Source organism: Leuresthes tenuis, unplaced genomic scaffold, assembly GCF_036924035.1.
Source record: "Leuresthes tenuis unplaced genomic scaffold, fLeuTen1.0.hap1 SCAF_3, whole genome shotgun sequence".
Classification (NCBI taxonomy): Eukaryota; Metazoa; Chordata; class Actinopteri; order Atheriniformes; family Atherinopsidae; genus Leuresthes; species Leuresthes tenuis.
Genome location: NW_027325357.1, coordinates 27,623,627 through 28,164,101, shown reverse-complemented (window position 1 = coordinate 28,164,101; position 540,475 = coordinate 27,623,627). Strand labels below are relative to the sequence as shown.

Below are 540,475 nucleotides of genomic sequence, written 5' to 3'. Positions count from 1 at the left end.
TTGAGAAAGGAAGAGATATTCTCATCTGGTGCATGGAGTCTGTGGACTTTGTCTTTTTAAAGCTTATTTTCAAAGAAAAAAAGGGAAAAAAAGTGAACATGGGTGATCTTAACAGATTTGGCTCAAAACTGTGGAAAAAAAAGTATGTTCTTGGCGTAGGAGCACTTTAAAGCTGCAAAAGCTTAAGACCTGCTGTGCTGGTTATATCTGCGGGCTAATTGGAAAGGCTTGAGAACAGAAGCACACTAAAAACATTTTTTCAGCATTTCTGCAATTATTTTGCTATATGGATGCCTGTAGTTTAGGCTTTCATTCTTAACTGCTCATTTATGTCTTTTCACAGCCAAAATAGCCACCCCTCCCAAACTTTACCCCCACACTCTCTCTCTCTCACACACACACACACACAAGACTGTCTGCATTATGTCAGAGTAAAGGTGATAAGAGACATAACACACGTACTAGGAGAGTCTGGGTGCCGTCTCCAGTACTGAAATACGGAGAAAAAAAGCTAAGAGTACACACACATGCATATACAAGGCCACCTACACACCCACCAGGAAGCCACAGAATTACCACAATGAAAAACAACAACATGGCTGTTAATGTGGGAGTTTTTGCTGAGTACCTACTTAAGTCACCGTGGAGGTATTTCCAGAGCCTGAAATGACTTGCTTCTGGAGGATCAGAGTTTGACTTTAGGAAGGTGTTTCCTGTGTAAATGTCAATATATGCAATCATTTTCAAACTGAAAACTTCCAGAGATAATTTCAGGTATATCTAAGTAACCTGATAGATTTTGCAACTTTCTATCTCTGGAGTAGGAGTCGCCGCCCGGATGGCCCAGTATATGTCAGTCCGACGCCCCAAAACTCCGACCGCCCATCTCTCCGACTACCCATTAATCTGATTTTTCTAGGCCCATTGGCCCTATTGCTCATTGCTCCGACCAAAGTAATCCCTATATTCCGACCAGAGCTAAATCCTAGATGCCAAGACTTTGTGTTGATTAAACTAATTAAACTTTCACAGACTGTATCACATATGTGCACGTGTTAAAACATGAAAAGAAGCAGGACCCTCGCGCTTTTGACTAGATTGTGGCGCCGTCAAAATACAGGAGATTAAGTTAGATATCTCAGTCTATATCCTGCTTCTGGGCCGGACAAGTTGGTCTAATACACTGTTGTTATTACTGGGAGTCGGAACACCGGGCATACTTAAATCTGAGAAATGTAAGGTCGGACTAATGGAAGCAAAAATTAAGAAATGTATTGTCGGAGAAATAGGAAGTTGAATAAATGGAAAGTCGGACAGACGCCATGCGACCAGTTTATTGTGAATAACTCATCAAAAAAATCATCTCCCAACTTTGCTGTCCACAAGCAAACAGAATATTTTCCATCTATTTGCTAACTGTGTTAGCTCATCAACAAGTATTTGACACAGAGTTAGCAATTAGCATGTTTATGGCAGAACATTTAGCTAAAGTGGTTTTGATGGGAGACCAAACCTGAGCTAAGGGACAGTTTATATTGGATAGAATCCTAATGAGACTAGATATTTAGCAAGGTGAGGTCATAGCACATACATGGCTCATTTTTCACACCATTTCAATTAGCTCTTTTGAGCCCTGTTTTGAACAAGTACATCAGTTCAAGCTAATCAACTTTAGAAAACCACCGAGTTCAACTTTAGAAGTCCACAGAGCAGCAGAATCCAAGTCCAAAACAAAAAAGGGCTAAAAGCAAAATGTGAAATCTAATTTGGATTTGGAGAATTACATATTTCTCTTTTTCAGCAAGACCAGAGTTAAGCTGATTTTGGTATCATCCTTCTCTTTGTGCAACTGAAGGACACAGTTTGAAGTTTCCTCCTTTCTACTGCACAGTAACCACCATGAGAGAGTCGCTTAATGTCCCGATCATGCTTGGATGTGTTGTTGCTTTGTTTTCTGGGTCTTAGGTGGGGCTGGGCAGGTATCCTGGGAGCCCAGTATGGAGTCTGGATTGCTCCAGCTGTCACACCTGTTTCTCATCTGGACACCTTTTCAGGAGCTGCAGGAGCAACCAGCCTTCACTGGATTGTCTCACTGTCATAGTGGTAATTAGGCTGGCTCCAGTGGGTTTGTCATGGGGAGTTTTTCCCCAAGTATTTACCTTTCCTTTGTCTCCCAGTGCTCTGGTTATCTCGTGCCAGTATGAATGTCCATGGTTGGTTTTCCTGTCCTCAACCTGTTCCACTTACCTGCCTGCTCACCCCGCTGCCGACTCCTGGCACCACAGCCAGCACCCTCACCTCCACCTTGGATTCCCTCTGGAAATAAGTAAGGACAAAGCAACCACTTTTGGACTTTACACCATCCTGGAAATCCCTCTAACCTTCTCCCTCCTCCCAGAGTTCCACGTCTTCCTGGATTCAGCTCTCGACCTTCCACAAACTCCTTTTACAAATGAATACTAATTACTCTGATTCCTCTCAAGTTCTGTGTCTGCACTTGAGTCTGTATTTGTTTGCTGGATAGACTTCTAGCTGTGACATTTAAATTCTGTTTTAAGGTTAAAAATATTGTATGTCTAACCTTTTGAAGTTTGGAATGGTGGCCTCACATTTGAAGTTAACATTGCCCAATCTTCTTTATTTGAGGAAAAAGTCTTCTTTCCTTCCCCCACATTTTATAAGCCAACAGTTTAACTTTTGTGTGGAAATGGAAGTTTCCATTTATTCCTGCCAAAGGTGTATTTGGGAACTAATACAACAATGACAAGACATTAAAGTCTTCAGGAGAGCAACCGAGCATAAACGTAATAAACCGCTAAGACACAGGAAGCATTCTGAACACGGGCACAGTCATTAGTTGCATCAGGATCACTGCACATTCTAAAGAGAGGTCTGCGGTGAGTTATTTAATTCACAGAGATTTAAATATGTTTTCAAAGGGGTTGAATTAAGATAATGGAAACTGTATTATTTGATGTTGAGGCGGACTTCCATTGGCAACATTAACTGATTCCATATTTCAACAAACAGTAATACAAGTTTTGGAGTGTGGCTAGGGGACTTTTTTTATCAATTCCTCAAGCAGAACTGTTCCAGGTCTTTCAGGAATGCTGGCACAGGGAAGAAGTTCCTCACTTTCTGTTCCAAAACACATCGGAGACTTTTGATTATATCATTTGGGGGTCAAGTAAAATATTTCACATCACTATAGTTTCTATAGTGTTTCTAACTATTTTAGCAGCATGAATTTGTCATCGTCCTGTGCAATGGCACCAGCAGACAGCTGAAGAAGAAATAAAATCTTTAGAAATAACCCTACCACACAGTAGTGAGGAGTAAATTCCATTATACAGCTGCTTCCACCCTCACAGAACCTCCACCATGTTTTACAGCTGGGGTCAGGCAATTGGAATAAATTTACCCTGTACAAGAAAGCTTGAACAATTCTTCAGAGAAGTTCCACTGGTCCTTTGACCATTTATTGTAGTATATGAACCATTCTATTAATTTATCAACATCGATAGGGGGAAAGAAAAGGTTTAGCCATAGTAGCCCTTACACGGTATCCAGGTGGTTGAGCTCTCAAAAACTGATGGTGGGTTGCCAAGATGTTGGTTTAGCGCTGCAGTCGCTTTAATAGGTGTACTGCTGTGATTTCTCTACACAGTGTATTTAACACACTTTTACCTTGTGTCCTGGGTTTAATTTCTGTTATTGCAGCATGAGAGTTCTTTTCAAACACTGTAACAGCTGAGCAAGTTTTGTTAACTCGCCTTTCACTGTCCAACACTTGTGTGATGTCCACCATGCCGTGTAATGCAGCTTTCACTGGCAGTCAGAAAAAACAAACACCATGAACACTACAAAAAACTAACAATACAACAAACCAGAATAAACTTACAGTAGAATATTACAATATGAAAAAAATAACATTCAATTTCTCCATTTTTTTTACCCCGTCTCACCATCCTAATCTGACACCTGAGCCCGTATTTAAAACACTTGACTGGTTGGTTGACTTCTCAGGAACCTTAAGATGGAAAAAGGTGTGAGAAAGGCTGTTGTTACTTTTTAGGTTAGAAGAGTTATGACTGTAAACTATGATTTGCAGCTGCTGCAAACAAAGCAGTGTCCAACAGATTAAAAACAACTGTTAGGTTGGACGACCGGCTGTGCAGTACACTCACAAAAAAACCTCTTCAAATGTTTTTCTTTCTTTTTCATACTGTGGAAAAAGCCTTACGTTTCATCTCTCCCTGACTTGCAATCTTCCTGAGTAGGAGGTAGAGGGAAAGGAATATTGTTACAGGAAGAAATGCTGATCAGAGATTTCCCCACCTCATATCCACAGGGAATAACTTGCTAATTTATGGTCTCTCACATGAGTGCATAATCATCGTAACGTATCATAACGTCACAAGGCAATAGATGAACTGGTAGATGTCCCTCTCTTGGATTCAGAGGTGTGATCCAGAATGAACTGCAGGCTGAGGAATGTGACCATGCAGTGAAACTCTATAGCTGTCACAAAAGCTTTTTTCAAGTTTATCTATCATCTGCCTCGTCAACTCAACACTACTTCCAAATGGACCTGAGCAAATACAGCCGTTCGCCCCATGTAACCTACATGGTTGTCCCTCAGAGGAGCCTGGAGAAAAACTCCCACCGCAAACAAGCAGAGCAGCACGAGGTCAGCAGAGAAGAAACAGGCCTCTGAGATGTTCTCACCCAGTGAAGGCCCCTCATTGAGAAAAAGATAAGTACCAATGAGTTATATTCACGTTGGAGCATAGCCCAGAGTCCTCCACTGTGAATATCTCCTTTCAACATTAACCTCACGGTGACTGAGTAACTCTATTAATAAAACAGCCGCAGTTACTGCCAGATTCCTTTATACATGGGATACTTGAAAGTTTGGTTGCCAGCTGTCAGTGTGTTTTTCTGCAGGTTGCTTGAATAAAATCCCAGTATGGAGGAACACATTGTAATGTCAGACTTCTTTGTCAGTCTCTTAATCACTGTTAAAAAAAAAAATCGCTGCAACCAAAGGAAAGAAAGAATGTAATACTTGATCATCCGGTGTTTGTTATGAAGTGCAGAGAAAATCTAAAAATCTACACCCACCCGAGAACACTTCTGGCAAAGCAGAAAAATTAGATCTCCGTTTCAATGGCAATAAGCTGTAAATGAAAGGCTGTGTAAGTTTTAGTCTAATCCGATTCAGGCCAGTGTTACACTGAATCATCTTTTATCTGCGGTTCCTTTATTCAGCAGGAACAGTAGATACAGAAGTTTACTGATATGAAAGATAATTAGACTCAGTAACACAACAGTAATTTACATAAGCAAATTAGAGCATAAGCATTAAGCATATTTGAGCTACGAATAGTATATATACTATACACTACATATAGTGCAAACACTGCTGCACTGACCACTGTACTGCTGTTCATCAGGATGGCCTTGGTGGTGATCTTTGGATTTAAACAACCTGTGGAAAAGAGGAGAGAGAGTTCTATACTGCCTCATGTTTCAATATCCATCCATTTTCTATACCTGCTTACTCCAATTCAGGGCTGTGGGATGTATCAACACTGGAACCATTAAGACTTACAATTGAAAAACAAATCCCTTCAGTTGGAGCGAGTACATCAGTGTTTCAGAGCTGCCCTTCAGTGGAACTCATCATTTGACCTTTACATTATCAACCAACTGTATTTGAACACAAACGTTCAAAGTTCAACTCAGTATTTGTGGTATGAGAACCCTACAATTTAATTCCACAGAAAATCCTGGATCATAAACATACATTTGGCATTCAAAACAAACCAAAGTGCTTAAAAATCTGTCAAAATTTTTGTTATTTTGATTTTAATGGTTGATAAACCTTCTGATGAGACAGACATAGGGCGTCGTTGTACCCAACGTGAAGTCATGTGAAAAAAAACAAATGCAGTCTGATTAGAATAATTGACGTCTCATTCTACAGGTTGAACTACTCTATCCAGTGCTGCATTCGCAGACCACAGGGAACTCAGACTTTCCAAACTCCAACTGGAACGTGTCCAATGGCACAAAAGTCCAACCCCGACTCCGCATGTACATTTTAGCTCTTTTTTTCCTCCCATTAGGTGAACTATAAAAGGGTTTAATAATCAATAAACAACATTTTCCCCACTTTGTATAGTGAAATTAACTAATTAATGTCCACCATCCTACTTACAGTGGAAATTGAATGCAGTGTGCAATCTTGCCAGGTGGAGAATGAGAATTAGGAAGCGTTCACTCCACACAGCTCCAACACAGAGCACCATGTTCATAGGTTTTTACATATAAGACACATCCCTCCTCCATAAATTTCCCACAATCGGTCAGAAGGTTTCCAGCTCTTGACAATAAGCTTTAGGATCCAGTAAAGTGAATCATCACGCCTCTCATCAAACTGAGGCTACTTATGTTTCTCCCATAAAATTTTCTCCATTTACAAAATGGAAATCACATTTATTTCCTCAGGACTGAAGATCCACCGATCAAGTGGAAAAAAATGGCATAAAAACGTATGAAAGTCTTACACCAGAACAACAGCTTAGTCTCTTTTACTTAGAACTTTATTAGGATCTTTTAAAAGGCTGAAGAAAAACAAACAAAAAAAAAGGTTAAAAAGATTGTTTCACAGTGTCTCATAGAAAAACTTTAAAAAGTTAAAATCAAGCAAAATACTATCAAATTTTCAAATAATACTGGTAAAAAATGTTCAGCTCAGTTGCTTTTGTTCCACAAGTTGCGACATCATAGCAACTTTGTTTGTACAGCATCTGCATCCAAAACATATGGGATCACTCCCTCTGCATGTTGGTGTATGTGTGTCTGCTTGATGGAGGAAGAAGCGTATTACACATTGAGGAGTGGCTATTGCATCACTCCGCCTGAACGGGCTGGATGAGTTTTTCTGAGAAGATCCCAGAGTGGCTTTCTACATCGTGGTGCTGGTTCCAGCTCTCCTCCCTGATCCCCCTCACCAGGCCTTCCAGCTGCCAGAAACAAACAGCAAACATGTGTAAGACACTAAGAAAAAAAACAAAAAAAACAAATCTGCCTGCTTTGTATTAAAAAAAAAAAAAAAAAAAAGTTTACCGTGAGAATCGTCAAATGGCATCAGTGTTCACAAAGCTGCAGGAGGCAACTTTTCTTTCTTAACAGATAAACTAGATAACTTCTAAACAAAGACTAGGAATGAGGTTGACCCTGTCTGTCTCTATTCCTTTAATGATTGGCTGTCCTGTTTGACTCAGTGAGAGGCCATAAACATCAGTAACACATGGCAGCATGAAAAGTAGGTAGACCGGACTCGATTTCAGAACTTAGATGCATGTGTTTTTAATCTAATTTCTCTTCTGAACTTATTCAGTTTTAATTCAACCCCAGAAGTCTCCCAAAGCAAGGTTGGTCTGACTCTGAAGGATACAAAGGTGCATAAATGAAACAATGCATGCAATGACCTTGTTTCTATAATTATCGTTTTCAAAGGGTTTTGCAAAGGGTTTAGCCTCTCATTTGCTTTTTTATTTTATACGTGTCGTTTCTTCAGAGGCCGAGAAAATAAAGGTGTTAGTGAAAACCTTTCCAAAAACCTTCAGGCTTTAGAGTGCTTTGTAAACAAAGCCTTAGCTCTAAATGGGTTGAAGGACTTGTGCAATCACAGGTGTCTAATAAGTGCCACTTAAAATGCATATTTGATCAGGGTAGGTCTAAACAGACAGGCACATTTCCTTGTGACAAAATACATTCATCTATTGCAGCTGATAGATGGGATGCTGCATATATTAGCTGTAGCCGCTAACCTGGAAGTAACAGGGCTGACACACTCAGTGGGTCTACATGATGAGATTAACTCGATTATAGCTATAGTTGGGTTATGCTCCTTATCTGAGCAAGGGTAATAATCCTTGGATATATGGCGGTGAATGAATCGAATCACTGGCACAAAGCATGTCATACCCCAGTACGATAGGTGCTGTACCCATTTCAACTATCGCTAATAGAGCCACTTCCTGTTGACGTCTTCACCACCAACAACAGCAAAACTGAGGCACTTGAGACAGATGGCGAACGAAGAGCAAGATGAAGCTACGTCCCTCTACATTTGTGATGAACGTGTTCATGGCACAACGGCGCATTCTCCATCGCGTTGTTTGTTTCTTTCCGACGTCGGCGACAATAACAGTAATATCGTCTCTTTTAGCTTCCGGGTCATGACCTCGGGAAAAAATCTCGAGCATGCGCAGAATGCAAAGTCCAATTCACCACGTGCTTCACCGTCTACAAGCACATTTAGTGCGACTATCGACAGAGTTATCTCGGGGTCTTAATCCGACTGCAAGTAACCCGATCCGGTCCAAATTTATGTCAGACTAAGGTGTATACATGAACTTAATAACTCAGTCTTTATGTAATTTAACCATTAATATGATTTTTATAGTGCCATGTAACCCCACTGACAACCATTCACACTCCTATTTACAACTATGCACTAAGTGGAACAAAACTGTCTTTGGAGTGTTGAAAATCTCAAAATTGAGCCCTTTTCACACCACTCAAAAAAAAAAAAAAAAAAACCCTCTGGCTGTTGAGTGCAATTGGAAAGTGTTTCATTGGCTTTGAGACCCGCATCAAGTGATGCTGCAGTAGACTCTGGTTTTACTATGCTCCAGCTCGGTGACACAGGTGTACGCACTCATTTTCACCAAGGCTGCTGATGTAGGGGAAGCAAAAAAAAATGAGCACAGTTCACTTTTTCGACACAGAGACACATGGATGCATAACGTCTCGCATGGATGCTATAAAACCGACAATCAGCACGAACACCTGCCTTAGATCAGATACATTTTATCAGGTCAGAATATGAAACACCTTAGGACTGAAAGAGGGCGTACTTTTTTCTTCTTCACGTGACTGTATATGTGTATTATTTAAAGACCAATTGAAGAATGAATATTGCAACCTAGTTTAGTTGAAGAGATACAAGTGACTGTTAACCTTAAAAAGCTATAAACGGTGCCATTATTATTCTTACGTTTGTCCATTTGGAAAAAAAAAAAAAATGAATGAATAACTTCTTTAAATCTACACAGTGCAACAGCACCACAATCAGAAAGTACCTTCGGTTTGATTCAACACTTCTCTAAAACAGTGCATCGTTTTCTTCTGGTTTTAGCCAGATATACATACTTGTACTCCACCTTCACACATACTCCTATTACCAATTCAGACAAATAACTGTTGTATTCCAAATCCATCAGAACTGCAAAGTAATTTAGTGGCCAACTACAAACTTCAGAACAACTTGCTATTGTAAAATACTTTGTGGAATAACATCACAACGGGCAACATCACTACATCACTATTTCAGATGTTTCTTCTTACTCTGATTGTTAGCCTAATGATGTTTAGTGAATGCCAGATGTTTCAATTTAGACATTTATTATTATTTTTTAATCTTTTGGAAAAAAAATTTAAGTGAAAAGCACTCAGAGGGAAAAAAAATCAAATTCATGAGTAAAAGGTAAAAGAAAAGAAGCATGTGATGAAAAGCAAATCAGCTACCGGCTACACATCAAGGGCTGAAACAACATATCCGGGTCCAGAGTTTATAGGAAGTGTGTAATCTCTGGAGGGCCATGGGAAGTGAAATGTTTACACACACACACACACACACACACACACACACACACACACCTCTACTGTGTCAGCGAGCACCAGGATGACGTCTCCCTGTTCAAACTGCAGCGCTCCTTCTTCAGACGCTTCATGGCTCTCTATCGCCACCCCCTGGTGTATGACAACACATGGTGACACAGCTGTGATGATTATGTAACATTTTACTGATTTGATGATATTTCCTCCAACCCCATAAAGAGGTTTACACATCTTTGCACATATGTAGAGGTGAATATTTGAGCTTGCAAGTTAATGTTAATAAAAAATGTTTTTCCAGAAAAGTTTGTAAGTTTCTAAAAAAAATTTTAAAAATGCAACAAAACCTGAAATATGTCATTTAAGAGACGTGTCCAGAGAAATTACCATCATATACCTTGTATAGAAAGCCAGGTGGACTGTAGGAGCTGGAGTCATCTGTGGACTCTGAGGTCTCCAGGCTGACAGACGCTTCCTTCATCTCCTCCTGCTCCTTTGCAGGTAAGAGGGGGCGATTGTCCGTGGAGTGGAAGGAGACGCGGGGAGCCGGAACTGGTGGAGGTTTGGTGTCCGCCTCCTCTGATGGTGGATCACCTCCAGAGCCCTGATCAAGACTCTGTGTGGCATCACTCTCTGTGGAATCGGAGGGACTGCTCACTTCCTGACTCACAGCATCTGACTTTGGTACTCCCACCCCGGAGTCATCGGACTGGTTTGTAGCGAGTTCTGCCTCCATCACCACCTCCGCCTCTGCCTCCACCTCCTCTGGACTCTGAGAGCTCCCGTCACTGTTCTCATTGTTGCATATCGACTTCCTCTTGGGGGTGTTGGTGCCGCTGGAGCTGAGATCAGAGTCTGATGAGCTGACATGTTTGGATGAGACAACACCGTCCTCTGGTGTGCTGCTTTCTTCACAGATGCTTTGAGGCCGTTGATCTTGTGAAGAGGGAGCAGCGTCTTTGCCATTTTGGGTGGAGGAATGGATGGAGATGTGATCGTCTGGGAAAGCTGTATTGCAGGGGATGGGGTTAGAGATAACCAAGGACTTTCTCTTCTTTGACTTGCTTGATGAGCTGCTGGAAAGATATGTACAATAATTACTATTGGTTTAGAAACTATTAACAAAATAGCATATTGGTTGGACATTGAGCATTAAGTAAAGGTCACAGCAAACATCGATCCATTCCATGTGTTTCTACGTGTACAACAAAGTGCAATCAGTAAGTCATTCCATGTCCTTTTCCCTGCAATATATTCCAATTCTGCAGCAGAGCAGTTGTTGTTGCAGAAGCTCCACTGTGTTCTTACTTCTGCGACACTCAGGTTCATGCTCAGACTTGATTTTAGTGGGAAGAAAGAAAAAAAAAAAAACTGGCATGGTGGCAGATGACAGCCATGTGAAAAAGAAAGTAGACTCTTTAAATCCTACAATTAAAAAAAATGTAAAAGTCATGTGGTCCTTAACAGGTCTTGAACTATGCTAACACAACCTCAGATGAGTATCTACTGAACAAAAACTAAGACAAAATGCAGAAGCAGTGTGTGAAAAACTAAGTACACCCCATGATTCAGAACCACCTTTAGCAGCAGTGACTTGAAGTCGTCATTTTCTACATAATGTTATCAGACTCTCACATTGTTGTGGAGGAATGCTGGTCCACTCTTTACCACATTGCATCTGTTCATTGAGCATTCCTTTATGCTCAACTCTATGAATGTCCCACCACAGCATTTCAGTCAGGTTGAGGTCTGGACTTTGACTGGACCATTGCAACACCTTGATTCTTTCTTTTTCAGACATTCTGTTGTAGATTTGCTGCTGTGTTTGGGATCATTGTCCTGTTGATGACCCAGTTTCAGCCAAACTTTATCTGTCAGACAGATGGCCTCACATCTGACTCTAGAATACTTTGGTATCCAGAGGAGTTCATGGTGGACTCAATGACTGCAAGGTGCCCAGGTCCTGTAGCTGCAGAACAAGCCCACATCATCAGCCCTCCACCACCATGCTTGACAGTTGGTGTGAGGTGTTTGTGCTGATATGCTGTGTTTGGTTTCCTCCAAACGTGCTGCTGTACATTATGACCAAACATCTCCACTCTGGTCTGGTCTGTCCAAAGGACATTATTCCAGAAGTCTTGTGGTTTGTTCAGATGTAACTTTACAAACCTAAGCTGTGCTGTCATGTTCTTTTTAGAGAGAAGAGGCTTTCTCCTGCAACCCTTCCAAACAAGCCATAGTTGTTCAGTCTTTTTCTAACTGTACTGTCATGAACTTTAATATTTAACATGCTGACTGAGGCCTGTAGAGTCTGACATGTAGCTCTTGGCTTTTTGAACTTGCTGGGACGTCCACTCCTGGGAAGATTGACAGCTGTCTTGAATGTTTTCCAACTTGTGAATAATCTTTCTCTCTATAGAACGATGGACTCCAAATAGTTTATAAATGGCCTTATAACCCTTCCCCTTGATGGACAGCAACAGTTCCTTCTCTAAGATCGTTGCTGATGTCTTTCCTCCTTGGCATTGTGTTAACACACACCTGAATGCTGCAGACCTGCAAAGTGACAAAACTTCTGCTTTTATAGAGGTGCTCACACCTGCTGATGATCAGTTAATTAAGTGCATTTGCTCAGCAGCACCTGGCAGCTGCTTACACTTTAAATTCCTGTGGAAGCAGCAAGGGTGTACTTAAATTATTGTCTTGTTATTATTGTCTTGTTATGTGTTGGTGTTCATTTGAGGTTGCATTTACCTCATTTTAAGACCTCATTTTCCCCCTAATCATGTTCCAACATGTGAAACCTTATATTTGACAGAGGTAGTTTATTTTTTTATTTGCTTGTTTTGTTCTTTCAAATGCAGTTTAAGTGGAAGAGTGGGTAGAGTACTGTGATGCATTTTTCTGCCAATAACTGCCTCACTGACAGTGCGGAGTGAGTCAGCATGTTGTCCTGTGGAAAGATGAAACCATTTTCCCAGAACCATGGCCTCCTTTCTCTCACGGTTTCTCACCAAATTTTTCTGAACAGGTTTCACCACTCATATTGAAGGGAAATGACCTCAAACGTAGGCTTTCTTCATTAAAACTGAATAACAGCTTTTTGGTGTCAGCACCGAGTTGCCACATGACTCTTTTTAGGCCATTATCCTGTTGGACGAGTAGAAACCAGAATTATCTGACAAGCATTATGTTTAGCCTTCATAATCCCCTGATGTCATTTTGTTGTGCAGTGTCAGGACAACCTGAAACAGCTCCATAACCAGGGCTGGATTTACTCATTTTGAGGCCCTCCACCTTCCTTATTTTTCAACCATTATTCATCAAAAAAAATATGTGCTGCTCATTCTTTTTTGTAGACAGCCAACTCAAACTAAATACAGCATGAAGAATAAGTACTCATGAACACTTACATTTTAAATAGCAGGGTTTTTTTTTGGGGGGGGGTGGTGGTCTGCGTCATTGGAGTGTTGTTTTACATAGCAATGTACTCCATTATTAGAGATGACCGATACATCAGTCGTCAGATATATCGGGCTGATATTTGTGTTTTTTTTACTTGTATCAGCTGATATGTGCGTTCGCTGATCAGTTAGCGCATTAGCGAGGGCTCACAGTTCTTTTTATTCATCTATTTTTTTTTTTTGTTGTATTTCTGTTAACAAATCTTCTCAGGTCATTTGCTCTACAAAGGCCTCATGCTGCTACGTAAAGTGCAAAAACATTAAACAGATTATTTATTTCTATTGTTATGTATTTAAATGTTCTACATTGTTTGCTACTGTTAATAAATAATTATTTTTTGTTTAAATTGAGACTCGTGTAACATTTGTTTTCATGTGAATGGAGGGAAAAAAAAACAATATCGGCCCAAAAAAAAAAAAAGAAACAAAAAACCCGATACATAAAAGATCTTTGTCCGTCTGATAAACATCTGTGGATACATGGAGTTTCTAGATTTAAACATTCTCTCAGAAACATTTGTTCGAACTCCAGTTGGCTTCTTCTTCTCTTTTTTTTTTAAACTCTGTTTAAGAAGTTGCGTTTTCTCGCACAAAAGAAAAATGTACATTTCAACGCTGTTCAAGAAGAACGAGTATCGTTTCAATGACAAAGCCACATCTGTTTGTGTAATTTACTTGCAAGCAAAGGCATTTCCTGTAGCCACAAATTAAATGGATTCAAAATAATGCCTCACCTAGTCAGACCCTTGACGATGAAAGCTTTGCCAGAATGCTGCGTTTCTAGTTTCTTCATCACGTTGTAGAGTTGGCGATTCAGCTGGAACACAGAAGAGCAACATGAGCTACACAAGCTAACGAACCATCACGTATGTTACAGATCATATAAGCAGCGTGAGAGAGGGGGATCAGAGGGGTCTGAGTGAGACCTTACCACACTCATTTCTTTATAGAAAACGTCTCTCAGGTTTGAGATGTTTTGGAACACAGTCACATAGCAACCGATCCGACTGCAGACACAGAGAAAGCAGAGATTCTTGCTCATCATCCACAGGACACTCCTCAGAAGGTTTAAAAATAAAAACTTGACACATCAATCAGACACTGCTGAGTCGCTGCCGCTGACAGTGAGCCGTACCTCTGGTGGAGAACAGGCAGCTCTTCTCTCAGCTCATTATTCATCTCTTCGAACACATTCTGGGCTTTGTTGAACTCCTCTTCGGCCTGTTAAAAAGGGAATTGAAACAACTTTAAAAGAAAAAAAAAAAAAAAAAAACAACACCAGAAACGACACTTCTCAGCACAGCCCATCTGCCGTGTGTGTGTGTGTGTGTGTGTGTGTGAACTTAAATCGTGACCTTGGTTATTTTAGCATCGTCTTTTTTCTTGGCAGTCTGCAGAGCTTCCAGGTGGTGACGCGCTGAATCGTAGTCCACCAGTTTGCGGCCACGCTTTGCAACTCGTTCCTGAAAAATTGATTGTTTGGGGGTTTTTTATATGTCATTCACCAGGAAGAGGAAAATTATCTCAGTGGGGTGAGGGGATTTGAGAGTCCCAATGAGTCATTTTAGCATTTGGGTGGAGTTTTGCGGGAAGTCGTTTAAATAAAGAAGCAACAAAGTACCTTGACCTCCGGGAAGTGGCTTGTGTAGTTCTCCATGGTGCGAACAATCTGGTCACTTAGTTTCTCCTCATAGTCGTTCCAGAGCAAGTCTTCACTCTAAGATACACAGTTTGAGTTGCATAAGTAAGCAATCAACGCAGCTTAAATCCATAGCCAGATTATCCATATTGGATACCAACTACAGCATCTTTTTTCTAATATTTGCCCCAAAAAAACAAAACAAAAGACAAACATTTAAAACTGTATGCATCCATCTCCATGATCACTCAAATTTCCCTCCTCTAAAGAAATCTGAAAAACCAAGATCAGCACTTGCAGAACACAGATGAGGCACATGCGTACAAAAGCTTATCCTCGTCTTACTTCCGTGATTACAGCAAGGTCCTCCACTCCGTTCCAGTCCGATTCATAGACGTCTCGTAGCGTCTGGGACAGCCGCTTGGACGTCTCGTGCACAGCTGTGGACAGGAAGCGGACATTAAGGGACACAAAAGGGAAATCTTAAAATGCAATCATGATTCCTTAAGCATCAGCTTATCGTGTAGTTTCAGCAGCACATGGAGCCCTGTTGTGGTATTGTTATTAACGAGTTTGCGCTTTTGCTACACCCACACCACAAAGGTCAGAACAACACAAGCTTCCTGACTGGTACCAACAACTCAAGAGCAGGAGCTGACGATACAGAAAGAAATGTTTTCTTGCTCATGAATCACACACGCAGTGCTGCGGCGGCCGTTTTCAGCCGCAGGATTTTACTTGTGCTTGCGCAACCTGGGAGCACAGACAGAATTGCAAAAGACAACAGAGGATCCAATAATAGAGGAAACTCACTTCCTTCATTTTCACCAGATTTCCTGAGCAAAGAGTTGCATTCTGTTAGCACTTTGCTTTGAGCCTGAATATGCTGTACATGCTTTAAAACTCACTCACCCTTCACCGCTGTATAGTAGGCTTTGACATCTTTAAACAACCTGTTTCCATCCATCTGTGGGTGGAAAAAAAAAAAAAACATAACACAAAGAAGTTACACTTAGTGACACCCAGCAACAGTATCTCAATGAGTGATCTGAACCACTTGCTTAATCATTTCCTTGAAAACCTAAAATGAAGTCTGTGTGTGACTGCTTTTGTTTGCAGTCTAACTTCTTCTGCGTCAAATCACGGACACTTTACTGTCTGGTCACAATAAGTTCAAAGTAAATAAAAACACAACATTTGATGTGGTGTCTGAAGTAGTAAAGTGAAAGCAGTGACTCTCGTCAGCATGTAGACTTCCTTCCTGTCACTCCTCAGCACTTTCCCTCCCGTGCATACAGCAGCTGTTGGGTGTAACATTCAATGAGCTCAACTTAAAAATCTAAGTCAAATTATTTGCCAAAAAGAAGAGGCTGAAGCTACAAGTGACAACCGCAAAATAAAGATAATGTAAGAAAAAAAGAGCCATAAAGTTAGTTTACTGAGTCAGTAGTTGGGTTTTCTACTCAATGGCCACATAAATAAAAAAATTTAAAAAAGAAAAAAAGTTTTGATTTAAAATTAGCAGGTTTCATAGTGTCACCAGAGGGTGGTGGTATAGGATACGTTGCTACAAGTTTTTAATTCAATAGAGGAAGTAGCTGACCTGACAATAAACGCCTCATGTTGTCTTTTCCCAAACTCTTTCCCTTAAACTCGTTGGAAAACGTCATCAGATTAAGGAAAAACTGTAGAAAAAAATTCTCAAAAGCTTTGGTGAAGACGGTCAGGCAATAATAATCCAACCACACTTACACTAAGCTGTGATGTGGGTCTGAAACAAGATGTCCAATCAAAATTTGACAAAATATGACTTTGTTGTTAAGGTTGGTAATCCAAGAAGGAAACAGCTGGTGTCACATCATCTTTATCTTTGCCATATAAAGACGCAATATGCAAAGTGTTTAACATTAGCAAATATGCTAACATTAAACCCCAGCAAGTAAGCTAGTAGGGTGCATTTTAGCTCTTTTTGCCTTTTTCTTTTCTTTGCAAAGACAAGAAGTCTTTGAATCCTAAACTGACCAAAACTGAGACAAATTATTAGCATAAGCATGTGAAAAGCCATTCACTTTCTCACACTTTCTAAATCTTTTCCAATCTAAGGTAATGTTGCTGCAGAGAGCTGTGCTGAAGACATAACAATAGGATTTTACGCAGAGCAGATAAGAAAGAAAAAAAAAAAGAGTAAGTCTTGTCAAGCCGTCTTGGGTTCAAGGCCATGACGATTGTCTCAACTCGTGGGTTGAGACACAGCACAGCAAAACACTGCGTTCTTAGTCTCAACAAATCTCGAATCATCTGGAGATTTTAGGTGAAGGGGGTGTAAAATAAGCGCTCCAGCGATAAATGTAGATTAAAGCTTACGTATGTGTTGCTGTACCTGCTGTTTGTTGAGGTTTTGGAAACAGAGCTCAAACTGTTCATCCTTGGTCTCCATGGTTTTTCCCAGTTTCTGGAGGACCTGAGAGGAGAAAAAAAGAAAAAAAAGAGCTGAAGTAAATAAGGGCTACTCCACAAATTTCACAGGAAGCCCATTTACATGTGTTGTGCTGACTGGGTGAAAATCAAAGCTTCAGGGTATGAAACCAGAAAGAAGTGAGCCTCTAATACTTTTCCAGGTCTTCTATCTCCCAAAGAATATCTTAAAGCCCCATTCGATAAAATGTAATGTTTATATGTCATTCACATATTTTTCCTGTTTCTTTTGTCAGAGGACTTATTAATTTAAAATCAGCCCATTAAGACTAAATGTGAGGTGGTGGTTACTTAAAGCATTCCTGATTAAAATCCTGATTTGATAACCGCAGCGAGTTCTTTAGTGTAGCTTGACTCAACTGTGCATGTTACCATACAGCTCTGTATTTTACACCAAATTGTTATAAATGTAGAGGCAAACAGCACGTATCTAATGTTATCAATCTTCGTTTGTGTAGCTCATGATCAGATGAGCAACTTAAATGTGGCGCGAGTGAGTTTACACTGGCATGTTCCAACAGTAGCCTCGAACAGACACGCTGAACACAGGCTCGAGAGTTAGCGGTGGTATTTTTAGTCAACCATGATCATTTCTCTTAAAAGCTGAGAATGAGGCTGGATAGTATTCAGTGCAGTGCAATCTGCAACTTTGCCTCTAGATGTCACTAAAGCCAACATTTTGCTCCTTTAAGAAATCAAAGAGTTGTGCGAAAAGTGAAAACAACTGAAAAAAATTAAAAATAAACCCGTCAACCCAGTCACTCCTTGCTGTGGGAACATGGCATCTTATTGGTCATCGTTCAGGCAGATGCCAGTACAGATCTGCAATAAGCTAATGCAGGAATACACTGAGACAGCTGATTCATTATTAGAGCACTTTAAACTTGTGCTCATATAGTAAGACATACTCAAACAAAGTAGGCAAATGTGGCTAACTATTACAATTTCCTTCACGGTCCACTGCAGGCAACTATTTCAAAGCTTGAATGAAACACTCAGCAATACATCCAAATATCATGTTGATGCTTTAATTCTTCTTTTGTTCTTTTGAGTAAGCTGCTGTGCAAAATGTTATACTTTCTCTGTTATTCTGTGAAGCAGTGAAATCAAACAAGTCGACCACAAACTGAGTGAGAAAGTCACAGCAAGCAAGAGGAAGTGCACAGTCAGGAAGTGGCAGCTTTTGTATGTCCGCACACAGCTTCACATCTCTGAACAACACACTACTGGCTCCACAGACCAGCTCAAGATACTGCAGAAAAGTGACAGTTTAATGTCAAAACACGTTTGTACAGTGAACATTGGACAGAGACGGCTTCGCCTTTGCCTTTTTTATTGCGATCAACATCTTAGTCACTTTAAGCATTTATCATGAGGTCCTGTTAGTGGGTTTGCATGACTTTAACCCTTTTCAACTAAACCTAAATTACAGTACTAGGGTACACACTGGGAAGGTAGAAGTAGCGATAGTTTATATCATTCACAGGTAAAGCAAACGTTTTTGCACGTGTTCTTATCTGCAAGGGTGGAATTAAAAGTCAAGTTTCATATGAAACCTGCTTGAAAGCCATGGAAATAGCAAATAGAGGCAGATCGAGGCAGATAGAAGCAGATAGAAGCGCCCCACCACCCCCCGTTAGAAGCTATGCGTCACACTATGCTTCCAGAGAAACGGAGTTGGGCAATAAGTTTAGAACTTTAAATCTGAAGTTGGCAAATAACCTCATGGGTCGCCAGCCTCATGACAACGCTTAGCGCCAAGTTAAGACGTCAAGCAGCGCCAGTACAAACTCTACTTTTCAAACTAACCTTTTCCTGAGCTCGACTGAAAGACTTCTGGACCCTCTTCGCGAGGAATCCTGCTCCGGCTTGGAGGTTCGGGCCCATCTTATTGTCTGCCATCATCAGCGGTCTCTTTGCTTCTCTGCTGTAGCTCTCAGCACACAGTCCTCCTCCCGTTTGCTTCCTCAGTGCGACTCTGCGGCGACCTCAATTCAATGCGGTGGAGGTGGAGCAACAAGTGTCAAGACGCTCTTAAACAGGCGGTGATCGGGACCCACTCAGCTGGAAAGAAGCGTGTCAAACTGGCATCGTCAGCGGGTGTCTGCTCGTCCTGTTCAAACTTGTCGCTGTCTCTGCGTGTCTTAATATGCCCCGTAGCATCGTCTGAGCTATTGAGAAACTTCCTACCTGTTGTGCTGCAAAGTCATCAAACCACACTCACCTGAAAATTATGTGCGCAAATTACGTTTGTGTCATGATGCGGATCTGATTCAGCGACGTGACGTAAGCAGGGAGCGGCAAAGACTGGCGGCAGCGAATGATGCTGTTTCCACTTCAAGAATCTCAGAGCTCATATTGTGAGGTCACAAGTCAGAAGCGAGTAGAGCTTAAATTTGTCTCAAAATAACTGCAAATGCACAGAAGATGATCTACAAATATGCCTTGAGTTGCACACGTGTCTTGCTATACACAAATACAAATTTCCTATTTGTAACTTGTGTGTTGTTTTTTACAAATAAATGTGTATTTGTAAATATATACTTTTCCATTTGTAAAACAAAAAGCCATTTGAGAAACTGAAAATTCTGTTTGTGAATCTTGACTCACACATTCGTATTTTTTCCGCAAATCCACACAGATCCACACAAAAATAGCTCGTGGTACTCAAAACACTCTCCAGTAGATGGCACTGTTGTTCACTGATCGCTCGCCTTAAAGCTGCAGTTAGTAAATTGGAGAAGCGAGCAGACTAAAGCTAGATGTATACTCTTCCAGAACGTCAACGACGTCGACGTGACGTCCTCATTGAGCATTGAACTTCTGCAATTCACCGTGCCGCTGGGAGGTGTGGCTGTGTGTTTGTGTGGTTTCAGGGGTTATAGCCGAATCCTTGCTTTTTCTTCCGGTCACAGTTAACAACAGTAAACAATGGCAACCGAGGTGGAGCAGCTGTATTTGCAGCTGGAGATTATCAATATTGAAGAACAAACGCTTATATCACAAATGTTGAAGCGCAGGCGACAGAGAAGACGTTTACGGAGGTGGTCTGTACGACCACTTAACCGGTCGAGGCTGAACGGGTGAATTTACAACACTGGTTCACCCACTGAGGGACCTGAATGAACAAATGCACTTTCTATACTTTTGAATTTCAACGGATCGATTTTAACAGACTAGCTTCAACGCTGTATACAGCCATTAAGACCGGAAAACAACTGCCGGAAATTACTTCTGAGGACCAATCACAGCCCTTGTGGTCCGCTCAACTCGACACGTAATTAGGATTTTTTTGGAGGTGGACAACTTGACAGAAGCATAAATTAGACTATGGCTTGAAAATTCGTGGCTGCCATGACAACAGTCAAAGATACAGCTGATGTGACTTGAAGAGGCAAAGTGGCGTGCACGATATGGATGACAGATGACGCTACACATATGAGGATAAACACCAAATAGACTGCCTGGTCACTTTATAAAGGCATTCTCTACTTGTATCTGTCAGCCAGATACAAGTGTTGCCTGCTAATGCTATCCCTCTATAAGACTAAATATAAACAGCCTTTAGCCTTACGTAGCTAATATTAGCTTTTACTACCATGCAGGAAGCTACCTGGTGTCCACAAAACACTAATAGAATGCAGACCAACTAACAGTAATATTCACTGTAAGTTATCTTTTCACAGAATATCTAACCAAATCTATTTATAATTCACTCTGAAAGTAGCCTCAGAACTTGAGAAGGTGGTTTCACTCGATGGAGAAGACATAGCGACACATTTGAGTGATGGATGTGTTGGGTAGTGTGTGCTGCCCGCACCATCAGGCCACCATAGTTTCTCCAAAGCATGAAGTGTTGCGTTCAAGTACTATCGGACATTACAGAATCTAGTGAATATTGTTCAAACGCACGCGGAAATTACAGAATCTGACAACTTCCACACTGCTCCTTTAAATGACTCCAGTTTCGCAACACTTTCGTTCTTCTTTGGCTAATTTTCTGTTTTATAATATGCCAACTGTTCACAGTGAGTGACAGCTTTGCCTGCAGGTGGCCCATGCAGTTGCCTAGTTATTGTATTACGTGCAGAATGTGATTTATTAGGGAAACAATGCCCTCTCTGAAATCCCTCTTATGAATGGCAACACTTTTTTATTCAAAATGCTTCAATTTTACATGATGAAATGTTATTCCATCATTGTTAAACTATTTGCCCACTCAGTCTTCTAGCGAGTGGTGCTCTTCCCTGTCTGTATTTATGAAATCTTCAGCAATGTTTTTTTAAAAACATGATGCAACTTTCACAGTCCTCTGTTGCCACTTGCATACTATTTCGACACACATTGCTGACATCCGACAGTATGTGAGCAAACAAAAAAAAAATCAGTTGAATACTAAATCTAAATCATATGCAAATGATCTAGTTACATTTTAGACTGATGATATTTATTTTATTTCACAGTGGGATAGAGTTAGTTTAAGGTGAAGGTTAGGTAGTAGCTATGGTTAAGGTGGGGGTAAGTTTGAAGGAAATGCACATCAGTGTAATACCCTCCAAATTGATGGGCAGTGTGGACAAATTGTTCTAAACAATTGCAGTGAATTTTTGTCTGGTCCACAAAACATATGATGAATTTTAGTATTACTGTTATTATTTGTAGTAATAGTAGTAGGAGGAGTAGTAGTGGTGGTGGTGGTTGTAGTATTGTCATTTTACTGTGCTGATTTTATCTGGGTTATATGGTTTGAATATGAGATGGCAGTTTTTTTTCCCAAACACCCAGGAACTTTTAGCCACCTGAAGCTTGAGTAGTTGCCTTACAGTCGTTGTGATTCAGAGCTTAACTGCTCAACTTGGTGTTAAATTCCTTATACTAATAATACTGTCTTTTGTGGATCCTCCTTCTCAAGGAATCTGCTTTGTTGTTGTTGTTGTACTATTTGAAGCTCCATGGCTGAATTAATGACCACAGAATTGTAATAGATTGATTAGAATTAGTATTAGTAGTGGTAAATCTTTTTGTCTGCAAACTTGGTTTATGCTTGAAAGAATAAACCATAGAAAGCGGGAAGAGCGCATAAGAAGGAGGAATTGATAGTTAAAAGGTGTTTGAGCACAGAGGTTACTTGGAAACATGCAATGCAGTTGTACTTGTTATAGTATATTTTCATCGATAGATGGCGTAATATAACAGACGATCTACGCCACTGTTCAAGCACCAGTATTCGATTAGAAATAACGGTATTAATAACGTCCAGAACTAACCTAATATCACTCAACGACATATCAGTCTGTTGATAATCAAAAATTTGTAAACTAAGGCAACTTTGTAGGGCTAATTTTCACTTCATTTTCAATAATTAGGACGTGTTGTCTGTCAGAGGCGCCTGAAGGGCACCCAACTTATGTCATAACTGCCTTATCTACTTTGGTTTACGAACTCGGTCGTTTAGATTTTAAACTACCCTGACTTTAACGACAATAGTACAAGTGAGTAATCATTATTGGGCTTTTACGGCACTTCCGGCTTTATGACGTATCTTTTAGGTAGGTACGTTTTGTTTGGCAGATTTGCCGTCCGGGCGGGGTTTTCCCTCGTTCCATGTAGTTCTCAATGACGTGTACGGTGAAGGCGGTTATTCACATCGAGCGCACCCATAGTAGCAAGACAAGAAAAGCAGACGTTTGGCGCGTATGATAGATAACTAGCTGCTGCCAGTGAAGGGACACGATCAGAGGGCAGACCCACGGACCGGCTGCGGCTTTTAATTCGTCTTGGAGAAAGAACCAATAATTCCGAGGGTTTTCTTATTGATAGAGAAAGTTGGTGTGGGTAAAGTAGTTCTTAACCCTATCCTCGACAGAGCTTGCCTCGCGCAGGCAGACGGAAATAACCTGAAAATGCCTCCCATCGAAAATAACGCCGGGAAAAATGACCTGAAATGTCAGATACAGCAGCTTATTGACTCCAATCAAGTGATTGTTTTCAGCAAAAGCTACTGTCCATATTGTGTTAAGGTAAGGGAGTTTGCTTTTGTCGAAAGAGGCAGACTTTAGCTTGCGTGGGTCGGAAACTTCCATTTTTCTCTCGCGAAGTAGATGGGCTCGGCCTAATTGCTGGCTTGTCCTTGCTGTATCGAGTCAACCTCAATCCTTTAAACCTAAATCTAAATATACTATATTTATGTCGAATTAGACTAAATAAGTAACCATCCATTGTGGCGAACCTTGGTTGACATTAGCTCGACGTGAGATAAAATTGAAACTTGTCTGAATGTGGTGACACTTAGTGTGAAAAGTTAGCTTACATAATTTCTTGCTCGTGGCTAACTTGACTCGTAATTAGTCAGACTTCAAAGTTTAATTTGCACTGTCACCCTGACATACTTCCTCCTTACAAAGCAGGACTTGAATGTAAATTCACGCTTTTTACATTATGTGTAGATACATACCATAATGCATGCATACCTCTTTAAATTGACTTAAAAACGGGATTAGCGGACGGTTTTAACTTAGTAACTGAAACCTGACGAAACGTAATGTCCCTCCAGTACTTTAAATGATGGAAACGGAGCATTGTAATTAAATCAGAAACATGTTGGTTTGTTTTTGTGTGTTTGGATATAATAATGTGACGTGTCTTTCGTAGGTAAAAGACTTGTTCAAAGAGCTGCAAGTCGACTGTAATGTGGTGGAGTTGGACCTCATAGGTAAGACTGAGAAGCTTTCTTGCCCTTGTATTGTAGATTAAATGCCAACACAGTGTATGTTACGTGTTGTTACATTTGTGGTGTTTATTAGCAGGTTGGTGAAGCCAGTCAAACCAACAATCAAATTACTAATTGTTAGAGCAAGTTGAGGCATTCAAGACTGGCGCTGGATGACATGCAGAGATGTTGTCACTTGTTTGTTAGATTTGTGATGCTTTTAAGCCCATATGACCGCTTGCTGGTGGTGGCGGGGGTTAGAAGTGCTTGTAAATTTATTTGTAAAGGAGTCATACTTCCTATGTGCTCATCCAGAAGTGAGAACAGGGTGGTTTCGCAGGTAAAGGACCCTAAAACGACAGTTCTGTTGCTGTATAGTGTCTTCAACAGAGAAGCAACCTCCACTCTGCATTATCTACATTTTGCTTTGTCGTTCCAGGCTTTCTTTTTTTCTCTTTCTTGCCAGCATTTCATGCTAATCTGTGTGAAAAAGTTTGTGTAATGTGTAGTAAATCTGTTATTTATGTTTTATTTAATAGTGAACCCCTATTCTTTGCAATAACATATAAAAGCTGCCCTCTCTGATTCACTGGTAAAGCTGTTATGTCGGTCCTCTACACTAAAAGTGCTGAGTCAGTCACCGACTGCCTCGAGCAGTGTATCCGTAACCTCTGTTGCGGTGTCGGATGTTACAGTTGATTGCAGCATGAATGGATGTTGCTGACATATCAGTGAAAGATTGGCAGACTTAATTATGTCAAGTATTTGTTTGTCTGTTAGATTTCAGAGGAAACTGCCAAACACTGGATAAGGAAATGAAATGGTGGTATGCGCTACCATATATATCTATATAGATATATATAGATGGTACTGGGCTGCAGTACTTTAAGTTGTGGTGTGGGTTGCTGCTGCAGTTTGCGTGAAGGTTTGAGAGGATTACATGTAATGTTTAAATTGTATCGTGAGGGTGAGGTTTAATCTTATCTGTATTGGCAGGTGCTACAACTCTGTGGTTTCTTTAACATTGAAAGCGAACAGTCACTGGAGCAGACCTAACCAGCTGAATTTGGTTTGTAGTTCTTCAGTGAAATGGAGGCAAAGCCCTTGACTCAGCCCATCTTGGAGAGCAGGTTACAGCAGTAGGTTGGTAATATGAGCAGATCTGGTTCGGTTGCAGCATGTTGCACTTTGTTTTTGTTGAAAAGAAGTGAGGTGTTTGAGCCAATTAGAAAGCGCAGCGTGACCACAAAGCGGGCTGTCATTAGGAAGCTGCAGCAGGGCCTATGACAAAGGTCTGTCTGACGTACAAATATTTATCAGGCTCAATGTGACTATTTGAGCCCCCGTCTGTTGTCTCTAATCTGAGTGATAGAGAACAGTGAACTCTGAAAGATATGTTTCATGGCCTTGTGTGCTTCCCATTGTACTGCTTTGCATTTTGTTGGCATGTTATCAAAACAAACTCATTGAAGTGATGCTCAAACTCTGTTGCACTCATGAAATATTAACATTTGTGTCCAGAGAATGGGACGACCTACCAGGAGATGCTGCTTGAGATGACCGGGCAGAAAACAGTTCCCAATGTCTTCATCAACAAGACGCATCTCGGAGGCTGTGACAAAACATTGCAGGTGAGGATCAAATGTTCACAAGTACATGCCAGTTTTCCCGGTGATTGATCTATTCCATTCCAGTACCCCTTGTAAGGAACTCAGATTTGATCTCTTTATGCTCAAAAGCTCCTTTTTGTCTGTGTTTTTCTGGGATGTGGACACATACATTGGTGGATATGGAGAGCAGGCTTTAAGTTAGTTTAAAACGTGCTCAAACAACAGCAGGTAATGCTGCCCTGAACTGTAAGCCTTTTTTTTTTCTGTGACAAAATACTGTCCCAAACCAAACAAGGTGGTACCTTCGTCCAGCTGCTCAGGAAAATGTTGATAAATGCAGTGGAAGAAGCTGGAACCAGAGTGATGTAAAAGATTAAATGGTTGATTCTTTCAGACTGATTGTTTGCCTCCACTGGACTGTGTGTGATGTCACATTGTTACTGCATGATCAGCATACCTTAGTTTTGTACTGATGGGACGGTGTTAATGTTCATGTCAGGCTCATAACGACGGCAGCCTGCAGCAGCTGCTCAGCGGGGAAAATGAGGCCTACGACTACGACCTGATCGTCATCGGAGGGGGCTCCGGAGGCCTGGCGTGTTCAAAGGTGACTGCCGGTCTGTTCAGAGAGTCCTGTGCAGCAGTTCTTTTTTTCTGTTTTGCAATTTTTGTGACGAATTGTCAGAAACTATGTGAAACTGGAGCTGCAGGTGCAATTCTGTTATCTGTTGCTCCATTTAGTTTTACACCATAAACGTAAGCATTGGGAAATAACTGCAATAAAAACTGGAGAGTTGGTAGGAAACAACAAATGTGGGTGAGGTGGCACTAACGCTGCTTCTGCTGACAACAGGAAGCAGCCCAAATGGGGAAGAAGGTCATGGTGTTGGACTATGTTGTGCCCACGCCCAAAGGAACCTCCTGGGGTAAAATACTTCCTTTCCTGACGCATAGAAGGATGCATTTTGTTTTTTTTGCATCTCATTTGAATACAGGAACTATTTCATTGTCCCGTGCGTTCCCACAGGTCTCGGTGGAACCTGTGTGAATGTGGGCTGCATTCCAAAGAAGCTGATGCACCAGACGGCCCTGCTGGGCACCGCTGTGCAGGACGCTCGCAAGTTCGGCTGGGAGTTGGATGAGTCAGGTGAGGGCAGGACTCCTGTATGGAGGACGGAAACCCAAAATGATTCAATGGATCAATTAAACTGAAAGTTAAATGGTACTTGATTAGTGAATAAGGGTGTCATTGAGTTAATGAATACAGCTTTTCACATTCTATAAATAGATTTATTTTGTAGAATTTCTTATTTATTAAATTTTTTTTTTGGAGGGGGGGGTCAGTTCTCCATCATGAGTAACTTAACGTTTGGTCTCAGTGAAGCACAACTGGGAGACGATGAAGACGGCTGTGAACAACTACATCGGCTCCCTGAACTGGGGCTACAGGGTGTCGCTGAGGGACAAGAACGTCAACTATGTCAACGCGTACGCTGAATTCATCGACCCACACAAGATCAAGGTAATTTGGTATTTGTAACTCTAGGAGCCTTGATTAAACGTGTTTTACTGGGTCTCTGGTTTGGCTCCTGTTTTAGAAGTTACATTTCAAGTGTAACCTGTTGTGGTAACCAGTTCCTCTTTGCTGAACATCTCTAGCATTGTTGGCTTTTCTACTCGTATCTCTAAGTGCACACAAAGGTGGACATCTTTGATTTAAAAAGGGGAATGGCGTGGAACCGTCGGCGCCAACATCTTCTGTTTGTTTTCTGACAGGCGACAAACAAGCGGGGGAAGGAGACGTTTTACACCGCAGCCAAGTTCATCCTGGCTACAGGCGAGAGGCCGCGTTACCTGGGCATCCCTGGAGATAAGGAGCACTGCATCACCAGGTGAGCACACAATATCCAGCGTACAAACACCAAAGCTGATGCCAGTGGGTGGGGCCTGCAGCCAGTGTGGGTTTGGCCACGGGAGAATTCATGTCAACAAAATCTGTTAATGATCTGGCAGATGGCCCGGCCTCAGGGTATTCTTTAAGCTCTGCTGTCTGAATGCTTTGTCAGATTATCCTCTGTCTTTAAGTGATTATCCTGCTGTTGCTCACTTACTCTTAAAGCAGTGTAAAATATTAGTGAATCGTGCACGTTTAGATTCCAGTAAATTTGTGAGTCGCTGCAACATTAACATTAGGGTCCTTCAGAGGAACCCAAAATCCAACCGTTTCTAGTTTTAACTACGACACAAATTGGTACTAACGAAGCAGGGCTGATTTGCATATCTGAAGGAAAGGCCCTCTGGAGTCCTTCAACCAGCCCACCATGTGTCATTAAATCATCTGTGTGATTGGAGTCTTTCAACAGGCCTTAGATGGCCTCTCATCATGCAAGTGAGAACCTGTCGTACGGACCCAGCTGCTGGCCAGCGACAGCATGTGTCCCTCCTGTTATTCAGCCAAGAGCTTTGTTTCCTCCCGAAGGCCTTTTATGTTTTGGGTTGTTTGTTTTTTTTTTGGTGCTCCGTGTGCTCAGATGCTCCTGTGTTTGTTCACCAGTGATGACCTCTTCTCGCTGCCTTTCTGCCCGGGGAAAACGCTGGTCATCGGGGCATCCTACGTGGCTCTGGAGTGCGGCGGCTTCCTGGCCAGCCTCGGGCTCGACGTCACCGTCATGGTGCGGTCTATCCTGCTGAGGGGATTTGACCAGGAAATGGCCAACCGCGCTGGAGAATACATGGAGGAGCACGGTGTCAAGTTCCTCCGCAAATATGTGCCCGTAAAGGTGTGTGAGCCGGTGCCGACTGATCTGTCGAAGGGTGACCGCATGCCCAGCGGTTTCCTTTTAAGAGCTGGGTTCAGATTTTCAACTGTAACCTGATTTTGGCACATGTTAAGCATTTCCTCCTCGTTGATGTGTCAGATCGAGGAGCTGGAAGCAGGCACTCCCGGCAGGCTGAAAGTAACGGCAAAGTCCACAGAAACCGATGAGCTCCTCGAGGGCGAGTACAACACCGTACGTATCGGTTCATCCTTCCCTCAACTATCCTGTCTGTTACACATGTCACCGGGTTTGTTTTTTACTGTTTGCATGGAGTCGAATATTAAATGTGTGGCTTATTAAATATCTTTTTAAGAAATGCAAATTAAGATAGAAATTCTGAAGCAAAAGGCAAGAACAAAGTCACGTAACAGTCAGCACACTGGCTCAATGAAAAGTTAAATGAATGTAAGAGGAAGGAACTGGTGTGATGGAGTAGTTTTCTCCTAATTTGTCTCCACTCTTGTGCAAATAAAGCAGGACTTAGGACTTCCTTGTAAGCGAACAAACCTTTTCTCTCTTCCTCAGGTGTTGGTAGCAGTGGGTCGAGACGCGTGCACGGATAAGATCGGCCTGGACAAGGCCGGGGTCAAAGTAAACCCCAAGTAAGTTGACTTAATTTCATCTGTGGTGGTCGTGTCTGTCCATTGGTCCTGTTTAATGCGGCTGCTGTGCCTTTAAGACTCGTGGCACAGTCACGGTGATTCAGCAGTTCTCGGCGTCTCATGGCTCTGCAGGGGCAGGGCGGGTGTGCTGGGGCATTTGTTGTGGCAAGATAAGGGTCGACTTGTATCGTTTCAACGTGCGGTTAATCGCAGGAAAAGGATTTATCTACATTTTGGGGCGAGCTCTAATTTGATTTAATAAATTACTTTGAGCATAAGATCCCCTGTTTTTTGTTTTTTTTGTTTTTTTTTCTTAATTTCTGCTGCCACAGCGTCAATTTGAAAAGTAGAAGGAAGTTAACCGTCTGACTGACTGAAAATACAGTCTTTTCTTAAAAGGTTTTGTCTTTTCTGTTTTGTGAATGACTGAACAGTTAAGCCTGCGCGGGCGGCAGGGATTAAGAAAGCAGGGGGCCAGATTAAGAGTGGCGTTAGTCATATGCTCCAGTCTTATGACCACATTAACATTCATTCAGCCTTCGGCTGCTGCAAACCGCCACACATTAACACATCTCTTCATAAATGCAGCTGTAATTGCAGTTTCTCCTGCGCTGCATGACCTTAGACCCAGTTTGTTTATCTCCACTTTAGTTTCATAGATGCACAGTTGGGCTGTTCTCATACACAGTCCAAATGGTTTAGAATAAACAGGAAAAAAACAGTTCAGTTCAGTGCAATGCAACGACAGTTCAGTCGTTGCATTGCATTCAAGCCCCCTGAAGCCCCCAGAGGCTCCGACTGTCGGAGCCAGCATCGACCTGAAAGCCTTTTTGTTTTCCTGACCTTATTGATTTCTAACTTTTCACAGGTGGAAGAAGGGCTGAGTAACAATATTTTGTTAAAATATTTGTCATTATTAGGGTTCCTTTTTTGGCCCCAGCTGCAACATTAAATGCAGCTTTCTGTTTTTTCTTTAGTCAAAGTATGAGGACAAAGTCCCAAAGCTGCAGGCAGTGATGATGAATTACAGGGGAAGTGTAAGACTATCATTATCAAGCACCCAGCCCTAACTAGAACCTTTTTAGTTTTTGATAATGGAGCCAGAACTGAGCTAAGTATGTTTTATTCTTCCTCACTGACCTACTGTTCATACTACCAGGAATGGAAAAATCCCCGTGAACGATGAGGAGCAGACCAACGTGCCCCACATCTACGCCATCGGAGACATTCTGGAGGGAAAGTGGGAGCTTACACCTGTGGCCATCCAAGCCGGGAAGTTACTGGCACGCCGCCTCTACCGGGGAGCGACTCTCAAGGTAGAAGGTCATCTGCAGACGACCCGGATCTAATCTGGTGCCGAAGTCTGCCTCCACTGTGACAACTTGCTATTTAAGGTCGTGTTTCTTGGACTGAGATGTGACAGGGCTTTATTTCACCGAGAAATGTGAAGTAATTGCTGCATGTTGTGTTCATGCAGTGCGACTACGTCAACGTCCCCACCACTGTTTTCACCCCGCTGGAGTACGGCTCCTGTGGGCTGTCGGAGGAAAAGGCCACCGAGGTGTACGGACAGGAGAACATCGAGGTAACACACCGGACTGATTGAGTGGTCTGGTTCACCTCACTGTGAACCTTGTTTTTATCCCTTTAATCAAATGTTTGAGTAGATTAGTTGTGTAAAAAATTGCTGTGCCAGTCAGGCGTGTTTCCTTTGAGGAATTCAGTTGAGCTTTGCTGGAACTTGTTTGCATATTTGTGTTTATCGGTGTGCCAGCGAACAAGCACACGGTGTAATATTCCACATTCATAAAAGCTGTGGGTATCGAAAGGCTTTGGAAGCATGCTTAGTTGGACAATTAAAAAACCTGGAGGGTGTTTGTTGCCTTTTTTTTGCTCGCATAACTAGAGTTTGTCTCTGATCAGGTGTACCACAGTCTGTTCTGGCCCCTGGAGTTCACCGTGCCAGGCAGAGACAACAACAAATGCTACGCAAAGATCATCTGCAATAAACTGGACAGTGTAAGATTGTTACGCCTTCCACACAACTCTAGCTCCTTGTTGCTGTGCATTGGTTGATGTTCTAACCATCACATTTCAGGACCGAGTCATCGGGTTCCACTACCTGGGTCCAAATGCAGGAGAGGTGACGCAGGGCTTCGGTGTAGCTATGAAATGCGGGGTCACTAAGGAACAGCTGGACGGCACCATCGGCATCCACCCGACCTGTGCTGAGGTAAGGGGAAAACACTGAATTTTAGCTTTATTTGCCATTTTTCTCCTTCATCTCTCAGCAGTCTGCATTCAGATTCAGTTCACTGTGTAGAAGTATAAGATCTGAGGTGATATTCGCTAAGAGTTTGGCCGTAGCTCAGGCCAAGTTGATGGTCAGACCACACAAATGTCTGAATTCATCAGATCTTAAACGACTTTAAGGAGCAGAATGTTTTTTTGTGGAACTCTTGATGTTTTATCAAATGAATCCCAACATTTCCTGCAAGTGGCACACTGTTCCAGTAAGAACGGGGAGTTGTCTAAGTGCCGTGGAACTTGATGCCTCTGAGCTGACAAACATGTAGTCAAATGCTCTGTGCTGCATTCAGGCGCCTGTCAGATGTGCAGTTAAAAACTAAAGCATTAAACAGCCCAGCTAGCGTTGCGACTCGACTATATGAGCCACGTTGGAGTCTTGTCTCTGCCGCTGTACTTCCTGTGCATGTTGGACTGTTTCGGGTGTTGTTACCTGTAGCACTGAAGATCTTAAGCTGAATTAATGTTTTCCATTTGAGTTTTTTTCAGGATGTGTTGATGCATGCTGTGTTAGCTTGATAATGAGCTGCATTCGTTATGCTAATAGACGATACAGTGTTAATTACAGCGCTTTAAGCTAGCCTGGTTTGTCCTGTTTGATGTTTTTACATTACTTGCATATTCATTTTAAATGAACAAGTGATGTCCCGCATATCTTCATGTGAAATGAGCACAAAGCACAGTAAATGCAACATTCTGCCGGTTCAGTTTGAGATGAATGCAGAAGGCTTTTAGAAATGCTGAATTCTACACTAACTGTGTGTGTGTGTGTGTGTGTGTGTGTGTCCTCCACCTTTTTAGACCTTTACCACTTTGGAGGTGACCAAGCGCTCCGGTGGAGACATCACCCAGTCCGGCTGCTGAGGTTAAACCCTGCTCGTTTAGCGGGCTGCTCTCACAGTAAACTCCAGAAGCACCACCTTTCTTCTTAGCTCCCAGTCAACCTTTCAGCTGAGCCTCATTTCAAGCTGCTGAGTTTACAGGGCACTTGTTTCTCAGGATAGATGGACACGGTGCCCAGTGAAGGCACTCGTTTAGGCTCCCCTGGAGCGAAGAGGTGACTGAAATGGGATGAGTGAGTTTAATGTGAGGGCAGCCTGCTGAACAGCGGGGTTACTCTGCTGATGTTCCTGCTGGGCTCCACCAGCGTGTCTTTCTCAGAGGAGCACGAGCACACATCACCTGCATGTGTGTTTGGGCTGTTTTTGACGTCCTGGCTCGTAACCTGAAATACTTAGGTGGGCTGGGATCGATGTCCCTCTGCAGAGGCAGCTGACGGTGGTCCGTATTTCGTCCAAACCCCCCCCCCCCCCAACTTCATGCAGTTATCATTCACCCCATACAAAGGGTGCAGGCAGAAATTCACACATTTAAAGCGTACAACTCAGGTTTGAACGGCTGCACGGCTCTGGATCATTCCATGCGTTCATCTTCCAGGTCTTCAAGATGAATTTGATGTGTATACTTGTTGCTGTCGTGATATATCTTTGTTATACAGACACCAGAGTTCTCTGCGTGGAGGAGAACTTGGTCTCTGCAGAGCCTGCAAACTTTCAAATCTTCGAGTGGTGCTTTACAACAACTTTGAAACTGAACGAAAAATTCAGCCTGACTTGATTGACTGCGTTTTTACGCAATTAATTTAACGCTTGTTTGTTGCAGCTTGCTGTCTGCCTCTCCATTATGTACATAAAGGTATATTAAGTCTTCTAGGAGACAGTTTTCGGATTACTTTCATTGAGTGACATTGGTCATCTGTATAAATGACTTGTTTGTTGGTCGTGAACCACTGTAGACTTCAACATTTAATAATAAAGGATGGATTCACTTTCACTTGTGTCAGATTTTCACTGAAGCTGCACATTTGACTCTTAAAAAAAATGATAATCTCTTGTTTTCATTTTGTGATAGTCTTTACGGTGTAATTTCTTGCTGCATTTAAGTACAGCTTATGTGTAGACGAAGAAGCGTTCCATGTCACAGGTGACTGTAGGGTCGACTCACCTCATTTAGCCGGTCAGAAACCCCTCTGCCTTTGACGTTACAGCTGAACAGAGTAACAATGCAACATCAAGTGTCACCACAAAGGTCTTTCTCTTTAATTGAAAGCTTTTCCAAATTTTATTTAATTTTTTTGAATAGTATTAATGTCCAGATTATTGTAGGAAGCTACTTTGACAGCCTTATAATATTTTGTTCCTATAGTAGACTGGGAGCTTTGTACATTGGGGATTTTAGAAATGACTAGAAAAATCAGCATTGTTAGAAATAATAACTGTTCACCCTGCTTTTAGAAATAATTATAGCGTTAATAAAGCCCCAAATGATGCATAATCAAACTACCATATTTTTCGGGCTATAAAGCGCACCGGGTTATAAGGTGCATTATATGAAACAAAACTGATAAGTCAAAATCTGCTTCGAAGGCATGTCTCTTAATAGGAGCCATTTTTGGGGCAGCGGGTATAGAAAATAAATGAACGCACACACCTTAATGTTGAAGCACAGATCGTGTTACTCCACAAGGCTCGTGACTACGGTGGCTGTAATGCTCAATCAATCAAGCAGTGCAGCTTCGTAGCTTACCAAGGCCGTGCTAAAACTTTTTGGACAGATTTTTGATCGCCTAGTACCACATAAAATCGATTCTAGGTCAGAAAGCACAACCAGAATTAATTTTAAGGCGCACCGTTGATTTTTGAGAAAATAAAGGATTTTAAGTGCGCCTTATGGTCCGATACTTAAAAGCTGCAGAAAAAAGCTGTACCACGTGACAAAATGTTCTGCGGCACAGGAAAATGCCCATGGTTTCATATATGGTGTGATCTTTATAGTCTCGCAGGTACAGCAGATTCTGTTCGAATGGATCACACAACATATGGTGCAATGATACACGGCCACACATGCCATGTGTTACTGCACCATGGACTTCACATACATGTGGTATTGCTGATGGATTCACTTCTGAGTTTTCTGTGGCTTTGCAGCCTCTCTGTGCGCTTCCTGTATGGAACAGAAATATTGAATAAATAAATTGAAGTGCCTTGAGATGACATTTGTTGTGATTTGGAATTATATAGAAAAACTGAATTGAATTGAAAACTGAAATTATTGAATACGTATGATAATCTCCCATTAGCTGACATAGTAGCTAATTGTTTTATACATACATGTATTATGATACATATGACATGTTTCTGTACCATACTAATATTTTGTAATGAAAGTGTACCAAAAGTAATAGTATTTATTAGTGTAATTCCCCTGTTAGTTTAGAAACAATTGCATGAATCTTCTGCAAATAACCATTGAATTATTATGCATAACAATGACTTGGGGAAATCTGTTGGGGCAGCAAACTGAGCTTTCCGATGTCCAAGTAAAAGAATAAGATCCCAAATCAAGATGAGTTGAAGAGGAGACCTCAAGGATGCAGAGCAGGAACAAAAGGGTGAAAGAGGCTTAAACCATTTTTTTCCTTGTAAACCATGGAAGTGAGAGATCACTGGCAGATAAAATGGACAAGTTTGGAGCCCTGATGAGGACACAACAGGAACATCAGGAAGGCCATTTTTTTTTCACTGAAACATGGCTTCAGGACCAACTCCTCTCTACTCAGCTTTAAGTCTATATGGGCATACAGACAGATGCTGAACTGTTGGCTGTGACTTCCTGTACATGCTGTCTAACACCAGTGTAATCTGCCAATGCTGCACGTGCACTCATCAGCTAAATTGTTGCCAAACTGTAAAAACACCCCAACCCACTATTGGTGACCTCTGAAGATTTCTACCACACCTTCCTCTCTGCTTCATTGCAACTGTCTACATGTTTGTCAGCTGATTTATATTTTGTTTGTTATTCTATTTATAACAATAGCGTATTTTTTATTATGAGTTAATACTTCAGCAACATTATTTCCTTTTGGGGATTAATGAAGTTTTAATAAATTAAATTGAAATTAACTATAAATGCTATATAGGTATATCTATATATTAAAATAGATATAAACATTATATTATACATTATATTAATATTAACAAGTTGCAAGTAAGTTAAACTTCCTTGCTAATTCTATTTACCAAGCTAACCAACTAGATTGGCTATAGCTTGTGCGCTAGGTTGTTTTATAGACAAAAAATAGCCATCTTCAGAAGTATATATACTTTTATACGTTATATAGCATGTTGGTATACTGATACAAGGCTGATACCTGCATGCTAACACAATATCAAACATTTCCTAACTAGCTGGCTTGCTAACTGCACTGAAATGTAAGCCTGGATTTAAACTTTTCAACAAGGGACCTTATGTCTATATTTAAAAAACAGTTAAACTGATAAATATATCACAGGAAGAAATTAATTCATATGGTGGCTATGTTGAGAATGAATCAAATAATAATCACTCTCCTAAATGAGAGATTCAACAAAAATTTTACATGAGTTCTTTTTTTTAACATCTGGCACACTTTGGAGCTCTTTGGTTCCACTGGACTCTGAGCCGCTCACGATGTGGCACAAAATGAATAATCAAGAGATCATGTGGGAGGATATTCTGAGCACTGCTCGTGCGCAGGTAAAGGTGGAATCACACCATTGAAGTAGCCAGCCTATTCATATCAGCTACATCAGAGGCCTGGGAGAAATAATAGCCTCATTTCCTCTGTGTTTCTGTGGGACTATTCAGCCTCCACAAGTGGCGCTCCCGATCAATAGTGTCTGGGCTGGTGAGAAGCCTTTGTTGGGTTCAGCTGTTCGCGTCTGAAAGCACTGTCACCTGCACAGGCTGTCATGACAACTTGCACTTTGATGAGTTTAATTCGGCTCATACCCATTTGATTGAGAGATAGTATCAGCAATTTGAGCTAAATGATTCACTGGTGTTTGTTGTGCTAATAAACACAAAGACAGAGGCTTGTTCGAGTGTTTCTGAAGCTGTGCTGATGGGCTCCAAGCAGAAATACAGCCGACCTGAGATCCAACTACTGGTGAAATGCCTTATCAACTTGTTTCATGCATAGTTTATTAACATGTTTTAACTTACAAAGCAATGAGTGGACTATTGAGCTGCCAGTATCTCAGTTTGCCAAAGTGCTGACTTGGGAAAGAGGTCATCCACATTTTTTTTTAAAAATTTTTCCCAGAACTTTCTAGTGATGGCACGTTACTTAGATGTATAGGCTGCGTCTTAAACGCTTCTCTTAATAAAGCAAAAACAACGTCACAGAGGAATAATAATTTTCCTCTGAGCTTAAAACAACTGAAGGTGTGTGACTGTACTTTTCCACGGTGCCAGTTTTCGAGCCCCGGCACCGTTCAGAGTGTAGAGAAATGAGCAAACAAGTAGTTATTTGATGTTCGGTGTCTCTTGGCGATTATCATGTCCTCTCAATGTGGTTGTTTTTAGTTTTTTTTATCGATTTGGAGTTGTTTTGTGTCTCCTCTTAATTTGTGTGTATGAACGTTTAGTTGGTTTCTATCTCTGAGGGTTTGTGCCTCTTGTTTTTTTTACAAGCCACTTTCATGTTAACTGTGTCTCATTGGAGTTGTTTTATGTGCCATTTCTATAGTTTAGCATCTCTTTGTTAGTTGTTTCGTTTCTCTGTGGAAGTTTTTGTCTGTTTTTTTGTCTCTTTTTGTATTTCTATGTCTTGTGGACATTTAGTCTGGATTTGTTTTTAGTCTGTGTGGGGTTGTGTCCCTCAGGTGTTGTTTTGTGTCTCTTTTGGGTTTTTTTCTGTCCTTTGTGTCTGTTTTTAATTGATATGTGTCTGTGGGTATTTTGTGTCTCTGTAGCTGTTTTGTGTCTCTTTGCTGTTGCTTTTTATCTCCTTGTTTAGATTTTTTTGCAATGGTTTTGCTTCACTGTGTAGTTGCTTTTTAGCATCTCTTTGAGGTGTTCTTTTGTTGTCTTGTTTTATATTCCTGACGATATTAAACACCAAATGTATTACAAAATAAACAAATATATTTGATATAACATGACCTCATTGACTCGTTGCCCATTTTACTACTTTGAAAAAAAAAAAAGAAATTCTTTCAATATTATCTGGTAACATCCAACTTGAAAGTGCTGCAAAAACAATCATTTTTACCCAACCAACATCCACTGAAGAAGTAACATTTGAAAAGGCAAACGAGACAAGAACAAACCACAGCCGGGTTGAATAAAATTACTTTGCCTCCGTGTATTATGACTGTATACCCATCTGTATATCATCTGAAGAAAACTAAGACACTTCTAATGGAATTTTAAAAAGGCATCTTTACAGCATTTTTACACCTAAATAACAAATAATGTACGTAAGAGAGCTGTGAGGATTCCAGGAATTGGATATTTTCCCAAAACTGTCAATAATCTGTGTCTCCTTTGTGCTGTAGACAGCAGCTTCATGAGTGAGGATTAAGTGTCCTGGAAAGAAGGAAAGTTGCCAGAAGGAAACTCAAACCTTTACTAACAGTGGTGTGTAATCAGAGAAGTCAAAAGCCCAGTTTCACTATGACTTGCTGATTTCAACATACTCCTATTTATCACCGGGCAGCAGTCACTGGTAAAACCGATGCTTACATAATCAAATCTTACACTACAGAGGTACTACACAGCCACTAGAAATCCCTTCTATTGTACTTTCTGTAAATGATTAACCTACATGGCATAAAATGAGTACAGATCATTGTGTGTCATGTTTCCAATCGCCTTGAGTATAATGATATGCTATTTGATATGGTTATTGATTAATTCAATTTTAGCCGCTTTTACTAGAAATTGAGACATGCAATCAGGAAACGTTTCACTCGTTTCCTGAAACAAATGAGGAAATTCTTGTTTAAAATTGCAGATTTTCTCCACTTTTTGTAAGACTGTAAAGCAACTGCAGTAAAAAAAAAATTGATATTGAAAAGAAATCAACACAATTTCACATTATGAATAATTTCTTTAAAAAAATAAATAAAATACATATATATATATTTTTTTTTAATTGATATACCCAATGAAAAAATAAGGTTCCCATATGAGTTTGAGACTTTTAGTATATCAGAAGAGGATCGCCTCGCTTTCATTCATGTTTCTGAGGGAAACTTCTACAGTAAATGACCTCCAGCTCGTGCCGATCGGCAGGTTTTCTCTCTGTTAGTTGTGCTCTCTACTGCTGCTGACAGTCACTGGCCTTCAGAGGGCAGCCCCATCCCACAAATCTCTGCATGTTGGTGCAGCGTCCAAGCAGTGTAAAGTCTCTTTGTATTTTACTATCACGTGATGACTTTTTATTCTAATTTGTCCTTTAACATGCTGTATGAGGACCCTGTCGAAGAAAGGGATGCGTTCTGCTGAGAAGTGGTAACACTCAAACTTTGTTTCATCGGAATGGGTTGAAATGATGAAAATAGTTTATTCATTCACACAAATTGCTTGCCAACAGGCACTGTTATTTATTCTAGATTGTCTCTCTCCTTTGCATTGATAAGCATCGCTCCAGTCGGCTCTTTTTGTACATTCCCCATAAATCCCCCTGAGCCCCCTCTTCCTCCTCCTAATCTTCGTCTGCACAAAATGTGTTTGTAATGAATCTTCACGGCAGGTTTAGTTGTACAGGCGAAGACTGTGCAGAGCATCGAATGTCTGTTCAGCTGAGGTTTTAGCCTGTGACTTGGAGACAGAGATGAAGAATACCCCCATCTCTTCACATTGTGTTATCATCACTCCACATGCTTAGCCCCAAGCACAAAGGAGACACAGATTATTGACAGTTTTGGGAACATGTCCAAGTCCTGGAATCCTCACAGCTCTCTTACGTACATTGTTTTTATATATGTAATTACATTAAAAGACAATATGTTGTCTCTTTACATGTCGGGGTGATCACGACTTCTTGAAGCTTGCAAAACTGCGTCAGGCTGTGATTGTGATCACACGACTGATCATGACTGTGATCATGCATGTCTATGAGTTTCGTCTGTGGTCATTTTGCTGGTCTTTGTTGTTTTGTGCTTTATTTTTCTTGTCCCTTCTATTTTTTGCAGTTCTGATTGATTGTGATTGATAGTGATAGTTCTCACAGACCAGATTCAAACTGGCAGCCATTCCTTTCCAAGTCTGCTTCTGTAACCTTTGACCACAAATCGACTCTGCTTGACAACTCTTGTCTGATTGGTCAGCCACTAGATAAATGTGCACTGACTCGTGGCAAAAACTAACCCGCTGACCTTTAGCCATCATTCCACTCTCTGACTGTAAACAGTGAGGGGCTTCACACCACCTTGCCAGCAGGCTCAAGGTTTGATCAGTCGCGTGTCTCCAAACCCATCCTGACTTCTCCCAGGGATCTGAATTGTGACACCTGGGACGATGGACGTGAGGAATGCAGGGGAGGTCAGAGGTCAAAAGTAGCTCTGCAGGAAGTCCCTCCTACTCTAATTAGCTAAAGCTGGCTTCTTGTTGTGGCGTAAATGAAGTGATAAGACACCACGTGCTTCATTGTTTCAGGGCCTGAAGGTTCATAATGAGAGTTGGCATATTCCACCTCACATTAATCAGCTTGCTGTGGTCATGTGCTCTTTCCTTTGGATGCTTTTCTCCCCATGATGCCTTCATGTGATAAAATGTGTCACATGCATTTTTTTCTCTTATCAGGCTCTCTTATTTCCCCATGCTTGGCACACAGTGCATGAGCTAAAATGAATGATAAGGTCATGTTTGTTTGAAATTTCTTCCAATGGTTTTCCATAAAGTGATCTTCTTTCTTGATGCTGGCATGTCTGAGAGAACAGAATATCCTGCATCCTGGCAGTGCAGGTTATAAAACAGTGCCATGCTGGTTGCTTGGCAAGACCATTCACAAGAAGAGCATAATTATTAAAGGGTATCAAATTTGACTCTACATTTCTGCAGACAAGTGCAACAACTTTCAGAGCTTGAACCTCCAATGTTCTTCTGACTTCTTTTTGCCTCCAAAGTACATAGAGAAAAGCAACCAACCACCCTATTTAGTAAAAGTTGGGATGCTGGTTCACATATAACCAGCATAAATATAAACAGAATGCAATTAGTTGAGGCATTGTGAGACAGGGAGACATTTTACTATTTTTCGAAAAATATTTGCTCATCTTCAATTTGATGGCAGCAACATGTCTCACAGAGGCTGGGACAGGACCATGTTTACCACTGTGAACAGTCTGTGAATGTCTGGGAACTGAGGAGACAGACCTCTGGGAGAGGAATGTTGTCTCATTCTTGTCTGATGTATGATTCGAGCTGCTCAACAGCACCAGATGTTTTCAGTTGGTGAAAGGTCTGGACTGCAGGCAGGTCAGTCCAGCACCTACAAAGTCCTGCTGTCGTAATAGATGCAGTATGTGGTTTAATACCGTCTTGCAGAAATATGGAAGGCCTTCTCTGAGAGAAAGATGTAATCTGGATGGGAGCATATGTTGCTGTAAAATACTGAACGTGCTCTTTTAGCACCATTTACTTTTCCAACCGTTTGTCGCCCTCTCCCAACTATTTTGAGACCCACTGCTGCCATCAAATTAAAACTTTGGGAATATGTCTTTATTTAAATATAATTAAATAGTGGGAATGTCTCACTTTTAACATTTGAATTGCTTTTTGTTCTCTACTGTGAAAATAAAGAAGGTTATTGTGATCTGCAAATCAAATTGTTGTTGTCAAAATGTAATTTTTTTTCAAGATATATGAATTTATCACCCATTCAAATAACTATTTTCATTCTATAATTGTAATCTTAAATCTCATTTGCTGTATAGATAACGAATCAGGATGTTTGTCAAGCAGGATTTGATGTACATGCCACCTTAATGAAAGTTCAGATCTTTTCAATGTTCTTCTTGTATTTATCAGGGTATATATTCTCTGACAAACCAGAGGAATGACAGAACCATCAAACAATTTGCCACATTTTAGATTAACATGTGAATTGCAAGTCTCCAAAATGTATAAAGACAAACAGAATCACTGCTGATATCTGTTAATTTTATCCTTCAAAATAAAATCATAAAATTGCAATCTCACACCACCAATAACTGTACTCCGTATTTGTATGTTAATTAGAGCTTTTGGAATAGCTGTTTGTTATTTCATTTTATTTTATTTGAATTGGTGTTGTCGTTCTCAGCATCCAGTATAGTGCATTCATTCAGACTAAATTAATTTGTCAGCGCAGTTACCTGCAGGGATGTCAAACTCAGGCCCTCGAGGGCCACTGTCCAGATTAGCATAGCAGAAAAAGTTGGAGCGATACTTTAGCTATTTTAAGGGCATGATAAATCCTTTGTCGTCAGCAAAAACTTTTATATGTTCAATTTTAAGAAACACATGAGTTTTTAGGGGATTAGTTTAGGGGATTAGCATTATGGCTGTGATATTTCACTTAACAGCACTAAAAGTGTGTACACAGATGGGTAAAATATCCACTATTTAAATGTTATTTTTTATACATTGTTTTCTTAAAATGTATTTCTTTCTTCTCGTTATGAAATGTATGATTTGTCAAAAATGTTGGGGAGTAGAAAAAACAGTGGCACGAACATTTATGCAGTTTTAATTTGAAAGGAATAAGGGGCACTTCCTCTCCACTGGAACGTGTCATCTGCAGCTTGACCGCAGTTTGTGGACTCACAGCGAACCTTTGGGGTTTTGGGGAGAAAATGGTTAACTAAGCGTTTGGTAAGACATCGTTTGGTCATACAAATCCCCTTCACAGTAACAGAGCGGCCGGTTACCTCTGCTCGGAGCACATTAGCAGTAATGGCGCTGCCTCAGCAGCACGCAGGGACGCCGCGGTAACCGACACACGGCGGACCGGCGGGGTCTGCTGCCGCGGCTCGCACCATGCTGCCCTTTTCTTTCTTCGCCGTTGCGTTCTTCTACCCGGACATGCGAAGATGTGCAGAAAAATAAGGGGCGTCAAAGGTCAACGAGCCGGTTAGATGCTCTTATTTGTGATGAAATAGACACTCTAGGTAACAATTTGTCGCATGAACCCTGGAGGAATTCGATTCGGCTTCTCGGTCGTTTCCAGAGGCTCAGGATGAGGACACCCAAAGTGATGGTTTTTGCCTTGTGTCTGGGATGTTTCATTGTGGTCATCTACCACTTTAACAGCAGTCTGAGGCCAGGTGAGCATCAATACAGTTACATCAGAGGTACATCTATTAAAATACACTTTTTTTTTATGTTGTTGTGAATTTAAAAGCAGCCTTTACATCACGTTATTGGAACACAAACCTCTTTATTCGTTCACTACCGCAGACATGAAGCCAGATTCTTTTCAGGTATGGCACACATCCAATCTAAGTCCGTCAGCTTATCTTCAGCCCTCTGCAAGTAATTATGAATGTTTAAGTGGGAGTCCTGTAGGACAATAAAAAAAAACGTGTAAGAAACGGAGAATTCGGAGGCTTTTAGGACTCGTTTCTTTAGCAGTTTATGCAGGGGTCATATTTACTGACTTGATCACATTTGCACACGTTGACTTATTGGTTTGCACAACAGTGCAGCAGACCAACTAGTCCCTTTCTGTTCACATGTCTAACTATTGGAAACTTTTCATTTAACACTGTTAAAATGTTGTGACAGCTCGGTCTGCAGGACAGATATCAGGAAATGAACTAAATAATAAGGTGGCCGAGTCATTCTCAGCTCAATTAAAGGATTTATCAGGTGTGTGTTATGGATCCCTGGTATTCTGGCAGTAAAGCATGTTGCCTCACTGTGCTGTCAACCCATGCTGCAATGTCCGTATGATTTGCGCATCTAGGAACAGTTTAATTGCCAAACTGAGGGAGTGTTTCCCCTGATCTGTGGAGGAAGGCTGGGAGTAGTTGCAGCTGGCTCACGCTGAGAACTGCCTCCACCTCTTCCAGGTTTCACTCTGCCACATACAATAGCCTCATTCAGACATGCCTGTCAGGGGCCTAAAAAGCATGTATGTATGTATGTGTGTGTGTATATATATATATATATATATATATGTGTGTATATATATATATATATATATCTGCGAGAGGGGACTTTATTAAAAAAAAGAGCTGTATTTTTTTCTTTTAGGAATCTGAAAGGAACAATTTCATACACAGACCTGAGCAATTTAACACTATCTGTGCACTGTTGCACAGCTCGGGGAAATTTTTTGGGGCGATTAGAAGTTCACGGGGTTTAAATAAAGCTTAAATCCATGAGCTGGGTGTACATGTTTTATCACTCTTGTCGTGCTCCGTGCATTCCAGAGTTCTTTTGTTCTGATGCTCTGTTTCTGTCTAAAGTCGACCTTTCGCACATCGCTGCTCTTGATGGAGAAGCTCCAATGTTTAAACCATACAAGCTGACTTTTGCTGCTGACGCTTGAGACCCCAATTTCATGTTCTAATATTAAACTCTGTGTTTACCTGCTGGTGTAATGACTTCCGGGGTGTGTTTGGCCACTTACTGGAGATAATAAAAGACAGATTTTGGCATGTCTTCGCAAGGAAAGCGCAGGTGTGTTTAATGACCCAAACGACATAATGGGGCTCTGAGGAGAGCCATTGTTAGCATTAGTAGTCACACCTGTGCAGGGGAAAGTCAGACTGGTTATTTTATGGAAACGTCTGAGGCCTAGTCAACATGTACACTGATGATTCTTAAAATCCGAGGTTTTCCCTGCTTTATTTAAAAAATAAATGAATAAATCGTGTACCCTCATTGTTTAAAGAAAAACCTTGTCACAGCTAAGTGTATATCCGCAGTGTCCAAATATTCCATAGCTGTCTTACTGGTTTTCTGATCCCTTGTTCTGACTATTGAGTTCACTCTCGTCCCACCCAACATATCTTTGTTGTTTTAAGTTGTTCTTATTTTTTCTTCTTCTCCCTGATATGACGTTTCATCAGTGTTTTGGATCCAGCAGATGATGGTGGTGTTGTCAGCAAATTTCACAGGAAGTCACTCACAAACTGTATTATAAAAGATGGCCACAGCCATCATCCCCTAACCCATTGCTCTTGGTTCTTGGATAATGACCAGTCTGACTAAAATGTAGTGCCAGATGGTTTGATCTGGAAAGTCCTCCTTCATCTGTTGGAAACATTCCAAGCTAAGGGGGACTCATAATGATTTATCCAAGTATTTTCCGTGCAGATGTTTCAGAAGCATGTTATCCGACTAAAAAATAACTGGGAGTGTCTTCTTATGTTTTTCTGAGTTTTATCCCCCCCCAAAAGTTTATTTACCTTGCATTGATGATAAGAAAAATGTAGATGAAAAATACTAGAGTACAAATGTTGAAATGGTCATTGGCATCAAATTACCATATGGCCTAAGTCAAATTATCAGCCAAAAGTGGCCTTCCAACGACCATCAGGCAGCACCTGCTGGTCCTGCTCCACCCAAGCAGCGGCTGACCACTGTAGATTTGGGATATGCCACTCCTGGAGTGGAAAACCTTATTGATTCTACAGTGGTCAGCTGCTACTCTGGGAGAGCATGCCACATGAATTTAAACGTCGCATACACTCTCGGGTAATTAGACTGTCACGTCAGCAGGGTTTAATTCTTAATATGCATTCTAAATGTGTATGAAACTATCGGTCTTAATAACTTGAATCCTCAGCTATCGATTAAAGTCTGACGAGGTGCCTATGTCACATGAAAAAAACAGTTCATTTACAATTGGACCTATTCATACTCTTGTCACCCAGCAACAGAAAGCATAGTGTCATTAATGTAACCCCACTGCCAGTAAGCTATGGTCATTGGCATGTGATGTATGTATAAAACAATAAGCATGTCATCCGAGGACAGCGACTCACTGCTGTGGAATCGATACATGCTGCTACAGTACATTGCATGCCAGGGCAACTGCATACCATCAAAGAGACGAGGTCAGCTTCTGGACGATTGCAGGGTTGATGTGCCACAAGTTACCTTTGGAGCTTGGCATGTCCCAGAATCCAGCTGCTTCGCAAGATAGAGATCTGACTTGGAACAACTGACGGATGTCACGAGAGCCGATACTTCGGTACCAAGTCGATGCCACAGTTCTAAAAACGTGACGTACTCGTTTTTCTACAGTACCATAGGTACCGGGGATGAAATTCCTCCAGACGTGACGTGACGTGGGCACCGTATGCACCTACAAGTGTTCTAGTTTGCCGTTAAATGCCAAAGGAACACGGCAGCGACAGCTCCGCTTCGACTCGTCGTCATAAATAAAAAGAGTCGTGTCTGGAAGTACTTTGCGTTTTAGGCGGATGATCAGGGATTAATAATAGACTCCAAAAACCAATATGCAAACGGTGCGAACGAGCTTTTCAGACAAAAGGAGGAAACGCTTCCAATTTAGCAAAGTACCTCAAAGACAGACATCCAGATTTATTCACAGAATTCAAGGTGAGTGAGTTTCAAGTCATGTTAACATTCACTTTGCAGGCAAATTCACACCCATTGTTCTTTGTTGAATTGCTCAGGAAGTGTTCGTTGCAGAGAGATAACATGCATATCACATGAAAGAGCGGGAGTGCGCCTGTCCAAAGATGGGAATCGTTTGTCTATGCGATGAAGTGTTAGAATTAAAAATCCAATCTGAATACAGCTCTGCGCGTCCATCTCCACACTCATTACTCTTGTAATGAATGAGATTCAGTCGGGGAGAGGAGGGTCAGGTGCCTGGTACGGGAGCCTCGGGGTTCCATCTCTGCGCCTTGCAGGTAATGTGGTTCTGTTGGGCTCCTTAAGTCATGACTGACTAAGTCGATCTTTTATATACACAGAGAATTACACGTTATACTCTAATCCTAGGTGGTTTACAGCAGAATTTCTTCCTTAACGACAGAGTACATCTCAGATTGTCATTTTTGCTATCAGTTAATCTACTTATTAATTTCTAACTAAACTGTTTTGTCATGAATTTAACTGACCAACAATACAAAAGAGTCATATTAAAAAGAAAGTGATTAATTCCCTGACATTTTCTCATTACTAAAGCAATTAGTTTATATTAGACTACAAAAGCAACTTTTGCACACAGGTTGCTCCTTGTGCTTGTTTTCTTGTCGTTTGAATGTACTTGGAAGGCAGCGCATGTTTCAGACATAAACCTGCTCTTTGGCTTTTAATTAAAATGAATTGGTTTCAGACATAAAGCCACTCTGTCTTTTCTGCTTCATCTGGGGTAAAGGTTATAATGTGTGTTCAAAGACTATATAAAGCTTGCCCGAGAGCAGCCACATAACAAAGGAATGCATTGCAAAGTATAAAGTTAGTTTAAAATTGCAGTGTGTTTTGAATCGCAGACTTTTGTACCCTGGACTTCGATCTAAATTCGGGGGTAATTACACAGACGCAGGTTGGTTTCACTGTTCATGTCCTGTGTATATATGTAAAATATATTTGTTTTTTTCTAAAACCAGTCATGGACTTTTCATAATGTGCACTTTATTTTAAGGGCCTCTGTGGTTCTGCTGTTAGCTCTACACAAACACAGGTTCTAAAGAGGCTGTGTGGTGCAGCATATTCAGGAATGTGGTGTCACGTTTTACAGCATTGTCAGGATCTCCTCCTTTCATGGTCTGGGAAGTAAAACCAAGGAGCACCGATTTATAAGTCCCAGTAACTTTACAGATACAGATGTGGACTGACAGCTCTCATGTAGTATGTTCGAGCTATTAAGTCTCGAGCACAACCTGGGACTTTTCTTTTGGCCTGGGGGCAGCTGACTTTATCACTTACCCTCGGCTCATTCCTTCCTTGTTGGGGCTTGACGTGCACCTATGACAGTCCAAAGAATGAACTGTTCAGCATTTTTAGTTTCATTGGAGCACACACAGAGAGTTGTGGAAAAAATCCTGTTCCTGGGCTTCTTTGGACAGAATTCACACATGGCATCAGTTTTAATCCCTCAAAGCTGTTGAGAACTTTTGGATGTGGCATTATCATATTTAAAAAAAACAGAACAAAAGATCCAGGAAGGAACAGCATGTGACCTGATCTCCACATGATGTTCTATTGAAGTCACTTTTGGCTTCCAGCTGCTGTCAGATCGTCTGCCATCCTGGGCTATCTGATGACAGGTCAGCGTGGGCCTGCTGCTTCTCCTCCTGACAGCTGCATATTCATGACATAACACTAAAGGAGCTTACTATAGAGCCAGTATTTTGGCTGTTTTCTCAGAATTTTATTCAGACCATCTGCTTCAAGAGCTGATTCTCTCAAGTGACTTGCAGGTTTGCCCTCTCACGATTGAAATTGCTCAGTAAGTTCTGCACTTTTTAGACATTGGTGTGTTAGAAACACACTGGTGTGTCTTTTCACAAAGCCAACTAATGCAACGCCCCACAAATCAAGCTCCTGGATTCTTTATGCCTTTAAACAGGATCAGAAAGACACTCACATCTGCATGCATTCACTTTAACATTCAATAAACTGACTACACCACCCACATACTGCTGCCTATGCACTAACACGCTTTACACACACATTTGTGGCCTAAAAGGATCAGGCTTTCAGCTTTTACAGTGTCTCTCAGTACAGCAGCTCTTTGGCAGGAGAAATTGAGAAGAAGGGGCCCCAGTTTTCCCAGTGGAACCTAAACACAGAGCTCCGTTTATGACCTGGACAGGACAAACACACATGGGCTTTTCTATATTTTGCATTTCCTAACCTCATGGTTCTGTGAGTACCACAAGGAATGCTGCAGCACTTTCAGTCCAGACGGGGTTAAACCAACTGGACTGCTCTTTTGCATAGTCATCAGACGGGATCATTGATGAATCTCATGAGTCTCATTTCGGTGGAGGAGTTTAGGCTGCTTGCTTTCGAAGACGTTTCTTTGGGGAATTTTACTCTATAGTGGCAAAAATATTGCTTAATTTTACAGTAGTTTCCTCACAGTGCACAGTAGCCCGCTCTCTTATAGGCATAGTCAGATCACATTCAACTATTTAATCCCTTAATTTCCTGATAATTTCATATAGCTCTCTGTTAAAATAAGTCATGACAAAATGTGGATTGCAAATTCCCTTGCTTGCTGAGTGATGCTGGATGAGCAGGGGAGTGATGTCACACAATGTGCTCTTTCAGTGTGACATCTCAGCTTGTTGCTAAAACACTCAGTCTGTCGTTCCCAAATTACTTCAGACGTTACCTCTGCGGACTGGTGTTTCAATTAATAGGGGGAAAATGTCGGCTTTGGGAGTGACCATTTTGGAAATGTGTTTCTGAGTCAGTGGCAGTGTGCATAAGGAAGTGGTCACGTCTTTAGAAAATGGGTCGGATAAATACATCTACTGTCGCAGACTGCTCCCCTCACATTTGACAAAACCTCCCATCAGTAGCTGATTCATCTCTGACTGTTCCTGCCAGTCAGTCAGCTTCTCGGCACTGATTGTCTACACTAGATTTGTCTGTGACACAACACCCTTCAATGGTATAAATATGTGTGGACATCGAACTGAAGGCCAGGTTATGGTATCTCAGAACAAGAGCCTTAGATCTTGCTTTGCTAGTTTTAAAGTAAAAACTCTCCAGGATTGGAAAATGGCAAAACACTGCTGTAAAATCAGTTCTGATCAGTCTATTATGTATGATATGTAGATTTGTACCACAGCACAGTAAGTACAGTTTATATTTTCAGTGACAAACATCTTTTAATAGTAAAATTGTCCAACTAAAAATCAAGAAAAGCTAACAACATAATGAGTTTGCCTGTTAACTGTTAGCAACCTTGTTAACTTGGTAGGATTTATTTTCGTTCCTGAGTAACTTTTTGTCTAACCAAATAGTGTAGCGTAAAAATTCGGAGGTTAGGGAACAAACAGAAAAACGAGAGGATGGAGTTAATGTAACTGAATTGTTTGAACCTGACTGCAAAGCATGCTAGCACATAGCTTGTCATGGGGTATTAGCGTTTGTAAAATAGTTGTGATTCCAAACTTCCAGAGCCAAATTTAGAATTTTTTATTTTTTTCTCCGTTGTTGGAAGTACCGCATTCCACAATACCATATTACGCAGTTTGTTGCTGCTTACTTCCTTTTAGGGGTGATATGAACACTTTAGCACGGCTTGTAGTGTTTTTGCAAAGGCGTAAATTGTGCAACGAGACGGTATAATTGATACAAACACGTTGGGCTTTTGAACATCTGACAGTATGACATTACTCCTGTAATGGCTGCTGCCATTCCGACATCTCGCCATTCCGACATTGGCCTCCAATTGAAAGCCTTGTCGGAATGGTGGGACGTTTGAATGTCGGAGTAGCGGGATGTCGGAATGGTGGGACGTTTGCATGTCGGAATGGTGGGATGTCGGAATAGCGGAATGTCGGTATTTCGGAATGGGTGTTGCCACCCGGCTGCTGCGTATCCTTCAGACTAATTTATTCCTACTGTCTCATCATGACTTCATCTTATTCTGTGTTCATTTCACATTGGCTTGCACCAGTGGGTTTATAGCTCTTATGCAGCTTGGCAACTATGACTGACCACAGCACACCCAAGTCAAGAATTAGGTTGACATACAGGAGCATGGTGCTGTTTTGGTCCACTTTAGGCACCTTTTGTATGTTGCTGAAGCATGCACTCTGCATTTAATCCTGAGTGTGTATAAAAACCATGGCAGATGTCAAATTGCTGTTTATGGAACTCTGGAGTTCACTGATTGCCTGTAATATAGAGCAGAGTCACCATTCAAGTAACTGTAAGACAACTGTGCTGTGAATTTGATTACATGTTCAATGATCTCCCACAGAGAAAGTTAGAAGCAACAGCAAATCTTTCTTTCTGGGAGGAGATGATTGCTATGCCATTGTTTATCTGCTACGCTCACACAGGAACATGTATGTTTAAACTTTTTCTGAATTTAGCTCTGAGCTGTCGATTTTAATGCAGAATCAAATAATGGAGTGGACATGATGCCAGTTTTGCTTTTTGCTTTTTTCCAAGAGCTTATTTTGATTTATGAACCCAGGCGTAGAGTATTGTTGGATAAATTGAAGTGAAAAGCTCATACCAGGAATACGAATCAAATTTATTCTAAGTGGCAGTACACTCGGAGGATGGAGTTTAGCAATTTCCTGAATAAATGTCTTGTTTTCACTGGGTTATTGCTTATTATTTCATCATTTTAGAAAAGTTTTGCTTAGATGAAGAGACATGGTGAGATGAACCTCCTGAGGGACCAAGTAGCAAAAACTTGTGCGCTGAACTTCTACTGACCTGCCTTTCATTATTTCCAAATTGGATAATGTTTTTGTTTTTTTTACAGTTTCTGACATTTCACTTTCTGACTACCGTAATCGGGTGATAATGAGAGTAAGTGTTGGTTGAAGCTTACATTTCTCACATAGCCTATAGAATAACAAACTTTTTTTTTTTTTTAACTACAAATGAACTCAATGTATTCTAAAACAGTCAAGGGTGTTACAACTAGATTCTTACATGAGCACCTAACATGGCTGACATTATAGAGCCAGTTGTTCACCTCCTTTTTATCAGCAACAAAAGCAACTGCAACATTAGTCCCTCGGCTAACTTTGAACTAGCTGAGCACATCAAAATGTTTACGTATTTGTTTTTTAAAAAACTTTTTAATGTCTGACTCTAATGTTTGGTAAAGCTCCTCTTTCAGACACTTGAATGTATTTTATTGATTGTCTGTGGAAGTAAACCTCCCCGAGCCATCACTCAGCCATGAACTATCGCACTTTTCAATAGTTTTTTTTTACTTGTTTAAAGTGAACTGTTTTTATAAGGAACTGCACGCCCCCCAAAAGTGATCTCAGCAAAAAAAAAGAAAGAAATGCACACGTTTATTACAACAGTGGCACAAAAGAGCAGGCGAAAAAAATGTGGCACAGATCAAATGAAGGCTTCTGTCTAAACATATGCTTCCTGTGAGTGTGCGTGTGCATGTGTGTGAGTGTGTTGTTTGACATCACGTACCTGCAGCTGGACAGCAAGCAACGTGATGACTAAAAGGATGAAGAATCATTTTAAAAGTCAAACAAACTAAGCTCCAGTTGAGAGCTTTTTTTAAGGACACCGGACGCTTTCAAAGACTCCTGCTGTTCCTAATTGTGAGCCTGAGACCAGCCAGCAGTCTGTTTATGTCTGGCTGCTTGCTCGTCTCTGGACAGACTAACAGCTTTGTATGTAAGAGGGAATACTTTTCTCATTTTCACTTACAGTACTAATCTCAGTTAACCATCTCCATATTGTAGCTCCTTGTTTAAAGTTCCCGTGTGTAACATTTAGATTTAGGAAATGCACTTGGATATTCCCACCAGTTCTTTGGGAAATGAGAAATTCTTATTATAATCGCAGCCGGCTGCCCTCCTTACCCCCCTTAAACACTGCTCTAAATCTGGCATTCCAAGTTTGTATGCTAAATTTAAATTTTTTTTATCCAGTTATGTAGCCCACGTTGTTTGCTGGACACCATCTAGACAACCAGCGATTGAATGAGGACATGCGGCTAAACATGTCATCACTGGTCAGATTTGGCAGGGGTCCAGAGAAAACTACGGAGTCCGACATTGTTTTGGCAAAATTACACACCGATGCAACATTAATTTTAGTGACCTCCGATTGGCGTAACCGGGTGTCATTACCGCCGACGTGAATAACTATTTTACCGTATTTACGTTTATCCTTAGCCAGCAGTTTTAAATAGGATTCTATGTCGCCCGCTCTGGCCCCTGGAATGCATTTGACTATGGTCGCTGGTGTCTCTAATGCCACGTTTCTGACTATAGAGCTGCCAATTACCAGGGTTTTGTCCTCAGCGGGTGTGTCGCTGAGTGGGGAAAATCTATTAGAAACGTGGACAGGTTGATGGTGAACCACGGGCTTGACTTTAGGACTATGACTCCTCTTCCTGACAGTCACCCAGCCACTCTTAAGTCCCGGCTGCTCGGGATCTGCTCGGGGACGACTAATAGAGCTAACTAGGTTAGTTGGCTCCGCACTGACTAAAGGGGCCTGGCTCGCTATCGGGTGGTTTTCAACAGTGCAGAGCCGAGCTTTCAATTCAGATAACCTCGCATCCAAAACTACAAAAAGACTACATTTGTTACATGTACCATTATCACGAAAGGAGGCAGAGGAGTAACTAAACATCTGACACACGGAGCAGGTGAAAGCAGGAGATGGAGGAAGATAACTGGGAGCCATGCTAAGCTAGAGAACCAGACACACTGCTAAAAAGTGAAAAATAAAAACTAAAGATCTGTAAGATTGAGCGTTAGAATATAACAAGTATGGGATAGAGTTAACTATGCAAGATGTGTAAATTATAGGGAGAAATAAGGTGATTATTAGTAGTTCAAGAGGAGCGAGAAATGTCACAGTGCACACACAAGGCAACAGGAAGTGATGCAATACGTCTTACTGCAAAGCAAAGAATTCACCATTGTGCATTTGCTCAGTGCAATCTGAAGTCATTTAAAAACTGTTGGTAGATATCACGTGTGCAGAGAAGTCTTGACATTTTGTTGGAAACTCTACTTGAGTTAACCGCACTTTAATCGGTAGAGGTTGGACTGCACCAGCGAGTCCGCTCTTAGATGGGTTCACTCCGTTCCAAATTAAATTCTGGTTTCAGGTGAAGCTGCGCCCACGACTCTGAGCCTCTGAAGCTGTGTAATTGGATTCCAGGCTGAAAGCTCATACATGCTTAACAGTATCTCAGACTTGTTACCTGACAATGCTTCTCAGCACCCTCGGAACTTAACAAGGTCCTCTGGCCTGTCTGTCTGGTTCCTTTCAGCTCACAGAGACTGAAAAAAGCAACTTTTTACACAAAGAAAATTGTATGTTTTTCACTGCCAAACCTTTTTTTATTTTACTACACAAGCACTGAAGCAGATGGAACTGTAAAAATCAAACCAATCTTCTTTCTTTTTTTTCCCCCTCTCCCAGATGACATTTTTATTGTCGGTTTCATCTTCTGTTTGGCATTGAATTTACTGCTTTCTAGCTTTTCTGCGCTGTTTCGGCAGCTATTTTTGACCTGCTAGATGAGGGTGGGACATCGAGCTTGCGTTGCGACTAATGGGTCACAACAACAACAAAAAAAAAAATTCCCAACATTTTTGCAAATAAATTTGTATGAGAAATAATTTTTTTTAGTGCATTCAAAGACCTGTAAATCTGACCCTGTAACACCTGGAGTGATTATTTCAGTCTAAGGGGCAAAAATAGGGTTTGCTTTCAAAAGAGATCTACATCAAGTGTCTATTCCATATGGTTCAAGGACAGCAATTGATTTACTTTGGTTTTTCAAAGAATTGGAAGGCTTAAAAGGTCCAGTTTTTGTGTATTTATACTAAGATGTTTGTGATTATTTGTATGCCACTTTTTGAAGTTGAATATTCTAAAAACTGTTGTTTCTTAATATTCATTATTGCAGTATTTCAGTTCGGCTTCTGTGTACATTGCACCAAATCTCGGTTGCTTCGGTTACAGATGTGTTCTGTTTCCTTAGCCCCAGAGCCGTTGGGAGAGCGGAGGAGTGGGCAGAAGTCGAGGAGGGGTCCCTTACAGACGCTGTACGATGGCGACCAGGTCAGTCCAGTTCACCCGTTCCTGCTGCTCAGCCTGGACTCAGTTCACCACATTTTTCATCAAAATCCTTCAGTGAAAGTTTTGGGTAGGGAAGTGGTCGGGAAGGGGCTGACAGAGTTTTACGGGTCAGCAGCATTCAGAACTGCAGCCTTTACAACGCGCTGCCTCCTCCTGAGCAGGGTGTAAAACTCTCCGTGCACACATCCTCATTTTGAGCTGCCTTTGCTTGAAACCGAGCTCCCTCCAGAAGTTCTTGTTGCACTGGGAAAGCTCCCGCAGTGGAAACACATGGCTTGTGAAACTCCTGCTGCTTCCTTAAAAACTACCAAGCTTACACCATATGTTCCACAAAAATTTTATAATTAAAGATTTCCAGTCAGATGAATGTTTACAGGCAAAATGTCCACGACAAGAAACTAAATGAATGATGGTTTGATACGTATTTAGATATTGTTGACCATGTTGGAGCGTGACCAGAGGGGCTCTCCCTAAGGCACCCACAACTGATTTTTATAAACTATTCCTAAAATCATTTAAAAATGAGCTTTTAACGCCAAACATATAGAGCAAACTGAGCAGTGGAGTTTGATTTATGAGCTCTGATCCCATTTCCCATGGAACTCTGTATGTTCACCCTCCTTTATCTTTTTGCTGACATTAATTTCTTTGTGTAACTGCTGGAAAGATAAATGGAACAGATCCTGGAATGTTTGAACCTCAGCATGAACCAGCAGGGAAGATGGAGCAATGAAATGCACTGATTGGAGTCATCAGCATCTGAGATAAAGGCGATAAAGTGCATCTGTTTTGCACCAGCCCTCATAAGCTGCTCTGAATACATCCAATAGACTCTAGCAGTCTATTGAATAGACAAACCCCCCTCCTGACAGCTGTAATGTTTGTCATGTCAAGCACAATTGCCTTAATGTTGTTTTTATCTCCTCGTATAAAAAAGTTATTTGCTGAGTGACACAAGATTTATTACATTATAATCCTGCCGTCAGCCTGCAGACAAATAATAGCTTTGAACATAACAATTGCCTTTGATAGAGGCAAGAGAAGAGTTATGATTATTGAGGCTTCTTTGGTTCACATGCATGTTACATAACAGTATGATTAAAATCAGCCAGGAAATTTAATAAATTGATTCTTTTTTTCAGCCCACCCTCCAGCAACTTAAACAGCACTGAACACAGCAATAAATGTATGTTTGATGCTTAGTTACAGAGTTCAGACTACAGTCATGACAAGAAGAAGGTACTCTCGTTTGAATTCTAACGTTTTATGTAACAGGACATCATTTTTTTAAAATGATCTAGTCCTTATGAGGGCAGGTAGCTGGCAGGTGCAGCTAATCAAACGCGCTTGATTTAATGATCATTATAAAAGTTTTGTTAGTTTTCTGGTCTGCAGCTTTCAGGTATGTTTTAACACAATGCCAAAGAGGAAAGACATCAGTAATGATCTTAGAGAAGCAACTGTTGCTGCCCATCAATCTGGGAAGGGTTACAAGGCTTATTCAAAACTATTTGGAGTCCATCATTCAACAGAGAGAAAGATTATTCACAAGAGGAAAACATTTAAGACAGTTGTTAGCTACATCTCAGACTCTACAGGCCTCAGTTAATGTGTTAAATGATAAAGTTCATGACAATACAGTTAGTTAAAGACTAAACAACTACGGCTTGTTTGGAAGGGTTGCAGGAGAAAGCCTCTTCTCTCTAAAAAGAACATGGCAGCACAGCTTAGGTTTGTAAAGTTACATCTGAACAAACCACAAGACTTCAGGAACAGATGAGACCAAAGTGGAGATGTTTGGTCATAATGCACAGCAGCACGTTTGGAGGAAACCAAACACAGCATATCAGCACAAACACCTCATACCAGCTGTCAAGCACGGTGGTGGAGGGCTGATGATGTGGGCTTGTTCTGCAGCCACAGGAGCTGGACACCTTACAGTCATTGAGTCCAACATGATCTCCTCTGTTTACCAAAGTATTCTAGAGTCAGATGTGAGGCCATCAGTCTGACAGATAACGTTTGGCTGAAACTGACTCATCAACAGGACAATGATCCCAAACACAGCAGCAAATCTACAACAGAATGTCTGAAAAAGAAAAGAATCAAGGTGTTGCAATGGTCCAGTCAAAGTCCAGACCTCAACCTGACTGAAATGCTGTGGTGGGACCTTAAGAGAGCTGTGCATAAAGGAATGCTGCAAACCTCAATGAGCTGAAGCAACGTTGTAAAGGAGAGTGGACCAACATTCCTCCACAACGAGTGCACTAAAATAATTAAGAGGACAGTTTTAAGTTTTCCAGAACACCTTCAGGCTGTTTCTAACAAAGCCTCCGGGCTGAATGAGTTAACTGCAGTTTATGTCCCAAACTGTGCTTTGGAACAGGCTCACTGATTCTGAGTATAAAGATAAGTCAACAAGCATTTTGAAGAATTCATCCAAGAGCTGTGCTTGGAGACACAGTCCTGGAAAAGCACCTCTGTAACAGCTGTTTTTAGTTAAGTCTCCGTGTGAGGAGAAGGAACGTGGAGCTGTCATAAAACAAACGAGCTCAAGCAGGCATCACTTACTTTTAAGTGCTGCTGATATTTTCTTTATTCTATTCCACTTAAAGCCTTCTGCGGGCTGTCAGAATGGAAACAGAATGACCTAAATGTGTATTTCTGCAAAAACAGAATGCACAGTTTTATTTCCTGTTTATTTGATTGCTTTTAATGATCAGATGGGAGAGTTAGTGACTGAAGTGGAACACAATGCCCTGCGGAGGTAAATTAAGCTCCTAAAATCAATAGTTAATGATGCATTTCATGTGACTGGGTTTTTGTTTGACTGAGGAAGAGCACATGGACAGTGATGTCGATCGGTACCCTGAGATGTGTATATTTCTTTGGTTATCTATTTTTTAGCAGAACTGATGCTAAATTCAATGTAAACACTTGAATTTAATGACTACTATGAGGGGAAAGCACCTGTTGTCAATAAAAGGCATTAAAGTTAATTATGCCTGAAAAATGCTGCCTACTTGGGCTAAAATATTGCAGCAGGAGACATCGGCAGCATTTACGTCTGATGAATGTTAAGTCCAGCATTTACAACCCCTGGCAAAAATAATTGAATCCCCACACTTGTAGGATGCTCAGCTTTTTAATTTTGGAAAGAAAAAAACAAAACAGATTTATTTACTTGTGATTTTTTTCAGATAAAGTAGTGGGAAAATGATGGAATCGCCTTGTAATTATTTGCAGTTCTAAAACAAATATCTGCACGAGTCTTAATATGAAAAATGAGTGCAGTTAAAATAGGGTGCTTTCAGAGCTCCATGAGCTGACTGATAGGAAACATGGCCCCATCAAGAAAGCTGTCAGTGGAGATGATGAAAGGGATTTTTTTTAATTCCTTCGATTTGGAGTGTGGCGAAAAAAATGTCGGTTGATCCCGGTCAGCCGTGTCTGAAGGTTGTGAAAGGAAAAATGAATATGTCAAAGCGTTTGGACGGAAAACTCGAAACAACATGTCTGAATATGAAAAAATTTACATAAAAGTAAAACAGATGTGACAGCAACAGGAGCCGGCGTTTGTGAGGAAATGGGATTTCCATCCAGAAAAATCCCAACGTAAACCATCTGTAACGCCGAAAGAGAAGAAAACCGAATCCCGTCATGTTAAGCGCTTTGTGACATGAAGAAAAAGTGCCATACAAATGATGATTTATTATCATAGTCCTCATTGATTTAGTTGCTAAACTGCACAGCACAGACATCATGTTGCCTCTGATTTATGTAGAAGCCAAAACTTTAGTGATGACACGTGATACATAATAAAAAGCTTTTCCAGGTGCATTCCAGTTGGCATTAATATGATCAAAATTCTGTACAAAATCATGCTCATTGGTCACATTAGGAGATTAAAACATAAGATTCAAAGACTCTGTGGACAAACTTGTACCGAAGCATTGGCTCTACAGGGTTTGACCACTCTGGTGTGTCCTTGATGTTTCTGTGTCGGCCAGGAAACACAGAGAGCCACACATAGGGTCGGACACAGAGTCAAACTGTGAGTCCCAAGGCTCTGACCGCCGCAGGAGTGAGCCAAGCTGAGTAAATGAAAGGAGTAAATAAGACATTTGTGCCAGAAGAGATCAAGATGAACTGGATGACCTCTTATTTTATTAATGCAGTTTGCGGGGCTGGACCTTTTTATGAGGACCACCAGAGGAGAAGAATCTGATTTTTGCCTGATAAAAAAATTTTGGTCTAAATTTGGATAACCTCAATATTACACCCAGTTATTTAATGGGGGGTTTTGTTCAGCTTAAGTTTAAGACGTCTTCTCCAGATGTTTTATCAGATCAACTCTTTTTTTTTCAGCAGAACTGAAATAAACCAAAACTGAGCAAAAAATCAGAAGTGATCATAGTGATCATAATGAATTATCATGTTTAAAGTCCCACCTTAAGAGTTATTACTTGTCTGAAAACCTGCGTGTTCATAAAGATTGATTTTGGTAGAAAAAAAGACACATCTCATAGCCTTGAATTGCTTGGAGATTATGCATCACCTTTTTCCTCATACAGTGAATGGGGAAGATGGTCATTAGCGCCCCCTACATCTGAGCTTGCCAGCAGATGACACTGCCAGCTATGTTTACTCTGACATTGCTATGCTGTGACCAAATCTTTGAAACGTAGAGCGACTCTCAGTTGTACAAAGTCACATGCAAGTTTAACACCATTAGAAACGCATCGCTCACAAGCTGGCGAGTGCTGCTAGCAGCTAGCTTGGCTGGCTGGCCTAGCTGCAGATGCTAGTGGCTGCCCAGGAACTACGGCGTTCAGCCGCACCTAGCAGGGCTTGGGCTGCTAACGCCTGCTCACTTGCTCAGTCAGGTGACAAACAGGGCATTTCTAATACTGTTGAAACTGATAGAACGTGAATACATTACCATTCTGATACTTGCAGCTTGAGGTTATCGTTTCATCCGCCCCTCACAATACATGCCCATTAGCTCTAAAGCTGCTGCAGATAGTCAGGATTGGTTCAAATGTTCTACGTGGAACATACAGGCTGTTTGGTAACTACCTACTACTGTAGGTAGTTTCATGCTGATTCAAAGCAGAAATTCCATGCTGTAGCACAGATAGCCGATTTTGTTTTTGATATGTCTTTTCGCACATAACAAACATGATCTGGACATAATAGTAAGGTTGAAAATGGATTTTTATTTGTGGAGGGGGATTGAGTTTTCTTTTCCTTTTCTTCTCTGCAGGTTGAGTCAGCGGTGCAAGCCATCCATCAGGGTCGGCGGGAGCTGTTAGAAGAAGCCTGTCACTCATACACCCACAAACGCAGAGTCCTGATCCCAGAGGACCTGAAGCATGTCATTGTGGATGACCAGCACGGCATGCTGTACTGCTACGTGCCCAAAGTGGCCTGCACCAATTGGAAGAGAGTGCTCATGGTTCTAACGGGCGTCGCCGGGGCCCATAGAGACCCACTAGCGATCCCTGCCAACGAGGCCCACATCCCAGGAAACTTCCGCACCTTGTCGGAGTACTCCACCTCCGAGATTAACCAACGCCTACGCTCATACCTGAAGTTCATCTTTGTACGTGAGCCTTTCGAGCGTCTGGTGTCTGCATACCGCAACAAATTCACCCGGAGCTACAACGTAGCTTTCCACAAACGATACGGCACAAAGATAGTGCGACGGCACAGACCGGACCCTCAGCCAGAAGCTCTGGAGAATGGAAACGACGTCTCCTTCGATGAGTTTGTGTATTACCTCGTGGACCCGGCAACCCAGCGAGAAGAGCCCTTCAACGAACACTGGGAGCGGGTGCACTCGCTGTGCCACCCCTGCCTCATCCACTATGACGTGGTGGGGAAATACGAGACGCTGGAGCAGGACTCCCGCTACGTGCTGCAGCTGGCCGGGGTGGAGGACCAGGTCAGCTTCCCCACCTCGTCCAAAAGCACCAGGACTACAGGAGACATGGCGGCCCAGTTCTTCCAAAACATCAGCCCTTTTTATCAGAAGAAGTTGTACAATCTCTATCGCATGGACTTCCTGCTTTTCAACTACTCCGTGCCAGCCTACCTCAAGTTCAGATGAGGCTGGGACGTCACTCACCCGTGGACTCGAGTTGAACTTACAGACGCATGTATGAGTGGCGTTTCTGGGATGTTACTCTTTCAGCGGGCTTTATTACGGACTCAAAGAAAAGAAAAATAACTGTTTTCAAATGGAAAGCGTCAGGATGAAGAACTTTTGTCTCCCAAAGTTTGAGAGTACCTTCCATCGCAAGATCCAGGTTTTTGCCTGAAGAAGGCAACTCAGATTTTATTGTTGAGAATAATGAAATGGATGTCGGTCATTGCAACTGTCGTTGGTTTTCTGCTGTTTCACAAGTGAATTTGCACGACTAATATTATCTCTACACGGTGCAGTAGCATAATATGTAAAATATTCAAAAAAGATTTAGACAGTGAATGTCTCCAAGCGTGTGCCTTTGATTGTGGGTCTTCTTTTATCCCCAGGCACCAGTGAAAGCTTATTGTGGCTCGTTTCCCATTTTGTACTGTAGGAGGAGATTTTTTTGTGTAACTATGATGTTGTTTTTATTTATTGTCTTACTTCCGACCTTGCAAAGTCAAACCAAAATAGATTTATCATTTCTCTGACAGTTTTCAAATAAATGCATTAAATCGAGAACGTGTTTGTGAGTTCTTGACGACATTTGGGCCCGAATGCAATGCAGCAGTTAATACTTGCATATTTTTTTTTATTTAATTGGCCACTCATGGATGCAAAGTTATCATCTACAAGTTTTTACAAAACAAAACATCACTCAAAAGTCCAGTCATGCCTCAGATTTACAACTGCTTTCAGATGCTATTTACCGCTTCGGTAAAGACGAGCACCTTTCCAAAAAAATTGCATATTAAAGTACTGAAAAGGCTCCACGTGGATAGATGCATACTTTCACAAAGAAATTGTTAAAATCATCAGCTGGTACACATACTTGTATATATAGACATTGACGTAAATACAACAGGCTTTTAGTGCACATGAAAAAAAATATTCAGTAGAAATTTGACCAACTGAAGGCCTATCGCCATTTAAAGGCACACATCTACATAAAACAAACATCCACCCAAATTGTGCAGTGTGTAGTTTATACTGATATACATTTATACTCTTACATATATATATTATTTCCTTTATGCAATCATTTACAATCTAACATTTAAGAGCTGACAATAGGTGTACAGATGTATCAGTTAATAATTAAGTGATTCTTCCACACTGAATGAACACTGAGGACATCGAGGCCAGTGGAACTTCAGGGATCAGAGTACAAATATTGACCACAGTGGGCTGGAACATACAGGAACCAAAGTCTGCGCTGCCTTCACTTTTTTTCTGTTTTCTGACCACTTTTACTAACTTTGTCTATTTATTTTTATTTTTCCTAACTTGTGTTGGATTTGTGCCTGAATTCTCAACATGTACACATAAATCGCAAAAACAAAAGACAGCTGTAAGCAAGCACGCAGTACAAGTTATATTCTGAGGAGAAATTATTACCACAAGAAGAATAACTTGAACTTCACCTAGTAAAATCACTTCTGTGTTCCATAAACGTCTATGCAACTATGTACATAAAAGCACATTAATAACTTCTCACATAGTTTGACTTGTGTACTTTGGCTCTGTTATCCTGGGCCGTGTGCTCTCAAACTGTTGCACATCTGGTCTCTCTCGCTGTCAAGGTGACACAGTGTTAGTTTGTTGTAAAAGTATTCACCATGTTTAGAATTCTTCTGATTTTGTGGTTTTACAACTTTGAATTTGAAACTATTTTTCTATCTATATTGACCTAAGTATTACCCCCTTGATTGGCCGTACATCAGTCAATAAGTCTTACCACGGATTCTAAATCAGACGGAGGGCTGGGCTTTGACCCAGCCATTCCGAGACATTTACACGTCTCCCCTAAAAAAAACATTTAGGGTCACTGTGATTCTGAAAGGTTAAATCTATTCACATCTGGTTTTCCTCAAGAATGTGCTCGTCTTCGGCATCCTTTCCATTATTTCTTTGATTTTGTCAAATTTTTCAGTCCCTGTCGATTTAAAAAAAAAAGAAGAGAAAAAATGGCCCTACAGCATAATGCTGCCACCACCATGCTTCGCAGTGAGGATGTGTTCTCAGGGTGATCAGGAAAATATAGATCCAGATACAATACTGAAGAGCAGGCCACAAATTCAGGAAGATTGCAAGATGATCTGAAACACCATACTGAACTTTAAAAATGGACAAGTTCAGTTCCCATTTTCAAGGCTCTGTAGTTTTGTAATTTAAGTCTCCACTTGTATTGATAGTAGAATTATTGGAATGAATAAAGTAATGATGATTGATGCGCCTTGAGATGACATTTGTTAACTCACTAATGCGCTGAACACCCCAGCCATTTTGAAAGCATGCTCTTTTTTTTCTGACAAAACATGACCTAAAATGTAACTGGAGTCCCTAATTTAGATGGAGCAAACCAAATCAAATCAATTTATTAGATCTAATCATATATTTCTCGAATTTGAATGTTGAATCAAATGTTTTGAAACAATGAGATGGCAACCGGCTGTGCGAGGGCGCCTTGTTATATTGAAACTACAAGGATCTACTAAAGTCCAAGGTTCACAGCACGTCTCCAGAGGAGTATCATGATACGGAGAACAGAGATTTTAAGGAATTTGGAAAATTTGGAGAAAAAAAAAGAAGAATTTTATCAAGCTTAAGACTTAAAGAACAACTGCTACAAAGTTAGAACTCCACCAGTCCACATTCAGTTAGGATGTCTACAAATGTAGGCAACTTAAAATGACGGGAATCATTGGTAATCTAAGATCACTCCAAGAGCAACGTGTCATAATCCAAAAGATCACAAAGGAACCCAGTGTAACTTCTAAACAACCGAAGCCCTCCCTCACACTGACCAAAATCAATATTCATGAGTCTTGTTCAGCTCCTCTGCATCCTCACTGGCCTCCAAGTCTTTGGGTGGCACATGGGCTTCATTGTTCTAACTGGCTTCATCGGCTGCACCTGTGAGGTGTGGATAAAGCGTGTGCTGGTGCTCACCTGGCTCTTTTATATTGGTTTTGCCTAAACTTGAACTCTTACGAAGTCTTTTATATTAAACAATGGGCTTTCTAACCCTATGTGTACAGGCAAACAGCCGGAGTTCAAAGTTGTCTTGAGCTATAGTTCTCCAGGCTTCCTCCAGGCTATCCGAGCTGAGGAGCTAGCTCGGGCTGATCCGAGCTGAGGAGTTTGGATGTTCTCTCCAGGTACTCCAGATTCATCCCATCATCCAAAAAGATGCACGTTAGGTTAATTGGTGATTCAAAATGAACCCTATGAGGGAGTGTGAGCCTGGATGGTTGGTTTGTCTCTGTGTTGGCTCTGTGATGGACTTGTGACCTATCCAGGGTAAACCCCGCTTCGCGTCAATTAGTAGCTGGGATAGGCTCCAGCCCTACCATGACCCTGAATTGGATTAAGTGGGTATAGAAAATGGATGGATGGACAAGTGGAAGACAAAAGAAGAAGTGAAACAAAACAACAACAACAAAAAACTATCAACAGCAGATAAACAGAAAGTGATGTCCTTACAAAATAAATGCTGTTCACTGAAGCCTCATCAGAAATGGTCTTCGTGCAAGGGTGGAAATGACAGTAGAAGTGGACTGAAAATCAGCTGCAAAATCAGCTGGAGGGATGAATCCTCCCCAGCCAACATCCAAAGAAGAGCTTTGGAATGTCCTCCAAGAAGCCTGGAGAACTATTCCTGAAGACTACTTAAAGAAATGTAAAGAAAACTTGTCTAAGTTGTATGATGCGTCTCAAAGAGCCACGTTGTCACAATCCATATTAGAACACTGAAAGACACTGGAGCACATGGACACTGCTTTCCGAGAATAACGTAGCAGCTGCCTGTTTTCAGTAGGCCTAAGATTTCATGAACAAAACAGATGGCTGTTGTACAAGTTTGTTAAGAATGAGACTAAAATACAGCTTTTTGGTTTAAAAGACATTTGGCATAATGGGAAAATACTGCATAAGAGCCTAAGGTATAAGTGAAACATGGTGGCGATAGTATCATGATTTGGTTTGGTTTGATTTGGTTGAAAGCAAGACCAATGTCTCCACCGGTCTGATCACTTTGCTTATAGGAAGCCTTTTAGTTGCATAATGTGTTTCATTGACATAAAGTCTTCACCATACCTTTGAAGCTTACATATATTTTAATTTTGGATCATATTCCTATCTATTTTAGGTCTTCAGGGAGAATTTGATGACATTTAATTTAATGTCATATGTGCAGATGAACCCCTTTTTATAAATATTGCATTAAGGGTTTTACATAATAAGCATGTAGTTTGAAAAAAAAACAAAAACATTTTTACTAATCCTAAATGGCACCATCACCTGGTCAGTAGTTCTACTTGAATACCACACCAGAGTTAGCCACTCGTTTTCTTTTATCCTCAGCTTTTTTCTTCACTCCAACGAGCTAAACATTGTTTTTCAGGTAACTTGCATATTGGTAGTTGTGCACTGCGATATGCAGTACTACATATGTGTCAAATTCCAGTCCCTGTAGAACTGACCATCAGGATGAGTCTGAAACTCAGAGCCAAGAAGCCTGTCCCCAGAAGATCACCCAGAGCTGTGAGGTAGGGGATGGAGTAGTTGTCCGGATCCAGGCCCCTTCGCCACAGCCAGCGCACCATCAAGCTGGCCATGTAAAGCAGAATCACCACCTGGGTAATGACAATCTACATTTACCCAATTATATATAATTACGATGTTTTTATCATTAAAAAAAAAATCTGCAATTACTCCTCTGCAGGTGAAAACAATGATTATAGGCATGTAGCTTTAACTTCAACCGTCGTGAAATGTTCTAAAAAATAATATGGCGTCCATCTTAAAAACTAAGGTTCATTATTTGATGGACCTATTCCAGTTTGCTTACAGACCGGGACGGTCTATTGACAGTCTATGGACAGTCTATGCAATCAACACCATCCCTCACCTGACTCTCAGGCATCTCTTATTCATTGATTTAAGTTCTGCCTTTTGTACTTTACAGCCTCATCTGTTGCTAAGGTAATTTAAGGATCTAAATATGAATAATTTTATATTAAATGGACTTATAATTTTTTTAGCAAACAGTACACAAAATGTTAGGATAGGCAACACGCTCTCAGGTATGTGTTAGTTTACATGTGCTTTTCACTTTGTATACCAATGACTGCATAAGCAGGCAAATAGGTCCTGTCATTTTTCAGGTATGGGATGGGATGTCTGTGTGGTCTGGTAATCTCTCTGTTCAGACAAATCTCAGCTTGCTTGACTGGTGAAGATTGTGGGGAGGACTGAAACCCTTTCTGTATAGTCTATATATGAACAGACTGTTCTCAAGCAGGCAGACCTATCTCAGGTCCTTCACTCTGGGTATGAACCTTTAGCATCTGTCAAATGATTCAGGGTACCCTAGTGTAAATTGAACCGGTTTAAAAACTCATTTGTGCCAACCCTTAATCAAAATCTTGAATGAACTATCTTAATTCTCTTTATCTTTATTCATTTTTATGTATTTTTCTCAGCTGTAGTCTATTTTTATATTTATTTTATATGGATTGTGCAATATGAGTGTATGACTTTCCATTGGAATTTTCCCCTGCTGTGCAGGGTGGATTGTTATTAATACTTTTGTTTCTTCTATGGCAGCTGAATGCGCAGCACTTGGAGTCCAAGACTAATTTCCCTACTGTTACAATGAAGTATATCATATCATACAACTGTTTCCAATAATAATCACTCAGACTAGTAGAAGAAAAAGACTCCTACAAAAGTCATTGGTAATTGATATTGACTCAGGGATCTTACACACCAAACAGATGTGACGAACCAGCAATGACAAGAGGCACCAAGCTGGGTCTCCTTGTCACAAAATAGCACTGCCAACATGACTTCCAACTGCTGGCTGGGACGTACAATCTGTATGATGCAGAAAGACATAACCCACCAGTGCACAAGGGGGAAGTAGTGTGTATATTATATTATACAATAAGGGAAACCAGAAGACTGTGTAGCTAAAAAAAAAACATCAAAGTAGCAGCATGTGCTTTGTGTGTCTCTTGAGTCATGACCATCAGCTGGTGTTCAGTTTCTTCACTTTACACTGACACGTTGTCGTGACAGTGTCTCTTGGTTTGGAGAATGATGAAGACAATTAAGAAGAGACTGTGTGAGACATGTTAAGTTGGCCTTATTCTACCCTTATTCTGCAGTCACCTAACTTCTCGTGCGCTCAGTCAACAGACTGAGCAGCCATTCAGGGTGGGCTCCAACACAAATAGATGCAATGCAAATTTATTGATTTGACAGAGTATGATGTGGCAATGAGGTGTACGTACCAAAAATACAAGAGAAACAGGCATTCTTGACACTCCAGATGTCTTTAAACAAGTCCAACAGCCTGGTCTATGAGGCATGTTCGGCGTATTTTCAGTGTGTGTTCCACATTGCCATTTTCAAATATAGTCCCTATCGTTTTTTAGCCAGTTTGTCTTATAGAATCAGTCTTGCATCTGTTGGTGATAGAGCTCAATCTAATTTGCTGTTCAGAGAATCCAGTGAGTGCACAAGAAGGGAGGCAGGAGAGAAATAAGAAAGCTAATGGCTAACCTAACATATCACAAACAATCTCCTCTAATTTGTCATTTTCATTTCTCCAAAACAAGCAACACTTCCACTGCAAAGCATCCATGTAGAGTGAAGAAACTGAAGCCCAGCTGATAATCATGACTCAATAGAGCCTAGTTCTGTTTGTCATTACCAACAAACATTTTTTCTTTAGATCTATGCCTTCTTGTATACATGCTACTGTCTCCTTCTGCTTAGGTGAGCTATGTCTTCTTGTACAGGCACAGATTGTCCGTCCTGTCCAGCTGGAAGTTGCCTTTACAGTCTGTTCATGCGCTATTCTTTTTTGCCCAGAAGCTGGCGATGCAAGGAGACCCAGCAGGAGGCCTCTCATCATTTCTGGTTCTGCACGTCGGTTTGGCTTAGAAGACCTCCCAGAGTGCACAGGTTTTTTTCTTTGAGAACGATAAAGTGTTTATCACCTGAAGCAGAGCTGCAGAAAGGTAGCAGATAATGAAGCTGGGCGTCATGGCAGCGTGGCCTCCCTGCAGGAGCTGGATTGTGTACAGGAAGAGGAGGTGACCTGGGACAACAAGGGTGAGCAGCACTCTGGCTGACTTGGAGTTAACATCTGTGTAAACATAGAAAGATAAAGCAACAATCATTACTTATCTTTTTTTCCAAAACAACTATTTGGGGTTAAATATATGACCCCTACATGGTTTGTGGAATACGTGATCTGGGCAAACTGAAGCCACTCTTGAAATATTGCTCTTTAAGTAAGCTGCCGAACTCTAGTTTCTATCTCTGAGATCAGCTAATAAATTGATTTGTGTGAATGTGGATGCAGTACAAGGCTGAGCTTTAAGACATGCTCTTAAAAGTCACACAGTTAAGGAAGAAAGTTGCCAAACAGTTTTCAGTGTCTAACCCGAGGAGCAGAAGGCATCACAGGGTCCAGGACAGTGTGCACTCATTTTGAAAGGAAGAGCTCCAGGGACACTCCAATAATGGAGGTAGGTAGACATCCTGCTGGCCTGGATGGCCACGAGATTCCCCCCTACACCTGCAGGGACAGGAAAATGTAGCATTCACTGGGAGCAACAAGAGGATACAAAACAGAGATGGACTTCATGTTTGGCTGACAGCAGTGTTGGCGGCTCTTTGTGACAGAAAGTAAGGTTTTCATTTCAAATGTCTTTATGTCTAAGACAAGCATTTGTTGCTCTACATTCTAATACTTTTAGCTTTGCTTTAGTAATCACCAGAGCAGTTTTAATCGTCAAGTCGCATTGATTGTTCAGCCAATGTCCTCTTTTCATCTTGGAGTGATATGAGAGACAGAGCAGAATAAGCACATTTAAACACAGAGAAGTTTTCTCTGTACAAATAATCATTCAGCAGTTCCTACTTCTTTCTTTTTTCTCAGAATGTCTGGAAAGGCAATCTCATTGTTATGCCATATTTGTCATAAAGCTGCTCACCCCTCATTCTGATTTCATTAGGAGCAGAACAAAAACTCTTGGCTTGCAGAACTTTGAAGCACATGGGCCGTTTGAACAAAACAGGCGGAGCGTTTCTGGTCAACAAGGCATGAGAGGAGAGAACTCAATAGGAATACAAATGTACTTCTTGGACTGCGATGGCAATACATGCAGGAGTCTTTGGTTGGCATTCGGATCAGGCTTGTGGCTTATGTAAAGACCGCTGTTATTCGTCTCTACTTAGTATGCCGCTTTGCGGTCAGCAGATCTCAGTCAGTGAAGATCTGGCCGTGTACGCCCCTCCGAAGCTCTTTCAATGGAGAGGAGAATCCTCAACATTGGCGGCACTTTCGTGCCTCATCAATAATGACCAGATCAGATTTGAAGTCGAGCTCAGCCTCAGCATGTGGTGTTACAGACTCATGGTCAGGACGTGTACAAAGAGCACAACTTATTAAATAATAGAATTAACTGCCTGGCTCCTGCATGCTTAAACAATTCCACATGTAATAATTTGGCATTAGGCTTTTTTTTATTGATTGAGCAAATAAGCAGAGTATGAAGTTTCAAAGCCTTATTTTTTATAGATTAAGAATGTTGAAACTCCACAACCACAAATCCCAGCTCTGCTCACTCCCTCAGGAAAACATTGTCAGGGTTTCATTGCTCCAACAGCATTTAGGGTATCTGGAAGAAATGTCACACATAGTTTCAGTACAATTAAAGTAGCAAAATCCACATGATGTCTATTATAGGGAAAAGTAATGAGTGTTATCATCCTTTCTTCCACTCTTAAGGCTCACAAATGGATGGTTGGCAGAATTAAGTTTCAATAAATTTTTGGTGCTTTCAAAACAGGTGGACCAAAGAAAACAAACACAAATAGCTGTTGAGATGCAAGTATAGAAGTATGGTTTCATTCCTACATGAACAATACCTGATAAATTTGACACCTGAAGAGTCCATTTGAAGTTTTAAATTGTTACGACTTGTACATGTATAGTTCTATGCAAGGCTGCGAGGCCATTTGCAGACACAGTATGTGATCACTGGCAGTGGCCCCTCATCCCCTCATCGCTTAGTTCCTCTTTATGTAAACAAGCAGTAACTCACATCTTTACATAAACACATGGTACTGTGCAAAAGTACCTCATTTCATTAGATTCATTAGCTTCCAAGCAGCCAGACTTTCATGTAATCTTTTTAAGTGGTCTTGAGCTATAGTTCTTTAGTCTTTCTGAAGGTCTTTAAAAGTTTTTCTTTGGACATTGGTTGCATTTTATTATTATTATTTTTATTAAACCTTTAGTTCATCAGGCAAGCAATTTAAGAATGCGGCATTTTCAGTCCAGTCCTCGTTCCTGAGCATTTTTAAAGAGGAATGTGATTTTTTTCGTTTGCTAAATCTCTTAACACTGACCTATGAATCATTCAAGCATATAACATATAACTCATTGGATGAACCAGTGTTGTGTCTACAGATAATGGACAACTTAGTGAAGAAACTATTTGAATTATAAATTGCCACTTTAAGCATTTAGCAGCAGCTATTTGCAGACACATTGTTTATTTCCATTTTCCTTAGTTGCATCAATGAAAATGACCAAAAATACCACAGTTTGACAGACAGTAAATACTATTTTTGGACCAAAGTGGTGATTCCCAAAGAGCTCTTAGCTGAAAACATATCTCAGTGTACAGTGTGCCCTCAAAAAATTTTAGAATTTTTTTGTGTCAGACCTAAAGAACTATCTACAGCAGATTGAACAGTATCTAAAGGTGATGTCCTTATGCATAAAAGACAACAAAAAGGAAAAACTGACACAGGACCTGAGAGATGCATCTGGACCTTCAGCTGATCCATCTACTGTTGGCCCAAGCCTCATCAGAAATGGTCTCCATGGAAGGGTGGCTGTCAAGAAGCTATTCTTAAGGAAGGGAAACGGGGAGAAAAGGCTGAGCTATGCCAAATGACACAAGAAGTGGACTGAAAATCAGTGGCAACAGGTCTTATGGAGGGATGAGCACGGATCTCAACATTATTGAAGCAGTGTGGGATCATCTGACAGAGAACAGAACAAAAGGCAGCCAACATCCAAAGAAGAGCTTTGGGATGTCCTTCAAGAAGCTTGGAGAACTATTTCTGAAGAGTCCTTAAATAAATGACAGAAATCTTGTCTGAGAGAGTTCAGGCTGTGTTGAATGATAAAGAATCACTTTCAAGCTTGTTAAGTATCCTACAAACTCTGTTTTTGTCTTATATTCTGTATTTTCCTTCGCACCATAGAGGGAAGGTCAGCTCTGCAGGCAGATCCATTCAGTACCCGTACCCTCTTCCTCCTCAGTCATGCCTTTGTACTGTGTGTAGAATGTGGTTTTATGCTGTGTTGTTGGAAAACACACGGAGGTCTCTGAAGAAGATGTGATCTTGCAAGCAGCACCTGTTTCTCTACATGTTGTCGTATTTTCCTGCATTAATGCTGCCATCACAGAGGTGTAAATGAGGAACAACCCCAAACCACCACAGAGCCTGGCTTATGAATTATAGATGATTACAGCCTGGATGCTCCTTTTGGTCTTTAGTAATTTCTTCCAAAAAAAGATCTGGAACCCTCATTGGTCTGAGCACAGAACAGGTTCCCACAGTGTGATGGTCCATCCCAGATGCCCCTGAGCCCATAAGGTTAACATAAGGCTTCTTTTTTGCACAGTGGTATTTGTGATTGTACCTTTGCATTGTAGTGCTTGAAAAAGGTTTCCCACAGTAATCCCTTTTCCATGTGGCTATACCAGACGTTGATGAATGACGGCTCTCGATGCAGTGCTGTTTGAGGGATCGCAGATCACAGGTGTTGAGATTATTCTCTTCCCCTTTCCGCACTAAAAAACCTCCAGATTGCTTGGATCAATGAATGATTTCCTCAAATATGCAAATCCCGTCCAATTATTTATTTAGGAAGATTGTAAGGATAGGACTCAGCCTTTGTTGGACACTGGTTATGTAACCAACAGTGATCACAATCACTTGCTGACGTCACCCGTTTGAAGTAACGCCATCTGGACGATGGGTCCATGTCTGGCTAAATCCTTCTGTCACGATGCGTGGTGCGAGAAGGGAGGACTTCAAAGTAAAACTTGATTTATTTACAAAAAAAAAACATAAGGCAAGAACCAAGGACGCGGCTGAGCCGGATTATCAAAATACTAAACTAAACAACAAGACCTGACATGAACTATGAAACAAAACTTGACTATGGCTATGAATAGATAACATGGGGCAAAAACCTCACCTGACGAGACTGTGAAAAATGTGGCATGAATGCTAAGGTGAGGATTTCGCAAGGACTGTGAGTAAACCTGGAAACTAAATGCTGTGGGGAGGTGATTGGTGATGAGGTGCAGCTGTGGAACAGAAACAGGTGACTTGAGTGAAACTAAGTGACAGGGGAAAAAACATGACAAGAAAATAAACCAAGAACCTGAAAACATAACGACACAAAACTCAAAACGTGACACTATCTTTAGACCTCCCAACTTTTTCGTTTGAACATGCAACTGGCCTTTTTCAAATGTGTTTTGTTAAGTAACACTAAGCAATGTATCCAATAAAACACAGAAAGATGAACTGCCCGTGTGCAAATGAAGTTAATACAATTTTTTGTTCTTTACACTGTATCTTACACTGGCTTATCACTTATCTGTGAATACACCAGTTAGGACTATGTCACTGGAGCGATTAAAGAGCAGTTGTTGACAAATGAATGAATACAAAAATGATGGTCTACCATTGTGTGTTATAACCCATTAATCACTGTCTTTGTAGAGTGATATTCACTGCAAATGGATCATTTTTGTGTGCACCGCATCTTCAACTCACCATTAATGACTGGAGTGAACACTGCCATACCGTCAAAGTTTGGGTTGCTTACAGTTTTATCCAGAATCAGACCACCAAAGCTGAGCAGAAGAGAAATGACAGTTCGTCTGAGTCTCAGAGGGGCACTTTTCTAGATCAAAAGTTATTATCAGATGAGTTTAGGAAGAGGAGGACGACCTTTCTCCGGTTGGCTCACCTGCTGATGGACATGGCCAAAATGACTGGCTGCCAGCCTGACTTCAGGATCTCTCTGATTGGTGGAGAGTGGCTGGCAATGATGACCCACACTGGGATAAGAAGCAGGAAGAAGACACACACCCCAGAGGGCAGGTACCACATGTCTGCAGAGCAACATAACAGAGATTATATCTGACACTTAGTGGACAGGAAATAAACATGTCTAGCTGTTCTAAGAATTATGAAAACAAGAAGAGTTTTACTGCCTCTGCTCAGGAAACCTTTGCAAGAGGGGTTTTGCTGCCCTCTTCTGGCTGAAACACCCCTCTATCAATACAACACTGCTTTCATCCAGCTGTGTGAATTCTGATCCATTTCTTGCTTAGTCCATACTTTTAACAGTTTAGCATTTCAGACTCTCATCTGACCTGAAAATTAGTGTCCTTGCAAATGCATATGTACATAATATGTAGTTCTATTGTATGCTGATGTAGTGAATGACCTCTGACCTCTGTAACAGAAGAAGAAGCTGCTGACACCAGCGAGCAAAGACAGGGTAATTAGGTCTCCGAGACTTGCAGCGATGGGCGTAGCCACATTATCAGGGTTGATGCCCACCTTCCTGGCGCCAACGATCACTGCCACCATCACAAGACCTGACACGGCACATGAGAAAAAGTTTACATGTATCAACCTCACATAATCAGCAATATTCTGTGTGTCTGTCACATTCTCAGCAATTCACTCCTCTGCAGCGGTTCGTGCCTTGGTCTGACCTAGAGAGAGCGCTGCGATGAAAGCAGTGGTGACGCTGCTGGCACACAGGATGGCAGCCTGGATAATATCTATTCTTCCTCTGGACAGACTACCAAGAACCATGGCTGCTATCGCTGCCAGGAATCCCACAACTGTGGCCTGCACCTGAAGACAAAAAACAAAGCAGAAGGAGCCAAAATGTTTGCTAAACTGTTCTCAAGTGGCATCTCGGGAGCCAAAAATGCGTGCTAAAGTGTCCTCTACAGTGGTGAGGACACGCTATATGTGCCCTTTTTTTTCTTTCCATCCCTGCCTGTGCACGCCACTGAGTGACACAGTTATTTTAGTAAAGCGTTGTCTTGTTATTTACTTTAAAGTAACTCAGAAGTGTGAAAACAGTTAGTCTCAATGTCACGTGACACAAAGACATGGTTGAAAGCAACGTATGTTGTTGCACGTTGTCTTTATCTTCCTTATCAGGACTATGTGGCTTCTGGAATGAAATACATGAAAGTATCTACCTCCTGTAGCTTGGTAACTTTACAGGACACCATCACAGGCTGTGTTTAAGAGTATGAATAAATCACCTACATGCTTGTTTGTACAAATACATTTTCAAAATCAATGTGCCTAATTGAATTTTACCTCCATCCCTTGAAAGTCAGTCAGTATCTATCTTAAAATTCAAGCTTTAAACAAGACTGTCATCCCGTCTCACTCACAGGGAGTTGACAGAATAATCTCAATCTAAAACTTTACTTTTAGCTGCAAATCTGCCAGTTTAGGTACACTTGTTATCATGAATTAACCAGCTGTTCACAAAAGTAAACACACGCACATGTGCAAGGAAATATATAGAAAAAATAAAATTTTATTACTTTTGCATTAGCTATGATTAAAATTTTCACCCACTATATTTTGTGGTTTCATTTAGGGTTAATGTATCAGTCTTAGATTCAGTTTTGTGATTCATTTTTGTAAATTATTCTGTTTCCAACTGAGGCTGGAAGAGAATAATATCCATGACTAACAGGCAATAAAAGAAAGTGTCAAACTCTTGGATTTTAATATTCAGAACAGTTGCATAAGTGGAGTATTTTGAAATGAAAGGTGATGCTATCATGCTAGCAGCATGTCTTGAGTTATATCAAATTGTCCTGAAGCCAGCAGAGAGTGAATCAAGTGATGGTGGGTGTTATTAATAGGATGAAGTGTGTGTGGTGGTGCAGTGTCACCTGAATGAGAGCCAGATTACAGAGCACCATCCTCCACTGCTGCTCGGCCTCATCCATCTGCCCCGTGTTGGCCTGCGGGTGGAAACAGGTTTACGTAATCTTATTTTCTCATCACATGGTCTCAAGTGTCAGTGTGGAAATTTCTCAAGGAAGCTGGCGCCAAGAGTGAGGACAGTGCTTAACATTGTACTTAAGAACATTGATATCAATTCAGAATTGAACATTTTCAATCGTTTTTTTTTCATATTCGTGTGGTTTGCTGATGTCTGTGTGCTTGTTTGCGCTCACTGCTGTTGACAGTCTGGATGCCAATGTCATCTCCAGATTTCCCTTCAGTCCTACCAGAGCTGGCACCAAGATAAACACCTCTGAGATCTCTTTGAACACCTCCCAGTGCTGAAAAACACACAAGTGGTCCTCTGATTCCACTGTCTAAATGTATCCCAGGGAAACCACATTGCAAATCAATTTTGTCTTAACCTGATTTTTTGCCCAATTTAGTGTTTTTTCCCCTTGAATATTATATACCTTAGAAACCTGCTAAATGAGGTCAATATATTGAATTTTCAGTTAATGATCCCCTCACGCAGACTACTATAAAATACTTGGACAAAATATTTTATATTGAACTTTAGTAGTTTTGGCTATGAGATTTCTTAGCCTGTGCAGTTTTCTTATTGGACTTCTTACACATTTGACAGAAGCAACACTTATACTTTGCTGTAACAATACAACTTTAGCATCCTTTATATTACAACGTGACAATTGTGGGATTGTTTGCTAATGCTGCAGAGACAATAAGAATTGTGCACCTAAAAGTGGGTTGTAATAATTACTTAAGTGTTTTACTTATAGTAGACAGCTGCCAGAGTACACTTACTAACCAGGAAATTAGAAGCAATGCTAAGCTAATAGCTACTAAAGACGAGGCCACAGAAGACCACGTTCTCAACTGAAACAACTTCAAACTCAAAAATGTTGTATTAGCTCGAGCGAACACTTTGAAGAGTAATTTTTAAACATTATCACATTTGCATCAGACAACTGTTTACTTTGTCTTTTGAATCCAAGATGGTTGCCCAACGTATCTTGCTGCTGATCATCTGTCTGTCAGACTTGTTTGACAGCTTCCTGCTGGGCATTATCTTTGCAAAGTTACAGAAGATGATATGTATATGTGCTTTGCTAGGCTTTTCACACATTTTCACTATTATGTAGCTGGCATTTTGGTAATAGACTGACAGCAGAGAAAATAGGGACAAAGTAAACAACTGTCTGATTAAAAATAGATGCAGTTTAAAATTCTGGTGGGTTAAAATATAAACAGGCTCTGTACTGCCTGACACGATCTGTAAGTTTGTTTTACATATCTATATTTTCTTTGCTTTTAGAGTTTCTTTTTTTTTTTTTACAGTATTCATGGACTTTCTGAAGAGGAGAACGAGTGTCACATTCATTCGACCACTCAGATTTACTCAATTTAAGGAAACATAAAAGAGTGGCGATCATGAAAAGTCCAAACATGACCAAGATTCACCCTCTGTAGTAATGCTTTCGAAATTTAGAATCATGTGTACTGAATGAGTCTCACACACTAGCACACTCTAGAGCTCTAGTTTTCCATACTTGCACTATATCCATGACCATACCGGCCGCCACCATGCCCAGGCCAGACACCAGGTATGGCAGGAGGACCTGTGCCGCGATAATCCATGACTTTTCTGGTAGGAAGCTGTGGGCCGAGCGGGTCAGTTTGCAAGTGAAGCCTCTCAGCTTCTTGCCCTGGAAACGCAGTTCCAGAGCCAGATGTGTCACCACCATGGCTGTAGGCTCTTAACCCATCCCTATCTGGAGAGGCTTCTGAGTCACAAAGGGAGTAGAATAAGTACGGCTGGTTTGACAGCTATTTGATGATCCACTGAGCTGAAGGTGTCACATATTTTTCTTAATGCTTCCAGGTGGTCTTAACCTAAGTCGAGGCTCTTTGAATCACAGGTGACAGTTTTCTTCTGTGAAAAGAAAAAAGCCTGCTGAGCGTGTTTCGCCCCTCGGTTGTACTCCAGTTCTAACAGGGCAGCAGCAAAAAGTCCTTTTGTAAATGGAGGTCTGTGAAGAGGCACGGAACCTTTAATCATCTTGACTGAAGCACACACACAAAGACACACACACACAGGTCCACTTGACAGCAGGTTTGTGATGCCTCCTCTGACACTCTCTGCTATTGACAGGCCTTCACACACACATGCACTCACACAGGCTACACGCACACACACACACACACACATACACTTTCTCTCCTCATGGCTCACTCTTGAGCAGCCGGGCGGCCGAAGCAGAGCGCTGGAAGCCCGGTCTGTCGCGGGGCCTGAAGAGGGTCCAGGTTCTGTGGGACAAGGACATCCAGAAGGCCAGCAGCTTCTTCTCAGCCCTCCTGTGCTGCCACTCATTCTGCTTCTTGTCTTTCCACATCTCTGTCTCTTTTTCCTCACTGCTGTACTGATGCCCCGTGTGAGCTTGACCGCTTGACTGGAGCCCTTTCTTCATTTTGATCAGGGGAGAGCCGGGCTGTCCGTTCAGGCTGAGATGTGTGGCGGCAGAGGCTTCACTGGAGAGGCAGGGTGATTGTTGTGTGTCTTCCAGGGTTTCCCTTGAATTCCAGACAAATGGATGACTCGTGGCGGCACACTGTGGTGTTGGGGGAACAAGCAAGATGGTGCGTGTGTGAGGGGGGGTGATGCGAGAGACGCCACTGTATAAGCAGGGGGACGAGAGTGTTCCTCTTCCTTTCTTTGCAGACCACTTTAGAGGGTACTGCAGCTGTGCTCTCCCCCTCTTTGATAGCTCCTCCTTTCCCTCCACCTCAGTGTCCTCACATTAAGTGGGTGACGCACTAAGTGGAAGCAGGTGCTGTACCTGTCACCAACACGTGGTGCTGCTGCTGCCTGGAAAGGACAGATTTTCCTCCCTGACTGGAGGGAACATACAAGCTGCCACTAATTGTCTTTTTCAGTCTCACTTCAATACATCGCTCTTTTTCTTCTGTCATTTACAATTCCGTGTTACACAGATAAAACTGTCTGGACAGACATATGAAATGAAACCTCTTTGGGATGAAATTCCAATGTGACAAAGAGATAGAAATGAAACATGTTCTGGCACTTTGCACTAGATTTGAGTGCTCCGTCGTCCACACTACATCAAGTATAAAGTATAAAGTAACTTGTGGAAGGAACATAAATGTGTGCAGAATGCTTAAAAAGAGTATGTCCTGACATTCCTCACAGACGCTCAAACAGAAGGACGGTGACTCAGCTGAAAAGTGTCCTTGAGGCATGGCTCTGCATGGGTTCTCGACTCTCTGCAGCTCCCCCTCCTGACAGCTGCTAAAGACTGAGCGGTAGATGGTGGTGTATGGTGTTCATATACATTAATTAACAGATCAGGTCACTCACTGGGCATGGAGTTGGCTTAATTTCTCTTCTTGAAGATTATCTTTTTTGTCATATCTTCGAAAACTGACTATATAAAAAAGCAGCAAGAAATATTAAGTGAGGGTTTTTAATCTCAGGTCACAATCAGGGACTTTTTGTCTAATGCTGGTAATGGCTAGTTTTCTTACACAGAAGTAAATGGAGCACAGAGGCTGCCAACACTACAGTTTCAGTGATGACTCATAGCAGCTCTACCTCTCTCAGCGGTAAATTAGATATCATAAAAACTGGAAATTGCCTCTTGTCCAGATGTGAACCTCACTTTTCATCGGGATCTCTAACGCGCTCAGTGACATTTAGGAGTGTGAACAGGAAGTATCAACTAGGGTAGTAAAACATATGCATATCCAAGCCGAACTTAGAATTTATAGTATTTAGTAAAATAACAAATAAAAAATCTGTTTTATAGTTCATATCTTTGAGGAGATTGCTAATAATGTCAGAATGATACTAAAGACATAAACAAGCTGGTTGATAGTGTAAATAAAACAAAAGATAACTTGCTACTCGTTTAGCTAAACAGATCACATGCTTGCTAACCAGCGAGCTAAGTAGCTGTATTATTTAACTGCTGCTGCTTGAGTGAGAACCTTGATTAAAAATGATGCGCAACTTTTATATGAAAATCCACTGACTGTTTCGAGATCATACAAGTACAAGACCCTTAATCATGTTATTTAAATCTAAAATTTTAACATAATCAAGTCATGATCCATACAGCCATTTTTTAACATGGCAGCAGTTATTTTTCGAATTGGGGACTTATTGCTGAATACGATCACTGCATTAGTTGTTGCACAAAGGAATTGTGACATCAACTCGGCACCATAACTGTTTATACTGGTGAATGAGGTGCAATAGATTCACTGCAGTCTCCGTCCCAAATAGTAGGTGTTGCTACTGAGAAAAAAAAAAATAGCACTTTATCAAGTCATGGAAGAAGTCATTTAAACATTTAATCAGTAAGGGACTTACACTCATTCTCAGTTGTTTCCATGATTGTAGATTAATTCATGTATAGACTCAGCAGTGTTTTATCACTGTGGTTTGTGTATTTATTGCCATGGAGAAAGGTCACTTCTCTAATCTACAGGGTCACTGTGACCTCCAGAGCCACACTACTATCCCAAAACTCAGTTTCCTCACCTCAGATATCCACAGACTCATGTACAGTCTACATACAGGGTATGAGGAAACTAAAATCCATCACCTTTTTAATATCATATGCTGTGACATTTAATACCCTTGCGAGAGCCTTGTCAGTCAGATAACGGAGGGAAAGCAAATTCTTCTCTGTTTTTAATCAATACTGGAGCCATAAATGGCAGAATCTACAGGTCAAACAGTATGACTTGATAAACTTTGCAAGTACTTTATATAACAGTAGTACTGACAGTGTTTTCTGCCCGAAAACTTTTGGAGTTTACAAAAAATTCAAACATGCTTTTTCTGTTGTGTGAACTAAATTGAGTAGTCTTTTTTTAAATTTTTTAACGTTTTTTTTGAAGAGCTGCGAATACCCAGTACAAATCAGTTGCACCGGCATCACCGAGCTGCCTCATTCAGCATTCCCACTTGTGTCACTGACCTGCAACCAGTCCAGCAGCATGCCGGCTGTCACCATTCCCTGCCCGGCCAGCAGGTATGAAGGCAGCACCTGGAGGCAGATCATCCTGGGTGACTCTTTGGTGTAAAGGTGGAGCTTCTCCTCCCTCATCTCGTCAGAACAGGACAGGACTGATGTTTGACTTTCCGTGCTCTCACACTCAAAACTACTGCCAGCCAGAGGAGCCCAACATTGTTTGTCTTTCAGCGGCCTGTGCTCCTGCACACTCATGTTGGATATATCCGTCACAAATGTTGCTATCTCTCTGGCTATATTCAGCTGATAATGGATGACATCTCAGAATTTGTTTGTGCATCTTTTGGGTAACTCCAGCAACAGATTCTGCTCCTGTAGTTCACTACACATAACCAGTATCATACATATACACCATGACTTCCAACTGGAAGTGCAGCAGACTCTTTCACCTCCTTCTCCCCAGTTCTTTTTCTTTCCTCCTCTGTTGTAATCCAAAAATCTACAGTAAATTAAAAAAGAAAATAACTTTTTCAGTCCTAATGTTTTATGTATCAGGACACAATAAAGGATCATGTGGTCCTTACCAGGTCTTAAAATGATGTAAATACAACCCCAGATTGACAACAACATATGGCTTATTAGACTGTCATTATCTACTGAACAAAACTAAGCCAAAATGCAGAAGACGTGTATGAAAAATCTGTTTATTCAGAAAATGGACTGTACTTCTATGGTGCTCTTCGAGTTTAGCTGGTCATTCATAGCGCTTTTACACCACATGCAACATTCACCCATTCACTCACACATCATGTTTTAGTCTATACAGTTTGACAGGCTACACAGTGTTTTGTTTCCTCTATCATACACATTCATACACCGATGGACACAGGTAACGTGATGTTTAGTGTTTTGCCCAAGGACGCTTCACCAAGTGGCCAGGGGAGGAATTGTTTTCTGTGTGATGTATTAGTCTCTCACATGGTTGTGGAGGAATGTTGGCCCACTCCTTTTTACAATGTGGCTTTAGTTGATTGAAGTTTATAGCACTTGTTTATACACAGCTCTCTTAAGGTCCCACCACAGACTTTGACTGGACCTTTGCATCTTTCCTTTATCAGTCTTTCTGTGGAACTGTTTCATGACCCAGTTTGGGCCGAGTTTTGACTGATGGCCTCACATCTGACTCTAGAATACTTTGGTACACAGAGGAGTTCATGGTGGACTCAATGACTGTAAGGTGTCCAGGTCCTGTGGCTGCAGAACAAGCCCACATCATCAGCCCTCCACCACCGTGCTTGACAGTTGGTGTGAGGTGTTTGTGCTGATATGCTGTGTTTGGTTTTCTCCAAACGTGCTGCTGTGCTTTTTTAGGGCTGGGCACATTATTTATTTTCGCGTTAACTAATTAATTAATTATCGTCGACAATTATTTGTCTCCCATTGACGCAGTTTTTATTATTTATCATTTTTATTGTAAACGTCTGTTGCTCACTGGCTTTTATTTTGAAAAAGTTCATTGTGAACGAGCCTAGTATGTTGCTTACTGCTGCGGTGCTACCAGGAAACAGTCAGAAAAGAAAAGAATGGCGGATGAAGCGGGCTAAACAAACATGGAGAAGGTTACAGAACTCTTACACGGCCATTTTCATTTCAAAGTTCTTCCAGACGGCGCAGTCGACAGAGCCAAAGTTATTTGTAAGCACTGCAACGTTGAATTGTCTTGTCACTGGAGTACTTCGATCACATGACTGTACAGTTCCAATAAAAGTGCCTTGTATGCTACTTTTAAATTCATTATTGTATTTTGCGTATAATAATGCGATTAATCGTGTTCAATCACAGGAAATCATGCGATTAACGCGATTCAAGAATTTAACATCTGCCCAGCCCTAGTCTTTTTCTAATTGTACTGTCATGAACTTTAACATTTAACATGCTAACTGAGGCCTGTAGTGTTTTTCCCCCATGTCTAGTAGAGTGGTTGTATACTAAATGGACCCAGCACCTTCACATGTATAAGTGTCCTTGGGTGAAACACTGAACCAACGCACTGCCCAAAATATGCTTTAAAGGAAAAAAATGCTGCATTCTGTATATAGAGTGCAAATATGTAACAAGAAACACTATGATGGTGTTTTTGTGAATGACACACATTGTAAAACACTTTGTAAAAGATAATGTTTTATGGTGCTACCTGAGTGTGGACCATCCACCAACTGAGCATTGCCCAGTCTGACCTTGGGGTGAACTTGATGGAACGTCCACCCCTGAGAAGACTGACAGCTGTGTTAAATGTTTTCCACTTGTGAATAATCTTTCTCTCTGTAGAATGATGGATTCCAAATAGTTTGGAAATGTTCTTATAACCCTTCCCAGATTGATGGGCAGCAACAGTTGCTTCTCTAAGATCGTTGCTGATGTCTTTCCTCCTTGGCATTGTGTTAACACACAGCTGAATGCTGCAGAGCAGCAAACTGACAAATTTTCTGCTTTTATAATGATCTCTTAATTTAGTGTGATTGATTAGCTGCACCTGGCTGCTATTTATCATCTTATTTCCTATGGAAGCATAAGGATGGACTTTCAAAAATGACTCCTTCATTTTAACTTAGTTATCATGGTAATAAATAATATGCTGTAATTAGCCAATGTACAGACCAGATTACTTTTTTAATGTCCTGACAAGAGAAACCTCAGAACTGAAACAGCTGTACATTCTTTTTTACTTGATTGTTTGTCAAAACAAAATGCAATGATTCACTAATCTATTAAAGATCACATTCGATTGAAAATGTACAAAGACAGCAAATGCAAACTGAGAAATTTCAATAGTTTTGGAAAACATACACCCATTTTGGATTTAATGGCAGCAGTACATTTCAGATGCTTGGAAATGGTGTGTTTTGCCTTTCAGAAAAGAAAAAAAAGCACCTTTTGGAATCATAGTCACAGCTGATCGTGTTTAATACCAAAATACAAACTGACAGCGGGCTTCCCTTTTTCTTTAAACCTGTTAGTTGCTGTTTCATGTCCTCTTCAGAGGCACTGCCCAACTCCTATAAATATACACTCTGCACCTCCCAACCCCAGAGGGGTTTCGTGTTATATGTCAAGGGCTGCGCTTAATGGGTGGGAGCCATAGATTGCAGTTTGCAGGAGCCGAACTCCTGATCATGTTATCGGTGCAGCCACTGGTGGCTTTGTTGTTTGTTGTACTTGTGATGTTTGTTGCATCTTCCTTTTAGTTCCTCTGCTATCTGGCTTGTAAGCTTCAGTCATATTCTCCTCAGGTTGTTGCATCTTGTTTCATGTGGGGTATTACTGGCATGTGCTGGCAGAGGTGGAACTCCTCTTGTCCGTCATGTGGTTGCAGCTGGGTTCAAAGCAACTTCCAGATAGTGAACAAGGTCATAAACAGGAAACCAGCTCAACAACAGGACACTGCTGTTAAGGTTTGATTCTTCTTCAGTATGTTCAGCATGCAGCCAGATTTGAATTGTTTGATATTAAAAGCATTTGACTGATGGCCTTGCTTAATAATAACTATTTTGTCATGAAAATTTATTCTACCAAGATATTTGCATGTACAGTAAGGGGGAAAAAAAGGAGAAATGATTGGGTTATGAATCAGTTGTTTTGTTTTTCAAGGTGTCTTTCAAATGCCAAAAATGGCTGGGGCTGCTGGTGAGAAGAATTGGACTCAGCCTGAGTTCATGAGCGGTTCCAGTAGGATAACCACAACCATCCGTCTGCGAGACATTTACGATCCCAAGCCTCAACCTTCTAAAGCTCCCGTTCGGATCCGTCCCCCAGCTCCAAGACCTCCCTCTGCAAAGGTGCAAGATTTAAAGCGGAGCATTTCCAGTGATCCCCAAACCAAAGCAATCATGAGGGGGCGAGCTCAGTCTCTTCCTTCATCTTCAGAGAGGAAGAGAGAACTGAGGAGAGTGCAGGTACGCTTTGTGGATGCCTTAGGTCTAGATTTAGAGGAAGTAAAGGTCTTCAGAGTTCAAGAGCACCCATTAATACCCCAGCATGTCAAGTTCAGACTGCTGATGAACTCTGAACTGGCGTTTGGGAAATCACCAGAGCTGAGCCTGCCTTATTTCAAACCCTGTTTCCCTGAAAATATGGGCGCTCAGCCAGACTTCCTCAAACGTCTTCACTCTCAGAGCGTGTGTCTGGACCATGTGGTGTGTTCAGAGCAAGGAATAACAGGCACCATAAAAGTACTTAACTTAGCTTATGAGAAAGAGGTCAGAGTTCACTACTCTTTCACCAGCTGGAAAACACACACGTACACAATAGCATCCTGGGTATCAAGTGAGCACAATGGAGAGCGCAGTGCACCCGACATAGATATCTTCAGGTTTCGTCTGCCTGTCCCACCTTTCATTCTGCAGCCGGGAGCCATCTTGGAATTTGCCATCTGCTACCATGTAAAAAGATCTGATTACTGGGACAACAACAATAGCAACAATTACAAACTTTCATGCCACAGCTACAAAGTGACTGTGCCAAGGGAGTGTGAGGATAGCATGCTGCATTTTACCTGAGTGACCACATGGGGGAGCTCTAATCACTGACCTGCACAAAGATTCAGAGAAACATTAAAAATACTCCACAGCAACTCTTGCTGTACAACACAAAGTGATGGAATGTAACTAAATTAATTCATGAATCTATTGCCTCTTCATTTACTAATAACTCCACCAAGGCAGAACTATTGTTTCAGGTTTTTTTTCTTCTTCGTCAATCTTTACACCATAAATATTTGAGGTTTTGTTTTTGCATCAAGACATTTGTAGATCGTGTTTAAACAGCACAATGTTCATTTTTACATTCGACTTCTTCAAAGTTGAATAATGTACCAGAAACAGCTTAAATGGTCAAACTCTTAAAGTCCCGCTCTGATAAGTATTGATTTTTCAGTCTTGTTAAAATGCCAATAAGTTTTTTTTTCGTTTTTCATGTGTAATAAGACATAACATTAGCAAAAAAAAAGATCAATGCTACAGCTGGGAATTTCTGCTTTATGTAGATAAGCATATTCACAGATCCCCATTCACTGAATGAGGAAAAAGTCTAGAGCCTTTTAAGGCCTCCAGGGGTATTTTCATGGGAGAGCTTTCCAGATATACTGAGTTAGCCACATAAATGAGTTTGGAGGGGATTATAAAGTAATCAAGGCTGAGATATATCCCGACAGTTTGACAGTTCACCTCGTAGCCAATCAACAGAACTTGGTGTCCAAAATCACAGGAGTGACCCATTGAAATACTCCTGCTGTGCTTAAAGTCATGTCATGATTTCTGTTCTTTCGAAAAAGAATTTGCCTACTTTGCACTTTAACAAGTCTGGTGACCCAGTTTTGGTGATTGGCAGTCTTGACTCAGAATTTGCACAAGGCAAGAAATCTATATTCTGTGTTGATTTACAGCAGACCGAGCTGAGGTAATGATCTGCAGGCAACTCCAGCAGTTTTGCGTTCTTTCTGCCATGAAAAAACAGGGCCTGACCCCATTCTTCTGGGACTCGTTATGTTTTGGGACGAGGATTACGGGAGAGAAATGTTAGCTCAAACCTTAGACCCAAGACAGAACTGACCTTTGGCCACAATGTTTCCACTGATATAAGATCCCAGATTCCACAGCGGTTTCTGGCAGGCTGTGCGTGGCTCACTGGAGGACAGTCTTTCATCTGCATTGGTCTCTGCAGTTCTATGACATGTTTCAGGTCTTTTTGTGAATTTAATTTACTGAAATACATTTTACTGAAATGAGTTTGTCTTTTTTGTTTTCATAAAATAGATTTAAAAGAATAAAGCAAACTTACCATACTGTGAGCTTGTTGCTGTTCTGGACGATGAATACCGATCGATATTTTAGTTATAGTTAATGCGGTACATACTCAGACATCTTACAGTAAAGTTTCATATAAAGTGAATGAATATTTCAAAAACAAGACTAACACTGGACACTAACTGAACATGTTGGCTCATATTTTTAATTACCATCTCTACAGAAACAAAATAGGCATTCATTCAGAAATTCTTACGCATTAATGCAAATATAGATTCAATTTGATTTAGATTATTACTTGGTTCAATAACACAAACCCTATTGTCCTCAAACAAAGTTCCTTTTAACAGCTACTCATCATTTCAGCATCATGCCTTTGTTTTTAACAACCCTCCCAGTCTACAGACCACCCCAGTATTCCACTGCTTTTATCAGTGAATTCTCTGAATTGCTATCAGTCATTCAAACCACCTACAACAGGATTTTAATAACTGGTGATTTTAATATACATGTTGACAACATCTCGGACCCAGTAGCCAGAGAATTTTTAAACCTTAAACTGCTTGGATTTTAAACAGCCAACCCACAGCAGAGGACACACCCTGGACTGGTCATAACCTATGGCCTGTCCGTGGGTGTGTCCTCTGTTGTGGACCTGGCTGTGTTTGACCACTACTGTGTGTTTTTTAACATCACCGGTTTTAATCAGCAGGAGGCCCCCAGTGAGAACGACGAGGAAACGCTACCTAACTCCTGAAGTGGCTGCAGATTTTATCCAGATTTTACAGAGCACTCCTGCAGAGATTTTACCAGCACCTTGTGATTTTATTGTTGACAACTTTAACAACAATCTTAAGTCAACGCTGGACTCAGTGGCTCCTCTTTCAACCAAAACAAACCTACACCCCCGTAGAGAAATGAGAAAAATTAAGAAACTGAAAAGAAACTGCAGGAGTGCTGAAAGGAGATGGAGAAAACCAAAACTAACTATTCAAATTTTACACCAACAACTCAAAACATACAATAATGTAACCAAACAGGCAAGAATTTCCCAATTCAAAAAACTAACCTCTGACAATAAAAACAATATCAAATTCGTCTTCTCCACCATTGATCTTTCAACAAACAGTAATTTGAGCAGATCCCCCAAATAACATCAGATGCTCTCTGTGAGGACTTTGCAGACCACTTCAGAAGTAAAATCGATGACATCAGATCCAGTCTTTTATCTCAACAGTTTTTAGCTGTCACCATACCTGGATCATTGCTTTTAAATGAGGAAACACTGGAGAGTTTTGCCCTGGTTGATGCGAGGACACTTGGTCGAGTTTTCTCCCAGATATACCCTACAACTTGCCTTTTAGAACCAATTCCCACACCGTTTTTAAAACATTCTATGGATTCTTTGATGAGCAGCTTCTGAACACTGTGAATTGCTCTCTCCAGACCGGTGTATTCCACACCTCCTTTAAAACAGCAGTGGTGAAGCCCCTTCTGAAGAAGAGCAATTTAGATCCAAACATTCTTAATAATTACAGGCCTGTATCCAACTCACCATTTTTAAGTAAAATATTAGAAAAACTGTTTTTTAACCACGTAAATTATTTTTTAAACATGAACAACATTTTTAAAGAAGTATCAGTCTGGTTTTAGGTGGAACCACTGTACTGAAACAGCCATTTTAAAGATACCAGGTGCAACCTTTCACCTAGATGTTTTAGTTATATGTTTTAAATGCGTTTTAGTTGTTTTAACTACATGTTTTCGTTAGACGTTTTAGCTACATGTTTTAGTTATATGTTTTAAGTACGTTTTAGTTATATATATATATATATATATATATATGTGTGCTTTAACTAAATGTTTTAATTTCACGAGCTGAAAAGCATTTTATCAATTTAGTTATTTTAAAGATACCAGGTGCAACTTAGATAACCATAAACTCACAGTCCTGGTACTACTGGTTCTTACCGCCGCCTTCGATACAGTAGACCATCACATTTTATTAAACAGACTGAGAACAGGATCTCTGGTACTGTTCTTAACTGGTTTGTTACCTCACAGATCGATACTTCTTTCTAAGTATGAATACATGTTCCTCAGGAATCCATGAGATCAAGTGTGGGGTTTCCCAGGGGTCAATTTTAGGTCCAATTCTTTTTAATCTTTACATCCTTCCCCTCGGGGATGTCAACACGGCATTAGCTTTCATAGTTATGCTGACGATAAGCAACTGTACATTGCTGTGTCTCCTGACGACACAGGACCACTTCATGCCCTTTTTAACTGCATTTTAGATATCAAGTCATGGGTGGCAGCGAATCATGGATCCTACAGCTCAATCAGGACAAAACTGAAGTTTTACTCATTGGTCCTGAAGCTCAGAGAGAGAAACTTTTAACAAAATGACAAGATCTTAAACCATCAAAAACTATAAAAAATCTGGGCGTGATTTTTGACTCTGAGCTTAGTTTTATTCCACATATCAAAAACATAACAAAGATAGGTTTTTACCATCTTAAGAATATAGCCAGAGTCCATCCATTTCTCTCTCAGGCCAGTCGTTTTTAGATGTCTTAACGGTCTTGGGCCTTCTTATCGGACTTACTTTTACTACATCAACCCTCACGGACCCTGAGGTCTTCCGGCACTGGCCTTTCAACCATACCACCTGTTCGATTGAAAACTCACAGGGAGGCGGCATTTAGTTATTATGGCCCCCGATTGTGGAACAGCCTTCCGTAGAACCTCAGGACCGCAGAGACTGTTGATGTTTTTAAAAAGAGGCTCAAGACTAACGTTATGTTTTAACTACATGTTTTAGTTAGACGTCTTAACTACATGTTTTATTTAAGTGTTTTAACTACATGTTTTAGTTAGACGTCTTAACTACATGTTTTATTTAAATGTTTTAACTACATGTTTTAGTTAGACGTCTTAACTACATGTTTTAGTTATGTTTTAACTACATGTTTTAGTTAGACGTCTTAACTACATGTTTTATTTAGACGTTTGAACTACATGTTTTAGTTAGACGTCTTAACTACATGTTTTAGTTAGACGTCTTAACTACATGTTTTAGTTAGACGTTTGAACTACATATTTTAGTTAGAAGTTTTAACTACATATTTTAGTTAGACGTCTTAACTACATGTTTTATTTAGACGTCTTAACTACATGTTTTAGTTAGAAGTTTTAACTACATGTTTTAGTTAGACGTTTTAAATACATGTTTTAGTTAGACGTTTAAACTACGTTTTAGTTAGACGTTTAAACTACGTTTTAGTTAGAAGTCTTAACTACATGTTTTAGTTAGACGTCTTAACTACATGTTTTAGTTAGACGTCTTAACTACATGTTTTAGTTAGAAGTTTTAACTACATGTTTTAGTTAGACGTTTTAACTACATGTTTTAGTTAGACGTCTTAACTACATGTTTTAGTTAGACGTCTTAACTACATGTTTTAGTTAGAAGTTTTAACTACATGTTTTAGTTAGACGTTTTAACTACATATTTTAGTTAAACGTCTTAACTACATGTTTTAGTTAGAAGTTTTAACTACATGTTTTAGTTAGACGTCTTAACTACATGTTTTATTTAGACGTCTTAACTACATGTTTTAGTTAGAAGTTTTAACTACATATTTTAATTAGACGTTTTAACTACATGTTTTAGTTAGACGTTTAAACTACGTTTTAGTTAGACGTTTAAACTACGTTTTAATTATATGTTTAAACTGCATGTTTTAGTTATACGTCTTAACTACATGTTTTAGTTAGAAGTTTTAACTACATGTTTTATTTAAATGTTTTAACTACATGTTTTAGTTAGACGTCTTAACTACATGTTTTAGTTATGTTTTAACTACATGTTTTAGTTAGACGTCTTAACTACATGTTTTAGTTAGACGTCTTAACTACATGTTTTAGTTAGACGTCTTAACTACATGTTTTAGTTAGACGTTTGAACTACATATTTTAGTTAGAAGTTTTAACTACATATTTTAGTTAGACGTCTTAACTACATGTTTTATTTAGACGTCTTAACTACATGTTTTAGTTAGACGTCTTAACTACATGTTTTAGTTAGAAGTTTTAACTACATGTTTTAGTTAGACGTTTTAACTACATGTTTTAGTTAGACGTTTAAACTACGTTTTAGTTAGACGTTTAAACTACGTTTTAGTTAGAAGTCTTAACTACATGTTTTAGTTAGACGTCTTAACTACATGTTTTAGTTAGACGTCTTAACTACATGTTTTAGTTAGACGTCTTAACTACATGTTTTAGTTAGAAGTTTTAACTACATGTTTTAGTTAGACGTTTTAACTACATGTTTTAGTTAGACGTCTTAACTACATGTTTTAGTTAGACGTCTTAACTACATGTTTTAGTTAGAAGTTTTAACTACATATTTTAATTAGACGTTTTAACTACATGTTTTAGTTAGACGTTTAAACTACGTTTTAGTTAGACGTTTAAACTACGTTTTAATTATATGTTTAAACTGCATGTTTTAGTTATACGTCTTAACTACATGTTTTAGTTAGAAGTTTTAACTACATGTTTTAGTTAGACGTTTTAACTACATGTTTTAGTTAGACGTCTTAACTACATGTTTTAGTTAGACGTCTTAACTACATGTTTTAGTTAGAAGTTTTAACTACATGTTTTAGTTAGACGTCTTAACTACATATTTTAGTTAAACGTCTTAACTACATGTTTTAGTTAGAAGTTTTAACTACATGTTTTAGTTAGACGTCTTAACTACATGTTTTATTTAGACGTCTTAACTACATGTTTTAGTTAGAAGTTTTAACTACATATTTTAATTAGACGTTTTAACTACATGTTTTAGTTAGACGTTTAAACTACGTTTTAGTTAGACGTTTAAACTACGTTTTAATTATATGTTTAAACTGCATGTTTTAGTTATACGTCTTAACTACATGTTTTAGTTATGTTTTAACTACATGTTTTAGTTAGACGTCTTAACTACATGTTTTAGTTATGTTTTAACTACATGTTTTAGTTAGACGTCTTAACTACATGTTTTAGTTAGACGTCTTAACTACATGTTTTAGTTAGACGTCTTAACTACATGTTTTAGTTAGACGTTTGAACTACATATTTTAGTTAGAAGTTTTAACTACATATTTTAGTTAGACGTCTTAACTACATGTTTTATTTAGACGTCTTAACTACATGTTTTAGTTAGACGTCTTAACTACATGTTTTAGTTAGAAGTTTTAACTACATGTTTTAGTTAGACGTTTTAACTACATGTTTTAGTTAGACGTTTAAACTACGTTTTAGTTAGACGTTTAAACTACGTTTTAGTTAGAAGTCTTAACTACATGTTTTAGTTAGACGTCTTAACTACATGTTTTAGTTAGACGTCTTAACTACATGTTTTAGTTAGACGTCTTAACTACATGTTTTAGTTAGAAGTTTTAACTACATGTTTTAGTTAGACGTTTTAACTACATGTTTTAGTTAGACGTCTTAACTACATGTTTTAGTTAGACGTCTTAACTACATGTTTTAGTTAGAAGTTTTAACTACATGTTTTAGTTAGACGTTTTAACTACATATTTTAGTTAAACGTCTTAACTACATGTTTTAGTTAGAAGTTTTAACTACATGTTTTAGTTAGACGTCTTAACTACATGTTTTATTTAGACGTCTTAACTACATGTTTTAGTTAGAAGTTTTAACTACATATTTTTCGTTAGACGTTTTAACTATGTTTTAGTTATGTTTTACCTACATGTTTTAGTTATGTTTTAACTACATGTTTGTAGTTAGACATTTTAACTATGTTTTAGTTATGTTATCTACATGTCTTAGTTATGTTTCACCTACATGTTTTAGTTATATGTTTTAAATGCGTTTTAGTTGTTTTAACTACATGTTTTCGTTAGACGTTTTAGCTACATGTTTTAGTTATATGTTTTAAGTACGTTTTAGTTATATATATATATATATATATATATATCTGTGTGTGTGTGCTTTAACTAAATGGTTTAATTTCACGAGCTGAAAAGCATTTTATCAATTTAGTTTATTTAATACCTTTTTATCTTACTTTACTGTTTTAGTCTTTTAGTTTTTAGCGCCAGTGTTTCCTCATGGGGGCCTACCACACTGGGAGCTGCTTTTGGTCCACTGAGGGGGTGCTGTCCTGTGGACTGCTCTGGCCCGGGTGGCTGGAGGGCTCTGCACCTTGGTGTGGGGCCTCTTGTCTGCCTGGGTCGGGGCTGTCTCTGTAGCGGCACTCCCTGTAGTCGTGGGTTGGGAGCCCTCTCAGTGTAGTCGGCTTTTTCCTTGCCTTAGGTCTCGGTGCCCGGCCAAGTCTCTGTCTAATAGGTGCAGTAGGTCTGAGTTTGTCTGTTTGTGTTTGTGTGTGCATGCATGCGTGTGGGTGTGTGTCTGTGTGTCTCTGTGTCTCACTGGGTATTTATGGGAGTGGAAAGGTTTATTTGTTTAGTCACTGTTGTTTTTAACCCTCTGTGAGGCCCTTTGTGTTGCTTTTTAAGTATGAAAGGTGCCATATAAATAAAATTTGATTTGATTTTTGATTTGATTCTTACTGCAGATTTTCAGAGACAGCAAAAACACAATTCCTGGCTCCGTGAGAACCGATACATTTGATGGACACCAGATGGTAGTGTTGCTCTGATTTGAGGATCCTGTGCATTGAAGATGCAACGTCTTTAGGGGAGGAGGACTTTTCTTGTGGCTTTTCAAAAATCTTTGTTGATTAAAAAGGTACCATCAGCAAAAGTCTTACTATAACGAACCCCTCTTTTCTTCATATTTTGCTTCCAAGCAGCCAGACCCTTTTGTAATCTTTTAAAGTGGTCTTCACCAATAGTTCTTCAGGCTTTCTGAAGAACTCCTGCTTTTTCCTTAATTTTCAGCCCAGTTCTTGTACCTGATCAGGCATGGAAAAGGCTCCTCACTCAAGGGATGAACCAGTGTTGTGTCTACACATAACAGACAACTTAGCAAAGAGAAAATGTATCATTTCTGTCTTTAGCCACTTGGTTAACTGGCAACTTTTTTTGCAAAGAAACATTCTTTTTTATCCTTTCTTGTATGAAAAATACCAAAGAAAACAACGTTTGACAAACATAAAATAGCATGTTTGCACCAACAAGGTGATTCCCTAAAGAGACATTAGCCGAAAACTTGGATTATCTAAGCATGGTGGGCTGTCATTCTTAAGGAAGGGAAACAGGGAGAAGAAGGCTGAGATATGCCAAATGACACAAGAACTGGACTGAAAATCAGTGACAAAAAGGAATGAATCCTCCCAGGAGACCTCAACCTTACTGAAGCAGTTTGTGATCATCTTGATAGAGATTGGAAAGAAAGGCAGCCAACACCCAAAGAAGAGCTTTGGGATGTCCTACAAAAAGCCTGGAGAACTATTCCTGAAGACTCCTTAAAGAAATGACGAAATGGGTTCAGGCTGTGTTGGAGGATAGAGGTGCTCAGACCAAATACTGACTTTGAAGCTTGTTAGAATTGTAGAAACTTTTAAATGTATTCCCATTTGTGTTTGGTCACATTTCAACAAATGCCTGCACCTAGTTTCTATTTTCCTGGCTACATATATTGAAATGAGGGGTGGCGGAAGACTTGCTGGTTATTAGTGATGCATAAACGTTACTGTAAGTGACAGTAACACACAGGTCACCCCCTGCTCTCTGTGGGCTGCCCGTTTTTCTTCATTTGTACGGATGATCTTCACAAACAGTTTTGGCATCCTGCTAGGAGGCAGCATGATGTTCAGTGGTGACGTTTGCTCTGGGGACACAGGTTCCACTGATTATACGTTATATCACTGGAACACCATTGTGGCCTTTGTGTTCAAGGATAAAACAACAACGTCACTTGTAATATTGTAATATTTATCCATTGTTGGTGTCTGTATTGGGATGGATTTCCTTGCATTAGTACTTTTTTTTTATATCTTTAATTAGAGGCAACTGTTTTCTGACGTGCGATCAATAGCGGCCGCCACTGGGTGAACCGACTGAGTTGCAGTGACGTAAATTACTGGAGAAAAGGCTCTGTCATCAAAAATAAGATCTATGACACCATATACAGTATAATCCAAAGCCTATTTTGGGGACAGGAAACAGTCCCGCTTACACTTGGCTTGAAACTGTAAAACATATGTTGATGGTGTGTTGGCCGTGGCCCTCAGCCATTTGAGGGACACCCGGAAGTTAGGATATCCTTTTCCCTCCCACGCACCTCCACAGGTTCTGGATCGGGCTGTGCCACCATCAGCCACCGGCACAGATCCTGGCCACTAGCTGCTGGTTTGGTTACTCCAGACAGTGTGTCGTCCTGCAGGTTAAACTGGAGCTGCCATCTGTTCCAGCACCCGCAGGCCTGATGGAGACGTTACCAAACCAGGGCTGGTTACACTTTCTTTTCTTTTTTTTTAACATTTTAATATCAGGTAAGAGGCTTTTCACCGAGTCTGTGCACCCACATCGCCTCTCGCTTTAAGGCGTTTGATGAACCCCTTCTGGGACGGATGAGATGTCACGTCACAGAAACACAACAGCGTGCTCCCGTTATCCTCGTTGCGCTGCAGGTGCGGCGCAGCCAAACCAACTGCCATTAGATTGCTCCGAACTGGAAAAACGCAGTCAGGCGAACTTGTTTTCAGGTGGGAATTTACCCCAACTAAGCCGCTTAGTGTCCAGCAGTAACGCAGCGCCATAAGAGACGAGTCACCGCCTGCACCCTGCAAACTGACTGGTGCTCGTCTGATGTAACAACCTTTACTGTCATTTGCTTACTTAACCACAACAATGACTGAGATGAATCTGAAGGGATTATAACCCGCTGTAGTCAGCGTCATTATCCTAATCCTGATTTTTATGAGAGGACAAAAAAATAAACCCACATTCCTGTTAAGCCGTTATATTAAAATATGAAATTTGAAACGCAACAACTTGCGCCAAACAAGACAAACGAGGTCTGTTAGGAATCAAAAAGCTGTATTGTGCAGACAATAAATAGTGCTTACAAAGGGATTTCTGTTCAAGAACATTTACACTGTCGATATGAAATTCATCAGCTGAATCAGTGAGACTCAGACACAGCTCGGGGATGTGACTACTGACAGTGGAGCAGGACTGGTCGACTCGGTCACATGCACGTCTGCCCCCCATAGCGGCATCGAAAAGAAAGTCTTTCAAAAGAGTCTGTTTACAAAAAGAAGTCTCTGCTTGTGTGCGGCGCATCCAGGACCTCTGTCCTTCCTGCTCCTCTGACAAGATGTAGTGAAGGTTAAGCAGATGCTCCTCTGAGCAGAAGTGGAGCTTGCTGCATGCAGCTTCTTCTACCGGCAGATCCATTCCTAGAGACATAGCCTCCAAGGTTTGCTGGACCCAAATATCAGGACACCCCACTGACTGTGGGCCAGGGCGCTGGAAGACTCCGTGCAAGGTCTTCACTGACAGAACCAGATTTAGGCAACTCTTCACAGAAGAAACCTTGCTAAGGCCGGTGGAACCTGCAAGGAGGAGAAGAGGGGAAAAGTGTGAGCGTAGCCTAAAAGCTTCGCATCGAATGGGTTCAACAGTCGGGACTTCTATTATTAGCTCAGTGGACAGTACTCCTTAAAAAAAAAACGGGGCCTTGTGTAAGCACTACTATTGCTCATTCAGTTTTTTTCCTCGACATAAGCGAAACGTAAGCTAAATATTGCAAGGACATTCATTATCGGGGAGAGATGCTGCAAAATGGCACAACTTTTTCATCTCACGGGGCCTGCGTGCGGCTAAATTTAGGCTCCGCTCTGCAGGGTGTGCACTCATCAATGTGAAAATGTTGTGGAAAGTACTTTGTTCTTTGCACAATGTCACATCGACCCTCCGAAACATCGTCATCCAACAGCAAAGGGAACAATAAGAGACAAGTCAAAACTGACCTCGTCAGATGCTTGCTGGAAGAGTGAACTTCCATCTCGTTGCTCTTGAACTCGTTCAGCTCCTTCCTGATCGCTGCCTGCAGAGCATAAAACAACACGAGGTGTCAGCCCAGGTGAGCCTCATACAGCGGTCACTCGGACGAGGAAGGAGAAGCATCTGCTGTTCAGGTGTGGATTATGGAAGCGTAGCTGGATGAGGGAGAATGAACCAAACCTAAAGCAATTTAACAGCTCTTTTGTCACACTGGCTGAGAAGTAGATGATGACTAGAATCATTTCTTCAGTTTGTCTCTGTGGACTCAATCATAGTTAGTTTATTTGGCCAAAGATGGACACTTTCCCGATGAGACTAGTGACACAAAAATGAAGATTTTCTTTTTAATTTAAATCTTGAGGGGTGAAAAGCATTTTTAAGGGAATGCAACAGTTTTTTCAAGATTTTCTAGTCACATTCAGTGTTTGAACAGCTGAAAAGCAGGTGTCCCGTGTGTGTCTTCAGAAACCAGAAAAGGGGGCGTGGTCGGGTACCTTGTCAGCTGCCGACAGCCTGGTCCAGGGCTTGTCAGCGCGCCTGTCGTAGTCCTGAGCTTTGGCCACTTCCACGTAGTCGCTGAAACGAATGAGGATCTTCCTGTCCCGCAGCTCATCCACCGTCGGCCGCTGGTTGAGCTGGAAAAGTAACGGCAGCTGTCAGCGGAAGCTCTCAGATTATTGATGCACTTACAGAGACCGGCGATAGAAGGCAGAAAATAAAAAGACGACAGCGGGTGGAGTCGTTAAGCCTCTGTTTTGACTAGTGGACAGTGTGCGGGTTTGTGTGTTGCTGCCAACGTGGGATTAAACTGATTCTTTTCTCTTTTCCCCCCACTAGGAAATTGCTTGCATCAAAGCGCCGCCTACCTTTCTGTTGAGCCGCTGCTTGATTTCCCTCCTCTCCTCCTGTTCAGTCTGGTCATTTCTCTCTGTTGACACAAGGAAAGATGAGTCATTTAACCAAAAAAAGCAAAATGATCTGAGACATGCTATTAGATTATAGCTGTTTATCTTGGTTATCAGTGAAGCGTGTTATTTACGGAACGCCTCGTCATCAGTACCACTACGAAAGCAATGATGCGTTCAGAGAAACGGAGGGATCAGAGGACTGATCAGATCTGGGGGTTTCTTTCTTTAAAACCTTAATATTTATTAAAAAATATTTGCTGACCTACTTTGGCAGATTAAACCCAACCCGGCACCTCTCCTATTAAGTAGAATTTGTTGTTTTGGTGCTACATGAGCACATGGTGAGTGTTGTGGTTCAGGCTGTGTGTCCTTTCAGGCAAATGAGTCGATTTTAGCTTGAACATGTGTTGCTATGGAGGAGGAGAACAGCTGATGGGTGCTCACAGGTGGCCCGTCTTCCCTGAATGTTCTGAGGTAAGCCTGGACTGCAGATCATCAAATATGAGGCTGCCAGAGCCATTCTCCAGCAATCTGAGCCCTTATTACTGTGACTCTACTGTACCAAACAGCACAGAGACATCATCATTTATCCATGAGCTCCATAAAAAAGAAGCAGAACTGTAGGAAAACACTTCAGATTTTTTTTTCTGTTAAAAGAATAGCAGTTCCAAATACAAACTCATGTATTCCTCCTGCCATTAAACTGAAAATATTATTCAAACTCAACTAATTCAAAGTTAACACATAATGAAGAGAAAATGACCCCAAATAGGCCGAAAAACAATTGTTTTTACAAGAAATGGCATAAAATTTGCGTCCTATTTTTAAACTTTCACAGAGCTCATACTGAAACGGTTCAAATAAAGTCCGGACAGGCTTATTGTATATAAAAAATTAGATAAATGTATCCGTTTATGCAGACTTAAGAGCAGGTAAGTCTTCAATTTATGACAACAATGGCGTCATTTTCACTATGCGGGTTCTAAAAATGTTCTCAAAGTGACAGTTTGTTGTCAGAGCTCCAGGCACTTTGGCTTTATCGCCGTTTCAACTACTTACGCTTCAGTATGTTCCGGCTCTCCAGCTCCTCCACCGCCGGCCGCTGGCTCAGTCTCCTGCGGAAGAACACCAGAATTACGTTCTGAACCATGTTCGCTGCCCCGCAGCCTCCGCGGACCCCCCAAAAGTCTTTCGGTCTTTTTTTCCCTCGCTACAAGCACTTAACGTGCGCGAGCCGCTGCCCCGAGCACCAAGATCCGCACATCCAAAAGGCAAACACCGCGTCCCACCTCGACTCCAGAGAGCGGCTTCTTTTAAAACATTTTAGGCTCCACATCGGGAAAAAAAAGTAGGGCTGCGCGTCGGAACGCACGCGGCAGAAGCCAGTTCGGTGAGAGGAGGAGATGAGAACGCGGCTAAATGTCGGTGAAGCTGGGAGCTCAGCAGCGTCTGTGTGGAGGATACGGAGCTCTCAGTGGACTGACTGATGTAGCACCGCCACATTCTCAAATACTAATGGCAAGGGGTGGGTCTGAGGAGGAGATTCGCCATGCACGCGCGCGCACACACGCACTCACTCACACAACACGTGCAGACCTGCTGCAACAGGGGAGCAGATCGACTGTTATTGCTATATTGTTACAACTTTTTCGGAGAAATAGCGGGTAAAGAGAAAAACACGTGTCCCTCCAACTCAAGCCCAGCAGCGCAAACTTTCATATCCAACGTGTTTCTGGTATTTAACCCAACAAATCATGGAGCAACACAACGCGTGGCCACCCAAACATCATCATAGTCTATTTCATTACTCTTCTATCTGCGAGACCGATTTTTTCCCCGATTCCATGAGTAGCCTAAAAAATTTAAGAAAAAAAAACAGTGAAATGAGAAGAGAATTTATGTCCGTAGACTGAAAAACATGTTTCTTTGTCAAGTCAAGCAAAAAACATTTCTGCAGTTTAGAACCTAAGTTTTGTTTGCTTCTTAAAGGAGGAGTTAGTAGGTAACTGAGCGGTTTAACTTGTTACATGTAGCATGCAGTTATGTGAGCACATTCTCAGCCCTTCATCACCTCTGTTAAGCGCCTGCAGCTTTAGGATCGCTTGGTGAAACCAAATTTAGTCGTGGTCACTCCTCAGCATTCCACATCGGCTGAATTTCAGGATTCCTCACATGGCTTTCCAACATAACTCCCCCACCACCAGTGAAAAAGTGCCCAACAGTTGTCAATGCCAGGCCGGACCCCAAAGGTGAAAAACTTTTACCAACACAGAAAATGACATCGATCTGATTCTGTTGATATCTTTTCAAAAAGAAAAAAAACAAACAAACTCGGACCTGACTCAATGTTCAGATTGATCACTGAACAGTAACTACATACACATTTTTGGTGGATAAAAGTTTGATAATTAGTTAGATAATTAGTTTTTAGTTTAAAAAAGCTTAAATCTAGTGTTCTCACAGAAAAAATGGAATGTCTCATCTCAGATTTGGCTCATTTCTTCTGCAATATAACCCATATGATGCCTTTTCGTCTGTTTTTCTCAGTGCTCTGAAAAACTGAGCAGCATTCACGCCGCAGCCATTGCTCTTTGCATCTCTTGTGGCAGACTTGAGATACTGTTCGGCTGCCTGAGGGGATAAAAGAAAAGTAGATCTACTGAGCAGTTTGCCTCCGGCCCAGACACGTGCATTTGGAGTGCCCAGACCAAAGCCGGCACTCACAAACTCTCTTTCAGCAAAACGAGGTTAGATGAAGAGAACCGGTCACGACTCGCGTGGCAAAAAGGAACAACTTTCCTAATCCAGCCGAGGAGAAACGGATCACGATGTATTCACACCAACTGCTGCGGACACACACACACACACACACACACACACACACACACACACACACACACACACACACACACACACACACACACACCATGTCAGTAGCTGCAGGTCCAGACTACAAAACGGGTCGTTCCATTAATTAGGAACACGGCGTCTTCTTCACAGAAGGATCACCCTCTCCTCTCACATTTCTGAAGTGGACTGAAGTTTTTTTTATTTTTGAAATCTGGCAAAAATGATCCCTGTGGTACCTCCTGTCCTCTCGAGCTACTCTCCTCATGTCAAACTGGGATAAATATGACACGACTTCCACTTCCAGACAGACAGGCTTTAATAATCACAAATAGCAGGTGTTTTGTATTGTTAACAGTTTTGCTGTTTGTGACTATATTTAAAGGCAGTTTTATATTTTTATATTTTTATATTTTCACTGGCACACGACCACCACGAATACTGACAAGTCTGAAGCCAGCAGCCTCATACATGCAACATGGGGGGGGAGGAAAAGTAAAAGATGCCTCGCATACTGCTGCATTTTTCTATGAATATCCAAATGCACCTTTATCTGCGAGCCGGTGCCCTACTGCGTTGCAACATTCCTTTCTTAATGAAGCTCCCAGTTCCCGCCTATGTGCGCATCTGAAAAAAGGATCACGATGTTGCTAATTTGAACCGTAACTGGAGTTGAAACAGGCGGGTCTACACTGGATTCACTGGAAGAGGCGGGTCAGACTGGGTACTGTCACGTGTCCCGGGTGAGCCGATCACAAGTGGGCGGCTGAAGTACGAGTGTTCACACCTGCTGTTTACATTTCCCCACGTGTGTCTTGAAGTGACCTGCTCTGTTTGCAGAGAAACAGCAACATCACGCCGTCAGCCCTCAGCTGAGCAGCCAACGGGACATCAGCAGGTCGACTGACGGTTGCATAAAACCATTAATGCAGTCAGTGGCATGAACTGGATCATTATGCAGGCACATTTCAGATTTGCCCGAGTTCTTCTAATGGAGGTTTTTTTTTTTGTTCCACAAATATTTCATTAAGCTCGGTTATGTAACGGATGCGAGATGAGAGACGCAAAAGGAGCATAAAATGAATTGAATTGTGATGTTGCAGAGCGACAGACACACAAAGGGAAGCTTTTAAACTCTGCAGTTTCCATTTTAAAGCTGTCTGTTAGGAAAAGGCTGAAACACAACAGTTATGTAAAAGTAAAAATCTGCCTGCCACCTGTAATGTGCAGCACATCAACAGGTTCTGTATGCCTCTTGATGTGCATTTTCCCTTTGCTTCAGGCCTGGTTTGTGTTCGCTAAATCAGCCAATCCCAAAGAATCCCAAAGAAAAGTGGCTTCTTTGAATAAAGAGGTATAAATAGAAATAAATGTAATTGCGTCAAAAAGCAACAGCGTGGCTGCATTTCTGCGATCACTGCTGCTTTTACATTGGAGCTAACATACTGAAAGTGCTTCATTTAAAAGCAGGTACACCCGCTGTAAGAGCCCAAATTTCTCCCAATGCCAACAGTGGCGCGTTCACAGTCCGTGAGAGCCTCCATGTGAGGCTTTTTTGGATGGGAAACGTGTTTCTGCAAAGAAAAAAAGGGGAGCTGTGCCCACTACTGTAGCCCCAAGCGAAGCCTACTCAGAAAATCAGCCATGCTGAAGCTGAGAAATGCCCACAGGATGTAAGGCAGGACTGAATGCAGATTGAACACTTTAACACTGCACTCAAAAACAAGATGTCAGCAGGTGTTTGTAGGTTTCTTTGGAAACTTTTTTTGAAACTGTTGCTTGCATGTAGTCACATCAGGGGAGTAAGAGGTCTTTTAGTGTGGCCCAGGACACGTATGCGTTCACAATGTCACAATAACTGGGTCATAAGTGTCTCAGATCAGCCCTGAATGTGCGAATAACTGGTCATTATGATTGTCATGATGTATTTACTTGTATTTAAGTTCCAACAGTCGAGCTTCAGCGATGATGAAGACAAAATAATGGAAACCTCCTCTAAGCTGCAACATTTGGTCCACAGCCGTCCCAAGAGCTGACAGGGTGGATGGGATCTAAAATAATCCTGTCCTGCGATGGCTTCAGCTGTGGCCGGGACTACTCAGGGTTTAAAAACAAGACCACAGACACACCAATACTGGAAGCTGAGGCCAGTCAGTGTGTTAAATGGAGCAGAGCTGTGGTGTGATCTGTGGTCTTCAGCAGAAAACATTTCAGGTCAATAACACTTGCCTCAGTTCAAAGAGGCAATCACATCAGCGGCTGCCAGAAAAGCCCAATGAGATGTATGTGGCACTTGGAACTACAGCTGCTCTGCATGAAAAGCGGAATGAAAATGCAAGTAGCATAAAAGCAAAAGTGAGTCAGCTTACAAGAGTTTTGCCAAACAACCCCAAACGGGCCCTTTAGTCACAGCCTCCTGCAGAGAACCGGCTCCTCACCCACTCCGTGTGGTCAGAGGTAGAAGTTCCTCGCTTGTTGGAGAACTCACCAGCACGTCAAAGCAATGAGCTGCCTGCGAGAGCAGGGGCTGATGGGAATGTCAGCCCATGAAAAAGTGGAAGACAATAGGATGAGTCAGACGCCACGGGCCAAGCGGAGGCCGGTTAGAACCCACTGAGGTGTGTCCTAATTCCTCGCTCCTTCTTCCCCTCAGTGACAGAGCGTGAGGAGGCAGCGCTACAGTTGGATGTGGAGTCTGAGTGAATCCAAGGGGGGGGGGGGCGTCGCGCTGCCTGGAACAATTCAAGGGACCATCTTTATAATAGCCAACCAGAAGCTCACCATTTATGTAACTCAGTTGTGATTCTGGGCTTTGTGGTGTTGACCCGAATGTCTCCCGTTGTTCCGAGCTCATGAATATGAAAGAGAAAGCTGGTTGGTCAGTTATTTATCTAGCCAGCTGTTTGTCTCCAAGGTTTTTGCCCTATGCATCAGGTACCCAGACCCAGTGAGAGATCAAGTCTGGGTCTTGAAACACCCACTGGGTTTGAGGCGCCTTAAAATAGCACGGACCAACTTCCAACACTACGGGGGACTGCTCCAACTGTGTGCAAATTCTGAAAAGCTTGACAGAACTGTCATCGTTCAATAAAGCCTCGACTTCTCAGCCTCTGAAGCAGAAAGCAACTGATGGGATTACACACATATATATGTTGCTAAGTAGCATGCTATTCCCTCTGCAGAAGTTACCTGCAGCATGTAAAGTAGGAGGAAATGACATGTTTGCAAATGAACCGTAAAGCCCGATGTTGCTGATGTGCATAGAAACTGCATTTTAACATGGAGCTGCTTTAATGTAGATGAAGTCTGACGGCCATTTAACAGCCTCCTTTATGGCTATGTGACGTTACATTCAGGCACAGACGTGCTTAGAGGGAACTGTTAACATGCTCTTCAGCAGTTACACCATGTTTACTGTTACCTTTAGTAATCATCACAAAGCATGTGGCTCAGGTGAGGCTCGCTGGGAAGCCCATTTGCATTCATAAACCACAGCAAAGATCATTTCAAATTTTGAAATGATCATAATTCTGGATGAAAAGTTAAAAGACTCACAGTTATTTAACTTTTCTTTAGGGGACCACGGATACGGTTATTAGTCTTTTAACAGTCAATTTAATAGCCGAGTAAATATTTCACTAAAAACAACAAACGTGTGCAGCACAATGACACCTGAGGAAAAGTCAGAGGGGCTCTGCAACGTATGGGGACAATGAATGTCCCAAGAAATTAAATGTCAATCCATCCTGTAGATATGGACAAAATCATCTTGATCTTGATACATGACATAGACATCCACCCTACGGCTGTCGATACATTACACTAAAAAGTCAAATGTCCACTGACTGGTCACTTTACAGAGGAAAAGACAAGCATTTACCGAAGTAGGATTTATCTTCTGGGGACCATCAAAAGCGTACGTTAGAACAGGACATTTGAGAAGTGGAAATGAATGCAAGTGGTGGCCCAAAAAAACAGCATGGGCGAAAAGTCAAAATTAAGGGTTTCCTCTGGTCTAAACACACTAACTGTAGGGAATTTACCAACTTCCTCCAACAGTAGACATCCATTAGCCAACATCACAGATGTATCTTCCGATCGAAAAATCTATTTTTGATTCTTTTCAAAGTAAGAAGAACACTTACAGTCAACCAGAAAACTAGAAACAATTTGGAATGCGTACACAACCCAGACTAGAACAAAAAAATAAACACTATACCGAAAGGGTTTAATAGTGCGTGTATTTATTGTTTGATGGATTACGTTCATGGCCTGTAAACCAAAGAATCAGCACAACTCGACTTACATGTCTGTGTCTGCCTACTTATCTGCTCTCCTAATACAAAAATCCTAGAATGTGGTCTCCACATTTGTTCTGGCATTAAAACATTAATTAAAACATTTTATGGAAATAAACATCCTATAGTTTGTATCCAGTGACCATTCCTAAAACTGTTTTAAAACAAGATGGCTGTTCCTTTAGCGCAGACTAAATGAGAGAAAGGCGTTTTTACGTGCGTCTCTGTGGCTGACATCATGATTGAGACATGCTTTTGTGTATTTTACTATGCAAAAATACATGAAAAAACATATTTTCATTTAAGTTTTCTGTGTAGTGCTGATATTGGACTGTACTATGAATCCACAACTGAGGTTCATACCCAAGTTACACTCTTACCGTACAGTTACCATCTATTCATAGGCAAATAAAAAAGAAAAGAGGCCCATATGTCATGGGTCAAGTCTGTGATCACGGGTGAGCTAACCCTGATTTGGCAGTGGGTTGGAAAGCGGAGAAAAACAAACAATGTTCTGTGTGGGCGCAGAGGCTTTAAGACTTCTGACATTTCAATAAGACGGTGTTAGCAGCTAGATCCCCAGAACAAAAAAAAACATTGATTACTACCTGCGAGATGAGGGTGGTGGATACTGGTGACAACATGTAATTTGAGGATTTTCGCTTCGTGCCATATATGTGCCGGCTGTGTCATCCGGTGCTTACGTGTCTCCAACTGTTTCACAATATCAGCCAACTCCAGCCATGAAACTGGAGTGATGCCCGACTGTGACGCCGCTTACTGTAAAGGCACCAGCAGCAACCCGAGTACCTGATCATTTTCAGAGGAATCTGTTTCTTATTTGTTAAGCCACTTAACACTAACCTATGGATCATGTACGCATAAAAAAAGGAACCTAACTCAAGGGATGAACAAGTTTTGAGTCTATAACTTAGCAAAGAACCAACTCCAAATGCTCTCTTTAGGTACTTTGTCAAAATACGTATTTGTTCATATTTCTTTAGTCGCACTTCTGAAGAATTTGTAGGTGCAACTACAAACAAGATAATATTTTTGCAACAACAAGAGTTTGACAAGCAGCTTTAAATGAAAAACTCAGTTTTGTTATCACGGGATGTTTCCTGTGTTATTATCCTGTAGATCCGTAAGACCCCCTCTTTAGGCTTTTGCTAACTTTTGGAATATATACAATAAAATCTGTCAGCTTGTATAAGCTTGTTAAAACAGCTGTTTTGTCTCTGAAGTTAGTACTTTGGACAAAAGTGCTGGGGGTAACAATAGCATTATCTGCAGTTATCAGCAGAACAATATGCTCTAGACAACAGAATCAGTATCTCACACAAGTCAAACAAAAACAGGAAACCAGCAGCTAGACTACAAGAAAAAAAAAAAAAAAAAAGAAAGAAGAATTTTCACACTTAGTCGCACACAAGTGGTGAAAGAATTCGAACATGAGCAGCTATCACTTTTCTTGCCTCTCAGCTGGCAGAGACTACAGAACTTTCTTGCTACAGCTACACTGTGTATCCTCAGAATTAACTCAGCTTTGTAACCAAAGTAGGCCAAGCCTTTGTTGTACGAGAAAAAAAGAATACGCTCCCTGCTCTTATGAAACCTGCACACTGACATTTCTGATTTCGGAGGCGATCCCTTCCCCTAAGCCGACTTATTACCTGTGGTAGAGAAAAAAAAACACAAGGAGGGAGGGAAACCCTCACCGAGCATGAATTAATATTTCATCCGGGGTGAAAAGGATTATGAAACTGAAAATATTGAAAAAACTGAAAACCACAGCTGTGCTTGCCTGGAAACTGCCACAGTGCTGAATCCAATGTAGAGCAGTTATATTTAAAAGGGTGGTGCTTCGACGTAATGAAATGCATTTTAAAATCCCTTCAAAAAATTTTCAGAGCATTGTCCGAGGACACTAAATGACGTTCCATTTAGAGGACTGCAAAAAAAACAAAAAAAAACAACAAACTCATAGCACTGGGATTCCTGAATGCTCACATTGCCGTCTTGCAGTCAGCTGCTGTGTGGCCAATGAGATTCAGAGTTATTTATTGAAGCCGAGGACAGCAGCTGTGGTTAGGTGCTCTATCCTGCTCCGCACAGTGAGTTTGGTGGTGTCAGCAGAAATCAGCCTGTGTGCCACAGATATCCAATTAGTGTTTCCTCTCAGGGCAAATACTGAGTAGCTTCCTGTCATATCGCTGCTATGTGTCCTCCTTCCACTGGATCCTTAAACTTTGGACTCTTGTTAAGTGTCAGAAAACATCACGTGAACTATTTGAGTGATAACTCATTGCCCCAGAAAGGCCTTTTATCAGTTCAATCAATTATAACTTGAAAGCATCCCCACTGGTTTTGTAGCTCACACCTGTTCTGCTGTTGTTTCGTTTAATGCTCGATTGTTGTGGCTTTGGGTGCAGCTGTCAGTTATGGCGCTGGCTTTGTTCTTTCAGCTTTTTTCAGACAGTTTGATAATTAAGGGAAGAATTGTGCTTTTGTGATAAATCTTTGTTGTTTTTTGTTTTTTTTTAATCTAGTGCAAATTTGGTGAATTTTGACTGCGGTTTGCTGACCAGACGCAAGCTGTCTTAGCAAAAAAAAGTTATCATTGTTTATTAATGAATGAATGTGTTCCACCATTATTTTTTTCCTCAAACCTTATTTGCGGGAAAACTAACCCATCCTCAAAGAGCCATTGTTTGTACAGTAATGAGACAGGACTTAACAGGTTAGTTTCTTGAATAAACCGTTAGTGTTCCTTTTGGACCAAGCTAAGCTAATGAGCTAAAGACATTAACAAGCTCGTCTACTCTGAGCTTTACTTTGAATAATCAGCTCTGATGTATCATCTACACCTGCACAAGAGAACGTAGAAAAAAAGGTTTACGATGTTCAAGAAGGTAAACCGGAGGACTGCGTCGATGAAAAACTAACACAAAACAGTGTTTGCTTAATGTCACAACATAGAAGCTCATCACAGAAATCTGCGTGAAGTGTGAGGATATGATTAGTGAGAACTGGGCAGGCGGGCGAAAATGGGTGAAATCCCGGATTCTTCAGCCATGTCGAACAGCTACTCAGAATGACGCCAATTCAATGAGCTGAATAAGCTGAAATAACCTGGCCATGCTTTACACTCCGAGAGGACAAGAGAGATGGTTTTTCAACTGCTCCAGATGTTCCTGGCAGCTGATTGTCAGCTTCGTGAAGAAAACCTTGAGTTAAGTCGAACTGCGATTAAAGCTCAATAAGGCCATTTAATTCAATAAGACCGTAGTCCTTTACTCAGTGTACAAGCACAAGAGGGGTATCGATTTATTGACCAAATATCTCCAACTACCTTATGGCGTGTTATTATTTGGCATATTTTTTTAATCAAGCTTTTACTGATTGACCCATTATGTCACACACCAGCTTTATAAATCTGTGCAATTTTTACAACTTTTTTTTTTGGTAATTTCCTTTTGTTGTCATCTTCTTTGTCCTTCTCCTTTTGTCATTCAAACCAACTGAAATGCGCTAGTCTAGCTGGTTATAGTCGCACGACCCTAAATCACAGGGTATCTCTGTTACCAAAGTGTGTCGGTAGAACTAAACCTCCACTGCACCGGTAATGTCTTCAATACCAAACACTGACTTATCTTAGCCTAATTTAAAAGTTGCCAGCCCTTGCAACAGCGCTACCATGTGACCCGTAGAAACTACCAAACGAAGAGAAAAGAAAAAGCATCACTTCTGAACCACACTTAGAGGTTTCTTCTCGGTTATTGGATGCATGACTGCCACCCTCTCGCCACTGCACAGAGGGTCAATCCGGCTGCAGAGAAACCTCAGCAGTCTTTGCAGAGTCACATTTATATAACAATGTTCTCAGCAGAGCGAACAAACTGAAAATGCCTGCAAAAAAAAGCCAATAAAAGCAATGCAGTAAACTGCGACAAGCTCCTCTGCAGAGGTGTAGGGACAGTTTAATCAGAAGGGGGACGGGGGAGAGAGAATGCTTTTTCTCCATCAGTGGGGACTGGGTCAACGGGAAGGGAAGCTCTACAGTGACGTAAACAGGCCATTGATTATGGGTGCCGATGCACCATTCTGCCAGTGGCAGCTAAATTTAGAAAGAGAGGGTTCCCTTCTGTTATCCTGGGCCTGCCTGCTGCTCTGCATTGTGCTGCAGAGCGATGCACTAAAGTGATGAAAATCGATTCAATATTCCATGCGTTTGTCAGTGTATAGCCGTGCATGTGCTGAACACAACAAGTTTGTTAAATAGCTCTATAAAAAGGAACAATTTCAAAAGGTATTTACAATAGTTCCCTATTAAAGTATTTAAAATCTTTATATGTTACCTGATGTTACTTTATTTCAAGAGAAACGTATACACTACTCACTCACTACCTCCCATAAATGCTTTGTCTGTTCTGAAAATGTAAGAAAAATTTTAAAAACAGTCTTAGTTTAGTTTTTTTTGTCTAGTCTTTCTTGAAACCATCAAATAAAATTATGCTGCATTAAGAAACTCATATGTTTTATAATATCATATGATTCCCCAAGTAAAATCCCTCAATTATTTGGATATAAAGTGAAAAGAGGGGTTAATCTTAAATCACACTGTCTCCACAAGATGAGGCCGTGTACTGCATTTCTAAAGAAAAGAAAAGAAAAAGGTCATATTTTGTGATTCTCCGTGGGAATGGGAGCAGAGGCTCCTGTCCAATGCTGAATGGGGTTAAAACACCTCATAAACACGAGCAGCTAGAAGGGTGGCAGTCCACCTCCTTGCTACAGCCAAGGTCCCTCGAGCAAGGCACCGCACCCCCATGCTCCCCGGGCGCTGTGAATGGCTGCCCACCGCTCCACTGTACATAACATCTGTGTGTAGACAAGCAAGGTCAGAACCCCCTGGTTGGCGGGTCTGTCTGTGTGGACTGTTCTTGTTCTCCCAGCGCTTGCGTAGGTTGTTCTCCTGGTGTTTCAGCTTTCTCCCACGTTCCAAATACATGCCTGATGGGTTAATTAGTGATTCTAAACTGAGAGTAGGAGTGAGTAATTTTGAAAGAAGCTATAATCACATTTCACACTCAGGGGACATATTTCTGTGCATGAGAGGACAAGAAAGCGCGCTCTCAAGAGAAAGAGGCATCAAGGTAAGTACCAACGAGAAAAAGTCAACACAACCCGATTTAAAACCCCATAGGTTTAAAAAAAAAAACTCTTTTGCCCTTTCTTTTTTTGCTTTGCTGTTAGCACCAAATTCTTATCGGCAATAATATAGAAAGAGAAAGAAATTAGATAATACCAGTATTGTGAAACTAAGAAATCTGACTTCTGATGGGCAGTCTTGAATCCCCAAGTGCGTTGTATTTCTCGAGCCCTGTTCTGCACATGCATGGACACAGTGCCTACAACTTCCAAGCATGATCGAAGGCCATACAAGCCATTTGTATTAGCTAGCCTAATCTTGAGTCAACACTCAAGTATTTGTTTGTGAAACACAGTACTGGTACCAACCAACAATCTGACGAAACTCAAGAATATATACACAGCTGTCTCGTAGTTCTGATGTCCTTATAGATGTTCAGTACCCAAGGTTCAGACACTTTGGAAGATTTGTTGGTGATGGAAACAGTGCAATGCATTGCAAATAAACTAAATTAAGTAATTGATGACGTAAATGCATCATTGCAGCCTTACAAAGCTGTAGGAGAGACCTGAGATGAGACTCACCTCGTAGAAGAGAAGAGACAAGTTGTGACAAAACGATAAATCCTCCCCCTAAAATTAGCAGCTTTGAAATAAGCTGTAATTTCATGGCGTAAAAGGGGCTGTGGTACTTTCTCTGTGGTATCTAAAGCATGACACAGACATTTCATTAGATATCAACCTTCATAAATTGCCTCGGCTTGGGAAAAAATAAATGGCACAACATGTCCTCTCTTAAACACATACCAGCATCAAATGAGAACATCTGACCTGCTCAGAGCAAAATGACAGCACAATGTCTCCCATTCATTTTCAAATGATGTTTTCATCTGCACGGGGTAACTCAGGCGGATGTTTGATTTAGAGTCAAGGTAAGAACATCCGATTGTTCTTTGCCTGTAATGAAGACTGTTCTGTTCCCATCGCCGCACAAACAGCTGTGCCTCCCAAGGCCCTTCACGGTACTTCAACGCTGATACAAGTGCTTCATACAGGACACAGAGTTCTAGCCACCTCCACAAACACAGCTCTGTTCCATTTAGCACGACCCATTCAATGCGACAGATTCCGTATGATTCATAGCACGTGTACACAACCAACAATACAGAGTGGATGTTTAGAGAGCAGCTTTTGTTGCTGCTGTGCGAGCTGCCCAGAGGGACTCGTCATGTTCTCTTGCAAACCATGTGGTCAGCAGGATAACAACACTGGCAGACAAGCACACGGTGCCATCACTCCAAACAATGGCATGCCTCAGCCGTCTGCAGCCCTGACTCAGGTCATGTCGAACAGCCAGACCTGTGGCCAGTAACTCAGAGCTAAGTGGGGTAGCACCTGCTTGCCACTGTGATACTCGTGCAAAACTCTGCTAAAACATAATTTCATACTTCTACTACTGTCAGAAAGCTTACATCCACTCCTCTGTATACTGTTTAACTGCATAACTTCACACAAGTGAAAGTTGTTGTGTTGTTCCAAGATAAATTTGGACTAAATTGGATGTTCTGTCATTTTCTACCAAAAGCGCTGCAATGAGTCCACAGATGTGCAAAAGAAATAACTGGGAAAGTCTAACATTGGGTGGCAAAGCTGTTTAATGTTATGGCAGCACTCCATGACACATTAACAGAACTACACATTTTGCTTTGCCAGACCTTAAAAGCATTTCTCCTTCAGTTGACTCTTGTGGGCCATTTTTGTCATTGAAAAATAGCTTTGTGTGTTGGGTTTAAGAGTTTGGTTACAAGATGACACTTTGGTCAACGAGATTACAAAAACTGCACTGTACAAAGTCAGCTAGCCACTTTCACAAGCAGCCATTCATCACTAAATCCCCACGATTCTCTCACGAGGTTTGAATCAGGGACTTCTCGACTTTCCTTTTTGGCTCTTCATCACTTTGGGTAAAGATTCCTATTTATCCATGAAAATGTTTTTACTCTGCCATCAAAGTCTTAAAAAAAAAATGTAAATGGTTATATTCCCACAGTACTACTGTGTATCAAATTCCAATTGAATTCCAATTCAATATTATTAAAAACTCGGGGCGATGTGAAAATATCTTTAAAAAAAAACTTAATTTACAGTGTCGTCATATTGACAAAGTAGCAGGAAATTTGGCTTGCCACAGTTGATTGTGTGCCGTTAACGCTTGACAACGTTTGACAGAATATTTCTTAACCTCCCATTGTTGATACGATAATGGTAGATACCAACAAGAATAAAGTAGCTGCTGCTACTGCTGGAGTTTTCTCTGGCTGTGAGTGAGCTGTTTCGCCCTCACACCGAGGGGAAGACGACTGGAACGAGATCCCCTGTCAGTGCTGTCAGAGAAGTTGTGCACACTCTAAACAATTCATCAGGCAACTGGACATCACTTCTGACAGCAAACACCCTTGGAATGTCAATACAGTGGTCGAGGCAGATGGCCACCCTCCCCTGAGACTGGTTCTGCTGGAGGTTCCTGTTTAAAAGGAGTTTTCCTCTCCACTGTCACCTTGTAGATGCTCAGGACAGAGGACTGAACCAAAGAGCAATCTGTTGGTTTCCTTTGCTAGGCAATTTGTTAATTAGTATTTTTTACTTATTTGATTTTATTCAATTATATTGGGCTTGAATTGTACTGTGTCCAAAAACTGAAAATTTAACTGGATAATAATAAGGTAAGTATGTACGACCCAGTGTAAGGTTAGCCGTCACTGTGGAACCTGTGTTGTCTTGGTCATACCCTGCTTTTTTCTACTGACTACTGACTGTAAATGTGTATGAACAGGATGTGTGGGGGGGGGTTAAGGCAAGGCAAGTTTATTTGTAGAGCACAATTCGTACACAAGGCAATTCAAAGTGCTTTTAGGGGAAAATATCCATGTTCGTGTACATTGTCTGGTCTACATGCCAGCCTATGTCTCCTGGGACCAACAGATGAAAAACTGAAAAAGAGTTTCACAGAGCTTGTTCGGTGCGAGAGTGATTTTCTTCCTTGATTTACTTTAAAATCATACGCTTTTATAATACATATAATATAATATACTAATACTAATATAATTCCGAGGTTATAAATAACAGCAGCCATGTGTCATGGTCGTGCATAATGGCTGTGCAGGACCTTGTTAATGAAGCTTTAAATAAGAACACACATTTAGGGTTAATTCTGGCACAAGATTAGCTCATACTCTGCCATAAGTAAACATACCTAGATCCATCTGTACATCTGCATTTCAGAATGTGCACTGTATGTCTCCTACTATTGTGAAACAATATCCAAATGCCTATAGTAAGAAAAACATTGAAATTCCCTTTTGTAATTGATCTCAAATGTGTCCTCTTTATGACCCGTCAAGCACACAACAGGCCACTGTCCTGTTTACACACTGCACATTACCCAGCATCCCGATGTTACATTACCTCCTTGTCACATAATTGATCACTTCCTGTTTTCATTATGCAAGAGTGATCAGGAACAAACTTTATATAAGCAGAGTTTGGGATGAAGCTGTGTCATAAGGCCCAACTGCTTCCATTGTCCATTCTGCTACGCTCAGTTATAAAGTTCATAATGTGTCTTTTGCTATTCTGCAATTACTTGCCGGAATGTGTGCTCACATGGAAGGAAGCGTGCTTGGAGCGGCTTTGGTTTATGATAACGTCACATATATATCAGACGCAGGCAAAGCAACTGCGCCTAACCAGACTGACACGCAGCTGTGAAATGCCTTGGGTGAGGGCGTAGGAAAAGGCACATGGGGAAGCCTGATGCCAGGCTCAAAGAAGCTGGTGGGCAATATTATTATTTAGCCCGTGTAAATGTCACCCTGCCATGCTCATCTCTCACAGCTAAGTAACAAAGCGGGGAGCAAAAGGCTCAGCTGAAAATGAATTACGCTTCATCAAACGTCCGTCTCCCTCTCAGTGTGGTCGGACAGGAACGGAAACCAACTCTCTTTCAGAGTTAAGTCTTCATCTCTCTAATTAGCTGCTTTGACCTGTGATGATGCAGCGGCTTTAATAAAACCCTAACCAGGACACACAGGGGGCCAATTCCCCTGGAGGGAACAGACTCCACCTTGACCTTTAAGTTCTAAAAACTACACGACGACTATCAGACTGTTCTGTGGCTATCTATAGAGGAACACAATTTCCAATATTAATCGAACAGCTTGGTCTTTCACATCCACACAGTAAGATTAGTTTTCCTAGAACTGATCACTATGTTCCTTTTAGACATGTCTACACAAGATATGGCCAACTACAGAGTAACAGGAGCCTGAAGATACTGGCACATCACACTTCCTTTGACTAATTATCTATAGAATTATAACAATCAGCGACTAAAAAAAAGTAGCAAAATATTGTGGCATAACCTCCAGTCAAACTGCCTCATGTTGTAAATCCCAAATATATGACTTGAGTAGTAGGATTTTACACTCTTCTTTCACTCTCCCATCAGTCATGGCAGCACAGTTATCGTGTGACCCTTTGGAATGGACGGACCCTCAGGCTGAGAACTGCTCAACTAAACAATGTGATTACATCTGAACAGACAGTAGTTAGGACAAAAGCCCTTTTCACGTTACGACTTTTCATGCATGACGTTAAGGGCTTCATCAACACGTTAAAGTGACAGCATTCACACACCGATCACTTTTCTGTGAATGTGCCTCACCCCACATTCAGACATGCCTGTGAAAGTGACATAACGAGCCTCGGTGCGTGCACGACATTTGCTATTTGCATGTGGCTGGACAGTGCATAAGGTGAGCTGTCATATAGAGTCGACGTTTCACACAACATGTTGCATCACATTAACAATTCATATCGGAGTGCCAAGCGTGCAGTGGCTGTGTAAAACATAGCAGTGGCTGCTTGTAAAAGTGGCTCACTCCTCTTTGCAGAGGGTAGCTGCTGTTTGTCAGAAAAGAAGCTACACCATCACGCAAAACTGTTCTAGTCCTCCCAGAGTTCTTTTATAAAAACAAGTCATTTTACCATAAAACTTCACATTAAGCTAAAAAAAAGAATTCAACCTTTTATTTCAACAAAATGGTGCTGGATTGGTCTGACAGAGAGCTGCAGCTCAGGCTTTTTCATTCATTTAGCTCAGAGAAAAAGAACTCTGTGAGGGTGAAACCAAAGAGGAGGAAAGTTTGAACAGTGCCAATATTTATCTATTTAATCGTGCAGGTTGGATGTTGGAAAGGTGCTTTTCCTTGAGCTGATAACAAACAACAATAGCTGATAACAAACAGTGATGCTGTTAGTGTGATGCAATCAAACCCCCATGAGCTTAACGCTGAATGTTCACTAAACTTGAACACAAAGAAAGGCATTAACACTGCAGAGATGTATACAACTGTACACTTGACATGCACATATCCAGTTTTACGGAGGCGTGACATGTTGTCATGAGAAAACTGTGACTGTAAGGACAATCACACCTCGCTTTATGTACGGTTAAATTTGCACAAACGACAAATCTTATGTGCTGCACAGATTTTTCCATCACTTTCACAGGGATGAATGAAGATCAAGGAACATTAACCTAAAAGTGACCAAATTATGCATTCAATACATCAAAAGTTGAACTGTCCTGCAGCAGTGACAATAGCCAAATTACAGATTCTAACAGTCTTCACTTGCACGGTGGGGCTAATGTTTCCCTTTTCAAACATCAAAGGAATCAAGTCTTTTCGACATTGGTCACTGTTAATTACCGTTACGGCTTCATTTAGACATACATGTGAAAGTGACAGAGGGAAACAGGCTGTGTAATGTTGAATCAAGTGAGATACAACATCCACGTCCTTAAAGATGATATGGTATCCAGTAAAAAGAGTCATTACTCAGGATGTCCCGATCCGATCACGTGATTTTTTAAATGATCGGAATCGGGTGGGAATGATCGGATTTAACCTTAAAAACAACAATTATGACCATCTTCATGTTTTAAATTCATCCTGACAAGAGATTGTCAAACGGAATGATAATGGCTTAATAGGTTCCACTGCATCAATGTTGTTGCACGGACAGAAACAACACTGTAACGTTAGGGCAGACGGGGAATGGGCTCTATGCCCGTCACACTCGTGGTCACACTTCCGTGTTTGGTTGAAGATGCAATCTTATTTCAGGTCGACGTTCAGAGTGCAGACAACAGCAGCTATTAATGCCGGAGCCTGAGAAGAAATTCACATGTTACTGTGCCAAAAGTCAACATGAATGATGTGCGTTGGATTGTCCGATCGGCCAGCACGACGATAAATAAACTAAACAATAAACTAAGCAAGAACAATAAACTAAAAACCACAAAAGCAAATTAAAAAAAATTAAAAAAAACCTGAAAACAGAACTATAATGACGTGATTAAAGACCGATTAAAAAAACTAAACAAAAACTGGCTTGCCATACATCTATGTCGAGAATGGACCAGCAAAGCACCGGATGTTTACAGACATCCTGAGATTTCAACGGAAGTTACGTCATGCTGCTGCGTGCATAGAGCCCGATCATGTCTGGGGTCTACGCACACAGTTTGGAGATATTTTAAAGTGCACAACGAAGGCAGTGCAACAGCCACTTACAATGCGTGCAAATTAGATATTTTGCGTGTTTCGAAGTGGAGTTAAGTGCTTTAGTTGTACTTCTACAATGTGGAATTATTGAGATTTTATTTTACACAAATCTTCTAAAAAAGACATTTATTCAAAATGAATTTGTTTACATGGTTATTTTGTGCTGCACCACTGATAAAATGTCATTACAGTTAAAAAGAGGCCTCCATCAACTGTTTATGGCATCATTAGTAGCCTTAATATGCACATCATACCAATTTATATAAATCAAATTTATATGCTACAATGTTTGAGCATTATTTATTGCCAATCTGGAAACCAGCTCAACAAGGTTCATGATGCTTTTCTGAAAAATGCGTTTCTAATTCTCATATCATGTAACAAACTAAACATTACAATATGCTGATAGTTTCAGTATTTGCTCACCAAGTAAACTCTATTAAAGACATGCTAGTTCATCTGAGCTGGGAGTCTTACTGAAGCATTTGAAATACTAATTAATGTAATGTGTCACATTCAGAGAACAAAAGCTTCTGTTTAAACCATCTGAAAGCAGGTCAACCTCCAATTAAAACACTCATGTTGCACTCATCAACACTCATGTTGCTAAGTACTGCTAAAACATGTCATCACAGCTATCCGTAATAACAAAGGTATGACAAACACACTCGGTGTGCTTATTGTCCGTAAAGTAAAAGCGAAAACAGCCACAAAAGCAGCTTCAACCCTGTGTGAGTACAAAAAGCCAATCAGTCAAGAGAGCTGCCGTTTTACTGTCCGGCACCAACACCTGCTTGGTAGGTGGAAACAGCAGCAATCGAACTTTAATTTGAAGCCAAAAGCCAATTTTTAACCAATAGATCTAGTGCTGGAAGTGTGAACCTTCTACCTCAGACTCTGAGCGCTCACATCACAGGTTATTCACCAAAAGAGCCAAACCAAAGCCAGCATAATAACAGCCTACTGCCTTTTACATAACGCAACAAATGCGATTATGTTCTGTGTTGCATTCCTCTTCTGAGTTTCAGAAAATCCTCTTCCACACTCAAAGAATTAGACCAAAGGATGGAGAAAAGCCCCATTCAAGAAAAGGTGCAAAACATCAATGGAAAGGGAAAAAAAGCCCTCACATTTTATGCCAAAGTACAGTGATATGAAAGGAGGCATTATTTTTACCTGCATAACATACAGTGTTAGAAAAAATAAATAGAAAAAGACGATCAGCCTCATAAAATGTAGGATTACCTGCAGGATGGATTAAGCTGTTTTAAGCCAACAGCGGATTAGCTTTAACCAAAAACCTAGAAAATGTACTGATGAGTTGTGCCCTGACTGAGTGGTCGAGTGTCACTTTGCACATCATTATTCATTCATAATCAGGCTACCATAGAGCTGTGATATGAATGGACACATCAGACATACCAGTACACAATGTCAGAGTTTTTCAAGAATCAAGAAAGGATCTAATGCCTGCGAGATGTACAAGATGTCAATCCATAGATAAATTCTTCAGTTTTCAGCTTATTGGTTTGGCTTTATGGCTGAAACTTACAGTGCATTACTCATTATGTTCTTAACTTCCATGACAACTCAATATTCCGTCTCACGGTCGCTGTCTGCTCTCCTCTGCCTTGTTTCCGCTAACAGCTGTTTTCCAGAGGAAAGCTCTGATAAACTGCACTGTACACTGCACGCTTGTTACATTACCAGCTGCCAGACAACTTTGGCGATTAGACACAGTGGTCCACTAAGCAGCTGTAAAGTCTGAGAGAAACGCTTAAACTGGGTCACCAGGAAAAAACGGCTCTAAATGTTTACTTTGCTATGTGTCTGGGGGTAAGACGAGAAGGATGTTCATGACTGAGGGTTTAGGTCAGGACAGTTTAGCATGAGCTACCCTAGTTCTGTGTCCATGCTGAGCCAACATTTCCTCATATGAAGAATACAAAAAGAGGAGGTAGCATCTCAAAACACACAACCGATTCAAGTAAATATCACCAGCAGTGCATTACAAATGTGATCTCCACGTGAACAGTGAGAGGTGTTAGGATTTGTTATGGGACAGTGGGTGGTGGGAGGAAAACACAAGCAGGCAAAATGTAGACCAAAGTGGTGCTGAGTGATCAAACAGACATACATGAGGTAGAGCGTGATGAGAGGGGTGGGGGTCTGATGGGGGGGAGCTGATGGTATGCTGATCTGGGTCCACACAGAGCGACTCACTTGGCCAGCTTCATCTCTATCTGCTGGCGGATTTCCTGTCGCTCCTGGTCGCTGCGGACTGGGAAGATGTTGCGGTCTTCCAGCTCCTGCTTGCTGGGCCTGTTCCGAAGCTTCACAGCCAGCAGCTCCTTCCTCATCCTGCGCGGGAGGGTCCCTGTGGTTGTTCAGCACAAAGTAAGATTAGTAAAGACGCGGTGATTGTCGGGCTGCCAGGCATAGTTTTCCAGATAAACCTGCTGTTGTGATGCTAATCACCACACAGCGTGCTTTTGTGCTTCCTGCTAAGACCTGAGGAAAAAAACGCCTTCGACAAATCTCTTCACTAAATATCTGGAAAACCTTTCAGAATGTTAAAATACGTTCAGAGTAATCATTTTCTATTCACCTGCCAACAACTTTTTCATCAGTTCTGCTCGGCGGTCAGCAAACCAGCAAACCAGGGAACCTGCTTTCGCTTTTAGGCCCACCCTTTTGACATTTTCCCTCCAGAGTCACACACATGTTAACAGCAGGCGGCTGTGCACCACTGACCCACATGAATTATCAAGAATTAGGCCACCAGAGCAGATGTTGGCAGGTCACTGAAACTTAATACCAGCAAGTCTGCCATTCACTAGTGCTATAACTCTCCAGGTCATTCTCTGACTGTAACAGGCATCAGCAGAGATTATGCTGCTTCGTTATCCTCTGACACCGTGCCCAGACTCTGTTAGCTTTGCATATTAAGAGGCAGAGAGCAGCAAAGTAAATATTCAAGTACGTGTCCGCCGTCAGGAGACCTACCAGAGATCACGGACTCGTTCCAGCTGTCCTGGTCGCTCAAGTATTCGTCCAGGCGCCAGTTCTCCTTGTTCTCATCAGACTCCTTCTTGCTCTCCGACTCCCCAGCCGGCTCCCTCTCTGTGCTGGACGTGCGAGACAGGCGTCCATCCAGTCTGCGTTTCGGAGAAGAGCGTGCTTCCTTTGTCTGGAAACTGAGATCACATGTCACCAGACGAGCCCGTCAAGAGACAACTTCAGCAAAGGCTTTGTTTGGTGGCTGAGATGCGTTTAAAAAGCAACAAAAATAAATAAATAAACTCAATAAAAACCAATGAAATACAATCTGCTGCTGTGTCAGATACTTAGTTTGCAATAGGATGCTCTCTTAATGTGCATGTAGTGGTTGTGTAATGGTACATAAAAGTCACATTTTGATATGTTTATTGGTTTTGGAGACACATACTCCAACATCCTAACATGCAGCGCAAAATAACCGAGACCGAACAAATGCAAGTTTGATGCATTTCTTTTTTAAATTTTCATGACTGAAAATAGAAATGTATTTCTAAGAATTGACAAAGAAAGCATCATCCAGAACATGAAACATGAACTCGGACGAATAAAAGAAGAATGGTCAGAGGTGGAACAGTTCAACAGGCGATCAACAGCTGGTCAATCTGCAACAGCTCTAATAGCTTAGCCAAAAGAACTTTAAAAAGGGTTAGGGTAGCTAACTGTAGTGCAGTGTTTAAAAAACTATTCAATACCTGTATCACAATGAGATTGTGCCCATAAGAGTTAATCAATACCAACCATCTGTGGATGAGCTGCAGACGAGGGAAATGTAAATATTTGACAATAAGCATCAGTTTGGTGTGAGCTCTCTGGACAGATGCTGTATGCCTTATAAAAAAGGTATGAACAAGCATCACAGGCAATTGAGTGTAATTCATTGTCCAAAATCACGTTTAAATGGTTGCTTGAGGCTGCAGGACAGATAAGGCACACTCTGCAGATGAAAGAGTTGAACTGGAGCTGTGTGGCTCACTCCAGTCGCAATGAAAGGAGCTTTAGTTTCATGGGTGAAAGGCGAGCCCATGTTCTGTATCTTTGAAGTTTTTAAACGTACCAAAGCATGCGACAGACATTTTATTAAGACCTAAAACCAATCAGCCATAACATTAAGACCTCATGCCTAATATTAATGAGGACCTGTCCAACACGTTATCCAGACCTGGAAGGATGGAAGTGAACCATGAAAAATCGATAGCACAATTCATGGCAAAGTTTAATAGTGAAAGTTGGGGCATTTCGACACACATAATGTGAGGACGTGTTGGGAATAAACAGTGTGTAGTCTTAAAAAGGTGGAATGAACTGTAAGTACTTCACACATAAATCTAAATGGGAAGTCATTGTTTACGAAATAAGCTGCCAGGATGCTGATGTTTTAATCCACATTCTTCATATTTGGGTGAACAGGAAGCTGGGACAATAGCGATTTACAACAAAGTCAAATTCTATTTGATCTGGTGACACCAACAAAATAGAAATGACACAACAAAAGGCATGTGTTCAAAGCGCTGCACATCCAGTCTGACCTGTCCTGTCTGTGTTTAGTAGCCAGGGCGCGGTGCAGTTCCTCAATAATGCAGCTGGGGGGCAGCTGCTGGTGCAGCGCTCCAAGGTGGGGGGACCCAGTGGGTGTGGAGATCCTGCCTCTCAACAGAGAGCCATGAGGATCCTTGGGGAGCGTGAAGTTCCTGGGTAAGGTGGCTGGGGACTTTTTAACTGGCACCGAAGGAACACCTGAAGAAGAAATCAGTCAACAATCAGATGCTCTTGTGATTAAGCGGTGGTGAGACACAGGTTCATCCAGGTGCACTCACCATCGAGGCTGCCCAGTCTGGTGAGCAGTTTAACTGGGAGGTTTGGAGGAGGGGGTGTGCTGGCTCGTCTCTGAGGCTTGGCCGCCGCCACCTCCTGTTTCCCCTCGATGGTCTCAACCTTCGCCACCGTCTGCTCTTCACAGGGCTCGCTTAGTGAGGTGCTTTCATCTTCTCCATCTTCGCTCTGATTGGGATCTCCCACCGTCTTTGAATCTTCAGACATATCTTGCACTGAAATGAAGCATCAGCAAGGGTGAGGAAAAGCTTTGCTTTCTTTCTGAAGTCTCTGTCTCCACCTTGTGGACGATTAGAGACATGCTGAAGATGGAACCATCCTATTCCGTGAATGATGCTTCCTGCCTTAAAAATCCAAAGTCACTGAATTCATTGTTTACATAAAAAATGGAATAGAGTAGCCTTTGATCTCCAGCGACTGATGTTTCTGGCAACTTGTGAATAGCAGAATGATCCTGATATAATAAGAGCTGGCAGGGTGAGGCCACAGTGGACTGTTATCAACATAAGAATGTTTCTCTACGTTTCATTCTCATTTTGCACCTCACATTTGCTCTCCACCAACTCCTGAGGTAAAAAGCAGCTCTTTAAATATGAAATGAGTCATCGTGTTAACCAGCTTGTTACTACCTGTATCTGTTAAGAATCAAGCAGGTAGAGTATAGGGGGCATCACTATCTTTTATTAAGAGTACTCTTGAGTTGAGCAGGACTCTTAATGTTCACGCTCAGATATTGTACAGCTCTCCTTCAAAACTCTGCCCACACACTGAAAAAATTCCTTTAATCACGCAGTTATGTTCAGTTTCACCTATAAACTGAGTTTATGTTCTCAGATTAACTGCTGCTTGTGCAGTTACCGATGTTACCAATGTTACTTCTGGGCAGCTGTAGCTCAGGAGGAAGCGCAGTTGCCCATCAATCAGAAGGTTGGTGGTTCGACTCTGGCTTCCCCGGGCTACATGTGGAAGTGTCCTTGGTCAGACACTGAACCCCACGTTGCCCCCCCAGTGTATCCATCGGTGTATGAATGGTTAGAAAGCATGTAGTTATGTATAGACTTAAGACTGTATGAGTATGGGTGAATGTGGCATCTAGTGTTAGAAGCACTTTGAGTGGTCAGCTAGACTAGAAAAGCGCTATACAAGTCAGCCCACTTGTTTTACTTTACAGCTCCCCCTCCAATTCATTACTGGTTCAGCAGCCATCATGAGATAACCTAAACAAATTAGTTATCTAATGGCTGTATTACAGATATAGATGTATATTACACGATAGGCTTTGGTTAATTTCTTGTTTCATAGTTTATAAGAAAATAATAGCAAGATGAACATAAATAACTTAAAGTTATGTGATCATTCCACATTGTGAGCATCTGTAAATGTAAATTTATTCTAATTTGAGTATTTTTGCTATAGTATACACTGGAATAATGACTGCAACACCACAGGATGTCTTTGACATCAGTGACTGTACGTACACATGGACATTAATCTGTTTAGTTTTAAAGGTTTTATGGCATTTTAAACCTTTGAAGAGGTTTCTGTCTGCCCCCGGGGCCATAAAACAACCGATTTCATAATGAAGAGGAGGACGCACCAAAAAGGACAAGCAGCAAAGAAACGCAGGTGAAAAGCTAAAATAGCAGCAGCGCTGGACAAACTTCATAATTTAACACTTTTCACTCAACCAAAAAGAAGATCTTTGCCCAGTTTGGATTCAGGATTTTCCACAGCAGAAAGTTAAAGGACCAACAACAGCACCAACACAACCAAGGGTCTGGTTCAACTGTCTTTATTGCTTAGGAATGCTCCTAACTGAATGAAATGACCCAGAGGTATCTAAGTAGAAACCTTGGCAAGTGCTGTTTGAATTCTCTACTTACAAAGGGAAGGAGATCAATGCTTCCTATCATCTCCTTTGGCAGAGGAAACACTTGACCATCTTTTATGAAAGAAAGCAGATGTTTCTCTTTCACAGTTCCTTGCATGCCACCACTTTAATTTTCAACGCAATACTTAATAATAGTTTCAACCAGTTGTACTGGCTGTGATTTTTTTTTTTGGGGGGGGGGTTTACTATTCAATCGTACCCCAGGAGCAGCCTCCAAATCAGATTGTTCCACATATTTATCACACTTCTCAAAAAGTGGCAGCAAAATACTATAAAATGTAGACATGTGTTTCCGGGCATCAACACAGAGCGGTTCTTTCAGTTTAGAAGCACTAACATGGAGAAAATAGCAACAGCATCATTAAATGGACTAAACATACTGCTGGACTTGAACTGAACTTCCTCTGTTAAGTGGCGTGAGGTGACTTTTATTGTAAACTAGCACTACATAAATTAAATTGAAATCAACTGAATTAAAAACAAAATGACATGTGATCTGCTGAATCCATTAACTCGTGGACGTTGCAATAAATTCACACTGAAAGAAAGAAAAAAAACAACACAGCAATGGTGTGCTTTGTGTGCTCTTTGACCAGTGTTGGACTCTACCTGTTGAGGCTTCTAAGTCACTTCCCAGGTCTTCGCTGGTGCTGGCCAGAGGTGCCACAAGCTCCTCATCTCTGTCCTCTACATCAGAGTGAGTCGGAGTGTCTGGATCCTCACCATTACCCCCACAAGCAAGATCCGACTCTGCGTGCAGCCCACAGACAGGACAGCAATGAGTGTGTGCAGCAGTTGGGCATCATGTGGCTGAACAAGTCAACTGCAATGAGCCTGGAGTCATTTGTGTGCATGCTTGGGAGGGTGTGCTAATCTCTGATTTTGCACCTGTTTCCGTCTCCCCGGGGTTCCGCCTGACGAGGTCATCTCTCTTCTGCCGTACAGCTGCCTTCTTCTCCGCTGCTAAACAACAGAAATATTGATGAAACCGGGCCAAAGACTGCATGGGAATTGAAAACTATTTGCAGATGCAGCTTCCATCTTCCTGTCCCCAAGGTGAATCCCAAACCATCCGCTGTTTACTGCCGCTGAAGGAAACACTAGACATTTGTCACACTCACTTGCCGAAGGCTTCAGCTTCTCGTTTTTCTTTTTCCTCCATTTCCAGGGCTTGAAGATGCGTCCCAGACTGGCCAGCTTGCTGTTGCGGCGGACGGGAGGCGTACGGACCCCTGAGACCAGGCAACCAGAATGCAGCGCCCTCTGCTGGTCCATCACATCTGCAACACAAAGCAGCTTCCTTAAAACAGGCTGCACACAACTCAAACATTCCTGACGTTACTGGCCTCACTGACATGCTCAAGGTTGAAGAATTTCTTTAATCACGTCTAACACAATTGGCTGAACAGTATGGACACCCCTCCATCATGTGAGAGTGGAAAATGTGGGTCACTGGCAGTAAATGCCTTATTGATTCCAGCCTAATTTCTGAGGAGAGCACAGAGAATCGCATTGTTCGTGCGTGACTCACATGGTTTCAGGGCAGCAAGACCTTCCTTGCCCTGAAACACACACACAATGGGATGCTTTTAAAGACGTCTTGAAAGACTGAGGGGAATAAATAAAATCAGCTTCAGCACAACTGCCTTTTCTGAGGTCAGTGCAGACATCTGCAGCCAGCACTCCCAACTGACTTTACTATTTTGGGCCACGAGTGCATCTTTGTGAAGAACATGGGAGTCTGCTGAACAATTTGACATCATACAGCAGTGACAGAAGTACATATGTCTTGCACGCAGCAGTTTTTAGAACATCCTGCTGTACCTTCAAATGGCTTATTTTCCTTTTTTGTTCCACATTTGTCATTAATTGATGCTGTATTGGAAGGCCTGCTGTTGGCGGGAGGCATTCTGTTAAAGTTTTTTTTTTTTTTTTTTAAGGAAATAACCATCACATTTTCCAGAGGTTTTATGCATGCAGAACACAATGAACATACATTTATGTAAATAAAACCTCAGGTAAATCCATCCTTTATTGCATCCATTCAAATTTAAAGTGTAAGCAGCTGCCAGGTGCTACTAATCGAATACACTTAATTAACTGATCATCAGCAGGTGTGAGCCCCTCTATAAAAACAGAAGTTTTGTCAGTTTGCTGCTCTGGAGCATTCAGGTATGTTTTAACACAATGCCAAGGAGGAAAGATATCAGTAATGATCTTAGAGAAGCAACTGTTGCTGCCCATCAATCTGGAAAGGGCTACAAGGCTTATTCCAAACTATTTGGAGTCCATCATTCTACAGAGAGAAAGATTATTCACAAGAGGAAAACATTTAAGACAGCTGTTAGTCTTCCCCAGAGAGCTACATCTCAGACTCTACAGGCCTCAGTCAGCATGTTCAATTTTAAAGTTCATGACAGCACAGTTAGAAAAAGACTGAACAACTATGGCTTCTTTGGAAGGATTGCAGGAGAAAGCCTCTTCTCTCTAAAAAGAACATGACAGCACAGCTTAGGTTTGTAAAGTTACATCTGAACAAACCACAAGACTTCTGGAACAATGTCCTTTGGACAGACCAGACCAAAGTGGAGATGTTTGGTCATAATGCACAGCAGCACGTTTGGAGAAAACCAAACACAGCATATCAGCACAAACACCTCACACCAACTGTCAAGCACGGTGGTGGAGGGCTGATGATGTGGGCTTGTTCTGCAGCTACAGGACCTGGGCACCTTGCAGTCATTGAGTCCAACATGAACTCCTCTGTTTACCAAAGTATTCTAGAGTCAGATGTGAGGCCATCAGTCTGACAGATAAAGTTTGGCTGAAACTGGGTCACCAACAGGACAATGATCCCAAACACAGCAGCAAATCTACAACAGAATGTGTGAAAAAGAAAAGAATCAAGGTGTTGCAATGGTCCAGTCAAAGTCCAGACCTCAACCTGACTGAAATGCTGTGGTGGGACTTTAAGAGAGCTGTGCATAAATTAATGATGTGAACCTCAATGAGCTGAAGCAACGCTGTAAAGAAGAGTGGACCAACATTCCTCCAAACTGATGTGAGACATCATACAGAAAATAATTAATTTAACTTATTGCTCCTAAAGGTTGTTCTCCAAAGGTTGTTCATCTCGGCTTAGTTTATAATTAATAACATGTGGTAATATGTCACATGTTATTGTCTAATTCAGGTTGTATTTACCTCATTTTAAGACCTAGTGAGAGCTACTTTATTGAATATTATAAGACAACTGATACAAGAAAATATGCAATTATAGTAATTTAGAAACAATCAACTTGGTCACATTTCTGCCTAAAAAGAAAAGCTCAAATGTTTTTCAGCGGTTAGACAAACTAGCCAGCTCATCTTTAATTTATTTATTTATTATTTTTTTCTTAAATCAAGCTAATTCAAAGGTAGCTGAAAACAAAGACATTACAGATTTGATACTGGAAATCCTTTCCCCGTTATTGGTGTTGGTTTAAACTGTTTGGTTCAACTGAAGCCTGTCTTATCAAAGGAGAAAATCTACTCAAAATGTACGACACACCCTACCTAAATCACCCATAACCAATTAATCATTTTTACAACAACACAAGTCATCTTCTCATCTGAGAAGCTGGTACTTGAAAATGTGTCATTCCTTCCATTCAGTCGTTAAACCAATTCGCTTCTTGCTGATTGACTATTAGTGTGCGAAGCTTTGATCTCTTGCCACAGTATGTCTACCCGCTCTTAGCAGGTACTCTGACATCCTGAAGCACACTTAAGTCTGCGGGATAAGTGGCAGAGGAGGCATCACAATGACAGACAAACAGGCAGGCAGGCAGAGAAGCACTGAGACTGACTGAGCCAAGAGAGGTTCCTTGAAGAAAGGACAGAAATAGTCACTCCTACACAGTCTGGCTTCGACAACAAGCTGACACCTCAGCGAGCTTGCAGCTGAGCCGTGGGCAGCGTGGGGACGGTTACGCGAGCGCCTCCAGTTTCTGTTGGCAGCCTGTAAATCCACAACATCTGCTCATCTGTCCCTTAAGAAATTAATCATATGCACTTAGACTGACGGTCCAAGTCAGACTGAAGGGAGGCAAAAATTAAATGTGCTGCGATTTATACTGAGGGATTCCACAGGTGAGGACGGATGAGCTGGGGAATTTGGCTGGGAGCTGAAAAACAAGGTTCAAATTTAAAGAAAAAGAGCCGCTATCGCAAATATTTTCTCCAAATTTTACTGAACAATGCGGCTAGCAGGAGCCATATTTAACCCAGACTTCCTTCACAGGCACGGGACAACTCGTCATCGACATTTTTAATCAGAGCTCCAAATGAATACATCCCAAACATAACAAACTTACTTAAAATCTTTTTAAAAAATCCTAAATTCTTAGAGAATCCTGTAATGCTTCAACATACGCAACTCAACAAACCCCTGAGGAGGAACCAGTGCAAATAAACGGGATCCTCTGACAACATAAAGCCCATCAGGAGAGCATGAGCACGCAGAGTGTCCACTTTCGCCCTCACCCACAGCTGCTTGATCACTAATCAATGTGAGAAGCAGGTCAGCTGTCCAAACTGTGAGTGGTTGCCTGGAGTGCAGTGAGAAATTCAGGTCAAGCCTGTAGTAACTGTAACAAGCACACACACACAGGGTCAGGCTGCAGTTACTATAGTTACCACGCAGGATGCTGCAGAGAGGGCCCTCAGAGACGGAGAATCACCACAGCATGAGGAACATGGAGTTGCTGGGTGGATGGGAAGGCTGTTGCCACACAGAGAGATGGAGGGACCACAGCCAATCACGTCCCAGCGTCTAATGATGCATAATGTAAGTCAGGGAGATGCTGATTTTTAAAAATTCTGCAAGCAATGTTGAAATATTCATTGGAACTGCGGGCCGAAGAGGTTGGGGTTTCGGCGTACTTTGGGAGTGCTCGTCTGCAAATGCAGGGGAATCATTTCAGAGCAAAACTGAAAAGTCAGAAGTCAGATGCTGTAGAATGTGCCGTTGCCTCAAGCTAATCTCTGCTGTTACAGCTAATGAGGCTGCTGACGACGGCAAACACAGAGCACCTGGAAATGTCACAACATCCTCATCACTTACATTACATTTTCCTTGTGGTGAGTTCAGTGCTCCTGATATATTAAACACACTCAATTTGCACCACCTACAATCACAAGTCCTATGTATTAAGTGTATCATATTATGATTATTTTTAAAAACTAATCACACCTGACAAGAATCAACATTATTTAAATACAGGTCGCTGTAAACTGGTGAGATTCTCTTACAGGACGGAGCTTGAGCTTAATGTGTGTTGAACTGTCACAAGTCAATGAACAAACAAAAGCCAGCCGGCAAGGACAGTGCTTTTGTGGAAATGTTCTCAACGGCAAAACTAGCGACACTTACTTATGGTCGGACAAACAGCTTCCCCGTGCTCCTCAGCCTCGCTGTATCACATCATATGGTCCAGAGGAGTGGACGAAATTAGACCGACAGAGCGGAGACCGGTGATTTCGCAGCCGTGGCGTCTCTGTTCTCTACTAACAAACAAACGGAAACCTTCAATGTTCACGTACCTCGGTCAGAAAGTGGTTTAAAGATGTTGTTTAAAGGCGACGGGAGCGCTCGGAGCTGGCGGGGGGGAAAGGAAAAAAAGAAAAGCGGAGCAAGTGGAAGCCACCGAGTTACATCTGCAACTAGAAGCTAGTGATGATGTAGCATGATGGGGACCCCGCCCCTCTGAACGGGAGGAGGTGGCGGATAAAGTGGCACACACTCAGCCTCAACTGCACAACGTAGTAGGCCCAGTGTAGTACAGTAAGGATACAGCAGCTGTTATGTTGTGTTTCCAGACCGAGAACATTTTCAGTGGTAGAACTGCAGTGCTTTTCGGAGATATTTATCAAATGTATGTCTATACATACATATATTTTGGCTTCATTTTATTCTCAGTTAAGTCTTTTATATTCGTCCAAGGAAACAGCATATATACGTATTAAAATGTCGGAAAAGACGCATTTGGCATAAATGTTATTCAAGTGTGAGCTAGCATAGATAAGAGAGTGCCACGAATAGCATTCATTCTTTATTGCAATTAATTTTTTACACCTGTACTTCTCCCACAGAACAAAAATGTCTGCTGTAAAGTGATTCCACTGTCACGAGACCTTTTTCTGAGCCTGTAGTTTGTTGTTTGAACATCACTGCTGTTTGATTACTCAGCCACCTTTCAGCCTAATATCAGGTCTGTTTGATTATTCAGCCACCTTTCAGCCTAATATCAGGTCTGTTTGATTACTCAGCCACCTTTCAGCCTAATACCAGGTCTGCCCACACTATTCTGCCTGCATTCAGTTCCAACTCTAATATATTTCACGTCTGTTTTAAAATAACTGACTTAACAATAACTTCGAGTTTGTGTGTGAATTGATTATGTGACTAAATCAAGTTTTTGTTTATTTGTTTGTAAGGTAGGCTGTAGCTAACTGCAACAGCCGCGTGTGAGGACACAGTTCAGCTAGAACAACTTGCACTATAGCGGGGTTTAGAGATGTAAAGTCCTAGTCGACTGGTCGACTTATTAGTCGATACTTCTGGGTCGACCAAAATTCTGATTGGTCAATTTATTTATTTTTTTTTTTGCCGTGTTAATTTCATACAGTCTGTGGTTGATTTAATCAGGAGGAAAGTACCAAGAAAGTACCAAGGGGTGTTTTCAGAGCACCCCTGCCTGTCTGCCTGTAACAGCCTGTCTTCAGAGAACACCCCCTTTGTTATCCCCTTTTTTGGATTAGCCCAACCTACTAGAGTGGCAGGATTTTACCAAAATAGATGGCGGGAAAAAAGTCAAATTCAAAATTGGCAAACAACAGTTTGCATGTCACTGCTCGACTACAAACATGGCGTATCATCTAAAAACGGTAATATTTCAATATTATAGGCTTTTGATATCATATTAAACATATTTCAATATTTTAGTCTAATAATCGTTTATTCGTGTTATAACTGCAGGTGCACCCGCCCGCAATAACAGCAGCATCCCTTTATTTTACAGTAATGCACAGCTTTATTTTGTTTGCACTTGTCTCGATCTGGGATGTTTAATTAAGATAATTTTCCCTGAATTGCCTTTTTTGTTTAATTGCCTTCTTGTGCTGATATCAGTATATTTTCAGTAATCATGGGCTATTATGTTGTGTCAGAGTCGAGTTTTCCATCACACTCGAGTTTGCCGTTGGTATTGCAGCTATTTGGTCATAACTAACAAGATGAAATGTCAGCTGCTCACCAGTGTCATTAGTGGATGTTCATTTTTTGGAGTCATGATCATTTTTCTGGAAATTGGAAGTCAAGACCAGTCACCCACTGAAGAAGTTGAGCTCATTGTGACACTAGAAAACTAGTTGGCTGAAACATAGAGCTAAAATAGCTAAAACTTATTCAAGCAAAGGCGTTAGCTAATTCAGGGCCGGAAATGTACACATTCCCACAATTAGATGCCACTGGCAATTAAATACGTAGATGTTGAGACTTCAGTTCACAAGGCGCAGAATGTTTGACAGGATGTACTGCTCAAAATTTTTTTCCTACAAGGTACAAAACTAAATAAATTAATCACATCCATGTTTAAATCTGTTTCTTTTCCTATAGGTCCATAAACTGTGTGGCCAATTGGAGACTAATTACTAACGATTGAGTTAACACCACTCAGTGTGTAAACACAGGCTTGGTAGCTTCCAATCGATCTTCTTTGGGGCCGCTCATACACAAACAGGGCTGAGTTACACCAGACATGATAAAAGTCAGTGGCTGGATTTCTCCCCCTGGGGACACAAGCTGTAAGCAAAGAACATAAACAACGATGTAGGTTACGCAGCAAACCCAAATCTCATTCAATATTTACGATGCTTCATTTAATATGGCCGCGGATGGAGGGGGAAGCCAGACGGTTGTTTACACAAACTGTGATCGGTTAAAACTGACAAATGACCTCTGGCTTACCAGCCTGGAGGAATGTGAAGGACTGCAGTAGTGTAGCGCTCACATATGGGAAGCAGATAGGAAGCATCAAAGGCAGCATTTCAGTGGCTTGTGCCAGAGATGTATTTGGTTTGCATCCACTTCAGCTCAATAGACCATTTTTGCTAACAAACGCCTCTCGTTATTCCAAGAAAAACTAAATAGTTCGATGTAATAATAATGTTTGGATGTTTGGAATGATAGTTGCATTACACTTCGTTGAGCCAGCTCTTGAGCTTGATAATGTGCATGCAAGCACACTGGGGCGGATAACTGTGTCACATGCCAGAAAACTGGGCTCTGCTGTGGAAAGGTGCAATTACTCTTAATTCAGAGACTGTGGGTGGGGAAATAGGGGGAAAAAAGGGCTGTGTTGGTTTCTCTTGCTTGACAGAAAAATATTTTTCAGGTCCAGTGCAGATGAGTGTGTTTTTTTCCAAACTATAGACTGATGTGAGGGGATCTATTCTCAAAGCAAACCATGACATTTTCCTATATTCAACCAGATATTCTCAGTGCCTAAACCAACGTGCGACGATGTCTCGGGTCTCTTGGAAACCAGTCCAGAGGTTCAGACCACTGCCTACTACATCCAAATGTGGAGTTTTTGCCACAGCAGTTCCTACCATGTAGGCAAATTGGCTGAAAAATAATACCCAAAAAGCACAAAATGCCGAATTACCTTAAAAATAGGGCTGAACGAAAATCACAAAGTCAGTCCCAGAAAGAACAACCTGTTCTCACTTGCAGCTTGTTTCGGTCTAACGCTTTTGAGGGGGGGGGTCAAGTATTATGGGACAAGTTGAGAATCAGGAAGTGTTGGAAAGAAGTCGGTGCTACGGATTAGATATTAGTTTTTTTTTTAAGTGTTGTAAGTGTTGTGCACTCACAGGGGAGATGACACAAGGTGGAGAAACATGCTCCGCCTCAGCAAAATAACTGCTCAAATGTACAGTTATGGAGAGTCAATTCATGGAACAAATTGCACCAAAGCACTTTACAATTGATTGCAAACCACAAAGTGGTCACAGTGGAGTGGTGGGAGGGCTTCTGTGCCTCAGAGATTAGCCACAAAGTAAATAAATCATGGGGCAGTCAATGAGATCCTGTCAAAGGAAATGTTAAATAATCTTATAATTAGTCCGAAATGACAAAATTGTTCATTTATCATCCATGTGGCTGTCGTGCAATACGGCGAAAGGGCAAGTAGGGCAACCCACAGCATCATTGGTCATAAATAGGTCATTTTAAAGCAGAGAAAACACAATGAGTTTCATTTCCCCACAATTCCAGGCTAACGAAACCGTCTCTCTAAAGCATGGTGGAGTAACTAAATGGATAAAGAAAACGGACGTTGTGCCCAAGACCGAACAGTCAGGATGATCACTGCAGATTCACAGAGAATAATCTGTAATGTCATGCAAGGCTCGGAGCTACTGCACAGGTGGTAAGCAGAGACCAACTGTGTTTTAGTCATGTCTTTGACATTTGACTCGACTAAAAGACTTTGCATCATGGCAGTGCTGCCTGATTTGAAACATAAATTGTACATTTCCAGAGTCCCGCTGCTACTCCGCTCCAGCCTCGTTCCCCTTTAAATCTGCTGAATCATTCATCAGGTAGGTTCAGCCTCGGAGCTGATGCAGTGTCACACCAACAGATGGAGGACTGTGGCAGTGGGGAAGACACTGCTCCACATCGTAGAGTGTGAGCTGCAAGCATACAAAGGTCTGGGATTCCTTTAAGGAGGAGGCTGTTATTCTCAGGTTGGGCTCAATGCTGCCTGATCAGGTGACATTTTGAATGATCATCGTCTTCATTTACCACTGCAGTGATTGAGGTTTGATAAAGCACAAAAACCCAGTTGTGTTCAGTGAGGGTATTCAAGAATCTGGGACCCATACACAGTGTCGCCTTGGTAGATCTTCTTATTCCAGTAAATCTGCTTTTTGAAGCATGTAGAAATAACACAACTATCAAATTTTTTGCCATAAGCAAATTAATTTTAGACACCCCCCCCCCCCCCCCCCCCCCCCCAAAAAAAAAAAAAAAACTAAATGAAAAACAACACCAAGACTTTACCACTGCGAGAACAGCATTGTTTTAGGCTAAATCTTAACATTTGTATGTCAACGTGTTACGTGATTTGATGTGGGCCACTTTATTGTTCGCAGTGTTCCCTGTCAGAAGTACGATATCATGATTTATAGTGAAAAATGATGGATGTGTCTTTTATTTGTGGTATTCTGTCAAAATCACTTTATTCGTGCTGGGTCAATATTTGAACGTTTAAATCTAAACACATCTGTTCCAGACTCGACCTCCACTGTCACTGATGTGAAAGGGACTGTCTGATTTCAGTTCCTCAGGTTTGCAGAGCTCTGGTAGGCATTGACCAGGTTAGGTCTGACAAGCCAGACAATCTGGATCCTTATCTTTTAGCGGCGGCATCTGATAAAGTAACTGAGCCCATTACTCACATTGTAATTTGAGACACGTGTCTTCTACAAAAAGCAAAAATTTGGAAAGCTGATCTCTAAACTCTCAATTTTGGCTACTTGGATTTCAGAAAACAGTTTTAATTAATAATAACATTATAAGTGATTTTTGCCTGGTGTTAGATCTGGCCACAGCACTACTGCTGCTGTTAGAAATGATGTCATTCCTCCTCTCTGTCACTGCTTTCAAATGCAACAGAAATGATCTTGTAGCTCAGTTTTTAAGTGGAGGGGCCACAAATCTGTGCTTCTGGAGACAGCTAAACATGTCCCCCAGCGTTCCGTTTTGGGAACTATTCTGTTTTTTAATATTTACATATGATTCGGGCAAGGAAATTCAAACAAAAATACACATTTATGCTGCTGACTCAATTATTTATATGCATGCTCCATCTCATAACATGCAAAAGCATCATTCACTACCTGCAACTCTACAGGGCTTAAACTTGGTTTTATTTACTCGTAAATCAAAGTCTATGGTTTAATTTACATTATCTAGAAGATCCGAGCATACTGATAGTGAATCCACTGATAGGCTGCCCTCATACAGCCTAAACCCTACATCTACTAAAGAGTTCAAGGTCATCAGAGTTTGACATCAGATTGTTTTTCCTGAAAGGTCACCGATTTTTAATGTGATGGTGAGAGTTTCGTGCGAACCATTCATGTACTGTATCTATATATCTCCATTTTTTCCCAGATGAATTAAGATTATTTTAAGAATGAAGTGATAGACACACTAAAAGGCAGAGGGGCCAGTCTAGATGAAAAGAAGAGGATCAGAATTCAGTGTGTGTAAGGTTTTCAGACAATATCGATCAAGATATGCACAACCCCCACCCTTCTGTTCCTACTGAAGAGGATAGGGATATCTATGCAAAATCCAAAAGCAATTCATCCTGTAGTTATTTCAGTCTGGCCTAAAGGGGCGGACGACTAACGGATTCATATTGCCGCTCAGAGAAGTGACGTTGGTTGATTGTACTTGGAGATTATCAGAAAACAATCATGATCGTGGTTCAAAAGCAAACTGCTCCCTACAAGGCTTCTCTTCCCACCTCCCACCATCTCTGACTGAAAAGGGTAACAACTGACCGGCTGGTAAAGATCAGATCAGCCTAAAGAGAGGCTGCATCAGGCCTTTAAAGGAGAGAGGAATGAGACGATACTTTCTGTCAGAGCCACTGATTATCCCAGCAGTAGCATGCCAATCTGAAACAGGTGCTCCAGCCTTTACAACAGGTGAGGAGCAAAACTGGTAAAAGGGCAATCTAAGTAAAAGACACGTGTCTGTGTCTTCACAGGGTTGACTCTGATTACAGCCTTTAATTTCTACTTTTTTAAGGCCTTAATTCTACAGTAGAGGGAGTTACACGTGTTCAGCTCCAGCCGACTGATTTTTGCAGCTGCTGCACCCACCCCTTCCTCCACCTCCCCTCCTCCTCTTCCTCCCTCCACACGACTGAGACATTCAAGCCTGTCGGAGTGCGCAGTCTCTCCCTTCCAACTCTGGGCTTAAACGTTTCTCTTAATTACATCTTCTACAGGGAGCGAGTGTTGCTTTGTGTGATAAAGCCCTCATTAGGCTGTTTCTGTTCCCCTTTGCAGTGGGATGCAGTGTAGATTCTGTGAAAACAAATGGTTGAAAATAACTCTGCTTGGGCGGTCTACAGAGACTATTCTTGACTTCTCAGAGTATCTGAGTGATCACATCGCAGCCCTGCTTCCTCTGGCCTGCCACTGCTACCCCCTCATTGTGAGACGATGTTAGAAGGATCAGCTGGGCGCCCTGACGTGTTCTCGTGCGCAACATATTGCTTTTACTCGGCTCTGAGAGGAATTAGGTCAGCACATGAAACATTCATAAAAGATACATTTTGTGTAAATGGCTGACAGCTTAAGTCAAGTAGCTTCCCCCAACGTGCATTCACTGGGTATATCTGTGCTGCTGCCACACATTCAGTAGACTGTATTTCCTTCTTGAAATAAGGCATATTACAGCATGATAGCATTAACCATCAGGAGAATACACTAATGCTTCAAAATATGTGTGCACTTCCAGTATGTTAAACCCCTAAAAGATGAAAAACAAATGGGTATACATGCAGGGCAGCATCTGTTCAAATGAACAAAAAACAGTTTTGCTCAAATACTGCACGAGTTACAGTCACACAGAGCACAATGAGGCATAAACGCAAATCTCTGTTTGGAGTGAAGTTGGCTGTCAATAGCACACAGAATAGTGAACACGAGCCGTTTGTGTCTTTGGGCATGGCTTCACGGCCACTCAGTTTTCACTGCTGACTGTGGGACTCGACCAAGCTAGAAAAGCATTTTAATATCATAATGTGAAGCATCCTTGTTGTTGTTGTCGTAGAGGTCTCAGATTGTTTTGTTGGGGGAGGGGAGACACTCAGTGTATGCGTGTGTGTGTGTGGTGGGGGAGGGGGTAGTACAGTTTCTCCATTTCTGCCTGTGCTGCAGTTTAATCACGCCTGTTCTTGGACACAAATAGTGTCTATATCAATTTTTTTCGTTTTTTTTTTGCTTTTATTCCATTAATCTTAATGACACCCCATTATATCAGACAGCTCATAGTTGTTAAATGCAGATGGCCAAATTACTCTGAAGCTAAAAAAAAAAGCATGAATTGAAAGAAAAAAACATGATGGCTAACTTTGAGGAAGCCTTAGCACCAGTCGGAGATTTCAGTTTTAAACTCAAAACCAGAATCATTCCTTTGATTACGTTTTTCTAAGCTTTTATCTGTAACACCTCTGAAAGCTTGGCTTAAGATTTATCAACAGCTTAATCAAGACTATGTAGATTGACCATTTTTGAACAACAGTGAGCAATCAGGTCATTCAAATGTTACTAAATCTACACTGGTGCAGAAAATATTTTTTAAAAACTGCTAACACCAGCTAACATCTGACTTTTGAGCGCAATGGGAAAGTGTTTAATTCAGTCCCACATCAAATGACTTTGCACTCACAGGTATTTATTGGCTCCAGCATTGATGGGAACACTTAATCTAATTTTCAATGAGGGTGCTGCACTCAGGGCTGCAAGAGTGTGCACTCTTTCTTTAAATACAAGTTAACTGACCGTCTCACATGGCAGCTCTGAAACTGACACTATTTGCTTATGGGCATAAAGAGATGAGATTGATGGTATTTGCCTCTCTTCAAGGCAGCTGGCACCTCACTCTCAGTCTGGCTGTGTGGGCTGATTCCAGCAGTCCAGCCAAATGAAATAAACTAACTTAATTATGAAAGAAAGTTATGCTTATCCTAAACTGTTGTCCAACAGTAGGATACCGTGTAATACCATCCCTTCATGCTGTTGTAGCTAGCAGGTATTTCCCCATTACCTTGTGGTAGTTACTGTGGTGTGGTATGTATGCTTTGGATAAAAGCATCTGCTAAATGCATAAAACATAAACATACTCAATGAAACCCTGATGATAAACATGCAACTACAGACAATGTCAGCTTGCTTTACCAATACTTATAAAACCCATTTAACCGCGTTACTGAAACGCTCAAATAGTCAGGGAACCACATACACACATTAAAAAATAAAGATAAGGACAACTATATGACAAAGAATAGTTTGTTATGTACAAACTTCAATAAGCTGATATAATAAAGAAGTAAGAGTGCATAATTAGACATGTTTTGATTGTGCTAGCCTTTCAAACAACAGCAGTTAAGCCTTAAAACTATTAATGTTGATACCAAATTCTGATTTAAAGTGAATGTTATTTGACCAGTAATTTCCTGCTGGCTGGTAAAAAAACAACAACAAAACATTAGCATTGTCAATGCATTTAAGTCTGGAATCTTGCTGGGCTGCTCCAAAATGTAGACATTGTGTCTGTTAACTATTTCTTGACTTCCTTGACTGTATGTTTCAGATAAGTATCATGTTAAAAGATCCAATGTTGCCAAAAGCTAAGTGTTTCTGCAGACTGACAAATGTTTCTCTCCAAATCTTAATGCTGTCCTCTTTTTTTCATGATGTCTTTTACCTTGATAAGATCGCCAAGCCCACTGGCTCATAAACACCCTGAAAGCTTAACCATGCTTGACTGTGATGATGTTTTACCACTTTTTTGTCAATTGTTTATGCCAGAAATATAGAATGATTATGAATAGAATCTGGCATGGGAATGATTAATTTTGGGCTTAACAGTATGTGGTACTTTTGTGTGAATATTGTGTGTAATACAAAAAGTGTTGTAATAAAAAGTCAGTCAGGGTCAAAGCAGCCCTGTATTTTTCAAATGCTTACTACGGCCCTGAATCTAATTAATGACAGTGTCCTGCATAATGGAGATCGTGTCCCCTGATCGCATTGGTCGAGGGTGACGTCATGCTTTGTCCTGCACCCTGTGATGCTCCCCGGGGCCCTTAGTCAGTGGGAGCCAGGGACGTCTCTGCAGAGTGCGTAACAGCGCAAGAGATGACTTGGCACAAAAAAGGGTTCTTTTGAAATAGCCTCTGTACAACAGAGTCTTAGCCAACTAATTTAAAAGAATCAATGCCACACAGGCTCAAGGGTAAAATTCACTCACCACACCACCTATTAGTGCCTCAGCAAAGTCACAGTACCATTTATAGTCCAAGATTACAGTCACACACATGATCATGCTGTTCATGATCAAAAAAATGATCAGTGCTTTCAGCTGCTGTACTCCTGAAACAGACACGAGAGTCAAACAACCCAGAGGACTCACAGCAGCTGTAAAACTACCCAAAGAGGCTGTGAGGTTTTCTCTACTTCTTCTAACTTTGCCCTCTCACCTGACTCATTGTAAACCTTGCATTTTGGTGCTGAGTAATTCTGAGGCGTCTGTCCATTCTCCCTCAGTGTGCTGCACGACCTTAGACAAATCATTTGTCCCTATTTTTTGTGAGAGATCTGGTGACTGCAGTGCTGGTCCGGGCGTGAAAGTGACTGCTCATCTCACCAATGCAACACTTCTGTCATTTGACAAGTACAGCCCTCTTGTGGCAGCTGTGGCACCCTGAGCAATTGTTTGCCCTATCAACTGATCTTGTTCCCCACTTTCTCCACTAATAGTTTTTACCAGTGTAACTACAGCTGTAACCATATATTTTAGGAAATTACACATTTTGTTGTTTTATTCAAATTTAACAATAAGTTTGCACTGTTAATGTACCCAGTCTTTTGACTCTATGTTTTAATGCGAAGAAAAATGCTGCACTACACTGTGTGGATAAATCCAAAAATAGAATGTATGTTGTATATGAAACATGTGAAATCATGTGAAACTAATAATTCTAACATAACAGATACATCTCAAATCAATTAAAGCTCTGAGGCTGTGCCTTAGAAGAACCAAGAACCATTAGCCATTACTCTTGAGTGTTTTTTACAAAGGTCAAAAAACCTGTTAGCATTTGCTAACAACAGCCTTTTGAGTGCAGTTAAAAAGTCTTTAACTGACATTCAGTCCTGCGTCAAATGACTGAAGCAATTGCAGGTATTAAATGGCTTTCCACTGTGGGTGCTGGGCTACAAAAGTGGCTATAGCTCACTTTTTCCTTAACAGAGACTTCTGTTTATTGACTATAACATCTCCCATGGAGGCTCTGAAACAGATAGATAGATAGATAGATAGATAGATAGATAGATAGATAGATAGATAGATAGATAGATAGATAGATAGATAGATAGATAGACAGATAGACAGACAGCTTTCCCAAATTACCGCAATAACCGACAGGGATTTTCTGTTTCTATCTGTAAAGAATTAGCTAGCTGTGCCCAGTATGTAGCTCAGAGTGCAGCGCCTGAGCAAAAACTAGCATGTACACGCAGGTGTTGTGTTGTGTTACCACCAATGGGAGCTGAAGCTGAAAAATACCCACAAGACAGCCTCTTGTCCACATGCTTCTGCAGTTTTGGTGCCCAAATGTTTTGAAAAACACTGTGAAGATTTTCATTGATTCTGATTCTGTTTTTTTTTTTTCAGCCTGTAGAGTCAGATTGTGCACCGTTACCTCTTGGTCTGACGTCAAAATATGATATATACACACCAGCAATATATTGCCAGTACTGAACTTGTTATAGCACTTTTGACATGTTTGCACATGCATGTACACTCACTCTCAAATTCTAGAGAGGAACGGGGGCATCAGAATGCTACATCACCCAACAAAAAAAACAGCCCCCAACATCCCAGGTTTTTAACAGGGCTCGATTGGACCTCTAGCTGTCGGAACAATGTTGAGATTAATGTGGTTATACTGAGCTGCTTTGCCTGCAAAAAGAGAACTATGAAGATATGACTTGCCACATTGTTCCACACTGAACCATTTGGTAGGTGAGTGAAGATAACATAAGACAGTGAGCGCCTTTGGATTGTTGATAAAAATTGGTTTTGACAATTTTTTTTTTAGTATCAGTGGAGAGAAAAGAACTTGGCCTCAAAAATCCATGCTTATCAGAAAAAGTCTTTGAGCATGGTGTGTTATTTACAATGTAATGTTATCGTGGCCTGCAGGCTTGTTCCCACAAAGAGGTAATAGTTAGTAGACTGTAAAGTCTATGGTTGCAGCCCCAGGTGTACTGATGATAAACACGCTGCCACTGGCATTGGAAAAGGATTTATACCTTTTTTATAAGTTTTTTCGTGTCATTTTAAGGTAAGATACATTGTATTTTTGCAGCAGAAAGGGCTCTGAGAGGGATGATACACTTTATGCCTGAGGATGCTAATGTTGGCATTGGCTCACAGACCTAAAGTCCATGATCTACAGTTACACGCTCCTCTGCATTTTTGGGGCATCTCAAGTTAAAATCTCAGACACTCCACTTCATGCCAAAGACACTGAGAGTGCGTGAAATGGGAGTGTTGGCAGCTTGAAAGAGTCTGAAAAGAGGACCAGAATACATCTTCTGTGAGCTCCTGGTCCAAGATTTCAGGACAAAACGAAAACTGTCTGACACTGCTCGCTGCAAAATTCTCTACAACTGACAGCTGAGCACAGTGCGAGCGACACTGCTTTATTGTTTTTTCTATTCCTAGCTATGCACACCTTTCATCTCATGCCGAACTGCACTTGCATTGTAGGGACTCATGTGGCTGAGGAGATATTTCACACATATTCCTCGCTGTGCTGAACATACACGTAGGAGGGAGCTGCCAGGTGCCAGGTTCGCTCTTCTCTCTGTTCAGTCACAGCTCTGATTATGGAATGAGACAAACTAGCTTATGTGGAGGCTACCTGATTAATAAAACATGAAGCACCCAAATAAAAAGAATCCTAATCTCCTCATCAGGCCCCCTCCCTTTCCTCCGACTGAGGCTAAACTGAGGCTCGTCGGGAGCGGAGAGGTGTGGGTGCTGGTGACAGGGTGCAGTGGTTGGAGGATGACGAAGAAGAAAGCCTTTGATGTTATAGCATCATGGCAGAATAGTCCAACAGCACCTGACTTCAATAGGAAGATGAGGGGTGTGAGAGAAAAGGCTCCTGCAGACAGGGAGCAACATTAACTGACATTATGTGCTTCAGTTACATTGTAGAAGCTGTGTGAAATCCCATGTCAATTAAACAAAAATTATCTTTAATAGGAGCTCCCAATACTTGCATGTGCATGCTAAGCTAATTGCTTAGATCTACAAGCTGAGGAGCAAAAAGCTATGAGTCATTACTACATGTTGTAAAAACATCCACTGGTTCGCTAATTTATCTACATCTCTTTATTTGTGTGTAAAATTGAAAGTGAGCGACAAGTGTTGCTAATTGCTGAAGGCACATAACTGCTGTACAGTCAAAAATGGACCAAAATGTCGAGGTTGACAACTCATAGGCTTAACGGGGCTCTAGATGCTCGATTGTCTTCCAGTAAATCATGCAGCGTCATACATCTTGCCAGTGAGGGCGCTGCACTCCCAGATCTTTGCGCTCAGCTAAAAGAGTACAGAATTTATTTTTTAGAATTTTAAAACCATTATTTTATTTTATCGTTATTTTCTTTGGCTTTGTCTTTTTAAGGCAGGAACTATTTCTTCTGTCATGTGTCCAATAGAAGAACCCGCATGGAGCTGCTCAAAGCTACCAGCTTTGGTGGTCAGGACATGTTGTATTTATCTTCTTGGATCGACTGGTGTATCTATTGATTTCAAGGACTTGAGCTTTTATTGCAAACTGCTAGAGATCCACTGTGGCTTATGTTTCATTGTAGACCCTTCAAGCAAGCATGTCAAAACTGCGGGCAAAAAACTACATCTCAACCTGTTGCAATAAACCCTGAAACCTTCATCATTTTCCTTTTTTACTGAATTGAGAACACTCTAAGGAGTCGATTGTAGATTTGGATGATCATCCTCTGTGGTTTCATCGCCATCTGTTTCACCTTTCACATGGGAAGTACCAACCTGGACTCATGACAGATAATGAACTAGCTTTGTTTGTCCACAGTGTAAAACGTTCCACTTTTGCAGAATTAATGTACATGGTTAGGTTTATGTTGCAAAATACATGGTTAAACTGTTACAAAACTCTCTGTGATTACAGTTTACTCATTCTTAATTTGTCACGGGTCACAGTTCCAATCAGGTGAGCTCAATCTGACAGAAAACAAGAGCTTGGGGACATGGTATCATATCACAAATTACAACCCTGGATCATGTTCATAATCCGTGTTATACAATTTCTGGGGATACTGAGCTGGAAGGACTCATATTTTCTATAATTAAAATAAAAACACTGATTATTGAAATATTTAAGTTAAAAGTGAAGCCCTGTTTGCACTAACCGTTCAAAGAGGGACTGATGAGCCTTTTTTGCACATCCATGTGTTGTGTGTACATACGGAACAGAATGGGATGGGTCTAAGTTGATACACTGTTGATACACCACTGAAGTGTCACCAAAGGTACCCACAGAGCCAGGTTGGCACGTGTTTCGGGGCGAGCTGGCGCAGAGGGTCACAGCTCTCTGACTAAAGATGCTGTGTTCAGCTGATTTCACATTGCCATGCTGTTACCCTGCCAGCTTGTTGTTTGCTGCCCACGCTCAGTAGATTTACATGAAATTAGAAGAAAAAAAAATCAAAGCACTGTGTTTGTCAAACTAAATACTGAACTTTTAAATTACATTTAAACATCTTAGCTAAAACAAAATCGCAATAAATCCAATTTTTTTAAGTCGGACTAACACACTTGTTGCTAACATTCCTACTAACTTTTCTGATCTTCACACCTAGTCTCAGTTAACTGCCATTACCTGATGTTCATTTGTGATTTCAAGCCACGGTATATATACCTCCTGGTTTTTATTGTCCTTTGCCAGATCCCCACCTAAACAACATATTTAGTCTCTGCTCTGCTTCCTGTTCTTTGTTTAAATTTATTTTGCTTCCTCCACCACATTCCTCTTGTTTTTTTTTTTTTTGTCTAAGGGCCCTTTTTAGTCTTTTATTTATTTTTGGAGTCCCTGCTTTGGCAGTACTTTTGTTAAATTATGTTTCATAAAGGTTCACCCCCTGATTTATGAGGCTGCATTTAGATCACTTCTTACAACAAACCATGACAAATATACAGTTTCAGCTTTAATAAATAACTGGCTGAGGACTTAAACCAACGAGGAAACATCCATGTTCCTACATTTTTCTAAGACAAAAGCAAGGAGACTGTAAAATAAGGGAAAAACGGCCAAATTATGTCTGCAGGCATCTCATGTGTCACAGTGGAGTCACTGGCGACTGCAGCAGGTTCCACCTTTGGGCTACAGCATTTTTGGCTGCACTTACTGTACAAGACTATCTCTAACTGAGCAAATAATGCAGTCTGTATGTGCCGCACAAGGTGGCTGCTTAACTGATCCCTATGAATCAACAGAATTCAGAAGAGAAGATATTTTAATCCATAATCGGCCGATTTACTCCAGCTGGTCAGGCTAAACGTAGTCTGCCAGGTGGAAATTTCTGCTTAATAAGTATTTATGTTAAAGGAGATCTTTTATGGAAAAATCACTGTAAAAAATTCTGTGCTTGAGAGCATTCATTTGGGTGTCTGACGTCCCAACCAATTAAAACAACAACAACAAAAAAACAACCCTGGCAACATGTGCTCTAAGGGTACTACAGATCTCAAAAAGGCAGACCTTATGGATTATGGTTGGAGTGGAGTCCAGTGGGTCACTCCACACCCTAAAATGATCTACTTCAATAGAGGTGCAAATAAATGGTTGCAAAAGGAGCTGCTGTGCTAGTCTCTGTGTCATTTCGACCAAAGCATGTCACAGATTTGTCCCAGGCCTCAGGAAACTGTCAGCTTGAGAAAAAAGTGCACAATAAAAGTGTGAAACTATCCTTTAACTCTGAATCTTTAGTTTTTTGCCTGCTTTGGCGTCAAAAGCAGCAATGTGAATTTTGCTTTGAGGGCCTTAAGGAAAGACTCTGCAGTACATGATTTTTCTGTTCTGGTTGCACCAACATGCTGTAGACGTTTCTAGTCGAAAGTATAAGATGTCATCTGAATATGGAGTCCTGTCTATTGTTCACTGTGACATTGCCCAGCAGGGTGCCTTGATAATCCCACCATCAGAGATCTATCACTCCTCCTTTTATGGACGTGGTTCTGTGCCAGGATCAAAGCTGCAGTAGGGGTGCCAGGGCTCAGAAAGGAGATGGAAGAAGAGTGGGGGAGGACTGGCTGCAGTGCCTGAGCCCTCCTTCCTGACATTGCACTAGAGACATCAGGCATTAGATTAAATCAGCCATGGGGCGCTTCAGGGTGGACAGTGGGATTGGACATTAAGTTTAAAACGGTGATAAAAAGCATATATCACGAGACAGCCTCTTGTAGTGTCGACTCAGAGTTTCACAGACACCAACGCTGTTACGTAACCATAACAACCAAGACAACATGACAGATGCTGGAAAACTGAGGTCATGAAAACAGAGAACCTGGAGACCCTTTCTGCCTGGCTGCTGTGGCCCTCTTTTCTTAAGGTAGCTGGCCATGGAAAGGGCCTGGTATTCAAACACACTGCAGCATCACATACAAACAAAAATAAAGTGTAGTCAAGTATGCTTGTTAAGATGAAGCCAAGAATCCTGAATTATGTATCACTGCAGCCCCTCCAGAAGCTGAGTCTATGTGGCTGAAAGCAAGTACACAGTACCTTTCAAAATCTACACAGGTGCTTGGTTGCTACTGAGCAACAGTGAACGCCTGCCCAGTGATTTCCAGTGGAAATGTGACTCCCACCTCACAAATAAACCCTTCTCACAGACTAGCTGGCATTTTACTTTGGGTTTCTGGTCGCTGCACGTCACTGAGAGCGTTGAAGAAAATACATTAAAAAAGGCAAAGTGGAGCAGACAGAAAAGCACCATGTCGGCTCCCAGTTGGAGAGACAAGCTCTGCCTTCTGCCATTTGGATCACCATGGAAACAGCCAAATACACCACCAGCTCTCCTCAGCTTCAGCTCAGCGGACTGCGTCCTGTACAGTGTGTCTTCGTTTGACGCAAAATTAGATCACCAATACAGTAAAACTACTCTCAGTTTGCTTTTCTTTGCAATGATGACATCATTACAGCAGTCGGGTCAGTGTTCATGGACAAATGCAGGAGCAAATGGTTCAAAACGTGCACGCCATCACTGAGATATGCACCGTATGACAGCAGCTGGAAACATCTAACAGAACCCGCCACAATTCCCATCTCACTAAATCACCATCACGTCATCGTGAATGACATCTTATCAAGGCAGTGTCACCTGGAAGGCCCCACAGCACGAGGGAATATATCCATATGACGCACGTTCACAACATAACCCACGTTTGTTGCGTGCAAATTCAGCGGAATCACCGAGAATCTGAAATGACACACGTATGTGACTCCTGTCCCCCCCCCCCCCCCCCCCCCCCAGATGTCCAACAAGCGTCCCCTTCTTCTTCTCTTTACCTGCTCCGCGAGCTTCCCCCAGGCGGACCTCGGTGATGCTGCTCGGGTCACTCTGAGATCTTCCACGCTGCAACACGCAGTCCTCATCCAGCCCGTTGGAAGGTGGTGATGATGATGATGCCATGGCGAGAAGAAGAGTGCGACGGCAGAGGCGTGATCAGCCAAGGTCACCGGCATCAAGTGGTGGAGCAGATCTGACGCGCTCGGACTGCTGCAGCTGCAGCTCCTGGACCCCGACAGGCAGCAGTGTTGGGGGGAAATCCATTACGCGCGCAGCATCGTGCCATCTTCATGTGTTGCTCGTAAAACCCCACTTCAGAGACGCTTGAACTTTAAAATCGACAGCTGCTTTTAAAGAAAAACGCATTATAGTCGTAAAAGTGTTTGACTGGTGGATCTTAACTGATCTCATTTATTTGTCATGCCTATTTCACGTATGGTGGCAGTGAATTGGGGCTTTTTGGGCTGTTTCGTTTTCTGGAGTAAAAAGAAAAAAAAGAACTAATTTCATCTGTTCGCTGAACTCTGGATTCACCAACAAAAGCTAATGTAGTTCTCCACACACACAAAACATTTAGGGTGAAGAAATCTGATTGTTTCTAAAGTCAGAATTGATCTTTCTAATGAGTACAGAAGATGTGCTCACATCTTTTCAGTGATGATGTTGCGCTTTTATGCCTCAACTGCGAGGCCGCTACTGAAATGCAAAATATCCTACAGTCCCCGAAGGCAGCGTTGGATTCCTGACGCTTGGTGGAAAATGGGAACTTCTTCCCAAAGGACTGAATCACCTCACATGAATTGAACAAATCACTCCAAACAGTGTTGATGCTGTATGTATCTCATCAGACCTACTGAGTCTAACTATGCTTTCATACCGGAAGGATGTAAAAATCTTAAATGAAGGAATTAAAAAAGAAGCCTGGGAGGGAAGAACATGTGAGTTCATTTTTATTTATAGAGCACCGGTTCAGAACAAAATTATCTCAGGGCACTGTAGAGCAAACCCCAACAATTCCAACAATTTCCCCTCAAGCGAGCACTTTGGCAGCAGTGGAGAGGAAAAAAACTCCCTTTTAGCACGAAGAAATCTCCAGCAGAACCAGGCTTCCTATAGGGCGAAGAGCAAGAAGTTTTGTTCAATTCACTTCAATAATACTTTATTAATCTCAAAAGGGAAATTACACTGCTGAAGTATAAACTGTTAATAAAGAAATGCTATTCCTATAGATAGATAACAAATACATTAGAATCCAGCTGACATGTAGCACAGAGAGGTGACTTAGAAATCTTTAGAGATTGCCATTGATGAATTTGGTCATCGATTTTGTAGCTTGACAACAATTCAGCTGAAGATGTCACACACAACACTGACCACGCCGAAACAGGTGAACTTTATCAGTAGACAACATGGACAGGAACTCATAGCTAACTGGGGTGCACCTTCTCAGTGACATGTCCATGATTATACCATCTGCTGTTAAGAAGCACTGCGATCCTCCTCCTTTACCGTTACCACTCTGTCTGCAGTCTCTGTCTCCCCACATAAAAAGCTGAGCAGAGAGGTGTTAGAGTTTGTTTCTGTCACCGGATCTCTGTGAAAAGATATTGCCTTCCTGATGTCCCTGTTGCACCCTCACCAGGGTTCCAAGCTCCTCCTTTTTAACTGCCAATGGTCTGACACTTCCATGATGACAAAGAGAATAAATAGTTTAAGATTCTTCCTCCTTTCTCTCCATTTTGTTCCTGCTCTGCATCCTTGATGTCGCTTCTTCAACTCAGCTGTATTTGGGATCCTATTCCAGGCATTACTTGGGGTTTGGAAACCTCAATTAACGGCTCCAAAATGCAAACAATTTGCCTTTTGCTATGGCAATGTATCATAGCAGAAAAGAAAAAGAAAGTACACACTCGTTCATTTAGAAGGTTTTACATGTCAGGACATTAAAAAAAATCATACAGAGGTCTTTGAATTAAGTAAATACAACCTAAGATGAGATGGACATGACTATTACGTGGTGTCATTATTTACACAATGCCAAGGAGGAAAGACATCAGAAGTGATTTTAGAGTGTCCTGCTTTCATTATGTGAAACAACACATATGGAGTATTAAGAAAAAAAGTCATATTGTGGATTTTTCAATTGACAGTTGAGCACAATCTTCATTCTCTAACCAGGTATACCTTGGAATGCTTTTCAGTCAACAGGTGTGATCTGTCAAAAGTTAGTCAGAGCTTCTTGCCTTCTTAAAGTCTTTGAGTCTCAGCAGGAAACATGAAGTATGCATCACTACCAGCTCATCTGAAGTTGTATTATATTGTTTTAAGACCTGACAAGAAGCAGAGTTTTTTTTTATGTCTTGTTACAAAAACGTGAAAGAAGGTGTATGTTTATGTATCTAAGTGTGCTCAATGACAGAGGTTCAGAAATATTGCTGAGCCTGATTAAGGATTGCCCATCCAGAATGAATTATTTTCTAAATGTGTTATGTTGTCTTTGTACACCTCTAATTTAAATACTGTTTAAACCATTAGGAATCGTTCAGTTTAGTTTTTACCTACATCTTATCCAGCACATTTTTGCCAACATATAAGTCCATATCTGACAATGTTATACTAGAAATTGAATGCGTCCAATTTAGACGATCAAGAGAAACTGAGAAAAAAATAGAAGGGAAAGAAAAATGAGACAGACCGCGTCTGCTTTGGTTTTTGTCTACAGATTGTAATATTTCTCTCCCACCAGTGGGGGGTGATACAGAGCTTTATGTGTAGGATAAGTACCTGCTTTAGTTTAAAAGGAAGTGCCTAACAAAAATGGCAGAGCGAGAATTGAACGGCAGCCGTGGCCCCAACCGGTCAGCTAATGACGCCGATAACCTGTTTGTTACAGAGTCACCTGAAAACAACAGCTCAGAGATCCCCGCACCGGACCTCAAAAGTGTCCTCGTCACCAGCGTGTTAAACCTGGAGAAGCTGGACGTTGACCTGTACAGGTAACCAATGCTTTCTGGTCACCTGCTGTTACTTCTGCGAAACAAGTTAGGAAGTTTATCTTAGTCAACCGTGTTGCTAAAGGTAATGCTAAATATTAGAAAAAAGATCTGCTGAACAAGTGACTGAAATGACGATTCAATTAGAAATAAAACAAACTGGAAGTTGAACAGGTTTTTTTTTTTGCAGGGCTGTAGCTTTAGACCTACCAAAATGTTCGAGTGTTTATTTCAGTAGTTTCTCTAACTTTCCTAAGGGGTACACACCACTGGGTTCCCAGCACGCAGCGTTTGTTTGGAGGACAGATAATCGGTCAGGCTCTGGTGGCTGCTGCTAAGTCTGTCAGCGACAGCCTCTATGCCCACTCCCTCCACTGCTACTTTGTTCGAGCAGGTAAGCGGCGCGCGCGTGTCTTTTCATAGCACGAGGCGCACAGGTGAAACTAATTACGGTAACTTCAATTAGGCAATGTTCTGATAGTTTACGGGTTTTATTACCATTCCTAATTAAAGTGCTCGTCATATGCTGGCGGAACTCCTTTGTGAATCACTTCTTGTTTCGTTAATTTGTTATAAAACTGTATGAATGTTAGTTTTATTACTGTTGCCTTGAATGTTTTGGTCCTCCATCATGGGCAAACCACTGTTTGGGGTGTTTTCCAGGGGACCCTAAGGTTCCAGTGCTGTACCAGGTGGACCGCACAAGAGATGGCCGCAGTTTCACGGTGCGCTCTGTGAAGGCCATCCAGCATGGACAGCCCATACTGATCTGCCAAGCTTCCTTCCAGGTGCTGCAGCCGAGCCCCCTGCAGCACCAGTTCACCATGCCGGTGGTCCCTCAGCCTGAGGACCTGCTCACTGTGGAGGAGCTCATCCACAATTACCTCAGGTTGTTTCCCTGTTCATCTCCCTGTTCATGTGTTTTCATCGAAGACATCAGTTATCTGTTAGTGACTCTTATACCACTGAAAACAGTGTTCCATTGAGTTAAACCAGCAACAGTTTTGTAAGCATGCTTTTTCATAATAGATGGTCCCCAGAATAACACGAGCCCTCATTTCACCTCCCCTCCCTCTGAGAAGGTGGTGCAGGTTGACCGTGTCTATTAGCTGCCCATGTTTACTAACTTATCAGTCATTTTACTACTTATAGACACGGCTGAAATAGTAATAATCTACGGTACATTTGTCTGAAAAGCACCAACTGTCACTGACAACGAGGGACTTAATGGTGCATTTGGGTGCATGTGTAAACTAGTAAATCTCCATTTAAATGGTTCAAACTTTTTAGATTTTTCTTTGTTGAAATGACTCTGTCCTTTCCTTCCTGTTCCTTTTATATTAAAGCGGTTATTGTATTGATAAATTGAACGGAGCCTCTCCCAGCAGCTGTTGGACAGGTCGCCAGTCTGTCACAGGGACCACATGGAGACAAATGAGACAAACAACCATGCACTCCGGGGCCATGCCCTGAATGCAGTGAAATAGGAGGCCAAAGGAAATGGAGACAGTTTAAAACTCATCTGTGCCCTAGTGCCACCTAGTGGGTTCATTCTGTATGTATTTTCATCTGATTGGACCCCAGTTCTGAAATGTGTCAATTATGTAAGCAGAGTAGAGCTGCCATTCAGCCCAAAAATTAAATGAGGGGGGGGGGGGATCCCTACTGATGGGGGTGCTGAACAATAAACATACCGAATAAACAGTTGTGCTCCGTGTATTTATTCTGTTCTCGTTGTTTTGTAGGAAACCAGACCTGACGGAGAATGCTAAAGAAGGCCTTAACAAACTGCTGGCTAATGAGGTGCCCATTGAGATAAAGCCTGTCAACCCCGCACACTTCTACAGACGGGTTCCGGCAGAACCCAAGAGGTTGTTCTGGGGGCGAGCACGAGGATATATTGGTACAATGCACTCGATCGTACTGTCAAAGGCTCATATAATAATAACTCTGTTAATTATGTAGCCTGATTTGTAAGCTAAACGGATGTAAGGATATTTGAATAACTTAGAACTGGATGATTACCACATATCATTACAACATGAGTCAAACATTACCTGTATAACGCAATATAAGCAGTGTTAACTGTGTGTGCCAACGTAGGTGAAGGTAACATGAAGCTGCATTGCTGCGTGGCTGCTTATGTGTCAGACTTTGCTCTCCTGGGCACAATCCTGTTGCCGTACTCCAAATACAAGGCCCGCTTCACTGCCTCCCTGGACCATGCCATGTGGTTCCACAGCACTTTCCGCAGTGATGAATGGATGTTGTACGAGTGTGAAAGTCCATGGGCAGGTCAGTATACAGCTCCTGTGTCGTGGCCACTTTCTGAACAGCAGCACTCACCTCCCGTAGATGCTTTAGTTGTGAGCTTCCTGTTTTTGTAGGAGACGCATGATTCAAGAAGCAAACACCACTCTTCTTGCCGTTTCATAGGAACGTGTCGCAGGAGTATAATAAGCAAGTATACATGCCTGAGAATTGATGCCCGATGCTATTTAAATGGTGTAGATCGAACTCAACATCTGTGACTTGCTTTCAGTCATTAGAAGCTTTTACAAACTTTGAGGATAGTTCTTATGAGAAGGGAATGACGAGTATAACTTTCAACCTTTTAAGTATCTGCAAACGAAAAGTGTCAATCAGTCCCTCTTCTCTCACTGGAGGTGGCACAGAGACCGAAGAATACAAAGTCACATGCGTGGTTATTGGTTGTTGGATACACTGCATATGAAAAGCAGATGGGGACATTTTCTGTGAAGTACTCACTGAATTTTCTTCCAGAACCTCTTTCCACATGAACGTGCACGTCACACAGGGAAAAAAATAGTTGCGCCATGTGGTTTAAGCAGAATAATAAGTGTTTGTGGTACATTTTAATTCAACACTTACATAGCACTTTTTTGCATTCCCACTTAAGCCTAATGTGTGTGTTTTCCCACATCCCATAGGGAGCAGTAGAGGACTGGTACAAGGCCGACTGTGGAGAAGAGATGGGGTGCTGGCTGCCTCATGTTCCCAGGAGGGCGTCCTGAGAGTGAAACCAGCCACAGATGCCAGCAAACTATAGGAACATTGATATAGGAACGTCTCTAAGAAGTTTTATTTAATAATATTAACAGAATAATAATTTATTTGTGAATTTTAAACATCTAGATGTTGGTAATGTCTATGACCTTTTTTTTTTGTAATGAGAGAGGAGGCTTTTTAACTCTCTTTTTCTTCTTTAATGTTTTCAGTGAAATATTGAAAAGATGCTGATGGTTGCAGGCTCGTCATGTTCAGGAAACATGTTGACAGCCTTCGGCCATGACATTATATTTGTATCTTAAATTCTGTCGCGTTAACGCCTTGTTCTGATGGAAAGTCTTGGCTGTAATGTTTGACCTCTAACGTGCCACGATAACAAGGCAGTGTGGTCTTGTTTTTTTTTTCCACACCTTTGCTTTAAAAGGATTAAACAGAAATGTAGTGAATTCACACATTGATATTATTTGTGAGTTAATGGTGGAAAACATGCCTCTTACTTTGTCTCATTATGAAATGACAAAAAAAACACTAAATGTAATATGAAATAGAAAGTTAGATGACTGTTTCTTGTGTGAAGATATACTTCATGAAGCAGGTAAATGGCATCAACTAGATAATCAAATTGTAAAGCCCGATCCATTACTGGAAAACTAATGCTGTCATTACTGATACAGTTTTTTTTTTTTGTTTTTTTTTTTTCTTAAACACTTTTTAAGGCGCTTTTATCCTGAAGAGTTCAACCGGAAGTCAGTCACCGGTGGTGTCACAGGCCCAGTTTACAGCTGCAAGTTGCTTTAACTTGTATAAAAACCCTCTGAATACCCTCAGTAGTAATGCCGCGGGTATATATCGGCAAGCTTAGCTACCATGTCCGCGAGAAAGACATTCAGAGGTTTTTTAGTGGCTATGGCAAATTATTAGAGATTGACCTGAAAAATGGGTAAGAACAGCTCATCTTCATAGGATGTGGCTAGCTAGCTAACTAGCAATATTGCTACATTAATGCTAGCACTGAGGCAGGGCCTTGATAAAAGTGTGAGCGTATGTTAACAAATGCCCTCAAACTGTACCTTATGTGGTTAGCATTTCTGTAAACCCATTTGGAAGTGTTCTCTGATGGTAGTAGTCCTTATTTAAGACCATGTGTAACGTTTCTTTAGACGAGGTTAGTGGCTTGTTGAAGACGGATAAATCAAAGCAAAGCAAAACACCAGCAGCTGCAAAGGACCATTCTTAGAAAGTCAAGATATATCATGAAATATTGACGTTTTTGGCAACGGTACGAGGGCAGACATACCCTTTTTTGTCCCACTCAAATGATGCTAGCAACGTATTTTATCCAGGCTTACGTTATGTGATGCGGATCATTAAAGTGGTTACCCTACAACTTTCTTTAGTTGTTTTATTTCAGCTTCCTGTTAACAGTCTTCATCACATATAAAGCTAATATTTTTCTTTATGAAAAAGCCCCCCCCCCCCCCCCCCCCCATTTTCTAGATAAGTTGGGAAGCTTTCCCAAGATGCAGAAAAAACTTGGATACAGGCACAAATAAAGTTGCTTTCGGTGTCCTCACTGCGTTGTGTTTGTAAAATGTTACCACATTTAGAATTTGATGCCAGCAAAGACAGAAAGAGGAAGAAATGTTTAGAGAACACTACAGCTTCTGGAAGATTCTACAATGGGCAGAGTCATTGGTGACAGGTGAGGGTGTCAGGATTGGGTATAAAAGCTTTTCTCTTTCCAAGCAACTCATCGATGAGTTCTAAAAAGATGCCTCCCAATGTAAAATCGCAATGAACTTTGGTCTTTTGACATCTACAGTGTGTAATATTCTAAAAGAATCAGTGAATTTGGGTTAAATGTTAGTGTGTGAAGGTCAAGAACAGAATCCACTGGTAGATGCACCTGATCTTTGAGTCCTCCGCTGCATAAGTAACCACGATGCCTCGATGATCACGACCTGCACGTGGGTTCAGGAGCACAGTTTGTAACCTGAAGCTTTGCGGTGAAAGGAGGAGGCCATACGTCAACTGTGGGCAGAAAGAATTCCAAATAGTGTGGACACAAGCTCATCTCAGATGGACGGAAAGACAGATGGACTGCGAAGTTCATGTTTCTGCTGCTTTTGGGAGACCATCAAAGACCAACAAGGTGCACAATTCAGTATCTATGGTGGTACGGTCCCATGAACAGGAAAGTCGGGTTACTGGGACCACAGAGTGTTTAGGAGCTGAAATCTTGTATTAAGTAAGAATGGACACAGAACTGCAATAGTTTGTGTCCTCAGTTCCCCAACAAGTGAAAGATTTAGTTAAAAGGTGATGCAACACAAGCAGACCCCCCCCCACCCCTTTTTTGTGCTTTGCTGGCATTCAATTCAAGATTTGTAAATATTTTCTAAATATATTGAAGTTGGTCGGTGAAGACGGTGAAAATCATTTTCTTGGCTTGTGACATTTCAGATAAAGATTTTTTTAAATGAGATTTTTTTATGGCTGCTTCCTGCTTTGACTCGGGCACGCTGACTCCTCGCAGGTACGGCTTCGTAGAGTTTGAGGACATGCGAGACGCTGATGATGCCGTGTATGAGCTGAATGGAAAGGAGCTCTGCGGGGAGCGAGTCGTCATTGAACACGCCCGCGGACCCCGGAGGGACGGACACAGCCACGGGGGACGCAGTAAGTTCAGAACATCTGAGTGCAAACACACGTTTTTATGCAGATGCAGAGTTCTGATCAGCCTTTGTGAACTAACACGTGACAATATTCATGTTCACTGACCCATGGTACAAAAACGGCATGCTACAGTAATACATCTTTTCCCATTAGCACTCCATTCTGCCTGACCGCAGATAAAAAAAACACAGCTTTCAAACAGTCAATGAGATGTTTATTAAAATCCCATGAATGACATTGATTAGAGCGAAGGTAAGACATGTGAAGCTGCAGTGTTTACATTGTCACCACCGGTCACTATTAACAAAGTGCTTAATGTTTCAATTTGAAAGAGTCCACTGGGCTGAGTCCGAGTCCAATGAGGGTAAAGATGACTGCCTGACCCGTTTGGCCTGGGCTTTCCCCCCCTTACAATGTGTGTGTGAGACCTTTGCCCTTTGACCATTGGTTGACATAACCGGAAGCCATGATGACAGCATCCTTTTCCAATAGACCAGGGTGATGGTGAGGAATCCTGTTGGTTTTACTGATGGCAGAGGACCAAACCAACACACGTTTCAGCCACTGATTTGGCTCCCAGTACTCTGTAGTAAAACAAAGAGTTTTTGGTAGGTGCCACCTTTGTTTTATAAAGTTACAAATGGAAAGCGTGCAAAACCAGGAATATGGCATTAATCAGTAAGACTAGAATGTAGGAAGTTTTATTTTTCCAAGTTCTGGCCTTTCAGTAGTTTGAAATGGGAGTACTTCAAAGAAACTACAGACACAGGTGATGGACAAGAACTGCTGTCTAATCCTCATGTGGTTTTTAATCCTGCTCCATCTGCAATTTATTGTTGACTGAGTTGTTGTGACTGTACATGCTGACTTGAGGTGCTGTGTAGCTGAAAATCAGCACGACTGAAACCAGAGGGTCTGGACTAAAAACCACTGTCATTTTTAATCCCCATTTTATTCTGTTTGACAGCTGCTAGCAATCTATTTAAATGTGAAAGGGGAGAAGTCCAGTCTGCAGTGATTTAATAGATTGTTTATGCCAGTTGGGAGTCCTTTCGTAAATTCTCTGGCTTCAAATGAAATAGTTATGTTCCTGTCTTCCTCAAAGGTAGCGGCTACAGCAGCTGGAATCGCTCAGGCAGGGATAAGTACGGACCACCCGTTCGCACTGAGCACCGCCTCATTGTGGAGAACCTGTCCAGCAGGTGCAGCTGGCAGGACCTGAAGGTAAGAGGTCCGCCATGATTGATCTGCACAAATAGAAAATGTTTAAATGAAAAGGAACCCGCCGTACCCACGTCTTCGGACACTGCTACACTGTTGTCGATAAGCTTTACTTATCGGCTGCAGTGTGTGAATATGCTCATGGTTCCTTAGCTCTGAAGGCTGCCGCAGCTTTGGTTACTCGGTGCTCTCAGAGTTTTTGGACAAAGTCGACAGCACCTTGTTAATCCCTGGATGTTCAGTCTTGAGGTGGTAGGCGTTGGGTCAAGGTGACAACAGCTAACATAGTTCTTCGTATCATTTGTTGCACCAAAGTATTCTAGTACTGTGCGGTAGATTTTGAATACTACGTATTGTGCTGGAATTGTCTAGAGATGTTCCGGAGGGTCTGCATGGATTACCGTAAATGCCCGCAGCATTCGCTCCAGATTTATTGCAGAGATTTTCCTGAACTACAGAAGATCGAGGATCCGATAGTGTGAATGTAGTATTTACTCTTCTGTAGAATTAACTGAGAGTTTGCGTTTCGTGCTGTTTCGATATCGTGGATGAGTTCAGTTTCATGCTGTACTGATATCAACGCGATGACATGTGAGAAATGAAACACAGCGATTTCCACAGCCTACTTTTGGCATCAGGTCCTGCGTCCGCATGCTCTGAACAAACCCCAAGCATCCTCTGTGCGTCTCATGCTGTGAAGTGCATGTGCGCGCAGCAGCTGCAGGTTGTTTTGGAAATCCCTGTGTAAAACTGCCTGTTGGCTGATTGAAAAGATCACGAACCAGACGTTGTTATGAGGGGCCAAATACTTTTATTAAGCCACTTTAGGATTATTGAAATTTGATTGAAATGCTTGGTTAAATGTTTTATGTTTTCAAAGAAGAAGCTTTCAGCTTTAGTTCATTGTCTTTGCTCTGTTGTGTTTGGCTGACAAATTTGTGTTTTTTGCAGGATTTTATGCGGCAGGCAGGTGAAGTAACCTACGCCGATGCCCATAAAGGGCGGGCCAACGAGGGCGTCATCGAATTTCGATCCCGTTCAGACATGAAACGAGCCATAGAAAAGCTGGACGGCACTGACATTAACGGAAGGAAGATCCGTCTGGTGGCGGACAAACCTCGACACAAGCGCTCGTATTCTGGCAGCAGATCCCGGTAAGCCTGGCCATGACAAGTTTCTTCTCTTTTCTCTGCGGTTGTTTGAAAACTTTTTATTTTCCTCTTTATTTTTTGTTCGAACCTTCAGGTCTCGTAGCAGACGGCGCTCTCGCAGCCGAAGAAGTAGAAGCTCTCACAGTCGTTCCAGGTCCCACTCACGGTAAGGGCAGTCACGTCTTGTAACACTCCGAGGGGTGTTTGATCCTGCCCGATCAGTTTTATTGATTTGATTTTTTTTAATTCTTTTTTTTTTTTTTGCAGTTCTCGGTCTCACAGCAAGCGTCGATCTTACTCCAAGTTGGGACGGAAGTCGCACTCCAGATCAAAGAGGAAGTCCCCAGAGAAGTCCCGCTCGCACAATCGCAAATCGCACAGTCCCTCCAAGAGCAAAAAGTCCCGCTCTGGCTCAGACACTCGCAAGTCACGCTCCGAAAGCCGATCCAAAGTCAAAGCGGAGCAGAAGTCTCACAGTCAGTCGAAGGAGAAATCTTCCGCCAGGAGGTCAAGAAGCCGCTCGCGGACCCGTTCAGAGAAAAGTAACAAGAAACGTACCTCAAAATCGCCTCCTGCACAGGACCGGCAGCTTTCCCGGTCCCCTGACGAGCACTCCGCCTCCCGCTCCAGGTCCCGCTCTCCATCCAGATCAGCTTCTCGAGACTGATCATTTCTGTTACAGTGTACTCAAAAAATGATGGTGCATCCCAGGCCTGTGTTTGGTGTGTTTGAGACAGAAAGGGTCGCATCTTCTTTGCAGAGATTAGAATTTTCTTGACAGTGTTTGTTTTTTGTTTTTTTTTGTTTAACTTCTTTGTAAAATTCCAAACAGTATTAGAGGAGGATTACTACTCTTGTAACTCTCTGAGTAACTGTATTTCTCTTGGTTGTTTTCAGAAGGTCTACATTTGTGATCTGAGTCCAAAAGTTGTTGACAGATTAAAAACTTGCTCCTGTTTTGATTACATATACAAAATGTCATAAGTTCAAACTGACACTAATGTTTCCAGCTAATAGATTCACATCTCAGTGTCCCGTAATGCTTTTTCTTACTTGTTTATCTTTACCGATCCCATGTCTTCCTCTAGTGGGAATGGCATTTGAAGCAATCTCCAGAATTATTTGTAATGTCATATTGAAATAAAATAACAGAAGTTTTAAGAAAAGTTTTCCTCTACCTTTATCCATGAGCATGAAGATTCTTTGAAAAAACTGACAAAAAGAAAGGTGACACATTACATACAGAGCTTTTTTGTATGTGTCGTCTTTACGTTGGAAATGAAAGTCCTCAATAAGTTTCACATTGTATTAAGAATGAGAACGTATCAGAGTCGGCGATCTAATTAACAAATCAGTCATAAGGTTTAACTATGGAAACATTATTACATTTATTTGATACTGTCGCTTCCTATAGCATCATTCAGCACATTAGTTTACAGTGTCAAATAGGGTAAAAAGTTCTAACAAAGGTCAGTGCAGTACCTTATTTTGGCTCGAGCACTGAAATTAGTCAACTTCGGCGCTTTTATTTTGATATGCTGCTGTGCTACTTGGTTGCCATGCGCTAGCGCCCCTAGTTACCACACTCCCATAATGCATCTCTTCAAGGAGAACTTTGAGGTAATTTTTTTTACATTAATTAGCATTAAACTTCAAGTTAACGTGCTAACGGAACTGAAATATATCGCTGAATAGTTAAAGTTGCTCGGTGTTAACGTAAATATGTGTAGAACAAATCACATTAAAGGCAAGCTACGACCTCTAGCTTGTGGTAAAAACAGCCTTTTAGCTTCACGGCTAACGTTAGCCTCTGTTTCAGAGCCATGTTTACTAACAGCATCCAAAGCATACAACAATGGAACTCAAATCCTCTAGTTTCAAGACTAATTACTATGTCATTTGAAAAGGAGAATTGGTTCATTATTTACGGGAGGGTGAGCTTCGTGTGGTGTAATAAAAATGCTAACTTATTGTCCAGCTATAAAAGCTAGCAGTAACGTAGTGACGACAGACCATAGAAACGGGGTCTAACTCGGAGTTTAAACCTTTTTTTCCCCAGGTATATGGATGCATATAAAAGGCAGCTGTGAAGCGTGTCCCTTGTAAATAATGGAGAAAGAACAGCACAACACTGTAATCTTCAATGCTTCAAAAAGAGAGCTGTTTACAACGAATAATGGGTACAAATCCATGCAGAAGAGACTAAGAGCTCAGTGGAAAATTCAGAGGTGAGATTTGTGTGTGTGTGTGTGTGTGTGTGTGTGTGTGTGTGTGTGTGTGTGTGTGTGTGTGTGTGTGTGTGTGTGTGTGTGTGTGTGTGTGTGTGTGTGTGTCCAGTGGCACAAACCTGTCTATGTCCAGTGGGCGAAGAAATATTTGGATGTTTTTACTGATGTGAAATGTTTGTGCAATTTGATAAAGAGATGTAAAAGAATAACTGGTCACCTAAGTCATAATTAGGCAGTTGTGAAAGAGAAAGTTCACCATTTTTTAATCTATAAGGCTTTAAGTATCAGCACATTATTAGAATTATTTGAAAATAATCTCAAATGAACAACGGCATGACATATTGCACAATGTCATTGTCTATGCAGAAACTGTCAACCTGTTGATTCTCTAGCTCGTTGAACTACTTTTAGCAGCAATACCTTCAAGTAATCACGTTATCAGTCTGTCACATAATTTTAGAGGAATTTTTGCGCACTCTTTTCATAGTGTTAGTTCAGTTCATTGAGGTTTGCAGCATTCCTTTATGCACAGCTCTGTTAAGGTACCACCACAGCATTTAGGTCAGGTTGAGGTCTGGACTTTGACTGGACCATTGCAACACCTTGATTTTTTTCTTTTTCAGACATTCTGCTGTAGATTTTTTGCTGTGTTTGGGATCATTGTCCTGTTGATGACCCAGTTTCAGCTGAGCTTTATCTGTCAGACAGATGGCCTCACATCTGACTCTAGAATACTTTAGTAAACAGAGGAGTTCATGGTGGACTCAATGACTGCAAGGTGCCCAGGTCCTGTGGCTGCAGAACAAGCCCACATCATCAGCCCTCCACCACCGTGCTTGGCAGTTGGTGTGAGGTGTTTGTGCTGATATGCTGTGTTTGGTTTTCTCCAAACGTGCTGCTGTGCATTATGACCAAACATCTCCACTTTGGTCTCGTCTGTCCAAAGGACATTGTTCCAGAAGTCTTGTGGTTTGTTCAGATGTAACTTTACAAACCTAAGCTGTGCTGCCGTGTTCTTTTTAGAGAGAAGAGGCTTTCTCCTGCAACCCTTCCAAAAAAGCCATAGTTGTTCAGTCTTTTTCTAACTGTGCTGTCATTAACCTTATCATGAACTACATCATTACATTACATTTAACATGCTAACTGAGGCCCGTAGAGTCTGAGATGTAGCTCTTGGGTTTTTTGCAGTTTCTTTGAGCATTGCACAGTCTGACCTCGGTTTGAACGTGCTGGGATGTCCACTCCTGGGAAGAACAAAAATTGTCTTGAATGTTTTCCACTTGTGAATAATCTTTCTCTCTGTAGAATGATAGACTCCAAATAGTTTGGAAATTGCCTTGTAACCCTTTCCAGATTGATGAGCAGCAACAATTGCTTCTCTAAGACCATTGCTGATGTCTTTCCTCCTTGGCACAAACCTGAATGTTCCAAACCATCAAACTGCCAAAACTTCTTCTTTTATAAAGGTGTTCACACTTGCTGATGTTCAGTTAATGGAGTTAATTTGATCAGCTGCTTCTGGCTCCTACTTACTCTCTTAATTCCTGTGGAAGCAGTAAGGGGTGGACTTAGGGTGGTTTTTCTCTCACTTATCTTGTTTTTTGTTGAATAGATAATTACACAGTGTCATAAGTCATGTGTCATGGTTCATTTGAGATGGTATTTACCTGATTTTAAGACTTAGTGAGGACCATAAGATTTTTCTTCTTTACTTGTATCTTGATACATAAAACCTCAGCCTTGAACAATGGTGTACTTTAATTTTCCATGACTGGGAATTTTGCTGAATAGACGTATAAACTAGTATATAGTAAACTAGTAAATAATAGTAGTGCTATTGTAAAGTATTGGTACCTCCAAAATGCACTCAATAAATGTAATTGGTTACATTTATTGTTATGTGAACCTCTTGCGGTGGTTTACTGTATCTTCACTATATCTGTCGTAATATAAGATTACCTCATTCACAAAGATACATTTTGTCACTCTTCAGTATAAAGGAAGAACTCTCTGTGGAGAAATTAAAAGGTGCCAAGCTGTGGATCACTGCAGGCCCGAGGGAGAAGTTCACAGCATCAGAGGTGATGTATCAACAAAAGAAAGCAGCGCATTGTGAGACGAGGCTTTGGATATTAGGGAGACGAGAGCTCGCGACCACTTTGGAATGAGCTTGTATCGTGCTGCCTTTAAGTTTCTGCTGATAGGCTGCTGTTTGTTTTCACACTGCTGTTCCCTTTTTATTGTAGCTAGAGGTGCTGAAGCACTACCTGGACGGCGGGGGAAATATGCTGGTCATGCTCGGTGAAGGAGGAGAAGTGAAATATGACACTAATATCAACTTTCTCCTGGAGGAGTTTGGAATCATGGTCAACAGTGGTGCGTACTGGCATGAGCTGAAATGACAGCCAACAGCGAGGATTCCCATTCAAGCTGTTTTTGATGATGTGGTGCGTGTCTTCTTCCTCTCATTGTCAACACAGATGCCGTTGTGAGGAACGTGTACTATAAATACTTCCATCCTAAGGAGGCGCTTGTGTCCAACGGCGTATTGAACCGGTCAGATACCGCACCACGCTGTTCCTCTCATGCGAACGCCGGGGCGTTCTCACCTAAAGATGGGACTTCTCTGACCTGAATTTGTCATTAAAGTTACAATTCTCTCCTTTTTGTTCAGAGAAATCAGCCGTGCTGCTGGCAAAGTGGTCACAGGAGTCATTGAAGATGAAAATGTTGGAAACAATGCACAGTAAATGATTTACTTTTACATACCTGTTTCCTGCACGCTGTCGCAATTTAACTGTGAGGTTGAAATGGAGCTTTTCTGTCTTTGCTTAATTAGGGCTATCACATTTGTGTACCCATACGGGGCCACCCTGAGCGTGATGAAGCCTGCTGTGGCTGTTCTTTCGACCGGTTCCGTCTGCTTCCCGCTCAACAGGCCCGTCCTGGCCTTCTATCAAGGAAAGGTCAGCGGGGTTTTCATACTCATAAAGCCCATAAGTGTACACCTGGAAAGTTATGCTGAAAGATCTTTTATTTCTCACAAAGGAGTCTGGCAAACTGGTTGTTTTGGGTTCCTGCCACATGTTCAGTGATCAGTACATAGACAAAGAGGAGAACAGTAAAATCACAGTGAGTCCTTTTTACATTTAAAGGCTGTTAAGTGATCCATCAGAAGGGTGGAGGAATGTAAATCAAGCCTCGTAAAGACTTTCAAAGCCTCTTTTTGTCTGCCTCATTTCATTCCAGGATGTTGTGCTTCAGTGGCTGATGACTGATAATATTCAGCTGAATCAGATCGATGCAGAAGATCCAGAGGTGTGTGCACGACTGAAGGAAGATTGTCAACGCCAGTTGTCTTGACTTAGCTCACGTGCACATTTTCCTGATCCCTTTTGCTCCCAAGATCACAGATTACACCATGTTGCCGGACACTGGGTGCTTGTCAGAACATCTCAGAGTTTGTTTACAAGAAGGTGATGAGAACCCGAGGGACTTCACCTCCCTCTTTGATATGTCCCTGTTCAATTTGTCCACCGACACTTTGCCTCAAGTCATAAGGTGAGAATGCAGAATAAAAAAGACGGGATTCTCTGTCAAATGTAAATGCATCGAACCACAAAGCCTTGATTTTTACTCATCATAAACCAATATTTTATTTATAAAAAAGGGTTGTGGTAGCCCCTCTTGTTTTAACAGGATTCCTGTTATTCCACAGCTCCTCAACAGTTGTGTGTCTTCTTTGTTGTGTTTTGCAGATGTTCCCTGTTCAGTCCAGAGGATGGTTTAGTCCACATTTTGATTTGTCTGACCACAGAACAGCTTTCCACCTCATTTTAAATTAACTTTGGCCCAGAGACGATAGCTATGTCTCTGCATGATGTTCACGTTGCTTCTTCTTTGCTCGATAGAGCTTTAACCTGCATGTGTTGATGGCACGGTGAACTGTGGCCACAGGCAGTGATTCCCTGAAGTGTTCTGCACCCACGCAGGGATTCTTGTGACGGGATCATGTCTGTTTTTAAATCAGTCCTGGAGGGCCAGCAGAACACAGACATCCACTATTGAATTTTTTGTTTGTGGCTCTTTGCTCACAGAGATTTGTCCAGATTCTCTGCATCTTTTAATGATATTTCTTATTGTAGATGTTGGAATATTGAAAGTCTTCACAATTTTTCACTGAGGAAGAGTCTGAATATGCTTCTAAATCTGTTGAGAGGTTTTAATCCGATTTATGAATCTCTGCCCACATTCAGACTCTGCCTCTCTTTGTAAGCATGTAACTGACCTGTTGCCAGTGACCAAAATCAGGTTCCTCCTGCTGTTTGGTGTTTTTGTACCACTCACTTCTTCTTTTGAGATCTTTCGCTGCCATAAAATTCCAGATGAGCTCATATTTTTTCATGAAACAGTCTCCCTATTTTTATTTTTATTTTGTGAATGAAATATTGGTTGATGAGATTAGCAAATCACTGCTTTCGGTTTTTCTTTACATTTTCCCCATAGCTAAAACCTTTTTCATCTCTCCGTCTCAGTGCCTATAAGCAGCTTAATGTGAAAAATGAGCCACTCCAGCTGATCACGCCGCAGTTTGAGACTCCTCTGCCGCAGCATCAACCCGCTGTAAGCGTCTGTGTTTTTTGCCACATTGATAGAACTTGTGGAGTCATTTGCAGTCGAAATATGAAGTGGTGCTTTGTGGTTTTGTCTTTCAGGTCTTTCCCCCTGCTTTGAACGATCTGCCTCCTCCCATGCTGGACCTGTTCGATCTAGATGAGACGTTCTCGTCTGAGAAAGTGCGCCTCGCCCAGCTCACCAATAAATGTATGAGCAACACTTCACTATATGCAGAAAATGCAAAAAAAACTGCCTAACAGTCATTTATAAATAGCTGATTAACCACATGGGGAGGGGAAACTTATCAATCTCTACAGTGCAGAGTTGTATACAAATACACTACAAAAAAACAAAAAAGGCCAAAGGCTGCGCCATCTTCTCTGGGCTCGGAGTCATCTGGGACGCACCATCACACAGTGGTATTGTGGTCAGACCAATAAGTAGTTGTTTGTTGGATAAGAATGGATGCTGTGTGCAACAGACTAAAAAAGCTAAAGTAATAATCAAGATTGTTATCAAAGAGTCCAAAAGCCAGGCTCTGCGGTGGTATCAGAGGTCTTAGCTAAGCTCAATTGCACTTCAGTTCACCGACATGTTAGCGTACCAGTAGTCACATCTTATTCTGATTGTGTTTTCTGGTCAATTTTAGAGGAAATCTATTAAAAAGTGTGCAAATTTAACGCGTTTCCTTTTCACAGGCACGGACGATGATCTTGAGTTCTATGTGCGCAAATGTGGTGAAATTCTGGGCTTGATGCCTAAACTGGATAAAGAGCAGAGGGATGCAAAGCACATCCTGGAACACATTTTCTTCCAGGTCGTAGAGTTCAAGAAACTCAACCAGGTACGAGTGCTATTCAAATCCGCTGTGACGATCAGCCTCAGCCAGTACTAACCCCCCCCTCTCTCTGTCCCTTACAGGAACACGATATTGACACAGAGGCACAATTCGCGCCATTGTGATTGGAACTAAAAACCTTTTTAATAGTGTCACGGAGGAAGTTGAAGTAAATAGTCATGAAGTTGTGGGGGTGTTTAAACAGACTGTAGCACAAACAGGGGTCTGTGGTATTCAGTAGCTGCAGGTTGTTTTTTTTTTTTGCATCTCATTGTTGGAACACTTAAAAGTTAAAATGTACTCCTTTATTAGAACATTCTCATCTTAAAAAGCTCTTATCTTCACATTCCTTCTAATGTTTAAATTTACAGTTATTCATCCTCGTTTGTAACTTTCAAATCATGTACAGCTGTAGACTCCAGATTTTGTCCTTTTACCTTCCAATACTGTTCGCGGTCAGCGAGCGTTCTTGCCCCTTTCCAAATCAGGGAGAAACTTCCTGTGAATGTTGTTGTTTCGGACTCAATATTTGCTCCTGAGTGCTGGACTCCATGTTGAACCTGGGGCTGTTGCTCTCCGGTTTGATCAGAGACACATCCCATGAGAGTTGGGAGGCAGTGAGGTCACTGTAGGACTGGTCAAAACAAGCAGAGCTTTTGGGCTTTTGAACGAGTATGTGAGGAGTGGAGAACTTTCCCTGCAGAGGTACGCTCAGGCTACAACCGTCAGGCTCTTGAGCATTGGAGCTGTAAAGGGAAAACCCCCGACAAGGAGAAATGGTGTCCGACGAGAGGCAGAGAGACGCCAGGACAGACGCCCGGCTGTCAGATCCATCGGCTACGGTGTCATTTGATGCCTTGGATGTGGACAATTGTTCCAGAGACAAAGCAGACAGCAAACTCTGCTCCCCAAAAAACTTTCTGTCAAACTCCGATGGAGATGAGCAGTCAAAGCTCTTCATATCTAGAGGACAAAAAGTTACATATCTTTAGGAATCTTCTCTTTTTATTTGTTGGAAATCAAACAGTCTGTTTACAGATAGAGGCCAGCCATCTTACCTTTTATGACAAGCGCTTTCTCCATCGTGTCCCTGTTCCATTGCATCCCTCACCTGCTTCACATGGGTTTTAAACTGCTTGTTAATTGACCCAGCTGGAAGCTGAGCAGGTCATCAGTCTGGATTAAGAAGGAGGTATACAGTTTTGCTAACCTACAACTGCGTTTTTAGCTGTGATTACCTTAAAAAAAAAGTATGATAAAGATTTGTAAAAGCTCTCTGTATTTATTTGTAGACGAGAGTTTGTTTGTAAAGATTTATTGCTTCAAAGAAATAAAAGAAAAAATGGCATATTTTTAGATTTTCTGGCCAAATTGTGGACAAATAAAAGAACTACAGCTAACATACACTCATTATTGATTACTTTTTAAAAATGCATCTCAGTGAGTCATTAAATTACATTTTTAAAAAAAATTTTATTTGAATGAATGGAATAGAAATGCCCCTCTAAAGTTCCAATAGTTTAGGGTTATATTCTCATATTCCCCATTTCAGCTTCCAGAATTCCCAAACATTAGCTTTACACTCACATAAAACTGAGAATATTTGGTATGCCTTAAAAAAAACTTTGGCTTTAAATCACTCAAGTGTATCCAGTTTATTTTAAGATATGGAATACGGCAAAACATTTTAAATGAAATTTCACCCATTCATTCATTTATTGCATTCTTTGTCTTACACAAAAGTTCAGTACTTGAAAATGTTTTATTTTGGAACATCCCATCGGAGGTTTTTCCTCTTTCCTGTACGACCCAATGCGCACATGTAGTGCGCCGCTACGTCACTGCTCTGGCTTCACTACGGAGAAGGGCGCGAGATAGAAATTGAGGAGCGCGGACAGACAGGGCGCTCCGCAGCAGCTGTTCACGGGCTGTAACGTCTCAGTTTAGGCTCTGTGTCTTCACCACTACCGACCACTTTAAACAAGCGCTAAACTGAAGATATAAACCCGAATATACGAGCACATGACGTGCATTGGCGGCAGCGAAAATCAACGTCTGAGCGCAAACAACAAAAACAGAGGGAAATGTCTTGGTGGACGCGCGGGTAAGATATTGATCTTTGTGTGGATAAGTTGTCCCTTTGTCAGAAATTGGAGTATTAGGAGGTGGTTAAAGGTAACCTGATAACTCGACGGTTTTTAAAGACATACCTTTGACTGAGGTTAATTGTTACACGTTAAGCCTTCCCCTACTTTTTGAGTACTGACTCATGACTGCCGCCCTTTTCCGTTCTCGGTGGATAGGGTTCAGGATTTCATTTTACACCTACCACACTGTATGTTTACCCACACCACACACAAAAAAAGTTACTGCTCTAATCTTAGCACTCTACCAAACTGTCAAATATAACTGGTGACGCGACTATTAGCAGTGAAATCACCGCTTAAACATCAAAATAAACCTGCTGATCAAGCTGTCCTCAACACCCTATAAGGGCGGGTCAGGAGCTAGCTCCTAGCATCTGAACTCTGTCTGCTGCACTCGTGCACATCATAGCTGTATGTTTCTCAGTGAGGATGGAGAAGAGGCCATGCATCAAGATACTGATTCCGATGTGGCAGAGCCGAGGGATGGTGGGAAAGTGAAGGTGAAATGGACGCAGGAAGAGGTGAATGTTGTCACTTGTCCCAGTGATTGTCATGGAAAATGGTGGCAAACATAAAACCTGCTTATTTCTGTTTCCAGGATGAGAAGCTTAAAACACTAGTTCAAAAGCTGGGATCAAATGATTGGAAACGTATCGCCACATGCATACCAGTGAGTCGGAGCCACTTTTCTCATCTTTCTATTTTGCCTCAGGGACTCATTGGCTGTTTTGTGTCGACTTGACTTTCTTTCATGTATTTTTCTTTAGAATCACACTGAACATCAGTGTCAGCACCGCTGGTTTAAAGTCTTGGATCCAGAACTGGTTAAAGGCCCGTGGACCAAAGAAGAGGACGAGAAAGTAGGTGGTGTTTCAGCCTGTAACTCGAGCACAGAATATTTGTTGGGAGCAGTGAAGACGAGATAAACGTATATGATTTTCCCGCAGGTTATAGAACTTGTGAAGATCTACGGTAACAAACAGTGGGCAATGGTAGCCAAGCATCTCAAGGGCAGACTGGGGAAGCAGTGTAGAGAGCGCTGGCACAACCACCTCAATCCCAGCGTGAAGAAGTCGTCTTGGACGGCAGAGGAGGACCTCATTATCTACAAGGCCCACTGCCTGCACGGGAACCGCTGGGCCGAGATTGCTAAGCTGCTCCCCGGAAGGTGAACGCCGCTATTCTATTTCACGCTCACCGTAGAGGATCATGTAAGAACAAACCTGGTTTGTGGGTGTGAAGACATTCCAAAAAGTTTGTTTTGTGTCTTGACAGGACGGATAATGCTGTGAAGAATCACTGGAATTCCACCATCAAACGCAAGCTGGAGATGGGTTTCTATGCCGGGGAGGTGTTCAGGCCAAACGAACTCGAGGAGCTGTTGGCTTGGGTTAATAAAGATGTGCAGGTGGGCCGGCTCCCCTTGATGTTCCCTGCAAAGATGAACAAACTATGAGATGTCTTTAAACTGTTTTTTTTTTTTTTTTTTTGGGGGGGTATGTAGATGACCAGCTGCTCTCAAGAAAGTTCAGACAAAGACACCGATCATAAAGCCAATCTTTCAGTAAGCAACAAATCACTTCCTTTTAAAAATAATGCCAATCTTTTGCTTATTTTGGATAGTTTGAGGGAAAACGCGTCAAACAGCTTCAGTAAGTGTTGTTGTTGTCCCATCAGGTGCAGGAAACACCAGCCTCTATCCCCAGTGAAGCAGGGCCGTCAAAAGCTGTCGCCTCACCAAAGGGGGACAGTTTGAGCCCCAATACCGAAGCAGATGCGGCAGGAGAAATGAGCGGCACCTGGGTGGTGGACAGCTCCGGTTTCCTCTCCCCTACAGGCCCGGCACTGAAGGAGGTGCTGGACATGGTGGATGGGGTAAATAAAACCAAACACACCTGTGGCAACACAGCATGAAACGTTTTATTACATACAGATTATAACCTCAGTCAACTTAAAGATAGCGACTTGGTGAAAGAAAGAAAGAGATGAAAACGTCTCTTCTGCTCCAAGGACCTCGACGGCTGGTGCAACCTGGCAGCGTTCGACCTGCCCGAGGACAGTCCCAGCCCAGAGCGCCACCAGTTTCGCCTGGAGGGCAGCGCCCTGCAGGAGCTGAGCAAAGGCAACAAGGGGGAACTCATCCCCATCTCTCCCGGAGGGATCACCCCACCCTCCATACTGACCCGCCACAGCCGGAGACGCATCGCCTGGTCTCCAGATGCCAATCACTCCATGACTCCCAAGAGCACGCCTGTCAAAATCTTACCTTTCTCTCCATCTCAAGTAAGTCCTCACAGTTGATACGGTGGTACTGGTGTCTAAAACGGTTTGATTATAAGTACACCTGTACAGGTCCTCATGTCTGTTGTTGTTTCAACCGTTTGTTATTGTTATCGGAGTGTTGAAATACCATCTTTGGCCTCTTTTGACCGCTGCCGGCGAACATTTGTTGCTTAGTTCCTCAACTTGTGGACCAAGCAGGACTCTCATGACCTGGAGAACCCGTCTCTCACGTCCACGCCGGTCTGCAGCCAGAAGGCCATCGTAACCACGCCGCTACAGCGAGAGAAGACGCCGCTCACGCAGAAAGAAAACTCGGTGTAAGTAATCGTCAGGGGTTGTGGTGACAGGTTTCTTGGGTCCAGTCTGCAAAATATGCAGATGTAGCGTTTCTGCAGTGTCAGCTAACATCGTAGCCATTCAGCCGGTCGTCAGTGGCAGAGCTGCAGTGCTCGGTCGATATTTGTCATTTAAACATTTTATCGGTTTGACTAACTGACTGATTGACTTGACAATTTCTCAATGACACCATCTTGTTGCACCACTTTTGCTTGGAAAACCAAAAATGGAACGGACATTTACTCATTTACGCTCTTGCATTTATTTCTAATAGATGGCTGTTATTCTTTGAAAGGAGTGGATGAATTTTTGATTCAGACACGACCGTTTTTGTTGAATTAACCGGTCTGATTCAGCTGATCATGTGTCACATTAACATCACATGAGTGCAAGCCGGTCTGACGTGCGTGACAAAGGTCCGACGTTGTCAGCCCGACGTTGCTAAAGCGTTTCGGCAAAGCGCCAAATTCATGGAAAGTAGTGCATGCGCTGAAGGAACTCTGCTCAGATGACTGTGTTGGTTTGGTTCTGAGTCTTGGCTTTTTGTGCCCCTTCAGTTTTGTGACACCGAACCACAAATCGGAGCTCTGCACGACCCCACGCACCCCGACGCCGTTCAAAAATGCCCTGGAGAAATACGGCCCCCTGCAGCCTCTGGTGAGCATCGCCCCGTGTTTTCAAGCTGTTCCATGGTTGTTGTTTCTCTTCTCTTTTTTTCTAATAACCACACTTCTTATCTTGTTTTCGTAGCCTCAGACGCCAAACCTCGAAGACGACATAAACGAGGTCATCTTGAGAGATTCGGGAATTGACTTGGTCGTCGTACGCTCGACCACACCTGAGCAACGGCGCAAAACAGCGGTAAAAGAAAAAAGGGGGGGGTTTGATTTGATGTTTTTTGTTGTTTTCTGAGTGAAATGTGCTTGATCAGGCTGAAATCACGTGCACAACTTGGCCGTTGCAGAATAATTCACTTCTTTCCCTTTTAAAACTGCCCGTGTGCAAACTCTTGACTTTATTCTGAATCTGATGACGGTGTTTTGATGAGTTGCAGAAAGGATTTTCTGTTCACATTCCTGTGCGGAGGGTATCCCGGTCAGTGGCTCGCACCTGTGTTACTGTCCTCTACGTCATTACAGTGTTTGCACCCGTCCACACTCACAGCTAGATTTGCATTCCTCTTTTTCACAGTTTATCGGTTATTTCCTGGAACCTCACTGTGTGTAAAAATAGTGATTCCTGGATGGCTTTCCCTGCATGTTTGGGCTCTTTTTCCATCTTTAGTTTCCTTCCTTTGTACAAAGAATGTTCATAGCTCTTCTCTATTCTTGGGCTTCCTGAATAGTTTGCTCCTCATGTTGAGCTCTCAGTTTTCTCTCCTGACGTCTTCTCTCTGTGGTGGGCTTGGATGATATTACTATATGTCCTGGAGAGTGTTTTGGCGGGAGATTATTATTATTAATCTTTATTTTTCCTCCTGTGAAAATGATCATACATGTCTCTCCCAACGTTGTATTCTTAAGGACATCAAAGTTTTTTTGCTTAAGTAGGTAAACCTCTTCTAGTCCGTACTGTTGATTTGTGCCACTTGCACCGTTTGTTCCCGTTAACGCTCACAGTTTTGTTTTTTCCGAAACTAAATACCATGCAGTGAAAGCCAGACACTGCCACTTCTTCTTCTTTTGTCTTCCACTTGTCCAGCTTCCTAATTTTCTTTTAAAGGTCGCATTGCTCACCGTGCTGAAATAATACCAAGTTTTCAGCTCATGGCTCTTTGGGAATCTGTTGGGAATGTGTTCTTAGATCCGTTTTGAAAGTGTGCTTTCACTCAGAAGTTGTTGTTTTTTTTCAATTCTTTACATCAGCATCGCCCTCCTATGAAGAAAGTGCGGAAATCGTTGGCCCTAGATGTCATGGACTGTCAGATGATGCCCACATCCAAGCGCAAATCCTTCAAGGCTGAAGCAAAACACGGCATCAAGGTAAAGTGTGTAAATGCAGTGATGTTCTGTTCTTCAGAGCTGACACGTCCCTGATCCTCTGCTTTTGGACTCCTTTCTTTGGCCACTAGGAAGAACCGGTGCTAGTTTCTCTCAACTCCTCGTCGTCATTCAGCAAGCGGCATGAAAACATTTTGGATCAGGGCTTCCTTTTGGGACCCAGCGACAGCGCCATATTTCCCAGTACAGTGCCTCCAGTTCCAGTAAGTTCCCCTTTTATCCTTTAAAAAGGATCTTTAAGGACAGAAAAAGAGCCATCGGTGCTCTGCTTTGATCTGAAGCTGTTCGGTTTTTTGTTGTTTCCTCAGATGTCAAAAGAATGGGAGATGGTTGTTTGTGGACAAACTAAAGACCAGCTCATAATGACGGAGAAAGCCCGACGCTACCTTCGCTCGCTCAAATCTCACCCCCCCAACCGGGCTCTGATTCTGTCCTGAGATCGTCCTCACGCCACCGCGGCGCCCACACAGAGCTTTGTGTTGCCGTGTCTGCCGTTTTCCTCACTGCGGTGGAGAAAAGGACGTGTCCTGTGTGTGTGCTCAGTCCAGTTTGACCGAGCCGCCAGCGGTCCAGACGCTGCACAGAGGAGCCGTGCTTTTAGATGCAGACTCTCACAGGCGCTCCTTCTCGTTGTTGTTGGTTCTACATGTTGGTAAAGTTAAATTGATTGGAGGGGTGAAGAAAATCAAGACTATACACTTTTGCTATCACTGAAAGGCATGGTTTTACATTGCATAACGTGTCTGGAATTTAACAGGATTTTTGTACCGTTTTGAACCGTACAAACACTCAGATAACACCTCCATATCTTGTTTTATTATGAAGCGAATTCAGTGACGCACTGAAGGAAGACTTGTTGTTGTAGGATCGGTTTGCTGTGTGTATGTTTGTATAATACTTTGCAAAACACGTTGATTAGATCCCCCCGTGGGGGGAACGCACACAGTTTAACAGCGAGACATCAGTAATTCTACAGTTGGCAAAGCTTATTAAGATCAAAAGAGAAAATTGTTTTATTCTGCAATAGCCAGGTAGCAGAGGGCTGTTAATGTTAATATCTGATAATGTTATTAGGCATGTCTGTAAATATTTCGTGCTGAATGTTGTTTTACACATACGACACTTTGTCAGGTGATGTAATAAAACACCAGTTTGATGTTCTGACTCACCGTGTCTAATGTGGAGTGTTTTAATAGGTGCTTGTGTTGAACTTTGTTTTTTCGATGGTTTTTCAAGTGTTAGTTTGGACAAATAAAGGCAAAAGGAAGAAAAAAAAACAGTGGAATATGTAAAACAAGCAGTCAGACTTCGTTTAGAGCAATCGTTCTCCAGGATTTTTTTTTTCCCCAATCCTTGATCATGACCATTTTATGGGGAATGTGTTTAAACTATGAAAAACCGTCCAACGAATCATTCAAATCAATTCAATTCAATTTTATTTATATAGCGCCAGATTACAACAATTGTCATCTCAAGGCACTTAAGTAATATAGTCCAATTCAAGCCAATTGGAATTCAATTCATTGTAATCATAATCCAATTAATTCATATAGAGCCAATTAAAAAAAAAATAATATCCAAGCTAAGGAAACCAACAGATTGCACCGAAACTTGTCTTCAGTCCAATCTCCCGTCCTGAGCGTGCCTGTGGCGACTGTGGAAAGGAACGACTCCCTTTTAACAGAAAGAAACCTCTGGCAGAACCAGACTCAGGAAGGGTGGCCATCCGCCTCGACCAGCTGGGGTTTGAGAAGACAGAAAAGAGGGAAAAGAGGGGGGAAAAACACCATAACACCATTCAAAGGATATCTGTTGGAACAGGGAAACATACGTTAATAACCACAATAATGTCACATGTACATAAAATCAATTGAGAAATTAAACAGGGGGAAAAAGAGAACAAAGTGAGGAAAGGTGTGACAGATGAGGTCCCCCAGCAGTCTAAGCCTATAGCAGCTTAACTATGGGATGTTTCAGGATTACCTGAGCCATCCCTAACTGTAAGCTTTATCGAAAAGAAAAGTTTTAAGCCTAATCTTAAAAGTGGAAAGGGTGTCTGCTTCCCGGACATTTACTGGCAGCTTATTCCACAAGAGAGGGGCCTGATAACTGAAGGCTCTACCTCCCATTCTACTTTTAGAAACTCTGGGAACAACAAGTAAACCTGCAGTTTGGGAGCGAAGTGCTCTGTTAGGAAAATATCTTACAATGAGATCTTTAAGATATGATGGAGCTCAGTCATTAAGAGCTTTATATGTGAGAAGAAGAATCTTAAATTCTATTCTGAATTTAACAGGGAGCCAATGAAGAGAAGCTAAAACTGGAGAAACATGATCTCTCCTGTTAGTTCTCATCAGAACTCTGGCTGCAGCATTTTGGATCAGCTGGAGGCTTTTCAGAGAATATGTGGGACAGCCCAATAATAAGGAATTACAGTAGTCCAATCTTGAAGTAACAAATGCATTCAAATGTGAAAAAAAAACAGCAGCTAACTCTAGGGATGAACCAGAGTTACGTCTGCACATAGCTGACAGCTTAGCAAAGAACCTCTTTTAAACTGTCTTTAGGCTAGGCGGTATCTTTTGGTACTATCAATAAAACCACAATCTGTTCCCGTCTTTACCTCCATTGCCAAAAAAATGCCAAAGAAAACAGTTTGGCAAACATAAAGTAGTATTATTGCACCAATAAGGTGATTCACAAAGTGCTGCTAACTGAAAACTTAGCACATCAGCTCAATAAGCCGTGTGCCCTTGGAAAAAAAAGCATTTACAAAAAAAGACCAAAATATCAAATTGATGTCCTGAACAAAATTTCAAGAAATCCAGTAAAGACCTGAGAGATGTATCTAGACCTTCAGCTGATCCATCCACTGGTCACTGAAGCCTCATCAGAAATGGACTCTAGGGGGCGGTGGCTGTCAGGAGGCCATTGTTAATGGAGTTGTTATGAAGAATGATTTATTAGTCCTGAAAAAGCAAATGATTTTACAGCAAAAAAAAAGAATAACAGTTGTTAGTCACTAATAAAAGTCAAAAATAAAAAAAATTGAAAAAGTGAATGTTATTGAATTATTGCTGTGGGCAGGAATGACCTCCTGTAACATTCTTTGAGCGACAGAATCCTCTGACTGAACACACTGTTGTTGAATGATTGTTATGTACAGGGTGTGCAGTATTATCCTGAGCAGTCCCCAGCACAGAGCCAGCCTTGTTGAGCAGTTTGTTCAGTTTCTTTGGGTCCCTGGCTCTGATGCTGCTGTGCAGGACTGAGAGGACTCCAAATCAGACTGCAGACTCCACCATAGGCTTAGAAAATATGAGCAAAAAGATGAGACAAGGACCTAAGCTTCCTGTGTAAGTACAATCTGCTGTGTTTATTTTTGTTGACAGCCTCGCTGTCACATTTCCAATCCAGTCTGCTGTCCACATGAACACCCAGAAGTCTGTAGTCCTCCACCACCTCTTCTCCCAGGATAAAAATAGTGTCCAGCTTATTTCCGGTCTTCCAAAAATCCACAATCGTCTCTTTGGTATTGTTTGTTTTCAAGATGAGATGATTGTGCCCACACCATGCAACCATCGCTGATACACCCAACAACTGCAGAGTCATTTGAGTATTCCTGGAGATGACAGAGTTGTACTGGAAAGATTATTTAAAATTCAAGCTTTGTTTATTTTATTTTTATTGAGCATTCTATTCAGTAAATCATAAAGACATCTTTGACTTATTAGGTAGGTTAGTGTACACATTTTTAATAAAACTGAACAATTTGACCATTAATGTGAATTTAATATCCAAAAGGAAAAAAATCAAGAAGATCAATTAGAAATTATTTTTAAAAACTGCTTTTGTATTAATGTAACATTCCAAAACATTTCCTTCAGACAGGTACTGAAAATTGGATAGATTTTAAATAAAATCCATTAGAACCAGCGTTTTGGACTCTGTACTCTGCATTCAAGACCTTTTTTTAAAAAAAGAAAAAAGTATTTGTTTATTTTAATATGTCGAAATTTGAACAGTGCATACCACGGGGTCAGTTAGAACCTCACGAGCTTCATTTGAAAGGTAAGCTGCGCAGCCGGAAGTTAACCGTCCTCTGACAGAATGCGCTCTGACACACCGGAAGTACTCGTTGGTTTTGGTGACGCTGCATAAGAAGGCAAGACATGGACCGGTCTAGTAAGTATACTCATTTAAAAATGTTGAATCTAACGTTGCATATTTGCCATTTTGGTTTGATTAATGCTGTGTGTGTTGTTATTGAATCACCATTTGTGGAATTAGATTAAAAAAATGGCGCCTGGTGTTTGCAGTGTGCTGCTTCTTCCTGACGTTAGCTTGTTCGCCTTTTTGGCTAAACACTCAATGAGCGAGCGAGCGAGGAAGCGTCACCTCAATGAATGAATACATTATTATCGGAGGTAGTTTATTAGAAATGTGTAACATTGCATTCTCTGTTCGGTGTGTCCAGGGACGCTCGGGTTGTTCTTCTTCCTGGCTCTGGTTGGAGCTCATGGGCTCACACCGTCGCACTACCTCTCTCTGTCTGATGTGGCCCGGCTGCAGAACCTACTGAGCCAACCGTTCAACGACCTGGAGTCCGCATACTACTCCGTTGTTGGGCTCACCAAGCTTGGAGCAGCTGTTCCCGACCACAAGGTAGAAAATTTGCATTGCGAGGTTGATATTATTCACTCATTTCTACACTCATTTTAAAATCCGCCCTCTCAGTGTATATATCAGCATAAACACGATGAGCAGTAATCCTTATTGATATTTGGCTTAAATCGTGTTTTAAAGGATGTATGCAGGTACCTGAAATCTCAGCTCGACCCCACTAGTGTTGACTCTGTCTTCTTTGTGGCTGAGACCAGTGAGGCCATTTCAGGATGTGAGGTATGGAAATACTCTTTCTGTTGTCGAGGACATAACGAGACCTCACCTGGACAGTATACACATATATATGTCAAACTACTCCTGTCGGAGTTTGTTCTCTCCTTAGATCCCTGTTTCCAATGAAACCCGCGACATCCTTCTGGCCGCAGTAAGCGAAGATTCGTCCATGGTTCAGATCCATCGCGCTGTGAGTGCGCTCAGCTCTGTGGGCCTTCCTCTTCCGTCCCAGGAAGTCATGGGAGCCCTGACGGCTCGCATCAACAAGGAGGACAATGTTATGGCGTAAGTGTTGCATGTTCTGATAGTGAGGACACATTCTGTGTGTGGAAGGTCCTGCAGTTGGTATGGTATGAACGGTGTGATTTGCAACACGCACGTCTGCTCTCTTTGGACAGCATCATCTTGGCTCTGCAGACCGCCTCCCGCCTTTCCCAGCAGGCTGAACTTGGAGGAGTTCTGGAGGAAATTGAGGTGAGCTGTGTAATCTCCACCAGGTGGTGCTGCACAGCCGCTTTTGGACTGGAATTTAATTTCCAGGAATATGGGGTTTGATCATTTCTTTTGCCTTTCTTCCATCAGGATCTGACTGCCCGTCTGGATGATCTCGGTGGCGTCTACCTGCAGTTTGAAGAAGGCCTTGAGGCGACCGCCATGTTTGTGACCGCTGCTTATGCCCTGTCAGATCACGTGGACATGGAGCCCCCTCTGAAAGAGGTCTGATATCTGTCTGTGAGGTGTTAAGTCGTCTGAAACGTGTATTTGTCTGAGAAAGTGATGGAGGTTTTATTCTCCCCTCAGGACCAGGTCATCCAGCTGGTGAACTCCATCTTCAGCAAGAAATCCTGGGACTCTCTGGCTGAGGCCTTCAGTGTGGCCAGCGCAGCTGCCGCTCTGTCCGGCAACCGCTTCCACGTGCCGGTCATCGTCAGCGCTCAGGGCCCAGCCACGGTGTCCCACAGCCAGCCCACCCTGCAGGTGCAGTAAAGTTGCTACATCTCATTCCAGCAGCCGCCTTCCATGTGTTTTTCAATCGCCTCACAGTGATGCTGTCTCTTCGTCTGATCCACAGCTCCTCGTCACCGACGTCATGTCACAACCTCTGGCCTCAGCCGACGTGCTGGTGGAGTCAGCGTACGCTGTGGGCTCTAAGAGCAGCATCCTCAGCAAAGCACCATTCACTCTGAACGAGTACGTATAACCGGAGAGATAAATGTTGGCCTCACGGTAATCTCTGGGTTGCCAACAGCTGGAGTAAATAAAGGCTCATGACCGCCCATTTCGACGTTGCTTAACCCACAGAAAGTTCCCCTTGTTTGTTGGAGGGTTGGAAAATGTTGATATTAACCATCATAAAACTGTTTCAGTCCTGGTTTGAAGTCCAAGCCCAAGTTGGAGCCGGTTTGGTCCTGAAAAGCTGCATAAGGCAGCACGCACACTCACCCTTTGCTGCTTGAGGTGTTAACCAGCGTTTGCAGCCATGTTTATTAACAGTGTCTGTGATAAAGTCAGCTGCTGTTTGTGTATATATATCCCTTTTTGCACTGCTGCTCACATTCACAGATAGAGGTTAGCCTTTCGTTTAAAACCGCTTTTCTCAACTAGAAAAGAGTGACATTGAAACATCAGCAGGGAAAACAAGACCACCACTGATCTGTGTAGATGAGCCCGTCTCCCTGCCCTTTCATTTCAGACACGTGACCAAAGATGTTTAGAGAGGTGTATAGACGTGGCTCTCTGGCTGTAGAAAATCTAATTAAATACAACTAGAACCAGCTTCACAGAAGCTGTAGCACCAGCTACGGTTCTGAGCAGTTTTATTGGCTGTCGGTTGCTGTTACCTCAACATAAGTTCCTTTCCCAAATGTTCGTGCTTTTTATTTCTAGATTTATTTGGGCTGTCGTTATTTCCTCAGAAGTTCTTTTCTTTTGATGTTTTCTTTTCCTGCTTTTCAGCGGCGTCTTTGAACTGAACTTCATGTCCAGCCAGCCAGCCAGTGGATATTACCAGTTCACTGTTGCAGTGACCGGAGACAGCCGGCTGGTTGCCAACCACGTGGAGGCAAGTTCTTAGCAGCACTGTTTAGTGCAGATTTAAAACTGTTGCCATTTCTGTTTGCATTCTTTTTTCAGTTGAACAATAAATACAACCCACGAGTTTAGGGAGGGGCAGCTCCTCATTTACAACTTGTTTGAATGTTATGAATGTCGCCATTTCAGTCTCTTCTGGGGACTGATCGGCTGGTTCTTACCCTTTTAAATGTACTTGTAAAGTCTGCAGTCCGGTTAAAAAGCAGGTTTTCTGACTAATGCCACTCAGAGAGCAGTTTGTCACACACACATCGTTTCTTTTCTTTTCATGTGTACGCCAGGGAAAGCTGGTTGCTCATCCATAAAGCCCCTCAACTTAATGGCTGTGCAAAAAAAAACTACAGTAGTGGAGTTACATTCATGCTCAACTGGCTTTAATCACATAATCCTCATCTTCTCTCCTGTGTCCCGCCTGCAGCTTAAAGTGAAGGTGTCCACTGAGGTGGCTGTTACCAACATGGACCTCTCTGTGGTGGATAAGGACCAGAGCATCGGCACAAAGACCACCAGGTCAGGAAAAGAGTCGGACGAGTAGAGCCAGCTCCTTGCTTACCATCAAGTAGCGTGAAATTAAAATGCGTGTTATTCTTCTCCAGGGTGGACTATCCCTCCAAAGCCAAAAGCTCCTTCACCGCAGACAGCCACCAGAACTTTGCCATGTCCTTCCAGCTGGTTGACGTCAACACTGGACTGGAGCTCACCCCTCACCAGGTATGTAATCAGCCAGCTGCTGTTAGTCTGTGAATCCCTGTTCATCGTCACTTCTGTGACCATCCTGCCATTATATTAGACTTGTGGTTGACCAAGACGATCACGAGCAGCCAGTTGCTGTGACAGTTAGGCGAGGAAAGGTGAGCTCTTGACCGTGTTTCTTAGTGAGAAGTGCTTGCTGTCTCCCGTCACAGACCTTCGTCCGGCTGCACAATCAGAAAACTGGGCAGGAGGTCGTGTTCGTGGCCGAACCCGACAGCAAGAATCTGTACAAGTTCGAGTTGGACATGGCAGAGCGAAAGTCCGAGTTTGACTCCATCTCCGGTACCTACTCGCTCCATCTCATCGTGGGGGACGCTACGCTGGAGAATCCCATCCTGTGGAATGTGGTGAGTGTCCTGGCAGGCTTTGTGTAGATGCTAAGGATTGCTTACTGTAGGACGAAGGGTTTCTGAAGTTGAGTTTTAATCTTTTTGACAGGCTGATGTTGTTCTGAAGTTCGTGGATGAGGAGGCCCCGGCCGCTCTTCAGTCCAAGACCCTTTATGTACCCAAGCCAGAGATCCAGGTGATACCGCTGTGCTCTGTGGTCATGATGCATACAGAGGCTGTCGGCCCGCTGGTTTAACTTCTCACTGTGTCTGTGCAGCACTTGTTCAGGGAACCAGAAAAGAAGCCTCCCACCGTGGTTTCCAACACCTTCACTGCACTCATCCTGTCCCCCTTCCTGCTTCTGCTCATTCTGGTAATAATTTTCACACTTTACTTTAGCCATGTTTAGAAGCAGGTAACGAGTGTGGAAATCATTCAGAAGCTTTATCCCAGAACACAGCTAAGATCTCAGCTTTCTCTATTGTTATTCAAAGCTCATTCGTTATTATTGTGTGCACAGCAATATATTATTTTTCCACCCATACAAAAGCTCTTTAGTAGGAACACGGTGAATGAAACTACAGTCCAGCGTGAACATAATGTCTGTTTTAATTTGAAATCACAAAAGCCACGGTGTATTTTTGTTCCCTGGCATTTTCGTGGCTGAATAATACTTATTGTTGCAGTGGGTCAGTGCATTGTTTGTGAGGTGGTAAACACTTTTTTTTCAAGCTCTTTTGTTTGCAGAAAAAAATCCCATTGTTTTATCTCCCCTCTCCTCTGTAGTGGTTTAAGCTCGGGGCCAACATCTCCAACTTCAGCTTCTCTCCAAGCACCATCCTGTTCCACGTGGGACACGCAGGTGAGTCTGGCACGGATGGGCTTGTTTTTAGAGAAAAATGTTCTTTTTGGGGTAAAAAGGCACTGACCTCAAAGGACGAACCAGTGTCGTGTCTACAAATAACAGACAAATTAGCAAAGAACCACTTTTGAACACTTCCCTAGCAGCCTGTCTCACAGATGCATCGTTTGTTCTCCTTTCTTTAACTGCATTTACGAAAATGTCAAAGATATCACAGTTGGACTGATTTGAAATGGTGTTTTTTCACCAACAAGGTGCTTCCCAATAAAGCTATTAGCTGAATGTCTCAGCATGATGTGCAGTGTGTCCAGAGAGATTTGAGCTACATGGACAAATGGAGAACAGAAGAACTGTTTGGCCTTAAATCTATCTAACATAAGAAAAAGATAATCCAGCAAAGACCTGACACAGGACCTGAGAGATGCATCTGGACCTTCAGCTGATCCATCTACTGTTGGCCCAAGCCTCATCAGAAATGGTCTCCATGGAAGGGTGGCTGTCAAGAAGCCGTTCTTAAGGAAGGGAAACAGGGAGAAAAGGCTGAGCTATGCCAAATGACACAAGAAGTGGACTGAAAATCAGTGGCAACAGGTCTTATGGAGGGATGAATCCTCCCCAGAGCCCAGACCTCAACATTATTGAAGCAGTGTGGGATCATCTGACAGAGAACGGAACAAAAGGCAGCCAACATCCAAAGAAGAGCTTTGGGATGTCCTTCAAGAAGCCTGGAGAACTATTCCTGAAGACTCCTTAAAGAAATGACAGAAAGCTTGTTGAACAGGGTTCAGGCTGTGATGGAGAATAAAGGAGCTCAGACCAGATACTAACTTTAAAGCTTGTTAGAAATGTGGAGGGGCTTGTTACATAGATGCACAGTAATATATGAAACAAAGCAAAAAAAAAAAAATTTATACATTTAAAAATGTTTGGATTTGGTCTCCACTCCTCAGATGCACAGAATTGTGATGTAAATGTACTCAAACTAATGGACAAAAACACTTAAAAGGATCGTGCTGGTTTTCGTCTTTTTGGTGTCTTCCCCATTAATGTGAATGTGGTGCCTGAACAGCCATTTTGTGATCTTTAATAAGGAATTTCAACGGACCCGAGACGAAGTAGGAATAGGAAACTGTCACCCTTTCAGAAGCGGCTAAATCTGCTCTTGAACTCTCTGATTTCAGGCAGCATATTCAAATTTTGATTTTAAAGATGTTTATTTCTCATAAGAAACTAAATGTATTGATCATTTGGGTTTTGCTTGTGTGGAAAGTGAACTCTCAAGCCTTCTCGGTTGTGTCGTTTCAGCCATGCTTGGCCTGATGTATGTCTACTGGACCCACCTGAACATGTTTCAGACTCTGAAGTACCTGGCCATCATCGGCGGAGTAACTTTCCTTGCTGGAAACCGCATGCTGGCCCAGAAAGCAGTGAAGAGGTACGTCTCCTGATGGTGCCTGGCACAAATGGTTGCTAGAGAGTCCTTTATCCCAGAGAGAGAGCCTTGGCCCCTTTCAGTGCTGCTTTAAGATCTGTAATTCTTATTACCCGAGGAAAAGTGGCTGTTCTATATCTGTAGCTCCTAAATTGGGCCTTCAGAGGATAATTTCAATACCAAGTTCTCTGTCAAGAGAAGAGCTCGTGTGCAGCAGGAGAGAAACGAGGCAGCAAGATCTGCAAGTGACGATCTGAGTGGGCAATTTCTTCACCATCAATATGTAGAGCTCTTCCAGGGCCTGAGTGAGCAATTTGTAGCCTGTTTTACTGACTCGAGATCACTCTGTAATTGGTCACTTTCACGTCTTTCTCTTACGACAGCCCATTTAACCCTTTTAAGCAAATAGAATATTTCAGTCAATGTATTTTGCCAGTGTCATTTTCCCTGTGCCGACATCTTCCTTCTGTCTCCTTGAAGCTGGTGCCTGTCTCTCTTTTTAACTCCTCTATCCACACCTCGCTGTCTCTTACTCCTCTTTCAGGATTGCTGCAGAGCAAAGTAGTAGGTTGGCAAAGTATAGGAGCCTTCGATAAAGCCCCCCCCCCCTTTTGTAACAAATGAGTCGGCTCTGCTTCCAGGCTGAAGTAAGGGCATCCCCTCACAGATTGCATCCACTCTGCATTTCCATACTGTGTGACAGCGTGCATGGCTGTGTGGTGCTCACTCGTACTAACTCAGTGTTCACATGTAGCTGCCGCCTCCCTCTCCTCCCCACCAACCCCCCACCCATTGGTTTGCCTCTTCACTCATCCCACCATGACCATTACAGCTGCTGCCACACGTTGGTGGTCCCTCCATTGTGGTCTGCCACTCCTGGTTCTGGTTGTATCATAACGTTTGACATGTTTTGTGTTCTAGAGCCAAGTTTTGCATTGTCCACACCATAGCCGTTTTATGGGAGGTGTTTGCTTCAAAATGCATGATTCCTTGTTAAATGAGAGGTTTCCATTTACCTCGCGGTTGCAGTAACTTTTTTTTTTTCTGTCTGTTTCAGAATGGAGAAAAAATAAAGGCACAAAAAAATCACAAGACGCTGATGAGGGTCATCTTTTGTTTCCATTGAAATCGGGCTATTATAAAACCAAATCTTTAAAAAATGGCGCGGATGGTGAAGAATCCAACCGACAGTTTTAACATGCAGTTTGTCTGTGTTGCCAAATGGAAGAAATTGGGACATGACAGCGTCTCTGAGAGACTGGACAAACACTGACAGATTCTCCCACAGAGGACTGTAAAACTCTACTGATTGTTGCACTTCATCTTCCTGAGATTCGTTTTCTTTTTGTCCAACACGCCAGTGGTTTCTAAGTGAGCTGAGATTTTGTTGTTGTTGTTGTTTCTAAATGAGATTTGGGTTTTGTCCACTTTTTTTTGTACATTCCTCATTGTTGTCGCTCTGCGCCCATTTCACCTCACAAAAGAAGCTCATGTTTTTCAGCCGACACCATCTGCTGTAGCTCTGACACTCGGATCATTACCAACTATGCCAGTGTGTTTGCCTGCGGCGCTCTATTTGATACAAATGATCTCCCGGAGAAAAAAAAAATTGATTAAAAAAACATGGGCAGTTTCAGAATGTGATACTTTTTTTTTTTTTTTTTTTGTAATGAAGAGGGGGAAGAATAAAGAAGTTGAGGTGAACACAAGTTTGTTTTGTCGTTCTTTAGTTGAGCGAAAAATACACCTTTTTCTTTGAAATATTCATCACATATCAAAACTTTCTTTTGAATAGAAGAATTACACAAAAGTTTGAGATCCAGGATTATCTGAGGCGATCCAATTTTGAGCCAAACTATGGCCATGGTCATGTTTTTTTTTTTTTTCTTTAACTTTCTATCCTCTCGATAAGCTCCTTTTCTGAACTGAAAACTGTTTGTGAAAGGACCTAAAAATGGACGACTACGCTACAATGGAAAAACTGACCAACCTTCCACTAAATTGTGATACAGGTCTGCACACTGAAACTAAAGAAGTTCCAACAAATACTTTACCAAAAGTGACTAAAAATATACTTCATCTCATGCAATCTTATCAAGTTGTTACACAGAAACCATGTTATGTTATACATCATATTTGGATAATACAAATAATGCAAAGTAACACTCAAAGTTCATATTTTTTTAAAAAAGGCATAAAACGAAGAGACTCCACAGAAGGTGTTCACTTTCACCCTCCAGTTCTCATTTTTATGCAGCTTAGTCACAGTTAAAACAAGACCAATATAATCGAGTATCGCTTTGAAAGTTGTGGGACCCAGTTATCTCCTTTATTTCATCAAAGATGGTTCAGTGTTCAGTATTATCTGAGATAAAGGATATAGTAAAAAAAAAAAAAACACTTAAACGTCTTTCTTTAGCATTTAGAGAATTTAAATAGCACTTATCATGGCTGCTAGTTAAATGCTTCCATGTCATTTTGCGCAGTTAGGAACCTTCCAAAGTGAAAAAGATTATTAAACCAGACCTAATGTTCATTTTAGTATATTATCTGCAATTCAGTTAGTAGTTTCCTCAATATCTGTTTTTTTAAACAGAATTGAAAAAGAACTCCATGCTACAAACATAGCTACTAAGCTAATAGAAAGTTCCATCCATCCATTTTCTATCCCTGCTTAATCCAATTTTAGGGTTGTGGGGGGGCTGGAGCCTATCTCAGCTGTCATTGTGTGAGAGGAGACTGACAACAGATTGTTTTCACAGGACACAGCCATGTATGCTCACACTCCTAGGGACATTTTAGAGTCACCAGTTAACCTAACATGCATGTTTTTGGATGGTGGGAGGAAGCTGGAGTACCTGGAAAGAACCAATGCATACATGGGGAGAATGTGCAAACTCCACACAGAAATGCCCCAACTGAGATTTGCACCTGGAACCCTGTTGCTGTGAGGTGACAATGCTAACCACCGAACCACAGTGCAGCTTCTAATAGAAAGTTGAGGGGTGGCAACACCCATTCCGAAATACCGCCATTCCGACATGCAAACGTCCCACCATTCCGACAAGGCTTTCAGTATAAGGAAATGTGCGTTACTCAACAGGCGAGTCCCTTCTTTCTGTTCATGCAATGTATATGTTTAACACATGTTTACAGATAAGCATAATTGAAAACAAAGTCTCGGCAACTGGAGGAGGAGAAGAAGACCGCGGTGGTTTTCAATCACACACTCCAATGCCACTTGTTTCAACTTCCGAAAATTTAATCCAGGAAAAAAAGGCTTACAAATATGGGCCGAAACGGCTCCATAACACGCACAAGAATCCAAAAGAAACGAAAGTTAACTAAAAGAAAGCAAATAAACAGCATGAAGTGGTCAAAATTGGTTTTACGCATGCCTATGTGCGTCTGGCACATGCGTCTTCGGGCTCTCCCACGTTGGTTTGTGGATGAAAGCTATATGTTCAGCTGTAATGTCACGTAAAAACAATCTCTACATGACATTTACTCCCAGGTGTGACCAGTTAGGTCCTTAAGATATCAACAGGCTGTATAAAGCCTTGCGCAACGGCTGTGTGTTTGTGCCAAATGCGCAAAGCCCATCTGCGCTTCCCATAATTGGAGCGAGTACTCATAAATCACGTGAATAACATGAATAAACGTTTTTACTGCATTTTGTTGTGTTTTATACGTTCTATGCTGTCATTTCTCTCCTCTCCTATTGGCAAGGCAAGGCAGAGTGCTCGCAACTGTGTCCTGTGCAGTAGCCGTGATATCTGTAATTGCAATTATTACTTTTGCATATGATGACAGCGTGCAAAAGACTCATGGGCTCTGTGGAGAGCTCCGCTCCAGTTGGCTGCTGACAGGTCACTGACACTGTATTTCTGCTTAATCAGTGTCAGTCTCGCCAGAGTTACATTAATATCTGTATTTTTATATTTGACATTTCAGGGGATTTTGATAATAGATTATTAAAGTTTGTTTGCGAGGCTGATCTGCCGGCGCCTTCATTAGTGTAAAATGTTTTGGGTAAAACATAGGCTATTAAAAGGAACTGTCGGAATGGCGGTATGTCAAAAAAAACAAAAAAAAAACCATACCGCCATTCCGACCATAGGAGGAAAAAAGTGTCGGAATGCCGGGACGTTTGATAAAATATTAAGTGTCGCCATTCCGACATTGGCCTCCAATTTTATTCCGAGCTCTGTTGGAATGGCAGCATGTAACCAAAGTTGAGGTAACATATTAGCTTAATCATGAGCACTTTAATATCTGGACTTTTCAGATGATTTATTAACCAGTGACAACTTTATGTAAGTGCAAACTCAGATGACTGCTGCCATACATTGTGGCTCACTAGCAAAGCTTACAGAGACACCTAAACGGATCTGAATCCCCACTGAGTTGTCATTAGCAACACCTTGCGCTAAAACAAAATGCAGTGACTTCTTGTGGAGAGTACTTTAGGACTCCTTAAGTAGCACAATTGTTAGTTACCAAAAGAGACACCGCAGAAACTTAGACTTATGAAGATATGAAAAGCACAGGTGTAATGATTAACCTTAAAGATGGCAAAGTTATTTTTAGCTCCCCTGTAGACTAAACCTTGACAATAAACCTGTTGGTACAATGGCAGGTTTTTTTTCCTAAGTGGAATGCTGCCATTATTTACACACTAGGCTTTTTTGAAGACATAGACCACATTTCCCCCTGCATCATATTTAGGAAAAATAACTCCACAGTAATGTCTCTCTTTCATCCAAGAACTGAACAAAGTGATAGTGTTTTGTGAAACAGCAGCCATGGTGGCCACAGATAACTATTATATGATACGGTTAAATACCAATGTGCAGTGTGGTGTAACAGTAACATAAGCAGGAAGTTATCAGAATCAGTAAAACGAATCTGCAGTGACCACTGCACAGCAGTATGAAGCTAAAAGTTAGCCAGATAACTATTAACATATTTACTAAGATTTAAGTTGGGCATGACTAAGTCAGGCTTGATAGTATTTGTATTTTTACGTGAAAACATGCTGTTTTCCTCTTTAAAAGATGTATATGCTCTCTAAAACTAAGTAAAAGCCAATTAATTGACTTAGACTGACAGCATGGGCAGACATTTGGACTAATATGAAAAGCACAGGAAGCATATTTCATTAACAACTTGACTTGACTTGAGCAATTGCAGAGCTGCGCTTTCCTCAGAGCAGGCCACCTTCTGTCTGACAGTACTTATATTTATGACATGGGGTCCAACCTTACCTGTTCTAACTGGCAGATAAGGTCAGAAACTAAGAATGGAATTGACAATTATTAACAAATATATATGACTTTTAAAATACTTCACATTACTTTGCCTCAGTTCAAACATAGCAGATACTCAGAATAAACAATGTGTTTGAAGAATATCAGTTTTTGATACGAGAATGCCTCCACAAGGTTTAGGTCATATTTTTACAAAATGTAGATCAACAAACGCATTCATCTAAGGTGAAGTACAACCAAGCAACTGATTTTGATGTTGTGAATTAAACAAAAAGCCCAAAATCAGAACGACGTGTGATTAGTATCAGCCTTTCAACAAAAAGGAAGCAGCTTGTGCCATAAACGACTTGATCAGATAGGCTGCCCTGGCATCATGACAGCAATCTCTGATGGTATGGTAGTATTCCATTCAATGGGAATAAAATCTAACAGGACGTGAGGCTTCATGACTGAAGACTAAAGACTGAAGGCTTCAGGAACCTGTACGTCTTCACATCCTTTTTTGTCTCTTTTTTTTAATCCCAAATGAAAATTATATTGTTGAAGTCATTTGAATTATTTTATCTTTTTATTTATTCATTGGTCATCATAATTGGTCTCTGTGTATGGGCATTGCTGTTAGCAGAAATGACTTCTTGTACCGTTTTATGTTGCAGCAGAGCTGTAGAAGCCTCTGACTGAACACACTCTATTCTTTAAACACTATGTTATGGAGAGTTTGGGCAGTATTGCCCACTATGTTCCTCAACAGCATCATTCTTCTTTAAAAAATCAACTCCAAGGGCTCCAGAGCAGTCCCCAGCACAACCTAAGCTCTTCTCTACCTTTTCAAGAAAATAAAAGAATGCTTTTATCCTTACAGGAACAGGCAGTAGGTTGTCTTCACAACTTTTAATAACAATGAATAACAGCAGTACTTTAATAATTTGGAACAAAAGACAAGATTATGATTTTCACTTATAACGAACATGTCTGAGGAAGTCAATGAAAACAAGCTACAATGAACATGAAGAGGAGGCGCTCTCGTCTTCACTTTGTCCTCAACTGATCAGTCTGTGAAGAGGAAAGACTCAGGTTAGTAAAAGACCAACCTAATCATGGAAAAGTCTGATTGTAATGTGTCAACCTCCAAGCGTGTGTTTGAATATCGTATTCCTTTACCTGGGCCTCATGACATTCCCGTGCACCCCTCTGTATCGCTGGTCACTCTGGATGGACGTAAGATCCTCTTTAAAGGTCCCTTCATAGATATCTGACTGACGTTTCATGTAGCTCTCACTTTCATCTCTGTGGGGAAAAAAAAGTCAATGATCACATTCTACTTTCTGTACCAGCCTTTTTTTGAATTTGCACAAATCTGAGCTTCAGCATTCCTCTTGCTCTACCTACCCCAGCCGTTTGCCCATGATTGTCTGAAGGAACTTCCTGGCAGAGATTTGGCCCAGGACTTTCCTGTAACTGTTGGTAAAGATGGCATCAGCGTGCCGTTCTGAGCTAAAATTAGGACAGTGGACAGTTGATATCAGCTTGGTTTATGCACAGCAGTGTTATTGAATAGACTTTTGGGGTGGAAAAAAGGAAACTGCAGATAGTTGTGAGATTTATGTGTGAATCTGTAATATGTCAGTCCAGACATGCTGCAGTGTGTTCATAATTGTACCACTTAAGATGAGCTTTTAGGTTAAAAATTTTCCAACAAACTAAATCTACTAAGATTGAGACAATATTGAGACAATGATGATTGAGACAATATGTATTAATGTGGAATATGTACATTTGATTAACGTGAGCTGACCCTTGAATCCATATTTTGCATCAGCCTCTCAGTCCATATTAACATACGCACCGCAGTTCTGCTCGCTCCCTTGGAGGACGTGTGTCTTCTTCCAGCTGCTCTGCTGGATACTTTATAGAAGACGTCATCAGGATGGATGTATCCCTCTGGCCAAACCTGTGATTTAGACACTTAATGTTGCAATGTTAAAATTGCAATTAAATATCTCCACACAAACCTGTGTTTCATTTGAGTAAGTGAACATATTCCATTTCCAACCAAACACAAACTGATTTGATTAGAATTCAGTATTTTTTGCAATTATGATGGATGTTGAAAACAAAATGCTCACACCCTTGTACATTTACATATTCTGCAGCTTGGACGCGGGACACTCTGATTAAAATGCTGTGTAAATGTAACACAGTAACTAATGCAGACACCTCAACCCTTCTTTGCATAACAAGTGCAGAGGTCACAGCTATGACATGCAAAGTAAGCAGTGAAAGGTTTAAAACAACATTTGCATTTACTTTGAGCATGAAGGTGACTTTTTTTTTTCTAGTCTGTCAAACTCAGGCTCAATTAGTGTTTTGCATTGTGCACTACCATGAAATGAATGTTAACGTAACCATACTCTACTACCTCTTTTCTTCAATAAAGATTTGCAAAATATCAATTAATTGTGTTTCTTTTCAGTGATCACGTGTAAAAAGAATGTGCTCAGAAAAAATAATAGACTACATTGTTCAGTGTTATCAATCTCCATCTGCAAAAATAGCTTAGTTAACCAATCAGTTTTCAAAACCCTCCTTCAAATCAGAAAAAAAAACAGACATGAAGAAGTGTAGTGAAGACTTACCTAACAGATGGGTAGAGTGGGGAGCCTGATAAAGACATGACCAGGCAACAGAACAGCAGCAGCGCAGCTTTCTCCATCATCACAGCTAGTCCTGGAGAAGAGTGGACTACCAGAATAAATGACAGGAGTAGAAATTACATTAGAAAAAAAGCTGAAACCACAGTTTCCCTCCGCCAGCGTCATCGCACAGCAGAACAAACAGAAGTTAAAGCAGGCAGAGGTGTGTGCTGTGACAGAGAATGGCAACATTTAAAAGCACAGATATTAAATGTATCACATGCACACATTAGGTTGTCAGAGTTACCTAGTTTTTTTAATGTGAATTTGAGTGTCCCTGCTGTGCCCCTACTCGGCGCCTTCCACTCTCATCATCCCTCACTGCCAGGAAAAACTGGACAAAAGAGACACTGGAACAGTACTGTTTGTATCTCTGTGTTCTTGGTCAGTTTATACTGAACCTGTAGCTCCTGGTCACTCCCACATCACACATCATCACTCACTCTCTCTCTCCTTGAGTTGAGCTGTCTGTATGTGGTCTGTCTCTGGCTTAATCAAATGTTCATTGTCATGACCATAATTGAATGGACAAATACCACAAGGAAATACCAGCATTACAATTCAGGATGACCACATGGTATGCTGTAATAAAAAAAAAAATGTTTGAAGTAATTCAAATGAAAAGAATAGACCTGGTAGATGGTTCACCATTTAAAATGCTAGTAATGTTAAAAGCTTTCAAAGCTTCTACAGCTATTAGTCAAGTATAAAGAAATAATCTGTAGACCTGATGATTGGGAATATTTTGTCCAATGCAAAAGTGTTTCTAAAAGAGAGGACACCATGAAAAAAAGCAGCTCGTGCCAAAGGCAAATGACACATCATATCACCAACTCAGGAACTAGAATACATTAGAATAGGCAGTTCTTTCACAAAAAAAAACCCCAAAACACATTTTATGTGATTTACAATTATTGGATACACAGCCCACTAAACAATTTGGACAAGTTTCTTTTTATACAAAACAATCTGATATTAATACACCTCAACTGTCTTGTGGTTTTGTCCATTAAAACATTAAATGAGAGGCGTAAATATAATATTTTGACTCAGATTCCCACCCAAATCGTTGTCGTGCGAAACGTTGTTTCTCGTCGGAACAGCAAAAACACATCAGGAATTTTATATTAAATAGAGTTAAAAACATCCAGGTTGATGCAACAGGGGAGGGAAATAGTGTTCATGTGGGTACCAGCTCATGTAGGAATAAAAGGAAATGAAAAAGCAGACAAAGCTGCGAAGGAGGCAGTAAAGAAAGAAGTGGTGGAAATGAAAGTAAAATTATCAAAAACAGAAGGGAAAAGTTTGGTATAGAAAAAAATAAACAATCAGTGGAATCAATATTGCAAGAATCGGGAAAAAGGAAGACATTTATATAAATTACAAAGTGTAGCAGGAGAACAGAACAGAACAGAACAAGTCATTATTAGCAGGATAAGAATAGGACATGTAAATTGAATAATACACTTAAGATAATGGGGAAACATCCAGCTGGGCAGTGTAGCTGTGGGCAGAGGGAGACAGTGGAACATGTGATGATAGCATGTCCCAGATATGAAAGGGAGAGGGAAAGAATGAAGATAGGGCTGCAGAGGGCAGGAATAACAGAATGTAATTTGAAAAATATAGTAGAATCTGCAAAGTCTAAAGAAGGGAGGAGAATAACAATAGGATTCCTGGTAAATGCTGGAATAATTAAAAGAATATAGAAAATAATAGAAAAATAAATCTCGTCCAGTAGATGGCGGCATATACAACACCAAGAATGCCAGCTGCCATTAAAAACCAAAGAAGAAGATGAAGCAGCAGCAGCAGAAGAAGAAGAAGACGTTGTTTGACGTCATGTTTCACACGCACCGTGAGGACGTACAGGGGACATTTTTGACTAACGCGCAGCGCAGAAACCGATATGATTCCTTCGGTAACTTCCACCTGCGCTGATCAGGGAACATTTTCATCATCTGTGTCTGTTACTCTTAGAATTAAGCCCAACAGTGAGATTATCACATTATTGCTAATTTAAGCTTTACGTGCGTGAATTCTTCCAGATAACTCCCAAAAAAACATCTGATTTTGTCCTTTGTACTTGTGTCTGAATTTGGGCTGATGTCAACAGCAAATGCACTTTGGGATCATTTTTTGAGTTCACAAAAACAGATTTTCTGCCACCGTCATCTATACTGTTGTTGTTGTTTGGCCCTTTCCACACAATTCGGATAATTAAGCGCTCCTGCAACGTTTGGTATTTGGAGCAGGAAGTCACCCTCTTGTTGTGTAGGAATCTTTGGCTACACATGACACCAGCGCTTTAATGACATTTACTCAATGTTGCTCGCGCTTGCACTGTAACTTATTCTCTAAGAAAGATAAATGACTAAGTTTAAGTAACCAACCAGTGGCGAAAGTAGTTAAGTAACGTACATAGGTGCCCATTTAGAAGGTCTCTTTACAGAAAGCGACAGAGTTGTTGCAGCTAGCTAAGCATGAGGTCTCTAAAACCCTTATTCGTTTCTCAACACTGGGCGCCTCTCAGCTGTCTCCAGCCCAGATTTTGTTCTAAACTTGCTGAGGCCGCCGTCACCTCAAGACAGAAGAGGACAACAGTGTCTGAGAGCTTCAAGAGTCAGGTAGCTTCTGGTCCAAGTTTTCAGGATTTTGTTAAAGGCCTTTCAGAGAGCAGACGCGCTGCAGGGGATGAAGGGCACTCAGACAAACATGCTTATCTTCCTGAGCACTTGGAGATGGGGAACTCGAGGAGAGGTTGGTGTACATAACTGAAGGCTGCCTCCAGAGTTGAATGTGGTGGCTTGGATCAGTGCCCAGCTCTTGTTTTGTTTGTTTCAGTGTATTTTGAAACCTACGGCTGTCAGATGAATGTAAATGACACAGAGATAGCCTGGTCCATACTTAAGAAGAAGGGATATCAGCGCACAGTTAACTTAAACGAGGTACCTGTATTTGTGTTTTTGGTGCTGTAAAATCACTAGAATCACCATAAGATGGATAATGAGGTGTTTTGTGCTTGCAGGCAGATGTTGTGCTACTGGTGACCTGCTCCATAAGGTAATGGAGCGAGGCTAAAAGTTGTTTTTGCAGATGCACCATTTACTCACCAAACCAACCGATAACGACAGTCTCTCAACAGAGAAAAGGCTGAGCAAACCATTTGGAATAGACTGCAGCAACTGACAGCCATGAAGAAGAAGCGGCTGAAGACCTGCTCACCAATGAAAATAGGGGTTTTAGGTAAGGCGTCGTAGACTTGTGTGCAACACGCAGAGGTTACCAGGAGATGTTCATGGGCGTGTCGTTCCAGGCTGCATGGCAGAGAGGCTGAAGACGGAGCTTCTGGAGCGGGAGAAGCTGGTTGACGTTCTCGCCGGTCCAGACGCTTACCGGGACCTGCCCCGCCTTTTAACCACCACTGACGGAGGCCAACAAGCCAGCAACGTGCTGCTGTCCTTGGAGGAGACCTACGCTGACATCATGCCCGTTCACCACGCTCCTCAGTGTCACAGTGCTTTCGTGTACGCTGTTCCTCACCCAAGCATGGTTTTTAGAGGAAGAAAGTCACCGTCTCCAGCGTCTTTGTGTTGCGTCTGATGACTTTGTGTGCTGGCAGGTCCATCATGCGAGGCTGTGACAACATGTGCAGTTACTGCATTGTTCCCTTCACCAGAGGCAGAGAGAGGAGTCGGCCGGTCAGCTCCATCCTGGAGGAGGTCCGTTTGCTCTCTGACCAGGTAAATCAGGCAGACCCTCACCTCCTTTAAGGAGCTGCCAAATGTCCACCTTGAAATGGATGGAAGATGAAAACGACTTCTCTCTATATGCATGAATTAACAGATGAAAGTGGGTCAGTATCATCTGTGCAGAGCAACACGTGGCAGAAACGAGCCGTCTGAATCCTCTGCTGTTTTCAGTTTGGTTTCACACATCAGCCTCTGTTTTCGGGGTCTGGCAGAGCACGACTGCATACGTGTTTTCACTTTTTGTTTCACACCGTCTGAGGAGAGCTGACGTTTTCAAGCCTGGAGCGGCGCATCTGCACGTTCACACGTTGCCGTTTTATCTTTTTCAATTTAGTTTTGCTTGGATGATAAATGAAAAAAACTAACACGATGGCAAAGTTGGACGTTCATAATCCAAACATAAAGTTTAACATTGATAAAGGTTTCTTCAGAGTTTTTTTTTTAACAAAGCCTTAAGTCACAGTGGTTTAACTGCTACATGTGTTATGGGTATTTAAGGAGCTGCTAAACACTTAAACAGGTTTGCTTTAAGGCGTAAACTAAATGTTGTGGATTTACTGTGATTAAACGTATAAATAAGCTGGGAAAGACGACAGCCCCGTCCTGTCTTGGACTTTTGTCGGTTTGACTGTAGGAGCAGCGGCGTCGGGCATTATTGGGTCCAAAGCGAACGGCTGAAATGGAAAAACCTGAACGTCACGGCACCGGTGAATCTTGTTTGGAAGTGCGCTCTGCAGGAAGACTGATGTCTTTCAGCTGTGTCTGGGATTGAAAACGTCCGATCCCTGTGAGAATCCCTGCGGTGATTTCACTGGCTCATCAGACCCGTCCAGTCACAGCAGTGGTTCATTCCTCACAGAAAACTTCCACTCTCTGTCCCTCTGTCAGCAGTGATCACGCTTGCTGCGCACATCAGATCACAGCAGCAGGTCCTGCTGTCACTTTATTGCATTTCTCTAATGTTCGGACCCAGGGACGGAGTTTTGGACAAGAAGAGAGTGTGGCTCAGAATATGGCTCCGATTCATCGATTGTGGTGCTTCTCAGATCTAGCTACAAGTTGGGGGAGTACTCCTTCAACACTGAACATTCCTGCTTGCTTTGTGTGTGTGTGTGTGTGTGTGTGTGTGTTTCAGGGTGTGAAGGAGGTGACGCTGCTGGGTCAGAATGTGAACAGCTTCAGGGACTCTTCAGAAGAACAGTTCTCTGGTTCGGACCTGACGAAGCTCAGCCGCGGCTTTAAGACCATCTACCAAGCAAAGCGAGGCGGTCTGCGCTTCTCCGACCTGCTGGACCAGGTGTCTCGCATAGATCCTGACATGAGGATCAGGTTCACCTCTCCTCATCCCAAGGATTTTCCCGATGAGGTGAGCTCGTAAGCGTGGCTGTAAATGCATTCTTAAATTCCCCCTCACTGCAAAAAGCATTGATTTCCGGTTATGGAGCTCATACGAATGCTCGTTTTTTTTTTTTTTTTGGTTACCTGATGATGTGTGAGAGGCGGTTTTCGGTTGTTTTATTGAGGCGTCCTGAGCTGATCGGCGTGTTGCCGTGTTACAGGTTTTGCACCTGATCGCAGAGCGGGCGAACATCTGTAAGCAGATCCACCTCCCAGCCCAGAGCGGAAGCAACCAGGTCCTAAAAGCAATGCGTCGTGGGTAAGAAACCGCTGTCTTTTATCCAGAATCCAGAATGTTTCACAGCAGTTTATTTTTGTAGTATCTCTTAAAACTCCATGTGTTGGAATAATGTGTCTTTCCCTGCTTGTTCAGTTACACCAGAGAGGCCTACCTTGAACTTGTGAAGAACATTAAGCAAATCATCCCAGGTACTAAACTAATATCAGGATCTACCTTCAGCTGTCTGTTCGTAACACAGTAATTTAGACATTTAAGCCCTCCAAACATTTTTCCTTTGTATGTAGTAAGGAATTTGTGTTATTTGCCTAAAATGAACTGAGATTTTTCTTTTTTTAGCCACCTTGTATTGTTCACACTGTGTGGTGTGCTTCTATTGTAACTGGCAGTTTGGAAGTTGGATGACCTACGGCGGGGGTCAGTTGCTATTAGCAACGCGTATGAGCAGTTATGCTGAGAACGGAGGCGGTCAAACAGCCACCGTATTTCCAGCTCTGCACATCACAATCGGCCATCAAAACACCTGAAGCGCCAGTGTGCGTCTGTCATTTCGGCCTTTTTTTGGCTGACTCAGCTTGTTGAATTCAACATGTTAGCGAGAGCTGTTTAAGGTACGGAATGATCTGTGCAGTGCGTAAATGGGACGTTAACTTTTATTTTCAGTGCCTGAAATATACAACACAATCCACATGATGGGCTAGTTTCAGTGTATTAAATCGTGTGTTTTTAACCCGAAAAACTGGAGTTCGAAACAGGAGCAACATATTCACGGTATCTGGTTTAAGTAACCTGAACAGTGAAGATTGGCCCCGCCAACATCCCCGGAATGTCAAGCATGCTCCATATTCAGTAAGACACTGGGACACTTCTGCGAACCTCACAAACCTTGTCTTTGAAATGCTGACACTTAGCCTGATGCCTGCCGATCAAACTCAGTCTGCCTCAGGTCTTTGTCATTTGTCTGTGGCTAGAATCTTGAAGTGTGAACCATCTGCCCAAACAGCCCCAAAACATTACGAATACTGTAAGATGCCTCCTTGTTAAATACAGCTTTAGGATTTAGGAGGTTGGAATGTAGTCTTTACTTCAAGGGTTAGTTTTAAAATCACACGAAATACTCAAGCAGTGATGTTTGTTTGACATTCGTCGCGTTTGTGTGACAGATGTGAGCCTCAGCAGCGACTTCATCTCAGGCTTCTGTGGCGAAACAGAGGACGACCATCAGCAAACGCTCTCACTCATCAGACAGGTGGGCTACAACGTGGGATTCCTTTTTGCATACAGTATGCGGAAGGTGAGCTCTTCTTGCACCTTTTGTAGTGTTGTAGAGTAAAATCCAGGCTGTGAAACGGTGGGGCTGTTTTGTGCTGGTCACATTCAGAAGACGCATGCCTTCCATCGACTGCAAGATGATGTGGCAGCAGAGGTGAAGCAGCGGAGGCTGGAGGAGTGCATCAGTGTGTTCAGAGAGGAAGCTCTGAGGGTCAACGCTGCTCTCGTTGGCAGCACACAGCTTGTACTGGTGGAGGGAGTGAGTCCTGCACACATGACCGGCACACATGGCTCGACATTGTCAAATGTTTATACGATTCGATTCGATTTCATACGATTCGATACGATTTAATACACATCATTTTCTGAAAGATTTTAAAGGGACAGTGTGATTTGACATGAATCGTCGCTGATTGGACTGTTGGTCCGTCCTTTGAACCGGAAGGACGACACCACCAGACAAACATGTCACAAACGTGTCTTCAGCGTTCGCAGACTCATGTTTATGCTGTGAATATTACATCATCAACCTGCTTGTTTTCCTTGCTAAATACCATAAACACAAATCCAAATTCTCTAATCACAAACCATCTTTTTTAATTTTTGAGAAGGAGCTCAAACAATAAATTACAACAATCCTACATTCTATAAACAGAAAAGCCATCAGAACCACTGAGCTATGCACTTTATATAACGTTTTTATGAACTAATTTATCACTCTTTTGTATAATGTGACCCCCCTGGCATTGTTTTGTATTATGTTAATGTTCTATGTTTTCACTAATTGTAACGTCTGACTTCTCAATAAAGTTTGCTTAAAAAAAAATCTATACTCGCGCTGAAAAATCGATAGTTTATCTGGAAACAAAATATTGATATATATCGCGGTATCGATTTAAATAATGTGAACTCTATTATTATCTTTAGAAATAAAGAAATTGACCTGGGAATTTGTAACATGGCTCGTTGTGAGTAAAAGCATCAGTCCTGTACCTGTGTACTGGGTGACTTTAACCTGTTACCAAGCAACACTCTGGTCTCCATTTTTATTCAGGCAAGTAAAAGGTCTGCCGAGGACCTGTGTGGCAGAATCGATGGCAACACAAAGGTGATTTTCCCCAAGGAGGACGTGTCTGTTCAGCTTGCTGAATCCAGCACAGCACCGATCAGCGCTGGAGGCTATGTGCTGGTGAAGGTAATATGAGGCTTCATACTCTTTATTAATTAAGCTTCATACTCTTTATATTAATGGGGTCGATCATTTCTTCAAAACAGAGCCGTATTAATTTGCTCAAAATGATTTGATCAGACATATTTGCATGGGTGTGTGAAATATTTATCCTTTAGAAACCGTGTCATTGTTGGCCTTCATTTACTGGCAAAGAGAATCTTAAGCGATTTATTGAAAAGCTGCAAACAAGAAATGTGAATTGGACCCATTTCCCTTAGTGTGTTTGAAGTGAATAAATTAGGCTGCATAGTTTCACCGTTGGATGGCAGAAACAAACCTTGAAGAGGGAAAAATAAGTAGGACTGCCTCCCTACTACCCCCTCCGGTCAATCTGCCATCACCATTTACAGCAAAAGCAGCTAATAGTCAACTATTTGATGCACTTTTATAACAGATACATTCAGTAACTTTCCCATAATGTTAGTAGCTTGCAGCCCTGAAATTCAAGTTTTGACCCTGAAAAATCCGCTTATGAGGTCCACTGTTTGGTCCCATAAGACCCACTGGACCCCACAAGTATAGTGGGATCCAAGTTTTTGGACTCCAGGAATGAAAAAAATCTAGAATGATCACACACACACGCACATTACATTGGCCCCTCCTCTCCTAATGCGCACACACCAGATCAATAGAAGATTGTGTGGAAGAAGAATAGTTGTTTGTTCAAACTGCTGCAAACTGCCTTTCGAGGCTGGTAAACTTTTTTCGAACCCTTTTAGTTTGTTAATTCCGCACCTTCCGAAAAATGTAGCAACTTTCTGTGTAAGGCAGGCTCCCAATGCTTCAGGTTCAGAGAAGGATGCTGCGTGTTATCGCCTTACCATAATGATCATAAAACAGGCTCTCTTCAATTTAGCATTGCATGATTGAACCAAGCATGTTTAGAGGCTGATTACTCAACCAGTGAGTGGCAGAATGAACAAGGAGAAGAACAACGGATTATCATGTTGGCAGAAGCTGAGTTGACTATTAGGAGGCAGCCCTACGAAACTACTGTGGTTGACATCCTAATTTATATCATGTTCATCAAAACAGGCTAAATCAACATCAAAGAGAGCGTTAACCTTTTTTTTTATGCATTTATGGAAGTTTTTTTTAATTTTTTTGACCTTTTCTTCTAAATGCCAATCCAAAATGGCAATAAAGACTGATTATTTCATACAAGATAATGCAGACACCTATATACTGGTACTCTGATAGAAAAATCCATTCGACATTTGAAAAATACCGCAAACCTTTAATAGAATCATAAAAGATGTCCAGTTATGAAACATTAAGCATAACCTCAACGGACTGTGATTACAGCATGAAAATTATTTTAGCACAGATGTATCTGATGTCAGTCTGCTGCAGTCCTGTAACTCAGTGTCCTCTGCTTTTGGTTCAGATCCTGTCAGCCAGCTCGCAGAGCCTGAGAGGCAGAGCTATCAGTCACAGCCCCCTGAGGGGAACACTGACACACTGAGACTCTGCCTATGAACCGGCTCCATGGACACGTGGCCCCAAACGCAACCATGTTCGAAACAAGTCATTAATGGGAACGGGTGACACCGCAAGAAAGATTTCTGTGTTTGAAAAAATCTCATTCTTCCTTTTTCTGTTGCTCGATGTTGAAAATGCAGCCCGATTTTGTGGGAACTGTGTTAAGTTTAATAAAACTGGACTGTTTCGATCAATTATAAAACCATTAGACTTATTTACATTACCAATACTAATTGTGTGCATGTGTGTCACTGCTTTACTCCCTAAAGTCCTGTTTAGTTGATGTAAAATAAAGAATTTGTTTAATACACGTGATTGATGTTTTTTTTCTTAAGCAGTGATGTCTGATTGATGCCGTGGCGTTTTCACGGGGTTCTCTGGCCGCAATAAAAATACCACTGATCAGCACATTTGCGGAATCGCACCATGAAGTCGGAAACTTGGGGAGAGAATTTAGCCAAAGTCAGCAGCAGAAAGTGCTGTGATGTGCTTTGGAAAGAGCAGGCTATTTGTAAAAAGGTGAGTGCTCTGCACCACTCCCGCTCTGTTTTGACAGGAATGCTGTAACACTGTTACTGACTGTTGCCTCGTCCAAAATTCACAAAAAAAAAAGATAAGCTTGACATTTAAAGACAAAACATTTCGTAGAAAACATAACACGATAAAGATTTGCGGTGATGCCCAAAATCAAACTTCCCTCTGGAGGAGGGATACTCATTAATTTCATCCTTGTAAAAAATCTGCTGTTCATCCCGAGAACTGAACATCCGTCCCGATCAGCACGTAGTCCTACGGAAAACACAGAAAGTTGGACATAATTTATGATATTCTTTAACCAGAAATTTGATGTTTCCACTTAATTCTTCACAAAAAAAACGAGATCTTGTGAAAAATCTGTCAGATTATACAGAAATTCTACAGAAAACATTAAGTCTCTAACCTTCAGGACTTGAAGCTGGGTGTTCACAAGCTTCATCTTTCCAATGGCAGGAAGTGGGTATCCCTTTGCAAGTTGAGCTGTGAAGTGAAATGAATCGGTTTAGTTAAGTCACTCATCAAACAGCACAGTGATATTAGCTGGGCTTGTAGGCTTGAATTCAAATAAAAAACACTGTATATAAAAAGATAATTATGACAGATGTGAAAACTTCTGAAGTCACTGACTTTGCAAATGTATCCGGGTCATAATGAAATATATTTTATAAAGTGATACTCAAGTACAGACACTGTTGATGTGATGTTATTGTGCTACCACTAATAGGTGTTTCAGTACATTGTTTAAAGCCAGATCTCCTCTATACCCTGAGTGGTGATGAGGACATCTGGTAAATATTTAGCAGTATTTGCCAATCAGTCGTAAAATTAGAACCACCCAATATTGAGTTGGTCCCCCTTTTCCACTGATTGACGCTTGGACTCTACCAGAAGATATGTGCTGTGGTATCTGGCACCAATCTGTTAGTAGCAAATCCTTTAATCCTGTAAAATGAGATTGGGCCCCATTGATCAATCTTTATATCCAGCACATCCTGCACATTTTTGATTAGATTGAGTTTTGGAGAATTTGTAGGCAAAGTCATCTTCTCCTACTCATCGTTGTGATCCTCACACCTCTCCTGAACCGCTTTTTTTACTGTGTGGTTAGTTCATTATCCCATTGAAAGAGGCCACTGCCATCATACTGCCAGTCTTTTGATGGGGTGTTCATGTTCAGCAGCAATGTTCAGGTAGACGGTACAGTATGTGTCAAAGTAACATCCACATGAATTGCAGGACCCTGGGTTCACTAGCAGAACATTGCCCATAGCATTACATTGGGCCGTTGGCTTGCCTTCATCCCATTGTGCAACTTTATGCCATGTTTCCCATTAGAAATATTTTATACCTCTACGGAGGTATCAGTCTGCATTACTCCCAGCCAGCTGGGAGGGGTCAACAAGAACCAATTTGGCAACAAATATTATGAAGAGACAAAAATTACAATGGCAAAGAAGTGCTGGTAAAAAGCTCAGACGACAGATGAACTGAACAATCTTCATTATTTTAACATTTAGTTTCACTCCATCACAAAGCAGATTTCTTTCCCACTTTTCAGCAACAGAGCAAAGCTAAAGGAACAACAACAGCTCTAACACAACTAAGAGCAGCACACAACTCAGAACATAGTTCACATATTTCTGATTTTACCCCAAAGTGGCAGCAAAATGTGATCACCCCTATGTTTATGAGGAATCAGTGGAGACATTAAGATACGTAATTAAAAGTACGTAAGAGAGACACAGAGGCCATCCACAAGATGCAAAAGAAAATCAGATTCATGAGACCACACACTCTGGCAGCACAGAATCAAAACCAGTCCTGAAAAATGTCCCAAAAATCAATGCTCTTGCAGAAATATAATTTAGATTGATGACATTTTCCTTGGGCTTTGAAAAGCAAACGTATGATCCAAAAACACAATTTTAACACTCACCATTTAGTTTGGGTAACACAACTAATTTCAGGACCACTTGCAATATCCTGTCAAGGGAGCCGACCTGTAGTTAGGAATTCCGGTTAGTTTGAGTTGATGCCAGCAGTTCTTGCAGTGACTTGTATTAGAATGCAACTCTTACCTGGAACTGTCCCACATAACTTGTGCCCAAGGTCAGATCCATTCTGAATAAATGAAACAAAATTAGAATATGATCGCCATCCTAGCAAGGACGTCCTAAATGAATTTATGCGTGCTGGTTCTCGGGAACTCACTTGTTGAGGGCGACGGAGCCAGCAATCCTTATTCCACTAACAAATACATGGGTGCTGACACTGCTCTCCTGCCAAAAGGGGGGCGGAACAGTTCAAGGAACAAGTCTAAATAACGCAATGACTTTGCATCGTATCAGCTGTGTAACGTACCAAGTTTAGGACAAAAAGAGGGGAAAGTGTGCTGTTTGGTTGGATGGCGTAGGCTGTCACTGTGGCAGTGGCTTGAACTGTCATGTTATTGGGTTCAAAGGTGATGATGGGATTTTTCACTGTTTTAACCAGGAGTTTCATCATCAGACCTGGATATTGCTTGGCAATCTTAAAAAAAAAAAAAGAGCGGTACATTACTGACAAACTGTCAACATTGCTTATACGTCTTAACAATCGGTGGAATGAGATGTCACCTGTGGGATGAAGACTCCAAATGTTCTGGTGTTGAGTCGGAATGGAGAACCTTGTGGGATCTGTTTTGACAGAGCAAGAACGGTTGTAGATTAGTGTATCATCCTGGACCATCCCAGTCTCACCAAAAAAATTTAGAATATATGCATTTGTCAGCTTGTTCAAAAGCAGCTTTACAAGGTGAGGTATTTATGTAGTGCTTTGGTGCCACTTGGGGGCAGTCGAAGAAATATGTGGAACAATCTGAGATGTGGACTGCTCTTGGTTGTGTTGGTGTGATGTTGGTAATTTAGCTTTGCCCTGCTTATGAAAATTTAGAAGTCAAATAGACAAAGCTCTGCTTGATGGTTGGTGAATGATAGGCATTAAAATAAGGAAGATTGTCCAGGGCAGCTACTGTCTGAGCTTTCATCTGTGCTCTGTTGATCTGTTGTTGCCGGCCCCTCCGGACTCAAACTATTCTTCAATTAATCCGCATTGGACCTAAGGGTTGTATCATCTTCGAGGGCAACATGCTGTTTGCTTTTTGAAGAACTACACACTATTCCATCCATGTTGACAAAGGAAGGATTCGCACCTGTGTTTCAGGCGTCAACAGTCTTGCTTCTTGTTCTCTCTGATGGTGTGATCTCCTGTGTTGTTAAGCTGAATTCTGTGTTTAGGGCTTCACTTTTCAATTGGGAGCACAAATCGCTTGACTAATTACACATCTGCTCTCGTGACTGATTTGGCAACAACTCTAAACGACTGACCCATCCACCGATGAGCATTAATCAATCATGACCATGTGAATCATATCTCAATACTTCACTTTGCACGAGCTGTAAGCTATGCATATGCATGTCTCTGTGCAAATATAAACAAGCTCTAACCATAACCATTTTCAGAGGAGTACAGTTCAGCAAAAAAATTAAGGAATCATGAGTAGGAAAGACAAGTTTCATATCAGCAATTTCTTGCATGAAAGTGAAATTTTAATATTTTGCGGTGTGGACGAATGTAGCTGCTATGTTCTGTCATGAGTTTGTGTTGCCTGGACATAGATGCTGCAGAGAATCAGTAGAGTTTAGCTCACCATGTCATCTGTGATGTACAGGCTTAGAGCTCCGGCTTTGTTGTAGACAAAGGCTGCAGAGTTGGCTGTAAAGGCAGATATGCCAATGTACAACATGTTGTTGGCCTGGGGTGTCAGGGAAAAGGCTGTTGGGGCAAACGGAGGCTCCTGATGCTTCCCAATGTTGTAGAATTCCCCCTAAAAACAGACAAGTGGAAGAAAAGTTTGATTTCAACAAAGCTTCTTTTATAGATCCCTCACAAATGTGTGATGGATAACATTTCTTCACCTTTAAGTTTAAATCTATAGAGGATTTTGAAACAGTTGGCGACGACACCATTGAATATTCTATCTCTGCATACTGGTCCACCTTGGCCAAAACTGCAATGAGGTAGAAGACCACTCTTACATTCTGTATTAGTAAAACATATAAAGGATTTACAAAAGAGGATGTTTTACCATTGAGAGTTTTCAGATGAGGATTTAAACCGGATACTGCTTCAGCCACCAGAGGGCAGATCTACAAAAGGGAGAAAAAGAGGAACAATTAATCAGAACTTCATTACAAAAACTTGCCATTGGACAGTCATTTTGAAATGGGAAATGGATCATTCTGAAATCAGTTAACAGTTAATAAAGAGCAGAGCCACCTAAAATGAGAATTTCCTATTAACTCTACCTGTCCTTAATTTCAGGCTTTGTTTAAAGATAATTTAAACTGGACAATCTGCCCAATAAGTCCAACTTATGCCTCTTCCAAACTACAAGGTGTTTTAAAAAACTTTTTAAGCACACCACAAGGCCTTTTCTGTTGGCTGGTCGGAGTGCAGAGTCTACGGATTACATGACTTTCTGCACAAGCACTGATCACACCACTGTTCTTTGTAGGGAAATAGAAGACTGGCTTCAGTTATCATTATATGGTCCCAGAAAGTCACATGAGAATTCACTGAGAGGCAGATTTTCCTGCTGAATATGAGATGCATTCTTTACCAGCATTAGAAAGCAAATGTTACTAAAGAAAACATAAGAGCAGGCATAGAAATTGCACCAAATGGACTTTTGATCAAAATTTAAACCTGACATAAAGTAAGTGCACCTCACTGTAGTTTTGTCAGCAGCATGGTTAGTGCAGATAACTGGACTTTGCATTACACACTGAGATGTATATATTTTGCATGATTAGGAACACTGTCACCATACATTTTTATCCTTGCCTATGAAGCTGGCTCAGTGAGTTTTTCACATTAAATATTTAAACTCAGCATTTCCACCTCAGCACAGGTATAATTTTTTAGTCTTTCGCTTTAGAAGTCCTCATAATTGGAGTGGCCACATGCAACCAAACCAAATTTTTTTCTTTTCTTTTCTTTTTTTTTTTTACCTCAGAGTAACATTCCATCAATAACACGACAACATTTTACTAAAACGCATTTGTCACTTCCTGGTTGGGTTGAGACGATAACATTAGTTTGTAAGGTTTGGGTTAGGGCTCAAATACATTATTTCTGCAGTGCAGTCGTCATATTCATGGACACCATTTGGTTACATATAAAACGCAACACGTTACATCAAAATGTTGTCTCTTCCTGTTTGGCTTCAGGCTGTAACACAACTTGGTTAGGGTTAGAAAATAATCATAATTACGTTTCTTTTTACAGAACCCCCCCCCATGGATGTCATATTTACACTTCACATGCAGTTGCTCTCACAGCCACTAGAGGGCACATATTCTTCAAACATAAGTATAATTTATACAGTATCTGCCTGCATGAACTTGGACACTCTCATTGCTTCCTATGTGCTGTCATCAGTTACAGCTCTTGTTAACAACAGTGCACACCCAGCTTTGAGTAAATCAAGCCTCTTGAAAAGTGCACAGTAAGTGGAAGACATGTCTCTTGGGGGCTTTTGACCTTGAATTGAAGCAATGTGTCTGAGGCAGACAAATGGCAGGAAAAGTCTTGTGAAGGCAAATTAATTATTTTTCTTCTACACACAAGTCAACAGATTTAGATTAAGAAACCACAGACCCTCAAACTAATACTAATGCCATGGATTATGATTATGATATTGTATAAATCAAAGGACAGTTTGGATAGATCTCGCTCAATACTTACAACTGTCAGTGCATTACCTTTAAAATGTAGATTTGCTTTCATTTACAGACACTTTTACCATATGTTCAGTCACATCCTCTGTCAGAAAAGGCCCAAACCCTCCAAACGAGCCGTTCTTTAAGCTACAAAATACTGTGTGAGAAAAGGGTGGTCAGCCTATTGGCTGGTTAGCTCTCACCTGCTTCTGTAGAGCATTACGCAAAGCCTTATCTACGAAGCGTTTGAAGAGATTATACAGCCAGCTGAAACAAACATCAACCATAGATATTAGGACAATGCAGCATGACACGTAAAAAGTGCTAAATCACACATTCTCTCACATGGGTTCAAGCAGAGTGCAGCCGGGTTTTCTTACCTAGCTCCACCATGAAATTTGATGCTTGCGCTGCCAATAGTGGCTCCACAGTTAACACTGCTGACCGCTGGCCGGCCTGTCTCATCACTCTTGATGACGATACTTGTAGTGATTGTAAGTCCAGTGACACTCAAATCAAAGGATCCACTGTCCTTTCTGTTGAAATACTGTATGAGTTACTGCTGCAGCAGATCGTAATTGCACTTTGTAAAGGAAAGCTCTCCTCTCACTCACATTATTCTGAGGTACTTGACCCTCCAGTTTCCACGCAGACTGATGAAGGCATTACCAATACTCAGTCTGACTCCAGTCCCAGGCACAAGATCCACTGAGGACTTCGGCAGTCCCACATTTACTATCTGCATACTGGAAGAAACACATTGGTTGTTTGTTGGGACAGTTAAGGTTCCCAGGTCTTTACAGAATTTAAAGTTGTGTTGAATAAACTGTTGCCTTACTTTGACAAACTGTACTTGACCTTGCCAATGGGAGACACCCTCGCTGACCCTGAGATATCTGAGATTTTGATGGATTTGAGTTTCTGCTGCATGGAAGTGATGCCCAGTTGTCTGCCTAGCAAAAGGCAAGACAATTTCTTCATGATCAAACCCTGGCGAAGTCAAATGACTGAAAAAGGATGCTTCAGCTGCAAGCCTTACCATATTCAAGGCCTTTCTCTGTTAGCCTGACCTTTACTCCTGGATTTATGGTAAACGTTTCAGGTATGAGAGCCACCAGAGCCAGCCAAAAGCACAGGAACATCTTGACTTCTGGGAAATGCACGGCAAGATCATCAACATAAATCTCAGGTTTTTAGGTAACGTGGAAGTGCAAACTCAGCAAAGCCTCTGCTTTTGTGTGGTTGGATTTGTTACTGTCTTGCAAATAATGTTTCCTCCTCCAGACAAGGATGACCTATTTGATACAAACTTTTTGCATGTAAAAATACCAGTAACACACTGTAAAAAAAATTCAGTCTGAGGCAGAAATGCTCCATTCGAATCAATTATACTGACATATATGCTTTTGTATTTGTTCATGTATTTATTACTCTGAAATATGGTGAACAATCTGATCCAACTTTATTTGGATTTAAAAACAACACAGTGTTGTACGCACATAAAATAGAAAGTGAAATATTAAAACCATAAAACAATAAAAACAAACAAAACAAAGTCACAGTAAAAGCCAACACCTCAGACAAAAAAGTGTTTTATACGAGAGGACTTAAAAACAGTTGGCCTGCCTGAATGTGTACAGGTCAAATTTAAAATCAACTCTAAAACGAACCGGGAGCCAGTGAACAACAAGTTTGTAGTAGAGTATCTTCAACATTCTACCTCAGTGCAGTAGCTGAGTATGTTTGGGATCACTGGGTCAGGTTAGGCATATGAAAGAGGCCGTCATTGTCTCTGATGAAATCACATGACCCTGATAAGTCAGCAGGCAAGTCGGAACTTTATTAAATTAAGCTGAGATTCAAGATGGAGCCCGCAATTGTTGTTCACTTCATGCATGGATATTTGCGTGAGAGTAGACATGTTGCAGGCTTTATGAATGGAAAACATTAGCTTTAAAATGGGGTGTAAAGACGATACAAACCAAGGTATCATTACTTGCTTAGATTTTTAACAAATCTCACATAATACACATCCAAATTGTTCCCTTTTTAAAACAACATTCAGCAGATAAATAAAAAGTCTTCTGCAAAGTCATTTTGAAATCTTTTACCATATGAATACAAAAAATGAAAGTAAATCACAAAGCTAATATAAAATCCGGTGCAATCAATTTTTCTGGAAACATTTTCAGAACGTGAAATTCATTCACACTCAATTTAAGTTATGTGTGGTGAATGGCATTTCTATCTTTCCAAAAATTAAGCATTAAACGTAATCTCACTCTTACCCGAAGCAGCAGACTGTGAGGAACAGATGATTTGTCCTTTCTCCGACAGCAGTTGGACTGTCAACCAGGCAGAGTGAAAGAGGAAGAGAGGCACACTGCCTTTAATTTACTTACTCAATCAGGAACTGAACCTAGCAAGGGGACTAACCCACAAACTTGAAACTAACTTGGTATTTGTCATGTGTCTTCATTGCAGTAGCAGAGGTGGCCTGTGGGTTATCTGAGTGTTTTTTAGATAAGAAAGATGCTGAGACCTACAGTTACACTTCTCATTGTGCAATCATTTCTTTTGTTTTTGTGCATTTGTGTCCATCTTTTTGTCTTCTAGTTCCTGGTTTTCCTTACCAGAATACTGGTCCATTTTTTTTAGCACAAGTTTCTTGTGTTTACTTTGAACCAGAGCAGCACAAATGAAAGACAACACAAATGCATAGTTCAACATGCCAGCTTTAAAAGAATGACCCACTATCAGCTCTTTGTCAGTCCTGTTTGACCAGTTATGGTGCACCTTCAGAGCTATTATTACATCTGACTGTAGAAATATTTTAAAAAATAGTAACAATAAAGGATTATTTTACAAAATGATTTTACTAAGTGCTTTACAAGAAGGAGTCAATCAAGTTAGAGTCAGATGGGTGTTCACAAAAACACACAAAAAAATGTTTGATGAAGTTTTGTATTTGAAGATTACATTGGGCAGAGTTCCTTAAGATGGAGGCTCTAATGGAAAAAGGCACAACCTTTTTGACACAAAACTGTGATCTAGAAATAGTTAGCAGGAAAGTATAGATTACAATAGTCAGTTTAGTAAGTCTGAACTGTGTTTTGGGTACAAGCAGTAAGATTTTAAAATCAATACAAAATCTAACAGAGGGCCAATGCAGGGGCCAGTGCAGGAGTGATGTACGGAGTCCAGCTGCAGTGTATTGAGTCAACTGGAGACAACGCAGGGAACCCTGACTGATACCAGAGTATAGAGAGTTACAACAGACTAGGCAAACATGGGCAAAAGCATGCACAACTTTGTGCAAGTCAGGAGTGAGAATTTAAATAAAACACTGAACATGTTTGACTCAAGCATTAAAACTGAAGTTAGAATCAAGTTTTTGAATCCAAGGAGCCAGGGAGATATCATCTGAAACACTGCCAACAGACTGAAACCTAGAATCTGGGGCACTGTCAGGGACCAAGCAGTAAGGCAACAAAGACACAGGAGCTTTTGTTCAAAACTAGGTTTTATTTACCAAAAAACAATGCGAAAAGTGTTGGGAAATCAAAAATCCAACTAAACAGGAGTATGAAAGAGGTCAACCTAATATGACTATTCTCAGACAGACTCAGAACTAAAGAAACTCAAACAAATGAATGAACATAACAAACTGACCTGTTTACACAGACCAAAAAGGGGAACTTAAATACTGGTTCTGTTAAACCATGTAGAACACAAAGGGGATTGAGGAGGCAAAGTCATTAAATCTATATGTAAAAAAGCCAAGATAGATAAGTTTTATTTCTATGAATCAGTTTTCAGGACGTTGTTATAGCTAAACAACCTTTTTTGACACGATTACTCAAGAGGGAACAGTTTAAAATTGCACCAGACATCCAAACTAGCTTTGGCTCATCTGTCCCATGTTTCGTAAATCTTGGGGAACTAATTATTTTGTCAACCATTTTTAATCCTGTGTCTCAATTAAAACCACTTCTCATTTCAGAAATCACTTTGCCCAATCACAGTTATGCAATAAAACAATTCCACAGTTGGGAAAGTTCTGTAAAATGTGAGAAAACCGAACTTTTTACTTGGCAAATTGCTGAAAGCAAATGTTAATCTGAGTTTGCACAACAACACATCAAAGTTTTAAAATGAAAAATGTTGTTGCTTTTCTATGAAAAGTTGTGTAAACTTATAAAAGACATTCTGGAATTTTATCAGTTGCGATGCATAAAGATTCAGGAACATCCTGTCTCAGAGTGATGCAGCAAACTGCTCCATGCATTTGTTACTTCAAGATTGGACTACTGTAATTCCTTATTATTGGGCTGTCCCACATATTCTCTGAAAAGCCTCCAGCTGATCCAAAATTCTGCAGCCAGAGTTCTGATGAGAACTAACAGGAGAGATCATGTTTCTCCAGTTTTGGCTTCTCTTCATTGGCTCAGAATAGAATTTGAAATTCTGTTCCTCACGTGTAAAGCTCTTATTGACCAGGCTCCATTGTACCTTAAAGATGTCATAGTGTGATATTTTCCCAGAACATTTCGCTCCCAAACTGCAGGTTTACTTGTGGTTCCCAGAGTTTCTGACAGTAGAATGAGAGGCAGAGCTTTCAGTTATCAGGCCCCTCCCTGTGGAACCAGCTGCCAGTTTGGGTTCAGGAAGCAGACACCCTGTTTGCGTTTAATATTATGCCTAAAATCTTCCTTTTTGACGAAGCTTATAGTTAGGGATGACCCAGGCGACCCTGAAACATAGTTTCAGCCATAGTTATGCTGCTATAGGCCTAAACTGCTGGGGACTTCCCATGATGCACTTCTCCTCAGTCTGCTCTCCTTACTCTCCATATACATTGAACAATATTGTTGTCATTACCTTGTGTTTTTCTTTTTCAGCAGGTATCCCTGGCCTGGTCTTATGGTGCCTGTCGTTACCTCTTTCCTGTTCTCTCACCCTCCAGCCGGTTGAGGCAGAAGGCCGCCATTCCTGAGTCTGGTTCTGCCAGAAGTTTCTTCCTGTTAAAAGGGAGTTTTTTCCTTCCACCATCTCCTTTAGCATGCTCAGATGGAGGATTTAATCAAAGAGATGTTTTGATGCAATCTGTTGGTGTCTTAAATAGGGCATTTAAAAAAAAAAAAAAAAAAAGCTTTGTATGAATTAGATCAAATGGCGGAATTGGATTATGACTATATTACAATGAATTCGATCAAAATTGACTTGAATTGGACTGTATCTTTGAAGTGCTTTGAGATAATATTTGTTGTGATTTGGTGCTATATAATCGATATTGAATTGAACTGAACTGTATTTTGATTTTCCTGCTCTGAGGTGGTGCGACATTGAAGACAGGCATTATTCTGTTGTGGAAATCTTCAGTCATTAAACAGAATTTGTCACGGCATCCACAAATGCTAATTAAAACTCTGTGTGCAAAGGCAGCACAAGGATGGGGTTAAAAAGGGCCTTGTCTGCACCAATAAATGGTAAATGGACTTGTACTTGTATAGCGCTTTTCTAGTCTAGCTGACCACTCAAAGCGCTTCACTACATGCCACATTCACCCCACTCACACACACTCATACAGCACGTCTTAAGATATAACTACATGCTTTTGTAATCATTCACACACATTCATACCCCCAATGATACACTGGGGGAGCAACGTGGGGTTCAGTGTCTTGCCCAAGGACGCTTCGACATGTATCCTGGGGAAGCCAGAGTCGAACCACCGACCTTCCGATTGGTGGGCGACTGCTCTTCCTCCTGAGCTACAGCCGCCCATACAGATTTACATTTCAACAGCCACACCAAGGAATGACCAAACACTGGACTAACCCTGTGGGATTTCCTTGATTGCTGCTGTTTCTTGCAACTTCCAGTTATTTTAGTCTGATAGTTTCCCCAAATTCAGGCTCTTTGATCACCAGCTGCATGGGCCATACTTCACAGTTACATTGTGTAACATGTGTTATTATGCTAATTTTGTATTGGTCTTTAATCATATATTATTAAATATTAATATATTTGAAAGTACACCTTCAAAATGAAATCCTACCAAGGTGATGGTTGCAGTTCTATCATATTTTAAGCTGATTAGGCACATTTGTCAGGAAGCATGGAGTCATGTTGATGAAAATGAACCCAAACAAAAACCCGACCAAAGGAGTATTAACAAATATTTCAATATTTTCTGTAATTATTGCTGTGAAGGCTGGTACACTGAGCAAATGTCATCTTTAGATTGAGATGGCTGACCTGCTTTCTACTCCTGAATGAATCTGTGTGCAGTAAAAATAAGCCAGATGTCAACACTAATCAAATGAATCATGTCACTTCTTACATAAATATGAGGCTTACCACTGCTTGGAGTTCCACTCTGCTGCCAAACTGAAGCAAAATGATTTACAACAAACTTTGAAGAGGTATCGGTGTTCCATGAGTGAACTTCAAGGTGCATTAATTGTTTGTGTAAACTATGTGGGATATGATATTATTAGCGTGTGAAAATAAAGTAGCCTAATTTGTAGCCAGCAGAGATGCTTCAAGGCCTTGCTGCTGGATTTGGGAGATCGTTAATGTTCTGTTCTGTGTGTTTATGAAAAGCTCTTTTAGTACTGCAGTCAGTGCATCTCTGATCTATGGAGATTCAATACAAACAAAGGCACATACACGAAAAGGTATTCTGTTTCTCGGAGGAAGAATAGGGAATGGACTACTTACAAGCTCAGTAATTCTGTTTTTGTGAAGTTAATTAGCTTAATTGGTGTGTGAAATATTGACGTGTAAGTCGGCTGAATGTTTATGCTCTGCATGCTACTCGAAAGCCTGCTTAATGATTGAGACTAAGTGAGTCTATCTGCAAACCTTTGTTTCTCAGCTCTTGGATAGGGGGGTTATTTGCTTAAATTTCAAATGGAGTGTGATGGGTGAGAGGGTGGTTAAAAATGTTACTATGGTTAGAATAGCGTTCAAAACATAAGACCATGTTATGACGTGATATGTGTGCGTTTTCAGATTTATGTTTATGCATTTGGCAGATGCTTTTATCCAAAGCGACTTACAGGTAGGCATGTAGGGTAAGGGGGTCTTGCCTAAGGACCCCTACTGGAGTCATGTAGGGGAACTCAGGTCTCCCACATGGAAGGTGGCAATCATACCACTACACTATCCAGTCCCATTTACATCTATAAAATCCCCCACTGTGATGATGGTTACAAGTGATTAAACTATTTCTCCACAGCTGCTAGCAAAAAACACCAATATTTCGAATCCTTGACATGGTGGGTGTTCATTTCACCAAATGATGTGTTTGGTTGTGGTGTGGGAGACCTAAAACTGTTGTTCTTGATGGCTTGGCTACAGATTTCCCTTAAACTTTTTGATGTTTTTAGTGTTGAGCAAATAACACACCTATAACAACAAGGAAACCCAACACAATAATGTATGGATGATGGGAACTTTTTTTTTTTTTAGGAGGATTTTGTTATTTTTTAACATGAACTGAATCCCTTTTTTCTCACGGTTTTTATGCTAAGGTATGCTAAGCTAGCTGTTCGCTAACTCTAGAAACTCTCCAAAATTAGTCTTTCTCTCATTCAGTAACAGTAGTGGAATATATTGTACATCCATGAACTAATGTACTAATGAACTTTAATGTAGCCAAGGTATACGTTACTTGAGTCTTTTCATTTTAATTTTCTAATGTAGGCTATAAGATTTCAGAGGAAATGGTTACATTTTACAAACAAATCCAATGAGGATCTTCTAAACTACAGTGTTTTGCTAAAAATGATACTACTCTTCTGCTTATCTGAGTATGATTAGCCAATTCATGAAATAGCTAACAGAGAATTGGAAGCTGTTTGATAATGATTTCAACCACTTGTAAAGGCTACGACAAAGAAATTGATAAATGGAGAAAATAATCAACAACAATTCTTTGCAGTTTCTACAGAATACAACAAACAGTAACATGGGACATATTCCTATATTATACTCTCATAATAAAAGAATAATATACCGTACTACATACTTTCATTTATTTATTTTTTTAAAGCAAAACCTTTTAAAGAGTATTTTTTACCATATGATATATTACTCTAACTAAAACAAAGTACTTAGAATGACTACTTCATACACTGTTGTTTTCTTCTAATAAAATGCATTCTTACCCCTTAATTAATGCAATTAATGAATTATAATCATTCATGCAAAACTAGCAAACAAAAAAGCATTGTTGTAATGAGGGCCTTGGTAGCACCAGGGATTGTCAATGGTCCTAGTTTAATGACTATAGCTAATAGGGTGGGCATCTAAGTACCTAAGTGGTACTTTCTGACATTTATGAAGTCACGTTTTGAAAAAAAAGGAGGTTGAGTAGCAGGATGGTTTCATTTTTTTGTAAAATGTGAAATATTACTTATAACGGGACACTTCTTTGTGTGCTCCACTGTTGATTTTATGAATGAGCGAATGTACATATGCAGTCAGAATACTAATAGTACACTATTTAGTTAATAGGGATTATCTTATCTTAACTCCTGGTTAGAAAGCAAAAAAGATTGGTCACTCAAAAAAGTTTTCAGATATAAAAAAATAGGTTTGTCATGATTGAAAGCCAATTATGTATCAAACAGAATTGATAAAAGTAGAAAGCACAGTATCAGAAACAGACACACACAGTACATATGAACAATCTTATTTTAAAGAAACACTTGGTGAATCAAAGCTCTGGATGAAGTCAAGCGTGTAAAATATCAACGTAAGTTTCATGCCTGAGTTGTCTTGCAAAAGGAGATGAGTCTGCACAAAGTGAGCATGTTTTATTCATCCACTCATGATGTCTGGAAATAGAACAAGTTGTGCTGTATGAGGCATTTTCCAAATGTGTTTTAGAGGACATAAGGCTAAATTTGTGGTCCACAGTCAGACCAGACAGCAGACTGGTTAATTCACACAGGCACTGGATCTCATATCCTTCTTCCTTGTTGGGGCCATTTAGACTCACAGTATATTAAAGTCCTAATGTCTGTGGACACTCACACTGGGGGAGTGGAAACACAGTGAAGATGCTTCGCAGCTTGCTTCAGAGGAGGTGTAGCCGGAGGAGCTGTTCATGCGGAGTTCACTTTTATTGCTGGGCCCCCCTTTTGCTCCTCCCCCCAGGCTGTTCACACTCAGACCTACAACAGAAAGCCTTTTTCCTTGTTTTCCTCACCAGTGTTGATGCCTGCTCCCTGTTGCTGTGAAGAACTGAGAAATTTGTTCCAAAGCAACAGTAGAATTTTCATTTTCATGTTATTAACTTGTCCAGTCAATGCAATTCTATCATTTCACTTAAACTCTTTATATATGAAAACAGCTTTTACCACTTCTACTGAAACGTCTGGGGGAAAAAGGGGAAAAAATAATCTAAAAGTTCCTTCTGACAGTAAAATCATGTAGGCTTAATTCCAGATATGAGTATCAAGCAGCTTTTAAATTTAAAAACATGAAAAAGTAGTGTACTCCTGCCCTCTTGAGGCTAAAGCCAGAATGGCACCAAAGTGTTCCCAGATCCAGAACCTGAAGCCTGCCGAATACTCAAAGAATGAATCCTGTCATGCGAAAAAAAAGTGCATCCTCTTTCAGTTTTTGGCCTTTACATATCTGGATATCATAAAAAGTGTGTTCAAAAATGAAGTTTAACCTCTATAGAAGCAGAGGTTTTGTCAGTTTGCTGGTGTGGAGCATTCAGGTGTGTATTAACACAATGCCAAGGAGGAAAGACATCAGCAGTGATCTCAGAGAAGCAATTGTTGCTGCCTGTCAAGCTGAGAAGGGTTATAAGATGTAGCCTATGTGTAAGGGTGTAGGGTGATCTCATTGAATTGAGGTTGCAGAAATGCTGCAATGCTTATCATAATTATGCAAGTATGAGAAAGCAAACTTTTGAAATTATTAGAAATATAAGTTACTGTATTCAAATTGCAGGTCCAGTAGTTGATGCTGAATTTACAGCTGCTTAGCACACACAAATAATAAGGCAGCTGTTTAATGGAGCCTACAGGTAATGAGTATTTCATGGTCATAAATATACTTCCTTATATACATAAACAATACTGAGAAAATAACAAGAGGAACTACTTGCCAAAGTGTTTCCTTTACCAGTCATACCTGTAATAATGATTGATATGGATTGATTGATTCACCAACAGGATGCTGTAATCGGCAGACATTTAAATATGATATAAATTAAATAACTTTTCATCTTTCCACAAATGAACTTATTCAAACATATAAGCAGGCGAGTGTATTTTTTTTGTGTCTGCTGCAGTTTCCTGCCTGGCCATCTGTAAAAGTCTTCGGAGTGATTCTCAAAAGTTTGTTTGGCATATTTCAGTTATTTGAACAACATAAGAATTTTATAAATAGGTTACACTATGCAGACTTGAAAACAACTCACTGCACTTTCTTTCTCTCCCTCTTTTTTTCAATATTTTCTGTGAACTCATGTATTTTCAAAATAAGCCAAGGGCATTAGAGATTGGAAATGCTCCGGCAGTCAGGTAATGGGATGACACAGATGGCCTAAGCTTCCTGTAGTCACGCTGTGGGCAGAAGGGAGGAACCTCAAGGACGTCCTGCCACTCGTTTCGAAGCAGCAGTAAAGACGCCACAAACTCACAAGAAATCATGCAAAATTATTGCTTTCACTTTGGCTGAATGAGCTAATGTACCATTTACTGTCTTTATGTTTTCATTTAAATCCACTCTGTAATGAGACAGGTGAGTCATCCACTGACCCAAAGGTGGTGTTAAAACACCAGGAAACAGTGGAATTAGTTTCCAGTTGGTTATCTCCTTTGATAACCTCTAGTGTTAAATGACTCTAAGGATTCCTCAGGTGCGTGTTCTTAAATTGGGCTGCAGGGCGTCAGTAAAATGCACTCAGCACGCCCATGATTACCATTAGCATGGTCTCATCACTAACAGATACCAAAGCCATGTTTTTAACATGATAGAGTCTGGGATTCTCTGCACAAAATGTCAGCTCACCGCTGTGGAAGAGACCATGTTGTATTTCACGTCTCAAATCTTAATTTCCTGTTTGTGCCAAAATTTTTTCAAGCACAGAAATTTCTCTGTTCTAGCCAGAGCTTATGGATAAAACTCACCATGTCCGAAGACTTTACAGCCTTGGCCTTTTTATTTCCATTTATCCCAGCTTTTCATCTGAGTGCTTTCAGAGCAATCTGCTTTGACGAGATGGCATAGGTCCTTTGCTTAGAGTTGATGTACAAATTCTGAGATCCCCTTTTTTTTCGTTACTCATTTGTCAGTTTAAGGAAATAATCTATGCATGGCAGCAGTAACCATATTTCCAAATACTATTTTTAGTATGAATTAACCTAGAGGGGCCAAAAACAGTCGCAATAACAAACTGGAACCCAGTCTCATCAGTAAACATGTAATATGAATGACTGCCAACTGGTCCCAAACGTAATGGTTTCACATTTCATACTTAGAAATTGCAAAAGCTGTTTTATCTCCTACCTGAGAAAACTTTTGGCAGGAGAGAAACCATCGCTCTGTTACGACTGGTTGAACATGATGGCCTGCAGCAGCTGAATTAAACAGGAGGCTTAAGGAAGCCATTCGGTGCAGACCAACCCGATTGGTCTTCATCCACCTAACAACATACAAATAACATTACACAAAACACACACACAAAATATCTTACCTTACAGACTTTTACACAAAATGTTATCAAAAGCCATTTCAGGCATTACAGTTTGATCTGGTATCTTAACTCAGCAATCCAATACATGCAACCACCCACTCACCTAAAATGGGACTCTTCTAGTGTGAACACTCTGGAACAGATGAGATAAGAAACTTGCACTTGCACACTACACATATATTCCTAAATCCATTATTTAATTAATCACTTTCAAAGTATTTCTTATTGGCTAACCCAAATCTTCCATCTATGTACTTCTTTCACAGAACAGGCCTTCAGTGCCAGTTGTCAGACATACAGTGAAACCAGTTAAATTATTTCAAAGTACTGCATATTAGCAGAATGCAAGCTACTGGATATTTTATGATGCACATATGAATCACTTATTCAAAATGCATGCAGCTCTCAAGAATATGCTCTTGCACCATGTAGGTCAGTAAATATTTTAACACTTGCTGCACTTGTTATCACATTATCATGATGGCAAGACGCGCTTTCAATCCAAGCTTGCATCTCTTCAGCATCTCTCGTTTAAACAGTTTAAAGCATCATGACACACGGATCAAAGCTGTCGTTTGAATCAAGACTCAGTGGTTCTAAAACACGCAGACATTACTGAGGCACATTTGGAGGCACAGCAGAGAGCGGAATTAGAAAAGTTGCTTTGCAGAATCATAAAAGAGCCTCAGCCTCGTATTGACAGACTTCCTCCCACTGAGGTTGTAAACTGGTCAATGCATCAGCCGGCGGAGGAGCGCAGTGAATATTAATCAAGTAACTCTGGGCCAACAGAGCTGAATAAGTGATAGCTGAATAAACTCACATACACACACACACACACACACACAGGCGTACAGAGAATGAGACAGGTGGGGGTGGATTGATTTTTTTCCTCAGTGTGCAGCAGTTTAGATTAACCCTCGTTTGTAGAGAACTGACTTACTTTTAAATTGTACAGTTTGCCATGTTAAAATTTCACTACATGTAAGCCAAAAAACAATTCTGCACATTTAACTCAGATTCTCTGGAATTTTTACAATCACTAATTTCAGTTTTAAGCTGCAAGTTGAATACATATCTCTGCATTTTCTGAGAACAAATGATCTTTTCCTATTTACAATACACAGCCTCACCATGATATCTAATGCACAGTGATGTTAGGGAGCGCTCAGTAGCGTGTGGTGTTGCTGACATTACGAGTCAGCTAAATCAGTTCAAAAGTGATCATTATAAAGAATAAAATTCAGTCCTGTTGGGGTTGTAATCATATCCTTTCTGATGTCAGAGTATTGTAATAAAAATCTGAGCCGACAAGTGTTTTCTGTTCAGGTCCAGTTTAATGCAACCTCTGGGTTGCACTGGGGTCTGAAACTCTCTAATTCATGATTGCATATGAAATAAACGTAAAGACATGAGTTGGTGCCACCAGACTCATTCTGGAGCGCAAACTGTGTTAAACACACAACAGCCGGAGATGAAATGCTTCCCCTTCAGCAGCTAATTAAAGTTCATCCTGATGCTTGCATGACTCCAATTCATGAGTACAACAAAGGCAAGAAAGAAAGAATTGTTCAAGAAGCTCTCAAATCAGGCATACTGTAAACTTTAGAAGACTTAAACTTCCCTCCCCCGTGGATATTATAATTGTGTAAAGATGGAACAGAAATTCATTCACTTTTTAGCATAGTTGAATTTCACTGCCACTTGGAGGCACTGCAAATATGCTTTAAACATATCCTAATATCTGTGTTTCTGTGACTCTAATGCAATTAAGTTGCGACACAAAAAAGAAAATTGGCTCCTTTCAGCTTTACTCTCAGAAAATCATCGAATCATTTTGCGCACGAAAACAGAATTTTGAATAATTTCTATAAACAAAAACACAAATGACCTACATCCCTAATGTGGCTTTAGGATTAATGTTCCCAAAGTCACAAATAGTTACTAAAACACCTGTAGTGTTGTGGTTCATGACATCTTGGAAGTAATTTCCCAATAACTCATGCTTTGACAGGGCTGATAAGAACATCGATGTTTGCATGAGAGATGTTGTCAGACATGTCCACTGAGTCCTGCTGCAGTCTGTGCTGACCTGAACTGTGTCAGTGCAGCGGAGATTAGGGAGCCTCAACATCAATGGTTCAGTGTGTTGGACATAAAAGGAGCAATGTGCCCCAGAGAGAAGGGCTGTCTGTGCCCCAGCGCCATGCAGCTGTGGGACCCGGGCATCCATCCATGCCCTCTACTCCACACACTGTTAGTTCTTCCTTTAGGGTTAAAAAGGCTGAAACTGTAAAATGAATCACAAAGATAAGAGTATCGGAAGTACATTTGTCACTGTATTGAAATGTTCTATATAATTTAGAATCGTTTAAATATCTCTGACATGTGTGGCATTACAGATCATTTTTGCGAGGAGGGATAAGAGAGATAAGAACACGGACCAGCTCATCGGTCTGCAACTTACTTTTTTTTTTGACAAAGTGCTCTCTTTTTGCGAAGGCTGCTGCATGAGTCCAATGAAGCAACACGAGGAAAGCATGGGAGGTCTGTGATTTAGTATCAGGGGTTTTTACATTTGTTCCATCCATTTATCGTGTCTTTAAAATTCACTGATCTCTGAAATCTCTTTGAGTTTTTACAGAATTGGAAGCAGAGCATGAGGCTTCCCTGTGACCACAGGGCTTCATGCTCAATACCACACATATTAAGGCCTCTTTATTCCACTATTAGACATGCAAGACTTTAGTTATGAGATTCTCAGCTACACCCTTTTCATCTTCTGTGGTTGTGCAATGGAGAAGAAACTTCAAAATACGAAAACATAGATGGAAACTATAGCTGTTATGGGTGTCCTAACTGGTGACAAAGCAAACACAAACATAGCAGTCTGTAAAAAGATAGTATTTTGGGGTCTCACAACAGATGGGTTTGGGTTGGGATCAATATTACATCAGCAGAGTTCAACATCAGACTGCACAGTAGTTGTGAAGTGGAGTGAACAGCGTGTACAGCCGCAAAGACAATATTCAAACCCAAATGGAGTAGAAAAGCTCAGTTCAAAGGGAACTGTGAACTGTGCAGGGAAGAACTGAACAGCGGCACTACCCACGAGTCATTGTGGCGCTTGAGTGCCAGACTAAAAAGAAAGAAAAGGAGCTTGCTACAAAAGTTGACAAGTGTATTGCCATAGTAGTTGTTGTCATTATTGATGGGATTTAAGAGGTTGAGTGACCTCAAAATAACAATGCTCAAAACTATTTGATTCTTTAACATTTTGAAGGAGAGCTGTTGCTGACATTAAAACTAGCCTTTTAGCAATCTAAGCCAACAATTTCTGGCTAGGATATCTGTGTTACTGACAGGAAGCAATAATAGTAGCTCAAATTACTACAGCAGCTTAACATATATCTCAGAAAGTGGAGTTACAGTCTGTAACAGTGATGCTGCAGAGTGCTTTGGATGAAGAAATTTTGTAAAAAGAAGTTCCATTAACTGACGTTGCTGTGCGCTGTGGAATGGAACACAGCTCGTATTCGTATTAATTCAATAAGGAGAGATCAAATGAATGGTTGACACGAAAAGACTTACGAATTAATGATGTACAATAATTAGAAAGAGTTTGGTGCACAAATAATTAGAATTAAGTTTGCCGACAGGAAATGAACTGAGTCTAGACGCTGGTGGGCTTTTCTTGAGGCTTCATCTTGGGAAACTGGAGAAAGTGGAGTTATGTGTGGTACACAGTCCAGAAGGAGAATGACAGCAGAAGCGAGATCGAGACTAGTTGGCTGGATGAGAAAGAAACCTTGAAGACCATTGGACCAGAGCAGTGACATCATAATATATGAAGAGGGTTCGACCACTGACATATATATGTATAGACGGCATGAAAGATGCTGGGATTGTGTGCAGTTTGAGGTTGCACAAACGATAACACCCTTGAAACCAGATCCAAAAGATTTTTTTTTCTCTTGTCAGAATGAATAACTGTTTTTGGTTGGATTTGGTCATGTCAACAGTTTGTGAAGTGTATTTGTTGGTCACCATCATCCTAAAACAAGCAACGTTTACTTAAAACTTTAAGCTACTTTATTTCCACTCAACATCAAGACAAATCAATATCATTATAAACAATAGATACTGTAGGATTTAGGATTTTCATTGTTAATGATTAAGAAGTGATCAGTAAGTGTATTTTTACACTGTTGTTTTGGTACACTGACTGAAGTAACAGATCTGCGTTCTTCTTCCACCACTGTCAATTTCTGTTCTAATGTTATTCCTTGTTATCTTTATGTCTTAAAAGTTAATTATTCATTCCAGGACTCTAACCCTAACTCTTTCAACGAGCATCAAATAATTTAGCAACAAAACCTAGTTTTTTGGATTTACAAGTAACTGCAGTCACATTTTTTATTCCCACTTTAATCATCTATTGGTCACTATCCTAGCCTGTTATGCTGTGTTGTTAATATCTATATAGAATGGTTATTTTTGTCCATGACACCCCCTTCTCCAGATATCTTGGGAAGCCATAAACTGACAAAGTATTTTCTTTTGAAGGTACCTGGTCATCAACACTGACAGCCTGTTGCAGATGATTCCTGAACAGCAATCCAGCTCCACCGATTTATCCACGACCACTTAGAGTTTCTCTTCAATTTAATCAGGACATCAGGTAGAAATTCAAAAAATTATATGTCTTTTAAGCCTGCCAGTTTTATTTTGAGTATCTGTGTGCTTGCTTTTCAGGGGGATGGAATGACAGTCCCACTGCAGACCAGCTTCAGGGTATTTTCCACCAGCTGATGGTCCGATGTGATGTCTCTCCAAGCACCTCAGGCAATGTTGCAGCACAGGATGAGACTATCCACAGTTGAGATGTCCTCTGCTCTAGTTACAAAAGAAACTGAAGAGCTTCCATCCTCTTCCTCGACAGATTTTGAGAAAGGTGTCCTGCGATGTGTGCCATGCTAGCTTGGTTACAAATGCTGCACCTGCATCATTTCATCACAGCTACCTTTTGCTTATGCTGAAAAACAGAGGAGAGCTATTGATTGCCTCTGAAGGTACAGTAAAGATAGTGAGAATAATTCGCCTGTCAGCTGGGTAAGCTGTTAGTGTGTTCTTGGTCAACAGGTTTGTCCAGACTGACGCAGGTACAGAGGATGTCTTTTCTCTGAGGGAGCACATTCAGGACACAGTTTGGACATGAAAATCATCACTTCCTGCTCATCTCCCCGGTTGTTACTATCTTTCACAAACTTAGGCTATCATATTGCCAGTGGTTTTGTGACAGAAGAGCATAACCTAAACAAAGCAAAACTAACTAAACGATGTATATAGTTGCTCAAAAGGTACAACTCCAACCAAATTTGATCATTAATGAAAGATGTAGGTTTGCTTATTGTTAATAATCCTTGAATAGATGGCAACTAGACTTCTTTGTTTGATTCTTGAAGACATTTCGCCTCTTATCCAAAAGACTTCTTCAGGTCTAACTGACAAGTGGGGAATTCCAGCTTTATGAGACGTCGTTGGGACATTTGCACTGTGACTGTTGGTGACAAAGCCGCCCATCCTGTGGACCATTTGGGGCGTTGTCTTCACCAACATGTTTTCTGATTATTATTTGTAATTATTTGTATTGATTTTTTTCGTTTTTTTCATACAAAAGATTAAACATACAAAGGGATGTTCTGACCATGTGTTCTGACCTGGAGCACAAGAGAAAATAAAATGATGCAGGGATAGAAACGAACACTTGATAAACCCTCACTTCTACAAGAGACTAGTGTTTTTCGTACACTGTAAACTTTTTAAATATATAACCTAAATTATTAAATGTAAAAGCTTTACCAGTTTTAATTCTGTATAAGCACAACTCCCTGTTCACTTGTGTTAGTTTAATGGCCTGTCGTGCCATGGCCAATATGGTGGACACATTGATGTATCACAGCATGGCAGCCAATGCAGTGTCTCTGTGTATGAGTCTATGGGTTCGACAGTGTGAGAAAGACGTGGTAGGGGAGAAAGTGGAAAATCCCAAGTGGCAAAAAAAAAAGGCTGAATGAAATGGATCAGAGCTTCATTATTAATTTATAACATCTTTGCATTACAATGATAATATTGCTGGCAGGGTAAACACCCTAATCTTTCAAACTGTCAGAGGAAACTGGTTAAAAAAAAAGGCTACATAAAAAGCATCTGTTTAAAGTTTGGACATGTCTAATCATCCAACTTTTGACATTTTTTAATTTTTTAGTTTGGTTTAAAAGGCAGATTTCTGTACATTAATGTTATATGCACTCATCTTATTCTTATCAAAAATTATAGGAGAACTATTCTGTCCTTTTTTCACAAGCTTGCATTTTCCTAATGTCTTAATGAAATGTCTTTTTTTTTTAGCCATGTCTTTACACCTTTGCTCATAATAGTTACTTTTAGGGGGTGCATTGAGCCACTCAACTCTATTCCACTCCTTTCTTTTGTAGGGTGTGTCTTATTTGTCTTATTTGAGATTGATAGTACAACTTCAAACAACCATGCAATTGTAAATTTGACCAGAATTTACATCCAATAACCCCAAGGGCATGTTATTCCCAAATGAGAGAGTGTAAAGAATACCTAGCTTGAGAGCTCAGACTACCACACACCAAACTGAGAAAAATACTTGACCTGCAGTTTTATTTTCAAACACTTCCGTTTCCCTCCTCTGCACTTTGAAGATGCATAGTTAGAATTGATGTCTTATTTAAAAGGAAATATTTTGGTTAAGGTCAGTATATTATGTTATTAGTAGCAAAATCTCATGTACATAGATTTATTTTTTTGTCTATGTACGTGAAACAGCCATAAGTTGCTCATGTAACTTTGTTGAATTTAAGTAAATGCTAAAATCTTATTCTTTTTACAGTCAGAACAGGACCTATAAAATTAGTTTATTATCATTATGAATGAATAAATGCAGACTGGCTTTTAGCTCCATTCTGAAACTGTTTACCAGAAGGACATACGGATAGCCATTCTGTCCAGCTCCAAAATGTGTGCAAAAATAGGAGACAATTCAGAGAACACATCCTCTGCCAAATCAATGTCAGTGCTCTCTTTTTCAGTTAAAAAAAGAACTCAAACTGGCAGTAGACAATTTTTTTTAATTTTAACTTGTCATTATGCAGTAGATGTGACTATACAATACACATGCACAGAATAAAAAACAGCATCTGTGTTTATCCTGGAACCCTCTAAGTCCTGCCACTGACTATGATATCGCCCAGGAAAAAGCACATAGCATGAAAGCACTTAGCTGCTCTTTCTTTCTCATGAGGCAGACTTTAGAATGACTTCTGCTCTGATTTTGAAACACTCATATGAGTCGTATTTCCCTCCTACCTCCTGAATAGGTGGTACTTGCTGCGATGAGCAGTATTGAGGGGTGTGAACAAGTTACTTACATAACAGTTTTAGTTGGAGGACTTATTGGATTGGATTTATAGTATCCTCAGCTCAAGAAGCTAGATAGAAAAATGATCTACACATGTACACATACCATTTCATTTAAAAATAACTGTCAATAAATAACTGACTTTTTTCAGTAACTAATGACTAACAACTGAACATGATGTCTAATTTCTTGGAAATATGAATATGAAATATTTATCTTCCTGCACTTATTTAACTGTTATTAACTTAGACTTGATAAAATAAAAAGGAAGATGAATAAACTTAAAAAAAAACTGTTTTTTAAAAATCTGTAATTCAATAAAAGGATTTTCATTGTCTTCACTGAACAACTTCATTGTATTTAGAACATTTTGAGAAGAATCTAGAATTTTATGCAGCAACACGCACACACACACACAAAAGAGTTGGGGTGAGGTAAAGAAAGACAGAGGAGTTTATGGAATAAAGAAGTAACTCCTTTCTGGAAGACTCTACAATCAACAGATTAACAGTGAGGTGAGGGTGTCAGGATTGGGTATAAAAGGAGCACCAATCAAAAGCTTTGTCTGTCCACGCAAGGATGGGTTCTGGAACACCAGTTTGTGCCCCACTCTGTGGGAGCCCCATAAATATATTTCCCAATGCAAAAAGAGTTTTGGTTTTTCAACATGTACAGTTTATAATATAAAAAGAATCAGGGAATCTTTGTGCCTTAAAGGCCAAAGATGGAAATCACTGTTAGATGGTCATAACCTCCAAGCCCTCAGGTGGCACTGCATGAAAAACTGTCATCCCATCATGATCAGTGTAGTCATATGGCCTCTGGAGTATCTTGAAAAACTACTGTTACACAAGACCACAATTAATCCAGAAATTGTGTTAAGTAAGGAGAAAACCATATGTTTACTGAGTTCTCTGGACACAAGCTCATCTCAGATGGATGGAAAGACATTTGACACATTATCTGTGACCAGATGCTTTTGGGAAAATAGATGTTGGCTTCTGCGTGCAATAGATGAGAAAAATCATCCAAGCTGTTATCACTGATAACAAGTGCAAAAAAATCTGTGATAGTAAAGGGGTGGATCAGTATCCATGGCATGGCTTACGTGCATATGGGTGAAAGTATCATTACAGAGGTAAATCTTGGAATTTTGTATGCTACTATCTAGGTGATATATTTTCCTGAGAGTTAATAGATTATTTTAGCACACTTAGTGTCACAGTCTACCCTATCACCTTATGTTATGTCACAGTTTGTTTAATCATGTTATGTTCTAGTCGTGTTTTTCCCCTGTCACGTTCAGTTCACTCAAGTCACCTGGTTAATTGTTCACAGCTGCACCTCATGTCACTGATCACTCCCCTCACAGTATTTAGCTTCCTGGTTTACTTTCAGTCACTGCAGAATCCTCACTATCCCTCCATGCTTTGTTGCACGCAGATAAGTCTGGTTTTCCTGCCTCATAGTCTTGCCTTGTTTTTCACAGTATTCATAGCCATAGTCAAAGTTTTTATTCATAGTCCTGTTTCTTTGTTTAGTCATAGTTTTGTTTTCATGTTTAAGTATTTTTGAATCCGGCTCTGCCACGCTTTGTTTTTGCCTTTGCTCCCTGGTCTTGTTTTTGTAGAATAAACCTTTTTTTGAACTAAAAGAGAACTGCATCTGGGTCCTACCTTCCCATCGATCCTGACACTTAGAAAAAGATGGTTAATTGAAATAGGCTTGACTGGCCTATCTATTTCCTATTTAAAAAAATACAACAACCACAAACTGTTAAGCAGCTGAAGTCTTATATCCAGCAAGCATGGACACAGATTTTATAAAAAAAGATGTGTAATAAATAGAAAGGTTGATGTAACACAATGTAATACAGCCTTTTTTGAGCGTGTTGGTGGCATCACATTTTAGATTTATTTACACTTTCCACATACATTGAAGTTGGTCTACATTAATTTGTATTAGTTTGTGAGGCGGGCTTTGGAATTAAGGAAAGTTTTAACTGCCCCTGTGGAGTAGAGATGTTGTTGGTGTCAGTTTTTGTTTTGATGACCAGATGTGTGCAGCGGTTGCAGGGCGCAGGATGTCACGGTTGGTTTCCTGTGCAGCTGGGTTGGAGCTGTGCTGCTACAAGCATCAAATCTATCCAGGCGTACGTGCGTGGTGAGCAACCAATGGCGAAATCTTCCACACCTGTACAACCATAAGAGCGTGCATTAAATGATTATTGACACTAGAACATAGCTTCACTTATAGCGTGTTTGTTTTTCCTCCAATTTCATCTCCCAGATTGCATTTGAAATTTACCCTTTCAAGTTAGCCACGGTAAACGGTCTCGCACAGAAAAGGTCATGTGGTGGTGGAACAAATGAAGAGAGGGAAAGAGCCGTGTCCTGGCCAACAGATAGCAAGGGAGGATGGTGAGGAAAAAGGATCAGACAGGAAAGAGACAGGATGCGGCAGGTCTCCTCCGAGTCTCCTCAAAAACACTGAGACTCACTTGGAAGGGCCCATCTTATCGTCTCACACCAGACTTCGTCACATAGGGAGGGAAATTGTATTGGATCTGGCTAGTTTGCATAAGCAGATGTGAAACCTGGTAGCAATGAGAATGACAGATTAAATTAGATTTTTTCTTTTTTAAAGGTGGTAAACAAAACAAAGTCCTTTCATGAACATTACCACATGGCTAAACAGTTCTGTTAAAGTGGAGCCTACTCCAGAGATAACACTGGTATGGTGACGTGTGGAAGCTCAGCAAGTATGACCCAGATTTGATTCCTGGGTTGTGTGGACACCTGATAAGAAGCAAGCAAAGCTACAGCGGCTGGTCTCCTCAGTTCCTAACTGTTTACAGACTGCTGCGAAAAGAAGAGGGAATGCTACACAGTGGTAAACATGGTCCTGTAACTTTTTTGCGATGTGTTGCTGCCATCAAATTCTAGATGAGCTATTATTTGTATGACATAGCAAAATGTCTCACTGTCAACTTTGATATCTTCACTCTGTTCCATCGAATAAAACAGTTGTTTGTGAGATGTTTACATTTTACATAGTGTCCCACCTTTTTGGTTATTGGAGATGTAAAATAACAGGAAAAATTCTCCAGATACCCCACTTTGGTATGTAGGCTTTAACGTTTTTGACATATTACAGAACTTTTACAAACATAAAATCATTTTATCATTTATACTACCAGATTTAGTTAGTTAGCTCCTATTATGGGCAATTACAGTGTCTGACTCGGCTAACTAATTTTGACTATAATAAAAAAAAGAACAAAAAATCAATTATTATTATTATCAATTAATCATTGTACCTAACACTTTTTTCATATAAATGTGTCAGTTGGAAGTCCATTCAGTCCTCTGTGAAGCCCTGTAATCTCCAACAGGTGCTTCAGATGCTGCCTTTGCCAAAAGGATTTTGAAAAATTTCATCTGTTGTTTTGGAGAGGCTGCACTGTGTGCCAGGATGATGGATAAATCAAGTTGCAAATGTAGTACAACTACTGGCTTGACAGTTAAACCATCATTTTTTTTTTTAACATGAGTGGTTAAACAAAAGACAATTGGACTTCTTTTCTTGTTTTTTGAAAAGTTTTTACCTCTCATCCAAAAAGTCTCTTCAGTTCTAACTGACCAGAGTTTCAGTCTTACAAATTGTTGTAGGGAATTCAAACTGGATGGGAAATGTGCTAAAATGATACATTCCTGCAACTGCAGTGAAGTATATCCATCTGCAAAAAAAGTATTTCCTTACGTTGAACATCAGAGGGTATAGTCCATACTTCAGGAAGAATTACAGACCAAACCCACACATCTGTGGAAGCAAAGCATTAAGATTGAGCTGAAGATCTTAATCCAACTGCCTTGCTGGCTAATTCAAACTGCTCTCACTCTCAATTCGCCACATGCTGATGCCTGGTCAGGAACCCATTGCATCACATTTGAATGCGAAAGGTAGGCCCAAACTATTACTTACAGGTAGAGCTGGTTACATGATGGCCATGCAATGCAGTGCCATAGTAATATGGAAGATGTTGGCAAAGCAGCCAGTGGGTAACTCACTGGTGAAGTAGGATAACTGGTAATATGCAGCTGTTGATCAGTTCCCCGATATTCAAAAGTGACAGTAAACGGTTACCCTGTGTGTTGAAAACAGATGCATTAAAACTTGATGCCCACACTCAACATGACATAATTATAACGATCCAAATTGTTAAATTAAATAGGAAACTTTTTTGCGAGACATTTTTTTTAGCTTGTATATAGAGAGCTTCCTACAATTAAAAAAAAACACAGGTTCACTGTTAAATCACCTTATTACAAAATCAGCTTGTTTTTTGTTGTTTCAGCGATCATGAAAGCTATGACTGGAGCAAAAGAGGCGCGGGGGTGTTGTTGTTTTACAGTTGCAAAGTCTGCAGTGGGGGAGGTCAGTGTGGATGGATGGGTCAAAACACTGGACTTTACACCTTAAACTATCCTTTGTTTCCTGTTTTAAACCAAAAAAAGTTTCTTCTGACCAAACGTGTTGGACTTCCTTAACTCTGAGTTCATAATTGTAACTTAAGGAAGATGGACTGCTGCCCTGAATATATGCTCTGTAATATTGAGGGCCTTAACAACTGTGTATGTGAACACCCATCAAAAGCCATAAGAAGAATGCAGTTTTATAAGATGTGATTCCTGTCTCCTTTCTTTATTACTTGACATTAAGGCAAAGTTGAAGGAGAAACAATATATCAGACATGTCTGGTGAGGTTCCAGTCTGGTTCAGAGGTGATATTACAATTCCATCTAAGCTAATCAGTTATTGTTGTGGACTTCTCTACACTGCTTTATTCTTCTTAGATTCCTACTTTAGTTTGATGGCTTTTTCAAAGTTTATTTCAAATTCAGACCATTTAGACACACTACACAGTTTATTTGAAGACTCGTAGGGCTCCCCAGTATGTGTTGTGCACATCCATCTCTTTGTGTTTGTCATAACGTGGACTACCTTCTTCTGTTTCCTGACCTTACAGTGTGTGCTGGGATGAAATTATCAGTGTGAGGTGGATGAAATAATGATTATGTTCATTCCTATTTTAAGACATCATTTGAAGCAGTAAATACCAAAATCTGCACAACATCCTTACTTCACACTGAGTTGTCATCCCGTATTTGATTAGCAACCCGCAGCAAACAGTAGACGCCAGTAGAGATCTGAGAGATCGTGTGAGGGATCCAACAGAGTTTATCTGCCATTCCTAATTTTTAGAAAACTGGGCCCTAGCTGACCTGGGGCTTTAATGATTCAAATGGATTAAAGGTGTAAGAACACGAACAATGTTCAAAACATGTCCGCAGGTTTTGTTTTATTTCAGCTGATTTTGCTGTCTGCAGTGCACCTACATGTTTTTGCTTCCACCAAAAGAAATCCTGATTCCATGGAGTCGTAACCAAAACAGCTAGTTTAAATACAGCATTCTTTAGATGTGTTAACAGATCTCTTTCTGCTGAAAATGACTCATCTTCCTGGAGTTTCAGTGGTATTTTAGTGTTTCATTATTTTCAAGAGAGAATGGAAGTTGTCCATTCATTGCATGAGCTAAAGTGAAATTTGCATTATAGGTTCAGGAAAGTCACTGCCAATGAATGACAGAGACTTTTCCTTTCCATCCTCATGAGATTGTGGGATAAGGAAGATACCAGATGCTATCTAGCATATGGTCAGCCAGAAGAAAGAATAAATACAGCATCTTTATCAAACATGTTTACCTAAAAGTTTGCATTGAGATTAATATGGGCAACACAGAGGTAGCAGGTGTAGGAGTTTTTGAAGGTAAAGAAGTAGAACATTCTGCATCGAGTTAGTCACCTGATCTCAACCCGATCAAGCAGCATTTCACTAGCTCAAAAAATAAAATTCTGTCAGCAAAAGATATGTAAAAAGCATCACAAAGCAGGAAAGCCTACCACAAATGCTGGTGGTTTACCTGGACGACAGACAGGACTGGAAATCTACCAAACACAGTGATGAAACAGCGAAGTGTGTTCAGTCAGACTTCTTCAGCTCTCTGCAAAACAGAACCTACAGAAATCAAATTAACGTTTTATTTATAGTCAGTGCATCCCTTTACATTTGAACCCTGAAAAAGAGAGTTCTACAATTCTAATAGTTGTAACTCTTAAACTCCTTCACTGGTTGTATGTAAATGTACTTTAAGCCCACATTCACAACATCACAGTAACCTCAACGTATTCATTTGTTTAACAGCTGTTCCAGTGTCAAAGAACATCATGACCTAATCCCAGAAAAAAGCAACTAACAGACTACACCAGTTTTTTGATAATAATTCATGCAGGCAATGCTTAACTCTACCAGAACAGTTGTATTGAATCCCACTTAGTTTAAATTTTTTATTTTTTTTAATTCCTGAATGGACAGTTTGTGGTAAGTGGGTTTGATAACACACAAGCCATTTACACCCCCCCCCCAGCAACCTAGACATACAAAATATATTAATAATAACAAGAAAACACTCAAGGGTTGTCAGCAGTGGCCGCTCTGCAGCTGGCAAACAATATTAAACTCTGCAAGGTCAAACTATATTAACACTGTAAAAGAAATAGGAGTATTTATTCAGTTGTACTCAAGGTGAGCTGACAATCTTTTGTTCCAAGCCTGTTTAGAAATGTAGCCTCTGGGATAAAAGCAATTTCTTTCAACTGTCGTTCATTCATACCCCTGAATACAACTCATAATTCTGTCCTGTAAAGTACCACCCGTACAAGAGACATTAGGGAAATGTGCTTTATATAAATGCACGTGGGTGCTGATGTCATTGTCAAGTCTGTAAAGGAAGGAAGGAAGGAGAAAAGAAGGGGTGGTTGGATGGAGCAGCTAAATTCTGGACTTTCAGCCATGGCTCTGTGTGAGATCGAGACCAACGCAGGTTCCATCCGTGGCAAGACAACGCTTCACTAAAACTCTTTCCTCATTTCCTTGTTGGATTTTGACAAACACACGACTGTTTTACAATTTTATTTAATCTTATTTTGACAACGTGGCCATCACCTGAATGGATGCCATTTTTGCAGAAGGGAATGGTTGCATTTAAACACAATGCAGCAGTCACCCACATGGACGCCATATTCACACCTCTTATGTGGCTGCTCCCACGACCACTAGGAGTCGATTGTTCTTTGACTGAAATCATTGTCCGGATCTATCAGCACGTACATACATTTTCATGAGGACAGTCTTACTTAATCAATGCATTAATCTATTCCTATAGGAATAGATAATAAATCATGTTGTAATATGACCAAATGCAGATGTAAAATGTAACTATGAGGTAGACCATGTATACATCTATGTACAAAATTATGTTATTGTGACGGTTTTCTTGAAACTGTGGACTCTCTACAAACCCTTTTAATAAAAGTACATCAAGATGTAAATTGTGTAAGAGAAGAAGCCTATTTAATCAAAATTTAAAGAGCATCCGGGATAAATCCTGTAAAAGGGAAGTTTCTGCTACTGGTTGAGCACAAACCTCTGTCACATCTCTGTGCTTACTCTGCTGATTTGGATAATTGCATTGTGAGCAGAAGATTGGCGCCAAGCATAAATCTTTTTACATTCTGACATCCGACAGTCAGTACATATGCATTGCTCCTGTGCTTTTTGAAGTTGAATATCATCCGTGTGCCTGTTTCACTTTCCTCCTCGGCCGGATTATCTCTCTCCACTCTTAGCTCAGTTACAAGCTATCAGGAGAGGAATTGTTGTTCCCACTGCAGAGGAGAGAGATAAGCATCATTAATAAAACAGACTCACTTTTAAGTAGGTCTTAATTTGGTAACCTGTCATTTAAAAAATCCTACGTGTATTAGGAAGAGGCTCAAAGCATAGGTCAATGACTAAATGCTATTTCCAGTTTTCAGTTTTGGTGGGTAAAATGGTGCAATGTGCATAAAAAGCTGGTCCACTTGATCCACTCTCAGCCTTTTAATTTATCCACATAAATGTTGAGAAAATGTGTATGACTATTTGGCTAAGATGGAGTCTCACTCACTTTACAGTTTTCTTTGTGAAAATGCCTTCATGATGTAACCCTGAGAAATAATCATGAGCATGTGAGTGACAGGTAAAGATTGAATAGAAGCACAAAAACAAGTAGCGAATCACAAGATTCAGTGAACATGTTTCAGATGTGGTGAAATCTGAAGTACGTTTAAAGGGACTCAAACCAAGAAACCACCACCTTGAGTGCAATGTGAAAATGTTCAGTCGTCGTTCGTTCCTGAGTCAAATGAATCTGCGGTAGATGCAGGTTTTAATCAGCTCCAGATCTGCTCGACATCAGCAGAAACACAACACCCAGGTATACCCGCTGATATTCACTGAGAATACTGTGATAGGGGCAACTTTTCTTTTCTTCTTTTCACACGTCTACCAGCTGTAACATCTCAAACAGAGGCTCTGAAACTGAAATTCTTTCCATTGATGTCAGTTGAGTTTTTTTGAGCTCATGACATTCGCTTGAGGCTGCAACCTCAAGGCAACACAGAATGACAAAAAGACCTGTTCGTCGGAAAGTTGCAAATAGGACTCTGGCTCAATCCATCCCTTGCATGTTGCTTCTGGCAGCAAAAACCCAAGATACTGAGGGCAAAATGGGGAATGTTATATTTTAAAAAGATTGGGATAAAAACGGTAAGTGTTATACATAGCCTTTGGTTGCAGGTTATGTAAGAATTAGGTTTTGGAATTGGAAGTGCCATGGAAATTTAAACCCAAGCTGTCCTGTTTAAACTCAAAGAATAACTTTTTCTCACCTTCACCACATAGCTTTGATTCCTAATGCTAACCAAGTAGTTTCAGTGCCCTAACCTAATCAGGCTAACCCTGACTAAGTAGCTATGGTTGCAATCCTAAACAAGTAGTTTCAGCTTCTATCCTTAAGCAGCAAACTGCCTAGCCCTAACCATGTCAATTTGATGCTTAAACTAAGCTAAGTGAGAGGGAACCTGAAAGAGAATGAATGAAAACAAAGAAATGACAAGTGCTATAACATAGGCTCCAACTTCAGTCTCATAATTATTAGGTTATATTCACATTATGACCCACATTTTTCAATATCGATTCAATACAGTTCAGTTTTGACTGTTCATAATCATGACTACAAGAGTCTGGTGTCTGACTTCTATGTGAATGGGACTGCCCACTCAAAATAAAAGGTATGTACACTAGATGCCTTTTTGTGTGCCTCATCTTGGTCCCATGTTGGGAGAACACTGAGGAGATTACATGAAAAAAACAAGAAAAGCGTAACAGCTAAGTTCGTTTTTAGCTGACGCTGCTAGCTGTGCTGTGTTAGTGCAATAGGGTTTATGCTGACAGTGCAAATTTAAAAACAAAAAGGTGTGTGGAATCTGCCCCTCTACTGACATGTGATCCCCTGCAGTCTCTGAGATGCTGATTTAGAGGATGCTGTGATGAAATCTTCATTCATACGCAGCAGGCAGATGGGGTAAACCCAAGTTTTGTGTTTTATTACAGAAAGTGATCCACGAACATGGCTTTAAGTATAACAACATTTGAATCACAGCTTGCCACATGATTATGTTTTATAGGAATAAAATTGATTTTAAATCAGCACAAACTCATTAAGGACTTGTCTGTGGTACTCTTTGGGTCATCTTTGGCACCAGTTTTCACCTCTGCAGAGTGCTTGTAGGTTATTGTGTCTGGATAATGACTCAGTTGGCTATTGCCCTTGAATGGTAATATACAGCATATAATCTTGGGGTAAATGTTATGCTCATCCTGAAATAAGAACGCTATTTTACTGAACATTTGAAAGCGCCACAGCCCTGCTTTGTAGAGAAACACAAGAGTGATTTATCTAATCAGCAACAGCAATCTCTCAGAGGTTGATTATGTCAAACTCAGCTCGCCTCCGAAAATAACACCTTGTTAATTGCACAATGGAGAACTTGAATTATTATGACTTTTTTGTTCACAGCAGTGGGTGCCCCATTGTTTTACTAAATCCCATCACTTTTGCATACAGAGGCGATGGGTTGAAGCTGTGTGTTGATGAAATCAGAGTCACAGCAGCTGCATCGGAGCGGAGGAGCTGCTGTGGCTGTAAATATTTTATTAAAAGAGCGGCTCTGCCTCCAAAACGAATTACCCGACGACTCACATACAGCGATATGGTATATATGTGCACATGATGACACCACGTGAACGCAGCTGCTGCAGAAACAAGCAGGGATTATGTCACCTTGTTGGCAGTTTTGAATACTTGTTGACGGAGAGGTGCATTTCTGGAGGAAATACACGCGCTTCTTTGGGCTTTATCGCCTGAGCACACGGACTGAACGTGTGTGTCTTCCTCTCTCTTGCCTCCCTGTATCTGACAGTGTCCCTCCCTCTTTCTCTCTTTCCTCCTCCTCCTCCCCCTCCTCCCTCCCTCCCTCATCAGGCGTTCCACCGGCAAAAAAACTGACACACTCACTCTCCCTAAAAGCGGGGAATAAACACGGAGCGGCGGCTGGAGCAGGATCGACCTCCTACGGTGCACAACATCCATGGTCCTCCCTTGGATGTCTGTCTGACAGGAGGGTATGTTGACATATTCACATTTCTCTCAGATAACTCAGTCTTGGTTTTATTTCATCTCTGGCTGTAATGTTTATTTTCATGGTGTCGGTCCTTTTTAAAGGCGCAATTCGCCAGTTATTTCGGCGTTGTGACAGTCTACAGTCAACGAGCAGCTGCTCCACAGACCAGGTAATTTCATAACGCGCGTGGACTTTGCCCTCGCGCTTGCCGCGCCTGGAGGTTGACTAAAATTGTGGGAATGGAGCCGGGGCCAGGAGCAAGTTGTTGCGTCGTTTTGTGCCCACTGGCCCTGTCAGCGTGGAGGCTGCATGAGAGCAGCAAACATGCAACCAGCAGGCAGTAAAAATCTCCTCTCAGCTGATTTAACGTTACAGCACCTCGTTTTTCAGCTTCCACATCCTGTTAAAGCTGCTGCTGTGAAAGCTTCTGAGATCAGCTGCTCAGTGTTTGTGGCCCAGCCTGTCAGGGCAAACTGGATCTGCTATTGGCTTAGTCAGAGCATTCTCAAACACACCCATTACTAATAATGCAGCAGCCACACACACACACACACACACAGACTTACACAGTGTTGCCCATGTCACACCCTTCCATCAACACTTTAACAAAGTGTGTATTTTCTTTTGCGTCTGAAACAAAGTGAATGGGATTCAGAGTTGGTGGAATTTGTACCGCTTTAACTCGTTGAAATAATCTGTCAGTGATGTGTAGTGTGAGCGGCTGACTTGCATGTATGGAAGGCAAATCCATGTATGCAAATAGTCTTACCTTCAGTCCCCTGGCTTTCACATTCTCTGTGGAAGTACATACAGTAGAATGTCCAGGAGGCTGCGTTCAGGATGCCGTAAAAGACTGAGCGGATGCCTGGCATCCCGAACAATAGGACTTTATATTTTTTGAGCTTCTTTACATATTGCCAAGAAAATTTAAAAAAGGGTGCAGCAATTTAATGATACATGTGCAATCATAAAGTCTACAACAGCGAGTTTGTATAAGCTCGAAGGTCAATATTTGATATGAGCACCTTTATCCTCCAACACAGCCTGAACTCTCACAGACAATCTTTCTGTCGTTTCTTTAAGTAGTCTTCAGGAATAGTTCTCCTGGCTTCTTGAAGGACATCCCAAAGCTCTTCTTTGTCTTTGTTCTGTTCTCTGTCAAGATGATCCCACACTGCTTCAATAAAGTCGAAGTCCTGGCTCTGGGGAGGACTCTGCTGATTTTCAGTCTACCTCTTGTGTCATTCGGCATACCTCAGCCTTTTCTCCCTGTTTCCCTTCCTTAAGAATGGTTTCAGTGAACAGTAGATGGCTCAACTGAAGGTCCAGATGCATTTTTCAGGTCCTGTGTCAGGTCTTTGCTGGATTTCCTTTCCTATTTCTTAAGGACATCACTTTCCGATACATCTGCTGTAGATAGTTCATTTTAGGTCTGACATTTCTTCTTTTGTCCTCCACATGTCCATTTTCTGTCTTTCTGACAGGCTGCTAGTAACAACGTGTCTGAAAATAGAGTTTAAAATGGGTTCTTAGTTAACTTGTCTGTTACGTGTAGATACAACACTGGTTCATCTCTTGAGTTAGAAGCATTTTTTTTGCTTGAATAATACAGTGGCTTAAAAAAAATTTCTTCTGAAAATTGCGAGGTACAAGGATTTAACTGTAAATAAGTGAAAATCAGCCAATGTCCAAAGAAAAAAATCTGAGAGACCCTCAGAAAGCCTGGAAAACTGTTGCTTAAGATCACTTAAAAAGATAAAAAAAAGGTCTGGCTGCTTGGAAGAAAAATACAAAGAAATCAGGGGTGGCTAAAGACTTTTTGCACGGTACTATATATTTAAACCCCTAATGTCTCCAAGTCTACATGTGCTGCAAAATGACCTCTCCAAATGTTATGGGTAAAACTTGAAATAACTTTATAAATTCGGTCTCTTAATAATCTGCTCTGTACAGTAGTTTGTCTCATTTGTGGAAGTCAGACCAGTTGGCTGACTCTGTTCTGTCTGCAGTATTAGGGTCTGCTCCCTGCTGCCATGTAGGTGGGCCTAAAACACTTCCTCACCATCTTCCTCCAGGCCCCGCCCACAGCGACAGCCTCAGCTGGCAGGCCTGCTGTCACAGCACAACCATGTCTACTGAGGAGTCATGACTTGTTCTCAGCAACGGTTTCTGTACTATCTGTTCTTTGACGTCAGTTTGTGAGCATGTGAAGTTCACATCGTTTGAAGTTAGTCAAACCGAAAGATCTTTTCTCTTTACTGTACGTGCACACGGAGTCTTGCTACTGGTGTGTACATGTCAGCGTTTGTGTGTTGAGTTCGGATGCCAGGGGGTTCTGCTGGGATTTTGCGGCCCAGCATGCTGCCTAACAACATTTGCAATTCAAATGAGCATGTAAGAGGCATCTGAAGCAGCCCTCCTCTTTTCTGTGTCTCTTCAGAGGTGATCATTCCCTGCACTTGCAAGTTAACTGAAGCATTTCGTACTGTGATGTTATATCTCTGTAGGAAAAGGAGCTCCGTTAGTTGCCTGTCAGAGTCACAGTGGAGGAATATTTTCACATCGTGATTTTCATTTATTTTGTAAATGCTGCAGCATTTTGGTGCAGGCACGTAGTGCAGCATAACTTTGTAGGGTCACCCTGATCTGACTTACAATGATGACAATGGCGGTAGCAGGTTGTGTGTGTGTCCTGCACTTGGTGGCGACTGAAAGTTGGCCCAGTGCGATTTGTCTCGTCATATTCTGGTTGCTTGGTGATTACGGTCACGTCTCTTCCTGCCTGCTGAACTCCAGTGACCGATCACATCCGCAGAAACACACACACACACACATTGTGCTTGATTATTTGTGAGGACTTTTTAACCCCCAAATTTATCCTTTTCAGCTGAATGCCCAACATTGTAATCTGATTCTAATTATCAGTGTCATAAACCTTACATATTATAGCATATTTAGCATATTTCGTCATCTGTCACCATATGTGAGCTCTGAAGAACATGCAGATGCAGGTTTCAGTAAGGCTGAAATATCGGTAAGCTGCTTTAACTTAGGTGGGGAAGGAAACATCAAAGGGTGCTGGAGAATCCAGGAAATATAAGGTCAAATAAAAAAAATTGTATAGACGAAAGAAAGTAACAAGAAAATTATACAAAAAGTAGAAGAAAACACAAACACAGAGCAAATACAGAAGATATCAGGGGACGCACACACAGATGACTAAATACACTAAGAAAGGTAATGAAGTGCAGATCAGGATGGAGCGAGCAGTCATAAAGCAGGAAGTTAGATAAACAGCAACACATTAGGGAAAGTGACTTTTCATCACACAGTTATTGAGCCCTGAATAGTTAATAGAATAGCAGCACTCTGTGATATCTATACAGAATTCGAAATGAATAATATCGTTATCAGCCAAATTAATCTTTGTTTATTTTTTTGTCTCATATTTGGCAAATGAACGACAATCAGTTCAGGAAGGTGGTCGCCACTGAACAAAAGCACACAAAAAGAACAATCCAATTTAAACTCAAACTAAATTACAATGATATCATTTATTTATAAATAAGACACTGTTGTTTTTTGATTATGTATAATTACAGATATTGACACAACAGGGCCTGTTTACTTCCGGGCTAATTCTCTGAAAGGTCAATGGCGGAACTTGATGGCTTTTAACTGGGAGAGGCAATTCTAAGTGGGTGAATCTGTTGTGAATTCTTACATCGCATCACTTCTGCATCAGACAGGCACTACACTCTCTCTGCTGCAGGACAGGGAACACCCAGCTCATGTTACTGCGATGCAAAAGTGACGTGATGTAAAAATTCACAATATTGCTTCACTCAAACTGCAATGACATTTTGGGGGTTTGAGTTGTTTTAGATGGTGAAAAATCTGCTTCTTTCTGAGCAGCTTTGCTTTATCTCACTGATTAGGAAATCTTTTTATTCTCCTAACCGAGACGGCTCGCACTGCTGTCTACAGAAATGAGGACTCTAACTACTCCTAAGTACCTGGAAAGGGCCCAAAAACAAAAAACAGCATCCCTTTTAACTTACACATAGAGCAAGTTGCAGTAATACAGGCCTTACAAGGGACTTACTAGGGAGGTGAAAGGTGACAGCTGAAACGTAATGAGAAAAAGACACACAGTGTCACACAGGACATACCACTACCACCACTTTATCCCAACTTACGTGAACATAAGGCAAACACTTCTGTGGCAGGAGGGCTAAAGTCAAAGAACACCTTGTGTCTACGTCTGAAAAGATACCGGCTTCGACTAAATGGTACTTTTTAATGCCCTGGGAATGAGAATGGGTTTTAGTTACCGTATGTGGGCTTAAAAATGGCTTCTCCCATAATTTACTGTAAAAAATATGAAAAATAGGTTTAAAAAACATGAAATGGGGAGAGAAAATGTTTAAACTGGTGCAGCTAAGGCTATGACATACACAATTTTAGCTGACTTGCTTATCAGTCATCTCCTAAATGCTCTTGCTCCCTCTTTTTCCACAAAATTAAAAAACTTTCCTTCCTGCCCAAGTGGAGTCATTTTCAAATTCCATGACACCCTTTTGTCACACTGGTATTCAGTCAAATGTATTTAAATACGTGTATATATGTGTGTATATATATTTTTTGTCAAACTCTCTAGACGACTCAGTTTATCCTTCTTTGGTAAACTAAGCTTTATGCTCTTATATTCTAGCCTATTTAAACCATGTTCCTTCTTGTGAACGTGGACATAGACAGCTTATACACACTTATACACACACTACAAATGCATGTATGCATGCAGCATAAAAAAAGAGTGTCTTTGTTCACATCCACTGTACAACATTGGCAAGGTGAACAAAAAGAGAAAACATGTTTGACTGCTCGATCAGAATAAGTGGAAATACAAAGTGCATGTGAAGTTCACCAGGGCTACACACAGAATGGTCAGAAAAATTCTATGCAGGCCATTAATTTAGAATTACCTTATTATTTAGTTAGCACGAGGTCGCCAAGATCCCTCAAAATTTCTAAACTTTCTAAACCAGAAATGCGTAATGCGAGTACAGTTTTCCATGATTCTACTGGGAGAGGAAGTAGAAAAGTGAAAGAACTGTAGAAAATGTGCAGGCAAGTCTCGAAATTGCAATTTCTTGCATGAGAATCGCTGGGCTGACTGAGGTCATGCATCACAAAAATCAAACACTGTGGTGGACATCCACAAGAGCAAAATGCAGAGAGCCTTTCGTCCGTCGTTGCTTTCATACCTGGGGATATGTGGGATAATGTTTTCTAACTGGGAAGACACTGGCCAGTCTTGTAATTCCATTGTTTGCCAGCTCGAACTGGAAAGAGCTGCTGAGTCACATGATTTTAATCTTTTCTCAGACCAGACGTGATTCTCAAGGCTTTTTCCATTTCCTCTAATGCCCATTAAGGCTTCTGTAAAACAATCAAAGGCCACTTCAAGCAAAGACCACAGTATGTCATGTACATCTGCTAACTTGAAGGGAGGAGGGTTTATCATATCTACCTTAACCAGCCACAGTGAAGCTAAGTGGATGCTCTGTCATACTCCAAGCATTTTATACTCATCATGTATCAAATGCTTGATATCTGATTGTACGTGAGTAGTGCTGTGCCATCGATTGCTGGCTCAAACGGCTCTAATTTCAGTCCTGTAGTAATACGCGCTCTTTTTGCTGGCTTCATTTAGAATAACACAACATTACTGCCCTTGAGTGGGACACTTTAATCACAGTGGTGGTGTGCTTTTGTTGTTTGACAACCAAATTAAGCAGTATCATACCGCACCATCCTCTGCAGTCCTGTCACAATCTTGTTACGGGGCAGCTTACAGCATCATTTTGTTGAATAGTGTGTCAGGGAGTTGCCTGCAGCAATGGCCACGGTGATTTGAGCTCTCCAGTCTTCCTCTCCTCCTGAAGCAACTTCACTCCTGTCGTTGTCTGCCTGATCAGAGCTTTATGTTTTTGCTTTGATTTACACTCGCACAGCTTTTGGCAGTTTATTGCCTTCCTCAGATTGCATCATTCCGTCTGCACTCGGATGTCAGAATAGAGAAAGGAGCTATTTCATGACATGAGACAGTTTTATTTCACCATTCTATTTCCAACCATTGCACTGTTCAGGGTTGATGGGAAGCATCACTTTGTCCTTCTGAAGGAGAGGTAGGGAGCTGTACCCTGAGCAGCAGTAGCTCAGCTTGCCTCGGCCTCATGATTACAGTGAGTCAGCAGGTTCTTCACCCCCCCCTTTTCCTCTTTTTACATACGCACACTCATCTCTCGCTTCACAGAGGCCTTATGTGAACAAATCCCCTGCCCCTCCAGGATGAGACTCATCATGCTGTTGTCTGGCTTTGATGTGGTGTACTGATACCCCAAATTCAACCCAATTTTGCTTCATTGTAGAAAAGCAGAGTTATATTTTGGGTAAAGTTTTGTACATGTTGGGAAATAGAATAGTTGCCACTTTTTTTCAGACTGGCTCTGAAAATATTAAATACAGCGACTCTGTTTTATCCTTTTTTTACCGACTACCCCAGCAGCTATTGTATTCTTTTGGCCTCTTCACGCTTGACAATCATTATTTGGAGCCTTGGTGTTCAGCAGTTGTGGAAAAAAAATACTAATTCCATTGTTTGTCTGTGATTGGCTGGTTCTTGTGAAATGGTCTGCTCTGAGGTCAGTCGCATTGCAAACAATTTATGAAAAGACAAAAAAAAGACCTCAGGAGAAATTAGAGTTTCAGAAAAGTAAAGATTCACAAAAGTACACTGCCTGCTGCTTCGAAATAAAATCCAGAATTATTGCTTTGCACAAGAACGTTTGTTTAGCGAGATTAGTTGACATTAAAGGTAAAGTGTGTCTGAATTTACCCCATAATAGCGGTTTTGTAATTTAAATTTGCTGCTGCTGCTTTGCGCTTAATGAGATATGAAGCTCAGCTAAGGACGGTGACCTCTACATTATATTTCACTGGTAATTAGACTGAAGGATGACTGTACGCCAAATGCCCAGTGATGCAGGTGGGTGTAGTCTGCATGCAGGCTGTGGCTTGCTGCCGTCTCGCTGGATAGCTCCCAGTGTTTCTCAGTGATGAGCAATGCTTACGTCGAGGGTCATGTTGCCTGTGTTTGTCGCAGTGGATACACACACTATTTCAGTGCCTTTCAGACGGACGTGCGGCTTTGAAACTGGTCCGACAGGTTGGAAGCCAGATCCAGCCAAAGTCTTCTCTCCATACAGTGACGCTCACGAGTGTGTGTTTCCAGGCCTCAGTTCTGATCTGTGGGCACACTTGACACATATTTTGTGTGCTTTTTGTTGCACCACACGGCTTGTTGCTATGTTTGCAGCCTCTTGAAGGATCAACTGTACTGTACACACTCAGAGACTGGGAATCTGGGCTGCGTTACAAAACATACAAGTTGTGTGCTTGTTCTTTCATCAAATTCCCTTTGAACACAGCATTATTAGATCTTTTATGAGATGTATCTGCAGATCTCCATTTTGTGTTAGAAGTCAGAATCATGTGAACGCTTTCAGAGTTGGCCTGAAATGATCCCACAGGGATCATCTTGGAGCTGGTTGATTTGTCACGTGACTTTTTTCCAGTTATCCTGATTATAAGACTAACAGTCACAACTTTAAATATTTAGAAAACATGAACATGATATCATTAGTTTTCACAAAGAAAAAAGATTTGAGCATCTACATTTTGCAAGAGATTGTGTGATACAAAGGAAAGCTCCAAAACAGCTACTAAGTGTGTGTACAGTGTAAAGCTCTTTTTACACTCATCAGAAGACCTGCTAACATCTTGCTTTTGAGTGCAACTGATAGCTCCCAAGTCAAATGACTTGGCTTCGGCTCCAGTCGGCATTGTTGATGAGTGTCGGTGGGAACAAAACACCCATGTGCTAATTTTCAATGAGGATGCTGCACTCGGGGCTGCAAGAGTGAACACAGCTAAGTTTTTATTTAGTGTAACATCTTCCGTGGAGGCCTTGGCACTGTCAACTTGCGAGACTGAGCAGTTTTACCTGACTGAAAGATAGCTGACAGCAGACAGTTTGTCTCGCTGTGCGGGGCTGATGTCTGTGGTCGTGTCAAAAATGATAACGTACCCTTTTTATCTCAGAAAGTTGTGATTTTCAGAAACTGTAGTTCAGCACAACCTGAAGGATAAAGTGAAGTGTCATCCCTGGGAGGCAGTGGGAGTTTCTGCACTGGTAATGAGCGTAAAACGCACCAAAAATGCCAGTGGGAAAGGATTGAATCAACTTAACATAATATAAACAGAACATGGCTTTCTATAAAACCAAATGTGATAAAAGTATTTTCTATTGTATGGAAGTCCACCATTTCACAATAGACTTTCACAGACAGTTGGAGTCTGTTGCATGGTTGCGTTAGGAAAGTAACTTTTCATATTTGATTTTGCTCCGTTTGAGAGCTATTGGAGCCTGCTTACAAAAAGCTTTTAAATGTAACTGTTAAAATAAGTTTTTGTCTGCTCTATTCTGACCTTCAGCTGGCTTTTAATGGAGCAAATTCAAATTAGCAGAGTACTTTGAGATAATGTGAGGATATCTGAATGAAAGTTGAATTCCAAAGTGGACTTTCAAACAAGAGAGTGATCCTAAGCACACCAGCATATGCACTGAGGAATGCTCTGAAAGAAGAACTAGGTTATGGAATATCCAAGTCAAAGCTCAGATTTGAATCCCATTGAAATGTTCAGGGAGAGTTACGAAACTGGTAGGAGATGTAAGAAAAAGCTCTTTGAACTGAATTTTTCTTAAAAGGACAAACAGTAAAAAAATGGAAAAACTAGCTTTCAAAATTACAGGCGTACTTACTTTTTCCTCTGAGATATATTACACCTCTTAATATTGTCGTTGAATAACTTAATTTTCCTTAAGGTGTTGTTCAAGTATGCATGCAGGTACTGGGTGCAATTATGTAGGTACAGCAAACATAACCTGATTAAGATCCGCCATAAAAACGGCATTTCCTCATTACCTGAGTTTGAATAAGGTCACAGTTGGAGTAGGCAATGGTCAAAGTTTATTTAAGCTTTGGAGAGTATTCCAATCTTGGTTGCATTGTGTAGGCATAGCAGCACTATTGAGGTGCACCGCTTCCAGTGTTTACCTCCTTATGTAACACATACTGCTGCTTTAGGACACGTGCTCTAAGCTTCAGCAGAGTCGGTGCAGAATGGGATGACTTTGGGGAAAAACATACTCTTGGGTTATGGGCGCAAACCCCAGATATTCTCCGTGTTTTGGGGAACATGGCTGCGATTAAAGCCTGGTGAAGAGGAACACAATGTGGGCATGAATCATAAATCAGACTACGCTCTGTAAATTGTAAACAGGAATGTCATTGGCACATACACATGCAACTCATGTAAACAACCACAGTCTCGCAGCCCAAATAAGGTCTGTTGCATCTAACCGTTGTTTTCCAATCCAAATATATTGAACATTTCTCTGAGGTGTTTTCCACAGGAATGAATGCATACTTTTTGACTTTTACTATATGAAATTACTTGTAACAGTCACTTGACTGAAACAGAATCACATAGGCATTGACAGCGATTACTTACTATGCACATACTAAAAAAATCTGCATGTCATGTGAGAATTTTGCTGTATTTAAGAATCTCACTTTTATTTGTACTGTTATGTATTGTGAAACATTACTTTGTGCACCGATAAGTTGAGTCAGTCCTCTTTGTTCTGCCAAAAGAGTTTTGACTAGTCTGGATGCAGACAAATAACATCAGACAGTGTCTTTGAGTGTTTGAGGGAAGTAGCAATAGATGCTTTGGGCCCTGTGGGTTGTGGGCTTGGGTCTTTGTGGCTTTTCCTCCCACACACCATCAGGTCCTGTCAGATTAGTATTTGGAGAGTTTAGAAACTGTACAAACACTTTAGGACTTTTCATATACAACCTTCAAAGCAGGACTGATGGATCTTTGTTGCATACTGTGTGAAAGTACAGAGGTGGAATGAGGGATTGATGTGGATCTGCCGCTGAAGCCTCATGGGAGGAAGTGACAGAAGTGACGCAGTCTTTTTGAAGATGCAGTCAACTTTTAAAATGCATATAAATTTGACCAAAATTGTTTGAAAGTGAGCTTCTCAAAACTGAGCTAACATACCAAGATAATGCAGCTGCATTGAGTCACTCCTGCTTGTATACGCTCAATCAGACTCAAAAGGGCAGAGGCGTTCTTTTTGTAACAGTCAGTTTCTTTTTTCAGGCTGCCAAACACGTCAGAAATGGTGTCAGAAAATCAGCCCATTAAGACTACGTGTCAACCCATGGTCTCTTAAAGCATTTCCAGACTGTTGCTATAAAATCCTGATTTTATAACCGCAGCGTCATCTGACAAAATCACCATTCAAGTAACTTAAAGGCAAGGTCTGTGCAGTGAATTCAGCTGTTCTTGGATATATGATGATCTTCCACAGAGAAAGTTAGAAGCAACAGAACGTCTTGAGGTAAATGACCACCTCTGTAGCTACAGCTTGACTCGGCTATGGATGTAACTGCGCTGACCGTTGTCGCTCAGCTGATTCTGTGACACAGGCTTGTTTTGTCTTAGCACACACCGAGCCACCTTCATGTAATGTGTGTGAAGTACCAAAGAGGAGCAACAGGAGCTTAATTGGCGCATTTTTTTTGGTGTTTGCTGCTTTTTGTCATATTCTTTGGGGCCTTGTGAAGCAGTTTTTGCTTACAACATCCATGAAAATGTCAGGATGCAGGTTTTCCCAGCAGAACATTGTAACAAGATTAGCTGAGTAAATCACTTTTTGAGGCTTACTGTTGTAACTCTCAGTGAAGATGTGAACTTTCAACAAATGTCCTTACTGAAAATGGTCAAATATTTACACAGCACCGGTGGGGTTATTAATCCAAAAGACTTTTTCGATCCATCCATCACAGCTGAATTAGCAGCGTGCCTGTTGCTCCTCCTAACTGTCTTGTTCCTCAGAGCGTCAATATTATGTTCTCACTTCATTAAAAAGGCTGCTGATTTATGATCAGCAGGCGCTCTCGTCTGCAACGGGTCTGACTGTGAATATATACAAGTTTCTGATGCAGAAACATGGGAGTGTGTGACCGCTAAAGTACAGTTGTACAAATCTTACAGTTGTTCACCTCAGCAAGCAGCTGTGGGCTGCAGAGGAAGTGCACTGTTTGTGAAGTTTAGGGTGGTCCACTCCACCCTACTCCACTGGGTTTTTGACTCATGTGTTTGTGTTGTTATCTCTCCCCACACGACACTCTCACTTCTCTTTCCCACCTGCTCTTAAAGAGTTGTGAGGCTGCTTCTCAGTAACGGAAACTCTGTTTTTGGTATCAGCAACTCCCTTTGTTGATGTTTTTTTCACTCTTTGGACTACAGGTGTTTCTCTGATTGCTCTGCATTCTACATTCTCTGCTGGCCGGCATTAAGTGTTTCACTCTGCACGCCCATCTCATCCATGGGTTCTCAGTCATGCTTCGATTTTATTTTTCTCTAATGTTTTTATGGTGGCAGCGATAATGAGAGGCTCCTTTATAATTCATGTCATGATTGATATCGCTCCGGTTGCACTTTTTATGCTGCAGTCTCACTAGACGCCTCTCTGCCAACAACACAGATGGCACTGCCAGAAACTCTGGTCCGCAGATTAAGACGATTGGTGTTGGCTTTCAGCTGCCATTTAGAAAACTATTCTATGTTGTCCACACACAGTGGCGACTGCTTGATAAATGAATGATTCTTCCTCGAAAAGTTTGAAAGACATTTCTAAAAGGATATTGATGCTGGTTTTTTTTTAGCCTCAATCTCCATGCTTGTCCCCATCTATTCTAAAACAAATAGCGTTGAGCTCCTTGTCTGGCATCTTTACAAATCCTCTGACACAGACACCAGCAACACAGAGGACTCCTGTAGCTTCCATTCAGCCTCAGCACTGATCCAAATAAGGGCATGAATGACTCTATACAAACAGCGGAGTTGGATTGGACGTGTGCCCGCCGCCCCACTCTTTGAGCACTCAGGGTGAAAAGCCTGTTTCAGCCCCCTCTGATCTGCTTGATGTCCTCTGGTGAACTGGTCAGCGGACAGTTCAAGGGTGGACGGGGGGGACAACTCCCACCACTCCTGTGGTGCAGGCTGATACTGAGCTGAAAGTAAGAGCTGCTCCATGGGCCTCATCTTGACTGAAATTTTAACACAAAGCAAAGGTAGCATGTTTGCTTGTCCCGCAAGAGGGTTGTCAAGTTTAGTAAATCATAAAGAAAAGAATTAGCAGTCCAAAAACATGCATGTTAGGTTAATTGGTATCTCTAAAATTGTCCTTAGGAGTGAGTGTGAGTGTGTGTGGTTGTTTGTCTCTGTGTGGCCCTGTGATGGACTGGCGACCTGTCCAGGGTGGACCCCGCCTCTCGCCCGATGACCGCTGGTATAGGCTCCAGCCCCCCCGCGACCCGACCGATGGATTAAGCGGGTATAGAGAATGGATGGAGAATTAGCAGTTCTGAAACACAAAATAAATTTAACTTTGTAATGTCGGGAAAGTTGGCGAACGTCTGTGGCCCTCGTCTTTTCTATGTGCAATCCACAGTTAGCTTTGCTGGAGGCCACCTATGGTTTTTTTCAGCTGATTTACCATGTTTAATCAGCGGCGGTTTTTTCACTGAGAGAGCTCTTTCTTGACTGGCTTTTCAGCAGAGCGATTGAGTGCACGAGAAGCGACGACACGTTCCACATGGCAGTGTGGAATAAAAAAACACTAAAGACCAAGTTCTGTTTGAGGTAACCGGAAAAAAAACCCCCACAAAGCAAACACTGTTTTTTAAAAGTGTCTTTTGAATTTGAAGTATGACCTTGACCACTTGTAGATCCAAGTTCCTAAGTTGGACATCATTTTTACAGCGTGTTTTACTGGCAACACAGAGTTACACTTTCTGTAGGTTTGGTGTTAAAGTGGCTTGAGATTTTCAGCAATTTATGTGATTATGCTCAAATATTCTTCAGTCAGAGACATAAAATACCAGGGCTTATGAGGTTAACTCGATGCTAATACGTTACTGCAGTCTCAGTGGAACGTTGTAGTGCCTGTAACTTAAGAAAAGGTATTGTTAGACAATGATGTTATGATCTTATCTCACGTAAAATGAAGATGCGTCATCAACATTTTTCTTTTCTTAAACTGTCACCCAAACTAAACCACTAGTATGTGAAAAAACAACTTCACAAATGAATGTAGCCTGCTGTACATTGCTGATTGTGCACGGTGCTGTTGACATGGCCACCATAGAAATACACTGACTGCGTTAAATGTGGACAGTTCACCAGACTGGTGTGAAAATGCAGGTAGTGTGGTTTGGATATATAGGGCTCTCTGCAGCAGAGGTGCCTTTAGGGTTCGACATGGTTGTCCTCAACTACATTTTCAGGGCAAAATTTAGAACCACAATAATTTTAGAAACATAAAAAAGCAAAAAAGCTGCCAAAGAGTCTAAAATTCTCTATTATTCAGTAATTCTTTGTTGATTTTATGGAAATTACTCCAAATGTACAATTACTCCAAATACCGAGAGTTAACAAAATAAATTAGAGTAGTATGCCAGTAGAGTGAAGACTGGATTCCTTTATTAACATTTGGACCAAGTAGTGTAGCTCCAGATAATAGCTCCTTTTTTAACAGATACTAAATTTTGATTTTGGTGAAGAACAGTTGGTATTTTACTCTGAACATTTGCTTGAAAATATACAGTAGAATGAAACTTAGACCAATGTTGGAAACTATCTCTGTACAATGATACACACAAACACAAAATAAAGTCTCAGAAATTAAGTTCATATCTGTTCTTACTTATTTCTCTGAGCATAAAGGCGTCCCCTGTGAAGTGGTTAACATGTTGTGTAATAGATGTGGGAATGAAATGGTGCACCGCCGCAGCATTGTTTGGGTTATATATATATCTTTTGTTCCCTGGCAGAAGGCTTTTTACTCGCATATCCACACATTTTGCCCTTAGGTTGTAAATAAAGGGAATAAATCATGCGTGACTTGTTTTTCTCCTAAATATAAAATAACGTCTCCCACGGGGCAGGGCTTATTCAGAGAGTCTTTAGAGCTGGTTTTGGACACAGCAGAGACAATGCTAAATTAATTATTTGACTTGACATCTTTTGTTACCTGCTTCTTTATTATGTAAAAAAGCAACCCCACAATTGGACTGAGACAGTGTGTCTCTTGTTACTGGCTGTTCATGTGCATTGCAAACTTGATTCTGTCTTTGAAGATCTGCTGTTAACAAAGACTTTTGCTTGTTCAAAGTGTGTTGACAGAATCCTTTTTTTGTCTCTAGCTGTATAAGTTTCTCTGAGTATTTTTCAGACCTGTGGCTTGTAGCTGAAATGTCATGTCACTTCCAGCCATGCCTCAATTCCTTAGCAGAGGCATCATAGTTGCCTGAAACTCTGGACAGAAAATGATAATCAGCCTGGACTCTCATTGCTAGTTGAATACAAAGTATACAAGCATGTTTTCTTCAATGCAGAAATTGTTTTTCACCTTCCATTCACTCCTCATACAAGCTTTTTGCTGTACTCACATAAGTTGTTGCTAAATGGAAAGAAAAACTAGCAGCAAACAAAAAACTTAAGATTGTGTATGTGGAGCAGCAGGAAACCATATACAGTAAACATAAATGCCAGATTGAAATTTCTTAATCTATTTGACTATAGCACTCTTTAAATGACATAATCATGTTGTTCCATCTTTATCGGCTGAAGTTCAGAGGTACACTAGAGAATTAGTGTAATCAACGGTTTATCTCGAAGTATCTGTCTTCTGATATTTGCGTCAGTGTACCGAAATGTGCATGAATTACAACGACAGGGTTAAACTTTGCACCACATTTGAATTGAAATTTGACAAGTTAGATAAAAAGAGATTGTATTTTAAGCATGATTAGTTTAACCTAGCGTACAGTGTGTGAAACAGCTAATCGGACTAAGCCTAGCTTGTTTGCTGACTGTCACCTTATATTTTATCCGTATATTTGGTGGTGTCAGTCCTCTCGTGTCATTGTTGGGAATAAAGCCAATTTGTATTTTTCATATATTGAAGTGTTGCTCCTCTAAACAAGTTCTTTTTAGGAACAAAGGAGTGAGAATATATTGAAGACGTGTTAGCAAGTTAGACCATCAGCACTGCTAGCTACTCATTGGATTTCAGGGTTGCAACAAAACTGACCTCATGTTGGAACTGAAAGCTGATTGTGTGTTTCAAAGTATCTCTTTTTCTTTGCCATGGCTTTCTGACTGATATCCTTACTCAAGGATGATCTTGGTTGGTGCATACCTCTAAAACCAAAGTCTGACCTATCAGATTCTTTAGGTTCAATGTATTTTGATATGGTCACACATATTGACAGCTGTTGGTTAAAAATTGTGAGCCTATAATATCCAGCTAATACAGAGAGGGTGACAAAATTTGTGTATCTATAGTTATGATGATTGAAAATGTAGTATATGGGTAGCTGTCCAAATGTGTAAGAAGTACTGTTAAAACATCAACAGTAGCTAAAAATTCTCATCAGGCTACAGAATTTTGTTTTGCAAAGTCTTGCACTCCTTTCCAACAGGGAACAGTACCACTTAAATCTGTTTATGCTCCCTTCACTGCCCCAAAACCCCATCTGCAGTAATTTTACCTGGAGTGGGAGAGTTGCTGTTTTAGCTCAGCCTTGATAAATTGGCTTGTTTTATTGTGTGCCTTTGGTGTATCTAATTTAGTCTAAGCCTTGTAAATGAATGTTTATTAGCACTAAAGTTGAGGTAGTGGGAAACAAGGAACTCCTGTGTTCTGCGAGGGGATAAAACATCATCCAGCAATCTGTAGAGACACTCTTTCAGTCCACAATTTATAATTCTGTTTATTGCAGGTTGTGGTTAAGATATGTAATAGGATGACATTTCAATTAGAAGAATAAAGAAAACACAGCGTATTATCAAACTACCTTTGTTTGCCAGTTTTCAACAAAACTGCGAATGTTGAAGCAATGCAGTACCGATCACAAATGTCCACTCAGAGGCATTTGAAAGTACTTCCTCCTGAGCAGAACTGCTTTTGGGTGTAAAATCTCTCTGGTTCTTTGTTTAATCTCAGGTTACATTGGTGGAGTGTGTTTGTGTGTGTGCATATGTATGTGTGTGTGGGATGGGGGGATGCTACAAAAGATGCTAGTCCCTCGGGTAAATTCCATGTGCACAGAATGCAGCCAACATTCACAAGTTTACATGAAATGCCTCAGCAGGGCAGTGCCGTCATCATTCACTTCTCTGTGTTGGTTTGTGTCATCACTTAATCCCTCAACACTCTGAGAGTTTGCCTGAAGACCATATTCATCATTCTTCATCATTCATATTCATTACTTTCACATTATAATATTTTATGTTTGGGGGACAATTTCTCACTTATTGAGGAAATCCATCTTAGATAGAAGCGCTCATATTTAGTTTCTCTGTCTCGAAGCTTAGAGAAATATGCAGCAGTACTTGGTGGGTAAAACAGAGATACATGTCACCAGGAAGTCCCACTTTAAAAAGAAAAGTGGTTATGTAACCCTAATTAATATTCACATCCACTTGTCAGACTGGTTGATCTTTTATTCATTTTTCCCTTCCAGTGACTGAACCACTGTAGTCATAGCAGCATAGCTGTGTGTCATCTGTCCTTGACCAACATGCATTCCATTTGCACTGCATAGTTAATTACATTAATTAATTGTAAATGTATGTTTTTAGCTCTCAGTTTACTAACAACAGCTGTTTTCACAATCGTTGCGTGTGACTGTTCTCCAAGCAAGCCTCTGTTGTGAAGGATAGAACAGCAGCCTTAATTGAGACATAGGACCTGTCTGAGATTGATGAGCATGGAAAAACCATGATAATGTAAAGCAGATACGCTGATGAAGTGATGCTATTCAGGAGAGACACTGTCCAGTGGAAGAAGAAGCTCAGGGCAGAGCAGGGAAGGTGGAGATGATGTTGATACTTCTGACATTCTTAGAGAATGCAGAAATATATGCAATCACATATTAAATTGAACTGTTAAAATTTGATCATTTTGCTGTTGCATGCTTCAAGTTGCATGAGCCTAAGGTAGGTTAAAGACGTAAACCTTTGTCACACATGCAAACAGATTGCAGTCTTGAAATATTCCAAAGATATTTCAAAGGAGTGGCAATTGGGAGAAAAATGTCTGCAGCGTTTGCTCCTGGCTTCTTGTGGACATTTCCCACTTGTCAGTCCCAACAAATGTTCAAAAAGATCAGCAGGTGAGACAGTGTGGAAACATTTAGTTGTGTTATGATGACACTTGGCAACCTCCCTTAAGCAATAACATCACGTAGGGTTAGAAATCAAAGCTACTTCGTAAGGCTTGAAAAACATCATGGTCTGGAACAAAATGCATTCTTTATGCTATAGCACCATGGCCGTAATGGAAGCCAGTCCGACACTTTGCTTTTATGTTGGATTTGGGGTGTGAGACTCCGCTGAGGATTTTATTGTTGAGGTGCAACCTCTTCTTATTAAGTTAAGCATTTTGTAATTTCTTGGTATGGCTATAAATCTGTTTAATCTTAGTGGAGAGAGATGTGGCCCTTTTGACCCCACCTTAGTGCTGCCTTTGCATGCAGACTGCACCTCAAGTACCAGGTGGTCTAACCTTTTTGGCTGGTGTGCCGGTTTGATAATTAACATGTAGGAACATGGGCACAGAAAGTATCAGAGGTGAGGTGCAAAATATCAAATCTTCCCCCGGAATCATCCTCTCTTGCTTTCTCCTCTGCTTTCTTAATATATTTGTTTTCACGAAGAAAAGTTGGACGTGTCGTCGCTTCCAATGTTAATGACATGACATGACTCATCGCGAACGCTTTGAAATTTCTTTATCGGCCATATGCTGTATTGTCCACACAGCATTAGAATAAATCAGTCATCCTTGAATTAACTCTGTTTTTGAACAACAAATTAAGTGGCTCCAGTCCGATCTGGATAAGCTGAAGATGAATGGACTCAGCAAGGCGCCCACCTCTCTACGTGTTGACTCATGTACATCATTTATTTCTTTATTCATGTTTGTCATGCCCACATTCATAATTCACGCTTATTATACTTCCAGATTTTCTCATATTTTATGGGAGGAGGTGATTATCCATTTTTCAAAAACTCCTGTCCAGTGTAGGTTTGTTGTGTTTGCATGAATATTTCATGTCTGAGGATGGAAAGTAAATGGCTCCAGTACATTAAATGTTCTCACTAAGGTGATTGGTGAAATGGGAAAGTCCTGGTTTTGTCTTTTTATGGCCTTCGAGGACTGTTCAGTGCAGGATTAAGGACAAGCTATTCATCTAATTAAAAAAATGTATTTCTCCCTACAGAAGTTCTGCAGACAGTTGCAGTGTGTGTGGGTGGCTGTAAGCATGGCCCGTCAAAGATTAGTCTTCCCCAAATTGTTTTTCTGTCTCAATTTTGGAAGAAGTAGGACTGCCTCATTCTCAGATTGAAAACGATGCCAACGAAGAAAATATATAATTACTTTTCAATTCATTCTCAAACGTAGCAGCAGATTATGGGCTGGATTAGTTTTTTTCAGCTCAAATAATTCAGATGTTAAACAGAAAATGCTTGAGGTATAAGGTTTTCATATTGCAACACAACTGTATAACTGAAACACCAACAAGACAAGACGTGTTTTAAATTTCACAAATCAGTTCATGTGAAAGAACATTCAATACCCATTAATCTGACTGTTTGCAGTGTTGCAGAACACCGAACCTACGATTTGGTTTTGCAGTTTGCAGTTTCTGCCAGGTTTGCAAAAAATGAGAATTGACTGAAGCTGAACTTGACAGACCTTGACAGACTGTGAGCTTCCCTAACAGTCCATATTTGTGATGGCACATTCGCATCAAAGTTCTTTGCTCATTAAGGGTGGAAAACACGAGAGAAGAATGACAGTTTTTTTTAGGAAACATTTTTAAAAAAAGAGGAAGAACTGACTGTGCTCTTAATCCTGAAATTTAAATTTTTAATTTGTACCCCTTCTCAGTATACAGGAACACCTTGTATTTTTCAACCGATGAGCCTCTCACTGTCCAGCGTTAGCATGTTAGTAGCTATGTTTTGAGCAACATTCAACTTTATCATCTCTGACTTGTCACTGCTTCGGTTTGCGGCTGCCTGACGCTGAAGTGCTGCAGGGAGGGAGGACACTTTGTTGGACAGGTGACAGACCATGTGTTCCTTTTAGATGCTCTGTTTTTCTTTCAGTTTTGAAAGTTGGATTTTGGACTTTCCACTAAAACTGCGCTAACCAGTCCTTCTAAAGTACATATATTTTGGCTGTTTTATTTTCAGTTCCGGCTCTGAGTCCGATGCTATCCCTGATGCTTGGCTGGGGTAACCACCATCTCACCAGGGACAGGGTTTGATGGCTCTGCTGACGGTTTAAAGTTTCGGCTGGAGACTGGGGACGTGTCACTGTGTCTTTTCTGACACCTGTTAATGTTAGTTGCATCAGTATGACCAAGAAAAGAAGTTAATCGTGCTCTATAGATTTTTGATTGCATGTGCAACCAGTTTGACCACACTCTGCAGCCCTGGTTAAAAATCTGTGTTGGCCTGCTGTCTTCAGTTACGTTGATGTCGTGATGTAATATATATATATATATATATATATACTGGGAGTCTGTGCGTGGTGTTTTTTTTTTAAAATTGTATTCCATGGAAATCCAAAGATCTCTTTGATCTCCCTGCTGATCTTATTTGGTTGCCTTCTCTGGTTGTAAGAAGAAAAGTCATAAAAGTGGACAAAATGATGACAAAATCTTACTTCAGTCTTCATTTCATTGGTCGTAAGGAGTAACTAACTTGCTGTCCTTAAATGTCACGATGATCGAATACAAACTGATGAATTAGTAAGCACACTGAAGAATTTTACTGTTAAACAACAGTAAAATAATAGCAGCACAAATATCATTTTGACATTACTTTACAATGTATTTGTAAACAGTAGGATAACTGAAGTTATTGATCAACCCTAAATCAAGTTAGCTTAGCATGTTATATTTTTGCTCTTCCCATTTGTGTTAAAGCAGACATTTTGAACCATGTTTTCATTAATGTATAATACCTTTATACCTTTGTACCTTTATAATCGGCAGTTTATGTCTAAAGACGTTAGGGACACCCTCTCTTCACCTTTTTCCAAGTTGCACAACCACATTACTATGTTAGCCCTGACGGGACAAACAAACCACTGGCTGTAGTGCAGGCCTTCTGCATTCTTCGTGACCACCATAGTGTTTTCATTACACTGGAAAGAAGAGAGTTAAAGCAGGAGCTGTACAGTTGTTTGCAATATGCAATTTGTGCCGCTAGCTGCCATTGATAAATCCTTCACACAGGACCTTTAAAATGGGGCTTGTCATAAATCTGGCAACCCTCTGCACTACTGGTGACAGTGAGTGAGTGTGAGTGAGGGCCTGCTTTATAGAAAATACTGTTTCACGAAGATGAATCACAGTATTTACCATTAACTGTGAATTTAGATATGAGGGATGCATATTAAAGTGTAATTTATGAGTATTATGAAATACAGTAAGATTCTGTTGTAAGTATTCACAGTTGTTCCAGTGCACACTCTCAGTTTCTGAACTTTTTGCTTGCAGTGGTTATGGAAGTGATTCCATTCTTTGACAGTTTTCCGTTGTTGGTTAAATTAAAAAAGGTGTTTGCATAGCCAGTAATTTATGCAGTTTGCTGTAGAATAACAGCTCTTTCTTTTTATCATATGCATTGTAACAAAATAAGGCTTCACTGTTAAGTAAAAAGGGGCAAAAAATCAATTTCAAGGGTCGAGTTTCTCAAACTTTGGACTTGATTCTATTTCAAAGTTGGACATACTGAGTTGATTTATTCTAAAGACCGAATTTGTTGTGTGTCATCCAAATGATACTTTATTTAGTTGAAAGGGGACCAGACAAGTTGCATTTGATTTATTCGAGCAATAATTCATCCAGCAACCTTTTGACTTTGCCTTTCCTTTTTCCTATTTATGTCCTCTCTGGACAACATCCAACTTCAGTCACACCTCCAATTCTCTGTGATTCTTGTATTGAACGTGACATGCGTATCTTTGCCAGACATGGAAGCTGCATTGATTAAACAGGGGGCAGGTTATTAGCCATCTCTTTGTTTACTCAACTCAACAGACTTCAGCAGAAGTTGAGAGCAGGAAGCAAAGTGCAGATCGATGTCTCATACAGAGTTCGGCCTCTTTATCACGTTGCATCAATCACAAGTGTCTGCCTCTGAGTCATCCCTCATACTCATTTGATAGAATCTCAATTTAACCATTCTCTCAAGGTTATCACAGCACCTCTTCAATAGCCATAGGTGTTTAAAATCTCAAGTCAAAATCTAAAACTGCATCAAATTGTCATTGGAGCCATATTTCATGTAATAAAGTTTGTTAATGTCAGTCTGAATACACTGAAAGCACATAGCTGATGTTTTCTGTCAGCTGGACAAAGTTACCAAAGTTTTTTGATGCTGTAGATGGATTAATTTTCTGCATTTTAGTTATTCTAACTTCTTGGGAACAATGTTTAGTTGTTCTGTTGTGCCAGGGGATCAAGTCTAATTCAATGCCGAAGCCAAAAGCAATTTCAGGAGTCTTTCAGATATCAACCTTGCATGATTTTTTATGTGGGAGGAAGCCAGGACAGCCAGAGGAAATCCACATAGATATATCTAGAGCATTCCATTTCCACATGGGAGCAAGTTTGACATTTTAACCCAAAGGCACTCTGATAAGTAAGTGCTCCACCAGCATGCTGCCAAGTTAATGCTTTTGTTTTCAGGGTTTTCTAAGTCTTATAGTTGTGCAACAAAAGATGAGGGAAACATAATGGGTTTGTTTTGGTCCAGACATCACCTTAAATGTTTTTGAAAAGCTTACAGAGAGGGGAAATACTCGAAAGACTTGAGCTTTGCTACATTTGCCAGTTATTTTGCCATTTACTATTCCTGAATGCAAAGTGTTAAGAAGCTGACTAACTAACATAGAGCAGGAAGAATGATCATGGCCTTTTTTAGTCCTGGACATTTGTGAGGTAGCAAGAAGATTTTTGGGCTGCGACCTTTTGGCAGTGACACCAATGTCACTTTTTCCAAAAATTCCGTTTTAATGACATTTGAAATGAACACACAATCCATTGAATGTATTTGTGTATCTTTTGCACATAGATATTGTGATCTTGCTCGTAATAGCAGTTGTACAAGCCTCTGACAAGTGATCTGCTGTAGCTGACTGTGCCAAATACAAGGCAGTCAGTCAACATTAACCACTTGACATTGACTCGTTTATAAATGGTGTCTTTGCGTCCTCTCTTTAGTGTTCGGCTTGTTGGTGTTGCTTTAGATTTGTTGCAGAATAAGACAGCTGCATTGTGCAAAGTAAACAAATGGCCTTATTTTTATTCATTGGAGGAGGATCGCTTTGCTAGCTTGTTTTCTCCCTTTTCTTGGTAGCGTAGCAAAATAACATTAGCTTGTTTTACTGAGAGGTTACCAGGATGTGCGTTATGTCAAGCTAATGCTGGAACAAACTCTCCTGGCACAACCATCTGTGGTTTGAATCACAGACTGTAAATTTCAATTAAACCAGTTTACTAACGTTTGAAGTTTCCCCACGTTTGAATGGATATACTTACCTCGTAGAAATCGACAGCCGTTGCATTGGGTCTACAAATGGCAGTAAATGACAGTTTGTGGATTTCAGGTGCAAAATGTAGCAAATAATTCAGCCACATACATAAATAGGACACTTTAGCAGAGTCACAGTTGTTCACGTAACTGTTGCTAACAACAGAGTGAATAAATAGCAGGGCGTGACAGATATCTTGCCCAAAGGGATTAACTGGTAAATAGGTCTGCCAATTGATCAGGCTTCTGCAGTTTCACAGAATTGTCCACTTATTATTTGACAAGGCTGGAGAAAAACACAAATGAAGTACAAAACCATCTCCATCGCATGCAACCTTGTCAGTGTGGTTGCCATGGAATGTTGGACATCCATTAGGCTATGTTGTTACATGTAGTATAAGCAAACTGAGATAAAGCAGGCTGAATAGTGTTAAATGTTCAGTAAAATTCAAGCAGTTTTGTGTCTTTTATCATATATCACCGTATCTGATAGCATCCGTCCCTACTCCCCATAACTCTGCTGTCTGTTAGCCCCTGAGCGTGGAAGAGATTTGTTTGTTTTGTGGCTTGTTGGCCAAATTTGCATTTTATTACGTAGTGTGCTGGACATTGGCTGCCATATTTTCAGCACATCACCTTTTTTGCACTCCGTATTGCACTCTTCTGTTCTGAGCCTGACTGACATCTTCGAAAATGAAATTTGAACTCGTACAGCTCTTCTTAACGGATTAAAGTTGAGAGGCAATATTGCATTGAGTTTTCATGTGTATATATATATATATATATATATATATATATATATATATATATGTGTGTGTGTGTGTGTGTGTAGAAACCACATTTGTGTATCTTGATCTCATTTGAGGATAATAGTTCTTAGCGTGCGGATCAGACTGGTGATTGATTATATGAGCTCATTTAGAAAGAGATGACAGAATCAACAGATACCTGCTGTTTAATCATAATAGCAGCATTTTACTGGCACTTTGCCTTGGTCTGCTGCTAATTTATATACGAGTCATGCAGTTGAGACTCTCATTCTTCACTGTGGCAGACAGCGCCTGGAGAAATGTCTAGTAAAAAACATGGTTTCAGGGAAAAATGTCCACTTTGGTAATTTTATTTGCATTTCTCTTTGGCAGTCTCAGTAATTCACAGCAAATATGCAAAACATTATTTTCTCTGTATAGGAGTGTATGATTGTGTATGTTAGCAAGAGTGTGAATGTGTGCTGGCATTCTGTCCCTCCATGAACAAGGCTGACAGGACAGATAGCCGTTTACCTACAGTGCTGGGTCAGCACATTCAGCCTCTCTTATTTCAAAGTGGCAGCCCGCCAGCTATCCCACGAAAGGAGGGAGACAACCGAAAGGTATTTTTGTGTTGCTGTGCTGCTGTCTCTTCTTGCTGTCCGAGTTTTACTGTGTCCAGCCGACTCACACTCGGTTTTTGTTCACTGGCCTGCTGCTGCTGCTCTGGTAAAGTGGCTCATACAGATGAGGATTGTGCATTTAATACAAAATCACAGATACTTAGGCTTGAGCAGGAATCCCATGTGCTCCTCCAGGTGTCCCAGTTCACTGACTCTGCTTGTTCGACCCTTTTAACCCCCATGCTGTAAAAGTGTTGAATACAGGATGTGCAATCATGCAAACCTTAAAACAACACTCGACACCTAGAAATGCAATATTAATAACTACACATTAAGAGGGCTACCAGTTGGAGGCTCAATTTTTTATCAATTTTCTCAGTTTTTTCAAGTTCATTTTTGTGGAAAATATTCACAGTGAATTGAGCCTTTGGGTGAGTACTGATAATTCCAGAAATCCAATTTCCTGCATATCTTGTCCATAGCTGCTGACAATGCCTTGAAACCAAACCTGTTTTTTTCTCCCCAAAACTGAGTAAAGAGAGTTTGGCAGGTTGGCTTTGAAAAGAAGCATTTATTAGATACAGCTCTTAAATTCTAATTTCTAGTCGTATGTGAAATAAATCTGTTTTTTTTTCTTCCTAATCTGTTTGAAGGTCAGAACATTTTCTTCAGGTTACCCTTGTGTTGATTGACAGCAAAGTTGTACATTTTCTCATCAATGCTACTAAACATTCAGTGCCTTTTTTTCTTTTTCTTCCCTTTTTTCTTAAACACACACCACCTAATGTTAAGGTCATTCAGGAATATTGGCTTTTGGATCCAGTAAAATACTAATTCATCAGACTGATCCCTCAGTTAACCATTTAAACTCTGACCCTCTGGAAAAATGCTACGCAGTGTTTGAACTAAATACAAATATTGACATTTCATGTGATGGATTTACCTTATGTATGAATTTGACACGTTGACTTGACTTAAAAAGTAATAACAGTTTATTAAAGTTTCCCGAGCCAAACTGTGAAATTACAATCAGTAGAATGTAGTAGTACTAAAATGTTCTTACTGCAGGTCTTTAGGTGGAACTTTTTTCTTCTTTTTTTTTTTTTAACTTCTAATAGCCAAGTTTTTTTCCAAATGTGAATTAATGGCTTAAACATCCAATTATATTGTAGATGGTTTAGTTTGTCAAAATTCTGAAATTTGTAATGAATGCCAGAAATAGCATCTTCACAATGATTTAATCCAAACTATAACTCAAAATCCAACATTGTAATAATAAAGAATAGCAAACAATGTAGTATTGCCCTTATATGATATCAGCTTGTTCCAACCATAAGAACTCATTGTATTTTGCAAACTCTTTTTAGGACTCTTGTGCATAATCTAAAAACAAATAAGGAACTTACTGAGTATCAAACTAAATCTGTCAGATACTGTTCAGACAGTGCTATAGAAAGTACAGACATTTAAGGCATAGAAGCACTTGAATTCATGTACTAAATGGACTAAGTTACTATAGCTTCACATTTTGTGAGCAGAAGTTATATAAAAACAAATACATTCCATATTTTTTTGTTTTTATTTTGCTCATGCTGCCTTGTGGTGTGTCTAAAATGTAATAGGGATCATCCGGTTCCAAAATAACCACTGAATATGTCCAACCATTCTAGATTTTGTCTCAAGGTGGCTTCAAAGTTTTGGGAAATGCTTTAAGTAATAAAAAAAACAGGGGGAAGGGGACCGCTTCCTCTGCATTAGTTGAATTCCTCCAGCTAGCATTCTTTTGAGGTGTCACAAGGAGCCTCTTCATGGCCTGAGGACTGTACAAAAGTTTCCTTTAAATAGAGAAATGCATTATTCAAGAGGGTGCACTCTGGCATAAGAAGAGGAATCATAACCAGCAAAGAAAATGCTAAGATAGCTCCTAAAAAACAGAGAACATCAACACAAAATTGTAGGAAATCCTGCACATATGAGGGATTTTAACACCCACAAGTCAATCTTATGGAAGATAGCTGCCTCTGCCACGTAGTTTTCTCCAAAAAAATTTAAAGCGTTTGATAATCAAGATGGACTGATAAACCTTCCTCTCCCGCCTTCTCAGTTATGTCCCTTCCAGGTTCCAGCTCCGCCAATGTTTAGAACAGACTGATACATTTTATAACTGGCAGTTTTTGTTTTTTTTGTACTAAAGTTTCCAATTATAACCCAAGTTTAGGACGAGCATATTAAACTGGAGATTATTTGTAATGCCTTCTGCTATCGATCTGCGAAGGTCTCTGAGGTGACAAACAGTGCAGGGCAAGAGCGGGCTGAAAAACTGACTGACATGCAGCGATGTCAGCCCGACATTTAGGCTGAGTGCATGGTTTGTGGTGAGTTTGAGGCAGAGGACCCATATTCTCTAGCACCGACCTTCGGGTCAGCTTAAGAGAGTGGGACTTTTGGCTTCAGTTGGCATCAACATACAGACCTTGTGAGTTTCAGACACTCGGTAAAGCTGCAGCAGAGCTTTATATGTGTGCGTGTGGGAAGAATGACGGTCTTTTGTGTTATATATCTTCAACAGCTGAGAATTCGAATCTCTATCTTTGCTTTACAGTATGTAAACCTCACTTTTCACAGTTTTTCATTTTCTGGTTTGCCTTTTTCTGTGTTTGTGTTTGTTTCTACCAGCGTTTGATGATGTGTTAGTGTGAGACAGTCTTAAGTATTTAAAGCGAACTTGCAAGCAAGTTTTTAGGCCACTTCACAAATCCAAGACCAACATTCGCTTATCTTTTTGCTCAGCCTTTGATCTTCACCAGCACCTGTGAGCTACACCTGGCTGTTTAACATGTAAATGCTCCATTGGTATTTGAAGCAAACGGCTTACTCTGTCTGCTTTTTAGTACAGAAGGTGCTGAGCTGGTAGCGTACTGTGATATTTTAGTTCTTTTTAGCTTAAAAAGAATGAACAAAATGAGATATGTTTTGAGATGAACAGTGAAACAGGAAATTCTGAATATATATATATATATGTTGTTGTTTTTTTTGCATCATTATGAGCAAGCGGCAACCCCTTATAACAGCATTATCTTGTCAAAAGGTTCAATCATTCATTGTTTTTCATTCCACTGTAGGAAACATTTTGATTATACACTTCAAAAGATATCTTAACAGATGATGATTTAAATGGTCAATTTTGGGTCAAACAGTTTCACCTCCCTTAATGATAACTCAGACTGATTAGCTGTAGCAAATCAGCATGAACTCACTTCAATAGCTAACTAGGAAAAAATGAAGTTCCAGCTATTTACACCTCTCTATGTTAAAACTGTATAATTTGTTCTCAGCATAACACAGCTTTCCAGAGGAAGGAACACCCCTCTTTGTCATTTTGAAACATATAAACTTTTTTTTTTTGTTGTTATAAAAGATTATTAGCAAGCTTTTCTCTTGCTAACGTTTTAGCTCTCTGGTCTTACAGAAATATGTGAAACAAACACAAACCTCATTAACACAAGATTAGCCTAGACCGTGTTGGCATGTACTGTATTAAACTTATCACGACAGAAATAATTGTTATGGAAACGGACACATGAATTCTAAGACCATTGTGGACTCATTGTGAACTGTTCCTACATTGTCTTACATTTCCTGTGGTATTTACTTCTACTTTCTTTTCAGTTGTTATTTGGTTAAGTTGACTGGTGTGAGACTAGCTTGCATTGTAGTTAGCAAACTAGCAGCTTGTTTGTGGCTGTTAAGAGACATGTTGTAAATATTAAGTAGGTTCAAGTATAAATTTGAAGAAAAAAAAAGATAATATTTTCTAACTGTTAGATCTTTTTCTGTATTCCTATTGAATACAAGCTAGCTTCTTATGACTAGCTTACAACTAAGTGGATGTAGTGAAAATCTTTGGGAGGACTTGCTAATATCTTAGCTGAATTAATTTGATATTATTCTTGGCACGCCTAATCATGCTTCCTTAAAAAATGTTAGCAAATATTCAACAAAATGGCCAATTCATCAATATGTGTTGTGTGCTTTAAGGTTGGCACACGTGGTATGGCACATCAAAAAGGAGGATAGAGTTGCATGAAAATAAAAGGCTCCACATGCACACGTACACACACATACACACAGATTAATGCAGTACGTTTCCTGTGCTGCAGTGACTCTTCTAATGCTCTTAGTGGGAGGAAAGCAGAGACTAGATGACCATTCGTTTCTTTATACAAATGGTATAAAGTCTTTCTTGTGTACAGTAGCAACAAAGTTGTGTTAGTCCAAGTGTGTGGGACCACAATTTTTGTGTTTGTACGTGTTTGTTTCCCAAGTGAGGTGAGAATGGAGTTATTTTAGCTTTAGAAGCTGACTGAGATGTGTGTAAATACCTTTCCTGCTTTTGCATTTGTTTGTCTGTAGGAATGCATGCTCGTGGAGGCAGTGAGGATCTCTGCTGGGCATTCCAGCGTGGAGTTGATTCAGACTGTGGCGTAACTTCACATTACATAACTGTGTCAGCGCATGGATGGTTTCACCTCCTGGGGTTACACTTGGAATGTTATCGCACTCATGCGATTGCAGAGTTTGACACAACAGAACACAACTGCACATGAATAACAACACATGGCAGTGACAGAATCAAGCATGTCTGAAATAGGAAGAGATTATTTGGATAGAAGTTGGCTGCAGAAGCTTTGGCAGAAGTAGGTGCCAGGATTGTCTTGGTGGTGAAATTCACCAGAAGAATGCAGGACAGAGATTTGAGGGGGCTCTGAAACCACTAGCAAAGTTAATATTTCGTGGGCAATCTGCCCATTCTGTCTTTAAGCATCAGGCTGCAATGTTTGCCGTGTGAATATCGAACACTGCAGTTCATAAAAGTCAATAAAAGAAGACACTTCTCTCAAGGCTGTGCAGGGATACCTCTCTCACCCATATTTGCTGCAGCAATTTTTTGCCTGTGAATTATTTTGTTTTAATTAAAAAATGACCTCAGGTTTAAAGCAGGATAAAATAAAGCTGAAGCCAGCCTAACGTTAAGGTTAATTAAGTCCTCTATTGAATATGGTGTAGTGCTGTGATTCATTTGCAGGGTTGAAATTGATGCGTGAACCTTTAGATGTATTTCAGGTTGTCTGTTTGATCTTAATATTTTAGGAAAGGAAGCACATTTTCTCGCCAAAGCAATATGAAATCAAAATGTCAAAATAGTGTTTTTTGTAAGAGTTGGATTTAAAACATCATAAAAAATAAAAATAGAATTCACTCTTTCACCTGCATTGGTAGTATGGTTCCATCAAGATCTTTTCCCAGATTCCCTTTTATGGGTTTTTCACTGCTTAATAGTCCTTTATGTTGAAGAGTCCAGCTCTCTCACTATGTGAGGTGCTAAATTTTCCTACTTCAAGATCTGACAACTTAAGATGTTAATCTAAGATCAACTTTTCTGTGCTGAATCCTCTGTGAGACTGTTGCAGTGCAGCTGAATCTGCGCTGAGGTCAGTGTGGTCGTAAATCTGAGGCTGGTATGTGACAATCTTCCATCTATAAACTGCAGGAGCGTGTGTTTAACAGGAAGGAATGAAAACACTTCTTCACTGCCATAAGAACAGCAGTGTTGTGCCTCTTCCCATTCCTGGTGTCCTCAGTGTCACGCCCCTCTGGTGGGGCAGATATTTTACTTGGTCCTGATGAATACCATTTAAATGTGTCAGCTGAAAACTATAAATGGGTTGATTTGTGTGCAAGCAGAGTATGCTGCACATGGCTTTCACATTGCCAAAAGCCTCAAATTCTCAGTGCACTGGACTTGACACTTTTTGATCTGTTTTTCTTGAAGTAAGTGGTCATAATGATGTTCCATTGAGTATCTCATACTTCATTAGTCTTGATTTGGACCCTTATGACTAAAATGGAGAGTTTAGCATTTTCATTTTGATTAATCAGTAGAAGCCTGACTGCAACAGTATTGGATTTACTTTGAATTTAAGGAGACTGAAAGCAAAGGCAGCCTCTGTCTCTCTCTGTTGCTGCCGGGCTGCATATTCAGAAGAGAAAATAGTCAATCTCATCTTCAATTTGACATTTCACTCATGAGGCAAAAACAAGATGCAAGGGAGCATCTTTATGAGGTGTGAAACCTTATCTTGGCTGGCTTTTTATACAATACCCATTGTTTTGGACCTAAGGCGGCACCGACAAAAATCCCAAAACGCACAAGTCAGTCAGCCGTGAAACACAGCTGAACCTTGTCCACTGTTTCCTTGCAGCAGCAGAAGAGGAACTGAATGAAAATTTTGTTAATTGATTAATCCTTTAAGACAGGAACAAACTCTTCTGAGGGCTTCAGAAAAATGAGGATTTCCTGCTTCTCCTTCCCTTTGTCATTGTTTTCAACACTGATTTTGGAAATAATACGTGCTGCCTTAAAACAGGATTAGCAGCTAATAGCCTCTTAATGGAATAAACCCTACTGCCTCTTTTGAAATACATGTCTATACGATTCTGTTCTTAGGCTTCTCCTCAGAATGTTTTACGCATATAACAATAGTTATATTCCTAAATGTTAATCATTTACCATTTCTTTTAAAGAAAGAACTTTTTTTCTGAGGGCCGTATCCTTCATCAAAGTATCCACACTCAGTCACACTCTGTCGTCCTTTATCTTCAATATGTTTCTGTGACCTTGTGGGATAAATGTTCAGCCCCCGCAGGAAGATTGTGCCACAGATGCTGATCAGGGCTTCATGCTGCCCACAACTCACCCAGTGTGTTTTGTTTTAAAGACAAGCAGCAGAGGACACTTTGAAGAGGACAGATCGATGGCAGCTAAGAGTGTGCTGAGACAAATCTCCACAGAGAGCAAACAAACGCTGAGACTCTTTTTTTGTAAAGCACATCCTCTTCTGTGTTTCATTGCATCTGATGGATGGCAGAATTCAGTTGTATACCTTTTAGTCAAATAACCATATGGTGCATATAGCACTGTACACACTGTATAGCCATTTTCACACATGCAGTGGAGTCTGGTGGCATGTGCGAATGCCACTGCTTTCTTGGATAGACCTATTTCGCATATTTCAGGCATTTCTGAATGGAAATCTTTTGGGTATTTGACGTGATGGTTTTTGATGGAGTCTGTTGGAGCCAGAGGTTTTATTTTGAATTGAATTGAATAATACCCCATTTATCCCAAAAGAAGGATTATACTGTCGAAAGATAGATTATTGAGGAAAAATTAATTAAATAACTAGAAGCAGAAACACAAATCAATGGACAAGCTTTGGACAAAGTGGCATCTAGTAGAGAAAGAGGCTTAAATGTCCATAGATTGCCATGAATGCATTTGGGTGTTTGTAGCAGCTGAGCATGTAATGTCAACAGCTGAGCTGATGACAGAAACTCTCAGCCAACAGTTCAAGATCTTCTCAGCAGCATGTCCAGGATTATACCGTTTCTTGTTAAGCACTGCAATGCCTCCATTTTTACTCTTACTGCTCTGTTTGCAGTCTCTGTCTACTCATATAGTCTGTAAACTGGGTCCATAGGTAATATATTCAATATTCCCATTGTGTTGTCATCAGGCTTCATTCTCATTCTCTCTGAGAATAGTTGCTTTTAACTTGGGATTGGATTGAGAATTGGCTTTTAACTTCCTCATACTTTTAACTTCCTCCTCCTTTCTCTCCATTTTGCTCCTGCCCCGCACCCGTAATGTATCCTCTTCCACTCATCTGGATTTGGGGTCTTAATCCAGGTATTACTTGGGGTTTGGAAAGTTCAGTCAGCTCCCTCTACATGTAAAGAAGCTTCCCACTCCCACTTCATTATTACCGATGTTAAGAAGTATTGGAATTTTTAGTAGCACAGAAACCAAAGCCAGCATGGAAATGTTTTTTTTTAAATGAAAAAGGTTTTCTTAGAAAAAACATTATATAACTGGAGCTACTGCAACAGGCTGCCACAGGAGCTGCATCATTCAAGAACTCCAAAACTTTTGAACTCGCCTTTAGCAATCATCAGTAGTTTTGCACTTTTAAGGGGCTTCACTGTTGGATTCACTTGTCAGACCTGGAGGCCATGTCCACTTTTATGGGCATTTTTTGGGCAATACTCATTGCAGAACATGTTACAGCATAAACTATATGAAATAAGTTGTTAGCTTGATCATGAGACCCTTAAGGAATAAGGAAGAAAAGGATAAACAAAAGTATACAAGAATGACATGATAACCGCAACATTTGGTAGAGAGGACCGACAGCTGAGCAGCTGGAGGGTGGAGGTGCTGATATGGCTGATGCTTCAGTGCAAGTCTTATCTTTAGAGCCAGGACCTGTTTTCACAGTTCATTAAACATCATGTTGAAGTTTCATTTTAATGAACACAAACCTCAACTCTCAGCCCCCCTGTTTGTTTGCGATGATTAAATATTCTGATTGTGTTGTAACCGTGTTGCAGTTGCTAAGTCATTTAGTTTTAATTGGTGGTGTTGAGTTAACTGAGTCAGTGTAGCTCCTCAGTCTGTGCCTGAGAATCTAGTCAAATCTGAGATACAACTGGTCCATCTGTTGATTTCAGTCCAATACCTTTTTCCCAACAGCTGCAATTGTGTCATTGTGTCATTGTACTTGTTTCTGAGAGGATGCCGACATTCAGTACCGGCTGATAGCATCACCTTATAAATTCAAGCTTAACATAAGTACTAAACATGCTGTTGCTAGTTGCAGGACCTGACGTGATGATTCCTTAAAGCTAGTCTCACATAATGATTGCATGTTATTGTGAAGGCTTCATCTCTTATTAAAGAACGTTGCTGCTGTGTTGCACATCCAGAGCTCTATGTAGCTTTATCTTTGAACTGTAATGGAGCTGTTAGCTGATTACCGCTAACTGCTTATTATTCTGGGCCTGTTAGATGGCAGAGGATGGGGGGGTGGGGTGGGGATAGAATTGAGCTGCCTCAAACAGACCTCCCTCTGGATCTTCATGTTAAGTCAAAAGTCTAAGGCCTGGTTATGAAGTAAACCTCCCAGATCAGACGTTAATCAGACCAGTGGCCATGATCCCTCCTTTCAGAGAGCTGCTCTCCTGTGGAGTGCTGTGCTGGCCATCTTCAGTACCATATGGTGTAGCCTTGTGCCACCTTCTTTCCTGGGCACTGGGGACCGAGCTTCAAATGGGCCATGACGGAGGCACTGGGTGATGCTACAGGCTCTGTAACAACAGGGTTTAGTGTGAAATCATTTCTTACTCGTGGCTCAATTGGGTAATTTGCTACAGAGGCCCCGCACACATTGTGTCCTCTCCCCTCTCTCCTGTCTGTCCTCTCCTCACACTGTCAAAGCACTGCGGCATTTTGCACGCAAGTGGAAGAGCCTTGGAAAGCCATGCCACGGCTTTTCTCCGCATCCTGGCGTGGGAAATGTGAAACAGCTCGTAGCCAAAATATTTTCAAATGAGCGCTTCTCTCCTTGGATTATGGAAAAGCTTATTTCAGGGTCTGTGTGTGTGGAAACAGCGAGGAGGAACGTAGGCAGGCAAACAAACACAAACACGCTGTGTCCGGCCGCTGCCTCATTGTGTGCTGATGGTCTGCACCTGCAGCATGCCAACCTCACTGGTGCAAAGGCACACAGTCGCCCGGCCCCCCTCTCACTTAAAGGAGTCCATTAGCCAACGGAGGCTGAGTGCTGCTCTTGCTAGCAAGGCAGCAGCAGGATGTGGGATGTGTTCAGCTGCCAGAGAGTGCTGCCACTGGGGGCTAGCAGGAGGCCCATCTGTGCCAAAATAGAATACGTCCAACAGCCTCTTAAGTTTCTGAATTGTTCCCATCTGACCACACTGCAGTGTTGTTCTGATAATTTATTTTCTGTAAAAATCTGCTGCCATGAACGCTTAAGGAAATTATGTATAGAAATTTCCCAGAGGTTAATATTGCAGCTTTTATCTTTCTATTTAATCCAACAAAGGTGAGATAATTTGCTTGCTTTCTATGCAATGATTGCTTTTCCTCAGAAAGGTCATAAAACATAAAATGAATTCAGCCTCAGTAAACTGGTATTTAATCATCGGCAGTGTGGAGTAAAGTCTAGGAAGTTTCCAGTGATTCCAAATTTAATGGCATTAATGCTCCTTACTCATGGGATTCCCAACAATACATCCTGTGTAATGTCAGCTGATCCATGTTGATCCCTGAAGATAAATACAGTAAAAGAGCGTGACTACTACTCAAGGCAACCTGTGAGGAGATGAGTCCTGCTGTGAGAGCTCCCTGACACCTACAGTTTCCTCTTGATTTATGGCCTTCTCCATGGCTTCTAAGGGTGAAAGGAAATTGGAAAATCCACCTTCGAGGTGCTATGTGTATAAATGGCAGCCTGGTTTGTTGTGTCCTTCCTACAGTAGATAACTGAGGGGTGTGTTGTTCTCTCTGGATTAGTTCCCACAGAGGACTGTTCTCTCTGATGAACTCTGTTTCAAGGGCATGCTCTTGCAAAATGCTGTAGAGCCATTAGCATAACACTACACATATCAGGGTTGACACAAGGTTTCATTATCACTTTTGTGTGTGTGTGGTTGTGTGTGTGTGGGTGTGTGTGTGTACGTGGTGTGTGTGGGGGCAACACTCAAATCTTCCCTAAATAAAAGTTAGATTTTTGACCTGAGCAGTAGAGGCATAGATTGATCTTGACACATGAAATATGCATGACTAAAGCCTCAGAGAAGATGAAAGCGAGCACTTTTTTCCCTAGAAGCTGCCCATGCTGAAGTGCACTCCTTGTCACTGGTAATTGACAAAAATAGGACTCTCATTTTCAGCAAAGTGTATTTTAAAGAAACCCTGTCTTCAGATCAGTTTTCTTCTAAAGAAAAGTAAACTAATCTGAGGCTTGCGCCAGCCGAGCTAACACTGGGAAACAAAGAAGGGATTGTGTTGGTGCTTACAACAGGATCATGAGGCAAGACTTGCAACTTTCTGGTGGGATGGGATGGATTTCACAACAGACTCCACTATTTATCTTACTGTTAACATGTCCTCTGTAGAAGGAACTGTTGTGTCTAATTTGTTACCAATGACTGAGTTAAAAATACATAATTCTAATCGGTGGATTATACCTACAGTTTTCCCAAATTTGAATAAGAACAGATAGAGGTGAGACAAATGCCTTTAGTTGTTTTTGGACAAATCCTGCATGTCATGTTCTAGACTTAATTTGTTAAAAGATAGTTATTGAAACAAATCTCCACTAATCATTAGCTTTTTCGAGCTTCTTCAAGATGGCTTTGTGACTCTGTTTTAGCACCTTTAAGCTCACTGTTTCGGTTCAACCTCACCAGCTCTAAAACGTTTTCATATCCAGCTAAAGCAAGGAGATAGCTTCAGAAAAAACAGTTAGGATAAACTTAACAAACTTCACTGCATCAAAATGCAGGCAGACAAAGACATAAAGCCATTTTCTTATATGCAATGCAGCACTCACATTTTCAAGACATATTCTGGAGGGCTGCACGTGAGAATGCAAATCTCCATAGCAACCCTCTGTCCTTGTGGAGTTTACAAAATAAGGAGTCCATAAAATGATAGAGTGCGATTACAGCAGTTAATTTATCTGAGCATTAACAGTGAGTGGGTGTGTATGCTAATGTCGTGCTATCTGCACATTCTCCAGAAACTCTTTGTCACTCGTGTAGGGAAGCAAGGTGGTTCAGTTAGCGTGTGAAGTACCAGATGTTTTTTTTGCTTGAGTTGACAGAGAATAAATAAGAAAGATAATATTTGACTTGAATTTGAATTAATGGCTACACAACAGCTTCAAATGAATGCTTATATACCACATGTTTGCTGGATGTGGGAACCATCAGCTACCAAATGCTTTGCACATTCGAACCAAATGGTTTTAGTGCTTCTCTGAGGATTATGTGGACTGGGGCTGCAGACAGCTGCTGGGTGGTAAACGAGTCAAAATGAAGTTACTCTGCTGTAGCACACAGGCTTGATAAAAAGAGCTTCAGAGTCAGTGAATCCTTCTGGTCAGGTTTTTTGAGGCTAACATCAAGAACAGTTGTTCACATGTACAACATTTCACCAGTGTTTGCAAGGATGTCTTTTTCTAGAAATAGTGGGTACCTTGTGTTGCTTTTGTGTATTCAACCAGGCATCGTACATTAGTTGTCTGGACCAGTCATCATCCAGTTACATCACAGATGGTTTCCCGCATTGTTTGGAAAGTTTCTACTTTGAAGGATTAGGTATAAACAGACCTGACAGTATGAAAGGACATATTTTATTAGCAGTTTGGCATCCTGCTTCCTAGCTGCCAAAAATCCATTCATAGAGGTTTGCTGTTCGGACAAAATGAGTGCAAGATCCCAGATTAAAATGCCTGCTTGGATTCTACTTTTTTTTTTGCAATCAAATTTTTATTTTCATTTTCATTAAGTCCAAAAGAAATATTTCAGGGAATGCAATATTGTTCGGATGGATTCTCAAAGAAAGCCAGTTGGCCCAAGACATAAGAACGTGTCATGGGAAAGAAAACAGTGGATTCTACATTTTGAAAATAAATCAAGTCTGACATTTATCAGATGAGTCCAACATGTGAAACTGTGAGGGCATCAAGGTGCATCTCTGAAAGTGAGTGAAACGTTTGCTTATGTTAAGCAGATGCTCGTGCAGTTGATTTTCACTCTACTTCCATAAGAATGAGGTTCCGTAAGCAGTGCACAGCAGCGCAGGTGAGACAAGAAAGACTGCAGGCTTGTCGAAATGCTGATAAAAAAATGCCATGCGACAAATGTGCCTTTTGTGCATGAGAACTAAAAGAAAAATAATTGTAATAAGAAGTAGTGCAGGAAATTAAATCAAAAGGAAAATGAGCGTGTTGTGAGAGAGCATGGGTGTGGGTGAGGGAAAGGACAAATGAGGATGCATGTGCTGTGCTGAAGCAAAACCTCAAGCAGTTTGGGTCATCCTGTTTGAAATTGTTTGGAGATATGGATTTATGACTTGAACTGAGGTGCAGATGTGCTCATCTTTAACTGAAACGAGAACAAACAACTTTTTGTTGGAAATGTGGTGTGTTGTAGGTCACAGGGATATTTTGACCAGTATTTATTCATAAACATCGCTTCATCAAGCAGCCTGCTGACAGTCACTTATTACCAGCCATGCTTATCTTTGCAATCACATTGACTTCAACCCTGCAGCAATAAACAGTGGAAATGCTGGCAAATACAGTTTCATCATGAAAACAACACTATTCAAACTGCACAAACCGGCTTGTTGTGTTTAGGCAGCAGCACTTCATCAACAGCCAAAAACAGCTGTAATTGTGGCCTGAGCTACAGGAAATAATTTTGACGCTCAGAGATTACAGTGTTGCACAATCTGGTTTGGGAAGTGCGACCACTGTGACAGTCTCTCATTAAGTGGAACACAGTGGAGGCTTCTTGCCGAGACAATTACACCCTTGCCGTTGAGAATGTGGCAGCACTTTTTGGAAGGAACTGATAAAACTGGAGCAACACATGCTCACGTTACTTTTACGACTCCAAATGAGTTCACGTGCTATTCATACTGAATTTATCTGACCAGATAAAGGTGGGGAAAACTGCACTGTTCATTATCTGTGGGAAATATCTACGGATTCTTTTCTGTGTAGTGAAAAGGGTTTTAGCTCTCATCATTAAGTGATGCTTAGTCAGACACAAAGTTAATGTTGGGAGGAAACGAAAATGATTTTAACACTTGTTTTGGAAGGGATTTTGACAACAAAAGACAAAAGGCATGGCTCAGTCATAGTTGTGGCTTTGAGAATTTAGCACAGCTTTGACAGTGCACTGACAGGCCAACAAGCTTCGTCTTGCCACCATGTTTCTCCCTGCCCCCGAGGTTCATGATGATGCCTCTTCAACCTCACGCGCGTTCCCACACCCATGTCCTCATTTTCCTGCTCGAAACTCTTGTTTGCATTACTGGGAAAACTGCTGCAATGTTGCTCTGCTGCCTTTGTTTGTTTACCACAGCATCATCTGTGTGAGTGGGGGACGACAGAAAAGGTGTGAGGAATAAAATCTTTGCATTTGTTGTCCTTGTGGTGGGTGGCGTCTGGCATCTGGAGAGGCGTCTGTCCCTGTGCGTGTGCCCGGAGTTTCCATACAACATGGGAACGGTCTGCTTCCATTAGATACACTCTACCTAAACACTGCTATTTATAGTTTGTTACTGGTCTTGACTGTAATATCTGCAACTTAATCAGACAATATTAAGCTGATATCTCGATGTTGATGTTTGGTCTGCTGAGACGAGGACATGCATGCATGCAACAGGTGCATTATGCTGAGTAAAGGTGGCCCTTTTTGCATGTAAGGGCCATACATACTGCATACTTGCAGGTGCTCTGCTATCTTTTCCAGGCCTTATATTCTGATGGAGGATGACCCTGGAAACTGAGAGCATTAACAGAGCACTTCAGCTACAAGAGGTGCATTGCTCTCTTAAGAAAAGAACACCATGATATTGGAAAAACACACTTCATCTCTGTAAACACGGTGCTTTGTAGAAAAAAAAAGCTCTGGGTAATGCCTGAGTTGCTCTCATCGGTGTTACCATCAGTGTCAGTGTCAGTGACAGCTCGTGTGTTTATGTGGGATGTCGGTGAATGAGAGGTGTCCTTGAGCCTCCTATCCTTTTCTCTGAGTGAACTCTCACTGACAGGCTTTGGATATGTTGGGTTGCGACATGCCAGACAGAAGCTCTGCTGCCTTCCAGCAAGAAGCGACATAGTTGTTGACAACATGATGGGATACTGCCCAGTATGGTAGCAGATGTCCAGTGACCTTACAGTGTTGTCAGAGATGTGAGGCTGATATCACTGTAGAAACCAGGCTGAGGCCTTTATTGACTCGTCAAGTTTTTCTCAAATCTTTTTTTAAATTTTCTTTTAATGATACTTGATGTTAGTGTCTCAATAAAAAATCTGGAACGGTGCCCATAAAGACTACATGATGCATTTGTAATACCTGCCATGCCTTGCCTTAATTATACAGTGAAAAAAACGTGACTTTTGCAGTTGATTTCAGAGAAATACTGCAGTGTGTGCCAGGATAATTGATAAATGAAGCTAGCTTGGCTGAACACATTCTAGTGGAGGAATTACAGACATCTTTGGCCAACACTGAGTTTTGAAATGATAGGAACATACAGAGTGCAGTTTTTATCCAGTTTTTTTCTGAGGAAATACTGTAGTTGTGAATTGAGTTGCATGTTTTTCCTGCCAAATTTAATTTCCCCTGACTTAACTCTCGTTACTCTGACGTAACTCTCGCGCCACCGTGAGGCCGACATTTGTTTCATGTGAAATATTTTCAAAACCAGTGGATAGAAGGGCTTGAGATTTGGAACAGAGGTTATGAAATAATAAACCAAGATAGCGAAAAAGCTCAACATTATAGCTAGTGTTAGCATGCGAATATTAGCATTTAGCTTAAAGCACAGTATTGTCAGTTTCGTCACTAAATTTTTAGAAAAGTTTTGGCCTCTGATGCAGTTTGGCAGAAAGCCAGTGAGATACATTAATTGATGCTGTGGCACAATCTAAACGCTTTGTTCATAGGAACAAGTGATCGATTACTCACATTGACAAAGAATCTGAAACAGGACACAATGTATGAAAGGTGGATGGTAGATCTGATGGTAGAGCCACAATGCTTCTAGGGAGTTTTGGCTATTTTTCATTGACTCTTGGTTTTTATGTCAGAGACCTTTCCTGTCTCATGAAAAAAAGCACAGCACCATTTGATTCAGTTGTTGGTGTTTTAGACGTGATGTGAGGTGATTTAACATGGAAAATTACGTCTGTGTCTGAAATCATTTTCTGTTTATGATATAAAGCTATTACTGCTTGGCATTTTATTTTAGTGCTTTACTTTCATATATTAATCTATCCACGATACTGCTTTGTCACGAGTTACTTCATATATTATAAATTGTTTTCATCATCCAACAGAAATACTGTTTTGTGTTTACCGCTCACTGTGTTTATCACATTATGTACAGTCTGCAAATTATTCCATTATTTGGAAACTGTATTTTCCAGTGCAGTGCTCTTTATGTGTACTTTATTACGTGGCATACTCAGTGCATGATAATGGACAAAATCATGGAGCTGTGGATTGCACAATGAGATTAGGGTTGTGTGCTTGCCAGATAGTGACACTGTCAGTGTTCAGATGACGGCAGGTTGTGAGTGTGAGCCGATACTGAGGGGAGGCTAACTGCAGCGGCCTGTATCTGAATCTCTGTCTCGATCTCGCCAACTGTCCTTGTTTTCAGCTCTGCTGCCGCTAACCAAAGGGATGGCTGTGTGACATTTCCTTTGAGTTGAGATGCCACATGAGCTTACATCCTCCCTCTTGTCACTTCTTATCTTTTCCATTTATCCTTGCCCCCCCCCATCTTTCAGACCACCTCATCTTTTTCCCTCTCATCTTCTCTCCTTGTTCGGTCGGTCCTTCTGTTTCTCTGGCTCTCTGAGAGAGGGAGAGAGGGAGAGAGGGAGAGAGGGAGATGGACGGGTGGGAGAGAAAGAGAACTCGATGCTGTTACCATGGCAACTGCATCCCGGAGCTGAGCCAGTTCTCTTCCACATACATGCAGGCTCTCTCTCTTATTCTCCCTGCTCTTGCCTGGCTGAGATTAAAGCTTACCTCTGATGAGAATGAAGAGACAGAGAAAGAGGCAGAAGAAACAAAGGAAAAGACTGCGCTAGTTAGGGGAGAGTAGCTTCCATAACCCTCCGAGGAAGCAACATGCTGTTTTCTCTGATGAATTATTATTACTGAGATGGAAGATATCAAAGGCAGACCCTGTCACTGAACTGCACGCAGTGTACAACAAAGGAAACATGCACTGCATTTTCCTCTTTAAGATTCTTTCTTCTCCTCTGCAGAGGTCTGTGTCAGGTGGCTGATAGGGGCAATTGTGGGTAATGGTCTGCTACAGGAAATTAATGTATTTTCAGGACTCCACCGCCTCACTCTATGACATCAATCTGTGCTAATTTGCCAATTAATCTGATTTCATGAGAAGATGTCTCAATAAGGGACACCCATTCACTACAGTCTAACTCTATGTTATGTGATTTATATTCTTTATCATGTGTGCCTGTGGGTATGTTTGTGTGTGAACACGACCTAGAGGTTTTTTTTTTTTTTGCTTGTTTGTTTTCGGCCTTTGACCACTTCAAAGCAATAGTGTGTATTGATTCACTTGTCGCTATAAAATGTGTCATGGTTGGCTGTGTGCTCGTTAAAGTGTTCCGAAAAGAAGTGAAAAGTGTCTACAGCGGGGAAACAGAAATGTTGAGACTGGAGCTCTTTACAGCTAATTTGTTGCTAAGAGCACAACTGACACACTCACATGGCTGTAGGAGAATTCAGCGTGTCCTGAAGCCCAGATGGAGGTAAATGTGGATGTTAGCTTCTGTTTCTACTGGACAAATGCAACTGTAAGATACACACATAGGAAATAACAATTCCACCATTGGTGAATCACAGAGGAAAGCACATGCAATCAGAGAAAGGCATTTTGGTGCTGATTCTGAGCTTCCTTCTCTTTCAGAACACACTATCTTTCCTCTCCAATCAGCAAGTTATACTGGCCAGTCATATCCACAGTTCAAACAGTGACAGAGAATAGATTTAGCAACATAGCCGAGTGCCCAGCTGGATTAGACAGCAAGCGGGAAATGAGTCCCTGAGCGAACATACCAATCTACGCTTTACTTTTGTCCCCACGGATGGAATTTCATTTCTGTCAAATTCCTGTGATTCTATGTAATGGGACGGTTAACACTGCAGGGGAGGTGGGGGAGAAGGAGGAGGTGTTCACGCTCCTTTAGTCGTGAGCAGTATGTCAAGACCTTCTCGTGCTGGGAGGGAGGGGGGTTGTCTCACCTCTGAACCAGCATTCACCAGTTGTGTTATTGCCGTGGTCATCAGTTGAGATCTCCCACAATCCCATGGTGCATTATGCTGATGGGATTTGCTACTTGTGTAGCAGAAAACCACCCAGGTCAGGTTGTGGCTTGATAATGCACAAGGTCCTGGAGTCTTTAGGGACTGCTGTAACACACAGGCATTTTTCCTGTATGCCACATTGAGCATATGTTCACAAAAAGGTTAAAAAATGTCATGTTCCAGGGTCATAAGCATCTTCTTTCACTTTGGGAAATCTGCTTTGTAGTTATAAAATGAATCCACAACAGATCATGAAAAACATACTGTATATACAACTATAATTTATCTGTATTAAGCTGTCACAGGAGCACAGAAAGAGACACGTGTCGATGACAATGTTTGCTTGGTTTCAAAACTCACACGTGAAAATAGTACTTAAAGAAACACAGTTTTGTTCAATCAGCTCTTAAGTTTAACTCTGTAGCTCAACCCTTTTGTCCAAATATGCTAATTTCTGGCTCCTAAAATGCCAACGCCACGTGACTTGAGTGACTTGATGGAAGGTTTGACCATTCAGTTATATGAAGTTTATGTTTGCAGCAGGCTTTAATAAAGCTAATTTCTTCTTAACCCTATGTTTATGTCATCTCAGGTAAAGCAGTTATCAGGGTTTTCAGAAAGTGTGGGAAGCCACATCAGTGTGAGTTAAAGGCATGCACTATATATGGCTAATATTACTTGATACATTTCTTTCAGCTTGATGGTTTCCAGGGTTTAAGATGTTTGAGGTGTTTAAAGTGACCGTAGCTATATAATTACAGCAGACTCTTAGCCGACTTGTGCATAATAAGCAGAATTTATGGAGTTGAGTCTCCAAAAAAACACAAAATAGAGTTTTGTCCACATCTCCAAAACATAGGAGTGTCACAATCCCTGGTATCTCCACAGAAGCTTTGTTTTGACGTGTCTATGGTGCACACCTCTCTAAACTGACAAAACTGGCTTCTTTCTACTTTCACTCGTGCCTAATAGTCTATCCACCGACACCTTAAAACTGCATCTGAAGACAAGATCCAACTTATTTCCAGGAAAATAGATACCTGAACACAAAATAACACGGACAACACATTTTAAATCCTTCATAACTCAAAATGCCTGCTCTGTAGAATATGCCTTTGTTACATTGCTTTATTTTCACAACATATGTTCTTCATTTTGGAGATTCGTCCCACTTGGCATTATACACTGAAGCATTAACATGCATCTGCTTAGATGTGTGATATCAGTTTTATTTAACTTCTTTGTGAGAAAAGGAATGCTCCATGAGTGCTGACTGTAGGCACTCATTATGCCTGTATCGGAGCTTGCCTTGATTAAATTAATGATTATTAACTGGCTCAGAGAGATTTTAAAATTACAGCAAATGTCCTTGATGGCAAGGTAAACTCTGTCTGTAGAAATGGTTTAGTATCAAGAGAGTGAAGCTTTCAGAAATTGTGTTGCATTTGGGATTCCCGTACTTGTGCCAGTATAGTTTGGCATGAAAGCATTTCTGTTTGGCTTTTTTCCTGACTATTTTACCTCAAATTGCTCCTCTGACTCAGAGAGAAAGCATGAAAGCATTCCTTTTGACAGGGCAGTTTGTGTGGCTCTACCAGCTGACATATTCATTTATCTGCTATACTTCTACCTCTTCTCAGGTTGGTTACCTCGCTGAAACAACAGAGGCAGGCCCAGAGGCCGAGGCAATAACAGCAAGCAAGGAGTCCTCCCTTACAGCAGGGGGCAGCAGCAGACATGCAGGACTCTGCCTCTGACAGCAAGATGGCCAAACAGGTTAGCCTGGAGCTAATTTTGTTGGTACATAACTGTTGAAGCCACAGTCTTCCAAGTACTTGTGTTAACCAGAAATGCAAATTGAACTTTTATTCAGTAAATATTGTATTTTAAGCAATTTCAGGCAACATTTCACTCGAGATGCACATGATTTTGTCTACAGTAGTGAAAGGGCAATTAAATGGTCGAGGAGCGAGACTTGTTGTATGACTTAGAAAATACAATGACAAACTTTTATGAATACAATATATTGCATTTCTGCTTGTAGATTGCCCGAAATGTTACATACTAAAGCTTTAACCTAAAAGTTCTGTTTTTCAAGAGCATCATACACCAAGATGGGTGCTGCACGTTTTAACTACCTCATATACATACTATATTGTAATGTCCTCACAAAAATAGCCATGTAGACATTGATTCCAATTAATTTGAATTCATAATAAAAAGTTTCATTGAAGGTAAAACATGCAGGGAATTAAGCTAAGTCCGGGTAGGTAGGAAACTAGACTTTTGTATGGCAAGCCATTTTAACATTTAAAAGCCAAGTTTGACTATCCAGAATTAACATTGTAGATATCAACAACCTCTTTATGACTAGTCGTAATTACATTTTGAATAGTTGGATTTTTCATTCAAGATATTGACTAGTTGAAACGAAATATATGTGCCAAGGCACAACTGAATTACAGATATCCACAACTACATTCTTGCTTGGACAAATGACGTCACTTTTTCCATTCATGTGTATGGGATTTGTCATTACAGATGTCTACAATTCAGTCATTTTAACTAGTAAAAACTTAATTTAAGATATCTGAAAAGTGACATGTAGATATCTTTAATTGATGTTAATTAAAGATATCTTGAACTGGAATTAATACTAGTCGTAATTCAGTTACACATAGCCGTAATTCACATATCCACAACTGAATTTTAGATACCAGTACTGACAAACCCCATACACATGAATGACAAAAGTGACATTCGTCCTAGCAAGAATGTAGTTGTAGATGTCTGAAATGTTCTTTTTGACTTGTCGAAACTGAATTACAGATATCTGCAACACATATCCAGTCTGGCATTTAAATGTTAAAATGGCTCGCCATACTTCTGCATCGCTCAGCTCGGTCGTCTCGTCACTTACAGGTCTGTTTGTGACAGTAGTGAAAGTCTTTTAACAGTTTAAAACATTCACTCTACGATCAGAAGTAACAGATTAATCTATATGTGTCTCAACTGTTTTTATGTGTAAAGGAGCAGAACTCCAGACATCTGGACAAAGACACAGATGACATGTCTGAGAAGACTTCCCCGAACAAGAACCTCAAATCCCCCCAGAAAGGCTCCAAACGGATTAAAAAGTCCCCCTTCAAAGTGACCCTGCTGGATTCCTCCATGTTTGAAGGAGAAATTGAGGTATGCACGATGAAAAACAATTAGCATTTACACACTTAATGGAATTAGGCTTTGTTGATATTTTCCTTTTGTGCAGTTGTGTGATGTATAGTGCTTCACAGAGCAGAGAGAAAGGTTAAAGAGTATGAAAGGGAGTGCCTTGCTGATAACTCACCAGGTTGGCGAAGGCAAAAAAAACTGTTTCATGTTTATGTAATTCACAGTATCGGTACATTGTGCAAGTCTTTATCTCACACAAGACACCAGTTGTCATTATTTCGGCTCTGTGTAACAGGATTTTTCACACTTGCCGGAAAAGAAACCGAGGGCACACATAAGAGACACCTTCTGGACCTTTAGATAAATCCACAGTAGCCAGTTACATTTTTTAAAAATTATTTTTCATTTACTCAAAGCGCTACACAACCCCGGCTCGACCGCTTTATCTTTTTTCTTCTGAAACATCTTTGCTGGATTGTAGCGGAAAGAATTTATATCCAATTACTCGACTGTGGAGATGACGATGCGGCATTCTATCAAGCTACTCCTGTATAGGATCAGTCCTTCATTCCACACAGAATCTTTGTTGACAAGTGCAAATTCAAGACATGAGAAGTCTGTTAGGGCCCACTGCCTCTGTGGATGAGCCAAGAGTGGCCTGTGTCATGCTGCAATACTTGCAAGTATGGGAGCTGTCTCAACTTTAAATGTTGATTACACTGTATATACAGCACAGTGGGAAAGTTATACTTTATGTATAGTCAAGAAAACGGGAAATGGGTGCAGTGATGTATTGACATTTGCAAACATAAACAAAGATATAGTCGATAAGGCAAAAACAGAGTTTGTACAATTCTAACCAGCTTGAAAGTCAATATATGTTATGAGCACCTTTATTCTTCAGCACAGCCTGAACCCTCGTAGACAAGCTTTCTTGTCATTTCCTTAAGTAGTCTTCAGGCTCCTTGAAGGACACCCCAAAGCTCTTTTGTTCTTTTGTCCTCCACTTGTTTTGTTTCTTCAGATTTTCAGGACACACTGTGCACCAGGCTGAAATTTGCCATGTTTAGAGGCAATATCTCTTTGAGAATCAACATGTTGGTAGAAAGGTGATTTGGTCTTTGATGTCTGTCAAACTGTGTTATCTGTGCAACTAAGGAAATGGGAAGAAATGATCTGCCTTTGCGACAGGCTGCCACTAACAAAGTGCCTGACGACAACATTTAGAATTGATTCTTTGCTAAGTTGTCTGTTCTGTGTCGACACAACACTGGTCCATCCCTTGAGTTAGGTGTCGTTTTTTATGCTTCTGTAATTCATAGGTCAGTGTTGAGTGATGTACAAGAACTGGACTGAAAATTCGTGAAATTAGTGTAGCAAAATAAAAATAAAAACTTTGAAAGACGTTCAGAAAGGCTGGAAAACTATTGCTCAAGACCACCTTAAGATATTGCAAGAAAGTCTGGCTTCTTGGAAGCGAAATCCAAAAGAATGACAAGACTTTGCACAATACTGTACAGTATTTTGGACATTAAAGTTCCTTTGGAAACTGATCCATAAGGCAATTTAGTGTATTATAATCTGTAAATGAAAACAAGACTCAAATCATGTTTCCCACACTATGGTATTAAGAAGTGTTTCTTTAGTGTCAGTGCAGATTTCATATTGAATTTAACTATTAAAATCTTAAAAAGAAGTGCTACAGCTTGGTTCCCTAATAAAAGCCTCTTGCAAAGACCACTACAGGCTGCTGAGAAAGCCACAGTTATTACATGATTGCAATCCATGTGCAGCCAAGGAGAAAATAGAAGAGCAATGTTATTATAGTATGGGCCCACCCCCAGGATACTTTTGCACAAGTGCATGAAACTTTGTGTGTGTGTTGTGAGTGTGAGGTAAGACCATCAGGAATGCTCCACGTGCACCAACATCTCTTTCAGCACTGTGAAAACATTCTGAAATACATTTGCCCCCCTCCACTCCACATCAGAAGCTCGTGTCGGGGTTATGAAATCTTTTGTGTCTGAAACGCTCCTCCTGATTATTCACCCACCCTCGCAATATTGACAGTGAAGGCCGGTGAGAGATGCACAAAGCGCCTTCTTTTGAGCACTCCATGTTTTTTTTAATTCCGTTTAGTGACAGCCTCAGACCTCAGTGGTCATGGGCGGGTTTGCTCCTGCTTCCTGCCTGTAAATGCAGGGGCGGAACCTAATGTTTGTCACATCTGAAACTCCCCTCATGCTTCCAGGGGCTGTAATAACAGTGTTGTAAGGAGGCGGGTGCCACTTTGACTTTTTTCCATGGAGGAGGTGCCATATTTGTGGGTTAATTAAGTCTCTTGTCAGGAATGCATTGTTGGGCTGATTTTTGGTTCTCGGTCAGAGTAGGAGGCACCACTCCCGCCCCATGCACGGTCAAGCCTGGCTGAGCTTTTGTGCTGCAAAGGGCTATTTTAGGTAGAACTGAGTGCTACAGGCTGTGTTTCTATCCTGCCAAGATTCTGTTGTCCATTCTGGCAGCAGCACTGAGATCATTACTTTACAAATCAGTGTTTTATTGCTTCAGTGCAAAGGGCAAACAATGTGTATCACCTCAGTCAGGGCTTATTAAGACTCCAAATGCTGATTTGTTTATTTAACTCTCCTCTGCGGCCTCTGACACATTACAACATGAATGATGTTGCATTTGAAGTCTCACTGACTTATATGATGAGAACTTCTAAATGTTCCCCAAGTGCTGCTCCTCCATCCTTTAACACAAGAACAAAAAGTAAAAACACTTTTTCTAGCCCTGCCCTCGAGATGTTAAGAAACAAGACAGCAGAGGAATAATACTGCATCTGTTTCCCAGGCAACTGCTCACTGCATCTCACTGTCACAGCACAAAGTAGGAACAAGTGGAGAAAAACCATGTGCAAGAGTATAAAACTGTGTGCGTGTGTGGTTAAATGTTAGCTTTAAGTGTTAACACAGTATTCTTTGTTCTGCAGCATACAAGTGCATAAACATATTATGTTGCTATAATGTTTCATGCATTGTGTACAGATTCTAGTCAGCTCAGTTTTGATCTTACAGTTTACAAGCCGGGTGGCTGACCACTGAGCCAATATGCCAGTTTGCATGGTGTCATTGTAAACACACGCAGTGTTGACTGACCAACCAAATATTCACTTTTATAAAGGATGCATTCCAGTAACATTGTTGATCATCTGACTTTTCTACTAGCTTCACCCTGAGGTTTAAATTTTGGATATCCAGAAGTAGATAGGTAGCACACACAAAAAACTTGGATAGATAGATAGATAGATAGATAGATAGATAGATAGATAGATAGATAGCTCAATAATATTAATTAATATTAAATAATCATATCAATTTAAGCAATTTATTTAATCCACCACAAGCTAATGTTTCAGCCTATTAGCCTTTATCAGAGTATAAAAGAGAGTGGAGGTTATTTAGTTTTTACACAGGTATTGGAAGATAATTGGCTTAAAATGTCACATGATATATAACTTATCTCTGAATGTCAGCTCTGTTGAATTTGAAAAATGCAGCCCCTTTGGTGAGATGGATTAGGACAAAAAACAAGTTATTCAAGTTCTTCTCTGATTTTTGTGATGCTCCACTTTTTCCATAAAATCATCTACAGATGCTAACTTTAATCTACTCTTACTTTGTATGGTACAAGCTATCTGATGTTAGCATACAGATGCTCTGCTAATAAAATGAAACCATGATGAAAGAGTGGATGGGAGGCTATACTCGGATATCTGTAAATCCGTGCCTTTGATGTCATGAATGGAATGTGACGGACACAAAATGTCTAAATAAATCCTACTGTCTGAACAGACAGATTCATGATCTAAATCTATTATTTCTTATCTATTCTTTTCTTTTGAGCCTCAGCAATTAGACAAAAAGAAAAAGCAAAACATCACATTTTTGGAAAATTCTACCTGAACGTAAATAAAAAAGTCTCTGAAATGCTCACCTTGAACCCTAACCCCAAGGGGCAGCGAGCAAAACTAAGAAAAAAACAACTCAGAGCATGAAACCTAAAAAAAAAGAAAATAAGTCTATTTTTGCTTAATATGTGTTGATATAGCTCTCTTTTATATGATATTTCTGAAATATAGCAGAGAATATTTCCTCTGCTTTCTCTCGACCTTTCTTCTATTTTATGTATGTTTGTCTTTGCAGAAACACTCCAAAGGACAGACCCTGATGGACATGGTGTGCGAGCACCTCAACCTTCTGGAGAAGGACTACTACGGCCTGACCTTTGCCGACACAGAGAGCCAGAAGGTCAGGGAATTATGTATCAAAATAACAAACGAGGCATTTTAGTGCATAAACATGTTGCTTGCTGAGCAATCTGTATTCCTCTCACTTTTGGGTTGGCTAGCTCTCTGGGGTGCACCATCCATCCTTCAAAAAGATGAATGAGAAATTTCCATGCTCAGTCTGGGTCTGCACAAAAGGCATTTGAATTAATTACGCAGTTAGAGAAAAGTTGAAGAAATGCCTCAGTTACCCTTTGCAATATGCAGACATGAAATTTAGTTATGAAAATATTTCTGAGAAGAAGAGCTGCTCTGCTGGTGGAAGGACTTTAATGGGGTGAGTTAAATCTCTGTGGACTGAAGCAAAGAGCCACAGTGAACGGGGAGCTACGGTAATGAGAAAAGTTAAGTCAAAATGACTGTAGTGACTTCTATATAGCTTAATTATGTAACCATAGCACATTAGCTGAAGAGCTAATTAGCTAAGGTTGTTATAATGCATTTTCATCTTCTTTTGTTATGAAGTCGTTGAGGGTGAAAATGGAAAAGAAACTTCACTTTCTGCTACTGGTCTGAACATGCGTGAAATTCTTTACTTCGGTTTTAGATGTCTGTGTGAAAGAATGTTATTTGTATACACTCTCAAATTACATTTTAAACTTGCTTAATAGATTTTTTGTGTAGAAAGCATAACAGTCTATAATCTCTGTCATGAGCTATATTTCCAGCCTCTTAACAAGTACAACCCCAATTCCAAATAAAGTTTGGACTGGGCCATATTTACCACTGTGCAGCATCCCCTCTTCTTTTAACAAGAGTCTGTAAACATCTGGGAACTGGGGAGACCAGTTGCTGGACCTTTTGTAGCTTCTCCTGGGTCTTCTTTGTTGTATTTTGTGTTTCATGATGCTCTAAATGCTTTCAGTTGATGAAAGGTCTGGGCTGCAGGCAGACCAGTCCAGCTCTTTACTACAAAGCCATGCTGTTGTAATTGATACAGAATGTTGTATTAGTCAAATATGCAAGGCCTCATGATGTCGTCTGGGTCACTCTAAAACCTGTACACACCTTCCATGCCCCTGAGGGCATCCACTATTGACTCTCAACACAATTCTGAAATTGCTCCAACAATTGTTTACATGGTTACTTGCAGATTTTTTCAGCTAATCACTTTGACATTTCAAAAAGTCTGGATGTGTTTCTCTCTGATCCTTGTTGCTTTTTTACAAAGACCAGGCCTAAAATCATAGGACCCTGTTCTAGCTGTCAGCTCACACGCCAGCTCTTGGTTTCATGTGGTCTTTTGGGGGTTGTGATTGGTGTGAGCCTCCCTAGGGGCAGGTATGTGATTGTGCAACAGTTCACAGTGGAACCTCCTGGCTTTTGAAGTTAAAGAAGATGAAAAGACTTAGTCCCTTTTCACATCTTGAACATATCCCCTGTCATCATAATCAGCATGTGAATGCTTCTTCAGCTCACTCGATGTGTGGATCGAGCGAGATCTCTGCCTTCACCAGCAGGTTAACTTGGGTGTTTAGAAGGTCAACAGATCTGAAGACCAAATATTTCCCCTCTGTGTGTGTAGGTGAGGCTGCAGCTTTGATATGACAGTGTCATCACAAACAGGCTTATCAGAGTGTAGTTGCAGCATGCAGCCTGGGGTAGCTCGATTGACAAAGATAAAATGTCATTTTTGGTGCCCTTTCTCAGTTGGTGAAAAATGGTAAAAATGGAGGTAATTTATTTGTGTTATTTCTCTATGAGTGACGCCTTGTCCTGCTTTTTTGTTGATTAAAAACAAATGAGCAGCGAGCACCTTGCTAACTGAGGGTTCTTTGCTCTTAGCTGATAAAAGACATATTCAAGGAGACGTTAAATGCCTGCAGCTCTTTAGTTGCCTGATAAAACACTGGGAGAGTATGTGTATGTGCTTGTATATATGAGTGTGCAGAAAGGCAAATGATTTATTATGACCACAGGATAGGTCGGTACAGTATCAACCTTTTTTAACCCTGGTTTCACTCTGATTCATGTAATACAGCTGCCAAAAAGACTGTCAGCGTTAATAAGCAGCTGCTCAGTAGTACTCGGCTTCCTAAAGATTACTGTCAGCTTTTTGCACCACAAGCAGCGCCCAACTTTGTTGCATGCAGCATACACGTGTGGATCAAAATGACAACTAAATTCTAAAATAAATGCTGTACAAGTGACAGATTTGGTTCAATATGATTTTAGACTGAAATTTTGAATAGGTATGCTTTAAACTTGAATAAATATGCAACTTAAATGTGAACAGGTTTGATGCTCAGAACATCCACCCTATATTCGTCACATGTAACAAAAATGATCTGGGAGAAGTTGATCTTATATCAAATCTTTGGATTTATTAGGGTGATGAGGAGCTGTGTTTTCCCACAACATTCTGCGTATGTTACACTAATGTATTCCAGATATCAGGCCATTTTTAAGCAACAGAGTGAAGCATTACACAGATACTCTACGCAAACAAAAGAAATAAGTGGAAGGCTGGCCACTGTAACATTCCATCAAACTGTGCAAGACTCTGAAGAGATTGGAAAAGTATGATGACTGTTGTGAAATTACTCAAAAAACAATTATGCCAAAAGCATCGGTTCAAATATTTGAATGAAATTTTCCTTCCATTTTGATTGCTATGTTCAGTGTAATGAGTCACATTTAATTCACATTTTTAATGAACATTTAATGATCTGTGTTGAATGTTGAGCAAGTCTTAATTAATTTAATATATTTTCATTTTCATTCAATTAAGTTATACCATTATTTTCCATAAAAAAGGAAACATGTTCAATTTTTTCACAATTTCTCAAGTTCCCAATGAAATTATTTGGGACATGTTTTTGTCAAAACACCACAAAGATAAGGTACTACAGCACCCCTCTTAATCCTGTCAATGTTCAAAGCAGCTGGTTTTAGGAGTCTCCCCTCTGCAGTGTGTGTGCCTCTTTTAGACTGCTGGCACATCTTTGTGCTACCATGCAAACATAATTGGACACAAATTACACTTGATAACCGTCAAAGCTTATTATATTTTATGACAGCGCATACACCATCCATAATGAGAACTCACACTAGCACACACAGCGCACTAAGCTCAGACTACCATACCCTAGGGATGGGCATTTTAAGTGATTTTTGATGGTGGCTAATCAAGCCAATTAAAGTTGATAAGTTGATTAGTCCTGATATTATCAATAAACTGATATTATCACCAAACCAATCATTTTTCGTTGTCTTTCTGTCTAGTCTTTTTGCTCCTGAACCGCAACGTTTTTGTGATGGTTTAGTAAGTGAGTCCTCATTGCACTGGTAGAACTGGGGTAAGCTAGCTTCATCCCACATAATGTGCATTCGACTTTGTTGTCCAGTTGAGTGAAATATTGCCATGCTTCGTTTCGTTTTCATGCTTCCGCTATAGATGCAAACTCCAGCAGAAACAGTGCCATAAACATTAGTTCCGCCTTTCTGCGTAGTGAAACAAGTCTCGTCATGCCGCAAATAAAAATTAGTCGACTCTTAAAAAAAGTAGTTGACAATGTTGACAAAGTCAAGTACATCCCTTCCACACACTAAACTTCAGAAAATTGCAAAAAAAACAACTTTCTCTGAGCTCATTCCAGCAGCGAGACATACACTACTCCAAGTGCATAAACACACTGCAAAGTGTTTGGGTTGGCGGAATCACAGAATGTACATTTTAAACTAGCATGCTAACAAGCTAAATCTGCTAACAGCTGCTCTACAACACAGTCAAAATATTACTTAAAATATTACTTAAATACTTATATTTTCCCATTTACAGTTCGTCCACTCACAGTTGGTGCTGAAACATTTTTGTTGCTAGTTATGAGTTGAAATGGTGCAGGTTTCTAAAACAGCCAGACGAAAAGTTGCTGGAACACACTAACAGTTAAAATCGTTTCACTGGATTCTTCTGTTCTCAGAGGCTGGGGGTTGATGTAATGAGAAATGGTGCCTGTATAGTTGATAACAGGATTGTTCAAGTGAGAAGCTTACTTCATGGGCCTTCCCGAAAGGCTTGGGAGCTCCAAACTGTTTCAGAGGAGGCTCAGATAATACATACGTTAGCTAACAAAAGAATAACTTAAATGTTTGTCATGTGGGTAAAGAGCTCAAGTAATTTAGCTTTTCATAAAGTCAGAATCAAATGAATAATTAGGACAAATGATTTATGTATTTAGTGGATTCTGCATATATCAGTCAGCGATAAAGCTTACTTGAAGATAAACTATGAAATTTTTAATTATTTGACATTTTATGACAAGAAAAAAATCAAAATAGCTTCCAGTGAACAACATCTGTCTGGAAAAATGGTACAATGCTCAGTTGTGTATTAAACTGGGATTTCAAAACAGGATTTCAGAGAGTATTTTCTTTTTGACTGTTTGGGTTTCTGACAGATTTGAATAGATATGGCTTTGACTTGAAAAGTATAGAAGAACCAATTTCAAATGTATTCATTCAGAATATATCAACAGAATAAAGGAAACTGAATAAAGGCATAATGTTTTATGTATAGGTCTGCATCAACACTGTTTAGACAAATCTGACTTACTATGGTTTTTTCATGCTGAATTAACTGAAAAACACTAAAAGTAAGACTTTAAACTGAATGCATGTAATAAAATTTGATGTAATAGTAACAACCTTGGCAGTTGAAAAGATTGCAAGCCCTCATTGCAACAGAAATGGTTACTGTCACAAACAAATCCAGTACGTGAAGAATACTTGTGTGTAATTTCCCTATTATCCCTCCACTTCCCTCTGTGCATCGCTGTGCCTCCGAACAGCTTGATTTACAGCTGCTGTTACAAGTGAGTCCACATGAACAGCACCAGTAACGAAACCCTCCAGCAAACAAATTTGAAACGGTGCACCCATTAATGAAGCCGTGCACTGCACAATCAGGTGTGATGAGATCAGATTGGTAACTGGGTTTCAGCACAATGAAGAAACGTGCTTGAGTCAAATATGTTGTTTGCATGTTAGAACGGCTCGGCAGGGGAGGGCTCAGTTTCTTCATTTACCATATGGAGAGGCTTTCATTAGGAACACTGATGGCAATTAGAACAAAATGTGACACCGGGGTGCATATTAGCCATGTTTCCAATCCGCCCTGTGTGAATGCTGCCTTCTGTCTTTCAGAACTGGTTGGACCCCTCCAAAGAGATCAAGAAGCAGATGCGCAGTGAGTGTCTTTTCCAAGTAGTTGCAAAGGAATAAATATTTCTCTGCAAGTTTTGTGTTAACTTGTTGAATATATTTCCACTACTGACTTCTAATTAGCATGTTTTCCATTATGCTGGGCACGTTTTCTATTGTTCTGGGTATATTTCTCCTCAGATTCTCCATGGCAATATGTCTTTGCTGTCAAGTTCTATCCTCCAGACCCCTCCCAGCTCACAGAGGATATTACCAGGTAGCAAAAACACTCACCTCGTCAGTATTAACAGTTGTAACTCTTATGGCTGTTCTGTCAGATGCTCCTCAGAGTTAATTAAAAGAGAAATCGCTTACACTTGTCATCTCTACGGTTAATTTCTCAGTTATGTGTGTTTACATAGAAGTATTGTAACAATTTTTCGTGGCATATTTGCCCCCCAACCAAATCCTCCTCTCCTTTTCAAGGATTAGCCCTGGAATGCTACTAACTGCCATGGATTAACTATGCTGAATACTTGTTGGAGCTTGCATGGCTCAGGCTTGTTTGACTGCCAACACTACCTCCTTTCCCCCCCTTTTTTGTCTCATCTGACAGATACTACCTGTGTCTGCAGCTGAGAGATGATATGCTGTCAGGTCGACTGCCATGCTCGTTTGTCACTCACGCCCTCCTGGGCTCCTACACCATTCAAGCCGAGCTGGGAGACTACGACCAAGACGACCATGGCTCTGATTATGTCAGCGATTTTCGCTTTGCTCCCAATCAGACCCGTGAGCTGGAGGAGAGGGTGATGGAGCTCCATCGAAACTACAAGTACTCGACTCACTGTTGTTTTAACAAGACTTTTATCTATGCATAAATCTCTTCAGATGATCTGCTGATGGGTTTTCTCCTCTATCGGAAAAACTCCATCATGCATATGGCTGCTGATAGAGGCATCAGACGTGCACAGTGTGTGTGAAGTACTTTCTCTGTTAGAGCATTGTCTCCAGGCTGTGGTCTGGCATTGCAGGAGGAAGCATATTCCAAAAGATAATCTCACCCACGGTGTGCATGATTTTGGGTTTATTATCCCAGAAGGCCCATTGATGTTGTTTTCTGATTTTGTTGCTATTCTGCACATAGGGGGATGACTCCAGCAGAGGCCGAATTAAACTTTTTGGAGAATGCAAAGAAACTGTCCATGTATGGGGTGGACCTCCATCATGCTAAGGTAAGCTATTTCACAAATTATTTCATTTTATGATTAGATTTTTTGTTTCAGGCTTACAAATGGTGTTGCTCATGAATAAGTTCTGCCTATGTCCTCTGCAGGATTCTGAAGGGATTGAAATAATGCTCGGTGTCTGTGCCAATGGCCTGCTGATTTACCGTGATAGGCTGAGGATCAACCGCTTTGCCTGGCCAAAGATTCTGAAGATTTCATACAAAAGGAGCAACTTTTACATCAAGATAAGACCTGGCGAGGTACATAATGGGATGAATAATAATTATAAGGGAGTTTTTATCTATTGTGCAAGTCTTAGTTGGTGTGTGTTGCATTTGAGGGACATGTGTAAATCTGATATCTGCTCCTGTACTGCTTTAATTATTAGAAGTCTGGCTGACTGAATTGTACTGCAGGTTAGTTTATCTTAAAACGAAGACTGGAATTGTAGAACTGAGAATTAGGGATTTTTTCTGGGACTAGTACAAAAACACTTCTATAAAGCTACAACTTGTCCTGTGTTCATCTGTATTTTATAGATATAGTTAATTTGCTAGCTTTAGAAGTACCGGTAATAGTCCTAGAAGTACAAGTACTGCATTACGACCCATTAATGGTTTCTAATCCACATGTCTGGTTTGATCTGCGTGGGTCCACGTTTCCTCATTTGCACTGAATATCAAGGGTTCGTTGGTTTCCCCCTTTCTAGTCTGCAAGTGGCTTAAGGGTTCTTATACACCAAAGTTACATGAAGAACCAACTGCGACAACCAGCTGAATCTCCTTGTTAACAGTAGCATCAAAACGTACAAAATAGCACCTAATATATGTTACATATATACAAGATTAATGATTATCAGCTGGTCCTCAATTTTCCTGCTCCATGTTGTTGTTAAAATGTTGCTTGTTTGGAGGAATGAAGATGACAGATATGTACGTATTTTTTTACGCTAACTAGTCAATTAGAGTGAGCTCTCTCACCGACAGACACAGTGCCAATTCTGTACGATGAACTGGCTGAAGAAAAACATCAGCAGACTCTGAACCAAAAACCCAAGAGAGAGACATTCACTGACCTCCAGATGATACTGATAGCCAATTTTCATTTTGTTGTATGATGCTCCAAAAACTTGAGTGCACTGTTTAAATCACAAGGGCACTAATTGTGCATGAAGTAGGAAAACAAAAATAGTAGTAACTTAATGAATCAGCTCTTCTTGCTGTCGTAAAGTTGCCTTTTTATCTCCTTAATCCCATCTTGAATGTGCCCTGAAAACCAATCACTGGGTTTGCATTTAGAAGATGTGAATAGGAAGCGGTGAACATTTACTCATATGCAGATAAGTTTATGATTGCTTGAGGTCTTTTTGGCCTGTTTTGAAGAAGACTGTGCATGATGAAAAACAAATTAGCAAATTGCGTCTGACCCACCCTGCTGTCTCCGGCCTAAGTTGGGCAAGGAATAAGCTCCCTGATATGATAGAATGTTTTAGATTTTCCCAGATAAAGTTATTCCTGAAGAAGAGCCTTTTCAGTAGTTCTTTCAATGTCCACCGCAGTTGTTGTTGTTTATTTTTTCTTCTTCAAGGTTTGTTTCCTGTTAGGAAAACTACTTCTTTTATTGACTTACAACCATTAGCAACGCAGCCTGTATCATCACCATCTGGTGAGACTTTGCTGTCTCGTTTATAAACTCCAAATGAAATAATGGAAACTTGTCTGATTCATATTTTTCTTTCTTTTTAAAAGATCATTCCAGATTTTATTTGCTTGTGAATAGAAAACTAATCGAACCACATCTTCAACCAAAATGTTCAAATCGCTCTGCATGTTCAAATGAAGAAAACACGAACCTGCCTTTTCATCTGCTACCGATGCTAGCCACAGCAGATTTTGTGGTCAGTCATGCTGAAAACTGAGCCTGCAAATTGTCAGCCTAACACACGGTCACACATTTATATTTTGGCCCTCCTTGTTGTGCTGTGAGGCACTGCAGCTTATACCCCACGCTGAGCCTCAGTGTATCAGGCCGTCTGGGCGAGACCCAGTCAAGTGACAGAGCTGCACAGTGAGCCTGTGATCGAGCCAAATAAAGAAGCCCTTCAACAGAGCCTCTGCAGCTGCAGCTCCAGCCAGAAAAGAGGAATAAAGAGTGTAAATATAGAGCCATGAAATAGTTTTCCAACTGCTTCCAGAGCAAGAAGATTGGATCATATCCGTCCTAGCTGTGACCTGCTCCTTTCTGTACAGTTGGCACATCTATTTGCTTACATACACAGTATATTGTGGAAGTAGTGTCTACACAAGCACAAAGGAAACACAGTTTGCATTGACTGTTTTCTGTTTTCATGCAAGTATAAGATGAATATTTATAGATTTTTTCTAATTAATGTACTACATGGTCTTAAATCTTAATCTACCAACATGTGTTGAGGTGCCTCCCACATTTATCTTTGTTTATGTTCTTTCTCCCATCCAGTATGAGCAATTTGAAAGTACAATTGGTTTTAAGCTTCCCAACCACAGAGCTGCCAAGAGGCTATGGAAGGTCTGCATTGAGCATCACACCTTCTTCCGGTAAGAATTGATCTGCTCTCCCGGTTGGGACGTTTCTGATTCAGTGACCATCAAAGCAAATCAAACACCTCTATGTCTGCTGCTTAATTAGATGCAACCACAATCAGGATGCACTCATGACCACAGTGGCTTTTCTCGAGAACTTGTGATGAATACTGAGTCAGCATTACAGGGGAGTGCAAGATGTAAAAGCTAAAACATAAGAGGACGTTATTTTGAAGCGTTATTATTATGAAAATGGGTATAAATGGGTATAAAGTGCAGACTAATTTAAGGGCATTCACATCCAAACTGGATGAAACATTTACTACTGACAGCAAATTCAATGCAGAATTCTCCAGGGGCTCACATTTGATTAGACAATCGACTCAAAAGCTTTTTTAAGGTGGATTATTCCTTGTCACTTATCATAAGTTAAGCATATGAAAAGTATAGAGTTGTTTCCGAGTACAGCTTTTGTTTGTGGAACCTAAAAAAATGCAGAGAAGAAAAACCCCTCAAGGCACTCTTGAGGAGATACACGTGTCATTATCCAAGTCTCTTTTGAAGAGAAGACTTGAGAGAGAAGGTTTATTACTAAGTGTAAAAGACTCAAAAGCTTTCACAACAGAGAGGCCAGAGTAGATGTCTTAAAAGTACGACTAATTCTAAAACAGCATTCTCTGGACAGATGACACTAAAATCAATGATGATGTGACAGAAGAAGCCAGACACAGCGTGAGGTGTATACAAATATACTGTCAGCTCAGATACAGCCGATTGCTGCAGAACTAATGGGACAATTCTTCACAGGGCACGTTTTCATGACACCAAAAGAAAAACTAATTAGTCTGACCAAAATACCAAATCAATCTCCTTAAAACACACAAGATAATGCTGCTGAGGATCGAATCGCTCTGCACTAAGACTACATGTTGTCCGTTAGAGCATTTCAAGCCTGTCGCTCTGCTCTAATAAAATCCTGATTCTATGACCACAGAGTCATCTGACAAAATCACCATTTAAGTAACAGTGAATTTGGCTATACTTACATGTACAATGACCTCCCACAGAGAAAGTTAGAGGACGCAGAGTGTCTTTTTCTCACACATTGGATATACTTCAGTCAATAACTCGATTTTGCTCCTGTGTATGTATTCTAGGACATGGGCAGAGGTCAGATTAAATTGTTCGGTCCAGCTGTAACTGTAGCTCGACTCAACAGTGTATGTAACAGTTTCGATGGACAATAGCTTAAACACAACACAAAAGCAGTCAATAAGTTTTGGAAGGTACAGAAAATGGAGTATTCTGCATTAATGAAGTCGACCCTACTAAGCTGCATTTAATTTGCTGGAGACAAAGCTAAAGGCTAAAAGACCCGCAAACAACAGCTAAAAATAACTACATCCAAGGCCTGGCAAAATTAATTAATTTCCCCTATTTCTCATGTTCCTTCTTTTAGTTTTGAAACATAGGCATGAATGACTTTATTGTCATTTGAACATTGGCATTGTCAACCAACAAATGTGGCCTTATTGAATTGCAGGCTTGAGTGGGTCACGGATCAGCTAAATCCAGCATAAAACTGGGGTTTTACACTCGTTTTACCTTCGATATAACTGTTTGAATTTTGGTAACTTCTATTGCTGCCTTTTATACAGTTCTGTTGTTGGCTTTAAAGCCACATTGCCAGGCCTGGAACATGAAATATCAGGATCAGAAAGAATATGTCTGTCTTTGGTGAGAAAATTGAATAAAGATAGATAAATAAATAAGAAAAAACAAAAAAATGCCAGGTTGAGGTTTGAGAAAAATACATGTCTTGCTCGCCTACTCGCAGGTAATCAAGGCACGTATACACTTGCGCTTAAAAAACATTGAGCACCTGTGGTATGTACACAAGATACACATTGTAATGCACATCTCCATTTTAAGAAACATGAAAGTACAACATATTTCCTGGTGAATGCCACTTTTAAAGTAACAGTTAAGGTCTTTCCAGTTGCGCTGTTCATCTGCCTTTTATGTTAGTTTTTTTTTTAGTGAGCTACAGCTGCTAATGCAGGTTTTGCCTTCACAGCTTGGTGTCCCCAGAACCTCCTCCTAAGGGCTTCTTGGTGATGGGTTCAAAGTTTCGATACAGTGGAAGGACGCAGGCTCAAACCAGACAGGCCAGTGCTCTCATAGACCGCCCTGCTCCTCACTTTGAGCGTTCCACCAGTAAGAGGTACCTTCTGTCCAGGAGCTTGGATGGAGGTGAGAGCCACAGCAGATCCATTTTTAACAAGTTGTTTAATTTATATTCAGTTTAAATTTGAAGGTTGGTCTTAAAATGAGTTAAGTCCAACTTCAGATTAACAAAAACACATAACACGTGTGTCATTTTTCTCATTATTTATTTGACAAAAAATAACTTATAATGCAGAGGCCGTATGTATTAACTAAGTCCACCCTTACTGGGTAGGTATCAGCCAGGTGCTGATTATTTGATTATCAACAAATTTGAGCACCTCTGTAAAAGCAGAAGTTTTGCAGGTCTGGAGCATTCAGGTGTGTGTTAACACAATGCCAAGGAGGAAACACATCAGCAGTAGTCATCATAGAGAAGCAACTGTTGCTGCCCATCAATCTGGGAAGGGTTATAAGGCCATTTCCAAACTATTTGGAGTCCATCATTCTACAGAGAGAAAGATTATTCACAAGTGGAAAACATTCAAAAAGGTTGCCAATCTTCCCAGGAGTGGACATCCCAGCAAGTTCACCCCAAGGTCAGACTGTGCAATGCTCAGAGAAACTGCAACAAACCCGAGAGCTACATCTCACACTCTACGGGCCTCAGTTAGCATGTTAGATGTTAAAGTTCATGACAGTACAGTTAGAAAAAGACTGAACAACTATGGTTTGTTTGGAAGGGTTGCAGGAGAAAGCCTCTTCTTTCTAAAAAGAACATGGCAGCACAGCTTAGGTTTGTAAAGTTACATCTGAACAAACCACAAGACTTCTGGAACAATGCCCTTTGGACAGACCAGACCAGAGTGGAGATGTTTGGTCATAATGCACAGCAGCACGTTTGGAGAAAACCAAACACAGCATATCAGCACAAACACCTCACACCAACTGTCAAGCACAGTGGTGGAGGGCTGATGATGTGGGCTTGTTCTGCAGCTACAGGACCTGGACACCTTGCAGTCATTGAGTCCAACATGAACACCTCTGTTTACCAAAGTATTCTAGAGTCAGATGTGAGGCCATCTGTCTGACAGATAAAGTTTGGCTGAAACTGGATCATCAACAGGACAATGACCCAAACACAGCAGCAGATCTACAACAGAATGTGTGAAAAATAAAAGAATCAAGGTGTTGCAAAGGTCCAGTCAGAGTCCAGACCTCAACCTGACTGAAATGCTGTGGTGGGACCTTAAGAGAGCTGTGCATAAATTAATGATGTGAACCTCAATGAGCTGAAGCAACGTTGTAAAGAAGAGTGGACCAACATTCCTCCAAACTGATGTGAGAGACTGATAACATCATACAGGAAATCATAACTTGTAAATAAAGTTATTGCAGCTAAAGTAGGTTCTAAAAGGTTACTGAATCATGGGGTGTAGTTAGTTTTTCACACACTGCTTCTGCATTTTGGCTTACAAAGTAACATTGTGTAATATGTTGTGTTGTTGTTCATCTCAGGTTGTATTTACCTAATTTTGCAACCTGCAAAAGAATCAGATGACCTTTTTATCATGTCCTGATATGTAAAATCTTATAACTGAAAGAGTGTTTACTTTCTCTTTCACAAGACTGTAGCCAGCTTGACTCTGTTGATCTACCATCACGTCCAAAGTGCAATATATTATAAGATGCATGTGATAGGTTTCATCTGTCCAGACTACCTTGGGGTGTATATTTGAGTTTCTTCTCCCAGCCAGTAAATAGAACGGCACATAAACATTAGTTCATGTTTCTGGACAGACCCTGCTGCCTTTCCCAAAGGATTAAAACAACCCTTTAAAATCCTTTAAAAATGACTTATCTCTTAAAATAATTAAACCTATTTGACCTGCAGAGTTCTCACGGCCGGTATCGTCCATGTGTGAGAACCACGATGGTATGTCCCACCGCAGCATCAGTGAACAGCGACGTCTCCGCAGTCCCTCTGTGGACGAGCAGGAGACCGAGCTGGAGCCGAGTCTGGAGCAGGACGAGGAAGACAAGGACCAGGAGATGGAGGAGGAGAAAGACAACGACGGAAACGTCACTCCGACCAGAAAGAAGGAAATCATGGTAGGAAATACTGCAAGGTTTTGTGAGTTCCTCTGTGGTAGGCTGTGTTGTCAGAAGATCAGAGCTTTAGTTAATTTGAAGAGAACTTTGGCTTTGATGTGCAGAGGTGATGATGTAAACAAGTGCAGCATAAGCCTCTCAGTCCAGCTGAGGCTTAATCTGCAGGGGCCTAACGCTATGTGGCTTTGGTGGATTTAGCATCTACTAACTCTTCTCCTTTTGGTCTCATTCACTCAGGCTTACATACTTTCACTGCACTGCTCATAAATCCTGCTAACAGCTTCACACTATTTAACCTCTTTTTAATTAAGCTAAGAAAAGCAGAGTCAAGCCTGGCCTTCAGTTGCTAACATGCTTTCTCTATTCCTTAACTCTTGCTGGCAATAAGGAGGAGGCCGGCTCACCCGCTGACAGTAAACAGGAGGTATTTGGTGTCTGTTTGTCTGTCTGTATGTATGCTGTCTGTATTCATCCATCATGATGCGTTTCTCTGAGTATAAAACTTCACTTCTCTGTGAAATTGTACCTCATGCTCTTTGTTCATCTTCCACTGGGTTTGTCACCACAGTCAATGAAAAAAAACTATGCATCACTGCTTCAAATGCGCACCTGATGCTGGAAAGGTTGTGTTTGGACCTGTTTGACACAGTTAAGCATCCCAGTAAACATTTTGTTTATGAGAAAAAAAGAATGAGAAAAAAATAACTGAAATAAATAAATTAGGGAATATAGAATCAAAACGTAAATGAGTGATTAAAAGCTGGTTATTTCGCTTCACATTTCTTTGTTCATTTATTCATATGTGCTACTGTGACTGTATTTACTTTAATGGTTCCACTTGTTGCCACAAGTCACTTTATTTGTTTCCTGTAATTTTTTTTTTGGTAACATTAAGATATGAGATGTGGCATTAGACTTTTTCACAGTACTGCATTTGTTTTGAGGGAAGTAAATTTCTCTTTTTTCATCTAAATCTATTTAAACTGTGAAGTTTCACATGTCGTTCAATTATTTCTTTCTCTTCCATTTCCCTCCAGTTTTTGCTCTAAGCCAATCAGGTTTGAGCACGAGTTGCTCGCTTCCTCTCTCTGAACTAAATACGATTTAAACTGTACACGACTTACTTCTCAACTCATACTTGTTCAGAAAAAAATGTTGCTGGACAATGAAGTTGGAATAATTAGTAGATAAAGTAATCTTCTCATCCAGTAAAAGGACTTTGATAATTAGGAAGCAAACAAACTCGTGTTGAAAGCCCACTGAGTATGAAAAATAATGAATACATCGTAGGCTTAGAAGTAGCAAAAAAATACACCTCATTTTTTCCTCATGTCTCGCATTCCAAAATGTGCACTGGGAAGTTGTTTTTTTTTTTAGCGTGATTTGTGAATTTGTCTTGCTGTGGTGTCCTCTCACTCTGCCTGTGGTCTTACCACCTTGTTCCTGCACCCTCTGACCCTGCACTCTTCACCTCTGCCCCTTCTCTTGCACGCCCTTTCTCCTGCCCCAACTCAGCTCTCTCAGTTGGACCAGGAGACCACTCCTCGGCACAAACAGGAGGTACAGGTTCCTGTGTTCGGCTCTTGCGCTTTCTCGTCGTGTATGATGCTGTTGCTCTGCTTTTATAGCCTTCAGAGGATTTTAGCCTTTGAGATTTGCCTGCATCCACGCCAAAAAGACATGCTTATATATTTCTTTGGATGATGCCATAAAGAGATCAAATGTCAAGTTCCCTGTGATCTCATGTAGACACAAAAATGAGTCATTCATCTCGTTCAAATGCTTATAAAGAATCAGTAAATACCTTCCTAACCAGTGGTGGAAGAGGAGCTCAGATTCTTTGCTCTAGTGACAGTACAGCAAAGTAAATGTTTTTCTATTATAAGTTGATTCCTTCATTTAAATTTGTCCTTTAACACAGAGAAACTGCTGAAAATGTCAAGAGTAAAACATGCTTGTTCATCAGTAAGACCGGACATTATGAAACTTTACTGAACAGCATCTTCCAGCCTTTTTCTTACAAATCTTGTCTGGCCTTTTGGCTGAAGTAATTCAAATAGTTTCCTCCATCAGATCGTGATGCATGTCGTGCTGCATCATGTTTTACAGTGCATGCTTCTTGAGGTGACCCTTGCTGTGACTATTTTGTCGACAGCAACTGTTAGGATAGACGGTCCAAGCACATCCCTACATGTTTAGTTCTTTAAGTTTTGTATGGGCTGATATTTATTTAAATATAAAATAAAAATTCATTTTTAAGTGAGTTGTTTGAAGTGCTTGAGAGCAGTCAGTGCCCCTTATCTGCAGCAGACAGCAGTGGGACCACTCTCAGTCTGGAGGACGGTGGCTGCCCTCCGTATCTCCCGACTGATCAGCTGAGTCTGTCAGGAGCTGTGTCAGACTTGTTGGATAGCTCACTGCCGACCATTACTTTTGCAGAGCTTTAAAAGATGGTAAGTGTTTGGGTGTTTCCAGGCTCGCGGTAAATTTTTTTCCAGTCTTGTAGCTGGTATTTTGGGGATTATACCGGTGGACTTTCGTATCAGAGCTGATCATCAGCAGGATACGTTGGGCAGCCACCGTGCATGCAACGATGCGTAGCAACACAGACGTAAAATACTGATTCAGATGGGAGAAACTCGCTTTTCAGTGGCCTTGTTCTGAGTAGCCATTAGCTCTCCCTTCAGAACACCTCTCTAAACTGAGAGCACTCTGACCACGCTCTGCTGCAGGTGAGACACTAACTGCTCATAAGTACTTCACAAAACCCATCTGAAAAAGAAACAGCTACCATGCCCTTTTAAAAGTCAGACTTTTAAAAGTCTATGCTCATATTTAGAGATTCCTTCCAAATTTATTGATGATGGACTAAATCCACAGTCTCTGTAAATATGTATCCCAGTTATAAATGTCTGTAATTACTGTAGTAGGAAGGCTGAGCAGACTAAAGGTTCCAGAAGAATCATGTGGGTATCTTTCAGAATTACTGCATGAAATTCCTTCTTTGATGTCTGTTTTTCCCTGAACAGTGTTTTTATGTTCAGCCTTTGAGTAAATGTTAAAACAAAAAAAAAGAAACAAGTTATGCATTTAAGGGAATGTCATTTGAAAGGACCTCACTTTGGGATTTATTTTTGTCTCACCCCAAAGAACAAACAAAGAAAAGAAAAATGACTTTGTCTCCATAACAGCCACAAAGAAGAGGACGAACAACCACAGCCAGAAAAACCTGCGTCAGTGTCCACTGTAACACTTCACTACTGTTCAAAGACAGACCCGAAAAAACATGTCAGCCTTCCCTTGAATGTGTAATGTAACTTTAGAGCTATCAGTAAAATGGAGTTCGGAAGCCTACTGCAGCTCTGAATGTCAGCATCCTAAGATGTATTGAACTGCAGTGTGTGGTGAGCTGATTCATTTCCACCACTGACGCATTAAAAAAAATGGGGAAAAAATGCCCCAAAAAAACTAATTAGAAACAAACAAATTACTGGATGTTTCACATTCATTTCATCATTCATCAACTGCTGCAGCTTGAGCTTTGATTATAGCATTCATTTGTATTTCAAAAACCTAGTCAGCTGTAACTGTGGTTGTTTTTGCCTTTCTTTGAGCTTCAGAAGTAAATAGTAAAATGTAATGGTAATTCATTCTTAATATAAGACATAAGACCGAATGTCAGTGTGTGCAGCATTGTCCTAGAGCCAACCTGTGCAGATATCCTATTGAGCCCTACTGTTGAGGAGCACGTCGATGTCCTGCTAATTCTTTTTCTGTCTGGTTTTCCTTCTGTTCTCGTCCAGTTTCTGGATAAGTCACAGGACGTCTTACTGAAGCACCAAGCCAGCATCAATGAGCTGAAGAGAGCCCTGAGGGAGCCCAACAGCAAGCTAATGAACCGTGAGCCGCGTCTGTCAGCAAGCTCCCCGACTGAAACACCAGAGAAGAAGGCTGTGAGTAGGGCCGGTTGAAGGGGGGGGTTTCAGGGTGAGGTCAGTATCTCTCTGACATTTGGCATTCCATAAAAGGTCATAAATATTCCCATATGGACACAGTCAAGTTGGCAAAACTGGCTGAGTTTGTCAGAATGTTTTTATCTGGATGCACTTCACATGTTTTAGCCAGATGATACTGCGTAAAAAAAACAGGTAAACAGGTAAACAAGGTGGTTCTGGTTTTTCATACAGGCATTTCAAACAGGTTTCTCCTGTCCAAAGGTATTTCTGTCAGAATTCTGGAATCTGTTTTAACACGTGTGTTTCAAAAAGCGCATTCTGTCTTTCTCAGGCGTTCAGTTCTATATCTCAAGGATACTTGAGGATGACAGACAAGCAGCTCTGAAAAAGCAGCTTGAGATTTACCCAATTTGAGGCATTTGAAAAGCAATCATCAGTCATTTTTGTTTTCTTTGAATAGTACTGACAATGGCTTCTATCAAGTCTTGATCTTATTCTGGTAACTGAAAGATGAGACCGGACCCTTCAGATCCGGTAGTTATTCTCTTTGCCTGTACTTCAGATGCCCTCCGGCAATATATAAATGGCTGTCTTGCACAATCAGATTAAGTCCATAGAATGTCAAACGTTGTTTGCGGTAGAAAATGTAATCTCTTGTGCCTCATTCCAGAGGAGTGGGGCTCTAATTCTGTATAACTGACAGTCAACATTATACATGACTCTTTCCAAGAGATTCAGACAAATGTCAGCTCTTTGATGTAGTTACTGAAAAAATTATTTGCCTTGCAAATGCACGCTGATTTGGTCATGTGGTTTCAACGTCTGTTAGGTACAAGAGACGCTGTGTTTTTACTTTGAAGCTACGTTTTTACACAGTAACTCAATTAAGCCATGTTTGCACTGGTTCTTCCTGCCTTTTCTGATTTCTTCTCTTTGCATGAAATTGTTTATCTTACTAATTCACTCGCTAATTTTGGGTCTGAGCTCTAATGGCTGTTCTTCCTTCTCTCTTAAACTCTCTCCTCTGCTGCGTGTCGGCCAGTTGGTGGGCCGAGTAGTGGGAAAGGACCCTGTTAACAGCCTGTCTGTTGAGGGTTTCGTCCAGAAGACTCTGGTGACTTCACCTGAGGTTGCACATCCTTCTCTGTTCCTTTTATCAGAATACAGTCTTTTATCTATTCAGTACACCTCCAAACATGTAAAGCTATTCTTATGTTTTCATTTAAAAACCCCAAACTGAACAAATAATTACTATGTATACTAAAACTTTATTATATACCAGCTGTGCATTTGTCTCCCTTTACTGGGGATAGAAATCGTTGAGTAGATTTAATCATTTTTAGCAGCTGTGCTTAGCATGTCTAATTGTGTTTGATCTACACCAACATGTAGGGCTCTGAGGAGTGGGTATTGATTGAAAAACAACAACCATATCAACAAGACCATGACTGGAAGGCAGAAGACAAGAACAAATTTCTCACATCTGATTCCTTGTGGGAGAAAAAGGAGCTGGAAAAAGAGATAGATATTACCAAGATGATGCATAAAGAGGTAACAGGGTATGACAGGAAAGAAATGAAAAGCCATAGTGATGAATTTCCCACAAAAGTCCCCAGAGAGGTGGATGTGTGCTCTGAGACTCGGCCTTCTGTGGTTCAGCTATCTGAGAATGCAGAGCCGTGCCTAGACAAATGTAAACCGTCTCAAGCCTCAGACCCCGAGGCAAACAGTGATGTGACCCCGGGCTCACGCCAGATAAAGGAAAGGGTGGCTTCTAAATCAAAAAAGAAGAGGAGACCCCAAAGCCTAAACCTGGGAATGCCTGCAGAACTCATCAACAGGAAAGCAGGGAGCGACTCTTCTGGAGAGGAATATGAAGGCTCCGACTCAGACAACAGTTCAGAGAAAAGGTCCAAACCAGGAAATAATCGGGATTCACCTCCGGTTGTCATGATAGCAGATGATCAGGGATTAGAAAAGGATCAGTTAGTCAGGGTCTATAAAGACAGCAAACAAGAAGATTTACCAGCAGGGGATAGCAGGGAGGTCTCCAGTCAAGGAACAGAGCAGGTAAAGAGAAAAGGGAACCAGGCTGGGATGGCAGATATTGATTTGGGCTCATTGAACGGACCTGGGAAGATGGAACATGATTGTTCATTATCCGGTGCTAAAGGGGAGAGTGTGATGAAGGTACGAGGTAAGGGCCTTATTGACAACAAAGAACTAGCAGAGGTAAAACTTCGACAAGTCAGAACACATGAGAGAAAGGTCAGTAGTTCTGGCGCTGAGGACTTGGAGGGTTTCTTGGGCGACAGAGGCCAGAGGACATCTCTCCATCGACTGTCAGGCAGCAGCTACCAGTCAGAAATCACCAGAATTGTTCCTCTCAAGCCAGAGCGTTCAAAGAGTGTAACATGTAAGGATGAAAGGGACCGGACGGGGCAGGAAGAGCCCACACGTGTCATCAGAAGAGAATATCGCTGGTCGGTTGGCTCTCCGGAGGAATCTTCAGACTGGACTGATGCCCCCACCTTCCATCCAGCATGCCCTGCAGATGCAGAGGGTCTCGGTAAACCTGAACATCAAGATGACAGTCTCCAGTCCGGAGGAGGGTCTACAGAGAATCAGCCGTTTGGCTCAAAGATTTCGGCACTTCCCAAAATGGCTCCCCCAGCTCCGCCAGTGAAAACACAGAAGGCCAGGGAGTCTGGACTAATACTGCGAAACAGCCGAAATGCAGGCAGGGAGCCGAGCCTGGACGCAGCCAAGAAGAGACACTCGGTAACTGCGCTTGGCATCTGCTTTTAAGTCATTGGAAATAAAGCATGAGCTACAGACAGACTCGCACGTTTTTCTTTTTTTCTGAGTTTTCAGTGACTCAAAACATTCATCCATCTTACTTGTCCGTGTCTATTTGAGGAGCAGGCGGAGTGGTACTTCAGCTCTGTCTAGTGGCAAAAATCAGCCACAAAGTTCAAACATTTTCCCACACGGCAGCCCAATGTATTCCTCCCCATTGCCCTCAACATGTACCAAACTGTCTGGCAAATCTGTACTGGCTGTGAAATTTTGAAAAGACAAAAATCCGTATCTCACGTTTTGGATGTTGGCTCGTCTTTGTCTTTTCTAAGCTAAAAGTTTTAGATTTCCCTCCAGCTCACATCGTTCATTGGAAAGGACAGAAAGACTCGCACATTGTCACTCTCTTTGTGCTTTTTGCACATCTCAATGTTATTTTTAAATCTGACATACAAAAACATGTATTGAATAAGAATATTCCAAATGAAATCACTCATTTGAGGAAAAAAAGGCGAATTGCGCCGTCGGCTTTTTGAGCCATTATCTTTAAAAATATGTGATGAATGGAGCATAGACTTGTGCAGAAATGCTTCAGAAACTATCCCAAAGATTTCCAAGAAATAAAAGCTGAATCTACAAAATATTCCTGATCGTTCACGTGTGAAAGTAAATCATACTGCAGATCAGGTCAATTATTTTCTTCAACCTCAGCTGAATTAAAAGCAAAGTGGTGATACAAGCACTCCGACTCCTCCAGCAGGCAGTGAGCAGCCAGAAACCACAGCTCAGTGCCCGACAGTCAGATTTGCTGCTTTCATTTCACTGCTGGTATCATTGGGAACTTGCACGTATTTGGCACTGGAATGAAAGGAATTGGAAGTGAATAGACATGACAGCTTTCATCATTTCCCACCTTTTCATCTGAGTCGAGCTCTTGCATATTGGATTAAACAGGCATGAGAGGAGGTGTTGCGTAGCTCTTGGTGTGTGTGACAATCATATCAGGATCTGATTGAACTCTGGGAGTGCGGGAAAATGATAGGTCATTATGACATAAGTTTGAAATACATCCAGACACCCTTCACTGGATGTTTGATTTATTTGTTTTTTTTCCCTGCGAGCAGTCAAATATTTCTTAGTTTAAAATTGAAATTCAAAGTGCATAGAGTTGCAACCAACCTAATCTTCTGAGAAAATACCGGTTGATTGTTTAAATACGTTGAAATGACCAAGTTTTAATAAATGTTCAGTTTTCAGAAAAGGTGTAGTGTTGTTTGCTGTTAGGGTTTGGAATTAAGTTGTTTTTTACAAGGTGATCTCATGACATATCGTAAAATACGGAAGGTCGCTACATTTCCCTTCCTCAGTTCTCTACTGCCATAAAGCTCCCGTTTCACCACTGAGGATGTTCCCGCTGATTCAAATCCTGTTCGGCACCTATATATTATTTTCACTTTTCCACTTCCGTACTCACTTGGACATGGACTTGTACATATATTTTTGTAACTTGTATCACAAGTGCAAATCAAATCTATGTATTAGCATGTACGGACAAAATCTGTAAGTGGGCATCAAATATATGAGTACAAATGTCATTTGCACTAATTTCTAACTGAAAATACAAGTTCAAAGCTTTTTTTTCCACCGTTTAAACACAGTTTACTCCCGTTTTATCATGTGAGAAAGAAGCGCTACTCGCCCCCACATAATATACGTCTATGGCTGCATATCTCTGTATACTGCATTCTAATCTTGATGTCACCAACAATCAACCAGCAGTTTTCCAGAAAGGTCATGTTGGTTGCAGCTCTTTATCTCAGTGGCAGCTGTCGAAAAAGGCACTTATCACACAAACTGCATGATTCGTTCCACCTCTGCTACTGACAAAAGAGGGCTGTAGATGTCTTTGTTTCAGTAGGCTCACCTTTTCTCTGTCCTCCAAATCGTGTTGCTGTATGCTTTGCTAATAAGAAGTAGTGCTTGAAATTTGTGCCCAAATCCATTTAAACCCCGACTGGCTTAAACTGGGTCTGGCTGAATTTCTCACCTAAACTTGGGTTTAAATTATACAAAAAAATGTGAAAAATACTGAATTGTATTATTATTAGCGTTGCACTTGGAGTGATTAGCTTTACTAAACTTGGACTCTCAATTCTGTTCAGTACACCAGGTTCCCAGTTTAGGTTTGCACTGACATGTTTTGTGAGTTTGACTTTTCAGGCTGCAGTGAAGTGCTGCTGTTAGGATTTCTGTGTGTGGTGGCCTGTCAGTCCCTTTTCAGCCTGTGCTAACCTCTCCATGCTCTCTCTGCTCCTTCCTCTGCTTCCCCCTGCAGGAGCCTGTCTCCACTCCTGCCATATATGAGGAGCCGTTTGCTGATTTCAAGGTTATCTATTTATAAACCCTTCTTAAGCCCACCTCTGTATGCTCACCCATCACCTCCTTTTCCTTCTGCATCTCCCAGGGCTAATATGCATGCTTACTAACTGACTGCAGCTGCTTCTTCTGGTTTAAAAAAAAAAACAAGTGAAAAAAAATGTCTGAGTCTGATACCACAGAAGCTGTTATAATTAAATAATTCCAGAAATATTTGGCCTTTGAGCCTTTGTTATGTGATGTATTTTGAGACCATAAGGCTAATTTTCATTAAACTTGACAATTATTTTGGAACTAATTGATGATTTGAACCACGACCCATCCTTGTTGGAAGGAGTTCATCCGGAAAACACTGTAAATAATTCATTTTGTTCTTGTGTATGTCAGCTAATGAAAGAATTTACACATTACAGAATCAAGTTGTTGTTGCCTCTTGAAATACTTTATATATCATATTTTGACCATTTACAGGCCCCTTTTTCTGTAATTTGGTTCAATTTCTACCTGGTTATCCTTTAATATTACTTATGGAATTACTTCAGGAAATAACTGATATATTTTCAGTTTATTTTCAGTTTAAATAGATTTAACAAATAGTATTAATCAACACCTGAGATGGCTTCCAGACACAGAGATTTCAAAGTGTAGTTTCTGTGACTTTGTTTTGTTCTTTTAAAATCACAGTTTTCACATTAGATATACATCTTTATCTTAATACTTTGATAATGTAATGTTGTTCAAACCCTTTTCATCATCTTTAAGGTTTTTTTTGTGTCTATCTTCCTGCACGTCTTAGTTGTTTTAACTGTATCTTCAGTATATAATACATGTACAATGACTTTGATTTGGGATCCTTTATCAGTCACATCATACACACCTGCTGCACATAAAGGATAAACTCCCATCCCTCTCCATTCCATCGCCATCATCCAGTTCACCGTGGTTACAAAATAACAGAGAAGCGATCCTTTGTCTGTTCATGCACCAGAAGGAGCTTGGGGAGAGGAAGCCTCTGCCGAGCACAGCCTCAGAGGAGGAGCAGGAGCGGGACACTGTGGCCTCCATGAGGGAAAGCCACCTGGGCATCGAGCGCAAGTGCTCCAGCATGACGGTCAGCTCCACATCCAGCCTGGAGGCGGAGGTGGACTTTACCGTCATCACGGACCTCCACTCTGGGGTGGAGGACTTTTCTAAGTGCATGTCAGAGCTGGGAGAAAGGGAGCGGCAGCCAGAGGTGGGACGGGAGGACTTTGAGGAGACCTCAAGGTTCTACTCTGCTCGTCTAATGGGGTCCAGGGACAAGTTTCCCATGGAGGAGAAGCTTCCTGAGGAGGGAGCTCATCATGAGGTAGACTGATGAATATATTCATCCTTCATCATCATCACCCCCTGGATTCACCCTGGCTGGCTGGAAATGGTGCAATAATCCCCTGCTGTTTTTTTTCTTTGTGTCTTGGACCAATTCCTGCTGTTTAAACAGTCTTACATTTTTTCATGTTTAGTTTTCTTTGTGTGCCTTTTTGTTTCCTTTTGTCTTTTGTTTATGTAAGCGTTTCTCTCCAATTCCCCATAATTTGCTGCTGTTATCATCATTGCAAGCAGTTTAATAAAAACTCATTTCACAGTCTGTTCCTTGAAGTTGACAGTTTTCATTTGCTTTGTTATAAAAAAAGAAGAGGACATTACTCACTCCACCTTGACGTACGTGTACTGTTTGTGTTTCGCACAGCCTCCTGTTGCAAAGAAGGACCCCAATGCAGTGAACGTAGCTCACAAGCTGAAGAGGGCCGACACCATCTCCGAGACACACACAAATGGATCAGAAGTCCACCCCAATATCATGGATGTCTCACCACAGGTAAATAACAAAATGAAACTTAATGCATTGCAGATCTTTTGGAATACTAAACAAATAGGTTTACAGAAATAATGTTATTAGAAACAGCCAATCTATTCTAGAAATTAAAAAGCAGCATAACCAAGAGCCTAGCAACAGAGAACCCCTTTATGCTTACCCCTACACATGCAGCCAATGAAGCCACTTGGAAAATTAAGTCCATGCACCACTCAAAGACTCTCAAACTGCCACTCCAAGGCCAGTGAGGGTGCAGAGGGGCAAAATAAGGGAAAGTTCATGTCTGTAATGAGAAAACCTGTATATTCACAAGGTTTGCACTGCAGGTACTCAAAAGTACGTCATACAACCCCATTTCCAAAAAAGAAAAAAATAATCTTACATTGCTTTGTTGCTTAATTCGTTTAACTCTTTGAAAGTAGTGTTGTCAGTTCTTTTTTTCATGTATTTTAATGAGGTCAGATCAGGGTACTTACAGATTTACTCACCAACTACGACAAATACAAAGGATTCATTACTATTCATGAAAATACAAGAATTAAAACTCCACCCAGACATGTTCACAAGTAATTTTTTCCAAGTCCAAGTCAAGTCTCAAGTCTCAAATGACTGAAATGAACGTTCTATCATTAGACACATGCCATTTGATCTAGATAAGACAGCATTGCTGTATGTTATTGCATGAAAGCATCTACTGTATTATCAATATAGGTAATATCATTATACACTGCAGGATCAAAATTGATCAGAGCATGGTCACTTAAGAGGGCTATTTCAATCCAATGTGAAGAAAAGCCATGAAAGCTTGTTTGAAGTATATAAATGTATTTGGAAATATGTGTGCTTGCTCTGCACCACAGGATACATTAACAGACATATTAATAACTGGCTGAGTAGCCTGAACTTCTCATGCACAATATTTTTCAGTGCAATTTCAGTGCATTTTTCAGTTTTTTCGACGGTGTCAACCTGAAATTTTATCAGGTGTCCCTGAAAAGTAGGCAATTTGAAAACAACAATTAGACTGATGTTACACTACATCCACATAGACTTGGCTTAGCAATTAATTTGGTAACTATTAACCTAGGCTACTTAACCAAAGTCCTTCCCAAATTTCACAGGCTGCTGCAGATAAATCAGCAACGCCGTGTAGTGAACAATGAAGCTATAATCTGCATATAGTTTACAACACTGTTTAATTTGATTAGTTTGCTAGCGGTACCTGTAGATATACGCTAAGTTTCCCTTTCACCTTACAAAGAGACTGACCTATCCTTGTTGTTGGCAACATTTATCCAACCTTCATTTATCCTGATAGCACACACTTTGCAAGTGGCCGTTCGCTCGTTAGCTGTCTGCGTGAACGCTTTATAACCAAATGTGACAGCCCATCTCTGGCTCCGTCATGGAAGTGTATTGATGTTACAATATTGTTCTGTACCGTTCCTAAATATAACACTGAATGCAGGACTTTTTTTTGACAGATTTCTATTCATTTATTTGTTTCCAAAAACCATGCATGTCAGGTTAATTGGTGACTCGAAATTATCCCTAGGAGTGAGTGTGAGTGTGCATGGTTGTTTGTCTCGTTTGTCTCTGTGTGGCCCTGTGATGGACTGGCGACCTGTCCAGGGTGTACCCCGCCTTTCATTTTTTTTAGAAAATGGATGGATGGATTATTTGTTTACTTTAATTTTGTGAATTGAACTGCTCTTCCCTTCTCCTCATGCTCCAGCAGTCAGCTCTTAGCCATTTTCAGGGTACTGCTCCACACTGCTCAAATCCTGATTTTATAATCATATCATCATCTGACACAATACCGATAATGGCTTGGCTGCAGTGTTCACATGTTAAAGAATCATTCAAAGAGATCAACAGCACATCCTCACGTTTTCTTTCTCACAATACAGCACTTCTGTCCATTTGTGACATACACAGTCATGGGGTTGTTCTGTTGCAGCAGACCAGCCAAAAGTGAATGAAGAAGCTGTCAGTGAAACTAGCTTTGCACAAACTGAAAAAAGGGGACACAAACTTGGCTAAATCAATCTACCAGCCCTTTTAAAACTTCCAGAAAAAAAGTTTTACCTCGTTAACCGAAAATATAAAAACCAAACTCCATAGCTCTTATTTCAAGTCATTCCTTTGCCATACAACAGAACTCCCCAGAGACAACAGTGACTGACTGCAACCTTCTAGTTTAAGAAGGTGCACCTTGAACAAGTCTTTTTTCTTGTCTGAATCAGCTTCTGACTGTAACTTCTCATAAGTCCAACATGCAGCGCTTTTCACTGAGCGCTGTGCAGGAACCTGACAAAGTAGTGTGGAATAAAAGGAAGAAAAAGGTTTGAGGAGTAGACTTGTGTTTTTTTTTAAGATTCACTTTTTTTTTCCTATTGTGAATTTGCATAATTTTGGGTTTACCATCTGGTCATGTACTGTGTCATCATTTCTACATTAATGCTAATATAAGAGGCTCTTAACTAATAAAAAGCGTAAACAAGAACAACATGCAGCATTAAAGGATCAGTTCCATTAGTCATACCAAACAGATCTGCAATGTGAATGCATATTTGTTGTAGAGCTCTGGGGTTTGGTTTGGAGGTAATAACTTTTTCAGTAGGTTTTAGTGGCATGACTTCTGTATTCCCCAGACATGGATGACGTAATAGTATCATTAAGAGGTGATTAAAGTATTGACAGAGTATTAATGAGAATGATGAAAGCAGGTGTGACTCCCATTCATCTCCGGAAGCAGAGATTTGAGAGCGGGCTGGCTGTCCCTCAGGTGCCTTATTAAAATGTAATCATGGCTGGGCTCTTTAGCCATTCAGCTAATGGTGTGGATGAACTCAGGAAATGATGTAGGAAAAGTGCCTTTGAAGTGCCAGATCAGTGTTGAGTCAGAATTTCAAAGTTGTCAGAGTAAGCCTCAGCAGTGTGTGTTGAGTGTGTGTTTATCTGCTGCAAATTGAGGATGACATCATCTGTAGGCAGATAAAGATCTGCAGCAGCAACATTGTACAGCCACCAGAGGGAGACACGTCATGCCTGCTGAGTCTCAACGACAGCACAAAGGCTGGGCTGCTACTCTGCCAGTTCTCTGCATGCCACTGACAGAGTTTACATCAGGGCAGCATTGTCATTAGATTATTTGCCTTTGCTAACAGTTATCAGGCAGTCAGTGGTGGTTGGTGGTTGAAGCAAGGTGTGAAGCATTAAAATGATGCATCCCATTAAGCTGGAATGACCTCATCATTCTCCCCTGGTGCAAAATTTCTGAAATAACAGATTATTACCAATTACTTTAAGTTAAGTACAGCACTAGATTGTAAACACAGAAATACTTGTGCTTTGAAATAATTCCTTCACCTCAATCGTATTACAAGGAAGATTCTGTTGTCTTTACTGTACTTCATTTATCTGACAGTTTTAGTCACTAGTTACTTTTGAAAACAAGATTTGGACCTAAAGAATGTACAAAGGTTACAAAATATGGTGCAATTTGTTAAAGACTTTATCTCATGTAGAATTAGAGCTGAAATAGTTGGTTTTATTTCACCTTATAAGACACTATCTTTGATAGGTGAAGTTGCTGCCATTTCTATTATCACTTTTGCTCAGGTACAGATTTAGACAAATCAAACATTGTGATTAGGTCTCTCTGAGCTTAAAGATTATTTTCTGAGATCCTGAATCAATCGACTGAGAACACGATCAGAAAAATATTAACCATAAGTTTCAACCTGACAGCTATAATAATGAGAATGAGCTCCACCTTCATTTGTTCGAATGGGATATTGCTTCATTACATTGCCATTAGACATGTTTTATATAATGATATAAATGTACTAATGTAAGAGTCACAGTGATCAGTTTTTACTGTATAACATATAAAGGAGTCATTTCAGTACTTTTTTTCAGAAAAGCCTATAAATACTTTAGACAAATTTAGATTTAAAGCAACACTAAAGAGAATTTTTTTTTCACATCAACTCTTTCAACTGCTGTCTAAATGTAGCGCCCACAATCAGAAAGTGAATGTGAAAGGGAAAACAATTTTCTGCCAAAGATCAGGTCTTTCGAAATAATGTGCTCTGGTAACATAGTAGGGGGAAAGAATGAGATGTTTGTTAACAGTAACAGTTCAAAGAGCCATTTTAGGAGGAGACCCTCCAACTGTGAGGTACAGTGGTGGAAATATAATGGAAAAGGCCATCTGTCCAGGAGTTCAAGTTTAGTAGGAAGTGCACTTCTCAACAAGATAGTGTAAGTAAGTAAGTAAGCTTTATTTGTACAGCGCCCTTCACAGGCCAGGGTCACAAAGCACTTTACAGTTACAACAGAGCAATATACAGGAAATACATACAATTTTAAATTTAAAAGGCCATGACAACTCAGTAACAATCATATCAGCCCCAAGACAACTAAGCAAAAAAAAAAAAGGTCTTAAGTTGTCTTTTAAATGAGTCAACAGACTCCATCAAACGCAGAGAGAGCGGAAGATCGTTCTGAAGCCTGGGAGCAAAAGCTTGGAAGGATCGGTCTCCTCTGGTCCGGAAGCGAGTGCGTGACACCATAAGTAAATTCTGATCCACAGACCTCAGATCCTGAGCTGGGGTGTAAGGCTGGATCAGATGATGTAGGGTGGAGCCTGACCATGTAATGCTCTGAAGGTTAAAACCAGAATTTAAAATTTATCCTAGAGGAAACTGGCAGCCAATGAAGGGCTTTAAGAGTAGGGGTTATGTGAGTCCTCCTATTAGAGCCGGTCAGAATTCTCGCTGCAGAGTTTTGCACTAACTGCAGGCAAGACAGCTCTTTCTTGCTTAGACATAAAAACAAACTATTAAAATAGTCTAAACGTGAAGACACAAAGGCATGGATTATCAGCTCTAAATCATTTTGTGACATCATTGTTCTGAGTTTGGAGATTTTCCTCAGTTGAAAACAGCAATTTATGGTGAGCTGTTTACATGTTGTACTAATGACATGTCTTTGTCAAACACAACACCCAGGTTTCTTAGGCTCGGTTTCACAGACTGGCCCAAGTCACCCAAGTACTGGTTAATCCCTGGAATGGAGTCATCAGGGGCAATAACCAATGTTTCTGTTTTGTCCACATTTAACTGTAAGGTGTTATCACTTAGCCATTGTTTTATCTCCACTAAGCAATTTACTAAGGATTTTAGCCTCTGGAGCTCAGTTGGCTTGAAAGAGCAGTAAAGCTGGATATCATCAGCAAATATATGGTAGGAAACATCTGAAAATCTCTGGATGATTTTTCCCAAAGGAATCATATACAACAAGAATAATACAGGACCCAAAACAGAACCTTGAGGGACTCCACACAACAATTCTGATGACAAACACCTTATTTGGTTAGCTGAAACACTAAAGCTCAGCCCAGAAAGGTATGACGAGAACCAGTGCAGAACTGAACCTGACAGTCCTACTTCATCCCTCAGTCTTTTCAGCAGGATTTGGTGGTCGATGGTGTCGAAGGCTGAGGACAGATGTAAGAGAACTAGAACAGTGCATTTTCCTGAATCAGTAGACATCATAATGTCACTGGACACTTTCAGCAAGGCTGTCTCCGTAGAGTGATGTTTGCAAAAACCAGACTGAAATGTCTCATGGATGTTACTTTGATCCAGGAATAATGACAGCTGTTCAGAGACCACCTTCTCTAGGATCTTGGACAAGAGTGATAGCTTTGAAATAGGCCTGAAATTACTGAGGCCAGCCGGGTCTAAGCCTGTCTTTTTAAGTAAAGGCTCCACTATGGCATGCTTAAATGTACTGGGAAACACACCTGTAGAATGAGAGAGGTTTACCATTTCGGTTACCCAGAGGCCAATTACATCAAACACTTTCACAAAGAGCCTACACAGAAGGACGTCGGATGAGCAGGAGGAGGGTTTCATCTTGGTCACCAGTGCCGAGATATCAGCAAGAGTCACAGACTTAAATGAGGACCACAAGCTGGAGACAGGCTCAATGACAGCAGGGGTTCCACACAAAGGGGGAGGGATTTTCTCCTTTATCATGTTAATTTTGTCAATAAAAAATCTCAACAATGCATTTCTGTCAGCTTCCCAAAAAACAGGAGTAACTGGCGCAGCAGGACATACAAGAGAATTAATTGTGTCAAACAACACTGGTGTTTTTCTTATTTACTGTTACCTGTTGACGAATATAGTCAGATCTGGCATTTTCCATCATCTTATTGTATGAGGACACAAGATCCGTGAGATAAAGTCTGTGCACCTCAAGGTTAGTGGATTTCCACAGATGTTCAGTCTTTCGACATAGTCTCTTCAGACTCAGGGTATCTTCATTTGCCCAAGGGCACACTTTTTTCTGTATTGACAAGTTTGATTTAACAGGTGCCACCTGATCCAGAATTTTTACACTGTAATTGGTAAAACAGTGCATAAAATTGTCCACGTCGAGGCAATCCATGAACAAAAGAGGGTAAGCGCTCAGGTGGACATCCTGTACAGATACATTTGAAATGTCTAGGCCAAGGGTAAAAACTAAGTCTAAAATGTGGGCTTTTTGGTGTGTGGGCTCAGAAACATGTTGCTCAAAATTAAAAGCTTCAGTCAGTGTTAAGAGTTCCTTTGTGGAGCAAGATGAGCAGTCATCAACATGGTTAAAATCTCCAAGGATTAGAATAGGTTACAACTTTATTATGTAGGATAAAAAGTCACTAAAATCCTTCAAAAACACAGCAGCAGGTCCAGGAGGATGGTAGATTGACACACAATGGAATGGATTTGAAGAACCCACCTTGACCATCTGAGACTCAAATGAAGGGAATTCCAGGGTCTGAGTCACTTTGCATGCACAGCTGACCCTGTCTACAACGGCCAAAGCCCCCCCACGACGACAGGGGCGGGGCTTCCCGACAGCAGAGCAGCCAGCTGGACAAAGTTCAATAAGATGAATAAACTCTTCTAAATAGTGAGTCTCCAAATCCACCAAGAACAGGCTCCAAAAGAAGAAAAGGAAGGTTATTGAACCGTCAAGTCAAAGCCTAGATTTGAATCCCTTTTATATATATTGTATTGTATATATAACAGGTAATAAATACAAGGGAACATTGTGATATGTTGCTAGTAAAATGAATAATAAGGTGGAGTTGTGGCAGCTTCCAAAAGAAAAAAAAAGAAAAAATCAGCCCAGTCAGACATGCGATATTTTTCACTGCCGGTACAATGGTGAAGTTTGGTATGCAGCACGTATCACCTATGCCCATTAGGGATCTGGAACATAGCCTCACCCTCTGTCAGGACACTTGATCATTGATGAGGCTTAGCATTTTATGAAGAAGACCCAGTGTCCTGTGTACACATTGTGAAATACAGAGCATTCATAACATTGTTGAACTTGTTTTGGCTGTTAGCTTTTATCACAGTTTTGCTCTCAGCAGCATTTTTTTCTGGCACCGAAACCAAATTTCTTTGGGTAATATGAACATCATTTATTGCTTTTTTTTGTATGATTATCTGTTGTATTGTAGGAAGTGATAACAGACTGACAATGAGGACCATTTCTTTCTCTCTCTCTTTCAGAACTATGGAGTCGTCAGCCCTCAGGGGGCTCCCATTGCTGTTAAAGAAAATGGATCCCCTGTAAGTGTCTTTGTAGTGGAAATGCCTCATAGTGACTGTCTGTGAAGCCAATGTTCTGATGTGTTCTTTCTTTCTTGTGTTGACCTTTATTTGCCATCATCCTGAATGAGTGTTTAAACGAATAATGAATATGTGAGCCAAATGTTCACGGACTACACAGCCACAGTATTATTATCTGATGTCACGACAGTGACTCACTTTATGAATTTAGGCAGATAAATGGTACTGCCACTGTTTGACTAACTGATTTCTCTGAATATTTAATCTGTTGTTGAGCAAATGTGTCTTGTAACTGCCCTTTTCCCGACCACAAACATAGAATTATATAAAACATGGAAGACATTTGATCCACAAGGGACTAAAACTAAGTTTCTTTGGGCTGATTTTACTCATAACCAAAGTGTATTAAAGATGAAGGCAGCCATGATGTCACAACTTGGTCTCTAAACTGATGTTTTTCACTTTGGACCAATGTAGACAGTTCATCATTTGCGACGAGGCCAAGTTGAAGCGAGGATGAAAAGTGATACTTGAAACCTGATTGTACTTTAAGAAAAAAATCTGACTTTTGTGACTTGATATATACTGTATGTAGTTATGGAATTTGTGGGCTTCACGGTGGTGTGGCAGTTAGCACTGTTGCATCACAGCAGGAGGGTTCCTGGTACTAATCTCAGCTGGGTACCAAGTTCTCCGGCTTCCTCTGAAAGTACAAAAATATGCATGTTAGTTTAACTGGTGGATCTGAGTTAAACCTTGAAATAAGGATCTCGTTAGTAACTGTGATAGAACGGTGATCTGTCCCAGGCTGCCTGCTGACAGCTATGACAGGCCTCAGCCCACTGAGGGTATAGAAAATGGATGGATGGATAAAGTTTGGGACCAGAAGTGATAGAATTTTGAATAAGAGTCTGTAGGAGTAAGTTTTTGAGTTAGCGATAGCAACCATAAGACACTTCCTTGTTGGCTTTCACTTTTAAAGGCAGCCACACTGTGCGATTTCGTAGTTCACTACAAGCTACACAGTGTACACACGCTGTATGCTGATACTTGCTAAATTGAAACAGGCTGCCACTAGAGGTGCACGATACCCACGGTACCCCGCGGTCCCAAATCGTTACGGTTCCTACTATACTAGAAATTCTACACGATGGTACTACGGTACTAACGTGCCAGTTTCCGCAACACAGGGGCCGCCTCGACCATCCGCTTGCTACTCCCTTGTAAACAAACCCACACGGCAACCACTGCCACCGAACTACACGACTGCTGAATGATTGGCTGTTTGCCTGTTACTAGTGGCCTCCGGGATATGATAGGCTGTTTCCGCATGCTGGGTCCGCCCATCTGTTAGCTGATTGGCTGTTCGTGTGCTAGAACGAACTCCATGTAGACAGCTCCGTTTCGATAGAAATTCGCCTCAAAGCTGAAGTTCTGTCTCGCCCAGACGTACGCAGACGCGTCATAAACACGACAACACACACTCACCATGGCAGAAGCACCGGACCCGAGCGGCGAGTCTGCCGCAGGGTGCTGGTGGCACTACTAAAAACAAACCCCAAAAGCCACATTTGGAACTATTTTGGGTTTAAACGAGGCACAGACGGTAAAGCAATAGATGATGACCGTCCACAGTGCAGGCGCTGCCACCGAGCTATAGGAGCCAAAGGAGGCAACACATCAACCTCATAAAACACACGCAATATCGTCACCCACATTTATATGTGGAATACCAGGTTAGTATTTCCTGTTTATTTTCTAATTGGCTAATATTAGGCTATATGCTCCGTGTACAGGCTGAAGAATGAAGAGTTAAAAGATGTCAAAGCACCTAGAAAATACATAAAAATATAGTTTTCACAAGGAATCAATTCCTGTTTATTGTATTTTGTCCTCTATGGTTTATTATGTTGGAGAAGAAACATTACTGTCTAATAGATTTTTTAAAAAGACAGTGGATTTGTTATCCTAAGTCTATTATTTATATTAGTATTATGTTTATCCTGCACATAACATATGTAATTAATAAGTATTTATAACTTGTACAAATACATTGCAGTTCATAAAAATAATAATAATAAAAAAAGGCTGCAGTATCGCGATAATACCCGGAACCGTGATACTTTGTCTGGTATAGTATCGTGGTTACTTATTTTGGTATTGTGACTCTAGCTGCGACTATGAAAAGCAACCGAGATTCTGAGCATTAACCCAATGCAATGTGAGTTTAATGACCTGTTAGAAAGAAAAAATGACCAACCCTCCACGCTGTGTCTTTCTTTGCACAGCCTATATGAGAATATATTACAATATAATGTAATAGTACAAGGCCACACCGTACAGACAAGGCTTCTCCCGTCTCATCTCAACCAGAGTTGCTTCTTAGTTTGAATTCCACGAGTGACTTTTGGTCATTTGGATTCCAGATCCACTGTTCGGGTTGGTTTTTGGTTTTCCCACAGCGGCGCCAGCATTGAACTGACCAACACGTCACCCCGTGCTACTCCTTTGGGCGTATTGGGAGATGCAGGTCGTGGCAGCAGTCACATTGCATCATGAGTTTGTCAGAAATTTGTCTTAGTTTATCTTTTATCTTATAAGCTCTCTTAATATTTAATATTAGACGTTTTTTTTCCACGACTAAAGATATCCTCTTTTAAATGTTTTATATGCAGTTTGTTTGGAAATGCTTCCCTGTCTGTTCTTGTTTCATAGGATGAGGGATGTTTTTGGCTCACATCATACTGATTAATTGTTGTGCCAGAGGTGCCCTCTACCACTGTGGTCCATCACCATTGCCCCATTAATTATCTTTGCTATCTGACATATTACAGGCCCAGTCGGCTGTCACTGTGATGCTCTGCTTTGCATCATGATGACTCTGTTTGCAGTGTGCGATCAGAGACCAATAAGAATCTGAAATTCTTCCCAGCGTTGCTCTACTAAGTTATTCTACTCTGATCTGTGACATTACACGCAGCGGCTGGAGCCCCTGTGACCGGCAGAACAGTGTATGTTGTGTGTGAGCATGTCTCCTTCTGTGTGTAATTAATGTGCTGTAGGTAAAAGCCAGCGCCCAGGGGAGGGAGTCTGTTGTGTCCCCACTGACCATAACAGCTGAAAGCGTCACCTCAGCAACCACAACGCAAGTTACCAAGGTAACACCGTATCTGTTTCCACAGTTACCGTTTTGTCACTGGAGCTTGTAGTCATTACCACAGGCAGTCTGTTTTGTGTGGTACAACAGTTAGGTCTGGTAAACAGTGACACTTTAAAACATTTTGAAATGCTTTTATAAAGAATATGTGCTTGAAGTGCAGACTTTCTTTCAAGGGTTAGGGTTTAGGAATAACATGCAGTACTCTCTCTGTCTAGAGGTCAAATCTTATTGGACAAACGTATGATCATGAATAGAATATTAAATCCTAATACTTTTATTCAAAATCCTTTGCCAGTAATGACTGCCTGAAGTCCTCTTCAGTTGTTTGTGGGTCTTTACTTTTGTCTTCAGGAAGTGAAATGCTGCTTTGTTGTCAGCTGATTAACTCTGGCATTGCAGAATCTTTCACTTTGTTATTTTTGAAAAACTCTTGGGGCCAGATGCACACAACTGTGTTTAGATTCTCGACTAAAACTGTGTGTCCACACAAAGGCAATATTGTGCGCACTCGTATTTTTTCCCCAGACTTAGAACGCTGCACATACTCATCTGGAAATGTCATCAGGAAACAAAACACACGCATAAACCTGATTTCGTCTCCCACTTTTAGCCATGAATGTACGCACAGACTCCCCTGATTTGTCATTTGCATATGGGGTCATCATTTGCACCACAACTTAGTAGACGTGAAAATGACAGCTACAGCAAGCGGGAGCAGTTTTACCGAATGCGAAACTCGTCCATGAGGCAGAGCTAAATGAAATCACTTTTACTTGGTGATTGCTGAAGAAAAGCTGTTAACAAAGTAAGAAGGTCAGCTCTGTATAAACCAGCAGCCAAAATGGAACACTAACGACTCCTGATTTATCTTCACACACTGCCTGGAAACCTAAGAGACAATGTTGTGCCAGAAAATTGTAGCAATCTCGAAATATTCATTCTCTTTTTGAGGTCTCTTTAAAGACGTCTTTCAGTGCCATTACACACAACACGTTGCTGCAGTTATTTATAGCACCCACAGTCACTGAAAATACGAATATACTGTGAAAACTGTTGATTCAATTAAATTTTATTGACATAGCACCAAATTACAACAAATGTCATCTCAGGGCACTGCAAAGATACAGTCCAATTCAAGCCACTTAGAATCCAATTCACTGTAATACATTCACAAACCAATGAATTCCAATTCATTCAATTCCAAATGAGTCCAAATTATACATACAAAGCCGGTTAATAAAAGTCGCCTCGCTAAGGAAACCAACAGATTGTATAGAAACTTCTCTCCAATCCAATCCTGAGCGTGCACGAGGTGACTGTGGAGAGAAACAACTCCCTTTTAACAGAAAGAAACCTCCGGCAGAAACAGACTCAGGAAGAGTGGCCACCGTAACACCAGGCCAGGGATACCTGCTCAGAAAGAGAAACACAAGTTAAAGACAACAATGGTGTCATAGAGAAACAAATGAGAAACATAATGATGGGAAACAAAAGCAGAAAACGTCACCATTGTACGAAGGAAACTCTGCAACATTGTTGCTTTTGCTTTATGGTAAATGATGTGGCCTCTTTTTCCATATCAGGGTTAAACTGCTACAAAAATGTGCAGACTCATGGTCAGAAGAATGTGTGAGGTGTGCACATTCTCACCACACATTGATTTCATGCAGCTTTTGTGTGTTGGCATTGTTTATGCATCTGGCCCCTGGTTGCTTGAAGAATAATCCAATCAACTTTGCTGCAGTTACCTGAATAAGAGCAGCTGCTTCTGTCTTCTGTTACATCATCGATAAACACTAGTCATGCAGTTCCACTGAAAGCCACGTATGTCTATTTCATCACACTGCCTCCATGTGTTAAACAGGTGATATTTAATCCTTCAGATCATGATCAGTTCTAAGCCTTCACCATACTGTCTTCTTCCTATTATTTTGGCTCAGGCAGATCTTAACTTTATCACTGAGGTTTATGAATAGTTTCCAGCTTGAGATAATCCTATATATTTGCTCCTCTGAAGAGTAAACCCTCCAGATGCAGCCTGAGGATGGCTGCATCTGGAGGGTTTACAGCAGCAGCATCCAAATGCAGCTGCCACAGTCTCAATTAAATCCTGAGATTTGACTTGTTTAGCCCTTTGAAACCTACCATAGTAGCTCCTAAGTCAGCCAGAGCAAGGAATAATGCAGAAGGAATAATGAAGTGACAGGCCACAACTGTCCCTGTAACAGCTTTTGTGCCAGTTGTCCAACTACAGTTCAGTCCCTGAAAAAGAGTGTTTTTACATATTAAAGAGCTGCAACAACAACAAGTCTGTAATTGAAACCCATATTCACTGTCTAATTGTATTATTACAAAAGCTGAATGTTTTTTGTGAACTGTTGAATTTACAAAAGTCAAGGCAAGTTTATTTGTGGAGCACAATTCGTACACAAGGCAATTCAAAGTGCAAAAGCACATGTTTGACGACTCAGATATGTCTTGACCTAATTGTATGTTACTCAACTCAACAAATATAAATATTTCTTTTCAATGAATTTGGTAGCTTTTAAGGTTAAGGGCCACATTAGGAAGAGGCTGGTGTGGGTTAGCATACAGCTTAGATGCATCTCACAGAAGTAGGTTCACACACACACACACACATACAGAGTTTGGGTTGTCCTCAGATGAACTGTGGACAGACACTGACCAAAAGTTTTCCATTTGAAAAAAATTATTAAATATTTAGCTTCAACACAATGACACAAACAATTAAACAGAATCATAAAACTCTCTCTGTTATGATACTGCTACAATTATTAGGTCCCAATATCTTAGCAATTTCAAGAGTGCTGCGACCGTCTGAGACAACCTGTACACAGTTTGGAGTATTTTGCCAAAAGGATGAGGATGAAACACATAGATGGTGGAGTCTTTTGATTGTTGAGAACAAACCAATGTTTCAGCAGATTTCTGTTGTTATTTGTTCCACAGACTGTGAAAGGAGGCTACTCGGAGACCAGAATTGAAAAAAGGATTATAATCACAGGGGACGATGATGTGGACCAACATCAGGCGAGTATTATGGAAACACTGAAACATCTCTACTTACAGAGCCCTGGAGGGTAATATGCGAAGTCGCTGACCTCTTTGTTGGTGTTTTATGGCTCCAGGCGCTCGCCATGGCGATCCAGGAGGCCAAGCAGCAGCATCCCGACATGTTGGTGACAAAAGCAGTGGTTATCAGGGAAACAGAGTCTCCCACTGAGGAGCTGAGGCAGAAAGCAGAGGTACAAGACAGCACGGGCATGTGATCAGAGTGCACGTTACGTTGTTTCATTCTTCTGCTTGAGCTGCCAAGCACAGAGCCTCTGTTTAAACGTGATGATTTTTTTTTTATTGGAAAGTTGACAACAGCGTAATACAACATGACACCTCCATCCTACTGATGGCACAGGATACTCCTTTTGCCTGATTTTTGAATTTGCATGTTAGTTCAACAGAGTTCTCCAGAAGCCCCACAGAGTCGAAAAGAGATGCCATAAAACTGTTAACGACAGTTGATGTGATAGTTGCAGGGGACATCACCACAGCTGCATATAAAACTTGTTGCAGATGAGAGAAGTGTGACGTCTAACATGTCTTAACATGGTAAAAGGCTGCATTTTAAATCAAAACCATGTTTTTCTTTAAATTAGTCTTTATAGTTTTGGGGTCTAAACATAACCAAGCTGTTTTCACCTTAATCCTTCATCACCCCTCCAAGCGCTAAAGGTGGATTTTTATTAGTCCTGAAAATTTCTAACCAGGTGAGAGACAGACATACATGCAAAAAAAAAAGACTGTGTCATGCAAAGTGACTCCGGAGGGTCTGTATGTGACTGGGTGTGAGACTGCGTTTGAAAAGGACCACAAGGAATTAAAAATCTGCACAGAGAATAAATAAAAAAAAACAGAAGACAAAAACACTCAACAGAGCAAATCAAAGAAACAAAAAACACCATGAACAGAAGACCAACTGTCAACTCATTTGTCAATGTGCGTGCTCGAGTCAAATCTGTGTGTTTCTGGTCTCGTTGCAGTCCTGATCGGCTATGGCGGCCTCTGAGACGGGGGAACAGGAGAGGATCCTCCAGCTGTGTGTCTCCTGCCCCGCTGAGCAGATCAGAGGACTCCTCCTCCACTGTGTACACGTTGTCACCAGAACAGACTGCATTCCATGAAGCAGTAGACCTGCACTCCTGTCCCTTTAGACAAGCCAACTGTGACTCGGCCTCAAACTCAGATGAGCCTCTTGTCCTGTTGTTTTCCGGATCATTCCAGCCCTGCAACTAATATGGAAACAGGAAATGTCTTCTGTTTGATGATTTATCACGTATCTGACATGTTCTGAATCAATGAGTCCCCCCTTTATGCATATATATATATATATATACATATGTATGAGGATGATGGACGATTGGGTTAAAGTATGGAGATATTTCTGGCAGTGTGGGTGCGGTGAGGAGGTGCCATACCTTAAGAAGCAGACTTTTTGCTCATTGTTGTCACCTCCTGGCCGTTACACATCCAGTTTAATCAACAGCTGTCTTATTAGCTTTTTACATTTTTATCGATAGAAGATCTAATTTATGTTCCGTGTTTGCCTGTTTATGAAATATGTATAATATCAGATGATTATAATCTGCATGAATCAATTAATAATAGCAGAGGGAATGGAACAAATATTACACAAACACGTCCACATTTGAAACCCCTGAGATGTTGGAGGGAGCACTCAGATGAAAAGGAGAAAGAAGAAACACAACACTGGGCCAGTGCTGAAGCTGACAGACTGATGGACACTTCAGTGGACTGCTGGTCCCAGCTTCCAATAAACCTCATCCCACGTCACGGTTGCTGGATGCTGGTCACACGTTCTGGGCAGAGTCATAGGATTTTTAGAGGAATTTTTAATATGAATAATGTCTACTAAGTTTTACAAATGTGATGGTATGTTTTTACTTTTTACTTACTTTTACTGAAACAGAATTGAGCTGTTATTCTTGTGCTTTTGAACATTTCAGTTTTCATGTGTAAGCATAACATGCTACACTGGAGATATTTTGAATTAATCAGAGAAACCTTGATATTATTTAGTTTGCCACATTGTGAGGTTGTATTTATGCTGTAACTTAGAGGGCTGCAATATTTCAGTATTGGCGTCATAGCAATTCCTTTAGCCCAATATCCTGCATTTTCTTTTGTTGCCACTAAGATGGATTTAGCCCAAGCTAAAAAACACAACTTTGACATATTAACCCACTCAACATTGTTTGGTCAAAAAGACATCTGAAAGACGTTTTGCTTAAATTGAGCAAAATTACGTGAATGTTTCATTAATGCCCAACGAAATACACGAATTAAATGTTCACATTTAGCCCAGATTTGACCGGGATTTGCTGTATAAACAGGAGTAGCATACTTGGGCTTCATCTTCTGGCACCGCTCTTATCCTGTTGAACTACACGATCATAGAGTTGCTACAGCTACAGTGACAGTGCCATATTGCTGATGCTGTCTGTTCAGTAGTTGAAGCTGCTAATTTACCACCATTCTATTCTCTACGCATAGCTACTTTCCACCAAACATGAAAAAACATGTTCAAAACAGGGACCACATTACATCCACCTCAGAAATATGAATTTTGAAACATATCTTCATATTATCCAATTTAGTCTTTCCACCCACAGGTTAACAAAGTGATTGTGTTTACTTGCACCTTGATGTCATAACTGCATTTTTGATGACAGAAAAGTGGGTGAAAAAACACATTCAGACGATAAATCAGACAATATATCAATTGAAAACTCAATATGAAATCCCAGTGTGTGTACAGAATTCAGCTGTGCATGTTACATATTTACAGTTGTTTGTGTGATGTAAACATTAGGATAGGCTAATAGGGACTAAACTGCTTGGGCTGTAGTCCAAATTTACCCAGAGATGGTGAATATTAGATATTCAGCCAATATGGAGAGAAGTTTGTATTTGAGTCATGTTTCTGTGCAGCTACTTTCCATTACTCTGTTTTACTTACGGCTTATAGCTAACGCTATATTGCGCTAACTTAGCTGACTTTGTCAACAGTTTGGTGTTGAGCAGGTCGCACACAGTGTGCTTATTTAAGTTAATTTGAGGGATTCTTTGTATTTTTTCCAAAGGGGGTTGTGCAAAGGGGTTTACTTATGAGTACTTTGTGTCTTACTTGCAATAGACGCAGTCGGAGCGATCTTAGTTGAGGGACAAATTCTGTAAGGCTAGCCAGACTAACTGCTGCTTAGAACAGGGACAACTGAAGAGCAAATGTTTGACTGCTCACATCAGTACAACAGACTTTCTGCTGCTGAAAAAGTAGTGACAGAGTAAAAAACTGCCTGATTATTACACGATATAGAATTTCTTGAAGTCTTTAAAGGTTTCAGTTGTGTTTGATGCTGACAGTTTGCTCTCTTGTTCTTGTTTTGAGTAGCAGTTATCTTGGCTAGCCTGTCAGGAGTCCTCCTGATTCTCCAGATTGAGAGTGCTCTGACAGCTATCTGCTGTTCTAACAAATCAACACATTTCACATTCCAGGATAAATTTTGGTTTGAAAATTAATAGCAAATCAGATAGTGATGTTTAAAAAGTTACTAGTTTTGAATCAAATGCGCATGTTTACAGACACTGCCTGAAAAGTTAAAAACCACAAGATTAACATACGTACTTCTTGTTTCCTGTTAGATTAACTTTTAAGTTATGGTGTATGAGTTTGTACTTATATTTATAGGAGGGGTAAATGTGAACGCCCCTCTAATTCCCCAAAAGACAAAGCAGAGAGCTTACAGTGTGACGCACACCAAATGCTGTCCTTCCACAGAGCGTGTTGGTTGTCAAGTATATCCATACTGTATGTTCTGAGTGACCTTTAATACTATACTATGCATCAATTATCAGTCATAAGAATCCTTCTGATGAAGCCTGACCCGTGTTAGCCTTGTTGCTGTCATTGTTAACTTTGTGCTACTGTTAACCAAGGCAGTGAAGTACACTGCTTGTGAGATTTGCAATAAGCAGCCATTACTTTTATCCTCTGTCCTCTAAAGGGAGAAAACTGTGAACTCTCATGTGTACCGAAGCATAACCAAAACCTATAACACTGCATTGTAGAGTGATAATCGAAGGAGCTTTTCCAACACTTGTGACCATGGCTTTGTCGCCCTCATTGTCTAGTCCCCCTGTCCCCCTGACTTGATACTGTCGACCTGCTGTTGATGCGTCTGTGGAAACGAGATTCTCAAACTGCTGATTTGTATATTATATTTTTTTCTGGTCATATGACACTGGATTGTTGTGAAGGCACTTGTTTGCAATAACAGTAGCACGTTCTGTAAACTTGTGGGACATGTTCCCGCTGATGAATTGGACATACTACTGAAGAAATTAACTACTGATGGTATTAGGAGAGAGGCTGTGGGTGAAGTGGTCAGTTGAAAAAGGAATTTAAGTATACACATCCATGCTTTTGTGTGTTATCTTATACAGTATGTTGGAGCAGAGATGGATATGCATGGTCAAAGCATCAATCAGTGAGTAAAAAGAACAGTGGTGCAACACAGACAAAAACATGAATGGGTGCCTTAAGTTTTGAGTTGAGATTATGGGAACAGGAGCAGCCCTCATCAGTGTTGAGCTGAAACTGTCCAAGGTGAGAAGGAGCTGTCTTGAAATTGAACTACAGTCTTGTAAAGAATATCACGTCAAATATAGAGGAAGACGAAATCTCTCTAAATCTGGGCTGTTTGTTCCCATTGAGATGAAAACATTTGTTGGCCCTGTGTTGAAACCAGCACAGTGTGGATTACAGATCAGTTTTTTTTCTCTGTGAAGGCCATCAAACTGTTCTGCTGTCAAGCTTCCACCTTCAATTCTCCACTGCCCTTTGCTCTACATTTCCCTAGTGCTTGGTGGTGTGTATGTGCTGTAATTGCATTCAGTTTAAATGGAAAACATACCTGCATAAATAAATGTCTCAGTATGATTCAAACAGTGTGTCAGGTTCTGAAATGAAGGGGGGTTGGGTTACTATTACTATTCTTTTTGAATAGTAACCTAGAGTATAATAAATATAAATATTATAATAAAGACACAGAGGGCAAAACATTTCACTTCTATGTAGCTTGAATGTTTTCACAGCTTATTTAGGCATAGGAAATAAAATACTTTGTGACATTAGAATCATTAAGTAGTAGTACACCCAATGCAAGGGAAACTGCTATTCTGTACTGCCATCTTGTGGTTGAATTCATAAAATGAGCAGGGTTTCAGACCAAGGTATCTGTGCGTTCTTAGGGCCATCTAGTGAAACTAAAGCAGACTTACATTGCAAAAACGATTCAACTAAGGGATATGTGTCATGATTCATTGGGGGAATTCTAGGATCCATAGTCATTTGAAGCTCCACAGCTTATGTCTGCTGCTGTGGAAAGTCACTTGGGTTGCTTCCTTTTACCTGGCTTCCCAGTGTTTTGTGTCAGTTTTTTTTTAATGAGTTTTATATCATCATGAGGCATTATGATGAGTTTCGGTGCAATCTGTTGGTTTCCTTAGCTAGGATATTAATTTTTTGAATTGGCTCTATATGAATTAATTGGATTATGATTACAATTAATTGAATTCCAATTGGCTTGAATTGGACTATATTACTTAAGTGCCTTGAGATGACAATTGTTGTAATCTGGCGCTATATAAATAAAATGGAATTGAATTGAATTGAATTATTAAGTACACATAAAGAGATTTCTTTTTGAAAGAAATGCCAATTTAATTTCATCCACCTTATATTCTAACCACTATGATGAGAAAAAAAAATTATGCTAAATGTACTGTAACTCATAAGATATGATGTGCATTTAAATTGCAGAATTTGAAAAAAGAAGGTTCAGACAGATCATGACAAAGATAAAATGTAGATATCATATTAAGGATATGTTCATGAAATGCACTATATAGGTCTATACTCATATATACATATATATCAGGTAACATAAGGCAGGGAAAGAACTATTTTTATGATGAGATCAGAAAGAATGGATGTTAAAAGGCTGGAAAACTACAGATCTATTGCTGTAATATCAGATATAATGTTCAGCTCTAATATTTCAAGAGATCAATAAACATTTTTATTACAGTAAATTTTGAAGGTGTACTCGAGTGATCAGGAAACGCATTAGTCTTTATCCCTATATGGCACATAGAGTGATATGTATTGATGGACTGACAGCTTTGCATTGTTCTATAAACCAATTATCTTTATTCACACAGTATAAACAACAAACAGCAACAGAGGGAACCCTCTTGTAGAGCGTATAATCCAGTACATCTCAGAGGGGCTGACTGAGACTGAAGCATAGACACAGGGCTTATAATGATTCAGATTTCATGGTACACATACAGTATACACAAACCTATAAGATGCATGAACCTTGCATGTTCCTAAAGCCATTCAATCGGTTTGCAGATGAACAGAAGAAAGAGGACAAAGTACAGTCATGCTGAGCAACAGTTAGCTACGGTATGAAACAGAGTTGTTACATAAAAACCAAGTAAATCATCTCTTTAGAAAGGTTCTTTTATATAAATGATTTGAAGTGTACAAAACAGTATATTACACATTTCTTGATGCATGATTCTGAGCGAAACCCAGTTGCCTACAGTACACTTCCCTTCAAAGTACTACAAATTACTTAACTGGATTACAAGCTACATACAGACTGCACTGTACTTGGGGTGGCACAGCAGTCCCACATGGCATCAGGAGACTATGGGAAAAGGAAAAATCAGCAGCATCATCTTTTATTAAGAACACACACCTATAAAAATGCACCAGGCCTCATGTATTGCCAATGTCCCATGCAAAACAGCAGAATGCCATTCAAACTAACCTCAGTGACCTCAGCGAAAGATGCTGGGGCCCCCACCACAAATAGTTTCTATCGTTCCAGCAGCATGTAAACATCACCGCGGCTGCTTTGTAGTTCTACGTTTCTAATGTTTTTTTTATATACTTATGATAAGTTAAGGCTCTTTAAGGACCTGAGGATTTTGAACATGTGATGAGGCACACAGAAGGCAAAGAATAGCTCTAGACACAGGGCAAACTGAAAGCATGAGGTGCATGAGACAGCCACAAGGGTGTAGTTCAATGGCCAAGGTAGAGGAACCCAGGAGAGAAGCTCTCCACAACAGCTCAGTCCTACTTCTGTCATATGGATGCCTTTCAGCACCGGCTTTCTTGTCCTTGTCTTACCTTAGAGAGAACCGACACAAAAAACACGGCAGGCTAACGCTTTAGCATCCAGTATGATAGATATAGACTCACACATAATTTGCATTCTTAAAGAGTTAAAGTCCGCTGGAATCATTCCCACTGCCAATATCAATTGTAAAGCAGGCTTTTCTGAGTGTAACTATCATGGCATCTGCAGTCCTTGTGAACTCTATGAACAGTGTCACACACAAACCTGCTAAAAGACCTAAAGTAAAGCATTGTTATGGGCTTAGCTGCTTTGAGTCATAGCTGTGTGTCATGACCGCTATCTATATGACATAAACATAGCTTGGATGCCACATCTGGCTCGGAAAACTCAAGATTTCAACAGCAAAACAACAAACTCTAGGCTTGAAAACAGTAGTCCACAAACCAACTAGAGATGTCATGTCCATGTCCATCTTTTCAATATATGGTCCATGGTCCGTTTTATCCTGTGTAGCAATAATAATCGACAAAAACCATAACATATGCTGCTTATCTTTGTGCATTTTACAGGCAGGTCCTTGATGTTTTTTTCTACGGCCAGAATCATACACATTAATCCAATAAAAACTCAAGTTTTCCTGTCAGTTTTTTGATACGAAAAATAACCCCTTGTAGCCTTAAAATGGCTTGAGTTTGACCCTACATCTCTTTCCTTGTTTAGTGAAAGGGGATCTATGAATATTCTAAACTGGCCCTGCTCACATCTCCACCCACCAGCAGTGCCTAGCAGCTAGTGACCACTCAATTTATAGGGTCAAGGCCCAGAAACTATCAGCTAGTATCAGCTCACTCAGCAGCCGCTAGCCCCCAGCTAACTTCTCTTTCTAGCTTGCACTAGCTCCTCAATTAATCACACGAGCTGTAAAGCCTCACTCTGCAAGTGATCAGGATTGGTTCCTCAAATGCTTCATGTAGAACATACAAGACTGTCTCACTTCGCCTTTCTGAGACTACACATGGTGCTATGTCAACTCAAAGCAGAAATCTCCAGCATGACACTTGGCAAGCCATGGTTTGCTAATTATATGTCTGGTAATAAATCACGTTTCAAGTTTTGGACATGTTAACAAGGTTAAAAACACGACTTATAGCCAATGTAGACTTCGTATTTTTTGAGCATACTCTTGTCTCCCAGAGTATGATGTTATGCAAGCTGTTATTGGTGGAGAACCAGTGTTCTCTGTCACCGGTTTCGGCCAAATCCCCGTTAGAATTTTGACTCAATAATGGCTTAATCTAACAAAGTGAACTGGTATAACTATAGACTCGCATTAGTTTCAGTTGCGCTTCAGCGGGCCTTTCTGATTAATACATTGACAATGCATTTTGTTCTGCATCTCTCACAATTTAGTGGACAGGGGGAATGATTAGTAACTTGACTCCAGAATGTCGACATAGCATTTCATTATATTGACAAAACTTTTTGACTAAAAAAGTCTTTTTGTAGTCATGTCAACCTGACTTGGATGCTTATAGTCCTCATTTGATGCAGATTGACAAATTTAGGGGAAAAAAAAATTGAGCCTACCTCCTAAATGAAATCCCATCTGATATAACTTTAGTGAGATAACTTTGCAGTTTTCTAATGTTAACACAGTTTGCAGTACGATAAAGCATTAGCATACACCATCTAATGCCACTCCTCTCTTCACACTCTGAGGAAGATGACCAACAGCGACACCAACACCAAAGCTTTCCTTTGGCTAAAATATTTTGACATAGTGTGGCAACTGAAATGCAGAGATGTACCGGGCAAAAGTTCATTCACATGACTGAAAAAAAGAAAAAAAAGAGCTTATCTTAGAAGACAAAAGGAGCGCTGTCATATCACATTCTTAACCTCCAAACCGGAAAACTGGATGATGTTATTCGCCATGCACTTAAATGTTCTCGCCCAATCAGCCCAGGCCAACTTTAAACCCGTTAAGAAAACAAAATCTATAAAAGCTTGACATGTGATACAAAAAGATGCATATAAGACATTATTCTCTTTATTTTTCTCTTATGAAAGCTGCTTTGGTAACAACACAGTCACGACATCAGTCAATCCTCTTCACCTGGCCTGGGTGCTGAAGGGAACTCCACATCTGCCATCGCAATGACCTACTTTTGCTTTTTTCAGTCAGCGGCTTCCCTCTGCCTCTAAAATCTAAATGAATGGATCTAGTTACACCAGAGTGGGCTGTGTTTGCGTTACGTCGGAGAGCTGTCTCCACATCAGATACAACGCCTGCTTGGAGCCGTTTGTCATAAAGATGTCCGTGCTGTGAAAGACAGCGCTATTGTACTGAGGGCTGATAGAGTGGAGACCTTGGATGCTGAGCCGACTGCGTTGGGGCCTGAAAAAGGTTTTGAAATAAACGAGGATGTTAGCACATGACTGTTTGCTCTGGAAGAGGAAAAAAAACACACAAAGTTGGCATTTCATCTTTTTAGTCTGCTGCCTCTCCAGCTTGCTTTAGTGATTTCAAGCTAAAATATGAGCTTTTTCAAGAGGTGAGGAATGTTTACTTCTAAAGAGGGCTGTCAGGGTATTGGATTTTTACTGCATAAGTATGGTGCCCAAAATTATTCCTAATAACGTCAGCACTGCATTATTGAATATATGAAAAAATATATGTATATTGCTAGAAAAGTTTCTATATATTTTTTTATTTTATGGGGTCAGAAACCAATATGGATTTATTTATTTGGATTGTATCAAGTGGGGATCAAGTCATGATATGATCAAATGTGTATCATCAACACAATATTTATATTTTATTTCTTTATTATTACGATTATCATGAATTTTCTACATACAACTTTGGCACTTTCTTCTCACACTGAGGCTGTAATTTGATGTGTTTGATGGTGCACATTATTTTCCTACTCTTGATGTTTCTTTGGAGATGATGACGGCTAATATGTTCTGGCAAGATGGCAGCAGGGGATTGGATTATTCAACTCAGCCCTGTGGGAGTCACTAACTAGCTCTCCACTGACCTGGTATCCTTGGGATGGTGATCTGCCTGCTACTGCTGCCATCCCCTCCCTCCCCAAATGGCTTTATCTGGATGATATAATCCTCATCAGTGGGAAGAGCAAGCTCTACGGAGGTGGTGTTGGTTTCCATGATGCTGGGCCTGCTGTGTCGATTCTTCTTGTACAGCACCTAAAGATGAAGTTAAGACAAGAATATGGGCGTACCATGGCAAAGCACACAATTTTCTGATCAAACAAAGCGACTATGTGCTTACTTTGTAACCAGTCACTTCTGACTCATTCTCCAGGGCTTTGACCTGCTCCCAGTTCAGTATTATCTTGGAGTTGGACGTGTTCCACATCACTTTACCTGGCGGTTGACTGGGTGCTGTGAGGAGTAAAACACATTATTAACCTCAAACAAAAGCTGAGCAGTGGCATAAAGTGACCAGGAATGATCTCAGCTTAGACACTTACGGGGTTTTTTGGTGGTAATGTTGACGGTGGTGCTGGGTGGCCCCGTTCCAGCGGTGTTGTAGCCCCTAACTGAGATGTAATATGTGGTGCTGCCTTTCACCCCGTGGATAACAGTGGATGTTTGATTTCCTACAGTCCTCTGCACGCTGGCCATGTCTTCCTTTTCACCTCTACTCCAGTACCTCAGCTGGAAGGCAACAAGGCAGAACCGCAGACGTGAGCGCAGAAAAACACGACAGACAGACACCTTAAAAGCCTTCTCTTACACCCTGTCAGTGACGTGCAAACTGAAAGCAGGGACATGTGAACTCAACTGGATGGAAGACGGAAGCTGTTCTGAAACCAAGCTTTAGCAGCATGTCAGCTCACATGCCTTAAGAGATGTGTGACTCTGTTGTGCTCAAAGGTGTTTCGCTTTAAGTTATGTGCTAAAGAGTGCAAAAGAAACCCCAAGACAAAACCAAAAAAGACAGAACCCTTGAAAATATTAACCCATCAGAGGATTTCTGTGTCATTTTCCTTTGTCACAGCTGCAATAGCACAAAATCTAATCTGTTTGTCCTTTCACGAATGATTTGCCCAGGCCCTGCTCCTCAGTTTACTTTGAATGGTCAGCATTTGATAATTCTGGCAATCCGGAGGAATGAAAACGACGCCTTTGTTAACATGCAGGATTTGAATAATGAGTGGAATTAAAAGGACGAGTGCAAAGCCGCTGTCTCAAACTGCATTGCTGTGTGGATTAGAAGCTAAACGTTCTTGTCCCTTAGAATGTTGCATCAGTACGCTAATCAGGGTGGTTACAGTACTTAGGTAAGCAACAAGAGGAGCACAGCTTAGCCAACAGGCTTGGGACCAGGCTGGACCATTATGCATGCAGCAAGCTATTATCTTGTATGCCCAGGGTGCAGGAGTCTGAGACACTCATCAATAATGGAAGACAACAAGATTCAACAGCATTAGTTGCCATACACACACACGCACACACACACGCACACAGGAGCACATCCATTGGAAGCACACACAAACAAGGTATTTCATCGGAGCTCACCTCATAGCCCAGCACCCTCCTCTTGCTGGCATTCCAAGGCAGAGCTTTCCATGAAACTTCGATCTCTGATGCAGAGAGGCTCTTGGCACGGACTCTAGTGGGTGCTCGGCCAGGCTCTGGAGTTAACGTAAAAAACGATTTAGGAGTAATGCTTGGCTTTGATGAACCCTCAAAGAGGGAACATCAAAACTGTTTCAAAACCACTTCTTTCATTAAAACAAAAGAAGGAGGGAAGTAAGGACAAGTCGTATGCAAGTGCTGATAAAAGAGTGCCGGCTGCAAGAACAAAACTGCCACTGTTCAGAGCCAGAGTTGATCTATTCTTATACTCACGCACTTATGCTAACTACGCAGATACAGTCATGAAAAGGAAAGTGCGCTCTATTTCAATTCTAAAAATGTATCTTGTCCTTTAGCAGGTCTTGGAAATGAAGAAATACAACTTTGCAAGAACAACAAAACATAACATATTACTGTATGATGTATGATGTAACAGTCTCTCACATTATTGTGGAGGAATGTTGGTCCACTCTTCTTTTCAACTTAGCTTCAGTTCATTGGGGTTTGCAGCATGTGTTTATGCACAGCTCTCTTAAGGTCCCACCACAGCATTTCAGTCAGGCTGAGGTCTGGACTTTGACTGGACCTTTGCAACACCTTGATTCTTTTCTTTTTCAGACATTCTGTTGTAGATTTGCTGCTGTGTTTGGGATCATTGTCATGTTGATTACCCAGTTTCAGTCAAGTTTTTTCTGTCAGACTGATGGCCTCACATCTGACTCTAGAATACTTTGAATACAAACGCTGATCATCAATTAACTAAGTAAATTTGAATAGCAGCACCTGGCTGCAACTGACTCCTTACGTTCTATTGAAATAGTGAGGGTGGACTTAGTTTTAGTTTTTCACATACTTTTTCTGCATCTTAGTTTAGTTTTTGTTCAGTAAATAATGACATGATCTAATATGCGTTGTTGTTCAACAGCTGTTGTCTTTATGTTATCAGATAAAGACCTCGTATGGACCAGATTATTTTTAAATTTTGTCCCGATCGAGAGAATGTACTTTGTTTCTCACAACTGTAAGTCCACTCTGAAGCACACTGTGTCTAACATGAGATAATACTCACCTTCCTCAGCAGAGTAGATGGTGGTAACAGGTCCAAATGGCCCCTCCCCCTCGTTGTTGTAAACCCCGACCTTCACGTGGAACGGCGAGAATGGCAGAATGCTCTCATTTTTAAAGACATATCTGGATGCTTCAGCAGACGGTACGGCTGCCTGCATCCAGCCTGTGGCACCGTGGGGTCGAAACGCCACCACATAACCGAAACCTGGTCCATTCTGCAACTCCTCTGGTACTGGCTGCAGAGCAACAGCATAGTTTCAGCACTGTTAATGCCCTCTCACTTCAATCATTCATCACAGTTTAGAAACTATGGACCAAATACGGAGATCAGAGATGAAGCTTTTAAATGTAAAGGTAATGCATGGCTTCAGACATAACACGCTGAACACACAAGAGCTTTTACAGCACAAATCCATTACACAGTACAGAGCACTCAGCATGATAACACGAGCTCAGCTGCAGTCTGATAACATGCCCCAGACATTTATAGCAGAAGACTCCGTTCTAGTGGATAAACCAACCCTCTTCACTCCTGTCTACTAAAAGATATATGCATTCATTACATTTTTAGTGTAGTTAGAGGAAGAGCAGTGTGGCGACTCGGACTGTGATCTAGATACTGTATATGAACTGTGGAGCAGCATGGATATTGATGCTCTCAAGAGAATTGTGGCTTTGTTGAGGCTCTGACCTCTTACAATGAATTTGTTTTGCATTTACTTATAATAAAAAAAAAAGGATTAAATAGAGAGGGTCATAACAGTTTGCTCTGAAGTTGTTGCATTTTATATCTAACTGACTGACCTGTGCATAGCTCTTAAAATATAAAACTGAATATTTATTACAAATCAGACAGAATTTGTGAATGTAAAAGGACAGACTTCTCAAGTAGCACTAATAACACGAGGTCTCCCACAGTTGCTTCACACTGTCACGCCGACTTGGCGGCTTCTATCGGTTTATTTGTGCGAGAACTTCGGATGTGACAGACTAGAATGTTTCTTGGTAAAATGCGTTTTAATATCACGTTTAAAAAACCTATTGTAACTCTTCACTTGAAATGAAATACACAGCATGAGATTACACTGATTTATATGCTGAGAAATGATTCAAAGTGTAAATATTTGGGCAGTTTTTAAAAAGTTGTCTTTAAGTCACAGGCCTATGTATAGTGAAAATGTCCTTTAAATGCAAAGTACCCACTTTAATTCAAAGATTTAGGAACTACTGCTCTTTGATATGTAGAACAATCCCTTTCAGGGATTCTAATGTAATTGGACTTTGAATGAGAAGCTGTTTCATTGGAAGGTGTGGGCTGCTCCATTATTTCTTTAACATGCTGTCAAAAGAGCTCTCAGTGTGAGTGAAACGGACAATCTTTGTGATGCAAAGACAAAGGAAATCCATCAGCGAGACTGAAATAACAATAGTAGTGGACATTTTTTACATTCTGAAAGAAATCGAATACACTGGTGAGCACAACAACACAAAGAGGTCTCAGTGTCTCTGGAGAAAAACAGTGGAGGGTGAAAAGAGGATCTCTTTTTTCATGGTTACAAAAACAAAACAGAACAACAAACCAAAAAATTCCAGCGGGATTCTCCACAAGGTGCAAAGAATTCATAAACTACAAGAAAGTCCCGATGAGACTTTGCCATAAAATACCTTTGAAACAAAGACCAGTTCTGGAACAGCAGTCTTTGAATAGAGGAAACTTAGATTAATCCATATCAAAGGGCGGGAAGTAAAAAGAGTGTGTGTGTGTGTGTTTGGGGGGGGGGGGCAACATAAGACTCATATGAGTGTTTCTACATCAGGGCAAACGTCATTGTCTTGTCTTTGCTTAAAGAGCCCACAAAATCTTCAAAGGAGGACAGAGGCAAGGTCAATTGTCAGAAAGACCAACAAGTTTAAGACCAACACGTCACAGCTGTTCTTTCACTTCTGAGTTACATTCAGCCAATAACATAATAACACTTTAGTAATACACCTTTGTTACTTCCTGATTGTGTTCAGACAGTAAAATTACATGGCTACGGTTATAAAACCATTTTGATAAAAGCTAAAATACATTCTTTTTACAATGCAACAGTCACCTTCATGGATGATATTTTTATACTTCACATGCAGTTGCTCTCACAACCATTAGAGGTCGGTTATTCTTCACATAATCATAGTTCCTATCTGCCTGCATGAGTATACATCCCAGGGGCACATTTTGGGAAGGAGGACAGTCTTGTTAAACACATAGAGGCAGTGTGATGACCCTGGAATTCAAGGTGTTTACTGAATACAAAAAATCGAAGCAGAAGCAGCTCGATGAATTGCAAAGTATTATTGAGATATAGTCGGTCTGCTCAGATTCAGCCAAATACAGCGAAGCTGATTGGACAACGCTTCACATTACCTCTAAACATACTGTAAAACAAAATCTATGGCCAAAATAATTGAATGACAACTGAATGATTAAATGATGACGACTTGCCATGTGAAAATATAACTAAAGGCAGCAAGATCAACGAACAGATAACAACTGAGCAGGAGGAAACCCATTTCTCATTGCCTGAAAGCATTCTCAATAATGTATCAAAAATCAACATTTTTTGATGGTTACACATATCTATCTAATTAAATTTGAACCTCCTGAAAAAGGAGGGTTGAAATACTAAAGAGTCAAAAACTTCCAACAATTTGGGTGTGGTTACTGAAATACTGTCAAATTAAAGCTTGTGTATTTTGATTTATTTAGCTCTTTCCACACATGAGATATGTGACATTAATGACTTCATCAGCCTGTTGAAGCGTTGGCATTCAGACATTCTTCAGCCCTCTTGCAGACATGTCTGCAAAAGTGAAGAAAGAGCAGCTAAGTATGTGCGATTAGACAGTAATGAAATGAGGTATAACAATCCTTATAGAGTCACGCTTCTCTTACATCTCGTATCGCCATTACCATACACTATATATTAGTGTGACAAGTGCACGGTGGTTGTGTGAAACATCACGGTTGTGGATGGCAGCAGCTGAAAATATCACTTTTCTACATGTTTAAGCTTGTTGAACAGTCAGTGGTATACTTGTGAGGGTTTAATTGTGCTATAGTAGCAGTGTGACTGTTAATAGTTCCAGAAAAACATAATGATGTTTACTTCACCTGAGGCAACCATTTCCACGCCATCATTGCTGTTTGGCAGAAGAGAAACTGGATTACCACACAAAACTCTATAAGTTCTGCTCGAGTTACAGTTTTCGTATTGTAAGAAGAAAAACTGCAGTAGTTGAAAATACTGGCATATGATCAGTGAGCAGAAGCTTAGGCGACAGCTCAAACACTTTCTCATTCATTTGGCTGAGAAAAGAAAAACATTTGGTGCTGCAGATAATTACTGTACGTGAAACCATGGAGGAGGAAAGTTTGAACAGTGCTGTTTCATTTATTTGATAAATTCTTCTGTCAGATTAACCCGCTGCTGCTGTATGTGTCTGTACGTTGATGTGACTACGGCAGTTCGTGCTTGTGCCGTGTTGAAGTGATACGCATATGTGATTCAGTCCAAATTTCCTTCTCCAAGTGTTACGGAGAACCACCAACATTCACACATCAGGTGGCAACAGATTAATGAAATGCAGTTCTTGTGTGAAAAGGGCTTGACTAAAGTGTTGGATCATTTTTTTTTATAAAAGTTACCAAGTGATTGGTCGCATGATTCGATCTACTACACTGAACTCTTCCTTTACTACTACCATCAGGCCAACACTGGCCTCTGTCCAGGGGATTTCATGTAATCTTGAAGGCAGAAAGTTAACCTCATCTTCACTACTTCCACGAGTACTGTTAACTACATCATAAGCCTGAGGTTTAGGCATTTATTCGTGTCTTCACCCACAGCTCCTGGGCAAACACAAAAGTCCAGTCTGCCCTTGTGTCTTCAGGCAAACGTTAAGATTGCACACGCTACCCTTCATCCCCGCTTTTGTGTCAAAAAGAAAATGCCTGAGGATTTTTCAGGGCTAAGGAAAAATAGCAGCTTTGTTAAGCAGACGTTCCACTTTAATTGAACTTTTGTGTATTGAAACATCAAGAAAGATTCTGAGAAACATTTCTCAGCAGGATGATTTAGAGCAGCCTGAATAAATAGAAGCTTTTGAAGCCTGGTTGATATGCAGGAGCTTTGTAGAAACAGAAAGCTAGAGAGCAAGACAGAAAGAAATAAAAAGAAAGTAATCTAGAATACAAGTTAGGACTTTGAAAGAACCCTTTAGTTTAATTATCCTATCAAAACCTCAAAGGCATTTTTCTCTCTCCCTGGGTGACAGCAGCAGTTATTGCCTCTGTGTTTTTAAAAATGAAATGCCATACATTAAGCCGTTCACATGTTATTAATGAAACAGGGGCCCGGATCCAAAGAGAATAACGATGTCTGGCTGCAAACTGGCTCCTCCATGGGTGAGAGGGTCCTGAACAAGCTTGCTTACCTCCCATGTGATGACTAATTCAGAGCGACTGCCTCCGCCTCCACTCACATTAGCTGGTGTGACCTTTGGAGCTGCAGGAAGAAGACAGAGCAACTTAGCTGTGTCGGCTTCATATGGGACTCTAAAGGAACATGTAATCATTTTCTCTCTTGCTGCTCCCACATGACAAACAATGCACACGTCAACACACGTCCTCCTCTATCTGCAGAGTCCAAAACAAATACCACTGAGGTGAAACACAAAGGATCTAACATCAGCAAACAGCTGGCTGCATTCAGAGACTTCAGAGCTTACATTTTCTCTCTGACCAGTGGCAGAAGAATTTAGATTTTTCTGTTGGAGATAAGGAGTAATATCCAACTACAATTAAGTGTTTTGGCAAGTAATGAAAATGTATGCCACTTACATTAAAGTGGTGTACATCGCCTGTAGGGAAATTCAGAGGAGGTGTGGAGGCAGTGCAGGGGACTGAGATGCAGCAAAGGACCAGTTGCTGAATGCATTGCTCACACATGTAAAATGTGCCTTAACTGTCAGATCGGAAATAGACTTATTTCTGCAGTTAATCGTAGGAAGTTAGTTTTTCGTTTTTTTTGGACGTAAATATTCTTATTAACATGTTAAATCTGTTTGTTAGATAAAATAATTAAATAATAATTAAATATTAATTCAGGACCCATTCAGATGTGGTCCAGGACACATTTATCCACATTCTTTTAGCAGTCTGAAGACCAAATGCTGACCTGATGTGACTCCATGAAAACAGCAGATGTTTTTGTGAGCTGCTCTCCTGGTTCCATGGAAAAAATATCCTCTGCAAAAAGCCCAGTCCAAGCTCACAGTATCATTAATAGAAAATCCAGAAAACCTCCTGTTTGCCTTTTAGATCAATATCTGTAGTGACAGTCAACAAAGCCAAAGCTCTGGATCTGTCGTGTTGGTCCAGGGAGTCGCCTTTTAACAGACCGTGACCTGAACAAGCTCCATTTACTGCACTCTAAATAGTTATTGTAGCCTGTGGACACAGCAGGGAAGCTCATATAGTCTCAAGTATGGTGTTAATCTAAAGCTACGCAAAATGGCTATATTTCAAAATCTAAAATGTTCACATGCAAACAGGACTTATGAGAGAGAATTCATGGAAGATAAGGCAAAGCTTTGTTTTTTTTTTCAAAAAGAAGAAAAAAAGCTTATTCTCTGTCCTGCCAAGTAGTTCTGACATCCAGGGTTAGTCAGAAGTAGTTACAGAGCTGTGGTTATCAGAAACACATTATAACAAACCTGTAGCATACAGACCAATACTATCCTCTATGTAGTTATTGTGACCGGCCTGTTCTCTGGAAAGAGGAGTTATACTGGACCAGTAAGTTTTAGCCCACAGTGCACTGATGCTAATGCTACTGGACACAATGGGGAAAAGCATTAATTGGCCTGTTTTACTGGTTGTACCTGCATTAAAATAAATGTAAGAAATAGAAATATTTAAACACGCTACTTTTGTTGTAAGAACGATATAAGATAACAGAAACACCAGTAGACCTGCTGTTGCCTTGGTTCTTGCTTCACTGACTGCTGACCGTGTGATGTAAGCTTTGTGTTTATTTGCATACAGAGAGGTGGAAGTGGTCACTTAGGACGGATCATAATGTCGGGTGAGAACACGAGTACTTAAAAGTGCCCACTTATGATTGAATCACCCAGGATACACAATAACACCAAATGTGAACAGGGCTTTTGCTTACAAACAGTCATCCGTAATATTTGCCTTATTCCAGACTCTAATCTTATTTTTCCAACAGTATGATTTTTGCAACAGTTTGAGTTGTTTTTGAGCATTTTTTGACTGTAATTAAATGTTCAACTATTCATCCAACGAAATGATGAAACTGCTAACATTCCATTAATCCTTGACAGAAAGAAATGGCATTATTTAAAAAAGAGTTTCAGTACATACAGGTGCTCTTTGTCCTTGCTTGTTTGGACGGCTTGCTGGGCTCACCGGTCCCAATTCTGTTGCTTGCCAGGACTCGAAACTCATACTCCACCCAAGGGCTCAGATCTATTACTGTAGCTGTCAGCAGGTTGCCCCCCACCATCTCAGGAACTGGCATAAAACACAGAATGCTCCCCTCAGTTTCAACACTTCATGTGTGTTTGTGTGTGTTTTCTATGTGTGTGCCAGCTCAACTACAGCAGAGAAGTGTATTCAGAATCATTTTACCTGTCTCGTAACATGTTAAACAAACCGTGAATGATATTGTCCATTGTGTATCTAAACTGCAATCAGCAAATTTTCTAAATCCCTGTGACTTCATGGAAAAGGGTACCTACAAAGTCATGTTGTGTTTCAATTATGTGACCCAGACGCTGCAAATCAATGAGGCCAGAAAAATGATGTCACATAAAAGTGTCACAGAGTCACAAAGGTATCAATAGAGCAAGGTATACAGTGTAGGATAAAAGCACATTATACCCATAACCCGTGAATACTAAGGGTCCCATTGAAGAGGATGTGGGAAAAAAATTACTCTGTTGCTATCACATAACCACACGATCAAATTACAGCCTTGGCAACATGCCTCATCATCAGGACTAGATCCATGTTTCAGGGCTCCCAGGGGTCCGATAAAATAGCGGTCAATGATCCCGGTGCTATTGTGTGCCATTTGGTGCTGGAGTAAAAATTACAGCTGCAATATTTTTCGCAGGCGAGGCAGAATGAAGAGCGACCCCCTCCTTGTGATTGGAGGAGGCCACGGCTGGTTGGAGAGAGCTTACCTGTGGTGACAGCCTGCCACCCCAGGGAAAATGGTGTCCTGGCCTGGATGGTGTATGCCGTAATTGGACTGTGATTATCAGGGCCGGGCCTCCAGGACAGAGTGGCTGTAGTATCAGTGATTTCTTCAACATGGCTGCTGGTGGGGGGCCCCGGGGGACCTGATAGATGGCACAGCCAGGCAGGAAAGAGACGAGAAAGATAGAGAAAATGGAGGTGGGGGAGCGAGGAAAGGAGAAGGGGTGGGGGATGTAAATCAGGAAGAGATGGAGAGATGGTGGAGAGAGTCGGAGTGGTTTCAGCACCTGCGGCTACTGTAGCAAAGTCAGTTCAGTGTGAAACCTTTGGGAGCTATTCGGGCTAATTAGAAAGTAAATTTCCTTTAAACCTTGAACAGAGTTTTTTCTACATGTCCAACTTTTTTAGTCTATTCCTTTATTTCTTCATCAGTGACACTCATTCAGTCCAACTGAGCATAAATCACTTACAAACTGACACATAATTTAACTATGAGAAAACCTTACAGAGTGTTTGAACTACCCAAAAAAAGGTGGAATGCATGGTGTCACGACTTACCTCTGACAACCAAGTCCATGGCGATGGAGATGCTGTCCACCTTCGTTTGCACGGCGCACGTGTATTTCCCCGCATGCCGCAGCTGGATGTTCCGAATCATGATGTCTCCAGCCGAATGCTGCTGCCGTTCAGTGCACACACACGCACACGCACACATGCTTCCATAAGTAACCATAAAGCCATTGTAATTAAAAAAAGGAAGCTCGTTCTCATGTATGTGTCTTGAAAGATGAATCCACAATTCCTCATGCAGCCTTTTCTTCCAACAGGGCGTGGAAATACCACTCCATGCATTTATTTCATCGCTGTAATTACAGTAATGCACTTGCCCTAATGGTTTGATTGGGATTGTGGGATTTTATATGGAGCAGCCTAATGGCTAGTCTGATATTTAGTTCTTTAAGAGAGGCTTTCTCTAATTGCAATTCCCACTCCTACATTATCATTTTATCAGAGTGGAGCCGAGCAGGTTGTGCTGTAATAAATTAGAGTTGGCTGAAAGCTATGGCACAGTGGCAGTAAGAATTCTGTGAAGTGTCTGGGAGCTTAATCAATGTAAGTGGAGATGAACAGCAATTTATTAAGCAGAGGATTTGAAATCATCCTCCAAGAAACACCTAAATTCAGAACAGAAACAGAAAGCCACCAGTGCACTTTGTTCATCTTCACGCCGTTTTTTTTTTTAAAGAAGCCTTGAATTCCCTTTGTTAAAAAAACGAGACTGAACAACTCATGGTGAGATGTTGAGCTGCAAACCTTTTAAAGTATTCACAGAACAACTGAGACTGGCTGTGGAGTGTGTATGTAGATTTCATTCAAAAATAAAACCAGAGGCAGGAATTCCGTGTCCATAAATAATATACAAACATGATACAAACATCCCCTCTGCACTGCGGCTGAATTTATTACGAGCCAATGAATGGACCAATGAATCTTCACAGTTACCTCTCGACCTTTATTCATAGAAATCTCTGAGGGAGTTTAAAATTAATCTATATCTTTTATGTGTTGGGATTTTTACAAAAGCACAGATGCACAGACAGAAAGAGGATTCCACAACCAACTTCAATAAGGTCAGTCTTTCATTAAATCAGCTGCTTATCCGTGAAAAATGCATGTAAACAAGACAAAAAGCAGATATGTGGCTGGTGCTACTGTGAGACATGCTGGTGGAGGTTTGCGCTTACAGGGAGGTCAGCATACAGTGATGCATGCAAAAGTAATGAAAGTAATGAGTGGAAAATGAGAGCTTTGAGTGGAATTGGCAATTAGCATGTTGAAATCTGGGGCCATCAGCACAAAGCACCTTAAATTTTCTTGTTAAGTGTGACACTTAAGGCTTAATCTCCTCTTAGCTAAGGGATTTAGTGAAGGATGCTGGACAGAATCTCTTAAAATGTCTCCTTAGTTGAGAAAAATTGACACAGTAGTTTATACGGCAATAAAAACAACTCTACAGTTTACTTCCTTGTTCTCACGTTTAGCTGAACAGTTATTAGTTTACGTGTCGTCACCTCACACAAGCAGCACACAGGTAAAGAAACTTCAGCAGAAAATAGAACAAAAAATGTTATGATATCAAATGAAGTGGATGTTGACTTTTTTTCAGTCAATGAACCGGTCTTCATGTTGTATGAGAGCTTGAATCCCGACATGTGCGCTGCCAATCACCCTTCATATTGCTGGGAAGCTAAGTGTGCTGCAACCAACCCCCCCGGCAGCCGGGTAAATGATGCGCCACACGCTGACTTGTAGACATGAAACCGCTCTAAAATAACTGAGTGGAAAGATCTTACAATGTAAAACTGAAAAGAGATCATTAACCGCAAAGTGGCTGAAAGAGCACAGCTTCAGAAAGTAGATCCAACTGTAAAAGACGGGACAAATTGTAAATTCACTCATCAACTCATCACAGATTTTTTCCTTCTAATGGCTGCTCACGTCTTTTAGTACAACAGCTCAACTTATCTAAGGAATTCCTTAAGAATACGGTGAAGATTAGAAGAAAACCTTAAATTCTTTTCAAAGACAAGACTTCAGGAGGTTTTGTGAAATTCCTTTTTTTTGGGGGGATTTTTGGAGGAATTCTGTGGTGCTTTGTGCAACTGGCCCCTGAACCTATTTTAATATGAATCTACATTTCTGACTGTATCACTCTTCTCCAGTCCCATATAAAACCAAAGATTGACAAGCCCGCTGTGCCAAGTTACAATTCTTCAGCTGCGATTGGAAAACCCTGTTTGGGGTGTTGCTTTCCTGAACCTGATCCGCTTTGGGCTGCAGGGATAAATAAGTCAGCTGTAGAACAGACTGCATTTTAACTCGACTCATCTTGAAACCCTTCTGAACAAATATTAGCCAGATTGTCTATAATAATAATAACAATAATAATAATAATAATAATCATAATAATAATAACAACAACAACAACAACAATATGTTTTATACAGTCATGAGAAAAAGAAGGTACACTCTCTTTCAGTCTTAAGGATCTACGTATCAAGACATCATAAAAAATCATCTGTGATATGTTCAGAGAATATAAACCCAGCAGAGCTCTTAGATCTAAGGACTCAGGTCAGCTGGTCCAGTCCAGAGTCCAGACTAAACATGGAGAAGCAGCATTTAGCTGTTATGCTGCAAACAAGTGGAACAAACTGCCAGTGGAGATTAAACTGTCACCAAATGTAGACATTTTTTAATCCAGATTAAAAACATTTCATTTATCTAGACTGTTGCTTGTTTTATTCATTTCAATTATTTTCTTTCTTTCTCTTTATATTCTTTTACATATTTTTAATGCTTTTTCCACTCCCCGCTGCAATGCTTTTATTTTGTGTGAAGCACTTTGAATAGTTTTGTGCATGAAATGTGCTACAAATAAATTAGACTTTGACTTTTGACTTCTTCACACACTGCTTCTGCATTTTTCTTTATTTTTCTTCGATATAAAGTGACACAGTGTAACATTTTATGTGTGGTTGTCCATCTGAGGTTGTATTTATCTGGTTTCAGGACCTGGTTAAGATCAGATTTATTTTTCATGTCTTGATACGTAGAGGCTTAGAACTGATTGAGGGTGTACTTTCTTTTTCACATGACTGCATTTAAAGAGCACAGGAAATTTACCATGTGTGTGTGCGTTAAAAAACTAAATGGTCATACTGTCTGGGAATTGTTGAGACACTCACAGGTGGAGCAAGAGCTCACCTAACACGGTTATTATCATCGCTGCCTCTGGTGAGAGTGGGGTCAGTAGTTTCTTCCATTTGACCTGTTTGCTGGGTTGAGTTTTCATGTCAAAGTCCTTGGAGTATATCTCCAGTTCAACTGCCCAGTCAACTAGTGAGGATATTTTAGATAGTTTTCACATTCTAGTCCTTTTCCACTTTACCAGTAAACACCACTTTCATTGGTTTCAGCAGGTTACTTAGATTCTAAACAATGAAAACATTTAAATGTCTGAACTGTCTGCTCAGCTCGCACATCAGGTTAGACTGTTTAAAAATCAGAGGTCTGACAGTCTTGCAGGATGTCAGAAACCATGAAAGATGGATTATGGACTTACACCCCCGACTTTTTCAAAGAATCCTCCATGGCTCCCGAAGTGGATGAGCTGCTCGTTGAAGAACCAGGTGAACTTGAGCTCCAGGGATGGGTCGTGGCTCACTTGACAGGGCAGGACCACGCTTTCCCCAACGGTGACGTCCATCGTGGCGGGCGGGGTGGTGATGACGGTCGGCTCTGAAACACACATTCACACTCAGTTGCTCGGTCTGATCAAACGCACCGCTCTGCTCCTCTTCTCCGGGCATCAGAATTCAGTGCAGCGAATGGCTTTGCAAAAAGCCAAGCCCTTCCATCATCCTTATGGATATGTCAGACTCAGTTAATAGAAGGATATGCGGGACAGAGCACACAGCAAACTGGGGCGCACGGCTACAATAACTGGAATTAGTTTCAGCCTGAGCCCGTCTCTGTGGGGACTCTGAGACGTGCCTCTCCTAAATCTGAGGAGCCTCCATGTGTCACTGTCAGCTCAGCCATCAGCCTGGAACTCCCCTCCAATAGGCCTGAGATTCCCACAGCACACTGCCAGGAAAACAGTAAACAGCAATTCTCCCAGTCATCACCACTCTCTTTTCAAGCCTGCAGTGTATTACAGTGGCATCACATGGGAATAAGGCGAGCGTCCCTTATCTACACTTGTGTGTGAGCAGTGGAGGAGAGTGGAGCTGGAAGAACACGAGAGAGTCGGGATGAGAGGGCGAGGCTTTGTTCTCAGAGTGGCAAAACACCTGTCTCCCTCTTGGGGGTGCTGTGATTACTTGGTTGAAATTGCCACTCTGAGCACTCAGACTAAATTAAGCATGGCGAATGATCCCTGGACAGGCATAGATTCATGTAGAAAGTGCCGGCAGTGCAGTCTTCATCCAGAGTGAATTCAATACCTTAATTCCATTGACTTCCTCCCTCACACATACCACCACCAAACTGATGTGATTCTTTTAGCTGTTTGCTGTTTTTAAGCCAGAATGCTATCAGCTGGGAGGTTTTGTTGTTTACACAATGTCAGTGTATCTGAGAGGCTCGGTCTTCTATTGCTGCAGCTAAACGGCGAACGATTGTGGTGCAGCAGAAGCGGCGTCACAGCACACAAGAGGTGTCTGGTTGGCTCTGCCTGTGAATGCAGGCCACACCTCATAGAACGAGAAGGAAAACAGAAAACCTAAAAAAAAGGGTTACAAATATCCTTGAATAATGGATTGAGCTTTTTTTTCTGACACAGTTACCTTAAACTGTCACAAACCAACTCTTCACTCTGTGCTACACGGAGACGTACTATAAACACATATTTCTTTCTTTGTTCGCCCTGACGGACTGGTGTATTTTCTGCTTCTTGCCTTGAACCTCTGTCCTTGTGGTGTGTGCTGTCTGGTCTTTCGCTGCCTTCAGGGATTCACTCTGACAATGATGGTGAGAATATGCTCCCTTATTACCCTCCTCTGTCATCATTTATAACAGATTATATGGACAATCAAGGTTGGTTACACAACTACACGCTGGACTCTTGAGCATAATTTGATTGATTTAAATCTCGAACGGTGCCTTGTTACCTGCTGTCACTGTAAATGAGAGGATGGCAGCCTACTTATTAAGCGGGGTCAGTACGAGACAAGACAGAAGAGTGTGTTCATGCACTCAGACAGACTGAATGAACCTTAGGAGGGTCAAACGCATGTTGTAGTGTATCAAGTGATCTTAAAATGCAGAAAACTACAACTGGTTTCTGCATAACTGCCAGTTGTTAAATGACAGAGCACCAGCTCCACAGCGAGAAATCCAAAATGAACGACCTTTGCTACAACACATGTGGGACACTTTCGCTGTTCCCATCCTCAGGCCTGTGAGAATTTAAAAATATCCATTGCCATAATTTCTTCCATCTAATCAATAACAGAAATGAGAGTAAATGTCAACCTTTAAAAGTGTGTCAGAAAGCACAGAAGTTATTGAGCTGGTTCTTAAAAATATCAACTCCAACTCCACTGACTTTCATGCAGAACTGTTTTCACATTTTACAGATATCGACTGGTCTCCTTCACGACTCGACACACAAACCATTCGGAACCTGATTAAACCTGCTCAAGGTGTAATTTCTCCACTCAGAACTGAGGGTTCAGCATGTTAATTAACACATACCTACTGCTTGTCACTGAGCGAGACGGTAGCATTCACCACTGATTACTTCTGAACTTGGGTACTTCAGCTTTCCTGACTAAAAGGGATCAACTGTCAGTAAAAAAAAACTGAATAATGAGCTTTAACACTGAGAAAATCTCTTGAAAATAGAAAGCTGTTACTGATTGGCAGCATTTGCTTCACTCTTGCTGCAGATATGTCTCAACTTCTCAAGCTTTCATTGGAATATAAACAGTAAAAATGCAATTAACAGTTTAGGCTGTACTCCACCTTTCACCCTATGCCATCTGGACCTATATGCAGCATATCAACATTTTCAGCCCCTCTCACATCTTCTGTGAGGTTGTTCCAGCAGGTGAAAACTAAAAGCAGCCACACCAAGTGAAGAGCTGGAGGATGTCAGTGTCTTTCCAGCCTCAGAAACTGCTAGCCTTTCAGAGAAGTGCTGTGCTGCGAAACAGTGTACTGTGTTATAAAGTAATAAAGTCATTTTAAATTCAATATGAAATAAACCATAAAAAAAGATTTCTAAATTAATGCAGCACAAGCTCTCGCATTGGTCTTAGTCAGCACTGTGCAACAGATGTTGTATTAATTGTAGTTGATTAATTGTAAGCTTAATCAAACCAGACAGTATTTGAAAAAAAAGGTGGTCTAACCTATTATAAAAGTGTCCATTAGTCTGTGTTGCTCAGAAAAAGAAAAGGCCTAATTCTAGTGCTTTTCAAGTGACAAAAAGCTGTTTTTGTAATACTCTGTGTGAGCCTTGAAACTAAAATTTGAGTGAAAGTTCACCCCCAGATTTCTTTCCTCTAGGATTGGATTCAGTCTGTGTGTATTAGATTTGAACCAATAGTTGATACTTCTGTGACATTCAGTTAAACAGCAAATCGAGAAGCCCAAAGACACTCATAATATGTGGACCTGGCAACGCATGAGCCCAGAGCCGACTTGTGTGTGTCGCAAGATGCTGTCAAAATCTCCAGCTGGATGAAACAGCGTGATCGACACAATGTAACTATTCCACATAGCTTAAGTCAACTGGTGTTTACCCCCAATGTGACCTTATTTGTGCTGAGCTGATCACACAATGCAGTTTAGCTGGGATAGTGAGGTCTTAATCAGGTATCTATGAATGTTGCTGTGCATGTAAACACGGTGGATTTCCTCAGGAAGCACACTGTTAGAATACCCGAGCGGCCATGGAGGCAATAAAGAATTCCAAGATTGATGATTATTTTTCTCACCAATAATTTCCACACACCAACACCTACATCAAACAGACATTTATTCATATACCTTCTGGCCCAGATAATGAGCTGGACTATACTATTTAACCCGGGTAAAGTCAGAGACACACACATACCTATATCTATAGCAATATTTACACAACTCATCACCAGAAAATATATATAATCTTAACAACCATCAACACGCCCACAGAAAACCTAATAAACACACACATATATTTTACACCAGTTAAATACATATTTACACACCATGAAACTCCCCTCTACCTATTTTCCACTTGTCCTACTCCCTCCCGGATCTAATAAGGTGCCCCTGGAGAATTCTTTTTCCCGAACACCTCAAGAGAGAGGACGACAAGCAGAGGTAAGTTTATGCTAATTCACAATCAGTACAACTAATACGCGTTGCTTTAGTCTTTATTCCCTTCTACTGCTATCGGTTTATCAATCCACGCTGTCTCATTCACAGGTGAACTACGAGGTCACACACACATATCGCTTCTCTGAGGCCAGCTCAGTCATCTGGTCTTTGAGTTCTTTGGGTTCAGGGTTACAGGTACTGGCACCTGAAGCTCTAAAGATTTTCCACTAACTACGGTAACTTTTCCACTGATTTGAATTAAATAAACTTGCTGCTCATTATGATGAGAAGAGAGACAGCGTTCGATCCATACACTTCAAAATAATTCATTCTAATATAAGAATCATTACTTGTTTAGAGAACACTGCTGGGTTTCTTTAATTAAAGTGCCCAGAAATTATATTTGGTTGTGAATTGGAATCTGAATTAAACTTGAAAGATTTTTACCTAGAGCAAGGAGTGCAAGTTAAACTGGTAAAAGCCTTAAAATATACAAAAACAAGATTCAGCAGGATAGATATAAAACAATAATTGTTGTATAAGCACTTGGGGGTTACACAGACCTATTTTCACTGTAACCTGTGCAGACTTACTTAATCATTAAAGCCAACTGGGAAATCCCTCAGAAAACAGTCCAACAATTTCCATCCACACCCTGCTCTCTGGATACTTTAAAAAGCCATGTCTGCTTAGAGATAAAAGATATCCTCGTCAGTTCAAGGGGGTTTCTCGATACAATGCTCCGTAGCATCCTAAGTCGAAGGAACTGGGGGAAGTGTAGCCCCAAGACACCTGATGTAGTCAAACAAATGACTTACCAACACTGGCTCGCAGTGGGAACGCTCACAGAAGCAGCGTAACAATAAATTATGATTGAGCGGCAAACAGTGCCAGCTGATAGTTACCAAATGACTCCCGGCTTCTCCCTGAGATGTACTGACATGCCTCATGTGGCCAGTTTCACTAGTCTTCCCACAAACGTTATGAAAAATCCCCTCCTGCTTTAACGGTCTACAGCTGTAATGCACAAGTGTGCATAAGTGTTTCTTTGATATGTCGTCTGATTTCCACAGGGAGATGTCATGTGAGGTGGTATAATGCAGAGAGAGGGGCCATGGAAGGACCGGGTGGCCACACCCATTCCGAAATCCCGCCATTCCGACATCCCGCTATTCCGACATCCCACCATTCCGACATCCCACCATTCCGACATGCAAACGTCCCACCATTCCGACAAGGCTTTCCGTATAAGGAAATGTGCGTTACTCAACAGGTGAGTCCCTTCTTTCTGTTCATGCAATTTATATGTTTAACACGTGTTTACAGATAAGCGTTATTAAAGACACAAAGTCTCGGCAACTGGAGGAGGAGAAGCAGTCACGCCACTTGTTTCGGCCCTGGCAAATATGGGCCGAAACGGCTCCATAACACGCACAAGAATCCAAAAGAAACGAAAGTTAACTAAAAGAAAGCAAATAAACATGAAGTGGTCAAAATTGGTTTTACGCATGCCTATGTGCGTCTGGCACATGCGTCTTCGGGCTCTCCCACGTTGGTTTGTGGATGAAAGCTTTATGTTCAGCTGTAATGTCACGTAAAAACAATCTCTACATGACATCTACTCCCAGGTGTGACCAGTTAGGTCCTTAAGATATCAACAGGCTGTATAAAGCCTTGCGCAACGGCTGTGTGTTTGTGCCAAATGCTCAAAGCCCATCCGCGCTTCCCAAAATTGGAGCGAGTACTCATAAATCACGTGAATAACATGAATAAACGTTTTTACTGCATTTTGTTGTGTTTTATACGTTCCATGCTGTCATTTCTCTCTTCTCCTATTGGCAAGGCAAGGCAGAGTGCTCGCAACTGTGTCCTGTGCAGTAGCCGTGATATCTGTAATTGCAATTATTACTTTTGCATATGATGACAGCGTGCAAAAGACGCATGGGCTCTGTGGAGAGCTCCGCTCCAGCTGGCTGCTGTGACAGCTCACTGACACTGTATTTCTGCTTAATCAGTTTCAGTCTCGCCAGAGTTACATTAATATCTGTATTTTTATATTTGACATTTCAGGGGATTTTGATAATAGATTATTAAAGTTTGTTTGCGAGGCTGTGGCCTCTGTTTGTGCGCCAAACTTTAGGGCGTATTTGCGCCGGCATATCATTAGTGCAAAATGTTTTGAGTAAAACATAGGCTATTAAAAGGAACTGTCGGAATGGCGGTATGTTAGAAAAAAAAAAACATACCGCCATTCCGACCATAGGAGGAAAAAAGTGTCGGAATGGCGGGACGTTTGATAAAATATTAAGTGTCGCCATTCCGACAATTGGAGACCCATGTCGGAATGGCGAGATGTCGGAATGGCAGCATGTAACCGGAAGGACCACAGGGCACATGATGAGGGGGCAGTTATCACGGTACAGTGTAGATCTAAAACTGACGCTGATGCTTTCAGCTTCAGGACAAACAACAACTTGTGAGTGAAAACCTCTTTCCCTGGCAGGTTAGAAGCTTTTTCTTAAAAGGATCAACAAACTCTGACAGCGCACAATGGGTAAGGTTTACACTGTGTTTTTCAAGGTAAACAGCAGTGATGTTTGACATTACCTTGTTATCACCTCTGTGCGAATATCTTCCCACATCTGATTGTACTTCTGGTTCTTCTCTAATCAATAAATCATTCAGAATGTTTTTCATGAGCCTACCAGCTATTTTTTTTTTTTCAAGAGGTTTCTCAAGGCCATCTTTGAGCAGTGAGGAAAAACTTTGTACTTCATACCTCAACAGATACGAGATCCTCTCAGTACTGTATTCATAAGCTGTGCAGCGGCACATCTGTAGCAACCTGCTGGTGATTACTGACAGATGGCTGCTCATTATTTTTCTATGTGGCTGTCAGGAATCACATGTCGCATTAATTTCAGATCGCTGCCGCCATTCAACATGGATGACAGAGCTCACTTGGAAAGCGGCGGCTGGAATTCAGTATTGAACGGTTTGACATTAAGGTCCATTTCTCCTCTGTGAAAAAGAGCCGTGTGTAAACTAATCTAATGATCTTCTGTCCTACAACTCCAAAAGCCAAAATGGAGCAAACAGCAATGAGCGCTGCCTTTTCTCTGACAAAGTTTAGTGACCCTTAAAAATCTTTCATGTGAAACAAAGAGTCCTGAGCCTCGCTGGCGGCTTTGTGAGGCTGCACTGGGCTAAATCCTAACGGTTGCATGCTAACATGCTCAAAGCAGAGACAGTGGCTCACACTGTCAATGTTAACATGATTATAGATTTCATGACATGGCCAGAGGAGTGCTACTCATGTATATCCTGTTAAAAACAGAAGCCAGATATCATGTCTGCGCCTTTGGTAAATCTCTTCTGATTGGTCACCTTCACAAACATGATCCCTTGCTTCCATTCGGTATTCTGTCTGGAATTCCATCTGAAATATGGAAAATTCCTCCGTAGTGTTCAACTTAAGTGCATGCATTTCTTTTCAGGAGGATGAAACCATCACGACAGCAACGGAAAAGTCTAATGTTAGCACTTACCCCGAATTACGGCGAAGAACGACACTAATAATGAAAATGGGAGAATCAAGTTAAAAGAAGTTGCATCGGCCTGGTAGTCGCTTTGGTGAAAGTTGTTATTAAAAGACATATGAGCCGCTATGCAAGCTTTCCATATGTCGCACAACTTCCTACTGTTTCAATAACTGTTGGCTGTACATGACTGAGAAGTTTTCACTTCAATGAGTTTGACACAAGCTAGTTTTTCGGTTATCCAGCTTCCTGGCCCATGGTGCGAACCCTCTTCAAAAGTTGAAATCATTTTATGTACTTTAGGCAAATTCTGGAGATGAAAAGATACAGAAGGCAGAGTTGGGTACCCGAATGGACTTTGTGTTGAAACACATGTAGGTGGAAACATGGCATCAGCAGGCATCGAATTCTAGGTCTGTGGGTGTTTTTGCTTCAATTTCTAGCTGGGTGATTATTGGCTGTTTCTGGTACTTTATATTTGACTTTTATTTCTGCTGAAGAAGCTTTTAGGCAGGTTTTTATCGTCTGGGTTGTAAACAGTTAAATAAGTTTAACTGAGCATGACTCCAAGCTATATAAGATTGTAAAATCTCTGAATATGAGATGTGTGCAGTGAAAACTATGGTGAATCCAAGCACAACCTGGCTAAAGAGTTTAGTGCAGTCTGAATTTGATTCACACAGCCCCTGAGCCACTGATACGGTTGACAGTGTAAACTAGAACCGTTGTTTTTATCTTGTTGTTCTTATGACTGTCAACTTTTATCTCAGGTTGTTCAAAGTCAACCAGTGTAGAGCGGGACCTTTGAAGCACGCTGTGAAAGGCCAGTGAGTCCAGTCCTGGAGCACTCATGCAGCGCGCTCTCAAGCTCACCCCACATGACAGGCACACAGAGGGGGCCGGTAAACACACGCACAAGGCCGGTAGAAACTTAATGGATTTTTTTCTTGACAGTCCAGTGACCCACAGTCTGCAGCCCACAGGATTTTTTCAAGTATGCCTGATGGCGAGTACTGCTCTGTTTGAAGGTAATTGGTCTTGTATTAAAATTGTAACCTGATTGTGGCCCTGAATGAAAAGTCAAGGATCACCAAAGTGATTACAATTCATCCTGAGGGGAGCATAAATGTCTACACATAATTTCTTTGCAATCCATACGAAAAGACACATGTGAACCTTGTGGTGGTGCTAAAGGAAAAGTCAGAGAATGACTGGGGGCCTTGTGGTTGTAGAGCAGTGGTTATAATGTGTCAAATGCCTTAAATGGAGTAAAAACACGTTGAAGAAGATATATGATATACTACACTGACTAAATATTCTTGTGTTTTCCAAACATCTCCAATGTAAACGGTTGAGGCGATGTGTCACGGTGCTGGAAAAATGAAGTGCCTCCCGGGTTCAGAGAAGCAAACGGAAGTGAATGCTGTACAGTCTGACAACTTTTGAGTTCACTGACCATCTGTGATGATCGGCAGCATCCCTAATTGCCACAGCTCCTCTCCAGTGTAATCAAAATTCAGGGAGCACATCTATAATCAGGTGCAATTAATCCGCTAATATCCCCCCCAGTGTTGGAATAATGGGGACATTAACAGGGCTCATCTGCTGTGACTGCTCCTCCGTTGTTTGCTAGGTGGCTTTTATTCGCAACAGGAGATGCCGAATGCTATTTGACAGGTATTTCTGAACATTCATATCCCCAAAGTCAATTTGAATAAACTACTGTCATCTCCCATAAGGGCTGATCCTGCAACACAAATTCCTCCTCGCTAAAAGGGTCTGCAATCCTCAATGAAGTGATGCATATAAATGACCCTCTACCATTTTGCAAACAATATTGATTGTGACAGAATGGCAAGAGATCATATACAAAAACATTTGTACATGAGCAGCAGAGAGCTGCTTTAACATATGATGACAGAGAGGCAGTGAGTAAGAATGAAACCCATATTTCACCTGAATAATAAGTGCTGCATAGCTATGTTGAGAGGATATATATGGATGTGTTTCCTCACAGCTTGATTACAAAATCACATATAGGCCATCAACGTGTACCTGCAGCGAGAGCGTCAGATTCCACCCATCCTCCCTCATTTCAAACTGATTGACTGGGCAGGGTTCCGCCACGTTATTCATTTCCCAGTGTGTGATAAATGGAAAAGATGGGAGCGCGTCGTGTAACCGGCAGAGTGCCCTACATCAAGCCTCAAAAATTTAGCTGAAATTTTTGCAGCAATTAAGAAATTTAAGTAAGAAAATACAAATACATACCACACTGTCAACTTCACTTCATTTAGGTAAAAGTGGTTGGTAATTTTTGAAAGAGGGAGTTGTCCTCAGTGGGAGGCAGAGTCAGGCATCAGCATAAATCAGCTGTGAGGTGCTCTGAGCTCTCCTTCCATCCCAGACTGCTGCTGACTTTCAAGCATCCATAATGAATGAAATCTGTCTTTTATAATTCAACAGAAAAAGGAAACATGCCTTGATAGTGATTTACAGAAGAAAGAGCAGGCTAAGACTTAGTTCTGATTCCATTATGTGATGTGTTCTCTGTTAAAAAGAGAATTAATGTAGAGAAACAAAACAGAATATTCATATAGCTGTTATTTACACGGACATAAATCAATGTTTTTTAAAGTATTCAGTCAAATGCTTGCTTGTAGACATAATAAATAAAGTCAATTAATTCAGTTTCCATAGCATCTACTTGGATAATTGCGGAAAAAAATAATATTTTAGCAGACTCTTGTGGTATTGACACTGTGTCTCAAAGGATTTTATAGACTGCAGATGAAAGACAATTAAATGCACTGAACCTTGGAGCAAAAATCGTAAGCCACACAAGAAGACAGCTTTGACTTTAAAAAAAATCTGTTTCTTCAGAGTGTGACAGAAACATACACCGTTTCTAACCTCATAGTTTGAGCTACTGGAAGGATTTTGGTAGCATTTTAATAGATTCCCCAACAGGTGAAAGGTTTCATACCTGCATGTGAAAACAGTCAGTGTGAGCTGCATGTTAACATGTAAAAAGCCCTGCAAAAAAAAATGTAGGACCACTACTGCAAGAAATAAACCATCTTTTTCTCAAATCAAGTAGAGTTAAAAAAAAATGGAATTGCTTTGTTATTTGCATTTATAAAACAAATAATTTTACAAAGCTGAAAACACAAATGTGTCTGCAGTTAAAAGAGAATCCTCTCAGAGCCGAACGGGAGAACTGTCATTGGAAACAGTGAAAAGGATTTTAAAAAATGCTTCAAAGTAAAAATGAGTGTGGCAAAAGACACTGGTTGTTCCCTGTCAGCTGTGTGAAAATTTGGAGCAAGTACAAACAAAATGGGAAAGTTGAAAAATAGAGACATATAGGTTGATGTCAAAGTGTCAGGACAGAAAGCTCAAAGCAATTAGCCTGAAAATAGAAACTACACGAGAAAAGAAATGAAAAACAAATGGGCAGAAACAGGAGTCTCATTCCATCAAAAGGAGGTTTGGTGACACTGAGGTCATCTTTCAGGATGATAATGCATCTTCCCACAGAGCAAATAGTGTTAAGACATTTTTTGTTCAGAAAAGTCTCAATGACATGGCCAGAAAATGGATCTCAATCCAAAGAAAATGACATGATTCCATCCCGCAAAGCAGAGCTCTCAACTGCTGCACAAAAAAGTTGGAACCTGACTGTGGAAGAATATTGTTTTTCACTTGTGAAGTCCACGCTGTCATAAAAGCCAGCGGTGAAGCAACATAGCAGCCTACCATTTGTCAGAATATGGATTTTTGATTTGGTTATATTTTTTTGCTTTTACTTGATTTAAAAAAAAAAATCCAAAAAACTAGTTTGCCATTAACTTCAACAATTTTGTCTGTTTATTGAGTCACGGTTTATGAAGCTAGAATGTTCCACTGTTACTTTGTGTCATATGTATGAATTTTTCTTCTACAAAATAAACAGCTGAATGAACGTCCCCGGGACTGGTGATTCCATTATTTTTGCCAGAGGTTGTAGTTACACTGAGCTGTATTCTCTCCTCTGTGAATTTGCAGAGAGATCTTTAAGGGTTTACCTTAAAATCTCAAATGTGCCACTTGAAGTAAAAGTTAAGAAATACGAAGTAATTGGGAGTAAAATAAATTCCAATATGGAACACGTAAATCTATACAAAACCATCTGAAACGTGAGGGATGGAAAACCAAAATAATGAAGATCAATAATTCTTTAAGTCTATACCTGCCAGCTAACATGGAAGGTCAGTGGAGAACAAATAACAATAACAGAAGTGAACCGTGCAACCTCTGCAAAAAGAGGGTCACAGTGGGGGTGCAGTTCACTGAACATGTCAGCAAATCCCCCGGGAACCTGAGGAGGAGAGAACACTATCCCCCGTGGAAATAGGACAGAAAAACAGCAGTGTGCACAGCACTTTATACCCAGCTCACATTCATTTTTAATGAAGTATAATAAGTCATAGCACCAGAGCAGAAATGCAATCCGCAGCCCAGATGATCTAACAACACAAGGACTTCTTCACACTGCATATCCTCTGACAGTACTGGAGGCGCTGAGGCAGAGAGCTGAATGTTTTCAACATCTCTGCAAACAGAAAACAGCAGCCTATGTGTCTCTGTCTCTCTAGTAACGACAAGATAAAGAAAAAGCCCTGCTCCTTTTGTCTTATCAGAGGGCAGCGAGAGCCAGAAGGCTGGATGCATGGGTGTCCTTCGTCTCTGTCATTTTCTATTTAAGATTTCAGACACTTCAGATTAGGTCTTTGAAGATTAGAATGAAACATCATGCAAGTCCGCTTGCTGCTTGAGTAGAGAAACATGCATTTGAGACAGATGTCTTATGCTTTACTGGCCAGGATCCCTGCTGAATGAGCTGCAAAAGAGACAATGATCAAATGTAAAAGTGGGGACAGGAAATACCTTTAACTGTGATGCTTCCTGTGCTGCTGGCCACTCCAAACTGGTTTCTTGCCACACAGGTGTAGAGGCCCGCATCTGATTTGGTTGCATTCCATATCCGAAGGTTGCCATTATCCAGGATGGAAATCCTGTGGTTAAAAAAAAAATATATATATATATATATATATATATATATATGCATATATACATATCACTGCCATAGCACAAGGTTGTACTATTATTCACAAATTCTGCTATGCATATAAAGTTAGAAAATGTAACTATGTGGCGTGAGGCTGATGTTGCAAAAATATAATAAAGAGCAAAGAACATTTCTCAGTGTCTCTAATTAAGTTTTGCTTCCTTTAAGATGACAAAGATGAAAAACAGGATCGTATTTTCAGGGCTGATTAATTCAGCAGATAGCTTCGAGATATTTGGGACAAAAGTGGCTTTCTGCCCTTTATGCAGCAGCCACAAGTGCTTCAAAAAAGGTCGAAAGGCCTCAACAAAAGTTGACATTTTCTAAATAACATGCAAAAATGGAAATCATGTCCTTGAAAGCAAGGTACTGTGGGAAATCAAGGGTGGACTAACTCATCAAAGCACCCTGAATTTTAATTATCTGAAATGCTCTGCTGATTCTGCAAGCTGTAAATATAAAACGGCGTCAGCCTGCTTGTGGGGAGGGAAAATGATGTGTGGCTGGTAAATTGCTTTGTTCACTTATGAACACAATGGAGGGAGTCAAATTGTACAGTCATCTGCTGTTAGCTGCCAGCAATGGTTTTAGAGATCCAAGGCACTTGAGCCTTATTCCACAGAAACGCTGGAAGCTGCAGCGATCAATTATTGTACAAGAGTAGCCCATGGTTGCACACTGCAGAGCTGAGGGATGATTTGCAAGTGATCCCATGTAGCTTCAACCAGCTATGTGAATTTACTCTATTCATGAAAATATTGATTTTACCTCATTTCAGGTCTACCTGAAAGTTGTATTATGTTTTCATAACAATTTAAACCCATTCAACTCACTTGATGTTGGCCATTCACAGCACTGTGAAGCACCAATTAGAATTATTTGTCATGACAGTAGTGAAAAACTGCTTTAACAAAAAAAACAATTGAAAAATGTCCAAATCTTCCAAAACCACAGAGGACACCTCTAAAGAAAGTACTTGATGAAATTCTACAGTTGTAATTACTATGACAAAGAACAATGATGTTGAATTATAAACTTAGGTGCAAGAGCATGACTACACCTCAACTACTCTTGTAACAAGTTTACAAAACTTGCCTGGTTCTCTTATTCACCCACCTTTCCATCATCCATTCACCCATCCATCATCTGCCTCCCTCATCCATTTATCTATCTGTCCTCCATTTTCCTAATTTATTTATCCTCCCTTTTTCCGGCCCTCCTCACTCCCTATGAGCCCTACCTTCCTGATCCCTCATCAAACTCATTCATCATCATTTCCTTCTTTCTACACCCCTCTTTTTTAGGCTCATCTGGGGGCTCCGGTCAATGTCCTCCCAAGATGGAAGTCGGCCTTGGACTTTGAGTTACCTCCTTCACTAATCACAAGCCACCAGGCACAAGATGTCCCAGACAAACCTAACAGAGGAGGCTCAAATTCATCCACATTCTCAGTTCTAATTCACACTTGTACGTAATACTTTGACTCCTCATTAAAACCAGTGATCTTACACCGCTGCGGCGTGGTCCTTGCTAGTGAAACAGTCTATCAACTTTAACTGCTGCTATTTAAGAGAGTGTTCTCTTTCAGTAAGTCTGGTCACTGGGAATACCAGGAAAATTCCCAAAGGATATTACCTCTGTGGGTCATTTATAACAACTCCAATATATGTTTTTTATGTATTACCTATTATGCATAAACAAAAATGGGAATGATTATGCACCAGTCCAAAGACTACCTGTCCAGCTTTATCCTCTAAGGGTTATGGGTAAAGTATGGCACAGTAAAATGGACAAAATCAAGAGTAGTGAAAGGCCTGAGGAGGCTGTATCCTTGGTGAAGCCAGAAACGGATTTGACCAATGATAAACTGCTGCTGGTGTAAATGAGAGAGCAGCTACTCATGTCTCTACCACAGCAACCCACTGCAACAGCTACTGTCTCAGCTGAGCATTAGGATGTCTTGGCTGAATGTTAGCTTGTTGAGACTCACAACTATTACAGTGTCAAGTCTGCCCATGTTTACCCAGAACAGTATAAGTAGACATGTAGAGTTACAGGTATTCATTCTGTCATTCTGGTGTAATAGTTTATATTACACCATATAACAATAGTTTTTTATATCATAGCACTAGGCAATGGTAAATGTTTATTGTACAAATTTTAACATTATTTACAGTGTATTTAAAAAAAAAACATATAGCTTTTTGTTTAAGTATAAATGTGAAGCGTCAGAATGCGATGTTTGTAATTATTTCAATAGACCTACAAAACCCATAATATTCTTCAAGGTTAGGTTATGGTTTCAACATTAAAAAGCAGTGGCGATTATACAGAGTGTCCCAATGAAGACATTCATTATCAAACACTAACTTTACAATTGTAACCATTTGTTCTCATTTCCAACTCATAACATTTTGACACTTGGTGAAGATAGCGGATTTGAATGCACAGGGTACCCCCTCGGGCATTGCTTTTGGATGTATAGGGTATCCTCAGCTGGTAACATAACAATCGTGGGACAAAGTGCCATCACATCGTGAGAAATTTTGCAAAGCTTATATTTTATTGTGAATTTTATTGCCAAATTATGTTTTTCTAACCTTATTCATGTACATTTAATACCAAACAAAGTAGGACAGTATTAGAAGAAGTAAAGTGCAGGAAGTAAAACTACAGACCAAAAAAAGTAAAAGAAAAACAAAGGTGTTGATGACATATGTTTCCAATTTGTTGAAAAGCATAGAATGAGGCTTTCCTGTTTCCGTTTTGGCACAGCCAGTGCATCACCTGCTGCCAATAAAGGATAATTGGCAACGTGCACTATTTGCTCAGTTTGAAAAGTGACTGGAAATCCATCTATACAGGGTGGTTTACAGGTGGAGGTAGGAGGTGCTGGTGTGAGTATGTGCATGGGTGGGGTGAAAAAGATGGAATATCTGCAGATGAATGAGGACAGTGTGGGCAAAAAAGTCCTGAGCCAAGTTTTAGTCCCAATCTGACCCTGACTGGATGTACTTGAGAAACGCGGCTGATACATTGTGACACGGTGGTATATTTTCCTCTGGCTTTACCGGGTTCTTTTTCAAGTGCTAGATGTGATAAGAAAGTGCAGAGACAGTTATTGTAAGTGAATCTACTTCTAAAACCACATGGTGCTGCAGAGTGGGGGCTTCTTGGTTTATATCTGGCTGAGAGAAAAGTGCTGAATGCAGAGCAGTCTACAATGACCATCAGTTACATGCGGGAGTATTGCAGTGTGGGATGCTGCACAGTTAATGACATCAAACCTGCAGGCTGATAAATTTGAAGCACATGGTCGATCAAATAGCATCACGGTAATATAACTGACCATGATTCTGAGCATAATTAGTTTGTTAACTAAAACAACTGATTTACATTTATTACATTTCTGTGTATATAACATAGTTAAACTGATGACTAGGCTTTATTTTCTAAGGTAACAGAACAACCGAGGGGTTAGGGTAGGTTAATTCACTACATAAGCACGAAGTACAGGGGTGAGTAACACCTTTCAAACAAGTGGAAATGCGAGTAAACAAATGGAAAAACAGGAATTTAAAAATGACAAGCAATTCAAGGCGCTAAATTCCTGCATCTGTGCAATATACTCTCACAATCCCCTTATCCTCAGGGACAGTATAGCTATCATGTGACTTGTGCATCTTGTAAGAGGAGGTTTCTCAGACAGAGAACAAGTGGTGCCGCATACAGACACAAAGACTTAAATCCTCTGCAGCCCTCCAGCGGAGCCAAGGTTGTCCTTGGCTATTTACTATTGTTGTGTACCTTTTCTGTGGCTTTATGTGAAGGTACGCATGGAGCTTTTGTTTCACTGACATTCAAGAAAAAAGCAGCAGACTTGCTGTCTGCATAAGCGTTCATGATTTCACTGGGTGAGCAGAGGAGGTCAAGCAATGTAGACGTCAACTGAGGCACAGCACTGCTAAATAAGAAATGGAAGATTACTATTAACACATTTAGTTTTTTTTCCTTTGCTCCTGCCTTCCTTCTTCTCTGCCACGGCCCCAGCAACATGTCTGCACAATGTGGCCATTATGTGAAGAGACGTTGCCACCCCAAGCCCCAAGTGAAGCCAGCGGAGGGGCAGGTATCAATAATTCACAGGTGAGATGAACACAAGTGCCGCTCCTTTCATCCCTGCCTCACACGGCTTTAATGGACACGGCGATAATTCGACTAAAAGAGGCGATTATTTTGAACACTGCAAGACGTCCAAATGCATGCAAACCTAAAACACACAGGTGTGTATTTTGGGTGAGATCAAGCCTCAGAGGACAGAGGATGCGCAGTGATGATCCTCCCTGCTCTGCGACAAGATGAAAGAGACAAATAACATCAGTCACAGAGCAGCTATCATGAGTCACTGTGAAGTGCAAATGGCAGGAAAGAGTCGGGTCCAAAGGAAGGGCCTGTTTTTGTTATTTCCTTACATTCTCTTTGAGATGCTGTTAACAAATGCAGAAGCTGCCTTTTTGTAAGCTTCCACGCAATCAAAAAGGCACTTGAAAGCCTTGTTTTGATGTTTTGACGTATTTTGTCTTTGATCTGTTTGATGAATTCTACATTGTGAGAGGAAACTGCCACAATCCAAATAATGAATCACAAAAAAAGCAAGAGAATTGCTCACGGAGTGTAGCTGCGTGAGCCTGGATTGTTTCTACCAAAGCCTCAAGTAGAGAAATCATATTAGCTTTCTCTCTACATAAACACACTAATTTGCTAATGCTGTCCAAGAAGAGACGTGCTCTCATCAAAATTCAACATGCAAATGGTATGAATAATCACAGATCAGATTCTGATTTCAGGGCTCAAAACGGGACCATTTTTGAATACTTAGTGATTCTGAAATGTCAAGCTTTACTGGTAGCATGACTGGAGGATGGAAGCCTGTATGTTTCTCCACTTAATTAACAGGGTAAATAAAACTGGCTTGTCAAAATAGGTGTTAAGATTCTATCAGTGAAATTACTCAGCCATGAGACCACAGGATGAGAGATTATTGCCAGCTACGGTGATTTTGCCAAATAATTAGTCTGAGCTAAAGCCTTTTGTACACAAAGATTATTGCCTAAGTGCAAACATGGTTTGCTCGGCTCACCATTTCAGTAGTCACTCGTTTCCAAATACCGGTAAACTAAAGGAAAACAGTGAGTGTGAGAACAGTACTGCTGGGAATGTGTCTGATATTGTGTTTTAACGCCACGGTAAGCTCACAGATGAGGTGAAGTGTGTCTGTGTTGCTATTCCCAACCCACACTAGCCGTCGCCGACCTACCTGCAGGTGATGTTTCTAATCATAATTGTATTAAAACGCCAGTGTTGGTAACAGTGCCGGAGGTGAGAGGCTTTAATGCGGCGAGTGAGCGGAGAAAAGAGGCGAGGTCACCATATCCTCTGAGCTGGGACAAGGGGTGGCACCTGACTTCAGGTGTTGATCTACGCTCTTGACTGCTATAAAAACCCTGACATGTACAGGAGGGGGGCTATATGAGATAAATTGAAAGGCTGTTCTTCTTAGGTTCCCCACACTGTGCTGTGCAGAGGGAGAAACAACCTTGTCAGCTGCATAAATCATGCCCAGCTGAGCAGCATTGAGCCTGAGCATTGGACACCAAAACCTGCAGAGTGCGATGCGACTGCAGAGCAACTTCTCAGATGTCTGCTTAATGCAACATGACGACTAAACGAATGCACCCTCTGTTCTAGTAAAGCTGTCTCTATTAACGAAAATGGTGAATTAGAGATTGCAAATGTCCCCTTTTTGTTTACTACTTCGGTAATCAAAGCTAGTGGCTGACACAGGAAACACAGAGAATAACTCTTCGTTTACTTTGACAGTTATCTAATATGCTATAGTTGATATTGTCTCAGTCAGACCTGTACCAAAGGCTTTCAATATACAGAAACAAGTGGCTCATTAAGGAAACCAATGATCGTTATAAAGAGAGCACTACCACAGGACAGGATATGATTAACTTTGCAGTGATTTGAAATGCAAAGCTGTGCCCAAATTAAATGTATGCTGTGCAAGAGTCAATATAATCAAATCGCTTGGCAACAAACAAAACATGCCCCTTTTTAACCAAATCAGTTCTAGAGATGGTTCAGGGCTAGTGCTAGAACAAGTTCTAAGTTCTAAAAGCTTAGAGACAGCCACTAAAGAGCCACAACCATTATGTCACTTTAAACGTTTGTTCGAAAAATGTCTGAACTTCCTGTGGTGTATTCTGAATTCAAGTTACACAGTAAAGATCAGTATTTGTCTCATTTACCATGCAAACAGTGTGTTAAGGTCAACAGTCTGATTTATAAATGCTGCTTTTAACAACATTCGTGTTTGTGAGCACTGTTTGCAATGCTGACTTGCATTTTGAAATGCAACCGGTATTTAGTGCATGAACTGCACTGCAAACAGAACTAATAGACGCCGTTTTGAGGGATAACTATAAAAGCCAGCTATCGATATTAGCACACCCACAAATGCATAGAAGTTGCAAATGTGGTTTACAGATCCAGTTCAAAATGGTGATTGTGAATGCAGCTACTATATATGTGGCACATTGGGCAGAATTCACAAATTGAATTGTCAGTATTAAAAATATTAAACAGCAGGAAAATTACGAGATAAACGCTGAACTCATTGTCCTTCACTGTCGCTTCTACTTCATATTTAGGTTTCATTGTTCCTACTTGGATTAAGTGGACTAAAAGCTGCACCATCTCTGGATTTCTAATTATTTTGAAATAGTTTTCCCTCATTAGTTTGTCTGGTCTCAATCATTGCTGCAACTGGAACTGCTGTAGCAAATATTTTTGAGGCTGGAGACAGTGCTTTGGTGGTTGAAACAGAAAGAACTGGTTCTAAGTTCTGGCTCTGAACAAGCTCCATCTGCCTGGCACCTCTTTGGTGGAGAAACACTTTGCACATTATCACCAGGATACACTATATTTTGTATCTTAAATAAACTAAAATTGAAAGGGCTCTTTCTTTGCCCACTTTCCAGGTTTCATTAAATTTGTTATGGTTAGTGTCTGCATTTTATTGTTAAGCAACAGACGATAAACCATTAATAAGGAATGACCAATTTTCACATAAAAGCAAATGCTTGAATGAAAAATGTTCTGTCCATACTAAACTTTATTTTTCTTTTTATTTCTACTCTTATGGCTCACTTGTGACAAGCCTTTTACTTGGGGAACCAGAACCACTAGCATGTTTGGCAGGATTTACACCAATGCAATGCGGTAACACTCAGCCGTGGGCAGGCCTGACATTTGGAATTGTAGCCACAATTAATCATGAGAGCAGACATGCAGTCAGTCGGGCGATTTGTTTTGATTCTGCTGTAAAAGTTGAGCTATTCTCAACTTTGAGAATTCACTTCGGAAACGCTAGCTATAACTATTAAAAGAGAATGTGAAGCTATGCAACTGAACTGTTGAATGAATACCAGTGAAATGCTGATTAACTATAAATGTTCTCCACTGAACGAATGAAACATAACTTTGGCAGTGTCTTCACTTTGTATTTAGCATAGTCCTAAAATGTTAATGACATTCCGAATGACATTAGTTTAAGAAGTGATTAGTGTCACTGAGAAAATGTTAGCATGTCAACACGCTAAACTAAAATTATCATTATCATCAACAATTTATTGTGATTGCGCTCAGAATGTTAGCATTTGTTAGCAATTAATTTAAACATTTTAAACTATTTAAACAAGGTTGCTAGCATATCTATAGATGTTTTTCAACAGGCTAACATCAGATGAACCATGTTATACATTTAGGCTACATAACTGTAAACCTGCCTTCTGTGTCAGTGTAGCCAAATTTTTGCAGTGGATGTCAAATGTTAAAACGTCTTCAAAATGTCACGAGATTACACAAATTAGCCTATTTATGACATCATATTGCATTTGCATTCTGCTTTGTGTCAGCATTTTACATAGGTTTGCTTCCTTTCTGTGCTCACATATACTGTCTATCAACACAGCCAAAGTCCCAATAAAACTGCTTTCATTCACATACTTTCCTGCCTCTGTTGTCTGAAATTGTGACTGAAATGTGGCCCTTTAAGTCAACATTTTCAGCCGTGGTTTCTTTCAAACCACAGAGAGGCTTCTGCTCTGCTCCTGATGTTTTAAGCGTAGCATCGCCTGACAAAACCACCACATACTCAAGGTAAAGATAACAGGTTGTATCGTGGAGCTGGAGGAAAGCTTAGCCACGGATGCTATTAGCATAGTTCCAACATGAAATAAAGTTGTGAGGCAGGAGACGAAGTAGAGGGATTTCCACATGGTACGTTTTATTCACAGATACGGACCACACAAGCCAGGTATCACGGCATAAACTATAAATCTCAACAAAATAATAAGCGAAGGACAGAAAAACGCTCGTGGCCTGCAGCCTTCATCTGCGTCCACATTACTGAAGTCAAGGAAGTCGACTAGGGGAGAAGCAAGGGTGATACCAAGTGACAAAACAAAGGGAGGCGCCACGTGCGGCGTCATCTGGCAATGCTCTGTTATACTCTGGCTGTTACAAAGTGTGCTGTGATTTTAGTTATATTTACATGTATGACGGTCACTCGAGAGAGGAAGTTTAAAGCAACAGAATTTCTTTGCTGCTCCATTCCCTTGTCTCTGTATTGATGGTGGCACTGCGAGCCTGCCTGACACTTCTCTTTCACTTGACCACAAGATGCACACACACCAGATGGCTGGAGCCTGCCCTTGCGGGGTAATATTGGAAAGCGTCTTCTATGAGGCAGTTAAAGTTTGAAAAAAAAAAATAGTCGTTAAATTTAATTTGTCGTTAAAAGTTCCTGAGGAGGGTCTGAAAACCAACTACCAAACGAAATCTAATGAAAAATCCTCCAAGCTGGCAAAACTGTTCATTGTTGCTGTATTATCTCTTTTACCTGTATTATCCTCTCTGTAGATAAGCAGGAAAGAGCCACTGATGATTATTTAAGTATATTATTGAAGGCAGCATGGCTCTTTAGGTTTGCATTAACTAAATCACACAACTCGTAAACAAGACACTAAGCACAGAGGACGAAATAATTGACTTGAGTATCATTAAAATGTTTGATACTCAAGAAAACGGCATTTTTCGACTGCCTACGACAGAGCCCGGAACTAATAAAAACAAAGTAGGTTTAAGGCTGATGCCAAAAAACAAAAAAGGAGCACTGTGTCTGAAGCTCAGTTTCAGTTTTCCCTTTCAGTATTTAAACTGTGAGAAAGTGCTGTACCTTACAAACAATTATCATCAATCCAGTAGAAAATGCCTGCCTGACAGGCATCTTTAGGAAGTGTCAGTCAAAAACAAAATAAAAGCAAAAAACCCACAAATGCTTTTGTGACCACTGTTGCACAGAGTTCTAGCTTTTAAAGCAGAGCAAATGATTAAGAATGATTGACAGAAAGTAAGCACTTATTCTCCAAATCTCAATATAGCCTCTGCAGCTGGAAGCGAGGTTATGTGCCGTTTCTTTTCGTTAACAGAGGGCTGAGTTCCCGGGAGTGCTGCAGATGACTTTGCTTATGGTTTATTGCGTGTGGACACTTGTCTCCAGGGCATGAGGTAGCACTGAAGCCTCTTTGGATATATTGTTGCTGTTGTTTAGAAGAAAACATGGCTAGAGGACAGGGCTGGGACACAAGTATCAATCTTTCACTCTGCCAGCTTCACACTAATGCCGAGTGAATTATCATAATGTAAGCAGAGAAATGATAAGCTCTGCCCCAAAGACTCAGCTGCTAAATCCTGATTTTTTTCTTTTATTTTACTTTTTGATAGATACAGGAGGAAGTTGCCTCTTGTGTACACCATTATAAATTGCAGTATAATCCATTACACCATAACAGAATTAGATGCTTTATCCCACTAAATGTTCAAAAGATTTATTATTTTAACAAGAAAAAGGAAAAGTGACAAGAAAAGCAAAGTGTTCAGAATGATGAGATAACTGGTTTCACTGCAACGATAAAAGGAGAAAGCACAGAGAATCACATGCTCTCTTAAATGCATATATAATATATGTATGACATGCTGTCTAAAAGTGAGCATTTTTCATGAGAAGGTGTTTTGATGAGGCAAGCTGATTGAGACAATCTTAATTCGCGCCTGTGGAACACGATGTGACTGGGCTGGTAATTGCATTGCGAGGGGTGGGAATTTATCGGCCAAGGGTGGAGGGGGAGGGGGTTGGTGTATACACTTCCAGGAGCATCCTTTAATCACAAATTGCCCTCTTGGTTTCTTCTCCTTCCCAAGATATTCATCTCTACTCGTGTGCGGAGGTCTCCCTTCAGGAATAAAGAGCACACACATGTTTCACAGGATATTGTCAGAGGAACTAAGATGGATTACTCGTGCTGCGCCGGCGGATTCTCACTTTGAAAAATGATATCAACCACAGTCTCCCAGATAAAAATAATCCCGGCGAGCTGTACATGGGATGCGCACGGGTAAAGAGGGTTCTGACCTAATCTCGGCAAACATCTCAGAATTCACTTTATTGCTGGTTGGAGATTTATTTGGGTTTGGTCAAAATTCAGCTCCACGTTCTTTTTTAAAACAGGTTTTGCCGTCTCTTCCCCTCTTGCTCCACAAAGGGAGAAAATACAAAAAAGAGCCAACAGTTCAGTCAGTTTGACAAAATGTAAGGCTCGACATGATCTGACGTCTTAACGGCTTGGAGGATACATTCTGCCTGTGAACGATGCAGTGGAATGTGGATTGTACAGCAATAATAGCTGGACAGTATATTGATCTACACATGATTTTGATGGTCTCTAAATACAACAGCAACATCACTTGATAAATGCAGAAAAAAGACTGATAAATTCACTATGCCTTGCAGCTTCTCAGGTGTGGTTGGAAATCCCTGTTTGAGGAAAGGGTCTCAATTAATCGTCACCTAAACCAGTTTTCAGCTGAAGTTCCTCTGCTTTTGTTGTGGTGCATCAGAGGTAATCAGTTAATGATCAGTTGAAGTGAATTTTAAAAGCAGCGCCTGGCAGCTACTTACCCTCTTCATTTCAATGGAAACAGTAAGGGTGGACTTAGTTTTCCCCACATTTCTGCTTTTTGACTTAGTTTTTGTCAGGTGTTGTTTTTCTCTCATTTTAAGAGCTGGTAAGGACCAGGTGATTTTTTTTCATGTCCTCATATGTAAAACCTACAAACTGAAAGAGGGGGTACTTCCTTTTTCATAACTGTATCATTTCTACAACATTCTGTAACTGCATGCAAAAAACTAAAAGTGAAACCTTGTATTCCACAACTTACTGTATAACAAAGTATGTTCCTCATACAAATCACTAAAAAAGACAAAGCAGAAGAAAAGGTGGTATTATGACGCTTATATAAATTTATATAAATAAACTTGTGCTTCAGTAGCTCGTTCAGGTTAAAATGAGTGTATTTTTGAGGTTTGTGACATTGCTGCTATTTCATAATTATTAATAATATAGTTGCAAATGACTAAAAACTGTATTTGTGTAGTGAAAATGATCTGATCAACTGATCATGCCATTCAGACTTCACCTCCAAAGTGAATGTCATTTTCTGCCCACTAAGGTTTAAAAAAAAACAATGAGATTATTTCCACCCCCTGAGCAGCTCAAACGCAGAGCTCTGACACATGTTTGGATAAATAAAACATTTCATCTGCTATGCGGATGTGTGTGTGTGTGTGATAGCAGGCACCTTTGAACAGTGTCGGGGTTTGTCTGCAACTTCCAGGATCAGCAAAGCACTAATCCTCACTTTGCTTCCATTCTCAGATGGGGGGGGGGGGGGGGGGGGGGGGGGGTGGGTGTTGTACTCCTCTATGAGTTTTTTTTTCCTTTGTCTTTTTTTAAGCTAAAGCCAAGGCACAGAGGTGTAGGTGCAGGCAAAATGAAAGTCAGCCATCCACAGCAACCCAGGTAGCAAACCTCTGCTCAAGGCTGACTAATGAAATAAGTCCATCTGGGTGCATACAGTGAGCTTTCAGCATTCCGGCCTGGCACTCCTTCACTGCTAACTACCACAGAGAGTCAGAACTCCACTTTACAAGCAGATGCTCATTTAGAGGTGCATGGGGAAATCGGAGATCTGATAAGGAAGAAAAATGACATTTAAATATGATAAACAATGTTTTCAGTGAGCGTAATGGCATGCACCCCGAGAACGAGGTCCTTTCGCACAGATCACTTAATCACCACATTTATTAATACACCTGTTTCTGTACAGCGCTTATGAATTCAAGCTCTTCATAAAAATTAACCCTGAGAAGTTTTATAAGTCTCTTATGGTAAATGGTAAATGGACTTGTACTTGTATAGCGCTTTTCTAGTCTAGCTGACCACTCAAAGCGCTTCACTACATGCCACATTCACCCCACTCACACACATTCATACAGCACGTCTTAGGATATAACTACGTGCTTTCTAAGCATTCACACACATTCATACCCCCAATGATACACTGGGGGAGCAATGTGGGGTTCAGTGTCTTGCCCAAGGACACTTCGACATGTATCCTGGGGAAGCCAGAGTCGAACCACCGACCTTCCGATTGGTGGGCGACTGCTCTTCCTCCTGAGCTACAGCCGCCCCCTTATCAAAGTCTTATTAAAAAACAACAGTGGCATTATGGAAAGGAAAGACAATGTGTGACAGTAAATGTTTATGTTTATGCGTTTAGCAGATGCTTTTATCCAAAGCGACTTACAAATGAGTGCAAAGTTCACTGTGATGCCTCCCCCGTGGTTTTGGTGTTCTCTTGACACTGATTCTGTCTGCAGTGCGTCTGGCTGAGCAGATTGGCTTATAAATGGAGATCACTCTGCAAGACTTCATTTACATGACAGCTCTGCTTATTTGCTCTGCCAATGTAGGAGGGATGTATGAAATACAAGCGGGACAGTGCACCAGCGGGTCATGACTACAGATTAAATCCAGCTATTGGAAATGCCGCTCTCTGTACAGGATAATAGACTAATCAACATCCAGCAAACCAGATGCCCTCGTGTGGTTTCTCACTCTCGCTTGCATAGCGCCTAAACAACTTGTCATGTTACACTCACACCTACAGCTCCGACATTAACACACACCTATTAAAGCTCCAAACACATCTAGCAGAGGATTTAACTGTGGCTTCAGGCACAAAATGAATCAGAGAATATACCGAGATAAAGATTCTTCATGCTCGCTGATTCATGTGCTGTGCCCGCTCTTCAGTATGTGTGTCAGTAGCTTAAAATCAAAAATGGATAAAAGCATCCATCTAAGGTCAATTTGTAATTTTGTCATACAATATTTAATAATGAATAATTTGGGATTTTTTTTTTATCTCGAAGTGAATTGCCTAGTTTTTGCAGCCCATTAGTGTATCAGGCTGTTTGGACGTCGCCATATTAGAACTTGTTGGTGTTTCCTTTATGACAAATGAGTGTCATTTTGTCAACCATGTAATTATAGTGCATTAAGGTACACAGCTCACACAACAATGGCTACTTTTATTTATTCTCTGGATCTTCACAGTGCACAACACATGTCAGATGCTGGCTGCATTTCTTTCTCATTCAGATTTTAAGATAACCACGAGCTATAAAAACAAGGTCCACACTCCAGATTCAGACGTGATTATCCCATTAAGTGAATAGCCCTTAATGGCAATGCAAACAGCCCCAACAACTATGGTAACTATGGTACTATTTATGGCTACTCTATTTGTCTTTCTGGTAACAATTATGGCAAAAATGATTTTATAATGGTTTTAATTTCCTATAATTCCTGAGATTGTCTTTGGAAGTTAAATGTTGCTCAGATCAACCCATAACTCATAGGTCGTACATGTTGTCATATTTTCTGTTTCAGCTTGACAGAAAATGTCAAGCTGAAAAGCCTTTCAGGTGGGTCAAAAACTGACAAATCATTGTTAAAAATAAACTAAACTTTTAGAAACTTTGAGGGTCAAAGCATGCATTACCTTCCCCTCTCACTTCCTGTTTCTCTTCGCTCCTACTTGTCTGTAGGAGATTAAAGGAATGAGTACTGTCCCAAGTTGAACTATTACAAAATATCATGACTTCAGTTAACTATTATTCTATTTATGAATTCAGTTATGTAGCAAACTTTTTTTTATTTTTATTTTTTATCATATTCAATTCATTCTATTGAAATTCAACAAAAATTCTCCTTTTTCTCCATGTGAAAAAGATAACACGAAGGAGTCTGTTTTCTACCTGCTGCGTCTCAGAGGAGTCGGGTTACCTTCTTTGAAATTGCAAACTGGTCTGATGTCAGTCTCTTCATCTGCACTTATATCTGTCAAAATGAGTAAGAATTTGGGGTTTAAGGTTTGGCCAAATAGATACTAAAATGAAAACAAATAAATAATAAGTCATTATAATGAGCAATAAGTGAGCTTATTTGTAAACCAACATATAGATTTGAAAATAAGCAAAGCTCTTTAAACCTGTGAAATATAAAAACTAGTCAGATAAGCTCAAACTTATCCAACTTGAAATAAAAAAAACAACATGCCTGGCTTTAAATTCTCACCTAAGTTTGTTGCCCTTGGTTTATCTTCCAACTTTTCATTTTTCATGTTGTACAGAAACAATTAGAAACTTTCTATGCCTGATCTAATTCTGACACACGACAGCATTTCTTCTTCAAATCAAGTGAGACATCACAAATGAAGCGATAATGAGAGATAAAGTCCGAGGTCACACATCTATGAATCACACATTATATTACTTAGGGGCTGCAAACAGAAAAAGTTACAAGGTGCAAAACACAACCTCAGAAAACCAGCAGGAGCTGAGGACAAAAGCAAAGGCTGACTCAAAGAATCTCAAACCAGTAGTCCTCTGTCTCAGGAAAACCAGAGCAAGGTTGACTCTGGTGTTAACCCTTCCTTTCTGGGACGTTTTTAAGCCAGAGAGATTTTAGATAAGATCATAGCACCACATTAGCAGCTATGCTTGTTACAAATGATACTGCCCAATCCTTGGACAGCAAACAGCACTGTGCAGCTCTCGTTGTTCATTTGTCAAAGGTTTTGGACTCTGCAGATCACAATCTCCTATTAGAAGAGCTTAGCTCTATCGACCTCAGTGACATGTTGCAACATATTTTGCTAACATCTGAAATGGTCTTTTATTTGAAACTTTTATGTCGATATTTTGTCTTGGGCTGCCTTCTTGGCCAGGACTCCCTGGAAGAAGATATCTTGAATCTCAATGGGACCTTCCTGGCTAAACAAAGGAAATAAATGAATAAATACATAAATGAATGGAGAGAGGCGGGAAAATCTGGAGGCTTTCCCACTCCGGACTGCACAGGGCTCACATGTCCTCCGCTGCCAGGCAGGCTGCCACTACACAGACCTGAGATGTGCAGATGGCAGCACACACAACCTTTAATATTAAACCTAAAAACTCCAAAACTGAGTCTAAACTTTTAAACGTGGTGAATAATAATATCCCCACATTGTGATGTAGAGTTGATATTCATCTGAAATCTGTCAGCTGTACTGAACGTTATCTGTAATGTGCACTTACAGACACAACAGGAGCCCAAGTGGCATTTTGACTTAGCAGCAGTTTGCCAGGTGCATTTGGTTCTTCTCCACTTTCTGAACACTCAACACACAAAAGACTGAATTCTGCTTCTCCATGAGTCTTGCGTATCGTTTCACCCAGTTGTCCCCCCCTTTACACCTACTTCTCACACCTATTTTAAAGGTATGACCTTTTGGACTGTACACTAAGGGTTACTATGCTGGAATTCTGATTGTCAGCTTCTTGAGGATAAAGAGAATCAAAGATTCCACCGTATTGTATGTTCTCCCTTTTAAATATGCACCAAAAAAAAAAAAAAAAACACAACAAAGCAGCACATATTGACTAACTGAGCTCCTGATGAAAAATAAAAACTTAGGGTGGTTGTGTCAGCCACACCCAAGTCACTGACACCTCCCGCCGGGGCCGAACGTTTTCATGAAAAGCCTGAAAGATCCAGCTCAAATATCTGCATGATTGCAGAGGCCGATAAAGATAATTACTCAAGTTTTTTTGCAGACGGTGTTTAATGCACATCCTGTACATCCTGCAGCGACTTGTAAAAAAGGACAGCTTAATGAGTGTGTCTGGTCTGAGCGGCCTAACACACTCGATTTCCTCCTGCCAGTGACATATTGAAACGGCGCACTTTGCAGCCGTCTCTCTATGGCCGGGCACGGCCCACTTACATCCTCATCAGCAAGCCCTGCTCTGCTCTGCGCTCTCAGCTGCTTTGTTCCAGCTGATGTCATCTAAACCTCGTCCCTGCAGGGTTGTCTGGGGTAGATAAGACATCCCCTCCCTCCGCTGGTGTCCTGCAGTGAAAAAAAAATGGGGCTGCTGCTATGAAGATGGATTACCCAGCTGGTGACACCGGTTCCCCTTCTGCTGAAGCCACTGTGGAGTGCTAACGCAATTAAGGCAATTAATCTTCAACAAAAGGGGTTCACAGCTACCTCTAATGATTTTGCACCTGCATCACCAAACAGACCTGCTCAGACATGCAGACATACACAGACGACAGATGCATACAAACAGTTGCTTTATCTGGGCTTTGTGCTATATATACAGTAAAACAAGCAGAAAACACAGTGCTTATCACACAGCTGTGGTAGGTGTGAAACCAGGATTCAGTTTGTCCCACAGTTGGTCTGTATCAGTGACCCACATTCATCAAAGCAATGGTAGTTAGTGAGAAAAACGAGACTTTGCACCTTATTACATTCACATGATCACATGAGCAGTTTTTTTTAAAGATTAAGATGTGTGGAGGTTGTGACTTACAATGCGATGCTCGTGTGAGATAGAGGGAGTTTTCATAAACCAAATAATCTATCAAACAATTTAAAAAATAATCTGCAGATGAAGGTATCAGAACAATTAACATGATTTCAGCCTTGTATGTAACACTCAGGAACCACCTTGATCATTCAGGACAGTAATATACCTATTTCTTATCATTACAGGGAAAATGCAGTGTTAGAAACCTTGTAAGAGTCACAGGCAAGTGTAGTGCTATTTCTTAAAGTACCACAGCACACACACTGGAACGCATACTTATTTGCAGCATCTTTAAAACTGTGAGCACCTCTAAAAAAACGCTGTATCTTTCGGGTCGGTTGTGCTGAAGTTTCCCATGGAGTGGCTTCAACAACAACAACAACAACAACTTCTTCTTCTTCTTCTTCTCCTCTTCCTCTCAAATGTTTTCCTCTCTTGAGCTCAAGCACACTGTATGCATTCTCTATTGGTCAAGTCCAATTTTCTTTGACTTTTTGCTTGTAAACAACTATTTGTAAAGCGTTGCTCTAGGATTCTCAGTTATTCCTTCTTTCACCACTTAAAAACTGAGACTTACAACATGAAACCGATGTGGCAGACAGGTATCCTAGAGAGCGTTCTCTCCTCTTTTCAAGTTGAGCTGCACTATTTTGAGAGGATGGAAGAATCAAGACAAACTTGTCAACATTTCAAGAGTAAAAGGGCATTTTCGTAATCTAGCACATATTGTTGCATATTCATCTCTAAGGGACTATGGGAATATTCTGACAATAATAGAGCACTCGAATGCAATAATCCTTGCATTCGCAACAACAGTTCAACACCTGGAACAAAACGTAAACTAACCAAAGTAACCAATAAATACATAGAGCTCAGGAAAATCTTACAGGAGTTTGTCTAACTTTCACAAATTGTGTCCTTTAACAAGGTTTTCTTTGCCTCTTTATTTATTTCTTGATCTTTATTTCGTGCATGTCCGAAAAAAGAAACAATGACCTAAAGGAATACAGTCTCATGGCACTTAATAAACTAAAGGAGCGATTCTCAGACTGAACAAGTGAAAAACTCAGACTTGGAGATTAGACGGCTTGGAAGTGGCGCTACATACATTAATGTCATACAGGAGGTCCGAATTTTAATCTCCTGTCTGACGCTGTACTTTCTAAACTTTATCAATTGGAATTACTTGTCTGCTTCTTTGTGGTTAGGTTTAAACGTTAAAAAGTAAATAGTTCAGGCATCAGCAATGAAAAGGCCAAAAGCAGTGAAATGTTATCGGTTGGGCTTGGAAGTGAAAAATAGCTTGGTTAGGATTAGGGTTGCGTCAAAACAGACTTCTGTTTCTGGTAACGCATGGAGCTCGTCAGTGAACAGTCGTCACACCCATAGCTGACAGTAAGGAACTCTGATTGGTCAGAACTTTTGTGTTTCAGCCATAAGTGTGTAGCCTGGAGCCCAGCAGGATGGATTCTCCACTGATCATGGTCTCCGGAAATACAGCTGCTTTTTCACTCAAACTTTCTTTCTGTTTTTGAAGTACAACACAGTTTAACCCATTTAAATGAATGCGCTGCTCCTGAGTCTTATGCTTTTGCAAACAAACAGCGTGATAAGACTAAATACTGCAGTCAACTTACAGGCTGAACAGCTATTAGTGGGCAGATGTTTAAAAGACAACCGATCTAATGATTACCACAGCAGATGCTAAACATTTTCATTAAGTGGTACACAGCATCAGTGTGTGTGTGTGTGTGTGTGTGTGTGTGTGTGTGTGTATGCATATGTTGCAGTCACAGATGAGAGAAAAAGGAGATAATAGGGAGTAGAGTTAAGGGGAACCACAATCAGCACATTTGAAGGCGCTGACATGTGTTTTGAAGCTGTGTAAACAGTTTTTCTAATTCCAAGCTAGCAGTAAAGTGTAGGGTCATGGTAAAAAATTCCTTTTGCTGTAATACGGCTGTGAATGTTTGAATGTTTAATTCTGAAGCAACCACACAGGTGGTCTGAGCAAAATATGATTTATTCAAGGTCAATAAACAAATTGCTGAACTTCAAAGGGGGCTTCCAAACTACTAGAGTGAAGACAGCTTTAAAGAGATCCATCTTCTAATGATCTGTTATCATTATGCTTTGTGCACTAGATATCCATTACAGCTGCCTCAACAAAAACTCCCCAAATGTATTTACTCAAAACTAAATCATTAATTACCTCTACATTTGAATTAATTCATTTTCTATTAAAGCAGTTGGTGGTTATGTGATTTATGGTCAGGAATACGTGTGAACACTGAAGGACAAATGGATGCAGAGGTAAAATTTCAACAAAGCACGTGATTAAGTTTGGAACAAACAATGTGAATTCATTAATCACTTTGCTAGGATGTCAGCTCTTGTCACACCCAGGCAACGTGTGAAATCAATCTTAACTATAAACTCAAATCAACAGAGTCAAATTGTTCTGAGCGCTGTGAGGTTGAGGTGCGTGATCGACATGTCAGAGGGCGAGTGAAGGGCACCAGCACCGAAACCACTATGCAAATTTCCCGCCACTTTGTTTGACAAGCAACAACACTGCTTTGTCTATATGCAAAGCCTGGCAAGACACTGTGCACACAGGCCTGCTGTCAGAGCGGAGTCATGCAAGAGTGGTGACACCCAATGGGTGACCTCTGTCTCCAGTGAGGCTTCGAGGCCAGACTTCACACTTCATTCAGACAGACACACATATGCACAGCCAGAAGTTATCACATGTAGCGCACGTCACATCTCTGGGGTCAAACAAGGCTAAGATCGCCCTCTGCTCCTTTAGAAACGTGCAAAGATGTCAGAAGTTGAGCAATTTGATTTCTGGAGCCTGTATCATCCCTGCTGAGGTGAAAAGTACTTGAATAGCACTTTGAATATACTCAGCAGATGGTCTGTTTGGACACCACACAAAAGCTGGAGATAAAACTCAGTGGACCCCATTAACCATTACTCAGTTAGGTCTCACACTGTTTTTAATCCTCTCAGCATGGCGTTGCATCATCTGAGGAGAGAATCAGAATCTTTGCATTGAAATATAGCAAAAAAACAATAAAAAAACAGAATATCAGCATACACTGATGCAGTTCCTTTGAAACCTTCAGTTTTCTAAGTATTTGAGGATCGGTGGTAATGAAAGAACTTTTGTGATAACAATTCAGAATTCTATATCTAAGCAAGTAAAGTAAAAGAATACAGCGTCGAGGTCACCTGTTCAATGCAGTTATTGATTTTACGGTATATCCTGTTGATGTGAACATTATACTTCACTCATTATAAATATAAACAGTTTATGAGTTGAAATTACACGTGTCATATGCCTTCAAATTCAAGTTTTTAAACTCACCCCATAACAACTAATAACAAAATGTCTAAGATAATCTGATTTGAATCTCTACTTTGTACTGAATCAGAGCTAAAAACACTAAATTTCTACACTTCATATAGGGCAGTTTGCCAGCACCTACAGGCAACTGTTGAATGCTAAAATGTGACTTTTTTTCAAACCTCTTACCTTCAGTATTTCATTTTTGGAATATTTGAAATTTCTGGCCTATGCTGAGACCTTTCTTGATGATATCAAGCTATGCCACAGCCATTAAGTATAAACTGATTCAGAGGAGCAGACCAAGTTGTGAAACTATTTTCAAATGCATAGGCGGACAGCACAGAAGTAATTGTGTGCGCTGGAAGTTTTGAGTGGAGAAGGATCTGAAAATGCCCCCATGTTTTCATGTATAAAGCCTTTTTTTCCCCCATAATATATATACACAGTGCCAAGTATTGAGACAAGCCAAGGTTGAAATCTCATTGCAGATGACTTACAGTACTGTATAAAAGTCTTGTGTTCACCTCTCAATTCTTTATATTTCACTTCCAATGAGTCAGACTTGAGCAAAAGCTCTCCAGGCTCTCTGAAGGTCAAACCACCTGAGAGATATAATCTCTCCAGTACACCCATTGTCTGTATTGCGGCCTCTTACCGGTGAGACATGTCCAAACACCTCCCCTGGGAGGCATTTTGTAGGACATTTTGACCAGAAGCCCAGACCACCTCAACTGGCTCTTTTTGATACAGAGGAGTAGAAAGTCTATGTCGAGCCCCTCCCTGATGATGGGGTTCCTTACCCTGTCCGTAAGGGTGAGCCCAGACACTCTTCAGAGGAAGCACTGGGTATAAATGTCAGTATACGGATGTGTGAAATCTCCATCCGGTGTTGGAAATGAACCTTTATCTGTATGAAGGAGAAGGCTGCATTTGGGACTGAAAACTTCAGATCCCTGTCACAGGGTAGACAGCAGGGTAGACAGCAGAGTGACAGGAATCAGACGTTTTCAATTCCAGATATAAAACTAAAACGTGTTTGCACGTGTTTGCATGGTTAGTTTCTGGGGATTTCGCGTTTCTGGATGCTGATATTTTTTACCCAGTGAAGCTCATTTTTGGCCCTGTTTTCATGATCTCATTCTTTCAGTTTGTCCTCACAGCTCATACCCATAGGTGAGGCTTAGAACAAAGATTAACTAGTAAATCGACAGCTTTGCCTTTAAACTAAGCTCTCTCTTCACCGACACAGACCACTGTGGTGGACCCTGCCCCATCCACCTGTTAATCTCACAAACAGCAATGAACCGCAAGATGGGCGGTGTGTCCGAAAAAACTTAAGAGAACTGGACAAGTGGAAGACAAAAGAAAGGTGACAGGCATAAAAAAATGTCTACAGCAGACATATCTAAAAGTATTGTCTGTAAGAAATGGGAACCATAAATAATCCAGCAAAGACCTGACACAGGACCTGAGAGATGCATCTGGACCTTCAGCTGATCCATCTACTGTTGGCCCAAGCCTCATCAGAAATGGTCTCCATGGAAGGGTGGCTGTCAAGAAGCCATTCTTAAGGAAGGGAGAAAAGGCTGAGCTGTGCCAAATGACACAAGAAGTGGACTGAAAATCAGTGGCAACAGGTCTTATGGAGGGATGAATCCTCCCCAGAGCCCGGGCCTCAACATTATTGAAGCAGTGTGGGATCATCTGACAGAGAACAGAACAAAAGGCAGCCAACATCCAAAGAAGAGCTTTGGGATGTCCTTCAAGAAGCCTGGAGAACTATTCCTGAAGACTACTGAAAGAAATGACAAAAAAGCTTTTCTAAGAGAGTTCAGGCTGTGTTGTAGAAAATATTTCAAGCTGGTTAGAATTGTTTTGTTCATATATAATAGATTTCCAATCGCGTTTGCACGTTTCAACAAATTGCTGTGCCAATTGACCAATTCCTGGAAATATATGAAGAAATGAGAGATGGCTAAATACTATTTCACAGTACTGAATGTTTTATATTTGAATGTGAACAAAACAGTGTGTTAGGAAAGGTCGAGGAACATTTATCCGAAGTTGCATCTGAAATTGTACACGTGAATCTGGCCTTTTAGGTTTTGAATCTGGCTAAAGTGAACTAAAAGCAGAACACAATGAGGGAATGGTGTTACCTGTTATCATCATCGAGTGGCTCGCTGCCCTTCCGCCAAGAGATCACACCCCAAGGAGACATCTTGGGCTTGCACTCGATGAGCACATCTCCTCCTACCTTCACCAGCGTCTGGCTCCTCAGTTGATTGTGAGAAAAATCTGGGGCAACAGCTGAGACAGGAGCAGCATATTAAAGCCAGCATTTGTAAGCCTCACATCCATTTATGTCTGACCATTTACCCCATATCAAATGCGTCTCATCATTTTTTCCACCATTTTGCAAAGTGAGCTCAATTTTCGCAACAGGCATTTCAAATATGTGAGATTACACAATTAATAATCAGAATTCTGCAGAGTGAAGCCACCAGTTGATATGGAATTGAGGAGTTTGACATAAATGTATTATTATTCTCTGTCAGAATACATGTGAATCTTTCACCATGTGATCATTCCCTCATTATAACTCTCTGACTATAAAAAGTATGTGCCCTTTTCAGACACTGCGTAGCTGTGTGATATCTCCCTGACATTCTTTTCTCAAATCTCCACCTTGAGTTCGACCAAAGCGCTCGGCTGTATTGAGCCTGATTCCAATCAGGAGCCTGATCACGGCGAGATATGTTGGAGGGTTGAGTGGTGAATGAGAGCTGCCGCCAGCCAGGAGAGGAGAGTGACAGACTTGACAAGGCAGATGGGCGGGGCTGCTGAACAGACTGGCTCTGGCATACATCACTGTCAGCCGGACGCATTCATCTTATAATTAATGCTTTTCAATTAGTGGCCAATAAGAGAGAAGCCAGAGGTCATTTTGAAGCACTGAGCAGCAGGAAGAGGACAGAGAAAACATGAAAATAGACGTATTATTGCTCATATACAAACACACACACACTCTTACCTATAACTCTGAGCTCTGCATTGGAGTAGACCTCGCCGTGCTTGTTCCCAGCCACACACTGGTACATTCCTGTGTCTGACAGGGTCAGGCGACTTATTGACAACACCCCATTGGTAACCTGTACGCGCTCCTATGAACACAGAGACACATGCCTTTAATATACCTTTTTTTTTTTTTTGCTCCCCAGCACTCGTCTACATAAAAAACAGCCGAACAGTGGGCCTGTGAATTATGGTCTGGAAATGACAGACGTGGCAATAAATCTAGGTTTTCATCACTAATGGAGGGAAAGGCTTGGGTGGATGGAGGCAGGCTAGCAGAAAATGACCCTAATCAATCTACATGTTTATGAGAGTGAAATAAAACCATGCCCTATTTATATCTGCACCACAGGGCCTGTTTCCCCTTCAGCAGGAGGAGGGGATATAAGAGGGAGGAATATCATAACATCTGAAAATTGCTTCTCAGATACTGTAGGTATGCCTTCTACATACAAAGTGCTGTGTACATGCTGTACCTTCTCTTCATCTGTTTCAACTATCGTTTCTGGTCCCCTGCGGGCGAAATCATGCCCGTCACTGAGCCATCAAATTAAAATCTATTTAGGCACTGCTGGGCTTGATGGACTAAAAACTGAGTAGGATCATTGCATCAGCTGGACATTTAATCTCTGACATACATTTATCTCTCTTATCTCAATTTCTTGCACCACTCCTTCACTTCAGCATTTTTAATGCTGGAACGGTCATCCTATGCAGCTGTGCAAAGGTTTTGCTACCTGTGCCCTTCATCTCCTGTGTTTTTCTTCAGCTCATACACAATGTCATTAGGAGCCCATTTGAACCCCAGTCGTGGGGGATTAAGGTGCTGTCACATGAAAAGAGAGGCTGTCCTCACTGAAAGATCACAAACTAATCCTGTATTTCAGCAGGTTGTGCCTGAATTTCCATAACGTTCGGCAGCTCTGAATGTGCAGGGGCGAATATCCCTTCTGGCGAAGGAGGCAAATGGTGGCGTATATCAGTCTGTGCAGGGGAAGCACTCCCATTTACAGCTGCTATTAATTAACCATGACGTTCCTCTCGAATCAGCAGTTTTTCATGCAGGGACCTGGGGGGACCATCTGTACGCCTTCTGCCGAGTGAAAATGATTGGCAATGTCATTTGCCAGCAAAGCTGAGTTGATTCATTTGATCAAAATCTGTAGAACATAAGAGGAAGGAATGTTTTCTGTAGTTTAGAAAAGTGAGCACATTGGGTTTGATTGCTGGCTACAGCTTTGTTCTCCCAAAATTATTCATTAGAGACAGCTTTTGTTGGAGGGATGCAAACATTTTTTTTAAATATCACAAGTTTATGAAAATTGAAAAAAATCCCTTTGAATCCCTTAACCCTCTTCAAATGCAGTGATGTAAAAGAAACAAAAAGCAACAAATGAATTAAATTAAATGGATTTTAATCTACCATGTTTTATCTTTTGATAAATTAGAAAAGGAAAATGTCATTACAGGGCTTAACATGTGAAATTATTAGTGCTCACCAGAGCAGAACTGTAAGATAAATCTGCTCATTCTTTTTTACAGATATTTAATTAATATACAATAAGTGCCTCGAGAAGAAAGAGTACTGCAGTTGGACTAAGCTCACAAGTGGCTTTACAGTGACAGAACAAAAACTTTAAGATGAGCCTACTTGCTCCACTTGTGCTTGAATGAACAGGGAAAGCAGCTAACCTCAACCATCTCCTATTCCAAAGCAGGATGTAGGAAACCTCCCTTAAAATGGCACCATTGACTTCTGCAATTCTAAGGCTTCTGCTGTAGACTCTTAGAATGAATAACTGTCAATAATACAGTGTCAATAATGCAGGAGAGGGTGAGGTTCTTCAGATGGGAAAAAAAAACACAAGAAAAGAAAATTTCCACACGGGGAGGCAATAAAAATAATCTTAACAGGAAAATGTAATATGTAATATACACAAGAAAGGGAGAGAAATAACTATGCGCACTGAGTGAAATCAGCAGTATCCCCCCTTCGCGGTCCAAAATGAACCGTGTATCACAGTAAGATGTTGCTCCTGTCAACAGTGCTTTAGCTTTACAATACCTTTGTCATTGATTGTGTCACATTGGTAATGACAAATTGAGTTTTTGTCCTGTCTCCATGTTTCTTTAGTGACTTCCTGTTTTATTTTGGAAATTAACTCTCCTCTCGTTTCAGGTCACTTGACCTTCCTCATGTGTCACCAGTCTGATTGTCTTCCCTGATTCCTGATTGTGTCCACCTGTTCCCCATTTCCCTCCATTTGCGCCTATTGTCTGCGTCTTCCTTTGTCCTGTGCCAGTGTGTCATGTCTGTCGTCCTGCACACAAGCACCACTGTCAAAGTCAAGTCTTTCTATCTCGTAGTCTAATTTTTTCGTTGTTGTCTTCTAGTTACTCGTAAGGGTGATTTTGGGTTGGCCTTTTGTATTTCACAGCTCCATAGTTTAGATAGAGCCTTTTTCTGATCATCCCTTATTTTGAGGCACTTTTTGTTCCTGGGATTTCCCTGTTTTCTGGAAAATGAGTCTTTGTAAGCTTATTCCTGTACTCTGCGTCCGAGTCCTCTCCCTGAGTTCCTGTTTGTCAGATTGCTCTTATATGCATCTTTTATTGTGAGCTAACTCAAGCTATATATTACTTTTTAATCGTGACTTCAACCTAGTACTATATTTGGGTATCCATAGATTTAGTTAAGTAAAGGCTAGTAGTTTTGTACCTTTCTTTATTGCTGCTGCATTTAGTAGCCATGGATAGCAGTGTGTTTGTTGAATGATTCACACTACAGGGCTGCATCGGAATTGTGGCCACATGGGACCCAATGCAATTTTTGCTGTGAGGTCGAAGTGGTCCTAAAACTTAAAAAAAAAAAAAAATTATCATTTTAAAAAAAACTACTGTCCTGTACTGACAACAGCTTTGGTAGGCTACTTAGCTAGCTTTTTAAAAAACAAACTGAATGGAAGATTCAAAGAATGGGCTTGACTGTACAAAGCTGAGTCTGTCAAAAAAAACTGTGCTGTTTCAAATTATTCTGTTCATATAATACATGTTTTGAGACTTAACCACAGTTTTTTCCTCATGCTGATGTGAGTTAATGAAAGAAGGAAAATATAATGTTGCATTTTGTTTTTGTAACCCATGACCTCGTCCTACAATTACCCTTGCTTATTGATTGCTCTTACCTATATGTGATTTATGAAGCTAATTAAACTTAAATAGCTTTTTATTGGTGACTTCATGCTTCAGTTATAGTATGTTAGGATGTCAACAGATGAATTCTGCAGTTGCTGATATGCAAGTCCCTTTCTTTGTCTATGCTTCCCACAGCAAGCATTGGGATTGGGATCCCGCATCTTGAGTTAGTTGGTGCTAAGGACTGAGCCCTCCACTACCCAACTCTAGCTACTTTTTAGAAAAAGAAGAAAAAATCTCTGTTCAGACCAGAATGTAGAAATTCTCACAAATGCTAAAAACATTATGCCAGGCCAGTAAGAGAAGACCTTTCTGCGTATGCCTACTGAGCCAGTTTTCCTTTGAAGAAACTTCAGAACCAAAACAGTAGTTCATACAATGGTGATACCAGACGGATGCAAATTGTTTGAGTGGAGTAGTCGTTGCTCAACAGAAAGTTACTGCACAGAGCAATAAGAGCACTGGATTAAAGGTGCAAACGCAGAAGAAAATGAACCTGTGGAATCCCCAACAAACTTTAGTTTTTATTCTCAAAGGATGATTCCCAGTGAACCACACACCCAGATGGCCTCAACTGATTCACAGTAATAAATAACAACAATTGGTGCATCCTCTCCCCACTGCTTCTTACATGGCTGACCTTTCCCTCTTCCACTCATTAAGCTACTGTGGTTAATGGTGGCATTTCAAACAATGAAACACCTTTGCTGATTAATCCATTCACCCATGCATCCTGAATATATTCATTCATTATGTCTACGTTAAGGAGGAATCTGCTGTACAAAAATCAGTGTAGTCAGTGTGACCTTTAATCACATACTGCTCACTGCTTCGTGTCCAGATGGCTGAGTGAGTTAGCAGTTCTGGGTTTTTGAAGCAATTCCATTTATTCAGCTCACAAAGAAATGAGAAAGAAGTAAGGCCAGAGAACAATAATAACTAAATCTAATCAAATGTGTTTGAATATTCACTCATCTTAAGACACTACAGATAAAAGACAAATGATCGTGCTTTTTTTTGCACCGTAGAAAAGTGTGTTGATTAACAGTTTGCTATCAGCTGAACAGAAAGCAAACCAAATCTGTTTTGATGTGACAGAGGCCATGCTGCGTGGAGCATCCTCTCGAGTAATCTAATGACAGACTAGGTTCATTCCAACCACATGTACAACATTCAAGTGCTGATCGATATCCTCCAGTGTGTTTGTCGCCTTTTTTGCATAATGAAGCAAATTAACATAATGGTGCTTTATTCATCAGGTGCAAGCTGTGCCTGAGTGTCCAATCAGTCTCCTCCTAACAACCTGCTTAAAAGACCGGATATAATAATCCAATATAAATAATAAAGTAAAATATTTTCCAATGCCCACATGAGACAGAGATGTCCTCGTGGGAATCCACAGACTGCAGGGAGGTTCAAATTAAAGTATTATGATGTGTGCTCAAACAGAGATTTTAACTTTTTTTGTCTGTGGTGGCAAAAGATTAATAATTACATTTGGAAAGGAGAGATTTAACAGAAGATTAGTGTAGCTCTTACATCACTGTGCTTCCAGACAACCATTAGGTGCTTGGCTTGTTGACAGTTTAGTTTCTTAGTACAGCCAAGCACAGTGGACACAGTCCAATTCCTTTGAAACTGGTGCTGTTTAGTGGAAGTGAAAAACATCACGTATTGCTCCAATGAGGAAGACAATAATGCATGCAAATTAGTCGGTAAACTTGATAAAGCAGTGCAGTAAAGCTTTGGAAATACAACACAGGACTGTGTCTGTTCTTCATTCAGTGGAGATGAGATTGAAAGAGACATCTGTGCCAAAGCTGCAGTTGGAAGCCTAACCTTGGCTAAGGAGGAACTTTATCTTCAGGTGTAAAGACATTTGGCAGAACTCACCTCTGCAGACTCCAGGTTCTCCCCGTTTTTCATCCATCTGTAAGACGGTTTCGGCTTCCCCGTGGCTTTACACTCCCACACCAGTGAGTCATCAATGAGTCGCTGGACATCTTGGGGTTTCTCAATGAGATGAGGAGGGGCTGGAGACATTGGAGGTCAGAATGAACGAGATTGTTGATGTGAAAATGACAGATGAAGCATTACAATGGCAGGAAAATCATGAATATGCACCACTGATGTTTACACTTTAAGTCATAGTTTTATGGCTAAAGGCAAGAAATAAATAAATGTATTTATTCATAATTTGAAAAAAAATTAAGAAAATATAACATGACAAATATAAATAAATGAATACATTATCTATAAATAGAAATAATATAAAATTAGACATCAATCACATAATCAATAATGCAGCCAAGGACTGACTCCCTGACTTTACATGTCACTGGAAATAAATCAATTATGGTGTTAGAACAATCAAAACCGGGCTTTTAATATGTATGTAAACATGTTAGTCTAAAAGAAATCGTTATGAAAACCCAGATGATCTGGTTGGGCTTTGGATCTATACATGCTCCCCACATGCATCCTTTTCCATCTTTTTGTAAAAACATTAAAGTGTAAATGTCCATTAGTACACCAGATTCCTAATAAAGCTGCTCTCATTCACATATTTTTCTGTTTCTTTTGTCAGGTGGTTAATCTCGTGAGAAATCATGACTCAAAAGAAGACTTTGTGTCAACTTAAAGCCGCTTAAAGCCTCTCCAGACTGTTGCTCTGCTCTGAGAAAATCCGAATTTTGAAACTGTAGCATCATCTGACAAAATCACCTTTAAGTAAAACTTAAGGAAAACGGTGCTGCGAATTCGACTATACTTACATGTACTATGATCTCACACAGAGAAAGTGGCAGCCTACAGTGTCAGCCAAGGAGAGAAGTCCAGTTTGTGTGTTTTATATATGAATAGGTTATATGCAGGATGAATATATTAGCGCTTTGTCTTGCTTGTCACTCGACTGATGTAAACACACTGTTTGAATATCTTTTCATTCAAAATGAATGGGTAGGTGTGTCCAAACTTAATAATAATAATAATTGAAAAAAACCCTCCCCTCTAAAATTCAGAATGGTAACTTGAAATCTGGTTGTTGTCTTGTTAATTTAGTAATGATAGCACCTTTCAGTTTTGGTGTTGAGTTCACTGTAATTTTGGTGTCAAGTTTTCCTTTTTTGGTTTCTTTTACTCTCCTGCTGTGCTTATACTTGACAAGAAAGTGATGAATGCTGGCTCCATATGCATTAGGGGTGGCTACTGGTGCCAGAAAAAAACTCCATTCAATACAGTCTCAGTAAATGATGGTATAATTATACAGGTGGAGAATTGATTCTTGCTGTTTAATGCGAGTAACTCAAGGCTAGTTAACGATTAAGCCAAAAAAAAAAAAAAGGAGGACGGAGGTACATAAAACCAGAGCTCTGAAGTGTAACGCTCTCGACATTCTTCTTGATGTGTAGGTCAAGCCACTATCATCCTATATCACACAAGGCCAGCGGCAGGACAAGAGGAATGGTTTGGTCCACTTATCCAGCACAGACCTCACCTAATGCCACTCTCAAGGACTGACCTTTGTGAAAGCTTTTCACCAACATCCTGTACTAATTAGCTCCCACCGTACACTGTTTTGCCTTTGAATGAAGATAGCACAGCAAGAAATCCAACAGCTGCAAATGTATATCTCTCTGTGCAATTTGGCTTCAGCGTGTATTTACAAGGGTGTTTGTGTGTGTCCATGAGAGTACAGCTACACGGAGCAAAGACCCATGAAACAGGCGAGCATAGCGATCAGAGGGGGGTATTTGTGCGGTCTTCTGTAGTCATGTCGGAGTCAGAATGAAAATTCATCCGCTATCAAAGAATTCTTTGTGTCTGTGCGTCATGTGCTGCACTATAGCTCTCTGGGATCCCTCTGGCAGATGAGGCGGCTGCACAAGGTTAGATGAGGTTGTTAACATTTAACTTGTATAGAGGCTGTGCTGTTGCCATCTGTGCAACAATGAAAGAGTTACCGTTTCCTTTGACTAAAAGGAGGTTGAAAGATGAATCTTTTATTTATCCTGCTTGAGAGAAGAGAGTAGGTTTGAAATGGTGATATAACATCTACTCTGGTCTTCCCTTGACCGTAGCTTTCTTCTTTAGACAATGAAAGGAAATGCACTACTTGTAAGTACGTAGGCATTTCTACATCACTGTTAGATATTCAACCACTGAACAAGAACCCTGAGGGAAAGATGGTAGAAAGCATTTGCTTGATAGATGCCTTCATCATCAGTCATCGCACATCACATCCGTTCATAATACTGCAATTCTCCATCAGAAACTGCCGGCCCAAACTGCCCTTCCCGACACAGTCTTTTCTATTCTCACTCCATCCCTCACCTGCTGCGAACGTATCGACTCTCTGTAAAGAGTCACCAAATGAGAGCAGTCAGCCCATCTCAGCCTGCACCAGTCTGAGCGTGCTTACAATCAGGCCAAACGTCAAGAGGCTAAAGCAGAGCAGGGATGTGAATTTGCCTTATCAGGGAAATCACAGTGAGATAACGCAGCAGTAAGTCTGCAGAAACACAAATGTGAATGCAAGATGGAAACTAACCTGTCACAGCTTTGCATTTACTTTTCCTCTGAGTAATATCGACATCGACGAGGGAGGAAACGGCAATTTTTTTTCCATGATGTTCTTTCAGAGGAAGGAATTATTTGTCCTTAGCTTGAGCTTTTTGTTAGATAGTGGCTTAAAATCCTAAACTATCAAAACAACAAAGACGTTGGCCACATCAAAAAACCAACGAGCCTCTGTTTGTTTTAAGGCATACTGAACTCTTTCACCTCAGAGCTTAAATGTAGCTGATGAATTCCACTTTCAATTCATTAAAGTGCAGAGTACAGTGTTTTCTATTGGTACCTTTACAATTACAAGTATGACAGTTTTTAACAATGACCACAGTGGGAACATAAAGCAACAACCCAACAACACAAAGTGCGGCTCCTTTTCTACTGTAGCATGCTTAGGTGTACTTTTATCGATCATGCCCATTGGCTTACACTGCTGACGAATGTCTCAACGGCTCAATTCAAAGGGAGTTCAAAATAAGATTACTGATTTTTATCACCTGGCTGCAGGGGAGAGAGATTGACAAAAGACATCAAAAATAAGAGAGGGGGAGTAAGCTCAGAAGGACAAATAAGGCCTTGGTGGATCACAGGTTGTCCCTCTGCTGAGGCTGGGAGCATCCGGGCTGTTGTAAATAATTGAAAATGTTTAATGTCCCAAATGAGTTACTCCTGACAGCTGACACAGTACAGGTGGGTGGAAAATCCATTGAATGTTCAAAGCTAGTTAAGTTAATGACCTGTCACTGTTTATTGTTAGAAATACAAATGTAAGGGGGCATTTTATTAATTCGTCTCCAACCACTGGTCACAGAAAGTTACAGAGCTAGTTCACAACAAGTCCTCCAACCTGTACAACCTCAGAGAGCTTTCTTTTTTCATACCATTTAATACGACCCATAAACTGGACATCCATCAAATCTGACTTACTAAGTGTTTCCAGATGAGAGCAAATGTCATTCTGAGTGTCCTTTAACAGGCCACAAATTCTAAGGTGGTCTGAGACAGGACAGATGGAGCCATTCTGCACAGAGCTTTCAACAATGTTCAGTTCAGTTCAGTTCCAGTTGTTCCAGTTCAGTTTGTCATGTTCTTGCTGGGTTTAGGCAATAACACCACACTCATGTTTTATTGACCAAATAAAGATATCCTTAGAAACAAAAAAAAACATATTAATTAATGTTGTTCGCTGGGCCAGAATTTAATTAAGAAAGTCGCACAAATTGTAACGTTAGCAGCTGAATGAACCAGTTGACATTGTGTGAGCTTTATTTTGTATAATTCTTATTGTCTTATTCTTTCAGTTAGATCTGTTTTCATTCATTTTACAAAAAATTGACACAAGCAACATAGAGAAAATACTTGTTCATCTAACAGGAATTTCAAAAATTTGTTTCAGTGAAGATTATGTTGACCTGATCCATATTAAGCATAAGCATTACATAACACTGATAAGAACCATATAACTGCATTGACATCTGTTCCAAGTCTTTGATATTTTTGATTGTTAATTAGGCTTAGAAGCCATCATGTTTAGAGCTAAAGTAGAATCTTTTTACAGAACCATTAAGGTAAAGGAAGCCATTTAGTTTTTTTGCCCTAACATCAGCATGCACCTGACTGTACTGATTCCCTGCATAGATGATGACTTTAAGTTACTTTAATGTTGAATTCGTCATATGAAGATGGAACTTTGCCGCATATGTGGAGCACCTTGGCCCCATTTCAGTCTAGTTGAGGGTATATATACATGCAGGGATTGCATTACCCAGGTGTGTTATTCCAGTATAGAGAAGCTTGATTTTGCACACTTTTAGACAGCCTAACAGGTTTACATGTATTTTTAAAGTCCAGTTTTGGTTTGTAACTTGTAATTATAACTTTGAAAATCTAAATTTGAAGTGGTTTAACTTTTTATGTTGTTACAATTCAGCTTGTTTTCCCAAACATGGAAAGTTACATCTGAGTTTAATTTGAAATAAGCTGATTTATTAATTCTCTATTGAGTGAACATCTTGAGCGAGCCTATGCTCATAAGCATAACACAGACAAAAAAGGTGAACCCTCAGAAAACCTCATCAGGCATGCTTTTAGTCCACAACGATGGTGTAGACAGTTGAGACATTAAAGACCAAATACTGCCTCTGCAAGGCCAGTGGACAGATAAATAAGATTCATAACATCAGCTTCAGTCTGGCTTTGACAAGGCACAAAAAAGCAAGCTTGGCTTCAGAAAAGTAAATTACTTCAAATTTTCAAATAGTTGTATCTTGGTTTCACATTACATCCTAACTGTCTGAAGTGTTTATAATACACTAATTATCATATTGTCCTGCAGACACCAACTCCTACTCACAGCTTATGTTGGGAATTACACCCGTGTTATTCTCTGCAATGACGAGTAAAACATCTGCTGTGAAAAATGTCGTTTGACAGACATAATACTTTACAGTAAAAACATCAAATATGCAAACATGTGTAATCTATTTAATATGTATTATGAACTGTTTTGAATAATGTTTGAAGATCTAATTACATTTCAGTATCACTGTGGCCAAATCCTTTTCTCCTCTGGTTTAAATTCTAAAGCTGAATAGATAAGAGGAGATAATGATTTTTCCAATCTTTAATTTTGGAAATAAGCGGTCTGCGCTTTTATTGAATTCTCTTATTTAAACTCAGGAGACGTGACTTCAGTTACGGCACTGCCCAACATCAATGAGTGAATATCCTAACCCTGTTGATCCACATGCTGCTGTGCAGATTATGTCCCTGACATATGTGCCACTGCTCTATGTATGGTGCATTTAACGGCTTTGATCTCCAGTCAAGTTGGATGTCAATCATGATGCCATCTGGTGGAAACCAACGCAAGGCTCACCAACAAGGTCGTATCCAAGGGCTGAGCCTCATCCACATCAGTCCTTTAATCTGGATCAAAATATTAAAGGCATCATGGCTGACAGCCTTTAATCATTTTGATGTGCTGTTAAAACGAGCCTCCCTCCTCATGTATGCCACACAAGCCTCTGCCGATCTCTGACTGCTTTGGAAGAACAGTTGTGTCTGCCTTTTCTGCCACTCAGTCTGAGCGGGTTTGACAGATGTGCTGCGCGATGGTCAAATATTCATGCATGACAGGATCACCTACCATAGAAAGAGAGCTTTCCTTTCACCGTGTTCACTCCTCTGGAGTTTTCAGCAACACACTCATATGTGCCAGCATCCTCCTGCTGGAAATAGGGGATTTCCAGGATGCCGCTGGCCTTTCTCATGTCCACTTTTCTGGGAAAGGGTACACCGTCCACTCTCCTCCATTTTATAGAGGGTGCAGGGCTGTGAAAAGAGACGGGGATAAGAGAGAGGGATAAGAATATGTCATTGTCTTTCATATATTCAAATTTAATGACTCAATTTTATTTTAAAGACCTCACATTATGTTTTGTTTATTCTTTCTTCGATGAATAATGCATATATGCTGTAGCTTTTTGTGTTAACCCTTAAATTTCCTCATCGTAAAAAAAAAAATAAATGTAATAGAAAAGACACTTTTGGATTTCTTTTATTTCCTTCGGGCAATGGTAATAATAAGAACAAATACTTTTTTTTTTTGCAAATGGTTGAGATGTCACTTAAAGCAACACTGGAGAATATGTGCTTCAACTATGTGCTTCTGATTTGCTTTGAAGTACACTGACATTTGTTATGTACAATTCCAGGCCAAAAACAGCCAGCGCCTCTGGGGGCTGAGGTATTGCAGTTCCAGGTTTCCAACCCTGGACCACACAGTTTTACTTTATGATCACTTGACATTTTTACAGTGGTGTCTGTGTGGCCGCTTCAACATGGCAACAGATTTGTGTATATGGTTGTACATGTGCAGGACTCACACTGAGATTTGTTTTTATGACAGTGGTGTTACATCCTGAATGAAAGCAACCAATTCGCCAAATTCTGCAATGTTACTTAAATGGTAAAATGATCAAAGTACGTAAGTAAAAGCATAATATATACACTCTTTTAGCATTATATACTTAAGCTGGGTGGCAGAGATGGTTTGGGAAGGTTTATCTGCACAAATTTTCGAAAAGATACAGTTTGATCACTGAAAAATGTGCTCAACCAAATGGAAGGAATTCAGTTCTTACAACTTTTATCAAATCACTTCAATGATTCAATCATGCTGTTTTTTTCTGTTTTTAACATGATTTATCAGATTAAGCAGTTATCAGATGTCATTGGGTGTCATTTGATTCTTTCATTCTGAACCACTTCAGATCAGTGTTTACATTCTTTTACATTCACATTCAGAACCATCTTTAACGGGCCCTTAAAAAGCCCTGCTGAGAACAGGAAGGGTTTCAATCCAATTAAATTCTGAATGGATTTCAATTTCATATAGTGCACAAAGTCTATAGTCATAGCTTGTCAAGCTAGCAGTTTGTTAGCCAGTTAACTGCTTTGTTTATGCAGCTTCCTGAAACACAGCCGGATCTCTCCATAATTCAACTCCAGAGAAATTCTGGATGGGGAAAAAAACTGATGGCAGACTCTCTCACAACTATTTGAGTTTACGGGTATATCCCAGAAATTAAAGAATTTTCTGTTGATTCCCTTGTAAACACATAAGTATATGGAAACAAGATGTTCGAATGTATCTGCACTGTTCCAGATTTCTTTTATTATTTCATTAAAATAAATCATTGCAGACAAACATCACGAGTACACACACACAAAAAAATTTGAAATGAAGGCCTGCTTCCCTATGCAGATGCAGTAAATAGAGGCCTGGACATATATTTACATCAACCAACCAACCAACTGACCAAATGTGACAAGAGGTGCAACAGCTATGTGGCATGGAAAAAAGTTTCATGTTTTTGAACATCTAAGTTTGGAAATCTCATCTGGTAAACCCTAAAAAATAAATTGTGAAAATATTAATGAGCATTGTATGGGCTCTTTAAATTTGCAAGACTGGAGGGTGGTGTATAGATTGAGATTATTATTATTATCATTATAGAAATTAATACTCAAAATTAAATGTATCAGTGAACATGGTCTGTAGCTAGGACACCATAATATTCAGAACTGTTACAAAAAAGATCATATCTTCAACTAATTAGTCTGTATATAGGTCCTTGTATGTAGGTGTGAAGATGTACTTTGTCCAATTCCGTGCACAAAAATATGAAAAAGGGAAAAAAAAAAAGTCTTGAATTCTGGGCTTCAGTAGATTGTTAAAAACCAGATAATTCCAGTAAATATTCTTACACCACAACATCCGGCCTCTAATTTCTCAGAATTTCAGCCTAGTTTGAAACACAGGGGAATTGAATAAAAAGTGGTGAAACACATAAAAGAAAAATATCCCAGCTGCTCCTTATGAACATTTTTCTTTTAAACCAAGAGTGGGCTTACTTTCCCAGAGCGAAGCATTCCAGCTTTACAGTGGATCCTTTCGCAACATGAACAATCTCTGGAAACTGAACTTCAATCTTTGGCTCGTATTCACCCATAACACCTAAAAGAGAAAATGCAAATAAGAAGCGGTGTCAGTGCACAAAGGTATTATTTCTTTCAAGTTAAACAACTTTGCGGTTTCTTCTGTCACAACCTAACAACTGAAAACCTTTTTCTAGCATGGCTGTTTCTACTAAAAGAAGAAGAGGTGTTTTTAAAAAAAATATCCAACTCAGTTCGATCTGAGCAGCAGAAACACACTCTGCTCACAGTGCTGTCACAGGATGCTATCCCGCTGAAAATAATGAGAAAAACAAGCCAAAACACAGCAGTGCAGCTGACATACACATCACACTTTTGTTCAATGGAAAAAAAAAGAAAGGAGAAAATTTTTTTTTTTTTGAGACTTCATCGATGGTTTGAGCCTTTACATCCAAATGAGTTTCATGTTGTTGTAAAGCTAACAGCTATGAACCAGAAATCGGGCCCATCAAATCCCCCTGAGTGCTGCCTCTGTGTCTACAAAGCATTCCATTCACTGTTAGAGAAGCAGCTCTGGCAGATTATATTATTGCTGCTGTGCATACTAAAATTCTCTGGTTAAAAGGGAAGATGGAAATGTAGACTCTGCGGTGTTCGAGCTTTGGTGAATCCTTTTTCATAAATCAAGACAGAAATGTTTGTCATGAGAAAAAAATGTGTATTTCACTCACTCTTCCCCTTAAATGGTGTAAAGCAAATCACATCAATATCTTCATAAATGTGTATACCGGTGATTTCTCCTATCATGCTATATTTTCAACCACTCTTAACCAGTAGGTTTTCCTTCATTGCTGTATATTCAGGGCTGTGTTGCACAGATAGTTCTAGAGATGGAGGAAACAGCCCAATACTATCTTGTTGATTTGGTGAAGCATGTGCTATCAGGATAGCTCCCTGAGTGACTGTGAAAGCTAATTCAGATCCTTATCACAACTGTCTCATACTGGAATGTAACCACTGTCCTATCAGCCATGTTTGAGCAGACAGGTGGAAGTGAACATGTAATTGTCTCATGCTATAACCCCTTTGTAAGGAACACCTGTTTAATGTGCCCAACTTCACCCTCGTACACGTACACATACACACAAACACACACACACACACACACACACACACACACATACACACACCACCACCAATGAGGCGGAGCTCACGCCTGTCTGCTAAACCAGCTGCTGCAGTGAAATAAAGGTATATCAATGAAAAAAAGGTGTTGTTCTAAAATGGTCCTCATTGATGGATTCAATTTTGTTGCAAATTCATAAAGTAGAGTTGTAAGGTATGAACATAATCAGAACTGTGTTTTGTTATACACTGTCTGAGTCAACCAGTAAGAAAAACATACTTAATTCTAATGTACGACCAGACAGTGACAGTTATAACATTATAACACTGATAAAAAATCAACCCATCATTTGTAATCTGTCACTTATAGTATTATTTATCATATCTAAACAATGATAGCACACAGAATGAAACTGCAAGCATATATGAAGACATTGCTGTGATATAGGCTACCATGTACTACGCACACACGATGCTGGATGAATTACCTCTGCTGGTTTTTCACATCCCAATAAATAGACAAATATTGGTAGACTTCTCATTTTAATGATGTGTACTAATTCACTCCTAAGTGAGCCTGATCTGAAAATATTTCAATTTTAATGTGTGACAAGCTCTACTGATGTATTCAATTTTGAATTTCTCCCATTTGGGGGAGGGGGGGGGGGGGGGGGGGGGGGGGGGGGTGAATAAGGTATTTTTCTATTCTATTGCACTAGAGGCAATAGGAATAATTGACAAGCTGTAGCTATGAAAGAGGCTATTTTTTTTAGATTAACTTGAGTGAGCTAATTGCTTTGATTCTTCCACAGAAGGTCCTGTTACATTGTATAGATGCTAGGTAACTTAACTGTCAAGTAGAACTGACATTATAAACTCCAAATATCACGGGGTTGTCTAAAGAGTTTTGATGAGGGGAGGATAGGAGAATTATGGAAGCACAACGCTAACCAAGCTAATGTTAGCATTAGCTGATGACATAGCGCTTCCTCCCGTCTTCTAGAAAGACTAACTTCTGGTACCAAAAAACCTTAAGATGTCGACACCAAATATAGAGCCTAAAATTGTACTTCATATAACAGGGGATGATATAATGGTGTCAATTTTTAATATACAGTCTAATATCTGGGTAGTGTCCTGCCAAGCTAACAAATTAGACTGAGCTATAAAACAGTAAATAACAACATGTCCTCAAGAGTTTTAGCTTTAAATACAGTAGGCTACTATGAAAGAAGTTGTATGAATTGTCAACAACATAAGAAATGTTTTGAATACTTATGAACACACAACAGTGGGTAATAAGTTATACGAACATTGTTTACAGTAAGGCTTAAAAAATATTTTTTTATAAGAGGCAATGTTCACTCCTGCAGGGGTATTTTCTTATATCAGATCAAGATAAGTAATAATTCATGAAAAACCCACTGAAATGTCAGGAGAGACCTTTCCAGGGACAATGAGCCTACAAATAGATTACTTTACCGACAATGACCTTTTCTTTAGTGTGCCATGCTGGACATGCTGAAATTAACAAAAGTATAAAAAAAATTAACTTTGAATTTCATCTTGATTCTTTCAAATCAGTGTGGCTTATGATTAATGCAAAATGAGTAATGCACAATGATGTAATTATTAAAGAAAACATTTTGGAAGGTGATAAATAGGGCAGAGAAAAGAGTCACGTCTCACACCCACAAAATAGATGTCCATATTTTCATACATGCAGTTAAGAAATATATAAATTTATAAAACATGAAAATGATACCTATAAAACATTTCTAATCAATTTTACTTTTTGGAATAAACATTTCCACTATACAGGCTGAAGCTACAGTTTAGAATCAGAAATAAAATATTATGATGTGCTCCCAAGACACAGATCAAATCTTTCAGATGAAATTATGGAATTTGATGTTCTTTTTAATGTTTACAATTTGTCTGTTCAATAAGTTTGTTTTTAAGCTGTGCTCACCATCACTACGGAGTACCAGCGGAGTGGGAGGGCCTTGGACACGGGTCTTTGTGACAGTGTTGGTCACCACGCAGGTGTAATTGCCAACATCTGAGGGCTCCACTTTGGCAATGTACAGATTTCCTGTCTCCTGGGAAATGAAGCGGCGAGTGTCCTGCTTCACAAATGTTGGGTACTCATTGAAGATCCAGGAAAATATTAGATCTGTGGGTAAAGAAGAAAATTGAGATTGAAATTTTAGATATTTGTGGATTTAGCTTTCAGTCACTTCTGAATATTGAAAATGGTGACAAAATTACATCACGCTAAATTAAAAAATTAATTACCTGGGCTTACTTCAAATGATCTTTTTTTTTTATTATGTGGATGACATCTGCAAATTTAGTGACAGATGCTGAAGACACCAGGGTTTATGTTATCATGACTTATTACAATATCGCAGAGAGTATTTAGACAAAAAAAAAACTACAAATGGAATACAGTCCCGTTTAGAATTATCAGCAGCCCTAAATTGCAATTAAAGAAATCAGTACTTACAGTAATAAATTTATTTTTGCAATCAAATTTTGTGACAAACTATTCAGAGTTACGAAAAGAAAAAATATATACTTTTATACTATTATACGCACACACCCAGGCGCACACGCAGTCACACACACGCACATATATATGTATATATGTTCTCATAACCACAGAAAAATTATTGGCACCTTTTACTACTGATTGGTTGCAGAATATATTACAGGCTGTAACAATAACAGCCTGTAATATATTCTTGTCAGCAACTATGTAGAGACAAGTATTGCCCACCAATGGTTATTGTAAGGTATTAATTACTGGAAACAAATTAAGAAATGATGAGTTTTAAAGTCTGCCTGAATATGAAAGTTGTCTTTTGTTTAAATGGCATTTTAGCCATCGAGCCTTCTTCAAGATTGAAAATCTTAGCAGAACATAGCATCTAAAATGTTAGATATGTTGCATGAATGTGGCCTATGTAACATACCACTACCTTCACCCAATGGCTGCTCCTCCATCTAATTAAATAAAAGAAAAGCATTTCGATCTGGGGGTGCAACACTTTTCTTCACTTTCTACCACTCTGACAGTGCCATGTTTTCATGATCTTTTGAGGCTGCATAGGTAATTTTTTTGCAATCACAGATTTCAGCTCTTTCAAACAGGCTCTCAACAGGATTTAGGTCACGACTCATCACTGGCGAGTTTCAAAGAGTCCACCGTTTTCCTTTTAAGCATTCATATGTGCTATCTAGTTGGAAGGACCTTAAGACCTCAATTTTTTTCTTTTCTTTTTTTTGCGCACAGGATAACAAAAAGGAAAGCTTCTGTAATCTTCTAATTTCACGATTTGACTGATTTGTTCAAAGCTGCAAAAGAAGAAAAGCACACCACAGGATGATATAACCTAAATCATGTTTAACTGGACTGTGTCTTTATCTTCATTTTGTACACAGAACTTGTTTCCAAAAGATATCCGTGAAGGTGGCTGTAAATATTAGCTCTGCTTTTTTGTGTTTTTCTTTTATTAGTGCTGTCCTCTCTGGCTTTTACCCATGAAGCCATTTGTGTTTTAGTGTATCATACATACTGAAACCATCATTCAGGCTTCCTGAATGTTATATGGCGGATTTTTTTCAAAGTTCATTTTTCTTTAATCCATAAAATGAATTGCAGGCTTCTTTCTTTCTCAACAACATTAAACCATTACATTAGTTCAAGTCAATTGAAGACTAAGTATACTTCTTTAAGTATACTTATACTACTAATTGTACAATTTCTGTTTGTATTTTTTTTGTCTAAATGAAAGGCTTATGGTTGTTTTTGTCCACTCATTTAAATAAATTTAATCTATTGGCATTTGGAGATTAATTTGCATTTATTTCTTAAGATATGCAAAACTTTGTCCCTACAATTTAGGAGTAACAATATTTCTCACCATGACTGTACATAAATTATTACTCCGTCATCATACTGGTAACTGACACAGGTATGTTATTAGTAATACAGCCACATAAACAAGTAAGTAAATCAACAACGTTTGAAAAGCAATGTTCTTTTGGAAGAGCTGTTCTTAAGCTATCTTGGCATCTTATATTAACTACCCTCAACTCTGTCAAAGCGAAAGAAACCGAGAGGGGACCTCAGCAACTCCGCTTTTTAAAAAATAGATATTTTTCTCTTTGTTTAAAAAAAATCTTCATCCAGACAACTGAAATAATTATGCCAGACCACGAGGTTGCAATCACTTTTACATTAATAACGTGAAAACACAAGCAACTGATGACTAACTGATGACCAAGCTCTGTCATAGCGTAAACATCTCATTGTGCCATATCTTCCAACAGAGCTCTTCGCTCTCAGACAGCTGGTTTACCTGTGGAGTTTGGTAGGCAGAGCCTTCAGTTATCAAGCGTCTCTCTTGTGGAACCAGCTGCCAGTTTGGTGTCAAGAAGCAGACACCCTCTCTACTTTTAGGTTTAGGCTTAAAGCTTGCCTTTTTGATAAAGCTATGCTGTTTTGCTATAAGTTATGCTGCTATAGGCCTAGACTGGTGGAGGATCCCCATGATGCACTTCTCCTCACTCTGCTCTTACTCTCCATGTACATACAACAGTATTGTTGTCATTAACTTGTGTTTCTCTTTCTCAGCAAGTATCCCTGGTTTGCTATTATGGAGCTTGTTGTCCCTCTTCCCTGCCTCTTGCATGCTCAGGACGTGGAATTGAATATGTTGTGATTTGGTGCTTCACAAATAAAACTGAATTGATTTTCTTTGGCAAAAACTTGTACGTTGCTGCAAAATTACTAAGGCTAAGTAAAGCTATATGCGCATGTGGAAAGTAGGCTGAGATGCCCAAAAGCAATATTTTTTAAAATCTCAGTTTTTCTTACAAAAAAACTCCCAAAACAAAACATTTCTATGTGAATGAGAAGTGCAAACATAGGAGAAAAAAATTGCTTTGCAAAATATACAGTATATGTTAATGTGGGAAGAAGTTAGAAGTTAGAAAACACACATTATGCATTCTTGCATTCCATACTGTAAATGGTTGGCATTATTTTTTTACCAACAGTCTTCTGATTCATAGACATCGGGGGTGTTTTAATCTTACGAATGGGCTGTGAAAAGGTGTCAAAGAAACCAGACAAAGACAGAGGACTTCAATTTATGCAGTTATCTGGCTCGTTAGGCTTCTGATTTGAGATCATGAGACACTTTAAATAAGTAAAAGTCATTAAAAAAAACAGTAGCCAAGACAACTATTAAGAATTTAATATAATAATAATAATTCTGTAATGATTAAGTAATGATAATGAATGATTTGCTGTTCCACTAGAATAAATTAAGTAATCATTAGACTCAATTAACCTGTTCAATAATCCAGTTCAAAGTATGAGTTGGTATATAACTGAGAAAAATGCTCAGCAGAAGGAGGAAATGGGAACAAGTATCTTCAAATCTGAAATAAAAAGTACAGCGTACACCGTGGTCACTTTCACCAGCACCTTTTCCATAATTCCACCACTGACATCATCTCTGCTGCCACTTTTACAGGGAAATCAGAAATGCAATTCAGAACTGATTGCTGGGCAGAGTGTTGCCATGGCATCTAAAATGAGATCTAACCTCGTTTTACAACTCAGGCTCCTACAATTTCAGGAAATGAGCATCATATATGCTCCATATGTGAGCAGAGAATTATTGCACGTTAGTCACAGGTTTTATGATGTATTCCTCCATTTATCTTTCAGCAGTGTTGAATGCATTGGATATGGGATATCGATGACAGCTGCTATAGCTGATGTTTGAGATTGACTCTTCGACGACTTTTTCACGTTATCAATATCAACCCATCACACCTCGATGTTGTGACCTAATATGCTGCCTTGAATCTTCCTGGTCTCCCAGACAGGCGCAGGTTTTTATGCCTCAGAGCTTAATCAAATCTTACCACTTTGTTTGCAGACTAGCAATTAGACAAAATAGTCTTTGAGGAACCCTTCGGTATGCCTCCCCGAGCTGCTCAACCATTTATCACAGCAGGACCGCACACCCCTGCTGGCTGAAAGAAGTACTGCTGATCATCACCATTCAAGGTTTTGGGTTTGGGACCTGAACACAGAGTAATGGCACAGCAGAGATCCATGGGGACAATTGACACTTCAAGGCAGGATAAGGCATGTTGTTCTTGTTTGTTTCCTCTCCAGTGCTTTTGAACTACGGTTGCACCTGCTCTCCTTCTATGTTTAAAACCCACATGACTACATGGCGCAACATGAGGCGCAAAATACCGCGGAGACCAAAAACATAATGAGATGTTTCACACAGCTGGCTGAATGGTCCTCACAAAATCATCCAGGGCATTGATTTTATGGGTTACAAAATCTCTGCGGTACAAAAACAGGACATTGCCAACACAAATTGTAGAAATAATCAGGCTTTCGTGCAGCATTACAATCACTGCTTAGTAAGACAGCAGCTTTTGCAAATGAGCTACATTGTTTAAAACCAAAGTCTGAAAACCTCTGTTGTGAATGTTTTTTGTAATTTCAATAATCTCGCTGTTTGAGTATTTGTAATTCATCCGTTTCCTCAAGAGTCTGCTTTTGATCTGTCATCCAAAATATTGTCCACGGTGAAGAATCCCCCGTAAGAGTTCTTTGTGGTTCCCCTCTTGGTTAAAGATCGCTTAACAGGAGTCTGAAAGAATAAAGCTGCTACACTCACAAAAGGAGACGCAGGAGCAGCTTCAAAGGACAGGCCTAAATGAATATTCAGAGAGTGAACAAGATGTGCAAGTCAAACATGTCCTTCTCTTTGCAGAGACAAGATCAAGCCCATATAGATTTGTGATAAAGAAGGAGCATGAAGAAAGAGACCGTAGGCAGTAAAACTAAGCCATGTCTATCATCCTTCCAGACAGGATGAAAAAGAATTAACTTAATGAAGATGGGACACCTGTGGATGGACATGTATACAGTCGGGCATGTTCTCTTTAGCTGACATAGGACAAGAAAGTAGCTTCATGAAGAAAGATATATGAATTAATACGTTCTTAAAGAATACATAGCTAGGACGAGGTATACTTCATACTGTTACTTTTGTTCATCTATTATCTATCAAAAATAAGAGTAATATAGTGTTTTTGTAGAATATACTTTTTAACTTTCAGTGAATACTCTGAGCATGATTTATTTACAATATGGTAAAAAAAAAAAACTTGATCTATTCTGTGAGACATTTTATTAACATTTTCTAAAATTTTGAGTTTTCGAAGTTCCACGTTCCCATCTTTTGGAAGAAATTCATCATTGACTATTATTCATGACTATGTTTTCACCTAACCTAGTCTCACAAGAAATGTGTTAATAATGTGTGGGGGGGGGGGCTTTTTAACAACAAATCGCAAAATGATCTGATCCATCCATCCATCCATCCATTATCTGCCGCTTCTCCGGGGGTCGGGTTGCAGGGGCAGCAGCTTGAGCAGAGAAGCCCAGATGTCCCTGTCCCCGGCCACCTCCTCCAGGTCCTCCGGGGGGACCCCGAAGCGTTCCCAGGTCAGCTGAGAGACGTGAGAGAGACGTCTTCCCCGGGGTCTCGCCCAGAACACCTCCCCAGGGAGGATCACTAGGATGCCTCCTGGAAAATGATCTGATATTTTGCTTAAATAACATACATGTTGATGTTTGACAAAATGTAAAACCTTGATTCCAAAATAGGTGGGACGCTGTGAAAAATAAGCGGGATGGGGCAAGAAAAGGCCGGAAAAAAGTCATTACTACTAAAAAGAAACAGCTGGGAGAACAGGCTGCACCTAAATAGGGCAACAGGTCAGTAACATGACTGGGTATAAAAAGAGCGCCTTAGAGAGGCAGAGTCTCCTAGAAATAAAGATGGGCAGAGGTTCAGCTAAAAACAGAGTCAACAAATTGTAAAATCGCAATAAAATCGTCTATGAATATTCCATCAAATACTGTACATAATATCATAAGAAGATTCAAAGAATCAGGAAACAACCCTGCACACAGGACACAGCCAAAAAATCAATATTGGGTCCCTGAGATCTTCAGGGCCTCAGGTCACACTGCATTACACACAGCCATGTTTCTGTCATGGAAATCACTGCATGGGTTCAGGAAGACTTCCACAAATAATTGTTAATGAACACAGTTCATCGTGCCATCCACAAATGCAGGTTAAAGCTCTGTCGTGCAAAAATAATAACATGTGAGAACGGAATCTCATTCACAATGGGCTGAAGCAAAGTGGAAAACCTTTCTGTGGCAAGACAAATGGAAATTTGAAATTATTTTTGGAAATAATGGATGCCTTGTCTTGGACAAGGTCCTTCTCCTCTTCAGCCAATGACAAGTGTCAGTTCACAGCGCTCAGTTCAAAAGCGGGTGCATTAGTGCCTATGGAACTGACAACTTGCACATCTGGAAAGACTTAATCAATGCCGAAAGGTATTGCAACATATGCTCCCATCTAGTTAGCTTTTTCAGGGCAAGACAATACGAAACCACATACTGTCAACTGAAAACAAGACTGCTGAGCAGCTGGAAGAAAATATCGGACAAGAATGGGACAACATTCCTCTCCCAAAGGTCCAGCAACTGGTCTCCTCAGTTGCCAGGCATTTACAAACTTCTTGTAAATGAAGAGGGGATGCTACATAGAGGTAAACATGGGTCTGTCCCAACTTCTTTGAGACTTGTTGGAGCCATCGTATTCAAGATGTTTTTCATGAAATGGGGAAATATCTCACAACATTTTATATGTTTTCCATGTTCTACTGCGACTAAAATATTGGTTCATAAGGTTTTCAGATCAGCACATTCTGTTTTATTTACACAGTTTGCCAACCTTATTGTAACTGAGGTTGTAATACTACTTGAAAAAAAAAACTGTAACAATGTTACAAACGTTAAAATGTTACATAAAGTCAGCAGGCAAATTTTAACTCCTGAACTGCCGAGCATGGTTTTAGCAGAATGTCAGGGAAGCACAAATTGCACCATGTCTAAATAACGCAAACTCGATAATTTCTTAGCCAACATCCATACCATCTGTGCATACTTTAAATACTGTTGGATGCAAAATAGTTTTCTTTTAATGTCATTGTCTATAAAGACTGGTACTTTAGTCCACTGACTTCACTCATGCTTACTGCTAATAACAAGTAATAATAAGTTAAGCTAATAATATGGTTTTTTTTTTGCATTTAATCAGTTACACATCGGTTTATCGGTTCTTTAACATCTTTCAAATATAAGCCTTGGAATAAAGAACTTTTTATCTTTTCATGGTTGCTGATGCACACACACACACACACACACACCACCCATTGGGACCATGACACTTCAGAGTTTCCCCACACAGACAGTACCAATTTAACCTTGGGTAGCAACTATGCAGCATGCTCAAATGGAAAAAAAGAACAATAGCAAAACACTACTCTTGACCTGTACTTAACATGCTTAGCTGGTGCATAAATCCAACAGGCCTACATACATCCAAAAAGAACAACAGTTCAACCGTAAACTTGGAGGAATTCTCATTTATGTGTAATAAATAATAGTCAATATTTATGCAGTTGAGGTTGAGATGTACTGATGTTTTGTTCCAAATATGGGCCAGTCTCTGAATCAATATTCATTAACCATTCCTGTCTGTACAGGTAATACTGAACATTACATCTTCACTCTGTAATACAATTACATTCAGTAAAGATAAAGTAAAGTGAACTTTGTGTTGAATCGGCCTCAAAGCTGTACAACCTCAGTAATTATTCTAGTCTAATTTGCTGTTTACCAGCTTTTGACATATGGCACTTGTTCCACATCCTGACATAAAGTTCAAGTAGAATAAAAGAAATGGAGGCAGGTATAACCACAAAAAGTCATGGAAAAGTAGAGCCATAAATGACTTGTCTGTTTCAGTCAGTGACATCACCCACTGGCAGAAAAACAGTCACGTGTTTCTTTCTTGTAATGTGATTAATTTCTACACAATGCAGACACTGGCCTGCCTCTCATTCCTCCATCCGTTGTCCCTAGGGGTGGGGGTGTGTTATATCCCTCCTGCTAGATAGCAATACATATTCATTTGAACAGAGTCAACATTTATGACAAGCCTGAACAACAACAAAAAATATTGTTTCTGCCAGCTAACAAAGCAGGAATCTGTCGTTACAAAAGACTTCTGTCATTTTTATGTGACATCAGGAGGGTTTGGCATCAGAATATATGACCAGCGATGGCTGCCAGATCACTTAATATTAATAACACATGTGAGGACACAATATTCATTTTCTTAATGCGTTCACAATGGAGTGGGATGAGGGTCTGCTGAAAAACTGCACAAATTAATAAAATCAAACAGGGCTCACTTATCCTTTCCCAGGCTGAATCCGTTCTCAGATTACAGGTGTGGTTTTATCTTCATAAATAGGAGTTATATCTGTGTTGATTTGGTGCAATTTTTTCCAAAATGCATCCAGGGCCACTGAATCCGCATGAAGGGAGTCGGGAAATCAGCTTAGTGAACAAACTTACTATTTGGTTCTGTTAAAATCTACGTATTCACTGATTTAGGAGAGCATCTTTGAAAGAATGTCTTTGAATTTTAAAACGAACTCAGAAAACTCCTCTTCTGTTAAACTACTGTAACGCCACGTTGTGTTTCTGAGTGCAGTTATCCCATATCTGCTCCAGGCTCCAAGAACCTTCTGATCCACTGTTTCCTTTACAGGACTAGACAGGATGCACATGCTCCGTGCTCTCAAAACCTCGGGTAGGAGGAGAAACATGGACAACACACACACACAAAGATTTAAAAAAAGAAACTCATAGTGGAGACACAAGTGATTTCAGTGTTGAGTGCCCCTTAAAGGTCTCTCCCCATTAGAAAATAGAGGTCAGAAGCATGGGGTACGCAACTAAACCCAGTAATCGTGTAGCAAAGAGAGCGCTGCTGGATCACACTGGCTGCCCATTAATGCGGTTGGCTTTGAAAAAGACAGACAATGACAGCCTCTCAGCTTGTCTTGCTTCGTCTGATCCACAGTGACAGACACGAGGGGGGTGGAACAGCACATTGAGGAAAAACAAACATTTCTGAGGCAACTTTCTTTAAAAAAACAAAAAAAAAACATTTTAACCATATATTTCTGGCGTGCTGGCCTGTCAGACAGTTAGTGAGGATGTGAATGCGGCATCCTGTTCTGCGACTGCACGATTCTGGCCTGTCTGAGTGTATCTTGCTGGATCTGGACTCAGCACTAATCTCTCTGTCACTTGCTGCAGGTAGGAAGTCGCATGACACAAATTACATTAGAGGACATACAGCAGAAAATGATATCCGTTCCGGATGAGAGAATTCTGTGCTGTGTAATGAAGTTTTAGATATCTGTTTTTGCAAATGTGCTCTTTAAGCTCTTCATATACTTGCTTTCAAATGGTTACATCCTGACAATTGTAGAGGGGATAGAATCAACAGAAGTGATTTAAAATGGAATTGTAAAAGTATAAATATCAAAGTTTTGGTTAATGTGACCTCAGAGGCACTTATGAGTGTGTCTGCGCTGAGTCTGTGCTACTATTGCACCATATTAATGTATAAAAGATAACCCACTCACTATGAGAAGGAATAAAACGATTTCAGAATATTAGAAATATATATTGAATGAACAGAAATTTTTAATTTTTTATTATTTGATAAATGCAGTCGTGTAAATATATAATCCAGTAGTCCTAAAATGAGACAAATACAACAATAGGTGCGCAACAACACATGAAATATTAGGTTGTGGTATTATCTAACAAACGCTAACAGCGTTGCTCCTCCTACAGCACATTAGAATCTGTGGACATTTCTAATGAAGCTCTCTGAAGGTCCAGGAATCGTATTTCAAGTCAGGTTGAGGTTTGGACTTTGACTGGACCATAGCAGCACATTTGACTCTCGAATACTTTGGTATATGTCCAGGTCCTGTTGCTAAACAAGCCCAAATCATCAGCCCTCCACCACCGTGCTTGACAGTTGGTATGAGGTGTTTGGATGTGCTGTCCAAACGTGCTGCTGTGCATTATGGTCAAACATCTCCACTTTGGTCTCATCTAAGCTTAGGTTTTGTTAAATGAATAATGACATAATATCAATGTGTTTTTGTTCATCTGAGGTTGTATTTAGCTAATTCTAATATTTTTTTAGCATATCTTTGTCAGCGAAATCTTTGCATTAAAAGAGGGTGCACTTTCTTTCCACCCTGACTGTGGTACAGTTTCCATTTATGGAGCTAACATGTATATAATAATATAATATAACATGTTATCTGTTTGGTTAACTTTTTCTATTCTCAGTCATTCATTTTGAGTTTAACCATTTGTTATAATCTGTCAAATGACTTACCTCAGAACACTAAAAAAAACCTCAGAAATATTCATCACTATGCAAAATATATGATCAAACTGGGAATCCCTTTGTTACATCAAATTAAACATCAAACCAAGAGAACTAAACATGTATGTATGTTACTGTACCAATGGACATCAAATGCGCTCAAAACTAACAAACTTCTCCACCCTCACTGTGTCTCTTTGTGCTCTTTGATATTAAGTACAGACTATACTGGCTTTTGAAACAGATAAATACAAAGACCTGTGCCTCTGAGATAAACAAATATTATGACTATTACATCTTTTCCCTAAAGGAGGGTAACAAGATTGCAACATCCATGCAACACCTAGCCGATGCAGCTTATACATAGACTCTGGCTTGCATCATTCTTTCAACAGGTAAAACTGCTGGAGCACTGGGACCAAATGAATCCCCAACGGTCCTGCACTTGTGATGCTGCTGGCTAGAGTTCAGCAGCCACTTTGTTGCAACAGGTAAGGAAAATAACTTATTTTAGCATGAAGAAAGTAATCTGAAAATGGAAAAAAAGAGAAACATTTCTCCAGAGAGCACTCCATGAAGAGAAAATGTGTTGTTACACACACACACACACACACACACACACACACACACACACACACATAATTTCTGTGCAGTTCTGTTTCTAGGCAGGATGTTGCACCTTTATTCCCCACAATGTAACTCACCAGTTGACAGCCGGGACTTTGATTTGGATTTTAGTGGCAAACATTGAGTTTTTTTGCCTCAAACAGAAAGGTGGAACGTGCTACAGTAGTCTCAAAAGCATTTCTTTCATTAATTTTGGAACTTGTAGAGTTAGGCCAGGTGGGGTGCATTACTTGAAGTAATAGTTCTGGCTTTACACAGCTTCCCCTGGAGATGAAAAAGGCCTTTTACTTCCTCAGAAAATGTGGTAGTTATTGTGCAGCTTCTTCAGTGTAGAGTTTAGACACTTTTTTCAGCTTTGTTTTATTGTAAATTAAAGGCTAATTAAAGTAAATGTGGAGAATTGCATGGAAACATATGTGTTCCCTAAAACATGATAAAAGACTGAGAATTATGTTTCCGAAAGTGTAGAGCTTGACTCTAAAACAGTTTTAGATTTTTACTGCTGGTGTAAAACCAGAGCAACATGATGCTGTGGAGTATTTACTATTCAAGGTAAGCAACACTTTGTACCCTTTAACACTTCAATGTAATTTAAAGGGGAACTCCGATATTTTCAAACCTAGACCTTGTTTCTGGCATGAAATACGTTTATCTACTCACCGAGAACAGTTTGGTGAAAGTCGGCGTTCTTCGGAAGATATTTAGATTACTCGAGATCCGCATATATCCATATAATGGGAGAGAACAGGGCAGAGACAATGCAGCCCCTAAATAAGGCATTATCTGTCTTTATTTCACCAATACTGTAAGACGAATGAATGAATGAACGCGTACTATTGCACTGTTAGCTCACAGCTGCTGTGTTGTTGTTGTTGGCGGCTATCGGGGGGCTTATAGAGGGCATTCTACACACTCGTCTACTGGGATGACGTCATCAATGTCCGCTGCTGCAGCACAGCTTATTTACTCAGTACTCTGTGACAGTTGGCTAACTTCACATGTAGTTTGCTACTGATAATTTTGTGAAACATGGCAGGATATTTATCAGATTTTGATGATGTGGACGCCAACTGTGAGTACGATGGACGTCCTTACCGGAGTGAATGAGCTGTGCTGCAGCGGCGGGCGTCTATGACGTCATCCCAGTAGACGAGAGTGTGCGAGATAGATTAAAAAATACCGGAGTTCCCCTTTAATAGGTGTACTTTAATGCGTTAACCTTGTATGAGCTTTATGTATGTATAACCTTTGCCTATCTGGCTGCATGGCTGACAACTAGCTCTGTGATGCTATGACTTAGGCTGCCCATTTCAACTAATAAGGAACAATAAGAGATGCAAGCAGTATAGCTCAATTGGTTAAGCAGGCATCCTCTACCTGAGGCCCTTTGCTGTACCCCCCCCCACACACACACACAAACACACTCACACACTCTCTATGCCCCCTTTCCTGTAGATCTATTGTCAAATAAAGGCCACTGGTGCCTGAAAAAACTTTGAAAACCCTTACAAACAATAAAAGGGAGAAAAACTGGATAAATTTAGTGAAGGGAAAGTGGAAATGCATCACTGCAGATGTTGAAGGGTCTACAAGTGGCTCAGAAAAATCTGATTTGTGCTTAATGGCTTGAAGGACAAACTTAACGATCTTGTGCGGTGGTTGTTATGGAACTATAGGCTATGTGCACATACATACTGGAATTACAGACTAATGCTTGATTTTTGAAGAGCCAGGACTGTAAGGTGGGTGCCTGTACAAGCTACTCTGAAAATAGATCTGTAGATCTAAGATTTGTAAATCAGCATCTTGCATGGACGCTCCCTGAGAGAGGGAGCAAAGAGAGAACACAGCTCTTTTTTATGTGATTTTGAAAAAAAAAAAAATTTATGCATTCGAATTGAATTATTCATGTTTGGCAGAGAGGTTAATAGCACATTTTTCTGTTATATGACAAATGCACATATTCTGCTGTACTTTCAATGTCTTTGGGTTTTGGACAGAACAAGCCAGCTGACATTTCTGTCACCGTAGAATTTTGGAAGTAGTTTTAGTTTAGTTATTTTTTGATAATAATAAAAAATACACTTTGTACCTAATAATTAGAATCATCCACAAAGTGATATTTATCACATGCCAGATTTGCATAACCACAAATTGTGTGTATTTGTAATTTTATCTATTTGACAATCATATCATGAATTATGAGTTGCGGTGGAAAAACAATCTTATGGTACATCAAAACGCTTTCAGTAAAAGGGTAAAGACCAGCCAGAAAGTATAGTGTACTTACTGAGCTGAATTCTTTGCAACATTGGACATCTTCGTACTGCTGTGAAGTGTTCGGGATTCAAATTAAAACTGCGCTCCAGTGCACTGCTAAGCAAGTAACGCGTGCGGACGGAGCTGTCATGTTTTCAACAATTGTTATTTTCCCCTTGCACAGCAGGTGCCAGCGCATTTCTTCTGGGATGAAATTTCCACATGCACTGAGGGATTTGTGTTTATGTAGCGGCAGAGTGAAGCCTGAGGACACGGTGTCTGACTGCAGCGCAGCAGAGGGGACGGAGGTGCTCACAGGTCATAAAAATAATAGAGAAATGGAATCAGGATTGTTTTTGACACACAGATGTGGAATCAGATGAACACACTGTATATGTGTCAAACTAGGTTCGGTATCTTTAGCTTTGCCCTCTCTTTTATGTTTTCATACCCCACACACACATTTCACACATTTCAGAAGCAACAATAACAACAGGGATGTGTTACTGTAAACTTTAAGGAGCTTAAAAGGAGATTTAGGAAGCACGCCACTCGCACGTCCTCTGGGAAATGTGTGCACGCCAGCTCAGACTCCTCCGTGACCTTTTTCGTACGTGATTAGAAGCTCCAATCAATTCACAGTGTCACTCTGAGAAAATGCAGCATATCCCATTTCATGCTACTGTCATGTTGTTTGCTGCTTGTCTGTGAAGTTTTTCTCTGCTAAAAGGTAACTTCTACATTATGTCAAAACTGTGGGAGAGAAAAGGCTCTGCGAGCTTGGCATGGCTGGTGTGACAGTAAACGTGGTATTATTTCAGAGAGCCGAAGTCCCCAGACAGATGAGGAGGGAGAAATATGATTGAATATGGGATCGTGAAAGGAGATTACTCATGAAAATGTGTCATGTGCTAATCAGATTAAGAGCAAAGTAATCCCTGACAAAAAAGCAAGAGAGAAACCAAAAAAAACTAGCTAGTCATATTTTCACAAAAAAAAAATACCAAAGGAGTAAACACGTCCTTCCTCTTGGTGCCTTGTGAGATTAAAAACTGTCACTGTCGTCTGAAGGTGCCTTCAGAAGAAACTCTAACGTGTTTTATTTGACATGGAAGTCCAATTTGACAGCTGTTCTGGTTGTTATTTGAATACTGTTGCAAGACATCTGACAAAGCATCAAGCAGAGAACAGTTCAAATGAACTTCCACGAGATTGTGAATGCTATATCTATGGGTTAAAAAACTGTCACTTTCCTTAAGCTCAAAGGAAAACTCCAACACGCCACATGGGGATTTATATTACTTCTGTTAGATGTCACTCTGTAATAATCCAGGATTTTAAATAAATGTTTCCTTGATCATTCAGACCAGTAGATAACTCCGAATTTCATGCAGATGACAGGGTTGGAGGAGGGTGAGGGTGAGGGTGGGGTGAATGGATTACACACAACACTTTCAGTCATGGAATGTGAGTTTGAAACCCAGGTTCTCACAAGTGATTATGTCACTTCCGGGTTGGCTTTAGGTAATAAAATCACTTGGTTAGGGTTTAAATCAAAACCACTTTGTTTGCGTTAAAAACTATCAAGACAAGATCTAAAATAGCAACAATGCTAATGGTCACCATTTTGATATTTCACATACAGTTACTCTCCTGACCACTATATGTTGCATATTCTTTGAACATAATTAGTTGTAAAAAGTTGTTTTCCTGTAAAAAAGGTCTTGTCACTGTAGTTTCATATCTTTAGACTTGCTTTCATGAACTCAACATTTTGTTTCCCCCCTGAAACTGTTATCAAGACAGTGTATTCAGATGTGCAAACTCTTAAAGTAAATATACTGCTTAAAGGTTCACAATGTGATAATGAAGTGGGAGAAAGTAGGCAGATAATCCAACCTTTGATCAGTCAGTGTTTTGAACTTGAAGAAATGAATCACAGTGATTACTTTAGAAGTGAATATGTATCAAACAAGATTTGCTTGAATAGAGCATTAAGTTGATACCAGAAGAATGTGCCCACCACTGGCACCAATAACAGCCAGATTACTCTCATGTAGCAACATCTGATCTGGGTCAGAAGAGTCTAGATGTTGCTGTACACACCTGCTCAGAAAATCGTTGAGATATTTGGGTTTAAGTCTTGATTTCTAGCTGGCTTAAGGAAAGGCTTGATATTGCTCACTACAAGATAGTCTCTGAACAATCAGTTACACCAATGTACATTGTGATACCTTGACTTGACCAATTGCTGTATTCTGGTACCAGTGAGTCTTTCCTGTCGTGTCCAGGACATACAGTAAATGTTTGAAATACGGCATCTTTTTCTCATCTGAGATGCAAGATCACGACTGAAGGGTCCAATGGAGGAGACTGTTTAACATATGCAGTCTGTCCAGACTGTGCTATGAATAAAAGATCAAAGTATGGACTCAAAGGATGTTTCCTCACTGCTCCTCTTGTACCAGGTATGTTTTGCCATCCAACAATGGCAGCAGCAGTTTGTGCTGCTAGCTGACATCTGTTTTGCAGGTGGACATGGCGCATTTGTTGATCCCGATGAGCATCTGTCACGTGATGCTTACCTGGCAGAAGCTTTTCTTCCATTCGCTTGCATGGCTAAGTTTCTTCTGCCAACCTCAAGCTCACAGATGGCTTTGTTCCTTTGTGGTTCAGTCAGCCGTGGCATTGTGCAGACACGTGGCAGAGACCTCACTTTGTGAGCCTCTACAGCCCTGGACCACATGATCCTCAGGAGCAGTCAAAGAGTTTGTCAACTCACTCGAGGAATCACTGCTCAGTCTTGGAGAAAATCATTATCGTCTTCAGTTGTTAATCAGTGAAGCTGAACAGCAGACATAGCCAGGACAAATTTACCTGAGTAAAAGACAAATGGCCTAAATTGTTCACAATAATGATCGGTAATGACCAATAAAACTGATATGATTCAATATCAGCAGACTTGAAAAAAAATATGTTATCGGACTGATTTATTTTTAAGCAATTGAGTTACACTCAAAATAGGACAGAAAAATCTTTCAAAAATGTTTTGATTTCATCGGCTGTGCTCAAGTTATGATGTCACCATATGTGCATTATCAACAGAATATCAATATCTAATTCTTTTAAAATCACACTTATTATTATTGTCGTCATTACTGGTATAACACAACCAGTAATGACAAATACAGTTGGTCATCTTCCATGGCCTTGACCTTATTTGGAGTGAACTGTTAACTCCACCATTGTCCTTTAAACATCCCAGGCAGCAGCAACTAGTTTTGTAACTGTCCTTAAAAGATATCAGCAGAGAAAACTCCATCAAATCAAAATAATGGAAAGTGACAATTACTCCCTAATTTCATCATGAAGCCTAATTATGCAGAACTAATCAAAGACCCGAACAATAGTCCCGTAAAATGCCGTTAAATTTAGTTCTATTTATAAATAACAAGAAATGTCATCTCAAGGCACTTCAAAGATACAGTCCAATTTAAGCCAAATAATTGTAAAACAATCATAATCCAATCAAATATAATTAATTCAATTCCAAATTAGTCCTTTTCATACAAATCCAATCTTATTTAAAAAGTTGCCTTGCTAAAGAAACCAACAGATTACACTGAAGGTTCTCTTTGATTCAATGCCCCATCTTGAGCATGTACAAGGTGACTGTGGAAAGAAAAAACTCCCTTTTAACAGGAAGAAACCTTTGACGGAACCAGGCTTTGGAAGGGCAGCAATCTGCCTCGACAGGATGAGTACTGTCTCACTTACAAACATATTTATCTCTTATACACTATTTACTAAGCAATCTTCTTAACAATTTTACAAAGTGCTTTACAAAAACATCCATGCTGCTTGTTCGGCTTCTTTAGCTGGGATTTCACCGTTCATATTGTCAACCGCATTGTTCTGGTTCTGTGGAAGCTTTATGTTACGATGGATCCATCATAACATAAAGTCATAGGCTTCATTCAGTCATAGCTTCTATTTGGTAAGTTTACATGCTTGCTATTGACAAGGCTTCATGTCATATGAGGATTCAGTGACACCATAATCATATAAATAAAAATAATTAAAAAAAAAAGAAAATTTTAATGTGATCAAGGTGAAGACTGAAGTCTTGAAGTTTATTGAATGTAGAAGGCAAGATAAAGAGTCTTTTTAGATCGGAACCAAACAGCCTTGTTCAAATACATTAAAAAAAGTAACTAAGGTTAAGCGGGGTCATCGTCATGCTTCTGGTAAATAATGTTTGTTCACGATACAAGCACCACAATGCTGTCATTACATTTCATGCAACTGATTATCAACAGGTCTGCTTGCTAGTGACCCTTATACTAGGTCGATTGGCTTACTTATTACTCAAACAAGCTGTCTGCATCTAGTCCCAGTCCTTCCTATGGGCGATATAGGTGTCGCCTGGAGCTCCATCTACTGAGGGGCACCACTGTAGCGACACAAATTTATCCTGACAGAGGATAAATTTGACTTGGCTTGAGGTGAACGCCGTTAGGCGTCCGGTATTGAAAAGGACAGCAGAAGAACATCAGAATAGAGGTGAAATCAAGCCAAAGGCAGTCATCTATTCTTTTAGATTGTCTTTCTCCTCTTTTGGAACATTGATGAGCAAAATAAGCTCTTAAAGTAGAATATTAGCTTACTTATTCATTTCTGTTTTGCATGACGGTTTAAATGTGAGGAATGTGTGTACAATTTGTGTCCTTGTTTTAGAGGAAATCAATTACAGTTTTTTGTTTAACAGCTCTGTCCATTCATTTTCTCTACAAAGACTTTAATTTCTGTCTTATTTATTTAGTTGGTTGCTTCATTCTGTGCACTGCTGTTAGGAACATTAATCCAGCTCATTTCTAATGATTTTGTCCCGCTGTATACAGGAGGTGTTAAAAAGAAAAGAGAATATCTGGAGGTCCATTTTAACCTTCTTATAACAATAATCTTTTTTTAAAACACTCCCAAAACCCGATGTAGAGTCACATGATCTCTTTAATTTAGAACTTGACTTTAAATCAATTGCTGTCAATTACAATTATTTGTATCACGAAAAAGTGCCAGGCTACAACGTACAACTAAAATCTGGAGGTTTCTTGCATATTACCTGATTTGGTTATGAATATATAAGAATTTCATTGAAAGAAATTATCTCAAGTTCAGCATATTTAATATTCTAATATATATATATACTAGTTCATATTCATACATCTTCTTTTCCACCTATTTTTCACTTATTCTGTCATTATTGGTTGCATTAGTTTATTAGTCTATATTTACATTATACATTCATACAAGTTTTGGACTTCATGACTGAGAACAATGGCCTGTGGCTACACATTGACTTTAAGTGGTCCTCCCTGCATCTTTGCTCACAGATAACTGCAGTTTTAGTTGATCACAGCCAAGCTGGCCACAACTATATGTGTTTTTTCTGCATTGTGGCCTGATTGCTTGGTTTAGTAAATCACGTTCAGCAAACTAACATCAAACAGTCAAGCATTTTGATTTGTGGTGTCTGTCATCTTACTGTCTAACATTAAACCTGTAGTGCTCCATAGTGTAAGCCCTGAGTTAGATATGACAGATGTTCACATCCCCATCAGTCCATATTCATTCTAAATCTCTCTCTGTATATAAATATGTATATATAATGCATGGATATTTATGTATATATCACCATCACTGGTCCTTCTGTCCGAATGCATCTATCTGCATGGAAGAGCCCATGCTGCATACACCAGACAGAACAGCTGTCTGCCATGCATAATGTGTCCTCTGAGAGGCCCTTCTGGCAGGTAAAAACCAACCAAAGCCTTCGGTATTTGTGGAGGTTCCAATCACTGTATAGAAACGTGTGCAAACATATGGCTCTGAGCAGGGATGTGTAGAGGTGTTTTCTTGAAGGTGCCACCCTCGTGCAAGATTTAATTAAAATGAAACAAGGTCCTTGTGTGTGACAGAGTGGCCTGACAATCATTACTGACTTATTATTGGCTGTCAGGTTGCTGATGCCTCACTGAGATATGTCTCCTTATGCTGAAAGAGTGTTAGTGTAAGTGTGAATGTAATTTACTGAACATGTATGACTTTCTCCAAGTCTCAGCTAGCATATTTTTCATCTGTCAAAGGTTGTTGGCAGGTTTGCCGTGCTGCTCAAACCCACCTGATAAAACAAGGAGCTTTTTAATTCTCTTCCTGTTCAGAAGCAAGAAATGTGGCTCTTAAAATGTGGCTTTCAAGCTCCTTATTCATTTTGACCAACTGAAAATTGCCAGGAGAGGAAATAGTTTCTCTCAATAGTCAAATCTCCAACAGAATCAACAATGATCGATGTAATGAATACAGAAAATCCACATTCACGTTTTTTTTTTCATTTGTGTTGTTGAATTTATGTGTTATACACTCTGTTGCAGATCTTCTGATAGGCCAAACAGATTTGCAACAAAATAATAAGCAGAGATTAATGACAGAACTGCTTCTTGAATTTATGCCCCAAGTAGAGCATGAAAGAGCTTTCCCTCTGAGGCGCCACAGCTTTTTTACAACTGTCTAATATAGTGTTTTCTAATCCCATAAACAGTGAAATTTATCATAATAACTTCAAACATGAACTGGAAGCCTGTTTACATTTAAATCCCTGCACTATATCATGATTTTGTGAGATTTAAACACTTATTCCGGGTCAGTTATACCTAATAAAAATGTGAATGTATTTACTATAAGCCCCCTTGTCTCTCATTTGTCTCTGTTAATCGTGAAAAAGACATCTTCAGTGGTCTTACCTGCACAATAGAGTAAGTAAAGGTACAGTTATGCAGACCTGAAGTTATGGAATAGTTATATTTCATTGCAGGCTGGTAAAATGTAATGAATAAACTATGGATGTAAACATGCTTGCTATTGACAAGGCTTCATGTCAATAAATGAAGTGTCCTAAAGTTTGGATTTGATTCAGTCATGATGCGCTTAACCAATCTGCACAGCCAGATTATCGGCCACAACAAGGCACAAGTGTCATTCAGATACAACAAAGCAACGTATCAGGTCAACAAAGAAAACCCTTACAGTCAACCTGCGTAGCTCTCTTTGCCTGCTGAGTGGTTGCTTTTTATTGTTGCCAGTTTTGAATACTCTGATCCTCTCACTGGCAGCTTGGTGTGTATTGATGTGAGGGTTTTAGTGCCAACAGTCTGGCCTGGATGTGTGGGTTAAGCCTGTTGAATTTTGATTTGATGTTTTTTTTTTTTACTCTCGCTCTCAATGAATGATTAGATGTGCTGAAAATAAACCTGTACTGTTGTGGGGCTGATATTTATAGTAAGTACTGGCGGGCTGGTGGTTTTATGATGGATTTAATCTGTTTTTATTAAGAGGCTCAGTCTAAAACATGCTTATACATATTTTGATCAAAATTTGTCCATCGCATGTGAGAGTTATGGGGAAAGGTTAACAATTCAAAATGTTATGTGTTATTGGCATCTGTTGAACGCAGGGAGTGCAATAGAAACAAGCAAGTGACTAGTTAGTTTATCCAACCGGATGACATAGCGAAAGAATCTTCTGTTACAGCTGAAATATCTACTTCACTAAAACAGACTTCTGACATCCTGTGTCGGCTCTGTTTATTAGTGAGGAGACATATGTCTTGAGGGGGCTTTTCATGGGCATGAGGATGGCTGACATGTTGGTATTATTTCCCTGTTGGTCTTAAAAGCCAAGCCCTAATTGGATTACATCAGCACAAATTGTCAAATATGAAATGATCCAGAGAGACAACTTTTTATAGTACAGAGAACAAACAAAGACGTGTCAGCTGAACTACTTGCAAATAAATAAAAAATTTCAAATTGCCATCAGGCTCGCTGAGCTTCCACCAGGTACAACTCGAAAGGATGCAAGCTCCAAACAATTAGGCTAAAATCAATTCCAGGCACGCAGCATTTTCAACTGTGGCAGACCAGTGTATGAATCAGTGATATCTGTTAGCTGGCTGTCAGCTGGGGGAATGTAATCAAAGCAGCTGCTGCAGTTAGCAATTGCAGTAAGAAAAGAGACAAAGCTGTAAAAGGACACATCTACTGCAATTACAGAGACAATCTGAAGTTTTTTGCAGGAAAACTAGCTTTTGATTCAGAAACAGCATGGTCACATTTATGGTGTATCTGCATACCAGAAAAAAAAACAAAAAAAACCCACTATTTTGTGTCCAGTGTTTCAACAGTTAGTTAAAGCATCTTTTTGCTACTGCTTAGAAAATATGTAGCTTAGGGTCTAAAATGACTAGAATTTATGGGAAAGCGCTAGTCTGGATCGCTGAGAGTATCAGACACGGCCCAATGTATACTGATCAGTGGCAGCATACATTAGGCAGCCAAAGCATAGCAACAGGAGACGATCATTGGTAGTGAAAACAGTGACAAAGAAAAGAATCAGTTGATGCAAAAGTGGCATAGTGTAAAAATCACTATATATAGCGTTCACACAAACTGCTAAGAGATTTTCGTTGATCGAGTTGTTTTAGATGGTGAAAATTGGCTGCTGCGACTCCTTTTCCAACAGCTGTTAGCTTAGCTTCCTGTCAAAATTCCTCCCTGTTTCCCCAAACAGAGCCTGCCGTCTATCAGCGAGCAATCTCAACAACTGCTACAACAATTAAACAATTACCACTTGTTGTCTAGAATAACAAAATGTAAATGTAGCTTAGAATATGACTGCTGTTTCATATAAACTTTAAAAAGCTGTATGTCCTGCCTAATAGCTGCTAACTAGCTGCTCGGAACATCATGCTTATTTCATTGAGGAGACAGCATAACTACATTAGCCATGTTTTGATTCTAAAGATGTTTCTTGAGTACACACTCATAAACAACATATGGAAAAGAACAGCTAAAAAGAACACCTCATGTTGACAGCATAAGAAGCACTGTTACATTTTAAAAGTTACATTAGTGACTGTGTGTATTTGATTGATATTTTTCACAGATTTGAATGTGAATACATTTTTGTCATAGACTGTATCTGAATAGCATGTGAAAATATGTTTTTCAAATTCTAATCGATTGACCTTGTGCTCCGTTGAGGCCTGATTTAATGTCTCCGCTGTTTGAATCAATCCTGTCAAATGTTCAGGATTTGAGATTGAGACCCTTTCATAACTATACCCTGTTCTCATACAGTCATACAAACGAGTTTCACTTGTCACGTTACAGAGGCTTAAGGCGTTTCGATACTTTATAAACTTTAAATCTTAGACAAAGTTTATCTTTTTATATTTTTACATTTACATTATCTTATATTAAAACCTGTTTGCTTTATTCTGTGTTGTCTGGGAGACTGAGTGTCAAGAAATTTAAATTCTCAGTATGTCTGAGGCTGTATTGCAGAATTGACAATAATGCTGACTTTGACTTTGACTTTTAAGTCTGACTGTCTATCTCATTTTTTTTGCAATACTAACCCAAACTGGTATTGATCTCCTCATTTAGCTCTTGGCGAGAAAGCAAATAGCTTGGGCCTTATTATCCTATTCAGACGATGTATGTCTTCAGCTTGAAAGCAAACAATGATGAATAAGAACAGTAGGGCTGCACAACAATGAAAAGTTGAGGCAGAATGCTTTTACTGAACTGACCAAAGCTTTTTTTTAGATCAAGCAGATTGTTGTCCTTATATTAACATTAAATAGCCTTTTTTTAAAACTATGACCTTGATTAATAAGAAGGCTAAAATGTAACTTTAAAGATGTATAAGTAAATCTAACCAATATGTCAAAGCATCTTTGTCTTGACAAATGGTTCCCCATGGAAACAAAATCTTGAATATCTTTTTTATCAGTTTACCAAAGCATAGCCCAGTCTCATGAGAAACTGTGTAACAAGTATGTTTTTTCACTTGCCAAAAACAAGCAGTGTCATCATTCATTGTTGAAAACTGTGAGATGGCAACATATGTGTGGGCAGTTGTTTTATGCAGGCGAGTGTCCACGTTAACTGACTGTAATAGCACTGCTTTAATATTAGAACATGTGAACACTTAGCCATTTATATTTCTCTAATCCAAGCCATGCACTCTTAATCCCAACAACTTGCAAATGAGGATTGTTGAAAGCATTATGTGCGCCACAGTGTTTTTATGTTGAAAGATATAGAAGATGAACAATGCCATCATGCAGCAACACATGGCAACAAAGTACCATTCACACACACACACACACACACACACACACACACACACACACACACACACACACACACACACACACACACTCACTATAGGGATCAAGTTATAATTGTCAATTATATCTATGCTTTTGAAATATGGGAAGAAGGTACCCAGAGAGAACCCCCACACACAAGCAGTGGGTTGACATGCAAACTCCACACAGAAAGGCTCCAGCTGAGACTCAAACTAGGAACATTCTTAATGTTAGGTGAGGTTACTAACCATGCAGCCCTGTCTCTGTAAAGATATCTATTCAAGGCCTTTATAGTCAAACTGCAATGTTTGGCACTGTGAACCAGCATAGATATTTTCATGTTTTGCCATGAGGTCTGGTTGCACGTCACCCTCTAGTGTGAAAAAAAATCTGTTTGTTTCCCTGTTGGGTCTAATAGTCATTAGAGAAAAGTAATCTTACCTCCAGAATGTGGTGGCGGGCCACACAGCAGAACCACTCCTTGGCCCTCACGTACCGATACAGAGCTTCTTCTGTGGGTCTTGAAGTTTTCCAAGTCTGAAAAATGAAAATAAACACAGCAATAAGTAAAATTTTAAAGTCTACATTAGTTTGTAGCAGGCATGGAAACACAATAGGAGTCGTTAGCTCTTAACCTGGTGAGTACACAATACACTCACTTTGTAGCAAATAGTTCCTGGTCTTTATTTCCTATTGACTTCAGAAAAACGAAAGCTTTTCCTGACAAACACGCAAACCCCAACGGCCAGGGTTCAAATTCAGTGTGTAGACCGCAGTGCAAACCACTGAACCTCCCGAACAAGTCTGCAAGCAAATCATATTCAAATACAGAGGTACGTGAAACTCTGTTGCTCAGCTGGTGAATGGACCACTTTCCACTTTAAACCACTTTAAAAGATTTCCTGAACTTTCAGTGGCAACAAATGGAAAAATCACAGTTGGAAAACAGCCTTTGGTGTTGCCTCAGGTCAGATTCACACCCCCTGTGTGAATCTGCGCTGTGGATATCCAAGACTCACTGTGATGATGCCACAAGTATCAGAATAAGTTAAATTAATGGCCCCAACAGGGACTCTCGCTGAAAGAAGGAACCAGAACCAAAATTTTCTTTGGAAAGAGGCTCAGGTAGTGCTGTTATGATTGGAAGGCTGGAGGCTTTATTCTAAGTATGAATACTTGAATACATATTAATAAATCTGTGTGCGTGTATCCCTGATCTCTCAGCATTCACCCACATTGAGACTTTCAAGATGAGGTTGGTGTGGCAAGTCACACATGATGGATTTTAATAGCTCCTTTAGTAATCAGGTTACCTTTAATTTATTACGCCCATTTATTACGCCCAGCTCAAAGCTGTCCTTGGTAGGGTTTCAACACCAAAAGCACTGTTAAACTGAACTAATTTTCTTTTGACAAATGATGGAAACAATAGCAGACCAGAACCACCTCCAACAATTGGTCGCAATAATGGTGTATTGAGCTCGGTGAATGTAATTCAGACATCACATGGGGGCTTTGTGTCTGCACGGATAGTGTGGGTAGTAAAGCAGAAATGTTCGTCTTTGGGGCATATCTAAATCTCACCACTGTTAAGCAATTTAACCTGAAACCTACAGAAATTTAAAAAACATAGAAACTGGACATGGTGTGGCAACAACATTAAACAGCTCTTACTTTGCAGTCTCATTCCAATTCTACAAACTAAATAATAACCTCAAATCCAAAGAAGTTCAGATGCAGCATGGAAAAAGAATGATTTGCAGAACCTCACCATCCTATTTCTTTTACTGTAGAACACAGAAAACATTTAAATATTGCATGAAAATATTTGCTCATCATGAATTTGATGGCAGCAACACATCTAAAATAAGTGTTTGGGGCATGCAGGGTCATGTTTGCCACTGTGCAGCATCCCCTCTTCTTCTAATAACAGTCAGTCTGGAAATGTCTGGGAACTGACATGCTGCTGGACCTTTGTGAGAGGAATTTTGTCCCATTCTTGTCTGATATAGGATTCTACCTGCTCAACAGTGTTTCCAAATGGTGAAAGATCTGGACTGCAAGCAGGATAGCTCAGCACCTACAAAGCCCTGCTGTTGTAGTAGATGAAAGCTGAAAGTAAAGCATTGTCTTACTGAAATTTGCAAAGCCTAGATGGGAGCACAAGTTGCTCTAAAACCTGTATATTCCTTTCCAGGTGTGCAAGTCACCTGTTGCACAGGCACTAAAGTTGAAATTACTTCAACATTTCTTGACACAGTTTTTTCAGAGTGCTGAACCTCTGGCTATATTTTCTTCTGGGAGACTCTGCCTCTCTAAGGTGCTCTTTTTATAGTCCAACTGTTTATTTTTAGTACTTCTGAATCTTGCCTTTGCCTTGTGTGGCCCTGTCCCACTTTTTCTGAAACATTTCCCTGCCATCAAATGCAAGATAAACTAATATTTTGTATGAGGTTGTATAATGCCACACTTTCAACTATTTTATTTATTTTTTATTATTAATGAGATACTGGTTTGTGAGATCTACAAATCATTGCATTCTGTTTTTCTTTACATTTTGGCCAGAGTCCAAAAGTTTTTGGAATTGGTGTAGTAGATGATTTCTAATTTAATTAGGCTTTATTATTGTTGTTATCATTGTCATTATAATTACTCATGATAATTTTGTTAATTATCAATTTCACATTTTTGTATTTACACATTCAAGCATAGCTGCTGTCAAGATCAGAGGTCAAACTCATGTGTTATATTGTTCCGTGGAACCAAACTAAAGATAGACTGTAAATTCACATGTGTAGGCAGGTGATAGTGTCTCAGATTTTACTATACATATCCTCCAGATTGGATTAATTAACTTTAATTAACCTTGCTCTTTAATATGCTGCATACTGTCAAGTCAGTGTGAGCAGCAGTGCATACATGAGTGCTCTCTCTGAAGACCTGCATATTGCAAAACTGCAACCAAGCCACTTTCCACTGAGATTACTGATTAGTTCAGCTCCATGTGATTGCAGTGTAAAATCTGAGCTCACTGATTTATGAAGAAGACTTTAAGGTCAGATAACATATGTCATATCGGCCGTGGGACAAGTCAATTAAGACAGAGCCCTTAATTATTTCTTTTAAAGTAAATCTCCTCTTAAGCCACAAGCACAGCTTAACTAATAGCTATTTAAGCTCTATTAAGAGAACAACTCTCAATATTTTTCAAAAGATTAATGTCTGATATGACCATTTAGGGTCAATTAGATAGGAAATTAGATTTAGAAAAGTCCCACAATTGCCAATTTTATGCCCTGAAATTAATATATTTTCAATAGTTGTGACAGGGTGCTGTATTTTAAGGAAGATTCTGACCTGATTACACAAGTGCACGACTTATAACATCCAAACTGTAAACCTCCTAATGTTCAAATGAGCTTGTAACTACTGCAAGAAAAAACTGCAGCTTTTGTTGAATTGTCTGCACTTCCAGGGTGTTTGCACCTCAGTCAAGTACAGGAGCTGAGGACACTATGGACCACTTCACATTTAAAAGCAAGTTTTGAAAATACACTTGTATGTGTCCACTGCTGAGGCTGTTTAACACAACTGTAGAGTATCATGCTGCCACTGCTCGTCAAATTTTTGTTTCAGTTTCAAAACAGAGTCTTTCAAAGCTTCTTAAAGTCAAGGAAGGATCCTTTAATGCCCAAAAAACCATGTCATCAAATCTTGTTAAAAGTATGTGCCAGTGTCCAGAATCCTTGAGAGAACTGAAATTAAATTTCAAGGATGCGTCTGTGTATCCTCTATGCTTTCAAAACACCCACAATCCTATGCGAATTGGTTTTAAATAAAAGACACGACTGTTTCCTAGCTTAAGAAAGACTTGAAAGCATTGCTTCCTTTAAAAATGTTTCCTCATGAAATCAAGTTTGGTTTTATAGAAGCATTAATAATCATAATAATCATACCAGATGCTTACCAAATAATCATTTAGAGTTAGAAGATGAAAGTGAGTCTGCACATCTCAACCCGGGGCTTAAACATTTTGCAACCATGTACTTGACTGAAGCAGAGGCAATCTGAAAAATAACAGGTTTTTTTTTAGTTACGGAAACTTAACTACATTTGGGACAACATTGCACTTCTACCACATCTTTGGCTGAATCTACAGCTGCAATGTGGAAACGTATACATACATTTTGTGTATATATGTATGTGTTTAAAGTAGATACATGGATTGCGAAAATCAAAAAAACTTTGCCAAATGCAGAATCAGTGTGTAAAAAAATATAGGAAGTAACTGTTTTCTGTATGATGTTATCATTCCCTTATATTGTTGTCAAAGAAATTTGGCCCACTGCTCTTTACAATGTTGCTTTAGTTCATTTAGATTTTTTCAGCATTTGTTTATGCTCAGCTCTCTGAAGGTCCCACAGCCCCATTTCAATCAGTTTGAGGTCTGGACTTGAATGGACCATTGCAAATTATTTGACTCTAGAGTACTTTGGTATACGGAGGAGTTCATGGTGGATTCAATGACTGCAAGGTGTCCAGGTCCTGTGGCTGCAGAACAAGCCCACATCATCAGCCCTCCACCACCCTGCTTGACAGTTGGGATGAGGTGTTTGTGCTCATATGCTTTTGATTAGCAGCACCTGGCTGCTACCTATCCTCTTAATTATTGTGAAAGCATTAAGGATGGACATAGTTTTTCACACACTGATTCTGCATTTTCGCTTAGTTTTTTGTGAAATAAAAAATGACATAGTGTAGGTATGTGTGTGTCAAGTCGATAAATATATTGTTGATGATATGTAAAACCTTAGAATTGAAAGACGGTGTACTTTCTTTTTTTAGGGTGTCTGTATGTTTTGAACCTTTAAGCACTCAGAGAGCTTTTACAATGTCTCTTTTCCACCCATTCATAGACAAACTCGCCCTGTCAATATAACTTATGCAAAGTGCCATAAAGAGCTTGAGAGTAATGCATGAAATTTGCAAAACACTGCGACAATGTGCATAGCATCACTTGCTCTGATGAGCCTACAAAATCTGCAGCTACACTCCTCTCAGCAGAGCTCGCTCGGCTCATGACTTCATTGTTTTGGCTCACTCTCACAGCATTGCCTTTGACTGAAGTGGAAAGCTGAATCCAGTGGAAAAGCTCTAAAAGCCTGCTGTGTGCTGCCTCTGAAGCTCCAAACAGCAGACAGACGCACGAGGTGGTGGCAAGCAAACCAAACACAGGGCTGAGGAATGTCTGTGTTATTATTTGACCAGAAACACTTGATGCTACTTTGAAATCAGTGAATGTTCATGTTGGCTAAAAGTTTATATCATGTACACATATAAGGTGATTATTGGTGTCATATATATTGCAGGTTTAAAGGAATATACAGTAAAAAAATTTCTGAAATAGAAATTCAGCTTCTACAGCAATTGAGACATTAAACTGGTCTGTTATGAAGAGAGAACTGAGTTGGAGTCAATGTACCAGAGAATCTATGTTCCAACCCTCACTGATGATCATGAGCTGTGGGTGGTGACCGATAGAATGAGATCGCGAATAGAAGCAACCAAAATCCTCCAAAGGGTTGCTAAGGTGCACCCTTTTGGGATCGGGTCTGGAGCTCAGTCATCCCTGAGGAACTCAGATTGGAGAAAGGAGCCAGCTGAGGTGGCGACCACTCCGGTGGATGGAATCATTTTTTTCTTTATGTGTCAGTGTAAGTGATTATGGTGTGTGAATAACTGTATGTAATTTTCATCATTGCTGTCAGTCTTTATCATGTGAAACACTTTTATCTGCATGTAAGTAGGAAAGGTGCTATATAAATAAAGTTGAAGCGAAGATCCACTTGATATGTAAAAGCCTAAGAGCATAAATTATATAAACATTTCTTTTTTTTAAGTTTACAGCTGCAAGTCTAACATGTATCTGTACTCATTTGTATGCTACTTATGAAATTTGCCTTTTTGAAACCAGGCCTATGGCCAAGGTTGCAAAATAAATGTGAGATGCTGTTAGATTGATAGAAATTTGAAAAAAAAAAATCATAGATCCAAGACAGCTTTTTTGTTTAATTTCCAGTCTTCTTTTCTTGAATAAGAATGTTTGTGCTTTGGGCAAATAAAAGTCATTGTAATGGAAATATGTCAAATAAAACTGTACAAGCTGAGATAATGGATAAAAAAAACACTGTGGCTCCCTTAACTCAACAACATACTTCAAGAGATTACTGACTCTTTTGGTCTAATTCAACATAATTTTCAAAATTCTTACTAAAGTAATAGTCTATTCTACTTCCCCTGTATTGTATTATCAACCATCAATGTTGCAAAGTGCCACACTGCTACAGAAATCAGTGTCTGCCACCCTAATGCATGCGATTGTTGCATCGCACTGTGTAATTCACATTGGAGTTTCTTTTTTGTGTGCTACATTGTTATTGTGAATTATTTACACACTGTCAAAGTGAGAAAAGTGCAGGATTAAATTGTGAGATTAAGCGCTGAGTTCACACTTGGACACAAATAAAAGCTGATGCACACATAGCCTCATTCCCAAGATTAGCAACATTAACCCTTAGTGCTTTCTTATAATGTGCTGATGGCAGCTCATTACCTCAACCTTAAAGGATTGTATAAATAATCCAAACCCGAATGTCCGACTCAGATTCCCCCTCGTATGTTAATCCACTCCTTTGATTTATGCACTTGTTCGTCCTCGCTCCACACTGGAAAACAGCATGTCTTCCCCTCAGCAGAATAATTGAGCATTGGGGTGTAGTTCATAGATGAGATGACAAACTCACTCTCTGCAGTCATTTTTACACAGCAAATCGCTGTCCCTCTTAATTACATTTACCCGGCTGTGAAATGTTCTCGCCAAAATCTGGCGGGGTGGTGACCAAGGAGTACAGGTGCTTAAAGGAGAAGCCAGAGCAAAGATGTCTACATCCTAATCGATTTCCTGGAGGTTATTGAAGTGTGTTGAGTAAAATCTGGCCTTGATGTTTGGTAGTTTATGTTGTATAGTCTTTTCCGTAGCTGTTTAACGACTGCTAGCTGTTATTTTTTATATGTCACTCAAAAGTAATAAATGTTGTAGCGGACTAAAAGACTTTGCTCTTGTCAGAAGGCTTCATCACTGTCTGATGTTGCTGATCAGAGATCTCTGATGAAAGGTTGTCTCAGATATATTTATTTCCACCAATGTCTCTTAAGTTAAAAGAACTATCTTGGCTGTGTATTAGTCTTTTTCTTCTCGTGGCCATATAGTAAAGCCAAAAGACAGACTTTTCTAATCAAAGTGGCTTGAATTGATGGACAAAATACTCCTTTTTTGGAGGGGGTCTTTTTTTGGGGGGGCGAACCCCACCACTTACTTTCATCTAAAGGCGTGATAGAAGGTTAGATAAAAGCACCCATGCATTCCCAAAATGTGAGTCTAAAGAACAAAGTCAACAAAAGCAGGGGACATCTAAAGTACTGAATTCAATCCCAGCCAAAAAAAGTCTTTTTGGCATTATTTTTGGCTGACATCAAAGCTGGTGGGATTTATGAAGTGGTGATGTCTAGCTCACTAAAGCCACTCATTGTCCCCATCTACAGTGGCAGACATGGCCTTGCCTGTGCTGAAAGCATGCTGCAAGTGGCAAAACCTAGTGCTCCCACCACCACCACCTCCAACCATCCACTCTCTGCAGCCAAAAAAGAGCAAAAGAAGCATTGTTGCGAAGGAGGCAAAAAGTGTCATTTGCAATATGTTGTGGTCGAAGGCTTTCGGTGCAGGGGGATCTGTAGAGGCAGATGGGTGGTCTTGACCAAAGGCAGGCTTCTCTGAGCTTACACAGCTGTGCAGTTTTCCAAAAGACAGCATGAAAGCAAAGAGTTTGCCCACGGACCATTTCAGATAACTTATCCCTTAAATTTTTCACACAAAAGAATAATAGAGAACGCAAGTCCTCTTAAATCTTCTTGAAACAAATATGAAATTGTGCTTAGAGTTTCTGCTTCAGTGTAATCTTTAAACAAGAAGCGGCTAACAATGATTAATTGCCTCAGAATAAGTAAACGTGATGCCCCATCTAGAACCATTAGCATCAATTATTGCAAACCTGTGCTGGCATTACAAACAATGATCCAGATTAGGCTGATGATCACATCCCAGACATATGAGCTTTCTAAATGCCAGAACGACTAATCAAACTTCAACACGCCTGCTCAACCGTGAACATTAGATTCATCACAACCTGCTGCTCTGCAAGGAGGTTCTTTGTCTTCGAGTGGATGCTCAGTAATATATGTATGAGCATGTTAGCGTGTGTACTTCACAGCTCTGTTTGTACCGTTTGATTGTAACTGAAACTTCCAGAGTTAGAGAGTTTGTGTTTATGATGATGCATGTTTTTCCACATTTGGTCAATAACAAAATGAAGCATATAAAAGTGGCGCATATAATGCCACAGTGTTCGAAACAGCTGATTCTCTAAAACTATTTGAAGTTAAATACATTATAATTAAAGTTAAACATTATAACCACAGATTACATTACCGGATTATAATGCTAAACTGTTATTAACAATGGATAAATACAATAATCTATCTGAATCCCCATCTGAACTGTCTAAGGTTGTGTTGCATTGTTGGTATTGTACTGCATTTCAAATTTTAATTTGACATGATGCAGGAAGTAGAAGGCTTGTAGTCACATCTTGTCAAACTAATAGTTCATTAGCCTGTTAGCTAATTAGATTATTCAACTTTCCAGTGTACAGTGGTATCTCTCTCCACAATCCAGTGCCTACTGGGACATGCAGAGTAAATAGATAAATAAAAAGACGTTCTTATTCTATAAAGATATTCCTTTCTTAGTTTTGCTTCCTGGTCTGGATTCACACCTATTAAAATTTTGCTAATTAATCTATTCCTATTGTCATTTGTTAGATGCCTCTGTATATGTATACTGTATATACAGTGCTTCCCATAATGTTTGGGACAGAGTCACATTTTTCTTTGAGTTCCCCACTTGATCCTCAACATAAAATTCTAAATCAAATAATTCAAACGTGATTAAAGTGCATATTTCAGTCTTTAGTTTAAAGTAATTCTCATACATTTCAGTTCCACTATGTAACAATTACAACACTTTTTATACACAGCCGCCCTCATTTCAGGGCACCATAATGTTTCGGACAATCGGCTTCGCAGGTGTTTGTGGTTCCTCAGGTGTGTGTTATAGCTTTATTTGGGCAGGGAAAAGATACCTCATCTTACTTCTACAATTCGGGGTCTGTAGTTACCATTGTTCAATGTGAGAAGAAAAGCTGTGCCTATGAAAGTCAAGGAAGCTATTATGAGGTTGAAAACAAGAATAAAACCATCACAGACATCGCTCAAACCTTAGGGTTACCAAAACCAACTGTCTGTAAGATCAGTAAGAAGAAAGAATGCACTGGCGAGCTCTGTAATTGCAAAAGGACTGCTAGGACAGAAGAATCCTCACTATGGTAAAGAAAAATCCTCAAAAGCCAGTCCAATAGATCAGAAACTTTAGGAGGCAGGTGTGTCTTTGTCAGAGACTACACTGCAAGATGCAATCCACTAGTTAGCCCCCAAAACAGGATGGCCAGATTGTGAAAAAGTATGTAAAGGAGAATTCTGGAAAAAGGTGTCATGGACAGACAAGACCAAGATTAACCTGTATCAGAGTGATGGTAAGAAGAAAGTTTGGAGATGAAAAAGGAACTGCCCAAGATCCAAAGCACACCAGCTCATCTGTTAAACATGGTGGTGGGGGTGATATGGCTTGGGCATGTATGGCTGCTACAGGTACTGGCACACTGATCTTCAGTGATGATGGAACTGCCAATTCTGAGGATAGAAACATCTTATTTGCTCAAGTTTGAGTAAATGCCTCCAAACTCATTTATCCTGTAACAAAATAATGATCAGGCAAAACCAGAGTTTCTCAAAGCTAAAATATTGAAAATTCTTGAATGGCCAAGCCAGTTGGTGATTAAAAGCTAAATTGAGAATACCTTCTATATGCTGAAGAAGCCACTTAAAGAGACAAGCCTCCAAACAAGCAGGAGTTGGCTTGGCAGAGCATCACCAGAGAAGATACTCAGCACCTGGTGATGTCTATCAATGAGGGGGACTATGTATAAAAAGTGTTGGAATTTCTACATGATGGAACTGGAATGTTTGATCAATGACTTTGAATTAAAGTCTGGAATGTGCACTAATTGCCTAACTAACTTAAATCACAACAACAGGATTATTTTCTCTGAGATAGGAAAGATTTTTAAGCTACAGACTATTTCAGACATTTATTTTGCTCTCTGTGTAGTGCTGTTCATGACTTATAAAACAGCTTCTCCCCTTAACTGTGATTTTAAGACAAAGTGACGTACACCAGACAAGCAAGGCCTTAAAGAGTGTATACACTCTGGGATCTGCTATAAAAAGTTCAAGAAAGCAGCACTGACACTACTAAGACTTTTCCTCATCAGACACTGTTTATACTTCTTTTAGGACTGGACAGTTAAATCCAAAGCATCATATGCTGCTTTATTGTAGGTTCTCAAGAGAGATCTCTTGATAGTGTAGTACAGATAAAAGTAAAAGCCACAGTATACCCTATTTGCTATTTACGGCTCATTAACCAAGTCAATATACTCAGTCCACATTATCACACCAGCTGAAAGGAGTCTAAAGGATTTATTTGCATCCAAATGAGGTATTCATGCTCTGCCTGAAGGCTTTAAAGCCTTCTCTGGTAACATCTGGAGTTGTCACCCCTTTGAGACACTATATATCTGTGATTTCTCGAACTGTATATACACTCACACAAAAAACGATGTGTCAGGGCAAGCTCCGTTTTCAATGTCTTTTCTATTTCAAAGGTTGGACCTTTTAGCATCTCCGGTTATGGAAACTTGTGCAACACCAAATAATCTTGTCACTGCAGTCAAAGCACAGTCTCCCAAGTGGTCTTACAAAGTAAAACAAATGTTGAATATACACTGTTCATCAGTAAGAATTATGAGTGTACATCTTTTGAATAATCACTGATACAGAATCAATAGACATACTAATCAAGGGCAGTGAGTATTGAGTGGAAGTGCCCACTGCCCATCAGTTATCCTCGCCTCAGGAGGTAGACAGCCACAACCCCTGCTAGAAGTATCACCATCCATCAAAAGTTTGTGACATGGACAGAAATGCTGAAGTATCTGGAGTCCTGCCAATTCCAAGGAATAACCTTGAAAGCATCACGAAGCACCAACAAATGTTAACAGAGGAATGGAAACAAGTTTCGCAGTAAAACATCCTCCATTTTCATCCACTAAATATATGTTCAACATGTTCAAGTTTAAATGGAACAACACAGGTTAGCAAAGTCACGCGCTATAGAATGCCAAAAATTTAAAGAAAAAAACTGATGCAAAAGCATGATTCAAATGTAGACCTATAAACAAGTCAGGCGTGACATCGCAATACCCTTTCAGCAACAGCAATAATGCTTCTCAGGAGGATTACTCCCATGAAACAAGATCAAGACATTACTGAGGCCTATCTGATGGAAGGAATAACAGAAATCCCTCAGACCCAGAGCTAAATGACTGATTTAGAATGCAGGTGTGTGTTCACTGATCAACAGTACTTTCCTGTATGTCATTATCAGTTCTAAGACCAAGATCAAAATTGAATATTATTTGACCTTCACACTGATTCAAAACAATCAACTTTGAGAAGGTGGAAGGTGGAAGCTGTGGTTTTTCGAGACTAACAGCCTCACGGGGCAGTTGTGCCGTTTGTGTCGTCTTTGAACCTTCTGTGTCAGCTGCTTCAGTTTGAAAAATATCCCACATTGTACCACATTAAAATGAAAAAAAAACAAAAAGAGAAAAAAACTTGAGATTGTTATAATTGGCTTTGTTCTAAGACATTACGTACTCATATTCTGTATTTCATTAAACAATCTATGGTCCTATTTTGTTCTTGTCCACTCGCTCATACTACACACTGTATGTCCTTGAATGGTCCAGAACTTTCAGCTTGTATAACTGAACTAAATAACTGGGATAGGTGAAGCTTCGCTATCTTGTCAGATAGGTCTGTTACATCAGATACACGCCTGCAACAACACTCACACACACGTTGTTTATCACATCCAAAGAACATGACGTGGACAGTGGTTGGCTTGTTCATGTCACTAATAACTGGCCACTTATACGTGGTTGCGTGTAAGTCCAACCTCTGTGAGACAAATATCGGGGCTCGCTCTGATGGAGGCCCTGCGAGGGCTCTGTCACACCAAGCCCAATGCTGCCATAACTTACCTGTGACCAAAATAAATCTGTGAACTCAAGATTCCTCCGGCTTGCTCTTGGGCTTCCAATGAAAGAATAGGGCTAACAAGATCATTTTAGAAGTTTGTTATTTGATTGTATTCAATGTTTCCACATTGTGTTTGGTGTTGACCACTGATAGCATCAATACCAAACAGCACAGGAAGAAGTGCTGCCCATTGGGGTGTGACGATACACTCAGCTCACAAGAACGAGACGAGACAAGATTTTAAGAAAACTACCATGACAAAATGTATGACTGGACCAACAGACTTTTATTTAACCGAGTTGCACATGCGTTTTGAAATGTTTTATTATCACTCTTCACATGCATGATGTAAGCATGAGCTTTTAATAAACTTCTTCTTCCACAAATTTAAACTAAATTGCTGCATTGTACGGCATATTGTCGTGTCTTATCAGTCACTCTAATGCCATTTATCATTTCCACAGGGTACCCAAAATGCTACCAAACAAGCGATTTGAAAGTGGTGGGGGCATCTTCAATGGTAATACCAGTATTTTCCTACATCATTCTGGCTGCTTGCTGCTTCCCCTTCTTCTCCCTCCTCAAATAAAGGTTACTAAAAAAAAAATCAGAAAATCCTTCTCCTCCTCTTCTTCTTTCCCTTCTCCTTCTTTAGGTTCTGGTAGGCACGTAGCAAAGGAGAATTACTTCCCCACAGGTCACAAATATAAGTTTGGATAACTCACAAATCTCGCGTGATAGATTTTTAATGCAACGAGAAATATTATTGAGTCTAATCTCATACCACGAGATCTCGTCACACCCCTCCCTGCCAACTGATAAAAGAAGATTTTACATCATTAAAACTGAAGGAGTGATGTGAGTGAAATGCTTTTGTGAGGTGCCAGCTAACATCAGGACAACCAAAGCAGAACAGTGTGGTACAACATGAAGTACACTTTCACAATACACACAAAGGTTATTGGCAGCATTCAAAATAGCCCTGATTTGTTTTTTTCTTTTGTTCTGTAATTCTGTTGCAGCTTTTTTGTTTTTTTCTTTTATGGACACTTTCAGCAGAATCCCAAAACAGCTGCACTTTACACACTTGCTATGAGCTCATAAAGTTAATAAGACAAGCATACAGGTGGCCATTTACATAATTGGCACACAATGGAACCAATTTGTCATTGCGTTTCACACCACCTGAAAGTGAGACAAGAATTATTTAGGCTTTGTTTTGTTCTTCTAACTCACAAACACTATCTGTCACTGCTATGCTCAACCAGGTTCACTAGCTGGTTGCTAACTCTGTCAGTGTGCAGGTATAGTTTATCAGACAACAAGAAAACAGCTCCCTCTTACTGCCAGAAACACTGATGCTGGAGTGAATCTGAACAGAGAAAATAGCTGAAAAAGTAATGCCTTTCACATTACATTTGCTATTTCATTTTGAGTAAATCAGTTGATTAAGTAAAGGCTACCTCATAAATCCAGTTTTCTGCTTTGTTATCTGATCTGAGCACACTGATGAAGGCATCGGGTAACTAACTACAAAATGATCAGTCCACAGTGATAAGTAATGGTTGTTGTGGAATAGCCAATCAATACCAAAAAGAGAAATAATGTAGAAAGTAGAAATAAAGTAATTTGTTATATGAAAAAACATTTCTTAATCACTAGTGCAGGTTGTGTACAATTCTTCCCCCTTGGTTTGACATCATGTGCTGGTATCGATCCTACAGAACCAAACTGCAACAGTAAAGGTACGTAGGTGGTCAATGCTGCACAATGATACTGCCTGCCAGTCATGTAGAAGCAGCGTCAGGTTCAAGGTTCCATCTAGAAGATGGGTGAGATACGGGATGTGGATAGCTGGCCTTCACTGCTGATAAGAGAAGCACCGCCACCGAGGCACAAAGAAGCCTTTTTAAAACAAGCTTGCTGACATTTTTAACTTCTAACTCAAAACAATTGTGCAGCTGAAGACTAGATGTGAGTCAGCCTCAAATTAAGATAGCTCTCCCTGATAGTTTAAAACACTTTTTGGACCAAAGCTCTTGTACAGTCTCATATTTCTCACAGTATGACCCTTATTTTTTTTTATAAACCTGCACTTTTTCTGTTCGCTCCTACAGCTTTAACATGTTCAGGACTTATTCAAAAGTGAAAGAGTGCTTTATTTAATTCAGTACTCTTTATGTGTGAGGGCTCCTCTCAATACTATTATAATAATTAGATTAATACTTTAACAAGCCAATACAAGTTTCACCAGAGTAAAGCTGTACTGGTAATTACTAACATAAGTAAATTTAAGTAGGTATAACATCTACTTAAAGATAACTTTTCCTTACACTACATGTTAAGACCAAAACTAACAATGTGCTTTTCAACATTCCTTCCCTTCACATGGCTCTGAGACCTTGGAGTTAGACCCAGTCAGTTCCTTTAAAGACTACACTTCTGTTGTTGGCATCTGTTGTATACAAAGTTCAGCTGTGCATGGGTGCACATTTTAAGCAAACACAAGTGTACACTGACAACCTGATCTCATCACAGAACGTATAACAGCTACGTTAGTCTGCCTAGCGAAATGCTGCAGATAATTTTTCTTCACCCCGCTTACGTCTCATTACGTCATCATTTTGACCTTTAAAGACGCCAAACATGTCGCTACATGATGTCTTGCTCCACATCTCACAGTATACGTCTGGTACGTCCACTTTCCTCATCTTGCTACATGTTTGACACTTGATTTGGTCTCAAAAGCTTCTAAGGAGGCAGGAAAGGTGGTGATTCTCCTGATTCCTTACTTTATTTGGTTCCTCCTCATTGGCTGGGGGTTAGGAGTTTAAACCTAATGATCAATTAAGATACGTTATTAGGTTAAGGTGTTCCAAACTACATTAGGATTAGGACTAAAAAAAACTGTTGTGACTATACCTTAAACATCCTGCTATTCATGGGCTGTGATTGCCATCATCCCATGTTGCCATCTAAAAATTCACAACCATGGATTGACACTTCAATGTGTTGGTGATGTGGACAACCAGACCCATTAAACCATGTTTTCTTCATAGTCTGGGCTGTTACTGCAATAAATTGCTGAATATTATCAAATCTGTCTTATCCTGACACAAAGGTAGCTGTTCCATTTCACTGTTAAGGGGGAAAAGAAATGATGAGTGGTTACTGAAGGAAGTATTAAAGATGACCAAAGTATCATTTTTGCGAAAAGTATCTCTAGATAACCCTTTTTAATACTACATACATGATGGAATATTCAACAGGTAAATAATCCATGCCTCCTATAAATGTAATAAATATTTCAAAACAATTTATCTATTTCCCAAAGTCTGAACTAAAGACATAATGACATACGTTTCACATGCAGAAATACTGTGACTGCATCAGGTCTTCATTTGATGAATGCACATTTGTAGTCAATCAAAACACTCAAAGATCAGCTGCAAAGTAAGCAAATGATGATACCTGTAATTGTGGACATGTCTATCCCCCCATGTCTGATGTGCTCTCCCTCTCCCTCTTACAAAGCAGTTACTATTTGAAAATACAGCAGCCAATCACAGAACAAAGCTGTGAAATACTGCAGAATTAACCAGAGTGTTCAAAGCTTTTTGTGACTTTATGCGAAAGCCTCTTCCACTTTCATTTCTTATTGATATCTCAAGGAGGACAGCGATTTTGGACCTGGTGGTAACCCATTTATTTCCCCCTGTGCCAAACTACAGTCACAGTTTGTGCTATTTCTGGAATTTTATGAAATGAAAATTCCTTAACCTAACAGTTACGAGGCAAACACACCTCTCGTTGCCACATTTAAATACAAGTTCATACTGTCTACTTTTTGATGCCCCTTCTTGATTCATTGTGAAACACATCAAACCCAGGAGGTTGATTGTAGATTAAAACTAGATAAAAACTCTGACAATCTTCTGACTTTCAATCTTTCAGGTGCAGCACATGTACATTTTTCACCACTCTCAGTGATTTCTCCCTTCTCGACTCTGACAGTCCCAATTACTGCTGTGCTTATTAAAGGTGTGAGCGGGCTCAAGCTCTGCAGAATGTCAAAATCACAGTCACATTTTGCTAGAACTAATTATCAGTAAAAGGTTATGATCTTTACCAGAGAGTGATAGAACCTGGGCTCAAACACCACTTCATCCAAAATGTGTGAATAGTGTGATTTGACAGGTAGTCTGAGTCACAGGTGCAGGGAATTTTTGCATCTACTTATGCAGGCAGAGCGAAGTTTTGCTCCGTAAAAGGCAGACTTTGTTCATTTGAACGTGTCACTGATTGTAAAGGCTTTTTAGACTTGTACCCTCCTCTTGTTTGTATCTGAGCAGTGCTACATTCAATGCACCACAGACGTAGGATGATGGAATTAAAAAACACGAATTGTTGTTTTTTTCCCCAAATCTTAATATGAAGATTAACAAAAAACAATACCAATTAATGGGTAAGTTGCATGGTACTTTTGATGTGCTTTTTATACTAAATGGATATATGGAATAATGGAATAAAATAAAATTCAAAGTGAGAAAGAGAAATTAGTAAAAGAAAATGTCCACATCTCCACAACACCCAGTAAGAAAAAAGCTTTGACAAAGAATTATTTTAAGGGATGGACCACTTCTGTGTATGTGTGTGTGTCAGCAATGGCAATTGGAACTGAAAGCTGTTTTTTTAGTCCTCTCAGCGGCTAGGTGTCATTGACTGGTGTCTACACACCCTCTGCCCCAAGGTAGCAGCCCATAAACATCTTGCATGGCAAAACAAAGGGAAGGAAGGTAAAGCAGAGGGCAGCATCTCTGCAGTGAGATGGACTCTCACTTACTTCCGTGGGTTAAGACTAAGGGGAATTACTTTATTAGTTGTCTATAGAACTCTTCAAACATCTTGATCCACATCTTATGTCCTTACTTTTTGCTTCCAGGAGGCCAGACCTTCTTGTAATCTTTTAAAGAGGACTTGAGTAGTATTTCTTTTTTTCTCTCTTGTTGCCACTGGATACTTTATTTTTCTCTGTTTCACTCATTTTCAGTCCAAACCTTGTATCTGACCCTTTTCAGAGGAATGTGCATTTCTCTGATGGGTCCTTTATTTGTTCAACCACATAACCACACTGGCCTACTAACAAATCCTGCATAAAAAAGGCTGAATAAAACAAATTAATTGATTGAATTTAATCAATTTAAATTTAAAGTGATGTCCTAAAGAAATAGGGAAAAAAATCCAGCAAAGACTTGACGCAGGACCTGAGAGATGCATCCGGACCTTGAGCCATGTAATGTTCACTGAAGCCTCATCAGAAATGGTCTACGTGGAAGGGAGGCTATTAGGAGGCCATTCTTAAGGAAGGGAAACAGGGAGAAAAGGCTGAGCTATGCCGAATGACACAAGAAGTGGCCTGAAAGTCAGTGGCAACAGGTCTTATGGAGGGATTTAAAGAAATGACAGAAAGCTTGTCTAAGAGACTTCAGGCTGTGTTGAAGGATAAAGGTGCGCAGACCAAATATTGACTTTCAGTCTTGTTAGAATTGTACAAAGTCAGTTTGTACATGTTTCAGTAACTCACTGCTTCTTTTTCTGTTTTCCAGACAACACATAAAAAACTTTTGCACAGTTCTGTATATATATTTTTAAATCGTTCAATATTTTTTTAGCCTCTTGTGCTTTGATATTTCTATAAAGAATTACATGACACTGTCTAGTGATACCAGTCGCCCTTTAAATTAATCGCTTGAACCATCCCCATTCAATCTTTTTCTGAAGTTAATTAAGCAATACCATGAGTAATAAAGAAGATAGATGACAGCCAGTCACACATACAGTGCACGACCCCACTCTCTGACAACAACTGAAGGCTGGTAAGGTCAGAACCCAGCAAGTGATGGAGCTGTCATCCTATTACAGTGGAAATCAAACAGCAGAATCAGATCCTGGATTGACTTTCCTCTGGTCCAGGGGACCAAACAAATGGGCTGAGATAGATCGGTGGCCTTGTCCCCAAACACTAAACCTCAGAATCTAATCAGAGCAAGCGATCACTCTTGCTGTCAATGTCATCACTTACGCCTGACCAATGACTGCCGTGTACAGTTGGGACTTATCGACTCACTGCAGCTTTAAGAATATGAAAACCAGAGACTGTCAGTAAAACTCATCAAGATCTGTCAATCAGTCTGCAATAACGCCAACCAGAAATTCATATGAAAAAGTCTGAGAGTGCTGACTTTGCATGTTCTTCATAAAATAGCATCAGCTAAACTTATCAAACTACTAATAGGCATTAACATGTAGCCAATATTAATGACCCAATGTCTCACTGATGCATGATTAAAAATAAACTGCACCCACGGTCATGTGAAAGAGAAAGTACACCCTCTTTCGGTTTATAGTTTTATGTATCAGGACATGATTTAGGATGAAAATAAGGTGGTTCTTACCAGGCCTTAAAATCAGGCAAATACAGCCATTAGATGATCAACAAAAAATGATATTTTCATTGAACAAAAGCCAAACAAAAATGCAATAATCTTAGAGAAACCAAGTGTTGCTGCCCATCAAATTGGGAAGGGTCAAAAGGCCATTTCCAAACCGTTTGGAGTCTATCTTTCAAGGGCTGTGTGATATGAACTACAATGCAAGCCACAGTATTTCTAAGTCGAATGGCAATATATGATAAATACCAGCCTTTTATACAAATTCGGCAAAATGTTCAATTGTAACTTAGTGCCACAAGTGTGATGCATTTTTTTTTAAGAACACTGTAATAAAATTTCAACCCTACCAGGTTCCCATCTGATAAAATCATCTTTCTGCAAAGTTGTGATTTGTTATCAGTGGTACTTGTAAAATAACTCTGAGAACCTTAATTCTCATGTCTGGTTGAGTGCTGCAGCTTTGCTTGTCAGAGATGGCTGGGAGTAACAGCACACACGCTGTGGGGCTGTTCTGGTGAAACTATCACAGAATTTAGCCACGCTTTGTCAAACATGTTGCTACATGTAAGACTGGTTGCATTTCTGAATAAATAAGTCACTAAGTTGACAATGCTTAAGAAGTTGTAAGCAAGTGCAGCTCAGCTTGTCACCAACAACCAGAAGAAAAAGATGGTGTGCACACGGGAAGCTTTACAGTGGACACGTAAGATGGCGTAAGATTAAATGGCTGATTTTTTTGCCTTGTTTGAATTAATACTAGTGTCAATCAAAAAGTCAGTATACTGCTCTGCCTTGCATCATTCTACAGTGAGAAAGCTTATTCACAAGTGGAAACAATTGAGACAGCTGACAATCTTCTCAGGAGTTCACCCCAAGGTCAGACTGTGCAATGCTCAAAGAAACTGCAAAAAACCCAAGAGCCACATCTCAGACTCTGTAGGCTTCAGTTAGTAAGTTCAATGTTAAAGTTCATGACTTTATAATTAGAAAAAGACTGAACAAGTACGGCTTGTTTGTAACGGTTGCAGGAGAAAGCCAAAAGACTTCTGGGTCAAACTGGGTCATCAACAGGACAATGATCCCAAACACAGCAGCAAATCTCCAACAGAATGTCTGAAAAAGAAAAAAATCAAGGTGTTGCAAAGGTCCAGTCAAAGTCCAGACCTCAACCTGACTGAAATGCTGTGGTGGGACCTTAAGAGAGCTGTGCATAAATAAATGCTGCAAAGCTCAATGAACTGAAGCACCGCTTTAAAGAAAGCTGGACCAAAATTCCTCCACAACAATGCGAGAGGCTGATATCACCATACATAAAATTATTACCTCTAGGTATTGCTGACAAAGATGGTTCTTAGAGCCACTAAATCATGGGGTGTACTTTGTTTTTCTCATACTGCTTCTGCATGTCTTAGTTTCAGTTAAGTGAATAATTACATGGTGCATTATGACCTGTGTTCTTGTTGTTCATCTGAGATTGTGTTTACTTAATCATAACACCTGGTTATGACCCAAGGAGTTTATATTATGTCCTGATATATAAATCCTCAGAAGGGCAATCGGGTGTTCTTTCTTTTTCACATAACTGTGATGGTGGGGATAAAGTGTAGCCTATTAAAGTAGCCTACTTGAACATCAGATTTCCATTTAGTCCCATGTTGACCTTTAATACTTCTGCTCTACAACACTTGAGGGGGATTCACTGTATATTTATACTACACTAAATCTAGCTGAAAGACGCAGTTTTTGTAGAAAAGTAAGATTCAACAAACACATCATCAGCTCAAACACAAGAAGCTGTTTTTCCAGATAACTGTTTTCAGATTCATTACTTCTGTACTTGGCTTTAAACTGCCCTTATTGTGGTTCTGGCTAATTAAAATCAGCACTACACTGTGACTCCACAACAATGGCTGTTATCACCCTATTATTAATATGATACTGCATGCATACATATCATCTTATTAAACAGATAAAGAGAAACATTAGTGTGGCCACATGGTGTATGCAAGTCTTATGTTTTGTCTGCTTTTAGCTCTGTTTTTGGTCTTCATCAGAAGACTGAAGATGAAGCCCACAGAGACCTGTGGCATCAGTTGAAAAACAAACAAAGGCTCTTTAAGGACAGGCAGTATCACCACTGGCAGTTCTTTTAATTACCATATTTTGCTTTATGTTTCCCATCTTTTATTTTTAGTATGCGGATGTTTGATCTGCAGTGATGACTAGTGTAAACTCAAGTCAGTGCACACACAGGGAGCTAATGGCTCCCCAGAGAAATGTTCCCTGTCTTGATCATGTCATCAAGAACAATTCACATTGTTATCTTTGGTTGCAATTGGCGTGTTTTTTCCCCCCTTTTTTCCTGCTGCCTCTGCCCTTTTTTCACTGGAGGTTCAGAGGCCACATAAGTTGGCCCCGAGAGAGAAACAGAAAAAAATAGACTCACATGCAAAGGTTAGACTGGCCTCTCGGCTGACGATGGTCCCAAAAGAGTTGGAGGAGAGGCACTGATACGTTCCAGCATCTTGGTCTTTGTTCAGACGGCTGATTCTGAGGTTGCCTCCAGAAAGACTGTAGTGAGATCCAGCTTTGGGAATGATTTCTGATCCATTTAATTTCCACCTAAAACATGAGAAGGGGGGGCACAAGAGAGGGAGGAAAAATTAACATGCAAATTAACAAATTAAACATTGTTCAGTGTAGACTGGGGCAATGGATGCATTCCAGAGTACAAGAAGAACACGGCTTGTACATTTGATTGTTTTTCAAAACTAAAAGGTGGAGAGGGTCCAGAACTCACACCCTCGAGCTTCGTGTTAATCTAAGCAGCAGTGAACCGTTATGGTGCCAAGGACTTGAGTCTCTGAGAATAGATAGCGTTGCAGGCCATCCATCTTTCCAAACCCCAGTCAAACCACATAAAATTGCTGCTTAATCATTATGAAGCGACAATTAAAAAACAAATGCCTGCAAGCTTGCCTTCACACTTGTGCATTCAAGCCCCATTCACATGATTATCATTGGTGTTAGGGGTGATCGATGAAGGGTGTAATTCACTTAAAATGGCAACAGACTCTCGAACGAAAAAAGGTGCTCAAATACTATAACTTCTTCCCAATGATGCATAACCCTTCCTAACTGTCAATCGATATTTTGAAAAGTGGAAAAGGATCATATCAGTTTTGAAAATAGTCATTCCTGATTTTGAAGCTAATTACTTTTTCAAAAATAACTTGAAATTTCCTTCTGTTTCTCTGTCTGACATCAACTGCAGTTGGAAAAAACTTTTTTTTTAACAACTTTTTTTCATTTGGAACAGAAATAACACCTGAGGTAAAGAAAAGGGTTTGTTTAAGGACTTTGTGCACAGTAAACAAAAGTTGTGCAGATGTTTATTGTACTGATATCTCAATTCTCTTCTCTAATTGTTATGCCAATGTGATCCCTTTGAAGCAAAAAAAACATGGACATGACTGTTCCGCTTCTTTTTAGAATATACACATGTCCAAAACCTTGAGCCACCCTTCACTTCTTCATACTTTGCTTCTGAGCAGCTGAAATGTTTTTTTCTTTCTTCTGTTTATTAAGCCACTAACTCAGAGTGGATGAACCAGTGTTATGCAACTATAACTGTGGTATATAGTTGCATAACACAATTTATATTTAATTTAAGTATAAATAACATAAATTGTTATAATATGAGGAAGCCAAGAAGTCATTCATAAGGAACTGAAACAGGGAGAATAGGCTGAGCTATGCCAAATGACCCAAGAAGTGGACTGAAAATCAGTGGCAACAGGTCTGAATCCTCCCCAGAGGCCTCAACATTACTGAAGCAGTGTGGGATCATCTTGACAGAAAACGGAACAAAAGTTAGCCAACATCCAAAGAAGAGTTTTGGGATGTCCTTCAAGAAGCCTGGAGAACTATTCCTGACAATTGTACAAACTCAGTTTTCTTCACGTTTAATTTGTGTTTGCACATGTTTCAATAAATTGCTGCACCTCTTTCCTACATTCCTGACAATATAGGGAACAAAATGACTCAAGACTTATGCACAGTTCTGTACAACTACATTATACTAAATTATCATGCTGTAGAGTCATGTAGAGCACAGTGGTCATTTAATACACGTCGAAGCTGATGACATGAAAAACTGTGCTGCTAACCGCCCATCCTCAGTAAAATGTGTCACAGACAGCCGAATGCTCGTTGGCTGTAGAACTGCTGCGCTCACGTACAGCCTCTACAGACTCCCTTTCTTTTACTAGGAGAAAATGAGTTGCACACTGGTCTTTCATGGACCTTCTCCAGTTCAGCCATAAGTAAGTGCATGCTCTCAAGAACTTTATTACCACACACAATGGAGAGGGGCCTTTGGGGGAGAGGAAAGATTCTCACAGGACTGTGACCGCGATTCATGTGCAGCTAAAGGGGAACAAACAAAACTCAAGAGAAAGATTCCACAGCCAAACAATACCTTTGACCTGAAAACCACAGCAAAAGCAGGCAGGAGGTGACACTCGAACACTTTAGTGTCATACTCAGATAGAGATCTCATTTTCTTTCAGAAAAGGCATCCAATCTAACACGGAAGCAGCCTTTACACAGCTGTAATTTGCTCAGAGTGACTCAGCATTGTATCCAAAGTGAGACACTTTAATCGGTGACAGCTTGAAAACCAAATGTTGCAAAAGATTTTCTCTCCCGGTTGTCAATTCAGAGCTTTATCTGGGTCTTTCTAAAACATCCGGCTGCATAGTTGCTGTAATTAATCCTGGAAAATGTTTTGATTTATCTGAGTGTGATCATGCCCCACTTTAAAACAGGGGAACTAACTCTGTCGAAAGAAGCAAATGCGAATCCCTGAATGATCCAAATCGTGTGTATCTGTGGCAGTTCAATACGGTGGTATTCAAAAATAACTGCTCAACCAAAGCTGCTTTTGTTCCTTTTATAAAAAAAGAATTACACAGCCGACGACAACTCTCGTCGCTTTGTTCAATTTCATTACATTTTATATTCAGGATTTCTGTGAAACTCGAGCACATTTTTATCTCAAGATAAATTGAGTGCAGGAGCCGTGATATAAGGTAGCACGAGGGGAACTTTGAACCACGAGCGGCTGTCACAGAGTATCTTCCACAGGAAGCAAAGCAGCAGAATACATCAAACACATGTAAAGCAGATCATTTGATAATTCTATTTACAATGATTTATGATGGCATGCAGGCCACAACAGCAGCTCCATTTGTTAGGCACACGCTTTACCCAATCATGTAACAACAACAGTCTGTGTACACAGTGGCATAATACCACACCATCTGGCTCATGAGGCTGTGGATGTTTGACGATCTGTTCGATCCTGGTGCCTTTTTAAATGTGATTAAAAAAGGCTACTTTGTGCCAAGACTTTGTAAATGCTCTGTGTCTTATAGTTACCTTTTAGTTGGTTCTAAACTCAAAGAAAAAAAAGCAATTGAAAATGGTGTGTTATAGAATAGAAAATTAAGCACACACACACACACATACTGGCAAAATATATTTTTTCCAGATTTGGGAAAAATTGCACTTTCACATCCTGAACCAGCTGCTCCCTTTCAGAGCTTGTAGATAACCCCAGGACAACTCATATTTTATAAGACTGTTAGGAGGCTGTTCTTTGCAAGATAATTTTTTTAATTCATGATTTTTGGAAAGTGTAATGGTGCCGCCCACATTGCAGGTTGGATTCCCATGAGGCTGTTTGTTCATGATAAACCAAAAGAAGGCAGAGGGACATCATAGCTGAGCATCTTTATACAATTTAGACAGGAGAACCTCATTTAAGCCCCCACCCTTTACTTCTTTATATTTTGCTTTATTTTGCTCTATTATCAGATCATTTAAAGTGGTCTTGAGCAACAGTTTCTGCTATTTCTGATGGTTTTTCAAAGTTTTTCTTTGGACACTGGCTACTTTTCCCTTAATATTTCTGTCCAGTCCTTGTACCTGACTGTGAAGTATAGGTAGTGACACCACTGCTCAAGTGTTGAATGAGAGTTGTGTCTACACATAACAGATAATTTAGCCAAGGCTTGTTACTAGTTGCCTGTTGCAAAGAGACATCACTTTTCCCATTTTTCTGGTTACATCTGCAAAAAGAAATACCAAAGAAAACATACTTGATAGGTTTAAAATGGTATTTTACACCAACAAGCCTAACAATGTGCATTAATCATGACCCTTACCATGCATTCCTAAGTGCTGACACTAACCATTTGGAGTTGAGAATGAAAAGTAAGAATAAACAGTTGTGAGTGAGAGGGTTAGTAGAAAAGTACACGGACTGGAAGTGGAAAGCATGCAGGACGAGCCTTTAACTACAATCTCTCATATGTTAGTGTAACTTAAAAAGATTCAGCCTTTTTGCATGGTAATATGATTTAATGAATTTGATTAGACCTTCCAGTAAGTGATTTATTGTTGCAGAATTGCCTTTTACTACATTTGCAGTCTTGTGTTTTATTGACAGATATGAGAGAAGAATCTAATTTCTGAGCTTAATTTTGCAAAAACATTCTTGAAGATGTTATTACTACTTTGTCAAAGGGCTTTATACTGCACTGAGTGCAACTCAGTCACAGTTTCTTGCTATGTGAGGTGCAATTAATGAACACGGAGCATGATTAAGCTTTTGTCCGCTTGCTGCAACTCAAATTTAGGAGGCGGCAGCAGCAGCTATGACAGGACCACACAGTAACCTCGACAGGAAACAACTGATTAGGTCATCCTTTAAGCTGGCTCACTTACAAGTATTAAACGTACCAATCCTTCCAAATCTCACTCCAGCAATTTCAGTGTTCAAACTTGATTGATTTGAACTTTTACTTGCCAGAGCAACAGCAACACAACACAACTCCCTCTCAATAGACTAATGGTCCATGTGAGGAGGAAATAAATAGAAAAAAAACAAATCTGCTCTCTTAACTGGGTGCACACACAGCTTTTAGAGCACTCCAAGGTTATAGATAGACAAAACATGTTTCCAGGAGAGAGTTTAAGGAAAATGCACAGCAAAACAGAAGCCCGGCAATACCTTCATGTGATACAATTCATATGACCCTGATCAGCTTGGGATGAACAAGCTTTTTTTTTTTGAAAGTGCAAGAAGTTACACAGCCAAGACTGTCTGCGTATGCTGTGTCACAACATGCACAAAGTCCTCAAACAAACCCTTTTTTTCTTTACCTCAGGTGTTATTTCTGTTCCAAATTAAAAAAAGTTAATCCTTTTCTACTTTTCAAAATATCAACTGACAGTTAGGAAGGGTGATGCATCACTGAGGGGAAGTAATAGTATTTGAAGAGCAGTTATATTCACCGTAAATGGAAGCCTGAATCCAACGACAGAGACACACTACGCTCTTCAAGGCGATACAGCATATGGACACTTTTTCTGTTTAGAAACTCTTAGCATTATTGTTAAGCAAAACACATCTGTGGCAACAGCAAACGCCCATGAACACCATAAAAATCAAATCAAATCACTAGGGAAACATCGGCTTTGTGAGATTATGAACATGTTTTTTACTGTGAGAGTAGTGGTGTCATGTAGACTGTACAGGTTATACTCTGTAGAGGACAACACCTGATCTCTGTACGATTCATCTATCTGTCCCAGTGAGTTGGAACAGCATGAGAAACCGGAAATTAGTTTGTTTTTATTTTACTGTACAAAAATGACACAGTAAGACTCCTTGTTCTGGGTGAACCTTTCTGACATTAGCTGACATTGAGCTTTTAAATCACTCTAATGTCATTTTCTATTCCTATGTCAATTGGAAAAAAAAAACATATCCATGTGTATTCAATGGACCAAAAGCATTTGGTTGACATTTCTCTTTGTGTTGACTGTGCCCTGCTGACGACCGGAGAGGTCAGGAGAGGTTTTGCATTTCTGTCCCAGACAGACGGCTTGGCATGGCTGCCTGGACCCCCACTCTGCTGCCACACTGGAGAATGGAATCATCTCCATCACCTTAGTCAGAGTCTGAAGTCTGGGATTTCGCCACTTCTGAACTATCTCATAAAAAGGTTCATTGCGTGAAAGAAAAAAAAAAGACTGTTACAAGACATTTAGTCGATGTTTTTGTATTCTGGTACTGATGTTAGGCCAGTATATCTCGTTATGATGGTCACAGTGTTTCCAATCTGTCGATGTGACTGACTGCTTTCAAATTTTTCTTTCAGTGCGATAAAAAAAAGAAACAAACACAGAAAATACACAGTCAACACGGCCAAAGTGTGTAATATTGTAGTGGAGTAGAGATCAAACAGGGTCTCAGACTATCAGCTAACATTTTAAATATTAAAGGCTCTGTGCAAGTTATTTTTCATGACCACCATTCAGAAAATAAATGTAGTTGGTCATCCTGGTGTGCTTTTTGGCAAACCTTTATCATTGAGCTATTCATTTTCTTTGTCACTTATTTTAATAGGAGAGGCTGAATTCCTGAACCAGCACAGTGTAACAGTTTTCAGCAAGTGCATAATATAATTCTGCAAAAACCAGCTGTGACCCATCTTGGAATGGATATGGACCTCTGAGGGTGTGCTGTGCTGCCTGGCATCGGAACGCTAGCGACTGATCTGTGGATCCTCTCTTTTCCCAGACAGCTGACACAATTGGGCTTAATCTGAGCTACCTTTGGCATTCATAGTTACTGGAATGAGATATGTGGGCCAGACAGGGCACCACAGGTCATGTGTTTGGCCTAACTTGAGTAACGGCATCTGTTGTATTGGACTGATGTGGCCAAAATGTCATAAAGTGTCCTTGACCTGGGCTGCTACAAGTGTTGAAGTCTTGTGAGGGCTGGACATGAACCCAAAAGCCCAAAAGAAAATGCAGAAAATGTTGGTGTTTATGCAGTCACATTCTCCTGGAGTTACTGGCATTTGTGAAGGCCAAATGTTAGCCAAAAGAATAACATAGAAGCGGGCCACATTGGAACCATACATTCTTTGCTAATTGGGCTGTAGAATTTGGTGTCCTTGGATTGGGATCTAGGTAACATCAACGTGAATGTGTTCAATGTTGCCAAGCAGCCAAAACACTGTGTTTGTGCCATTGTTTGTCGTGAAGAAGAAACATGTCACGCAGTGCAACTCAGTGGCCAAAACTGTCAAAAAGTTACTGTGTTAGTATGCGTTGAGTTTGCTGCAATAACAAAAAAAAGAAAAGAAAAAGAAAACCAGTATGTTACATTTTACAGTAGTTAACATGTCAGGCAATCTGTGACAGTTAGTGCGCTTTTTATAAAAAGGGATCTTTCTGTCAGTGAAAGAAATCACAGATTAGTTGAGCTGGAAAAAAACTGCATTTCTCCAGCTGCGCCCAGCTATTGCTATTTAGAAGATGTCAAAATGTGAAGGGGGATCTACTGCAGACAAAATATAGATATATGTCAGCAATATGTTGAAAGATGTTGAGACTGTCAGCAGTATAAAAGCAAGAAGCGTCGATGGGGAGGAACAATGTGCAGGGGAAGACAGCTGAAGCATTGCAGTCACACACTCACCGGTACATGGGTGGTGGGCTTCCCTGGGCTTCACAGCTGAACACCACCTCCCTGTTGTTCTGTTGCGTCTCCACAGGATACACAATGCTGCCTGGCTGCTTGGTGAAGACAGGACTCTGCAGGACGCTGCTCTCTGTGGGACAACAAGAAAACACACAACACAGTTGACTCTAAAGTCTTACGCCAGCCTGTTTGCAAAACAACCAATTAGCTAGCAGCAGAAACAGGTTGATGCTGCTTTAAGTCTCTCAGAGGGCAAAACCACAAGCAGACTAAACATATCAGTTTAAACTGCCTGTCACGACTCAGCGGCACAGAGAAGAGTGATTTGAAGCGAGACGGCTCTTCAGCACCTATTATGGTGGTAACAGGATATAGAGACTAATTCATCTTGAATAATGGCCTGTAAGAATGCAGTAATTTACCTCCATTAAAATGCTTTTATTCGTACTTTGATTGATTTATTTGGCCAGATGTGAGGGTTACGTGCCCATGCAGAGGTGTGATGACTTGACTTTCATATTGTTAGAGCTCTGTGTTGTTAATGACACAATAGAAGTCTCAGTTAACCCACGAAGGAAGCATCAAACACTTCTTGTGGATGCATTAAAGATTAAAGTGTAGCTTTTAGGTTGTGTTATTCAAAAAGTAGATACAAGATTTTTTTGTAAATATATGTTTGAAAAGTTAAATATTAATTTATTGTATTTTATGAGACAATAATACTTCATTTTAAGTTATACAGGGGCTCACAAATGAAAGCCTTCAGGACATAGAATCCACAGAATATACATACACACACACACACACACACACACATATACATATACATATATATATATATCTTATATGTATATATAGCTTAATGTTGCGAAAGGACTGACGGGCATATCCGGAGCTGTATAGAACGTCTGTCTCAGGGTGATGAAAACATGTAATTTAAAAGAAAGGCAACCTAATTCAAGACAATGTGTCCCTGCACACCTCACATTCTTGCAGTATGCTTCCTGTCCCCAGAAATTCTTGTTTACTGCACTGTCTGCAGAAAACAAATGCTGTGAGGTGCTCATTTTAAACATTAAACAGGAGATTTTCCTAGATGGAATGTCGAGGCCAGAATAGTACCCTCCCACTCTTGCTCTGATCTGTAACATTGTCGCCAAAGCGTTGCTTTGTTTTATAGCATGTGATATGGCTAACTGTCCAACAGTAAGCAATCATTTGGTGACATTGGCAACTCACCATACATTTTGCACACGATGATGCAGACGTTGATGATGCTTAACCATCAGATGAATCTTTTGCATCCAATTTATCTAATTTATATTTGTTTATTTGGTGTTGGACAGTTGCAAGTTTTTCGTTTTTTGCTGCTTCTGAATCTTTTTACAAGATAACGAGGGTCAGAGGGCCAAGGTCTGGGAGTTACAGTTTACTGCTGGTGTATCTGCATAACAATCATCAGCGTGAAGTGTCAGTTGAACTAATACGGTCCTTGGGGGCTTCAACACTGGTTGTGATAGATGGAGAGACTTTTGTTATCAGGCGCTACATGGAAAATATATGCAAGAAGTCTGGAGCAAATGCTACGGACATTTGCGATCTCACATGCCACCCGTAAGAAGGATCTCTGAATTGTACCTTTAAGCCATACTGTAAACCACAGCAGTACAGTGAGGGAAGGAAGACCTGTATTCAAACTTAACTGGAGGTGAGAGCAGCTGCATGTGAAATGCCAAAATGGCCTCCAGGTGATAGTGACATAGTAGAAAGAAGATGTTTGAACTCTACTCATGATGGTGACAAAAGTGTTTTAGTCAAGTGTTTTTGTCTCATTGACTTGTGTCATCCCCCCTCCTTTTTTTGTGGTCTTTTTGGCTTGCTACAAAAATAAGATAAAATTTGACACGAATGACATTCACTCCAATGTGGAAACACTGATGTGAGCTGCACGGACAGTAGTTTGGATGATGTGCCTATGTGTCATATTCAAGTCAGATTCTGTAATGTGACTGTAACTTTCATATCAAGATATCAAGAATTATACAACAAGATATTCCTGCAGCCCATGAAGAAATCTTGGAAAGTTTAGAAGAGCTGTCCTTGACTTTTGAAATTAAAGTCTAAGACACAGGATGACCATGTAAGAATAGACACTGTGGGTTTTTTTTGAGCAGCCACACTGAAATTGGTATATCATGCATCATTTAATGACGTGGGATAAAGATCAGTCTAAAACGATAGTTAAAGATGAGAAGTGACTGCTGCTCTGACTGTGCAGGGGATAATGAGCTCTGCAGCATTCACACTGGCCGCAGCACACAGCTGAACTGACAACTAAAGTACAAAACCTTAGGCCAGATGATGACATAAATATATTACCAGGAAGACAGGGACTTTTTTTGTCATTCCCACTTCCTTATCAAGTTTTGATGCATTTAGTGGAGCAGAATGGAGCCTTTCTTGACCAGGAACTTACCTCCCTAACGATCCTGAGCTGTGAGAGATGGAGGAGCACTCATTGGCTTGTAGTTGTTAACATCACACCTCCAATGGACGCAATCAATTAGATTCCATTAGGCAAATCCATATGTGCCATATTAGATATGGCACTGCGATTTCAAACAGGTGATGATGGAGATTGGAGAACGTTTAAGAGACTGGCTTTATTTAGTTGTCTAAGGTGTCATATGGTCGTCATATAGAAGTCCCAAACAGAACCAAACACGTACTGAAAGCAAAGAATGGTAGTAAAATTAGTTGTAACACCAACATTTTTAGCTCAGTAATAGGATTTATATTCTCGTCTCCTGTTTGCAGGATGTTTTGCATCTTATTCCTCCACCACCCCTCTATTTTCCAAAGGTGGCCTTTGCCTACTGTTAAAAGTCCTTCCTCACCGGATACTGGTCACCGAGCATGGCATTAAAGAAATACCAAATTTGTTAAAAGCTCTTAACCAAATATCAGTATGTAACAATTTGAGTGCGAGTGTGTTGAAAACTGTCTTAATGTGTTTGCCATAATGCAGTACTATAGTGCATTATAGTAGTAATGTTTATTATGGGAAGAGCTACTCGACTAAAAACATGTCTTTCAGTCACGAAGGTTAATTAATCTGGAATATTCAAAGAACTTTGAATGCTTCTTTAAATGTAGATGCAACAATCATCAAACACAGTGATGGCGCTGTCTCTCATGATGACCGCCCAAGGGAAGGATGAGCAAGAGTTTCCCATGCTGAAGAGATCTTCATTAGCATTACTATTCCTCCAGTGAGGCAGGGCACACTATCCTACTAAATGAGGCTGCTGCTGTAAAAGAATAAAGTATACTGCGCTGTAAAGAATTTCACTCAAATTTATTTTACTGTAAAAATCGTCTCTAAATCACTTTGTGAAGTAAGAAGGATTCGAAAGTCCATGTATGTTCTGTGGCTTAAGTGATTGTATCAATCCAGCAGCTGACTACACATATGATGCCAGTTTGTCAGGAAATACTATTTTGTGGTGTTAAATAACAGTTATTTACTGTTACTAAATAACTGATGGCATTACCTGTTCATTTATCGAAACATTTAGATCTAGATATCGAGTTTCAGTCAGATCTCTGCATACAGCACACTACAAACTACTGAAAACTAAACACCATACACTGAAGTTATTAAAGTCAACATCGGGGATATGCTTGAGACCTAATTATTTCAGTAATGAAAACAACCTTTGGCCATGCCAGTCCTTAAGTTGTTGTTTAAATCATCAATTAGGTAAAAGAAAAAAATTTGCCAGGTCATTTTTTGTGCACTTCCACATAGTGTTGTATGGGTTTGATTAATTAATCTATTTATTCATTCATTTTTCAAAACAAAAATAACCGTGGAAAAGTTGAAGTAAATGAAAATGATCTTTACAGAAAACCTTTAATAACACAGGAAGAGGCTGGCAGGCTAGCTAATCTGACGGCTACTCAGAACAGACACACTTTCTGCATTCAAAACAATTCAAATCTCTTAAACTTAGAACTCTCCAAGTAAATGTCATATTGTGGATTTTTTAACGCAGCTTGACTTTTTCTGACAGGCCATTGGCCCTTTTTTTGAAGATTGTCTGTTGCTCCAGTAATGCACGTCCACAACAAGCGGACATTCTCCAGTGGTTGAGAAAATGTAGCTTCAAAGAAAACAACCGTCTGATCCCAAAATGATCTAGTATAATATCTATAAATATATATATATTTGCAGCAGTGGAGGGCTGTGTTCTGCAGGTAAGACACCGACTACTCAGTAGAACTTTGTAGACACATCAATACTTTACAGTGGCTGTTGGACAGCTGGTTTTCCACTTTCCAAACTATTTTCACACTGCAGACATGTTGACAAGCTCTTGCCACAAATCTTAAAGGGACGCACATTGCAGCACAACAGACATCTGGAACTGAGGCGTGTAGTCAGTGACCCTGATACCAATCAGACAAAAATACCTTGATTGAGACCCAGATTTCATACTTGAGTTCACATTGGGAAGATCTGCACTCTCACAGTAACAGATTTCACAGAAGCTAACAATTATTTAAAGGTCAACAATTATTATTCAAATTAGTGAAATGCTGTTGAAAACCTAAACAGTTCTTTACAGTGTATACAATTAATATTAAGTTTTAGACCCTAAAAGTGAAATATTGAATCATCTTAGTTTGTGGACTTGTGGACCACATTTACATCTGTAGCATACGAATGATAACTTCAAAAGATTTTGTTGACACTTTCACATCACACCACCATCAATTTCCTATTGACAAACCTTTTAGTCCTTGACAAGCACCGTCTGCCTCAAATGATTTTGTAGGTGCAAGAAACCTTAAATTCTGTTCTGTTCTTGATCAACACGTCAAACAGTGATGATAGAAGATTGTAAAATCAGAAAAAAAGATGGCTGAGAAAAATATTGTGTTCTCAAAAAGCAGTGAAAAAATCATTTAGAATATACAGGCTGAACAATAGAGATCCTTCTTTCTTTCCTCTTTTGTTAAACAAGTAAAGCACCAGGAGGCTTCAGCTTAATGTTGCGAAAGGACTGACGGCCATATCCGGAGCTGTATAGAACGTCTGTCTCAGGGTGATGAAAACATGTAATTTAAAAGAAAGGCAACCTAATTCAAGACAATGTGTCCCTGCACACCTCACATTCTTGCAGTATGCTTCCTGTCCCCAGCAGCATTCAAAGTTGATGCTAATTTCAGTGTGTAGTAAGCTGTTGTTTTTTCATGCAAAACCAGACACGACATTTACTGTTGGTATTTCCTTTCATAAAACTTGAGCGAGAGCCACAACAAACATGAAAGAATGAACTTGCACAGTACTGGGTATGTAGATTTAGCAACTGGTGCTGTTAGAGATGTTGTCATTTCATAGAGTACAGTGACACAAACATTAATATTTTAGATAATAATAATGAGCGCTATTTAGTTTTGTTCAGAAATGGCTCTCAGTCATGAATCAACATCCCTCCAAAAGAGGATTTAACAACACAATACTGGAATATGTTTGCCCATCTTCTAATTATTTCTGGCAAGAGTTTGCTGTTTCCTGATCTTTTTTTTTTTTTTTTGGTAATTACACAGGTCTTTCATGGACCCATCAAGTCTTATTTGGCAGAATTTTAACATTTTGGTTTCAAACAGCCCAGTGACTGTGTTGTAACCCCATCAATTTTTTGGGCAAAATTAAATAACTGAATTTTTTGTCCTTTTTTTTCAATTAGGCAACAGCAGTGCACAAATGCAGTGAAATTAACTGAGTGAATTAATGAATGGTTTTGCGGTGTGAGTGGTTAACGGTGTGAGTGTGGGTGTGCTCTGTGAATGCATATAATATATGTATGTTCATATATGCATTGTATCCATACAAATATATAGCACAGGCACATTTTTCCTTCTATTACATCAAATCACAGAATAGGACCCAAATAGGTAAGAGATGAAAATTCAGCTGTGGAAGACACATTTGTCTCCAATAGGCTACCATGGCTCTATTAATTCATACTTGTCAGTTAATATAGTTACTGATATCTCACATCCCTCAAATATTATTTCAAAGATGATTAATATCCTCAATACTCATAAATCAACAGAGGTAACAACACTGCTGTGAAAATATCAGTGAAACCATCTGCACAGACATTTCCCCCAGCTTATTGTGTTTATTTTTCAAATCCAATATATCATGTGTTAAGTAAACATTAGCCGACATAGCATCTCTTTTTCATTCCTTTTTGGGGGGGTATTTTTATCTTAATCCAGTCATCACGCCATCTGAACGTTATATGAGTATTTACCTCATACAATGCAGTGGAATGACACACATTTATTGTTGTTTTTCACTCCATTATATGTATACCAGAAGAAATCATTATTACTAGTCAAAACACATTTGTTTACAAATCAAACAATATATACATAAAATAATATACTTGAACCATGTAACCTAGTTAAGAAAAAGAAACCCCCCCCGCCAGCAACAGGATACAGAGAAAGAGGTTTTAAAGGCAGAAAAATGCACGTGAGAGCTGCAAAGAGGGAGTTTTTCTGAAAAAGCTTTTTCTGGATGTGTTCAAAACTGTCTGGAGAATTATCTCAGAAAGCGTGACTAAAATAGAAAATAGAAGATTCTCAGTGCAACATTTTATTCTGCTTCAACAACATACTTCATGATTTTCACCATATTCTTCAGCACATTGTCAAAAGTTTACCGTTACATTAAACTATTTGATTGCTCAACTGCCAAGATAGCTAGTGTGGTTTGAGCATGACCTAACATAGTGATCAAACAATGAAGTGTGTTCAGTCAGAGGCTTCTTCGGCTCAAAGATGGCACAGGAGGTCATTTCTGCAACGCTGCATGACTGTTTTATATGTTATGTTTTATAATAACGACTAACTTATTGTTTCTTTATGCTGCAAAGTTATTTTTATTTCCATTTTTAGGATTAATAAAGTCTCATTCAATTTGAGTTTTCTATTTCACTTCAAAGCAACTTGAATTTCACCATGGGTGTAATTTTTTTTTGTCTATTTTGTTTTTTTCGGTTATCAGCAGGTCATTTTGCACTTGGGTCACATTCAGAGAAGACGGCTGCCAGTGTAGATCAGACACTGTTTATTAAAGTCGATCAAACTATACTAATCACAGGCATTCTCCTCAATTTCCATAAATTGTTCATATAAGTATAGGCTTTTCAAAGAACAAATGCTTTGCCTTCTACTGACGCTAATACACACACTCATGTTGACCCACATCAACCCTGAAACCACAGAATTAATGAACACAGTAGGTCACAATTAAAATCCTAAAAAAACTGCCTTTCTCCAACACAAAAGTGCTTTTAATAGGCCTCCCAGAAAGCCTCCCCCACCTGCAGCAGGTTGTGTCTTTCTCTCTGTGTCTGATTCATCTACATGTGACTCTGTGGGTGAAACTGTCAGCCAAAAGCAGACTTGCTGCCAAAGGGAATACACCAGTGCTGCATTAGGATGATGTTCAAAGATTTCTAAATCTTAAATGGGATGAAAAATAGATGTAAGAAAAATATTTGATCCTAACCATCCTCACTTTTCTCTGTGACAGTCTGAGAATTCTTTCTCTCGTTTGAGTGCATCATAGTCGACTTTGGTATTTATATTGGTAGCTTCATGTGCACGGGTGACATTCATACACGCAAGATCACTGCAAGGTTTTTTCTTTATTCTTTTTTAGAAAATTCTATTCTTTTACTCACATTTTTGGTTCAAGATAAATAAAAACTCAGATCAGATCTAATTAAAGCTCCTCTGAAGCCACAAGTGAAACTAAACGCTACCTTAAAGTCTGTTAACTACAGCAGCTCTGCTGCTAATTAGATTACGTCTGAATTAAAAGCGCAACCTACCCATTAACACAGGGAATGACACAAAGTCATCTCTGCCATTATATGATAGTAAAGGTTCAGGGCCAACATCACATAAACAGTAATAATGACGCTCATTAGGAAAGTTTAATTAGGAGAAAAAGGTTTTCTGTTGTTTTGATGTTTTTACTGATATGGTTTTCAGGATTAAAGTGATCACAACTTGACCAACAGTCTTAATGGACTGATTTTCTGACACGTTTATCGACAAGTTTGTGACACATTGTATCCAATCAAGGGGCCCCGTACCAATGTAATAGCATCTTTAGACTTAAAACTGTAATTGTAAAATTGATTCATATTGGTTCATTTCTACACCCGAAGGTTCCAGTCATTAATCGGACTGTAACATACAAACGGGATCTGCAACTCATGTAAACGTCGTAACAGAATATTGTCTGATTTAGATTAAGGCCAGTGAAACATTGTAGTGCATGTACACATGGCCACCGACAACGTACAGCGAGTTTTTGTACTTTATTGCGTGAAGTTTCAGAGTGTTCTGAGAAATTGGCTGATGAGCACGGGCAGCACACAGATACAGAAAGCCTTTAAATCAACAAAGTGCAAAACGGATGGAGCATTATAAAAAGTGAAAAGCACAAAAAAGTTGCTACACTAAAAAAATGACGATGATGAAGGGATAAAATGACATTGACCGTTATTTAATATTTAGAAATACTAATAACATTCTTCTTTAACAGTCTTTTAGACAATATAAAGCAGGATATGTAGAAATCTGATTTTATGTGGGAATAGTACTTTTAAAAAAAAAGAATAGATACTTCAAATTCAACTTTGTGTTCTTTGTTTGGGTATTGTAAGTGTAATTAATTATTGTTCTTAATTTGGTTACCAGAAAAAATCTTTTTCACTTCGATCAATGGAATTTAAATGGTGGAAAGTAGGACAAAACAGATAGCTAATGATGATTCCCAAATTACGTTCAGAAGACCATATTCTTAAAAACTATAATATTCAGATCACAAAAACTGTGACCTAAGAGATGAGTCAAGCTTATTTTCCATCCTCCATCCAGTTTGATGCACTGACTTATTTTTTTCCTGCCCCTGTTCAGCAACACTTAGTAAGAAGATTGTGTTGTCTGGCTAAAAAACCTCATAGTAGTCTTCATCCAAAAGAAATAAAATAAATGCAGCTTTTATTGTCCTGCAAGAGTCCACACCTGTGCTTTAAGAGCTCCCACTCCATTTCCCGCTGCTACAGCCTTGAGTGACTGGGTCTTTGAACAAATCCACTGCAGGCTGACAGGTTTTAATGTCATCCAAAAATCCTAAAACCAAACAGCTATTCACGTGGTTTCAGCACTTTCAGCACACATTTCAGGGTAGCACACTCTGTCCATCACTTAAGCCGGTCATAAAGGAGCAGATTAGCAGGCTGAGAGCAGTTCTGATGTCGGCGTTCTGAAATGTCTTCATGTGCCAGCTCTGACCTGTTTGAAAGGTTTTGCCACAGTCTGAGATACAATAGTCTTAAAGATGCAACCATGTTAGAAATGATCATGTTCAAAATCAGAAACTGCAGCAGTTTTTACTCTTCCTTATAGGTTGGCATGGATAGAAAAAAGGTGTTTGAGATATGGACAGTGGGTTTGAATGGTTCAGCAGAAGACAGAACCAAATGATTTCATTTGTCTATGATAAGCAAATTTTTCTCCCCGCAGTAAAACCCAAATATCTAGCAGTACACAAAAAAAACAAGAATGAATGCAGTATATATAAGTCCAACAGGGAGATAAAGCTGAGAAAACTCCTGACTCATATTTTTTGCATACTTCCTCTAAGTGTTGTTTGTGCTTTGGAAGACAGCAAACTATGAAATAGATGACAGCTTCCTAAAAGACTTTTTTGGTCTGTTTTGCCCTCCACTGCTGCTCTTCTTCGGCATATTCACTGAGCATGGCTAGTGAGCAGCATCGCCACATTAAAGCTTAGTGCACAAAAAATACAGAGCCATCCGACTTCACAGGCAAACAACCTGCATCAGCATTTACTGTACACGAAGAGACTCATAGAGGAAGAAATAAAAGGTATTTTCATTTTCCTTGGCTTTCTAATTACAAAGCATCTGAACAACATAATTAGGTCTGACATGCAGTCACAGTCTTCACTACGCTGACTGAATTCCCCAGTGAGGTGACAAGTAGTATCCTTAGCACGCATGATGTAACACCTGCAGAGCATTCAGGACTTGATTTCCTGGCATGGAACCACAATAGAGAAATCTCACCTTGATTAAAGCAACTAATGAAATAATAAAACAAATAAAACAACAAAACAGGTTGCTTGTGAGTACAAAACATAAGTGTTATGTGACGGGATGCCCCTCATATACATCATGTCATTTCATACAATATCTGTATTATTCATGAAAGTATATAATAGGTATGAATCAAGTTTTATTAGGCACAGGTAGAAAAACAAGTGCACTAAGAAAAAAATGTGAATAAGTACGTTAAAGTACAGTAAACAGAACGATAGCACCCAAGTTCTTTTTTCTTTTTCTCTGTTTTTTTTACACACCTAACTTAGTGCTCAGTATTTTAATACTGATGCTCAGTTTGACTCACAATCAGGTTTGTGTCACTAACCAATAGCTAAGGGGTTGTGCATCGTGTGGAATCATAGCACGACAGACATCATGCTACCTACTTGTTTTCAGCTATTCATGCGAATGACTTGTATTTCCAGACAAACAGAATTGATTTGTATTCCTTAATCCATGCTTGCAGATTTGATCCTTATGTACAGACACGCACATTTGATTTGTACTTGTTTTCACATGGTCAAATATGGCAATAAAACTAACAAAACTTTGCAACCTATAAGCTGTTCCCCTCTGCTTCAAAGCTATTTGTCATCATCAGCTTTATTTATTAAGCGATTTAACACCAGTTAATAGCTGAAACAACTGCTGTACATCTGATATAAATTAGATTAAAAAACATCAAAATGATAAATAAAAGCAAAAAGTATCAATAAAACAATTCAAACAATTAAAATTAATAAAAGTGATGGAGGTAAAAATCCATTTAAAACAATAAAAGCAAAGAACGATTGGCTGAAGGTCAATGAGTAAAAGTGAGGTCTTAAGACAAGTTTTTACTGTCGTAGCAAAACATTTGGCAGTTAGTTTGTTCCTGTCTGCAGCAGCTAAAGCCTCAGAAACACTCCAGTTAGTTTGCTTCATCGGACAGACAGTGACAGTGGTCAGAATCTCACTTCGTAAATTGTATGCAAACCTTTTATTTAGGATTATAATTTTTCAAATCTTTGAACAGACATAAGATTATTGCACAATTGTTAACAGCATAATACTCTAACAAAATCAATGTTTACTTTGGGCATTAGTAATATTTGAAAATCCCCCTGCATGTTTAAATTCTGTGAGTATTGCAGTTGGTATCTGATTTTTAGGCCGTTAATAGTCCAATAAGCAAAGTCTGGGTGTTTATCCTCCATGTGTTGTTACACCTCACTGGTGCGGCTCTAAGGTGGGATGTGAAAACCAGTGAAAACTGCCTGAAAGTGACGACTACATGTTCTATTTTAAATGATGACATCTGTACACCAACCAGAACCAACATAGAAGTAAATTCTGTCTCAATTCTGCCCATGGCTCTAAACCGTCGTCCTCCCAGAGAAGCTGAAATTCCAGCAGCGGAAATGAAGTGATCCCATAACGACCACCACACCTGATTTGCAAAGGTTTATGCTTGCCTGAGAGCGGACATTCAGGAGGAAAATTTACAGGAGCACACTTCAAAAATCCCAGTGTCAGCTGACAAGTGCTTCAGTTTGCTCCTATGGTTGGCAAATAGCTTTACAGTATGTTACAGCAATCCTCTGAACTGGAGATTGGATCAGAATAAGTTCTGTACCGTCCTATTCCAACAATAGCAACACAGAAGTTAAACAATTCATTGCATGATCAAATAGACAGAGGATGGAAAAAGGGGCACTGCAGAGTGGAAATTCTTCCAGTGAGGGAAAATAGTCAGGACTGCTGAGTCTGTATTTAAACTTTTGAAGCCTCTAGATGTAAATTTATTTTTACATGATTAAAAAAGTGACACATGAGTGTGGGCCATTCACTCCTCAGAGTGCTAAGTTGTGGGAAGTGTTGATCTGTAAAACCTTAAGATTGACTGACTGAAATGGTGCACTTTCTTTTTACAGCTATGGTCTCCCCCACAGTGGGATCCTGAGGTTTAAAAAACACCAGCATAACTGTGATGAAAGAATTTTTAATTAGAGTTTACATCTTTAGCGTCATGATTAACACCAATTCTCTGCTCTGGTGAAACAGATACTGCATATTTCCCTTATTGGGATGTGAGAGGTGAACTCCAGCTCTCCTCTGCTACCCAGCCTGTGACAGAAACATCTGATCAATGTTCTTTTCCAGCCACTCAGTTAATTAGCATTGTTGTCTTGTTACAAAAAAAAAGAAAAAAAAAAGAAAGAAAAACAAAACCCACAAACAGTCTGGGTTGTTCAGCATCCTTGGAGTGACATCCACATAAATCATTTATTTCTTTGGGTTGCGTGAGTGTGTGGCCGCATAACAAAATTAGCTTTGAAATGGCAGCTCAGAGCTCAGACACAAATAATAAACTGTTCTCGTGCCTGCAGACAACTGCAAGGTGATCTTGACTGGTTTTACTCCAAAGGGCCATGAATAAAAGATGTATTGATATGCATATCAAACGCCAAGTGTTGACAAAGCAAAACAAAGCATAACAAAGATGTTAGGGCAGCATATACAGGAGAGGCAAGCTCATTCTCTTGAATCGTTCTCTGAATCCCTAACAGTGCCAATTAGCAAGGGCTTGGCACCAAGGCCATCTGGGGATACCTCCCCTACCTTCATCTTGACATAATTGCTCCTCCTGAGGCAGAGCACGTGACGGCACCTACAGACGCCTGCTCCATGTTAGCCTGACGTGTGCCTCAATTCTGTGGGCTGCAGCTGAGCTCTCACTAATACTGTCATCAAGCAGATCTCAGCACTAATGAAAGCTTTATTAGGCCACAGAACAGTGCTTAAAAGGATGAAAACTTCAGTGAGTCAAGAGGTAGGAATGGTGGAGTCATGCTATGTGAGACAAATTTGCTCAAACTCAACCCATATTCACTGACATTCATCTGCCTCTTACAGCAGTGCGGATCAAACTCACCTCATTGAGTAATCTACTCCTAATCAGTACATAATGAAGTGGGGACAGCTGGGCTGGTTTAGAGGTGTGCGCGGATGCAGACCCGGGGGCAAAGGGCCATGGAGTCTGCTTAGCAGCGTGGCTCAGCTGGCCTGGCAGCAGCAGACTCACTGCAGGCTGCTCAGCTAGTGGAGTGACAGAGGTCAAAGTTTGTCCTGTCACTGTAAAATGGCCTGAAGAGATTGGCCACTGCTACTAGAAGAGCCCTTGACGCATGAGGCCACCTAACATGAACATCAACTTCTAAAATGCCCTTCATGGTCAATGAGCATGATTATGGAAACATGATAAAGTGCATCATTGTGGGTGGCAGCCATCGCTGCATCCAGCACCACTGCTGTTTTGACAGATGTTACACATCCTTTAGACAGTCAACAATTTTAAATCTCTGAGTAGACTGAAGAGCATGTGCTTATCAGTCTGAGAGAATCAGTAGCAGCACAGGCATCTCTGATAGTCATTGTGAATTGAGAAGTACTTTAAATTCCACTGTACCATTCAACATTTTTTAAATGATCTCCATGCATTGTACCAGGTAACTGGCCTCTTTTCAGTTAAGCCTATTCAAACTAAATTGGTGGAATTTTCTTCACTTATGTCATCCATCACACTGAACGTCTCATCTGCTTCTGTTGCCACAGTTACATAATGATTGTATTATGCCGCAGCTGTAAGTGCAGAATAATTTAGAAATTCTTCCCAAACATAAAGGCACTCCCATAATCTGAAGCAAATCAAAGCTGACATCAATGTCTCTGTGATGGATCACGTCTCTTAAGTGAGATTAATATTTTATATATCTAAGAAAGAAAACTAGTGGCAGTAAAAACAACACAAACAAAAAAACAACAACACATAACCATTGCTATATGTTTGCTATGACTCCAAAGAGTATGGGTGAATGTCCCATTGTCAGTGCAAGCAGCAGTGAGCTCAGAGTGACTCAGTTTTTCTTACTACATAGGTTATAGAATACAGAACTGCACAGTTTCTCATTTGATGATGAAGCCATATTTTTCTCACTCGTTGAAACAGTGAAATTTTTGTCTGATTTTGTTTTATGACAAATTGTATCATGTCAGTTTCATGTAATATGAAAAGCTGAGTTAGCACTTCAAAGGATTAGATTTAGGAACTTATATGTTGGAAGAGTTTGGAAATTTCCCCTCAAAACATATTTCTACTCATATAAGCATAAAAAGAAAGACATTAGAGGGGTGTGTTTGTTATTTTGTGGTGGGCTTGTTGCTGCACACTCTCTGATTGGAGAATCAAGGAGGAATTTTGACAGAGACCTAATCTAACACCTACGAGGGAGCCACAGAAGTGCACATTTCCACTATTTAAAAGCACCTACAACATATCAAATGTAAAAAATGTTGCTAACTCTATATTGTGCATTTTTACCACGTGTCACTTTTTTCTAAACAAAAAAACGTCTTCGATGCATTCACGGTCGTTGCCCAAATTGTTCTGCCGCTGAACCACAACTGCACCAGGAGGCGGAAGGGGCTGATATGTAATTCCAATAATACCTTAAACAACACAGTTTCATGGTATTGTGATTAGAGATTTAAATGTTTATTTCAAAATATTTGAATTAAAAGAAAAAAAATATTTCCATCGACCAAATATTTGTAATATCAGTAAATCTGTATGTTAAGTTCAAGTAATAAGAGAGCAATACAATTTAAATTATCAAAAATATTACTTTTACTTCTAGGCTGTTTTTCACTGTTTGACATAACATTACATGGTGAATAGCTGTTGTTAGCTAGTTAGTTAGCCAAGTTATTTGCCTCAGTAACTAGCCTGTAGTAGGTTAATTAGATCACCATTGCTCGAAATGCCAACTCACTCAGTTAACTGCTCGCACCAACTGACAGACTGGCAGTTTTTATGGCTGACCAGCTCATATTCCAGGAATGGTACGATGCAAAATTCTGATGACTTTGAGACTGTAGGCTAACTATTTAAAATCGAGGTATACCTGATGATCTAAAACCAGCCCATGCGTAGTCAGGAGCTGTGTGAAACTTGTTGGCTGGCTTACTGCTATATGTTTTTCCAGCAATTTTCCTTGCTTTTCATAAATTTTTCACCGTTCAAAGTTGAAATTTTGGGATTAGACCGACAGACTGGAGAGAACTTGCCTTTTCTTTGACCCCCTGTAATTAGTTGTTGGCTTAGCTCCCCGTCAGAATTCTTTGGTGATTCTCTGACCAGAGCCCTCTGACCGCTGGCGTCTGCATGTATGACGCTGACAACTCACGAGTACATCAAACAAGCCCAGACAAATACAACTTTACATGTGGCTCAGCGTTATTATGCACAATACAATAATGTAATACAATGTAATTGAATACAATAGCCACTTCTTTTTGAAGCACATAGATGTTTTTTGTCAACACCATCAGATGGATGTATCCATAGGCAGTGTGGGCTCGAGCTGGCAGTCAGAACACAGTTACTGACACTTTCATCAAGACAGGATTACAATGCTGAATCAATGAAATGAGGAAATAAGGAAGAAAGCCCCATGGCTTAATTGGTGGATTCACTATTGGCCAGCTTGGGAGAGGCAGAAGCCCTCCAGTCAAGTCCTCTAAACACTGCCTGTGCATGTCAAGTAGCGCCAATGCAATTAAGAAAGTAATCCCATTGGTTTACAAAGGACTGCAAAGGTTTCCTGCATTGATTCAATGTGTAATTTTTTTATTTTACAAATTCTGCAACAGACATGGTACTTCTGCTTGTTTACACCTTATTTACAAATGCCGCTAATAACTGGCTCTGACCCATATACACAGGGCAGTATACCCTAACAATGAGGTACAGTGCAGTAATAGTTACACCTGTGCTTTTCATGCTATGAGTTAGTCAGACAGTAAGCCATTAAAAAGACCCATTCGTTTTCTTTACTTCAATCTGGGTTTACCATTATTTAAAAAAAAAAAAGCCCTGCTAAAATGTCAATTCTAAACAGATGACATCACAGCTGAGTAAAATGTTCATCAACTGAACAAATACAAATAATAACTCAGCAAACCGGCAAAGGAGGGACTCCTTGTTATGCTAAAGAGTACCATCTGTTGTCATCAATATCTTAATGTACTGAGTAGATAGTGCCATCTGACTTCATTACTTTTAAAGTATGTTTTCAAGTACAGGCAACGAGGCCCCGCTCGCTCATAACCCCTCCACCAGCACAAACAGGAAGCAGCTGACTGTTGCTGAGCCTGTATTCTCACACGTTTGATATCATATCAGATATAGCTATCGTTTTTACGGGAGCAGAGCAGGAGTGGGAACCATGGCGCTGTACAACAACTCAGCCCTGGAGTTTATATTACTGAATATTGCTGCCGCCTCATCATTTACTTTCAGGGCAAATGGATCAGCGTTCTCACTGCATGCTTGAGTAAGAATTGCCATAACACCTCCACGGGGAACTCTTTAATGAAATCTCATAATTAGGCCTACAAGTCATCTATCAGTCTTTTCAGATAACTCAATATATTAATTCAGTCTATTAGCATCAGTAGACATCTGCTCGAGCAAGTTATTACACTGTGTGTTCAGTCTGGATATTATATATTCCATAAATGTTCTCCTAACCTGAGAATCTTTTTACAGTTTATTTGAGAAAAACTGTTTGAATTGACTTCTTTTTCACTTTTGGAGGTTCAGTTGCTATACGTTCTGAGTGGAATGGGTGAACTAACTGCATATTTGTATTATCATGATGCCCATTAGTGTTCCATTGTATGTGAAAACTAGCTTTGTTATATGAGTTTCTGCTTCTCCTAGGAGAGATGCAATCAAAATATGATATTTGGCTGCATGCAAGACAACATTAAGCAAAGGCGTAGTAATCTTGTGTGAATGTTCATGCGAAAATTCTTGTGCATTAACTGTAGCACACAGTAGAGTTGTGGTATTTATGCTGAAATGCAAACTTGGATATACATTTTCTCTTCTCACATGGCATTTGCTGTTGCTTTGTTAAAAGTGCAATAATGCACAGACAAGTACTCTGAAAACAACTCTACAACTAACTCTACAACGTTGTCCCTATGTTAGTCAGCTTCAAAGTGATTCTAAACAGAAAAAAACTTTTAAGTAAATAGAACTAAGTCCATTAATCAAAACAGATGGGACGTCCCAAACAATCTTCATGACTGGAGTTGCTAACAGCTGTATTGCAGTTTAGAAATGTGTGTGCACAAGCAGGATTCTTGTTCATTTGGCATAATAAGGAGAATATAAAATGCTACTTTAACCTTGTTTTTTAACATCAGCATTCTCAACCATTTGCCATGACTTCAGCAGCTTGTCCTATTACCCTATTTGCAATGACAGTAGGCTTGCGGCGGTCACGAACATGACTCACAGTGAATCCAGTCTTGGGGTGACACATGGTTAAATGGCTGCACAGTTCCCCCCAGCTATGCGTCTGCCTAAGCATAAGCACTCTCCAAGCCTGTGACTAGATTTGCTAAGCTGCTTGGTAAGCAGTTTAGATGAAGACTTGCACCGGCTGCGGAAACACAGCTGACAAAGTTGACAGGGACATGAATAAGAATCAGGTAACTGAAAGTGCGGTTGGCTTCATGTCTAATGTTTGGGTAATAGATATATCAAGCTTGGTAAGATTTTTTTTTTTTCTGATTTAGATTAGCCTTAACTGATGATTTATCTTACTGCAGGTGTATCATTGTTTGTCTGCACATCAGTTGATGTGTAAGAAGAATTTGCAGAACAAGAATACAAAAATGCGTTTAATGTTATTTAGAGACTATGTCACAGTTACGGTTTTATTTCACTGGATTTGATTCCTACAATTTTTTTTTGATTGTTCTGTCTCACACTTTAAAGCAAAAACAAAAAACAAATTAATAAAAAGAATATTCATATCAATGTATATTGAGTGAATATCATTCTATCAGTGCCAGTCTGAGAGATCCTGACTCTATCAGAAGACATTTAAAAGTATTGTATTGGCCTTAAGGCAAGCCAATATTCATAAATTATGTCTTGGTCTACCATTGCATTGCCATGTTTCTAGAGGAGCCAAGAATAGTCAAACCAAACACTGGCTCTAGTCAGAAATAGCTGTTTTTATCTTTTTAGCACTTGGGAAGGAAATTATAAAGTTGGGGAGCGAATTAATGCATCACTGTCACTAAATCCCACATACTGTTCCTTTATACTAACAGGTGGTTCTTGGTTAATCTCTGCACTACACCTAAGATGGCTGCAACACAACTCTAAATCAGTGGAATGGATCATGGACACTCAGCACTTGTGATTCCACCAGATGCTTTGCAGAGAGTTTTCAGAAGCAGCTCTATACGTCAAATATACTGTCTGTCTGTTTTATGATGGAGGCCAGGTCAAGAAGCACACGAGCTGTGCAGGTAATCCATCATTGTTGCAGCATAAAGAATCCAGGTCCAGGCACACTCCATGTGATATATCATATAAGTTTAACTACATCAATTTAACCAGAAATCAGAAATGAACAAAGCCAGAAAATATGAGTCCTGAAAAAAAATAGTATGGGAACAAGAAGGTGAGTGATCTGTTTTTTTGATACAATGATTTTGCTTCACAGAATTCAACATTCTACTTTTGCATGCTGCAATATGAAGCCGCAATGAAGAGGAACAAAACTGCATTCAGACGAAACAAGTCCTTCAACTGAAACAATCATATAAGTCTTTTGTTCGTACACCTAAATACAACCTATTACCATGTCCTTGGATGATATGCTACCATGCAGCACTTTCAATTATTCGTGTGTTCACGACACAAGTTAAAGACCAACATGACAATGGCTTTTTTTTACTTTTGACTTCTGTTTAATTGATAATGCAACACTCCCCTAACACTTTTGGCACTTTCTGGATGGGTTTGGGGAATAATTACTTGGTTAAGGTTATAACATTATCATGGTTAAGCCCAAAATATATTCTAGTCACAGCGCCACCATCACTGTCATGGATGCCACGCCACTGGCTGCCTTGGTTACAACCATGCCCATGTTATGATGAAACGTTGTCACTTCCTAGTTGGCTTCAGTCAATTACGTCACTTGGTAAAGGCTAAAAATCAGAACTACTTGGTTAGAAAAAGATCATTGTTTGGACTAAAATATATTCTTTTTACAATGGGACTGTACTTTCATGGACACAGATTTTCCTATTCACATACAGTTACTCTCACAACCAGTAGAGGTTACATATTCTTCACAAGTAAATAGATCATATTAGGCTGCATGAACAACCACACCAAAGGGATACATCAGGGTGGAGGACAGAATAACATGCAAGAAAGAAGCACTAATAATGAAAACATACCATACTAACTTTTCAACATTCATCACACGAGAAAAAAATTTGGTCACAGAACTTCTCAATTTTGAGGATATATCTGTAACATACATAAGCATAATAATGACAGAAAAGTGTTATTTTTTAGTAGTTTCTTATAACTCACTATTTCCTACTGATAAACTGTAGAAGTGATATGGTTTTAGATGTCTGCTTTGCATGTAGAAAATGACAGTTACTGAAATTGTTATTTTAAAATTTGCTTGATCACCGCAGTCGAGATCAAGAACCGCCACTTACTGCACCTCTGGATTTGGCGTCAAGTTTGTTTTCGTCGCCTATTACTGTACAATTTACCTCTCAATGTGGTAAAAAGGATCAGTCAGAGTTTGTGAGAGTTGTTGTGATTTATTCTATTTTGCAGCCTTTGTTAGAGTATCGATAAAAAATTTTTTAGATAAACTGACAGGTAAGAGTTACAAATAAGTGGATATCAGCCCCCTCCTCATCCCCCACTATGCAGCTAGAATTCGTGGTAGAGCTGCTTCGGTCTGTCAAAGAGCAATTTCCATTCTGACAAGTGACAGTTTGAAGAAAAAACAAGGGGGAAAAAAAAAATCTCTTTTATCCAATCACAGGTACCAGCATGAATTTATGGAGTGTGGCTGAGCATAAATAATCTTTAAACAACTGGGTTGAGAAGCACCTAAGTAAGTCCACTTAGTGAAATACACTTTCCTCACATACTCTATCACAAAGATCTGCCTTAAACAGTAAAGCAAAAGTTAGCACACCTTCTGAGGAGGCAGATCAAACAATTAGTGCAGGTTCTGTTTTTCTATGTGGAGTTCATTAGACATGCTGCCCTTTGTGACTGAGATAATACACAAGGTTCTGCGACTGGAGCAAATACAAGTGCAACACCAGAACCTCAAGGAAAGTTTATTTTCCCAAGCTGTTTGCATGCTTGCTGAGCTGAACAACTGGGCTACACTGCGAGGACGCAAAAGGCTTCATGCAGTGTGTGGGTTCAAGGTGAGGAGAATAGGGAATAACTGCATGCATCTTTCATGCTTTCCTGCGACTATTAGAATAGATAGTTCTGTCACAGAACATAAGTAGTTCACTGAGCTGGATAAAATCATTTTCTAGAGTCAGGACACTGATGTATTGCATATGTTTTCACAGCGAGGGCTCATTTCACAGGCACTACTCCATAAATAGTGAATGACATCCAAACTGAACAGTATATTAATGTGATTTAAAATAAAAAAAAGAAAAGCAAAAGCAATTCTAGCATGCTGTCACTTTACTTTCATGTGTAACAATAATTAGGCTTCAACTCTCCACACTCTTTTCTCTTCTATGCAGTGGTAATATGCACGATTCCATCACCATTGTTTGGATTATTATAATTGTGCACCCATAACCAAAAGAAGTTTTTTTTTCCATTTTTTCTTTTGTTTCCCCTCCATGACCTACTTTGGTTTAGCACTATAAAAACTACAGCAAAAATCCGTCTGATTATTTTCAAACAGCTTCTTTTTCCAGGCGCTTCTTTTAAGTTTTCACTTCAGATGAGCCCTCTACGATTACAAAAATGTCATCAGTGACAATCAGATTGTCATTTGTTATGTTTGATTATTTAAATATTTTGCTGTAATTTGCTGGTATTGAGGACCTGTGAGCAGATTTGTGTGCTTCGCAGCCAGATGGTGGTTGTTGATGTAAACAGACTGCATATGATGGAATCATTTAAATCCTGAAAGCATTTCAGTGATTACATTTATCTTATCTGAGACTGTAGCATGCATCATGAGAAACACTATCCTCTTCATTCATTAAACCCTAAAAAGTCCATAGTGAGTCTGTGAATTTAACATAGTAAATCATACATCTAAAATGTAGACTGAAATGTAGACTGAACATTTAAATAATTTGAGCATCTTATATTAATCTAATTCTTTTTAGTTGTAAAAGGGCAGCATTGTGTTTTGAGAAGGGTCAGCACAAGCAGGTTCTCCACGCATCACTTCCTTTGAGATACTTTTATTTTCCTTATATCCCTTCTTTACTTTATTTTCTTTTACTTTAATAAAATGGCTTCTTATCTGAGCATTTTTTTTCTTAGTCTGTCTCTTGTGCTACTTTATCATGTTTCCCCATCAGGAGATAAATAAAGTATCATCCTTTCTTATCCTGAGTTTCTGTCTGACATTTTCTTTGTTTCTGTAGTTGACAGGACATGAAAAATGCTTTTCAGTATTTATTTAGTTGTAAGCACAGCAACAACACTCTCCGTGGGTTCTGTAAAACAAAACCTTGGATGCATTCAATATTACAGATGGGAGATATATATTGGCGGATACTCTAACTTGAGTGGAAGTAAGAAAATTGAACTGATTCAATCTGCACACACAACCACAGACACACACACGCACACACATACACATTCCCCACCCTCAGGAACTAATCTTGAGCAAAGTAGCTGCTCAGTGGCTAACAGCATGCACAAATTTGATCATACAGGGCAGTTCCCACAAGAGATAGGCAGTAGCATCATAAATCATGTAGTGCTGTAAAAAGCAAGTGTGCGTAGCAAACAATACTTAGGTCAAGAAAGCTTTAAAAAAAAAAAGCTACACACAATCCCCAAAAGATCCATATATGATACCCCTTAATGAATATTCAAATAAATAAATTAAAAATCTCCTAAGTATTTCTTAATCTATGGAAGACAGGAAGCTGTGTTATATTAGCATAGCTTTTCATATCAGCAGTAAGCTGGAGGCAGTTATCTCTTCATATGAAATATTAAAGATGCTGACACAGTGAATCATTTATTATAACTAATGTAGATATAATCTATTTAATTGCTCTATTTGTTTGTCACTTCTGAAGAAACAAACACCTTTGGATAATTATCATTTACATGATTTATTATTTATGTCTGTCCTCCTTACACCTGATTATCATTAACCTAATTATAATTTTTTCCTCTTAAATCAATCTTATCGAAAAAATGTGAAGTGCTTGAGAAAAAGGTAAAAATATGTTTGCTGTTTATATCTTAGTAGTTGAAACCTAGCAAATATGATCTATTAAGCACTAAGGAGCAGGGAAGTAAATTCAACAAGTTATACATAAAGTCTGTGGATACACTATATGTACATACACATATTCTATATTTTCTTTCCTTGTTTTTCTTGGCTCCTATAGACTGCCACCCAAGCTGTTGAAAAGGAGGCGTAATGGAAAATATATAGCACACACAACAATTACTGTTCAGAGATATTTTTTAAACTTGCAAACTAGGAAATTTGTGGCATTGTATCAGAAAGGAAGAAACTATACCTACACTCACCTACACTCTAACCAACCTACTCACCTACACGCTAACCTGTGAAAACTTAGGGTCAGGCATTAAAAGTACAAAGATAGCGTTATAATTATTGTACATGGTTAGAGCTACATGTTACAAAATACATGATTAGATAGCTACAAAAATCTACATGGTTACAATTTACACATTTTTTTATTCACTCCTCCTGATTACCGTTGTGTCACATGAAAGCTATCCAAAAGAAAAAAATAGGGATAGGACACGTTACCATTTTAGGATTTATGACCATGGATTATTACTCTATTACGCATTTTACAATTAGAAAAATGTATGTATTACATGATTTCTGTTGAAACTGGGTGGCCTCAGGATGTGTAACATAGATTCAACTTCAGTTTCCACTGATACTAGATAAAATGTATCTACCTATGTTTTTCTCTTAATTTTGGATTTTGTCGCAGCCCTCAGAGCACTGAGGGTACACACTTCTACTGGCAATGTGAAAGGATTTAATGGGAAAGGATCTAATCAGCTTAAGAAAGCAGGTGGACATGTGTAAAAAAAAAAGTTTAAACATGCTACTTATGATGTCACAAGCAAAACAAAGCAAAATTGAAGAGGTATTTTCAATTATTGACAATAAAAAGGGTTCAGCATAGCTGCGTCACTCTGCTTTAATTTTTTTATCCTTTAGAGTGTCTCACTGAACTCACTGCTCACTCCGTTTTCACACTTAATGAACAGAATTGCAAAAGTATATAGATTTATCTCCTAAACTGTATAACTTTTCCATTATATTCCCCATCCAGCAGTTATTTACCCCATAAAAGTTGATCCGAGTTACTTAAAATTGTACATTTTTAAGTTTTCCATATTATTATCAAAAGAAAACTGCCATAGCTTAAAATAACTTAGAGATAGATGATGACCACACCTTTTTCTTTACTCAGTGAATGGGGATGCTGATCTAGCCCCACCCATATCTCTGCCACCAGCAGGTTTCCTGTAATGTTATGCTATACTATGGTCAAGTCTTTGAACCAAAGACACCAGCTAGTCATCCATTAGGAGCATCCATGGGTGGCTAAACCAGGTATATGAGCAGGTGACTGAAAAGTACAACAGTCAGCATCTACCATTGGCAAGGCAGGCCAGAGGCAGCTATCAGGCCAGAGCCATTGCTTCCGAAGGCTGCTTTGATAATTGACTGAAGGGGTTTAAGTTGGTGTTCAAATTACATTGTTTTTCGTTGACAGAATGCTTTTTTCTAGGAAAACATGTTTCTCACCATTTATACACCAGGCACATACACTTTATTGCCACAAGTATTCACTCACCCATCCAAATGATTAAATTTAGGTGTTCCAATCACTTCCATGGCCATATGTGTATAAATTCAAGCAACGTAGGCATGCAGACTGTTTCTACAAACATTTGTGAAATAATGGTTTGCTCTCGGGAGCTCAGTGAATTACAGCATAATACCGTGATAAGATGCCACCTGTGCAGCAAATCCAGTGAAACTTCCTCGCTACTAAATATTCCACGGTCAACTGTCAGTGGTATTATAACAAAGTGTAAGCGACTGGGAAGGACAGCAACTCAGCCACGAAGTGGTAGGCCACATAAAATAACAAAGCTCATAGTGTGCAGAGGTCACCAACTTTCTGCAGAGTCAATAGCTACAGACCTCCAAACTTCATGTGGCCTTCAGATTAGCTCAAGAACAGAACACAGAACAGAACACAGAACACGTAGCTTCATGGAATGGGTTTCCATGGCCGAGCAGCTGCATCCAAGCCATACATCACTAAGCGCAATGCAAAGCGTCGAATGCAGTGTTGTAAAGCACGCCAACACTGGACTCTACAGCAGTGGAGACGCGTTCACTGGAATGACGAATCACGCTTCTACATCTGGCAAGCTGATGGCTGAGTCTGGGTTTGGTGCTTGCCAGGAGAACAGTACTTGTCTGACTGCATTGTTCCAAAGTTTGGTGGAGGGGGGATTATGGTGTGGGGTTGTTTTTCACTTGGCCCCGTAGTTCCAGTGAAAGGAACTCTGAATGCTTCAGCACACCAAGAGATTTTAGACAATTTCATGCTCCCAACTCTGTGGAAACAGTTTGGGGATGGCTCCTTCCTGTTCCAACATGACTGCGCACCAGTGCACAAAGCAAGGTCCATAAAGACGTGGATGAGTGAGTTTGGTGTGGAAGAACTTGACATGCCTGCACAGAGATGTGACATCAACCCAATGGAACACCTTTGGGATGAATTAGAGCGGAGACTGCGAGCCAGGCCTTCTCATCTAACATCAGTGTCTGACCTCATGAATGCACTTCTGGAAGAATGGTAAAAAAATTCCCATAAACACACTCCTAAACCTTCTGGAAAGCTTGCCCATAAGAGTTGAAGCTGTTATAACTGGGTGGGCTGACGTCATACTAAACCCTTTGGATTAAGAATAGGATGTCACTTAAGTTCATATGTGTATATAGGCAGATGAGCAAATACTTTTGGCAATATAGTGCATGTACCATTTCTAACACTTTACTTATCTATTTTTAAAAAAGAGAAAGAAAAATAGCGATTGGAGTTTGCCTCTGAGTATATGATTGCTTGAAAAACTCGAAAAGCAAACATATGCTCATGTCCAGTGAGTGTTGTGTATGTTTTTGTGTGTGTGTGTCACCCTGTATAAAAGCTTGCCTGAAAAGAGAGGCTCTTTAATCATATCCCAAGTCTTGGAGTGAAGAAGTCAAGGCTTGGAAAGAGGGCCCAAAATTCCTATACATGCCCCCTCACACACACATCTATCCATCTATCTATCTATCTATCTATCTATCTATCTATCTATCTATCTATCTATCTATCTATCTATCTATCTATCTATCTATCTATCTATCTATCTATCTATCTATCTATCTATCTATCTATCTATCTATCTATCTATCTATCTATCTATCTATCTATCTATCTATCTATCTATCTATCTATCTATCTATCTATCTATCTATCTATCTATCTATCTATCTATCTATCTATCTATCTACGTATAGTTAGATCTGCACGCTAGCTACTAGCCACCTAGCAAGCTAACTGGTCACCAGTTTAAAGGTCATAGAATCCTCACATGATATCATATACAATGATTATTCATATAGCTATTAAATGCTACTGAAGAAGAAATGTGTGAAAATGTTTCGGAAATACTTTACTTGATTTAATGAGAACAGGAAAAAAAAACAATTTCTTAACATAGAAAGGCACTACAGTCCTCAGCAGGCGATAATTAAAGAAGATGGGGACTACTTTTTGTTTTGTATTGATACACATTTGACTCTCTGGTGAGCATTTACAGCAGCAGCTGATGGAATATGTGGCTTAAAATGAACAAAGGAAAAACACTATGCACGTGTTAACCATAACAATAGTATGCATTTGTTTGAATTATCTTCCCTTGGAATTTGTAGACAATAAGAAAAACATATATTTTTTAAATTACAGACACATGCTTGGAAGATCTGGTGTCAATGAATGTGGTTTTGTGCAATTACTGCTAACTGACATTTTACTCATAATGTTTATTAAGGAAACTAAGCACATTTATGTATATATCTCTACAATAGATGTGGAGACTAAAATGCAATTATGGTCATCGGTAATGATTGGAAAATGTGTGACAAATCCTTGTGAAATTGTGTCAGTGTTAAAACAATGCTCAACCCGTTGCCTGTCACTGCAGACCATAGATAGGTGAATAATTTAAAAATGTAATTGGATTTTTACTTTCTAATAGCAATTGTTATTATTGAGTTTTTCACTCATTTGTGCATGAAAAACAAATTAACTTAGAACACTCCAGGCTGAGTAGTGTAACTAATGCCGCAAAAAACATCTATACGATTTCTTTTCCCCAAGCCATCATGAGGCTCTCTCAGCTTAAAAAAATCTGTTCTCACACTCTGTATCACATGAAAGCCAAGATTTTTAGGTCAGCATTCTCAGCATCATTCTTCTGTTAAACTGGCAGCTGTTCCCCATCACAGATCATGGCTATATCTGTGATTGTGTTGAAAGGATAGAGATCCCAAACACAGGACACAGCCATGTAAAATTCAATAGGTCTGTACAGGCAGGTCAAGTACAGGTAATCAGTCCATGAGGCCTGAACACCATGAACTTAAAGACGGGGAACAGGCAAAAAAAGCAAGGTCCAAAAACTGTCCAAAGTTGGAAGCCATAAGGCAATAGCAATGACCAAGTACAAGCAGGGATCATACACAAGGGAGAACACAAGAGCAAACAGCTGTACAAAGATAATTTGGAAACAAACACAGAAGAAAGAAGTATAAAGAAACCGAGGAGTATAAAAAAATACTGTGGTTAAAGATGACTAAGGACAGGAATATACTTGCTTTTTAATCACATGTTCACACAACTAACGCGCTCTGTTGTATGTGTAATTGTTCACATACTTGCCTGTGTTCTTAATGGAGGATTCCACAATGGGGCATACCAGATGAGTCTGGCACCGCCCACACAACATTTCTGCACGGATGTTTCCAAAAGGCACTGATCTCTCACCAGCAACGTTCACAAACATATCTGTCACTCTGCCATGAAAAAGACAAATTATAAAGATGCACATAACTGCAGACTTTTGGCCCTGCACTCACCCTACGTTTTGGAGCACGCAAATGTGCAGCGTTAATTTTGTGGACATGCACAAACTATGCTCAAGACTAAGGCAGGGTATGTGACGCAGCCATGATAAATACAAGTATAAGTAATTAAAAGCAAGTATGTTCCTGGCCTGAGGGAACATGGATGTGGGGAAACCGACAACATCACACAGTTCCTTTTTTTCTTTTCATGATTCACAGTTCATGTAATGAATGTCCAATAAAGTATTCATTTCTGTTGTTTGACATTGAGTGGCAAAACCTGCTCTCTGAACCACAGATAGATGATTCAGATGCTCTTCCCACCCAGCCTGCTGTCAGTGGCTTTACCCAGGGCTTGAGCGCTGGTTATCGTGAGGTACACGTGTGTTCACCACCACCTGGGTGTCCCGTGGTTTCCTCTATCCACCACAGAAGGCCATTGCCTATGACAGGATAAGATGTGATGGTTGCCGTTGTGAGACAGGCTCCCCACAGTCAAACCACGCTTTTAAGCCTCAGACGGCTGCACGTCTCTCATGGCAAAACAAACTTGTCGTCAGGGTCCATATGGATGCCAACTGGACAATTCTCGTCCTATGACTCTGGGCTTCAGGCTCACCCTTCAGAACCTTAACCTCACCATGTTGTAGCAGTGTCATAGCAGTGTCTCAAGTGTCTCAGTGTTCAATTAAAAATCGTAAAAATTATTCAATGCAAATAGTGAGGGGCTTTACCAACAAAATTTACCCAGTAACCTTCAAACCTCATACCCATCAATAATACCACATACTGTTACCACATACCGCAACTGCTGTTGTTCCCTCATCGTGACAGCCCAACTCAGGTGAGAGGCAAACAACACAGACACTGAACATAAGCATTATCAGAATGTAAAATAACAGATTATTTAAAACCAAAACAAAGGCCATATGAATACTATGATAAGTTGTAGGGTTAGTTGTGTGAAATAGGGGGTAAACATAAAGTTTCATGACAAAAAATAGGAAAAGATATTCTAATTCCAGCACAGCTGAAAATGTAATGTAATGTAATGTAATTTTAATTTAATTTTAATTTTCTGTGCTGCTATATCCATGAAAGTTTCTTTCAAGCCAATATATAATTTCTGTGTGCAAGAAGGAGAAACAATTTTATGTCTGACAGTTTCACATCTGTGGTTTAATGTTCTGTGTGCACACGCTACTCCCACAATGTTCTTTAAAATATCAGAGCTGTTTCCTCATTAATGCAGTTCTTCCTGCTTCATAACCTGCTCTCTCTTTTGTAAAGCAGTCCGAAGATAAAAGTGGACCAAAAATCATAAAGAAGAACATGTAGAGACCTGGCTATGCTGATTAGATCTTATTATGTCTTAAAAAAAACAAAAACAAAAAAAACTCTTCTTGTTGAGTTGCTCAAGATAGAAATTGAGTCTTTGTAAAATCTATACAGCTTTTATGTGGCTCTATGATGCCTGCTTAAAATCTCTGGGCTTCCGTGTATGTTCTGTGCTGTGTATGTTTTAGCTTTATGTAAACGTGTGAATCTGCAAAGCACAAGTGATGTCAAAAGCCCCAGTTCAGCACCAGTGCACAAAGTACTGGTAAGTTGACATCTGGGGGTTCAATTATACGAGGCTCAACTAAACCATCCCTCGACACATGAAAGGAGAAGCTGGGAAGATGGCAGAGGCTGTCACTCAGACTGTGGCCGAAAATGATTTGACAGGAAGCGTTCATCAGTTTTATGAATATGGACATGTTTGGATGATTTTTCATTTTACATGGGAGCTTTAGCTTAATTGAACTCATAGAGACTCATTTCAGTGTCTTAAATGACAACCTCTGTAGCCATTGTTGATTTGTTCAAGATTTTGAAACATAAACCACAGGAACATGTTTTATTTTTTCCAATAAAATAAATATTCATCATAAATTCTATTGACAGACAAAAAAACTCGATACGTTGCACAATTACACTGACCGATGTACAAAGTTCACGACAGTACAATGGAAAAGACTGAACATGTATGGTTTGTTTGGAAGGGCTGCAGGAGAAAGCCTCTTCTTTCTAAAAAGAACATGGCAGCACAGCTTAGGTTTGTAAAGTTACATCTGAACAAACCACAAGACTTCTGGAACAATGTCCTTTGGACAAACCAGACCAAAGTGGAGATGTTTGGTCATAATGTACAGCAGCACGTTTGGAGGAAACCAAACACAGCATATCAGCACAAACACCTCACACCAACTGCCAAGCACGGTGGTGGAGGGCTGATGATGTGAGCTTGTTCTGCAGCCACAGGACCAGTGCGCAGTTTTCCAGTATGTAAAACCTTAGATTTCTTTTTCATACGACGCGTATCATCACGTCATAGAAGGCAAATAAACCATTAGGGATTATACAAATGATAATACAAAGTACTGCATCTTGTCCAACAAGTCCAGTGTGACCCCAGATAAAGAAATGTGATCCTCGAAAAAATCTAGAAGAAAATCATGCACTCTTGACAGATTTCTCCATAACAGAAATGATAGCTGCAAGGAAACAACCCCATGAGGAATCTGCAGCGCACTGGTCGATTATCACCAGCTGTCTGATGTGAGAAGAGGGATTGTAAGACTTAAGTGAAGACAAGTAGTGACATGCAATGGCAACCCTGTAAGGGCAAATACAACGCCCAGAGATCATTTAGAGAAATCTGGTTATGTTATGTATAGAACAAGGGGTTCACAAACGCCCTAATGTGTGTTGACTGATGAGCGGGATGGTTTTCCTCATCTATGGGGTCTCGTTCGTCCTCATGATACGTGTAATTCCTGTTGATTAAACACTCTGAGTGATTCCGCTGATGCTCTGAGGTGACCCCTCCTATTTGTAAAGGAGATAAATTAAAGTCCTCCATCAAAATGTGATCAATGCCACAGAGCCTCTGGCTGAAATGGGCACCACAGGATAATGAAGCTATAATTCAGCTTTACTGCTTGGTAAGTGAATGACGGACATTGGAAAGAACCCTTGAAAGATTTTAATATGTCAACATGAGAAATTAACCCTGAATTCAATCTTCTTTTACTGCACCTCTGTTACAAAATAATTGCTCTTGCCACAACATTCCCTCTGTCATTTTTATATTTATCGTTGACTGATTGATTCATTAGTTGTTTCACTGAATCACTGCTTGAGTTGTGACTTATTGTAAAATCCTGCACCAGTTTTATCCTCTCAAATAGTAACAATAGTAACAGAGATCATAACAGTCTTTTTGCCATTGCCATAGTGACCAACAATTCGTCTACGTATACTGATCCGTCAAAATGAACTTATTCAAAAGATATACTGCACATAACAAAGCCAAACGTTACACTTACGTTCTGATATTCTAATTGTAATATAACAACAGCAGAGGTACCTCTGTGTCTTGTTATTATTACAGCATTTATGCCGACACTGATTCCATTTCTCAAGAAATGAAATGCACTTTGTTTACTGATAAATCTTTAATGTATTATATGTACTTTTTTTGTATACCAAAGAGTGTCCTGGTATAGAATAATGCAGTGATTTTCAACCTGGATATCAAGACCCCCACTGGGAGTTAGAAGAAAATTTCTCGGGGTTGCAGGATGGATGTGCAGAAAGAATGTCAGAAATAAAAGGACATTATCAAATGGGAGTATAGCTTAAACTTTGCCTATGCCAGTGATATAATTGGTTTTACAATAGATTTTATTTGTGATAGTCGAGGTGTGCATGCAAAAAAGGTCATTTTGGAGCTTTGTGCCATACATTTAAAGTAACTCGTAGTGAGTTGTGATAGCAATCTCAAGCACTGACTTCAGAAATGGATTCTTGAAAAAAAAGTATAACCGCTGTCTGAAAGGAGCACCATCAACTGAGAAAAACAGGCAACAACACCTGCTCCAACAAAGCTCGAAGACCCTCGAGCTTCCAAAACGTGACACATGTCAAACAGTAAGTTGATTAGAGAGGTTGAGAACCTCTGGAATAGCCCATTCTGTCTGTGTGTGAGCTTAAGCCAGTTGTGTTATTAAGTAACTGTTTGCCAGGAAGCTGAATGAACAAAGTAGCAAACAACCTCACAAACTACTAGCTTGACAAGCTGATGGTACAAACCTAACACTTTCTGCACAACCCTCCTGTTCTTACCAGGGCTTTTATAATGAAAGATGTTTATGCATTCAAGTAAATGTGCAACAGTTTATAAGACTGTTCCAAAACAGTTCAGAATGAAAGATCAAATGACCACTTAGACAAATGCTTAATCCAGTATGAGGTTTTTTTTGCCTTTGTTATGCACATGAACAGTCAAGTGTGTAGCCTGCCTTTCACCCAATGGCTGCTGGGACAGGCTCCAGCCCTCTTGACCCTGAATTGAATTAAGGTGATTTAGAAAATGGATGGATGTCATGCACATTGTAGTGACAGGATAATTTTTTTCTGTCCATCCTTCCTGCCTGCCCAGTCTGTGGTGGGAGCTGGCCTCTGTTTGTATGTGTCAACGCTACATACAGCCACAATAAGAGGCCTAGCTTTAAAATGAATCCCTGTTTTTATCTGACAAAATATGGTACAGCTGGACAGTGCTGATTTGGTCACAGGTATCAATGAGCTAGCACCAGCGCTGCAGAACGCTGGAGAAATCTCACTGGGAGTTAAGGTAAAAATGGTTAGGTTTAGATGTAACAAAATACATGGGTATGCCTCTATAAATATACATGTTAGGATTTGCACATTTTACTATTCATGGCTGGAATCTCCTGTCATGTCAAATGGACACTGCCTTACACAAAGTTTCCAACATGGATTGTGACACTGCTACGTTTGGAGATGTGAACAACATATTTATTATACATTTTCTGGTGAGACTGGAATCACCATTGGATATCATCTATTGGATGTTTTTTTATGCCATGTCTTCCAATGGGGCCACAATGAGTGTAACCAAATCTTTGGATTTATGGAACTTTTTTCATTCTTGTTAAAAATCTTATTTGTAATTTGTGAAGTAAAATTGAAAACTTTAGTTAACTTAACACTGCTCTCAATCACATTCATTTTGGTGCTGCTAACCGTTCGTGAGTGTGAGAAACAAGGCCACAGGGAAGGCTGAGGCAGAATTTTATCTGGGATTGGAGCTCTTTGGTAGACAGTGGTTTACTTTAACAATAACATCCTTGTTGAGGGGATTCTACATTCTTATTATTTCATATCCGTGGGAGAAAGTACATGACTAATCCACCTGAAGCTGCTCCTATCGAAACTTCAGCTTTCATACTGCCACCTGCCCCAAATACATATGAATAAGGAATCAAACTTCACAAAGGCAGCTTTGGCATGCATCAAAAGTTCTTAATAAGATACTTTACCTGCAAGGCACCCCATAAGTGACTGCAGCAGCAGCAGTTTCCATAGCAACATCATCTTCAATTTTGTAGGGTCAAAGTATTCTCACATCCAATCACAAATGTATGGAATCCGATTTGCACCTCTCTAGTTCCCCAATCTGCAGAAAAAGAAACAGGTGAGATGAGTTGGCAATACAGTTCTTAATAGCATCAAGTCTGAAAATTAGTCTGTCATTTCCTGCTCAGTGTGTTCATCTCAAAAGGTGTGGAACAAGAAGGCAGCAGGAATATACTTGATCACCAAAAAGCATTTTTAGATCTGTCTCCTGTCTTTAAAGCCAATTAAATGAACTTCCACCATCATTTAAGATTATCAGAATAATATCATTATAAAAACCTGCTTTCGCTTTCCTGGAAGGTACAGAACTGAGAATGAACCAGGTTCAGTTTTGGGTTGGGATGATAGGGACATGAACACAAAATATCCTCTCTGTATTCATTACCATATCTCCAGCGACACAAAGGACACCTGCTTTGAAGTAAGTTTAAAAGCAAAGCCAGTCCTAAGATTTCATAGCCTTGTTGTTGCATGAAGCCTAATAGATCTTATGCTAACAAAAGTGCAAAGCAAAGAGGCTGGCACATTTGCATTGCATCCCATGGTGCTTCTTCCGAAAATAATTCTAAAGTTAAAAGATATCCTTCCTCAGTGATTTGCTTTTGAGGACTGACCTGACTGACACAGCCAGTAGGAGTGATTGACAAGCTGTCTAGATGAGGAAGTTTATCCAACAATGAAGCTGAGTTGCTTGATAATTGCTTGGATTCATGACTGTTATTGTCATCAGTTCAGTACAGAATACATTTTAGACAAGCGGTTTTGCGTTTACTTTTTTCAATCAGTTTTCGGAACACTAATAATTATGGCATTTTCTTTGGCTAATTGCCAAAACATACAATCAAACAATACAATAAAACAATACAATTATACATTTTTAAAAACTAAAATGTGATCAAAGTCTGAGGTATGCCAAATCACACAAAAACTGGGCTGAACAGGTCTTATGGAATGATGAATCTTCCCCAGAGTTCAACAGCATGGAAATAAAATGAAACAAACAACTTTTAAGCAACACTATTCTAGAAAGACATGACACTAGTGGCAGCCTGCTGAAGTAGCTCAGGACATATTGTCTTTCTTTGTACATTTTTCTTTCATCTGTACATTTTAGACTAGATTTCTCTTATTGGCTGTATTCAGTGAAAAAAAAAAATCTATGCTGGTTTGGAGGCTGAGATGCTGGAATTACTTCTGCTGGTACTCTGGCACTTTTGCACATCTGTTAAGATGCAAAACCATGGCAACGGAAAAGTTGTTTGCATGTGGGAACAGCTAACAGCTTCCCAAAGCTCAAGCAAAAACCAGATGATTTGAAGAAGACACACCTAAGAGGCAGAGCAGGACCAAATGGGGAAAAAGGAGGAGGAAGTTTAAACAATTTCCTCATAATCACTGACAGATAAAATAGACATGTTTGAACTTTTGAAAAAATACAAGAAAGCTTGTCTAAGAGGAGTTTGTCTGCATTGAAGAGTATAGATGGTTATACAAAATATTGCCATAAATCTCATTATAATTGTACAAACTCTGTTTCTGCCTTATAATATTGTATTTTCATTTGTGTTTGCACATGTTTCAGCCAAACACTGCACCTATTCTCCTGTTTCCTGGCACTGTGAAGAAGGGTGACTCATGGCTTTTTGACAATACTGTCTATAGTTACAATAACAAACAGATACATAAGGTAAAGTCAGTAAATGCTTTCTCAAAAGTAATTTATGGGGAGAGTGTTTGGGTGTTTTGTTATGAAGAATTTCTTCACATTTGTTTGTGGATTTCCATTTAAATGACTGCCCAAAGATCCATAACACCTGGAAATATATGTTACCACCCTTGGCATTAGCTAGAAATATGAGTTCATAGTGCACAAACATAGTGTTGCAAAGACTCATTTGACAACATTAGATGCAAAAAAATAGAACAAATCATTCCTCAAAACATTTCTCCGCAGCGCCAATGACTACGAACATAAACAACTTTTTTTTTCAAAAAAACTTGGGAACCAAATTGATAGGTACATATTTTTTAATGGGGTCGTAAGTTAGGCAGGATGTAAAGAGGGCACGGTGCAGATTTATCCAGTTTGCAGGCATCTTTGAAGTAAGAATAAAGAATAAGTTTTGTGCAAAATGTCAGAGGCTGCCTCTGGAACAGCTGCACTGTTGTAAGGATTAAAACTATTCTACTTGGTTAGAAGATAAATCTACTTTTAGCCAACTCCTCTGGGATACAAGCAGCATTCATTTAAACTGTCCTAGGTTAAAATAGATTTAGAGTTGATCTGTTTGTTGCAAACATCTCCAAAATCATAACTATCAGTAATTTGCCATCATAAGGAAGCACAAAGGAATGCTGTGGTTTTCACCCCTGTGGAGATTATAGATGGCACAAAGTTTTAAAACACAGTGAGAAAAAGTGAAGCAAAACTACTGAGGAAGACATACGAAAGGGAATCAGAAGGTGTTTGAGTAGGCCGTGCGCTCATTAATCTCAGAATCTCTACCTTCCAGCTCTGTCTTCCGTCTCCACCTACAGAAAAGAGGCTTTTTATCTCCATACATCTTATGGAGGGTTGTCAGAATCTGTCTCGGGTGCATCTGTGGTGCGAGGCTGTGCCTTACTCTTAGAGAGCAGTTTTATGCATATCAAAGTATGTCTTATGAAACCACCAAGGCCTGTTCCTATTAGGCTAATGCCTATTTTGTCTGCGCTGTTGACTTTCCTTTTAATTTATTACAGCAAATTAGCACAAACATTAGTACAACACATTTCTCATAATGCACAAGGGGACTGATGATAGCAGGACATTTTTCTTTCTTTTAGTAATAAAAACACATTAGCAGAACTAACAGAACGAAAATTGCTATAAATGTATATGTGTCTTGTTAGCATTAAAACGTACCCAACAATGACCCAAAATAAGAAAATTAATTTTAGCTTGTGCACAATAATGTAAATTATAAAACACAACTTGAAAATTTCAGTCAGCAGTCTCAACTGAAGTTCGAAGTGTATCTTAGATAGTCTCCACCACTGCTTTAAACAGGAACATGCAGCTATGTTCACATATCACACTTGGCTTTCCAAAAAATAAGTAAATAAATAAAATCTGAGGAAAAACTGCACTCTTTTGGAAAACTTTCAGAACGTCTCAAGACAGCCGCTTTGGCCATAGAGGGAGAAAACAGAGAAGTGAACAAAGCTGTGGAAGAGCTGCCAGGCTGAAGTTGCCTCATATTCACATTCATGCTCAACCAAGCATGCATGTAACTGCACTAAAAGCTAAAGGTTGTTTGTGCTGCAATACAAGAAAGCATAAACATGAAATACATTAGTTTATGCTGAAAAACATCAATGAGAGATGAAAAACACACTTCATGAGATCTTCACTGTGAAGTTATGGGAGAAATGATCAGACAGATTTGCAGATGATTTTCAAAACCTTCTGCTGACACTGATTTAGGTTTCTGAAATAAACCTGTAGTTAAAGAAATAAGCAGTGCATGGACCAGGTAGTCCTGCCAAAAGTTTTTGTAATGTGGATTTTTATTGACTACACTGAAAGCCATGAAAGATTAGTAGCTTCGAAAGATTTAATCAGTAGACAATAGCTGATGGGTTCCTAAAGTGGTGCTGTATTCATATTTGTGCCCACAAACCAAAGACTTAAAGAGATAGCATTTACTCAAACCATGATGACATTTCTTTTCATTTGGAGTAAAAATCTTTAAAAATGGGATTCTCAGGAGGCCCCATTTGTAGTAGCTTTTAGTGTTAGCTCACCTATGGGGAAAGCTTCTGTTTTCTTTCAGAGAGAGCACTCTGACTGCAGAAAAGACACATAAATTAACTTAGAAGAAAAAGAAAAACACAATAACGATAGTTTCTTTTAACCCAAACTAATTACTTAAAATTCCTCTTTACTTATGATAACACGTTGTATCTCTTTGGGAGGCATCAAAGCTTATTTCATTGTTCATGCATGGACTGCTCTCCGCTCGGTTTTCTGGTCATTCCTGGTGAAAAGGTAGAAAGTGCTTCTCCCTCCTCATTTGTAGGTCTTGTTTCCAATTATTTGACAGTGAGTAGGCTCGCCTAAATCCATGTGCAAAGATGGAGAATCATCAGGGTCCAATAATCTCTTTAGGGAGCACAGACTGTACTCGAAGGACTGAAGTTACTCTTGGTAACTTAGTTTTCTTCCAGTCCGTTAAAGTCTATTTTTACAGTATCAAAGTCTTGCTCGGGCCCCCTCCCTCCGACCCCTTTCAACTCGACCTGATAAAACACCCCAGCAGCTAAACATAATACACCACCGATCGCCTCACAAACTTGCTCTTGCCTATTGTTGCTGTAATCTATTTAGTTACTTGATGCCAGGAAAATGGAAGTTGATAAATGGTCTCAGTACACAGAGCATATCCAGCAGAGCCTTGTTAGCAAAGGTGCCGGCTCGGCTTGAGCAGGACTTGTTACAACTATGACACGGATCACGACACATTCATCTTTTATGCTTCAAAAAATTGGGAGAACTTCACAAGCTACAGCAAAGAGGACAGAGGAAAAATAAAAACAGAGTGGACTTGTTCTGAGACCCCGATCCACAAATAATTACATTCCTTTAAAAAGGAACGTCACTAGAATTAATAAACAATTGCAAGTAAGATTGTTTACAAGATAAGTAAAGCATTGCAGCAATACCAGTATCTGCTACTGCCACAAACACTGAAGATACAACTAATATTAATTAGCCTTAATATGAGTTATTATGCTGTTATTCCCTAATTCCCTGCCATAATTTGCAGTTGAAATTTGCAGTTGCAATTCAGAAACAAATCAAGCATCAAATATCAAAGATCTAATCTACTGTAGCTCCATTTGCTAAAGGGAAATGACTGATGATACCTTTGGGCTTAAGGGAAATGAATAATCAGTTTATTTAGAAAAAAATCACCGCAAAATTGTAAAATTGATGGATTTCCACTCGTCATACAGTCCATAGCCTATGGAATTGTTTGCATGTGAAAATGAGGACAAATGAGGATGAATTGTTCCCCACTGCTTTTTTGTGCTTACACAGTAGCTGTAAGGTTGTTCTGCCCATGTGATGTGATATGCAGAAAAATATGAGATTCTATATGAAAAAGGGAAGAGAAGATATTTTGTCCATAAAAGCGAGTGGCTCTCAGTTACAGCTGTGGTTATATTGCCACAGAGGAAGTATAACCCACAAAAACAGCTTTCTATTAAAAACAGCCCACTGAAAAGCTGCTCCAAAATTTGGTGATGCAGAAAACAGTCCAGAATCGATCTGTTATAAATGGTTGTTCCAATAGGAAAAAATGTCTGTGCGTAGGCAGAGCAGAATCACATCTCAGATTAAATTAGGTTGGGAGGTGATAACACGTTTGACTAATGTACCGCACTGGTCCTAAGAGATCTGTTCCTCTATGATATCAGGGCAAAGAGCCAAATAGAACCAGAGATGATCAAACAGACACCTTTGCCATAAGACAGGTTTATCTTCAAGAAACTTTCCTGGACATGTAGAGGATGCAGCCACCTTTAAATGGTACTTGTGTGCTCTGACATGCAATAGCTATTGGCTGCCTGCTGTGTTACAATCACAACACCCCACCGCACCTCGAGTAAAACTGTGAAGTACTTCAAGTCAAGCAAAACAGAAAAGGTTCTGAATGAAATCCGCTCATGGATTCATGCTGTGAAAATGGCACAAAACATAAAAGTGTTGCTTTTGAGCTGTTCTGGGGAAAGCAATCACAAATGCTCAAACATCACGAAAGGAAAGTGAATACATTTATACTCTAGTGTTGCTGCATTCAGGAAAGTTCTAAAAGTGCGATATTGGGGGAAATGAATAAGGTGTTCATTAACAATTTCTCATGAATCTAGTCTTTGGCCTGCAGTCGCACACGTGTGTGACATATAAACTGGTGCAAAATAAAGAAAAGCAAACTAATGTTTGTGTTCATCTCGAATTTGAGTAATCTATCAACTGTAAGTGATCAACTGTCAAAAGATTTACTCATTATTTTGATCAATAAAATCAAATTTTCACATTTAGAATTTCTAATCTGTCCACACCTCATAAATTTCCTTTCCCTGCTTGTGGCAGGCAGTGCAATATTTTCTGATGTTCTATTTTGTTGTTGCTTAAATGTAAGGTCCATGAAAATATTCCTGTAGTGTAAAATATGGCACAAAATTCAAAAGTAAAATGTACAAAAATGTAAAAAGAAGGAAAAAAACACCTCATCTCTCCCCATCTTTACTTCTGCGAGACTCTACCTCTCTCCAGTCCTCTTCATAAGCACAGTCATGCTACTGACTGGTTCCCATTTAATTCAATTAGCTGCAACATGTTCCTTTCTTTTTACTACCACTTATTTTTCCAGCCTGTTGTTGCTTCCGTCCTAACTCTTTGCAGACTTGTTGCTGCCATCCAAATTTACAGTGAGCTAATATTTTTCATGAACCAGGAAAATGTCTCACTTTCAACATTTGTTGCGTTTTCTATTCTCTAGTGTTAATAAAGTATTGGATTCGGAGATTTGTGAATCATCACATTCTGTTTTTATCTACATTTTATACTGCGTCTGGACTTTTTAAGAATTAGGGTTGTCCATCTGAAATATATTTCCTTTATATTTCACTTTATTTTTCGACCCACTTCTGCGACATCAGACAAGGACATCAGTCAGAATTAAGCTGTATATTAACAATGACATTAAAGTCTTATCTACAAGTCTTTCTGGAGTAACAGTTTTCTTTTAACAAGATGCCATTTTGAATAAAGACAAAATCAAAATTCATACATTGTCCAACTATCAAAGAGGAAGCACTGAGTCAGACAAAATGGCGGCAGATGGGATCAGTTGATATATGTTCAGACCGAGAGTCGAAGCTTCAGTTAGCGCTCAAAGACTTTTCTCTTTCATGTGTCTCAGATGTGAGTTAAAAAATAAGAAACTGACGCTGCGGCTTATAATTGCAGGTAAAACCACTGAAGAGGAAAGTGCGATCAACACTGTCATTTATTTATTAAATAATGTGACCCCAACAGCTCCAACAGCTGATGATATGTCAGATTAACCCACCTCTGCTGTGTGCCTGTACGGTAATATGACTGCAGGAGTTCACACAGCAGCTGTGTCGAAAGTAATAGGCTACCTGTACGCTACGAGGTCTGAACAAGTCTAACTGCCGACACCAGATTTAAGAAAAGCAGCAGTTGTCAACACTGGAGAAGTTCTACACCAAAGGGTAGGCATTTGGTGACAATCTTTGCTCTTCTTCCAACAGTAAAAGATCAAACTTGAGCATTCTTTTGTCTCTTCACAGAGCCCAACTTTGGCCGGACTCAGGAAAGGCATCTTACCACCATCTTACATTAAGTTTAAAACACATGATAAGATAAGATAAGATAAGATAAAATAAGGTAAGATAAACCTTAATTATTCTAAACAGTTTGTATGAACAAAAATATAGAAAAGTGTATGTTATGCACATAAACAGTATGAGGGGTAACAGTATGAATAAACAGTATATATCTTTGTAAAGGGCAGTTAGTGAATGAATGAGTTTGAGTTTAGGGAGAGGGGCTACTGGGAGCGGAGCTGATTTTACAGTCTGACTGTGGAGGGAACTAAGTACTATGCCTCTCCTTCTCCCACTTAGGGTGAAGGAACCTGTCACTGAAGGAGCTAGTCAGTGACCCTCTGTCCTTCAGAAGGTGGAGGTCATTCATCCACATCCTCCTGTCACTCACCACCTCCACCGTGTCTAGGGGGCATCCCAGAACAGAACTGGCCTTCTTCATCACTTTGATCAGTTTCTTCTTGTCCACAACTGAAATGCTGCTGCCCCAGCGAGTTGCAAGTTGTGAGATCCACAGTCACAGTTCACCCTTTACTCTTTGAATTGCACTTGTTTATTTTAACCCTGATTTAAAGCTGCATAAACTAATGTTTACAGTCTAAAGAATGACATAAATACAGAAAAATTGATCAAAAAGCCTTTGCAAAATATTTCACAGGGACCTCACTTTCTCTCCAGATCATCAAAAGAAGAGAAAAAAGAAAAAAGTTTGATTAATATTCAGTTCAGAGCTTCAATGTTAGCTTCTTGCATACATTCTAACCGTCTCCATAACTGAAAACTTTAATTCCTATGGCAGAAGATAAATAAATAAAACTAAATATACTATATAGTTATGCAGCTCATCTCAGCATCTGCTACATGTCCTCTGAGAGCCAAGGTTAAACAAATGACCGCATTCACAAGATGGAGCTGTACTCCACAGCTCTTTTTTGTTTGTTTGGTTAGATAAAGCTGTCCAGTGAACAAAGAGAGATCGTTTTCAGCATAAGAACTTTAGTGCCCATCACTTAAGTCCCCTCTCGAGTTTCAACAATTCTATTCCATTCTCCTTTGTTACCAAGATAATTTCCACTGTTTGTTTTCCTTTTTTTTTTGACATTATGACAAAAAGCTTTATTACATTACCTTGATCTACAATCAGAAGAACTGCATCGCTAATTTTGGATCTATCGCAAAGCAGACAGACAAAATATAACAGAATGTAGTAAACTTAGCAGCTTCTTTCCTTTTTTACAATCTGTCTGCTTTAAATACATAAGATGTTACATTTAGGTCTTGCTGCAAAAGATATAATTTAACAAAAATATATTCATATATATATATATATATATTATATATTTTTATATATATATAAATACATATATTCACACATACATGTTCAACATGAAAGCCACACAGGCTTTTTTGTTATTACTCATTATTTTCTTCCTGTCCTTAGTTTAAATGGATGAACCTGCTAATTGTACTTTGATACAGTGACTACAGAATCTCATTTATCTGAACCACACAAGTCTGAAACGGTCTGATAAACAAACAAGGCTTTCTGGAATGCCTAATAATTTCATTGTGTGAAAAAAAACATTACATTTTTAATACCTGCAACATCTGCACTTCTCCCCGAGCTGATTTCAAATGAACCTGATGTTCTTCCTTCTACAGACGTGAAAATACTCATTACAGAATTTTTCCCCTTGGAATACAAAATAAGATAAAGTCTTTAAAAGACAATCAGCAGCAAAAAGAAAGCAATGGTAACGACCGGAGACATCATTGTTTCCACATTCAAGCATTAGAAAGTATTCACAAACAGGCTTATCTCAGAATTCATGTTCCAGATCTGCTTTTAAGGGTGCAGATTAAATAATATACTTTTCTTTTGTGAGTGTGAAAGAAACTTGTTATGCTACGCTGATGCTGTCCTCCGAAAAAAGGTCATTTTTGGAAGAAGCTATTACATTATTATATGATCGTGTAAACAAGTGTGTTAAATCTCTTGCTGAGGCATCACCACGAACGCCTCCAAAATGGCAGTTTTTAAAAAAATGATTTTTTAGCCCAACCCATCATTTTCTAGACTAATCAGCTTATTTTGATTTCTAAAGTTTAATTAATTTCAGAGCCTAAAACTAAGCAAGTATGAGGATTAGTATTTCCTGTGAATTATTACGATAAAGTGCTATAAAATGTTAATCATCCACAGCAAAACTGAAAATAACACTTTCTGATACAACGTCTATTACAAACAACTGAATTAGATTTTTTTGTGTGGCCTATGTACATCAAATCAAATCATTATTTCAAGAAAAAAAGATGGTTGAGTAGATCATCCTCGTCTGTTAGCTAAAACTAGCTAATGTTGCGTACTTTTGCATTCTCACATACATTTCAGGACTCCAGTGTGTGTGAACACGGCTAAAGGAAGCAGCAGAAGATACGTTATCCTGGTGTTTAACAAGGGACGAACACACTGAATCTGTTTGCTATGGAAACTCAGCTCAGAAGCTTCTTTCACTTAAGATTTCCCCTTAGTCCTACATGGACCAGCGTCATTTTAAGGCTTGACAGTTTGGAAAAGTCTGATAAAACATTTTCAGTCTAATGCCTGAACCAAGCTAAAACCTTCTGAAGGTCCCTGCTGAGCTACATAAGACTTCATCCACCGACAGTATTCAGTTCAGCTGAACTAAGTGCGACCTAAACTATCTCAACAAATTAACTTTAATGTAAAAGTGACAGTATTGACTGCCAAAAAAAAGGATGATTTTAATAATTTCATTGTTACTGGCATTCATTACCTTTTTTTTGTTATTGGATATGATCTCTACTTCATCATTTTTCAGAATGATTTCCTTTTCTCACTTAAGGCAGTGTCATCCTTTGGTATTATCATTAAGTATTGTTTGACATGACACTCCAGTTTTGGAGTTAAACTCAAAGCCCTTTTATCCTGGCATGAATCTTAAATTTTCATATATGTAATGTTCTTTTGACTCATTCCAGGCGCACTGTTCAGTCTTTTAATCTTGATTCAGCCAGACAAAACGATACCAAGTGTTTGTGTTGTACTGAGTCGTGGAGGACAGATGTTGCTCACACAAAAGCCACACCCAGCGGAGCACAATGCACCTCTGAAAATGCGCTCTTGTGGGTTTTCAGTTGAAGAAAAAAAACAAAACAACAACAACCTACATTTAAAAAGGTGTATGTCATCAAGAGGAATCTGGCCTCGTTCTGAAATCACTTGGAAAGAGGAAGATGTTTTCAGGCCTTATATAAGAGCATTTAATAATGCAGCAGTCCCAGTACTCAGAGCCCCCCCCCCCAAATTGGTTGTGTGGTGTTGCTCTTATTAAGCACTCAATTAAAGCCATTCCCGGGGAGAGGCAGTGTGCAACATTGTTTGAATTAGGAAACATCGCCGGCTCAGACTGTCTGTGAGGACCTACCCCAAAGGAGCGCAGCGCCTTGAAACCAAAAGCCTCGATGTAACAAAGCATCATAAAGCATTTCCAAAGCAGGAAAATGATTCTAATAACAGTGGGTTACAAGTAGTGAATTTACAGTAGCATTCAGAAGGGATAAACAGAGCAGGAAAGGGAGTTGTCTCATCTAGATAAAGATGCTTTTGTCTTTATCTCAATATTAGAAAGGAACACAGCAATGAGACAACCGCAGAGGAGCTCTGCTTTATACTCAAGTGTTTGTATTCTTGACAGTTGAGGACTCCAATGACACAGTGGTAAGCACACACGAGTTTCTTACAATGACATTTGTGTAAATTACACTTTTTTGTGAGCTTGCTTTGACTAAATTATGTAGCAACTCTTCATCAGTTGCGGAGGAAAGATATTGCATGAAAAAACAAAACAGATGAAAGATTTGTTTCACTGAAATCCCCTTCGTGTTTGACAGGAAATCATCTGTTTGATGTGAATTCATTTTTTTGAGGAGCCTTATATTTAGCAATTTTTTTTTCCTCGGGAAAGAGACTGTTATTCATTCCGTAATAACATCATTCCGAAGTTTTACACCGGAACTCTGCCGACAACAGGATGGATTTTTATTTTTTTTCTTAGCAGATGTAGTGTTTTTTTTTAAAAAACGGGCAGGTGTTGTTGTGATTTCCCTGCTTCACTTTTAAAGTCCTTCCTTGCTGATTCTATAAATCTCAGTCACTTTCAGGCAGTTAAAACAGAATTCATCTTCTCTGTATCTGCTCCTGGAATGCATCCCAATCACAACCATCGCACCACTTTTCGAGTTTAGCTGAGAAATAAACATATACATTTCCAGTAAGCCGCTTGACGGACAAGATTACTTCACCACACACAGCTCAGCTTGTCGAACAGCTCCATTGCACCGGATTCAAACAAGTAATGAATGCCGTACATAAAACCAAGCTGCTCTCTTGTTAAGTGGAAGCCTGTAGCTTCCTTCTCTATTATGATGCTGTGGAAAATCTCAGTGCTGGTTACTGTGAAAATCCAGTGCAGTAAAAAAAAAAAGAAAAAAAAAAAGCAGCTATGCAGAACAAGTAATCTTTATTTGTTTGTAAAAACATGTTAACAGTGATTTGAACCTCATCAGTGAAAGGTTGTAAATCTTTTCCCATGTATTACACTGACTGCTACAATGTCTGTGTGAAAGACAAGAAAGATAGCGCAAGAGCAGCGCAAGAGCAGCGCAAGAGCAGCCCAAGAGCAGCGCAAGAGCAGCGCAAGAGCAGCCCAAGAGCAGCGCAAGAGCAGCGCAAGAGCAGCGCAAGAGCAGCCCAAGAGCAGCCCAAGAGCAGCGCAAGAGCAGCGCAAGAGCAGCCCAAGAGCAGCGCAAGAGCAGCGCAAGAGCAGCCCAAGAGCAGCCCAAGAGCAGCCCAAGAGCAGCGCAAGAGCAGCCCAAGAGCAGCGCAAGAGCAGCGCAAGAGCAGCGCAAGAGCAGCCCAAGAGCAGCGCAAGAGCAGCCCAAGAGCAGCGCAAGAGCAGCGCAAGAGCAGCCCACGAGCAGCGCAAGAGCAGCGCAAGAGCAGCCCAAGAGCAGCGCAAGAGCAGCCCAAGAGCAGCGCAAGAGCAGCGCAAGAGCAGCGCAAGAGCAGCCCAAGAGCAGCGCAAGAGCAGCCCAAGAGCAGCGCAAGAGCAGCCCAAGAGCAGCCCAAGAGCAGCGCAAGAGCAGCGCAAGAGCAGCGCAAGAGCAGCGCAAGAGCAGCCCAAGAGCAGCGCAAGAGCAGCGCAAGAGCAGCCCAAGAGCAGCCCAAGAGCAGCGCAAGAGCAGCGCAAGAGCAGCGCAAGAGCAGCCCAAGAGCAGCCCAAGAGCAGCGCAAGAGCAGCCCAAGAGCAGCCCAAGAGCAGCGCAAGAGCAGCGCAAGAGCAGCGCAAGAGCAGCCCAAGAGCAGCCCAAGAGCAGCGCAAGAGCAGCGCAAGAGCAGCCCAAGAGCAGCGCAAGAGCAGCGCAAGAGCAGCCCAAGAGCAGCCCAAGAGCAGCGCAAGAGCAGCGCAAGAGCAGCCCAAGAGCAGCGCAAGAGCAGCGCAAGAGCAGCGCAAGAGCAGCCCAAGAGCAGCGCAAGAGCAGCCCAAGAGCAGCCCAAGAGCAGCGCAAGAGCAGCGCAAGAGCAGCCCAAGAGCAGCCCAAGAGCAGCGCAAGAGCAGCGCAAGAGCAGCCCAAGAGCAGCGCAAGAGCAGCGCAAGAGCAGCCCAAGAGCAGCGCAAGAGCAGCGCAAGAGCAGCGCAAGAGCAGCGCAAGAGCAGCGGTTCTAAACCCACAAAGGACAATGTGCAAGGCCACTTCCATTGGGATGGTACAGCAAAATGTCCTGCATGGCACACACCTATCGGGAATACTGACTTTTATTTTTTCCCCTTTTTGGTCATTCTTATTTAAATTCGCACAAGTTCATGCAGTAGTGTGCAATGTTAAGCTTTCTGTTTTGCAGATAAAAGCAATTTACAATTCAAGAGCATAAAAAAAATCCCTACATTCCTCAGCTCAATTTAGGTTAACTGTCTATTTACCAATGACTTTTTAATTCCAGTTGCTGTTACTTCACATTTTACTGTACTTTCACCCGGTCTCTGATCAAATTCTATTTCCTGTGTTTCGAAATGGATTGTCATTTCATTGTTTCCCTATTCGGATGTTGATTGTATTCTGTAATGTCGCCAATGAATTTATGTTTTAAACATAACCGAATTTAAATAAATTTTATCTATGTTTGTTGAGCAATAAGTTATTTTAGGATCTCAGAGTTGAACCATTTTTACTATATTTCATCTACCTCTGGTGTCATTGTAAATCAACAAGTTTGAAAAAATGATGGGGTTTACTGAGTTCCTTTTCTTCCTTATACCTTTATATTATGCTTTAATTTGTTCATTTAAAATGTAAAAATAAATTTTAAAAAATCCTCAGTGCTTTGGGCTTGGAGGTGAGTTGCAGCTCGGGGCGTGGCACATTGGAAAGTGTTGTTTCAAAGGCTTCTTTTTTTCTCCTTCTTTTTGGTTTTACACTTTGCAAACAACATTCAGTTTTTTGTTTCTTTTTTAAATAAAAAGTACCATACAAATAAAGTTTGATTGATTGATTGAGGGCAGAGCCCATGGTCACCCCAAGCCATGCCTTGGATCCGCCCCTGTGCACAGAGTTGTTTAATTTTTTTACTTTTATTTGTTAAATATAGCATGTTAAAACTGCTCCTTGTGAATATAATCTTATATTGTTTAAAATGCAGATTATTTTCTCAACTGTTTATTGTAATTGGCAGAAACAAAGGGAAAAATGCCCGTCACAATCTGTCATACCGGCCCATTAATGACAAACAGAAATGTGAAGATAAGTTAGTTAATCGACTGGCAGTAAATAATGAAGAGCTTTTCTAATATTTGGAAATACATACCCTTCGATTGTTTCAATATATCAGGTGACTGCTTTTGGTTGTTTTTAGAGTGTTGGCAAAGCATACAAAGATCTGAATGTCTAATTGAGAATCAAATTGCAAGAGATTTTTTTCCTCCTTTTTTTCTGGTGTTTCCTGAACAAATAATTAATTGATATGTATTCTATGAGTGTTTTTGAGTGTTTCATCATTTTCATAGCAAGATGTCAGACATTAGATTCCCACATGGCAAGACTGATAGAATTAAATAGCTAATTCTTCCTGATTAACAGTCCAAAAGCAAAATAATTACTATCCATGGGCAAGAAAAAGAATAAGATGCACGTTTTTTCAATATTTTTGCCAGCTGAAATGAAAGAATCTTGTACAAGCATTCATAAATTGAATAGTTTAGCCATCTTCTTGAGACTGAATAACGAGCCCATAATTTTATCTCCAATGTGAATTTCGATATTGTCAAGCAACAGAGCCTGAATTTACAAGTTAGACACATGTAATCTGTGGTGAGGGCTTACAGACAGACGCTGCTTTGAAATAAAGGTCCAACGTGGAAAAATTTGGGGAAGGCAGCTTTTGAGAACTTTGAAGCCAAGTCTTGCTTCAGTTACAGTTACATTCATGCACACTGATCCATCGGGGCGCTGAAAATGTAGACAAATGACTTCACTATCTCTCCAACTTGCTATTGCGTCCAGATTCAATAACCTCTGGTAAAACCACAGCATCATGACAAATGTAGATTGCTCATGTGGCTGTAATCTCACTACTTACAGGTTTTGCCATGACAAAACAACTCAATGTGGGGACTAAAAGCTTCACAAGGCGACAGAGTAAAAGATCACATATGCACCTCAGACACATTCAGACACTTTCATCATTGTCAGTTCATTCTGCGGGCTTTCTTGAAGAGACATGAAATAAAGATGACCTTGGTGACACATTTCTTCGAAAGGCTACTTCCTGTAGAAACCATGCAATGAAATTTTTATGCCGCGCCTCTAAATGCACCTACCCCGTGGTATTTTCAATGTCACTTCTGTGGTTCGTCACTCCTGACGGGCTTGTTGGCTTACAGCACGTGGCCAACCTTTTCAGGGTTGTTCTCTGGGCAGCCTCTGGATTCCATGTTGCTCAAAAAAAGCAACAAAAACCAACAGGTCAACTCAGCTACACTTGCTCTAAATGTGTGTTTGTTGTATCATGATTTTTTTTAACCTTAATCCCAGAACAGTCTGTTTTCTTTCATTTCAGGCTTTTGAGGAGATGTTCTCTCATTTTCACAAATTAAAAACGAGCAGAGGAATAATCCCCACCAGTGAATCCTTGCAGGATGAAAAGGTTCTCCTCTTCTCTTGCGCAACCCTTCAGAGTAAGTTCAGCTCCTGTCGAGGCAGATGACATGGCTGTGGAACAGATCACTTGGAGGAGTCACATGCAGGCCCACATACAGTACATCAACACACTGACACTCTTGTCTTTACTCTGACCAATTTTAGCCTCTGCACAAAAGGCTTAAACAGTATATTCGTGTCTGTGAAGCTAGAAAAAAACGGACTTTACTGTAATCACTTTCACTTGAACGCTTTGGCATGTCTGATGTGCTGAAATATCAGCACAGATGCTGATATCTATTAAACATATTAAAGTTGGCTTACATGGCATTTGCTGACCATTAGACTCTAGACCCAACACAGGCTGCCCAGTTTATGTTGTGACTGACAGATGCACTGATCCGCACTATTAGAACGGTGATACAGCGACACGAAGGCTGATTCATCCTGATCTCCATCATAAGGCAACATTAACTCACCAACATAAACAACATCACATGACAAAGCTTGAAGTTTTCATCCAAAATCTGTGAGCACCTTCCACCATTCAAGAGACAAATGTTAAATATATGAGCCAAGTTATTATGGTTTCCTAATCTCGTCACATCTGGGACTCAGACGGATTCTCGTGACCGCGGTTGGTGGTCAGCAGTGGCGGCATAATCAACACAATCCGCAAGGATTACGGAGGGTCGGCGGCGGAGGATTACCAAACATCTGCACTGATCCGATCGGAGCGACGCTCGCAGATTACTTTGCGTCCACCATGATAGTCCCACAACTAAGTAGGCGCGGGCAAATGGGATCAGCGCGGGGTGAAATTCAGAGAAGGCAATCCCGCCTGCTGCCTCTTGTACACAGCCGCGGGGTTTTAATGTGATCTGGGGGAAAAAGTTAGGACGTGCGCTCAGGCGGATTTGTTTGTAAGGGGCCACTGGCGGCTGATGTACCCCCAGAGATGCTGAAGTTACTGTGCGGAACAGAACCTTCAACAATAATAATAATAAGAAGAATGATGATAATGATAATCTTACCTGTCCTGTGTTGTAATTATGTCTCCGATGATTTCACAGCCACAGAATAATCCGTATTTCGCCACTAAACAAATGTGTGCACAGAGACATCACTGTTGGGTCGAGGCGACGCTCCCGGCCAAAAAAATAAATAAACAAAAGAAAGAAAACCAGCCAGTCCTGTTGACTTGTGCGCCAAAAGATGATGCTGCTGCTCTCTGTAGTGCGCCTCTACATTCAAGGGCTGCGCTGCGCGGTGCCACTACGCGACGTCCATCCCTGCCTCTCTCTGTGGCTCTGCGCGTCTCTGTAGTGTCAGTAGCACAAGTCGCTGACGGCGTGGCGTCTCGCAGGTCGCACATCGGAAAGTGAAGCGTCGGTGTTGCTCACTCACTCTGATGCGTCAACTCTTCCTCCCTCCCGCCCTCAAGCGGTGCTGGAGCGGGACGCACGCACACGCGGCCAGAGAGGAACGCCTGAGAATGGAAGAGAAAGCGGGAGAGCTGTCTTGTCTGTCTTCCCTCCCTAGCAGCCTCCTGACTACTCCGGCCATCCAAGCGGAACAGACTCCCACCCCCTCCTGCTGCTACCACTTCTCCTTCCTCATCTCCTCCCCCTCTTCCTCCTCCTCCTGCTGCTGAGGCTGGGATATCCGAGCAGTCGGAGATGTTGGTGGACCAAATAAGCCTCCCTGTTGGCTGTGTAGTTGTGCTGTGGCAAATAACCGTTGATCTCTTTGAAAAGAATTACAGAAAGCTCATTTATAAAAAGAAATTTAAAGTAAAAAATGAATGAATAAAAAGGCCACGGTGATAGTGTGTTCCTCTGTAAACTGTTTGATGTGGGGACACACCCTCGTTTATTAACAGGTGTTTACACATTAAATAGGTTAGCATGCAGTGGAAAATGCAATTTGTTAACCTTACTTTTTGTGTCTGCCCATGACTAATCGACTCGTTGTACCTAAATGGGGTCCCACTGTGTTGCCCATTTTGGGCCCATGCACTCATTTACCATTGTATGTTTCAACTAGGACACAGAGGGAGCCAAAAGAGCCATGTTGGCCTCATACTTAGTTGACCCAAGCGGGCACCAAGGGAAATGTTCATATCTGGCCCTGTAGCCCAAGCACAACTGATTTAGGCACCCGTGCCACATGTTTCCTGAGTTTCTGATGCATATTGTATGTGGAAGAAGTTTTAGCTTTGTGAGGGTCCAGGGAAAAGTGTGCAAAGTCATGTATATTTTCTCATGCAATGTTTACTGAGTTAGCCTCAGTTTGGGCTGAAGACTAGAAAAATCTGAGAGACACAATCCGATCCTATGACAAGTGTAATAGCCTGGCTATGGTTGTTCACAGTGCAAAGCATTGTAGTTTTACTGGAAGTTGCCTAAAAATTGTACAATGACCATGTTTTCTTCACTTATTACCCTACAGAGACAGAGTATGTCTCACTATGACATAAAATAAACGTTGAAGTCTCGTTAGTCCCACAACTGCCATGCTGGAAAGCCGACTTTCACACCCATTCAGCCAAATGTTTTGTACAGCCCTTTCACTTTTCTACTATGCTCTCATTCACAATGGTTGGGGTTGGCAGTTAAGAATAGATTTGTTAATGTTACAGCTGATACAAGGTTAGAGTTACATGTTACAAAACACACCCTTAGGGTTATTAAAACATACAAGATTAGAGGTTACACATATTAATCTTCATGGCTGCAGTTCCTCTCATGTCACATGTTCTGGAGAGACTGAGCTCAAAGAGAGAAAACAGGACTAATACAGGCCATTACTCAGTTTTTCATGCCACCAGCTCAGGACTCTCTAAGCTTTCAGAAGCCAGTTTGCCCCGATAACTATTTGCTTTTGAGAAGATCAAAACAGATGAAACTATGGAAATGACATCATCAAGAAGATCATGTGCTCCAGCAGTAACGTCTTCAACAGATAAGAATCACCATTTTGAATGCTGCTCCAAGCAGCATGAGAGAAGCAAGGTAGATTGTTTTCTCATCACAATTCTTAAAAAAAAAACTATTAGTTGCAGCTTGATGAAGGAAATTGTGTATTTGATGGACCTACATAGTCTCTATGACCAATGTTTTTTAAATGTACTTTAAAGATTTGTTTTTGGTTTTAGTTGCTTTGGTTTATACATTTGAAATGATGGGGTAGGCGTAGTGATTAAGGTAATTGGTTAGGGCATTAAAAACTATTTGTTTAAAGTAAATCCACCTTTTTCTATGGCCTCACATTTGGAGGTACCAGTTCTCATCGACGAAGCAAACAGGACCACATCATCTGCAAAAACTAAAGATGCAGTCCTGAGCCGACCGGACAGGAAACCTTGCAGCCCTTGGCTGTGATTAGAAATTCTGTAAGTTATGAATGCAATTGGTGACAAAGGGAATGTCCCATAAAGGTGTTTGACTCACTGCTGGCAATGTGAACCAAGTTCTCACTTCGGTTATACAGTAATTGAATGGCCCATAACAAGAGTTCCAATACCCAATATTTCTAGAGCAACTCCCACAGGTCATTGCGAGGGACTCGATTGAAAGGGCAAACTACAAATCAGTCATTTGCTGTTTGGTTTGGTTGTCATAGATATACATACAGCTGGTAAGGTTTAGGCATTAAAAACTGTGGTTAGATTTAACAACTGATTGGTTTATCCTTAAAATAGACCCACATGTACCAAATGTGTGTCAAATCGGCGATGACCCATCTGTAACTTTCCACCAAAGATCTCTTCAAAAGTTGTGTCATGAAATTCATGTCCATCTGAATATTTCATCACAATGTGTGTCGTTTTCAGATAAGTACTGGCAACTAGTATTCATAAAGAGTAAATAAGTGTTTTTAGCATTGGGTGGAAGAAAAACTCAAGTGACCAGCTTGCTGTTGTCATTTTTTCCCACATCTGCTCCACTCGTCTGATCTACCTGATGGAAGCCTTCTTTGTCTTGTGTCATAATAATTAGGCCTAAACTTACTCCATAAGACCTCACTCCCAAAACTCTGACATTTTCTTTAAGTACACTGAGGATGATTGATAAATTTTCCTTTTAAGATTGTAAATTCAACTTCTATTTAACTGTATGCTGTGTTACTGTTTTGAAGTTATCAAAATTAAGTTTTTGTTTTTAGAAAGCATTATCTCATACAAAAGTCTTTTAATCTCAAAGGAGTTCTGCATGATCTCACTTCTATTTTCTAATTCATGAAAAGCTTGCATATTTCCCTCTTACTACACAGACTCTAAAACACACCTTTTCCCCTTATTCTTTACACCATGTCCAACAACAAACAAATATCCTCACAGACGTGTGAGGTAAGTGAGGCAAAACCTTATCAAATGAAGTTGGCCTCTCACCTGATGCATCTCTTTTGAAAGGTGCTCAAAGAAAGAAAGAGAAAAAAAAGTTTTTTTCTAATTCTTTTGTGACTTGTCCTTTTTAACTATAACAATCTCTACATGCGCTCTGTATAATTTATATTCCAGGGATTCACCAGTCCCAGTAGGCGTCATTCAAGCAACTTGCTCATGCTTGGGTTTTTGAGAAAACTTGGAGACCACCCACAGAACCAAGAACAAAATTTACATATGGTAAGGTGAAGAAAGAGCTGTGGTATTAACACTAAAGTACATGCATATTTTGACTTTTATTTGCAGTATAAAACATTGAATTTTCAAAGAAAACTTTGACACCTCTTACAAATGAGGTTATAGAGAAATCCACAGGTGCAGTAAGCCTACAACATGTTATATTGTTGGCATGACAGTGAATGTGGAACATTTAGTTTCTTTTATACATATCATTGGCTAATTGTTCATTTCCCCTCCTTATGAGGGAGACCACTCCCATCATTCATTTCTTCCTGTGATCATTCAATAGAATATAAAATTATCCTTTTTAGTTAGCCATACTGTCTAAAATGATCAATATTAGCCACTAATATTGACAAGGGATCCAGGAGCAGGAGGTTAAACAGGTCCATAACCCTTTTTGCATCCTTCAGCTTAATCAATAAACTGATCCCATTTACACACGTGAATCTGGCTTTATTCACTTCTTCCATGTTGCACACATGGACTGTCGCAAAGGTGTGGTGTGTGCCAACCCTGAACCACAGGCATTTGCATACTCAAGAAGTGCAGTACATCAGCAAGCTATCCAAAGTCTCAGCGAGGTTCAGTTTAAAATGTTTCAAAAGCTTAAAGGCACAGCCCCAAGCAGCTTTGACAGGTCATTCCCACACATCATTCCTGCCTCAAATGGAGTTCATACTAAAGCTCCGACACATCTTTCTTCCCATTCTGTGCGGAGAGACATGGTATATCCATTTAATTGTTGAAATGTTAATGTTTGTTTACTTCGGTTTTGGGAACACTTCACTGCTTTGCATATTAATTCCCTTGAGGCTCCCAGACCTTAACCATGACCACTGTGATGATATGAAATATTTCAGCCAGAGCTAAATGCCGTGGCGGTTTTAAAAGAAGACGTATATGATTTCCCTAATTAGATGCGTTGTCCAACTTTCAGTGGGTTTAAAATCCAAAACTGGTCTCACAATGTGACACAACACAGACTATGCAAAAATATACATATACACACGAAGAAATGAATAAATAAATAAAAACTACCCAAACTTTATTTGGCAGCTCCATGCTTATTTCAGAGGTGTGATTTTCTGGGAAAGTTCTCTCAGTGTGTCATAATTTACTCCCCAAGGAGAGTATATTCATAATGATTTAACCTCCCACATTTACTATAATCTTGCATTAAATTTTTCTTTGGCTCCCTGGGTTTTTATGCAACACATAGCGACACTATGAAGTTTTCTTTTATTGAAAGAGCATAAAAAGGATGTTGTAGGGTGACTGACCACTGCAGAAAAAATTGCGCGCCACTAAAATGAATGCCAGCATTAAAAAACAGTGAAAATTCGGTATCCGTTTTCTTGTTCCATTTAAGGTTGATCATATGTATAGTGGCTGAGCTCCATGAAAAAAAAATTGTAATTGACTCTTGCCTCAAATTAGGTGACAAGACTGAAACCGACCCACCTAAATATGACGTTAGCTTTGCATAATCAGTTTGCTTTCGAGTGCGAATGTTGTGTGCTGCAACAACTATGGTAAAATCACACATTTCAACTGTGGCTGCACCAATCTTCAAGAGCCACATGTAATTTTCTACAAATGTGATTCACTGTTCTCAATCCATCCATCAGTACTTTAAGCTTACATTTGCTTGTCAGCACAAAGCATTAAGTACATCTGACGCTGATGGAAATGTACGAGCTTTACAGGTTTTATGGCAATCTCCATTTATTAACTGAAAAAATTTCAGATGTCAACCTTATGGTGGCACTATGGGAGAACTCAGGAGACCACCAGAGCCATGAAATGAGTATCAATAAAGTTTGTACAAACATTTTAGTGCATACATTTAACATTATTTGCAATTCTTTCTTATTCCTAGATTTTGAATTACTGCTGTACTCTAAAAGCAATTGGAGTGTCTGAAATATGTCCAAGGTGTAATTTGGCGCCGGTGCATGAATCACTGGTTGTGGCAATATCAGAAGGTGACAGCGGCTACAAGCTTCATTCTAGAGTATTTACTTATTAGCAAATGAGAAGGAATAAAGTGTGTTTTCCCTTTTTCCATTGCTTGTTGCTTTTTTGTTTTTTACCTGCTCTTCCACTCATTGTTTTGGTTGGGTCCAGCCAGCACAGTTTTCTCCTTAAGTTATGGTACTAGATACTTGGTTATGTCATGTGAGGATGAAACTGGCATCACGGTCACAGATGTTTTTTTTGTTTTTTTTTTGTAAAATTATCAATAAGATTAGTTGCATTTTTTAAATAAAGGTGTCAAGAGTCAGGTTTGATTGTTTTTAATGAGGAACTTTAATTATATAAGAAGTGTTTATAAACTATTATAAACATATTCATTTGAATATTTCTATCTTTAATCAACACCTCAGTTTGTACCTATTAGTATGTGTGTTAACAACCATCTTATATGCCATCTTTAACAACTGTTACCTGAAAACAGATACAACTTTTCGAGAGGAAGGTACCACATCATAAGGTTTATTATTTTGCTTGGAGAAGCTGAAGGGAAGTGATGTTATTTTGTGTTTCTAATGCCAGTGTTTAGAAAGATAAAAACAAAGCAATTTCAGCCAGTGAAGGCTTAAAATGTTCGCTGTCATGGGAAGTCGAGGAGTGTGTGTCTTGTAGGTAAATCATAAGGGGGAAATGAAAACAGTTTAAAGGATTTTTACTTTGGTGTGTGTGATGAGTCGGTGTGTGATTGCATGTCAGGTGGTTAAAAAGCCTCGCAAAATTAGCTGTGTTCCTAAAATCTTGACAATTTGAATGCATGGTAAACATCTCTCTCCCTGTCAGGCAGCTTTTGTTTACTTCATGTTTTTTTTTTTCATCAAAGACACAACTTCACACTTAATACCTGAGTTATATGCTCAAGTCTGCAAGTAAGTCAACCTCTGATCCACCATTTTTCCATTATCCTGATATAAGCCTTAATTATAGTGAGAGGGATTTAGCAAGATCTACAGCTTAAGAAAATCAATTAATGTTCTGGACCAGTGCTAATTAGAGAAAATGTGTGAATGATACTACTAGAGGACCTACAGAAGAGTGGAAAAAGACTGAGGTGATCTATCAGAAGAAATTAAATAGCGATTCAACAGGGAAATCTGTCTAAATAAACAGGAAGTGTTTGGAACCCACTGACGCTCGAGTTAGTTAGTAGAAAACTCACCTCCTCCCAGGCACTGAGAGCATAACATAGTTGAATCCAATCCAAGATGTTTACTATCTTCTACTCTGTTTTTTCTGTATCTTCAGGGGGAGATTAAAAAGTTTCACAATGTTTTTGTGCTGAAAAAAAGGCACGTCGCTGTATGATGTCGAGCTCTGAGCTAAGCTCGCTAATGACTGCAGTGTGTAAAAAGAAAGCATCTATTTGCTTAGATAGCTGGAATAAAAACAAAAATGTAATTATGGATTAATTAATTAGTCTGACAGGAAGTGCTGTGCGTGAGGGAAGAACATCATGGTGTCAGGGCAAAACGTGACATAGTCACAAGCATCAAAAGGCAGCTGAACACAAAATCTGTTTTTCCCCCTTCTTTTTGTGCCATCAGTGAAATGCCTGGTTCATGTGTCCAGCATTCTTGTATGTTTAGCTGAGAGGAGCAGCTAAAACCCAAGAAAATTATATTTTCTTAAGAAAACACATTAGTGTCTCTATGAATGCAAGTCATGAAGTTTTCCATCCCGCATGCTCTCGTGAAAATGTGCAGTTATTGCACAGAAATGATGTCAAATGTGCACAGAATTCAATGCAAATAGCCGAAGAAAATCACACCCTAATCCATACTTTTCCCCTAATCCTTTAAGACCAAACCATTTCATGCTGTCACTTCCACATTGCGTATTGTGATAGTTTGACACCCTGCCCTGGACCGTACCCTAACCCTAATTAATTGGGTTATTTTTTAACAGTGTAAAATGAGACGCAAAAAGCTTAAAATGGTTAAGCATTACTGGCCTATGTGGTTTTTGCTTGACGTTACAGGGGAGCAGAAAGGAGGATGAAATGTTGCAAAGGAGACGCAAATCCATGCTGGCTGCATAAAAGAATCTTTGTACATGGGCTACCCTCCTAAACAGTTGAGTTACCCATCACCCTTTAATCTCATGTTTTTAAGGGGAAAGTTAATCAAATTGTTTGTAATGTACAAAACAGCAACAAAAGAGTAACTGATTGAAACAAAAACAGTCTTTACAAAGTAAAGCTACGTGAAAAACACCAGGTTTGGCTGGCATTCAGATTCGGTTCTTCAGCTTCATATTCATTGCTTAACTTTTTTACATTTTAAAAAGATGCAACAGATGTTTCGTTATTATTTCAGAAATTGCTGTGATACTGTGTTCCTCTGTGATGTTACTGTATCTGTAACAGATGGTAAAACAGATGTTCCGCCACACATTAATAGTTGAACTTGGGCTAAAACTGATTGTTTTAACTGTTTAAAGCCATTATAAAGCCCAATTAAAGAGGTTTTATCTAAGTTGACTATGTGCATGAATTCAGAGCACTAGAGAGCCATTCTGACAGAACCAGATGACTCAAAGTAGAAATTCTTATTACTGTCTTTCCAATATCTCAAAACATAACCAATGTCTGAGCACTAGCTATGAATGAAAGAACGGCACTTTTGAAGACACCAAAGCCTCCCACCTCCCCTCCTTCTCTACTGCCACCTCACAACACCAGAGCAGCATATGATATAGAGCAGAGCTGTCAGCCTCGGCAGCTTGGGTCTCATTACCAGAGCTGTATTTATCCAACCATGCTCCGGAAGTCTGCGTTTATCAGGCCTTTTTATCGATGGCCATCAGAGTCATTATTAGGGATGGACAGTATTTCCTGTGCAGTCATAATTAAGTCATGGTGCTGCAGTCATTCATCAGTGGGGTAATAGTTTGAGAGAATGCTGTAAACACCCCTCTGGCCAGCTTTTCTAAATAATGTTTATGCAAAAACTCAAGATCACCAGAGCCTCTTTTATGATGCCATGTCAGTGGACATTTTGCTAATTGAGTGGTCTGTACACACACATACACACAGTTGGATTATGTTTTAAACTCAGATTTACAAAACCACTCCTTTCAATTTATATTAAAATCATGTTATAATTTGGTTGACCGGGGCAATCATGTATCTAAACCCAGGGATCCAGATCAGAGTTACAGGAGTGCTAGTAGTTGGGAGAATTACAGAGCATGGGTGGGCCTCCAGAGAAGTGAGGGTTCAGCATTTTAAAGCTAAATTCAGCATAACTGTCAAGTTGGTTTCTGCTGTTAACACAATGACTTTTGACTGTTTGTAAAAAGAGAGTGTGAGTAATATGCAAGATCTTGGAAGGGAAATGTTAGTTCACGCAGCCTCTCGTTAAACATCTACAATATACGTACTTATCAACATGCGGAATCATCAGCAATTTTACCATTGCTCCCGGTGGATTAAAAAAAAGGGGCAAACCACTAGAAACAGCATTTAATTTGTGGCATGTGCGTAAATGCTGCTATGAGACAATAAACAGAAAAGACAGTTAAATCTCTATTCATCCCTTGATGGGGGAGAATAACCTTGTTTTATGGGCTGTGCCACAAAGCAGAAAATTAGTTCCTGAAAAGTCATTAGCAACTTGCTTGCTTTATCGGATGACATGCCCTCCTGTGACCAATACTGCGCATATTTCTCTGTTGAAGCTTCTCTTTGTCAGATACTTAAACACAAGAGAAGGCTCTGAGTGGAAAATAGTTACAGATATACAGCAAATTAGTTTGTCACTGGCCTGTGAAAACATTTACTGTAAACATTTGGTTGAACACAATTATGCTGGTATTTGCACTTAAAAAGCAGGATGGATTGACTTTATGGACTCCATTAATGAAAAACATTTGACACATCAAAAACATGTAAAAACTAGAAAGACGAGCTGATATTTAAGATAAATCATTAGTCACTGAAAAAAATTTAGTCAGAGCATTCAGTCCTAAGCATTAATTCACAATAAAAAAGTAATCTCAAGGCTCTTTACATCAACAGGAACCCAACAATTCCCTAAGAGCGCTTGTCTCAAAGTGCTTCCTCAGACAGACAGTGAACCAGGGGAGGAGAAAGATAACATTTTTATAGCTGAGTACAAAACGCTTGTTACTCTAAGTGCAATCAAACCCTTCACGAGTAGAAAGCCACCGCTTCAGCACGGTTAAATGTGTAGAAAATTGACATTTTCAACTGCCTGCATTCACATCGTGTGGGTTTTCCTCAATCCTTGCATACTTGTTGCTTGTTACACTTACTGTCAAATAAAGGCAATGAAAAGCTAAAAGGAATAAACATCTCAGGGCACTTGACATAGAAAGAAGCACATAAATTCCCTTTAAGCAATACTTGGTAAGAGTAGGAAGAGAAAAAATCCCTTTTAATGGGAAATAATCATTGTCAGAAGCAAAATGGTGGGGGTTTCCATTAATGTTGGCAAGTTGGTGCAGCAAGAGAGAAAAGGACAGCGGTCAGTGAACACTGACTGGTAACCACACATCAGAAACATGCAGCTCTGGAGCCAGAAACTGCAGAAAGGTAGCAGTATATCTAAGAGATGGCTCAGGGTGACACATAAAGTACTATGTAACCCAGGTTACTAGCTCCTTATTTGAAGTCCAGTTTATCAGTTAATTGATTAGATGAATAAATTGATAAATTCATATTGTTTTATGTGACAGATAAATAATTAGTCTAAAATGACCTTACACAAATTGTAAAAATAGGATTTATGATTTAAAATCTTAAATGTGTCAAATAAATAAAGATCTGAATATACACAGGTTATTTATATCTGTTTAAAAATGGTATTTTGTTTATTCGAGTGTGGCAACTGTGCCTTTCTCAGAATGTACAAGATTCGGGTGACATGAGGAGTTCACATAATGTAACGTAGCCAATCAGACACCACCAAGGTTTACGTGCGGGTGCTTTTTGGTCGGACTGATGTCGAGGTGGCTGCATGCTAACTTTTTGCTGCAGATATTAGTTGTGTGAGAGAGCCAGATATTCCAACTTCTGAGTTATTTTACTATCGGCGCAGAGAGCTAAGCTTTTTCTTGCCATGGGTTGATTACCGTACCATATGTTTGTGACAGAAACGAAGGAGAACTGGAACCTGGACTGATGAGAGCTGTGTATTCTGCCTTGTGCCTGGTGTGTGTGTGTGTGTGTGTGTGTGTGTGTGTGTGTGTGTGTGTGTGATGCTTGAGCCTCTGGTCGAGTCTTTTTCTTTGTATGGATTCTTGGGTTGAGATCTGTATGAAGACTTCTTCTGCTGCTGGGATTCCTACTATTCTGTAGAGGTAGAGGGGAACTTCAGTCGAGCCACCCAAAACAGAGACTGTGATTGTTTGAGGAGACTGGTTTTATTGAGAACTGTTGCTGACATCTCATGTCTTACTGACAATTAATTTTTTTATTCATTCTTAAATTTTGTTTCTTTAATACCTACAATATATTTCACTTAAAACTTACCTGTTGGTTGTGTGAATTCTTTACTCTGTCACTCAATGCCTACTGTTAATACCCTTTTCTCCTATAGTAACCTAGACTTTTGATTTTGGTCCACAAGGTAATTAATGTTCTGATAAAATCAACATATCTGTATCTCTCAGTCTTTACCATCAATAGTTAGAGCTGAGGCAGGTTACAGAAATTTGGTGAGCCAGCCAGGAGAAAGTGGAGTATTATTGAGTGACAAGAGTAAAAAGGTAAGAAGCAATATAGTATAATGGATATAGTGGAAGATGAAAGGATAAATGTTTGTCACTCAGTTATTGTCAACGGGTTAACTCAAACTGAAGTAGATGGGGAGCTTTAAGAGCACCTAAAATGCTATGGCTCTATCAACAGAGTACTAGTTACTGAAGATCCAAAATTAGAATATCAACTCTGCTCCATTGTGGAATTTGCAAGTAGCTCTGCAATGCACACATTTCAGCTGATGCAAATGTTACCTTTAAGGTGCGCTCCTTAGATAGTGTTTACACTAGCACTGCTAGCAGCAGCGCCACCAAAGGGTATCTTGTGGAACTGCAAGCCATTACTGATAATAGTGGGAAGTCATTTGAAAGTGTACTCCAAGAGGAACTGATGAAGATAGGTGCAAGGAAAGGTGTGGACCTCCCCACTGACACTGCACCAGCTAAAGACTCTCAATTAAATGCTTCTGATGCAGCTGGTCAGGAGAGTGAGAATATTAAAGCGCCATCTCAGGTCATGCAACAACCTTCTATTCTGCTTGGATCTGTCTCACCTGAGATAGTCAGGAACTTACCAGCTGTGTTCCCACCATCTCCTTCACACGGGCGTAGTCAGTGCGGATTGAGAGGCGATACCCAAGCAGCGTCAACACCAGCTTTACAGATGTTTGAGGCAGCTACTCGGAGCCCACAGGTAACATTCTTACCTACCAGTGTAAATGGACAGTTGCAGCCTGCTGTGTTGACAGCAGCTCCATTGCCTAGCATGGCTGCCGACTTGAACACTCAACACCTAGTGTCCCTATCCATCAAAGCCAGTGGTAATGGTGACAGTGCTGCAGTGACAAATTCAGTACTTACCATGAATGATGTTAATCCTCCTGCTGTACAACGGGTTGTTGTTGAACATGTTATGCGAGCTAATGAAGCTATGTCTCCCCTGCACCCTTCATTTTGCCTCAGACCCTTCTTTGGAAAGTTTTATAGTCCAAACAGTGAACATGATTTTGATACCTGGAGAGCGAATGTTGACTTATTCTTGACAGATCCCTCCATGTCTGACCTGCACAGAACACGCAAGATCTTGGACAGCTTACTGCCTCCAGCTACTGATGTTATCAAGCATGTCAGTCCTCAGGCTTTGCCATCAGTGTATCTTCAGCTGCTTGACACAGTCTATGGCTCCGTGGAGGATGGAGATGAACTGTTGGCCAAGTTTATGGGGACACTGCAGAACAATGACGAGAAGCCTTCTGACTATCTGAACCGCTTGCAAGTTGCTCTGAGTGCTGTGGTCAGGCGAGGTGGTATCGCAGATAGTGAACGAAACCGCTACCTCCTGAAGCAATTCTGTAGAGGCTGCTGGAATGATGGATTGATCGCTGATCTCCAACTGGAGCGGAAAACCACCCTCATTTGCTGAACTGGTGCTTCTGATCAGAACAGAGGAAGACAGGCAGACAAGTAAACATAACCGTATGAAAAAACACCTTGGACTACACAAGCAAAGTCTTGCTGTCCCAAAGTTCAGAGTTGCAGCACAACACTTAGCTGCATGTAGTTGTGCTACACCTGAGAAAGAACTGATACTGACATCCTCAAGAAACAACTTAAAGAGATACAAGGCCAGGTTGCTGTCACGCAAACTGCAACTCCACACAAAGCCAAGGTCAGCTGTCTTGACACAACTGAAATCGGCACATTGAAAAGACAGATTCCTGAGATTCAAGCACAGGTATCTGATATGAAGAAAGCAACTCATGAAGCTAAAAGTGACCACTTTGAAGCAACAGAGATTAAGGCATTGAAACATCAGCTGGCCTTCCTTCAAGCACAGGTGAGCCCACCCCAAGCTCAGAGTTATCAAATACCATCGCCTACATTCTCAAGAGACTTCTCCATGACAGCTCGACACCAGTCGCCCAACAAGAGAGTGAGCGGACAGTCCAGCAAACAGTAGGCCTCGTCCATGGTACTGCTTTCGCTGTGGTGGAGACGCTTGCCTGGCAGTCAACTGTGAGTGTGAACCCAATCCTCTTCTCGTCGAGGAAAAGAGACAGCTGCTTAGAGAAAAACAATGGCAGTGTGATCAGCAAAAGGGCAGCACTGACACTCAGCAGTTAAACTACTAAAAGCCCCTGTTGTATTCCGCTGTCATTTTTCCAGACTCACCTGTCCCATCATTCCTTGAAGTCTTTGGATGCCCTTTTGGATGTGGAGCTGCAAGTAGAGGGAGCCAATGGGGAGGCTATGCCTTACCTTGTATACGTACAACTCAACCTGTTGTTTCCAGAGGAGTTTTTGGGAAAAGAGACTGAAGTCCCTACACTAGTGTTGGTTGTCCCTGATGTGAAAAGTGTGCCTCAAATCCTCATCGGTACCAATTCATTAGACATCCTCTATTCTAGCTATGTTGAAAAGTATGATTGTTGTCCTCAGTCATACTCAGGTCCACATGAGTGGTGCTCACCAGGATAGGTGGGCAGTTGTAGAGGCCGCGTCTGTGTCATCCCTTCCTAGCGGATTGCTAATTGCTAGCTCCCTGTGCACCTTACATGCCAAGCCCCCTTGCTCAATGTCAATTCTGCTGAGGAATGAGACTCAATGTGACATCAACTCCAAGGACAGTATTGGCTGAGATTCACGAAAGGAGTCCTCCACTGATTTGACTGCTCCTGAAACCAAAAGGATGGAGGTTGATTTTGGGGATTCCCCTTTACGTCCAGAGTGGAAAGCGCGGATCACAAGGCTGCTCAATAACATACCTAAGGTCTTTTCTCAGCCTGATTTGGACTTTGGTCATACCAACAAAGTAAAACATCACATTAAGCTGAGTGACAACACTCCCTTCAAGCACCGATCCAGACCCATCCATCCACACAATATAGATGCTGTTAAGAAACATCTTCAAGAGCTGCTAGATTCTGGCGTCATACGTGAGTCCGAGTCCCCCTTTTCATCTCCCATTGTTGTTGTGCGGAAGAAAGATGGTTCCGTGAAGTTGTGCATCAACGTCAGGAAGCTCAACTGACAAACCATAAGAGATGCGTACGCCTTACCAAACCTGGAGGAAGTGTTCTCCCTCTTGACCGGCTCCAAATGGTTCTCAGTCCTCGATTTAAAATCGGGCTATTACCAAGTTGACATGGAAAAAGCTGATAAACAGAAGACTCTGTTTGTGTGCCCCCTGGGTTTCTGGGAGTTCAATAGAATGCCACAGGGGGTTACCAACGCACCAAGTACGTTTCAGCAGTTGATAAAGAGATGTGTGGGATATCTCAACCGCAAGGAGGCGCTGGTCTTTATAGATGATCTCATAATCTTTTCGGACACTTTGGAGCAACATGAGTCAAGATTACTATTCAATTCAATTCAATTAAATTTTATTTATATAGCCCCAGATTACGACAATTGTCATCTCAAGGCACTTAAGTAATATAGTCCAATTCAAGCCAATTGGAATTCAATTCAATGTAATCATAATCCAATTAATTCATATGGAGCCAATTCAAAAATAATATCCTAGCTAAAGAAACCAACAGATTGCACCGAAACTTGTCTTCAGTCCAATCTCCTGACCTACAGGTCCTTAACCGACTTAAAGAGTATGGTTTAAAACTGTCATCAGAAAATGCAAGTTTTTCCAAACCTCCGTTAAGTATCTCGGTCATATTGTCTCCCAGCACTGGGTTGAGACGGAGCCACAGAAAACTGAAGCCTTAAAGACCTGGCCAGTACCCGAGAACCTCAAACAGTTGCGCTCTCTCCTGAGTTTTTCTGGGTACTATAGACGGTTTGTGAGGAACTATTCAAAGATCACCAAACCTCTAAACGACTTTACAGCAGGGTACCCACCTCTTAGAAAAAACAGTTAAGGGAAAGGAAAAACTCACCTGCACTTCCATCCAAAAGAATTCTTTGGGAAGAGATGGACTTCAGAGTGTCAAGGAGCGTTTGAGGAGATTGTTGACAAGCTCACCACCGCACCTGACTTAGGATTTGCAGACCCCAAACTCCCATACGTCCTTCATACTGATGACAGTACGACAGGGCTTGGTGCAGCTTTGTATCAAGAACAAGATGGACAGATGAGGGCTATCACTTTCTCAACCAGAGGATTGACGAGGAGTGAGGTGAAATACCCTGCTCATAAATTGGAATTCCTCGCTCTAAAGTGGGCTGTCACTGCTAAGTTTAGTGATTATTTGTATGGTACCGACTTCACTGTTGTCACTGACATTAATCCCTTAACCTACCCTTAACGGACTGTCTCGTCGACCACATGGGGAGCTCCAGGATGATGCTGTGTCAAGGAAAGAGCGTGAAAGGATCAAACAGTTCACGCTACACTACCTGAAGGATCAGGAGACTCCACATGTTGTTCTTCCAGATGCAGTGAAGGCCATATGTGAGAGACATGATGTTGAGTGGTCTCATAAAACCTCCACATGTCCATCAATCACACTTGTCAAGTCCCTTGCCATCCATTCCAATGCTCTGCCCAGTGATTTCCAGCAGGAAGATCATCATGGACTCCCTGTAATTGGTCATTGGACTGAAGAGGAGATAAGGGCAAAACAACAGGCCGATCCTGATCTCAGAGTGGTCATTGAGCACAAGGAGTCTGGGGACATGCCCTTTGTTGCAACATCAAGACCAACAGGCCCTTGGAGCTGGTCTGCATGGACTTTCTATCGGTGGAGCCTGATCGGAGCAACACAAAAGATATATTGGTGCTGACAGACCATTTCACTAAGTACGCAGTCGCGATTCCAACGCGAAACCAAAAGGCGCAGACTGTGGCTAAGTGTTTATGGGAAAACTTTCTGGTGCATCAAGGATTTCCGGAAAAGATTCTGAGTGACCAGGGTCCAGATTTTGAATCTCGCGCCATAAAAGAACTGTGCTCCATTGCTGGCATTCAGAAGGCCAGGATTACCCCTTACCACCCCAGGGGGAATCCATTGGAGAGGTTCAATAGGACCCTTCTCCAGATGTTGTGCATTTTGGAAAATAAGGACAAGTCTCATTGGAGGGAGTTTGTCAAGCCTCAAGTGCACACTTATAACTGCAGTGACGTGACCGGGTTCAGTCCCTACGAGCTAATGTTCGGCAGACAACCTAGACTCCCAGTTGATTTGGCGTTTGGTCTAGCTTCCAGCTGTGAGCCCAAGTCACATTCCCAGTATGTGCATGAATTAAAAGGCCGCCTAGAGGAAAGCTGCCGAGTCGCCACAGAGAATGCCTCAAAGACAGCTGAGCGTAATAAACAGCGGTTTGACAGAAGAGTTGTTGAGTCCACCAGATGTTTATCCAATCGTCAAACGTGCTGGTGACCTACCTGTGTACACGGTCAAACCAGAGGGAAAGGATGGACCACTTCGCACCTTACTAGATGAATCACTAGCCTCTTGCTGCCGTGCGGATTCTTACCTGTGGCTGAGTCCAAGCAACCTCCAAAACAGAATATCAGCAAACCTAGAACAAGGAGGCAGTCAGGAATGGAAGTCTCAGCTGAATCTGAGGTGGCAGATGATTATTCAGAGTCAGAAAACAGTGACTACTATTGCTACTTACCTGGACAGACACTGAATACTGACTTTATTGAAACACAGTTTTTGACCCGACCAGAGACGGTACCTGCTAGGAAGAGACATCTTGGAGAGACAAAACAACCAACCCTGGCTTCACTTGGTTGCCTTCCTGCTCCTGTCGATCTGGGAAAAAAGACAAAGACATTAATCATTGAGAACCAGGACAGAGGAAAAAGAAGTGCACCTGAAAGAGAGAGAGTACAGCGGATACCTGTGGAGATCATTCCATCCAAATCAGAGAAACCTCCAGCTCTCTCGGATGACACCTCAAATGAGCCAAGCTCTGACAGATCAAACTGCTCTGGATGGAAAGGAACCATAGCAGTTGTTGATCCGGAAGCTGAGGTCATCTCAAGGAACAGAGAAACTGATTCCCCCAAAGTGAAATGAGCTCTGTTTGGAAACTCACAGGATGCCCCCTCTGACAATTCAAGAGAAGAGGATGAGACCTTACCTGCCCAGCTGGGCATGTCGGAGTCTCCCTCAGAACCCAACATTATGGATGGAAGTCTTCCTGTTTTCGCAGACCTGTCATTCAGTGAGACCAGCAAGGACGAAGGATGCCTTGTCAGTAAACCTTGCGAGGTGTCAACTAACTGCAGGTTTTATCAAGAATTAAAGTTTTGAGCTGAATCCTAAAAGTAGAGAGGGTGTGCACTTGCTTTGTCTCCTATTCTACTTGTAAGAACTCTAGAAAACCACAAATTAGACCGGCACTCTGACGGAAAGAGCACTGTGAGGATAATACTGTATCTGACTATGAGGTCTTCAACATATGAAGGAGCTTGGTCATTATATTCTGCTTTTTACAGGGAGCCAGTGAAGAGAAGCTAAAATTGGAGAAATGTGATCTCTCTTACTACTTCCTGTCAGAACTCCAACTGCAATACCTTGGATCTGCTTGTAGCTTTCCAGGGAGTTACCAAGACAGCCTGATAGTAAGAAATTGCAATAGTCCAGACATGTTCCTACTTATAATAGTCACATTGTTTTATGTGTTTGTTGAATGACACACATGTCATAAAAGTCAGGTGTACTTGAGGTTAAGCTAACAGTGTTCATATCACAACATGAAAACATCATTAGATGATGCATTTTTCAGGAGTAATCCACTTTAATGTCACTTGGTGCTTTTACTGTTGCTACTCTCAAAGCTGAACATTTAGCTCTATAATATAATATAATATAATATAATATAATATAATATAATATAATATAATATAATATAATATAATATAATATAATATAATATAATATAATATAATATAATATAATGTAAGGTAATAAGCTCACAGCTGCAACCCCCCCCCCACCTATAAACTGATGTTCATATTGATCCTCTTTGTACAGCTGATGGTTTATGTATGGCTAATCACTTATTAAACAAAGAAAGCCTGAAGCAGAAATGACACAATTAAATCTAATTCACTCTCTGAATCCAAATAAATTTATTACATCAGTAATCTTGCTTGTAAAGGTCTCCTGATTATGTGATACAGTGCACTCCCAAAGTTCTTTATGTGCTATTGAATTTTTTTACATCGGAGCTCCTACGTTGTAAAATGTACAAGCCTTGGATAGGAGGAAAAAAAGATTGGAAAGGCTCCAAGAATGATCTTTTTTTTTTATGAGCCAGCCAGCCTTTAGTAAAAATACAAAAATGAAAAAAATAGGAAGAAAAAATATGAAAGGAAGAAAATGACATCACTAAGGACAGACCAGCTTCAGCAGCCGTGACATCTCTGTGTAGCGCAGACATTTTACATCACTCTTGGAAAACAGACAGTCCATTTGCTGTAATGCTGCAACATAATATAAACACAGTATGCTGAAACAAACTGTAATAAAGCAAGTGGTGCATTTTCCTCTTCCAGCAGTCTCACTGAGAAGTATAGGTGGAACAAGGTGTGAATAGCTTTGAGTATTTTTCCAAATGAAGGACCATTTTATCTTTAAAAGGAAGAATCAAAACACACTTCAGTGGGTATGGCTACTTATGCTATCCCAGATCAAGGTTCATTAACTGTTAATGAACAGTGGCAGAATAAGTATGAATATGAATATTACAGACAATTACACAGGCACTCAGTCAGAGGTTCAGCAGATTAATTACCTCTTTCACATGCGAATGACAATTATAAGAGGAGGTATACTCACAAAGGATAAATGGATGCTGTGTCATATTTTTTAAACAACTATTTTCTGGCAAACAAGAGCTTTATCACATTATTAAGGCTTTTGAACTCAGAGTTGAAGAAAAAACAATGGCCTCACATGTCCTATATTGCGCCTGTGAATACAGAGATTGATGTGCTTTTCTCAGTATGGAAAACGATCATATACAGAGGCAGAGCGTGACAATGTGCTCGGAGAAGTGCAGTGTTTTAAGGCGTGCCACCCCATCACCCACAAGTGAAGCGCTGATCTTCATTTCCCTGCTCACTGTTGCACATCACATCTCATCAGGCCTTTCCAGGTGCAACTTTTTGAGCCATTCTCAGGTGTCAGTGGGGTCCACTGAGCTGCTAGAGGACATGCTAACGAGGATATGTGGAGGGTACTCTGTTCTCACAGCACACAGTGGGTAAATGTGATGATGTGGATCCTAGTTAAGACTTCAGATCAAGTTAAGCACAGTAACTCACAGCACAGTTCATCCATAGTATGTGTGAGTCTTCACGACATATCTCTTCACAGAAATGGACTAAATTATTTCAATCTCTTCAACACGTTGCACTCACTGAGTAATTGTACAATCGTTTCATAACACCGCCGTGAACATACTTGCAGACAGACACGTAATTCACCCATAAGAGTGTTGCCAGTCTGCTATTATTTCTACAGTAAACGGGATAGTCCGTTTCTACGTTGTGCTAGACTTTTGCAGGTTTGCAAGGAAGAGAAAAATCTATAGAGACAGAAAAACACAAAATAAAACAATTTAGCCACAAAGAATTTCAATGGTTTTGATGCAGAGCAAACCTATCGAGCCATTCAGAGGCACATCAGGGCCCAACAGGAACCATATTTCTTACTTTTCAAGTAAGCATTAAGAAATCTGGTTCATCCACAAACAAAGATATGACTGGTTTCAACACAGCAGTCAGACGTTTTCTGAGCAGTACCTAATTAAGAGGTAATGCAATACAATGTTACAGAATGTTTTTTTTTTTTAAAAGATACACACACTTCAGGAGCAATGCAACAATTCATTCAGAGGTTTCTTTCCCTCAACATATGTGTACTTTTAGGGCAGGACTCACCATCCAGTAATTTAGAAAACATAAGATTTGTAACATCTGATTAGGATTTCCTAATTGCAAAATGAAGTAATTTTTCATGCTGAAACTTAACCAATGAGTTGTTTTTTTTAGGTACAAAGGTATCTGTGTTGTTTAGCTGTCCTCACATGATTAAAGAATAAGTAAAGTGAAAAGAAAACAAAAGTGCAAATAAAAAAGTTAAACTTCAATCTTCAACATCACAGTCATGTGTCTTATAGTTATACCCTTTAACACACAAGTACACACTTTTGCCTGTTAAAACCCTAAACCCTAAGGTAAAATAAGAATCATAGTCATCCAGTATCAACTGCGAAGCTGGTGCAGAAGATCCATAAAGTTCAGTGTCACTGGTGGCCACTAGGCACTGGCTCCAAAACTTATCTGGCTCTGTCAGGCTCCTTTCAAAGAGTAAACTTCTCTCATGAGATACTTAATGTAGTCTTAATGGTCTAAAGCAAAGCAGAATGTACTCTCTTCCACAGACCTATGGAAAGTATGCAACATCTTGTTGCAATCACTGAAAGACCTAAGCGTCTTTAAGAAGTACAGTCTGTTCCATCCCTTCTTGTAGACAGCCTCAGTGTTGTCTTCCACTTCAGTCTATTGTTAAGGTAAGCATCCACCTATCTGTAGTCATCCACCATCTCCACCTTTTCTACCAGGATAGAAATAGTGTTTGCCTGATTCCTGGTTTTCCTTTAATGCGCTATCGTCGTTTTTGTGTAGTTCACATTCAAGATTGTTCCCACACCATGTCACAAAGTGATTGACCAGTTCCCTATACTCAGGCTTGTGTCCGTCACTGATTTACCTAAGAGCTGCAGGGTCATCTGAGTATTTCTGAGACTACAGAGAGTACAGTCCCCTGTGGTATTGCTGTGCTGGAGTCCAACTTCTCATTACCTTGAGTCTCACAAATTGTCAGGAAGTCAATAATCCAGGCAATAACGAAGGAACCACCTCTATTTTATGGAGCTTTTCATATAACAGTGCAGTGCTGAATAGTAATAAAAGCACAGGAGAAATAGAAAAACTAAATCCTCATAGTGCTGTCTGTTTTGTCCAGATGAGAGTGGCTCAATGAAGTAAGGAGATGATGGCATCTTTAAAACCAACCCCCAAACAATAAGCAAACTGTAAAGGATCCTAAAAGGTGATCGCTTGCTTGCTTGGGTGAGCCAATAACTGTCTTCAGGATTTTAATGACGTTTGTTGTTCGAGGAACTGCTCTGTAGTCATTGAGGGCAGATGGAGGAGATTTTTTAGGAAGTGGAACAAGGCGGGATACCCCAATGCTCTCTCTGATCTTTTTTTTTAGCTGTTTCTGTCCACTCCTCAATAACTCTCTGTCTTTCTCCCTAAAGACTCTCTTCTCCATGTTAAGCAGCTTTTTTCAGGCCCCTGGTGATTCAGGAGGGGCTGCACAAGGCTGTTGTGATTAGCACTGTCACCTCACAGCAAGAAGGTGCCTGGTTCGAATCTTGGACAGGACCTTTGTGAGTTTGCATGTTAGACCTGAGACCCTGAATACCATAATGCGGTTACAGAAAATGGATTGACCATGATTCAGGGCTCGTCATTGAAGGGACTTGATCTCTACAGTTTGTATAGCTTTCTGAGACCATCTCCTCAAAGTCTTTTTGATCACAAGTTGTAGTTGGAGGTGGAGTACCAGATTGTGGTATGATTTTCCAAAAGGGGGAGAACGGAGAAGCTGTATCATAAAACTCTTACATTTTCATAGAATAAGTCAAATGGTTTTTTTTTCTCAGGTGGATTGATTGGTGAGGAAGAGGAGACTCACATCCTTATTGTGGAGGGCTTCCTGCTTTACACCTACGAACCTTTGATCGACGTGTTTAATCAACGCTACTTTATTTCCATCCCCTATGAAGAATGCAAAAAGAGGAGGTGCTCAAAGAACTACTTGGTGCCTGATCCCTCCTGGCCTGTTTGATGGCCATGTCTGGCCCATGTATTTGAAACACAACATTTAATTCCATTGGGGTGTTACGTTTGCAACCTGGCAACGACTGAGGTAATGATGTCACAGACAGCGTCTGCAGTGGCGAAGGGTAAGATGTATACCACGGCTAGAATAACACGAGAAAAATCTCTTGGTAGATGTTCTACATGGAAACACAGAGCCAACAGTTCAATGTCTCGGGCACAGATCCTCTTCTTCAGAGTGACATAACAAGCACTGCAATCCCTCAATCTTTTGTTTTTCCACCTTTTGTTGCTGTTCTGTCTACGCTTACAGTCTAGAGAGGCATTGGAGACAGCTTTATGTCTCAATAAACACATAATGCTTTATTCTTGATATTCCTAGTGTGTTCTCATGAGCACTCAAAGCATGTTATTTGTTAGAAATCTCACATTTACAATGATGATCAAGGAAAGATGATTTAAACTTCCTCTACCTCTTCTTCAGTCTTCTTCCTGCCTGACATCCATGGTGTTTCCTCTGCAACTCTTTTGGGATTCGGAGTCTTTTTCCAGGAAACAGTTGTGATTTGGAAAGCTGCATCAGCTGGTCTTTTTTCTTACCAGATCCTCTGTTGGCATGGTAACTCATCATAACAAATGTTTAAAAATGTAAGAAATGCATGAGGATGTCATTCAAGCTGCACAGCTTCTAAACAAAGATAGAACAATTTTTCAAAAATCAATATTTTGCAGAAAAAAAGCTCAGTGAAAAAAGTACACAACATGATGAGAGGTGATGCAACTTGATGCCACCATGACGCAGCAAATTTTAGTATCTAAGCATAAACATAGAGAAATAAACAAATACAAAATTACTTTTGTGATAGTTTCACAAAATGTTATAAGGTAAAGTTTTTTATTTTTATTTTTGTGTTCATACACATGGACACACACACAAAACAGACAACATCATGTCCCATATAGTTGTCCTCCTTTGGCTCAGATGCTGTGAAAAGACAATGCTGGTGCTGTAGAAAACTATAAGATAATAGAAGATTAGAACCACAGAGCAGGACAGTTTAAACAGTCAGTGCGGTTACATGCGTGCCATCGGATCGGATTAATGGCTAAATTACAATAACATTGAGTTATTCAGTTCATGTAGACACCTTAATCTGACAAGAAATCGAATCGGATCGTGTTACTCGCGATCGAATTAAGACCCCGAGATAACTCGATCCAAATGCCCATCGAACGTGCATGTAGACGACAGTGGATCGGATCGAGTGATGGTGCTTATCTGAGCAGGTGATCAAATGCCTGACTAAGTCACTGCTAATGATTAGTGTGAATGCAGCAGTTCAGAGTTGTGCCTTGCTAAAAGTGATATGTAAATGAAAGGTTGCTGTTTAGATTTGTTAAGAAAGAAGCACCAGGGTGCTCATTCAAACATTGACTTGTTCAGTTGCCATCAGATTCATTTCAAGCATTGCGTGTCTGTCAGGAGTTTATGTCCAATATTTATACACCAAGTTACTAAAAATTTGATTTACTGTCTTTTACTTGAGGGCACATCACACTCAGGACCCTATGTCAGTTTCTCAGCAGGTGGGGATTAACTAGGAATTCAAACCTCTTTACACGGCTCACGGCTCACACACTGATGGTACAGGAAGGTCACGAAGATCACATGAGTGAGATCAAAGTGACGTGTTCCAGTCATCAGTTAGTGTGTTAAGCATCATGAGCAGTAATGTCAGGATGTTACAAAAATCCGCTGATAGGCAATGTCACACCATGTTTTTTTCTTAAATAAAAAGGCTAATGTTACCGTGCATCGTATTGCATCTTGTGCCTTGTTGCCTAAGGCTGCTTCTATTGTTACCTTGTTCTCTTTGTTTGGCCACAAAGTTACTCAAAATGGTCAAATCTGATGGACAAGTTAAAGGCAAGAAAAGGGACTTTATAGGCAGATAATAAATTACAATAGCAAGATAGAAAACACTATCACACTAACACTAAAACACTAACACAACTGGACTAGGTTACTGACCCTGACGTGCTGCCTCTGGTTACATTCTCTCAAATGGTTAGCTCAGGTTTCAAACTGAGTGGAAGCTCAGACAGTTTTACAGTGTAGTGCCGAAATCTGAGAACTCGTCCCCTTTCTTGGCCTAATTATTTAAAATTAAATTAAACTAAATTTAAACTAAATTTTAAAAAAACACTCTGCTGGGCTGGGCCGTTTTTTTTGAATTCTCAATTTTGACCCAATATTCACCCAAAAGAGGAAGATTGTTATATTCATTGAAATGTGTCCAACTTCAAGTTGAAATATGTGCCATTTCAGCTTGTTAGTTTTGGGTATTTTTCTGTTGACCTATTCAAACTCCAATTCCAAAGAAGTGTGTAAAGTGTAATTAAAAACATAATTAAAAACTTTGAAATAACCAATCTTGGGGGCTGCACAGTGGTGTGGTGGTTAGCGCCATCACCACCATTAGCACCATCACCTCACAGCAAGAGGGTTCCAGGTTCAATCCCCACCTGGGGCCCTTCTGTGTGGACTTTGCATGTTCTCCCCGTGTATGCATGTTCTCTCCAGGTACTCTGGCTTCCTCCCACTGTCCAAAAACATATGTATATGTATAAAGTTCACCCTAGACAGGCATAGTCTCTCACAGAGTAAAGATTGGCTGAGGTTCAGCATTCCTAAAATAATGTTCCTCTTCATAAGATTGCAAAAACTTTGAAATCGCCATCATTTACAGTAGATGATACCATCAAAAGTTTCTGAGAATCTACAGATATATCTGTATGCAGTGGACATGGCCAAATATCAATATTACTGAAATGTTTATGTATTTTAAAAGTCTGGTTTTAGTCAGACAAAGGTATGGATTGGATTCTTATATATCACATAAAAGAGTTTAACAGTACCATCATAGGCTCAAATTGAAAAAGTAATCAGCTACTTCCACTGGCATCCACTACATAGTGAAAAAAAAAAAGAATAGTGAGCTGTTTTACATTGCATTACAGGGCAACCGTACAGAGAAAAATACACAGCAATGTTTCATTTTTATTTTCATTCGCCTCCAAACATATCTTTTTACCATCTACAATAAAACTAATATGATTTGTTGACTAAATGAATACAAAAAGGAATGCATACATACATTCTAAATATAGTCTGCTGCTGTAAGTTGCCACACAAACATCCCTCACCGACAAATTGCACTGCTTTGCTATTTAAGTAAACCTACACATCTTCATATTTTTCACAGGTTACATACTCTCAAACACACATATTTCACAGTTCACATAGTTTAGGGAAGTCAAAAAAGGACAACAGTATATACAAGCTGCAGCACTTTTGTAAGCAGAGATTGCAAGCAGTGTAAAGGGAAAACGGCAGAGGAATAAACCCCGATTGATAGGTTGATGCTATCCTAAAAGTTGACTTTCCACACACCTTTCGTGGTTTTCTGCTTCTATAGACAGGTCATGGCAGAGATAAGAGGCAAAAGGGCTGTTTTGAACCTCTGCACAAAATAGCTCTAATGGTCTTAGATCATGTTGCCTCCCTGACACACCATTAAGTGCTAAATGTTAGGAATTGCATTACTGCAGCTTCTAAGATTAAAAGTGATAAGGAAAAGCTGTTATTCCTATCCTCTGTGCTCACCAGTACAGGCCATAGCTTTCTGTTGATGAATAATTCACACAGCCAAATCATCCGCCGCAAAAGATAAAGGCCCTCCGACCACTTATCAAGTGTATTGATTTTTGTTCTCTTCGTATGTTGGACTGAGAACTGTCAAATGGATAATGGAAGCACAAACTGAAAAGAGAGTCATAAGCACTTTCAGTCACTCCAAAGTTTTTTTTACCTTCTTACCTTGACACATCAATGACAGAAAAAGTTGAAAATATCTAATTCAGTTGTGACTCTTCTTAACCCAGCTACTGATAATTATTGTTATATAAACCGTATTCATATTATTCAATGTGAAAATATAAAGTCATATGTAAATGAAATTATACCTTTTTTCAATCTTATCAATGATAAGAGAATAGCCACCTTATCCCAGTGATCCTGAGAGCTGTGTTATCAGAAGCAGTAACCCCTGGGAGGGTATCCAGTGGTAAAGTGGTCTCAGAGGAGGGGGCAGACTAAGAGCAATTCAAAGACCTTGATGGAAAGAGGATGACACCTTGCTCAGAAGTGGCTATCAGGCAATGCACTGCAGCCAGGCTTTGGGTGAGCTTGTGGCAGAGTCTTGGCTCCTGTGGCTCTGTCGATTTGATAACTGGTGAAGTGAAAAAAAAAAATTTTTTAGAACTATTTAGAAAAAAATAAAAGAAGAAAAGTGTTGTGCGCATATGCATCCACACCCTTTGCTATCCCTAAATGCGAGCTGAGGCTACCAATTACTCTCAGAAGTCACATTATTAGGTAAATACAATCCTGAACATCTGAATGTCTGAAATATAGAACTTCTCAGATTTTTTTTCAGACTTCCTGCTCTTGGGCTACAGGGGGGTGTATTGGTTAGTATTGTTACTGTCACCTCAAAGTAAAAAGGTTCATGGTTTGAACCTTGGCTAAAGTATCTCTATGTAGAGTTTATTCAAGGGGTGAGTGTGAATGATTGTTCGTCTTATTTGTCTCTGTGTTGGCTCTCTGAACCAGGTATGGAAATTGAATGAATGAATTATGGGGTTGAGCTCGCTGGGAAGATTGACAACTGTCTTGAATGTTTCCCACTTGTGAATAATCTTTCTCACTGTTGATTCCAAAAAGTCTGGAAATGGTCTTATAACTCCTCACAGATGGATGGGAAGCAACAATTGCTTCTCTAAAATCATTGCTGATGTCTTTCCTCCTTGGCATTCTTTCAACACACATCTGAAAGGTCCAGACCAGCAAAAGTTCAGCTTTTATAGTGCTACTCACACCTGCTGATGATCGGTTATTCAAGTGGATTAACAGCACATGGCTCCTACTTACCCTCTCACCTAATGCAGAAGCCATAAGGTTGGACTTAATTTTTCACATACTGCTTCTGGATTTTGGTTTAGCTTTTGTAAACATAAAAACTGTTTAGTATGCCATGTGTAATTTAGAATAGGTCTTTATTGTCATTGTCACAGGTACAATGAAACTGAAAGTGCTCTTCAGTGAGTTCATCATTCATTGCCTTTGCATAAGAAAAATAAAAAATAAACAGAAAGATAAAACAACAATGGCAGCATACATGAACACAAACAGTATGAGCACACAGCCATTGCATAAAAACAATCTACAGACATGCATACTGTCTGTCACATTCAGAATCCACATTGTTATTATTTTTTGCAGGTGGTTATTGCTGTTGGATCTGTGTTTGAGTCTATCTGTCCTTGTGTTGATTGATCTGTGTTGGTCTGCCTGGAGGCATCAGTTCAAACAGAGATAGACCCGGATGGTGGGTGTCCTTTATAATGTTTCAGGCTTTTTTGAGTCGTTTGTCTGAGGTTGTATTTATCTAATCTCAAGACCCGGTAAGCATCTGTTGTATTTTTCTTTATTATGTACTGATAAATAAAACTTTACAATAAAAAATGGACATGCTTTCTTTTCCACATGACAGTTTCAGGGCTGATCCTAAACTGTTCTTCATCTGAAATATGCTATTACACTCAAAGGCTCCAATGGATTAAGTCGGAGGTATTGTTAGTGATAACAGTCTATGAAAATATTTTAGTTTTCCTTGTCAGTGAGGACTCAGATCTTTGTTTGCAACTATGCGACTAAGCGGCTTTGTAAACGAGCACTGAGGAGGATTTGCATGTTCCCTCTAGTTTGCTAGCTTTTTCAACAGGCCAAGCCTGAATCTGATACACATATAGTAAGTGCAAAGAGAAATACCTCAATGTAAATTGTTTCTGTGGCGCCTCATCATTTAAAAAGATGTAATAATCTCATCCTGTAAAGCTCAAGCTTCAAGGCTAATGGCCAGCTTGCAGAAACATTTATTAAATAGATGGCCCTTAAGAGATATTCATACCCTTGAGGTCAGTACACATCTGTTTAACCATTTGACTCTTTGAAACTTGATAGATATATAGCTTGTGTAACAGTAGATCATAGTGCCCTCATGCTCCTTTATTCAGAATATTCCCAGCACAGCCCCTGAATAGCTGGGTGAGAAGCCCCGTTAGGACAAAGGTATTCATAAGCAATTTCATGCCATATCTCTTTGAGTCTAAGGGGAACTGGATTAGAGAAAAGTTTTACATGTAGTACTTTTACCCTTTCAATTTCATGAAGACTTTGCACAAGTCCGTAATAAGAAAGAAGGAGTGATGCAGCGATACAAAACAAAGGAGGAATGGGACTCTCTGATTTAGCCTTAGGAGCTCTTAGGAGTCAGTGCAGGCCTCTCAGATTCAAACTTTAAAAGATTTTTTTAAACAAATGCAATCATGTGAAAAGTTAATGTAAACTTTTACATATAAGGAGATGAATTTAAAAAAAAATCCTTTACCCTTACCAGGTCTTAATATTAGGTAAATGCAATTGCAGATGGACACCAACACATGACATATTACACTGAGTCATTATTCACTTAAAGACTAAGCCAAATACAGAAGCAATGTGTGAAAAATTAAGTTTACTCCATAACTCAATAGCTTGTTGAACCACCTTTAGAAGCTATACGTTGTAGAGGTATTCTGGCCACTTTTCTTTACATCGCGTCAGTTTATTGAGGTTTGTAGGATTTGTTTCTGCACAGCTGTCTTAAGCTTCCACCACAGTATTTCTTTGAATGTACAATTGCAACACCTCGATTATTTTCTTTTTCAGACACTCTGTTGTTCTATTGCATGACCCAGTTCTGGCTGAGCTTTGACAGGTGACCTCATATTTAATTCTAGAGTACTTTGGTATACAGAGGAGCTCACGGTGGACTCAGTCACTGCAAGGTGTGCATCATGCCCACAAATTTCCAGTTTGGTCTGGTCTGTCCAAAGGACATTGTTCCAGAAGTCTTGTGGTTTGTTCAGATGTAACTTTACAAACCTAAGCTGTGCTGCCATGTTCTTTTTAGAGAGAAGAGGATTTCTCCTGCAATCCTGCAAACAACCTGAGAATTCATGTAATTCCCAATGGATTTTTTCTTTTCCACATTGCTTTGCCTGTGCCCTCTGCCTATACAGGCTTCATACATTCATTCCCTGGAGGATTTTTTTTTTCTTTGATAGTGAGAGTTGATCAAGAGTGTTCTGTTAAGTGGTGTGCTAATTCAGTGTGTTACTTTAAAGAATGGAAAAACAAAGAGTACTTTAATAGCCCCACATGGAATATGGGTACAGTATCACCATTTATGTGACTGCATTTAACTGCATCTTACACAACATAAATGTTTTTGTTATAGCTTCCTTATGCTTACTCAGGGAAGACACAAATATTCCAGATTACTGGAGCCTCATTTCAAACATATCACAAGTGTCTGCTGAGGATGATAAGTGACTATCATCACAGTCCATTAAGCACACAGCAGGGAATGTTCCAGAGACATTTCAAAGTACAAATTGTCTACAGACCAAGACCCAAAGTCTGCTATGGACTATTGTTTTTCAACAGCAAATAGAACTGACTCGTGCCATTGCCACAGGAAGGAAGTGAGGTCAGTAAAACAGAATTGCAAATGCAAAGTAATTTTGCTGCTTCATCAGACATCGTCAGGAGAGTTCTTTGCTTGTTAAACCAAAATGAACACCCTGTTTAGTTAGTTGGACAACTCATTACTCATTTTTATGTCACAAACTGTTCTCCCACTCTAATTTTATACTACGAAAAGTGACACTGAAGGACAGGAAATCAGGTGCTTTTGATTTGCTGGTGGATATAACTGGAAAATATAATATGACTTTTACAGCAAGTAAGGAGTAAAGTGCTGTATCATGTCTTGCTGCCAGTGTTAATCTATGAAAAGTCTTGAAGGAAAGGAAAGAGACATACTTTCAGTACTCCCTGGTTCAGAGTTCAACCAGGATCCAACCTTCACTGCCTTTGTGTCATCAGGAGAACAAACACTATTTTTTGAGCTGTAGACAAGAAAAAAATAAGTCTGCCCCAAACTACTCAATAATACAGAAATTCCAGCTCAATAACTTCCAAATCAAAAATGTATGTCTCTCTGACCAAGAGCTACACCACAAGACATCACTCTTCCACAGAGGCTGTATTTGTGTAGGAAAGAATGCAATGTCAAATCTTAGCACAAACTGAAACTTGTATTTTCCTGTGAAAATTTTGCAAGTATGTCTGTCTTTGCCCTTTATATCACAGTTAACCTTTAAATGGTCAAACACGAACGGCAATCATCTCTGGAGCCATGTTGGTTTATAAACAGTCTGACAGGCATTTATAGCTCCATATTTCCTCTATATGCAGACCATTAAACCCCAGCAGAGATGTCAGCTTCCAACAAGAGCTCCCACTGGTCGTCTGCTGTGTGGTTTTATGGCCACGTTTACTGATGGCAAATTCCATTTAGAAGAAACTAGTCGCCATAGCTGAGGGGAAACAGTTGGATTTGTGGTGGCATTCTGCAAATTTCTTTGTCAACACACATTGATAGTCAGTATAACTAAGGGTAACAGACACAAAGGCTATAAAGCCAAGTGTAACCTAGTCTATACTGCAACCTGCTCATAACACGATACAACATAAACTATTTACTCCAAACCAGCTGATGAAAATTAATCTTGTTGAGCATTTTCTGTGAGGCAGCAAGTTTGATTCAGGTTTATTTCACAATTGATGGAATTGCCTGGCACCCTATGATAATCAACAGTTTACAATGACTTATCTTACACACAGCTGTCTTATCTGAATCAGTGAAAGAAATGACCAGTGATCCTGGTGATGATGTGATTGTTGGGTACGAACAAACTTTGAATCAATTAATGGACGAACCACAGTTTGAAAATATCAACAAAGGCTGCATTTCTCCGAGGTGTGAAAGCATATGCAGTGTCACTGTCTGGCAATAATCATTGGGAAATTTGATAGAAAATCCAGTTTCCAATGATGGTTTAGCCACATCTGATCTGTCTTTGTCTATGAGTAAAAATATAATAAAATTCAAATACATACCTGTCACAATTACAGCAGCTGCTCTAATGCAAGTCATTTTTTAAAATCATATAATGTTATATAACTATGTGATTGACTCGAATACAGTTTTCTACCTAAAGGCAAAGAGGAAGCAGCTTTGATACTGTAACTACTCTGTGTGTTAAACCCAGTCCAGAATTTTCTACGGATTCCCACATACATTGAGGGTTTTTTTTTAACTCCACTGACTGCATTCAAACTAGGAATAAAGCAGCCTAATGCTTAAACATGGTAAATGAACTTGTACTTGTATAGCGCTTTTCTAGTCTAGCTGACCACTCAAAGCGCTGCACTACATGCCGCATTCACCCCAATCACACACATTCATACAGCACGTCTTAAGATATAACTACGTGCTTTCTAAGCATTCACACACAATCATACCCAATGATACACTGGGGGAGCAACGTGGGGTTCAGTGTCTTGCCCAAGGATGCTTCGACATGTATCCTGGGGAAGCCAGAGTCGAACCACAGACCTCCCGATTGGTGGGCGACTGCTCTTCCTCCTGAGCTACAGCCGCCATATGTCAAACATTGTGAAGTGATTATTGTCATATGTCAAACATATGACAATGGCTTTCAGAGCAGCCTATTTTCAAAATTAGTCATACATTAAACATGTGGTTAAGCAAACGCTGACTCATCCCTGATCATTAATCTTAAGAGAAACTACATGCTTAGATTGGATCAAACCAATCCAAAAAGTGATGTCCTTGAGAAATAGAAGAAATTCAGCAAAGACCTGACACAGGACCTGAGTGATACATCTGGACCTTCAGTTGATCAATCTACTGTTCACTGAATAGACAGTACTCAGCAGAATTGTCCTGCAAATCTATCAACATTGCATTTTATGAACATACGGTAGTTTCTAAATCTTCATCGTTTGTCGGTTGTCCTTTTTGTCCTTGAAGAGATCCTAAATGTTATTGTTTCTAATTCACGACAAATGCATGAGTAGATTCACAAAAAATTCTTCCCAGAGGAGCTGCATGCCTTAGGAATGCTCCCAGTATTCAGGGAAAAGCTGCTTTTAGAAAGGTTGTTTGGATAAATGTTGTGTTACATTAGACAGTTAAAGTAAAAGTGCGGAGGAGCCAGATTGTGGCAAGCCACAAAACTTCCAGATCAGATCCCCTACTTTAGAGGATATGTCTCCAGTGGCACCTGTGGGTTTCTCCGCTGTGTTTTCCATACATAAATCACCTGCTTTCCTGTGAGCTCTCACATGCTTCCTTTTGGGACGCAATCAACAACTTCACAACAAATCCCACAGAGTGCACTAAACAAATGCTTGACAGCTACCTAGTGCTATCACAACAGCCAACACTTATCTGCACATGCAAATGAAAAATGGACTAGACTTTAAGCTGCACAGAAAACCTTTTTTAGACAAATTGGTTCTTACAATTTCAGTCATATAGATCATTTGTTTACAGCGAGTAACAGGAATTTTTAGAATAGACCATGCAAATGATTATTTACATTTACACTGTATGCAACCTGATCTCCTATCAGATTGTGAGTGGCTACACTGGTCCACAGTTTCAGAATTGTACAATCACTACATTTGCTTTACTATATTCCCTAAGTTTAGATTCGTCAACACGTCAACATGTCTAATACCTGCTCCTCCATACTTGATCCTACATGTTAACCTCCACTTTCCATGTCTCACTACTGTTTAATTGGCCACAAAAGCTTACAAGGAGGAAGGAGACATTAAACTATGGATCTTTCTGACAGTCTGAACACTTCATTTTTAGTTTATTCAAGTGAGTTAGTTAATCTTATTGAGCTATTTTCTGTTCTTTTTTTTAAAAATACATTTTTTTTCTGTTCTTTCTACTGCAACACGATTTTCAAAGTTTGAGATAAAGTGTGTCATCGATCTTACATTGTCTGTAAAGGTGTGTTTTAGAGATACTTATTTTCATAAATGGTGCACCCTGTTACAATAAATATGTAGGAGCCACTGCGTCAGACTAGCTTGATAAAAATCCCTCTTCTTCACCAACCTGAGCTTGTAGGTGAAACGGCACCTCTCTGCTGCTGCAGTGACGGGAGACAAAACTTACTCAATAATCACTTGGTTAGAGTGAGAAAACTATCACTGTTAGGGCTAAAACACAAGTGACTATGCCGCCATGGACGCCATCCTTCACATGCAGTCCCTCTAATGACCCCTAGAGATAACATATTATATATAATATAACATGTATATTGAATATTTATGCCTTCATGAACAAACACCACATGGGCATATTTTGAGTAGCAGACAGTCTCAGACAGTCAGTGATGCAAGATACTTATGTAGATGTTGCTTGTATGAAAAACAAAGAGACAAAACTTGCTTGTGTTTTTAAGCACACACGTCATGTTACCATTTCGCTATTTGTGAGGCTCTAATGTGTGGTTGAAGTAGGTATCCCCTTTGTCATGCAATAATGGACTTTTGAGCAAAGATTCCCTGTTCTACTTTTCTGCAACGCTCCCTCACACAAATCATCAGGGTTGGGTCATAGAAGCACATGATTAGTTAGATTTAATGTACATGGTTATGGCTGCATGTTACAAAATACATGGTAAGACAGTTGCCAAAGTCTTGGTGATAAGAGCTGTCACAATTTGATGTTTAAGCATCGTGCCACTTGAACACTAAGCTAACAGCTATGAGCTAAAAGCTAACATATATGTTATCGTCTCAAAATTTTCCACCATGGACTGTGACACACTACTAAACATTGGACAGTTCGACAGATATCTGTATCATATGTGTTCTGGTGAGACTGGGCTGGTACACAGGTTTGTACTGTTGTTATGCAATATCAGTGAATGATTTCTTGATTTGTCCATGATGGAGCCATTTGCTATTACAATGACATAATAAGTAAACATGGGGACATTCTGAGTAGAGTTATCGTTGTGTGAGATCACAATAGAAACCCACTTTTATCATTTAAATGAGTGCAAATAGTCTGTGACAAGCTTGTCCATATTTGTCAAACTATTAAATCTCAGCATACTTGACTTCATTAGAAAGGTCATTTCAAGTTTAAAAGATAAAGTCATTGAAAAAATACTGCAGTGTGAAATTTTGTATCCATCCACCATCTGGGAAGAAATTTCGAATTTCCATCTTGTCTTGTATTTCCAACGGAACAGACAGAAACAGAATCAGAAGACAAAAACATTCACACAGAGCACTGAATATGGAAGATTCAAAGATCTAGCAACTTTGCAATTCATTGGACTAGAGCCTGTAACTCCTCCAGCCAGATAGGGCGATCTACCGAAACCGCTGCCCCACGGGTAAATGTACTGGATTTCAACACTTTATTCAAAGACACCTGCTGGACTGAACGATGACTCTAGTTTCTAGAATCTCTTTAGAAACAGAGAAACAGAGAATGATACCATAAAAATTGACACCTAAGTTAGAGATATATTTTTTCATGCTGCTTTTACGCCAATCATCTGCTAATTCCTCTTTATAAATGACATGACCTCCGTTTTCGCTCAAACTTTAGTCATTTTTCTCTTTTTCTTTTCTTTGACATGACCAGAATGAATTGATGAAACTAACCTTGGCTTCGCATCTGGTTTTAGAATCTCAGAGTAAAAAAATGGAAACAAACAAAATGCAACCTTTGAAGGAATTAAAGCAATCAGCTAACTCTGACAATTAAACTTCAAAGATATGAAAACAGGAACACAAATGAATAAATATCTGTGATGTTCAGAGGAATGTGAACAGGGTATAAAAATCAGACACACAGACAGTTCGGAATCGTGTGAGTGTTCGAGTCTCAAATATAGCGCGTGTTTCTGTCCAGACAATCATTGTGCTTCCTCAAGCAACAGAAACATTACCATGTCATATGAAATTCAATCTATTAATGAAAAACAGCTTTTCCAAACAAGAACGCCACCACTGAAATCAAGATGAAAAGGCAAAACAAATTAGAGAGTCTTTAACATCAATATCAAGTAGAACACTAACAACTTTCTCAAGTACCAAGAAAGTACTTAATTAGTCTCAACTCATTTGATGTCTAAAAACAGATACCACAGGTGACTGTTTTTTATTTGTGCTCATTGCTGCCTGATGACAAATGACAGACCAGAAATACTCAAAAACATGAATGCTGAAGTGAAGAGAAAAAGAGCTGCAAAGATAAGTGAATGAGCAGCTGATCTCTCTTCTTTTATTCCTTTTCTGTGATCATACTGGTCTAAGGTAAAGTAATGACTTTAAAAGACTGGTCTGCATTATGTTAAATGGTGTTTTCGAGACTTTTGTGTAGCCTATTGAAATTGAACATGCAGCACTGTTGTTTTTTTAAATTTAAAACTGAATTACTGAAAGGGCCATATCGTAGAAAATCACCTGAAACAACTGTGCTTGAAATAATATACTCAAGTGAGGTCACTACCAACTCAATAACTCGTTCTGTGTCCCATATATCTGAAAAAGTAACGATAGATGAGTTGTTCAGATTCACAGGGGAAGCTTATGTCACTCTACTCTTTTTTCTTTGCCCCACCTGTCTACATTCTCTGTGCGTCAGCGGCAGAAATTGAAACTCCTTTGCTCTTGATTTTTATTTTCATTTATTTTAACATAAAATCTCATCATTACTTATATAGTTCAATGAAGAAATGAACGACCTAATAATACCTCACCTGTACTGTAAAATGTTTTATGCTGCAACAAGGAAATCTGACCTTGTCACGATCCATGTATTTTTTGTGTTTTTTCTGGTTAGGCTGTTTGGTCTCTTAATTAGCCTTGCCATTTCCACACCTTTCCTCAGCTCCCTCCCTCCAGTCGTGTTTCTTCCCTCAGCTGCCTTCACTCACTAATCATCCTGCTCTGCATCTCCCAGTTGTCATTCAGTCATTGTCAGATCCTGCGTCATAGCAACCCATGTTTTTCCCCGTTTGTCTGGTTTCCTGGTCCTTGTAATGTACATTCCGGCGTTTGTTGGTTTTTCTAGTTTAGTTTTTGTTTTTTTTCCAGCTTGGATGTGATTTTCATTTCTATTACAAATAAACCATTTAAGTTTTCTCCAAGGCTCCCGTGTCTGCATCTGGGTCCTCCTTTGCCTCCACCTCCAAAACGTGACAGACCTCTAAATGATGTTTTTCATTTATTAGCAGTCTGCATTTAAAGGTTCAGCTTTCACATTTTTCATTTAATTCACCGTCAGTGCTGCACTGGTAACAGCCTTTACAAAAACAAACATGTGAAATATTGCCCATATTAGCAGTTGTTGGTCATGTAAGCTGCTAAATACTTAAACAAAGCACAGAGGAGCTGAGGGGTAGTGAAGTCCAGTGTTTATGGAACCAATATGTGACAGAGGGATTACGATGTGAGTTCTCAAAGGTGTTGATAACTGACCGGTGGCAGTTCCATCCCTTGAAGCATGTTTAATGAAGAAGAAGACCCTAAGGAAGAGAGGGGCAGAGTGGAGTCCAGAGGGTCACTCCACGCCCTAAAACGCTTTAATGGAGGTGTAAATTACTAGATGAAAAAGGACCTGCTGTACTCTGAAATTGCTGAAATTGTGTGAGCTTGTGAAAAAAGGGCAGAATATGTCTCCTGTAAAGATAAAAAATTCAACTTCAGTTTGAACTGACAAACTGTGATACACTTTCAGAAAACACAGGGACAATATCAGGTTGAAACGTTGGTTTATTACTAGTACACTCATGTCTGAAGAGCGCTCTAAATGGAAGGCAAAGTCTTTTTCTAATGATCAGAGATTTTGAGAAAATGCTTGTGAAGCCTCACATTGAATATAATACATTTGTCACTTGAACCTTCAAGTTATTCATTCACTTCGCACTGCTATTACACTGCCAATTTTAGCTTTCAGGCAAACATTGCAGCGGTGTTCTCAGTTACTATGGTAACTTTCTTTGAAAACCTAAATTATTGCAAATGGAAGGCCTTATAGAAAAATTAATGTTTGCTTGGACCCTTCACTGAAATGTTTCCTGAACAGTTGTGAAAGGGCAAAAATCCAAACAAATACACAAACAAACCAGCCCACGTCAATCAAGTTTGTGTGAAAAGGAAATATTTCTCCACTTACACTGAGCAGGTAAACCACAGCAGACAGTCATCCTCAACAAAATGTCTGTACAAAAACCAAGGTTCTGTCGTTGTTCTCTGCACTGCAAAGACCCATGATGAGTTATTGATAGTCTACGCTGAACAACAGACTTGCAAATAAATTTTTGAGGTGAGACACGTCATCTTCACGTAACGGAAATCTTGGAAATAGTGCTAAATGACACGAATTGTGTCTGTATTTATCTGTTTACTGTATATCTATCGATTCATTCATTTACTCCATTTCATTTGCAGGTTTCTGCACTACATTTGGTGTCTTTTGCCAGATGGGCAGGCACTCATCTAATGATGAGCCAGAAAAAGGAGACTGGTAACCTGTGGCTGAAATCTCATTCAAGGGAAGCGATGATGTTTTGATAACCTTAACCTTAAACCATAAAGTTCCCACTCAGCACTTTTTTGTTGAGTAGTCATCTAAATAGTCCATAAATGTCAAGTCTAACTTTTGGTTAAGGCTTTTAACTTTAATATGAAAGTTTGGCACATATCTGTTAGTGAAATACAGTCTAGTTTGTAACTTACATCACAGCTTAAACATATGTGTTATGTCACCAAGGCGGCCACTGTCAGCCACATTGTAAGATCCTACATTTTTAACAATAAATCTGGCAAAAGATGATGTAGTTACCTTTAACCTTAATATGTGTGCTAACATTGCACTTAATGATGTTCTACTGTTGGTCAGGTTCCCTTCTTGTAAATGCCAAAGGATATCCAGACATACAATTGAAGGGATGTTGTAACCTGTGTCAGTGTTGGTTGTTGGAAGTGTTGGTATTTGTTTCAACCTCACAAACTTGTTTTATGATTTGCCTTTGTATTTATGAATTGGACTAATTTTGAACTTAATTAACTGGATTTGATTGGATTATGATTACACTGAACTGGACTGTAGCTTTGAAGTTCTTTGAAATGACATTTGTTGTGATTTGGCGCTATATAAATAAAACTGCATTGAATTGAATGTGGGAGTTAGAAATATTTTGGCTATCAAGAAAAACTGCCAAGTTTAAGTACAAACTCAATGCTTCCTTTTATCCCCAGAACAACATCCATTACTGAAGCGTGGCAGTGGTATCATCATGCTGTGGCAATCAGTGTCATCAATAAGGCCTGGGAAATTTAGTCAGAATTGAAAGAATAATGAAGTACACAGAAATTCTTGAAAACTGATAATGAGGCAAAGGTTCACCTTTCACCATAACAATGACCAAAAGTGTACTGCTCATAGCAGCATTCGAGGGGTTTACGCAGAGCATTTAAATGACTTGGAATGATCAAGGAATATTTTAATAGTTCAGACTGACAATCTGCATTATGAATTAAAGACTGCTGTACACCAGCTGAACCCATTTAGCTTAAAAGAGCTGGAGAAGTTTTACCTTGAGGAATGGACCTAAATCCCAGAGGCTATATTTACAGAGACATAACCCGAGAGAATTACAGGTGAAATTGCTGCAAATCACAGTCCTACAAAAAAACTGACCTCAGGTAAAATGAATACTTAAGTATGCTGGATTTCTTTAGTTTAGCTTTTTTTGTTTTATGTGAGTGCATTTTATTTCCACTTCTGCTTTTTTCTTGACAATGAAAATATGTTTCACACCTTCAAAGTGGTAAGCATCTTTTGTTAATTAGTTGATAGAACTAAAGGGGGTGAATATTTTCAAAGGCACCATATGTTTGTTTTTTTTTGTTTTTTTTTCAGATATATAACCTGAGTAAAGAATAAGCAAAGAGTACTCATGGAAAACTGGTCGTACAACTCCTATTATTTGGAATATTTTTCTAAATGAGTTTATTTCATGACAGAATGGTATTTTAGATGTGACAGAAACAGCACATTTTCACTCTCAATGGTCCTCCCTGTGCTAGTAAAAGTTCTCTGAAAAACTCAAAAGAGTTGTCTTTTTAACAGAATGTTCATGTTAACAGAATCATTAGCTATTTAATAGTTTAAAAGTCACAGTTTTTCACAGTACATCCAGTCACAGCTCTGCTGTGCCTCCTCACAGTAGTAGCAGCAGTTTGTGATGCTGGCTGACATCTGCATCACAGAGTACTGAAGCTGACTCTTTATGAGTAACACTCACATGTGTTTGAACTGGCTGTGGTCCATCTCCAGGGGTCTCAGTGGTGTTATACTGTACCAACACTGCTGATGCACAATCCTGGAAGAACTCTTTTGTTTTCTTCCTCTCGCTAACTTCTTCTCCCTTCTGCTTGAGGCTAGCATCAAACAAACCAGGCTTTGGTCTTCTGTGGTTCGGTCAGGCGAGGCATTCTGCAGAGATGTGAGAAAGATTGAGTTTTGTTTTTTCTGGGATTGTTTTCTATTGCGAGGCAGAGAAGCAGAGTGAGAGAAATTACTATCCCATAAAAACACTTATCTTTTAGGGATCAAGTAAAAAATGTTTGAAGTGAAAACTATGAACTAATATTTCTTTCATTTGGATAATAACGGTGCATGTTTAAATTCTGTGATTATAAGTACCTGTAATTCTAAACATGCACCTGTTTTTATTTTCATAACTGAGATGCTATAAGCAGCAGAGATGTTACTATGACTGAAGCCTTACTTTAAGCTCTCTGTATCGTAATAAAGCTAATTCGTACAGTAAGCTCATGTTGGGGTTGTGCTGGAGGTTCTGCAAACTTTTGACCCAGTTGTGATATCATAAGACATGTTCTCACAATGGAAAGAAAAACAAACACCAAATCCACATTTTGTTCGCCTGAGTGATCCAGTAAACAATAAATCTTACTTTCTTGCTTGTATGCTAAATTACCTGTGTGTAGACAGGCTCTTATCTTATATTGATATGTTGACAGGAAGCGGCGAGGTCTGTGAGGCGGCTCAGATGGAATGGCATATCTTGAGGGCAGTGCCTCTCTGCATCATTTACAATTCCCCTTATAGCTCCAGATGCTACATTGCTACAGTTTGCAGATGCTACAGTTTTGAAACTTTAGTAGCTTTACCTGGTAAGAGGCGTCCTTTTCTCACTTTCAGACATAATTTATATAATTGTGTCAAACGGACAGCAGTTTTTGTGGTATTTTGTTTACAGTTTATTTATAAAACACACACATGTGTGACTATAAATGTGTTACAGCATGTCTCTACAGAATGCGTTTCAGCCAGATTTTGAGGGTTTTATGTTAATCACGTTGGCTGTCTATAAACACTGTGCTGTGTTGCTCTGCGACCACTGGAGGATGAAATTCTCCATGTTGCTTCCCACTCGTGTTGATACTTTTTACACAAAGAAAATCAGCAGTACGTTTTCCTTTCTCTTTAGTTATTTTAAGAAACAATGTTTTACACCTGTATGTTCCCCCTCTCATCTGATCCGGCACCAGGGTGATGGTTACTCTGTCACCAACAGCAACAGCCCCAGTGATCTGTGTTGTCATGCCAGGAAAATGTTCTATTAACCAACGATAAATCCACACATTAAACAAGATGTGGAAGAAATAGGAGAGAAGTTGGACTTAACCTCAACCTTATTTCATAAATCTATGATTAGGGCCATTTCAGTCACCCCAATTATACCACAAAGTACCCCGTGAAGTTCAGGGCACTGGCTATGTGATAAAGTAATAGTTTTACAAGTCGGTCTTGGTTTGCGGTAAATTACCAGTAAGTTCACATTCTTTCATTAATTTCTAGGTGATGGCAATGATTCGAGAAATGCAGCAATGCACCAGTAAAGGCAGGGAAGAAAGAGACGACAGGGTAGCAAACATGAATGTAGAATTAGAGATTAGTGAAACGTTAAGACTTTTAAGTCTATTATGTACTGTCCAAGAATTTATTCAACAGCTTTCTGGTCAAGAAAGTTTTAAAAGGCACCAGTAGCACCAGGCACCAGTAGCTTTCTAGATGCTCTAGTAGTGTGAGTGTGTGCGTGTGAGCGTCACCCTCTCCATCCATCTTATATTTTTCCTATTACATC

At 40.3% G+C, this 540,475-nt stretch overlaps 16 protein-coding genes across 32 annotated transcripts; 10 read left to right on the top strand and 6 right to left on the bottom strand.

Moving 5' to 3' along the window:
- Nucleotides 1-6,590: 6,590 nt before the first annotated feature.
- Nucleotides 6,591-19,495, bottom strand: bin2b (bridging integrator 2b). Of its 2 annotated transcripts, none has more exons than XM_072382895.1 (12): nucleotides 19,081-19,495; nucleotides 17,177-17,257; nucleotides 15,709-15,763; nucleotides 15,142-15,236; nucleotides 14,779-14,874; nucleotides 14,513-14,620; nucleotides 14,293-14,378; nucleotides 14,089-14,164; nucleotides 13,892-13,974; nucleotides 10,091-10,769; nucleotides 9,736-9,828; nucleotides 6,591-7,031 (listed from the first exon to the last, which is right to left on the bottom strand). In XM_072382895.1, exons 1-12 carry the CDS (start codon nucleotides 19,174-19,176, stop codon nucleotides 6,918-6,920), a joined length of 1,662 nt encoding a protein of 553 aa, XP_072238996.1. In that variant the 5' UTR covers nucleotides 19,177-19,495; the 3' UTR covers nucleotides 6,591-6,917. The 2 variants fall into 2 exon arrangements, with proteins under 2 accessions (XP_072238996.1, XP_072238997.1); XM_072382896.1 differs by having other exon boundaries at nucleotides 10,091-10,766; nucleotides 19,081-19,493.
- A 3,460-nt stretch (nucleotides 19,496-22,955) lies between these two features.
- txnrd3 (thioredoxin reductase 3) lies at nucleotides 22,956-33,151 on the top strand. Its single transcript, XM_072382894.1, has 16 exons — nucleotides 22,956-23,291; nucleotides 23,923-23,983; nucleotides 25,502-25,611; nucleotides 26,090-26,197; nucleotides 26,444-26,516; nucleotides 26,618-26,737; nucleotides 26,970-27,112; nucleotides 27,367-27,482; nucleotides 28,145-28,370; nucleotides 28,509-28,601; nucleotides 28,935-29,011; nucleotides 30,171-30,327; nucleotides 30,489-30,596; nucleotides 30,935-31,030; nucleotides 31,110-31,244; nucleotides 32,120-33,151. Exons 1-16 carry the CDS (start codon nucleotides 23,175-23,177, stop codon nucleotides 32,180-32,182), a joined length of 1,803 nt encoding a protein of 600 aa, XP_072238995.1. The 5' UTR covers nucleotides 22,956-23,174; the 3' UTR covers nucleotides 32,183-33,151.
- Nucleotides 33,152-41,928: 8,777 nt separating this feature from the next.
- On the top strand, nucleotides 41,929-60,599 carry LOC140303912 (carbohydrate sulfotransferase 11-like). Its single transcript, XM_072382893.1, has 3 exons — nucleotides 41,929-42,456; nucleotides 53,796-53,875; nucleotides 59,160-60,599. The coding sequence occupies exons 1-3, from the start codon at nucleotides 42,369-42,371 to the stop codon at nucleotides 60,003-60,005; spliced, it is 1,014 nt and encodes a 337-aa protein (XP_072238994.1). The 5' UTR covers nucleotides 41,929-42,368; the 3' UTR covers nucleotides 60,006-60,599.
- Nucleotides 60,600-62,130: 1,531 nt separating this feature from the next.
- Nucleotides 62,131-76,920, bottom strand: LOC140303911 (solute carrier family 41 member 3-like). Its single transcript, XM_072382892.1, has 10 exons — nucleotides 75,767-76,920; nucleotides 74,429-74,536; nucleotides 74,141-74,212; nucleotides 72,926-73,070; nucleotides 72,659-72,805; nucleotides 72,169-72,313; nucleotides 71,973-72,052; nucleotides 67,543-67,677; nucleotides 67,094-67,242; nucleotides 62,131-64,720 (listed from the first exon to the last, which is right to left on the bottom strand). Exons 1-10 carry the CDS (start codon nucleotides 75,959-75,961, stop codon nucleotides 64,541-64,543), a joined length of 1,356 nt encoding a protein of 451 aa, XP_072238993.1. The 5' UTR covers nucleotides 75,962-76,920; the 3' UTR covers nucleotides 62,131-64,540.
- A 5,696-nt stretch (nucleotides 76,921-82,616) lies between these two features.
- On the top strand, nucleotides 82,617-83,942 carry ppp1r3db (protein phosphatase 1, regulatory subunit 3Db). Its single transcript, XM_072383211.1, has 2 exons — nucleotides 82,617-82,665; nucleotides 82,862-83,942. The coding sequence occupies exon 2, from the start codon at nucleotides 82,873-82,875 to the stop codon at nucleotides 83,767-83,769; it is 897 nt and encodes a 298-aa protein (XP_072239312.1). The 5' UTR covers nucleotides 82,617-82,665; nucleotides 82,862-82,872; the 3' UTR covers nucleotides 83,770-83,942.
- Nucleotides 83,943-94,023: 10,081 nt separating this feature from the next.
- On the bottom strand, nucleotides 94,024-144,356 carry phactr3b (phosphatase and actin regulator 3b). Of its 3 annotated transcripts, none has more exons than XM_072382889.1 (13): nucleotides 144,102-144,356; nucleotides 122,745-122,903; nucleotides 122,512-122,586; nucleotides 122,233-122,373; nucleotides 119,717-119,947; nucleotides 119,429-119,636; nucleotides 117,849-118,039; nucleotides 117,066-117,219; nucleotides 96,977-97,032; nucleotides 95,876-95,937; nucleotides 95,504-95,644; nucleotides 94,976-95,052; nucleotides 94,024-94,558 (listed from the first exon to the last, which is right to left on the bottom strand). In XM_072382889.1, the coding sequence occupies exons 1-13, from the start codon at nucleotides 144,223-144,225 to the stop codon at nucleotides 94,543-94,545; spliced, it is 1,635 nt and encodes a 544-aa protein (XP_072238990.1). In that variant the 5' UTR covers nucleotides 144,226-144,356; the 3' UTR covers nucleotides 94,024-94,542. The 3 variants fall into 3 exon arrangements, with proteins under 3 accessions (XP_072238990.1, XP_072238991.1, XP_072238992.1); XM_072382890.1 differs by having other exon boundaries at nucleotides 122,512-122,583; XM_072382891.1 differs by lacking the exon at nucleotides 144,102-144,356 and adding an exon at nucleotides 127,040-127,332.
- A 2,552-nt stretch (nucleotides 144,357-146,908) lies between these two features.
- Nucleotides 146,909-150,746, top strand: acot8 (acyl-CoA thioesterase 8). Its single transcript, XM_072383210.1, has 6 exons — nucleotides 146,909-147,098; nucleotides 147,353-147,489; nucleotides 147,759-147,984; nucleotides 148,841-148,998; nucleotides 149,199-149,390; nucleotides 150,047-150,746. Exons 1-6 carry the CDS (start codon nucleotides 146,920-146,922, stop codon nucleotides 150,163-150,165), a joined length of 1,011 nt encoding a protein of 336 aa, XP_072239311.1. The 5' UTR covers nucleotides 146,909-146,919; the 3' UTR covers nucleotides 150,166-150,746.
- Nucleotides 150,747-150,862: 116 nt separating this feature from the next.
- On the top strand, nucleotides 150,863-156,334 carry srsf6b (serine and arginine rich splicing factor 6b). The gene is made up of 6 exons (XM_072382888.1): nucleotides 150,863-151,065; nucleotides 152,662-152,804; nucleotides 153,907-154,025; nucleotides 154,974-155,176; nucleotides 155,268-155,339; nucleotides 155,441-156,334. The coding sequence occupies exons 1-6, from the start codon at nucleotides 150,959-150,961 to the stop codon at nucleotides 155,838-155,840; spliced, it is 1,044 nt and encodes a 347-aa protein (XP_072238989.1). The 5' UTR covers nucleotides 150,863-150,958; the 3' UTR covers nucleotides 155,841-156,334.
- A 388-nt stretch (nucleotides 156,335-156,722) lies between these two features.
- ift52 (intraflagellar transport 52 homolog (Chlamydomonas)) lies at nucleotides 156,723-164,212 on the top strand. The gene is made up of 14 exons (XM_072382887.1): nucleotides 156,723-156,793; nucleotides 157,233-157,401; nucleotides 159,395-159,482; nucleotides 159,648-159,777; nucleotides 159,882-159,957; nucleotides 160,076-160,147; nucleotides 160,241-160,367; nucleotides 160,450-160,533; nucleotides 160,651-160,719; nucleotides 160,808-160,962; nucleotides 161,937-162,024; nucleotides 162,117-162,225; nucleotides 162,717-162,862; nucleotides 162,940-164,212. The coding sequence occupies exons 2-14, from the start codon at nucleotides 157,283-157,285 to the stop codon at nucleotides 162,979-162,981; spliced, it is 1,305 nt and encodes a 434-aa protein (XP_072238988.1). The 5' UTR covers nucleotides 156,723-156,793; nucleotides 157,233-157,282; the 3' UTR covers nucleotides 162,982-164,212.
- A 508-nt stretch (nucleotides 164,213-164,720) lies between these two features.
- On the top strand, nucleotides 164,721-170,786 carry mybl2b (v-myb avian myeloblastosis viral oncogene homolog-like 2b). Its single transcript, XM_072382886.1, has 15 exons — nucleotides 164,721-164,960; nucleotides 165,428-165,524; nucleotides 165,602-165,673; nucleotides 165,771-165,863; nucleotides 165,951-166,171; nucleotides 166,279-166,411; nucleotides 166,508-166,567; nucleotides 166,681-166,878; nucleotides 167,014-167,286; nucleotides 167,461-167,603; nucleotides 168,180-168,279; nucleotides 168,373-168,483; nucleotides 169,488-169,604; nucleotides 169,694-169,825; nucleotides 169,931-170,786. Exons 1-15 carry the CDS (start codon nucleotides 164,941-164,943, stop codon nucleotides 170,057-170,059), a joined length of 1,899 nt encoding a protein of 632 aa, XP_072238987.1. The 5' UTR covers nucleotides 164,721-164,940; the 3' UTR covers nucleotides 170,060-170,786.
- A 2,925-nt stretch (nucleotides 170,787-173,711) lies between these two features.
- Nucleotides 173,712-181,865, top strand: rpn2 (ribophorin II). Of its 2 annotated transcripts, XR_011915219.1 has the most exons (18): nucleotides 173,712-173,807; nucleotides 174,100-174,287; nucleotides 174,429-174,524; nucleotides 174,631-174,806; nucleotides 174,920-174,995; nucleotides 175,104-175,238; nucleotides 175,323-175,499; nucleotides 175,594-175,712; nucleotides 176,478-176,583; nucleotides 177,031-177,122; nucleotides 177,209-177,323; nucleotides 177,518-177,712; nucleotides 177,804-177,890; nucleotides 177,972-178,067; nucleotides 178,481-178,556; nucleotides 179,862-179,991; nucleotides 180,533-180,635; nucleotides 181,046-181,865. XR_011915219.1 is itself a non-coding variant. In XM_072382885.1 (17 exons), the coding sequence occupies exons 1-17, from the start codon at nucleotides 173,795-173,797 to the stop codon at nucleotides 181,059-181,061; spliced, it is 1,893 nt and encodes a 630-aa protein (XP_072238986.1). In that variant the 5' UTR covers nucleotides 173,713-173,794; the 3' UTR covers nucleotides 181,062-181,865. The 2 variants fall into 2 exon arrangements, 1 of the variants encoding a protein (XP_072238986.1); XM_072382885.1 differs by lacking the exon at nucleotides 180,533-180,635 and having other exon boundaries at nucleotides 173,713-173,807.
- A 4,277-nt stretch (nucleotides 181,866-186,142) lies between these two features.
- On the bottom strand, nucleotides 186,143-188,334 carry ghrh (growth hormone releasing hormone). Of its 2 annotated transcripts, none has more exons than XM_072383209.1 (6): nucleotides 188,199-188,334; nucleotides 187,895-188,000; nucleotides 187,105-187,209; nucleotides 186,648-186,716; nucleotides 186,420-186,545; nucleotides 186,143-186,311 (listed from the first exon to the last, which is right to left on the bottom strand). In XM_072383209.1, exons 2-6 carry the CDS (start codon nucleotides 187,972-187,974, stop codon nucleotides 186,299-186,301), a joined length of 393 nt encoding a protein of 130 aa, XP_072239310.1. In that variant the 5' UTR covers nucleotides 187,975-188,000; nucleotides 188,199-188,334; the 3' UTR covers nucleotides 186,143-186,298. The 2 variants fall into 2 exon arrangements, with proteins under 2 accessions (XP_072239310.1, XP_072239309.1); XM_072383208.1 differs by having other exon boundaries at nucleotides 186,648-186,752; nucleotides 188,199-188,333.
- A 1,475-nt stretch (nucleotides 188,335-189,809) lies between these two features.
- On the top strand, nucleotides 189,810-197,532 carry cdk5rap1 (CDK5 regulatory subunit associated protein 1). 2 transcript variants are annotated; one of them, XM_072382882.1, is made up of 13 exons: nucleotides 189,810-190,711; nucleotides 190,796-190,899; nucleotides 190,980-191,014; nucleotides 191,097-191,197; nucleotides 191,268-191,478; nucleotides 191,574-191,694; nucleotides 192,839-193,069; nucleotides 193,263-193,360; nucleotides 193,475-193,530; nucleotides 194,503-194,633; nucleotides 194,724-194,870; nucleotides 195,666-195,806; nucleotides 197,230-197,532. In XM_072382882.1, exons 1-13 carry the CDS (start codon nucleotides 190,435-190,437, stop codon nucleotides 197,305-197,307), a joined length of 1,731 nt encoding a protein of 576 aa, XP_072238983.1. In that variant the 5' UTR covers nucleotides 189,810-190,434; the 3' UTR covers nucleotides 197,308-197,532. The 2 variants fall into 2 exon arrangements, with proteins under 2 accessions (XP_072238983.1, XP_072238982.1); XM_072382881.1 differs by having other exon boundaries at nucleotides 189,811-190,711; nucleotides 194,721-194,870.
- LOC140303903 (bactericidal permeability-increasing protein-like) lies at nucleotides 197,066-205,991 on the bottom strand. Its single transcript, XM_072382883.1, has 16 exons — nucleotides 205,912-205,991; nucleotides 204,663-204,773; nucleotides 204,462-204,576; nucleotides 204,238-204,369; nucleotides 204,004-204,159; nucleotides 203,827-203,890; nucleotides 201,988-202,048; nucleotides 201,818-201,909; nucleotides 201,550-201,726; nucleotides 200,477-200,536; nucleotides 200,223-200,390; nucleotides 200,073-200,140; nucleotides 199,940-199,982; nucleotides 199,798-199,861; nucleotides 198,265-198,341; nucleotides 197,066-198,113 (listed from the first exon to the last, which is right to left on the bottom strand). Exons 2-16 carry the CDS (start codon nucleotides 204,763-204,765, stop codon nucleotides 198,072-198,074), a joined length of 1,422 nt encoding a protein of 473 aa, XP_072238984.1. The 5' UTR covers nucleotides 204,766-204,773; nucleotides 205,912-205,991; the 3' UTR covers nucleotides 197,066-198,071.
- A 27,285-nt stretch (nucleotides 205,992-233,276) lies between these two features.
- On the top strand, nucleotides 233,277-326,187 carry LOC140303899 (band 4.1-like protein 1). 11 transcript variants are annotated; one of them, XM_072382871.1, is made up of 24 exons: nucleotides 233,277-233,424; nucleotides 277,272-277,407; nucleotides 278,662-278,823; nucleotides 283,008-283,112; nucleotides 288,296-288,338; nucleotides 288,494-288,569; nucleotides 288,909-289,127; nucleotides 289,440-289,527; nucleotides 289,629-289,781; nucleotides 292,000-292,097; nucleotides 294,160-294,335; nucleotides 296,143-296,360; nucleotides 296,749-296,784; nucleotides 297,876-297,920; nucleotides 300,164-300,313; nucleotides 301,359-301,445; nucleotides 305,451-305,501; nucleotides 306,483-306,839; nucleotides 307,221-307,349; nucleotides 314,927-314,986; nucleotides 318,049-318,144; nucleotides 321,117-321,197; nucleotides 321,296-321,412; nucleotides 322,205-326,187. In XM_072382871.1, exons 2-24 carry the CDS (start codon nucleotides 277,369-277,371, stop codon nucleotides 322,208-322,210), a joined length of 2,592 nt encoding a protein of 863 aa, XP_072238972.1. In that variant the 5' UTR covers nucleotides 233,277-233,424; nucleotides 277,272-277,368; the 3' UTR covers nucleotides 322,211-326,187. The 11 variants fall into 11 exon arrangements, with proteins under 11 accessions (XP_072238972.1, XP_072238971.1, XP_072238973.1 ...); XM_072382870.1 differs by having other exon boundaries at nucleotides 306,480-306,839; XM_072382872.1 differs by lacking the exon at nucleotides 297,876-297,920 and having other exon boundaries at nucleotides 306,480-306,839.
- A 2,472-nt stretch (nucleotides 326,188-328,659) lies between these two features.
- cntn4 (contactin 4) lies at nucleotides 328,660-499,571 on the bottom strand. The gene is made up of 23 exons (XM_072382884.1): nucleotides 499,043-499,571; nucleotides 482,294-482,430; nucleotides 449,375-449,507; nucleotides 442,259-442,434; nucleotides 421,466-421,561; nucleotides 397,497-397,700; nucleotides 394,376-394,478; nucleotides 392,106-392,290; nucleotides 386,282-386,421; nucleotides 381,153-381,282; nucleotides 380,278-380,428; nucleotides 357,689-357,816; nucleotides 345,475-345,650; nucleotides 341,907-342,027; nucleotides 341,333-341,491; nucleotides 340,509-340,658; nucleotides 338,555-338,625; nucleotides 334,080-334,314; nucleotides 332,951-333,066; nucleotides 331,900-332,086; nucleotides 331,698-331,810; nucleotides 331,444-331,612; nucleotides 328,660-330,797 (listed from the first exon to the last, which is right to left on the bottom strand). The coding sequence occupies exons 2-23, from the start codon at nucleotides 482,346-482,348 to the stop codon at nucleotides 330,706-330,708; spliced, it is 3,090 nt and encodes a 1,029-aa protein (XP_072238985.1). The 5' UTR covers nucleotides 482,349-482,430; nucleotides 499,043-499,571; the 3' UTR covers nucleotides 328,660-330,705.
- Between the last annotated feature and the right edge of the window lie 40,904 nt (nucleotides 499,572-540,475).

Bases quoted from the DNA above. Each gene is read 5' to 3' on its own strand.
- cdk5rap1 (XM_072382881.1), top strand. From the start codon at position 190,435: ATGAGGTCTCTAAAACCCTTATTCGTTTCTCAACACTGGGCGCCTCTC. The intron at 190,900-190,979 runs GTACCTGTATTT...TTGTGCTTGCAG, and splicing joins GCACAGTTAACTTAAACGAG to GCAGATGTTGTGCTACTGGT. The intron at 191,479-191,573 runs GTACGCTGTTCC...GTGTGCTGGCAG, and splicing joins CAGTGTCACAGTGCTTTCGT to GTCCATCATGCGAGGCTGTG.
- LOC140303911 (XM_072382892.1), bottom strand. From the start codon at position 75,961: ATGGTGGTGACACATCTGGCTCTGGAACTGCGTTTCCAGGGCAAGAAG. The intron at 74,537-75,766 runs GTATGGAAAACT...TGTGTTTTTCAG, and splicing joins TGGTCATGGATATAGTGCAA to CACTGGGAGGTGTTCAAAGA. The intron at 67,678-71,972 runs GTGAGTTGAAGA...CTGTCCCTGCAG, and splicing joins GTTCACTCCAGTCATTAATG to GTGTAGGGGGGAATCTCGTG.
- LOC140303912 (XM_072382893.1), top strand. From the start codon at position 42,369: ATGAGGACACCCAAAGTGATGGTTTTTGCCTTGTGTCTGGGATGTTTC. The intron at 42,457-53,795 runs GTGAGCATCAAT...CTGTTTCCTTAG, and splicing joins TAACAGCAGTCTGAGGCCAG to CCCCAGAGCCGTTGGGAGAG. The intron at 53,876-59,159 runs GTCAGTCCAGTT...TCTTCTCTGCAG, and splicing joins CGCTGTACGATGGCGACCAG to GTTGAGTCAGCGGTGCAAGC.
- phactr3b (XM_072382889.1), bottom strand. From the start codon at position 144,225: ATGGCATCATCATCATCACCACCTTCCAACGGGCTGGATGAGGACTGC. The intron at 119,637-119,716 runs GTGAGTGCACCT...TTTCTTCTTCAG, and splicing joins CAGACTGGGCAGCCTCGATG to GTGTTCCTTCGGTGCCAGTT. The intron at 97,033-117,065 runs GTGAGTCGCTCT...GTTCTTCCGCAG, and splicing joins ATAGAGATGAAGCTGGCCAA to GAGACTGAGCCAGCGGCCGG.
- bin2b (XM_072382895.1), bottom strand. From the start codon at position 19,176: ATGATGGCAGACAATAAGATGGGCCCGAACCTCCAAGCCGGAGCAGGA. The intron at 17,258-19,080 runs GTTAGTTTGAAA...TTCTCCTCTCAG, and splicing joins TCAGTCGAGCTCAGGAAAAG to GTCCTCCAGAAACTGGGAAA. The intron at 15,764-17,176 runs GTACAGCAACAC...TTCCACCCACAG, and splicing joins AAAACCTCAACAAACAGCAG to ATGGATGGAAACAGGTTGTT.
- LOC140303903 (XM_072382883.1), bottom strand. From the start codon at position 204,765: ATGTTCCTGTGCTTTTGGCTGGCTCTGGTGGCTCTCATACCTGAAACG. The intron at 204,577-204,662 runs GTAAGGCTTGCA...GCCTTTTGCTAG, and splicing joins AGAGAAAGGCCTTGAATATG to GCAGACAACTGGGCATCACT. The intron at 201,910-201,987 runs GTAAAACATCCT...ACCTCATTGCAG, and splicing joins TCATCTGAAAACTCTCAATG to TTTTGGCCAAGGTGGACCAG.
- acot8 (XM_072383210.1), top strand. From the start codon at position 146,920: ATGGCAGAGCGAGAATTGAACGGCAGCCGTGGCCCCAACCGGTCAGCT. The intron at 147,099-147,352 runs GTAACCAATGCT...AACTTTCCTAAG, and splicing joins CTGGACGTTGACCTGTACAG to GGGTACACACCACTGGGTTC. The intron at 147,490-147,758 runs GTAAGCGGCGCG...GGTGTTTTCCAG, and splicing joins CTGCTACTTTGTTCGAGCAG to GGGACCCTAAGGTTCCAGTG.
- ghrh (XM_072383208.1), bottom strand. From the start codon at position 187,974: ATGATGGAGAAAGCTGCGCTGCTGCTGTTCTGTTGCCTGGTCATGTCT. The intron at 187,210-187,894 runs GTAAGTCTTCAC...TCTAAATCACAG, and splicing joins CCACTCTACCCATCTGTTAG to GTTTGGCCAGAGGGATACAT. The intron at 186,753-187,104 runs GTGCGTATGTTA...TCCTAATTTTAG, and splicing joins AGGGAGCGAGCAGAACTGCG to CTCAGAACGGCACGCTGATG.
- cntn4 (XM_072382884.1), bottom strand. From the start codon at position 482,348: ATGATGTTGCTATGGAAACTGCTGCTGCTGCAGTCACTTATGGGGTGC. The intron at 381,283-386,281 runs GTGAGTTCTGCC...CTGTGTTCATAG, and splicing joins AGAACCTGGAGTCTGCAGAG to GAGCGCGTACAGGTTACCAA. The intron at 334,315-338,554 runs GTAAGCAAGCTT...GTTGCTCTGCAG, and splicing joins AATTAGTCATCACATGGGAG to CCAGTACCAGAGGAGTTGCA.
- rpn2 (XM_072382885.1), top strand. The intron at 175,239-175,322 runs GTCTGATATCTG...TTCTCCCCTCAG, and splicing joins TGGAGCCCCCTCTGAAAGAG to GACCAGGTCATCCAGCTGGT. The intron at 175,713-176,477 runs GTACGTATAACC...CCTGCTTTTCAG, and splicing joins GCACCATTCACTCTGAACGA to CGGCGTCTTTGAACTGAACT.
- ift52 (XM_072382887.1), top strand. From the start codon at position 157,283: ATGGAGAAAGAACAGCACAACACTGTAATCTTCAATGCTTCAAAAAGA. The intron at 160,963-161,936 runs GTGAGAATGCAG...TCTCCGTCTCAG, and splicing joins ACTTTGCCTCAAGTCATAAG to TGCCTATAAGCAGCTTAATG. The intron at 162,863-162,939 runs GTACGAGTGCTA...TGTCCCTTACAG, and splicing joins AGTTCAAGAAACTCAACCAG to GAACACGATATTGACACAGA.
- srsf6b (XM_072382888.1), top strand. From the start codon at position 150,959: ATGCCGCGGGTATATATCGGCAAGCTTAGCTACCATGTCCGCGAGAAA. The intron at 151,066-152,661 runs GTAAGAACAGCT...GACTCCTCGCAG, and splicing joins GAGATTGACCTGAAAAATGG to GTACGGCTTCGTAGAGTTTG. The intron at 155,340-155,440 runs GTAAGGGCAGTC...TTTTTTTTGCAG, and splicing joins CGTTCCAGGTCCCACTCACG to TTCTCGGTCTCACAGCAAGC.
- txnrd3 (XM_072382894.1), top strand. From the start codon at position 23,175: ATGCCTCCCATCGAAAATAACGCCGGGAAAAATGACCTGAAATGTCAG. The intron at 27,483-28,144 runs GTGAGCACACAA...TTTGTTCACCAG, and splicing joins AAGGAGCACTGCATCACCAG to TGATGACCTCTTCTCGCTGC. The intron at 29,012-30,170 runs GTAAGTTGACTT...TCATACTACCAG, and splicing joins GGGGTCAAAGTAAACCCCAA to GAATGGAAAAATCCCCGTGA.
- LOC140303899 (XM_072382870.1), top strand. From the start codon at position 277,369: ATGCAGGACTCTGCCTCTGACAGCAAGATGGCCAAACAG. The intron at 278,824-283,007 runs GTATGCACGATG...TTGTCTTTGCAG, and splicing joins TGTTTGAAGGAGAAATTGAG to AAACACTCCAAAGGACAGAC. The intron at 296,361-296,748 runs GTAGGAAATACT...GCTGGCAATAAG, and splicing joins CCAGAAAGAAGGAAATCATG to GAGGAGGCCGGCTCACCCGC.
- mybl2b (XM_072382886.1), top strand. From the start codon at position 164,941: ATGTCTTGGTGGACGCGCGG. The intron at 165,525-165,601 runs GTGAATGTTGTC...TTCTGTTTCCAG, and splicing joins TGAAATGGACGCAGGAAGAG to GATGAGAAGCTTAAAACACT. The intron at 166,172-166,278 runs GTGAACGCCGCT...GTGTCTTGACAG, and splicing joins GCTAAGCTGCTCCCCGGAAG to GACGGATAATGCTGTGAAGA.
- ppp1r3db (XM_072383211.1), top strand. From the start codon at position 82,873: ATGCCAAAAATGGCTGGGGCTGCTGGTGAGAAGAATTGGACTCAGCCT.